Raw genomic sequence first — 496,138 nt, forward strand, 5'->3', positions numbered from 1 at the left:
CTCTAAAGAAGTCAGATGCAAGGAAAATAAACAAAAAAACTGTGTCCCTACGCGTTTCACTGGCATGCGCCAGATCATCAGGGGACTCAAATAACACCAGGACCGCAAGTAGATAATGACAGGCAGTGTGTGCCTATCTCAGCACTCCATATATAGCTGAGGCAGTAATAAACACAATCCTAAACAAAGTATGAGGATGTACTTAGCTTGCTTAGTCATCTACTCGGGTCCAGGGTCCGCACCTATCCTGCGTGTGGCAGTGGGAGCGGATCATTTGCGCTGGCGTCCTTTTTAAACCGCGCGCGTCATCTTGGCTCCTCCCTCCGTACCATGTGATCGGTCATGTGACGTGTGACGTATCGGATCGCGTCACTCGCTATTGTCACATGATCGAGGGCGGTCTTAGGCCGTCCATGCTAATGCGGCCGCATCACTCAGAGGTGATTGGTCACGCAGAATGAGGGGGCGGGTCTTCGGGTTAAACTGGTGGTGATGCGGCGGTGAGCCAATCCCATTCCCCACCAAAAACCCATATTCCTGGCTAATCTAGCCAGATGAAGGTGCATCGCTCCTTAATATCATAGGAGGCGCTACCTAGGATATTCAAGGGCAAGTTTAGAAGGTTACAGATTGAATGGCCATATATAGGTGGTATAGAGATGACCAAAAGATTATCCTATATATAAACATACAGTGTGAACAAAATAGTTAATGATTATGTATATACATAAAGCAGCCATACAGCTGTAGTCAAAGGCTACAACAGTTAATGTCTCCGCATATACATACACAATGACGTATAGATGGAGGGATCTCTGGTGACAAATGCAGATGTGTATGTGGGAATACAATGTGGAGGATGCCGATAGAATAGACCTCGTGGCATAGTATCCCTCAATCTACCAATCCCTCCCTTGAAGAGAGGGGGTAATTGGGACAGGAGGATATTACAGCGGGAGACGTGGTGGATTTTTGAGCTTAAAACTTCTTATCCCGCAGGCCTCAACGAGCAGCTTTCATTTAGCTCGTTCATTGAGGAATCAAGATCCACGCACTAGCTCCAACTATCTCCCACTCCCCTAGTGACTTACAGACCCATCCTGACCGTTCTAGATCCATCATATCTATTGGGTGTAATGATGTTTATACTATGCCACGAGGTCTATTCTATCGGCATCCTCCACATTGTATTCCCACATACACATCTGCATTTGTCACTAGAGATCCCTCCATCTATACGTCATTGTGTATGTATATGCGGAGACATTAACTGTTGTAGCCTTTGACTACAGCTGTATGGCTGCTTTATGTATATACATAATCATTAACTATTTTGTCCACACTGTATGTTTATATATAGGATAATCTTTTGGTTACTATCTCTATACCACCTATATATGGCCATTCAATCTGTAACCTTCTAAACTTGCCCTTGAATATCCTAGGTTGCGCCTCCTACGATATTAAGGAGCGACGCACCTTCATCTGGCTAGATTAGCCAGGAATATGGGTTTTTGGTGGGGAATGGGATTGGCTCACCTCCGCATCGCCACCAGTTTAACCCGAAGACCCGCCCCCTCATACTGCGTGACCAATCACCTCTGAGTGATGCGGCCGCATTAGCATGGACGGCCTAAGACCGCCCTCAATCATGTGACGATAGCGAGTGACGCGATCCGATACGTCACACGTCACATGACCGATCACATGGTACGGGGGGGAGGAGCCAAGATGACGCGCGTGGTTTAAAAAGGACGCCAGTGCGAATGATCCGCTCCCACTGCCACACGCAGGATAGGTGCGGACCCTGGACCCGAGTAGATGACTAAGCAAGCTAAGTACATCCTCATACTTTGTTTAGGATTGTGTTTATTACTGCCTCAGCTATATATGGAGTGCTGAGATAGGCACACACTGCCTGTCATTATCTACTTGCGGTCCTGGTGTTATTTGAGTCCCCTGATGATCTGGCGCATGCCAGTGAAATGCGTAGGGACACCGTTTTTTTGTTTATTTTCCTTGCATCTGACTTCTTTAGAGGTGACTGGTCCTTTTACTTCCGACGAAGCTGGGCAGTCAAAAAATAGGTCTGAGGGCCATGAATATCCTAGGTTGCGCCTCCTACGATATTAAGGAGCGACGCACCTTCATCTGGCTAGATTAGCCAGGAATATGGGTTTTTGGTGGGGAATGGGATTGGCTCACCTCCGCATCGCCACCAGTTTAACCCGAAGACCCGCCCCCTCATACTGCGTGACCAATCACCTCTGAGTGATGCGGCCGCATTAGCATGGACGGCCTAAGACCGCCCTCAATCATGTGACGATAGCGAGTGACGCGATCCGATACGTCACACGTCACATGACCGATCACATGGTACGGGGGGAGGAGCCAAGATGACGCGCGTGGTTTAAAAAGGACACCAGCGCGAATGATCCGCTCCCACTGCCACACGCAGGATAGGTGCGGACCCTGGACCCGAGTAGATGACTAAGCAAGCTAAGTACATCCTCATACTTTGTTTAGGATTGTGTTTATTACTGCCTCAGCTATATATGGAGTGCTGAGATAGGCACACACTGCCTGTCATTATCTACTTGCGGTCCTGGTGTTATTTGAGTCCCCTGATGATCTGGCGCATGCCAGTGAAACGCGTAGGGACACAGTTTTTTTGTTTATTTTCCTTGCATCTGACTTCTTTAGAGGTGACTGGTCCTTTTACTTCCGACGAAGCTGGGCAGTCAAAAAATAGGTCTGAGGGCCATCTAGGGTCAGATGGATGGAGTTCTTATGACAGAACACAGGGATATATGTAGGGGTTGAGACCCAGTACCTGTCTCCCTCTCTTTATTTCTATCACTGTTGTCTTCCTAACTCACTCCTCCGAGTGGGCCAGCGTACACACCTCCTGGCTCCACATTTTTTCAAACCCGACCAGTTCACTGTAGTTGGCAGGGATTTTTTACCTCCATGAGAGGTTTGTGACATTACATATTCGTTGTTGAGCCTATCATTTTATTTTGATACCATTAAAGATAATTTTTAGACATTCCAATATTCAATCTAGCGATCACATTAGTTCAGCCTAAAACAAAGGTAGGCCATCTTGGCCAGGTAGAGATCTACCTATATTACAGGTGCATCTCAATAAATTAGAATACCATTGAAAAGTAAATTTATTTTAGTAATTCAATTCAAAAAGTGAAACTCCTATATTCTATAGATTCATTACACATTCATTTCTTTTAATGTTGATGATTATGGCTTACAACTAAAGAAAACCCAAAAGTCAGTATCTCAGAAAATTAGAATATTGTGAAAATGTTGAATATTGTAAACGCATGGTGTCACACTCTAATCAGATAATAAACATAAAACACCTGGAAAGGTTTCCTAAGCCTTTAAATGGAATGTGTCATCAGAAAATGACAGTTTTTTTATGTTTAACATATTTTTCAATAATTTTTGAAGATGTTGTTTGCAAATTTCCATGTATCCCATATATTTAGACAAAAATGATAAAATCCTGCCGCTGGCCACTATTTTGGTTATTGCTGCCACTTCTTGGCTTGTACTGATTACTTTACTGCAGTTAGCTCATTCTAATCCTGCCTATAATGATACCTCTGTGTATAGATAGGACGATCCTCCATTTACAGTGGGTGATTGTCAAAAGTTATCTATTCTTCCCTTGTACAATCACTTCTGCACATGTGACAGAGCGTGCCTAGAAGACTCTCCCATAGAAGTCAACGAGGTGCCCTCTATGCACCATGGGGCTGTTATAAAGCAATTTTCTTAATGCTTTATATATGCTGATAAGAACAGCTCAGGCAAGATGGCTGCCTCTGTAATTATGTTCAGGAAATAGAATATAAAAATCTACAATCAGAAAAAAATACTGATTAGGAGATGAGCTACTATCTGATTATAACTGCCAGATAACCTTTTTGGTGGCACATTTCCTTTAAATAGTCTGGTTCAGCAGGCTACACAATCATTGAGAAGATGGCCGACTTGACAGTTGCTCAAAAGACAGTTCTGGCTGTTCACAGAGTCCTGCATCCTAGAACTGTAATGCAAAGTTGAGTAGAAGGAAAATTTGTGTTAGAAAAAGGTGCAAAAGAAATACGAATAACCGCAGCCTTCAAAAGAATGTCAAGAAAAGGCCATTCAACAATTTGGGGAAGATTCACAAGGGGTGGACTGCAGCTGGAGTCAGTGCTTCAAAAGCCACCACACATAGCCATATACAGGACATGGGCAACAACTATTGCATCCTTTGTGTTAAGACACTCATGAGCCAGAGACAATATCAAAAGAGCCTTACTGGACTGTTGCTCAATGGTCCAAAGTCCTGTTTTCAGATCAAAGTAAATTTTCCATTTTTGGGGGAAATCAAGGTCCCAGAGTCTGGACGATGAGTGGAGAGGCACACCATCCAAGTTGCTTGAGGTCCAGTGTGACATTTCCACAGTCAGTGATAGTTTTGGGAGCCATGCCATCTGCTGGTATTGGTCCACTGTGTTATATCAAGTCCAAAGTCAGTGAAGCCATCTACAGGGAATTTTTTAGAGCACTTAATGCTTCCTTCGGTTGACAAGCTTTATGGAGATGCTGATTTCATTTTCCATCAGGACTTGGCACCTGCCCCCACTGCCAAAAGCACCAATACCTGATTTAATAACCCACAGTATCACTCTGCTTCACTGGCCAGCAAACTCACCTGACCTAAACCGTATAGAGAATCTATTAGTTATTGTCATGAGGAAGATGAAAGACACCAAAAATGCAGATGAGCTAAAGGCTGCTATCAAAGCCACCTGGGCTTCCATAACACCTCAGTAGTGCCACAGGCTAATCACCGCCATGCTGCATTAATGCAGCAATTGCATGCAAAAGGAGTCCCGACCAGGTATTGAGGGCATATACTATACATACTTTTCAATAGGCCAAGATTTCTGTATTAAAAATCATTTTTAGAATTGGTCTTTTATAATATTCTAATTTTCTAAGATACTGACTTTAGGATTTTGATCAGTTGTAAGCCATAATCATCAACATTAAAGGGGTTTTCCGGGATTTTAATACAGATTACCTATCCTTAGGATAGGTCATCATTACCAGATCGGCATGGGTTCGACAACCGACACCCCCGCCGATCAGATGGTTAAAATGAAGGCCACGCTCCGTGCATGTGCAGCCTTCCCTTCATTGTTTACCTGCGCGCCGGAAAATAAGGAGGACAAATTTCTTTGCATTATTCATAGTTTATATTGTATATTTCTGATTATTTTATTTTTATTTTATTTTCACAGTGCATATCATTCCCAACATTTGGACATCCTATACAGAAAATTATCATTGTCATTATTTTCCTAACAAGAATAGTCAAAGGAAGAAACTTACATGGCCAGACAGGTAGGTCTGTCACCCTCAGACACAGAAAAGCTACGACACAAAATTGGTAGGTTTCCATAAGCTAGCCCTTAAACCAGAATGTTCTACAAGGACAGAACACTCATTTCAGACATGTGGGCTAACAAAATAACATGGGGGTTGCCAAGGAAGATAAGGTGGATCAATTTATTATCGTTTGGAAAAGTTTTTTTTTTTTTAAAATTTCCAATTTTATTTTAATTTTTTTCATTTTATTTTCACAGGTCATGTCATATATCCCAAGTTCCCCATGATCTCAAAGAATTCTCAGTGCAGTTTAAATACATGACAGATGTGAGTTGCTCATGTTTATTTCCCACATGGAGATTTATAAGAGCATATTTGTTGAAAACTTGTAACATTGTTATCTAATACATTGAAATGTATCAATAAAGATGTTTATATCCATTTGGAGGGCTGGATTTAGCTTTACAACTGTATTGAAAATATATCTTCAATTTGGTAAAGGAATAACTTATTGCCCGTAGGTTAGAGGGGTTGTCTAGATTCAGAGCTGAACCCGGACATATCCCTATCTTCACCCCTCCTGCCCCCCTGATATGTGCATCGATGCTCTCTTTTGCCCTACGCTGGAATTGCACAGGTGACGTAGCAGTCTCTCCATAGGGACTGCTAGGCGGAGGCTTCTGCCCAGCAGTTAGCCCGGTGAGGTCAACGCCACTAATGGGCGGGCTTTAGTGCTGCCCTAGCCTGTAAAACAGCCCATCAGAGCTGGTAACGTCACTGCATACACTGCCAGACGGAATCCTCCACCTAGAAGTGTGTTATTGTAAACAAAAAAGCCCTTGTAGCATGAAATGCCTTAATGCTAATATCAGGGGGGCCGAAGGGGTGAAGATAGGGATAGGGAACCCCTGGACATGAGCAGTGTATAATGTGATGGAAGAATAAATCCAGCCAGCAAAGGAGGCAATGTGGACAATCACAATGCATTAGTAATTGCCTTGTATTAAGCCTGTCTTCATTATAAATGACATTTGCTGAAGTGAGACAACCCCTTTAACCCTACATCACAGAAGGTCAATATTAATAGTTGCCAAGGAAAACATCTGCACATGTTGGCTAGATTAAAAAAAATGGATATCTGATATAATATCAAGCACAATTGGGAAAGAAAACGACATGCTGAGTAACAGAATGTGTAACATATGCTAAGCTACAGCATAGACAAACTATAGAGAAATCACAAAGTAATAGCTTAAAACATGGTCAACGTTATATAGCAAGTATAATATCCTGTAAGATGGGTAAAACCTAAACACACAGAGGACGAAAAACCCGCACTAATCCCCAAATCAATTCTCATTTGACCTTTTAGAAAGTTTTTTTTTATCTCAATGTGCCCCAGGCATAAAAAATAAGACTGAGATTTCAACAAGCAGATGAATCAGCACGTACATTTCAATGTTCTTCTGCTCCAAAGTTAAAGGGAAGAAAATGCATTGATATAATTAATTCCATCCATATAAAGTTTAGCAGGGACTGATTACATTAAGATAAAACTTACACATTTCTCTGTAGAAACACAGATATGCTGATACTATCCCCTGCATTTTCATGTTTTTTTAATGGAAATAATCACTTTTCTAAAGTCACGTCTTAATCGGGATGTTAAAAAGTATCATTTCATCCTGCAGGGTTATAGTTTTAAAAAAAAAAAATAATTTATCCGTATAAATTGTTAACATTTTAAAATACATTTAGCCCAACTTATTTTGGATTTCAAGGTAGGATTGTTAAAATGTGATTATATCTGTGATTATATGTATGTAGCATTTGGAAACAATGTACCTGTCACGAGGCCTAGAAAACTTAGGGGATATTTCCAATATGTCTATTGGCCTGGGAGCAGTTTTGTTCCGCCACTAATATACTAGCCAATTTATTCGTTAGCATTTTATTGTGATCTTGTGATGTTGGGAGTGACTCCAGCCTAAAGCTTCGATTGATTTTTGAATGAAAGCAAAAAATAGATCCAGCTGGAAGAAGAAATATGAGTTCTCCCTTCATATATCCCATTCCTTTTTAATTCACTACTGGCTTTGGCTGAAATAGTAGTGTCAAAAACTGTGGTGGCGTTTTACCCCCCAAAAAATGGGTGTAAAATCAATGTATAGGCCCCTCACACACATTAGACGATTAGAGTATTGTTAGTTGAATCCTCCATTTTTGATAGGACCAGCCAACAATCTTATGTGTATGGCGAGCTCGTGACTCTCCCGACAGATGATGTGAAGGAAAGGGATCTTATGCTTTGAATTTCAATACCGGATCCTTTTGATCTCCTGGAAATAAACCACACGTCTGACAGTGACTTTCTCCTCTCTCTGACCATTGACAATACATACTCCTTTGGCTGAACCAAGCTTGCATGTGTATGGGGGAGTCTAATAACATATAAAGTAACATCACGGACATTTAAATTTAAACATTTAAGTGCATATTTTGTACATAAGTACATAAATAGCCATATGTAAGGTGATCATGGGTTAGTGGCACCTGTGGATATCATGTGAACATTTGACATTAGTTAATAATATGATCCTGCAAGGCTTACCAGGACATGAAATCCATATAAGATAACATGCTCACTCGGAAAGTTACAATGCGCAAGCTCCAAGACATCCACCAGTGGAGGTGCACCAGGGACATGCCCACACTGCCCAAAGCAGAAGCGGACACATCATACGGTCTGTGCATGCGTCGGCCAGACCAATCAGCTCCCGCACATGTGGCAACAGGAGAAGTGCTAAAAACATATGTTAAAGTGTGGAGACTATTCAAAAAGACTTATAAATGACTTATATACTGTAAGTATGCGCAAAATTCTGTTAGTCCAGGAACCGGGATGTTAGTAAAGATGAGGTACATATTGCCACCTGTAACAGACAGTGGGTGTGGACCCTTTAAATCAGAGGTAGGCAACCTTCGGCACTCCAACTGTTGTGAAACTACAAGTCCCAGCATGCATACTGGCTCTGCTCTTATAAGAACTCTCATAGAAATGAATGGTGCATGCTGGGAATTGTAGTTTCCCAACAGCTGGAGTGCCGAAGGTTGCTGACCTCTGCTCTATGCCAACTAACTAGTTTGACTTTGGGCTAAACCTACGGGCATTGTCCTGACAGTTCCATGGTATTCATCCTTTAAAGGGAATCTGTCATTTCCAAAACACCCCCAAACTAGAGTAAATGGTGTAAGTGATGTTGAGTCCGGTTATGTAATTTCTATCTTCATATTCCTTTGTATTTCGATTCTGTGCTCCAACAAACCAACAGTAAAATGCATTGAGAGGACTCCTGAGCTCATGCAGATAATGGAGAGGACTCAAGGAGGAGTCCTCTCACTGCATTTTTATGCTGCTTTGTGGAATTTTGGGATGCAAGTGATTATGAAGATAAAAATTGCTATAAGCCGCTTACTTTAGTTTGGGGGGTGTTTTGGAGCTGACAGATTACCTTTAACCCCTGTACAGGCATGTGGACTTCACTACAGGGAACCAACCAGGCCGTTACCTCCTGGTGTAGTCCTAGTGTAGTTGGCGCTGACCTACAGGGGTCAGTGGCACTGGTGCACAGTACCAAAGGATCAGGAAAAATTGCATACTCTGCACACAGTCCAAAGTCAGGGCAGGTTGAGCACATTCACATTGCAGATAGCAATTCCAAGGTAGTGGCAGGTAAGGTATGATACACAGGTAGTCAAACTAGATTACACCTTCGCTGGTCACTAGACCTGAAAGCTCAGACAGAAAGGTGGAACCACAGCCCAGCTAACAAGAAAGGTTGATCAGATCCTTAGTCAGCAGCTGGACAGGGAGGAAGAGCAAAGGATTAACTCTAGCAGTGCTGTAAGGAAGTACACTGTCCCAATACGCACAGGGTGAGTGGAGTGAGGACTGCATCTGCCCAAAAGCAGAACAGCAGTGGACATGATTTGTCAGCCTAACAGATCGATAGATAGATTTTCTTTCCTTTTTCTAGACTATAACTTTATCTAAAATAAAATCAAAATGAAGAGTACAGTACAAAAATAGATTTCAAAATCACACTGAAAAACACCCTTAAACAGCCTTTCATTTTAAATTTTTTATAGATATCAAAAGAGAATTAGTGGAGAAAAATTTTGAAAAATATATTTGCAAATATATCCCATGGTGTCTTTTTCATTGCATTCTCCAAAGCCAGCAACAAATTTGGCTCACCTGACTGCACGGTAAGCCATTGGAATATGCAGCCTCCCACAATGCACTAGAAATTAAGGTCTTATGCACACGACCGCTGTGCGGCCGTTTTGTGCATTGGGGACCGCAATATGCTTTCCCCAATACACAGGCAACATCCGTGAGGCGGCCGGGACGGACCCTGGCCCATTCAACTTGAGTGGGTCTGTGATCTATCCCCACCATAAAAAAATAGAACATGTTCAAGTGAATGGGTCCGTATCTGTGATCTGGGGTGCACACAGCTGGTGCGCTGTGTATTGCGGACCTGCTGTATGCAATACGGCCAGGCCGGACAAGGGTCATGTGGCTGAGGCCTTATACTGATCTAGAGTCAAATCTTTTTTAAATGATTTTTGCGGCTTACAAATCAACCTGGCACGCCGGGTATAATTCATGCCAGTTGTTTGAGGTTAAGCCACTTCTTTAGCATAGCTTCTTAAAAATAAAAATCCAATAAAGCCTTTAGAGCAAAAAATAAAAATAAAATTACAAAAAACAAATCCAATAAAGCCTTTAGAGCAGGTACATTGCACTGTGATGTTTATCTGTATTCACGACTGACCCAGAGAAACCAATAAATTCAAAGGCTGCAAATGAATATGTAAAAAAAGTAAAAAATAAAAAAAAAATTGGCACTTGAACACAGATCCAACAAGGGAAATGCACAACTTTGTTCACTGCATCAAACATACTGATCTATTCGACAAGCATGTGAATAAGTGCGCTCCACGCACTTGATGCGATATGAACACAACTCATCTACTAAGAGGCAAGAGACAGCTGTTTCTGCGGAGGAATCTTAAATGATATTACAGACACTGCCTGAATACAAAACAGTCATACACCTTGAAAACAAGAACAGTAATTGGAAGAACCTTATCGGGATAATGTGATGGCTCTTAATAATCATTTTTATTACATCTTTTAATTCCTATTTGCTGCTACATATAAATTTTGGAGTGAAATATTTGAATGGTCCTCACCAAAGTTTCTGATGGTTCCTTGGTTGTAAAGTTAAACCAACCAAATCTATATCTAGAAACTGTAACATCTTTTAAAACAAATTAACTTGTGTAGGAGCAGTTAATCCTGGGTGTCAAGCAGCGCTGCTTTTTTTCCTAAGTAATTTAAAAGATAATTTCCCTCTGGACTCTCCAGCATTTAAATATGCTGTTCAGATTGCCGTTGGATCTACTTCTGAATGAAGAATGCTGGGCTGCACGGTTAAAATAATTTACTTGAAAAGACAAAGAAAAGGCATTTTCTTTCATAATGGAAATTTTGAAAGAATTGTATTGGATTACAAAAATTCACATTTTCGTTATAACATTCACAGACATAAATGCTTTCACAGTTGTCACTTATATTGAGATCATTAAAGGGGTTCTCCCCCAATAATAATAATAATATCATCAGCATTCAACCTCACTGCATTATATAGCTCAGATAATGAAGCTTGAGGTAATTTTTGACTACTCCTTGACTTACCTCATCCATTTAAATGCAAAGAGGCCGCGATGGCCATCTTGCTTGAGGATCCAGCGTGAAATCTTACACGACGGGTGATGTCATCACATCAGGCAGCATGGTGAAGTCACACATCTCCAACCTCAAGATTTTGCGTGAGATCTTTAAGGAAGATGGCAGTGGTCTATTTTACTGCCATTTCAATGAAAATTGATTAGTTTTCCCAAAGCATGGGGAAATTCGGCTTCTCCGCAAATTAAATTTTTCCTCAAATTCAGATAGAAGTCCACTTTATGGACTTCGCTTCGCTCAACAATAGTGATGATCCATGAGTCAAATTTATGAAAGTGGTGCACAGCATTTGTTGAATTTAGCACTGTCAAACAATCACATTCCGACTTATTCTCACCTGACACAACTACCGTAGGATAGGGGTTGAACACGGTTGAGACAATTTTTGGGGATTTTCCCTATTATAAACAAGACCAACAACCAACATCCTGTACTCCACAAACCAGCTGGATTACTGAGACTGACAGAAGGAGCAAAAAATAACTTTGGCCTGTCGCAGTCGCTTGATAATTGTTTCTTACAATGAAAACAAAACAAAAAAAAGTTGCAAATTATTCCAAATTAAATATACCGTACAACTAGTCTGATAAATCAGGTCATATGTTTTCTCTATTTATTATACTGTACAGTCAAATATTACTTCTTGGTGCCTGGGATAAACCATTTTGGGATGTAAAGACTGACTATAGTATTCCTTAATAGAAACCCTAAAAAAATTGCTGCCTTCATAATCACGACTAGAGATGAGAGATTTGAAGTTGACGAAGTGGAATTCGATTTGAATTTCATGAAAAATCTGATTCGTCCCGAAGTGAATTTTCCTTGTGCTTCGTGGTAACAATTTGCATTTTTTTTTAATAAAATGGCTGCTGCACATGTTACAAAGTGAAAGTAAGAAGCCCGGGAACGAAGGAGCTCCTACAATGCCATGTAGCCAGCCAATCAGCAGATAGCCAGCCCCTGTGATGTCACAGCCCTATAAAAAGCCTCCTCATGCCCGGTCTCCACCATTTTACAGTTAACAGGCACTAGGGACAGTGTTTAGAAAAGACTTTATAAAAAAAAATAATAATAATAATATTGAGCAGTTCGGCCTCATGCACACGACCGTTGTGTGCACCCGTGGCCGTTGTTCAGTTTTCCGTGATTTTCTGTGGACCCATTGACTTTCAATGGGTCCGTTGAAAACTCGGAAAATGCACCGTTTGTCATCCACCTCCGTGATCCGTGTATCCTGTCCGTCAAAAAAATATGACCTGTCCTATTTTTTTGACGGACAACGGTTCACGGACCCATTCAAGTCAATGGGTCCGTGAAAGAACACGGATGCACACAAAATTGGCATCCGTGTCCGTGATCCGTGGCCGTAGGTTACTTTTATACAGACGAATCCGAAGTATATTCTAACACAGAGGGGTTCCCATAGTGATGGGGACGCTTCTAGTTAGAATATACAACAAACTGTGTACATGACTGCCCCCTGCTGCCTGGCAGCACCCGATCTCTTACAGGGGGCTATGATCTGCCCAATTAACCCCTCAGGTGCTGCACCTGAAGGGGTTAATTGGGCGGATCAGAGCCCCCTGTAAGAGATCCGAGGCTGCCAGGCAGCAGGGGGCAGACCCCCCTCCCTCCCCAGTTTAAATTTCATTGGTGGCCAGTGCGGCCCCCCCTCCCTCCCTCTATTGTAATAATAACATTGGTGGCACAGTGTGCGCCCCCCGCCCCCCCCCTTCCTCCCTCTATTGTATTAATACGTTGGTGGCACAGTGTGCGCCCCCCCCGGCCCCCCCTCCCTCCCGCTATTGTAATTAGAACATTGGTGACAGTGTGCGGCCTCCCCCGGCCCCCCTCCCTCCCTCTATTGTAATAAGAACATTGGTGGCAGTGTGCCGCCTCCCCCGGCCCCCCTCCCTCCCTCTATTGTAATTAGAACATTGGTGGCAGTATGTGGCCTCCCCCGGCCCCCCTCCCTCTATTGTAATAAGAACATTGGAGGCAGTGTGCGGGGACTCCGCTGGGACTCCGATCGGAACTCCGCTGCCACCAATGATCGGGGGGGGGGGGGAACCGCACACTGCCATAAATGTTCTTATTACAATAGAGGGAGGTGGGCCGTGGGAGGCCGCACACTGCCACCAATGTTCTAATTACAAAAGAGGGAGGGAGGGGGGGCCAGGGGAGGCCGCACACTGCCACCAATGTTCTTATTACAATAGAGGGAGGGAGGGGGGCCGGGGGAGGCTGCACATTGGCCACCAATGTTATTAATACAATAGAGGGAGGGAGGGGGGGCCCGCACTGGCCACCAATGATATTCAAACTGGGGAGGGAGGGGGGGTCTGCCCCCTGCTGCCTGGCAGCCCCTGATCTCTTACAGGGGGCTATGATACGCACAATTAACCCCTTCATGTGCGGCACCTGAGGGGTTAATTGTGCTGATCACGGCCCCCTGTAAGAGATCGGGTGCTGCCAGGCAGCAGGGGAAAGTCATTTACACAGTTTGTAGTATATTCTAACTAGAAGCATCCCCATCACCATGGGAACGCCTCTGTGTTAGAATATACTGTCGAATATGAGTTTTCACGATGTAACTCATATCCGACAGTATATTCTAACATAGAGGCGTTCCCATGGTGATGGGGACGCTTCATGTTAAAATATACCATCGGATTGGAGAAAAATCTGATCCGATGGTATAAAAGGGACTCCAGACTTTACATTGAAAGTCAATGGGGACGGATCCGTTTGCAATTGCACCATATTGTGTCAACGTCAAATGGATGCGTCCCCATTGACTTGCATTGTAATTCAGGACGGATCCGTTTAGCTCCGCACGGCCAGGCGGACACCAAAATGACTTTTTTTTCATGTCCGTGGATCCTCCAAAAATCAAGGAAGACCCACGGACGAAAAAAACGGTCACGGATCACGGACCAACGGAACCCCGTTTTGCGGACTGTGAGAAAATACTGTCGTGTGCATGAGGCCTTCAGGTGTAAGAAAAGGATAGGGAGGTATCATCCACACTGTAGGAAGAGAGCAGGGTCCAATAGGAGAGTGTAAAACTGGGGTAATAGGAGCTATTCTATTACACCTTGATGCACTAATTGGGGTTACTAAAAGTGATCTATTACTACAGATTTTAATTCCATTCCTCCTTGATTTTGGGGTGAAATTGCATTCTGAAACAAACAGTTTTGGGGTGTATTTAGTTTACTTGCGGTCGGCATGCTGCATGAGTGAAGAAAGTACAGTCCTCGGGCTTAAGGGGAAAAAAAAGATACTAGAGGTGATCACACCATAAAGACCAAGAACAGATGACCAGAAAAGGGTTAGCTTCCGAGGCCGCGGCTTGCCAAGCATAACAATTCTCTACACACTTTTAGGGTGGTCAAATTCTTTTACACTTAGGCCTCTTGCACACGCCCGTATGCCTCCCGTTGACGTATTGCGGCCCGCATATGGTAGGTTCGCAATACATGGGGAACCAGCCATGTGCATTTCGCATCATGGATGCAGACCCATTCACTTGAATGGGTCCACAAATACGGAGTGCTTTCGTGGGGTTCCATTCTGTGCTTCCGTTCCGCAAAAAGATAGAACTTATGCTATCTTTTTGCGGGACGGACAGATCGTGGACCCCATTCAAGTGGTCCACAGCATGTGCAAGGCCAGCACATATTTGTGTGCAAGAGACCTAAATGTGATGCCTTTAATCAGTAGTTGTGGAGTTGGTGTGAAATAGCGGTCTTATACTACAAAGGGTGAGTCAAAACCAGTAGTGAGGCCTACTCAGAGATAAGGTGTAATGAAAAGATCTGCACCTGTTCTGTGTTTTTCACCCAACACTGGTTTAATACTACACATTTTAGTATTTTACACTTAATTACATGCGTCAATCAGCAGTTGCGGAGTTGGTGAAAAATTGCAGCCTGATACTATTGCTCTTTTAACCTTGCAGTTAATGTTACAGTACAGTATGTCCGACAGACAGGTGAGGAGGAGAGATCTACTACTTCCTCCAGTAGGCGGGAAAGTAGCGACGATGATAGTCGCGTGGGAGCTGGTGCTGCCAGCGGTCAGGCACGTGGCCCTGGGACTGGTGAGGGTGACATCAGTGACGTGCAGACAGTGGCGGACGATGAAGTGGCCGATCGCACGTGAGAGCCAGATGAAGAGGGAACTTCATCATCATCAGGAGAAGAGCGTGTCAGCTTGCGCATGAGGCAGCGGCTGAGCCAGCAGGGTGGTAGCATGGCCGTGAGTCAGCAGGGTGGCAGCAGTGTGAGATCTCTAGCCAAACATGCCCGGGGTAGAGCGCCTGCTACGCAGGAGCCTACCTGTCCAGAAAGAAGTAGCGATGCACGGTTTCATGAAGGCAGCGGTAGCAACTAGTCAATTGGAGTGGTAGGGGGAAAATGCCATACTCCGTGGTGTGGGAATTTTTCATCAAGCCGCCGGACAGACGATCAGCATGGCCCACTCTGTGACTGGGCCACTGTGTTGACGACTCATGCAATTCCTTATGCCATTCCCACCCTCACCACTCTGTGACTGAGCCACTGTGATGACTCCTCATGCGATTCTCACCCTCACCACTCTGTCACTGTGTTGACAGCACGGGTTCACGGAGGTAGCAGTAGCAGGTAGTCAAATGGAGTGGTAGGGGGGAAATTCTATACTCGGCGGTGTGGGAATTTTTCATCAAGCCGCCGGAGAGACGATCAGCATGGCCCACTCTGTGACTGGGCCACTGTGTTGACGACTCATAGAAACATAGAAACATAGAATGTGTCGGCAGATAAGAACCATTTGGCCCATCTAGTCTGCCCAATATACTAAGTACTATGGATAGCCCCTGGCCCTATCTTATATGAAGGATGGCCTTATGCCTATCCCATGCATGCTTAAACTCCTCCACTGTATTTGCAGCTACCACTTCTGCAGGAAGGCTATTCCATGCATCCACTACTCTCTCAGTAAAGTAATACTTCCTGATATTACTTTTAAACCTTTGCCCCGCTAATTTAAAACTATGTCCTCTTGTAGCAGTTTTTCTTCTTTTAAATATTCTCTCCTCTTTTACCTTGTTGATTCCCTTTATGTATTTAAAAGTTTCTATCATATCCCCTCTGTCTCGTCTTTCTTCCAAGCTATATATGTTAAGGTCCTTTAATCTTTCCTGGTAAGTTTTATCCTGCAATCCATGTACCAGTTTACACTCTCATGCTATTCCCACTCTCACCACTCTGTGTCTGGACCACTGTGTTGACAACTTATACGATTGCTCATGTGATTCCCACACTCACCACTCTGTGACTTGTCCACTGTGTTGGCGAGTCATGCGATTTCTCATGTGATTCCAACCCTCACCACTCTGTGACTTGGCCACTGTGTTGACTCCTCATGCTGTTGCCACCTCACCACTTGGTCATGGGGGCACAACTTGTTTCAGCATGCAGCAGAATAAGTTCTGTAGAAAGCTATGTGGAATCAACTGGAGTGTGCTTCTTCTTGACGCTAACATTGACCTGTAAGGCTGAGTTCACACTTGAGTTATTTGATCTGTTTTGGCCCCATGATTGCCCAAATAAGTGAAGTGTGCAGTGATTCTAAGAGCAACGCCTGTCATCTGCATGTTATACTGACTGACGGTATTATTTTACTACCAAAGCAGACTCCCTATGCGTGTTACTGCAATGCACAGTGTTCTTACATGCTTATAAAGGCTCTCTTCAGCCCGGAAATAGCCGTTTTTCAATGTGATTCGTCAAAAATGAATTTGAATCAAATCTTTTGGGGAAATTCGACAAACCGTCCGAACTGATTTTTTGAGAAATGTGCTCATCTCTAATCACGACATATCTCTAGTTCACGACACATATCTCTAATCACGACATATCTCTATCTCACATTTCTAGACATACTATGTGTACATGCTATTAGAAGCTGCTTCCATACGTCTCAATTATCTTAGCTGCCGACTCCAGTGTTCCTTTGACACCAAAGGTTTAGCCGACCTATGTACAGTCCCAAAAAAATCCTCAAAAAATTGAAAAGGGTTACAGCAAAGATTTTTACAATAACTTTTTCTGTTGCTATTTCTTTGGAGGAGTTAACTCACCGTCATATAACTCCCATAAGAGAGTAAGATAGCTGAAAGCAACCACAAATTTAAAGTTTTAGTTTAAAAGCTATAAAACCCGAGATTTTAATAACAGATTGCGCAAATTGCTTCATAAATCATGTGGGAATTGAGTCACACAGTAGTTTACAGGAATGAAGAGCGTTGGGGGAAAAAATAACACAAAACTAAACAATTGCAACACAAGTAGAATATCAATTGAATCAATTGCACAGTGAACGGTCCTTAAATCTTACTGAACAGGTGCGTATTATATAGAATTTCAAACCCTTGGAGTAACATGGCGAGACAATAACCTCGGAGGAGCGAAAACGGAAACTAACATTATAGCTTCAACTGGTGCCTTTAATGACTGTATATTATTGCTCAATGCAGTAACAATTTTCATTTTTGCTTGTTCCACTCAGTTTCTGCGGGTTTAAAGGGACTGTGTTACCAGAAAATGACCTACTGTTTAAATCATGTTTTTAAACAAAATTTTTTTTTTTTTTTTGTGATTTTTTTTAATTATTATTCCATTTCACTATCTTTCATTTAAGCTAAAAAAAGAATAAATATATATAAATATAAATATATATGATAAAGTTTATTATTTTCTGTAATGTACTGATAAACATTAGACTTTCATATATTTTAGATTCATTACACACCAACTGAAGTAGTTCAAGCCTTTTATTGTTTTAATATTGATGATTTTGGCATACAGCTCATGAAAACCCAAATTTCCTATCTCAAAAAATTAGCATATTTCATCCGACCAATAAAAGAAAAGTGTTTTTAATACAAAAAAAGTCAACCTTCAAATACTTATGTTCAGTTATGCACTCAATACTTGGTCGGGAATCCTTTTGCAGAAATGACTGCTTCAATGCGGCGTGGCATGGAGGCAATCAGCCTGTGGCACTGCTGAGGTGTTATGGAGGCCCAGGATGCTTCGATAGCGGCCTTAAGCTCATCCAGAGTGTTGGGTCTTGCGTCTCTCAACTTTCTCTTCCCAATATCCCACAGATTTTCTATGGGGTTCAGGTCAGGAGAGTTGGCCGGCCAATTGAGAAAAGTAATACCATGGTCAGTAAACCATTTACCAGTGGTTTAGGCACTGTGAGCAGATGCCAGGTTGTGCTGAAAAATGAAATCTTCATCTCCATAAAGCTTTTCAGCAGATGGAAGCATGAAGTGCTCCAAAATCTCCTGATAGCTAGCTGCATTGACCCTGCCCTTGATAAAACACAGTGGACCAACACCAGCAGCTGACATGGCACCCCAGACCATCACTGACTGTGGGTACTTGACACTGCACTTCAGGCATTTTGGCATTTCCCTCTCCCCAGTCTTCCTCCAGACTCTGGCACCTTGATTTCCGAATGACATGCAAAATTTGCTTTCATCCGAAAAAAGTACTTTGGACCACTGAGCAACAGTCCAGTGCTGCTTCTCTGTAGCCCAGGTCAGGCACTTCTGCCGCTGTTTCTGGTTCAAAAGTGGCTTGACCTGGGGAATGCGGCACCTGTAGCCCATTTCCTGCACACGCCTGTACACGGTGGCTCTGGATGTTTCTACTCCAGACTCAGTCCACTGCTTCCGCAGGTCCCCCAAGGTCTGGAATCGATCCTTCTCCACAATCTTCCTCAGGGTCCGGTCACCTCTTCTCGTTGTGCAGCATTTTCTGCCACACTTTTTCCTTCCCACAGACTTCCCACTGAGGTGCCTTGATACAGCACTCTGGGAACAGCCTATTCGTTCAGAAATGTATTTCTGTGTCTTACCCTCTTGCTTGAGGGTGTCAATGATGGCCTTCTGGACAGCTGTCAGGTCGGCAGTCTTACCCATGATTGCGGTTTTGAGTAATGAACCAGGCTGGGAGTTTTTAAAAGCCTCAGGAATCTTTTGCAGGTGTTTAGAGTTAATTAGTTGATTCAGATGATTAGGTTAATAGCTCGTTTAGAGAACCTTTTCATGATATGCTAATTTTTTTAGATAGGAATTTGGGGTTTTCATGAGCTGTATGCCAAAATCATCAATATTAAAACAATAAAAGGCTTGAACTACTTCAGTTGGTGTGTAATGAATCTAAAATATATGAAAGTCTAATGTTTATCAGTACAGAAAATAATGAACTTTATCACAATATGCTAATTTTTTTAGAAGGACCTGTATATGTATATAATCCTGCAATTTTCACGCTGGCCACAAGGTCTAAAAATAGGTCAAGATTTCCTTTTCTGTGCAGGTAGCGATCATCATTATCACTAGAGATGAGCAACGTTTTAGAAAAATTCTATTTGGCCGATTCGCCAAAGTTCACCAAAAAATTGGATTAGTTTTGACTGAATTTGTCACAAATCACTATAAATCAGGTGTACCCAGGCCACACTGCCTAATCATATTCTTCCCACTTTGTGGCCCAATCGCAGTGTGAAGGCTTGGAAGTTAACCCTTTCCCGACCGCTGACAGAAAATTTACATCGGCAGCCGTGCATTTAAGAATGGTTCCCTCTGGGTGGCTGCTGTTTTAAAGAATAAAATTGAGAGATGCACAACAAGAATGACTATAATCCCATGTGGATCCCTCCTTACTATGGGATTTTGCTTTTAAAATTATTAGGCCCCTTTCACACGGGCGAGTATTCAGCGCGGAACCATGTTATAAGGGAAAATAATACAATCTACAGAACACCGATCCCAAGCCCGAACTTCTGTGAAGAAGTTTGGGTTTGGGTACCAAACACGCACAATTTTTCTCACGCGAGTGCAAAACGCATTACAATGTTTTGCAGTCCCGCAGAAAAATCGCGGGTGTTCCCGCAACTCACCCGCACATTTTCCTACAACGCCCGTCTGAAAGAGGCCTTAGGGTTAAAACCAGATGTCAAACATGGTGGATGGATCAAACATGGCCACTGAATTATTGCAACAACACTGTCCCTAGCACATGAGCGCTTGTCATGCCTCTCCCTATGCTCAGCTCAGGGACGCTGTGATACTTCAAAAATGCTTTGTGTAAAGGTGGTAAAACATTAAAAAAAAACTATATAAGGCCTCATGCACACAACCGTTGTGTGCATCCGTGTCCGTTGTTCCGTTTTCCGTGATTTTATGCAGACCCATTGACTTTCAATGGGTCCGTTGAAAACTCGGAAAATGCGTCCGTGATCCGTGTATCCTGTCCGTCAAAAAAATATGACCTGTCCTATTTTTTGGACGGACAACGGTTCGCGGACCCAGTCAAGTCAATGGGTCTGTGAAAAAACACAGAGGCACACAAGAATGTCATCCGCGTTCGTGATCCGTGTCCGTTTTTTCCTATCATTTTCACTTTTTTTTCTTTTTTTTTCCTTTTTTTCACTTTTCTGGTCTGGTGATCCTCCAAAAATCAAGGAAGACACATGGAAGAAAAAACCGACACGGATCACGGAACAACGGAACCCCGTTTTGCCGACCGAGAAAAAATACTGTTGTGTGCATGAGGCCTAAAACTGATATCTCTGTAATCATACTGATCAGCAGAAATAAGTTGACATTACATTTTTCCTGTATGGTATATGCTGGAAAAACAAACTAAAAAAGCAATGGCGGAATTGCTGCCTTTTCTTTACCATATATTGGGTGTTTTTGTAAACTACAGAACCAGGGTTATAAATAAGCTGCAAAATTATTATTATTATTATTATTATTATATATTTTTTTTTATTTCACTTCCATTTTGCTTTAATTCCTGTGGAACACCTAAAGGGTTAACAAAGCTTTCCATAAAAAGTTTTTGTTTTTTTACATTTTATCAGCTCTATGACTCAACAAGCGTGCAATGGGCCCTGAATTATTTTAAAGAAAAATCTGTGCCCTGAAACAAACTGGGTGCACCTTTCCTTTTGGGCCCTGTCATATGTCCCATCACAGGAATACGGCCACAACAGGAACATTTCTGAAAATTGGAGACGTAGGGTGATAAAATATGGGGTGCATTTATTCATTTTTATGTGCACTGTGCACAAAATCTGTCTTTAAAAGGACATATTTGTGGCAAAACTACAATATTTTTTTTTTCCCACTGGCTTTTCATTAATTTCTACCCAAATAAACTTTGAGACCAAAATATTCATTTCACCCCTAGATGAGTACGCAAAGGGGTCTAGTATTTAAAATGTTGTCACTTGGTTTGGTGGAGAAAAACATACTGAATTTCAAAATTCAAATTTGAAAAAAATGTGGTTAAAAGTAAAATAAAATTGTAAGCCTTCTAAAAACTGTTCAAAAATTTTAAAAGTTTTTCAAAAGTGCTTCTAAAATAAAGGAAACATATGGAAATATATATCTGATGACATTTTTTGTATTGTATGCATGCATGTGGCATTGCATTTACAAATGGGGAAAATGCATTTTTAAAATAAAATTCACCAATTTTTGTGTTTTTTGTAAATTTATGCAAAATGCATGTCTAGTTTTACCTCCTAAATAAAGTACAATATGGGAAGAAAGAAAATGTCAGAATTACTTGGATGCAGGGGCGTAACTACTATAGCGGCAGACAATGCAACTGCTATGGTTCCCAGGGTACTAAACTTCTAAGCGATCAAAAAGGCGTATGCCCACCAAAATAGTACCAATCTAGCCGTCACCTCATCACACAAAAATGAGCTCCTACCTAAGACAATCGCCCAAAAAATAAAAAAAACGATGGCTCAGACTATGGAGACACTAAAACATGATTTTTTTTGTTTCAAAAAAGAAATCATTGTGTAAAACTTACATTAAAAAAAGACATATTAGGTATCACCGCGTCCATAAAAACCTGCTCTATAAAAATATCACATGACCTAACCCCTCAGATGAACACCCCCAAAAAAAAAAAAAAGAGCAATTTTACATCACAAAAAGTGTAATAGCAAGCGATAAAAAAGTCATACACACCCCAAAATAGTGCCAATCAAACCGTCATCTCATCCTGAAAAAAATGAGCCCCTACACAAGACAGTTGCCCAAAAAAAAGAACCTATGGCTTTCAGAATGTGGAGACACTAAAGAATCATTATTTTTTTATTTTTTTTATGCTTTGTTATGTAAAACTAAAACAAAAAAGTAGTCATATTTGTCGCGTCCGTGACAACCTGCTATATAAAAATACCACATGAGCTAACCTGTCAGATGAATGTTTAAATAACAAAAAATTAAAACGGTGCCAAAACAGTTATTTCTTGTTACCTTGCCTCACAAAAAGTGTAATATAAAGCAACCAAAAATAATATGTATCCTAAAATAGTACCAACAAAACTGACACCCTATCCCATAGTTTCTAAAATGGGGAGTTTCTACTCTAGGGGTGCATCGGGGGGGGGGGGGCTTCAGATGGGACATGGTGTCAAAAAAACAGTCCAGAAAAATCTGACTTCCAAAAACCGTATGGCATTCCTTTCCTTCTGTTTTGAATACCTTGAGGGGTGTAGTTTATTAGATGGGGTCACTTTTATGGAGTTTCTACTCTAGGGGTGCATCAGGGGGCTTCAAATGGTGTAAAAAAAAAAAACAGTCCAGCAAAACCTGCCTTCCAAAAACTGTATGACAATCCTTTCCTTCTGCGCCCTGCCGTGTGCCCGTACAGCGGTTTACAACCACATATGGGGTGTTTCTGTAAACTACAGAATCAGGGCCATAAATATTGAGTTTGGTTTGGCTGTTAACCCTTGCTTTGTAACTGGAAAAAAATTATTAAAATTGAAAATCTGCCAAAAAAGAGAAATTTGGAAATTGTATCTCTATTTTCCATTAATTCTTGTGGAACACCTAAAGGGTTAACAAAAGTTTTGAATACCTTGAGGGGTGTAGTTTATAGAATGGAGTCATTTTCGGGTGGTTTCTATTATGTAAGCCTCGCAAAGTGACTTCAGACCTGAACTGGTCTTTAAGATTTGCTTCTAAACTTCTAAGCCTTGTAACATCCCCAAAAAATAAAATGGCATTCACAAAATGATCCAAACATGAAGTAGACATATGGGGAATGTAAAGTAATAACTATTTTTCGAGGTATTACTATCTATTATAAATGTAGAGAAGTTTGATAATTAGCAAATTTTTTTTTTTGTTGTAAATTTGGATTTTTTTTATAAATACTAATTATTTTTTTTGACTCAGTTTTACAACTATCATGAAGTACAATATGTGAAGAGAAAACAATCTCAGAATGGCCTGGATAAGTAAAAGCGTTTTAAAATTATCACAACATTAAGGCCCCTTTCACACGGGCGAGTATTCCGTGCGGGTGCGATGCGTGTGGTGAACGTATTGCACCTGCACTGAATCCGGACCCATTCATTTCTATGGGGCTGTGCACATGAGCGGTGATTTTCACGCATCACTTGTGCGTTGAGTGAAAATCGCAGCATGCTCTATATTGTCCGATTTTCACGCGACGCAGGCCCTATAGAAGTGAATAGGAAGCGTGAAAATCGCATAGCATCCGCAAGCAAGAACGGATGTGGTGCGATTTTCACGCACGGTTGCTAGGAGACGATCGGGATGGAGACCCGATCAATTTTATTTTCCCTTATAACATGGTTATAAGGGAAAATAATAGCATTCTGAATACAGAATGCATAGTAAAACAGCGCTAGAGGGGTTAAAAAAAAAAAAAAAATATTTTTTAACTCACCTTAGTCCACTTGATCGCGAAGCCGGCATCTCCTTGTGTCTCCTCTGCGCTGAACAGGACCTGGGGTGAGCTGCTGCATTAAATACCGGTTAAGGACCTTTGATGACGTCACTCCGGTCATCACATGGTCTTTTACCATGGTGAATCACCATGGTAAAAGATCATGTGACGTACCATGTGATGACCGGAGTGACGTCATCAAAGGTCCTTAACCGGTATTTAATGCAGCAGCTCACCCCAGGTCCTGTTCAGCGCAGAGGAGACACAAGGAGATGCCGGCTTCGCGCTCAAGTGGACTAAGGTGAGTTACATTTTTTTTTATTTTTTTTAACCCCTCTAGCGCTGTTTTACTATGCATTCTGTATTCAGAATGCTATTATTTTCCCTTATAACCATGTTATAAGGGAAAATAATACAATCTTCAGAACATCAATCCCAAGCCCGAACTTCTGTGAAGAAGTTCGGGTTTGGGTACCAAACATGCGCGATTTTTCTCACGCGAGTGCAACGCATGACAATGTTTAAATCGCGCATTTTCCCGCAACGCACACGCCTCTTATCCGGGCAAGAAAACTGACACCCGTGTGAAAGAGGCCTAAGTGATACATGTCAGATTTGCAAAAAATGGCCTGGTCCTTAAGGTGAAAATGAGCCCGTCCTCAAGGGGTTAAAGAGTTTAAGTCCTGTTCAGATTTCCACCTACTACTAAGATACCCTCTGAGAACCTTTAAATGTCTAAAAGTTTTTAATTAATCAGGAAGGTGACCAAGGTATTTGGGATGTACTCTTTAACAAATAAATAATGCCAATCAGCATAAGATATTTCAATTCAATTTCAGTGTATTTCAAAGTAAAGTGGAGAGGCCTGTGAAATGCTATACTTTAGAGGCAGTGGGGATATTACATTTGTGGTACCAGTTTGGAAATTCTTGGAAAAATTGATTAATTTTCACAAAGCACAAGGAAATTTGGCTTTGCAGCGAATCCATTTTTTCCTGAAAGTCAGATCGAAGTCTACTTTGTGAACTTTGATTCGCTCAACACTAGTGTTGATCGCTGAATATTCTAATGGCAAATTTTTATCGAGAATATCGGCACTTCGAGATTTTGCAAAGATCTAGAATGTAGTGCTATATCTTCGTAATCGCGAATATTCTAGATATTTTTTTTTTAATCAGTACCCTCACTGCTTCTTGCTTATGGGCCAATGAGAAGGATGCAATATCTTTGTCAGAGCTTAGCAACATCCCTCGCAACCAATAGGACAGCTGCCTACCCGTTACTATATAAGAGCCTCCCCAGCAGCCATTTTCTGCTGTTTTTTGCAGTTCTGAGAGAGCAGTGACATTGCTGTGCTCTGTGCTTTCATCTGGATCATATTCCTTATACAATTACATTAGATAGTTAGTTAGCTCATATTCAGTGGATATAAAAAGTCTACACACCCCTGTAAAAATGTCAGGTTTCTGTGCTGTAAAAAAATTAAACAAAGATAAATCATTTCAGAACTTTTTCCACCTTTAATGTGACCTATAAACTGTACCACTCAATTGAAAAACAAATCTTTTAGGTGGAAGGAAGAAAACAAAAAACTAAAATAATGTGGTTGCATAAGTGTGCACACCCTCTTATAACTGGGGATGTAGCTGTGTTCAGAATTAAGCAATCACATTCAAAATCATGTTAAATAGGAGTCCGCATACACCTGCCATCATTTAAAGTGCCTCTGATTAACCCCAAATAAAGTTCAGCTGCTCTAGTTGGTCTTTCCTGAAATTTTCTTAGTCACATCCTACAGCAAAAGCCATGGTCCACAAAGAGCTTCCAAAGCATCAGAGGGATCTCATTGTTAAAAGGTATCAGTCAGGAGAAGGGTACAAAAGAATTTCCAAGGCATTAGATATACCATGGAACACAGTGAAGACAGTCATCATCTAGTGGAGAAAATATGGCACAACAGTGACATTACCAAGAACTGGACTTCCCTCTAAAATTGATGAAAAGACGAGAAGAAAACATTAAAGTAGCTGCAGGAATATTTGGCAAGTACTGGCTGTGTGGTACATGTGCCAACAATCTCCCGTATTCTTCATATGTCTGGGCTATGGAGTACAGTGGCAAGACGAAAGCCTTTTCTTACCAAGAAAAACATCCAAGCCAGGCTACATTTTGAAAAAACACATCTGAAGTCTCCCAAAAGCATGTGGGAAAATGTGTTATGGTCTGATGAAACCAAGGTTGAACTTTCTGGCCATAATTCCAAAAGATATGTTTGGTGCAAAAACAACACTGCACATCACCAAAAGAACACCATACCCCACAGTGAAGCATGGTGGAGGCAGCATCATGCTTTGGGGTAGTTTTTCTTCAGCTGGAACTGGGGCCAGAGAGTAAATTATGAACAGTTCCAAATACCAGTCAATATTGTCACAAAACCTTCAGGCCACTGGTGTACATACAGGGGTCGCAGTTGCGACCCCAGGCCCAGCACTCAAGGGGGCCCGGCCGCCTGTGGACCCCCCCAGGCTGCCCTAAAGCATGTTAAAAATGGCCGCTGGCAGGGGCCCCGCTGTACTCACATGTAATGGAGCGCTCTGATGGGGAACCTCTCTGCTCCCTGCTTCACTGATCTTCTGAGCTTAGGAGCTCCCCCTGCTGGCCCCACATTGTGGTGCTGGCTTTGGGAGGAGAGCTGAAAGCCCAAGAATCTGCCTTCAGCACAGCCAGCAGTGCGATGAGTATGGGAGCCTGTCATCAGGAAAATAGGTAAATATGTTTTTTTTCAATGCTGCAGAATGGGAGCAAGGGGGGGGGGGGCACATATGTGGACATATCTAATGTGAGGGGCACATAATCTGGCATAACCACTCTGAGGGGGCACATATCTGGGCATATCTACTTTGAGGTTGCACATAACCAGGCATAAATACTGTGATGGGGCACATAATCTGGCATCACTCTGAGGGGACACATAATCTGGGCATATCTACTTTGAGGGGGCACATAAATGGGCATAAATACTGTGAAGGGGCACATAATTTGGCATTACTACTGTGAGGGACACATAATTTGGCATTACTACTGTGAGGGGCACATAATCTGGCATTACTACTGTGAGGGGCACATAATCTGGCATTACTACTTTGAGGGGCACATAATCTGGCATAACTACTGTGAGAGGACACATAATCTGGCATTACTACTGTGAGTGGACACAATCTGGCATTACTACTGTGAGGGGACACATAATCTGGGCATTACTACTGTGAGGGGGCACATAATTTGGGCATTACTACTGTGAGGGGGCACATAATCTGGGCATTACTACTGTGATCGGGCACATATCTGAGCATTACTACTTTGAGGGGGCACATATTTGGCATTACTACAGTGAGGGGGCACATAATCTGGCATAACTACTGTGAGGGGACACATAATCTGGGCATAACTACTGTGAGTGGACACAATCTGGCATTACTACTGTAGGAGACACATAATATGACATTACTACTGTGAGGGGGCACATAATCTGGGCATTACTACTGTGAGGGGGCACATAATCTGGGCATTATTACTGTGATCGGGCACATATCTGAGCATTACTACTTTGAGGGGGCACATATTATGGCATTACTACTGTGAGGGGCACATAATCTGGCATAACTACTGTGAGAGGACACATAATATGGCATTACTACTGTGAGGGGCACATAATCTGGCATAACTACTGTGAGAGGACAAATAATCTGGCATTACTACTGTGAGTGGACACAATCTGGCATTACTACTGTGAGGGGACACAATATGGGCATTACTACTGTGAGGGGGCACATAATCTGGGCATTACTACTGTGATCGGGCACATATCTGAGCATTACTACTTTGAGGGGGCACATATTTGGCATTACTACTGTAAGGGGGCACATAATCTGGGCATTACTACTGTGAGGGGGCACATAATCTGCATTACTACTTTGATGGGGCACATATCTGGCATTACTACAGTGAGGGGGCACATAACTGGGCATTACTACTGTGAGGGGACACATAATCGGTCATTACTACTGTGAGGGAGACACATATCTGGGCATAACTACTGTAAGGGGACACATATTTAGCATAACTACTGTGAGGGGGGCGCATAGCTGGGCATAACTACTGTGAGGGGGCATGTAATCAGGCATAACCACTGAGAGGGGCACATATGTGGGCATATCTAAAGTGAGGGGCACATAATCTGGCATAACCACTCTGAGGGGCACATATCTAGGCATATCTACTTTGAGGTGGCACATAACCGGGCATAAATACTGTGAGGGGGCACATAATCTGGCATTACTACTGTGAGGGGACACATAATCTGGCATAACCACTCTGAGGGGGCACATATCTAGGCATATCTATTTTGAGGGGGACACATCTGGGCATATCTACTTTGAGGGGCACATAATCTGGCATAACTACTGTGAGGGGCACATAATCTGGCATAACTACTGTGAGGGGCACAAAATCTGGCATTACTACTGTGAGGGGCACATAATCTGGCATTACTACTGTCAGGGGACACATAATCTGGCATTACTACTGTGAAGGGACACATAATCTGGCATTACTACTGTGAGGGGACACATAATCTGGCATTACTACTGTGAGGGGACACATAATCTGGGCATTACTACTGTGAGGGGGCACATAATCTAGGCATTACTACTGTGAGAGGACACATAATATGGCATTACTACTGTGAGGGGCACATCATCTGGCATAACTACTGTGAGAGGACACATAATCTGGCATTACTACTGTGAGTGGACACAATCTGGCATTACTACTTTGAGGGGACACATAATCTGACATTACTACTGTGAGGGGGCACATAATCTGGGCATTACTACTGTGAGGGGGCCCATAATCTGGGCATTACTACTGTGATCGGGCAAATATCTGAGCATTACTACTTTGAGGGGGCACATATTTGGCATTACTACAGTGAGGGGGCACATAACTGGGCATTACTACTGTGAGGGGACACATAATCTGGGCATTACTACTGTGAGGGGGCACATAATCTGGGCATCACTACTGTGAGGGGGCACATAATATGGGCATTACTACTGTGAGGGGGCACATATCTGGGCATTACTACTGTGAGGGGACACATAATCTGGCATTACTACTGTGAGAGAAGCACATATCTGGGCATAACTACTGTAAGTGGACACATATTTGGCATTACTACTGTGAGAGAGGCACATATCTGGGCATAACTACTGTAAGGGGACACATATTTGGCATAACTACTGTGAGGGGGCACATATCTGGGCATAACTGCTGTGACAGGAACAAAGGTGGGCTTAACTACTGTGAGGGCCCACAAGGTTGGCATTAGTACTGTGTGATTGCACTTAGGAAAAATGTCCTAGATTACCCTGCTATACATTGGCATGGCTCAGTCTTACAGGCCAGCACAGCGCCCCCTGCTGGTGATTTCACAGGGGCAGTCACCATGGCTTTCTTATGTGATTATTCTTTTTTTATCACCACAGGGACCTTGTTCTGGATCCAGCGGACATCACGCCGATACCAGCGACACCATGGATGAGGTAGGACCAGATTTTATTAGGACTGGGTGAGTGTAGCCATGCATTGGGCTTAGGGCTCTTTAATGTGAGCAGATCCCGTGCGGGTAATCCGCTGCGTGAAAGAGAGCCAAGCCCCGTTCCAGACAGCAGAGACACGGAGCATTAACATGATTGGCAATGCTCCATGCCTCTCTGTGATCTTTTTACTACAAAATCACAGTGAGATAAAGTTGTCACAGTGATTTTGTAGTAAAAAGATCACAGCCAATCATGTTACTGCTCCATGTCTCTGCTGTCCAAAATGGGGCTTTGCACTCATTCATCCAGCGGATTAGCCACACAGAAAGAGCCCTTAGTAAGAAAATCTGCCGCTTCTTTGTAAAAATGGGGGGGGCAATCCAAAGTTTGCACTGTGGCCCATAACACTATAGTTACGCCACTGTCCGCAGGGCAGTGTTCCCTCTAAGCTGCGCTGATAAGCGGCCGCACCACAATTATTGTGCCCCCACTCACACGTTTACTATGTCGACTCAGTGCGCCCACTCACCCACTTTGCAAAATGCCCACACACTTGCCCACACTATTGATGAGTTCTTCCAAACTTCCTCCTGTGTGCAAGGTAAGTGGGCGCCGCCTACCACATATTCCCCGCGCCGCTGCTGCTGCCTCCTCCTTCTTTTTCTGACTGAAGAGGAGGAGCAGCATTGTACAGGGAGAGGTAACGTTGAGGTGGCGCTGTCGCCATCTTAGAAGCTATACTCCCTCCTGAGACTAGTATGTTGAGAGTGGGGACAGACCTTGGAGGGCATGCTGCTGCAGAACACAAGGGGTGAAGCCACTGTCAGGGACACACCATCCTATCCCAGTGATAGTCTATCACTGGGATGGTGTGTTCCTGCTAGTGGTTTCACTCCTTGTTTTCTGCAGCAGCATGCCCTGCACTTATATACAGCCTATACCTATGTGTGACGATTCGCGATCTCAGCAACACGAAGAAATTGCGAATGCGTCCGGTTTTAAAATCACCAGAGCCTCTGTCTGCACACAAAGAGTTAAAATCTTTTTCAACCCAAAGTAATTCACCCTTGCTAGCACAGCTCACAGATCAGAGGTACAAATAGCACCTCCTTGCCAAAGACTCTTCCTGCCCCCATGCCAGGTTAAGTACCCATCAATCTGGTGTTTTCCTGATAGAACGTCATAAAAACTCCCTTTCTGTAGTCGGAGCGGCTCCAACCCCAGCAGGAATCCTCACACCTTAACCCTGGGTTCAGACCTGAGCGTTCTGAAACGAGCGCTCTGTATGCGCGATTGTACCGGCGTTTACAATCGCGCATACAGAGACAAGCGAACACACATTGTCGCGCGTTCCCGCTGAAGTCTATGTACGGGAACGCGCGGCATACGCCCAAAAAAAAAGCTCAAGAACTTGTTTGAGCGTCGGGCGTTTTACAGCACGATCGTACGAGCTGTAAAACGCCCAGGTGAGAACCATTCCCATAGGGAAGCATTGGTTTCTCCTTGTTGAGCGTTTTACAGCGCGTAGGAACGCGCTGTAAAACGCTCAGGTGTGAACTTAGGGTAAGCCTCATCAGAAAGCTTCAAAAGAAAATGACAGATCTGTATCAGACAGCTGGATGATACAGGGAGAAAGGTGACCTTGCAGTCACCCTCCATTCCATAGATCTCATATTTTCCCATATTTTTTCAACATTTCATAGGATAGGAAAATACAAAATGAATAATCTCTTCAGGAATTGTTTAGATTATTATAACACACCTTCCAGGAAACCCGCGGGCAAATCAGAGATTCCCGTTCTGAGATATAAAGTTTCTCAGGCACACTGCATTGTCGTCCAGTCATATTTGATATCAGATGATGCGTAAAATGGATTATCAATATCAACTCTATTTCTTGATTGGTCTTACGGGTATGGAGAAACGGGCAAAGCAAAGATTCTGCCAGATTTTCTCCCTATGGGGCAAAGGACTGCCCCTGTTCCAATTACACAAAGCTGGACCTGTACGTGTCATAACCACTCCCCGCTTCAGAGTGGGTAAAAACTGTGACACACTCAGGTCCTGTGTGACCCACGCCTGTAGCAAAAGTGACCCACGCCTGTATCGCAAAAAAGAATATTGCCTATGCTGCTCATCACTATTCAATACTAGTGGTGGTAATAGAATTGGTCTCCCAAGGTCTCTGAGTGGCCAATTGCCATTTCCTGAGCTAGCAATTCTACTTTCTGGCTGGTTTACTTGATGTTTTTACTACTATCAGACAGTTCCTGCAACAAACAGCCCATGGAATGGGCAACTGCGTTTTTCAAAAAAGATTTAGTGATAAGGGTAGTAGATTTAGTAAGTCTTAGGCTATATGCACACGACCGTGGTGTGTTTTGCGGTCCATGTGCGAGCAAGAATAGGACATGTTATATTTTTTGGGCGGTCCACGGAACGGAGCAACGGATGACGGGGGGGGGGGGGGGGGGTCAGGGATGCAGAAATGGGGATTGGGCAGTTTAAGTTGTGGTGGATGGGGGTTAGTAAATTAAGGGGGTTATGGCTTTAAAAGGGGGCTTTAGGGGAAGAAAGGGCACCATTTTATAGGAGAAGGCAGCGAACCTATTTAGGTTCTGCTACATCTTGCCACCTACTTTCTCCATGGCTAAATTAGACGGAGTTGAGGGCAGCCAAGTCCCGGGGATCTGAATGGCTCCATGGGAAAGTGCAGAGCTTTCTGGGGGCTGCCCAGCGTCCATCAAGAGAGGTCACCGGATCCCCTGAGAGTTCAACAGCAGCAAACAGAGTAGATGGCAGGATGACGCAGTCGGATTCAGGCACTGCGGCTGCTGGGTTCATAGCACCCAGGCAGCTTGGTGAGTACGCAATGGGTCAATTTTCACTGTGGTCAGCAGGTTCGGTATCAGATCTGGGGAGTTAGGGAGAGGTTTAAGCAAGCTGTTGGGGGGGCTTAATCAGCTTGCTAGCAGGGGCTGGGGTTTCACAGCCATCGCAGGGACAGGCCTGGGGGTGTCGGTGAGCCCAGTGTGTGTGCTGGGGTGGCGTCCTGTTTGGTGTCTGGGAGTGTTGGGGGAGTCTATTGTGGTGGGTTCGGGGAGTTCAAGCATTACGACGGTAAGGGGTTTTGTGTCGGAACAGACGCAATCGGGAGTTTCTGCGGAGGAGTGGCCACAGGTGGATGACGCAAAGGTGAGGGAGCAGGTTTGGAAAGGTGAGTACGTGGATATATTGTAACTGCTCCCCCTTGAGCGTTTTAATTTGGATAGGGAAAATAAGGATTAGAGTAATAGAGAAGGAAGAAAAGAGGCGGTATCGAACCTTTTTTAATTTGCTCCAGGTATTTGCTATTTTTGCTAGCGTGGAGGCTGAGAAGGCGCCAGAGAATTGTTCAGCTATTTAGATGCTATTGGGGAGGCGTATCAGGTTTATGGAAGGCAAGCCTGGTTGGGTTACGACAAGCAATTTAGGCAAGGGAAGGCAGGTGGGACCATAAGGCTATTGCTTTATGGTTCAAAGTGACGGCACCTGTTAGGTCTGGGCAGTCCTTTCGGGGAAAAGGGGCGCTGGGGGTCAGGTCAGGCCGGAGGGGGTCAAGCCAGTCCAGTTTTGCTGCAGTGTCAGCAAAAGGATTGTGCTTCTTGTTTAATGAGGGGGATGCAAGTTTGGAGCTAAGTGCAAATTCAGGCACGAATGGTCCTCCTGTGGGGGCAATCATGGGGCGAGTCTGTGCTTAAAAGGGACAAGGCAAAAAGGGGGAGATGCCTCTGCAAAAAGGGATGATGCCGGTGCGACTTGAAAGGATGGGACCATTTCTAAATAGATATCCTGATCAGGAGGTGGCGTTGTTGTTGCAGGAGCAGTTTTGGGTGTCAGGAATTTTCCATCAGCAAGGATATATCCTGGGGTGGTTACTGTCAAGTTGGAAAAGGAGGTGCAGTTGGGTAGGATGGCAGGTCCGTTTTCAGTCCCCCAGATTTAAGGGTATCATCACTCGGTGTAGTGCCTAAAAAAGAGCCGAATAAATTTCTGCTCATTCACCATTTATCATTCCCGCGTTGCACGTTGGTCAATGACGGTATAGACCCAGAGCTTTGTTCTGTGGTCTATACTTCATTTGATGTGGCAGTGGAATGGGTTCACTGATTGGAGCTGGGGCATTGCTGGCGAAAGTGGATGTGGAAGTGGTGTTTCACTTGCTTCCAGTGCATCCAGAAAGTATGCATTTGTTGGGTTGTTACTGGCATGGGAGTTATTTTGTGGGCCGGTGTCTTCCTATGGATGTTCGCTGTTGTGTGCATACTTTGAAACTTTTAGTACGTTTCTGGAGTGGGTGGTCATTGACATTTCAGGTTGACGGTCCATCATCCATTATTTGGATGATTTTTTTGTGTTTGGGCCCTCCTGGTTTGGGGGTCTTTACGTTATTGTTGCACACTTTGGAGTCAGTATTTGCATGTTTCAGGGTTCCTTTGGTGGCAAACAAAACAGTGGGCCCAGTCACGGAACGTAGTTTTTAAGGTATTGTCATCGATACTGTTAGATGGAGTGTCGTTTGCCGGAGGACAAGTTTTTGGGCTTGCGGCGGGAAGTAGCCAGGGTGGGTCAGAGGAGGAAGATTCGGCTGTGTGAGTTGCAGTCTCTTTTGGGTAAACTTAATTTTGACTGTCGCAATATTTTGCAGAAGACTGGCAGCAGCTACTGTGGGTGTGGCTTCCCCCTATCACTTTGTTCAGTTGAGTCAGGTAATTGCGGGGGGACTTGAAGGTTTGGGCTTAATTTTTTAATTCTTTTAACACCCACACAATGGTTATGGCAGGAGTAGTGGATTCTTTTGACTTTGAGCTATATTCTGATGCGGCTGGGGGAGTGGGGTTTGGGGTGTATTGTCAGGGTAAGTGGTGTGCAGAATGCCGGCCTGAGCAATGGGTTTCCGGGGGTTAGATGAGGAATTTGGAATTATTGGAATTACTCCCAACATGACTATTGGTGACCGCAATTTGCCCCTCTCCAATATAGCCACTTTGACGTATGCTTGCGTTCGCGCATGTCCCCGCGCATGCGCACGTGACTATTAGTGACCGCATCCTGCTAAGTCTATAAGTCAGTGCCATCTCCCCTCCACGCATGCGCTAGAAAATACACTGCTCTAGTGCGCAACTGCACTGCCTGAACTCTTCTGAGCGACTGCGCAAGTGATCAGTGGTAAGATCAATACCATTTGGTATCCTTCGCCCACTATGGTGCGCACACCAATAGCGCGTCACATACTAGTATTTATAATTTGAAGCGCCCCATGTGAGCCTATTTCTGGTAGATTGCACACTTTTAACACTATGCATGTTTTCCTTCATGCCATGGCCTGGTCTGTTGTTCTTTCTCTTAGACTTGGTCTCTTATGAATGTTTCTATTCAGACCATGCATATCAGATCTATGCTCACTAGCGCCTCGATTGTATATCTAATGGATGTTTTCATTTATTTTTCACTTACATGTATCAGCCTGATGAAGGGCACAATATGTAAAGCCCAAAATGTTGCTTTTCAAAATGGTGTAAAGTCCGGCTGAATAAAACACCAATTGCATTGAAAATCTCTTGTGGTGTGCTGTCTGAAACTCTGATTAACCATTTGAAGAATTCCTCAGGTGGAGTCAGGGATAATAAGTGACGAGCACCCATTAGTTTGCCAGTTATCTGCCGAGTGCTGTGATCCATTGTGAATTAACATCCCAATTGTGGTGACAGTGGCTCTTTGGGGGAGATCTTTTTCAGGAAAGAAAATTGCGTTTTCACTGTGACAATTTGGGTGTGGTGCAAGTGATTTAGGCTAGGTCTACACGACGACAGTTGTCGCGCGACAAAAAGTTGCACCAATGTCGCGCGACAATTTTTATAATGGCAGTCTATGGTGTCGCACTGCAACATGCGACATGTTGCGACTGTGACGCGACAGTCGCAGAAAAATCCATCTTGAATGGATTTTCTGCGACTGTCGCGCAGTGCGACACCATAGACTGCCATTATAAAAATTGTCGCTCGACATTGGTGCAACAAAATGTTGCGCGACAAATGTCGTGGTGTAGACCTAGCCTAATAGTTTGTCTGCTTCTTCCCCGCCGGTTGTTTCGATTGTTACAGCATTTAGTGTTGGCTTGTTTGTCGTTGAATGCTTGGGTGGTGGCAGTGCATTTACTGGTTGTTCAAAATGGCATTGCTGATGTCCTTTCTCGTTTGCATTGGGAGCGGTTCAGGCAACTGGCGCTGGAGGCAGTGCCTGAGTCTTCTTTGGGACCTTCTGGAAGAATGGTAGCTAATTTGATTAAGTCATCTTTGGCACCGGGTACGTGGGCGGCGTATGCCTCAGATTGGCATTGCAGGATGGTTTGGTGCAATAAGTTGGGGGTGTCAGGGGAGGATTTAGAAGTGCCATTGTTGCTGTTTTGGGGAAATTGTAAGGATGAGGGGTGGTCTGTGGCAAAGTTGAATAGGTGTGTGGCATTCGGTTTTAAGTTGCGTGGGTTGCCTGATTTTATTGGAACAGGCATTAAAAGGATGGTGGCGTATATGTTCGAATGAGGACCACCGTAGACGGGTTTCCTTTCAGCTGTTGCTGGAGTTGGGGGCTCGTTTGGGGGAAGTGTGTCATTCAGACATTGAGGTCAAGCTATTTCGCTTTTGAGTTTTTTGGGACTCTTCGGCTTGGGGAATTAGTTAGTGGGAATATTAATTGTCTGGGTGGGTTGTTTGGGGAAGATATCGGCCTTTATGGGGACTGGGTGGAATTTCAGATTAGGAGGTCAAAAACTGATGTGGAAGGTATAGGTTTTCGTGTGGTTCTTTTTTTCTGTTTTAGGTTGTGATATGTGTCCAGTTAAGTGTTTAGCGGACTATGGGGTTGTTGGGCGTCGCGTGAGTTCAACGTTGCTTGTTCAAGCAGATGGGACGTATTTGTCTCGTTTTCAGTTAGTGGTGGTTTTTCATCGAACGTTGTTGTGGTGGGGGTGGATCCCAGGAATTATACGGGCCATTCTTTCCGGATAGAGGCGGCTACGGAAGCGGCTCGTCAAGGTTTGGGAGAGGAGGTCATTCGTTAGATTGGCCATTATGGAATCGAGGAGATTCTGCTCTTACGTCCAGGTGGGTGAGGTGCGAGTTGGGGGTTCTGTTTAGGATTTTTTATGGGATTTAATTATTTTACCTTTGTCGGTAATGTTCATAATTTATATGGATGTAAATAATAAAACGTCTGCTGTGGCCGATTAAAATCCACCACTGTGTCAGAGTGTTTATTGGGGAAAGGAAAAAACGATCCTAGGACATAGCTTAGAGAGTTAGCGGACCAGTGACCAGTACCAACGTCAAGTGAGGACAGACTGGAGGCGTACCCTTAGGGGGAGGCCGGCATGACGGCGGGTGGTTCAGGGAAGCAGGAATGGGGATTGGGCAGTTTAAGTTGCAGGGGTGGGGGTTAGTAAATTGGGGGGGTCATGGCTTTAAAAGGGGACTGTGGGGGAATAAAGGATGCCATTTTATAGGAGAAGGCAGCGAACTGCTGCCCACCCTCCCTTGTTTTAGTGTTTTATGTTCTTGATCCTGTTAATGTAAGGTGAAGAAAAGTTAGTGGGATTGGTGTTGTCACGGTAGCTGTGGCAGTGGGAGGTCCTCGAAGTTGCCAGGTTGTTGAGGGGGGGAGGGGCCTATGGTTGGGACTGGACTCCCTTGGTGGCAGATTTAAGAGGTTCATCGGTTGGTGCCTCCGAGTATCTGAGGAAAGGGATTTAGGGGTCATTATTTCAGAAGACTTAAAGGTAGGCAGACAATGTCATAGAGCAGCAGGAAATGCTAGAAGAATGTTTGGGTGTATAGGGAGAGGCATTACCAGTAGAAAGAGGGAGGCTTCATTTGGAGTTTTGTGCGCAGTACTGGAGACCATATCTCCAGAAGGATATTGATACTTTGGATAGAGTTCATAGAAGAGCTACTAAACTAGTACATGGATTGCAGGATAAAACTTACCCGGAAAGATTAAGAGGACCTTAACATGTATAGCCTGGAAGAAAGATGAGACAGAGGGGGTATGATAGAAACTTTTAAATACATAAAGGGAATCAACAAGGTAAAAGAGGAGAGAATATTTAAAAGAAGAAAAACTGCTACAAGAGGACATAGTTTTAAATTAGAGGGGCAAAGGTTTAAAAGTAATATCAGGAAGTATCACTTTACTGAGAGAGTAGTGGCGGCATGGAATAGCCTTCCTGCAGAAGTGGTAGCTGCAAATACAGTGGAGGAGTTTAAGCATGCATGGGATAGGCATAAGGCCATCCTTCATATAACATAGGGCCAGGGGCTATTCATAGTATTCAGTATATTGGGCAGACTAGATGGGCCAAATGGTTCTTATCTGCCGACACTTTGTATGTTTCTATGGTGTTTAACAGCTGGAGGCAAGGTGGAGTTCCCCGTATGGGATTTAATTATTTTAGGCTTTGAGGACCTTTCTTCTTTGGTAATGTTCATAATTTGTATGGATTTAAATAATAAAACTGCTAAAATCCACCGCTGTGTCAGAGCGGTTATTGGGGAAAGGAAAAAATTATCCTGGGACATAGGTTGCAGAGTTAGCGGACCAATAACCAGTCCCAACGTCATGTAAGCTCCTGTGGCAGAACTGTACAGACAATGCCAGACATAGAACATTAGAGTACAGCAACCAAAGTCCAAATAGCCATAAGATAGGACCACGTAGCCTAGGTTACAGTGGAAAGCAGAGTAAGTGCTGAATGATTCTGGGAGTAGTTGCTTCTTTTGATAAATTCTTATTTTGATAAAGTAGGGGCTAGTCCCTGATTAACCATCTGGAAAATATAGAGCAACACTCTTCTCAGTTGAAGTCTCTGGTGGATAATGTATTTAAAAAATTAGATTTAGACCGTTCCCCTTTAAAAGTATGATACCACCTAAAGAGTGGTGGTCAATATGTATGGAACTTCTGTTAGAGTCCATAAACAATAGGATAGTGTCCTTTATTACTGTGTTTCTCTATTTCATGCTTCAGACTTGCTCTATAGCAACAGACATAATCTCACAATATTCCGCTCTACAGAAGGTGGACCTCAGTAAAGAGATCTCTGCATGTCAGCTCCCTAATGTTAGTGTGATCACAATATCCCACCAGCCCTTAGTGGAGAAGAATTTTAACAGAAAATAATGTATTCATTAAAGTAAAAAATGAAAATGAGTTCAGACAGAAATGAACAATTCATCTTCATCTGTTCCCTTGAAAACCTCTATGTAATAAAAGAAAGAAAAACAATTACAAAAGGAATGTGTATACATCGATTATACTCCAAAACCACACAGGAAGAAAATCAATGCATATAAAATTCATAATTCTAATAAATAAATAACCAACCCTAGATATATTCTGGTATAAATGCTAAGAATCAGTATGTCACTACATAATCCATTACTTTAATAAATTATTGAAAAAGTGAAATCTATGAGATTTGTTCCATTTAAGTAGCCTTTCCTAATTAGAATGCATGAAGAAAAGTTTTACAAAGTGTAATATATGGGCTCTCAAATTTTGAAGTAAACCTCTTAAGTTGCATATCTTGGTATCTGAGTGGCCAAAACTAAATAGATAGAAAATTTCTACTTTTAAACACCTTATTTTATTAACGTTTCAAAATCAATCAGTTGTGTTAGTGTTCTGTCCTGGGACTTGTGTAGTACCCCAGAATCATGCTATGCAGGCAGGGCAGGCAGACTTCGAGCAAAAAAAGTAAATGGTTTGAGGTCAGGGTTGGCAGGAAAGGGTCATTGGTGATCAGGCAGAAGTCAAGTCAGGCAGTGGAGGGTGAGAGTCAGGAAATATGCAGAGTTCGGTACACAGGCAGACAAATGGAACAGCATAGCTAGAAAAAATTATTGCTCAGGCATACTGTATGATATGTTTTATGGTTTGCCTCTGGCCGTAGTTCCCAAGAAGGAATAGATGTCAAAGGTTTGCAGGAACAGGGTTAACCACTCTCTTTCTCCCCTCTTGGCAGAAGCAACCTTCAATGTTCCTGCTTCTGTTACCAAATTCTCCAAAAAGAACTACTACAACTGTCCTCAAGTGAAGCCTTGACATTCCAGAACTGGTACATCAGCACCTACAAACACTACTGTAAGGTAAGGGACTACAGCCAAGCCACCCATCACAAAGCAACCACTAGGCCATAATCAAGTGCAGAATTGCAGCCATCCAACCTACCTCAAGATGTCTTGCTGGTACCAGAGTGGAATTGCACTTAATTTCAAGTTCCATGTGTCACGGTCACGTTCACACAAACACAGAGGGGAAGGATAGTGACCACTGCGCTCCACCCTCACCCCTGGCCCTGCCTACTTGCCACACAAGTCCTGATGACAGGTGACAACTGGACAGCAGTCCCTAGCTTAAAATACGTGCTGCGAGGACAGACAAGACAAACAACGGATAGTGAACGGACCGAGTCAATACCGAGAGGGTGACGAAGTACAAATGGAGAAAGCAGTGAATAGTCAGGGGAAGCCGAGGTCAAATACCTAGAGAGTAAATCAGTACCAGAGGAATAAATACGAACAGGTCAGGTCACAAGCCGAAGGTCCAGCCAAGAGGTCAAGTCTAGAACTAAGGAGCAAACAGTAGTGGGTCAAAAACGGGCACGTGTCAAAATCCAAATAGCACTGGGAACAAAGTAACAAATAGCCTTGGACAATGAATCACAGGTCACCTGTGGCTAGCAGGTTGCCTGTTTAAATAGTTAAGAGCAGAAGTCACGTTACGTGGCCAGCGCCACATGACCTCCCTCTGTGTGTAGCCGAGCACCGAGTGGCCAGCTCGGCGCTCAGCCCCTTTAAATGTAGCTATGGGGACGGGGGATGCCGGCTGCACAGAGAGGAAGCATGCGGGCGGGCGCACTCCACCCCGCGTTATCCCAGCGACCAGAACACCGAGCGGCTCCCCGCTCGGTGCAACAGAAGAACGCGGCGAGCGAGCCTGCCACCGTGTCATCCCAGGACGCCGGCGGCGCAGGAGGGGAGAAGCATGCCGCCGGCGCCCTGTGACACTATGTTGCACTTATTCAAAAAAAAAATTGTTACATTTAACTCTGACCTCCTTCTTCAGGGTGCAACACCGTGACACAACACTTCATCAGGGTCACCGGCTACTCAGTGGTTCGCTGTACTTATAGTACCTCATTTTGTGTTACACAGCTTCCATATCATTTTAATGAATGTTTGTACTGTATCTGTAGTTGTGGTTGTATATACTCAGATTGGTGTGAGGGTGTGTATGTGTAAGAATAAGGTTATATTTATATTTCTGGGTCTGTTGGGCGTCAGTCGAAAAATTCACCCATGTTTAATCCATGAAGGATCTGTGTTTGGTCGATGTGTCTGGTTTTTGCCCTCCTTGTGTCATCCATATTGCATGGACACCACTAGGCTGAAAGTTCATTCCCAGAGCCCCTCCTTCCAGTGGTCAGTGAAAAACAGTAGCCTACGTGTTGTGTCAGTGATTTTTCATGGAGGCATAGACTTCAATGGACATGATTGGTCCATATCACAGACCAAGTTGTGCATGTCTCTGTAATTTATTTTCCTTTTTACATTAAAGGGAATCTGTCAGCAGTTTTGTACCCGTGAAACTGTCTGACCTGTTACATGTGCACTTGGCAGCTGAAGACATCTGTGTTGGTCCCATGTTCATATGTGCCCGCATTGCTGAGAAAAATGAAGTTTTAATATATGCAAATGAGCCTCTAGAAGCAACAGGGGTGTTGCCATTACACCTAGAGGGTCTGCTCTCTCTGCAACTGCTCTGTTCTCTGCACTTAGCTTGATAGGACCAGGCAGTAAAACTTGATCATGTTTACACTGCCTGGCCCCATCAATCAAAGTGCAGAGGACACAGCAGTTGCAGAGAGAGAAGAGCCTCTAGGTGTAATGACAACACCCCTGTTGCTTCTAGAGGCGCATTTTCATATATTAAAACTTCATTTTTCTCAGCAATGCGGTCAAATATGAACATGGGACCAACACAGATGCCTTCAGCTGACAAGCGCACATGGAACAGGTGAGCCAGTGTCATATTTACAAATCTGCTGACAGACACCCTTTAAAATCAATGAGTATGTGCGCTCTCTGTGGAAAATGTTGTGGAGTATGTTGTATCTTGTAATTCAAGCTGCAAAAAATTCAGCACACGATTGATAACCCATTGTCTGGCGAGATCCATCATGGTGTCCATTATTTTATAGGAAAAAATTGAAGAGTCTCTAGCGCAGATATGAACAAACCCTTCGAAGGAGCATCTATGATGCCCCTCATGAACACCCCAGAGCACTCACTGAATGCAAATGATGGTCCCACTCAGTCTGACTGATAGGTCTACTGAGGGCCCACATATACCCATAGGCAGGCCCTGTGAAATGGCACTCCAGTGGATGACAGGGCACCTTCGTTTTAGGGGTACTAGGGGTCCAGCTACTAGCAATTGATAGACTATGTTTAGGATACGATATCAGATGAAAAGTTCTGTAAACCAAACTAAAAATACATAGCGTAACTAAGGTCTGTAAAAAACTAAAAAACTTAACCATGTAACATAACTCCCCTAGAAAACCCTAATTTCCATGGAAGATTTCCTAATATGGATTACATTTGCACATTTGTGAAGATGCAACTATGGCTAATAATGGAAAGGACTTACTAACTGTAAATGAAAAATAAAGAATGAGCCCGGAGACGGTTCCCCAATTATTTACAGCTCATTAAACCGTATAACAATCATAACAACAGTCCGATACTATTTTAATCCTGAGTACAGAAATACTAATAAAGTTTCGCTGAGTGACATATATTCCAATATGGTCTAATAAAATCTAAATATCATTTCCAAAGGTCACAAATATTAAGGTTTATTTTATGTTTTTCAGCTTCTATGCATACCATTACCAACAGCACAAAAAGTGAGTGATATTATAATATTGAAGAACATCTAATATTCTAATATCATAATTATTACTACCTTTGGTGCTGCACCTTGGTGAGGTGTCCAAGCTCCTGTTGAAAGTTACATTTCAGGGGATCTGCCTGCAGCAAAGTCCATGCCTCCTTGCAGGGGTTAAAGGAGCCATATTTACACTTTTACATTGCACTATAGATCTAATGTCATTTCCACATATACCTTCATGTCCTGATCCCACTTAATGTTTTGACCCTGAAAAAAAGTTTAAAAAAAATATGCAAATGTGGAGTAAAAGTCCAAGGGGCTGTACTCCTATCCAAAGGAGCCTTGCTCCTCCCCTCCTCTTCTTCTCTCCATTGCCTACCCTTCTCAACACCATCATGTCTCACACTGGCACACATCACCTTTATGTCTGCGCCTGTGTGATCTGTGTCCTTCTATGACCTGAGGATTCAACCACTGAACTGCACATGCACTAGAAGGATGTACAGTTCAGTGGATGAAGCCGCTGGCCACAGAAGGACACAGATCACACAGGCGCAGACATAAAGGAGATGTGCACCTGCGTAAGACATGATGGTGTTGGGAAGGGTAAATGGTGGAGAAATTAAAAGGAGGGGAGGAGCGAGGCTCTGTTCTAAGGCCTCTTTCACACGGGCGTCGCGTGTGAGGGCCGGAAAAGATGCGGGTGCATTGCGGGAAAATGCACGATTTTTTCACACTAGTGCAAAGCGTTTTAATGCGTTTTGCATGCGCGTGAGAAAAATCGGCATGTTTGGTACCCAGACCCGAACCCAGACTTCTTTACAGAAGTTCGGGTTTTGGTTAGGTGTTCTGTAGATTTTATTATTTTCCCTTATAACATGGTTATAAGGGAAAACAATAGCATTCTTAATACAGAATGCTTAGTAAAATGTCCATTTAGGGGTTAAAAATAATAAACAAATTTAACTCACCCCATCTACTTGATCGCTTAGCAGCTCTTCTCTTCTTTCTACTTTCTTTAGGACCTGGCTAAAGGACCTTTGATGACGCCACTGCACTCACCACACGGTCCATCACATGGTCCATCACCATCTCCATGTGATGAGCGCAGTGACGTTAAAGGTCCTTTAGCCAGGTCCTGAAGATTCAACCACTGAAGAATGCTATTATTTTCCCTTATAACCATGTTAGAAGGGGAAATAATAAAGATCGGGTCCCCATCCCGATAGTCTCCTAGCAACCATGCGTGACAATCATTCACTTCAATGCGGCCTGCGTTGCGTGAAAAACACACAATATAGAGCTTGCTGCGATTTTCACGCAATGCACAAGTTATGCGTGAAAATCACCGCTCATGTGCACAGCCCCATTGAAGTAAATGGGTTCGGATTCAATGCAGGTGCAATGCGTTCACCTCACGCATTGCACCAGCGCGGAATTCTCGCCCGTGCGAAGGGGGCCTAATGGGTGCAGGTGGACTTACAGTCCCTTGGGCTCATTTATACTCATTTGCATATTTATAAAAAACAGTTTTAGGGGCCAAAAGAAGAGGGATCATGACATAAAGGTATATTTGGAAATGACATTAGGAGAGCTGCAGTGCGATGTAAACAGTTAATAACAGACCCCATTAGTACAGCCTCCTTTTAAAGGTGAAGACCTTGAGATTCCTTAGGCTATGTACCACAGTCTAGCCAGTGTCAAATGAATTGCGGCTTAGAGAATCTAGATCTTTGGTACATGACCACAACCTTTCCACTAAAAATGGAATTGACTCTACCCCACACCTGGGAAAAAGACTAAACAGGAATCAGCTTTTTATTATTTTATCTGAATAATAAAAAAAATAAAAAGCGGTGTGGACCCATTGTCCCGCCTCTATTCTCCAGCAGCAGGCCTCTCCAGTCTGCCTATAGGGTGCTCATGCTCCCCGGTTTTCTGTAGGGTGCATGTGCTCCCCTGTTTTCTGTAGGGCACGTGCCCCAGTTTTTGGAGGGCCAGTGAACCCTGATCTTTAGCAGCCAATGGCTGACAACCCTGGTGTTCTTAAGGCACCTTCCCCTAAGGGAGGATGCCTGAGCAAAAAGGTTTTTCTAGCTATGCTGTTCTATTTGTCTGTCTGTGTACCGAACTCTGCCTATTTCCTGACTCTCACCCTCCACTGCCTGATCTGACCTCGTACCGTTTACTTTTTTTGCACAAATTATGCCTGCCCTGAACTTGGCCTGTCTCTGACCACAGTTTTGCCTGATCCTTTGATGCTCAACACTTTGTCTATGACCCCTGTGGGTCTACTCCAGGAGGTGGCAGCCTGGTAGCTCCCCTGCAGCGAAGTCCAGGTCCCTGTATAGCTCCCCAAGCTTCTCCATTTCCCCTCTCACAGCATGAGTCTCACACATAAGACTGTAACGTGATACCCCTATGACTCAATTCCTGTTCACAGCAAGCAATTTTACACAGACTTACAGTAAGGCCCTTTCATTTGCCAACAATTGGGGCAATTATCTGGGAGAAGTGATCCTAGGAATGGTCCTTCTTGATGACACTGCCCTGTGTAAGGGTCCCACTTATCATTCGATTAACGAGCATTTGCATGTTCATCGTTTATAAGCATCTATGATGTGGTCACCTAAATCTGCTGCCCAGAAAAAATGAATGTGTATTGGGACAAGTAATCACTCTAACGATTGCTCATGCCCATGCAGAAGAGGTTATTATTACCTTCAGGATGATAATCAATTATTGGGAATGAACAGGTCGTTCCTGATAATTGCCTGTTGTGTCAGCCCATGTAAAGAGGAAGGAAGGAAGCTAGGGAAGAAATCCCCATCCATCCGTTCAATTTAAGCCTCATGCACACGTCCGTGGAACACGGACCGTGTGATACCGGCCTGGATTTCTTCTGAGTGCAGGCGCGCACGGCGTCATAGCAACCAATGACACCGTGCACTCCTGCATTTAGAAAAAATCAAGGCGGGTATCACTCGGTCCGTGTTCTACAGACGTGTGCATCAGGCTTTACTGTATCATTCTGGGTAGATTTTTTATGGATTAAAAAGGTTTGTGAACATTCATATAGGGAACTAAAAGCTGATGGAGGATGAAAGAAGATGCAACTTTCTCCATCTAAGATGTATTACAAAGTGTTATATATTTACTACTGATTGATACAGAAGATGTCGACTGATGGGTATGCTTAAAATATTGGACTGATCAACCACATCTTTTGCTAGGTACGGTACTTATAAAATATTTGCATATTTTTCGGGAGGTAAAATAACCTTAAAAGCATACTTGTGGAAACATGATTCAGACTTTATTTAGTTTAATTTCTTCTGCCCAAGCCGCTCTTTGCAGTTCGATATAATACAGAGTATGAAATATCTTCCGCAGTTTCGAGAGTCTGTTGTCTTCACTCTGATTAAATTACCAAAGCGAGCTCGGAGTTATATATCTTTCATACTGTGATATGAATTGGCTGTAAAAATAAAACTAAAACAAACAGAGCAAAAACATATGGAACTTTAGTTTCCAACACCAATCTAAATGTCAGACTTTGTACTTTAGAAATATAAATGGGAAGCTTTATGGGGTGACATCTGTGGAATGGGTGCTATTAAACCGTGAATGAAGATTTTCAGGTGATATATGCAAATTTTGTACAACCATAAATTTTACAATAACACTTTGTAAGCATAGGTACTTACCACTCAAGATCACACATCCAGCCTTACATAACCATAAATTCCCTTTTTATTATAAGACCGATATGTGTGTTCACGTACAGCAGTTGTCATTTACGTTAACCTCATTGTATCACGCAGACGACAACCTGCACTTAATGTCGCTCCCACAATTTATCACTGGAAGGACGAGACGGCAAAGTCTGTATCATCGATGAAAAGTTGAGTTGATCATATTAAGCCTAAAATGAGGCATGCGATGATGGATTATATAGTTAGCAAATTTTTGCTTAAATAGGACTCTCCGGACGTGTCTGAGTAAATAAGTGTGTCCCCCGTAATATAAGAATTCTGAAGTACCTGAATACATTGAAAACTGAGCGCTACCAGTTGGAGGTGTTGCCCTACACAGTCTAGGTTTCTAGGTGGGATAATGAGGGAAAGACAAAATGGAGAAAATTTAGAAAAAATACTTCTGTCATGGTGAATATAAGTATTTACTAAGGCTAGTTTCATACTAGTGTTAAACCATCTGGCCGGCTGTCCCATCAGAGGAACAGACTGCAGTGGTTCATCGTATCTAGCATAGCCAGAAAGACCAGAGCACCACCAGGCTCCAACAACTATAATGAGACCTGGTGTAGAACTGGCCTGTTTTCAACATTAATGCTGGAAACAGACCAGACCCCTGCCAGATTCCATTATAGAAATGGGCTCCAGTGAGGAAAGGCAGTATCTGTCTATACTGGATATGATGACCTCCAGCAGGCTGTTCCTCTGCCGGAACAGCCGGCCAGATGGTTTAACACTAGTGTAAAACTAGCCTAAAAAACTCAAAAATGACAGGACAGCTGACAGGCCCTCTTTAAAAGGAGTTGTCCCATTAGGACAATCTATGTCCATGTGACACATTAAAGGGACGCTACTATAAAATTGTGCTTTTTAAGAGATTGGTAGCCTTTATGTAAAGAATTGGGTGGATGGTTTTCTACATATAATTTTTTGAAGTCACTCCATGTATTCTATTTCCTGTCCTGGCTCTTTAACTTCCTCCATTCGTTGGAATTTTAGCATGGCAAACAGACTCCCTTAACTTTCTCAGTCAGACCATCATTGTGGCCAGAGAGAGAAGGAGGTGAGTGATTCAATTAGAGCATCACAGGTTACACTGGTCAATGGGATGCTCTTTTGCATCTTTATATAGGCCTATTAAGAGAACAATAGAGCTGTCTCACTGAAGGATATTGATACTTTGGAGAGAGTTCATTGAAGAGCTACTAAACTAGTACATGGATTGCAGGATAAAACTTACCAGGAAAGATTAAAGGACCTTAACATGTATACCGTAGCTTGGAAGAAATACGAGACAGAGGGGATATGATGGAAACTTGTAAATACATAAAGGGAATCAACAAGGTAAAAGAGGAGAGAATATTTAAAAGAAGAAAAGCTGCTACAAGAGGACATAGTTTTAACAGTAATACCAGAAATTACTTTACTGAGAGAGTAGTGGATGCATGGAATAGCCTTCCTGCAGAAGTGGTAGCTGCAAATACAGTGAAGGAGTTTAAGCATGCATGGGATAGGCATAAGGCCATCCTTCATATAAGATAGGGCCAGGGGCTATTCATAGTATTCAGTATATTGGGCAGACTAGATGGGCCAAATGGTTCTTATCTGCCGACACATTCTATGTTTCTATGTTATCCCAATTCTACAATGTACTATTATATTAAAAAGATAAAATAATTCCCTTACAGTGACAATAAAATAAACAATAAGTTACTTATCACTATAGGACTTGTATCCCTCGGTGCTGGCAGAAGGATGATTTTATTTTTATTTATTTTTTTATGGCATAGTACTGCCGAAACAAAAAGGAAAAACAGCCAAAAATGCTTTAAAAAATAGCTTTCTATGAATATTGAGTCTAAAAATATATATCCCTTCCTGATAGAAGTGCCCCTACTGTATAAGGAATATGGATGTTTTAAAATAGAATCCCTTACTTAAGACCATCCTCTGTATGCTAGAGGGGAGTGCTATACCATCTCTGATCAGATGGACTAAATAGCAGCCATGCAACTCTGCACACAGCTCCTACAAAGGTTGTCCGGCAACAAAATTCACTGGAAAGTAGACTATGTATGCATTCTAAGCAAATGCTAGCAGAATTCTGCAATTACTACAGCTCCTCAGCTCATGTTCCTTAATTTCAGGCATCCTCTAAGTGTACTGAGATTGACCACAGGCAAGATTGTTAGAAGAACCATACTTTTAAGGTAACTGCTATCAGCCATAAATCACTCTTCCTCTTTACAGATAGTGCCATGAAGGACTTTCAGAATAGATGGTTTCTTGTTTATTTTGTTCTTTTAAATAAGAAAGAATAATCACAGGAAGAAATGATCATGCTGCAGCCTAGTTTTAGAATCCAGACAATGAGAAACCATAATGCAGGTGTGAGTATTTGGCTTTGAAAGCTTCAGGTGCTTCTTATGTATTTGCCAAGAAACTACTGTAATTGACAGCAGATAACTCTAATTTTGCCATGCACTTTTTGACCTCCATAGCACACTACCACCCCATGGACAACAAACCCATCCACACGTTACACATTGATAGCAATTGTTAAGATATGTCATCAATGCCACCTCTGGGATCCACTCCTATCTCCAGAATGGGCCTGGGGAAGTAAAGCAGAATACATCGTGCTAGCGCAGCCATCCTCTGTTCACCTCTCTGGGAGTTCTGAAAATAGTAGAACACTAGCTTGGCTCATCCTGGAGGTCCTTTAACGGTGAATAGAGAGGTGGCAGTGTCATCTCAATTAACCATTATGGGACTTCCAAAAATAGCCAAGAACACTGGCTCAGCTATTTTTGGTACTCCCATAGCAGTGACAGGAGACAACACTGTACGTTCTTCTTCATTTCGGAGAGCCCCGTTTTGAATATTGGAGCAGTTTCCAGAGGTTGGACCTGCCTATCTGACATTGATGGCAGATCCTACTAATATGCAATCAATGTCTTTAAATGACGAAATCGGCTCTGTTCAGTAGAAAGGGAAAGTAAAGTGACCTTGGTTATAAAGGTTTTCTCCCAAAATACTTATGTTTTAGTTCTTCTTGAACCTTAACCCCTTAAGGACCAGGCAATTTTTCGCAAATCTGACATGTGTCACTTTATGTGGGGATAACTTTAAAATGCTTTTACTTATCCAGGCCTTTCTGAGAATGTTTTCTCGTCACATATTGTACTTCATGACCGTGGTAAAATTGAGTAAAATAAATACATTTTTATTTATAAAAAAAATTAGCAAATGTCTATTTCTCTACTTTTATAATACATAGTAATACCTCCTAAATTGTTATTACATTGTGTTCCCCATATGTCTACTTCATGTTTGGATAATTTTGTGAATGTAATTTAATTTTTTGGGGACATTAAAAGGCTTAGAAGTTTAGAAGCAAATCTTGAATTTTTTCAGAAAATTTCTAAAACCCACTTTTTCAGGACCAGTTCAGGTTTGAAGTCACTTTGTGAGGCTTACATAATAGAAACCACCCGAAAATGTCCCCATTTTTCAAACTACACCCCTCAACTTTGTTAACCCTTTAGGTGTTCCACAATAATTAATGGAAAATAGAGATAACATTTCAAGATTTTACTTTGTTAGCAGATTTTCCTTTTGAATCCATTTTTTTCCAGTTACAAAGCAAGGGTTAACAGCCAAACAAAACTAAATATTGATGGCCCTGATTCTGTAGTTTACAGAAACACGCCATATGTGGTCGTAAACTGCTGTACGGGCACACAGCAGGATGCAGAAGAAAAGGAATGCCATACGGTTTTTGGAAGGCAGATTTTGCTGGACTGTTTTTTTTGACACTATGTCCCATTTGAAACCCCCTGATGCACACCTAGAGTAGAAACTCCCAAAAAGTGATCCCATTTTATAAACTACCCCACTCAAGGTATACAAAACTGATTTTACAAACTTTGTTAACCCTTTAAGTGTTCAACAAGAATTTATGGAAAATAAAGATGACATTTTTGAATCCAGAGGGAAAACAAACCAGGCTGGTGTAGTGAGCTGCATTTATATTTATATAAGGAGATATATAATGCAAGTTTGACCGCAACGCGTGGTTGATAAAGTGTGGTTGCGTAAGTGTGTGACTTAAGATTAAGTGACTTTAGATTCAGGGACTTCAGTGGGGGACTGCAATTAGCCAGTTTCTTAGTACTACATTATATTGTATTTTTCACTTTTGTGGTGTAATCCTCATTCAGTATGTGTTGCACAATTGAAAACGCAGTTTAGTGCACATCTTACATGATGTATGCAGCCCTGGAACAGCCGTTCAAGGGTGTATATCTGTTCAAGATGTGAGCAAATTGCCCGTTTGAAATCGCAAATCGAGTCTCTAAACTGGCAAGTTGCAACACTGAGAGGCATTGACAATTTGCAAAAGAGTTTGCTTCTCACCGAGCAAGCACTCTTTGGGGTAGATGAGGGGGAGGGTGACAGAGAGGAGGCTGAGGAAAGTGAGGTAGCTAGCTGGGTAACAGTTAGAAAGCGGGGTAGAGGGAAGAGTGCCAGGGAGGCTAGCCCTGATCTGACACACCCTAACAAGTTGGCAGATGAGGGGGATGTCAGTCCAGGGACGTCACTGCCGCAGCCGGACACTTCCTCTGCCAGTCAGGGGAATGTCAGCTCCGGTAAGCAGGGGACCAGGAGAGAATGGCAGGCCAGACAGGTGCTGGTAGTGGGAGACTCAATTATTAGGGGAACAGATAGGGAAATCTGTCACAAAGACCATGATCGCCGAACAGTGGGCTGTCTTCCTGGCGCTAGAGTTCGACACATCGCAGATCGGGTTGACAGATTACTGGGAGGGGCTGGAGAAGATCCAGCGGTCATGGTCCATATCGGAACCAATGACAAAGTTAGGGGTAGGTGGAGAGTCCTTAAAAATTATTTTGGGGATTTAGGTCAAAAGCTTAGGGCAAGGACCTCAAAGGTAGTATTTTCCGAAATACTACCTGTACCACGGGCCACACAAGAAAGGCAGCGAGAGATTAGGGAGATTAACAAGTGGCTCAAGAACTGGTGTAGGAAGGAGGGGTTTGGGTTCCTGGAGAACTGGGCTGACTTCTCTGTCAGCTACAGGCTCTATTGTAGGGACGGGCTGCACCTCAATGGGGAAGGGGCATCTGTGCTGGGGAGAAAGATGGCTAGAAAGTTGGAGGAGTGTTTAAACTAGGGACTGGGGGGAGGGAAATTACATTATAGGAGGGGAAGATAGTGCAGATAGAGACCAGGGGGCAAGGTAGTGGGACTGGGGGAGGAATGGAAGGAGGAACTAGAACAGTTCAGAAGGAAAGGTGTAGAGCAAAAAATATACATAAACCTCTCAAATGTATGTATACTAATGCCAGAAGCCTGACTAATAAAACTGGTGAACTGGAATTAGTGATGTGTGAGGAGGACTATGACATAGTGGGAATAAGGCCTCATGCACACGACCGTTGTGTGCATCCGTGACCGTTGTGCTGTTTTCCATTTTTTTTTCCGCAGACCCATTGACTTTCAATGGGTCCGTGGAAAAATCGTAAAATGCACTGTTTTGCAGCCGCATCCGTGATCCGTGTTTCCTGTCCGTTAAAAAAATAGGACCTGTCCTATTTTTTTGACGGACAACGGTTCACGGACCCATTCAAGTCAATGGGTCCGTGAAAAAACACGGATGCCGTAGTCTACTTTTACACAGATGGATCCGCAGATCCGTCTGCATAAAAGCTTTTTCAGAGCTGAGTTTTCACTTCGTGAAAACTAAGATCCGACAGTATAGTCTAACACAGAGGCGTTCCCATGGTGATGGGGACGCTTCAGGTTAGAATATACTAAAAGAACTGTGTACCTGACTGCCCCCTGCTGCCTGGCAGGTGCTGCCAGGCAGCAGAGGGCAGACCCCCCTCCCCCCTGTATTTAACACATTGGTGGCTAGTGCGTCTGGCTTCCCCTCCCTCCCCTGTAGTTAATTCATTGGTGGCCAGTGGGCCCCTCCTCCCTCCCCCTCCTAATTAAGCGCTGGGGCTCCGATCGGTAACCATGGCAACCAGGACGCTACTGCAGTTCCGGTTGCCATGGTAACTTAGCAATTTGTAGAAGCATTATACTTACCTGCGAGCTGCGATGTCTGTGTCCGGCCGGGAGCTCCTCCTACTGGTAAGTGACAGATCATTAAGTAATGCGCCGCACAGACCTGTCACTTACCACTAGGAGGAGCTCCCGGCCGGACACAGACATCGCAGCTCGCAGGTAAGTATAATGCTTCTACAAATTGCTAAGCTACCATTGCAACCGGGACTGCAGTAGCATCCTAGTTGCCATGATTACCGATTGGAGCCCCAGCGATTAAACTGGGACTCCGATCAGTACTCTCCGCTGCCACCAATGATAGGGGGGGAAATTTTAATTAAGAGGGGGAGGGAGGGGGGGCCACTGGCCACCAATGAGTTAACTACAGGGGAGGGAGGGGGGGCCGGCCGTACTAGCCACCAATGAGTTAACTACAGGGGAGGGAGGGGGGCCGGACGCACTGGACACCAATGAGTTAACTACAATGGAGGGAGGGGGGGCCAGCCGCACTGGCCACCAATTAGTTAGCTACAGGGGAGGGAGGGGGGGCCGGCTGTACTGGCCACCAATGTGTTAAATACAGAGGGGGGGAGGGGGGTCTGCCCCCTGCTGCCTGGCAGCACCTGCCAGGCAGCAAGGGGAAGTCAGGTACACAGTTCTTTTAGTATATTCTAACCTGAAGCGTCCCCATCACCATGGGAACGCCTCTGTGTTAGAATATACTGTCGGATCTGAGTTTCACAATCTAACTCAAATCCAATGGTATATTCTAACATAGAGGGGTTCCCATGGTGACGGGGACGCTTCAAGTTAAAATATACCATCGGATTCGATAAAACTCTGATCCGATGGTATAAAAGGGACTCCTGACTTTACATTGAAAATCAATGGGGGACAGATCCGTTTGTAATTGCACCATATTGTGTCAACGTCAAACGGATCCGTCCCCATTGACTTGCATTGTAATTCAGGACGGATCCGTTTGGCTCCGCACGGCCAGGCGAACACCAAAACAACTTTTTTTATGTCCAAGGATCCTCCAAAAATCAAGGAAGACCCACGGACGAAAGAACGGTCACGGATCACGGACCTACGGACCCCGTTTTTGCAGACTTTAAAAAAAAACGGTCGTGTGCATGAGGCCTTACTGAGACATGGCTGGATGATAGCTATGACTGGGCAGTTAATGTACAGGGTTACAGTCTGTTTAGAAAGGATCGTCAAAACCGGAGAGGGGGAGGGGTCTGCCTTTTTGTAAAGTCCTGTCTAAAGCCCACACTCCGTGAAGATATAAGTGAGGGACATGAACATGTGGAGGCACTGTGGGTAGAGATACATGGAGCTAAAAACAATAATAAATTACTAGTAGGAGTTTACTATAAACCACCTAATATACCAGAGTCCACAGAAAATCTACTACTAAACGAGATAGACGAGGCGGCAAATCATAATGAGGTGGTTATTATGGGGGACTTCAACTACCCAGATATAGACTAGGAAACTGAAACTTGTATATCTCATAAAGGAAACAGGTTCTTGGCAATAACCAAAGACAATTACCTCTCCCAACTGGTTCAGGACCCGACTAGAGGGACGGCCATACTGGACTTAGTATTAACCAATAGGCCTGACAGAACAACAGACGTGCAGGTTGGGGGACACCTGGGAAATAGTGACTATAAAGTAATAACCTTCCAATTATCATTCAAAAGAGCATTTCTACAGGGAGGAACAAAAATACCAAACTTCAAAAAAGCTAAATTTAGTCAACTAAGAGAGGCCATAGGCCTAACTTAATGGGATAAAGTCCTCACAAATAAAAATACAGCCACAAAATGGGATATCTTTAAAGCATCCTAAAATCTCATTGTGAGAGGTGCATACCATATGGGAATAAAAGGTTAAGGAACAAAAATAAACCAATGTGGATAAACAGAACTGTAAAGAAAGCAATATATGACAAAAAGAAAGCATATAAAACAGTAAAACAGGAGGGTAGCACGGAAGCACTGAAAAACTATAAGGAAAAAAATAGAACATGTAAAAAACAAATAAAAGCGGCCAAACTAGAGACTGAGAGATTAATTGCCAAAGAGAGTAAAACTAACTCTAAAATGTTCTTCAATTATATAAATGTTAAAAAGTATAAATCTGAAGGTGTCGACCCTTTAAAGAGTAATGAGGGGCGAGTCGCAGAGAGCGACGAGGAGAAAGCAAAGCTGTTAAATATTTTTTTTCTCAAATGTATTCACTGAGGAAAATAAACTGTCAGATGAAATGCTGAATGTTGAAATAAATTCCCCATTAAAAGTGTCCTGTCTGACCCAGGAAGAAGTACAACAGGGACTCAAAAATATTAAAATAGACAAATCGCCAGGAACGGATGGCATACACCCCCGTATCCTAAGGGAATTAAGTATTGTCATAGCCAGACTCTTATTTCTGATATTTGCAGATTCTATACTGACAGGGAATGTCCCACAGGATTGGCGCATGGCAAATGTGGTGCCAATATTCAAAAAGGGTCCAAAAACAGAGCCTGGAAACTATAGGCCGGTAAGTTTAACATCTGTTGTGGGTAAACTTTTTGAAGGTTTTCTGAGGGATGCTATGTTAGAGCATCTTAATGGAAATAAGCAAATAACGCCATATCAGCATGGCTTCATGAGGGATCAGTCATGTCAAACTAATTTAATCAGTTTCTATGAGGAGGTAAGTTCTAGACTTGACAGCGGCGAATCAATGGATGTTGTGTATCTGGACTTCTCCAAAGCATTTGACACTGTACCACATAAAAGGTTAGCATTAGGGATGAGCGAACTCGAACTGTATAGTTCGGGTTCGTACCGAATTTTGGGGTGTCCGTGACACGGACCCGAACCCGGACATTTTCGTAAAAGTCCGGGTTCGGGTTCGGTGTTCGTCGCTTTCTTCGCGCTTTTGTGACGCTTTCTTGGCGCTTTTTGAAAGGCTGCAAAGCAGCCAATCAACAAGCGTCATACTACTTGCCCCAAGAGGCCATCACAGCCATGCCTACTATTGGCATGGCTGTGATTGGCCAGAGCACCATGTGACCCAGCCTCTATTTAAGCTGGAGTCACATAGCGCCGCCCGTCACTCTGCTCTGATTAGCGTAGGGAGAGGTTGCGGCTGCGACAGTAGGGCGAGATTAGGCAGATTAACTCCTCCAAAGGACTTGATTAACTGATCGATCTGCAGCTGTGGATCATTGAGCTGCTGATCCTCAATTGCTCACTGTTTTTAGGCTGCACAGACCGTTTGTCAGTCTCATTTTTCTGGGGTGATCGGCGGCCATTTTGTGTCTTGTGGTGCGCCAGCACAAGCTGCGACCAAGTGCATTTAACCCTCAATGGTGTGGTTGTTTTTTGGCTAAAGCCTACATCAGGGTGAAGCTGTCACACCAAGTGCATTTAACCAGCAATAGTCTGTTCATTTTTTGGCCATATACAAAATCAGGGGCAAGCTGCGCCTGTCACCAAGTGCATTTAACCCTCAATGGTGTGGTTGTTTTTTGGCTAAAGCCTACATCAGGGTGAAGCTGTCACACCAAGTGCATTTAACCAGCAATAGTCTGTTCATTTTTTGGCCATATACAAAATCAGGGGCAAGCTGCGCCTGTCACCAAGTGCATTTAACCCTCAATGGTGTGGTTGTTTTTTGGCTAAAGCCTACATCAGGGTGAAGCTGTCACACCAAGTGCATTTAACCAGCAATAGTCTGTTCATTTTTTGGCCATATACAAAATCAGGGGCAAGCTGCGCCTGTCACCAAGTGCATTTAACCCTCAATGGTGTGGTTGTTTTTTGGCTAAAGCCTACATCAGGGTGAAGCTGTCACACCAAGTGCATTTAACCAGCAATAGTCTGTTCATTTTTTGGCCATATCCCAGTCTAATTCTGTCACTAAATCCATACCGGTCACCCAGCGCCTAAATACTAGGCCTCAAATTTATATCCAGCTAAATCTGTCCCTAGTGCTGTAGCTGGGCGAGTTATTTAGTGTCCGTTCAAGCACATTTCTTGTTCTGGGTTGAAATACAATTCCCAATTTAGCAATTTCATAATTTAGTGGTTCCTGCTATATCAGAGCTATTTGAAATCTATCCCAAAAAGGGTATATAATATTGAAGGTGCACATTGGGTCATTCAGAATAACTTCACACACACCCGCTACTGTGTATTTCCAAGTCTAATTCTGTCACTAAACCCATACCTGTCACCCAGCGCCTAAATACTAGGCCTCAAATTTAAATCCCTCTAAATCTCTCGTTACCCACCGCTGTACTGTTGTTGCTGGGCAAGATATTTAGTGTCCGTCAAAGCACATTTTTTGTTCTGGGTTGAAGTACAATTCCCAATTTAGCAATTTCATAATTTAGTGGTTTCTGCTATATCAGAGCTATTTGAAATCTATCCCTAAAAGGGTATATAATATTGAAGGTGCACATAGGGTCATTCAGAATAACTTCACACACACGCTTCTGTGCATTTCCAAGTCTAATTCTGTCACTAAATCCATACCGGTGACCCAGCGCCTAAATACTAGGCCTCAAATTTAAATCCCTCTAAATCTCTCGTTACCCACCACTGTACTGTTGTTGCTGGGCAAGATATTTAGTGTCCGTCAAAGCACATTTTTTGTTCTGGGTTGAAGTACAATTCCCAATTTAGCAATTTCATAATTTAGTGGTTTCTGCTATATCAGAGCTATTTGAAATCTATCCCTAAAAGGGTATATAATATTGAAGGTGCACATAGGGTCATTCAGAATAACTTCACACACACGCTTCTGTGCATTTCCAAGTCTAATTCTGTCACTAAATCCATACCGGTGACCCAGCGCCTAAATACTAGGCCTCAAATTTAAATCCCTCTAAATCTCTCGTTACCCACCGCTGTACTGTTGTTGCTGGGCAAGATATTTAGTGTCCGTCAAAGCACATTTTTTGTTCTGGGTTGAAGTACAATTCCCAATTTAGCAATTTCATAATTTAGTGGTTTCTGCTATATCAGAGCTATTTGAAATCTATCCCTAAAAGGGTATATAATATTGAAGGTGCACATAGGGTCATTCAGAATAACTTCACACACACGCTTCTGTGCATTTCCAAGTCTAATTCTGTCACTAAATCCATACCGGTGACCCAGCGCCTAAATACTAGGCCTCAAATTTAAATCCCTCTAAATCTCTCGTTACCCACCGCTGTACTGTTGTTGCTGGGCAAGATATTTAGTGTCCGTCAAAGCACATTTTTTGTTCTGGGTTGAAGTACAATTCCCAATTTAGCAATTTCATAATTTAGTGGTTCCTGCTATATCAGAGCTATTTGAAATCTATCCCAAAAAGGGTATATAATATTGAAGGTGCACATTGGGTCATTCAGAATAACTTCACACACACCCGCTACTGTGTATTTCCAAGTCTAATTCTGTCACTAAACCCATACCTGTCACCCAGCGCCTAAATACTAGGCCTCAAATTTAAATCCCTCTAAATCTCTCGTTACCCACCGCTGTACTGTTGTTGCTGGGCAAGATATTTAGTGTCCGTCAAAGCACATTTTTTGTTCTGGGTTGAAGTACAATTCCCAATTTAGCAATTTCATAATTTAGTGGTTTCTGCTATATCAGAGCTATTTGAAATCTATCCCTAAAAGGGTATATAATATTGAAGGTGCACATAGGGTCATTCAGAATAACTTCACACACACGCTTCTGTGCATTTCCAAGTCTAATTCTGTCACTAAATCCATACCGGTGACCCAGCGCCTAAATACTAGGCCTCAAATTTAAATCCCTCTAAATCTCTCGTTACCCACCGCTGTACTGTTGTTGCTGGGCAAGATATTTAGTGTCCGTCAAAGCACATTTTTTGTTCTGGGTTGAAGTACAATTCCCAATTTAGCAATTTCATAATTTAGTGGTTTCTGCTATATCAGAGCTATTTGAAATCTATCCCTAAAAGGGTATATAATATTGAAGGTGCACATAGGGTCATTCAGAATAACTTCACACACACGCTTCTGTGCATTTCCAAGTCTAATTCTGTCACTAAATCCATACCGGTGACCCAGCGCCTAAATACTAGGCCTCAAATTTAAATCCCTCTAAATCTCTCGTTACCCACCGCTGTACTGTTGTTGCTGGGCAAGATATTTAGTGTCCGTCAAAGCACATTTTTTGTTCTGGGTTGAAGTACAATTCCCAATTTAGCAATTTCATAATTTAGTGGTTCCTGCTATATCAGAGCTATTTGAAATCTATCCCAAAAAGGGTATATAATATTGAAGGTGCACATTGGGTCATTCAGAATAACTTCACACACACCCGCTACTGTGTATTTCCAAGTCTAATTCTGTCACTAAACCCATACCTGTCACCCAGCGCCTAAATACTAGGCCTCAAATTTAAATCCCTCTAAATCTCTCGTTACCCACCGCTGTACTGTTGTTGCTGGGCAAGATATTTAGTGTCCGTCAAAGCACATTTTTTGTTCTGGGTTGAAGTACAATTCCCAATTTAGCAATTTCATAATTTAGTGGTTTCTGCTATATCAGAGCTATTTGAAATCTATCCCTAAAAGGGTATATAATATTGAAGGTGCACATAGGGTCATTCAGAATAACTTCACACACACGCTTCTGTGCATTTCCAAGTCTAATTCTGTCACTAAATCCATACCGGTGACCCAGCGCCTAAATACTAGGCCTCAAATTTAAATCCCTCTAAATCTCTCGTTACCCACCGCTGTACTGTTGTTGCTGGGCAAGATATTTAGTGTCCGTCAAAGCACATTTTTTGTTCTGGGTTGAAGTACAATTCCCAATTTAGCAATTTCATAATTTAGTGGTTCCTGCTATATCAGAGCTATTTGAAATCTATCCCAAAAAGGGTATATAATATTGAAGGTGCACATTGGGTCATTCAGAATAACTTCACACACACCCGCTACTGTGTATTTCCAAGTCTAATTCTGTCACTAAACCCATACCTGTCACCCAGCGCCTAAATACTAGGCCTCAAATTTAAATCCCTCTAAATCTCTCGTTACCGCTGTACTGTTGTAGCTGGGAAAGTTATTTAGTGCCCGTCAAAGCACATTTTTTGTTCTGGGTTGAAGTACAATTCCCAATTTAGCAATTTCATAATTTAGTGGTTCCTGCTATATCAGAGCTATTTGAAATCTATCCCAAAAAGGGTATATAATATTCAAGGTGCACATTGGGTCATTCAGAATAACTTCACACACACGCTTCTGTGCATTTCCAAGTCTAATTCTGTCACTAAATCCATACCGGTCACCCAGCGCCTAAATACTAGGCCTCAAATTTATATCCCGCTGAATTTGAATACAATACATTGGGCCAAATAATATATTTGTTGTTGTGGTGAACCATAACAATGAGAAAAACATCTAGTAAGGGACGCGGACGTGGACATGGTCGTGGTGGTGTTAGTGGACCCTCTGGTGCTGGGAGAGGACGTGGCCGTTCTGCCACATCCACACGTCCTAGTGTACCAACTACCTCAGGTCCCAGTAGCCGCCAGAATTTACAGCGATATATGGTGGGGCCCAATGCCGTTCTAAGGATGGTAAGGCCTGAGCAGGTACAGGCATTAGTCAATTGGGTGGCCGACAGTGGATCCAGCACGTTCACATTATCTCCCACCCAGTCTTCTGCAGAAAGCGCACAGATGGCGCCTGAAAACCAACCCCATCAGTCTGTCACATCACCCCCATGCATACCAGGGAAACTGTCTCAGCCTCAAGTTATGCAGCAGTCTCTTATGCTGTTTGAAGACTCCGCTGGCAGGGTTTCCCAAGGGCATCCACCTAGCCCTTCCCCAGCGGTGAAAGACATAGAATGCACTGACGCACAACCACTTATGTTTCCTGATGATGAGGACATGGGAATACCACCTCAGCATGTCTCTGATGATGACGAAACACAGGTGCCAACTGCTGCGTCTTTCTGCAGTGTGCAGACTGAACAGGAGGTCAGGGATCAAGACTGGGTGGAAGACGATGCAGGGGACGATGAGGTCCTAGACCCCACATGGAATGAAGGTCGTGCCACTGACTTTCACAGTTCGGAGGAAGAGGCAGTGGTGAGACCGAGCCAACAGCGTAGCAAAAGAGGGAGCAGTGGGCAAAAGCAGAACACCCGCCGCCAAGAGACTCCGCCTGCTACTGACCGCCGCCATCTGGGACCGAGCACCCCAAAGGCAGCTTCAAGGAGTTCCCTGGCATGGCACTTCTTCAAACAATGTGCTGACGACAAGACCCGAGTGGTTTGCACGCTGTGCCATCAGAGCCTGAAGCGAGGCATTAACGTTCTGAACCTGAGCACAACCTGCATGACCAGGCACCTGCATGCAAAGCATGAACTGCAGTGGAGTAAACACCTTAAAACCAAGGAAGTCACTCAGGCTCCCCCTGCTACCTCTTCTGCTGCTGCCGCCTCGGCCTATTCTGCTGCTGCCGCCTCGGCCTCTTCCTCCGCCTCTGGAGGAACGTTGGCACCTGCCGCCCAGCAAACAGGGGATGTACCACCAACACCACCACCACCACCTCCGTCACCAAGCGTCTCAACCATGTCACACGCCAGCGTTCAGCTCTCCATCTCACAAACATTTGATAGAAAGCGTAAATTCCCACCTAGCCACCCTCGATCCCTGGCCCTGAATGCCAGCATTTCTAAACTACTGGCCTATGAAATGCTGTCATTTAGGCTGGTGGACACAGACAGCTTCAAACAGCTCATGTCGCTTGCTGTCCCACAGTATGTTGTTCCCAGCCGGCACTACTTCTCCAAGAGAGCCGTGCCTTCCCTGCACAACCAAGTATCCGATAAAATCAAGTGTGCACTGCGCAACGCCATCTGTAGCAAGGTCCACCTAACCACAGATACGTGGACCAGTAAGCACGGCCAGGGACGCTATATCTCCCTAACTGCACACTGGGTAAATGTAGTGGCAGCTGGGCCCCAGGCGGAGAGCTGTTTGGCGCACGTCCTGCCGCCGCCAAGGATCGCAGGGCAACATTCTTTGCCTCCTGTTGCCACCTCCTCCTTCTCGGCTTCCTCCTCCTCTTCTTCCACCTGCTCATCCAGTCAGCCACACACCTTCACCACCAACTTCAGCACAGCCCGGGGTAAACGTCAGCAGGCCATTCTGAAACTCATATGTTTGGGGGACAGGCCCCACACCGCACAGGAGTTGTGGCGGGGTATTGAACAACAGACCGACGAGTGGTTGCTGCCGGTGAGCCTCAAGCCCGGCCTGGTGGTGTGTGATAATGGGCGAAATCTCGTTGCAGCTCTGGGACTAGCCAATTTGACGCACATCCCTTGCTTGGCGCATGTGCTGAATTTGGTGGTGCAGAAGTTCATTCACAACTACCCCGACATGTCAGAGCTGCTGCATAAAGTGCGGGCCGTCTGTTCGCGCTTCCGGCGTTCACATCCTGCCGCTGCTCGCCTGTCTGCGCTACAGCGTAACTTCGGCCTTCCCGCTCACCGCCTCATATGCGACGTGCCCACCAGGTGGAACTCCACCTTGCACATGCTGGACAGACTGTGCGAGCAGCAGCAGGCCATAGTGGAGTTTCAGCTGCAGCACGCACGGGTCAGTCGCACTACAGAACAGCACCACTTCACCACCAATGACTGGGCCTCCATGCGAGACCTGTGTGCCCTGTTGCGCTGTTTCGAGTACTCCACCAACATGGCCAGTGGCGATGACACCGTTATCAGCGTTACAATACCACTTCTATGTCTCCTTGAGAAAACACTTAGGGCGATGATGGAACAGGAGGTGGCCCAGGAGGAGGAGGAGGAGGATGAGGAAGAGGGGTCATTTTTAGCACTTTCAGGCCAGTCTCTTCGAAGTGACTCAGAGGGAGGTTTTTTGCAACAGCAGAGGCCAGGTACAAATGTGGCCAGCCAGGGCCCACTACTGGAGGACGAGGAGGACGAGGATGAGGAGGAGGTGGAGGAGGATGAGGATGAAGCATGGTCACAGCGGGGTGGCACCCAACGCAGCTCGGGTCCATCACTGGTGCGTGGCTGGGGGGAAAGGCAGGACGATGACGATACGCCTCCCACAGAGGACAGCTTGTCCTTACCCCTGGGCAGCCTGGCACACATGAGCGACTACATGCTGCAGTGCCTGCGCAACGACAGCAGAGTTGCCCACATTTTAACCTGTGCGGACTACTGGGTTGCCACCCTGCTGGATCCACGCTACAAAGACAATGTGCCCACCTTACTTCCTGCACTGGAGCGTGATAGGAAGATGCGCGAGTACAAGCGCACGTTGGTAGACGCGCTACTGAGAGCATTCCCAAATGTCACAGGGGAACAAGTGGAAGCCCAAGGCCAAGGCAGAGGAGGAGCAAGAGGTCGCCAAGGCAGCTGTGTCACGGCCAGCTCCTCTGAGGGCAGGGTTAGCATGGCAGAGATGTGGAAAACTTTTGTCAACACGCCACAGCTAACTGCACCACCACCTGATACGCAACGTGTTAGCAGGAGGCAACATTTCACTAACATGGTGGAACAGTACGTGTGCACACCCCTCCACGTACTGACTGATGGTTCGGCCCCATTCAACTTCTGGGTCTCTAAATTGTCCACGTGGCCAGAGCTAGCCTTTTATGCCTTGGAGGTGCTGGCCTGCCCGGCAGCCAGCGTTTTGTCTGAACGTGTATTCAGCACGGCAGGGGGCGTCATTACAGACAAACGCAGCCGCCTGTCTACAGCCAATGTGGACAAGCTGACGTTCATAAAAATGAACCAGGCATGGATCCCACAGGACCTGTCCGTCCCTTGTCCAGATTAGACATTAACTACCTCCCCATAACCATATATTATTGGACTCCAGGGCACTTCCTCATTCAATCCTATTTTTATTTTCATTTTACCATTATATTGCGATGCTACCCAAAGTTGAATGAACCTCTCCTCTGCCTGTGTGCTAGGCCTAAATATATGCCAATGGACTGTTGCAGTGGTGGCTGACATGAAGCCTGATTCTCTGCTATGACATGCAGACTAATTCTCTGCTGACATGAAGCCAGATTGTCTGTTACGGGACCTCTCTCCTCTGCCTGGGTGCTGGGCCTAAATTTATGACAATGGACTGTTGCAGTGGTGGCTGACGTGAAGCCTGATTCTCTGCTATGACATGCAGACTGATTCTCTGCTGACATGAAGCCAGATCGTCTGTTACGGGACCTCTCTGCTCTGCCTGTGTGCTAGGCCTAAATATATGCCAATGGACTGTTGCAGTGGTGGGTGACGTGAAGCCTCATTCTCTGCTATGACATGCAGACTGATTCTCTGCTGACATGAAGCCAGATTGTCTGTTACGGGACCTCTCTGCTCTGCCTGTGTGCTAGGCCTAAATATATGCCAATGGACTGTTGCAGTGGTGGGTGACGTGAAGCCTCATTCTCTGCTATGACATGCAGACTGATTCTCTGCTGACATGAAGCCAGATTGTCTGTTACGGGACCTCTCTGCTCTGCCTGTGTGCTAGGCCTAAATATATGCCAATGGACTGTTGCAGTGGTGGGTGACGTGAAGCCTCATTCTCTGCTATGACATGCAGACTGATTCTCTGCTGTCATGAAGCCAGATTGTCTGTTACGGGACCTCTCTGCTCTGCCTGTGTGCTAGGCCTAAATATATGCCAATGGACTGTTGCAGTGGTGGGTGACGTGAAGCCTCATTCTCTGCTATGACATGCAGACTAATTCTCTGCTGACATGAAGACAGATTCTCTGTTACGGGACCTCTCTCCTCTGCCTGTGTGTGTGCTGGGCCTAAATATATGCCAATGGACTGTTGCAGTGGTGGCTGACGTGAAGCCTCATTCTCTGCTATGACATGCAGACTGATTCTCTGCTGACATGAAGCCAGATTCTCTGTTACGGGACCTCTCTCCTCTGCCTGTGTGTGTGCTGGGCCTAAATATATGCCAATGGACTGTTGCAGTGGTGGCTGACGTGAAGCCTCATTCTCTGCTATGACATGCAGACTGATTCTCTGCTGACATGAAGCCAGATTCTCTGTTACGGGACCTCTCTCCTCTGCCTGTGTGTGTGCTGGGCCTAAATATATGCCAATGGACTGTTGCAGTGGTGGGTGACGTGAAGCCTCATTCTCTGCTATGACATGCAGACTGATTCTCTGCTGACATGAAGCCAGATTCTCTGTTACGGGACCTCTCTCCTCTGCCTGTGTGTGTGCTGGGCCTAAATATATGCCAATGGACTGTTGCAGTGGTGGCTGACGTGAAGCCTCATTCTCTGCTATGACATGCAGACTGATTCTCTGCTGACATGAAGCCAGATTCTCTGTTACGGGACCTCTCTCCTCTGCCTGTGTGCTAGGCCTAAATATATGCCAATGGACTGTTGCAGTGGTGGCTGACGTGAAGCCTCATTCTCTGCTATGACATGCAGACTAATTCTCTGCTGACATGAAGACAGATTCTCTGTTACGGGACCTCTCTCCTCTGCCTGGGTGCCGGGGCCTAAATATCTGAGAATGGACTGTTCCAGTGGTGGGTGACGGGAAGCCAGATTCTCTGCTATGGAACCTCTCTCCAATTGATTTTGGTTAATTTTTATTTATTTAATTTTTATTTTAATTAATTTCCCTATCCACATTTGTTTGCAGGGGATTTACCTACATGTTGCTGCCTTTTGCAGCCCTCTAGCCCTTTCCTGGGCTGTTTTACAGCCGTTTTAGTGCCGAAAAGTTCGGGTCCCCATTGACTTCAATGGGGTTCGGGTTCGGGACGAAGTTCGGATCGGGTTCGGATCCCGAACCCGAACATTTCCGGGATGTTCGGCCGAACTTCTCGAACCCGAACATCCAGGTGTTCGCTCAACTCTAGTTAGCATATAAAATGAGAATGCTCGGACTGGGAGAAAACGTCTGTAAGTGGGTAAGTAACTGGCTCAATGATAGAAAACAGAGGGTGGTTATTAACGGTACATACTCAGATTGGGTCACTGTCACTAGTGGAGTACCTCAGGGGTCAGTATTGGGCCCTATTCTCTTCAATATATTTATTAATGATCTTGTAGAAGGCTTGCACAGTAAAATATCAATTTTCGCAGATGACACTAAACTATGTAAAGTAATTAACACTGAAGAGGACAGTATACTACTACAGAGGGATCGGGATAGATTGGAGGCTTGGGCAGATAAGTGGCAGATGAGGTTTAACACTGACAAATGTAAAGTTATGCACCTGGGAAGGAATAATCCAAGTCACCCGTACATACTAAATGGTAAAACACTGACATGGAAAAGGATCTAGGAATTTTAATAAACAGCAAACTAAGCTGCAAAAACCAGTGTCAGGCAGCTGCTGCCAAGGCCAATAAGATAATGGGTTGCATCAAAAGGGGCATAGATGCCCGTGATGAGAACATAGTCCTACCACTTTACAAATCACTAGTCAGACCACACATGGAGTACTCTGTACAGTTCTGGGCTCCTGTGAACAAGGCAAACATAGCAGAGCTGGAGAGGGTCCAGAGGGGGGCAACTAAAGTAATAACTGGAATGGGGCAACTACAGTACCCTGAAAGATTATCAAAATTAGGGTTATTCACTTTAGAAAATAGACGACTGAGGGGAGATCTAATTACTATGTATAAATATATCAGGGGTCAGTATAGAGATCTATCCCATCATCTATTTATCCCCAGGACTGTGACTGTGACGAGGGGACATCCTCTGTGTCTGGAGGAAAGAAGGTTTGTACACAAACATAGAAGAGGATTCTTTACGGTAAGAGCGGTGAGACTATGGAACTCTCTGCCTGAGGAGGTGGTGATGGTGAGTACAATAAAGGAATTCAAGAGGGGCCTGGATGTATTTCTGGAGTGTAATAATATTACAGGATATAGATACTAGAGAGGGATCGTTGATCCAGGGAGTTATTCTGATTGCCTGATTGGAGTCGGGAAGGAATTTTTTATTCCCCTAAAGTGAGTAAAATTGGCTTCTACCTCACAGTTTTTTTTTTTGCCTTCCTCTGGATCAACTTGCAGGATGACAGGCCGAACTGGATGGACAAATGTCTTTTTTCGGCCTTATGTACTATGTTACTATGTAAATTTCTGAATTTCACTTTATTTGGAAGATTTTTCCAGTTATAAAACAAGGGTTAACAGCCAAACAAAACTCAATATTTACGGCCCTGATTCTGTAGTTTACAGAAACACCCCATATGTGGTGGTAAACTGCTGTACGGGCACACGGCATTGCGCAGAAGGAAAGGAATGCCATACGGTTTTTGGAAGGCATGACTGTTTTTTTTGACACCATGTCCCATTTAAAGCCCCCCCGATACACCCCTAAAGTAGAAACTCCAAAAAAGTGACCCTATTTTGGAAACTACGGGATAAGGTGGCAGTTTTGTTGGTACTATTTTAGGGTACATATGATTTTTGGTTGCTCTATATTACACTTTTTGTGAGGGAAAGAAATAGCTGTTTTGGCACCGTTTAAATTTGTTGTTATTTACAACATTTATCTGACAGGATAGATCATGTGGTATTTTTATAGAGCAGGTTGTCACAGACGCGACAATGCCAAATATGACTACTTTTTTTTATTTATGTAAGTTTTACACAATGATTAAATTTTTGAAACAAAAAAAATTATGTTTTAGTGTCCCCATAGTTTGAGAGCCATAGTTTTTTCAGTTTTTGGGCGATTATCTTAGGTAGTGTATAATTTTTGAGGGATTTACACTATTTTTGGGTGCATATGTGTCACGAGGGTGTCAAGAGCCACGTCTGACTCCGTTATACCCGGGGTCAGGAAGTCGCAGCGGGTGGCTGCGCGCTCTATGTCTAAAGATCACGTTGTTTCTTAGTGATTGTTTTCTGTGTTTGCCTTGCTATCCTTTTTGTCTCACTCAGGGATCCGTAGCTTCTCCTCCTCAGCTGTTTCTTGTCTGCCACTCCCAACCTCCTTATATTCTCCTCTCACACTTCTCTAGTTGCCAGTTATAGAGCTTCCTGCCTGGACTTCTATACTGACCCACTGGAGCTGTGAATCCTGGTTGTTGTTCCAGAGTGCTACCCTCCGGATCCCTGCTGGGCTTTTTGTTGTCTCCTGTTGTCGCCCACCTGGGATTATATGTTGAGTCTGTATTGTCTGTCCTCCCCTTGGTGTTTTCCTTTAGAGCTAGTGGTGCGGACTAGTGTTCCCACCGCCCTGTTCACTATCTAGGGCTCATCTTAGGGAAAGCCAGGGTTTTAGGCACGTGATCGGCGTACGGGTGAGGAACCCGTCTAGGGACGTCAGGGCAGCCAGGTGCCAGCCACAAGGTGAGTCAGGGGTCACCACCTTCCCTCTCACTTGGGCAGGGCCTTCCTCTTTCCCTCCCTCTGTGTCACGTATGTGATAGTCACACCGATGGTGATAATATGACTTTTTTATTACTTGATATTACACGTTTTGTTATGTAAGGTGACAAAAAAATAGCTTTTTTACACAGTTTTTTTTTTTTTTTTTACGGTGTTCATCTGAGGGGTTAGGTCATGTGATATTTTTATAGAGCAGGTTACTACGGAGGCGGCGATACCTAATATGTATACTTTTTTATTTACTTAAGTTTTACACAATAACAGCATTTTTAGAACAAAAAAATAATGATGTTTTAGTGTCTCCATATTCTGAGCCATAGTTTTTTTATTTTTTGGGCGATTGTCTTAGGTAGGCCCCATAGATCAGTTTTGAACCGGGCCCCATGGAATGTGTGTAAGCCACTGGTTAAATGGGTATTCCCATCTTATATTGCTAGGATATGCCATCAATGTCAGATAGGTGCGGGTCTCACCTCTGGTACCCACTCCTATCTCAATAAAAGGGCACCCAAAGTGAAGGGAGAGTAATGCGAGTGTGTTCCGCCATGTGAGTTTCAAAAATAGCATGGCTATTTCCGGCAGTCCTATAGGCAGTGAATGGCTGGGGATCTCCCTTCACTTTGGGGTCCCATTCTGGAGATACGTTATTGCCAGAGGTTGGACCCACACCTGTCTGACATTGATGGCATATGTTAGTGATATGATACCAATGTCCCAGTTCAGAATAAACTTTTCATTTAAAATGAATAAGTATATGAAGATTTGCCTTACTTTTGAACACTTGGCTCATATTTTACTGTATTTATAAGCCTGCTGATCAGTAAAGTGGAATAAATTACCACTTTAAAATGTGATAACGATGATAATCAGAGGTGTAATTATTTAATTGCTTGTAAATATTCCTCATAGTGACCTCTAAACTATCAGGAGATGAGAAAACAACCGTTTCTTTATCTCTCCTGAAATGTATCTATTACAGGTGGGTGCATTCTACAAAAAATAAACAATAATGGGAGTTTCTGACAAAATTAGCCCTAATTGCTGAGAGCAAAGTATAAATAATTGCCTGCTGTCAGCAAAAGTACTACAACGACTCAAACATATCAATCTATTCTCTATACACTGACAAAGAGCCGACATCAGCTTTACACTCCACAGAAATGATATTCCTCAGTTTGTACAAAACAATTCCTTTAATCCAGCATTTTATAGGATTTCTGACAATTGTTTCTACCGACTGAACAGAAAGATGATTTGAACCAACAGATTACCAAATATTTTTTTCTCTGATCCATCCAAGTACTGTAGGTACTAAGACATGTATTCATTAAAAACTATGAACACCTTTGTCGACATTTTTTTTATGATTGCATTTTACTCATTTGCAACTTTTCAGCAGTTTGTTTTAACTTTCAGTTTATCTGCAGAGTATCTTGCTTTTCGTTTCACACTGAACCAGTCAGGTCGCTGCTCCGACTGCTCGATGTACAGCCCTTATCTCTAAATTCCTGAGAGCTCATAAACACTCATTATAGCTGAACTGTTATAAGTTCACTTACGCTAGGTTCACACCTGAGCGTTTTACAGTGCGTTCCTACGCGCTGTAAAACGCTCAACAGGCAAAAAACAATGTTTCCCTATGGGCATGGTTCTCACCTGAGCGTTTTACAGCGCTGTAAAACGCCCTATGCCCCAAGAAGTACAGGAGTTTCTTTGGGGCTTATTGTCACACGTATTGTGGCAGTTTTTCATTGGATGCCTCTGTGGTTAATCACACAAACGCGCGTACTACGCACGTTTCCAAAATACAAAAACGCCCCAAAATATGCCTCAAAAACACCCGATAAAAACGCCTGTAAAAAGCGCTTATCGAATACGCTCAGGTGTGAACCCAGCCTTAAGAATATGGCTAAGCTTTTCCAGCCCCTGCTGGAACAGCCTGCCAGATCCGTACTACTTTTTGCATGGGTGTGCTGCCGGAAGTCCACCCAGCCCCCTTCACTATAATGGGGACCGGCCGGAGATCCGGCCACAGCACGGCAAACATGCCGAGAGGCAGCAGGACAAAAACCACAGCATGTAGAGGTTTTTGGCCGGCCGCCTCTCGGCCTATTTACCGTGCTGTGGCTGGATCTCTTCTGCCCCCCATTATAGTCATGGGGTCAGACATCCTTCTGACAGCACAAATGTGCAAATGGTATAATGGATCCAGAAGGCTGTTCCCCTATCGGGGAAAGAAAAGCCAGAAAAGCTTAAGGCCAGTGTGAAACTGGCCTTAAATGAGTGTATGAGTTGTCAGGAAAGCAACAACATGAAGGTTCAGTGTGAAATTAAAAGCAAGATACTCTGCAGATGGACTGAAACTTAACCCTGTAGGACACAAACTGTTGAAAAGTTTTAACAAAGACCAATTGAAAAACATTTTTTAGCCCAAAATGAGTAAAAGGCAATCATAAAAGAAATGCGCCAGAAGGTGTTTAGCCTTCAACCCCTTCAGGACAACTGCCATACATGTACGGTGGATGTCCGCACTTTAAACATAGTGCCCACAGACACTTGGGGCTAATGTCTGTGAATGACGATAACACCAATCATAGACATTTAAACCCTCAGATTCCATGGGCAATTGTTACCACGGCATCTGGGGTGGCTTTCCCCAGGAGTTTTGTGAGCGAGCTGTCTGTTCCCTTTGGTAGTCTTGGTCCCTCTGAAGGATTCAAGGCTACCACAGTGATAGTACTTATAGAGCCTATGGAGGTTGTATTAGGATTTTTGGTGACCATTCATGTAAAAAAAAAAACTTGACTATTCCCGTTTTCACAGAAATTGCACACATTACACTGACATTTCCCCTCTAGCTTTGCTGTGCAGACTGAGTCAGAGCCAGCTGCTCTGTTGTACTACTACAGGTATAGATAAAATAGTAAGACAACACTAGACTCATCTCCCTTATCATTCCCTGGTCTCTGAGGGAGGGAGCTGTACTCAATCACTTTGTAGAGACTATAATAGTAGAACACGCCATTGACTTTTCTCCAATAATAAACTCCCATCCTATCAGCTACCATAAAGCACACAAGGAAAAATGTGTGCTACCAATATGGCTGACACCCAAGAAAAAAAGAAAAAAGAAAAAAAGACCATTATATTAAGTTAAAAATTAGAAATTAAACTAAATGTAACCAAAAAACTGTGGTAAAATGTTCTATAATACAATATATATTACCACTTAGATTCTGAAGATGGGGAGGACTAGAGGGAAAGACAAATGGGGTAATTTATCAAACTGGTGTAAAGTAGAACTAGCTTAGTTGCCCATAGCAACCAATCAGATTCCATCTTTCATTTCCTAAAGCTGCTGTCAAAAATGAAAGACGGAATCTCATTGGTTGCTATGGGCAACTAAGCCCGTTTCTACTTTACACCAGTTTGATAAATGACCCGAACAGTGCTTTGTCTGCAAGATCTCTTCTAAACTTCTTATAACATCAGTTTGGGAAGGACCTTGTTGACATAGCTTTGTGTGTACTATGGATTAAATGGATTTGTGTGATTTATGGTTTTTCAAGGTTTAGTTGTCCTTCTGGCATCACTATTTCCAGAAAAGCAGCAGATTTCCCCCACGCATCTCTGCATCTCTGTCAACACATTGGGCCAGATTTATCATTAGCTCAGGTCAGAATAATGGAGTGAAAAAGTCCCCAAAAAAGTCCCAAACGCTAAAACTGTGCAAAAATTTGCAACTTTTTTCGGCTCTGCACTATGCTCGCCAGTTTTCTGAAAGTGGGCGTGTTTTCTTATGTAAATGAATCTCTAGACAGATTTACTATTGGGACTATTTAAAAAGTTGCAAAAAAAGTTGCAAAAAAGTCGCAATTTCACTTCAGTGAGGACCATGCTTATCTTATGAGACTTTTTAATAGAACATGCGACTTTTTCATAAAAACGTGCGACTTTTGTAAAGCTGCTTACTGACGGATTAACTGCTACCGTCAAACCACATTTATTACAGTCTTAAAGGGCCGATCATAAATCTGACTTGGCTAAAACTGACTTTAGCCATATGTTAAAGTGGAGTGAGCTGTCAGAGTCATGATAAATCTGGCCCATTGACTGCACAATCATGGCAGAACTCTAAGTAAAAAAACAAAATATTTTTATCAGAGAAAAACTTCTCCTTGTTGACACTCCTCCATAAAAAGGGCTTGTAATGCGGTATGTTAGTCTTTTCTTGCACCCTTGCATTCCTGATGCTACTGGAGCCTGTAATTTCACCAACACCCATAAAAACATCAGACTTTTTGCCTGTTGATTCCAGTTTCGATTTGATGATAAAGTTGCAAATATAGTGTAACACCACTGGACATTTTTTTTCCCCCCAAAAAAAATCAAGATTCTTTATTATACTCACAAACTTGAAATAATTAAAAGGCACATCAAACAATGCATCATGAGTTTGTCAAGAACATTTCATGTGAAGGTCCATTTAAGTTGATAGGGCAGCTACTTTTTATTGTTGGAACTCCATGAAATGATGGTTTTGAAAGCCTAAGAAGGCTCAAGAACTTCTCATATACGGTACTATGTATAATAATTTTAACTAAAGTTTGAATTTCAGACAATATGAAATACTTATACGACATGCAAGAGCGAACACTGCCTTAGGGTACTTTCACACTTGCGGTAGGACGAATCCGGCAGGCTGGTCTCCCTGTCGGATCCGTCCTTCCGCTGTTTCGCCATATCGCCGGACCGCTGCTCTGTCCCCATTGACTATATTGGTGACGGGCGGCGCATGGCAAAAGCCGCCGGACTAAAAAGTCCTACATGTCCGGCTTTAGTCCGGCGGCTTTTGCCGTGCGCCGCCGTGCTGCGCCGGACTCCGCCCCCGTCCCCATTATAGTCAATGGGGACGGAGCGGCGGTCCGGCGATACGGAGAGACAGCGGAAGGACGGATCCGACAGGGAGACCACCCTGCCGGATCCGTCCTGCCGCAAGTGTGAAACTAGCCTTATACTTATTTATTTATTTAGTTATTTATTTTGTACTTTACTAGTATTTTGTTGGGTTAAGCCTGTCTAAATTTGACTCTTACCTGGTTTGTATGCTGTTGACTTTGAGAGAAGGCAGTTTTAAAATAAGAAACTGACTGAAATCAATTAAATACATAAAAAAGACTCAAAAATAGAATAAGAAACTTTTAGATGGAATAAAATAAAGAGCTCTGCAGCAGGGAGACACTTTTTTAGAAAAATTGCCACAGCGAAAATCTATTTAGAAGTCTTTTACCAGAGAATTTCTCTTACAGAAGAAAATTGTTAGAAATTGTAGCCGCAGAGAAGACATATTTGGGTACAAAAATGTGTGGTGCGTCTTGAAAGTCTAAGTGTGCTTGGTAAAAATCAGCAAGTTTAGTTCCTGGCAGGTTGCCGAACAAAGACAAAAAAAATTTGTAAAGAAACTGAAGTATATAAATCTGATATTCAGATACGGAATATAAGAAAGCATAGCTAAATGCAGTTACCCATAAAAAAATATCTGCACTCCACAGGTTTGATTTAGTCTAGGTTCAGTAATATCAATTTAGTAGAGCATTTTCTATTAAGTCAATTTAAACATGTCAATTAGACTGCTGATTGTTTTACACAAAGATATGTAAATGAATGAAAACTCAAGTAAACATATCACTCTAATAGTATACAGATAGTAAACAAGATGTTTTTCTATTTGGACAATCCCTATTGATATCCCTTATCTGAAGCTTCCACAGTGGCATAACCACATTCATATAGTAAGCCATCCATTTGAGTGACTTAAAATAACATAAAGTACGTAAAAATAAAAAAAATAATAATCTTGATCTTGGAGGATGAAGTCCATATGGAGTAGGGGGTTGAGGAGGCGGTGGACGTAGCGGTGTAGGTGGAAGCAGCGGTGGAGGAGGACAAAGTAGCCAACACTGTTTTTTTTTTTTTTTTTATTAGGGTGCACCCCAAAAGAGTGGGAAATATAAAAAATACAACAATGAACAATTGAGCTGAAGTATAACCATGGCTGGGTAAGGCCGGTATACATGTCTATTCTGCACAAGGTACGGACAAGTCCTGTGGGATCCATGCCTGGTTTATTTTAATGAACCTGAGCTTGTCCACATTGGCTGTGGACAGACGGCTGCGCTTGTCTGTGATAACGCCCTCTGCCATGCTAAACACACGTTCAGACAATACACTGGCTGCAGGGCAGGCCAGCACCTCCAAGGCGTAAAGGGCAAGCTCAGGCCATGTGCCCAATTTGGAGACCCAGAAGTTGAAGGGGGCAGACCCATCATTCAGTACGTGTAGGCGTGTGCACACATACTGCTCCACCATGTTGGTGAAATGCTGCCGCCTGCTAAGACGTTCCATATCAGCTAGTGATGCTGGTTGATGTGGCGTGCTGACAAAGCTTTTCCACATTTCGGCCATGCTAACCCTGCCTTCTGAGGTGCTGGTGGTTCACCAGCTGCGTTGGCAACCTCTTCCTCCTCCTCTGCCTTGTGCTTCCACTGTGCCCCCGCTGTCAGGTGGGAATGCCACCAGCAGCTCGTCTACCAGCTTGCGTTTGTACCAGCGCATCTTACGATCACACTCCAGTGACGGTATTAAGGACGGTACGTTGTCCTTGTAACGGAGATCCAGCAGCCTGGCCACCCAGTAATCAGCACAAGTTAGAATGTGGGCAACTCGGCGGTTGCAGCATGTAATCGCTCATGTGTGCCAGGCTGCCCATAGGCAACGAAAAGCTGTCCTCTGTAGGAGGTGTATTGTCTGTGTCCTCTGTATCCCCCCAGCCCTCCTCCTGCTGTGCCACATCCTCTTCCATCATCGCCCGAAGCGTTTTTTCAAGGAGGCATAGAAGTGGGATAGTAACGCTGAGAACGGCGTCCTCGGCACTGGCCATGTTGGTAGAGTACTCGAAACAGCGCAACAAGGCTCACAGGTCTCGCATGGAGGGCCACCCAATGGTGGTGAAGTGGTGATGTTCTGCAGAGCGACTCACCTGTGTGTGCTGCAGCTGAAATTCCACTATCCCCTGCTGCTGCTCGCACAGTCTGGCCAGCATGTGCAAGGTGGAGTTCCACCTTGTGGGCACGTCGCATAGGAGGTGGTGAGCGGGAAGGCCGAAGTTACGCTGCAGTGCTGACAGGCGAACTGCAGCAGGGTGAGAACGTCGAAAGAACGCACAGATGGCTGCACTTTTTGCAGCAGCTCTAAAAAATCAGGGTGATTTTTAAGGAACCTCTGCACCACCAAATTCAGCACATGGGCCAGACAAGGGATGTGCGTCAAACCGGCTAGTCCCAGAGCTGCTACGAGATTTCGCCCATTATCGCACTACACCAGGCCGGGCTTAAGGCTCACTGGCACCAACCACTCATCGGTCTGTTGTTCCATGCCTGTCCACAACTCCTGCGCGGTGTGGAGTTCGTCCCCCAAACAGATACGTTTTAAAACTGCCTGCTGTCGTTTACCCCTTGCTGTGCTGAAGTTGGTGGTGAAGGTGTTACACTGACCGGATGAGGAGGTGGTAGAGGATGAGGAAGCGGAGTGGGAGGAGGAAGCAACAGGAGGCAAAGAGAAGCGCCCCAATCCTCGGTGGTGGAAGGACATGCACCAAACTGCTATCCGCCTCAGGCCCAGCCCCCACTGCATTTACCCAGTGTACTGTTAGGGAGATATAACGTCCCTGACCGTGCTTACTGGTCCATGTATTCGTAGTTAGGTGGGCCTTGACACAGATGGTGTTGCGCAGTGCACACCTGATTTTGTCCCCCACTTTGTTGTGCAGGGAAGGGGTGGCTCGCCTGGAAAAGTAGTGGCGGCTGGGCACAACATACTGTGGGAAAGCCACTGCCATAAGGCTTTTAAGACTCTCTGTCTCTACCAGACGGAATGACAGCATTTCAAAGGCCAGTAATTTTGAAATGCTGGCATTCAGGGCCAGAGATCACGGGTGGGTGGTTGGGGGGGGGGTACTTCCACTTCCGCTCCAGTGTTTGGGAGATAGAGAGCTGAATGCTTCCATTGGACATTGTGGAGATGCTTGGTGACCCAGGTGGTGGTGTTGCTGGCAGATCCTCTGTGTGCGGGGTGGCAGGTGCCACTGTCAATCCAGAGGTGGATGAAGAGGCCGAGACTGCAGCAGAAGAGGAAGCAGGAGGAACCAGAGGCCTTTCTTGGTTTTTGAGGTGTCTAATCCATTGCAGCTCGTGCTTTGCACTTAGATGTCTGGTCATGCAGGTTGTGCTCAGGTTGAGAACTTTTATGCTTCACTTCAGGCTCTGATTTCACAGCGTGCAAACCACTCGTGTCTTGTTGTCAGCACATTGTCTGAAGAACTGCCATACCAGGGAACTCCTTGGAGCTGGCTTTGGTGTGCTTGGTCCCTTCTTGCGTTGGGCAGTAGCAGACGTACTGTCTAGGAGACGGACGCTCCGCTTTTGCACCCTGCTCCCTCTTCTGCTGTGCTGGTGGCTCTGTGCGACCACCGCCTCTTCCTCCGAACTAAACAGGTCACTCGCATGACCTTGATTCCATGTGGGGTCGAGGACCTCATTGTCTTCCACATCATCTTCCACCCAGTCTTTACCCCCACCCTCCTGGTCGGTCTGAGCCACAGCAGTTGGCACCTGTGTTTCGTCATCATCTGAGACGTGCTGCGGTGGTCCTCCCATGTACTCATCTTGAAACATAAGTGGTTGGGCATCGGTGCACGCAATCTCTTCCACTTCTGGTGAGGGCTATGTGGGTGGCCCTGGGAAACCCTGCTAACAGAGTCATCAAAAAGCACAAGAGACTGCAGGACTTGGGGGTCAGACTGCTTGGCTGATTTGCAAGGGGGTGAGGTGAAAGACTGATAGACATCGGTTGCAGGTGCCAACTCTTATCTTTCTGCAGGAGACTGGGTGGGAGACAATGTGATGGAACTGGAGGCACTGTCAGCAACTATCGCCTGTTCATGTTCTGGCCTCACCATTCGTAGAGCCGCATTAGGCCCGACCAAATAACAATGAAGGTTCTTTCGCCTACTCGCACCTGGGGACGGTGTTTTACTTGTGCGTGTAGCTGGCACAGATCGACCTTGTCCTCTCCCTGCAACAGGAGCTCCACTAGCAGCACCACGACTGGGGCCACGTCCCTTATTTGACGCTTTCCTCATTCTCCGCAAATTTAGGATCTTGCCCAAAATGGGTGTTTTTTTTTAACCCCTTAAGGACACAGGGCGTACAGGTACGCCCTTGTGCCCTGGTACTTAAGGACACAGGGCGTACATGTACGCCCTGTGCATTTTCGATCACTGCCGTGCGGCTGGCAGTGATCGGAACCCGGTGCCTGCTCAAATCATTGAGCAGGCACCTAGGCTAAATGCGCGGGGGGGTCCCGTGACCCCCCCATGTCGGCGATCGCGGCAAACCGCAGGTCAATTCAGACCTGCGGTTTGCTGCGATATCTGCAGTTTATGATCCCCGCGGTCCCTGACCGCGGGGATCAGAAACTTTAGGATTCAAAACTTTGTCCAGTATTCCTCCCCCTGCACCCCTGAGTTATTTGGGCACGGTGGGAGGTGCAGGGGGAGGGTTGCGGGCGGTGCGGGCGGTGCGGGAGGCGGGCGGTGCGGTAGGCGGGATCGCGATCCCCCGCCCGCCTCCCATTGCGTAATCGTTGGCGTCTAGTGGGTATACCAGGGTGCCAGCACATTGCTGGCACCCTGGTATAAACGGCTGACATCGGTGATGCGATGTCAGCCGTTTAACCCTTTCCATACAGCGGTCCGTACGGACCGCTGTATGGAAAAGGTTAACAGTAAGAGGGAGCTCCCTCCCTCTCCCATCGGGGGGCTGCTGTGCCTTTGCAGTCCCCCAAATGGAGAGGGAGAGAGCTCCCAGGCAGCCCCCCCAAGCCCCGTCCTTACCCTTCCCCGTCTGCGCAGTTCTGACCATAACTGAGCAGACGGGGAAGGTTCCCATGACAACAGGACGCCTTCTCAGGCGTCCTGCTGTCCATGGTTCTGAACAGATCTGTGCTGAAAGGCATAGATCTGTTCAGACAAAGTGTAAAATACAGTATAGTACTATATATTGTACTGTACTGTATTATGTAGACATCAGACCCACTGGATCTTCAAGAACCAAGTGGGTCTGGGTCAAAAAAAAAGTGAAAAAAGTGAAAAATAAAGTAAAAATCAAAAAACACATTTATCACTGATTAAAAATGAAAGAAATAAAATTCCCTACACATGTTTGGTATCGCCGCGTCCGTAACGACCTGATCTATAAAACGGTAATGTTACTTTACCCGAACGGTGAACGCCATAAAAATAAAAAATTAAAAACTATGATGAAATTGGAATTTTGCCCACCTTACTTCCCAAAAAAGGTAATAAAAGTGATCAAAAAAGTCGCATCTATGCCAAAATTGTAACAATCAAACCATTATCTCATCCCGCAAAAATCATACCCTACCCAAGAAAATCGCCCAAAAACTGAAAAAGTTATGGCTCTTACACTATGGAAACACTAAAACATGATTTCTTTTGTTTCAAAAATGAAATCATTGTGTAAAACTTACATAAATAAAAAAAAAGTATACATATTAGGTATCGCCGCGTCCGTATTCACCGGCTCTATAAAAATATCACATGACCTAACCCCTCAGATGACCACCGTAAAAAAATAAAAATAAAAACGGTGTAAAAAAAGCCATTTTTTGTCATCTTCCGTCACAAAAAGTGTAATAGCAAGCAATCAAAAAGTCATGTGCACCCCAAAATAGTGCCAATCAAATCGTCATCTCATCCCACAAAAAATGAGACCCTACTTAAGATAATCGCCCAAAAATTTAAAAAACTATGGCTCTTAGACTATGGAGACACTAAAACTTTTTTTTGTTTTAAAAATGAAATTAATTGTGTAAAACGTACATAAATAAAAAAAATTGTATACATATTGGGTATCACCGCGTCCGTGACAACCTGCTCTATAAAATTACCCATGATCTAACCTGTCAGATGAATGGTGTAAATAACAAAAAAAAAAAAAACGGTGCCAAAAAAGCTATTTCTTGTTACCTTGCCGCACAAAGTGTAATATAGAGCAACCAAAAATCATATGTACCCTAAACTTGTACCAACAAAACTGCCACCCTATCCCGTAGTTTCTAAAATGGGGTCACTTTTTTGGAGTTTCTACTCTAGGGGTGCATCAGGGGGGCTTCAAATGGGACATGGTGTCAAAAAAACCAGTCCAGCAAAATCTGCCTTCCAAAAACCGTATGGCATTCCTTTCCTTCTGCGCCCTGCCGTGTGCCCGTACAGCAGTTTACAACCACATATGAGGTGTTTCTGTAAACTACAGAATCAGGGCCAGAAATAATGAGTTTTGTTTGGCTGTTAACCCTTGCTTTGTAACTGGAAAAAAAATATTAAAATGGAAAATCTGCCAAAAAAGTGAAATTTTGAAATTGTATCTCTATTTTCTATTAAATCTTGTGCAACACCTAAAGGGTTAACAAAGTTTGTAAAATCAGTTTTGAATACCTTGAGGGGTGTAGTTTCTTAGATGGGGTCACCTTTATGGAGTTTCTACTCTAGGGGTGCATCAGGGGGGCTTCAAATGGGACATGGTGTCAAAAAAACCAGTCCAGCAAAATCTGCCTTCCAAAAACCGTATGGCATTCCTTTCCTTCTGCGCCCTGCCGTGTGCCCGTACAGCAGTTTACAACCACATATGAGGTGTTTCTGTAAACTACAGAATCAGGGCCAGAAATAATGAGTTTTGTTTGGCTGTTAACCCTTGCTTTGTAACTGGAAAAAAAATATTAAAATGGAAAATCTGCCAAAAAAGCGAAATTTTGAAATTGTATCTCTATTTTCTATTAAATCTTGTGCAACACCTAAAGGGTTAACAAAGTTTGTAAAATCAGTTTTGAATACCTTGAGGGGTGTAGTTTCTTAGATGGGGTCACTTTTATGGAGTTTCTACTCTAGGGGTGCATCAGGGGGCTTCAAATGGGACATGGTGTCAAAGAAACTGTCCAGCAAAACATGCCTTCCAAAAACCAAACGGCGCACCTTTCACTCTACGCCCCGCTGTGTGGCCGTACAGTAGTTTACGGCCACATATGGCGTGTTTCTGTAAACGGCAGAGTCAGGGCAATAAAGATACAGTCTTGTTTGGCTGTTAACCCTTGCTTTGTTAGTGGAAAAAATGGGTTAAAATGGAAAATTAGGCAAAAAAATGAAATTCTCAAATTTCATCCCCATTTGCCAATAACTCTTGTGCAACACCTAAAGGGTTAACAAAGTTTGTAAAATCAGTTTTGAATACCTTGAGGGGTGTAGTTTCTTAGATGGGGTCACTTTTATGGAGTTTCTACTCTAGGGGTGCATCAGGGGGCTTCAAATGGGACATGGTGTCAAAAAACCAGTCCAGCAAAATCTGGCTTCCAAAAACCAAACGGCGCACCTTTCCCTCTACGCCCCGCTGTGTGGCCGTACAGTAGTTTACGGCCACATATGGGGTGTTTCTGTAAACGGCAGAGTCAGGGCAATAAAGATACAGTCTTGTTTGACTGTTAACCCTTGCTTTGTTAGTGGAAAAAATGGGTTAAAATGGAAAATTAGGCAATAAAAGGAAATTCTCAAATTTCATCCCCATTTGCCAATAACTCTTGTGCAACACCTAAAGGGTTAACAAAGTTTGTAAAATCAGTTTTGAATACCTTGAGGGGTGTAGTTTATAGAATGGGGTCATTTTTGGGTGGTTTCTATTATGTAAGCCTCGCAAAGTGACTTCAGACCTGAACTCGTCCCTAAAAATTGGGTTTTTGTAAATTTCTGAAAAATTTCAAGATTTGCTTCTAAACTTCTAAGCCTTGTAACATCCCCAAAAAATAAAATATCATTCCCAAAATAATTCAAACATGAAGTAGACATATGGGGAATGTTAAGTCATCACAATTTTTGGGGGTATTACTATGTATTACAGAAGTAGAGAAACTGAAACTTTGAAATTTGCAAATTTTTCCCAATTTTTGGTAAATTTGACTTTTTTTTATGCAAAAAAAAATATTTTTTTAACTTTATTTTACCAGTGTCATGAAGTACAATATGTGACGAAAAAACAATCTCAGAATGGCCTGGATAAGTCAAAGCGTTTTAAAGTTATCAGCACTTAAAGTGACACTGGTCAGATTTTCAAAAAATGGCCTGGTCCTAAGGTGTAAAAAGGCTGTGTCCCTAAGGGGTTAAAACAGAATATAACAGCAGTATCTAACGCTTGTATTTCACACTGACAAATGCAGCAAAGGCTGCTAATTTAGTATTTTGCCCAAAATGGGTGTTTTTTTAATAACAGAATATTATTGCAGTATTTCAAGCTTGTATTTCACACTGACAGGTGCAGCAAAGGCCCCAGATGTAAGGTATTGCTAAAAATGATTTATTTATTTTTAACCCAGAAAATTATTGAAGTATTTCAAGCTTGTATTTCACACTGACAAATACTGCAAAGGCACCAGATGTAGGATATTGTCAAAAATGAGTGTTTTTTTTTAATAACAGAACATTATTGCAGTATTTCAATCTTGTATTTCACACTGACAGATGCAGCATAGGCCCCAGATGTAGGGTATTGCCAAAAATGGGTGTTTTTATTAAACCCAGAAAATTATTGCAGTATTTCAACCTTGTATTTCACACTGACAAATGCTGCAAAGGCCCCAGTTGTAGGGTCTTGCAAAAAATGGGTGATTTTTTTTAAACCCAGGGTAAAAAGATTGTGCACTGCACCCACAAAACAAAATCTATGTAGATCGTTAGAGTTAACAAGCACTTCTGATTAAAGATTCTTTCCTATTCTCTCCCTCACAGCAGTAGCATCCTATCCCTACACTAATCAGAGCAGAGTGACGTGCAGCGCTACGTGACTGCAACTTATATAGAGGCTAGGTCGCATGCTGCACTGGCCAATCACAGCCATGCCACGAGTTAAATGCTTGTTGATTGGCTGCTCTGCAGCCTTTCAAAAAGCGGCATTAACTTGTCGAACACCGAACCCGAACTTTTACTGAAAAGTTCGGTTTCGAGTCCAGGGTCCAAAAATCCTAAAGTTCGGTACGAACCCAAACTTTACAGTTTGGGTTCGCTCAACCCTATTCATTAGTTATTATGGCTCTTTTTGTGTACAGAGCAAACATTAGGAGAAATAAAATGGCCACCATCCCATTAGTAAACACAAAACCTGTCCTAATCACACAGCAAGACAAGTTACTTCACAGAACTGAGCTAAAAAGCTGCCTCATAATCCTCTCTTCTCGTCAAGGATTATTATCCTGAATACACATAAGATTTTAAGCCGAATTTCTGTGAGAATGGAGTTCATGAGGAGACATGAAGTACAGAGAGGACGGACAGGACAGACTGTGGTAATGGAGGCTGCATCCAAGTGCTGCTACTTATCAGTCACATCCCCTCCTCCTCTCTGTACTTTATGTCTTCTCATAAACTCCATTCCTACAGAACAGAGACTCAGCTGAAGATCTTATTAGCTGTATTAAGGATCAAATTCCCTGACAAGTAGGAGAGGAGGATGAGGCAGCTCTTTACCTCAGTTTTGTGAAGTAACTTGTCCTCCTGTGTGATTAGGACAGGTTTTGTGTGTACTAATAGGACGGTGGCCATTTTATTTCTCCTGATGATTGCTCCCCAGACAAATCGAGCCATTATAACTGATGAAAGGTATTTGGGAATATATTTATAGTAAAGTAATATTTAAGTATTTCTGTTTTCTTAATTCCTGGAGAACCCCTTTAGGAAGCGTTAGAGTGGGCTTTTAGCATAATAAACGCTCTGCCTGGTACTAGTGCAGATGTTCATCGCCACACATTCCTTTCTGTCCCTAATTGGCGCTCGTTTGTTTGATTGGTGCATTACATGAAGGAAAGCTGAATGTTAGGTGCATATCACATTGAGAGACATGACAAACAGGAAACATAGCCGGATAATAGACCCTAGATAACCACAGAATGAAACATTAAGCCCTCTTCTACCCTAGACCCCAAAGAAAGGGGACATCACCCTAAACTACAAGTGAATACAATATTAACTCTTAACCTGGCCCACCAGGGAATCAAATACAAAACAATTACTAGTCTAGACCTCCAGAGCTGATGACCTAAACATCTCCACTACCTTAAACCACCAGGGAAGTCAAAATTAGTCTGAAACATATTTTTTCTGGTGCCCATTCATAAAGAGGTTGTCCACACAAAACAAAAACAACATGCCCACTTCACTGATTGCCAGGTGCTCCATTTCAACTGCTGCACTGTTACTTCCTTGTCCCATCCAGGAAATGATTGCTAATCCAATCACTGACTGAGGTGAGTCAATGCTACAGCCAGCAATTAGCTGAGTGTGCATTTTCTGCATTTTTTGAGGAAGGAAGAAGAGATCTACAGGAGACCCAGGCAGCTTTTTTTTATTTTTCAAACCATTTTGAGCCAATTAAAACTTGACAACCACTTTAATTTCTGGTATCTCTTGTAGTCTGAAAAATACCATAGTTTCTAAAAGGTTCGATCTCTGTTACTGGCAGAGTAATCCCTCCCGGTACATTTTATTAAGCGGTAATAAAAAGGCAGCTATAAAATTATTTGCAAGTAAAAGGTACGTTGGTTTTTATGGTGTTAGATTTCTTTAAACCAACTTTAAGACAAACAAAAGAAAATGTCTTGTTTACTAGTGTGTCTACAAAGAAATGCTGACCAGGTGAAAAATATAACAGTATAGCAGTCCTAGCTACTTGCACAATAAATATAAGGAAGTCGCTTTTGGATGATTTGGATTGGTGTAACAATGCTGTTGACTAGATTTCCTTCTCTAGCACGAGGTCCTTACTGCTAGATTGTCTTTTTTAGCAATAGTATTAATTTTTCATTTTTTCATTTATGTTCTGGTTTCATGCTTGACGTTCTGCCCTGTTTTCAGTAGAGCAAAAAGATTGCTAAACTTCATCCCATTTGTTAAGCCTCAGTCAGGTCCAATATTTATGGACCTGACTGTATATGTAAAAGTACACCAGGGTGTTGCCTGACATAGGTTTCAACTTTTTGCAATTTTTGCAATAGTTGCACATGATAAATGAGCCATAATCCAGATCCAAGCTCACTTTTCAGCCTTAAACCTAGACCACTTTGAAAAGTGGTGAGGAACACCAAAATGTCACAAAAAAAAAAAGCCAAATGCACAGAAAATGGCACAATTGCCATGATGTGCGACTTATGTCATTTGATAAATGTCCCCTTAAAGTTCTCTGCAGGATTTCTAAAAAATGGGAGGCCATTGCTACAAATCTTATCTTGGCACACTAGCAACAATAGACCTCAAAAGCATTGAAATAAATAGGAAGTGTTTTTCTGGCTGGCAATGGCCAGTTTTTGGTGTGGAATTCGCTCCAAATTCAGATGAAAAAAGACTCCATGTGAACAGCCCATTCGGGTTCTCACCCCTGGGACCCACTCCTATTTCCAGAACTATGCCCCCGGATTGTAAGAGAGAACACCGTGCATTAGCAATGTGCTTTTCATTTAGCGCTATAGGAGCTCCATAATTAGCAGAGAGTGGACTCCCCTTTTTTGAAAAGTCCCATAGCGCAGTGTTCCTCAACTCCAGTCCTCAGGGCCCACCTGCTGGTCAGGTTTTCACAATTTCCTCAGTATTGTTCAGGTGATATAATTAGTGTGAATGCATCAGGACTTACCACAAGTATTCTTTTTGTGGGATATTCTCAAATCATGACTGGTAGGTGGGCCCTGAGGACTGACGTTAAGGAACACTGCCATAGCGGCTATGGGACTAGAGGAAATAGCAAAGCCAGCTCTAGGCTATTTTGGGCACTCCCATAAAAGTATTATTTCACTACCACAGCAGACTCCTTATGTGTGTTACTGCAAGGCACAGTGTTCTACACCACTATAAAGTGGCAGTGAAACCACAGTTGCTCTCTATTCAATTTGAGGGTCTAATTTTTGAGATAGTAGTGGATCCCAAACAGCTGACAGTGATTGCACATCCTTGCAATATGCATCATTGTCTGAGATGGAAATCCCCTTTAACAAGAGCCATCCATGCAGATAAGATCTAGTTTTGAAGACCATTGTCTGTTGATAACCACAGAAACACATTTTAAAGATCACAGATGATGTTGTTATTTAAGCCATGCTAAATCCTAATCAACATCAAGACACAACTCCAGGAAATAGTGAATGGACTGTGGCTCTTCTTTCAGTTCATTGCGGTGGCACCATTGACCAGACCCCACACACTGAGGACCCATCCTAAAAATAAGGTATCAGTGTTGTATCTCTGATAACTCCTTCAATTACTATATACATATGCAAATAAAATGAATTTGAATCACATTTATAGAAAGATCAAGCAAAAATGACTTGGAATATGAAATGTCTTCTTTATAAAAGAAAAATGCTCATAAATAGAGGGTTTATTGTCACTTGCAACAAAAAAATGTTCATCTCAGTCACTTCATTTTGCATCTTGGGTTTAATTTATTCTGTTCTGAAACTCTTTGATATTGACTTCTGATATTTCTGGCTATTATTGAATGAAGGCTATACAAAATCATAGTTCGTTTATCCAAAAATCCTCACTCAACTGTTCAGTTTTCTATGGAAATAAGATATTCTGTGAGCAGTAATTGAACTTGTATGCTGATTGTAAGCTTTTAGTTATTAATCTGCCACAATTATTTTTAAACTCTGCATTTGTGTTTAGCTTTGCTAATGGTAATTTCGGAGGAAAAAAAAAAACACTGACATTAAATTGCTATGAAATTGTTGTGAAAAGAATCGAATAGTTAAAGGGAATGTATTACCTATATTTTTTTTACTAACCAGTAGAGATGAGCGAGTTTTTCAAAAATTAGATTTTCCGGTTCGCCTCATTTTTGGAAAAAAATTTGGTTTGATCCGAATTTTTACACAACGAATCACATAAAAAAACAGCTATTTCCTGGCTGCAGAGAGTCTGTATAGTGGTGTAGAACACTGTGCCTTGCAGTAACACACATAGGGAGTCTGCTGTGGTAGTGAAATAATACTGTGAGTCTGTATGACACGCAGATGGCAGGCGTCACTCTTAGAATCACTGCACACTTCACTTATTTGGGCAGTAACGGGGCCAAAACTGACCAAATAACTCACGTATGAACTCAGCTTTACAAGTCGATGTTACCGCCAAGAAGAAGCGCACTCCTGTAATAGTCAGCTGATTAAACATAGATGTCTAGAGAACCTGTTCTATTAAATGCTTATACAAGTAGAGCCCCCCGACAGAGTGGAGAGGGGGTCAGCAGTAAGTTTGTGTTGACGTCACTGATTATTTTGCCTTTCCTTTGATCCGTCAGAACAGTAATCTCCAAAAAACAGATCCTGTCTGTTGAGCATAAACCTTCACTCGGTCAGCATTTGGTCAGTAATCCTTCAGTATTGCTAATGCCCAAAAAAAAACACCCCAAAAAAGTCTGTAATTTTATCACTTTACCACAGAAAGGCAAATATTTTTTTGTGCCATTAATACACGCCACAAAAGGCTTTAGAACAGATAACTTCACCACTGAATGGCAAATATATTTTACTTTTGCAACTAATACACAACAAAAAGGGCTGTAATTTTCGCACTTCACCACACACCGGCTAATAAGCCCTTTTTTCCCATTAAAACAAGCCAAAAAATTCTTTAGAGCATATAACTGCACCGCACAAGGGCAAATAAGACGTAGAAATATTTCCTTGTAATAACCCCTGTTAATGGCTGTATCAAACAGCACTTGCACCCTAATAAGAACGGTTTGTTGGAAGTACAGAGCTGTATAATGGCAATTTGGATCCCCAGTCAGTGCAGCAAGGTGTAATAGGATTGTTCCTATTACCCAGGCTGTAACCTCCCCTACTGAACCCTGTTCCACATAAATGCTGTGGAGTGATTCCTCCCTATCCTTTCCCTACACCTTGAATAATCTTTAATTTTTTTATCATTTTTTTAGCAGAATGAAGTTCTCTCTAACACTGTCCCTAGCGCTTGCTGATGTCTCTCCCTGCACTAAGTACACTGGTACATGGCAGAATCTAAGATGTCTGACGCTATGTATAGGGCTGTGACATCACAGGGCTGGCTGCTGATTGGCTGCATGCATGGCATTATGAGTGGTCCATGTCCTCACACGTGCAGCAGCCATTTTAGGAAAGCTATTTTATTACGAAGCGTGAGGAAATTCGGCTTTGGTGCGAATATACTTTTTCCTGAAATTCAGATTCCACTTCATCAGCTTCGATTCGCCCATCTCTACTAACCAGATACTGAAAAATGCTCTATTATTCTAAATTGTTATTATTTTTTGAAGGATCTTATTATCTATCGTAATTTCCATACAAGACTCTGGGACGGACGTTTTGCCCCAAGTGCTGTTAGCATTCAGAGATATGTGTTACAGCAGCCGCGTGGTCCATGGGACCAGTTCTATGAGAAAGTGTTCTAAGTGACGTGCAGAAGTCATTGTGCAGGGAGGGGAGAAGCTAGGACTATGACCGATTTTGAACACTGGAACCTGTGTATTATATATATATATATCCAAAAAGAAGGCAGCACTCCAAGGTAAAGGTGAAAAAATATGCAAGACTTTATTTACCCATGTGACAAGGCAACATTTCAGCTCAGTATTGGCCTTTCTCAAGCAAAATTACAAAACCAAGTGAGCAGTAGATATAGGGTGAAAAACATGTGACACACATCTGGATCAACCTGTGTTCAATTATGCAAATGAGATAAATCACTCCCAAAATAAAAATCCAAACCTTGCTCATACATATATGCACATACATAGTGGTAATATGTGCAGTAAAAATAAGTTGTTTTTTTTACAATTAATATAAAACAATAAATATCGTAAGGCTGTAGTGGTAGGGCTGTCACACTGTCATGCGCGGCTCTGCCCCTTTTTTCTCGGGTGGTGAATAGACCACACCTGGCGGTGTCCATGTAGTCCTTGTTTGCCCCTGTTTGGATATGCATGGTGGCTCGGCCTGGATGTTCTGTGGGGCTATTGGGTGTGTTGATGACCGACGTGCGCGCTGGGAGACATGTTACCTGTAGCCCTATTCCAATATGGCCACTGGAATGAAAAATACACTATGGCGCATGCTCGGTGGGCGCACTAAGATCGGATGACTCCGGTTGTCATACATGTGACTCTGGGCATGCGTGATGCAATCACAGGTGGTTTTGTTTACACGAGGCAGCATTCCATCTGATCAGCAGGTCTAGAATGCATCCCTGATCTCTTTCTTGTTTTTATTGATCACATTTGACACTTTATGATACCTAGTCATGTTTATTTGCACTGATGCACTTTACACAGCAATGTATACATCTATTGGATATTAATTGTTTTATATAAATTTAAAAAAAATCTTATTTTTACTGCAGGTATTACCACTATGTATGTGCATATATGTATAAGCAAGGTTTGGGTTTTTATTTTGGGAGTGATTTATCTCATTTGCATAATTGAACACAGGTTGATCCAATTGTGTGTCACATGTTTTTCACCCTATATATACTGCTGACTTGGTTTTGTAATTTTGCTTGAGAAGGGCTCATACTGAGCTGAAACGTTGCCTTGTCACATGGGTGAATAAAGTCTTGCCTATTTTTTCACCTTTACCTTGGAGTGCTGCATGCTTTTTGGATTTTTCATATTGGGTAAGCTGTGCACCCACTTTTTTCCTTTTTTTGCTTTACTTTCCCGGTGCTGCCATCTTTTCATAATATATATATATATACACATATACATATATAGTGGTTTTTCCTGCTGCTACCTCTTTGTAAATATAACGTCTTTTATGTATAAAAACATGTTATTCAATAAATTATATATATTTTTTGCATTTGTACCTGTGAGCTTCGCTATTTGTAGGTCGTTGTTTTTTTTATTAGAGATAAGTAAATTTCTTAAAAACAGTTTTGGGTCCAATAATCCGAATTGACCGTGTGATTCTATTTGGGTATGATTAGAGTATTTTGAATGCTGGAAAAGTCTGTCTTTATTTCTAGGTCTAGCTCTCTCTCTCTATTTATCTCTCTCTGAATATTTTGGTGGGTTTACACGGCTTACTCATTCTAAAGAATGTAAATGTTTTGAAAAACTTTGGGTCAACTTTCGACTCTAAAGGATAAATTTGCTCATATCTAGTCCTTATAGAATAAGACGTGTCAGTTTATATTATGAGGCTCAGTGGAGGGGTGAACACTGCAAGAGTTCAGGATTAATTTATTATCTCAAGAAATTGACACGGACAATTAAGAAAAAATTCACAAGAGATAATATAGTGAACAGTAAGTTGTGGTCATGTCTGGTGCAGACAGTGTTGAAGTAGCAGTTGTGGAAAAAAACTTACAGCGGGTTTAGACACTCTGATGTACAGCTAATTGTTGGGAAGGAAGTCTTCCTTCCCGACAGTCGGCTGCTCGTTCAGTGAAGAAGACTGCTCTTTCACAGTATGAGGACGAGGGATCAGTATTGCGATCTCTTGTCCCCATACAGAATCACAAACCACAGGATTACCTAATGAACGATCGTTTTGCTCATTCAACGGGTGATCGGCAGCACCTTTACACGAGCAGATCGTTTGGAACGAGTGTTCACAGGAATGTTCCTTCCCCAATAATCTACTCTATTAATGGGCACTGTAAATCCATCTTTAGACTATGTTATAATCTTCATAGGCAAATTACTTTTTTTTTAAGGCAATAAGGCCGAAGAACATAGTAAGTGGGGATTCTAAAGAAGACGGGAGACATATGAGATGTCTTAGACATGAGAACAGGATATTAAACTGAGAGATCTTTCTAGGCAGAACATAGCTTGCATGATGGAAGGAATCTGAAGGAAATTAGCTTGATAGGACAGAACTCTTTAGAAATTAGTTTAGCCTTTGGGTTTAGGATGGATTGGCATGTGGTCTGCCCATTAGTAAAAGAGAAATCCTAGTATTTCAGTGATTAAATCTACGCAGTAAAGGAAAACATGTGAGTTACCGGAAACTATGAGTTTGACCCTTGTGAACTGGGTAGGGAATTTTATTTTGAAGCATGTATAGCAGGTTTAAAAATCAAGATTACCCATCATCTATCCTCAAAGAGTTATCCCATAGGGCGATTGAGCAAAAAAACAGGGAATAAAGATGCCTCAACTGGGAAGATTTCCCTTCAAAGAATATATATGAATACATTCTAATCTGACGCTAGCTCTCATGTTACCACCACAAGAGAGTACCAACATTGGTAAAGGAGTTCTTTTGCTCATGAATCTCCTTCTGTTCAATAAATATGCCTGCTGGGCTATATATTGTTTCAATAGAAGCCTTAGGGTATGGCCATACAGTCAGGTTTCTACATGCTGTTTTGGATGCCAAAATCAGGAGATGGTCATAAACGGAGTGAAAATATAAAAGACAGATACAAATTATTCTCTTTTTTTAATTCACTCCTGGTTTTGGCTTGCAAAACTGCATCAGGAAACCTGATTGTGTGGCCGTACCCATAGTGAAAAAATATGTTATGGGCGGTGTTCCAGTTAATAATCCACCTACTGCATTGCTATAGAACCATAGGCCAAAGAAGGGTATTGGGGCAGATCAAGTGTCCCCTGACAGGAGAGAGTAATCTTGCAGATGCTTACCTCATCAGTTTGAAACACGTATGCTGTCCCAATCTTAATGGCAATGTTTTTGCATGAATTTGGGAAAGATGACATTTGCCAGGACCAGCGCATGGTCCTATTGCTTGTAGAGTTAGCATATTCCATCGTCACTGAGTGTTCCCAAAGGCTTTCCGCCACATAAGAAAATGGTACATCGTGGGTGGGAAGACCGGTTATAGATTTCGCACTAGGGCTCAGGACCTTCACAATATACTTTTGTATCGTACAATGGTTCTGACAGCATGTTATATGTACGGACTGTAGTTTGATCTAAAAAACGAATATGAGGAACTGGTTAGAAGCTTCTGCACCTTATATATTAGATGCCATAAGTTATTTGCATCTTATTGTTTGCTGGCTCTCTTTACTTGTTAACTAGGGTAAAAGCAAAAGGTTTAGATGTGTCCTGACAATGTTGCTGTCAGATACCTATGACAGTGGATTAAATCCCTTGAGAACAAATAGATTGGGAATGTTGAAGTCTAATAGCCTGTTCTTTCTTTCCCCCATTTACTGTTGGAAAAAAGTCAAGATACTGTGCAAGATGATTAGCTTTAAAAAACAATGAAAAAAACATGATTTTCTGACTAATGTGTCATCAGATGTCCATGCTTTATGTGTCTATGTGTGACCACTCAGTGGCTACGCTGTAGACTGTAGTCTGTCAAGGGTCTTTAGTATATAAATTCAGTTGTAATTGAGTTGTTTTCTAAGAAAAGAGAGCCCTTAACCAACATCTAGCTAAGGTCAAAATGGACACATCTGTAATGTCATATTTAGATTAACTCAGTACGTTCTTATCTTGAACCTACTAGACTTACTAGATTGCTGTGTTTGATGCAAGTGAAGAACTGTTAAGACCCCCAAACACATTTAAGCTCTTTTACACAGGCCGTTTCAGCAAATACTCGGAGTGAAGCAATAATTTCCAATAATTGCTTGATCATTTGTGGAGGTGAGAGGTGCGTTGACATGCAGTAATCACCTCCGCTGTATAGGGACTGGTGATGCAGATTACCATAGAAATTTACTGCTTACAAGGAGTTATCTGCTGCTCAGAAATCATGATTTTTTTTTGGTGATGGTGGCACTTACACAAGGCAATTATCAGGAATGAGTGTCTGTACAACTATTCATTCCCGATAATTGGCCTGATAATTTACCCTTGTAAAGAGGGATTTTGGAGTCTTGCCATTTTTGGCAAGACTGGACAAACATTTGGACTCCCCCCCAAAGTCATTTGGCTTTGTTCTCCAGCACGATAATCCATCTCCAGAGATGTCTGGCACCATTAATCTCTTCTCTCCCCATTGGCAGCACACAGAGGCTTGGCCAAACCAAATGTGTACACATACGGGGAAGTTGTTTGGCTGACCGTCATTGAGGGAGTCTGAGCATATTGAATTTTATACATTACATTTTCTACCATCACAATACAAAACAATCAGGATCTTCATGGCACCTACTTTCATGATTCCGGAATTCCTTTTTTTTTTTTTTTTATAGAAATGCATTAAGTGGAGCCATTTTAATTATTCAAACTCTGATATATTCTGTACAGCTGAAATGCACTTGATATGTTCTGCTCAGGCTAATCTAAAAGTATTACTGTAAGGCTAAAAGTGCAGACAAATTATTAACCATTACTTTGACAGCTTGGGCAGTGGAGGTAAAGCCCTTTGATAATATAACTGACAAACTGATTAAATAATTAGTCCAACAAGACAGAAGAGCAGAACAAGATGTTGACCACACAATGATAAATCATAGACTTGCTATAAACCCTCAAGTACAAATGATTAACATCAGACACAGCCAATTTACTAACATTTATGCGGGAAACGGGCGTAAACTAATAGTGAAAAGTACTCCTGTCAGAGGGTGGCGTAGCCTTCACTCCAGGTGCACAGACTGCCTGCACCTCATTATAAATTAGGTGCTTCCCCCGCACAGCAGTGGCATAAAAAGTTCGTCTTCGATAAATGACCCCAAATATGCTATCCTTATTTGCTTCATAAATAGATCTAAAATTAGATGCAACTTTATGTGTCACAAATGCACTAAATTTTGTGGCAAAACCTAGGCACAATTCAATTAGTGCCCCCCCCCCCCCCCCCCCCCCAATGCATTCAGTAGGATGCTCTCTTTGGTGTTTTTTTATTTTTATTCCCTTATTTCCTGCTCCACCTCCACATAACCTACACCAGGTGTAAAACGGTGTGGTAAACTTACTGCCACGCTCGTGTGTGGGAGGAAAACACCACACCAAGCATAGGAGGGGAAGGGGATACCAGAATAAGGCCTGGAAACTAGGGAAGGAAGATGGACACCTCCTAGAGAAAACTCCAGTCCTGACAGACTACCAGTATGAACAAACCCCAAAGGTAGGCCAAGTTCATACACTGGATACCTAGAATCCTATCTCACCCTATAGGACCCTGGAAATAATGTCAAGACTGAGTCTTGCTGTTCCTACAAAGGGAAGGAGTAACAGGATTCTCCCTCAGGCCTAATGACAAACAACAGGGAAAGGCAACACACACACATATATAAACTAAACACAAAAGGAAACACTTATCTTTAATGAAGGAACTCAGCCGAGAACCAAACACAAGCCAACTACAAGTCCAACAAAAGCTATAAACCGCATAGCATAGTGGGAGAAACAACAATAAATCGAGATTAAATGACCACAATAGCCATACCTGGGGAAAAGTCTGGCAAGCACCAGAAACAGCACAGACGTCATTTGATCCAAAAGGAAAACATGTCAGATCAAACCATGTGTTGCCAGTCTCACATATCTCCTGCCACCTGTCACCAACCTTATCCAGATGAGACCTGTGAAAGGCTTTCACCAAATGACTGGCATTCACATCAGATGCTGGTACCCACATCCTCTCCTCTGGTCCATAACCTTGCCAGTGAACAAGAAACTGAAGAGATCTACGGAGAACTAGAGAGTCAATAATCTTGGCGATCTGGAATTCCAAACTGCCGTCCACCATGACAGGAACAGGTTGCAAGGGGGATGACTGCAAAGGTTCAACATATCTCTTCAACAAAGATTTGTGAAACACATTATCTGAGCCTGAGGAAGTTCAAGACGAAAAGCTACAGGATTAATAATGGCAGTGATCTTATATGGACCAATAAACCTTGGACCCAACTTCCAAGAAGGAACCTTCAACGTAATATTTCTTGTGGGCTGCCAAACATAATCACTCACACTTAGGTCCGGACCATTCATACATTTCCTGTCAGCCACACGTTTATATTTGTTGCCCATATTCATCAAGTTATTTTGAATTTTCCACCATATAGAAGACAATGATGACGAAAAAACTTTCCTCCTTAGGGATACCGGAAGTATCCACACCAGAGAATGTGCCAAATTGCGGGTGAAACCCATATGTCACCAAAAAGGTGACTTACCAGTGAACTCCTGTCTACGATTGTTTATAGCCAACTCTGTCAAAGACAAAAAAGATTCTTTAGAGAAATGGACGTGCCTAAGGCTCAAGAAAGCGCGCAATAGGGTAGTATGTTCGATATAGTGTTAGTAACAACAGAGGTGTACACTAGAGGCTCACCTTATGTGGTTTTAATGTCAACCTGATGAAAGGGACCTGGACTCCCCAAAACTCATTGTTTTAATTTTATTTTTGTGCACTTTTAATGGAATAAAGAAACTTTTCTACATCCAAGACCGTCTGAATTGGGTTTCAAGCGCCAGAGCAGGAATTTTCGTTTTTCTCCTAAAGACAAAAACGAGGAACATTCCACCTGGTTCTCAGAGACAAAGTGTCACAAGTTAGAGATCCAGCGACAGACCTCTGCGTCGTCAAGCAGTAAACAAACGGAAATCAGGTACAGACACACAAGAGTTTATTGCACAAACAAAAGGCCAAGGAAGGCAGCACAGACAAAACAAGAACTCTATGTACCGTCAGCACAGTGGGAGAAAACCCCCACCGCGCCACTGTCTAGTAATACTCCAGAGGAGCATGACTAAGCAACTCCTGGTATTCACTAGGGGCCCAGATGGTAGGGTTAGGCTTTGCAGCAGGAAGTTGCCAGGGTCCACTTCAGAGCGTTAACTAGACAGTGACAGCAGGAACGACGAGACAACAGGTACCAGAAGGTACCGGCGGAATATAGGCAAACATAACATAGACAGGCACATATAAACAAGGCAACTAATAACACAAGCAGGAGTACATCGCAAAGAACCAGGAGTGGCAATGAGCAGAGAAGGACTTGCTCCACCAGTAGTAAACTGCATGGCCTTACCCATGGCACTCTGCAACAAAGAAAGCTGCAGCAAGGGCTTGCTGAACAGAATAACCCCTAACACAGAGACAGAACCCTCCATACGGAGGAACGAATATGAAATAGGGGAAGACCGGTACAAAACAAGACAGACAAGACAAATCAGCGCAGAGGAATAAAGACATAATAATACACACAGGGGAACATAACTGGCAACCCTGATAACAGAAACACAGGAGAAAGGACGACAATGAGCAAGAAGGCAAACTCACAGAACATAGACAGACACAGATTCCATGGGTCAGTAGCATGGGAGACAAAGAAATTCAGCCAAATATAAAGATTCTGTCAGTGTAGCAGAGTGGCCACACCCATAGAGCAGACAGAGAGGATTAACGCCTAATAAGCACACAGGGGAGTTCACCCATAAAGAACCACAAACAACTCACAGAACTGCGGCGAGAGCAAAGACAGAAGGTCACAGCCAGAGGTAACTGCTGTCACACAAAGCATCTTAAGTAAGTCTCCAGACTCTGATAAGTGTGCTCCGTCTGTCCATTCGTCTGAGGATGTAAAGCAGAAGAAAGACAGTTGGACCGCCAGCCGAGTACAGAATGCCTTTCAAATTCTGGACACAAACTGAGTCCCACGATTCGAGACCACGTCAGAGGGAATGCCATGAAGTTTCACAATGTTGTCAACAAACACTTGTACAAGTGTTCTAGCATTAGGTAGGCTAGGCAATGCCTAAATGATCAACTACCACCGGAATAACTGTCTTTCCAGATGAATTAGGCAGATCAGTAATAAAATCCATAGACAAGTGAGTCCATGGTCTGGACGGGATGGGCAATGGAAGTGGAGATCCAAAAGGTCAAGTACAGCCAGGTCCATAAATATTGGGACATCAACACAATTCTAACACTTTTGGCTCTATACATCACCACAATGGATTTGAAATTAAACGAACAAGATGTGCTTTAACTGCAGACTGTCGGCTTTAATTTGAACAGTGTAGGAATTACAACAGTTTGAATATGTGCCTTCCACTTGTTAAAGGACCAAAAGTAATGGGACAGAATAATCATAACTCAAACTTTAACTTTTTAATACTTGGTTGCAAATCCTTTGCAGTCAATTGCAGCCTGAAGTCTGGAACGCATAGACATCACCAGACGCTGTGTTTCATCCCTGGTGATGCTCTGCCAGGCCTCTACTGCAACTGTCTTCAGTTCCTGCTTGTTCTTGTGGCATTTTCCCTTCAGTTTTGTCTTAGCAAAGTAAATGCATGCTCAATCGGATTCAGGTCAGGTGACTGACTTGGCCATTGCATAACATTCCACTTCTTTCCCTTAAAAAAACTCTTTGGTTACTTTTGCAGTATGCTTTGGGTCATCGTCCATCTGCACTGTTAAGCACCGTCCAATGAGTTCTGAAGCATTTGGCTGAATATAAACAGATAATATTGCCCAAAACACTTCAGAATTCATCCTGCTGCTTTTGTCAGCAGTCACATCATCAATAAATACAAGAGAACCAGTTCCATTGGCAGCCATACATGCCCACGCCATGACACTACCACCACCATGCTTCACTGATAAGGTGGTATGCTTAGGATCATGAGCAGTTCCTTTCCTTCGCCATACTCTTCTCTTCTCATCACTCTGGTACAAGTTGATCTTGGTCTCATCTGTCCATAGGATGTTGTTACAGAACTGTGAAGTCTTTTTTAGATATCGTTTGGCAAACTGTAATCTGGTGTTCCTGTTTCTGAGGCTCACCAATGGTTTACATCTTGTGGTGAACCCTCTATTCACTCTGGTGAAGTCTTCTCTTGATTGTTGACTTTGACACACACACACCTACATCCTGGAGAGTGTTCTTGGTCTGGCCAACTGTTGTGAAGGGTGTTTTCTTCACCAGGGAAATAATTATTTGGTTATCCACCACAGTTGTTTTCCGTGGTCTTCCGGGTATTTTGGTGTTAAATAAGTTTCAAACAGTTGTTATGGCCATGCCTAATGTTTTTGCTATTACTCTGATGGGTTTGTTTTTTCAGCCTAATGATGGCTTGCTTCACTGATAGTGACAGCCCTTTGGATCTCATCTTAAGAGTTGACAGCAACAGATTCCAAATGCAAATAGCAGACTTGAAATGAACTCTGGACCTTTTATCTGCTCATTGTAATTGGGATAATGAGGGAATAACACACCCCTGGCCATGGAACAGCTGAAAAGCCAATTGTCTTATTACTTTTGGTCCTTTAACAAGTGGGAGGTGCATATGCAAACTGCTGTAATTCCTACACCGTTTACCTGATTTGCATGTAAATACACTCAAATTAAAGCTGACATTCTGCAGGTAAAGCACATCTTGTCTGTTTCATTTCAAATCCATTGTGGTGGTGTACAGAGCCAAAATTTTAGAATTGTGTGGATGTCTCAATATTTATGGACCTGACTGTATGTGTCACCTTAGCGCATGCACAGATACTACAGGCCAACTCATAGTCCTCAACACACTTACGCAACCCTGGCCACCAGAATCTACGAGAGATGAGGTTGGCAGTGGATCTATTCCCAGGGTGTCCCGTGAGAACCGTACAGTGATGTGCCTCAAATACCTTAAGTCGCAATTCTGATGGAACAAACAATTTCCCAGAGGGGCAAGACTCCAGTGCATCTCCCTCTAACACCTTCACCTCTAACACCTTCACCTCTAGGTCAGGGTATAGAGCAGATATCACCACCCAAATAACATAACAACAGACAAGTCAATAATTACGAGGAATGAGGACCCTGCTCACAAGAGCTTACAATCTATGAGGAGATAGGGGTGACACAACAATAATGCCAATCGCGGTAATTAAATGCTTTAAATTCCGTGACTAAGTGAGGTCACGGCATCTAAACGCGCAAAAACTCGGAAGCTCGCACTTCCGGGCTTGCTACTCATGCCCCTGGTGGCCAAAGTGGGCATCGTTAGTTGCGCTGAATACTTTCAGCCTTGCTGATGAGGCTGAAAGTATTCATGCTGCAATTCTTATTTTGGCCAGGCTAGAATATGAAACGAGCAAATAAGGGTTTTACTGTCAATTTAAAAATCCCTGAAAAAAAAATCCCCTGCCAATAAAGCATAAAGTAAGCCAACTAATGGGTTGTATAAATTTATACTAGTACATTTGGTAGATTTTTAGACTGGTCCAAATTAACACTGTCAAAAAATTAGACAGTATTACTATTGGATGGAGCGCCCCTTTAATCTTAGCAACTGTAGCAAATACTACTGAACTATGGAGGAAAAAATCTAACGCTGAACAGGTGAGACAATTTTCATATTTGTGCTGTTTCCTTTTGAATATTTCATCCCTGTCTTCTCATAAATCATCTGAATATTTACTAGTTTATTTTATTCTCTTCCAAAAAAAATTTATGTCATAAACCCAGGTTTCTGAAATAATTCTGTTTTATGGATTCTTTATTTTTTGTGACGCTATACCTTGTGTTACTTTGAATAAAAGTTGTCATCACGTTCCAGATGAAACTTATTTTTGTTTTTACTTTTGACGGGTAGGTATGTGGTCATCTCAGAAGCTGCGGCTTTGCTGTAGTCCTGTTTGAAGTGGAATGTATCAGAGGATCCTTTTGTTCCACACATTTAATTGTGATGCATGCTTGTATGTAGGCTCTAGACACTGAATGTCAAAAAGATTGATCATCGCTCTGTAGTTTATGATTTTGTCTGATGAAAAAAATGTCTCCAGACATTTCTTGAGGGATTTTCAATATAATGCAAAATTTCTATGATAGTTCATCTAGCAAAGGTTTTCTGAGAGGTGCACTCAAGACCACAGCTTGTCTATCCATTTACTTACGTTTTTTTAAAATCTGAAATAAATGAGGGGGTGTAACTCTCGAGTGTAACCCCTGGTGGACTGAACATGCCGTGGTATATTTATTTTTCAGCATTTTAGGTTTTTGATCACAATTCCCCAAAACACACAAAAACTTTAGTTCAGACAGGTTTTGCTTATTTGTAGTTTTTTTTAACATTGTACTTTTTTGTAATTTATAGCTCAGCTTTTCTGTTTTATAGCTCCAAATCCCCTGCAGTCCTTCATAGAAGACATAGAGTTGTGATAAGAAAACAAAGTTCTGACTACTGGAAGCCAGCAATGAGTGGAAGGTAGGAGCCCAGATGAAAGGCTATGGACAGATTTGGGGTATTTCATTTAACATTGCATTGCACTTATCTTGAGCTAAAAATCAACAGTTTTCTTCTACAATAAAATAAAACTACTCCTTAAAGGGCATCTGTCAGCAGATTTGTCCCTATGACCTGTTACATGTGCACTTGGCAGCTGAAGGCATCTGTGTTGGTCCCTTGTTCATATGTGCCCGCATTGCTGGCACATATTATATGCAAATGAGCCTCTATGAGTAACGGGGGCATTACCATTACACCTAGAGGCTCTGCTCTCTCTGCAACTGTCACACACTCTGCACTGGCATGATCACTTTTAGACTGCGTGGTCCTGTCAATAAAAGTGCAGAGGGTGTGACGGTTGCAGAGAGAGCAGATCCTCTAGGTGTAGCGGTAACACCCCCATTGCTCCTAGTCCTAGAGGCTCATTTGCATAGATTAAAACATCATTTTTATCAGCAATGCGGGCACATATGAACATGGGACCAAGACAGATGCCTTCAGCTGCCAAGCGCACATGTAACAGGTCAGCCAGTGTCATAGGTACAAAACTGCTGACAGATGCTCTTTAATTTAGTCTCTACCTCTACAGGAGTTGCCAGATTACTGTGAAGTAGATCCTTTCCACTTTAAACAGTCTAATAAGAACTAGGATCCGCACAGAACAAGATCTTCGTCCACCAGTTTTCACCTTGCAAAGGACCGAGATTCCTGCAGACTCCTTCCAGAATTCCACACTATATAGGTAAATGTCCATGATCACGCTGCAGGTCATCACATACATACACATAAGGGTCCATTCACACGTCTGCAAAATGGGTCCGCATCCGTTCCGCAATTTTGCAGAACGGGTGCAGACCCATTCATTTTCAATGGGGCCGGAATGTGCTGTCCGCATTTGCATTTGCAGATCCACATCCGCATTTGCGGATCTGCACTTCTGCATCCGTACTTCCGTTTCCGCAAAAAAATAGAACATGTCCTATTCTTGTCCACAATTGCGGACAAGATTAGGCATTTTCTATTATAGTGCTGGCGATGTGCGGTCCGCAAATTGCGGAATGCACATTGCCAGTGTCCGTGTTTTGCGTATCCGCAATTTGAGGATCCTTAGAACACTTACGGACGTGTGAATGAATCCTAAATGTGATGAGCTGCAATCATCATACTCCTGACATAGGAGATGTTAAACCCTGGGTCAGGTGACTTAAGACAAGTTTATATGGGCAGATGAAGTGGCCGGTGCATTCCTTCTCGACAGTAAGCTGCTTGCTTAGTGAAGGAGACAGCTGCATGATCTCCTTCACAGTATGAGGATGAGGGATTGCTATAGCCCCATACAATCATTGTTTCTGGGCAGCAAATTGCTATTTAGACGGCACGATCTGTTGGCCAGAAATGATGATCGGTGATGCCTGCACAAACGACAGGATCACCTGATGAACGAGCGTTTTGCTTGTTCATGGATGATTGGTGGCACATTTGAATGGCCAGATTATCAGGAACGAGCATTTGCAGGAACGGTCGTTCCCGATAATCTGAACAATTGGTTTGTCTAAATCCACCTTTACTCTAGGTTTTATTGTGCTATGCGTTTATTTACTCTATTTTTGTAACTGCAGTAAATCCCTTGGTTTTTATCCCTTATCTAACGGTACTTCACTACTTGATTTTTTTCCCTGAGATAGGTAGAGGTGGATCCAAGTGGCGCTTCTGCCCATAATAACAGCTACCAGAGTATGGGTACCTAGATGGTGTGGAATTCTAGAAGAAGTCTACAGTAATTTTGATACTTTGCAAGGTGAAAATTGGTGGATGAAGATGTCGTTCTGATCTAAAGAGGAGCGCGGGTCCTATTTCTTATTTGACGTGTTTCCTTGTAAGCCTTCAGGCTTTCACATACTGTACAATAAGTTGCAGACTATTCTTCCCCCTTTCAACAGAAATCCATCAGAGTAGCTGCCAGAAGGAGGATAAGGGTGTAGCCCTTTTTTTTAACTTTTTTAAATTGATGAAAGTTCTGTTTTTTTATGAGCTGGTATAATGGCTACAGATTGAGCACTCAGCTCTCTGTTCTTTTTCCTTCCCACTGAAATCCAACAGTCTGTAGAGTTGGTGAAATCTTAAAGGCTGCAGGGGACAAAGGGTTAAAGATTTTCAATAAGAACAATAGGATTTTTTTTTTGGTCCGAAAAAGTACAATGCAATCATTAAAAACAAATCCCCCAAAGTTGTGCCTAGCCGTTAATGGGAGATGTATACATTTTTCTTCACTAAGCACCCTACAGTGGCAGCTGCAGGCATCCAGAATTTTACCTAAGTCCTTATGGAGTTAAATAAAAGAGTTTTATAAAAATAAAAATAAAGGATTTTCAAGGTGAGTCTAAAGTAAAATGAGTTGATCTACTGATATATGTTACCGCTAAAATGTGCCTCAATCTTCGTCTATCAGCTCCATTACTGGCTCCCGAAAGCTCCACTTTCTACTTGTGCGTGATGCAAGAGAGAGTTTTATGTGTCAGATAGCGTTTGAAGTATTAGACCAGCTCTCTTCCTGGTCTCTGCATCAGCCATGAAGAGAAGAGGGTTGGCTTAGCTATTATGAGAGTGAGTGAGAGAGAAAGAGAGAATTTAATTTTGTACTGCCAAATCCCGCGCGTGCGCACTACACACTGTAGTCTGCTCCCGTGCGGACTCGGACTACAGGTAATGGCATCCGCGCATGCGCACTTCGCTCGACGTTGCCATTACCTGTAGTCCGCACGGGCGCAGACTACAGTGTGTAGTGCACATGCGCGGGATTTGAAACAGGCTCAGGGATTACGTCAGCGTGCTGGCTCTTGAATATATTATATTAGAGGCGGCACTGGACTGAGGAAGGCGGCGCTGGGCACCGGACCGAGGGGTGCGGCTGGGCACCAAGTTAGGAAAGGACATCCCCTTGGGCACCTGATGTAAGTCATTAGCATATCACTAAAATCAAAGAAATAAATCAAGACTATTAGTTAATAAGGGCATCATTTAATACAGCTCAGGGACACCTACAAGTAGCTATGTTTTACTGTAGGGGGTAAAATGTGGTGACGGAATCCCTTTAAAGCAGAATAGAAATGGTATCAGATGCTCAGTGGAATCTTTAGGAAATGTACAAACCTACAGGTGATTGATGTTATAACACAAGGTATTCACATTTCTATGAACTTCTCTACAATAATTTGGTAAGGGATTGGAAAATAAATGTCTCATAAGTCATGCTAATAACGAGGCAGATTCTTTTTTTGATTACTGGTTCCCTGATAGCATTAATAATATCGCAAGTTTGATGGGTCAGACAAATAATTGCCATGTCAAGAAGAGACACACGGCACATAAACACAAGTGTGACTCCACATAAAGAGCATTCATTCAGACAAACATAAAAGAGCTAATAAATCTCATGCAACAAAACTAGACAAACCTGCCAGATAAAAAAAAGAGCTTTTAGATATAGAATTGTTCAGGCTATTAAAATATATCTGCACATGGTAAATCCAAGACAAAACTGTGCATTGTGAACACAGTAAAAAAATAAAAGGATATTTATGGCTGCAAGAGGCATTAAGCAGCACTGATCTGATGGGGGAGGGGGTTTGTATTTTTTCATGTTTTTTTGTGCATTATGTTTTTTTTGTGCAATCATTTGCATGTTTTTAGCCTTTATGTTATTTTTAATCAAAGTGCAGCATGCTCTAGACATGTTGTTTTTTTTGATAAAGGAAATTCTAGGGAACTTGAAAAAGACATTAAAAACCCTGTTCTAAGAATATAAAGGGTCATTTATTAAACAGAAATACGGCGTATTTCTGGTAAAGATTGCAGCGAAAATGTCCTTTGCGACTTCTCTCTGCTCACACCAGGTCTAAAAAAGTGGTCATTGCCTTGGCAGGGAAGAGGAGGGAACGGCAGGCCTGTATCATTTACCATTTTCTAAGCCTGTTTTAAGCGCAGAAAAAGGTCTAAATGTAAGACAGCTTGGAAGCTGTCTTACATAAAGATGAATGAATTTTGAAAAAATTTGATTCGCCGGTGCGACAATTTATTTGCGGCTAATTAAGTAAAAAAACTGCTATTTCCTGGCTGTAGAGAGCCTTTATAGTGGTATAGAACACTGTGCCTTGCAGTAACATGCATAGGGAGTCTGCTGTGGTAGTGAAATAACACTGTGAGTCCGTATGACATGCACACTTCACTTATTTGGGTAGTCATGGGGTATGAACTCAGCCTTACAGGTCGATGGTAGAGCCAAGAAGAGGCGCATTCCTTTTACACTGTCGGCAGCTGATTCCACATAGATGCCTACAGAACCTGTTCTATTAAACGCTGCGGGATTTCGCTCTGGTAGATAGAGTAAGCGGATGCAGTACAGAGGAAAAATACAAGTTCTTAACTCAAACTTCAGTGTTTATTCACACTTGCGGCAATTGCACAAAACAAAACGTCACTTTGCCGTCTTTGGTGTTAAATCACACACAAATGGAAAGTTCAATTTGCACACAACTACATGTCCCTTTGCAGTCTTTGGTGTTAATTCACACATATTGGAAAGTTCAAATTGCACAAGTCACCTTGTTGTCAGTTCTGCCTCCAGTAGTCCACATCATGCTTTAGGGGGCCTGTTCCCCCTGCACATGGGTCTCAGCCCTCCAGTCTGGCACAAAACCTCAGATCCCAACACAGAGACCCAGCTGCTGAGCCCAACTGCCTATTTAAGGACAGCCAGGTGCTGCCAAAACCCAGACCAGCACTTAAACTCTGGTCCGGTATTTGACCTTACCTGGCTGGAAACCAGCCCAGCCGCACATGTTGGGAGGAAAATACCTGCCTTCCCAGACAAAACCCCTCACTGTGTCACATACCCCCCCTTTGTTCAACCCTGAGGGGGTGAACACATGCCAGACAGTGTACCCGGGACAGGGCATCCGCGTTTCCCTGTAACCGGCTTGTTCTGTGTTCCAAAGTTTTGTAAGGACAGAAACCATTGGGTGACCCGGGCATTTCTGTCCTTGGCCTGGCTCATCCATTTGAGAGGGGAGTGGTCAGTCACCTGACGGAACTTTCTCCACAACAAATAATAGCAAATAGACTCGAGTGCCAACTTGATGGCCAGGCACTCTCTCTCCACTATACTTTACCTGTTATCGGCTGGGGTGAGCTTACGACTGAGAAAGACAACGGGATGCTCCTCCCCATTGAATTCCTGAGACAGTACAGCACTGAGGCCTACTTTGGAGGCATCGGTCTGTACTATACTATAAACTCGCTTTTGAAGTCGGGCGTCACCAAAACCGGGGACCCACACAGAGCCAACTTCAAAGGGGAGAAAGCCTCTTCCGCCGATCATCCCAGCGAACCATCACTGACTTGTGTCCCTTAAGAGCCCTGTCAATGGCGTGGCCACCGTAGTAAAGTGGGGAACAAACCTCATGTAATAGCCCACTATTCCCAGGAATGACTTTACTTGCCTAGTGGTGACAGGTCGGGGCCTGTCTATTTTGTTTACTTGGGGTTTGATCACTCCATGCCCAATGACATAACCCAAGTACTTAGTCTCCTCTAACCCTATCAAACATTTTTTCGTGTTAGCGGTTAGTCCAGCCTTCCGAATGGAGTCCACTACAGCCTGCATTTTGGGTAGATGACTTTCCCAGTCGGTACTGTAGGTGACAATATCGTCCAGGTAAGCCGAAGCATACCGACGATGTGAACAAAGTACAATGTCCATAAGTCGCTGAAAAGTGGCGGGGGCGCCATGCAGACCAAAGGGTAACACCTTATAGTGATACAGCCCCTCAGGTGTGACAAAGGCAGTTTTCTCTTTGGCAGCCTCCGTTAAGGGTTTGAGTAAATTCACATGGTAAACCTGCTCCGGCTTTCGCTGCCCTGGCTGGTGTACCTTGTAGTTTACATCTCCAATTTTCTCGAGTACCTCGTAGAGCCCCTGCCACCTAGCCAGGAACTTACTGTCCAAGGTTGGCACCAGAACAAAAACCTGATCACCCGGGTAAAAGATCTGGACCCGAGCCTGCTGATTATAGACCCAACTCTGCGCTCGCTGAGCTGGTCCATATGCTCCCTAACAAGAGGCAACACTGTCTCTATCCGATCTTTCATCTGGGTAACGTACTCAATGACACTTTCATTTGGAGTGGGTTGTTGTTCTCACGCCTCTTTGGTCACGTCCAAGAGACCGCGAGGGTGTCTTCCATATAGAGAGTTCGAAGTGCAAGAATCCAGTAGAGGCCTGGGGTACCTCTCACACTGCGAACATGAGATAGGGCAGAAGGAGATCCCAGTCCTTCCCATCTTTAGACACTACCTTTTCAACATATTTTTTTAATGTTTGGTTAAACCGTTCTACCAGACCGTTCCTTTGCGGATGGTAAACGGACGTCCGTAGTTGTTTTATGTGCAGCAACTTACAGAGTTCCCTCATCACCTTGGACATAAAAGGGGTCCCCTGGTCGGTCACAGGAGCTCTATACCGGAAAAGAACTGATCAGGCATATCCCCATGCATTCTGAATGGAGAGTAATCCGTTCCGGATGCATCAGGATGTCTTCAGTTCAGTCATTTTGACTGATCAGGCAAAAGATAAAACCGTAGCATGCTACGGTTTTATCTCCGGCGAAAAAAACTGAAGACTTGCTGGAATGCCGCATGCGCAGACCAGTAAATATTTGAAAAAAGATACAGGACGGATCAGTCTGTCCGCATGACAAGCGAAGAGATGGATCCGTTCTTGCACTGCATTTGTGAGACGGATCACACAACGAAGGACTGCTTGCCAGATCACACTGCCGCAAGTGTGAAAATAGCCTAAGATGTGTTGTTGCCCTGAAAATGCAGACGGAGAAGATAAAGGCGGCAGATTTAAAAATGTGTATAATATTGGATCAGAAATTCACAGAGGATCGGGCTAAAACCCCTAAAGTAGACCTTGCGGTTTCAAGGCTTTCAAAAAAGTGTATTTTCCTTCTGAAGAAGCATCTTTATCAAAAGATCCTATGGATAGAAAGGCAGAGTCCATGTTGAAAAAAAAACTTACGCTTCCTCAGCCGCAAGTTGTAAAGCAGCATTAGCTTCTATCCCAGTGCCCAGAGCACTTCGTATCTGGATCAGTCAGCTTAATCTTGATTTGGAGGAAGGGGTTTCTAGAGAAAAAATGTGTCAAAGTTTGCCTCAAGATCTATGGCCTTATGGATAAAACAGTGGCCTGGGGAGGTCCTGTTCAAAAATCACTTCTGCAACCTACCTTTTCAGTCCAGTTCATTGTTTGGACCTCAGCTGGATAAAATATTGGAATCTCTAAGCGAAGGGAAAGGTGTTAAATTTCCAGAGTACAAGAGGAAATGTAACCATTTTAGAACCTTTTCGTAATCAAAGGAGAAGATCCCCGAGATTCAGAAGAAATAGAGAGGCTAATCATCAGAGAAGATTCAGAGGAAGAGATCAAGGAACCTCCTTCAAAAAGAAGTGTGCTGACATGAAACCTGCTGTCCTATGACGCCAGAAGAAAACCAGTGCGAGTAGGCGCAAGACTACAAAAAAAATTCTGCAGTGGTCAAAAACCTCAGGCGGCTGGGTAACTTCAATCATACAGAGAGGATATTCTCTAGAATTCAGAAAGTTTCCTCAACAGGACACAAGATCCTGTTATTCCTATACTAATTCAAGAATTTGTAAAAAAAAAAAAAGGGGGGTCCTGGAAGATGTTCCCAGTTGGCAAAAAGGAAAAGGAGTCTACTAAAAAGAATTTGCTGTTCCGAAGCCAGGAAACAAATGGAGATTAGTCATAGATCTGACCTTTCTCAACAAATACCTCGTGAAACAGAAGTTCAAGATTGAGACGATCCGGACAGTAATAGACCTCCTACAAAGAAGACTACCTAGCAACGATAGACCTGACGGACGCCTACCTACATGTACCTATACTCCCCAAGCATCGGAAGTATCTGAGAGTAGCATTATGTTCATCCAAAGGGACAAGACACCTCCAGTTTACATGTCTCCCCTTTGGGATATCATCGGCACCTCGTGTGTTTACAAAGATTACAGTAGTCCTGTCAGCAGCCCTCAGACTGAGGGGAATCTCAGTAGTTCCATATCTAGACGACTGGCTAATAAGAGCATCCTCCAGAGATCAGCTGAGGAAAGACCTGCAAGCAACTGCTTCTCTGATACAACAGCACAGGATCCTGATAAATCACAAAAAGTCCCACCTGGAGCCGACTCAAACAATAACTTTTTAGGGCTTTGTGATTGATTCTTGCAAGATGAACATCAGATTGTCCACATCAAGGATACAAAAGACTATCCAGGAATCTTCTCATTACTCATCCAAAGATGTCTGTCAGGAATGCCATGAGAATTTTGGGTCTCTTGACCTCATTAATAGATGCTGTTCCTTGGGCCAAAGCTCGTATCAGGTCCCTACAAAACAATATCTTGTCAGTATGGAACAAGTCACAAAACACTCTGGACAAAGCTCTACTCATCTCTCCAGCCACTCGACAAGATCTAAAGTGGTGGCTCATGCCATCTTGCCTAACCAGTGGGAAGAGTCTGATTATAAGTGCGGAAGATCCTCACCATGGATGCCTCCTCTTGGGGTAGGTGTAGAGGACATGTGGATTCAAAAAAGATGGAATCCAGAGGACATGCCAATGTCATCCAATATGAAGGAAATGACAGCTGTCAAACTGGCTCTCTTACATTTCCAAGATCACCTAAGCAGTTGTCACATTCAAGTCCAGTCAGAAAATCTGACAACCGTCTATTATATCAACAAACAAGGCGGTATCAGGAGTCCCCAATTAACGACAGAGTGCAGGCAATTAATGAATTGATGTCACCACCAGACATCTGAGAAGCTCTGACAGACATCCTTCAGAACCTCCTCCTTGAGGTTCCTTTTGTTTTGCTTTCATTTTCTCATCTCGTTAGCCTCTCTCAGCTGTCATGTAGTTGCACTGATTGCATCCCTTTAAATCCCTCCCCATACTGCATCACTTTGCGGTTTATATTACTTCCTGGAGTGTGCGCTGATCCTACTTCGCCCGGTATAGGCTCCGGTGTCTCAGCTCCGTCTGTTGTACTGGACTGATTTTTTGTAGGAGGCGTGTCCCTTGCTGCAGCGCTGGCCAATCGCAGCGCACAGCTAATAGCCAGGCGGGTTGCCTACTCCTCTAGTGTTGGGGTTACCCTGGCTCACTAAACATAACCCCACCATTGATTGGCAAGCGAGGCAAATAAATGGTTGGAGTGACTTTTGCAGAGAGAATTGCCTCACGACATCTGTTTCTGAGGTTTCTACTAAGACTATACCATCTTTTGTCTCTGAATTTTCAGATGTGTTCTGTGAGAGTGGTGTTCAGGACTTGCCCCCGCACAGGGAGTACGATTGCCCTATTAATCTCATCCCAGGCGCCAAGCTGCCTAAATCTCGTTTATACAATCTCTCCCAACCTGAAAGGGTCGCTATGCGTGCTTATATCTCTGAGAGTCTGAGAAAGGGACACATGCGACCCTCGAAGTCACCTGTTGCCGCAGTTTTTTTCTTTGTTAAGAAAAAAGTTGGTTCTTTAAGACCATGTCTGGATTTCAGGGAGCTGAACAGTATCACAATTCGCGACCCTTATCCGCTTCCTCTGATCCCGGACCTGTTTAACCAGATTGTTGGGGCTAAAGTTTTTTCCAAGTTGGATCTAAGAGGGGCATACAACCTGGTCAGAGAAGGAGACGAATGGAAGACGGCCTTCAATACCCCTGAGGGCCATTTTGAGAATTTGGTTATGCCTTTTGGTTTGATGAATGCTCCAGCCGTCTTTCAGCATTTTGTGAACAGTATTTTTTATCATTTAATGGGGAAATTTTCATTAGTGTATCTAGATGACATTTATTTTTTTTTTCTCCTGATTTCAAAACTCATAAGGAACACTTACGTCAGGTCTTGCTCATCCTGCGGGAGAATAAATTGTACGCTAAACTGGAAAAATGTGTGTTTGCGGTTCCAGAAATTTCCGGGGTTTCTTCTCTCCGCTTCTGGTTTTCGCATGGACCCCGAGAAGGTCCGCGCTGTGCTTGAGTGGGAGCTTCCTGAGAATCAGAATGCGCTGATGCGTTTTTGGGGTTTTGCCAATTATTACAGGAAGCTTATTTTGAATTATTCCTCTGTTGTTAAACCACTCACTGATATGACTATAAAGGGGGTAGATTTTTCCTCCTGGTCGGTAGAGGCACGTAAGGCCTTTTCTAATATCAAGGAGAGTTTTGCTTCCGCTCCCATCTTGGTACAACCTGATATTTCTCTACCCTTCATAGTTGAGGTTGATGCTTCTGAGGTAGGTGTGGGTGCGGTCTTGTCTCAGGGTCCCTCTCCTGCCAAATGGCGACCGTGTGCCTTTTTCTCGAAGAAACTCTCCTCCGCAGAGAGAAATTACGATGTGGGAGATAGGGAGTTGTTGGCCATCAAGTTGGCTTTTGAGGAATGGCGCCATTGGCTAGAGGGAGCCAGACACCCTATTCACGTGTTTACTGACCATAAGAATCTGGCCAACTTGGAGTCAGCCAAGCGTCTGAACCCGAGACAGGCCAGATGGTCTTTGTTCTTTTCAAGGTTTAATTTTGTTGTCATGTTCCGCCCTGGGGTTAAGAATGTGAGGGCAGATGCCCTGTCACGTTGTTTTCCAGGAGGTGGGAATTTTGAAGACCCGGGTCCCATTTTGGCTGAAGGTGTGGTGGTCTCTGCTCTTTATCCTGAATTGGAGGCAGAGGTTCAGGTAGCCCAGTCAGAGGCTCCTGATCTTTGTCCTCCTGGGAGGTTGTTTGTGCCTCTCGCTTTAAGACACAAGATTTTTAAGGAACACCACGATACTGTCCTTGCTGGGCACCCGGGGGCAAGAGCCACAGTGGATCTCATCGCTCGGAGATTCTTGTGGCCTGAGCTTCGTAAGTCGGTTGAGGGTTTTGTGGCAGCCTGCGAGACTTGCGCTCGTGCCAAAGTCCCTCATTCACGGCCATTAGGTCCTTTCCTTCCATTATCCATTCCTTCCCGTCCTTGGACACATCTGTCCATGGACTTCATTACGGACCTGCCTTGTTCCTCGGGGAAGACTGTGATTCTGGTGGTGGTGGACCGTTTTAGCAAAATGGTGCATTTCATTCCTTTTCCTGGTTTGCCCAATGCTAAGACGCTGGCGCAGGCATTTATTGATCACATTGTCAAATTGCATGGTATTCCTTCAGACATAGTCTCTGATAGGGGCACACAGTTTGCTTCCAGATTCTGGAAGGCTTTCTGTTCTCGCTTGGGGGTTCAGTTGTCATTCTCTTCTGCTTTCCACCCGCAGTCGAATGGTCAGACAGAGCCCGTCAATCAGAATCTGGAGACATATCTGCGCTGTTTTGTGGCAGAGAATCAGGAGGATTGGTGTTCTTTTTTGTCCCTTGTTGAGTTTGCTTTAAATAACCGTCGTCAGGAGTCCTCTGATAAGTCACCATTTTTTGGTGCATATGGGTTTCATCCGCAGTTTGGGACATTCTCGGGAGAGGGGTCTTCTGGTTTACCTGATGAGGACAGATTCTCCTCGTCTTTGTCATCTATTTGGCAAAAGATTCAGGATAATCTAAAGAGCATGAGTGAGAGATATAAGCGTGTGGCGGATAAGAGATGTGTGCCTGGTCCGGACCTGAATGTTGGTGATCTGGTGTGGTTGTCTACCAAGAATATCAAATTGAAGGTTGCCTCCTGGAAGTTGGGTCCTAAGTTTATTGAGCCTTACAAAATCTTGTCCGTCATCAATCCTGTTGCCTACCGTCTTGATCTTCCTCAGACTTGGAAGATCCATAATATTTTTCATAGGTCCTTATTAAAACCTTATGTTCAACCCATTGTACCCTCGCCTTTGCCTCCTCCTCCGATTATGGTTGATGGTAATCTTGAATTTCAGGTCTCTAGGATTGTGGATTCTCGTGTTGTCCGCGGTTCTCTCCAGTACCTCGTTCATTGGGAGGGTTATGGTCCTGAGAAGAGGATGTGGGTCCCAGTGACGGACATTAAGGCCACTCGTCTCATCAGGGTTTTCCATAGGTCCCATCCTGAGAAGGTGGGCTCTGAGTGTCCGGAGTCCACTCGTAGAGGGAGGGGTACTGTCACCACCAGACATCTGAGAAGATCTGACAGATGCCTTTCAGAACCTCCTCCTTGAGCTTCCTTTGTTTTGGTTTTCAGTTCCTCATCTCGTTAGCCTCTCTCAGCTGTCATGTAGTTGGACTGATTGCATCCCTTTAAATTCCTCCCCATAATGCATTAGTGTTTGCTGGATTCCAGGTGACCCTGACTCCCTCCGTGTCGAGTGTAGGGAGCCGGTGGTCGTGTCCCCTCACTATTATAGGGTGTTCAGGTGTTATACAGTCGAAGTACGAGGATATGCGATCATCCACCATTGGGATGTTCGCATAGGCTGAGCAGTCAGGGAGAGTGCCAGGTCTTATGCAGGGGTCTCCCTTTTTGTTCCTTAGTTGTGGATCCAGTGAGTCATATATTCATTTTGTATTGTCTTGTTTCCTGTACACCTTCCGTGACACCATCCTGAGAAGGTGGGCTTTGAGTGTCCGGAGTCCACTCGTAGAAGGAGGGGTACTGTCACCACCAGACATCTGAGAAGCTCTGACAGACGTCCTTCAGAACCTCCTCCTTGAGGTTCCTTTTGTTTTGCTTTCATTTTCTCATCTCATTAGCCTCTCTCAGCTGTCATGTAGTTGCACTGATTGCATCCCTTTAAATCCCTCCCCATACTGCATCACTTTGCGGTTTATATTACTTCCTGGAGTGTGTGCATGCTGATCCTACTTCTGAGTCTTCTACAGATAAGTTTAGTTCGTTCATTTGTGTTTTCCTGTTTTCTGGATCCCAGGTGACCCTGACTCCCTCCGTATCAAGTGTAGGGAGCCGGTGGTCCTGTCCCCTCACTATTATAGGGTGTTCAGATGTTATACAGTCGAGGTACGAGGATATGCGATCATCTACCATTGGGATTTTCGCATAGGCTGAGCAGTTAGGGAGAGAGCCAGGTCTGATGCAGGGCTCTCCCTTTTGTTCCTTAGTTTTGGATCCAGTCAGTCGGATCTTCATTTTGTGTCTTCTAGTTCACTGTACACCTTCTGTGACAATTGAGCAGAGACTCATACGGCAGGCATATCAGCCATACACATCAAATTTTCATTTCCTGTAGCCTGTAGGCGGCACAGCTTTCCCACCCTTAATAAACTTTTATTGCTGCATACAAATACAATGTGTGGTTCACTGAGTCTGACCTTTATAGGAGGTATAATTGAGTAATTCACTATGTGTTATCTCTAATAAATCTGTCTCTTGTGCTGCCTACGGAGTCGGACTACAGGGAATAAAAATTTTGGCGAGTAAATCCATTAGGATAAAAGGAAGGCAAAAGCGAGATTCTAGATGCTCCTCAGGTCGACAAATGTATAAAAAAATACATATAAAATAAAGTGCAAACAGTGATGCGCGTTTCAAGAGTGCACCACTCTCTTCCTTAGGCACTTTACACTTAAATCTAGATTTAAGTCTTTCTTCACACCAAAAAATTGGTGCGAAGAAAGATAAACGTTAAGGGCCTGTCTACGGCACCCCCCCCCCCCCCCCCTTCTCGACACTTCAAAAAAAGTGGCGCAAAGATGGAAATGTTGCACATTTTGCTGCACAAATCCCATGCGTCTAAAGATGCAACCTATTTACACCACAAAAGTCGTAAATGTCCCCCTATTTATATTATTATCCAACAAACATTCCCTTTAAATCCCTTAACGTCAGTCACAATGCTTTCTTATTGAAATAGTCCTACTTTTGTTACACCTATTTCCTTTTTTCGGTCAAAACCTTATAAAAGGGAATTGAAATGTATTCATTTCCTAGCATTGTCTCTATAAATGTATTAAATTTGTCAAATTTATGAGCCGTGCACCATCCCCTCTCCCTCCCCAGATATGAACCCAAGATAAACGTATACTATACCGGTTAGTAAGAATTCCAGCTTCACGTTATTTACTCTATTTTAGTTTGCATTTTTTTACTTAATATACTTTGTAACACTTTTCATCCGCTTGTTGTTTGCTTAGCGCTCAACTTTTGGTCCCTCGCCCAAACGAAAAATCCAGTTTTAATTTTCCCTGAACAAATAGACTTAACCAAGACCAAATAGGTAGTTTTCTGATTCAACACGGCCTCCACTCCGAGAAATAAGAGTATAATATTCACATGGAGGAGCACTGGAGTGTTCTGACGTTAAATGCGCATTTAGAGCACTGTCAATTCAGCTGAGCAAAGATTCACTTACAGGAAGGCAAAATTTATTGTCAAGGTCTCATTCACCTGGCTTCTTCTTATCATGGGTCCCTGAGCAGAGCACTTACTATGAAATATGCTTAAAATCATAGAAATATAAAGACTGAAAAACATATAAGGTCATTGTGCAGACCTCATAAATACTTATCAAATGTAGAAAATGCATTGAATTAGTTGCCCTGATTGATGACACGTGTTATTTAGCCTGCTGCTACCTGAGTGACTTGTAGCATGTTATTTTGAGAGGTTATGAATTAAATCACAAAGGAAATATAATTTTGAGGGCTACGACAGAAATACTGTGGAATTCAAAGATGAAAGCTATTATTTCCCTCACATAATGGTCAGTGTTGAAACAAGAAGTCCCCTGTTATATAGTCCACAAATTGTAGGGTGATATTGAAATATAGCACAATAAAGTCACACAATTCTTATGGTCCAAATACATACAAAACAAAGCAAATAGGGGGTCATTTACGATCAGAAATACACCTATATTACGCGTAGTTCTGGAGCAGATTGCGGTGCAAAGGTTTTTTGCACTTCAATCTGTTACTTTTCCTCACTCACGCGAAAATTTATAATTTTCTATGCCTGGTTTAGGCTACTTTCACACTAGCGTTTTTGCTGGATTCGGCAGGGTTCAGCAGAAACGCTTCCGTTACTGATAATACAATAATCTGTATCCGTTATGAACAGATCCGGTTGTATTATCTTTAACATAGCCAAGATGGATCCGTCATGAACTCCATTGAAAGTCAGCGGGGGACGGATCCGTTTTCTATTGTGGCACCTTTTTTTAGAGAAAACTAATCTTTCACCATTGACTTGCATTGGGGGTCATGCCGGATCCATCTTGCTCCGCATCCCAGGACGGAATGCAAACTACAACATGTTTCGGTTTGCCCTCCGGTATTGGAACGCAACTAAACGGAACGGAATGCATTTTTGAGAGTTCTGTTCAGTTCAGTTTTGTCCCCATTGACAATGAATGGTGACAAACGGAAGCGTTTTTTCCGGTATTGAGCCCCTATGATGGATCTCAATACCAGAAAACTAATACGCTAGTGTGAAAGTAGCCTTAGGCGTACAAAATGGTCTAAGCAAGGAAGCTGTCTTACATTTAGACTGGCGTTGGACACGCCAAAGTTACGTAGAGGCCTGCGTCTCTTCCAGTGCAGGGGCTTATTAAGACCGGCGTCTAAAACGGCATCTCTATTAAAAATCGAATTATTATGTATATATTCTAATAAATTATTTTTTAGTGTCTCCACATTCTGAAAGCTGTAGTTTTATTTATTTTTTGGGCGACTTGTCTTGTGTAGGGGCTAATTTTTTTCCGGATGAGATGACATTTTTAATCGCTTGCTATTACACTTTTTGTGATGTAAGGTGACAAAAAATGGCTCTTTTTACACCGTTTTTATTTTTATTTTTTTACGGTATTCACCTGAGGGGTTAGTTCATGTGATATTTTTATAGAGCAGGTTATTGTGGATGCAGCAATACCTAATATGTCTACTTTTTTTCTATTTATGTAAGTTTTACGCAATGATTTCTAATTTTTTGCGGTATGAGGTGACAGATTGGTACTATATTGGCAGGCATATGCCTTTTTGATCGCTATGGTATTGTACTTTTAGTGATGTAAGGTGCCAATTTTTTATTTAGCACAATTTTTATTTTTATTTTTTTACGGTGTTTAACCGAGGGGTTAGGTCATGTGATATGTTCATAGAGCCGGTCGATACGGATGCGGCAATACCTAATATGTCAACTTTTATTTTTTTTCCCCTATTTTAAAAAATGGGGAAAATGACGTTTTTTGTTTTTTTTTTACTTGAAACTGAATTTTTTGGGGGGGGAAACTTAATTTTTTCACTTTATTTTTTTGTCCAACTTCTAGGGGTCTGTTCCCCTTTACAATGCATTCCAATACTTCTGTATTGGAATGCATTGGCTGTATGTGTAATGCAGTGTGTATTACTCATACAGCTTCATGCCTGTGAGATCCAGGGGGCTGGATCTCACAGGCTCTCCACCAGAAGGCAGCCCCGATGCCTAAGTAAGGCATCACGCTGCCTTCCATGCCATCTGGTCCCCGTCACAGCAGCACAGGGACCCAATGGTAGCGCCGATCCCCGCCTGACATCCCACGTGCCGCTGTCAGCTCTGACTGTGGCACATGAAGGGTTAATGCGCTGGCATTGCCGATTTCACCGATGCAGGCGCATGCAGCAGAGGTCTGGCTATGAGTGACAGCCAGACACCTGCCTCTGATCGGGCGGGCGCAGCTCTTGCACCCGCCCAATCACCATGAAGTACATGTATGTCACGGGTCTTTTATCCCGGAAAGAAATTCCATACATGTACGTCATAGATCCTTAAGGGGTTAATCCCCAGGGCAAGGCTCCATAATCCCTTTTTATTTTTTTATTTTGCTCTTATATGATTCTGGCTCTCCAGCGACAGGAAGGTGCAGCAGCCCGGTCCTCTTTTGGTTCTCCTCCTGGTCCCAGTGTTAATCCCGGTATGGCTGATTGTCTGATTCTTACTAATACAGTAGTTGGCAGGTTAGTCAAAGGTAGGGGACATCTGAATGACAATATTGCTACAGAATCAAGACTACAAAGGTTGTTGTTTTTTTTGTGGCATAACAATGTATAATTCTGCAGAATGTTCAGTATCATGATTTCCTGTTTTGTTTATATTTCACCATGTCAGTGGTTTATCCGTGAAGGATCCTTGTGTCGCTTTTTTGCCCTCCATGTGTCATCCATTTTCTGTCCTCCTCCAGTTCTTCCTGATTAAGATATGGAGCAGGGAGCTTAACCCCTTCACTACCATCGCCATGTATGTGCGTAAACATGGCGATGAGTAAACGTGGCGCCCGCTCCCGCGTGCATTAGGCGCCATAGCCAACGGGTCTCCACTGTTTCAAATAATGCTTATCTATCGCAGTCATTAAAGGCTTTAGATGCCGTATTGTTACAAGGCTTCTTCAGTCTACTTGGAGCAAAAATATTATGGAAAGTAGGAGATCTCCTAAAAGTGAGATGAGGATTACTAGGCAACCTATCCTTAAGGCATGGATAACTTAGCAATAAATGCCAGTTAAGTATATTCCTATTCTCTATACGGTTAAAAGTAGTAATGAAGTTATGCCGAAAGGAATAATGTACAAAAGAAGACCTGTGTGAAAAGAGAAGCCTGCTTGTGAACCCCTAAAATTACTACAGTGAAAACCCTCATAAAAGGCCCCATTTTGGAAACTACACCCCCTCAAGGAATTTAAAAGGTGTACTGAGCACTGACCCCACAGGTGTTTTACAGAATTTTAAAACACTTGGCTGTAAAAATGAAAAATTGTATTTCTTCCAATAAGATGTTGCTTTAGCCCCAAATTTTTCACGTTCACAAGAAGTAACAGCTGAAAAAAGCACTCTATAGTTTGTTGCCCATTGTCTCCTGAATATAGCAACACCCCATATGTGGTCGTAAACTGTTGTAGCGGCACATGGCAGGACTCAGAAGGAGCGCTATATGGCTTTTGCAGTGCAGATTTTGATTAATTGGTTTACGGGCACCATGTTGCTATTGAACAACCTCTGGGGATCAGCCATTTTCTGAGAACCGTACATTTATTTTTCTCTCAAAGAAGCTATGTGAGGGCTTATTTTTTGGAGGATGTTGCCATCATCATTTTGGGGTACATAAAACTTTCTGATCACTCTCCATACCTCGGATCCACCACAAACTTTTGGAGCCAGAGCCTTCAGTCATGCAGCCCACACTCTATGGATCACACTACCCAGGTCAATAAAAAATATATCATCAATCTACTTTTTAAAAAAAGACTGCGAACGCACATATTCAATTTAGCTTTTGAGGGAAAATAACAATTTGCTTCAAGAACCTCCTCACATGGTAGTATCATGAAGTAATTGTCTTCTCCTGGAGTGCGTTTTGAGTCCCTGTTGAGAAAAGTACATTATAAATGTGTGTTTCAGAGGATGATTAGTGTTCCTGTAAATGGCTAACTTTCTTACGTAGCGTGAGGCCAAACATCAAGGTTTTTGTTGTGCCATTTTGAACATTTTGGAAAATCATGGCAAAGCTGCGGTCTCTACTGTGGTCTTTACGGCTAGGACTACAGTGAGACTTCTTGTAGGGCTACTGATTGATTTTTTAACAGAGATGAGTGAATTGATTCTAATCCAGCCAAATTCGAGACAAATTTTGTTGTAAAAATTCTAACTGCATCTGAAAGTGTGGGGGAGAGTGAGAAAGAAAAAAATTAAAGAAAAAAATTTAGAGACAAAAAAGACAAAATATGAGTCCTCAGAGTGTCATACACCAATTTGCAAGCCAATTAAAGCACTTTTGATTCAGGTAGAATCGATTTGGACCTGGATAGGTTGACCTCAGCTGAATCTAATGCGACCAATTCGCTGAGCACTATTTTTATCCGGATAGGATGCAGGTGAGTCACGAGAAAATGCGTGTTTTTTCCGCGAGACTGCAAAGTGTTTTAATGCGTTTTGCACGCACGTGAGAAAAATCGCCATGTTTGGTACCCAGACCCGAACCCGGACTCCTTCACAGAAGGTGAAGACCATGTCATGCCTTCACCTCTCGCATTGCACCCGCGCTGAAAACTCGTCCGAGTGAAAGGGGCCTTTGGGTTACAGTGGTAGAACAATATTTAGAGATGAGCGAATTATTGGAAAATTCGATTCGTCTGCTTTGCCGAATGTAAAAAAAAAATTGCTTTGTGACTAATTACTTCGTCAGGAAGCGCATTTCTTTGTAAGTAGTGGGTGCAATGACAGGGAGCGGCGATTGCGCTGCCTGTCATTGTACCCAGGCTCAGACTGGACCACAGGGGTACAGGGGAATCCCCCAGTGGGCACCTGAGCAAAGTGGGCCTCTAGTCTCCCACCCCCTGCACGACTGGCACATAACACATTAGACTTAGGGCTCATTCAGACGGTTGTATGCTGTTCGCAAAAATGCAGATCCGTTCGGCATGTCCGCAAAAAACGGATTGCATTCAGTTTTTTTTTTTTTTTTTGCTGATACATAGATTTCAATAGGGCCATGTCCGGATTTTCACTGACAAGTTTAGGACATGTTTCATTTTTTGCTGAGCCGTGCAATGGAAGAAAAGAGCCCCATAGAAGTGAATGGGAGCGCATCTAATCTGCAAAAAAACTGATCCACATTTTTGCGGACAGCATACGGCTATCTGAATGAGCCCTTACTGCACTACATACATACATACATGTACAGCACCTGAACCAGCCTATGTTCATATAAAAAACTTGTTAGATTATTTCTTATATTTGAATGTATCTGTATGGTGGGCCCCCAAAATAAATTTTACTGGTGGGCCCTAGGTACGCCAGTCTGACACTGATTGTACCTCTCAAATGCCGCATTCATACATGATTGCGGCATCTGACAGTGATAATACAGTGTAAAATAAAAATTTTAAAAATCATACTTACCTGATCTATTTGCTCACGACAGACCGTCTGCTGCCATCTTGCTTGAAGATCTGGCATGAAATCTCGCGAGGCCCGAGATGATATCATATATCACCATGCATGGGTTTTTGGCTGGCCCGTTGCAAGCAAATGGATCAGGTAAGTATGATTGGTTTTGTTTTTGACACTAATTCAAGTTAAATCGATTTACTACCACAATACATGAGGAAATTCAGCTTCGCGGTGAATCGAATTTTCTCTGAATTCCAGATTGAAGTCTACTTCGTACACTTTGATTTGTTCAACACTACCAATAAATAAAGGGCATCTGTCAGCAGAGTTGCACCTGTTGCGTGTGCACTTGGCAGCTGAAGACATCTGTGTTGGTCCCATTTTTATATGTGCCCGTGTAATGACCTGGAGTGCCATTACTACTTCTTTTGACACCTTGCTACCATTTCCATGTGCTAATACATAATATCTGATGTATTTTGTGTCATAGCCTGATAAAGTGCATATTTATTCCTGAAATTATTATGTTCAAGTGAAATGACCTGGTCCACAAGCAGATGGCGGCAACAACATTGGCAGTTGCCTCTGTAGATAGAGGGAGGAGTTTAGTTAGTGAGTGAGTCTAGCTTAGCTCCTGTAAGGGGAAGGCAGCAGGCCTAGTCCTGTCTGGACAGGTTCTGTTAGGCCTGCGCCAACCTTATCACTGGAGGTTGTGCACATCCAGACTACAGCTAACTTAAGTTCCAGCAGAAGAGGAAGAGTTTCCTATTTACTCAGCTACCACATAGCAGAGCTGAGATTGCTGCAGAAGAAGTATTTAGCTGCCAAAGTTAAGCCAATACCTGCTGATGAACAAAAACATTTTTTGGAAGCTGTTTGGATTACCTATTTATGCCAAGTAAAAGCAACTGTTCAATGTTACTTCAAAGTCTGGACTCTATTTATTCTACTCATCCACCATCCAAGTTGCTTAGGAGCAAATCATGCCTGGGATCCATGGATATCCAGGTAATAACACCGTGACACGTGTACATAACATCTACAGAGACTGTAGGCTGCTCTGTACCACTCTGGCTCTCCTACCTCTGGGTACCAACATTACCATCTACAAAGAGAGCCTTGAGTTTCCGCTGCTTAAACGCAGCTGGCGTCATGTTTATTTGCTCTATAAGAGGGACATAATTCGTAGAAACCTCCTAAGGGGCAGGTGTGGCCCTTAGTGGGACGTTGTGCCCGTATTGCTGAGAAAAGTAAAGTTGTCATATATGCAAATGTGACTCTAGGAGCAACAGGGGTGTTTCCATTACACCTAGAGGTTTAGCTCTCTCAGTAACTGCCGCGCCCTCCGCAATTTGATTAACAGGACGTGATCAAGTTTACACTGACTGGTCATGTCAAAGTGCAGAGGGCGCAGCAGTTACAGAGATACATCCTTGTTGCTCCTAGAGGCTCATCTGCATATATTAAAATATCATTTTTTTCGGCAATGCGGGCACATATGAACATGGGACCAACTCAGATGCCTTCAGCTGCCAAACGCACATGTAACAGGTCAGTCAGCTTCATAGGCACAAAACTGCTGACAGATGCCTTTTACTATCAAATGTTGTCCGTCTTTATCCATCGCACGTGCCGGACCGCTCCGCCAGCTCTGGCCAAGGACCTAAATTAATCACAATAGTAGAATTCATCTCAGCCTTGATAATATCCCAGCTGTAAAAGCCATACAAAGCAATCATTTTCTTCCAAGTAAGGATTTTTTTTTTTCCAGCGGAGCCTTGTTTAAAGCGGTCACCTCCATTAATAAAACCATGTCGGTCCACTCAATACGTAACATTGTTCTAAAATAACTAATCTGCCGAGCCGCGCGCAGGTGAAGGGACCTCATCTTCTGACATTAGGTGCGGCTGTCACACACGGCAGCTCTCATTAGCTCCCACTCAGCGGCAGTAATGTGGGAAGTACGATGATCACAGATGGGGTTCATTACCTGCGAGATGAGAAACAGTCCAAACATCTGTTAAATAGGCGCCATCGGAGGGGATATTGCCTGTGAAAACATACTATTGCGTTTTTACAGTGCCGATGCAACGTTTAACTGGAAATTGATGGCTCCTCGTTGCAATCATTGGGAGTGATTGATCAAAGCTTTGTATATATTTACCAGACTGTATGGGCTGCAATAGCCAATCAACTTAATGAGGATTTATGGCAGCGGAGTCGATATTAACCCGCGATGCAAGTCGCACGCCCTGTCAATGTATTGTAGTGGTGAGGAAATTGATCTGTAATTCAAAAAGCCTGGATTGCGCTGTTCTTCAATGAACCGTTAGGGCCCATGCAAATTTTTTGTCCGTGTCCATTCCATTTTTTTCAATGGAGCTTCAAAAAAACCGGAAATGACTCCGTGTGCATTCCATATCCATATGTCCGCAAGTTCGTTCCTCAAAAAAAAATAATAATACATGTCCTATTCTTGTCCGTTTTGCGTTTAAATGGATCCGCCAAAAAAAAGGGATGTAACACAGACGTCACCCGGATTAATACATATGGTCGTATGCATGAGCTCTTAATAGAAGACAGATTTGTAGATTGATTGCTAGATTTTCACAGGTTAAAGAGGTACTCCAATCTGAGGCATTGATGGCCGATCACAATATCAGATAGGAGCTGGCCCCACCTCTGGTACTTACTCCCATCTCCAGCATGCACAACCACCATCTGCGCACCACTATGGGAGTTCTGAAAATAGCCAAGACCTGGCTTGGCTATTTTTGGCAGTCCCATAGGGGTGAAGGGAGAGGTGGCCGCTCCTCATTCACCCCTTTGGGACTTCTGGAAGTAGTTGAGCACCTTTGCTTGACTATTGTTACGTAAAATAGCAATAAATGGAGAGAACGCCACGTATGCTGCAAGCACTTCGGGGACCCCATTATAGATAGGAAAGGGCCGGACCTACCTGACATTGATGGCGTACACTAGTAATAGGCCATCAATGTCCCAGGTAGGCCAACTTCTTTAACCCCTTATAAAGATATTACAAAAAAATGCTGATCAAGTGAGGCACTTTTTGATGCCTAGAAAAGCATGAACAAAAGTGTGTGTGTGAAGTAGTCCAGTAGTAGTAGTAGTGTGAGCCCACTTTATCTGAAGGCCACACTGTCGCTGACCCTTGAACTTCTCTCTGACCTATTAATGCTTTTTTCCTGGATTGCTGAAACCTCTGGTTCCACATAGAAATGAACGAATTTCCTGCAACTGGTTTTGCTTCTGATTCTATTGATTCACCGTCAGATTCAACCAGGGGCGGATTGGCCATAGACCTTAGAGGGAAATTTCTTGGAGGGCCGATGCCCAAGGGGCCACCTAAGCCCTCCTCACGGCCGGCCAGTGGATGTTTATGGAGATGTATTTTGTGCTGATGGGGGGCAGTATTTTGTGATGGACTGTGGTATTTGGCACTGTTGGGGTGGTAAAAAGTGCCCCAATATGGTATTGCTGGCCCTGACTCCCATCAATTTGGATCCAACTCCATAACAGGGCCACTTTTAGTATTTTTTCCAGGGCCACTTTAAGTTCCCAGTCCACCCCTGGATTAAACCCAAATAAAAAGTGCCCCAATTGCCTTGAAAAGTGGTGTATAACACTCTGGAGTCTCCTAGGACCATATCCATCCCCTTTAACCCTTCCATTTCAATGATAACACTTACCATTGAAATAAACACAATCGATTGATTTCTGCTTTGCTGTGTGGACTGGTGTAGGGTCAGCAGAGTCATCTCATAATTAATAGAAAACAGAGGATCAGAGCTCTGTTGTACTGGTGGAGGCCTGGACAATGAATGAGAAGAATGCTATATGCTATACACACAGGTAAAGCTCTGTATGCAGCCAGCCTGTTATTTCGTGGTCTTTAGGGGAGGGGCTATATTCCATCTCTTGCAGGTGACTGTATAAGTCTATGGATCCTTTTTTTTATCATTGTATAGATCCCCTTTAAGACGCTATCCTAAGATTCCAGTCAAAAGCCTGCTGGGGTAACAGGTGCCAAATTTCCCACTGGTGGAAACTTCCAAAAAGTCACAAAGTTTACACAAATTTGTATCCCATAAAACACCTGAATAGCTTTGATGAGTACCCACAGTATGTATAGTGAATACACAGAGATTACAGATTTCAGTTCTGAAGTGTGCAGAATTATGATTGCAGCTCTAACTATAATTCAAGAAGAATGTATTTTCAAAGTTTCTATGTATTTCTATGTAGATCCTTTCTACATGTAACCTATACATGGTGCTGAGTATGTACTTTTTGTGTTTTCAGTGAATAATTTAAAATGATCCTTAAAATATGATGCTCCCAAAATGAAACACACTCATCTGCATATTTCACAGGCATTGATCTTGGGTTTTGCATGGCTTTGCTATTCAGACAGTAGAAGCCATGGGTCAGCACCACATGGCAGAATAGCATGACCAAAAAACATTAACATGTCTGTGAGTGACACTGATTGTCTGTGCAGCAGAAGTTGTCAGCACCCAGATCAATAATGCCAATATTTACAATGGCTGCTTACGTTGTTTCCTCTCTAAATGTAGACATCGCCTCTCGGGACCAGACTGGTGCTAATCATTGATTGACAATTTATGGAATCTACAAAGAGTTGAGGATGAGAACCTTTCATTAGCAGATTATCAGGAGGACTGTGAATGTCCTTATGGAACTGTTTACTCTAACATTTTAACAATTCCACCCAGGGGCCAAACTGAGCAGCAAAGTCACTGAATGAAAAGCTTGTGATTATTTTGCTCACAGTGATGTCACAGTAGAGGGATAATGTTCACAGTGATGTCACAGTACAGGGATGATTGCCACAGTGATGTCACAGAAGAGGGATAATGCTCACAGTGATGTCACAGTACAGGGATAATGCTCACAGTTATGTCGCAGTACAGGGATAATTGCCACAGTGATGTCGCAGTAAAGGGATAATGCTTACAGTGATGTCGCAGTACAGAGATAATGCTCACAGTGATGTCACAGTACAGAGATAATGCTCACAATGATGTCACAGTACAGGGATAATGCTCACAGTGATGTCACAGTACAGAGATAATGCTCACAATGATGTCACAGTACAGGGATAATGCTCACAGTGATGTCGCAGTACAGGGATAATGCTCACAGTGATGTCGCAGTACAGGGATAATTGCCACAGTGATGTCATAGTACAAGGATAATTGTCACAGTCATGTCACAGTACAGGGATAATTGCCACAGTGATGTCATAGTACAGGGATAATGCTCACAGTGATGTCACAGTACAGGGATAATGCTCACAGTGATGTCACAGTACAGGGATAATGCTCACAGTGATGTCACAGTACAGGGATAATGCTCACAGTGATGTCGCAGTACAGGGATAATGCTCACAGTGATGTTGCAGTACAGGGATAATTGCCACAGTGATGTCATAGTACAAGGATAATTGTCACAGTCATGTCACAGTACAGGGATAATTGCCACAGTGATGTCATAGTACAGGGATAATGCTCGCAGTGATGTCACAGTACAGGGATAATGCTCACAGTCATGTCACAGTACAGGGATAATTGCCACAGTGATGTCACAGCACAGAGATAATGTAATCAGTAATGTCACATTACATGGATAATGCACACAGTGATGTCACAATAAAGGGACAATGCACGCACTGATGTCACAGTACATTGATAATGTGCATAGTGATGTCACTGTACATGAACAATGCTCACAGTGATGATGAACCTAGTGATGTCATCGTACAGGAATAAAGCTCACACTGATGTCACAGAACAGAGGTAATGAGCACAGTTATGTTAGAGTACTAGAATAACGCTCACAGTAAGGTTACAGTACAGGAAAATAGCTCACACTGATGTCACAGTAGAGGGAAAATATACACAGTAAAGTCACAACAGAGATGTCTGGTTAGTGGGATAATGTACATGGTGAAGTTACAGTACAGGGATAATACAGACAATGATGTCCCAGTACTGTACAGGGATAATGCACACAGTAATCTAACAATAATGAGACAATGCACACATTGATATCACAGTACAGGGAGTATACACACTATGATATCATGGCACAGGAATAAGTTACATGAACAGTGTCACGGCATATGGAAGAAAACATATAATAATTAGTGTCGGGCGAGCATGCTTGGCCGAACACTAACTTTACTCAAGCATTGCAATGCTCGAGTCTCCTGCCTGCACGTATGTTGGCTGCTACGCAGCCAATAAGCGTGCGGGTAAGTGCTGCCATTCACTGTAAGGCTGTAGCCATGTTGGCTACTGGCATTACAGTGATTGGCTGTCCGGAACGTGTCATCGGGTGCTATATAGGACCTTTCACTAGTTTAAAAGCTAAAAACTAACTATATCTGTGGGCAGAGCAGCGCCCAGGGGTCCCCCTGCACTTACTAGTATGTCTGGGTGCCGCTCCGTTCGCCCGGTATAGGCTCCGGTGTCTGCAGCTCCCTCTGTTGTACTGGGCGGAGCTTTTGTATTAGGCGTGTCCCTTGATGCAGGCTGGCCAATCGCAGCGCACAGCTCATAGCCTGGGACTCCCAATTCTATGAGGGAATATATTAAGGAGAGTCAAAATAAAGGACACATCAGACCCTCTGTGTCTCCTTTGGGGGCGGGGTTCTTTTTTTGTCAAAAAGAAGGATGGAGGCCTCAGACCATGTATTGATTATCGGGAATTGAACAAAATCACCATTAAAAATCAATACTCTCTTCCATTAATCCCCGATCTGTTCAACCAGGTTCTAGGAGCATCATGGTTCTCCAAACTTGATTTGAGAGGGGCATATAATTTGATCCGTCTCAAAGAAGGGGACGAATGGAAGACTGCTTTTAATACTCCTGAGGAACACTTTGAATACACTGTCATGCCTTTTGGGCTCAGTAATGCTCCATCAGTCTTTCAAAATTTAATGAATGACATATTCAGAGAATTTATCTGTAAATTTATGATTGTATATCTTGATAATAGTTTGATTTTTTTTTTTCTGAAGTGCTTGAAATTCTAAGAAAAAAAAATCAACTATCTGCCAAATTAGAAAAATGTATTTTTGGGGTACAAGAGATTTTGTATCTAGGTTCCATCCTTACTCCACACTCGTTTAAAAGATGGATCCTGGTAAGGTACAGGCTATTCAAGACTGGGTGAGGCCATCTTCCCTTAAAGCATTACAACGCTTCCTTGGGTTCTCTAATTATTACCGTAAATTTATTTAAAAAATTTCAGTAATTGCTAGACCCTTAACCGACTTAACCAAGAAGGAGCGGATCTTGTTAACTGGCCTGGAGAGGCAATAGAAGCCTTTGAAACTCTAAAGAAATCTTTTGGAAACACCCCAGTCTTGATTCAGCCGGATCAGGAGAAACCTTTTGTGGTGGAGATTGATGCTTCTGAGGGTTGGGTGGGGGCTATTCTTTCTCAGGGATCCTCTAACCTCACTAATCTAAGACTTTGTGCTTTTTTTTTCACAAAAATTCTCTCCTACTGAGATAAATTACGATATTGGTAATCGTGAATTGTTAGCCATTAAATGGGCATTTGAGGAGTGGAGACATTTTTTGGAGGGGGCCAAACATTGCATCACTGTTCTGTATTATTTCTAGAATCCGCAAAACGCCTGAATCCTCGCCAGGGCAGATGGGCTTTGTTCTTCACGCATTTTAACTTCTCTATTACTTTCAGGCCAGGAAGTAAGAATGTGAAAGCTGATGCTTTGTCTCAAAGTTTTTGTGCATTTCAACCTCCTGACACTCCTCCTGAACCGGCTAACATCATTGTGGCATCTTTATCCACGGATCTTGCTTCTGATATTGAGGCGGCACAACACCTAGCTCCGGAGCATACACCCTCAGATAAGTTATTTGTTCCTGGACATTTCCATCTCCGGCTGCTGGGTGAGTGCCATGATTCTGTTTTATGTGGTCATCCTGGTATTGAGGCCACCAGGGAACTGGTGTCCAGGTCTTATTGATGGCCCACGTTATCTAGGGATGTCAGTTCTTTTGTCTCTGCTTGTGAGGTATGTGGCAGGTCCAAGACTCCTAGAACACGTCCTGCTGGTGAATTACAACCATTACCCATTCCTAGTAAACTCTGGTCACATATTTCTATGGATTTCATTACTGACTTGCCACCCTCTGAGGGTAAATCTCTGGTTTGGGTAGTGGTCGATAGGTTTAGCAAGATGGGAAATTTTGTTCCTCTGGCCAAGCTCCCAAATGCCAAGACTCTGGCTTCTGTTTTTATTGAGCAAGTGGTGTGATTGCAAGGAGTTCCAGAGAACATTGCATCTGACAGGGGTGTTCAATTTGTTTCCAAGTTTTGGAGAGCATTTTGTCAGAGGTGAGAGATATCATTGTCCTTTTCATCAGCTTTTCATCCCGAGACTAATGGGCAGACTGAACGATTGAATCAGGCTGTGGAACAATTTTTAAGATCCTACATCTCTGATAATCAGCAATTATGGGTAAAATATCTTCCTTTGGCAGAGTTCGCCATCAATAGCCATGTGAACACTTCCACTACAGTCTCGCCGTTCTTCTGTAATTTTGGTTTCCATCCTCGATTTAATTCTTGTTCATCTGTTTCCTCACCTAACCCTGAAGCTGATAGCATAACTTAAGAACTGTGCACAGTTTGGGCTCGGGTTCAATTGAACCTTTAAAAAGCTCAGGAGGTTCAGAAAATTAAAGCTAATAGGAAGCATTCCAAAGGGGCTGATTTTAAGGTTGGGGAGAAAGTCTGGTTGTCCACAAAAAAATTTGTCCTTAAAAGGTGTCTTCTAGGAAATTTGCACTGCAATTTGTTGGACCATATGAAATTCTCGACATCATTAATCCCGTATCTTTCACGTTGAAGCTGCCAGACTCGTTTCGTATCCACAATGTATTTTATAAATCTTAAATTTCACCCATAGCTCCCTCTCAGGCAGTCCCTTCCCCGGTACTGGTGAATGGTCAAAGTGAATTTATTATTTCTAAAATCATTGATGTTAGGAAAGTTCATAATTTGTTTCAGTACCTTGTTCATTGGAAGGGTTATGGATCCGAGACAAGATCATGGGTGCCAGTGAATAAGATTAATGCCTCTAAGTTGATTAGAAAATGTAATCTCGCTCATCCAGAAAAACCTTCTCCGGCGACTTTGGGTCCGGCGCCCCCTCGTAAAAGGGGGGGTACTGTCACAGGGCAGCAGCTTTGCGCTCCTTCCCTTTGGTGCCGCCGGTGCCCTGTGATAACTTCGGAGCAAGGAAGTGCACTGTGTCTTTGTCTCCAGGTCAGCGTCCTCCGCTCCCATAGTTTTGTCGATAAGTCTTGGCGCTCAGCAGTTTGCACGGGATGAGTCATGTGACGCGACTCCTTCTCTCCTCTATTTAACAGGCAGCCTGCTGGCAACAGGTTGCCTGTGATTAAGGTCCTATCCCTTGTGTATCCTTCGTGTGACATTTGACTTGGTATTAGTATTTTGGCTTGTTATTTGACTTCGTCTCTTTTGCTCCTTTTGTACTCTTGCTTCTCCTGGTATTTGACTTCTGCTTGACTTATACTTGTCCTCGCCTGCTCCCTGTGTCCGACTGCTTCTCCTGGTATTGATATAGCAAAGTGGTCAGTCCTATGTCACAACACGGACAATTACTTGCGCTGCTGCTGGTCCCGGAATAGTGCGGTAGGTTTCACACTGGCAAAGTCAGATCAATAGGTTTTGGAACCGCGCTGCTGGACACTATGTGTTCCGGTTACAGGTGAATGATACAAGGGTGTCCACCCTCTCCTCAATGCCAAGGAATACGATCCTCCCAGATCTCCTCCACTACAGGGTTTAAGATGATACGAAGAATAGTGAAGCACCCTTGAGAATCTTATCTTTAAAAGGTTTTATTCTACTTACAACAGATCAGTAGACAAAAGGCATAAAATACAAGTAGATCGTCACAATCCTGCCCGACCCGGGTTTCGCTGCCTCGCTTCTTCAGGGCAATGACTGGTCATTGCCCCTGAAGAAGCGAGGCAGCGAAACCCGGGTCGGGCAGGATTGTGACGATCTACTTGTATTTTATGCCTTTTGTCTACTGATCTGTTGTAAGTAGAATAAAACCTTTTAAAGATAAGATTCTCAAGGGTGCTTCACTATTCTTCGTATCATCTTAAACCCTGTAGAGGAGGAGATCTGGGAGGATCGTATTCCTTGGCATTGAGGAGAGGGTGGACACCCTTGTATCATTCACCTGTAACCGGAACACATAGTGTCCAGCAGCGCGGTTCCAAAACCTATTGTTCTCCTGGTATTGACCTTCGTTTGTATATTGGTGCTGCCTCTGCTTATCCCCTGGTACCGCCTAGACCTCCTGGTTTTGACCTTTTTTTTTTTTTTTTTTTGTGGCAGCCGCACCTGATCACTTATCTTCCCATCCACCTCCAGGGATGTTTTAGCATTTTATTACAAGCCTCCATGTATACATATCTGTGTTATACTATTCCTTGGGAGTGATTCGTACACATCTTTTGATTTTAGCCTGTTTAGTCAAAGGGGGAGAGGCCCACACTCATCTTATATACATAACCATCCTAAACTTTACATACTTGTGTTATCCTCATTGGATAGGTTAAACTCTCTCTACAACCCCATGTCACGGACGGTGTATGGGAAACAAGACAAAGCAACATGCATATATGACTGAGTGGATCCAAAGCTAAGGAACCAAAAGGGAGACCCCTGCACAAGACCTGAGACTTTCCCTGGCTGCTCAGCCTATGCAAAGATCCCAGAGGTGGATGGTTGCATATCCACGTACCTCGACTATATAACCCCTGAACACCCTACAATAGTGAGGGGACACGACCGCCGGCTCCCTACACCAGACACGGAGGGAGTCAGGGTCACCTGGGATCCAGCAAACAGAAAATAACAGATAAATGTTCAGCACTTAACTTTGTAGCAGACTGGAAAACAAGATCAGCATACACACACTCCAGGAAGTAGTATAAGGCGCCCAGTAATGCACCATGGGGAGGAATTTGAAGGGAAGCAATCAGTCCAACTAGATGACAGCTGAGAGAGGCTAACGAGATGAGGAACTGAACAGCACAACAAAGAGAACTCAAGGAGGAGGTTCTGAAAGGCTTCTGTCAGAGCTTCTCAGCTGTCTGGTTGTGACAGTACCAGTCCCTCTACGAGTGGACTCCGGACACTCAGAGCCCACCTTCTCAGGATGGGACCTATGAAAAGCCCTGATGAGACGAGAGGCCTTAATGTCCGTCACTGGGACCCACATCCTCTCCTCAGAACCATAACCCTCCCAATGAACAAGGTACTGAAGAGAACCGCGGACAAGACGAGAATCTACAATCCTAGAGACCTGAAATTCAAGATTCCCATCAACCATAATCGGAGGAGGAGGCAAAGGCGAGGGTACAATGGGTTGAACATAAGGTTTCAATAAGGACTTATGAAAAACATTATGGATCTTCCAAGTCTGAGGAAGATCAAGACGGTAGGCAACAGGATTGATGACAGACAGGATTTTGTAAGGTCCAATAAACCTAGGACCCAACTTCTAGGAGGGAACCTTCAATTTGATATTCTTGGTAGACAACCACACCAGATCACCAACATTCAGGTCTGGACCAAGCACACGTCTCTTATCTGCCACACGCTTATATCTCTCACTCATGCTCTTTAGATTATCCTGAATCTTTTGCCAAATAGATGACAAAGACGAGGAGAATCTGTCCTCATCAGGTAAACCAGAAGACCCCTCTCCCGAGAAAGTCCCAAACTGCGGAAGAAACCCATATGCACCAAAAAATGGTGACTTATCAGAGGACTCCTGACGACGGTTATTTAAAGCAAACTCAGCAAGGGACAGAAAAGAACACCAATCCTCTTGATTCTCCGCCACAAAACAGCGCAGATATGTCTCCAGATTCTGATTGACGCGCTCTGTCTGGCCATTCGACTGCAGGTGGAAAGCAGAAGAGAATGACAACCGAACCCCCAAGCGAGAACAGAAAGCCTTCCAGAATCTGGAAGCAAACTGCGTGCCCCTATCAGAGACTATGTCTGAAGGAATACCGTGCAATTTGACAATGTGATCAATAAATGCCTGCGCCAGCGTCTTAGCATTGGGCAAACCAGGAAAAGGGATGAAATGCACCATTTTGCTAAAACGGTCCACCACCACCAGAATCACAGTCTTCCCCGAGGAACAAGGCAGGTCCGTTATAAAGTCCATGGACAGATGTGTCCAAGGACGGGAAGGAATGGGTAAGGGAAGGAGAGGACCTGATGGCCGTGAATGAGGGACTTTGGCACGAGCGCAAGTCTCGCAGGCTGCCACAAAACCCTCAACCGACTTACGAAGCGCAGGCCACCAGAATCTCCGAGCGATGAGATCTCTTTGGCTCTTGCCCCCGGGTGCCCAGCAAGGACCGTATCGTGGTGTTCCTTAAAAATCTTGTGTCTTAAAGCGAGAGGCACAAACAACCTCCCAGGAGGACAAAGATCAGGAGCCTCTGACTGGGCTGCCTGCACCTCTGCCTCCAATTCAGAAAAAAGAGCAGAGACCACCACACCTTCAGCCAAAATGGGACCCGGGTCTTCAAAATTCCCGCCTCCCGGAAAACAACGTGACAGGGCATCTGCCTTCACATTCTTAACTCCAGGGCGGAACGTGACAACAAAAATTAAACCTAGAAAAGAACAAAGACCATCTGGCCTGTCTCGGGTTCAGACGCTTGGCTGACTCCAAGTAGGCCAGATTTTTATGGTCAGTAAATATGGTAATAGGGTGTCTGGCTCCCTCTAGCCAATGGCGCCATTCCTCAAAAGCCAACTTGATGGCCAACAATATATAAACCTATAAATGCTGCTATAAAAACAACCATAGAATGCCCAGTAGAAATATAAATACTTTATTAGATCATCAATGGATCACAAAAATTCATAAAATATTTTTTACACAGATTTGCTATGGAGAATAATCAGCAAAACAGACTGGATGCAATAGTCCCCCCCGTCGGTGCCTCAAACACCCGCCAAGCAGATGAAAAACATGTCAGTGTAATATGCAGTGAGGTGATTCACCAGTAGAAAATGTCAGTGAACATCCACTACAAGTGTCTGTGATATTCAACTCACTGCACAACCCAGGGGAAGATTATTGTATGAAAAAATGCAGCCCAAAAGTAATGATACAATGGAGCACAAAGTCACATGACATCCATCAAATACATCCAGATGCAATCTGCCCATATACAATAAATCAAGGATACCAGGCTGTAAGATCAAACTCCCACACAAAAGAAAATATCCACTGGGGACGTGAACATACCCACAGACATGATGAAGGGTGGAGGCACCGGACACAGGGCTGGAAGGAACCCCGACGCGCGTTTCGCCTCAGCTTCGTCAGGAGGTTAATGTGAGTGTGGCCATGGCTCCCCCTTTATACCCCTCATGCAGCTACACCTTTAATTAGTATAATTCAGCTGATACCTATTTATCGAGCGCTTGTGCCCGATGATGCACGCCGAGGACATCATGGAGACGCCGCATTCATCAGGAGGAGGGGTGGAACGCAAACGTGCGTTCCAGCCCGCCTCCCAAGGAAACGTAGCTGCGTCTCCACGTGACCCGGTGCGCAGCGCATCCTGGCCAAGCGCTATATCAGCCTATACAACAAACCTGCCAAACGGCTCAGAAAGTACCAGAGCCCATCCGAATGTATGGCGAATAGTCTTAACCCTTAATGGGATTTGCATGAGGTGTATAAAGTCCGGAAAAAAACTTAAGACCGCTGAATATGCATGGCTCATGATAGGGATACAAACAGGGGGGAAAGAAGAGGGAATAAAGGTGAAAAAGAAGTCGAGGAGAAGAAAAATAAATAAAGATAAATCAACAAAAAATAAACAAAAGAAGATAAACACAAAATCTGCACTGACAATACTATAAACATGATTCCATAATTTCATATTTTCATACAAATATTCATGAATTTCACACCATGATTTAGTATATAAAATGTAACATGATTTCTTATAGATTGCACCCCATGATTTTATAAAAACGGATACACAAGAATTTTACAAATTTATATGTCAGGAATAACATGATTTTATGAATTAGATCCCATAATTTTTAACAATAAATTTACGTATCCATGACATCATGATTCCATATATAATTACAAAAATTTATAATGAATTAGATCCCATAATTTTTAACAATAAATTTACGTATCCATGACATCATGATTCCATATATAATTACAAAAATTTATAATGAGCAGACTTTATGTACATGATTATATAAGACGATATTTAATATATATTTCCTCTAAGACATGGTATATGTATATCAATTATGTATATATACAGGAAGGAGCAATATTTTTCAGAAAAACGAATTTTAATATTATGTTCTCGCCAATATTATCAAGAATAAATGTAAGTAACCCGTGCAACGATGATTATGTAGGTATGGGCCCTAACCAGTAGAGGTCCCATCCTATCTAGCCCATTCAAAATAAAACTACATAGACCCTGTGAAATTATACTACCGCTTAAATATTTCCAAAATAAAAAAAGTGATCCGTTCAATTCACACATATCGTAAGCAGGTTCCACCAACGTTAAGAAGGGGGAAAAAAAAAAAGAAAAAAAAAAATTTTCATTTATAATTGATGTGAAGTATTGCGGGGGATAATCGATGGACCCGAGTGTCACTGGGCCCACCTTAACCTAGTGGGTTCAGTGCAGTCAGGCCCATCGCCACACCCCAGCAGCACCCAAAATGTACATAGTCAGTTATCCTAAACCCAAAATTGTGAGTTTATCTAAAAAGACCGTGCTGGTCAATAATATCTTCCAGCACCCAACATGTGCATAATTAATTATCCAGAACCAAAATTGTGAGCTTATATAAGAAGACCGTGCTGGTCAATAATATCTCCCAGCACAGACTATATTACACCCTCCAGCGACCTGACCTGTGCAGAAAATATTGACTAAATGAATGAAAATTCCAAAATTCATAATCATAGATATTCATAAAGTTGATTATTCATATTAGAGGGTGAGGGTGTGTCCCAAACCAGCTGGGTACCATCAATCATGGTTATACCAGCCTAATCGGGCACAACATCACCCAATTATGTACATAAAGTCCTGAAACAACATCACATTCCAATTATACTCCATACAAATTCATTCACCAATAATCCAGCCCATATATCATAGCAGATTCCTTATCAGATAACTATGGAACCACCCACACAGAAATAAATAAAAGGATCATGATGTTTCTTTCTGTTGATATCTTCTTTCTTATTTGCATCATAGAATTTCCGGTACATATGGGAACTGCTCCTCAACTTGAACACCTCCACTCCTCGTACCATGTCCACACAAAAACTAAATGGAATAAAAAACAGTTAAAATCACTGAAAAAATTCAGTAACAACGCTACCCTAAATAAAGGATTTGAAACTCAAAGCCTCATTTAATCCATGAGGAGTCACTGTGTTGAGCAGAACCATCCATTTGGTCTCTTTTTGGAGGAGGCAGCGTTTGATATTGCCCCCTCTAATCCCCAAACGTACCCGGTCTATCCCTTTAAACAGAATACCCCTGGGGTTACAACCATGCATCTCCCTAAAATGTTTTGCCACTGGTTTCAACTTTCTAAGTTTCTCGCACTCCGTGATCTCGGCAGCAGCCTTGATGTCACGAATGTGTTCCAGGACTCTCGTTCTGAGTGCCCTCGTGGTCATGCCTATATAGACCAGGCCACAGGGGCACTCAGCACGATAGATCACCGCCTCCGTTTTACAGGAGATGTGATGCACAATTTTATACTCCTTCTCCCTGTTGGTGTTGGTGAATTTATCTGACCGAATCATATATTTACATGCTGTACAATCACCACAGGGGAAGAAACCCCACTGTGGGCCCCTATCTCCAAATATCCCTCCCTTAGTAGGGGCCACATAGTGGCTCCTGGTCACAATATCTCTCAAGTTTTTAGCTCTCTTCCAAGTAACTAAAGGCCTATCCGAGATGACCTTGTTCAGGTCTCTATCTGTGCGAAGAACCTGCCAGTGTTTGTGGAGAATATCTTGTATTTGTCTCCATTGGGCATTGAAGTTGGTGATGAACCTAGGAAAGCCAAAATCTTTTTCTTTTTCTTTTTTGCGTGAGGATTGTTTAAGTAAACTGTCCCGCGAGGAGTTTTTGGCCCTATCATAGCCTTTTTTGATTACTTTTTGGCTATACCCTCTCTCTCGAAGTCTCCTAGAGAGATCCGCTGCCTCTCGCTCGAAGCTTACTTCGCTAGAACAAATTCTCCTGGCTCGACAAAATTGTCCAATGGGTATAGCGCGAGCGACTTGTGGATGATGCGAGGAGGAGGAGAACAGTAATGAATTTGTGGCCGTGGGCTTCCGATGTATATCAAAGCCCAAAAGGCCATCGTTCTCCACAGTAATAGCAAGATCCAAAAAATCAACACGCTCGCCACTATAAACCCACGTTAACTTTATGTTTTGATCATTGGAGTTAAGATCATCCATAAACTTCTTCAAGTGCGACGTCGAGCCCTGCCAGATGAACAGCACATCATCAATGTACCTCGACCACGAGACTACGGCGTCATGACCTTCCAAATTCAAGACAATCTCCCTCTCCCACAGCCCCAGAAAAAGATTTGCGTATGAGGGCGCACAAGTCACCCCCATCGCTGTTCCCCGGAGCTGTAGGAAATAGCGATCCTTAAATGTGAAGGCATTGTGTTTCAATGCAAACTCCAGCAGCGTCATGATTAAATCAACCAGATCACTGTCTAGTTTGGTTGTATTAAGAAAGAATCGTGACGCTCGCAGCCCGTGGTCGTGGCAGATGGAAGTATACAGGGACTCGACGTCGCACGTGACCAAAACCATATTTTTGTCTAGATGTACACCACTGAGTCTATGAAGGACATCAGTGGTGTCACGTACGAAAGAGGGTAGGGTCTCTACACATTTTTGTAAATAATAATCCACAAAGCGGCAGATAGTCTCCCACAGGCTCCCAATCCCAGACACTATCGGTCTGCCCGGAGGTGTTTTGGGGTCCTTGTGTACTTTCGGTAATAAGTAAAATGTGGGAAGTACCGGAAATTCGGTGGTCAAACCTTCCCACATTTTCATACTTATAATGCCCTTGTCATATGCATGTCTCAAGATACCATCCAGCTCATTTTTATATTGTGTCATAGGATTAGATTTCAGTTTCTGGTAACAAGATATGTCCCCCAGTTGTCTAAAGGCCTCTTTCTCGTACATCCGCACCGGCCAGATCACAACATTACCCCCCTTATCTGCAGGTTTTATAATAATATTTTTCATATTTTTAAGTTCCTTTATAGCCAGCCGTAACTCTCTATTGAGATTATCATGCGATCTATTGTCGCATAATTTTTCAAGATCTTGTTTAACTAATTTAACAAATATATCAACTGCTGGGCAAGAGGCTGTAGGGGGCCAATGTTGCGATCGGCGGTGTAGGTGCACGGGAAATTTGGACACATCAGATTCCTGTTCCTCCAATAGAGATTGTAAATCATTTAAAGTTTGTATTTCAATAGGGGAGAGATCAGACTGGTCTCCACCCCTATTAAAGTATTTTTTAAAACACAGTTTTCTTGCGAAGAGTTCCAAGTCCTTCACCGACAGGAAAAAATCAAATTTTCCCGTTGGTGAAAAAGTCAGACCCCTCCGCAAGACAGTTAGTTGGGGCTGTGTGAGAACAGTATCTGACAAGTTTATTACCTTTAATATCTCTTTGCTCGTTTCCCCAGGGCATAATTCTGCCTTGTCTTTCGCTTTGTAGATGGGGTTCTTAAACGGGAGGTCCAATTTTCCTCGCCGCCTCCCTCGCCGGATCCCCGGCGCTCCTCTAAAAAATGCTCTCCACATCCTTGACTATTTGTGGAAGTTGTGGATAAAGAGAGTGATGAATTTCGTGTGCGGCTTCTTGTCATGTGCCACCGATATACCTTGTTATTCTGAAAATCAACCAGATCTCTCTGGAATTTTTTCACTTTAAGGGCCTGGATTTCTTTTTCCCATCTCACCAGATCTTCCTCCAATTCACCATCAAATGATGCACAAGCTTCAGCTGGTACCGTCCGTTGTATCTGTTCCCGTAAACTATCAATCTCCTTCTCCACAACCTCCAATGTTTTTCTATCTGCCCCAATCAGGAGCTCAATCAGGGTGCGGGAACACCGAGTTAGTGTGTCCTCCCACTTCCCTACAAAGGATGGATCCTCCACCTCAAAGGCAGGAAATAGCTGTAATCTTAAACCCCGCGGGATAATTTCTCTCTGGAGGTACTGCTCAAGTGAGGCCTTATTCCACCAGACTTTGATCCGTTTTTTCAACAGATCTTTAATTTTGAGTTTCAAATCCTTTATGTTACTGGACTCTGCCCCAGCCGCCGCTGATTCTCCAAAGATGGACCCGAGTTGTGTTGCCCAGGTCTTATCTCGTTTTCTGAAGTCCATATATTTGGAGGCACTATCTGTAAAAACAGACAATATATTAACATAGAACCGAAAAAAGAAAGAAGGCCTCACTTTAATACCGTAAATAGGGGCAAACAGAGAACCAATCATATAAACCTATAAATGCTGCTATAAAAACAACCATAGAATGCCCAGTAGAAATATAAATACTTTATTAGATCATCAATGGATCACAAAAATTCATAAAATATTTTTTACACAGATTTGCTATGGAGAATAATCAGCAAAACAGACTGGATGCAATAGTCCCCCCCGTCGGTGCCTCAAACACCCGCCAAGCAGATGAAAAACATGTCAGTGTAATATGCAGTGAGGTGATTCACCAGTAGAAAATGTCAGTGAACATCCACTACAAGTGTCTGTGATATTCAACTCACTGCACAACCCAGGGGAAGATTATTGTATGAAAAAATGCAGCCCAAAAGTAATGATACAATGGAGCACAAAGTCACATGACATCCATCAAATACATCCAGATGCAATCTGCCCATATACAATAAATCAAGGATACCAGGCTGTAAGATCAAACTCCCACACAAAAGAAAATATCCACTGGGGACGTGAACATACCCACAGACATGATGAAGGGTGGAGGCACCGGACACAGGGCTGGAAGGAACCCCGACGCGCGTTTCGCCTCAGCTTCGTCAGGAGGTTAATGTGAGTGTGGCCATGGCTCCCCCTTTATACCCCTCATGCAGCTACACCTTTAATTAGTATAATTCAGCTGATACCTATTTATCGAGCGCTTGTGCCCGATGATGCACGCCGAGGACATCATGGAGACGCCGCATTCATCAGGAGGAGGGGTGGAACGCAAACGTGCGTTCCAGCCCGCCTCCCAAGGAAACGTAGCTGCGTCTCCACGTGACCCGGTGCGCAGCGCATCCTGGCCAAGCGCTATATCAGCCTATACAACAAACCTGCCAAACGGCTCAGAAAGTACCAGAGCCCATCCGAATGTATGGCGAATAGTCTTAACCCTTAATGGGATTTGCATGAGGTGTATAAAGTCCGGAAAAAAACTTAAGACCGCTGAATATGCATGGCTCATGATAGGGATACAAACAGGGGGGGAAAGAAGAGGGAATAAAGGTGAAAAAGAAGTCGAGGAGAAGAAAAATAAATAAAGATAAATCAACAAAAAATAAACAAAAGAAGATAAACACAAAATCTGCACTGACAATACTATAAACATGATTCCATAATTTCATATTTTCATACAAATATTCATGAATTTCACACCATGATTTAGTATATAAAATGTAACATGATTTCTTATAGATTGCACCCCATGATTTTATAAAAACAGATACACAAGAATTTTACAAATTTATATGTCAGGAATAACATGATTTTATGAATTAGATCCCATAATTTTTAACAATAAATTTACGTATCCATGACATCATGATTCCATATATAATTACAAAAATTTATAATGAATTAGATCCCATAATTTTTAACAATAAATTTAATTGATGGCCAACAATTCCCTATCTCCCACATCGTAATTTCTCTCTGCGGAGGAGAGTTTTTTCGAGAAAAAGGCACACGGTCGCCATTTGGCAGGAGAGGAACCCTGAGACAAGACCGCCCCCACACCCACCTCGGAAGCATCAACCTCAACTATGAAGGGTAAAGAAATATCAGGTTGCACCAAGATGGGAGCGGAAGCAAAACTCTCCTTGATATTAGAAAAAGCCTTACGCGCCTCTACTGACCAAGAAGAAAAATCTACCCCCTTTCTGGTCATATCAGCGAGTGGTTTAACAATAGAGGAATAATTCAAAATAAACTTCCTGTAATAATTGGCAAAGCCCAAAAAACGCATCAGCGACTTCTGATTCTCAGGAAGCTCCCACTCAAGCACAGCGCGGACCTTCTCGGGGTCCATGCGAAAACCAGAAGCGGAGAGAAGAAACCCCAGAAATTGAATTTCTGGAACCGCAAACACACATTTTTCCAGTTTCGCATATAATTTATTCTCCCGCAGGATGAGCAAGACCTGACGTAAATGTTCCTTATGAGTTTTGAAATCAGGAGAAAAAATCTAAATGTCATCCAAATACACTAATACAAATTTTCCCATCAAATGATAAAAAATGCTGTTCACGAAATGCTGAAAAACGGCTGGGACATTCATCAAACCAAAAGGCATAACCAAATTCTCAAAATGGCCCTCAGGGGTATTGAAGGCCGTCTTCCATTTGTCTCCTTCTCTGACCCTGACCAGGTTGTATGCCCCTCTTAGATCTAATTTGGAAAATACTTTAGCCCCAACAACCTGGTTAAACAGGTCCGGGATCAGAGGAAGCGGATAAGGGTCACGAATAGTGATACTGTTCAGCTCCCTGAAATCCAGACATGGTCTTAAAGAACCATCTTTTTTCTTAACAAAGTAAAAACCAGCGGCAACAGGTGACTTCGAGGGTCGTATGTGTCCTTTTCTCAGACTCTCAGAGATATAAGCACGCATAGCGATCCTCTCAGGTTGGGAAAGATTGTATAAACGAGATTTAGGCAGTTTGGCGCCTGGGATGAGATTAATAGGGCAATCGTACTCCCTGTGCGGGGGCAAATCCTGAACTCCACTCTCAGAGAAGACATCCGAAAATTCTGAGAGAAAAGATGGTACAGTCTTAGTAGCAACCTCAGAAACAGATGTCACGGACGGTGTACAGGAAACAAGACAAAGCAACATGCATATATGACTGAGTGGATCCAAAGCTAAGGAACCAAAAGGGAGACCCCTGCACAAGACCTGAGACTTTTCCTGGCTGCTCAGCCTATGCAAAGATCCCAGAGGTGGATGGTTGCATATCCACGTACCTCGACTATATAACCCCTGAACACTCTACAATAGTGAGGGGACACGACCGCCGGCTCCCTACACCAGACACGGAGGGAGTCAGGGTCACCTGGGATCCAGCAAACAGAAAATAACAGATAAATGTTCAGCACTTAACTTTGTAGCAGACTGGAAAACAAGATCAGCATGCACACACACTCCAGGAAGTAGTATAAGCCGACCAGTAATGCACCATGGGGAGGAATTTAAAGGGAAGCAATCAGTCCAACTAGATGACAGCTGAGAGAGGCTAACGAGATGAGGAACTGAACAGCACAACAAAGAGAACTCAAGGAGGAGGTTCTGAAAGGCTTCTGTCAGAGCTTCTCAGTTGTCTGGTTGTGACACCCCATTGGACATCTCCATATATGGATAATGCATGCTTGCTTCATGTTCTTCTTGGCCAACATCTGTTCCTCATTACCCATGCTTGCTTCATCTAATCTATAGCCCCTCACCCAAGTAATAACTACCCCCCACCTTAGGAATGTGTACACACACATAAGATTTGGGAATGTAGTGTCTGGTATAATCAGGCGGCCTTATACTATATATTTTTCATTTTCTCCTTCACTACCTCTATGTGTTGTTCTGTGTTGTTTGTCTTCCCACACTTACTTAGGTTAGGGATCACCGCCCAGTTGCGCCCAGTTGCCTAGGACGGGTAATTGCAAGTAGGTAGTGACAGGGGTGTGGGTGGAGTCGGTTTTTACCTTCCCATTCCCCTTCTCGTGACACTTGCACTATACCTCCTGTATAACGTTTGTGCAACCTAAATGTCAGTGACATTAATTCAATGTAATTTTTTATTAGGCGGTGGTGACAGCGACATTACTTGCGCTATACCTCCTGTTTAACGTGTGTGCATCCGAAAAATATATGTGAAATTCTGTGTACTTTATTTGCGCATACACTTACAAAACCTGTGCTACTGTATGTGTGACATACTTGCAAGCATATATACCATTTAATATGCACAAGGCGAGCAGTAAGGGACGAGGATGTGGTCGTGCTGCTGATGGTGAACACAGAGGCCGTGGCCCTAGGCACCCTAAAAGGTGGGCCGATAGCCTGGGTCCACAACCAGTGTCGGCGGGTCACACCACTGCCTCCTCTTCCCCTGTGTTAAGTGCTGGCCAATCCCCTGTCCAAGATGCAGGCCCAGATGACTCCTTCCATGCACCTGGACCTTCGCAAGCACTATCAGCTCGCACATCCACTTCTGTGTCCTAGCGCAGTGTGCAGATGTCTATACCCCAGGCCTTTGAACGAAAGCACAAATACCCAGCAACCCACCCACAGACTATAGCACTAAATGTGCATCTTTCCAAATTGCTGGCACTGGAAATGTTGCCATTTAGGCTTGTGGACACTGAGGCTTTCTGCAGCCTGATGGTGGTGGCTGTCCAGCAGAACTCTGTCCCCAGCCACCAATATTTTTCACGGTGTGCAGTCCCAGCCTTAAACCAGCATGTGTCCCGTAACATCACCCATGCCCTGACCAACGTAGTTATTGGGAAGGTCCACTTAACGACTGACACATGGATAAGTGCTTGTGGCCAGGGACGCTACATTTCCCTGACGGCACACTGCGTGAATGTTGTGGAGGCTGGGAGCGAGTCATAACCTGGCATGGCACAGGTGCTACCGACACCAAGGATTGCAGGCCCTACTTCCATCAGGATTTCTACCACCACCGACATTAGTGGCTGCAACACCCCCTTCTCCTCCTCCACCTCCACTTCCACCTCTGAATTTTCATCTTGCAGCACCAGTCAGCCATCAGTTAGTAGCTGAAGCAGTGTAGCACTGCAGTGGGGAAGCGGCAACAGGCCGCGTTGAAGCTAATTTGCTTAGGGGACAAAGAGCACACCACCGTAAGTCTGTGGCAGAGTATAAGGCATGGTTGTGTCTGATAATGGCTGTAACTTGGTGGCGGCTTTGGAGCTTGGCAAGCTCACACACAGTTTTACGCAACTTTGAGAAATCAATACAGATGGTGAGTGGCGGATGCCGCTATTATCAGCGTAAACATCCCACTTCTGTGTCTACTAAAATGCTCTCTGCTCAGAGTGAAGGCAGACGCTTTGCATGTGGAAGGGGTGGAAATGGGGGAAAACAGTACACAGGGTGATAGCCAGACCACCCTCATTTTGTCTTCTCAGCTGGAATTGGATGAGGAGGAGGAGCAGGAGACGGTTGCCTCTGCTACAGAGGGTAGTACTCATAGCAGGTTTATTCAATCGGTTCAGGGCAGAAGAGGAGGAAGAGGATGAGGAGATTGAGAGTCATCCTCCTGATGAGGACAGCAAAATCTTGTCTGTTGGGACTCTGGCACACATGGCTGACTTTATGTTATGCTGCCTTTCCCGTGACCCTCACGTTGTACGCATTTTGGCCACCACCTATTACTGGTTGTTCACCCTTCTCGACCTCCGCTACAAAGAGAACTTCTCATATCTCATTCCTGTGGTGGAGAGGACTAGCAAATTGGTGCAATACCAGAAGGTCCTTGTGGAAAAATTGCTCCAAAGATTTCCAGCTGACAACTCTGGCGGCAGAGTACGTAGTTCCTTGGGCAACTGAGGAGTGGAGACAAGGGGAACACACAGCAGTTCCAACAGAGGCAGGGCAGCACTCCAAGGCCTGGGACAGTTTCATGACACCCTGTCAGCACCCTCATCCTGATGCGCGGCCTACTGTCACAAGGAGGGAAAAGTTTTGGAAGATGAAGGAGTACATAGCAGACCGTGTCAGCGTCCTCAATGATCCCTCTGTGCCTTACAACTATTGGGTGTCCAAGCTGGACACGTGGCATGAACTGGCGCACTACACCTTGGAGGTGCTGGCCTGCCCTGCCACCAGCGTTTTGTCAGAGCGGGTATTTAGTGCTGCTGGGGCATAATAACTCATAAGCGCATCTGCCTGTCAACTGAAAATGCTGACAAGTTGACTCTTATAAAAATTAATAAGGCCTAGATTGCTCCTGACTTCTCTACTCCACCAGAGGAAAGCAGCTGAACATAAATTCACTCTAAATGTGGCTTTTATGGTGTATTTATTACACTGTATTCCTATGCACCCCTTCCACCACAAAAAAGGGTATATGGTTCAATCTTCCTTATCTCGTCCTCCTCCACTATCATATCAACATGCTTATTAGGCTGTCCTCTCTCCTAATGTTTTAGAGGGTCAGCTCAGCAGCAGGCTCTCGCACATAATTTTTTCGATGGTCAGCTCAGCAGCAGGCCCTCGCCCCTAATATTTTAGAGAGTCAGCTCAGCAGCAGACCCTCACCCCTAATGTTTTAGATGGTCAGCTCAGCAGTAGGCGTTTGTCCATAATTTTTTCCATGGTCAGCTCAGCAGCAGGCACTCACAACTAATGTTTTAGAGAGTCAGCTCAGCAGCAGGCCCTTGCCCATATTTTTTTCCATGGTCAGCTCAGCAGCAGGCCCTCGCCCCCATAATGTTTTAGATGGTCAGCTCAGCAGCTGGCCCTCCTCCCTAGCGTTTTAGAGTGTCACCAGCAGGCCCTTGCTCCTAATGGTTTTGAGGGTCACCATCAGGCCATCAATCATAATTTTTCAAGGGTGTGTAAGATACCCACCTTTATGTGTAATAAAGGGTCTATTGGAGTGCCGGTTCCTTGTAATTTTTGGTGTAGGAGTCCCACTACCTGAACAATTGTACCACAATTTGAATGAGGCCCTGCTTTATGTGATAAACAGCTTCTATCGGACTGGCTCTTCCTTGTAATTTTTTACAGCACTTGCACTTTATATACAAGTAAATATACAGGAAAGAATGTTTCCTAACAATTTTATCTTTGATTTTGTGCGTATTATTGTCAGTCTGTAAAAGTGGTGTACTACTTGGACAACATCGTTCCCAGCAGCGACCTGGGAGTCTAAGATGCATCCAGACATCCTCCCCATGCTGTTTCCGAACCATTTCAGTGGTGTTTCCATCAATTTCTGACCTATTCCTGTGAACCAGACACCCCTCCCCTCTTCAGAGCAGGGGGTGGATGGTTTAATGCTCGGGTTCTCCCATTGACTTCCATTGTGCTCGGATGCTCGGTAGAGCATCCCAATCAACACTAGACTAGACCATTCCCTTATATACAGGGGATGTAACATCTTTTACATACAACCAAATCCTCATAATGGTAACCAACGACTTCAGTTCCAATGAGTCTGCAGAGGCAGCATAAAACCATTTTTTACTCCTGTGAATAAAAATGTCTCCATTGGACATTCATGCGTTAATACACAGATCTGAAACTATAACTAAAATAAAAAAATAAAAAAAATCCATAATTGTAAATAATATAAATCCAAAATCATTCATATTATTTTAAAATTCATGTATAGGTCTACACATATAAAAATAATCAATAATATATACTGCATGTCTTTTGCCATGATTATTGAATATCCTATAACATAACTGTACAAAAGATACCTAAAGAATTGTGGAAACACAATGCCAAAAACGAAATATAATGAAATATAAATAGACTTTAGTAAAAATGCATATTATAATAATAATAATAATAATATAAAAACTATTTGAACTAAAGAATAATTAATTTTACAATATACCGTAAGTGATCACACATTGTATACAAGCACTTAATAAAGTGTTAAATGATGTTAATACCGTTACATGTACAGTCACTTTCACACAATCACACTTCATAATAAAAGGTTTACATTATACAGTATCTATTATTGTGGATAATTAGGTTATGTTTCTCGTCTCCAAGATGGCGCTTGCTACGTGCGCTTGAAGGACGCGGTGATGTAGCCGCGCTCTGGGACCGCGTATGGGTTGCCTAACGGGAACTATGCTTATTGCGTACTTCCTGTTCTGCCCCTGCACCAAGGCATATATTATTGAATATTTTTATATGTGTCGACCTATATGTGAATTTTAATTCCATTATATAAGGATTTGGATTATTGTGTAGGTCATCAATATCTAATCAGTGGGGGTCCGACTGCCAGTCAGGTCTGCGGCATATGTTCAGGCAAGTGGCCATTGGTAGCATGGAATATATGCAGCTTAGTCTCATTCAAGTGAATGGGCCTGGGCTGCAATACCAAGCACAACCACTATACAATATATGGTGCTGTGCTGAGCATGCTGTGAAGAGCATGCAGTGCTAACCTAAAGGGATTATCCGAGTTTTTTTTTTTTTGTTCTTTCTATGTTCCTAACTAGGCAAATGTAACAGCTTTCCAATTAACTCACTTTATCTCCGGTGGCTGGTTTCTCAGATTTCACTGAGGGTCACATGACCTGTGATGTCAGCTTCTCTCCCTGCTCTGATAAAGGTCGTTTACAAGCCTGTAAACGAGACGTCACTGTGCTGGCCACGCCCCCTTCACTGCCATCTACTCTCTGCTAGGATTCTTAACCCCTTCAGCTGCACAGCTCTGCAGGCAGTGAGGAGACAATGCTGGGCACTGGAGCTGACATACTAGAGAGAGGATTACCCAAGAAGGTAGGGGGAAGATCCTGTGTGTATTAGCAGTGTCATTATACAGGTGGGACATGTAGTTCTACACTTACAAGTTGCTGTTGATTCTCCCAGCACTCAGGGCAGCTCTTGTATCCACTCCCTTAGCCGTGTCATTGTACAGCTGGGACTTGTAGTCCTATACATACAACATGCTGCAGAGTAGACATGTCACTCAGGGCAGCTCTTGTAGCCACTCCCTTAGCAGAGCAGGGGGAGGGGCAGAGATTGTTTTTATTGCATGAAAACAAAGGGCCAGAAAAGAACCAGGGAAATGAGGAAATATATATTTTTTTTTTTTGCATAAAACTTGCTTAGCTCAGTTAAATATCATATTTTCAGTGCTATATTATTATTTTTTTCATAACTCGGACAACTTCTTTAAGCAGGGGGTGCAGGTGGTCGAACCTCTAAATATCAGATATTACTGACCTATCCTCAGGGTAGACTATCAATATTGTACTCCCAGAAAACCACTTTAAACTTAGAGAACTCCTTTAATCAATGGTGGAGCCTCACTTTAATTTTAACTTTTCTATCATCTTGTTCTGACCTTGGGCAGGGACTGCCTTAGATTTGCCTGACAGTGATGGCCAGTTCACATTGTTCGCCCGCCAACATATGTGGGCTTCCATCTTTTTTCACAAGTCCAGCGAGGCACAGGCAAGCCCTTACCTGTGCTTGTGCGCGAGCCGGTCTGAAAACAAGTGCGGTCAGCGGGAGCAGGCAGTTCCGCGAACAGCCACCGGAGGCCTTCATCGGGCTGTTCTCAGAACTGCCTGTTCCCGGTGACCACATTTGTTTTCAGACCGGCTCGCGGCACAGGTAAGGGCTTGCCTGTGCCTCACCAGATCTTTGAAAAAAGATGACAGACTGCATATGTTCGCGTCGAACAATGCAAACTGGCCATCATTGTTGCCTAATTTATGATTAGCTAAATCTTATGGCAGTTCAGGGGGGAATCTAAGGCCGGTGTAAAAAGCCAGTCTTAGTGAATCACCCCCACTGTTCCAGTAGTTGCTAAGCTTGTAGATGCCATAGATTAGACAGGTTGTCAAAACCTGCACCAGATTTATCACATCACAGGGGCGGATGACAAATCTGTTGCAGGGACAGACACTATTCTCTAACTCCATAACAAGCATTGGCTGGCTTAGTTTAATAAAGCTTCATTCAGAAGTCCGTGTCCGTGCTCAAATCCATGAAAAGGTGGTCAGTGATGCGTCCGTGTAGTTACAAGTAAAGATGTGTGTGTTGATTTTTTGCTGTCCGTGTGTCATCCGTGTTTCACTGATCCTGCACAGGTGAAAAATAATTTTCAAAGCATCTCTTTCTAATGATACATGAAACACGGCTCAAACACGGATGGCATCTGTGTTTTTCACTGACCCATAGACTATGATGGGCATGACAGACAAAATAGAGCATGCATCCGTGCTAAAAAACGGATGTGTTAATACAAAGATTACAATGAATGGGGACGTGTGCTGTCCGTGGAAAACACATACAAAACACGTCCATGAATCACTGTCGTGTGAATAAGGCTTAAGTCAGAACTTTATGCCAGGATCGTGGTGCAATTCTGGCAAAAAATGGCTCATCTTGGACCACACTCATTCATGAGAAGCTCCATCCCTTCCTGCAAAACCATGTCCCTTGTTGAGTAAGGGCGACTTCACATTTGTGTTGGAGGCTCCTTTCGGGGCCTCCGTCACAGATTGCGTTAAAAATACCAAATGAAAACATCCTGCATTGCTGTGCCTTTTCATAAGTGTAAACAGTTATCTCTACTTATTTTAATTATAATGGGTATTCATTGCCTTTAAGAGCAATGTTGATTTATATTCACTGTTTTGTATGAAGTTTCATATAGGCCGAGGTAGGTCCATGAGAAGATTACTGTGCCGTTCAAAGAGCTAGTGTTATTGTAACAATATATTATACATTTAGACAGTTAGAAGATACACGGCACCTGCAGATTTAGAGGCTTCATTGTATTTCTTATCTGAACATGAATTCCACAGTGTGAGAATTGTCTAGATGTTCCTCAAAGTATACATTCATGTATCAAAGTTTGTCCCTTGGCTCTAAGACAAGGCCTCCAGATGTCAGAAATGTGTAGTATTGAAAATATCAGGCATGTATGAGTTAACCCTTAATGGTATGATGCTTATACAACAGTGCCACCTAGATATGAGCAGTTAATAATACACCAGTAGCAAAAGTGCATTCTGGGTAGTATTATGACGTCACGCTCCTTATCAATGCACACACCCATCCAACAATGATTGGAAAGTTCCAAACTAGGAGGCTGTGTTCATCTGATAAGTTTTGGGTTAAGAAAAAAGGACAGAAAGAAAAAACAAACAAAGAAAGTCAGATCTCTGGAGAAAGATTTGGATTATCGGAAAAACTCTTGAGAGCTGACTGCCCCAAGACTCTGCACATCACTTGACCCTTGGGTAATGTATATTTTAGTTTTATGTAGTATTGATCTAAATTAATTTGTTTGATACTTAGCCAGATAGCCGCTCATTTGCGGACGTGTAACGTTAGTTGTTACATCAGTATTTTCTCTGATTTCAGTTACGATGCATATAACTGAATAAAGGGGACAATATTGGAGAAACTCTCTGTTGGGAATCTTTATATTCCCTAGTTTTATATCAAGCCAATCATTTATAAGTTATGTTGCAATACTACCATTATCTGAGATTGGTCATCATTTTGGGGCAGAGTAAGGGCTCGTATCTGTCATTTTCTTGATTGAGTTTTTCACATAAGCCATTGATTTTATATCTCTTACAATTTTTAAAGCCATATTGCATAATATTTTGTGTTGGTTGAGTAGTGTTTTGTTGGCACCATATAGTGGTGAATTCTGGGTACTGCATATCATTGTATATTATTGAAATTTACGTTTGTATCTTAAACTATTGTATAATAAACCATTTATATTTTTGCATAGACGCTTGTACCCTGTTTTGCTGATTGCACAAAATAATCAGGTTTTTTAATTGAACTCTTTTTAAAATGTTTATGTCCATCTCGCTGGTCAATATCGTTTGCATAATTTTTGTTTTGATACATTAATTTTTTTAAATGTATTTATATAGAAAGCATTTGCTTTACATACCCGACAGCATGCAGTTTTTTTTTAGCCCAGTAATAAAACAAGATTCTGAACAGAAACTAAATGGCTTCCATTGTAGTCAATGGCGTCTGCACAGCTTCATTCGGATCAGTTATGTGCCTTATCTGACACCTCCATTATTTACGTCGTTCTGCTTCACCAACGGAGCAGAAAGATGGAAAAAAATTGATAAATCTGGCCTTAAAAAAATACATAGAAACCCAATTTGTGCCATATTTTAGACTGGTGCAAATACACAATCTGGTCTACTGTTTGCAAAAAACGTGGCAAAAAACAGAGGTAGACATTAAAAAAATAATAATCTGCTTGAGTTTTTACAGCCTACTCACATGGAATTTTTTGGAGGAGGTTTTGAGACAGATTAAGTTCTTCCTTTATATTTCCGATTCATTTCTAATCCATGTCTGGCTTTGGCTGAGAACCCTGCAGGAAAATCCGCCTCAAAACCTTCTGCAAAAAAGTCATTGAGAAACCACCCTAAGGCCACGTTCACACATTGTTTGGTCAGTGATTTACATCAGTGATTTGTGAGCCAAAACCAGATGCGGGTCAAAACCACTGAACAGATCTTTACATTATACCTAATCTCTGGGTCACGCTCTGGAATCGCAGAGCAGCACCCGTCCTGAATAGTGTTGAGCGCGAATATTCGAATATCGAATTTTTTTTGCGAATATCGGCACTTCGCTAATTCACGAATATTTCGAATATAGTGCTGTAAATTCGATATTTCGAATATCAGTTTTTTTTTATTGTTATAATTTTTTCTTTCCCACTTCCCTAAAGTAGTTCTTACCTGTCCTTAGGATTCCTGGCTTCCTGGCTGCTCCAGTCAGTGCCCGTTGCCGCTTCTGCCGACTTCCGTGCTCATGGAGCGTCCCCATCACCATGGGAACATCTCCATACTAGAATGTACTGTCGGATTTGAGAATTTACGTTGAAATCGCAATTCGATTAATTCAAGTTATAATAATCGAATTGCGATTTCAACTTGGACCTGGTTTACTATGGTTGGCTTGGTAGAATTAGCGAATATGACGAATATATTCGTCATATTCCACAAAACGAAGATAACGAAATATTCTCCATCTTCGTTTTAGCTACCTATTCATCAACTTCGCTAATTCTAGCAATCAAATAGGAAAGTTGACTATAGAGAGTTTAATTCGCTATGCGATTATATAACTTAGCTTTTTTTTTTATAAATAGAATAATTATAATAATTGATAATTATTAGAATTATTCTATTTATAAAAAAAAGCTAAGTAATATAATCGCATAGCGAATTAAACTTAGCTGTCTCTATAGTCAACTTTCCTATTTGATTGCTAGAATTAGCGAAGTTGACGAATATGGAGCTAAAACGAAGATGAAGAATACTTTGTTATCTTTGTTTTGAGGAATATGATGAATACATTCGTCATATTCGTCATCTTCGCTAATTCTAGATATCAAACCAATAGGAAAGTAGCCTTAAGTTACAATCGCAATACGCGATTATTTAAATTGCATATTAATCGGGATAACTAGAAAAATTACAAATATTCGATTTTGCCGAACATGAAACGAATATTCTAGCGAATATTCGCGAATTTCGTCGAAATCGAATATGGCACCTCCCGCTCATCACTAGTCCTGAACTTCCAGCACTATGTAACCCTTAGGCCTCTCGCACAGACCGTATCAATTTGCTTGCGGATGCAATGCGTTTTTCACTGAAGCCCAATTCACTTCTATGGGGCCAGGGCTGCGTGAAAAACGTAGAATATAGAACATGCTGCGTTTTTCACGCAACACAGAACGGATGCATGGAAAAAACATTCATGTACACAGACCCATTGAAATGAATGGGTCAGGATTCAGTGCGGCTGCTATGCGTTCACATCACGCATTGCACCCGCGCGGAAAACTCGCTTATGTGAAAGGGGCCTTAGGCCTCTTGCTCACAAACGTTGTGTGCCTGTGGCCATATTGGCCCGTGTGCCCTCCGCATCACGGATGCGGACCCATTCTGTGCCCTCTGCAATCACGGAGATGCGGAACGGAAGCACGGATCGGAACCCCACGGAAGCACTACGGAGTGCTTCCATGGAGTTTCTGTCCGTGCCTCCACACCGCAAAAAATAGAACTTGTTCTATTTTTTTTTGCGGTGGGACTGATCGAGTTGAATGGGTCTCGATCCGTTCTGGCCTCCGCACAGACGTTGCCCATGCATTGGGGACCGCAAATTGCTGTCTCCAATGCACGGAACGGATGCACAACATAGCCACACTATATGCACTTCAATATCACGGAGGCATCACTGACCACCTTTTCACGGAATTCAGCGTGGACATGTGAATAAGGCTTTACACTGCATCTTTTCAACACAAGAATCCACACAGAATCCACACACATAATCCTCAGTTAGCATCAGTTTGGGCTCATGCACACAAACGTATTTTCTTTCCGTGTCCGTTCCATTTTTTGGCGGACCTTAGGCAGAACCATTCATTACAATAGGTCCTCAAAAAAAACAGAACTTACTCCGTGTGCATTTGTCCGTATATGCATTCTACAAAAAAATAGAACATGTCCCATTATTGTCCGCATTACGGACAAGGATAGTACTGTTCTATTAGGGGCCAGTTGTTCCGTTCCGCAAAACACGAAATGCACACGGACGTCATCCGTATTTTTTGCAGATCCTGTGTTTTGTGAACCGTAAAATAAATACTGTCGTGTGCATGAGCCCTTTTTGTCAGTTCCATCAGAGGTCGGCTATTTTAGACGGGAGAAAAAGTCCTGCAAGGAAAATCATGTTCTATATTCTGCGTTTTTCACGCATTCCTGGCTCAATAGAAGTGAATGGGGCTGCGTGAAAAACGCATTGCATCTGCAAGCAAGTGCGGGTGCGATGCGTTTTTCACTGATGGTTGCTAAGAGATGTTGTTTGTAAACCTTCAGTTTTTTATCACGCGCTTGAAAAACACATTGCAAAACGCATTGCACCCGCGCGGAAAAAACTGATCAACTGCACGCAATCGCAGACAAAACTGACTGAACTTGCTTGCAAAATAGTGCGAGTTTCACTGAACGCACCCTGAACGCATCTGGACCTAATCCGTCACGCTCGCGTGAAAGAGGCCTTACGGAACTGACAAAAATGGATGCAAACTGACTGGAACTGATGCTCAAAACAGTGGATCTATTTTTTTTTTCTTACTTTGTTTTTATTTATTTTTTCTGTTCTTCTGACGGATCAGAATAATGGAAAACAAAACGGTGATGTGAATGGAGCCTTAGATACAACAACATTTACTTTCAGTGGATACCAACCTAGAATATTATTATATTAGATAAATAATAATTAATTTAATAGTAAAAACAAATAATGTAATGAGTTAATTACAGTATTATTGTTCCGTCTTCATACACGCCCACACAGTGTGCAGTCCGACATTCAGTATAAACCATTCCTGTCTTCCAAATAAGAGGACTGTTTTCTGTAGTCTATTTATTGGTCTACAGGATTGTGAATTGATAAAATACATATGACATGTATAAGGCATATAAGATAGCATGTACAGCAGAAAGCATAGAACAACATGTACTACAACATTACATTAACTCTGAGCACATGTCCAAAAAACGTAGGATTACATATCTAATATCTAACAGGCATAACATGCTCCCTGAGTAATACTACAGCTACCTGAACAGCTCTGCATAACAATATCCCTGATACAAAGCTAGAATTCTCACCAGATAAGCAACAAGGATGATGGAGTTTAAGAAGGAGAACTGCATGGAACAGCTCTGCTGATGTCCTAAGTCTGTATGTACACTGAAGACTGGGCTTCTCCTTCCAGAATGCATTGCACTCCCCACAATACAATAAACTTAATTAACCAGAAAACAAAGCGCAGTACATTTTTATCACCACTAGATGGTGCTGTTACTTAACTAATAACTACAGACTACAGAAGATGTAATCTGTAATGATACTGAAATGAATCTCTCTCTGCTGGAGGCAGAACAATAATTATTATTATTATTATTATTATTATTATTGTTACTGTTTTTACAAAATTCAAACTATTTCCAATTTCTTTCTATTTTGTTTATTATTCTCAGTAAAGTATTTTTTATTATTATTATTATTATTATTATTAACAGTTTATATAATAATGATTATTGCAATACAAGTAATCAAGTTAGAAACTCTAGACAATGGCAATGCACGGTCTATGGTTTTATATATATTTTTTCTTTCTTTTGTTTTTTTTCCCTTTTGTTTTTTTTTAACGCACCCTTCCAGAAGAATTATGTGTGTGATTAAATCAGTGTCTGAAGAACCTGCAACTAAATAGGTTAATGTGGTAGAAGTAACATGATTATCCTGGAGGCTAGCGAGCTGCACAGCTACGGAGGTATCAGGAATAATATCGCCATTACACAGGGAAAGGTAACTAGCGGTAAACAAGGCGCATCCACTGCCGGAGGGGTGAAGGATTTATTCCCAGGGATTGTGGGATCTATCCTTGTACAGGGAAACCACTGGAGTGTGGCATTGGATTAACACGCTCCATTGTATCGTGGGGAATGCTGCTCTTCTCTCTTCAGCATTTCTCGTGTGTCAGGAGGTCTTCTGAAAAGAGATTCTGAGGGACACAGAAGGGGATGAGACAGGGAAAAGAAAGCATAAGTCACCCTCAGGAACGCTGTGCTCGGAATAGTGCAAGGCATGATAGTAACTGCGGGGAAGCCTGCTGCAGATGAGAAGAAGTACAGTGCAGAGTATGTTAGAGGCTGGACAATAGCATAGAAGAAGTACAATGAAGAGCACTAACCCTGATGGACAATGCAGAGCAGCACACATAAAGTTCAATGGAGGGCACCATTAAATATTCTTCTACTGTACAGTGCTGAGCATGTTAGCTGAGAGTAAACAGATAAAGCCCAATGCATAGTACCAGTGCACAGTGCAGACAGAGCATGTTAGTGGCTGGAGAGTAGCACAGATGAAGCCCAATACAAGGCACCACGGATTATTCTGCTGCTGTACAGTGCAGAGCATGTTAGAAGCTGGCGAGTAGACAGACAAAGCACAATGCCCGTGCTGTGGGCTGCTATGACACCGTCTGTGTGTGGATCCATTGACTTGAATGGGTCCGCAATCTGCAAGAGAAAAAAACGGACATGTTCTATTTGTTTATGGTGCGGAGGTACGGACCATAATCCCATGGAAGTTCTCTGCAGTGCTTCCATGGGCTTCCCATCCGTGTCCCCGCTCCGCATCGTGCAGTATATTGAAGCTTGAGGAACGATTCAAGTCAATGGGTGTCACGACCCGTGGTCGTGGTCGTGACTCTGGATCCGCATGCGGTTGCCTTTGGTTCGGTTCTATTGTCAACCACATGGTGAGGGCTGCTTGTAGGTTGCCTCACGTGTGGTTGCCGCTGGCAACTTGATTGGGTACTTGGCAGTATAGCAGCCTGAGCTGTTGCTAGGCAGCTTACTGTCAAGTGCATGCGGTTTCACCTGTTGTGTGTGTGTGTGTATGTATGCACTTGGGAGCCGCATGCAGTTGCCCGCGGTCTGGGTGTTGTGTCAACCGCATTTTGTGTCACTTAGTTGTATGCCTCAAATGCGGTTGTCGCGGACAACAGATGTGCATGCGGTTGTCTTTGGCAACGTGTAGTTTTATGTATGCACTTTGTCTGTTTGTTGTGCACGAGGTTATGTTTGTATGCACTTAGACACCTCCCTTCACTTGCGGTTGTCCGCGGCAACGTCTGGTTCTGGCCAAGTAGCAACCTTACCATCACCTGGCACCGCACGGCTGAGGGTTTTCCCCATCCTCAGCCGTGACAGTATGACCAGACGTTGCCGCGGACAACCGCAAGTGAAGGGAGGTGTCTAAGTGCATACAAACATAACCTCGTGCACAACAAACAGACAAAGTGCATACATAAAACTACACGTTGCCAAAGACAACCGCATGCACATCTGTTGTCCGCGACAACCGCATTTGAGGCATACAACTAAGTGACACAAAATGATGTTACACTGGTGTTGTGTGCATGTGGTGGCAGTGTCTCGGCCTGCTGGCTGTTCTTCGGGACATGGTTGCCATGCATGCCGTTGCCGGCGGTAACAGGTGAGTGTGTTGGTGTGCTTTTCCCTTTGTGTGGCTTCACTACCCTGCCTGGTGTAGAAAGGGTTATCTCCCTTCTTTCTGTGTGAACACTGGGTGTGTCTGAGTATGGGTGTGGCTACTTTGGGCTATAAAGCCTCTGCTTAGAGCAATAGTCAGAGGGGGTTCTTCAGCCATGCAGTGCTGGAGACATCCTCCTGGGTAATCACCATCTGCCAGTGGGGGCCACCCTTCTGGTCATACTGTCACGGATGAGGATGGGGAAAACCCTCAGCCGTGTGGTGCCAGGTGATGGTAAGGTTGCTACTTGGCCAGAACCACAAAATTATGTTACACAGTGTTATGAAGGTGTGTGTGGGGTTTCCTTATTATTGCAGCTTATGGTCCTGGGTTCCTGTGTGATGTCTGGTGTGTGCTGTGTTTGTTTGTGTTCTGAACAGCAGCACTTGCACATGGGTTCCAGGCTTTGTTGTCTGTGGCAGGTGAGTGTTGTGTTGGTTGCATTTGCCATAAGTTGTTTCTGTTCCCCTTGTAGCTTGGCAACTTTAGACTCCTGTTTCTCCGTGTCCAGGAGGAACGGGCTGTCTACCCAGCTCCTTGTTCAGGGAACGACGGACGGTCAGTAGGGATCCGAGGTTCCTGAGCATGGGCCCTCCTACCTTTAAGGGCGGCTCATGCAGCTAGGAGTCAGGGTCAGATTAGGGAAGCGCTAGAAGGTGACCTGCTCTCTAATTCTGTGGTTCTGGCCAAGTAGCAACCTTACCATCACCTGGCACCGCACGGCTGAGGGTTTTCCCCATCCTCAGCCGTGACAATGGGTCTGCACACGGCCGGTGCCCGTATATTACGGACTTGCTGTTTGCGGGCCACAATACGGACATAGGGCACACACGCTTGTGTGCATGTGTAACACCCCAAAGTTGTGTTACTACACTCCTCTACTGCCCTTTAAGAGCTTTTATATTGTCATCTGATATAATTTGTATTATGTCTCCACAAATGTGCATGTAAAACCATGTTAAATGTAATTGTTTCCTTGTAATTTTCCAGGTTGACCAGCAGGTGGCAGCAACACGTTGGTAAGGAATAAGTTTCAGTTTAGTATATCTAAGCTGGAATGGTTCATTCCAGCTTAGCTCCCCCTCTGTGGAGGTGTGGACTGTTCCCACATCCTGCACTTTGGGTGGAGAAGGAAGTTAGGTTCAGTGTGTAGCGCACCCCCTGCTAGGGGTAGGGTGTTTGTGTAGAAGTCCCCTGCATAGGGAAGAAAACCAGGATCTTGTCTCGGCTGAGACATTGATCAAATCCCCAGCCTGAGAACTTGCAGCCTCAGCTGGATGAAGAAAGCTACAAACAATCTCCAGAGTTCCAGGACGAAAGCATTCCCTGAGAAACCATCTGAGAGTAAGTCCAGAGACCTAGGAGAATCCATATTCCTCCTTAGCTAGTCAGTCCCCACAAAGCAGAAGATAGAGAGAAGTGCAGAAGATAAATTCCTGCCACAATTACAGAGCTACTAAGCAGACGTCTTATCCTGTAAGCTCCAGATTTATAGTGCAGAAGATTTAGTTCTGCCAACCATTGCCAAAACCTGCTGGGACCAAAGACCAAAGCTGTATTCTGTTTGGATTCAAGTTATATTTAGTAAAGAAAAGTTTGAACCTGATCTAAAGGTCTGGACATCAATTTCTGCTGCAAAATTCCTCTATTACTCCTACTATCACTACACTCAAATTTATTGCAAGTGAGCCTGGAGTCCAGCCGTACCCAGGTAGGAGACACCGTTGACACAATTTCCACTACTCTACAGAGACATTATAGGTCATTACACCACTCTGGCATTCCTAACCTGGGACATGCATTATAACACCTTGGGAGGGCCCTGTGACAGTACCCTGTGCACACTGCAATTGGCATCATGACACCTACATCTACACCTGACCCAGCCATTGCATAGTTTGGCGTCAGCGTATACCCGTATCCTGCTCTATTGCACATGCGCCCTTAGGCCTCTTTCACACTACAGTATGTTGAATTCAGTGTTTTGCGTTCCGTTTTTCACGGATCCGTTGTTCCGTTTTTTTGCTTCCGTTGTGGTTCTGTTTCCGTTCCGTTGTTCCGTTCCGTTTTTCCGTATGGCAAATACAGTATACAGTAATTTCATATTAAAAATTGGGCTGGGCCTAACATTTTCAATTGATGGTTCCGCAAAAAACGGAACGGATACGGAAGACATACGGATGCATTTCCGTATGTGTTCCGTTTTTTTTGCGGACCCATTGACTTGAATGGAGCCACGGACTGTGATTTGCGGCCAAATATAGGACATGTTCTATCTTTTCAACGGAACGGAAAAACGGAAATACGGAAACGGAATGCATACGGAACACATTCCGTTTTTTTGCGGAACCATTGAAATGAATGGTTCCGTATACGGACCGTATACGGAACGCAAAAAACGGACCGTATACGGAACGCAAAAAACTGTAGTGTGAAAGAGGCCTAATTCTGCTGCTGTACAGTGCAGAGCATGTTAGTGGCTGGAGAACAGCACAGATGAAGCCTAATACAAGGCACCATGGATTATTCTGCTGCTGTACAGTGCAGAGCATGTTAGTGGCTGGAGAGTAGACAGGATATAAAGCCGAGCTCCAGAGGTAAGTGACAGTGAACAGCAGGTTAGTGACATGAGAAAAGCCCCATAGACAGCATGTTAGTAAACGGAATGAGCAGAGTGCAGCGCAGAGCACAAGGCGCAGCACTGCGGACGTGGGGAGACTACAATCCAGAACATTGTAGTGAATGACAAGCAGTATACATGTACCGCACAGAGCAGTGTGTCCAACACAGAGCGGCACAAAGTGCACTGTAAACCATGTGTGCACTACATCTTAGTGAACACAGAGCAGCGCAGATGAAGTGCAGTGCACAGCGGTTTACAGTATAGTGTCCAGCATCTCCCTACATCAGGGATCAGCAACCTCCGGCACTCCAGGCGTTCTGAAACTACAACTCCCGGAGTGCTCCATTCACTTCTATGGGAGTAAGAAGAACAGCCAAGCATGCTGGGAGTTGTGGTTTCACAGCAGCTGGAGTGCCGAAGGTCGCTGATCCCTGGCCTAGATGCAGATGAAGGGCAGCATCCATCCGCACAGGTGAGGGGCAGCGCACAGACAGTGGTAGTGAGTACAGAGCGGCTTAGAGGAAGAAGAGCCCAGGATGTGCCCAAAGGTGGAGTGCAGAGCGCTGTGGAGTGGCTCACAGTGTAGAAGATGATGTAGTGTATCCCAGTACAGAAGTAGTGCAGTCTGTCTCAGTACAGAAGTAGTGCAGTCTGTCTCAGTACAGAAGTAGTGCAGTCTGTCTCAGTACAGAAGTAGTGCAGTCTGTCTCAGTACAGATGTAGTGCAGTCTGTCTCAGTACAGAAGTAGTGCAGTCTGTCTCAGTACAGAAGTAGTGCAGTCTGTCTCAGTACAGAAGTAGTGCAGTCTGTCTCAGTACAGATATAGTGCAGTCTGTCTCAGTACAGATGTAGTGCAGTCTGTCTCAGTACAGATGTAGTGCAGTCTGTCTCAGTACAGATGTAGTGCAGTCTATCTCAGTACAGATGTAGTGCAGTCTGTCTCAGTACAGATGTAGTGCAGTCTGTCTCAGTACAGATGTAGTGCAGTCTGTCTCAGTACAGATGTAGTGCAGTCTGTCTCAGTACAGATGTAGTGCAGTCTGTCTCAGTACAGAAGTAGTGCAGTCTGTCCCAGTACAGAAGTAGTGCAGTCTGTCTCAGTACAGAAGTAGTGCAGTCTGTCTCAGTACAGAAGTAGTGCAGTCTGTCCCAGTACAGAAGTAGTGCAGTCTGTCTCAGTACAGAAGTAGTGCAGTCTGTCTCAGTACAGAAGTAGTGCAGTCTGTCTCAGTACAGATATAGTACAGTCTGTTTCAGTACAGATGTAGTGCAGTCTGTCTCAGTACAGATGTAGTGCAGTCTGTTTCAGTACAGATGTAGTGCAGTCTGTCTCAGTACAGATGTAGTGCAGTCTGTCTCAGTACAGATGTAGTGCAGTCTGTCTCAGTACAGATGTAGTGCAGTCTGTCTCAGTACAGATGTAGTGCAGTCTGTCTCAGTACAGATGTAGTGCAGTCTGTCTCAGTACAGATGTAGTGCAGTCTGTCTCAGTACAGATGTAGTGCAGTCTGTCTCAGTACAGAAGTAGTGCAGTCTGTCTCAGTACAGAAGTAGTGCAGTCTGTCTCAGTACAGATGTAGTGCAGTCTGTCTCAGTACAGAAGTAGTGCAGTCTGTCTCAGTACAGAAGTAGTGCAGTCTGTCTCAGTACAGAAGTAGTGCAGTCTGTCTCAGTACAGATGTAGTGCAGTCTGTCTCAGTACAGATGTAGTGCAGTCTGTCTCAGTACAGATGTAGTGCAGTCTGTCTCAGTACAGAAGTAGTGCAGTCTGTCTCAGTACAGAAGTAGTGCAGTCTGTCTCAGTACAGAAGTAGTGCAGTCTAAGTACAGAAGTAGTGCAGTCTAAGTACAGAAGTAGTGCAGTCTATCTCAGCACAAAAGTAGTGCAGTCTATCTCAGCACAAAAGTAGTGCAGTCTGTCTCAGTACAGATGTAGTGCAGTCTCTCAGTACAGAAGTAGTGCATTCTATATCAGCACAAAAGTAGTGCAATGTATCTCAGTACAGTAGTGCAGTCTATCTCAGTACAGAAGTAGTGCCGTCTATCTCAGTACAAAAGTAGTGCAGTCTATCTCAGTACAAAAGTAGTGCAGTCTATCTCAGTACAAAAGTAGTGCAGTCTATCTCAGTACAAAAGTAGTGCAGTCTATCTCAGTACAGAAGTAGGGCCGTCTATATCAGTACAGAAGTAGTGCAGTCTATATCAGTACAGAAGTAGTGCAGTTTATCTCAGTACAGAAGTAGGGCCGTCTATCTTAGCAGAGATGCAGTGCAGAGGATTTCAGGAGAATAAGATGAATCTCAGTACAGGACAGGGTGTAATGCAGTGCAGAGGATTTCAGCAGAATTAGATGAAGTACAGTGGATCTCAGTACAGAAGTAGTGCAGTGCAGAGGATTTCAGGAGAATTAGATGAATCTCAGTACAGGACAGGGTGTAATGCAGTGCAGAGGATTTCAGCAGTATCGGATGAAGTACATTGGATCTCTGCATAGATGAAATACAGTCTATCTCAGACTACATGAAGCGCCGTCTATCTCAGCAGAGAAGCAGTGCAGAGGATTTCAGTAGCACTGTTTGAATTACATTGTATCTCGGCATAGATGAAGTGCGGGCTATCCCGCGGAGAAGCAGCGCAGAGGATTTCAGCAGCATTGGAAGAAGTGCAGGGTATACCCGCGGAGAAGCAGCGCAGAGGATTTCAGCAGCATTGGAAGAAGTGCAGGGTATCCCCGCGGGGAAGCAGTGCAGAGGATTTCAGCAGCGCGGACGAGGCCCCCTCCCCTCACAGACGGTCACCGGATATTTGCGTTGCGCCAATTAGAACTCCGGCAGCAGCGACCGGCGGCGCCCCCTACCGGCCGCGGAGCGGAGCGCAGCCACCGGTGCAGACAGGCGCGCATGAGCCGCTACTCTCCTCGGCGCTGATGTGCGGCTCCGGAGCACACTGCCCGCACCCACAGCCCAGAAGTGCAGCTCAGCGGCGGCAGGGAGCCCTCAGGTAAGTTCTGGATGAGGGGGCACGGTGCCAGGGCATGGTGCAGCCGGGGTCTGCAGGGGGGCACCCAGTAAAGTGCCAGCACCTGGCCCCCAGGCTGTGGCTTTCCTTGGGCACCCGGTGCGGGGCTGTGTACAGAGGGACGGGGTGCAGGAGGGAGCGCTCCTAAATTCTTCAGGCTGGACCGTGCGGGGAGTCAGCGGTGTGCGAGCGCCCCCTGCCGCCCACCCCGGGAGAGGCAGCCTGCTGGAAGGAGAAAGCTTCCAGTCCCATCTGCAGCAGGCAGGCACATAGCATCACACTGCTGGGCTATCCTCTTCCTCCTGTCTATCCCATCCCTATTCCTTCACCTCTCTCTCTTGTTTTGTTTTTTGGGCTGCAGGAAGAATCAAACTTTTTCCAGGAACCTCCATTGGGAACCACATTGCGCTGGATAAACTAAAGGAAAAGAGCTTCCCGTCTATCCTGGGGGAATGACTACACGGATAACCGTCTGGCTGGTCAACTAGTAATTACCACCGATCCCTGGAGATTTACCCTTCTTATTTGTGGGTTTTTTCTTCTGCTTTTTATTATTATTATTACTACCTTTTTTTGGTGCTTTCATGGGGAGAACGGAATCAAGTTAAGCTCCTTGGCTGGATTTGTTTTTAAACATTTTTCTTTGCAGTTTTTTTTCCCGGACATGTGTAAACATATTTGGAAAATCCCTTCAGGCAAAGAGGAACCCTTGCTGAACCGTTGGGCGGTGTTGTGTTGATCGTTCCTCCGAGTGATGCAGGTGGCATGAAAATCGTAGAATGGAAATTGTTTGGGAGGTGTTTTTTCTCCTTCAAGCAAATTTCATCGTTTGCATGTCAGGTATGGAGACTGTCATTTTATTTTATTTCATTTTTTTTTTGTCTATATTCCTTTCGTAGCCCTTCCCTTTGAGCAGTGCACTTGGTCGATGGATGGAGAAGAGCACCTGGCAGTCAGAGATCATATCCCGAGACCCCCCCCCTATCCCTCCAGAGTCAGTGTCAGGGACCATCATTCGGTGGGGAATTGTCTGAGTAGATGTGCCTGGTCTGAATAAATGGAGCCTATAGGTAGATAGGTTCTAGTAAGTCACGTCACTTCGGAGACAGGTAGAATGCATTGAACATTTAATATATTACAAAGTTTTCGGGGGTGTCCAATGCAAAGATACAAGGTGAAGTTCCCAATGCTCTATGTAACATGATCCCAAAAAGCAGTATTCTTCTCCAATTCTACGTGCACGAGATGGCCGGACGTTTGCATTTTACAATTCTATCGTGTTCAGTGGGATTTTGTATCTTGTCGTTTGTGACCCCTTCTTCCCCCCCTTCCTTCCTTCCTAAAAGCTTGAGGTTCATTTCTTAGTAGATGACTAGAATGCAGTGGAGAATATGAAAGCTTTCCATCGACTCCCCCCCCCCCCCCACCCAGGAGAGTCGCAAAACCGGAGAGGTCTCCGTGGTACGAATTTTTGACGACAACTCCCAGGATCGTGAACGGCAGGACTTAATAAATGGATTGGATTGACAAGCACCAAATAGTTGGATTGGTTCCAAGACAGGGGATGAGTGGTATTAAGAGTTTTTTTTTATAGTTTTTTCCACTGAGCTTCATCGCCGAAGGGGATCTGACTGCATTGCATTGTACACGGTGTGCTTTCAGATTAGGAGAGCTTTGGGTGATGGGGCGTAGCTTTGTGCAGCAATCCTGTGACATTCCCAGAGGTATAAGCTCCAAAATCCAAACTCGATGAGGAAGAAAAAAAATAGATATTTATTATAATTTTATTTATTTGTTTGTTTATTTTTGTGTATTTATTTGTATTTGACTCTTATCTATTTATTTATCTGTTTATATGTTATTTATTTATTTTATTTGTTTATTATTTTCATAAATTCATGTTTTAATTGTACTTTTTCCCCCCGAAGCAAGACTCTGTTTATAATCTCCTAGCCTGCTTAGAGCATAAGTAATGCGGCAGATAGCTTACTGATGGCGAGGTAGCTTTCAATCACTCCCCTCCGCTGTCAGTTACTTAATCACTGATACACTCTATCATTCACTCGCTGACACACTGTCACGACATAGGGGGAAAGACTTGCCCAGTGCAGCCCATGTAAAAACACTGCCTTCTGCTTCTAGGGTCAGTGGACACATATGTCAAGCTTTACACTAGTGTGAGGATGGCCCATCTGTGCCTCCAATATGGAAAGTAGCAGCACATCACCCGGGACGCAGGATTTCTTTTCAGCTCTACCCTGAAAACCATTCAACATTTAGTTTTTTTTAACAATTTAAGCATGAACTGGATTGAAATTTAAAATTTTTTAATTCAATTTTAATGTAAAAAAAAATCCTTTTTTATTCTGAGGACTTTAAATATTTCCTTTTATCTTGGTCTGACATCATGAGTTTCCAGTTGTAACACCCACTGGTAACATACATTACGATGGCCATAGGGATTATAGACCGGCATTATATGTCCCTTCCACGCTCTCACTAAGGGCTCGTTCACACGTGTGATGCCCGTTGCCGTATTGCGGATCCGCAATACACGGGTACCGTTCCGCGGCCATTCCGCATCACGGATGCAAACCCATTCTTTTCAAATCCGGAGATACGGAACGGAAGAACTGAACACTCCGGAAGCACTACGGAGTGCTTTCTGGGGCTCCGTTCCGTGCTTCCGTGAATGGGTCTGCGATCCCCATGCGCCTGCCCCACGTAAGGTGCCCGTGCATTGCGGATCGCATTTTGCAGTCCACGGCACGGGCTTCACACGCTCGTGTGAACGAGCCCTAAGGCCTCATTCACACAACCGTATGTATTTTGCGGTCCGCAAAAAACAGATCCGCAGAAAATACGTATGACGTCCGTGTGCATTCCGTATTCTGCTGAACGGAACAGCGGGCCCCTAATAGAACAGTCCTATCCTTGTCTGTAATGCGAACAATAATAGGACATGTTCTGTTTTTTGTCGGAACAGAAATACGGACATACGGAAACAGAATGCACAGAGTACCTTCCTTTTTTTTTTTTTGCGGACCCATTGAAATGAATGGTTCCGCATACGGTCTGCAAAAAAACTAACGGAGTGGATACGGAAAGAAAATATGTTTGTGTGCATGAGGCCTAAGGCTTCATGCACACGACCATGTCCACAAACCACGGATCCGCAAAATACGAAATCTTGCATTTTTCTCACACCCATTAATAGAAATTACTATTACTAATAGGACATGCTCTAGATTTTGCAGAACAGACACAGAAAATGTAGCAAAAATCTGTGGCGGAAATGGTAAAATTCCTCATGTGAACCTAACCTTACACAGAACAGTTCGGCCTCATGCACACAAGTATGTAGCCATTGTATCCGCGTCCGATCCATATAAAAAAAAAATAGTAATTTGGGCACTGGATATGAAATATGGTCGTGTGCATGAGGCCCAACTATTCTGTGTAAGGTTATGTTCACATGAGGAATTTTGCAACTTCCGCCATAGATTTTAGCTACATTTTTTAAATAAAAAAATAAAAATAAAATTAAAGTACATTTGTGAACTGGTAGTTTTGACATCTGTGTAGTTCCCTTCACCTTGGATATACCAATCGGATGTCTGATCAGTGGCTCATCTCTCTCTTCCGAGGAGAGAAAGTACGCGCATACTGCATTTCCATTAAACTCCACTCTCCATAATAGTCTATGGTAGGTACAAAACAGCCTAGACTATCCCTTTAAACCCTGGCAAGGTTTTTTTTTTTTTTTTAAACTTCCGTGCCTTTTCCCCTTGAATGCTCCTAATCTGCAAAACCACACTTCATCACGACTGCCATCTTCGTGCCGGAGCAGCTGAGGCGGAAAGTCCTCAAAACTCTCCGCCAAATCTTCTTTCTAATGTGGGTGACAAGAATGTGAAGATAAGACGTTGCCATTTAGTTTGTAAGCAACTTTCCTTAAAGGTCCATTCACACGTCCGTATGTGTTTTGCGGATACGCAAAACACAGACACCGGCAATGTGCGATCCGCAATTTGCCGACCGCACATTGCCGACACTATAATGGAAAATGCCTTTTTCTGGTCCGCAATTGCGGACAAGAATAGGATACGGATCCCGGAAATACGGATGCGGATCCAATCCAGCCCCATTGAAAGTGAATGGGTCCGCACCCGTTCCGCAAATTGCGGAACAGATGCAGACCCAAATTATGAACGTGTGAATGGACCCTTAAATCGTGTTCTATACTGTATGTTCTACCACTTTCAAAAAATTTCAATTAATCCAAAAAAGTGCCAGAGGTCATACTGTTTACTGAATTTTCTTCAAGGCCTTATTCACCCCTGGGGGCCCTTTGGGCAGACCTCCCAGCGTGGCCAGACCTGCAGAGGGAATTATACTTTCCTGATTCCTGCTCCTTTGCCACCCTGCCACCTCTACAGTCCTCTGGTCTCCCCACATCAACGTCCACTTTGATGATGGTCACGTGACGCCTGGGGGTTGTGTCACCGCTGCATCCAGTTATTAGCTCAAAAGGCGACATGACAAACCAGAAGTTGATGTGGGGAGACCAGAGATCTACAGCGGTGGGTTGGGGGAGCGAAGGTGCTGAGGTCCCGCAGAGGGTTCGGGTAAGTATGATTCCCTCCACAGGTTCAGACATGCTGAGGGGTCTGTCCAAAAGGCCCCCAGGGGTAAAGAACCCCTTTAAGGTGTCCATACACTGAGAGCAATTCTTCTCACTCCTCCATATACAAGCATTGTTTGCCGAGTGTGGAGACAAGAGTAAGGCATTGCCAGTCACCTCTGGTGGCAGCTTATCTCCTGTGAAAACAAAAGGATCTGGCATTGAAATTCATCATGCCCAATCCTTATTTCGCCTGTCATTATCTGTTGGAGAAAAGTGGAGAGCCCCTCATACACATAAGACAGCTGGTTCTGATGACTCTTATGTAATACTTGCCACTTTTCTAGTTGGGCTCCCAGGAGACTAGATTGTGCCATATGCATAGCTAACCATGCCCATGAAGCCATACCCCCTTCTTTTGGCTACACCCCTTTATGTGCCGTGTTACCGATCCCTTCCTCTGTATTTCCTCACCAAGAGTGTGTCTAATGACAAAGTCCTGCTCCACACAAAACTAGGGACAGATCTTTGGAAGATTTGCCTATGGGAGTCACAGGGGGTCTCTTCTTTTTTCGGAAGCCTCCCAGATGTTCCAGGAACATTGGCATGTATGTCTTGTATGTGTAGGGGGTTGATCAATGAAAAGTATTGTAGCTTCTTATTGGGTCAAAGATTGTAGGGGTAGTTGGACTTGTACAGTAGATATGTATATTTGGATTGCATATGTAGGACTGTGTGCATAGCTGGTGGTCCCTTAAATATGGCCTCATAGCGGTGGGCAGAGAGCTTGACAGAGTTCCTGCAGTTGCACATTATGGGCACTATGTATACCACAATAAGGAGGTCCTATGTCCTCCGATTGCTTTCTGCTACTGGCCTGGACAGGGTTACCACTAGGGTCCACCAGAAAGCCTAACACAAAAACAGCAAAAAAAATACCTCTAGGATCTCAATGGAACTGCCTATAGAAGACAGAATACAAACCACATGGAGATCTGACCTAGCCGATAGTCGCCCTAGACTTGATGTTCTTTCTTCCATAAAACTATACATAAAGGACGGGCAGTAATAAATATTTTGGGGTTTGGATATTTTTCTGTGAATAACCCATTAACGCATAATTACGTACATATACATGATTATGCCTAAGGATTTTTAAAGCGGGAGCTGCCATGCTGAGCCAGCTAAATATGTGGCAGGTGCTGTCTGTATAATACAGCAGGCACCCTGCTGCAATGACTGGTAATGGTGATGACATCAAACCTCATTATTTGACCCCTAAGATGCCCTGGTCAATGGGAATTGTGGCATCTGTGGGGTTAGGCAGAGGGAAAGGGCTCCCTTTGCCTTTTGATCAAAGCCCCTGCAGTGAAATCCGAGGGCTCTGATCGGTTACCATGACAGTCCAGGGTCTTCTGAAGTTTCCCAGGTCTGTCATGAATAACTGCCTATAAAACCATGCATGGGGCACAGCTCAGCAGGCAGTGTCTCAATCCCATAGACCACAATAGTATTCTATTCCAGTCTGTGGGACAAGCGATCAGAACATTGCAGGTTCCAAAAATTACTGCTGTAAAATAAAAAAATCACCCCTTTTATTAATTTTACATAGGCTAGCGCAGCGCTAAAGCCCGCCCATTAGTGTCGGTGACATCACTGGGCTCACTGCTACATGGAAGCCTGCACCTATCTTTACCCATGGAGAGCCCGGTATGTCACCAGATCTCCAGAAAAAGCCTTTGCCCTGTGCTGAGTTGCTCCGATGTTCATGTCAGAGGGACTGCCTGGGCTCTGAACCAGGACAACCCCTTTAAAATATAAAAATAGTATTCCTGTGCTTGCATTCTTCTTTTCACCTTGCCCCCCCCCCCCCCAAAGAACTTGAATATGGGACATCAGAAAGCCGTATTTACCCCCAATAAAATCTACAGTTCACCCTGCAAAAAACAAGCCCTCGTACAGCTCTGTAGACGGAAACATAATAAAGTTATGACTGTCGGAAAATGGCAAAGAAAATGTAGCTTTTTTCAAAGGTTTTGAAAGTAGTAAAACAGAATAAAAACTATACAAATTTGGTATCGCCATAATCGTATTGAGCCGTAGAATAATGTCGTCATGGCATTGTTAGCGCAAAGTGAATATTGTAATATCAAAACCCAAAAGACCTTGGCGGAATTTTTTATTTATTTTTTCAATTTCACCCAACAAATAATTTTTTCTCCTGTTTTCCAATAAGACATGGTAGGGTAAATGGTTCTATTAAAAAATACAACTTGTTCCACAAAAACAAAAGTGGCGCTATGTGAACGGAAAATTAAAAAAGTTATGGCTCTTGGAATATGGAGGGGGAAAAAATGAAAACGGGCCCTGTCCTTATGGGGTTAATAAACTGTATGTTGGATGTAATGGATTTGCTTGTTAGTGATTTAGGTCTATGTTATGGAATTTATTGATATTTTTTACTTTTAAAGGGTAACTCCACCGACGCAGCGGCAGAAACACCGCTCAGAGTGCTCTGCCCTTTCGTCTTTCATCAGCTCTGCTCGGCTGCTTCAGCATGTGGAGTATGGATCCCACTTTCTATGGATCTATCCATGTGCCACACCCGCTCAAAATGCCAAGCAGAGCCCCTTTATTGAAAGGTTGTGTTACCCTCGTTACCCTTTAACGAAAGTAGCCAAATACTCAACTCAGACATTTTCTATACAGCATTTAAAGGGTTTCTGTCACTAGAATTTTCACTATTAAACTTTAGCGATCTGCACCTAATTATGCAATTCTTGTGATTATTCATGCCCCCGTCACTGCAGAATTCTTACTTTTATAATATGCAAATTAGCCTCTAGGTGCAGAGGTGCACCTTCTCCTAGAGGCTCCGTTAGCCCACCTCTTTCAACGCCCTTCTACTCTTGATTGACAGGGCCAGGCAGCGTTCGCATCCTCCTGCCGACCCTGTGCGCTGGGGAAATCTCGCGCCGTTCAGTATTCGGCGCAGGCACCTAGAGGCTAATTTGCATATTATAAAAGTAAGAATTCTGCAGTAACAGGGGCATGAATAATCACAAGAATAGCAAAGTTCGGCCTCATGCACACGACCGTTGTTGTGTCCCGTGTCCGTCCTTCCATTTTCCGTAATTTTCTGCGGACCCATTGACTTACAATGGGTCTGTGGAAAACTCGGCTAATACACCGTTTGTCATCTGCGTCCGTGATCCGTGTTGCCAGTCCGTGAAAAAAATAGGACCTGTCCTATTTTTTTCACGGACAACGGTTCGCGGACCCATTCAAGTCAATGGGTCCGTGAAAAAACACGGAGGCACACAAGATTGTCATCCGCGTCCGTGTCCGTTTTTTTCCTATCACTTGCATGGCAAACTTGACTTAGATTTTTTTTTACTTTCCTTCATGTCTGGAGATCCTCCAAAATGAGGCCTTAGGTGCAGCTGACATTAGCACATCGCTAAGGTCAGCCAGTTTAATGGTGAAAATTCTAGGGACAGAAACCCTTTTGTTTTCTATTATTTTAGTCTAGGTTAGTTTTCTATTAGTTTAGGGTTGGTATGAGCAATCCAGTTTGTTTTTTCCTGTTTGTATGCTTTTATTTTTCTTTCCTCGTTTTCTTTTCTCTTGTTCTGTGTTTACACAGTAACCTTTTGCTTCGTAGTCGCTGAAATGTTTCGCTTGTAAATATATAGATATGTTTGTAATTGATTTATAGAAATTCAGACAGTTAGAGAAAAGCTAAAAGGATGCCGAATGGAACAGGGTTGGACTTGGATTTCTACCACGGAAAATGCACACAGATTTTAATCCATTATGTGAACATAGCCTAATGGATTTGCCCGAGACGACCTTCGTCAGTCTTTGGATCAGTCAGTATGTGCATTTGTGAACATGAGTCGATGTGTATATATTCAGAATGTTTTTTAGGACATAAAATAAAAAAATAGGTCAGACAATTATTAGCAGAGTACGGACAAGACTGTCCTTTGTACATCTCAACCCTTATTTGTTGTGTCTTCAAATTGTTAGATCTTGAAACTAGTAGAGTGATGCCTATATTAAAGGGATTCTGTCACCTGGCTTTTGCCTATAGAGCTGCGGACATACGCTGCTAGATCGCTGCTAGCACATCCGCAATATACATTCCCTATAGCTGTGAGTGCTTTTATTTAGGAAAAAAAACTATTTTATATATATGTAAATGAGGCGAGTAAGGAGCCCAAGGGGCTGTTACTAACGTTTCTGGAGCCCAGCCATGCCTACTGTGAAGGAGTCCAGCACCGCCCCGCATCCTCCGAATCTCCTCCTTGCTCCCCGAGGTCACCAAGTTAGAGTGCCTTAACCATGCGCATGCGCGAGTACGCGGCATGTCAGTGCCGTCATAGTGTTCCTTCATGGAGGCATCAGCCTCAGGGAATGAACTGCGCTTGGGCTAGCTGCGAGATTACGGCGCTCTAACTTTGTGACGCTGCAAGCGCAGTGCTCCACTTCTAAATAAGGGTTGCCATCTCACTGTATTTATGCGCTGTGAATCTCAAAGATTATGTATGAAGAGTAGGGAGTTAAACAGCCAGCCCCTTAGCTACATTAACTGGGTGTGGGCTGGTTCCCCCCCTCTTGCAAAGAGGCTGAATGTGTGGCTAAGATCCAGGGCGTTAAGCCGTCTGAGGAGAGCTGAGCTGAGAAATCACAGAAAACAGAGATGCCGGCCCTGTGGAACAAGTTCCTGCCTCTGAGGAACAAGAACATTGAACTAAAGAGACTGCAAAGCGGCCATTACAAAGGAAATTGCTGGGGAAAATATAAACCAGGGAAACTGGACTTCACTGCATAGTGGTTGGGAAGATAAATCTCACGCCCCCTCCTACATGAAAGAGACACCTGTAATAAAACTGTCCCCACAGTGAGAACCGCAGTAGTACTGATTGAATAAGAGGAAGTAGAGCTGGGCATTGTAGTGCCACACTTATGAGCAGAGATTGCACCCCTTGTCCGAATTGGAGAAGATTGTGCATGTTAAATAGAAAGAGACTCAGAGACAACTTGGACTACTGCAGCCTATACAGAACCTTGGGAAGTGCAAAGACTGGGCTGAATGTGAACAGCGCCTGTGTGAGCCATCTACCAACTGCCTTAGTAAAGTACAGCGGACCTTTTGTACTAACGCCAGTCTCGTTATTGCACTGCAACACCGTCTGCATCGCCATAGTGCGCATTACATGGCCCATCCGTAGGACCCTTGCCTTGGGCCCCCAAAACCTAGCACCAAGGGCACCTCCACTTCCATCAGGCAGAGGGCCCCAGAACCAGAGTGCACTTCAAGAGGAAGAAAGGATGTTCCCCTCTCATTACTGCACGGCCCAGCGAGCGCCACTTTCAGTAATTACTACCACTATCATCACTCCTATCCTCGCCGCTCTCCTGGGCATTTTGCAAATGTAAAAAATGAAAATCGGACATCAAACACTACCTGTCAATCTCTTCTTTCTAACACAGCTAGAACCAGCCCTGTACCTCACATGGATTCAGAGATCTGCCTGTTCATTGCTCCAACTGCTCTGCTACGAGGCAGGTCCTTTCTCAGGGGGCATGCTCTTTCTGAGGCAGGCCTCTTCCCATCTTAGTTCAGGGGTGTGTTCTTTCTCAGAGGGTGTGTCTTTTCTGCTGCAGCGACTGTATCTCTTTGTAACGGTCCAGCAAAACAATAGATGTAATTGAACATGTGTGACCACCTCAGAGATGTTACTGAGGTGGACAGAGAAGAAAAAGCACAAACAGCAGGTGGCGCTATACAGATACATTTTATTGAATAACTCAGTGGCTAAATTAATTTTTTAATTACATGCAATTACAGTTATAAGATTTGTAAGTGTAAGTGTTTTACATTATGAAGATCCAGGACCTGGTTTGAAAAATGTAAAATATTATTTGCAGGACAACCTCTTACTACTTCTAACAGTAACTTTTAACATTTGTTGTTTTGAGTATATTTATGGTCTTTATTCCTTTCTGCATTTTTGGGGGGAGCAAAAATGGAAGTGGAGGAAAGAAGAAAGCTCTTTTTCAGAGGAAAATCTTTGCTTCTTTCAATTTCTAAAATTCTGACTCATTTTCCCTATACCCATCTCAGGTGATATGAAGTTATCCAACCCCTAAAATGCCCGGGCCCCTCGCTCCACAGCACACACCGCTCATGATGCCCACATGGCCACCGCGGCATTTCCCCGTCTTGCAGATCAAAACATCCAGCGACCAGAGGGGGGGTTCAGCCAATAGCAGGCCGCAATGGGGACGAGCCTCCCTAGCATCACGGGTGACACTATGGAAGCTCGTCTCCATAGTGGCCTGCTATTGGCTGAACCCCCCTCTGGTCGCTGGATGTTTTTCTATTGGCTGCTCCCCCCCATTGACGGATGTTTTAATCCGCGCAACAGGGAGATACAGCAGCGGCCGTGTGGGCATCAGGAGCAACGTGGGGAGCGAGGTAAGTAAAACCTGTGTGAGGGGTCCGGGCATTTTAGGGGTTGGGTAACCCCTTTAATCAGAACAATTTGTTGGATAGTCATTTTCCTATACCCATCTGTATATGCTCAATTTAAAGGGATATTCCAATGATAAGTGATTGCAAAGCACTACCAGTAGAGGCCAACCACTGGGACCCCCCACTGTTCACTTGACTGGAGATGCGTTGCAGTTTCCTACTCAGTAGATAGACAGAGAATGGCTGTACAGGCATAAAGCTGGGGGGGGGGGGGCGTCAGATCCTTGTTTGTGTAATCAGCTGGGGTCTCAGAGGTCATATCCCCACTAGCTATGAAAGGGCAGCGTATCCGAGCAGTATAGGATTACTACTTATGATGGTGATGATACTTTAGCACTTCAGCCCCTATTTCTAAGGATCATGGGTGGTCCTTGTAGTCAGATGCCAGACTATCAGGATCATGAGGGAAATACCTACTGTAAGGGTCCATTCACACGTCCGCAATTTTTTTCCGGATCCGTTCTGGATATTGCGGACCCATTCATTTTCAATGGGGCCGGAACTACGAACAAGAAACTACATTTTCTATTATAGTGCCAGCGATGTGTTGTCCGCGAAATGCGGAACGCACATTGCCGGTGTCCGTGTTTTGCAGATCCGCAAAACACTTACGGACGTGTGAATGGAGCCTAACTGTGAAATGTGGCTTGGTATGTATACTGAAATACAATTTACATGCTAAAAAATGATCAAATGGGGTTTTTCAAATATTTTTTTTTCTTCTGATGAGCGATCAGCTGTTTGAGAAGGCACCGATTCTCGCAGAAGCAACGTGTCCTTCTCCAGCTTTTCCTAGAGCGTGTGACATCACGTATATCGGTCACATGGCCCAGGCAAAGCTCGCCTCCATTGAAGCACAGCCACTATCAAATTTATGGTGCTGAGCTTGGTGAGCAGGAACAAGGCTGCGGAGCTACCGCGAGCCCGGGGCTTTCTCAAACATTTCCTGGAAGTCAGACCCCAACCGATCAGATACTGATGACCTAACCAGAGGATACATCATCATTAAAAAACACTTGGTAAACCCCTTTAAAGAGATTTTCCTGAATTTACTATTGATGGCTGACCCTTATGAGAGCCCATAAGTTTCTGATTCGGTCCCCTGCCCCGCAGCCCTCAATCAACTGTTCTGCAGTAGCTCCGACACCAGAACTGCAAAGCTCTGTGTAGTGAACAGAGGGGACTGATCACATTGAAGGGAATGGGTGAAGCTCCACCATTACTAGGTCCATCCACTAAACAGTGGACAGTGTAATTCGACGGTAGGTCGACGGTAGGAGCTACTGTACCCTGTAATAGCTGATCGCCTAGGGTGCAGGTATCCCCCTCCAACCAGATATTGATAGCCCATCACGAGGATAGGCAATCAGTAGTAAGATCCTGGACAACCACTTTAAGGGCGTATGTGCCTGAATAATGGTCATGTAAATTAACCACTACTGATCCACAGCCACTACTGATCTAGTAACCTGACTAATTTCAGCTTTAGCTGCCATTATCACAGAGAATATATCTGCAGAAGATAAACTGAGAGGCTTCCCCGCATTGACCAGCCGTATGATAAATGGAGACGTTTCACTGTGAAACCAAGTGGAAACAGTTTAATGAATTACTAGGGAATTGATTCATGTAGTAACATGGCATTTCTTCAGGTTGAGATAAGGAGGGTTTCTTATCCCAGAATTCATGTACCCTATTACTAAGATAGGTTTACGTGTAATATAAAATGGTTTCAGCGACTGGAAATTGTTCCGGATTCGAACTTAGGTGTTTGATTTGATATCTATTGGTAGATCCATGACAAAAGACCATGGGGGGAGATTCATCAAAACTGGTGTAAAGTAGAACTGGCTTAGTTGCCCATAGCAACCAATCTGGTTGCTAGGGGCAACTAGGCCAGTTCTACTTTACACCTGTGCTGATAAATCTTTCTCAGTAGTTTTCTGTTAGTTTTTTTCATGATCAGTATGGATGATTTAAAGGAAATGATATTGATGACTGATCCAAAGGAGAGGTCATAATTATCACCAACTGGGGTCCAAGTCCAGGCACCCCCGCTGATCAGCAGTTTTTTTTGGAAGCTCCGTCGCTCAGCAGAGCTCTGGCTAGCACGGCGGCCTTCTGGGCATACATCGTATAGTGGCAGTTTTTGGTATTGCAGCTCAGCCCCATTGACTTGAATGGGACTGAGCTGCAACTAGGCCTATGTAAGTGATGTCATATGGTCTAGGAAAATGCCTGGTCACTCATGGAGCTCCCGATCTTTTCTAACAGCACATTGGTGGGCGTCCCAGGTGTTGGACCCCCGCTGTAAGGCAGTGACAGGCCTCACAGCTGCTAGGGGAGATTCATGGCAGGAGTTTCTGTGTCTTCCCCATCAGTCATCAGGTCTGAGGCAGCACCAGGTAACACAATCAGTCCCGGATAAGAACCCAGCCAAGACTGTCAGAGACCTGCTGAAGGCTCTGGAAGAGTGGTCTCAGCCGGGCTGGCTGAGGGGCTACGGGGCTAGGTGCTAGCCGGAACGTTGGGGGACGCCGTGACGCCTGGCGGCAAGGTTCATAAGGCCGGAGTCGGGAGGACTACTGGGCCACACTCCCCCAATAAAGGTACTGGACTTGAGACCGTGTGTGAACGGTGCTCTGTAGAGCCAGTAGGCTGATGGACATTTGGCTGGGAAAGCCGCATGTTATGACCGTGTGAGCGGTGCTTTAGGTGAGTCAGCTTATGTTATGTTTAGTTAAAGCCCAGCCAGGCGAGTGTTTATTATTTTGTATAATTGTTTATGTTTACGCGGATGTGCCGCAATAAAGCACAGTGTTTGGACCTCAAATTTGGTGTCTGGCAAAGATATCTGTGAGAATGACCCCCGAAAGAGAGCTAATCCCACACACTGCCCATGTGATAATGATGACCTATCCTGAGAATAGGTCAGCAATATTAAAGGGATTGTCTCACTTCAGCAAGGGGCATTTATCATGTAGAGAAGGTTAATACAAGGCACTTACTAATTTATTGTTATTATCCTTATTGCTTTCTTTGCTGGCTTGAATAATTTTTCCATCACATTATACACTACTTATTTCCATGGTTACGACCACCCTGCAATCCATCAGTGGTGGTCGTGCTCGCACGCTATAGGCCTGTACTAACTTCCTTTACATAATAAATATTTGGTGAAGTGAGACAACCCCTTTAATCTCCTGATAACCCAATCAACTGGCATTTATTCTAACTAAATTGATATTAGAAGCCACTTACTGATTTATTCTATTTGCCCAAATCACCTCCTTTCCTTTCTTCAATACATTCTGGCATCCCCTGGTTGTTATGGGTTATGGCTAGGGATGAGCGAATCAACTTCGGATGAAACATCATTCTCATAAAACTTTGTTCTAATACTGTACGAAGCAGGGGCTCCGTACAGTATTAGAATGTATTGGCTCCGATGAGCCAAAGTTATTGCTTCGCGAAGTCTTGCAATACTTTGGGTAATAACTTCATAAATTAGTTTGTACTGTAAAAAAACATTTCCCGAACTAGCAATAACTTCGGCTCATCGGAGCCAATACATTCTAATACTGTACGGATCGCTCGCTCCGTACAGTATTGGAACAACGTTTTATGCGAATTGACTTCAGATCTTTCATCTGAAGTCGATTCGCTTATCCCTAGTTATGGCCACCAATGTAGTCCAACACACTGTAAGAAATAACTCCGGCATCTCTGGGGTTGCACATAGGCACACATGCGCAGTAGCTCCCTCCTCGACCACCTCTTATCTTTGCCCGGCCACCTCATGTCTTTGCGTCTAGTTGGTGTAAAACAGCTCCCGGACGGTCACAGCCTTAGAGCTCTTCGACACAGCTAGGGCAGCTCCAGTCTAGAGAGGGAAACCAAGCAAAGTCTTGAGAGCGCATAGGCAAAAGCGGGATTACATCATTGCCTGTGCCGTCAGTCATACATACAGTCGGAACAGGAAGCTCAGGGCTAGTGAGCAGCAGCCCGGAACTGAGGCGGTAAGACGACCCCTTTAATGCTATCATATTCTGGTGCATATTAATATATAGCGTAATACAAGGATAAAACATCATACGGATACAACCACGGTCACAGATAACATTACAGCGCTAAGGCAAACACATGGCAGGAGTTGCTAGATATAGTAGGAGAGAAAACCTTGCCTGTAGGCGTAAGTGTGAAGCGTTCTCAACTTATCGGTGATTAAAATACAAGAAAAAACAGTGTCTTCTCCTACGACAGGAAAATGTGAAGTAGCGACAGAAAACACAATTTAAAATATTGTAGGAAAAGGTAAGCAGCAGGCTGTTTTGAAAGGTTTGGAAAGTAAGAAAGGGAGAGAGCTTTCAGAGCAAGAGATAAGAGCATGAGAAGTGACAAAGACCATAAATCGAGGAAAGAGGTCTTGATGTACCCCACCTAAGAATAGATAAGATAGCATGGGAGTGGGACACACTAAAAGTCTGACCTGACTGATCAAAGTAAACTTAAGTCAATGCCAGGCATTGGACACCGGAAATATCTCCTAATAAATTTGGTGCATCTTCTGGCAGTCCATTCACCAGAAAGTCTAATCGAAGCCAACTATGAGCTGGTGTAGATTTGAACTGAATGTACACCAATATCTGGCCCAATATTCCCCGAACATGTCACCCAGAAGATGTATTTGTGTAGTCCTCAAACTTATTACTGGATGTATATAGTTATTCTGGAAGCTTTTCCTGTACCCTCTACGTGAGCCTTACTGCACATAACACATTCATATATACCAGCAGCACTCCAGTCCCTTCCCCATAACATGTCTGTGGGAGTCAGAAAAGTCAAGTGCCAAGGTCCTGCCAGAACTATACAGATATCTTTAAAGGGTATCTGTCAGCAGTTTTGTACCTATGACACTAGCTGACCATGTGCACTTGGCAGCTGAAGGCATCTGTGTTGGTCCCATGTTCATATGTGCCCACATTGCTGAGAAAAATTATGTTTTATTATATGCAAATGAGCCTCTAGGAGCAACGGGGGCGTTGCCGTTACACCTAGAGGCTGTGCTCTCTGCAACTGCTGCCCCCTCTGATTGTTGTTATACTCCCTGGTCCTGTCAATCAAAGAGGAGAGGACGCGGCAGTTGCAGAAAGAGCAGAACCTTTTGTTGTAGCAGCAATGGTCATCTGCATATATTAAAACTTAATGTTTTTATGAACATGGGGCCAATACAGATGCCTTCAGCTGCCAAGTGCATATGCGACAGGTCAGCCAGTGTCATAGGTACAAATCTGCTGACAGATGCCCTTTATAACTTGGATGATCAGGACAGTAGGAGGCAATAATGTCTCTTTCTCTCTCTCGAAACCTCCTGTGTAATGAGCAGGTACAGAGCACTGATGGGGCTATGCTCAAAACGAACAGCATCCAGGAGTCAGCAGTGCATCCCCATTGATGGATGATGCTTAGCACTGATAGGGGTGATACTGTGCACTGCTGTTAGCCAGTGATGAGGAGGACCTGCTCTCCTCTTCTTCCAGGTTACTCCTCCAGACATGGATGCCTGGTGGTGAAGGCTTAGGCATCTGCTGGAATTGGGCGAGACTTCCTCTGGCTGCCTCAGAGGACCGATATGCACTGCATGTATCACTATAGGCACATGTGCAGTGCAGCCTTTAAAAACAAAATAAAAAAAAATCTTGGAAAGTGTTATTTTTCTGCTAGACACTGTAGATTGCAGCATAAAAAAACACCTGTTTGCAGCCCTGTTTTTGGGGTGTGGAAAAAAATGCACTCAGAACATTCAAACTCCCTGGAGATGTTGTCCTTGGTCAGAGTCGAACCCAGGAGCCACCAAATAAGATTCATGGAACGATAGTGCAGTGCATGTTAAGAAAACTGCACTCTATGTTCCTTTTGATTGACATACTGCTATACCGTACTGCATAGCCTGTTCTATAGTCATGGTCTGATCATACATTGGCTTTGGGTGTGAAAGTTTATTTTTGCCTCTGGAAATATGGCAATAGCTTTTTTTCCAGACAAGCATCCCCTCTATTTCCGGCATTGACAATTCTTTTGATGATGGATATGTCTTTTCATCTCAGATGACAATGCTCATTTGATCGTCGTAAGGAATATTTTTCTTGAGAATAAGTATAAAAAAGATGTACATTTTCTGTGGTTCCTTTTTTAGACAGAATTTATACACACGTCATAACCTCATTGTGCAGCGACTGCTCATGAAATAAGTCTCAAATTGCTATGAAGCACCAAGAGCTTTGCAGAAACGAGAAATATATTGCATCTTATTCATATTTTATGGCAAATTTTGAAATAACATGCAGTGACAAGAAAAGGGACTTTATGGCAGCCATATCAAAAGCGCTCTTCCGCCATTTCGTCTTTCTCAGTATACGATCACGAGGAATAAAAATCTAGAGGTATAGAAAGCTGATCATGAGAGTGATAAACAAATTTACTGTTTGTCTCACTCTAGATTTAAAAGTGGCCATACACATTAGACTAATATTGGTCAAACCCACCAATTTGGCAGGACCAGATGACCATCTTATCTGTATGAGGGCATTCTGACTCATCAGGTCAGGCTGTTGGATGGCAACATATCTGAGCCTATTCCTCCTTACTGACCCCCACACAGTACATATTCCTCCTTAGTGCCCCTACACAGTAGTTAGTCCTCCTCAGTGCCCCCACACAGTAATTATTCCTCCTTAGTGCCCCTACACAATAGTTATTCCTCCTTAGTGCTCCCACACAGTAGTTAGTCCTCCTCAGTGCCCCCACACAGTAATTATTTCTCCTTAGTGCCCTCACACAGTAGTTATTTCTCCTTAGTGCCCCTACACAGTAGTTATTCCTCCTTAGTGCTCCCACACAGTAGTTAGTACTCCTCAGTGCCCCCACACAGTAAGTATTCCTCCTTAGTGCCCTCATACAGTAGTTATTTCTCCTTAGTGCCCCTACACAATAGTTATTCCTCCTTGGTGCTCCCACACAGTATTTATTCCTCCTTAGTGCTCCCACACAGTAGTTAGTCCTCTTTAGTGCCCTCACACAGTAGTTATTCCTCCTTAGTGATCCCACACAGTATTTATTCCTCCTTAGTGCTCCCACACAGTAGTTAGTCCTCTTTATTGCCCTCACACAGTAGTTATTCCTCCTTAGTGCCCCTACACAATACTTATTTTTCCTCAGTGCCCCTAAACAATAGTTATTCCTCCTTAGTGATCCCACACAGTATTTATTCCTCCTTAGTGCCCCCAAACAGTAGTTATTCCTCGTTAGTTTCCCCCACATAGTAATTATTCTTCCTTAGTGGCCCCACACAGTAGTTATTCCTCCTTAGTGCTCACACACAGTAATTTTTCCTCTTTAGTTCTCACACAGTAATTTTTCCTCCTTAGTGCCTCTACACACTAGTTATTCCTCCTTAGTGCCTCTACACAGTAGTTATTCTTCCTTAGTGCCACCACACAGTATCTATTGCTCCTTAGTGCCCGACTCAATAGTTGTTTTTCCTTAGCACTCTCACACAGTAGTAATTCCTCCTCAGTGCCCTAACACAGTAGTTTATCCTCCTCAGTGCCCCCAAATTAGTAGTACTTAGTACTTTATAAGACATCTTTATACTAAAAAAGAACAGGGTCTAATACTTACTTCCACAGGACCCCATGATTTACTTTTTTATTACCAGACTAGTAAAGCTGTAATTGAAAATTAATGATTATATGTTATTCCAATTTTATATTACTTTTGGTTTTGTACTTAGGACCTAATTTTGAATGATATGAAAAGCAATCACAGTTTTCTGCTAAAGAGGAGCATGCCACGCGTTTCAAGTTCTCAGTTGCGTCTGTCGATCTCTCTATAGTCTGTGTGGCACTACAGTTCTCTGCAGGATGACAGGTAGAGAGATCGGCTCAGAAAATCCAATTCTTTGCCTAGGGCTTGTTGACCTAGCATCTGGACGTTTTTCACAGACAGTTCTTTCTGTATCCTTAAAGAAAATACTAAAGACATGTCCATTAGGCTTAAAAATGGCTATCATGGACACATATCCCCTCCCTTAAAATAAGCAATCTTCTGTAAACCAACATACTGACTTACATAAGTCTGAAATAATATTTAGAAAGAAATCAATGAAAAGAGAGTTTATTGCTAACAGTAAAAATTTGGGTATTTCAAGGTCGGTGTGAGGTTCTGGAGCAGAGGTCCTAAGCTAGTGGTCCAGGGCACGCATCAGGTGGGAATGGCATAGTCATTTGGCCTATCTGTTAGAGTATATGCCCCTTAGTAAAGGTAACTTAAAAAAGCAAAGTATATCCCAAAGCAGGCAACCCATGTCTTTTATATTTGAGAATGGGAATTGTATGCAATTTTAAGGGGGTTCTCTGGGAGTTCCTCAGGATATCAACATCGGATTCCTCAGGTTATCAACATCGGATCATTGGAGGTCTAACACCTGGCGCCCCCATCATTCAGCTGTTTAAAGAGGCCGCGGCACTCCAGTGAGTATTGCGGTCTCCGCACAGCTTAGAAAGCATAGCACCTTACATTGTATAGTGGCTTTGCTTGGTATTGCAGACCAGACCCATGATGGCAGTGGCCTAGAATTTGCAAATTCCGAAACACGTCGGAGGTATTGTGGTCCAAGGAGGCACCTGTAGATACCAGAGAGTGTGACATTACACAGAAGATTTGCTCCCTTGGAAATTACCAGTAGTGATGGACGAACATCGGCCAGGACGGTTCGCGAACGCAATCAAATGTTCGCAAACCGCAAGTTCGTGGCAGGCCCCATTCACTTTAATGGCAGGCGAACCTGAAAAACCTTCAGCTCATATTTGCAGCCACCAAATACCTAGTAGAAGTGTACAAATGGACAGTGACATACTAGAGGGGGATCAATGACAAAAAATCCAGCAAAAAATATGTATCTTAATCAGGGGACATTTTTATGCGTCTTAGGCTCCATTCACACATCCACAATTCCTTTCCACATTTTGCTGAACGGAATTGCGGACCTATTTATTCCAATGGGGCTGCACGATGTGCGGACCCGCACTTCCGGGTCCGCATTTCCGTTCCCGAAAAAAATAGAACATGCCCTATTCTTGTCCGCAATTGTGGACAATAATAGGCATATTCTATTAGTGGCGGCGATGTGCGGTACGCAAAATGCGGAATGCAGATTGCCGGTGTTCTGTGGATCCACAAAACACACATGGATGTGTGAATAGACCCTTAAAGGGAAATTCTCTGAAATGTGCCCTGTTGGAGCCTAGAAAGATTATATTTTAGGCCACGGGAGTACGGACCTTAAAAATTAGGAATTCACCTGACAGAAAATAAATGCTGATTATGTGGCTTGAGGTACATTATGCGTCCACTGAATAACATTTTTACTGTAGGCCACTTTTTTTTCACATTTTTTTGGGGGGGGGGGGGGGCAACTGGTATATCACACCAGTAGAAATTATTGTTCCAATGGCGTTTGTCACTCTGTGTAGCTAAAGTAACGCAGCAAAACCGCAAACAAATACTGCACTACCCAAATGCACTATATAGAAAGTATATTTTTGGTATATAACACCCCTGCTTCAATCAATATTTTTGGGGGCAACTGGTAAATCGCACCAGTAGAAATTATTTATTCCAATAGAATTTGTCACTCTGTGTAGATGCGGTAACGCAGCAAAACCGCAAACAAATGCTGCACTACCTAAATGCACTATATAGAAAGTATATTATTGGTATATATCACCCCTGCTTTAATCAGTTATTTTGTGGGGCAACTGGTAAATCACACCAGTAGAAATTATTGGTTCCAATAGCGTTTGTCACTATCTGTAGCTGAGGTTACACAGCTAAGGCTACTTTCACACTCGCGTTTGGTGCGGATCCGTCACGGACAGATCCGTTCAGAACGGATAAGTTTGTATTATCTTTAACATAGCCAAAACTGATCCGTCTTGAACACCATTGAAAGTCAATGGGGTCGGATCCATTTTCACTGACACAATCTGGCACAATGGAAAACGGATCCGACCCCATTGACTTTCAATGGTGTTCAAGACGGATCAGTTTTGGCTATGTTAAAGATAATACAAACTTATCCGTTCTGAACGGATCTGTCCGTGACGGATCCGCACCAAACGCGAGTGTGAAAGTAGCCTTAGCTGTGTAACCTCAGCTACAGATAGTGACAAACGCTATTGGAACCAATAATTTCTACTGGTGTGATTTACCAGTTGCCCCACAAAATAACTGATTAAAGCAGGGGTGATATATACCAATAATATACTTTCTATATAGTGCATTTAGGTAGTGCAGCATTTGTTTGCGGTTTTGCTGCGTTACCGCATCTACACAGAGTGACAAATTCTATTGGAATAAATAATTTCCGTCCCCATTGACTTACATTGTGTGTCAGGACGGATCCGTTTGGCTCAGTTTCGTCAGACTGACACCAAAACGCTGCAAGCAGCGTTTTGGTGTCCGCCTCCAAAGCGGAATGGAGGTGGAACGGAGCCAAACTGAGGCAAATGGATGCATTCTGAACGGATCCTTATCCATTCAGAATGCATTAAGGGCAAAACTGATCCGTTTTGGACCGCTTGTGAGAGCCCTGAACGGATCTCACAAATGGAAACCAAAACGCTAGCATGAAAGTAGCCTAAACCGCAAACAAATGCTGCACTACCCAACTGTACAATATAGAAAGTATATAATTGGTATATAACACCCCTGCTTCAATCAGATTTGGGGGTAACTGGTCTATCACACCAGTGGAAATGATTTGTTCCAGTAGAGTTTGTCACTGTGTAGCTGCGGTAACGCAGCAAAACCTCAAACCAATGCAGCACGACCCAAATGCACTATATAGAAAGTATATTATTAGTATATAACACCCCTGCTTCAATCAGTTTTTTGGGGGGGCAACTGGTATATCACACCAGTAGAAATGATTTGTTCCAATAGGGTTTGGCACTCTGTGTGGCTGCAGTATCGCAGCAGAACCGCACAACTGCTGCCCAATACAAATGCACTATAATAATCTTTCTATGTTAGAAAGTATATTATAAGTATATCACACCCCTCAGTATGTCACTCCTATCGATAGCACACCTTTACCAATCCTTAAAAGGACTTTTGTGGCCCTATTAGCTAGCGTTTGGTGTCCCGAACAGCCTGTCCCTGCTCCACACAGCAACCTCTCCCTACACTGGCAAAACACTGAATGTAAAATGGCGGCCAGATCAGGTTTATTTATAAGGCAGAGCGTGTGTCCATGTGCTGCAACGTCTCAATTGGCTGTCCTGTACCACCTGATGGATGTGTCATGGGTTAAAGTTCTTCACAATGAAAAAGAATATGGCGCCGGCGGACAATATTTCTAATATGATAAAAACCATTGGATGATAACACTTACCAAGTTCAGATGATCGAAGAGTAAAAAAGAATTCCTACCGAATTCGGTAGTAAAATGCCACTCCAATCCTGCCATTGGTAACACTCATGGATAAACCAGCAAATGTTCACATCCAGTCTTGGAAGAATTAGGAATTATAAGAAGGCCAGCAGTGACAAGATTCATTTTTCAGTATTCGCTTTCCTCTTCCCCTTCGTTAAAATGAGTCACCTTGTATACACATATTCTGAGTTCTCTGCCGGCTAGTTAGCCAGATTTTTGGGTGATGGGTGTATATGAGGAAATGTTTCACAAAACTGTTATATACAATAATAGATAAAATTACTTGGCAGTGGAGCTTTGCATTAATAAAGGAGATCTGCCACAAAAACTATTCTACATTTTTCAAACCAGCACCAGGATCTCAATACCTTTGTAATTAAAATTGTTGTATCGCCATCGAGTTATTCAATAAAATGTATTGATATAGCGCCACCTGCAGTTTGTTCATTAGCTTATTTTTCTGTCCATGCTGAGAAGGTCACACATGCTAAGTTCCATCGTTCAATTACAGTTTGCTGATCTACTGTGAACTGTGATAGGGAGAGAGATACAGCAGAAAGGACACACACCCTGAGCTGCATCCATCAGAAAGTACATGCCTCCTGAGGCAAAAAATAGTAGAGCAATTAGAACAATGAATGCAGAGATCTCTTGAGCCATGTGAGGTACAGGTCTGGTTCTACCTTTGTTGAAAAGAGATTGGCATTGCTATATGATATCTGATTTTCATTTAATACATTTATCATGGGATAACCCCTTAACCAACAGATTTTTGCTTCAAGGATTTATCTGAGACCAGGAACCCCTTTTCAAATAGCCAAGCAAGGGGCAAGGGTTTAGAAAAAAATGACTTATCTGTCACCTGCACTTTGTCAAGCTCCTTTCTCCTCTGCTTACAGTTCTCACTGGACAAAAGTGTGGCTTGCTGTCTACATGAACATCACCAATGTTGACCAATCAATGGCCTCAGCGGTGGCAGTGGTCACATGCTGTGCCTGCAGACATCACCACTGAGGGCACTGATTGGTCACCACTGGTGATGTTCATGTAGATGGCAAGTCACGTTTCCAGTCGAAGGGGGACCAGAAGCAGAGGAGAAGGGAACTCTGCGTTGGAAGGAGAGAGAAGCAGAGAACTCTATATTTTTAACCCCTGCGCCATGCCTGAAAAGGGGTCCCTGGTCTTGGAGAACCCCTTTTATGAACACTTGGCCTTTAGTAATGTGGAGCTTGAGCATCTTCATCTATTGTCTTATTATTTTGTGATTGTTTTTGTGAACAGGGGCTGATCACCAGGTATTTATTCTCCTTGGCGCTTGCTCATGGGCTCTTTTTAAGCTCAGCTCCATTAGAACAGAGCTGGGATCTGGGACTATAGTTTAGTTACAGTGTCTACAGGGAGTCTTTGGTGGTCTTAGACACACCTCATGTCTCATGATTGGTTCAGACGCCCTCCCCCTGTAGCTTTCTCTCTCTCTCACTTCAGATTGGCTCCTGTGTACAAACCCAGGCTCATCAGGAAGTCAGTCTTATAGTAAGCGCAGCATGATGATTACATACAGATGACTAACTATCCAGTGAGGAAACATCACCAGGTATCTACCACACATGTACTAATATTGAGGCTTACTAAGGGGGAGTCTGGAGGAGGGGCAAACATATGAATCTTTGGTTTAAAAAAATGAATTTCCCTTGTAAATTGAAGGAATGATGATGTCTTGCCGTAGGGAGCCAGCGGGATTTCTTTAGAAAAGTAGGTTAGAATGTATAAATATACGATTACATTTGGGAAATATGATGAATGTTAGCTTCGAGGGAGACTATACTCCCACTGATGTGTTGGAGATTCTCTTAAAGGCTTAGTAGTACAGTATCTATCATTAGCATAAAAATTACCACACATGCAGTTGAAGACTTATATTAGATATAGTGATATAAACAAAGTTGTACAAACCAAAATGTTTTGTCTTACCTGCATATTCTTTTTCCATCAGCTGCCACTTTTTTCCTCTGTTCCTCTCATGCATCACCCTCCTCCCTCTCTAGTAGTATTTTATTACTCTAGACACATTTACTGTCTTTTACATGAGGTTTGTGAACATTTACAGAGAGATTTAAGATTTAGGAACTTTAGGATTCTGCAGGTAGAGGACATCTAATAAGATATACTACAAAGTTTCATGTATTCATGTGTGCTATGTGTTGTATGATCTTCAAAGAGCATCTGTCATCATGGTGACAAAAACTATCCCTTTCTCTCTACAAGTTGTATTATCAATGCACAGAGATTCTTATTTTTCGTTATATGCAGAGGAGGTGCTCAGAGCACTGAGGGGTTGGCCTAGCCCCTTGGAACATTGCTTCACTTGCGCCTCTTCTCATCGAAACTCGCCTTCCCAGTGAGATTGAAAGGATCAGCCACCCTCACTGCTTAAATCCCTGGCCCTGAAATCTCAGGCATGCGTCAGTAGCAGTACCACTGGTGCATGTGCAATGAAGATCCCATTAGGGACTACCACAAGAGATCTTCACTGCTCTGGTGCATGCTCAAGATTTCAGGGTTGGGTATCGGAGCAATGAGCAGTTCCCTAGATCTACCAATCTGACTGGGAAGTGAAGTGGCAATGGAGAGAGGCAGAGGTGAAGTAGTGCTCCAAGGGGCTAGGCCAGCCCCTCAGTGCTCCCAGGACCTCATTTGCATATACGTAAAAATAAGAATTTCTCTACACCGGCAATAGTGATCGCAGAGAAAAAGAGCTAATTTTAGTCATTATGATCAACCCTACCAGGCAGTATATCTGGTTTAATGGGGTTGATCATGGTCACAGATGCTACCTAATTTTGGAGGCATAAAGTAGATTTCAAGAAACTTCGGTGTTTATTCAGTCCTGCTAACCATGTAATTAAGAAATCAAAAAAGATGTGAGAACTAGGTTACCTTATGGAGCACTTGTCAGCAGAATCGACCCCTTTTAACCCAGACATACTGCCTGGTGGTGTTCGTCCTGCTGATTACATGATACCTATCTTGTGGAAATCGATTGCAGCAATACTGAATGAAGAAAAAAAAGACTTTCATTCTATATACAAATGAGGGCCTCGGTGCACAGTGGGCGTGGCAATCACTAAAAAAGCTGAGAAGCTGATTATAGGTCTCTCCCCTTTGTGCACTGAAACCGCTCATTTGCTTGGGAACGCCACATCTTCACAAGACAGGTATCATTTTACTCAGCAGGATCCGCCCTACTAGGCAGTATATATGGTTTAATGGTGTAGATCCTGCTGACAGGTGCTCTTTAAGTTGGTAAATGAAGCAATTAATATTGATAATTACACCTACTGCAGATGAGAACATGTGTTAAACAGGTTTTAACAGCTAATTGTTAAGAAACTATATATTTAGCAGTGTTAAAATATTACGCAATTTTCACCTGTGAATTACACTATTTGAGGCATATGTTAAGTGTTAGGTGTTCATATGATCTTATATAACCAAATTAATTGACCTATCTTTTGTAAATCCATATACTTCAGTATGGCCAAGAAACCCAGGACAATGCACTATTTTCAGTTCCCTGGTGTGCATTTGCAAACAGCAGACATGTTAAAGGCTATGTACACCTTCTGAGGACATTTTTGTGTATGATTGCTTTTTACTCATTTTTGGCTAAAAATCATATTTTCAATTGGCCTTTATTAAAAATATTGAGCTGTTCTGTCACAAAGGGTTAACTGTTTTTCTAACCATGTGACCATCTTATTTAAGCCACATTCTTATCAGTAAGATAATAAGTGAGCTACAATGAGTGTTTATAATGTCAGAGAGCAGAGATAAGGAGTCCGTCAGCTCCCCAACTGACGGAAAAGAGAGAAAATCCACAGGCAGCTACTACAGCATCTCAGCTCTGTACAGAAAAAAAGGGCTCTGTGTTTTTAATAAAGACCAATTGAAAAATAAATATTTTTTAGCTCAAAATAAGAACAATGCAATAATAAAAAACAATTGCTGCCAAAGGTCTAGATAGCCTTTAAATAGATGATCGAAGTTCTCAAAAATTCGATTAGGCTGTTTCGCCGAATTTCATAAAGAAATGTGACGGTTTTCTTCATCATAAAGCGCATTTCTTTGTGAGTATCGAGTGCAATGATGTTGAACGGCAATTGCGCCGCGCCCCCGTCATTGAATCGCTCAGATGCCGCGGTTATCACTGATCACGGCATCTGAGATGACCAGTGAGGGCTGTCAGGGGTTAATTGTGTTAAAAAAAAAAATTTAAATACTCAACTTATCCATTTAATGGCAAAGAATCCGCCGCCGCCATCTTGATTGACGATCCAGAGCGAAATCTCGCGCGGAGCGTGATGATATCACGCTGGCCGGCGTGGTGATGTCATACGTCGGCACGCACAAAATTTCACACGGGGTCTTCAATCAAGATGTCCACAGTGGAGTCTTCGTGTGCAAATGGATGAGGATTTTTTCTTACCGCCATTTTAGGGAAAATTGATAAGTTATAACAAATCACAAGGAAATTCGGCTTTGCAGCAAATCGAATTTTTCCTGAAATTTGGATTGAAGACCACTTCATGAACTTCGATTCGCTCAACACTAATAATAACCATTAACTTTTTCATTTTATTTTATTTTATTTTACTCTGCTTATTTTAGGCTTAGTCAACTGGCCAGACTCGGTGACATAGGCCATACACATGTTATACCTGTTGGTCTACACATATCTCACCCCTACACTTGGCTTATCCAGATATCTCCGAGGAATAAATGGGGACGGGGGAGTACATCGAGCACAGAGGTGTTGTGCTTTCGGTGCTCCTAGCACTACGGTCAGCCCTTTGGTGCTCAAAATAGGTAATTTGCATAAATATAAAAATGAAGATACCGTTGCAGCTATTTACCCTAGAGACAAATAAAATGTATCATTTGACTCAGCATGATCAGCCCTGCCAAACAATAGGCAGAGTTTAATAGGGTTGATCATGCTGACAAATGCTCTTTAAGCAGTCAACATGTTATGGCCAGATGATGGATAGGATTTTTTCTTTGACATCAATTATTTATTTGTGGGCAGAGTCCTTTGCAGCTTTAAGGGAGCGGTGTGCATTATACAGTCCATTCAATTAGCTGCAGCTATTATTCAGGAGCATTTAGATAATCGTTGCTAATGGGAAGTCTAGTGACAGGTGCATTTTAATGTAGATAAATGCACATCCAGGCATGTAGGTAGTAAACCTAAGTGGGTTAACTAAATGTCAAGTGATGCAGCCAGGTCGATGTATTGGAGGGGCGGCTTTCATATTACATTAATGAAAACATATTATCCATGCATGCTGCAGAGGTTGCGGGTAAATCAGGATTTGTAATGGCATTGGTTTCATAGTGGTCTCCTTATCCTAAGCTTTAGAACTGTCAACACAATGGGGCAGATTTCCTAATCCTGTGGATGGCCAAATCTGTGCTTCATTTGGGCCATTTGTAGTAAGGGAGGTGGACCATGCGACAAATGTAAAAAATGGCGTGCAATATTTTGTAAATTTGTCACAAAAATAACAAGTGCAAAAAAAAAATGAGACCGAAAAGTCACATCTTGATACATTATCTCCTTAGACATATGAGGAGTCATTTAATAAGACCGGAGGAGGATGTGCTTGAAGGGGTTGTCCGGGTTCAAAGCTGAACCCGGACATATCCCTATTCTTCACCCCGACAGCCCCTCTGACATTAGCATTGGAGCATTTCATGCTCCGGTGCTCTCCCATGCCCTGCGCTGAATCACGTAGGGTAAGGGCTTTTTCTAGAGATCCGGTGAAGTAGCAGGCTCTCCATGGGTAAGCCAGGCAGAGGCAGGCTTGGTGCAGGCATAGGCACTTTCTCTAACCTAGAGATGAGCAAATTAGGGATGAGTGAACTTCTGTTTTAGAAGTTCACGTTCAGGTTAGCGCAGAAATGCGTTATGGGTCCTGTGACCACGGACCATAAGTTATGGCCAGTGGTCACGGGATCCATAATGCAATTCGCCGCTAACTCCAACCCGAACGCGAACTTCTAAAACAGAAGTTCGCTCATCACTAATTCTAACTAATCGATTTTTTTGATCAACATGGCTTCTTCACCTGTGGGGGGCTTTCGTCGCAGGAGAAGTGTCCACCTGCCTCAAGATGGATCCCGACCCTGACAATTAGTGTTGAATGAATCAAAGCCAAACAAATTGATTTTGACTCGAACTTCAGGCAAAATTCGATTTGCAGTGAAGCTGAATTTCTTCGCACTTCATGGGAACAAATCTATTTTTCCTAAAATGGTGGTGAAAAAAAAACATACCTTATCCATTTGCGTGTTTAGAGGTCGTCGCAGCCATCTTGATTGCAGAAACCACGCAAAATCTCTATGTGATGTATGACATTACCACGCCAGCTCGCTTGCAGGGCACGGTGAAGTCATCAGTGGTGATACAAACGATCACATCTTAGGCCCTTCTGCTTCCTGTCACATCCCCAATTTTAGGACTAGGCACAGGCAACATCTCTAGAACTAGAGACACCAGGTCACTTTTTGGTGTAGAATCTAGGTGCACTCACATTTGTAAATTTAGGCCAATGTTTTTATAGTTATTGCAGCAAATGTGTGGCCCCGTAAAGGGTATATTCACACTTACACTTAAAGGGGTTATCGCATTATTATTGTAAAAAAATTAAAATCCGACATCATATAGATCATGACAATCTCTTTCTAACAAAGCTAGAACCAGACATGTACCTCACCTAGATCCAGAGATCTCCCCAATAATTGCTCTGCTAAATTTATATCAAGCTGACAACTCGAGGGGAGTGTCCTTTCTGCTGCAGATCAGGAGGAGTGTCCTTTCTGCTGCAGATCAGGAGGAGTGTCCTTTCTGCTGCAGATCTCTCCCTATCACAGCTCAGGAAACAATTAAAAGCAGAAACTGAGCATGTGCTGCCATCTGAGTGAGCAGGACAAAGAAATAAAAACAATAACAAACAGCAGGTGGCGCTATACAGATACATTTCACTGATTAACTCAGTGGCTATGCTAAATTTGTAATTACATGCAATTACAAAAGTATTCAGATCTGAGTGCTGGTTTGAAAACTGTAGAATATTTTTAAGTTGTTGTTCATGATGTTTTTTAAATGTGATAAAAGTACAAATTGACCATTATTCACCTGTTAAATCGCTAATGCCCCCGTTGTCCCCGCTTGCCCTTGTTTTTATTTTGCCAAAGAGAGGATGTGTTCATATGCACATGTCTGCTGCAGTTAATCACTTGCCTCTGCCATGATGCTAGCATGCACAGCACTAGACTGGGCAAAGCGGTCATGAGGATGATGTAGAGCAGGTCTCCAGTGGAGACCACCGGAGGGGAGGTGCTGGAAGGCCAGGGGATTAAACAAGTGACTAATGAATGTTTCTTTTTTTCTTTTCTTTGATGTTAGACTTTTTTTTAATTACCAGAAAACCATTAATATTTAATGTCAATTAATTCTGTGTTTAACCTATCCTTGTATTACTTATCTTATACTCATCCTTAGCAACAGCCTGTAATATAGTATAGCCCAGTTTCCACATAGACTTTTCCTTAGTGATTTGTATTCCTGGTACTTTAAAAGATTCTGAAAAAAATAATGTCTTTTTGCATTATAGGGGTGTCATCAGAAAATGACCTATATTTGAAACCACATTTTCATGTTAAACATTTTTATTTTTAGAATTTTTGGTGTTTTTTGTTATCTTTCCATGTCACTATCTATATCTAAAAAATTGTATATAATCCAGCTACACATTGCTTCACTGCTTAATAGGTTAAGGTGTTCTTGTTCAAATCCTGTATGTATGCTGCCAAAAAAGTCAACAGGCTGTTAGTATATGTTGCTAGGTGGGGCCGTATCACCTCCCCTGCCTCAATAGGGAGGAGTAGAGTTAAATGAGAGTGAGCCAGTGAACTGTAGCAAATGCAACAGAAAACATCCCTGGATTAGCGAACCAACCAGAGTGTAGAAAGTCTTTCAACCAGTCTCTGAAGAAATAAGAGAAAAAGAGACTTGTGGGGCATTCCAGTGTTAAAAGGAGGGGCGTGCAACAAAAACTGTGGAGATAACTTGAGAGACTTTTGGACTAACTTGTCCAGGAGATGTAAGGCTTCAGAGGCCTAGAAATACTGTGGAGGCAGACATAAGGACTAGATCCCTCAGTGGGAATTTGTACCACCATATTGTGAGTACGTAGTTAACGTAAGGAACAGTGTCTTAGTGCACAAACCTGCAAGAGAAGTGTTACACCCTGATGTCTGAATGCTTGAGCCTGAGTGAAAAGTGCAGTATTGGAAAGATTAACTGAGAGAAACAACAGCTTAGCCTGTTCACTGTCTTCATAGCCTGTGACATTGAAAGATCTGTGGAAATTGCAAAACTGTGTAAGATCTGCCAGTCCATGCAATGTCTGAACTGGGACTTTTGCTGTGGGTGCTGTATCGGATCTTTATTTTCCAGTAAAGTACTGTTCTTCTTTTAAAATGGCCTCATCATTACCTGCACCAAGACCTGCATTGTCACAGTACTGCCTCACCCTTCAGGGAACCCTACTCTGCACCGCAAAATTCATCTCCACCAGGGGCATCCCACAATGCTAGGCAGGAGCGCCAAAGCAAGGGAGTGCCCAGAAAGGAAGACAAGGTACAAACTTTCTATCACTGCATAACCCCAGTGAGCACCAGAGTTCGGACCGACACCATGATTAATTACTACCACCATCATTTCCACCATCACTCCTGTCCTTCACTCCCCTCTTCTGGGCTCCATCTACTGTGTAGTTTCCGTCAGCGGTGCGTTGCAACTCAGCTCCCATTTATTTGAATGGGAGCTGTACTGCAGTACCATGGCATGGCCAATAAACACTGCTTCGTTCACTGTATAGTTTCTTGCACCAGCAGCTGACAAAATCTGTTGATCGTTGGGGATGCTTATAGTATGAGTTCTGTTGCAACATTTAAAACTGGCTTCTGGTAGACAAAGTATTCACTAGAACATCTGACAGGTGCCCTAATTTAGAAGAATTTCGGGATTCCCTTTAAGGATAAATTGAAGACTAAAAGCACAGCAGAGGTACCCACATGGCACAGACTGGAGATGATACAGAAAGACATTCTGCCATTGTTCTTGTAGTAAGAAACAGTTACCATACAGATTTGTCCTTCCTTAGCTTTCCTCTTGGCTGGACATATCTTGATATGTGTACCAGGAGATTTCTAGCTTTTTAAAACAATAGGAATGAACTATAGGGCTAATGAGATTATGTGGCATGGTGTTGTCACTTAGGTCTTTGCTCCCTGTGGATTGATGCAGTAAAGTGGCAAATAGTGGCACCTCTGGTATGCTATCTTGCTGATGTCTGTCTCCTGAACTGGCTAACAGCTTAAAGCTGGCACTTGTGGCTGTAGGTGACCACTGTGTAATGCAGGATTTTTGAGTTGGCCTGGTTTGGATGTGATCTAAGGTGATGGGTGTTTGAGCTGTAGTCTCTCACCTGCAGCACAGTCTGGATAGCTATGGTTGCTGGTCACTTTGCTGACTGTAATGTTGTAGCTTTACAGCATATCTGTAGTTTTGCTTTTGAAGTCTTTCTGAAGTAGTGGTCTCACAGGTGAGCATCACTGTGCTATCAAACACTTCCCTCACCTGGCAGGAAATAAGACCAGCCCACTTCTGCCAAGAGGGGAGTAATGGGGTGGTTAGCCCCATTCCTGATGCCAACCATACCTCGCCTGCTGGTGTACAGTGTAGATATCACAAACCAAATATTTGAAGATAGCCCCTGGAACTGGGGAATGCAAGGGCCCTTCCTGAAAGATTTCACACTATACACTTTACATTATGTAAGAAGGTATTGATAAATGATGAGAATAACGAAGACTGTGAGCTATTCCAAGAGAAACAAAGCAGCCAAGCGGTACCCACCTGGGAAACCCTGGCCTCCCAAGGATAAGTTCAAGTACTATATAAATGGAAGTGACAAGCCTTCTTGGACCTCCCCAGGAACAGCTGGTGCTGTATAAATAATGTCTTCTCTTTTCTCCCTGGAGATGAAAATCTCTGTCCTGAAAGCAAGACAAGTGCCTTCAAGATACAGCTTGGCATTTTCCTAACCTGAGTTATCCAAGTCTTATGAATATATATGATAATATTTGCTTTAGAGGTTCATGAGAAAAATACATATATCCCTAATGGAGCAGCTAATTTATCGGAGGTGACAGGAGAATGCATTATAGGAAAGGCTTCCTGGTAGTAGACAAGATGAATTTCACATAAAGGGCATCTACACAGAATCTCAGACAATGTTGTATTCTGTATTTATAAGCCATATGAATAACACTTTCACCGCTGAATACTAAGAGCTTCAACCCTTCTGGTAAGAACATGAAAATGCCATGAGAGTAATCTCTGAGTGTATGGTGAGAAGGGCAGTTAGATGTGAATACATGTACATGGCTATGTAGAAAGTATTCAGTGGGCAATGTATATTCTTCCTATATATAGTCACCTTTTAGTTCTTACTAGCATGTTGCATAGCTTTAAGGGGTTTTCCCGTTTGAATCCAATTCTTTCAAATAATCATTTATAAAGGTAGCTGTCATGTGCTTCTTTTACCTTTATCGCTCCTATGTCCTGTTCTGGGCGGTGGTCACATGACCATGTCCATGCAGCTCTTTCCTATTTCCTGTGATGTTAGGTCCATGAGCGGGGCAGTGATAGGGGAGTGTCTATGTGACTAGCTGGGTGGGAGGGGCTATAAAACTAACTGGGTGTTGTTATGGGCGGTGCTGGAGCTGTGGCAGAGGAAGGAGAAGTGCATCATGGGTTTGGTTGGATAGAGCAACAGGAAGTGCTACATACAGGATGGAAACAAGGAGATTGTAAGCCCTCGCGGGCAGGGTGCTTCTGTACCAGTTTGTAACTCGTCTTGTTCATGGTTATTACAATTGTATGTATTATGTATGTATATCCCTTTTCATATGTACAGTGCCATGCAATAAATGGTGCTTAAATAATAATAATGATAATAATAAACCAGAGTGATTAGTTTACATGGTGAAAATGAGTCAGGAGGAAAAAAGCATGGGGAAGATGCACATGAGGTAAGCAACCTGAGCAATCCAAGAAAACCCCTTAAAGGTGATTTAAAGCATCATTATCTATAGTAGCATATTCTTTTATGTTTAGAATAGCGTACAAGTCCCATAAACTTTTAGGTTTATAGACGGGCATGGTGATGCTCAGAAATAAACAACAATCAGTCATAGCATTAAAATCACCTGCCCATTTGCCTAATATTGTATAGGTTGCACTTCTGCCACCAAAACAGCTCTAACCTTAGTGCCGCCCTTACAGTAGTGCTGCCCCAATAGTGCTCTTCCCCATACAATAATAAAGCCCCCTAGTGAAGCACATGCAGTGTTAATAAAATAAAAAGGTAATACTCACCTAGCCCCATTCCTCAGATGAATGGAGCACATCATGCTCTCCCCAGCAGAAGGCATGATGTAGTGATGTCATTGCGCCTGCTGATATAAGCAGGAGAGCATACAGTCTGGGGAATGAACCTTAGCCTGCGCTCACCTATTCAGCCCAGCAGGTGTGATAATCTCACTGCATCATGGCTGCTGCCGGGGAGTGCACAGGCCAAGGAATGACGCCAGACCCTAATGAATGAAAGACAAAACAGTCCACTTAAGCCCAAGTCCCGCTGCTATTGTGCTTTACATGCCAGTACACACATAGTAGTCATTACTGTGTGTGAGTGTATTGGCAGGTAATGGCCAGGCCTCATGGCCCGGCCCCCTGCTATTGTTGTCCATAGCTTCTACAGCGATAGTTCTGCACATGAGTGTAGGGATCGGGCTTATGAGCTGAACCTGATCCATACATGGTGGCTATTGGCAATGTAATACTGCCGGCAATGACCAGGATCAGAGATATCTCCGATCTTGGTCATTTAACACCTTACATCTGAAAATTTAGTTAGAGAGAGGGCTCCTTCTGACCTTTCAGTAGAACTCCACAGTGAAACTCTGGGGTTACAATCGGTTCCTATGGGAGCCTGCGATCTTGCGAAGGCTCCAAAGCCTGCCATAGCAAACTGCCTGTTAAGCCCTGCCTGGTGGAGAAATTGATAGGAAATTGCCATAGACTGCAGAACTACACTATTGCAGAACTACACTATATATATATATATATATATATATCATTTTTATTTTTATTTTTTATTTTTTTTTATCACTACCCTTTTCTAATGTTGCATAGATTAAATAAAAACAAAACAAATAGATATAAACAAGTATTTATTCTTCCCCATGAACGTCATAACAGAAAAAATGAAAATGGCTAAATTGCTATTTTTTTGGGTCATCTTACCCCCCCCCCCCCCCCCCAAAAAAAAAATTAGGAAAAAGTGATCAAAAGGACATATATGTACCCAGAAATGTCAAATTGCCCTTGTAGGTTGAATACAATTGACTATTTTCCGTGTTAAACTATATTTTGATAATAATAAAATTGAATCTTAGACTGGAGAAACATTTGTAAAAATAAGAAAAGTTGAGTTAGGGCTCATGTGCTTGGTACCTTAGTAAGGTTTCAGTCTCATTAGATGAAGTTTTAATGTTCATATTTGCCAACCACCATCAATTTAGCCGACAGTATATTCCAGGGGATGAAAGGGAAATAGCGAGATTTCTTGTTATTCATGTTGTTTCTCCCAGTCTCTGTTCGCCTATATAGCGGGAGGTAGAATCTTATTGGTATCTAATGGACGAGAGGGAACTCTGACTGTGCTCTCTTCACACACTTTCAATTCGCTCTAACAGAAGACCATAAGTGAATATCTACTCTAGTCCTTAATGAACACCAGTTCCTCTGGCTTTCGCTGCCTTTTCACATCAAAAGCAAAATTCACTCCCACATTATTCTCAGCTGAACAGAGACTAGGGTGGTTATGATTTCTCTATCCTACATTTTTTAAGGGTTTTCACTGTATCCACTTATTAGTCCATGCATTAAAGATAATATATAGTTGCAAGAAAAAGTATGTGAACCCTTTGGAATGATATGGATTTATGCACAAATTGGTCATAACATGTGATCTGATCTTTAGCTGACACTCAAGGATTCTTCTTCACCTCATTGAGCAGTCTGCGCTGTGCTCTTGCAGTCATCTTTACAGGACGGCCACTCCTAGGGAGAGTAGCAGCAGTGCTGAACTTTCTCCATTTATAGACAATTTGTCTTACCGTGGACTGATGAACAGCAAGGCTTTTGGAGATACTTTTATAACCCTTTCCAGCTTTATGCAAGCCAACAATTCTTAATTGTAGGTCTTCTGAGAGCTCTTTTGTGCGAGGCATCATTCATATCAGGCAATGCTTCTTGTGAAAAGCAAACCCAGAACTGGTGTGTGTTTTTTATAGGGCAGGGCAGCTGTAACCAACACCTCCAATCTCATCTCATTGATTGGACTCCAGTTGGCTGAGAGCTCACTCCAATTAGCTCTTGGAGGTTTCATTAGTCTAGGGGTTCACATACTTTTTCCACCTGCACTGTGAATATTTACATGGTGTGTTCAATAAAAACATGGTAACATTTAATTATTTGTGTGTTATTAGTTTAAGCAGACTGTGATTGTCTATTGTTGTGACTTAGATGAAGATCAGATCACATTTTATGACCAATTTGTGCAGAAATCCATATCATTCCAAAGGGTTCACATACTTTTTCTTGCAACTGTAGATGCAAATGAGAGATTAGAGTATTTCTTAAAATGTTGTGACCCATTTGTGCGATTAGGCTTTTCGATTCGTATACAAATCTATTCAACTAATATCTATGGATTGAACTCGAATATACATTGAATGTACAATGTATCCTTTCACTTTTTTTACATTTTATGTTGCAGCCCTTTGATAAAATCAAAAAAGTTTGTCCCCCTTCGATCTGAATACCCCATAATAAGAAACTGAAAACATAATTAAAGACATTTTTGCAAATCTATTAAAAAGGAAAAACTAAAATCTCACATGGACATACGTCTCCAGACCCTTTGCTATGACACTGAAAATTTAGTTCTCGGGCCTCTCATTTCTCTTGATCATGAGTCTCAGACAGTGAGAAACAAGATTTTCTGGTCTGATGAATCTAAGATTGAACTTTCTGGCCTCAATTATAGGCATCATGTCAGGAGAAAACCAGGCACCGCTCATCACCTGCCCGATACCATCCCTATAACGAAGAATGGTGGCAGCATCATGTTGTACGGGTGTTTTTTAGCAGCTGGGACAGTAAACCTTGGCTGGGTGGAGAAAAAGTTTAATGTAGCAAATTACATTGATATTCTTAGTGAAAACTTGATCTAAAGTGCTCTGGTCTGAAGATTCACTTTCCAACAAGATAATAACCCTGAGCACACAGCCAAGACAACACAGGAGTGGCTTAGGGAGAACTCTGTGAATGTCCATGAGTTGATCTCATCTCTGGACAGAGCTTAAAACGGCTGCCCACCAATGGTCCCCATCCAACCTAAAAGAGAATGGCAGACGGTCACCAAATCGAGGTTTGCAAACCTTGTGGCATCATACCCAAGAGGCTAAAGCCTGGAATCACAGCCAAAGATGCTTCAAGTCCTGAGTAAAGGGTCTGAATACTTACGTCTATGTAATATTTTCATTTTTCCTTTTCATTAAATTAGCAATGATTTCAAACATTCTCTTTTAACTTTCCCATTATGGGGTATTGAATGCAGAATTATGAGGAAAACACTGGAATTTTTATTTATTTTAACACAAGACCGCAACAAAACAAAATGTGAAAAAAGTGAAAGGGTCTGAAGACTTTCCAAATGCATTGTACTCATATGTACATTGGATATACTCTGATGTACATTGAATTATCTCTCTGGAAAAATTTGCCTGAATAAAATCTCAATAAATTCTGCTTCTAATGGATCCAATTTTTTTAAAATATTCTGGAAGAATTTTGATTCTTTAGATTTAATTTCGCTCCTCTCAAATACAAATACAGTATAATTTTGCCAGTAGTTAGAATATATCAGTGGTGGTGATACAGTTATTATGACATATGTTCCTGGTCAGTAACAAAATTGATTAATGGCATGCAGTAAATCAATGTAGTTCAAACTGTTCCTGATGTCAATCCACAGGAAGGCAACAGATCATTTGAACAGTCAAACTAGAATTTTCCATGTGGCGCAAACAAAAAAGGAATCACACAGTTCTTACAGGTACAGTCTGTTAGTTGTGTATGCATGAGGTGAACCACATCCCAAGATACTTTTTTATTTATTACTAAGATCTTGAGACGATGTGTCTTCTGTATAATATGGCTGAAAGTAGCCATGACAACATTGGTGCACTGGCCATAAACAGTGCATGTAGCCAGTAACAACATTATATTAAGGGATATAGTGTGTAATAGGATAATATTCTTTACCCAGTACACCATCATCATCATAAACCTTGCTTGTTGACAAAAAGCAAGATAGGTCTATAGATTCATGTGGTTGTATGGCAATTTTTTTATTTATTATCTTTAATGTGCAGAAGTAATTGAGATTTATTGAATATCCAACTGCCCAGTTTTGGTGAGCCTGTAAACCCTTTAGCCACACTTCTAACGCCATAAAGTTTAGTTTTTGACTGAATGGTTGTTTGGCTGATACTTATTCCTCTTGGCAACCTCATATACACATGTTCTGAATGCGGAGTGGAGATTAAGCCACTGCCAAAAACCATTGGTAGTGCTTATCATCTATCAGAAGGAAAAGTGTCCGATATATTGAAAACCAACTTCCTGATCGTTATCTCCACCAACATCTATCGTCAGTTGAACATCAGGACACCTCCATACGTTTTAGATGTATCTGGCCAGCTACATTTTATGGGAGAGGATATATGGTCTCTTACTACTTTAGCTCATCTACTTAAAAGTTTAGTTAGGTGTTCGGAGATGTTCCTCTGCCTACCTGTGAGAAACACATGCTTTTTTGAGTTATTGTCACATTGAAGGCTGTTTTCGCCTAAATATGTGAAATGATCTTAAAATGTTATGCATAGAACTGGAGAGATATTCAAAAGTTAGCTGATATACAGTTAAAAATAATAGCAGTTTTTAAAAAAGTTAATAAAGTTCAAAATCCTTCTAATAGCTTTCCATACACACAAATGCATTGGGAACACTACACATTCTATTCCAAATCAGAACATGAAGAAAAATATATCAAATTTGTGTTGTTCTTCTAAAAAAAAATGAAGAAAAGTGAATATTAGACTGTTCAAAAAAATAGCAGTGTTTGTATTCTTCTTTACAAACTCAAACATTCACTATATAAACTGAAAAATGTTTGACAGATTTTGCTTTTCTTTGAATCGCTTAACAAATATTTATTTGTATAACCGCTGTTTTTGAGAACTGCTGTGCATCTGTGTTGCATGGAGTCAACCAACTTCTGGCACCTGTTAACGGGTATTCCTATTTTGGCTATTCTTCTATCCATTTGAAGGGTAGTTTTTCACTTTCTTCCACGTCTTTCTGGTTTTGGTTGCCATTTTTAAGCATTTGCAATCATTTTAGCTTAGCAGCCTATCATTTTTTGCACTTATTTATATGGTTTGCCCTGTCCAATCAACTTTTTAATCAAGGTATGCTGTTCTGAACAATGTCTAGAACGACCCATTTTCCTCAGAATTTCAGAGAGAAATGCACTGTAACCAGCATGTACAGCATTTGCTGCCTTCCTTCCTTAAATAAGGGCAATAATTGCTACTAGTTTTTCAAAGAATGAATGACCTCATTATTTGAACTCCATACTGATATTATTTTGAACATGCCCCTTTCAATTACACAGAATCAGCAGCATGCATGTCATGACTGTTGGGTCTGTTGGATTTCTATTACTTTACTACACATGCTAGTAAATTATTTGCCATGTAGAAATATAATTTCTACCAAAAACAGTGATTAATCAGGTTAGTGATGTCTGACTGCTATTATTTTGAGCACAACTGTATCTTCCTAATTCTGGTGTTTGGTTTTAATGAAAATCAAACTTCATGACCATCTCTAAATGTTTTGATGCGTTCAATTAATCCTACATGTTTGACTGACTAAATATTTGCATCAATTTGCGCATGTACAACTGTGCCTAATAAAATGGCCACTTGGTATATCTTTGTAGCTAAACTTAAAGGGGTGTTTTCATCTGCTACATTAATGGCATTTAAGTATCTCCAGAACGAGGCCCTCGAATTAAAGGGAAAGAAGCTATGCATGCATGGCCACCCTCTGTTCACCACTATCGGAGTTCCGAAAATAGACTGTGCTGGCTCGGCTATTTCCAGAAGTCCCATTATGGTGAATGGAGCAATTGCTGTGCTTGCACAGTTTGCTGTTCTCTGAGTGCGCTCACTTGGCTATTTTAAGGAGTCCCATAGTAGTGAATGGAGAGCAAGCCTGACATTCTACTTCACTTCGGAGGCCCGTTCTGGAGATAGGAGTGAGGGACCTACACAGGGGTCAAGTCCTGGGAAAAAAAGTGTGGGAACTCACCCAAGATCCACTGCAACCCCCCCCCCCCCCCCCCTCCAAAAAAAAAAAAAAAAGCACAGAAAATCTAGCACGCTGTAATTTGTGTAGCTGCGGACTGAGCCAAATGTACACATTGTGATCAAAACACAATATCATAGTGCCATCCTCTCCCCCTGTCCCCTAATGTGCTAGTATCAAGTTCCTCTCTCCTACCCCCTTCATGTGCCAGTATCATGGCGCCAATAGCCCGCCTCCCCCGTGGCAGTAAAGTAACAGTCCGGTATTTAAAAAGCTGTCTAGCTAATAACTTAAAAAAAAATATATAAGACTTCTACTGTAGGTAACTTTGCCCACCGTGTATGGATGTAGCAGAGCTGGGTGTGTTGGGGCAGCTGTCATGTGTATGGTTGTACACTAGGTATCAGTACACTAGGTATCAGTAGGAGTCTTAAAAAAAAAAAACACTTTTAGAAAAGTTTGTCCTGGGATTCGAACTCATGACCTCTACACATCAGAGGCAAGGCATTTACCCCCACAGCCATGAAAGCTGTCTAGATAGTTGCTAAAAAAAAAAAAATAAGACTTCTACTGATACCTAGTGTACTGATACCTAGTGTACAACCATACACATGACAGCTGCCCCAACACACCCAGCTCTGCTACATCCATACACAGTGGGCAGCTGTCATGTGTATGGTTGTACACTAGGTATCAGTACACTAGGTATAAGTAGAAGTCTTATATTTTTTTTTTTTAAGCAACTACCTAGACAGCATTCATGGCTGTGAGGGTAAATGCCTTGCCTCTGATGTGTAGAGGTCGTGAGTTCGAATCCCAGGGACAAACTTTTCTTAAAGACATTCTAAATGATCTCCTATGTGTCAGCTGCGAAGTGACTGAACATACTCGCAGCGTATTAGGCCGACAGAAGAAGTGAAGGAGATGATGTCAGTAGGGGGTCAGTAGGGGGCGGGGCGCCATGAGAGGAGTCACAGACAGCTGTGAAGCCGCTTAGCCTGCCCTGCACAGTGCGCTTCAACCCCTGATTTCAGCCGCGTTCTCCTGGCTTGAGGCTTGAAAGGGAACGGCGTTCCTGCCATGAAAAAAGTGCAGGAACGCCGTTCCCCTGGACCTACACCTCTCTGACATTGATTATATATCCTAGTGATATGCCAACAATGTCCCAGATGGGTATACCCCTTTAAAGCCATCTTCAGATGAATGATCCTAAAATGGGTGATGAATGATCCTAAAATGATGTCATAAATGAAAATCACAATCCAGCTGCATAATATTTGCTTCCTCTCTTCAATAGTATAGACAGCATGTTGATGAGCTTTAATTACACATGAGCGATCTGTATATGATATAACTCAGTTTAGGAATATAATTACATTGAAAGCTCGATAAGAGACAAACGTCCATCAGCTTCAATCTGCTATGAGCTCTAGTTGTGTTACATTATTCGGGCTTTTCCTTTGTGATATACAGCATAGATTTTTGGTGCCAAATAGAGATAAGTGAAGTTTTGAAAACTTTGATTCGGCTACCTTACCGAAGTTAACCAAGGAATTAAATTTGTTATACCCAGGGCACTCTGCCTCAGGGTACTGCCACATGAAGCGGCCGTGCTGTCAATTAGCCCGCAGCTGCTTTTTATTTAATAATAAAGACTGGACTGTATAGTCCTTCTTATTATTGTTAATTGCCGCACGGAACCTTTAAACAGGGGCTGGTTAGGTTGGTGGAACAATATGCCTATTATTGATGTTCTTTTCTGCATTCTCCTGCAGGTTATTTGACAGTAAACACAGAATATTAATAAGCTCTGGCATACCAATTCCTCCAACCCCAGCGCTCTTTTGCCCTACAGGTGGGAGCCCTTCTTTTGCCATCTGCTTTTCCTCCTTTTCCACATCATCTAATATCTATGAGAATATGTCATCAGGAACATCCAGCTCCTCCTCTCTCTGTATCTTGCTGACTTTTCTAGGAGATGGATACTTTGAAGGATGATTTGGAAGAAGTAAAGCCAGCAAAGGATGAGAATGGTCATCATTAAGACCTGGCCTCCCGAAGAGGTGCAGACTGGATGGTATTGGTTGGCACGCTGGCACTGGAATAAGAAAGGCTTCCATCTTATTGGTATTGAAGTACTTTTATGGCTGATAAAACTGAAGCAGCATAAGTCTCCCTGTCCCTGCATTCTCTTTGCAGTCTCCCTGCACTTTCCCTGCACTGTCCCTCTCCAAATATCCAATATTAATCATTTTCAGCAACACTGTCCCTAGTGCATGAGCATTTGTCATGTCTCTCCTTGGCTGCACGGCATTATGGGTGATCTCGTGTTCCTGGGCTTCTTACTTTCACTTCTTAACACGTGTAGCCGCCATTTTAGGAAAAACAGATTTGTGGCGAATTGAAGCTTTTTTAAACTTTGGACTGAATTCCGCTTCAAATCCTTTGCTTCACTCAACATTAGTGCCAAACTTTCTGAAAGTTGAGTTTTGATCATTTGATCATAAACAGGCCTTTTTGGACAAATAAAAAGTGACCTGTTGTGTCTATGAAGGTTTTCCTTCATTCAGGTTATGGTACTGTATGTCTGGTAGTGGTATGTCCGAGTTAGCTGCATACTAACGTTCTTGAGGATCCTTCATTGCTGATTTGACTGTTTTTCTTGGTTTGACCAGTTGAAGTGAGGAAATCACTCGGATTAATGGTTCAACCTAACCGGTCAACCAAGTCCGCTGCCTTGGAGTGACCTTGGATTCTGCCCTTTCTTTCCGATCGCACATCTAAGCCCTTTCCACCACCTGCCGCTTCTAACTCAAAAACATCTCCCGCATCCATGCTTTCCTTAACTTTGAATCTGTGTGAAAATGCTTGTACATGCCCTCATCATCTCCCGCCTAGACTACTGCAACACTCTCCTCTGTGGCCTTCCATCTAGCACTCTCGCACCCCTCCAATCTATCCTCAACTCTGCTGCCCGACTAATCCACCTCTCACTCTGTTACTCCTCTGCCTCTCCCCTCTGCCAATTCTTTCACTGGCTCCCCATTGCCCAGCGAATTCACTTCAAAGTACTAACAAATATATACAAGGCCGTCCATAACCTGTCCCCTCCCTACATCTCTGAGCTACTTTCCCGATACATCCCCACACGCACTCTCTGATCCTCACAAAACCTCCTTCTCTCCTCTCCTCTAATCACCTCTTCCCACAATCGCCTCCAAGATTTCTCCCGCGCATCCTCCATACTCTGGAACTTGCTACCCCAACCCCACCTACAGTGGAATCCTTCAAAAGAAACCAGAAAACCCACCTCTTCAGACAAGCCTACAACCAGTGACCCTGCTGCCTCTATACCGCCATGACTAACTTTATCCACACCTACTGTGTCCTTCTCCCATACCATGTAGATTGTAAGCCCTCACGGGCAGGGCCCTCTCTTCTTCTGTACCAGTCTGTAACTCGTTTTATTTATGATTAGTGCAATTGTCTTATGTATGTATACTTTTTCTAATACGTACAGCGCTATGGAATGAATGGCGCTTTAATAATAAATACTAATAATAATAACTTCACAGCAGCTTCAAATCCCAAGAATTTGTCCTCCATTTGACTTATGATCATGCTTCATCACAGTAAATATGATATAGAAACAGATGAACACTCTCTTTATGTCCTGTTGAGTAACTTTATGAGTGACCTGCCCAAACTAGATACATGGGACCTTGAATATAATGTATGGCCCTTGGAAGAAGTCAAGAAGTGCTTCCTAGACCCCCATAATGTAGTAGGATCACCACTCTAATACTACTATATTATTAGCAGGGTGTCTCTCTATTGTTGTCCCCCTTCAGGCTGGTTTATTATTATATTATTTTTATAACTTTTTTTAAGGTTTTTTAATCAAAAATAATTTCAATAAAGAATAATTGAATGGTTTTGTGACTTGTAAAATGGCAACCAAGATTTAAACGGCTCAAATACTGGAGAAAATAAGCTTTTCTTTGATGGGAGCATTGGAAATCCCTGATGTATTACACTTCTAAAGCAAAAGTAATGGCTACCCAGCCATATTTTGTTTTAATTAGCTTCTGTTATTAGAAATTTTTGGTTGGTCCAAGCATGGAGGGCAACATTTAAAGAGAATGTGTCACCCAGAAATTTATCTGTCAGTTAAAACCAGATGGTAACAAATTTTTCTAGTCCGTTTTTATTTTCTGATTGCATCTTTATATATTAATTCTATTTCTTGAACATGATTATGGGGGCGGCTATCTTGCCTGAGCTGTCTTTAACCACATTTAGAAAGCATTAAGAAAATTGCTTTACAGCAGCCCATTGGGCAATAGACACAGTGGTCAGGAGGAGACCTCGTTGACTTCTAAGAGAGAGAGTTTTCTGGGCATGCTCTGTGACCTGTGCAGAGATTATTGTACAAGGAAATAATAGATAGCATTTGACAATCACCTATTGTGAATGGAGGATCCTGTCTTATCTGTACACAGAGATGATATCATTACAGGCAGGATTACAATGACAGATAAGCAGTTAACTGCAGTAAAGTGATCTGTACAGACCAAGAAGTGGCGCCTATTTTTAGGCTTAGTAGCCAGTGCAAAAAGTTCAGGTTTTTATGATTTTTGTTAAAATATAGATATTAACATGGAAAATTAAAAATAACATAAAAATTCTTTAAAAATACAGTACAGACCAAAAGTTTGGACACACCTTCTCATTCAAAGAGTTTTCTTTATTTTCAGGACTTTGAAAATTGTAGATTCACACTGAAGGCATCAAAACTATGAATTAACACATGTGGAATTATATACATAACAAACAAGTGTGAAACAACTGAAAATATGTCATATTCTAGGTTCTTCAAAGTAGCCACCTTTTGCTTTGTTTACTGCTTTGCACACTCTTGGCATTCTCTTGATGAGCTTCAAGAGGTAGTCACCTGAAATGGTTTTCACTTCACAGGTGTGCCCTGTCAGGTTTAATAAGTAGAATTTCTTGCCTTATAAATGGAGTTGGGACCATCAGTTGCGTTGAGGAGAAGTCAGGTGGATACACAGCTGATAGTCCTACTGAATAGACTGTTAGAATGTGTATTATGGCAAGAAAAAAGCAGCTAAGTAAAGAAAAACTAGTGGCCATCATTACTTTACGAAATGAAGGTCAGTCAGTCAGCCGAAAAATTAGGAAAACTTTGAAAGTAAGGGCTATTTGACCATGAAGGAGAGTGATGGGGTGCTGCGCCAGATGACCTGGCCTCCACAGTCACCGGACCTGAACCCAATCGAGATGGTTTGGGGTGAGCTGGACCGCAGAGTGAAGGCAAAAGGGCCAACAAGTGCTAAGCATCTCTGGAAACTCCTTCAAGACTGTTGGAAGACCATTTCAGATGACTACCTCTTGAAGCTCATCAAGAGAATGCCAAGAGTGTGCAAAGCAGTAAACAAAGCAAAAGGTGGCTACTTTGAAGAACCTAGAATATGACATATTTTCAGTTGTTTCACACTTGTTTGTTATGTATATAATTCCACATGTGTTAATTCATAGTTTTGATGCCTTCACAGTCATGAATATAAAGAAAACTCTTTGAATGAGAAGTTGTGTCCAAACTTTTGGTCTATACTGTATGTCAAACACAAAAACACAATTTAAACAATAGGTCATTTCCTGATGACAGATTCCTGTTAAAAAGGTAAATGCAGTTATACTATCACAATGCAGCAATAGTAATTGTAAGGGAGACCATCAAATTTACTTCAGATGATGCCAATGACAGATTTGCCGTGGGAGCCTTGTATCTGTCATGTGCTGACTGCATCTATTTTTTGGCATCTCACATGTAAGAGCTAATTTTTACCGTGAATAATTTTGCACGTACTTGAGAATGTCCCTGCCTTTCAAATTGGAGCCATTCTGTACTTTTGACCTATTCCATTGAAATAATTGCTCATTGGAAATACTGGTTTGAGATTTTCCAAGGATTTGGATCCGTCTTATGTTTGATATTACTTAAGATTAATTGACAGTTCATGTTTCAAAGTAAATTTTTAGCAGGCCCTTTTCACGCTTGAGCAAGGCAATGCTGATTCCTGAAGATAGAGAGAGAGACTGAAGAGGCAAAGTCAATTAGAGAAATGTTTAACTTTGAGGCTTTCTTCCATTCAAACCTTAACATACGTAAAGTTGGATGTAAGAAGTTTGAGGTAGGGATGCACTTGACATTACAATCTATCAGTCTGACAAAGCCTTGACAATGCGCTGAGTTCTGCTGGTATACGTCATATTTGACATTTTCAAGAGACAACTCTTCAGAGATGTGGTGGACATGATACAATTTAGCGAGTAGATTTTATGCATAGGTTCCTCTTTGGATAACCTATTGTATCTGTGTATGTTAGGATGTGGCAAACATAATAGTTCCTAAATAGGGATGAGCGAACTCGAACTGTATATATACATTTTCGTAAAAGTCCGGGTTCGGGTTCGGTGTTCGTCGCTTTCTTGGCGCTTTTGTGACGCTTTCTTGGCGCTTTTTGAAAGGCTGCAAAGCAGCCAATCAACAAGCGTCATACTACTTGCCCCAAGAGGCCGTCACAGCCATGCCTACTATTGGCATGGCTGTGATTGGCCAGAGCACCATGTGACCCAGCCTCTATTTAAGCTGGAGTCACATAGCGCCGCCCGTCACTCTGCTCTGATTAGCGTAGGGAGAGGTTGCGGCTGCGACAGTAGGGCGAGATTAGGCAGATTAACTCCTCCAAAGGACTTGATTAATCGATCGATCTGCAGCTGTGCATCATTGAGCTGCTGAAATTCAAATGCTCACTGTTTTTAGGCTGCCCAGACCGTTTGTCAGTCACTTTTTTCTGGGGTGATCGGCGGCCATTTTGTGTCTTGTGCGGTGCTGCGACCAAGTGCATCCAAGCTGCGACCAAGTGCATTTAACCCTCAATGGTGTGGTTGTTTTTTGGCTAAAGCCTACATCAGGGTGAAGCTGTCACACCAAGTGCATTTAACCAGCAATAGTCTGTTAATTTTTTGGCCATATACTAAATCAGGGGCAAGCTGCGCCCGTCACCAAGTGCATTTAACCAGCAGTAGTCTGTTCATTTTTTGGCCATATACTACATCAGGGGCAAGCTGCGCCCGTCACCAAGTGCATTTAACCCTCAGTAGTGTGGTTGGTCAAGCTGTCACACCAAGTGCATTTAACCAGCAATAGTCTGTTCATTTTTTGGCCATATACTACATCAGGGGCAAGCTGCGCCCGTCACCAAGTGCATTTAACCCTCAGTAGTGTGGTTGGTCAAGCTGTCACACCAAGTGCATTTAACCAGCAATAGTCTGTTCATTTTTTGGCCATATACTAAATCAGGGGCAAGCTGCGCCTGTCACCAAGTGCATTTAACCCTCAATGGTGTGGTTGTTTTTTGGCTAAAGCCTACATCAGGGTGAAGCTGTCACACCAAGTGCATTTAACCAGCAATAGTCTGTTCATTTTTTGGCCATATACTACATCAGGGGCAAGCTGCGCCCGTCACCAAGTGCATTTAACCCTCAGTAGTGTGGTTGGTCAAGCTGTCACACCAAGTGCATTTAACCAGCAATAGTGTGGTTATTTTTTGGCCATATCCCAGTCTAATTCTGTCACTAAATCCATACCGGTCACCCAGCGCCTAAATACTAGGCATCAAATTTATATCCCGCTAAATCTGTCGTTACCGCTGTACTGTTGTGGCTGGGCAAGTTATTTAGTGTCTGTCAAAGCACATTTTTTGTTCAGGGTTGAAATACAATTCCCAATTTAGCAATTTCATAATATAGTGGTTTCTGCTATATCAGAGCTATTTGAAATCTATCCCTAAAAGGGTATATAATATTCAAGGTGCACATAGGGTCATTCAGAATAACTTCTCACACACGCTACTGTGCATTTCCAAGTCTAATTCTGTCAGTAAATCCATACCGGTAACCCAGCGCCTAAATACTAGGCCTCAAATTTATATCCCGCTACATCTGTCGTTACCGCTGTACTGTTGTGGCTGGGCAAGTTATTTAGTGTCCGCCAAAGCACATTTTTTGTTCTGGGTTGAAATACAATTCCCAATTTAGCAATTTCATAATTTAGTGGTTTCTGCTATATCAGAGCTATTTGAAATCTATCCCTAAAAGGGTATATAATATTCAAGGTGCACATAGGGTCATTCAGAATAACTTCACACACACGCTACTGTGCATTTCCAAGTCTAATTCTGTCACTAAATCCATACCGGTCACCCAGCGCCTAAATACTAGGCCTCAAATTTATATCCCGCTGAATTTGAATACAATACATTGGGCCAAATAATATTTTTGTTGTTGTGGTGAACCATAACAATGAGGAAAACATCTAGTAAGGGACGCGGACGTGGACATGGTCGTGGTGGTGTTAGTGGACCCTCTGGTGCTGGGAGAGGACGTGGCCGTTCTGCCACATCCACACGTCCTAGTGTACCAACTACCTCAGGTCCCAGTAGCCGCCAGAATTTACAGCGATATATGGTGGGGCCCAATGCCGTTCTAAGGATGGTAAGGCCTGAGCAGGTACAGGCATTAGTCAATTGGGTGGCCGACAGTGGATCCAGCACGTTCACATTATCTCCCACCCAGTCTTCTGCAGAAAGCGCACAGATGGCGCCTGAAAACCAACCCCATCAGTCTGTCACATCACCCCCATGCATATCAGGGAAACTGTCTGAGCCTCAAGTTATGCAGCAGTCTCATATGCTGTTTGAAGACTCTGCTGGCAGGGTTTCCCAAGGGCATCCACCTAGCCCTTCCCCAGCGGTGGAAGACATAGACTGCACTGACGCACAACCACTTATGTTTCCTGATGATGAGGACATGGGAATACCACCTCAGCATGTCTCTGATGATGACGAAACACAGGTGCCAACTGCTGCGTCTTTCTGCAGTGTGCAGACTGAACAGGAGGTCAGGGATCAAGACTGGGTGGAAGACGATGCAGGGGACGATGAGGTCCTAGACCCCACATGGAATGAAGGTCGTGCCACTGACTTTCACAGTTCGGAGGAAGAGGCAGTGGTGAAACCGAGCCAACAGCGTAGCAAAAGAGGGAGCAGTGGGCAAAAGCAGAACACCCGCCGCCAAGAGACTCCGCCTGCTACTGACCGCCGCCATCTGGGACCGAGCACCCCAAAGGCAGCTTCAAGGAGTTCCCTGGCATGGCACTTCTTCAAACAATGTGCTGACGACAAGACCCGAGTGGTTTGCACGCCGTGCCATCAGAGCCTGAAGCGAGGCATTAACGTTCTGAACCTGAGCACAACCTGCATGACCAGGCACCTGCATGCAAAGCATGAACTGCAGTGGAGTAAACACCTTAAAACCAAGGAAGTCACTCAGGCTCCCCCTGCTACCTCTTCTGCTGCTGCCGCCTCGGCCTATTCTGCTGCTGCCGCCTCGGCCTCTTCCTCCGCCTCTGGAGGAACGTTGGCACCTGCCGCCCAGCAAACAGGGGATGTACCACCAACACCACCACCACCTCCGTCACCAAGCGTCTCAACCATGTCACACGGCAGCGTTCAGCTCTCCATCTCACAAACATTTGAGAGAAAGCGTAAATTCCCACCTAGCCACCCTCGATCCCTGGCCCTGAATGCCAGCATTTCTAAACTACTGGCCTATGAAATGCTGTCATTTAGGCTGGTGGACACAGACAGCTTCAAACAGCTCATGTCGCTTGCTGTCCCACAGTATATTGTTCCCAGCCGCCACTACTTCTCCAAGAGAGCCGTGCCTTCCCTGCACAACCAAGTATCCGATAAAATCAAGTGTGCACTGCGCAACGCCATCTGTAGCAAGGTCCACCTAACCACAGATACGTGGACCAGTAAGCACGGCCAGGGACGCTATATCTCCCTAACTGCACACTGGGTAAATGTAGTGGCAGCTGGGCCCCAGGCGGAGAGCTGTTTAGCGCACGTCCTTCCGCCGCCAAGGATCGCAGGGCAACATTCTTTGCCTCCTGTTGCCACCTCCTCCTTCTCGGCTTCCTCCTCCTCTTCTTCCACCTGCTCATCCAGTCAGCCACACACCTTCACCACCAACTTCAGCACAGCCCGGGGTAAACGTCAGCAGGCCATTCTGAAACTCATATGTTTGGGGGACAGGCCCCACACCGCACAGGAGTTGTGGCGTGGTATAGAACAACAGACCGACGAGTGGTTGCTGCCGGTGAGCCTCAAGCCCGGCCTGGTGGTGTGTGATAATGGGCGAAATCTCGTTGCAGCTCTGGGACTAGCCAATTTGACGCACATCCCTTGCTTGGCGCATGTGCTGAATTTGGTGGTGCAGAAGTTCATTCACAACTACCCCGACATGTCAGAGCTGCTGCATAAAGTGCGGGCCGTCTGTTCACGCTTCCGGCGTTCACATCCTGCTGCTGCTCGCCTGTCTGCGCTACAGCGTAACTTCGGCCTTCCCGCTCACCGCCTCATATGCGACGTGCCCACCAGGTGGAACTCCACCTTGCACATGCTGGACAGACTGTGCGAGCAGCAGCAGGCCATAGTGGAGTTTCAGCTGCAGCACGCACGGGTCAGTCGCACTACAGAACAGCACCACTTCACCACCAATGACTGGGCCTCCATGCGAGACCTGTGTGCCCTGTTGCGCTGTTTTGAGTACTCCACCAACATGGCCAGTGGCGATGACGCCGTTATCAGCGTTACAATACCACTTCTATGTCTCCTTGAGAAAACACTTAGGGCGATGATGGAAGAGGAGGTGGCCCAGGAGGAGGAGGAAGAGGGGTCATTTTTAGCACTTTCAGGCCAGTCTCTTCGAAGTGACTCAGAGGGAGGTTTTTGGCAACAGCAGAGGCCAGGTACAAATGTGGCCAGCCAGGGCCCACTACTGGAGGACGAGGAGGACGAGGATGAGGAGGAGGTGGAGGAGGATGAGGATGAAGCATGGTCACAGCGGGGTGGCACCCAACGCAGCTCGGGTCCATCACTGGTGCGTGGCTGGGGGGAAAGGCAGGACAATGACGATACGCCTCCCACAGAGGACAGCTTGTCCTTACCCCTGGGCAGCCTGGCACACATGAGCGACTACATGCTGCAGTGCCTGCGCAACGACAGCAGAGTTGCCCACATTTTAACCTGTGCGGACTACTGGGTTGCCACCCTGCTGGATCCACGCTACAAAGACAATGTGCCCACCTTACTTCCTGCACTGGAGCGTGATAGGAAGATGCGCGAGTACAAGCGCACGTTGGTAGATGCGCTACTGAGAGCATTCCCAAATGTCACAGGGGAACAAGTGGAAGCCCAAGGCCAAGGCAGAGGAGGAGCAAGAGGTCACCAAGGCAGCTGTGTCACGGCCAGCTCCTCTGAGGGCAGGGTTAGCATGGCAGAGATGTGGAAAACTTTTGTCAACACGCCACAGCTAACTGCACCACCACCTGATACGCAACGTGTTAGCAGGAGGCAACATTTCACTAACATGGTGGAACAGTACGTGTGCACACCCCTCCACGTACTGACTGATGGTTCGGCCCCATTCAACTTCTGGGTCTCTAAATTGTCCATGTGGCCAGAGTGTCATGGTCTTACCTTCGTTTGACATGTGCTGGCGGCCATCTTGGTTTCTGGGTTTCTTGTAGCCTCCCACCCTGCGGCTTCTCCTTCCCACTGGGAGGAGCTGGATGCCTAGCTCATATATATAGAAGGTCTGTGGCTTCAGTTCCTTGCTTGGTCCTCCTGTGTTCACATGCTTCTAAGACTGCTGCTGCTTCTGGTTCCTGATCCTGGCCTCGTCTGACTACCCCGTTGGTTCCTGATCCTGGCTTCGTCTGACTACCCCGTTGGTTCCTGATCCTGGCTTCGTCTGACTACCCCGTTGGTTCCTGATCCTGGCTTCGTCTGACCACCCTCCTGGTTCCTGACCTCTGTCTACGCAAGACCCTGCTTCGGTTTAGCCATCCGTTTGGACTTTTGCTACGGCTTGATTTCCAATAAAGCCTTCTTATTTCCACTCATCTCTGTTGTACGTCTGGTTCATGGTTCCTTGACATTAGGACCAAGCCATGAATTCTGACGGTACAGGGCCACCCTCGCTACCTACGCTGGTTGCCAGACTTGATCAGCAGGATCACCTGTTGGGTCGGTTCGCTGTGGCGTTGCAAACCCTGCTTGAACGCACGGCTCATTTCGCTTCCGTTGCCGATAGGTCGGTTGTCGCTCCTGGGTCCGCTCCTACTGCCGCTCCGGTTGTTGCGCCAGAGTCTACCCCGACACCTGTTGCTGCGCCTGCGGTGTCTCGGGGTATGACCGGTTCTGCCCCCCTTCCACAGCGCTTTGGGGGAGAGCCAACTCAGTGCCGAGGTTTCCTTAACCAGGTGGGCATTTATTTCGAGTTGCTGCCACATGCCTTTCCTACTGAGAGATCAAAGGTGGGCTTCTTGATCTCGCTGCTCTCGGACAAGGCCTTGGCCTGGGCCAGCCCTTTATGGGAGAACAACAATCCGGTGGTTGCCGAGTTTTCCGGTTTTGTTGCTTCTCTTCGGAAGGTATTCGATGTGCCGGCTCGTGCTGCCTCTGCTGCGAAGCTCCTTATGTCCATCAGACAGGGTTCACGATCCGTAGCTGAATACGCCATTGAGTTTCGTACCCTGGCAGCAGAGGTGGGCTGGAATAATGAGGCTCTGGTCGCTGCTTTCTCTCATGGTCTCTCGGATGCCTTGAAGGATGAGGTTGCAGCTAAGGACCTACCAGTGGAGCTCGAGTCTCTTATTTCTTTCCTGATTTTGATTGACACCAGACTCAGGGAGAGACCTTCCTTTAAGGAGAGCCTGCGGAGGTCTCCTAACAGATTGGCGCCTACGTTTGCTGTCCCACCCGTGCCTCCCTCTCCTCCCACGCCTCCTGGGGATGACTTGTCTGGGGGTGAACCCATGCAGCGGGGGTTTGCTCGCCTGTCCGAGGGGGAGAGGGTACTTCGGAGACGCGAGGGCCGATGCATGTACTGTGGTCTCGGTGGGCATTTTCGGTTGGCATGTCCGAACCGTCCGGGAGAACGCTCGCACCTGAGGTCCTGTCGGGGGCAGATCTTGGGTGGAGTCTCCTCGTCCCCGGTTTCCCGTGTTGACAAACCACTGATCACGGTTGTCCTCTCCTGGGTCGGGGGCTCGGTGACGACCCAGGCGTTGGTGGACTCTGGTGCTGGTGGTTTGTTCATTGATAGAGTGTTCATTGCCGCCAATTCCATTCCTCTGCAGCCTCGAGGTTCCCCACTGGCTCTTGAGGCGATAGACGGCAGACCCCTTCTGCCGCCACACGTGACTCATGAGACCCTTCCAGTGGGGATAGCCATTGGTGCCGTTCACAGAGAGTCGGTCTGTCTCCAGGTTATTTCGTCTCCACACTACTCGGTGGTCTTGGGGTACCCCTGGCTCCAGAAGCATAATCCGACTTTCGATTGGAGATCGGTCGAGATCCTCTCGTGGTCACCGCAGTGTGGGGCTAGTTGCATCCATGGGCCTGTCAAGTTGCTGTGTACTTCCTCGGACTCTCTGTTGCCTCCTGAATACGAGGAGTACCGGGATGTATTCGATAAGGTGCGCGCGGTTGCCCTACCTCCGCACCGCCCATACGATTGTGCCATAGAGTTACAATCCGGTGCCGTTCCTCCTCGTGGCAAAGTCTATCCACTGTCGGTAGCGGAGAATGAGGCCATGGAGGAGTACGTGAGGGAGGCGCTTTCACGCGGACACATTCGCAAATCCTCGTCCCCGGCAGGGGCTGGATTTTTCTTTGTGAAAAAGAAGGGCGGTGAGTTGAGGCCTTGCATCGATTACAGGGGTCTCAATCGCATCACGATCAAGAACGCTTACCCGATACCCTTGATTTCCGAGCTGTTCGATCGCCTCAAAGGGGCCACGGTCTTTACCAAACTCGACCTGAGGGCGGCATATAACCTGGTAAGGATCAAGGCGGGCGATGAGTGGAAGACCGCGTTTAACACCAGGACCGGTCATTATGAATCCTTGGTTATGCCCTTTGGGTTGTGCAATGCGCCCGCAGTCTTCCAGGAATTCATCAACGATGTTTTCCGTGACCTGTTGCAGCAGTGTGTGGTGGTCTATTTGGATGACATCTTGGTATATTCTGAATCCATGGAGGCCCACATTATGGATGTCAGACGAGTGTTGCAACGGTTACGAGAGAACAGGCTGTTAGGTAAGCTTGAGAAATGCGAATTTCACCGATCCCAGGTAACCTTCTTAGGTTACATCATTTCCGCTGAGGGGTTCTCCATGGATCCTGAGAAGGTTTCGGCTGTCTTACAGTGGCCCCAGCTCAGTGGTCTCCGTGCCCTGCAGCGCTTTTTGGGCTTCGTCAATTATTATCGGAAGTTCATCAGGGACTTTTCCATGCTAGCCAAGCCTCTCACGGATCTGACCAGGAAGGGCAGTAATTTCCAGGTCTGGTCGCTCGAGGCCATCCGAGCTTTTGAGGCTCTAAAGTCCGCCTTTGTGTCGGCTCCGATTCTGTCGCATCCCAACCCTGGGTTGCCCTTTGTCCTCGAGGTGGACGCGTCTGAGACGGGAGTAGGCGCCCTTCTGTCTCAGCGTAGAACACCGGAGGGTCCTCTGCTTCCCTGTGGGTTTTACTCCCGGAAACTGTCTTCCGCGGAGTGCAACTATCAGATTGGTGACAGGGAGTTATTGGCCATCGTGCAGGCCCTTAAAGAATGGAGGCACTTGCTCGAGGGTTCGGTGGTTCCGGTTCTCATCCTGACGGACCACAAGAATCTGACCTACCTTTCTGAGGCCAAGAGATTGACACCACGTCAGGCCAGATGGGCTCTGTTCTTGTCACGTTTTAATTACGTGGTCTCCTACCTACCCGGTTCCAAGAACATCAGAGCGGATGCCTTATCACGGCAGTACTCCGAGCTGTCCGGGGAGGAGTCGATTCCGACTTCGGTCATACCTCCGAATCAGATCCTGGCCGCCATTCGCACCAGCCTGACCTCTCCCCTGGGTGAGCAGATTTTGGCGGCTCAATCTGGTGCTCCCTCTGGGAGACCCAACGGCAGGTGTTTTGTGCCTGAGGAGTTGCGCACTCGGTTGTTGCGAACCTACCATAATTCCAAGGCCGCGGGGCATCCTGGAAAGAATCAGCTGTCCTGGGCTGTTTCACGTCTGTTCTGGTGGCCTTCTCTACGTTCCGACATCGCCGCATATGTAGCGGCATGCTCCGTTTGTGCCCAGAGTAAGTCCCCTCGGCACCTTCCGTTGGGCCTTTTGCAACCCATAGCCACCGGGGAGCGCCCATGGTCACACCTGGGGATAGATTTCATTGTGGACCTCCCTGCATCCCGAGGCCATACGGTCATTCTCATGATTGTCGACCGGTTTTCCAAAATGTGCCACTGTGTTCCTCTCAAGAAGTTACCCTCTGCACAAGAGTTGGCCACGATTTTCGCCAGGGAGGTCTTCCGGTTGCACGGTTTGCCCAAGGAGATTGTGTCGGATCGGGGGAGTCAGTTTGTGTCCAGGTTCTGGCGCGCCTTTTGCTCCCAGTTGGGGATTCATCTCTCTTTCTCCTCGGCCTACCACCCTCAGTCCAATGGGGCCGCAGAACGATCTAATCAGGCCTTGGAGCAATTCCTTTGTTGCTATGTCTCCGATCACCAAGACAATTGGGTTGACCTCCTGCCTTGGGCTGAGTTTGCCAGGAACACGGCGGTGAACTCTTCCTCTGGGACGTCTCCCTTCATGGCCAATTATGGGTTCCAACCTGCCGTGTTACCGGAGGTATTCTCTCCCCAGGATACTCCGGCTGTGGAGGATCACCTTTCCGTCCTACGTGCTTCTTGGGCACAGATCCAGAGGTCCCTTGAGGTCTCTGCGCAGCGCCAGAGACTCCAGGCTGATCGCAGACGAGCGCCCGCTCCTTCCTACCAGGTCGGAGACCGTGTATGGTTGTCCACCCGCAACCTCAACCTTCGAGTGCCCACTCCCAAGTTGGCGCCTCGCTTTGTTGGTCCCTTCCGAGTGCTTCGCAGGGTAAACCCGGTAGCCTATGCCCTTGCGCTTCCTCCTGGCATGCGGATCTCCAACGTGTTTCATGTCTCCCTGTTGAAGCCGTTGGTGTGTAATCGTTTCACTTCCTCGGTTCCTCGGCCCCGTCCGGTCCAAGTGGGCAATCGTGAGGAATATGAGGTGAGCAATATCCTGGACTCACGCCTGGTCCGCGGTCGGTTGCAGTTTTTGGTCCATTGGCGTGGTTATGGTCCAGAGGAGCGTTCCTGGGTTCCCTCCGCAGATGTCCATGCTCCTGCTTTGCTCCGAGCCTTCCACGCACGCTTCCCTCAGAAACCGTTCCTTACTCCGCGGAGGAGGGGCCCTTGAGGGGGAGGTACTGTCATGGTCTTACCTTCGTTTGACATGTGCTGGCGGCCATCTTGGTTTCTGGGTTTCTTGTAGCCTCCCACCCTGCAGCTTCTCCTTCCCACTGGGAGGAGCTGGATGCCTAGCTCATATATATAGAAGGTCTGTGGCTTCAGTTCCTTGCTTGGTCCTCCTGTGTTCACATGCTTCTAAGACTGCTGCTGCTTCTGGTTCCTGATCCTGGCCTCGTCTGACTACCCCGTTGGTTCCTGATCCTGGCTTCGTCTGACTACCCCGTTGGTTCCTGATCCTGGCTTCGTCTGACTACCCCGTTGGTTCCTGATCCTGGCTTCGTCTGACCACCCTCCTGGTTCCTGACCTCTGTCTACGCAAGACCCTGCTTCGGTTTAGCCATCCGTTTGGACTTTTGCTACGGCTTGATTTCCAATAAAGCCTTCTTATTTCCACTCATCTCTGTTGTACGTCTGGTTCATGGTTCCTTGACACAGAGCTAGCCTTTTATGCCTTGGAGGTGCTGGCCTGCCCGGCGGCCAGCGTTTTGTCTGAACGTGTATTCAACATGGCAGGGGGCGTCATTACAGACAAACGCAGCCGCCTGTCTACAGCCAATGTGGACAAGCTGACGTTCATAAAAATGAACCAGGCATGGATCCCACAGGACCTGTCCGTCCCTTGTCCAGATTAGACATTAACTACCTCCCCTTAACCATATATTATTGGACTCCAGGGCACTTCCTCATTCAATCCTATTTTTATTTTCATTTTACCATTATATTGCGAGGCTACCCAAAGTTGAATGAACCTCTCCTCTGTCTGGGTGCCGGGGCCTAAATATATGCCAATGGACTGTTCCAATGTTGGGTGACGTGAAGCCTGATTCTCTGCTATGACATGCAGACTAATTCTCTGCTGACATGAAGACAGATCCTCTGTTACGGGACCTCTCTCCTCTGCCTGGGTGCTGGGCCTAAATATCTGACAATGGACTGTTGCAGTGGTGGCTGACGTGAAGCCTGATTTTCTGCTATGACATGCAGACTGATTCTCTGCTGACATGTAGCCAGATCCTCTGTTACAGGACCTCTCTCCTCTGCCTGTGTGCTGGGCCTAAATATATGCCAATGGACTGTTGCAGTGGTGGCTGACGTGAAGCCTCATTCTCTGCTATGACATGCAGACTAATTCTCTGCTGACATGAAGCCAGATTGTCTGTTACGGGACCTCTCTCCTCTGCCTGGGTGCTGGGCCTAAATTTATGAAAATGGACTCTTACAGTGGTGGGTGACGTGAAGACTGATTCTCTGCTGACATGAAGCCAGATCCTCTGTTACGGGACCTCTCTCCTCTGCCTGGGTGCTGGGCCTAAATATCTGACAATGGACTGTTGCATTGGTGGCTGACGTGAAGCCTCATTCTCTGCTATGACATGCAGACTAATTCTCTGCTGACATGAAGCCAGATTGTCTGTTACGGGACCTCTCTCCTCTGCCTGGGTGCTGGGCCTAAATTTATGAAAATGGTCTGTTGCAGTGGTGGGTGACGTGAAGCCTGATTCTCTGCTATGACATGAAGACTGATTCTCTGCTGACATGAAGCCAGATTGTCTGTTACGGGACCTCTCTCCTCTGCCTGGGTGCCGGGGCCTAAATATCTGAGAATGGACTGTTCCAGTGGTGGGCGACGGGAAGCCAGATTCTCTGCTATGGGACCTCTCTCCAATTGATTTTGGTTAATTTTTATTTATTTTATTTTTATTCATTTCCCTATCCACATTTGTTTGCAGGGGATTTACCTACATGTTGCTGCCTTTTGCAGCCCTCTAGCCCTTTCCTGGGCTGTTTTACAGCCGTTTTAGTGCGAAAAGTTCGGGTCCCCATTGACTTCAATGGGGTTCGGGTTCGGGACGAAGTTCGGATCGGGTTCGGATCCCGAACCCGAACATTTTCGGGAAGTTCGGCCGAACTTCTCGAACCCGAACATCCAGGTGTTCGCTCAACTCTATTCCTAAAGTTATACCTATTATCTGAATTGTTCCCTTAACAGCCCAATGATAAAGTAAGGAAGCCACCATCAATAAAGGGTTGTTTTGGTTCTCAAAAAATGTAAGCAAGTACTTGCAGCCTGCTCCTGAAACAGAAGATTCATACTTACCTGCTCCATGCCCCTCCAGTCCTCCACATTGCCTCCATCTTCTGTTCCCAGCACTGTTTTCTTCTGGCAGTGTATGGGCATGGTCACAGACACCGCTCCAGCCAATGACTGGCTTCAGCGGTGATTGGACCACAAGCAGCAAGTCACCACTGAAACCAGTCATTGGCTGGATCGATGCATGTGGCCATGTCCATGCACTGCTAGATGTAAACAATGTGGGGACCTGGAAGATGAAGACAGTGAGGGCAGCGCAGAGGACCAGAGCAGGGTGGAGCAGGTAAGTATGAATCTTCTGTTTCAGGGGTGCAGGCTGCAGGCACTTGCTTAACAATTATTATAACCAGAACACCCCTTTAATGATGGTGGCCTCCTTAATTTATCATTGGGTTGTTAAGGGCACTTGCTTATATAACTAACTGATTGGTGGGGGTCTGACCATTCTCAGGATTTGTGGGGGTCTTTTAAAGCGGCAGGTCGAGCATGCCCCCTGAAGTTCCATTCATTCTCTCTGGGACCAATGGAAATAGCTGAGCACTGTACTCGGCTATCTCCGACAGTGGATAGGGAATAACTTCACAACTTGGCACAACCTCTTTAAAATAGCATGTCATAGTATTGAAGGGAACCCGTGACATTGAAATGCAGTATATCTGTAGACATCATGTTAAAGCAGGAGGATCTGAGAAGATTGATATATAGGTTTGTGGGAAAAGATTCAGTAAAACTTATAGTTTAGTGATATGCTTATTCTTGGTATAGGAGTCCAGTGGGCGAGCCTACTCAGTGGCAGCCTTTGTGTATGAGCATGCCCACAGAGATAGCAGTCACTGAGTAGGACCATCCACTGGACTCCATACATGATAACTTTTACTGAATCCTTCCCCGATTAAACTATATATCAATTTCCTCAGCTACTTCTGCTCTATAACATGCTACCGGCAGATTGGATAGAATTTTCACTGTGACAGGTTCCCTTCATACTAGGCCTTTCATTGTAAAAATATAGATTTTTTTTTAAACTTTTTATTTTTTATGTGACTTTTTCAATAAAACAAAACCCGAATTACCTTCTTCCCATAGTCACCATGACCACTGAAGCACACAGAGTAGGCTGGCATATCTTATCGTCTGCATCCCCCTTTAAGCTTTTCAGTATAGGCTGGGAAGTGATCTTATACTAATTGGGATTTAGCGATAGGTTACTGTTCTGTTATAACTCTCGGGCGTGGATAAGGTAGGTTTTTAATTTGCTCCAAAAGCCAGTGGTACCAGTGGAGAAATAGACATTCATCTACTCCCCCCTTTTCTGTTCAGGCCTCATGGCTCCCAGGCGCTTTTCACTGGATTTCTGGTCCTTGTCTGTCAACTTATGGACAGGCAAGGTCTTGTGCACCACTGAAGCCAATAACTGACTTCAGAGGTGCACTTGGGGACACGTCACTGAAGAGGCCAGTCACTGGCTGCAGCAGCACAGAAGACCGTGTTCATGTGGAATTTGGCAGAAAGGGGCTAGAAGTACAGTAGAGAGAACCCAGGAGCCCGAATAGTGGGAGCAGTTGAGTATGGATTTCTCCATAGGTATCATTTGCTGGGGGCAAATAAAAAGAAACAAACTGGACAGCCCCTTTGATGTATGTATGTAAACGAGTAATAATGTGTTTAAATGATGAGAATAAAAGTATTACTTTACTGAGAGAGTAGTGGATGCATGGAATAGCCTTCCTGCAGAAGTGGTAGCTGCAAATACAGTGGAGGAGTTTAAGCATGCATGGGATAGGCATAAGGCCATCCTTCATATAAGATAGGGCCAGGGGCTATCCATAGTATTCAGTATATTGGGCAGACTAGATGGGCCAAATGGTTCTTATCTGCCGACACATTCTAGTGTTTCTAAATTAAATGCATAATGCATTACCCTTAAATTCACAAAACTTCCACAAAGCCTATCAGCAGACACATGGCACATTGAGTAACATTATGGTGTCCTCTAGAGGTGACACTATAAGGACAGGAGACATAAAATAAAATAGAAAAGTTGCATATCTGCATACATCTCAGCGCCCACACCACTTTGCTAAAAATAGAGATGATGGAACATCTTAGTTTACTTATCAGAATACATTTTTAAATCATTCATCAAAGCATTATGGCCCATGTTTCTCTGTTAAAGATTGTCTCATTAGCTTGCAGATCGTCTATTTTTTTTTTCCTTTTTCATTTCTAGGTTATGTGTACTTTGAAGAAAATACAGAAAAATGGATTGGCTTATTTAGAAAACCGACTTTCAAAACACCATGATAGAGAATTCTGCGATCAGGATCCTGATCTATTGGTCAGTGCAGAGAACGACTTAAGGGTCCTTCAGGCAATAGACACCATACACTTTTGCTAATAGATGAGGTTCAGAACCTACCCACATTGTATGTATAGTGCACGTGTGCTGGGTTCTAGACAATAGAAACCATCCGCTAATAGACGAGGTTCTGAAATTATCCATATTTTATGTAAAACACAGATGGGAGAGGTCGTCCTGACAGTAGATGCCATCCTTATGCTAATAGATAGGGTTCTAAACCTACCCATATTGTATATGGAGTACAGATGTGCTGGGTCCTCCAGGCAATGAACACCATCTGCTAATAGGCAAGGTTCTGAAATTATCCATATTGTATGTAAAACACAGGTGTGAGAGGTCCTCATTACAGTAGATGTCATCCTTTTGTGATAATAGACGAGATTCGGAACCTACCCATATTGTAGGTAATGCACAGGTATGGCTACTTTCACACTAGCGTTTTAGTTTTCTGGTATTGAGATCTGTCATATGGGCTCAAAACAGGAACAAAACGCTTCAGTTTTGTCCCCGTTCATTGTCAATGCGGACAAAACTGAACTGAACAGAACGGAATGCTCCAAAATGCATTCCGTTCCGTTTAGTTTTGTTCCCATACCGAAGAGCAAACCGCAACATGTTGCAGTTTGCTTTCCGTCCTAGGATGCGGACCAAGACGGATCCGGCATGACCCCCAATGCAAGTCAATAGGGATGGATCAATTTTCCCTGCCACAATCTGCCACAATAGAAAATGGATCTGTCCTCCATTGACTTTCAATGGAATCATGACGGATCCGTCTTGGCAATGTTAAAGATAATACAACCGGATCCGTTCATAGCGGATGCAGATGGTTGTATTATCAGTAACAGAAGTGTTTTTGCTGAACCCTGCTGGATCCAGCAAAAACGCTAATGTGAAAGTAGCTTATGTTAGGTCACCAGGCAATAGACACAATGCACTTCTGCTAATAGATGAGGATCCTGAATATACCCATATTGTATACCCAGTATGCACTGATGTGTTGGGTCCACCAGGCAATAGACACCATCTACCTGTTCTAATACATGAGAGTTCTGAACCTACCCACATTGTATCTAAAGTACAGGATAGCTGGGGCCTCCAGGCAATAGACACCATCCACTGGTACTGATAGATGAGGGTCCTGAACCTACCCATATTAAATAGATATTCATATTTTACATACATATGGCATCTTCATTTGATATGCCATAAATGTCTGACAGATGAAGGTCCCCTTCTTGAACCTGTATTGAGAGCGGGGGCCCAACAAACCTAAACCTAACCTTCAGACGTTGGTGTTGGCTACCATATCCAGGAGAATGCATGGAGAGATGGCTATGTACTGTATGTGCACATCTGTCCAAACAAGCACGATCAGCTGTTTCCACGACTCTCATAGAAGTGAATACAGAGAGCCCCAAGAATGTGTGGCCATCTCTCCATTCATTTTCCACTTGCATGTACCAGCCAGGAACCATTGTGGGACTTGCTTTTATCAGGATATTTATGACATATCCATTGGATATGCCATAAATGTCTATGATTGGAGTAGAATACCAATAGCATATTTGATAATGGGTTTTGGTGACCACATTCACCCATTTAGCACTTTAACTCCTAATTAGAGCGTGGATAATAAAAATCTAGCCAGTATGGTAGATCTACAATTAGAGAACCTTCAAGAAAACCATCCAACTACAGTACTTTCTCTAGTTTCCTCATAGCCATTTCCACTGAACGTGTATTCTTTGTTGAAGTAGTCTACACAGTACATGAAACCCATATTCTGCCACTATGGGAAGTCTCAAACAAGACAACAGTTTTATATTAGTACAAGACAGGCTCTTCAGACAACATATGTTCTTGCACTTTTGCTTGTCATTTCTTGAGGAACTTTGGCTCTTTTTATCGTAAGAACACATAATAAAACACAAGTAAAACAATATCTTTTTTTTCTGTGAAAATCCCAACTACCCTCCTTTGTCTTTTGAACAGAGCAATAGATAGTGATGTAGCTCGGGCAGATTATCACTATGATTTATCTATTTTATTACTTGTACTCCTTTCAACATGGCTTATTCTTCTACCATGCTTCCTGAGCTCATAAAATAAAACAATAAAAAGCTACCGTAAAAACATACTGTGTAAAATGGGGTGAAAAAAACGTGCCATGATTTGTGAGGACAATCCCTAAGTATCTCTTTTAGGTGACATTGCGTAACAGACCATTTTTCTCGGAGAAACATTGAAGGTTGACGGTGATAACAAACCGCTCCGGTAGATTACCAGCTCCTTGTAAATTAGAACCCCGGTTAGGAGCTTTGCCGATCATGAGATGAAAATGATTTTCAATCACTTTGGTCATTGCAGGATTAAAAATGAGGATGCAGAGATTAATGACCTGTTTTGACTAATCCATTAAGCCTTCCAGTTCTCTTTAAATTGACTAAACCAATACAACATTAGCAAACACTAGGCAGTCTGATAACCATGCTCCTTCCCTGCTGAACATCCTAGAACCGTGTCTCTTGAGGCCGCGTTAAACAGACCTATAGAAATGAAATAGGGAGGTAGAATAGTTACTTCCTTGGTAATCCACTTGTATAATAATGGCATCCAATTAAACGCATGCATCGCTGGACACCGTTTCTATTATTTTTTGCTGCTGCTTATAAGATTAATATGGAAAATTGTGCTGCCTACAAACCTGGTGACAAAAGACGCTTGTTATGCTGTATTTTCATTTACATAATCGTTTACAACTTGGCCGTTGGTAACCCTAGAATAATGATCTTCAATCTGTGGAAGTCGGGGTACGTTGGGAGTTATTGTTTCACAACCAATGGAGAACGAGGTTAAAGGGGTGAAATCTTATTTTAATGTAATTCAGCTTGGGAAACTGGCTACTTTTATTATTTTCTTTCTGTTAGAAAAATGCTCCAGTTGTGAGATATTCTCTTTACTTAAAGAGGACCTTTCACAGCTCCAGACATGTCTGTTGTAATAGCCTCATGCATTCCCCATGTAATAACAATTCTGGAGCATCTATTCTTATGTCGGTATGTTGTGCCATTCCTTTATTATTTCTACTAGAAGTTGTTAATGAATTGCTATTAGCCTTCACTAAGTTGGGGTGGGGGGGGTATCTGCACAGTCTGAAAATGTGTTACCCCCTCTGTACCCTTACTGAAGGCTAATAGCAATTCATTCATAACTTCTAGTGGAAATAATATAGGAATGGCACAACATAGAGCCATAAGAATAGATGCTATTAAAACAGGTATGTCAGGAGTGGTGACGGGTCCTTTTTAATTGTGCCCCCCTGGTGCTTAATAGATATGGTAATGTACAAGTCCATCTACTGAGGTGGACGCACATGCTCAGTTTTATTCTTCAACTACCACCAGCCCTATCTACCTGTTAGATGCTGTGACAATTACAGGGAGAGAGCTGCAGCAGAAAGGACAAACCACCTGAGCTGTCATAGGTAGAGAACTTTAGCAGAAAGGAAGGACATGCCCCATGAGCTGTGTCATGGAGAGAGCTGCAGCAGAAAGGACACCCCTTCAAGCTGTGGTAGGGAGAGAGCTGCAACTGAAAGGATATGCTGTCTGATTTGCTACCCTGAAAAAAATCTAGCAACTTAGCTGGAGCAATGAATTAGGATATATTTGGTTCCATTTGGGGTACGTGGCTGGTTCTAGCTTTGTTAGAGATTTTCATGTGCTATATTATGTCTGATTTTTACATTAATCATAGCATGATTTAAAAGTAGTCTGTCACCATGGAACTCGTGGTTCAACCGGAACAATGCCTTGTAGGGCTAGCTCAGCCAGCTGAATGTAATGATACCTTTCACGTAGTGATCCGTTACTAATCCATATGGAAATGAGCAGTTAAGTGCCCCAAGGGTGGGCCCAAGCCACTCTGAACACCTCTGCTCCTCCTGCTTCCTCTGCCAGTACATACCTCTGCCTATAGACAGCTGTAAGCCTTTAGACCTCCACCCTTTCCATCCAGTAGACACAACAAGCCAAATTTGTCCCCAATCAGAAGCTCTCACCTACTTCATTCAGTACCGATTTCCAATTGATTTTTAGCCCAGAAGCTCAGGGAAGAATTAATTAACCCCTAACCTCAAGTTGTTACAGGGGTTATCCATCAGTTCCAAACTATACTGTGTTTATCCAGAAGAAAGCAAACTACCCAAGTAGTTGAATATTAGGGGAAATCTTTCTTCTCTACTACAAATATGAATCAACCCCTGGATCAACACCCCATTTCCAAAATCTAGTGCCAATAACTTGTGATATATTTACTTTCCAGACAGGCTTCCAGGCTGTTCTAGATCTTGTTCTATAGACCATCCATCCCAACTACCTCTGGCAGAGAGATCCATAGTCTCACTGCTGTTACAGTAAAGAATCCTCATCTATAATGAAGTTAAACCTTTCTCTATTCACAATAATATTGGAGATATATTGGAGAAGCACACCATAAGTAGGGTGCAGTGCAATTAAAAAAGGGTTCTTCAACCCGATTCAAGTGAGCTATAAATTCAGTGCACACGCAAAAGTGGATCAAAGTTATAGCTTTTAATCTTTGGCGAAATATTTGTACATAATTTCCATTGTCTCAGCAAAAAAAAATTCAAAAGAAGGAGCGAACATTCATGGTTTCAAGAATCGTTTCTCAACATGATGATGATGACGACGTTTCGGTCATGGTGACCTTTTTCAATTCTCATCAGAAGGTTCACATGTAGGAGGAAATGCCGAGACCCACCTCCTACATGCATTTCCTACGCAACGAAACGTCGTCATCATCTTCATCATGGTAAGAAACAGTTCTTGAAACCATGAATGTTCTCTCCATATTTTCAATTTATTTTTTTGCTAAGACAATGGAAATTATGTATAAATATTTTGCCAAATATTAAAAAGATATAACTTTGATCCACTTTTGCGTGTGCACTGAATTTCTAGCTCTAGTTAGAAAAATGTTAGCTTACAAACCACTTATCATTGCGCATTAGCTTTAGACTACTTCTAAAAAAGGCAATGATCGATTCCCCTTAATCCTTAGAATTTATGTCAAAGAATTGCAATTATACTGACATGTAAGAATTTATTAGTGTAACTGAAGTCATTGACCTTTACAGTGTTTTGATAACTAGCAGAGCTTTCAACTGTTCTATGCGTAATATATGTGCAAAAACCTTCTCCGACAGGATCAAGTAAACATTCTGTTGATCTAAATGCGCTCTCAATCAGCCGTGAAATGACTTCCAATTACAGCCTGCTACATCCAGCGACATTTTTATTTAAGTAACGAGACCTAAACGATGGTAAACCAGCATTAATCAACATGCAATGCCCAATCCTTAATTGATTATCATTATTGGGGATTAGGCTTGAATTTGTTTGCAATTACTCTAATGCTTTTCCAGCATTTTATTTTTTTCTGCTCTTCTGCTTTGATATTTGTAAGTTTTTACAATAATTTAAATGTGTCTGTTTGAAGGATTTAAGGCGCTTTAACTTTTATGGGCTGTAGACTGTTATTAATTAAAATGCCATTAGCTGCTCTCCAGTGAACCGTTTTTATATATTTAAAAAAAAAACACAAAATAAAATTAAATTAAAAGCAAATAAATTGATACATTTAACATTATGGATGTAACACTTATTCTGTAACATAAAAATGAAGACTAGATTATCAGTAAATTTTGAGACCAGATACGAAGGCCAGTGATCTGTAGCAATCCAGCTGTTGTAACACTACATCTGAAAGCTTGTGAGAAGCCATAATTTCTCAACAGCCGGAGACCGACAGGATTGAGACCTATGATCCATACCTACTATTCTGTACTTCCTTACTGTTTCTCTTGGATTGACCTATCCTGGGATGAGTGACTGTAGGTGACTAGCTTTTGAAAAAAAAAAGAGTTTTGGATACTCTGGAGTTGTTTATGTGATATGTGACTAGTGGTTATCATGTAAATTGCAGCCTGTGGAGGGTTTTACTATCATTCCACGATAGCATCTTGAATTTGTATTGTGGGAAGTTAGAGCCCTTAAAGAGTAACTACACTACATTTTTGATATGTCATAGGGACATATCAGAAGAGTTGACCGGCGGAGGTTAGAGCTATGAGACCCCCACCGATCACTAGAATGAGGGGTTAGAAGAGCTCAGCCAAGCACAGCTTCTCCTTGCTACTGAACGTGAGACTGTAGACGAACTCAATAGAAAGTCTATTGAGTTTGTCTACAGTCTCGCGCTCAGCAGCAAGGAGAATCTGTGCTCGGCTGAGTGCTTCTGGCACCTCATTCTAGCAATTGGTGGGGGTCTCAGAGCTGGGACCCTCGCAGATCAACAGTTCTGGTTTGTCTCTATGACATATAAAAAATTGAAAAAAAAGAGGTTCTCCAGACTACAGATACTGATAGGATCATGAATATCAGACACCTGGCATCCCCACCAATCATCTGCTTTGGGCTTCAACAGCACCAGAAGTTCACAGTGTATGGGTGAGAAGCAGAAGGCTCTGTACGCTTTTTAGTCTTGGGCACAAGCATACTGAAGCTCAGCAACCATTTAAGCTGCAGTACCCCAGCATGGCCAGTACACCATGTACAGAGTTGTCTGTCTTGAGACACCTGGTACCCCCACCAATAATCTGCTTTGGTCTTTGACAGCAACTGAAGCTCACAGTGTATGAATAGGAAGCAGAAGGCTCTGTACACTGTGTAGTTTTTGGCGCTGGACTACTGAAGCTCAGCTCCTATTCAAGCTGCAGTACCCCAGCACAGCCAGTACACCATGTATATAGCTGTCTATCCTCAGCTCCATACACTAACCGGCACTGCAGCAGCTCGTAAAAACAGATCGGTGCCGGGTGTTATACCTCCACCAATCTGATATTGATGACCGATCCTGAAGATAGGGCACCAGAATCTGTAGCCCAGAGAACCCGTTTAACAAAATGTCTAGAAAGGTCAAGGTGGACACACCTGTATATCACATTCAGTGGTCATTCTGTTAGGTACACTGGTACACCAATACGGTAATGCCCATTTCCAATTATAAGACAGCATGTCAATGCTTAATGACCGTCTGATATTGTTCAGACCAGACACCAGATTGGAGAGAAATGGGATTTGAGGGCCTTTGACTGTGGAATGATTGTTGATGCCAGATGGAGAGGTTTGAGTCTCAGAAAGTGCTGATCTCCTGGGATTTCAACACACAGCTGTCTCTAGAGCTTACAGAGAATGGCGCACCAAGTAGAAACATCCAGTTCTGCAAGAAGAAAAACAACTCATTAATGAGAAAAGCCAGAAGAGAAAGGCTAATATTGCATAAAGAGATAGAATAGCTAGTCCATTCAATTTCTACACTTTTTTCCCCTGTAGCAACACAACCAATGGACCAATCTGTAGAAAAAGAAACATGGATCACAAACCCACATGCATTGATCTGGTGCTTCTCAGCAGAATTTATAAAAATGTACACAATGTACTTTGTATATATTTTAAAGGGAATCTGTCACCAGAATCATCACCATTAAACTAAAACTATTGTCTTGTAGCACTTACTACCTCCTTTCCAGATATGCTTTTCTTTCCTTACTGCTTGGTTTCTATGTTGAAAATATCCACTTTATTCCTTATGCAAATGAGCTAGTAAGGTGCCCAGATGGACATTATTTTTGTTCAAAGGCGCCCAGGAACACCCGCATTGAGTTCCCAGGCCCGCCCCATCACACCTGAAAAGGAGGTAGTAAGTGCTACAAGACAATAGTTTTAGTTTAATGGTGATGATTCTGGTGAAAGATTCCCTTTAATCAAAATGCATAAGCCTGCTCACTACATCAAGGTGACCTATTTTGAGTGGGCTCCCACTCTAACTGGATGTATGATCCATGTTTCTCTTTTTTTGTCTCTTACCTTACTGCCTCACTATTTTCCATGTAGTCAGCACTCCTCCCATTTGGCCCATGTGTTTTTAATTAGCAAGAGACTGCACAAGGGTTAATTGCCCCCTTGGTCTGAGTTAAGTTTCTGAGACCACATGGCAAGGTGAGCTTTCGACATCTGTTCCTATGGTACAGTGCTGCATGGTTGCTGTTGTTGATGTCAGGTTTTGCTTGTGGGTTGTTGGGGCCACGTGCCCCAAGCGGGCCTAGCCTCACAGCAGAGGTGTTGTTGGGCTGCTGGGCCCTGCCTCCTGTGGGAGCTGGGTTGCAGCAGCGGTGCTCACCACACAGTGCTGAGCCAGAGTATAGACCTATTAAAATGAGGCTACCTTGACGTGGTGAGTGGGATTATGCATCATGATCAAAAAATATACAGTCTATAAATGATGCCAAGAAGCAATAGATTAATGCATAGCATGTAGATGTGTGATCCATGTTCCCACGTTTTGTTGTATTTAACTTAGTGGACACCTTAGAAGTGGCTATCTGACGTGTTTTTTTTTTTGGACATTTAAAAAAAAATAATAATAATTGTTTGCACATAGTCATATATTTTTCTATCACTTTCACACTATTAAAGCTGACTTGATGTTAAAGAGCTTGAAATGAGTTGCATACAGATCCCAGAATGTCATCTGTTTTCAGGGCAATTGGAGTACTTTCATTTTAGGTTAAGTTTATTCGGACCTGAATCCAATCACCAGACCGAGTTGGCTAAATAGATTCCGAATCGAATTTCAAGAAAGTTGCTCATCACTTTTAGTTTAGGTTGAAACAATGATTCCATTTATTCACTATGACAATCTACATTTCTAGTGAAAAATCATTTATGAATCAGTTGCCGCTGTCCATGGTGCTAAACAAACTTGCAGAAAATCCGTGGCCAGAAAAACAGACGTTATTGTGCCTCCAGAAAGTTTAGTAATTCCTCTAAAATTAACTTAGACAAATGACCAAATTAAAAGTTTATGGTAATGGAAACACTATTCAAATTTTTTTGTCTAAACATTAATCTTAAACTTAGATTACAATGAACTTTTCGACTGCAAGACTATGGAAGACATTTTCTCTGTACATATGGCATATAACATATCAATCTAGTGATGTGGTTGATACCAAGGAGCCCAGGCCAGAAATAATATATAAACACTGAATTTTTCTCTTAGGGTGACTTGTGAGGACTATCTGAGATTCCATGGTTTAGTTTATGTGGGATGAAAAGGACAGAATTGGTTTCAATAACAATTCCATTATTACTTTTAGTCCAAATGAATTTTATGTGCACAGGGTTTAGCTCAAAATCTTTGTACCTATTTTTCAGAAACACTTATGGAGAGTTGACTGATGTTTCTTTTCTAGTAAAGTAGTTCAGATAAAAGCAACACCAATGTTTCAAATAATATCAATGATTTCACACAGCATTTTATCGAAAAATGCCATTGAAGTTTTTGATGCAGTAAAGCCAAAGGTAGAGATTGGATTCGGCAACTTTGCAAAAGTTGACTCAGAAATTTGATTCATCCTGAATTAATTTGCCACGAATCTCTATAAATCATGTATACCCATACGTTACAGTGCCTGAGGGAATGTATGGCGCGGGCTGCTGCAGTGAGCCTGTTCTATACGTGTCGGGTTCCAGCTGTATCATACATGAAGGCGCACGGCCGCAATGACGAGGAACCGCGATCCTGGCGATCCCTATAATTTAACCTGATGCTGTGATCAACGCTGATTGCGGAATCTGTGAGGTAAGGCTGAGGGATGCGATCAGATACCATGATAGCCCAGACACTTCTAAAGCTCAGCAGGGAGATTGGAATAATGCCATTCTCTCTAATATATCTCTATTAGGGTGAATGGGACACGGGATCAAGAGATCCCAGGTTCTAGCCCCCTAGGGGGGATAAAAGTTATTGTAAAAAAAATATTACAAGTTTAAATCACACCCCCTTTCCCATTTTTACATATAAGTCTGAACTATTAAAATATTTTTAAAAATGTCCTGTGTGGTAAACTCTATACCTGAAAAAAAATGAAAAACACATGATTCAGTGTTTTTTAGTCATCTTTTCCCCCTAAAAACTTAAAAATAACACAAAAATTGTATTAATAAAAACTAGTTTTCCCACAAAAAAAGAAGCCCTCATACATCTCTGTAGAAAAAATATAAAAAAGTTATGGCTGTCACAGAATGGTAATGCAGTGCCAATGACAGTAGTGGCCCCATGGTGACAGTGGCAGCAGCAGCAGTGGCATACAGCACAAGATGGTGGCAGATAGTTGCAGAACCTAACAGCAGTGCGATAGTAGGGCCCAATGGCATGCATATCCTTGTAAAAATGTAACGTACATATCAGTAAGCCAAGAAGCCCCATTGTAGAATGGCAGTAGAGGCAGCAGTGGGGTGGCATCAGGCAGCTAGCAGCATCCATTTTGCAGAATATTCTGGTGTGGCAGCACACTACTGTATGATCATTAGTGGCAGAATGATTTATTCTGTTGCATCAGGCACCGATGTCTGGAAATCCGGGTTGATCCCTGCCTGATTAATCCTTATAAATGTTAGTTTCTCAACATTTTGGGAGGAAAGGAGAGTTCTCTTGGGGGTAACTATGCCCTCCACCGCACTGAACACCCGCTGTGAATCCACACTACTGGCCGGACAGGAAAGAATTCTCATAGCAAACACAGCCAGTTGCAGCTACAGTTTGCATGCCCAGTAGTCCAGAAGATCTTGGATCATGGGTAACAGGGTGCAGTCCAAGTATGCCATCACCTGCAAGTTGAGGTTCTTCTTCATGTCCCCCTGCTGCTGCTGCTGGGTATTTTTTTCAGAAGGTGGATGAAGAAAACTGGTCATCAGAGACTATAGACTTAAGTTTCTGCTTATGGAGCTGGTGTTGCTCCTACCGCCCCCCCCCCCCCCCTCCACTGGTCATGGCAGTGGAGCATGAGCACAGAGGGTCCCCCCAGTCAGACCTTCCTGAGGACTGGCGATGGCTCTCATAGGGCAGCGACCACCCGACTACACAGCAAGTATCTCTAGTAGTTTAATTTTGCCCCCATTTTTGACCAGTAGCGAGGGTCTAACAATGTGCATAGGCAGTAGCCATTCTGTCGCTTGGGCAGATAAACCACCTAGTTGTGTATAAAATTCTTAGGCGTTTATGTCCTCCTCCTCATCTTCCTCCTCTGCCAGTTCATCCTCCTAAGGGCTCAGGTGGCCATGAGATGTAAGCACCACGCCTTCTGTTTCCTCGCCAATCAGATTTCTCAGACGTGAAGGAGTGGAATGTTATAATTTATCCCGTAGTTCTGCCAACTCACAGATAAAGTGGCCTCCTCAAAGGGCCTGAGCAAATGACACATGTCACGCATGAGCTGCCACTGGCTAACGTGGAAGCTACACCAGGAAGTAGATCTGCCCGTCTGCAGTATTAAGAAATCGTTTACAGCGTTCCTCTGCTTGTACAGGTGGTCTAACATTTCAGTGGAAGACTTGAGGGATGGGTGACAATGAGATTAAAGAGGTGTGCCTTGCAGGGCACATGGGTCAGCCCTCCCTGATGCAGTGCAGACAAAATGTTCTTGCTGTTATCAGTAACCATGGTTCCTATCTGCAGTTAGTGAGGAGACAGCCAGTGTTCGATTTCTTTATTGATGACGCCAACCAGTTACTCCCCTGTGTGGCTCAGTTCAGCCAGGCTGATCAGGTGCGGAACCGCTTGCCATTGCCTAGCTTTGCATAGGTGATATGCTGGGGGACCATTGAGAACTGTTCCTAGAGGGAAGGGTGAGGACAAGGTGGAGGATGAGGAGCCAGTGGAGGACATTAGAGCAGAAATACCAGCATTACAACACCAAGACGGCATTGCCATTACTTGGCCAAGTTGCTGGTGTGCCCGGGCTGGAACTACATTTACCCAGTGGGCTGTGAATTACATATATTGTCCTTGACCATAGTAGCAACTCCATACATCAGCACTGACATGAACTCTGCCAGACACCAAGAGGCCCAAGGACTGGCCCATCTTCTGCTCAACGTACATGTGGAAGGCTGATACAGCTTTTTTGGAAAAGTAATGTCGACTTGGGACTCTCCACTTTGTGTGGGCACAAGCCATCCGTTCTTTGAAATGTGCAGTCAACTACATGGACAGGGAGCAACAGTAATACCAGCATCTTGGCCAGCTGTATGTTCAGCTTCTGCTCTGTTCGATGAGTGCACCGTACTGTTGTCTTTTTCCAATCACCTCGGTGATCGATTGCTTTCAAAACACGTGATGAGGAATAGGAGGAGGAAGAGCATTAGGAGCAATAGACGACATTGAAGTGGATGGGTAGGAACAACAGTTTCCTTCTGTTAACATTGACGAGCCCTGATTGTTTGAGAGGGAGTGAGGGCCAGTTGGAGATGCAGCTGTATCAGGCTGTAACACTAAATGAGTGGCGTGGTTTTCCCACGGCACTTTATGGTGACACTCCATGTGATGACGTAGGGCCCCATTGTGCCAAAATTAGCACCCTGGCCACACCTCATCTTCTGCCACATCCTGTATGCCACCATAACATCCCTCGAAGACTTGGTGAAAAATTTTCACACTGGCGAGTATGGAATTTTCACTCCACCACTGCATGATGCCTGCCTACTGCTGCTACTGTGTTCCTTACAGGTAGTCTCTAAGTAGCAGACGGTGTACCCCTCTCATGTTTGGCTGCAGATCATAGTAACATAGTACATAAGGCCGAAAAAAGACATTTGTCCATCCAGTTGAGCCTGTCATCCTCAAAGTTGATCCAGAGGAAGGCAAAAAAAAAAACTGTGAGGTAGAAGGCAATTTCCCCCACTTTAGGGGAATAAAAAATTCCTTCCCGACTCCAATCAGGCAATCAGAATGACTCCCTGGACCAACGACCCCTCTCTAGTAGCTATAGCCTGTAATATTATTACACTCCAGAAATACATCCAGGCCCCTCTTGAATTCCTTTATTGTACTTACCATCACCACCTCCTCATGCAGAGAGTTCCATAGTCTCATTGCTCTTACCGTAAAGAATCCTCCACTGCGTCTACTCTGCTGCCTCATGGCACGCTGCCACCTTCTCCCCCTGATGATGATACCTCCTCTTCACCCAGCTCCCACATGCTACATCATCATCTACAAATGTTTGGTTATCACTTGTACAAGCCTCACCTGTCTCTTGCGCATGTCCCTGACCTCTCACAACATTTGTTTCACCTGACTATCATTGCCAGTAGTTGCACACCTAAAGGAGTCCGCAGCAACCTCTCCTCCAAGTCTGGGCTGGCCTGTATCTACTGACTCTCCTCACAAAGCTAATCTTCACTGAAAAGCAAAGTAGAGCCAGCAGCTATCATTACTTGGCTAGCAGAACTAGCAGCAGAAGCAATAGGCAGCTTCAGGACATGAGAGGTTATAGAGGCAGTTCCTGGGCCATACCAACTAAGCATAGTGTTAGAGGAACCCACCAATTCCTGGCTGTGTTTATCTGTTGTCACTTGAGATGATGTTGAAGAGCAAGTGAACCATTCCAGTACAGCTGGATTGTTGGTAAAAACATGATCGCTGGAGACAGTGGCAGCTGTGGTCTGTTGCTGTAGCTACTACTGCCCCTCCTTCTTCTGATGCTACTTGTGTTGGCTACAGCAAGATTTTTGCCACTGCCCATTCCTTTGGAGTGATACTATGTATCATTAAAATAACAGATTAACTCTGAATGTCAGTGCACTAAACCCATGATGCACACAGCAATACACTCTACTTGCAGTCTCCCTGCACTGGCCCTGCACTCTCCCTCTCCAATATTCTTTTTAAAACACTTTGCAGCAACAGCTGTCCCTAGCTTATCTAGCATGTCTCTCCCTATGCTCAGTTCACAGTGAAAAAAGAGACCGCAAGGATGAGGGTTTTATAGAGCTTTGATATCACAGGGGGTGGCTATCTGCGGATTGGCTGGCAGCACTGCATTATGGGTGAGCTTGTGTTCCCGGGCTTCTTACTTTCAATTTGCAACATGTGCAGCTGCCATTTTAGGAAAAACTGATTCATCGCCACAAAGCGTAAGGAAATTTATATTCATTGTGAATCGAAGTTTTCCTACACTTTAGACCGAATTTCACTTTGAATGCTTCGCTTCGCTCAACGCTATTCAAATGTATAAGAAGTACAAAAGAAGAATTTCAATTTCCTCCTCTTATTTCAACTAAAAATGCACCAAAAACTGCAATGTTTTTTAAAACATTTGCACCAGAAATGATGGTGCACACCGTATGTTTGAGAAAGGATCGACTTCTTTTCTCACCATGCACCAATTTTGAAATGCAGCAAGAAAAATTGATGGAGTAGTTGTTCAACAGATCTAAGAAATTTAGAAAGTTGCGGTGCAAATCTATTAGAGAAAAGCAAAGTGGTTCTACAAGAATCAAATTTCTTAGGAGTTTCCTCAAAAAATGGAATTTTAGCAAATCCAGGACTTTAATGATATGTCCCATGTGAATAGCTCAAAATAGGAGACACCATTTTACAGATCAGAACGTGGCATCTGAGGGATAAATGACCGGGGGGGGGGGGGGGGGCGCGATCGTGGTTTCCCATTATTGCACCCACTCCATACAGTGGAATGCGATCCATTCCATGAATAAATTTGAGGTCCTCCAAATTCCCTGAAAAGTCATGTATGACATTCTGGGGTCTGCTAGGACTATATGCAAGTCATTTCAAGATCTTTAACGCCAAGATAGCATTAGGGTGTCTTCACATCTGCGTTGGAGGCTCCTTTTGAGAGTTCGTCGAGTTTGCATGCAGCACTTTTTTCTCCACCTAAAAAAAAGTTCTCCAGAATGGAAACCTAACGGATCCTATTATAGTCAATGGGATCTCTTGGGTTCTGTTTGCGTCAGTTACAGTCAGGTCCATAAATATTGGGACATCGACACAATTCTAACATTTTTGGCTCTATACACCACCACAATGGATTTGAAATAAAACAAACAAGATGTGCTTTAACTGCAGACTGTCAGCTTTAATTTGAGGGTATTTACATCCAAATCAGGTGAACAGTGTAGGAATTACAACAGTTTGCATTTGTGCCTCTCACTAGTTAAGGGACCAAAAGTAATGGGACGGAATACTAATCATAAATCAAACTTTCATTTTTTAATACTTGTTTGCAAATCCTTTGCAGTCAATTACAGCCTGAAGTCTGGAACGCATAGACATCACCAGACGCTGAGTTTCATCCCTGGTGATGCTCTGCCAGGCTTCTACTGCAACTGTCTTCAGTTCCTTTTTGCTCTTGGGACATTTTCCCTTCAGTTTTGTCTTCAGCAAGTGAAATGCATGCTCAATCGGATTCAGGTCAGGTGATTGACTTGGCCATTGCATAACATTCCACTTACTTCCTTATGGACCTGGCTGTATGTGCCGAATCCCGTACTTCCGTTATTTCCGTTCTTCTGTTCCTATAATGGAGCAAAAGAAAAGAAAATAACAGCAGTGATGCAAACAAGCCCTTTGTAATATGAAAATGACAGCAACATATCTCACTGTGGGTTAACGTGAGGCTGCTGAGGGTGACACGTCCTTTAGAAAGAGATAACGGATTTATTTATTTTTTTATGGTTCAAAAAGTATTTGCTTTTTGGTGGCATAGGCCTGACGATTTTTATAGGCACACACTGTCGGGTGTCATGCGATCCTCCCTCTTCACAATTCCGATCCACTGATCTGAACACTGTGTTGAAAAATTCACCCGTTAAATGGCCAAAAGGTCAGATTTAGATTTGATGCAATTTTTACGAAAATTTTGGTCAAATTCAATTTGCTTAAAATAGCTCAGGTAGCCCATCTATAAAATATAATTCTCCGACGCAGACAGCCCCTTAACGAAATCTGCACAGTGCGCCTGCATGATTTGCTGCTACAGCATTTTACAGTACTGGCAATTTCATCCATTTGTTGGAAAAAATAAAATATCCATAGAATAAGGCTACTTTCACACTTGCGTTGTTAATTCCGGTATTGAGATCTGGCAGAATATTTAAATACCAGAATTAAACGGATCTGTTTTGATTTTGCACATTGGGATGCATCTGTCCTGTTAGGATGCGGTTGTGTGAAATCAAAAAGGAAATAAACAGATCCATCTCTAATTACATTGAAAGTCAATGGGTGATGGATTCAGTTTTTTTTAGGGTCCTAAAAATACGTATCCGTCACCATTAACTTACCTTCTTCTCAGAGCGGGTTCTGTTTTGTACGGTTTTTATGACCGGACACCAAACCGCAACTTGCAGCAGTTTTGTGTCCTGTCACGAAACGAAATGCTGCCAAAACGGAAGACATCCTGATGCATCCTGAAAGGATCTCTTTCCATTCAGAATGCATGAGGACCAAACTAGTGCTCCAGTAAACGATTATTTCAGTAATCAAGTATTTTATCAATTATTTTTTACGATTAATCGAGTAATTTAATAAGAAAAAATAAATTAATAGACTGTTTTCCTTTATAAAAACTCATCAGACCCCCTGCCATCAGTCCCTAAAACCCTTTGTTACCCCCTGTGCGATCAGCCCAAGTGCATCAGTTCCCCCAGTGCCATCAGCTCTGCTCCCCCAGTTCCTTCAGCTTTCCCCCACCCCAGTGCCTTCAGCTCTCCCCCACCCCAGTGCCTTCAGCTCCACTCCCCCAGTGCAATCAGCCCCTCCATGCCATCCATTGCCATGTCCCCACTCCCCCAGTGCCATCAGATCAGCCCCTCCATGTCCTCCAGTGCCATCAGATCAGCCCCTCCATGTCCCCCAGTGCCATCAGATCAGCTCCTCCATGTCCCCCAGTGCCATCAGATCAGGACCTCCATGTCCCCCAGTGCCATCAGATCAGCCCCTCCATGTCCCCCAGTGCCATCAGATCAACCCCTCCATGTCCCCACTCCCCCAGTGCCAACAGATCAGCCCCTCCATGTCCCCCACTCCCCCAGTGCCATCAGATCAGCCCCTTCATGTCCCCCAGTGCCATCAGATCAGCCCCTTCATGTCCCCCAGTGCCATCAGATCAGCCCCTCTATGTCCCCACTCCCCCAGTGCCATCAGATCAGCCCCTTCATGTCCCCCACTCCCCCAGTGCCATCAAATCAGCCCCTCCATGTCCCCCAGTGCCATCAGATCAGCCCCTCCATGTCCTCCACTCCCCCAGTGCCATCAGATCAGCCCCTTTATGTCCCCCAGTGCCATCAGATCAGCCCCTCCATGTCCTCCACTCCCCCAGTGCCATCAGATCAGCCCCTTTATGTTCCCCAGTGCCATCAGATCAGCCCTTCCATGTCCCAAATCCCCCAGTGCCAACAGATCAGCCCCTCCATGTCCCCCAGTGCCATCATATCAGCCCCTTCATGTCCCCCACTCCCATCTGCCCCTCCATGCCATTTATTGCCAGCTGTCCCCCTTCAGTGCCATTTCCCCAGCGCCAGTGAAATAAAATACTTACCTTTCCTGTAGGGGCGCCTGTCCACAGCTCCTTCCTCTTCTTCTCCGTGCTCTGCACTGGATCCTGATGTCACACAGCGTTGTAAGCGCGCACTATTACCTGATGATGTCACACAGCACGTAAGCGCGCACTATTACCTGATGATGTATCAGGATACAGTGCAGCGGGATACGGGCCAGTGGGTAACCACGGAGCGGTAAGTAATAGCAAGCTCTTCACTCCCGCTCTGTGGTCACATGACACAAATGAATCCTCGATGCGAAAAAAATTGCATCAAGGATTTTTTTTTGTCAAATAACTCGATTCAATCGAGTAATCGTTTCAACCGTAGACCAAACGGAAAGTTTTTTTTACAGTATCGACATCCTCTGCCGAATCTCAATACCGGAAAACGCAAGGTGTGAAAGTAGCTTAAATTGACCTTATGCTGCAGATTTGCAAAATGTATGGTAATATCGAAAGACAGATTCCACTGCCGAAAATCTGCCCTTCGTGGACGTACCCTGACAGTTAATAAATACGTAACATGATTCTTATGTCGGCTCAGGCATTTTTTGCGTTGCTTGTATGTGCAGCTCCCCCTAGTGGCTATATGATAGGAAGGAACATCTCAGCGCTGCCTCTTTGACATGTACAGCCATATTCAAGTTGATGTTTGTACAACTTTAACTCTTCAGCGTATTTTCTTTCTTATTTTTGTTATTGCAGCCGTCGGGTGGTTTTTGTGTTTCTTCACCCCCCACATACACCACACACAAAGCAAGCCCACACACTCATCTACGTGAAGCGAGTGCCATCTTTCACTTAGAACTCTGCATTTTATTTAACTTCACAGCAGCTGTAGTCTTTAGGGTCCCTGCAAGCTCAGGCATTCATCAGATGGTTTGTGCCTGAGCGCAGCAATTCATTAATTAAGTGAATCACTAAGATATTGTAGGCACCAAATCACTCATTGAGCGAGGATTGAAATAAATTCAGTACAAATTCGCAAAGCAGGACAGTGCAATTAAATAATTCCACTGTGTTCAAGCACAAAAACAGATCCCAATCCATCACTCGCCTCCTATCTGCAGTTTTTACTCCTGTCTGCCGACATTACAACTTTCTCACAGAAACTTTCCTAAACTTAGGGGGTCATTTATTATACTGAAATACACATATGTAAGGTGTATTTCAGGCGCAGATTGGCGCTATTTATCTCATATCGATCTATCTCCTATCTATATCTATCTATCTATCTCATATCTATCTCATATCTATCTATCTATCTGTTTTTCTGTCTGTCTATCTATTTATCCCTCGATGTTCTGAAATATATGTGTATGTACTTAGCTCCTCATATACCGGGTTCTCATTTATAAGTTTGGATTATATTATTTACCAATTTGCCAAGATATGGAGGATCTTTTATTCACCCTTCACTGCTCTTGTCAGTGCTTTTCACTTTAGGATGCCCAATTCTATTATATGGCTAACACTATCACCCTTAAAGGGGTTAACCCATGATTGATGAAAAAAAATCAGACATCATATAGTACATGACAATCTCTTTCTAAGAAAGCTAGAACCAGCCCTGTACCTCACATGGATCCAGAGATCTCCACATTCATTGCTCCAATTGTTCTGCTAGCTTCTCTTCGGGCTGGCAGCTCAGAGGGCGTGTCCTTTCTCAGAAGAGGTGTCCTTCCCTTCAACAGAAGATATGGCTGGTGACAGTTGAAGATTTAAACTGAGCGTGTGCGACCGCCTCAGGGAGGTGGACAAGAAATAAGAAGGTGTTTAAGAGTGTGAGACGTCCTCCACCAACCATATATTGATGGCTTATCCTAGGATTAGACCATCAATATAAAAAATCCTGGAAAACCCCTCAGGGTGCAGCTACACGTTCAGGTTTTTGGATACCGTTTTTGAAGCAAAAACCAGGAGTGGATTGAAAAAAGTGGAGAAAGCTGTATCTGCCCTTAATACTTGATCCACACCTGATTTGGGCTTCAAAAATTGCATAAAAAAGCACACTCTTGGCATTCTGTTGATGAGCTTCAAGAGGTAGTCACCTGAAATGGTTTTCACTTCACAGGTGTGTCTTGTCAGGTTTAATAAGTGGGATTTCTTGCCTTATAAATGGGGTTGGGACCATCAGTTGCGTTGTGGAGAAGTCAGGTGGATACACAGCTGATAGTCCTACTGAATAGACTGTTAGAATTTGTATTATGGCAAGAAAAAAGCAGCTAAGTAAAGAAAAACTAGTGGCCATCATTACTTTAAGAAATGAAGGTCAGTCAGTCCGAAAAATTGGGAAAATTTTGAAAGTGTCCCCAAGTGCAGTCACAAAAACCATCAAGCGCTACAAAGAAACTGGCTCACATGCGGACCAACTCAGGAAAGGAAGACCAAGAGTCACCTCTGCTGCGGAGTATAAGTTCATCCGAGTCACCAGCCTCAGAAATCACAGGTTAACAGCAGCTCAGATTAGAGACCAGGTCATTGCCACACAGAGTTCTAGCAGCAGACACATCTCTAGAACAACTGTTAAGAGGAGACTGTGTGAATCAGGCCTTCATGGTAGAATATCTGCTAGGAAACCACTGCTAAGGACAGGCAACAAGCAGAAGAGACTTGTTTGGGCTAAAGAACACAAGGAATGGACATTAGACCAGTGGAAATCTGTGCTTTGGTCTGATGAGTCCAAATTTGAGATCTTTGGTCCCAACCACCATGTCTTTATGCGATGCAGAAAAGGTGAACGGATGGACTCTACATGCCTGGTTCCCACCGTGAAGCATGGAGGAGGAGGTGTGATGTGTGGGGGTGCTTTGCTGGTGACACTGTTGGGGATTTATTCAAAATTTAAGGCATACTGAACCAGCATGGCTACCACAGCATCTTGCAGCGGCATGCTATTCCATCCAGTTTGCGTTTAGTTGGACCATCATTTATTTTTCAACAGGACAATGACCCCAAACACATGTCCAGGCTGTGTAAGGGCTATTTGACCATGAAGGAGAGTGATAGGGTGCTGCGCCAGATGACCTGGCCTCCACAGTCACCGGACCTGAACCCAATCAAGATGGTTTGGGGTGAGCTGGACCGCAGAGTGAAGGCAAATGGGCCAACAAGTGCTAAGCATCTCTGGGAACTCCTTCAAGACTGTTGGAATACTATTTCAGGTGACTACCTCTTGAAGTTCATCAAGAGAATGCCAAGAGTGTGCAAAACAGTAATCAAAGCAAAAGGTGGCTACTTTGAAGAACCTAGAATATGACATATTTTCAGTTGTTTCACACTTTTTTGTTATGTATATAATTCCACATGTGTTAATTCATAGTTTTGATGCCTTCAGTGTGAATCTACAATTTTCATTGTCATGAAAATAAAGAAAACTCTTTGAATGAGAAGGTGTGTCCAAACTTTTGGTCTGTACTGTATATATATATATATATATATATATATGTATATATATGTGTGCAGTCAGCTGCTTGTGTCCCTGTGGAATATGGGAATCCCAACAGCTCATGGAGTTTGTACTACCTTTCAGGCAATTGCTCTCCAGGTCAGTGTTGTCAGGAGGTTAGAGCAGTGAAGCGCTCTCTTGCCGGGCCCTCTCTCTCACACAGTGCTCTGCTGCTGTAGCGATACTAGGCAGGGGAAGCAGCAGAGCACAGCAGATGAAAGGATTTAGTGGCTGGATGCAGGGCCAAGGAGGAAGGGAGACGTACTTTGATTGGAAAGGGGGCGGGGCCAATAAGCCTGCCCTGGCATCTCAAACTCCCAGGTCCCATAGCAACTGCGTGGTCTGCCGCTATGGGCGGTATGCCAGTGATTGGAAAGATCTCTGTACTGCCCCCTGATATATTTATGCAAAGTAATTAGATTTCCCCTCAGTCGTCTTTTTTCTAAAGTGGATAACCCTAATGTTGATAATCTTTCATGGTACTGTAGTCCCCCCATTCCAGTTATTACTTTAGTTGCCCTCCTCTGGACCCTCTCCAGCTCTGCTATGTCTGTCTTATTCACAGGAGCCCAGAACTGTACACAGTACTCCATGTGTGGTCTGACTAATGATTTGTAAAGTGGTAGGACTATGTTCTCATCACGGGCATCTTTGCCCCTTTTGATGCAACCCATTATCTTATTGGCCTTGGCAACAGCTGCCTGACACTGGTTTCTACAGCTTAGTTTGCTGTTCACTAAAATTCCTAGGTCCTTTTCCATGTCCGTGTTACCCAGTGTTTTACTATTTAGTATGTACGGGTGACTTGCATTATTCCTTCCCATGTGCATAACCTTACATTTGTCAGTGTCAAACCTCATCTGCCACTTATCTGCCCAAGCCTCCAAGGCTAGGTCATCAGTATCTCATCGGTGAGGGTCTGACACCTGGGACCCTCACCAATCAGCTGTATGAGAAGGCACCGGTGCTCGCAGTAGCCCACCAAGCACAGCACCATCCATAGTATAGCGACTGTGCATGGTATTCCAGCTCAGCCCCATTCACTTTTATGAGGCTGAGCCGCACCTACGCCATGTGACCAATGAACGTGTCCTCACTGGCCTAGGAAAATCTGGAGAAGGCCGTGGCGCGACCGCAAGTGATGGTGCCTTCTTAAAAAAGCTGATCGGTGGAGGTTCCGGGTGTCAGACTCCCACCGATTAAATGCTGATGAACTATTCAGAGGCTAGGTCATAAGTTAAAAAAATCTCAGAAAACCCTTTTAACATTTTAGCTTAAAGTATGGCACATATTTCATTTATTGTAATCTCCTTAGGGTACTTTCACACTAGCGGCAAGGAACTCCGGCAGGCTGTTCTGGTGGGTGAACAGCCTGTCGGATCTGTGCTGCTGCTAGTGCACGCGTGCCCCTGGACTAATTTGCAGAAGGTCTCGATGGTAAGGTGTATCTTTTTGCTGATGACACAAAAATTTGTAAAAGGGTTGATGTTCCTGGAGGGATGCACCGAATGGAAAAGGATTTAGGAAAACTAGAGGAATGGTAAAAAATCTGGCAAATAAAATGTAATGTTGATAAGTGCAAGATAATGCACCTGGGGCGTAAAAACCCAAGAGCAGAATATAAAATCTGTGATACAGTCCTAACCTCAGTATCTGAGGAAAGGGATTTAGGGGTCATTATTTCAGAAGACTTAAAGGTAGGCAGACCATGTCATAGAGCAGCAGGAAATGCTAGCAGAATGCTTGGGTGTATAGGGAGAGGCATTACCAGTAGAAAGAGGGAGGTGCTCATGCCGCTCTACAGAGCACTAGTGAGACCTCATTTGGAGTATTGTGCTCAGTACTGGAGACCATATCTCCAGAAGGATATTGATACTTTGGAGAGAGTTCAGAGAAGAGCTACTAAACTGGTACATGGATTGCAGGATTAAACTTACCAGGAAAGATTAAAGGACCTTAACATGTATAGCTTGGAAGAAAGACGAGACAGAGGGGATATGATAGAAACTTTTAAAAACATAAAGGGAATCAACAAGGTAAGGGTACTTTCACACTAGCGTTTTTCTTTTCCGGCATAGAGTTCCATCACAGGGGCTCTATACCGGAAAATAACTGATCAGGCATATCCTAATGCATTCTGAATGGAGAGTAATCCGTTCAAGATGCATCAGGGTGTCTTCAGTTCAGTGATTTTGACTGATCAGGCAAAAGAGAAAACCATAGCATGCTACGGTTTTATCTCCGGCGAAAAAAACTGAAGACTTGCCTGAATGCCGGATCCGTCATTTTTTTCCATAGGAATGTATTAGTGCCGGATCCAGCATTCAAAATACCAGAATGCCAGATCTGTCCTTCTGGTCTGCGCATGCGCAGACCTTTAAAAATGAGAAGAAAAAAATACCGGATCCGTTTTCCTTATGACACCGGAAAAATGGATCCGGTATTGCAATGCATTTTTCTAACTGCCTGATCAGCCAGAAAAAAATGACATACGTTTGCATACAGTTTGCCTGATCAGGCAGGCAGTTCAGGCAACGGAACTGCCTGCCGGAATCAAACAAGGCAAGTGTGAAAGTACGCTAAAAGAGGAGAGAATATTTAAAAGAAGAAAAACTGCTACAAGAGGACATAGTTTTAAATTAAAGGGGCAGAGGTTTAAAAGTAATATCAGGAAGTATTACTTTACTGAGAGAGTAGTGGATGCATGGAATAGCCTTCTTGCAGAAGTGGTAGCTGCAAATACAGTGGAGGAGTTTAAGCATGCATGGGATAGGCATAAGGCCATCCTACATATAATATAGGGCCAGGGGCTATTCATAGCATTCAGTATATTGGGCAGACTAAATGGATCTAATGGTTCTTATATGCTGACACATTCTATGTTTCTACCGCTCCGGCCCCATTGACTATAATTGACATGGGGGCTCCGGCCCCATTGACATGACGTAGTTTTATTCTGGCCGGGGGCACGCTGGCACTAGCGGCAGCACAGATCGGACAGGCTGTTCATCCGCCTGAACAGCCTGCCAAAGTTCCTTGCCGCTAGTGTGAAACTAGCCTTAAAGTTACTGCAGGCAAGTATGAGCCACATTGTACTCTAGGTTGCATGATAGTCATGGCCGGGCCGCATTATTTTTCCCATTGAGGTCAATAGAGCAAAGCTCTAAGGACCAAGAAAACCACATGAAAATATTCCAATCATGGTCCTACAAGATATTTTTCCCATTGATAATATGGGCTTGAAGGAACAGAGTTTGCCGCCATCTTGGTTTCCCAGAGTAGTAACATTTTCTCTTTTGCTTTACTTTTCTTCTGCTGTGAATAAAAGAAAAGTTTAAACTTATTAATGGGGCACGGGCGGCCTAATATCTGAAGTCTAAGTTCTGAACGACGACGCCACCTGCCAACGCATATCAATGCCTTTTCGCATTTTGGCCATTTTAATTTGCCGTCGTCTAACAACGACACAATGCCTGTCATTGTGAATTGTACTAAACAAGACTATTCATCACAGTGATATTCAATTAATTTGGAGCTGGCTTATTAGCTGCTGCGCTCACAATAATTCAGAAAGCCTCACTGTAATGTAATGGACCATTTCCAATTTAATTTCAGCTAACCACTCTTTTCAGTTTCTAGAGTGGAGTTCTGAAATGGTAATCGCATTGCAAAATGAGAGATTTTGCAACAATATTTTGGACAAAAGGATGCTGAACATTGAGCTGTGATTCATTATGATAGTGTGCTGATTGCTATATTGTTACGAAATCTGATTTTAAAAAATATAGGATCTCGCCAACATGCCACACATCAGTAAAGAAAGATTTTACCTTCAAAGAAGTACTGTATTTTAGGTAGGGTAGGTTGTCTACCCGCTTCTCTAATTCCAGTGGTGGTTCAGGGCCACTGCCGTCTCACCCGAAAGGTTTCTCTGTAGGGTCTATGGTCAGTCCTCCCCTGTGCCTTATGGGTTCTCCTCACAACCACATGGGAGGTCACTAGTATTATAAATGGAATGGTTGGGGAGTGGTTGCCACAGGATTTTCTCTGGGTCTCAGGAGCTTGATGTCGTGTCTCTATAGTTAGATGTACAAAGTAGTATAGGGCTTACAAATTATTTAATTACATATGTTTTAAGATTACTCTGTAGTTTTAAACATTGCTGTAGTTTCATTAGAAAAATGTGCTATAGTTGTATTTTCTAGAACAGGTTGCATCCTGAAACACTTTACACAAAAATATGAAATGGATGGCCAATACTAAATTTTTATTGATTCTAAAATAAATTGGTATTTACAACTTAGAATCAAAGATGTTGTAAAAAAAAAAATATATACTCATGTATGTAAATAATATGTGCGGAAACTACACTCCATTCTGTAAACTGAATGGTGACGTTCTCTCTGCCTTTCTCTTAGCAGGAAGTCTCAGCATGATGTCAAACACCAATACGCTGCAGACTTACACCCAGCAGTATATAACTAGCCCTTTGAAAATGTGACAGAAGTAATTGCCAGATTTTCAATTTATTCATAAAATTCTTGAAGGAACGGCACAACTCACAGTTCTAAGAAAACATTCTCTAGGATTGCTTTTTCACAGGGGGTGCAAGAAGTTACTAACATAGACACAACAGAAGAGATAACAAGTCTAATCTCGTGATCGGTAGATTTCTGAGCAATCACCACTGAGACACCAATATAAACATTTTCTCGAGGTTGTTTCACAGCCCTGATAGACATCATCTTGTCAGTAGATGTCACCGAAACTGGTGGTACTTGCCAAGGACAAGCTAATATCTCAGGGAATGATCTATGGAATGAAGTGGTTTCAAGGCAATAGCTGTAGTAAGCAGAGTTCCCTTTAATAGAAAAAAATAATGTAAATCATAGATTCAAGTTCCACACAGCTGGCGCATTCCGATCTGAATTTACAATCCAGATGAAAGGTAGTATATCTCCAGTTTGTTTTTTCCCCAGCATTTTTTCTCGCCCCAGCATTTGTGGGTGGTATAAATCAAGTTTGAATTGTAAAGCTGCCATCTACAATATATACAAAGTGATTGAAAAGTGAGTCCCATAGCACACAAAAAATAAAAATAACCTACAATAAGAGGCAATTTAATTTCGAGGAGGAAGAAAATGCTTCATTTCCTTTCCCATACAATCAAGTTGCATGTCAACTATAATTTTATGTAAACTGTAACTTCACTTGCTCTTGAAATTAAACTCGGCACAAAACAAAAACTAAAATACATGTTAAAAGTAGAAACATATTCCCTTATGTTTATACAATATAAAGAAAACAAGGATTATCCACCGGTTGCCGATTGTGCCATTTCAGCTCCTGCTAACTGCGCCCTACAACCTCAAAAGGACCTAAAAATAGTTCTACAATAAGAATGATGCCATCAAAAGCAGTTTTTGACTATTTTACAATTTTACTTGTATAATTCTTTAAAAAAAGATTTCCAGTTCGGCGCTTGCGCGAGCTTTCAGCCGCAGGCGTCCAAACTGTAAGGATGCTTGGTCCTGTCAATCAGGAATTGAAGGCCAGTGATGAACAAGAGGAGAAATGGTTCTCTGAACACCTAATTTGCATAAGAATTTAAGGGTTTTCTCTAGATTCTGATATTGATGACCTATCCTCAGAATAGGTCATCAACATCAGATCGTTGAGGATCCAACAACCGGAACCCCCGCCAATCAGCTTACCAAAAACAGCACCACCATTGCTTGCTACTGCAAATCCACCCTATCCACTTGAATGGGAGTGAGCAGCACCTAGGCCACATAATTGATGAAAGTGATGTCACATAGCCTAGGAAGAGGCCACAGCGCTCATTCTTCAAACAGCTGATCAACGAAAGTGCTGGGAGTTGGACCCCCACCAATCAGATATTGAATCCTTGTCCTTAGGATAGGTCATCAATATCAGAATCTCAGACAACCCCTTTAGGCCTCATGCACACTACCGTATGTATTTTGCGTTCCGCAAAAAACGGATTCGCAAAAAATACGGATGACGCACGTGTGCACTCTGTATTTTGTGGAACGGAACAGCGCCCCCCTAATAGAACAGTACTATCCTTGTCTGTAATGCGGACAATAATAGGACATGTTCTATTTTTTGTGGAACGGAAATACGGACATACGGAAACGGAATGCACACGGAGTACCTTCCATTTTTTTTGCAGACCCATTGAAATGAATGGTTCTGTTTATGGTCCGCCAAAAAAATGGAACGGGCACGGAAAGAAATACGTTAGTATGCATGAGCCCTTAAAGTAAGAATTTCACTGCAACGATACATTTAACTCACCATACATAGATGCTGTTTTTGCCCCCAAAACTGTAACCATTTATAGGCAATGGCATTTTAAAACTAGAGATTTGTTTCTACTGTACTCATTTATATGTCGCTTGCCAGGAAAGAAAAAGCTGTTAAAATAAGCAAAATCAGGAAAAGCTATCTCATCATGACAGCATGAAAATTTCACTGGTTGGGACCAGAAATAGGTATATGGGTGAATTTCCATTGCGTGTTTGCAACTGAGTAGTTCTGAAATGCTGTGCACATTGCCGGCTTCACACATGAAAGTAATAATCCAAATGTAAAGGTAGGGAACATAGCGGAGAAAAGGATACGGAAGCATCAAGTTTATGTTATTGGGAAATGCGATGTTACTCTGCCGTCAGCAGGAGGTTCAAAAAAAGATTATTTTGCACAGGGATAATACACACACAGTGACATCACTATAATGTGATAATGCACACAGTGATGTCACTATATTGGATAATACATACTGTGATGTCCCAGAACAGGGATAATACACACAGTGACATCACTATAATGTGATAATGAACACAGTGATGTCACTATTTTGTATAATACACACTGTGATGTCCCAGGACAGGGATAATACACACAGTGACATCACTATAATATGATAATGAACACAGTGATGTCACTATATTGGATAATACACACTGTGATGTCCCAATACAGGGATAATACACAGGCTGACCCTTAAGTCTGAGTAGAAATGGACCTCCTGAGTATTTGTTACTCCCATTGGTCTTCCCCACATCCATTTTACCTTATTATAGATGGGTAGTAGAGAAGGACAAATGGCACCTATAAAGGGCAGCTAGGTGGCAGGGTAGGTTGTCTTAAAGAGGACCTGTCGCCACTCCTGACATCTCTCTTTTAGTAAATAATTGTGTTCCTCATCAAACAGAAGTTCTGGGTCACCCTGCAATGTGCCATTCCTCTGTTAGTCCTCCTATAAATCTATGAATAAATTGACAAATGGGTGTTATTATTCCCCTTGCACAGTGAGACTACAAAGAGGGCACATTCAGTGGTCAATTTATTAATTTCAGTTTATTCTGGTAGGAATAATAGTGGAATGGCACAATTTAGATTCCTAGGATCATGTGCTCCGAGATTCTTATATCTTGGGGTATACATTTATTTACTGAAAGAGTCAAGCCAGGAGAGCCGAGATAGCTCCTCTTTAAAGGGGTATTCCGGTTAAGGAAATGATCCCCTATCCACAGGATAGGGAATAACTATTAGATTGTGGGGGTCCTACTGCTGAGACCCCCAGGATCACGAGAACTGGCGCCCTGTACTCCGTGGAGCCCCCTGAAATTGAGGGAACAGCTCTACGGAAATGTATGCCGCCACTCATTTATTTCTGTGGGAGCGCCGGAGATGGTCGAGTACAGCATATTCGTCTTCTGTGATTTACATGGCTGCTAAAGACATACAAATGATGATTTTCTGAAGGAATTATAATTATAGCGTACAAGCTTGCTTTCAATTAATGCACAATTATCCCCAAAGTACTTGGAAGAGGCTAATACCGTATATAAAAGTATGATTAACATACACTGAAATGTATTGTGGGTTTAACGAGGCATTTTCTCTTAGAAATAGTCATTTGATACGAGTTTCCATCTGGTTGTTCGACCCTGAAAATACATTATGGACAGACTAATCTTTTAAACACGTCTACAATTTTCTTCTTAGGTACATAGAGGTAAAGCTAGCTGGAAATTTTAATCCCATTAATTAAGATTAAAGCAAATTATTATGACAAAATAATCATAATTGAGTGAGAACCCTTTGAAATCAGCCAGAGGCCTTCAATGTAATCATAGGTTCTGAAGCTGCCTCCTCCTGTTCCCTCCATTTAAGAGTAGGTCTTGACTTTGTCGTCCTCTGTGTTGTGAATGATCTCTCAATGTGTTTGGACTAGGAGGGGATCAAGAAAAAGATTCATTATTAGAAATCTTAAAGTCATATTTAGCATCAGAGGTTCTACCGATCTTCCTACAATGCTTACCGTGGGCAAATGATCATCAAAACTAGGCGATGATATAAACTCCGGTTGACCTGAAAAGTTATGGATAACATTCTGGGGTCTTCTAGGACTGTATACAACTCATTTCAAACTCTCTAACACAGGGATGCCAAACTTGTGGGCCTCCCATCATGCCTGGACATCCTATAGCTATTAAGGGCATTAAAGTGACAGCAGGTAAACTCATGGATGCTGGTGGTAACAAACAGCCTCTCTAAAAACAAACTCCACTGTAGTATTTTTTTATGTTTTTAAAAAATGGTCAAAAAAATTGTAGGTTTTTGGAAGTAAAAACACATTGCCTGGCCTCATGTGATTGTCCTTCCTTATTTTTCCAGTCTTCTTATATGAAAAATGGCTAATGCCATTTAGAGAAATTTGCTTGAATCAAATCAGATTCAGGTTCCGATTTTACCCCAATTTTTGGAAAACTCGGGTCAAACTCAATTAGTTAAGAATTTGATTTTGGACGGATCTGGTTGTATTAATACAAAACTGAACAAACCTGATCAGGCATGAAAATCATTGTAAGGCAATGGGTGCCTTATCAGTTTTTTTTTCTGTAACAAAAAAAAATGGATCAGGCACCGTTGGCTACTTTCACACTAGCATTTTTACTGGATCTGGCAGGGTTCAGTAAAAAAACGCTTCAGTTACTGATAATACAACCATCTGCATCCGTTATGAGCGGATCCAGTTGTATTATCTTTAACATAGCCAAGACAGGTCCGTCATGAACTTAATTGACTTGCATTGTGGGTCATGATGGATCCGTTTTGCTCCGCATCCCAGGATGGAAAGCAAACCGCAGCATGCCATTGACAATGAATGGAGACAAAAAGGAAGCGTTTTTTTTTCCGGTATTGAGATCCTATGACGGATCTCAATACCGGAAAATAGAAACGCTAGTGTGAAAGTAGCCTAAGGCTACTTTTACACTGGCGGCAGCAGGGTCCGGCAGGCTGTAGTTTTTGTCCGGCCGCCTCTCGACATGTTTGCTGTGCTGCGGCCAAACCTCCGGCCCACCCCCATTATAGTGAATGGGGCCGGAGCAGACACGGTGGGCTAGCGTCAGCACGGATCTGGCAGACTGTTCCCCCCAATGGAACAGCCTGACAGATCCTGCTGCCACCAGTGTGAAAGTAGCCTAAGGCTACTTTCACACTAGTGTTAGAAGAATCCAGCAGGCAGTTCCTTTTCTGGAACTGCCTGCTGGATACGGAAATCTGTATGTAAATGGTTATCATTTGTTTCCGGATCCGGATGCGGATCCGTCTGACAAATGCATTGCAATACCGGATCCGTCTCTCCAGTGTCATATGGAAAAACGGATCCGGTATTGCTCTTTCTCACAAATTTAAAGGTCTGTGCATTCGCAGACCGTGAAACCGGATCCGTTTTTCCAGAATACTTGTTACTGGATCTGACATTAATACATTTCAATGGAAATGAATGCCGGATCCGGCAAGTGTTCCGGAATTTTGGCTGGAGAAAATACCGCAGTCTGACACAATAGAAAACGGATCTGTCCCCTCTTGACTTTCAGTGGAGTTAATGACAGATCCGTCTTGGGTATGTTAAAGATAATACAACCGGGTCTGTTCATAACAGATGCTGATGGTTGTATTATCAGTAACGGAAGCGTTTTTGCTGAACCCTACCGGATCCAGCAAAAACGCTAGTGTGAAAGTAGCCTTAGGCTACTTTTATATTAGAGTTAATATTTTCTGGTATTGAGATCCATCATAGGGTCTCAATACCAGAAAAAAACGCTAGAGTTTTGTCCCCATTTATTGTCAATGGGGACAAAACATAACTGAACAGAACGCTCCAAAATGCATTCCGTTCCGTTCTAATACTGGAGAGCAGACCGCAGCATGTTGCGGTTTGCTTTCCGTCCTGGGATGCGGAGCAAGTTTTCTCTGACACAATCTGACACAATAGAAAACTGATCCCTCCCCCATTGAATTTTAATAGAGTTCATGACGGATCCATCTTGGCTATGTTAGAGGTAATATAACCGGATCCATTCATAACGGATGCAGATGGTTGTATTATAAGTAATGGAAGCGTTTTTGATGAACCCTGCTGGATCCAGCAAAAACACTAGTGTGAAAGTAACCTTAAAGGGAACCTGTCACCAGTTTTATGGTGTCCTAACTAAGGGCAACATAAATAAGTGACTGATTCGCTTAGCAAAATGCTGGGTCACTTTCTTTAATTGACCCAGTCAATCTGCCAACATCTTGTATTAAAAAGCTCCAGTTGATAATGATGAGTCATGAATATTCATGAGCTCCTAACTCTCCCTGCCCACCTGCTGCTGAGTGACAGTTTGTTTCCATAGGAATCAGCAGCAGGTGGGCAGGGGAGTGGCTATAGCTCAGAATTAAATATACGCTGGACTCAATGACATCACGCTGGACTCAAATCAGCTCATTAGCATGCGGCATCTTTGTGTGTATATTATGAGGTAACCATCTGTCACACCAGTAAGTGAATACATCTAAGGCACATTTTAGTAGTTAATGATTCTATATAATTAGTTAGATTATAATCAAATATCCACATGACGGGTTCCCTTTAAAAACACAGAGTAAGTAGCCTGACTCAGTCTTTATTCAGGGTCCTTGTCACCTGTTCATGTTGTCCTTAATATTAGATAATTTCTGAGAATTCCACTGTGGAGTAAATTCGACCCAAATCTAAAGTGCCTGGGAAAGTCTATCTCCCTTCTGAATTTATAATCAATTCACCCATCCCTCACTGGTAACAGGTTCCCTCTAGATGAATTTTGGATGGACTGGCCAACCATCAAATGTGTTTGTAAGTTTTCCAACGTTTCACTCAACATTTGACGTCCGGCTAAAGTCAAGACAGGATTTGGTTGTTGAATTTCAACATACCTGATCTATTTATTCTAAGCATAGAACAGGGACTTCTTTCCCTCTCCCTATTTATAGCACGTTCACGCTCGAAGAGCTAAATGTGAATGGGGGTAGTTTGAGAGGATTATTCGAAGTGTTTGACCAGCTTTTTTTTATGCTTTTTACTTGTTTAGCCCCTTTTCACTTTTGTAAGTCTACTTTCACACTGGTGTCTTTGTTTCCATTTGTGAGATCCATTCAGGGATCTCACAAGCGGTCCAAAACGGATCAGTTTTGCTCTAAATGCATTCTGAAGGGAAAAGGATCTGCTCAGAATGCATCAGTTTGCCTCCGTTCTGTCTCCATTCCGCTTTGGAGGCGGACACCAAAACGCTGCTTGCAGCGTTTTGGTGTCCGTCTGACAAAACTGAGCCAAACGGATCCGTCCTGACAGACAATGTAAGTCAATGGGGACAGATCCGTTCTTACTGACACAATCGAAAAACGGATCTGTCCCCCACTGACTTTCAATGGTGTTCAAGACGGATCCATTCTGAACGGATGCATGCGGTTGTATTATCTGAACAGATGTGTTTGTGCAGATCCATGACGGATTCGCACCAAACACGAGTGTGAAAGTAGCCTAACAATGACAACATCAAGGCAGACTTCATGAGGAAAGACAGTTAGACCTTGTAAAAAAAAAACAATACTGTCAGCTCTAGTACTGGCTATACCGATTAACTTAGATCTGGAAAAATGTGTTGTATCTAACATCAAAAGGTAACAGATTTAGGTCACCAAGCTTGGCTTTGTGTCAGCACCATGAATAGAAACTGTTTCAAGTTAATTAAGATTTCCCTATCACTTCCAGTTCATAACTTCCTTGGCAGCGAAATGTAGAAACAATTCTGCGTCACTGGGATAAGGTGTCTGTATATGTTGTTCTTATATATGTATGCTTTTTTCCTTGCAACTAGAGATGAACGAATTTATTCTCTAGAGTCGAAATTCAACCCAAATTTGTGGAAAAAAATTGGATTTGTCAGAATCTGAATTTGTTGGGATTTGATTCAGGCAAACTTTTGCAGGAGAGAGATATAGAAAGAGACAAGGTGAATTTGGACAAAATCAGCCTTGAATCAAATTTTAAGAAATTCTTTAATTACGACGTTTTAAGATTCAATCTTGTTGATATAGAGACATATCACAAGATTTGATCAGTGGAGGTTCAGGTATTGAGAGCCCCGCTGATCACTAAAATGAAGACAATGCTCTCTACCCTTGTTAGCTGAAGATAAACTTATAGATGAGATCAGCTGAACAACTAAATGTGTATGGGGTGGGGGGTGTCCTCAATTTTCTCCAATGTAGGGAGAAAGAAGGGTATGGCATGTTGGAGATCACGGAAGTGTAAAGGTATCTGGCAGTAGCTTACTCCTCATTGAGAACACATGCATGCTTACATGAGCTGACTGTGGATGTATGGGGGGGAAGGGGCAGGAGAAATAACCGTTCAACCGACAGCTATCTAAAATGTATGGCCAGATTAATTCTTAAAAAACTTTGTTTACCCCTATGGATCCAAAGGAAATCAAAAAGTCCCATTAGGTGTGGATCATCACCAATGAGAAGACATTATTCTACTCTTCATCTTCTTGGTTCCCAACTTCTATTTTCTCATTCTTTTTAATGTCTTTCTAAATGTAGATAAATCCATTTCTGATGCTCATTGACTGAAATGAGCAAATAACGTAAAATATTTACCAACCTGGGTTTCCGGAGTTTCTGCCGATGCACATGACTGATCGGTATTGAGTTCCTGACAGAAACATTACTTGAATGTGCATAAGCTATGTGTGCCAGCAAGCCTGGGTGATGTCAACCACTGTGACATGCCGCTGTGTGTGCTTGACAGCATCTGTAACACTGTGGGTTCTGAAAAAGTTTCAGTCATAAAAAATAAACAACAGATGCAGTATGTATTCTGCCGGGGGACGCTGAGCAGAAGATAGAGGAGGGAAATGAATAAATTGTGGAGGTATTTATCTGAAGTTTTAACTAATCATCAAAATGTATCTCATCGTATTATGTTGAACAAAAAATAAAAAGTGGTCGATGCAAATCCATGGACTTGAGAGCCATTCTCATGTTGCACCAATGAGGTCTACACATCAGCCTATAGGTTGCCAAGTTGATAAACATCTAGCTCAGGGCTGGCCAACCTGTGGCTCTCCAGCTGTTGTAAAACTACAACTCCCACCATGCTTTGCTGTAGGCTGATACCTGTAGGCAGTCTGGGCATGCTGGGGGTTGTAGTTTTGCAACAGCTGGAGAGCCTCAGGTTGGCCAGCCCTGATCTAGCTGAAATACTTACAACATAAATCGAACATCATATAAAAATATAGCAACAACTGCATAGAGTGCTATGACAGAAAAAGACTGTAGGTAAACTAGGTCAGATATACTGACTCTGCTATGGCTATGAATAGGCAAAATAAATAACCCACGCCAGAGTTGGCAATAATATTTAATCCACAGCCGACTTCTACAGAAATATATATTCTCCTCATGAGAGGCCCAAACCTGGTGTAAATGAATCACATGAACAAGGAGGAAAACATAATCCAATCCATAAAGCATCCACTTGATTGGCCACCAGAACACACATAGGCAAAACATTAGTGTCTATACAGGTGAAACTCGAAAAATTTGAATATCGTGCAAAAGTCCATTTATTTCAGTAACGCAAATTAAAAGGAATTGCATTAATGCAGCTTAAAATTTGAATTTTCTGAAAAGGTTCAATATTCTAGGCTTAAAGTGTCACACTCTAGTCAGCTAATTACTCCATACCCCCTGAGCAAAGGGGACCTGAGATTGTGACTTTGGGGTTTCATAAGCTGTAAGCCATAATCATCCAAATATAACAAATAAAGACTTGAAATATCTCGCTTTGCATGTAATCTCGTATGTTAGTTTCAACTTTTAAGTTGCTTTACTCAAATAAATGAACTTTGCACGATATCCTAATTTTTTGAGTTTCACCTGTACATGTAGAAGGAAGATCAGAAACTAACCAGGACCTGCAGGGAGCACACCCCCAAGAGGAAGCAAGGTGAAACGCGCGTCGGGGCGTGCAAGGACAGTACAGGGAGAGTGCAGGGAGACTTATGCTGCATCAGTTTTATTTATTTATTCCTACATTATAAGTAAACCTAGATATGTAATTCAATACCAATAGGATGGAAGCCTTTATTATTCCGGTGCCAGCATGCCAACCAATACCATCCAAGCGTGTACCCCTTATGGGGGCCAGGTCTTAATGATGACCATCCTCATTTATTCCTTGCTTTACGTGTTCCAAATCATCCTTAAAATCTCCATGTCCTAGAAAAGTCAGCGAGATATAGAGAGAGGAGAAGCTGGATGTTCCTGATGACATATTTTTATTAGTGTTGATCGCGAATATCGGCACTTTGAGAATTTGCGAAGATTTAGAATATAGTGCTATAGTTTTTTATTTTTTTCATCAATTACCTCCCTTCTTGCTTGTGGGCCAATGAGAAGGCTGCAATATCTTTGTCAGAGCTTAGCAACATCCCTAGCAACCAATAGGAAAGTCGCCTACCCCTTACTATATAAGAAGTTCTGAGAGAGAGCGAGCAGTGACATTGCTGTGCTCTGTGCCTTCATCTGGATCGTATTCCTTATCCAATTATATTAGATAGTTAGCTCATATACATAATACAGATAGTGGGAGATAGTCAGTAGGTTAGATAGTGATATAGTGTAGCTGATAGGCTCCAGTGCAGGGTGTTAGGTAGTGTGATAGGCTCCAGTGCAGGGTGTTAGGTAGTGTGATAGGCTCCAGTGCAGGGTGTTAGGCAGTGTGATAGGCTCCAGTGCAGGGTGTTAGGTAGTGTGATAGGCTCCAGTGCAGGGTGTTAGGCAGTGTGATAGGCTCCAGTGCAGGGTGTTAGGTAGTGTGATAGGCTCCAGTGCAGGGTGTTAGGTAGTGTGATAGGCTCCAGTGCAGGGTGTTAGGTAGTGTGATAGGCTCCAGTGCAGGGTGTTAGGCAGTGTGATAGGCTCCAGTGCAGGGTGTTAGGCAGTGTGATAGGTTCTGCTGTCCATACATACATGCTACAGACATAGTGCTGTGATGTCACAATAATACTTAGTGCACCAATCAGTAATATGTAGTCAGACCTGCTAAAATGTGAAGTTGCAAGTATTGTGCAAAAAATATGCGCATCATTAGTGCCGATATGCGCAATCGCGAAAATAATGACTGGAGATCATGACTTACCGGCCTGGATTCCTGCTGAGTGCAGGAGCGTACGGCATCATTGGTTGCTATTATTATCTATACGAGTGTATTACTGTACAGCAGCAGCGGCACTAAGTGCACGGCGTTATAGCAATAAATGACGCCGTGCAGGAATCCAGGCCGGTATCTCACGGTCCGTGTTCCACGGAGGCTTAAAGGGGTATTCTCATCTTAATGATCACTGTTAAATCTGTTAATGATTTGACAGTGATCATTTTTCTAAATACATTTTATTACCTAATTCCAACCCTTTTTTTAGAAAATAAGTCCCCTCTTACCTGATATTGTCTTTGGTCTCCCCTGGTTACGGCCACCTCTCCTGTCGGATCCCGCCTAGCCGCGCTTGCGCAGAAGACTGAAGATTCTCTCCCATCCTGGCCGCTCAATGTCCTGAACACGCACGCCGCCGCGCATGCACCATGGATGACTTCTTCCTGGCCAGTATAGTACAGAGCCGCGAACGCGCAGACCGGCTCTGTACTATACAGGCCAGGAATAAGTCACCATTGCGCGGCCCGGCCGGGAGAAAATCTTCAGTCTTCTGCGCAAGCGTGGCCCAGCCGGAAGAAGAATCCAAGAAGTGAACGTCACACTCAAGGAAGGTAAGATGAGACTACCCCTTTAAGGCACAGTGGCCTGGGTATACCAGATTTATAGCAATTTAAAACAAATCAAACGTCTTGGCTAACTTTGGCTAACTTGACTAAATCAAATTTTTTAAAACTTTAAAACTTTGCTCATGTCTACTCACAACTAGGGATGAGCGAACTCGAACTGTATAGTTCGGGTTCGTACCGAATTTTGGGGTGTCCGTGACACGGACCCGAACCCGGACATTTTCGTAAAAGTCCGGGTTCGGGTTCGGTGTTCGTCGCTTTCTTGGCGCTTTTGTGACGCTTTCTTGGCGCTTTTTGAAAGGCTGCAAAGCAGCCAATCAACAAGCGTCATACTACTTGCCCCAAGAGGCCATCACAGCCATGCCTACTATTGGCATGGCTGTGATTGGCCAGAGCACCATGTGACCCAGCCTCTATTTAAGCTGGAGTCACATAGCGCCGCCCGTCACTCTGCTCTGATTAGCGTAGGGAGAGGTTGCGGCTGCGACAGTAGGGCGAGATTAGGCAGATTAACTCCTCCAAAGGACTTGATTAACTGATCGATCTGCAGCTGTGGATCATTGAGCTGCTGATCCTCAATTGCTCACTGTTTTTAGGCTGCCCAGACCGTTTGTCAGTCACATTTTTCTGGGGTGATCGGCGGCCATTTTGTGTCTTGTGGTGCGCCAGCACAAGCTGCGACCAAGTGCATTTAACCCTCAATGGTGTGGTTGTTTTTTGGCTAAAGCCTACATCAGGGTGAAGCTGTCACACCAAGTGCATTTAACCAGCAATAGTCTGTTCATTTTTTGGCCATATACAAAATCAGGGGCAAGCTGCGCCTGTCACCAAGTGCATTTAACCCTCAATGGTGTGGTTGTTTTTTGGCTAAAGCCTACATCAGGGTGAAGCTGTCACACCAAGTGCATTTAACCAGCAATAGTCTGTTCATTTTTTGGCCATATACAAAATCAGGGGCAAGCTGCGCCTGTCACCAAGTGCATTTAACCCTCAATGGTGTGGTTGTTTTTTGGCTAAAGCCTACATCAGGGTGAAGCTGTCACACCAAGTGCATTTAACCAGCAATAGTCTGTTCATTTTTTGGCCATATACAAAATCAGGGGCAAGCTGCGCCTGTCACCAAGTGCATTTAACCCTCAATGGTGTGGTTGTTTTTTGGCTAAAGCCTACATCAGGGTGAAGCTGTCACACCAAGTGCATTTAACCAGCAATAGTCTGTTCATTTTTTGGCCATATACAAAATCAGGGGCAAGCTGCGCCTGTCACCAAGTGCATTTAACCCTCAATGGTGTGGTTGTTTTCTGGCTAAAGCCTACATCAGGGTGAAGCTGTCACACCAAGTGCATTTAACCAGCAATAGTCTGTTTATTTTTTGGCCATATACTACATCAGGGGCAAGCTGCGCCCGTCACCAAGTGCATTTAACCCTCAGTAGTGTGGTTGGTCAAGCTGTGACACCAAGTGCATTTAACCAGCAATAGTCTGTTCATTTTTTGGCCATATACTACATCAGGGGCAAGCTGCGCCCGTCACCAAGTGCATTTAACCAGCAATAGTGTGGTTATTTTTTGGCCATATCCCAGTCTAATTCTGTCACTAAATCCATACCGGTCACCCAGCGCCTAAATACTAGGCCTCAAATTTATATCCCGCTAAATCTCTCGTTACCGCTGTCCTGTTGTAGCTGGGAAAGTTATTTAGTGTCCGTCAAAGCACATTTTTTGTTCTGGGTTGAAGTACAATTCCCAATTTAGCAATTTCATAATTTAGTGGTTTCTGCTATATCAGAGCTATTTGAAATCTATCCCTAAAAGGGTATATAATATTCAAGGTGCACATTGGGTCATTCAGAATAACTTCACACACACCCGCTACTGTGTATTTTCAAGTCTAATTCTGTCACTAAACCCATACCTGTCACCCAGCGCCTAAATACTAGGCCTCAAATTTATATCCTGCTAAATCTCTCGTTACCGCTGTCCTGTTGTAGCTGGGAAAGTTATTTAGTGTCCGTCAAAGCACATTTTTTGTTCTGGGTTGAAGTACAATTCCCAATTTAGCAATTTCATAATTTAGTGGTTTCTGCTATATCAGAGCTATTTGAAATCTATCCCTAAAAGGGTATATAATATTCAAGGTGCACATTGGGTCATTCAGAATAACTTCACACACACCCGCTACTGTGTATTTTCAAGTCTAATTCTGTCACTAAACCCATACCTGTCACCCAGCGCCTAAATACTAGGCCTCAAATTTATATCCTGCTAAATCTCTCGTTACCGCTGTCCTGTTGTAGCTGGGAAAGTTATTTAGTGTCCGTCAAAGCACATTTTTTGTTCTGGGTTGAAATACAATTCCCAATTTAGCAATTTCATAATTTAGTGGTTTCTGCTATATCAGAGCTATTTGAAATCTATCCCTAAAAGGGTAGATCATATTGAAGGTGCACATAGGGTCATTCAGAATAACTTCACACACACCCGCTACTGTGTATTTCCAAGTCTAATTCTGTCACTAAACCCATACCTGTCACCCAGCGCCTAAATACTAGGCCTCAAATTTATATCCCGCTAAATCTCTCGTTACCGCTGTCCTGTTGTAGCTGGGAAAGTTATTTAGTGTCCGTCAAAGCACATTTTTTGTTCTGGGTTGAAGTACAATTCCCAATTTAGCAATTTCATAATTTAGTGGTTTCTGCTATATCAGAGCTATTTGAAATCTATCCCTAAAAGGGTATATAATATTCAAGGTGCACATTGGGTCATTCAGAATAACTTCACACACACCCGCTACTGTGTATTTCCAAGTCTAATTCTGTCACTAAACCCATACCTGTCACCCAGCGCCTAAATACTAGGCCTCAAATTTATATCCTGCTAAATCTCTCGTTACCGCTGTACTGTTGTTGCTTGGAAAGATATTTAGTGTCCGTCAAAGCACATTTTTTGTTCTGGGTTGAAGTACAATTCCCAATTTAGCAATTTCATAATTTAGTGGTTTCTGCTATATCAGAGCTATTTGAAATCTATCCCTAAAAGGGTATATAATATTCAAGGTGCACATTGGGTCATTCAGAATAACTTCACACACACCCGCTACTGTGTATTTTCAAGTCTAATTCTGTCACTAAACCCATACCTGTCACCCAGCGCCTAAATACTAGGCCTCAAATTTATATCCTGCTAAATCTCTCGTTACCGCTGTCCTGTTGTAGCTGGGAAAGTTATTTAGTGTCCGTCAAAGCACATTTTTTGTTCTGGGTTGAAATACAATTCCCAATTTAGCAATTTCATAATTTAGTGGTTTCTGCTATATCAGAGCTATTTGAAATCTATCCCTAAAAGGGTAGATCATATTGAAGGTGCACATAGGGTCATTCAGAATAACTTCACACACACCCGCTACTGTGTATTTCCAAGTCTAATTCTGTCACTAAACCCATACCTGTCACCCAGCGCCTAAATACTAGGCCTCAAATTTATATCCCGCTAAATCTCTCGTTACCGCTGTCCTGTTGTAGCTGGGAAAGTTATTTAGTGTCCGTCAAAGCACATTTTTTGTTCTGGGTTGAAGTACAATTCCCAATTTAGCAATTTCATAATTTAGTGGTTTCTGCTATATCAGAGCTATTTGAAATCTATCCCTAAAAGGGTATATAATATTCAAGGTGCACATTGGGTCATTCAGAATAACTTCACACACACCCGCTACTGTGTATTTCCAAGTCTAATTCTGTCACTAAACCCATACCTGTCACCCAGCGCCTAAATACTAGGCCTCAAATTTATATCCTGCTAAATCTCTCGTTACCGCTGTACTGTTGTTGCTGGGAAAGATATTTAGTGTCCGTCAAAGCACATTTTTTGTTCTGGGTTGAAGTACAATTCCCAATTTAGCAATTTCATAATTTAGTGGTTTCTGCTATATCAGAGCTATTTGAAATCTATCCCTAAAAGGGTATATAATATTCAAGGTGCACATTGGGTCATTCAGAATAACTTCACACACACCCGCTACTGTGTATTTTCAAGTCTAATTCTGTCACTAAACCCATACCTGTCACCCAGCGCCTAAATACTAGGCCTCAAATTTATATCCTGCTAAATCTCTCGTTACCGCTGTCCTGTTGTAGCTGGGAAAGTTATTTAGTGTCCGTCAAAGCACATTTTTTGTTCTGGGTTGAAATACAATTCCCAATTTAGCAATTTCATAATTTAGTGGTTTCTGCTATATCAGAGCTATTTGAAATCTATCCCTAAAAGGGTATATAATATTCAAGGTGCACATAGGGTCATTCAGAATAACTTCACACACACCCGCTACTGTGTATTTCCAAGTCTAATTCTGTCACTAAACCCATACCTGTCACCCAGCGCCTAAATACTAGGCCTCAAATTTATATCCTGCTAAATCTCTCGTTACCGCTGTACTGTTGTTGCTGGGCAAGATATTTAGTGTCCGTCAAAGCACATTTTTTGTTCTGGGTTGAAATACAATTCCCAATTTAGCAATTTCATAATTTAGTGGTTCCTGCTATATCAGAGCTATTTGAAATCTATCCCAAAAAGGGTATATAATATTCAAGGTGCACATAGGGTCATTCAGAATAACTTCACACACACGCTTCTGTGCATTTCCAAGTCTAATTCTGTCACTAAATCCATACCGGTCACCCAGCGCCTAAATACTAGGCCTCAAATTTATATCCCGCTGAATTTGAATACAATACATTGGGCCAAATAATATATTTGTTGTTGTGGTGAACCATAACAATGAGAAAAACATCTAGTAAGGGACGCGGACGTGGACATGGTCGTGGTGGTGTTAGTGGACCCTCTGGTGCTGGGAGAGGACGTGGCCGTTCTGCCACATCCACACGTCCTAGTGTACCAACTACCTCAGGTCCCAGTAGCCGCCAGAATTTACAGCGATATATGGTGGGGCCCAATGCCGTTCTAAGGATGGTAAGGCCTGAGCAGGTACAGGCATTAGTCAATTGGGTGGCCGACAGTGGATCCAGCACGTTCACATTATCTCCCACCCAGTCTTCTGCAGAAAGCGCACAGATGGCGCCTGAAAACCAACCCCATCAGTCTGTCACATCACCCCCATGCATACCAGGGAAACTGTCTCAGCCTCAAGTTATGCAGCAGTCTCTTATGCTGTTTGAAGACTCCGCTGGCAGGGTTTCCCAAGGGCATCCACCTAGCCCTTCCCCAGCGGTGAAAGACATAGAATGCACTGACGCACAACCACTTATGTTTCCTGATGATGAGGACATGGGAATACCACCTCAGCATGTCTCTGATGATGACGAAACACAGGTGCCAACTGCTGCGTCTTTCTGCAGTGTGCAGACTGAACAGGAGGTCAGGGATCAAGACTGGGTGGAAGACGATGCAGGGGACGATGAGGTCCTAGACCCCACATGGAATGAAGGTCGTGCCACTGACTTTCACAGTTCGGAGGAAGAGGCAGTGGTGAGACCGAGCCAACAGCGTAGCAAAAGAGGGAGCAGTGGGCAAAAGCAGAACACCCGCCGCCAAGAGACTCCGCCTGCTACTGACCGCCGCCATCTGGGACCGAGCACCCCAAAGGCAGCTTCAAGGAGTTCCCTGGCATGGCACTTCTTCAAACAATGTGCTGACGACAAGACCCGAGTGGTTTGCACGCTGTGCCATCAGAGCCTGAAGCGAGGCATTAACGTTCTGAACCTGAGCACAACCTGCATGACCAGGCACCTGCATGCAAAGCATGAACTGCAGTGGAGTAAACACCTTAAAACCAAGGAAGTCACTCAGGCTCCCCCTGCTACCTCTTCTGCTGCTGCCGCCTCGGCCTATTCTGCTGCTGCCGCCTCGGCCTCTTCCTCCGCCTCTGGAGGAACGTTGGCACCTGCCGCCCAGCAAACAGGGGATGTACCACCAACACCACCACCACCACCTCCGTCACCAAGCGTCTCAACCATGTCACACGCCAGCGTTCAGCTCTCCATCTCACAAACATTTGATAGAAAGCGTAAATTCCCACCTAGCCACCCTCGATCCCTGGCCCTGAATGCCAGCATTTCTAAACTACTGGCCTATGAAATGCTGTCATTTAGGCTGGTGGACACAGACAGCTTCAAACAGCTCATGTCGCTTGCTGTCCCACAGTATGTTGTTCCCAGCCGGCACTACTTCTCCAAGAGAGCCGTGCCTTCCCTGCACAACCAAGTATCCGATAAAATCAAGTGTGCACTGCGCAACGCCATCTGTAGCAAGGTCCACCTAACCACAGATACGTGGACCAGTAAGCACGGCCAGGGACGCTATATCTCCCTAACTGCACACTGGGTAAATGTAGTGGCAGCTGGGCCCCAGGCGGAGAGCTGTTTGGCGCACGTCCTTCCGCCGCCAAGGATCGCAGGGCAACATTCTTTGCCTCCTGTTGCCACCTCCTCCTTCTCGGCTTCCTCCTCCTCTTCTTCCACCTGCTCATCCAGTCAGCCACACACCTTCACCACCAACTTCAGCACAGCCCGGGGTAAACGTCAGCAGGCCATTCTGAAACTCATATGTTTGGGGGACAGGCCCCACACCGCACAGGAGTTGTGGCGGGGTATTGAACAACAGACCGACGAGTGGTTGCTGCCGGTGAGCCTCAAGCCCGGCCTGGTGGTGTGTGATAATGGGCGAAATCTCGTTGCAGCTCTGGGACTAGCCAATTTGACGCACATCCCTTGCTTGGCGCATGTGCTGAATTTGGTGGTGCAGAAGTTCATTCACAACTACCCCGACATGTCAGAGCTGCTGCATAAAGTGCGGGCCGTCTGTTCGCGCTTCCGGCGTTCACATCCTGCCGCTGCTCGCCTGTCTGCGCTACAGCGTAACTTCGGCCTTCCCGCTCACCGCCTCATATGCGACGTGCCCACCAGGTGGAACTCCACCTTGCACATGCTGGACAGACTGTGCGAGCAGCAGCAGGCCATAGTGGAGTTTCAGCTGCAGCACGCACGGGTCAGTCGCACTACAGAACAGCACCACTTCACCACCAATGACTGGGCCTCCATGCGAGACCTGTGTGCCCTGTTGCGCTGTTTCGAGTACTCCACCAACATGGCCAGTGGCGATGACACCGTTATCAGCGTTACAATACCACTTCTATGTCTCCTTGAGAAAACACTTAGGGCGATGATGGAAGAGGAGGTGGCCCAGGAGGAGGAGGAGGAGGAGGAAGAGGGGTCATTTTTAGCACTTTCAGGCCAGTCTCTTCGAAGTGACTCAGAGGGAGGTTTTTGGCAACAGCAGAGGCCAGGTACAAATGTGGCCAGCCAGGGCCCACTACTGGAGGACGAGGAGGACGAGGATGAGGAGGAGGTGGAGGAGGATGAGGATGAAGCATGGTCACAGCGGGGTGGCACCCAACGCAGCTCGGGTCCATCACTGGTGCGTGGCTGGGGGGAAAGGCAGGACGATGACGATACGCCTCCCACAGAGGACAGCTTGTCCTTACCCCTGGGCAGCCTGGCACACATGAGCGACTACATGCTGCAGTGCCTGCGCAACGACAGCAGAGTTGCCCACATTTTAACCTGTGCGGACTACTGGGTTGCCACCCTGCTGGATCCACGCTACAAAGACAATGTGCCCACCTTACTTCCTGCACTGGAGCGTGATAGGAAGATGCGCGAGTACAAGCGCACGTTGGTAGACGCGCTACTGAGAGCATTCCCAAATGTCACAGGGGAACAAGTGGAAGCCCAAGGCCAAGGCAGAGGAGGAGCAAGAGGTCGCCAAGGCAGCTGTGTCACGGCCAGCTCCTCTGAGGGCAGGGTTAGCATGGCAGAGATGTGGAAAACTTTTGTCAACACGCCACAGCTAACTGCACCACCACCTGATACGCAACGTGTTAGCAGGAGGCAACATTTCACTAACATGGTGGAACAGTACGTGTGCACACCCCTCCACGTACTGACTGATGGTTCGGCCCCATTCAACTTCTGGGTCTCTAAATTGTCCACGTGGCCAGAGCTAGCCTTTTATGCCTTGGAGGTGCTGGCCTGCCCGGCAGCCAGCGTTTTGTCTGAACGTGTATTCAGCACGGCAGGGGGCGTCATTACAGACAAACGCAGCCGCCTGTCTACAGCCAATGTGGACAAGCTGACGTTCATAAAAATGAACCAGGCATGGATCCCACAGGACCTGTCCGTCCCTTGTCCAGATTAGACATTAACTACCTCCCCATAACCATATATTATTGGACTCCAGGGCACTTCCTCATTCAATCCTATTTTTATTTTCATTTTACCATTATATTGCAAGGCTACCCAAAGTTGAATGAACCTCTCCTCTGCCTGTGTGCTAGGCCTAAATATATGCCAATGGATTGTTGCAGTGGTGGCTGACGTGAAGCCTCATTCTCTGCTATGACATGCAGACTGATTCTCTGGTGACATGAAGCCAGATTGTCTGTTACGGGACCTCTCTCCTCTGCCTGGGTGCTGGGCCTGAATTTATGACAATGGACTGTTGCAGTGGTGGCTGACGTGAAGCCTGATTCTCTGCTATGACATGCAGACTGATTCTCTGCTGACATGAAGCCAGATCCTCTGTTGCGGGACCTCTCTCCTCTGCCTGGGTGCTGGGCCTAAATTTATGAAAATGGACTGTTGCAGTGGTGGGTGACGTGAAGCCTCATTCTCTGCTATGACATGCAGACTGATTCTCTGCTGACATGAAGCCAGATTGTCTGTTACGGGACCTCTCTCCTCTGCCTGGGTGCTGGGCCTAAATATCTGACAATGGACTGTTGCATTGGTGGCTGACGTGAAGCCTGATTCTCTGCTATGATATGAAGACTGATTCTCTGCTGACATGAAGCCAGATTGTCTGTTACGGGACCTCTCTCCTCTGCCTGTGTGCTAGGCCTAAATATATGCCAATGGATTGTTGCAGTGGTGGCTGACGTGAAGCCTGATTCTCTGCTATGACATGCAGACTAATTCTCTGCTGACATGAAGCCAGATTGTCTGTTACGGGACCTCTCTCCTCTGCCTGGGTGCTGGGCCTAAATTTATGACAATGGACTGTTGCAGTGGTGGCTGACGTGAAGCCTGATTCTCTGCTATGACATGCAGACTGATTCTCTGCTGACATGAAGCCAGATCCTCTGTTACGGGACCTCTCTCCTCTGCCTGGGTGCTGGGCCTAAATTTATGAAAATGGACTGTTGCAGTGGTGGGTGACGTGAAGCCTCATTCTCTGCTATGACATGCAGACTGATTCTCTGCTGACATGAAGCCAGATTGTCTGTTACGGGACCTCTCTCCTCTGCCTGGGTGCTGGGCCTGAATTTATGACAATGGACTGTTGCAGTGGTGGCTGACGTGAAGCCTGATTCTCTGCTATGACATGCAGACTAATTCTCTGCTGACATGAAGCCAGATTGTCTGTTACGGGACCTCTCTCCTCTGCCTGGGTGCTGGGCCTAAATTTATGAAAATGGACTCTTACAGTGGTGGGTGACGTGAAGCCTGATTCTCTGCTATGACATGAAGACTGATTCTCTGCTGACATGAAGCCAGATCCTCTGTTACGGGACCTCTCTCCTCTGCCTGGGTGCTGGGCCTAAATATCTGACAATGGACTGTTGCATTGGTGGCTGACGTGAAGCCTGATTCTCTGCTATGATATGAAGACTGATTCTCTGCTGACATGAAGCCAGATTGTCTGTTACGGGACCTCTCTCCTCTGCCTGTGTGCTAGGCCTAAATATATGCCAATGGATTGTTGCAGTGGTGGCTGACGTGAAGCCTGATTCTCTGCTATGACATGCAGACTGATTCTCTGGTGACATGAAGCCAGATCCTCTGTTACGGGACCTCTCTCCTCTGCCTGGGTGCTGGGCCTAAATTTATGAAAATGGACTGTTGCAGTGGTGGGTGACGTGAAGCCTGATTCTCTGCTATGACATGCAGACTGATTCTCTGGTGACATGAAGCCAGATCCTCTGTTACGGGACCTCTCTCCTCTGCCTGGGTGCTGGGCCTAAATTTATGAAAATGGACTGTTGCAGTGGTGGGTGACGTGAAGCCTCATTCTCTGCTATGACATGCAGACTGATTCTCTGCTGACATGAAGCCAGATCGTCTGTTACGGGACCTCTCTCCTCTGCCTGGGTGCTGGGCCTAAATTTATGAAAATGGACTCTTACAGTGGTGGGTGACGTGAAGCCTGATTCTCTGCTATGACATGAAGACTGATTCTCTGCTGACATGAAGCCAGATCCTCTGTTACGGGACCTCTCTCCTCTGCCTGGGTGCTGGGCCTAAATATCTGACAATGGACTGTTGCATTGGTGGCTGACGTGAAGCCTGATTCTCTGCTATGATATGAAGACTGATTCTCTGCTGACATGAAGCCAGATTGTCTGTTACGGGACCTCTCTCCTCTGCCTGTGTGCTAGGCCTAAATATATGCCAATGGATTGTTGCAGTGGTGGCTGACGTGAAGCCTGATTCTCTGCTATGACATGCAGACTGATTCTCTGGTGACATGAAGCCAGATCCTCTGTTACGGGACCTCTCTCCTCTGCCTGGGTGCTGGGCCTAAATTTATGAAAATGGACTGTTGCAGTGGTGGGTGACGTGAAGCCTGATTCTCTGCTATGACATGCAGACTGATTCTCTGGTGACATGAAGCCAGATCCTCTGTTACGGGACCTCTCTCCTCTGCCTGGGTGCTGGGCCTAAATTTATGAAAATGGACTGTTGCAGTGGTGGGTGACGTGAAGCCTCATTCTCTGCTATGACATGCAGACTGATTCTCTGCTGACATGAAGCCAGATTGTCTGTTACGGGACCTCTCTCCTCTGCCTGGGTGCTGGGCCTGAATTTATGACAATGGACTGTTGCAGTGGTGGCTGACGTGAAGCCTGATTCTCTGCTATGATATGAAGACTGATTCTCTGCTGACATGAAGCCAGATTGTCTGTTACGGGACCTCTCTCCTCTGCCTGGGTGCCGGGGCCTAAATATCTGAGAATGGACTGTTCCAGTGGTGGGTAACGGGAAGCCAGATTCTCTGCTATGATATGAAGACTGATTCTCTGCTGACATGAAGCCAGATTGTCTGTTACGGGACCTCTCTCCTCTGCCTGGGTGCTGGGCCTAAATTTATGAAAATGGACTCTTACAGTGGTGGGTGACGTGAAGCCTGATTCTCTGCTATGACATGAAGACTGATTCTCTGCTGACATGAAGCCAGATTGTCTGTTACGGGACCTCTCTCCTCTGCCTGGGTGCCGGGGCCTAAATATCTGAGAATGGACTGTTCCAGTGGTGGGTGACGGGAAGCCAGATTCTCTGCTATGGAACCTCTCTCCAATTGATTTTGGTTAATTTTTATTTATTTAATTTTTATTTTAATTAATTTCCCTATCCACATTTGTTTGCAGGGGATTTACCTACATGTTGCTGCCTTTTGCAGCCCTCTAGCCCTTTCCTGGGCTGTTTTACAGCCGTTTTAGTGCCGAAAAGTTCGGGTCCCCATTGACTTCAATGGGGTTCGGGTTCGGGACGAAGTTCGGATCGGGTTCGGATCCCGAACCCGAACATTTCCGGGATGTTCGGCCGAACTTCTCGAACCCGAACATCCAGGTGTTCGCTCAACTCTACTCACAACACCTTGTTGCCAGATACCACAAGACACTTTCTGAGGTTCTGTGGAGTAAGGGGAAGGGCTATTTTACAGGTTTAGAATTGAGATAATTATCCGGGGTGGATGTTTGTGCAAACGCACTAACTGCCCCATGTAAAGATGATGGCAATCACCCAACGAATGAGCAGATATCATCAGGTGATCAAATCTTTCATGCGGCATCGAAAATCATCAGACATTGCCCTGTGTAAACAGAGAGGTGCTGCCAACAAGCAATAAATCTGAGGAGGCGCGAATGATCGCTGCCATTGTTCAGCCCCATATAGAGGGCTTTATTGTTGTAATCGTCGGGCAATGATCCAGAAGGAACGATTCATTCCTGGTCATTGCCCTGTGCATCAGCCCATGCAGATGGACCCTGAGAGCTGTTTTATGAGCAGAAGAAGGAACTAAAATACACAATATTAGGTAGGTGTACAGTATATACATGACGAATGATACAGTACAGACTATATTAGAATCTAAATTGTGACATACATTTTCTTTTTACGCTATGCCATACATTAAAAACTGTACGATAGCATGTAGGTAGGCTTGTATATCTGTTGACTTATTTATAGCATAGAATAAACTATGATGCAGTTTCCACTAACAATTATGGTAATATCCTACCAAAATGACTATATAATTGGGGTTAAATTTGACATTTTGATTACATTGCTTGATTTTCAATCATTTTCCAGTTAATTAAAGTTCATCCCCTGGTTTCTCTATGTCTACTCTAGATGTCGAACCAATGCCCTATGTCAGGGGTGCACAACCTGCGGTCCAAGGGCCGCATGTGGCCCTCGGTACCATTCTGTGTGGTCCCCAACCATCTGGTAACAGACATGTTATGTCTATGTTTTGTGGCTGCTCACATGTATCTTTCATGTATTCTCCCATTAGATGGGAGTCCTGGAAGTGTAACTAGACATTTATGGTATATACTGTATGTTCAATATGCCATAAGTACAATATTTCAGTTGTTAATACCACTTTAAGTTTTATTTTCGGCCCTTGGAATTAGTTCAGTATGACAATGTGGCCCGATACCAGAAAAGGTTGTGCATCTCCGCCCTAAGTGTTTGCAGGGTTGCTAGGCCGAGATTAATATTACATGGTCTTCATAAAGTCATGTTTCATGACCGTTGACCTATCTGAATAATCCTTTAAAAGCCATTCAAGGCTACTTTCACACTCGCGTTTGATGCGGATCCATCATGGATCTGCACAGAGGGATCCGTTCAGATAATATAACCGTCTGCATCCATTCACAACGGATATTATCTACATAGCCAAGAATGATCCGTCTTGAACACCATTGAAAGTCACCATTGTGTCATAGAAAACGGATCCGTCCCCATTGACTTACCGTACATTGTGTGTCAGAACGGATCCATTTGGCTTAGTTTCGTCAGACGGACAGCAGCGTTTTGGTGTCCGCCTCCAAAGCGGAATGGAGACGGAACGGAGGCAAACTGATGCATTCTGAGCTGATCCTTTTCCATTCAGAATGCATTAGGGCAAAACTGATCCGTTTTGGACCGCTTGTGAGAGCCCTGAACGGATCTCACAAACGGAAAGCCAAAACGATAGTGTGAAAGTAGCCTAAATTAAATTCTACAAGAGAATCAAGGAAATCAGTTTGATTAATCTTCAAGATAAGCATTTGGATGGCTTCTAATAGCTAACTGACTATTAGAGATGGGCAAATTTCTTGAAATTTGATACGGGTCCAATACAGTGCCCTGAAAATTTATGTAAGACACTCTGAGATCTCCAAGGACTAGGGATGAATACTTTATTATTTTCTGTTTTAACATAGTTATATCGGAAAATAATTTGCATATAGTAATACATCATTTTTCTCAGCAATGCGGGCACATATGAACATGGGATCAACACAGATGCCTTCAGCTGACAAGTGCACATGCAACAGGTCAACCAGTTTCATCGGTGCAAATCTGCTGACAGATTGCACTTCTGAATTATATTACAGGCTGGAATTGTACAATGCAATAATGTTTTTTTATGTAAATCATGTCTATAGATAAACTGTAAACCAGCGTTCAAAGGTGAAGACCCGGCACTGATTGATGAGCATTTTTCCTCAGATTAGGTTGGACTATTGCATGAATGTTAGTGAGTGTAACCTCCAGACGGTGATGAATGTGCAGTGTAGTGGAGAAAGCCGACTAACTAGAACAAGAGTTGTCCAGTGTGTCTTCCATTATATGTTATATATATGTTTCATCAAGTGGCCCAGAATCAATGTAATATGTATATACTATATATCACTGCACCAATTTAAGGTGACCTTGCCTATTGATTGTTTTTCTTATTTTCTTTCCACCCTCTCCTAGCATTTATCAGCTTCGCTCCTCTCAGCAGCCCCATAGCAATTGTTCATCTCACCATTTGCCAGGAAATATTAAACTTTAATTCATGAGAGCCGTTTCTGCAAAGGTCTTATCCCCCATTTCTTTGTTAATATTGCATGTGGGATTTTAATTTAATCGTATTTTGCCGGGATCGCTTTAATTCAAAGGGAAGCGCGTCCTGCTTTGCATTTTGCAGGTTTGAATCCAGACAATTGGTTTTTATGCGCTCTTATCCTGTCACCTCTCCATGACAGATGCCGTCATGTGTTTCACCTTGATATCAACACCTTACATCTCTTATTTCAGCCTATTAATCTTAGAAAATGCTTCTGCTCTAAATGTCTAACCTTAAACTGTCAGATTGGATTTCTGGTATCTCATCTCTTTGAACCTGCATTTATCTGTTAACTCAATATGCCTCTGATCCTCATGCCTCAGTTCACACAACTTACCGTATTTTTCGCCCTATAAGATGCACCTGCCCATAAGATGCACCTAGGTTTTAGAGGAGGAAAATAAGAAAAAAAATATTTATCATCAGACCTCGGATCAGCCCCCAATCAGACTGACCTCCAGTGTTAATCAGACCTCAGACCCCCATTGTTTATCAAACCTCAGCTCAGCGCCTCAATCAGACCTCAGCTCAGACCCCCAATGTTAATCAGACCTCATATCATACTCCCGATTAGACCCCCAATGTTAATCAGACCTCAGCTCAGACCCCAATGTTAATCAAACCCCCAAACATTCCTCAGATCAGACGCCCAATGTTAATTAGACCCCAGCTCAGACCCCAATCAGACCTCAGATCACACCCCAATCAGACCTCATATCAGACCCCCAATGCTAATAAGACCCCTAATGTTAATCAGACCTCAGCTCAGACCCCAATGTTAATCAAACCCCCAAACATTCCTCAGATCAGACCCCCAATGCTAATAAGACCCCTAATGTTAATCAGACCTCAGCTCAGACCCCAATGTTAATCAAACCCCCAAACATTCCTCAGATCAGACCCCCAATGTTAATAAGACCCCTAATGTTAATCAGACCTCCGATCAGACCAAAAAAATATATCAACTCACCTCTCCTGTTCCAGACGCCACTGCCACCCCTGAGATCTAACGCTCTTCCTGCCACGCTGTGCTGTGACTTGAAGTCACACAGGGTGAGGTCACGGAGCACGCCTACATCCTCATGCTGTGCATAAGTCAGAGCACAGCGTGCAGTGGCCGCAGAAGAAGACCAGGGAGCAATGAGTACCGAGCCAGCACATGGAGCGATGTAGTCACTGCACTCCAGTCCTCCTGTACTAATGAGTGCTTCCCATAATATAAGCGCTCATTAGTATTCGCCCTATAAGACACACTAACATTTTTCTCACTTTTGGGGGAAAAAAGTGTATCTTAGGCTGAGTTCACACTTCAGTTATTTGATCAGTTATTTCCATCAGTTATTGTAAACCAAAACCAGGTGCGGGTCGAAAACACAGAACAGGTGCAGATATTTCCATTTATACCTGATCTCTGCCAAACAAGTGCAATGAAACCTTGCGATGGACAAAAGATCCTTCTGAGAACATTTCCGGGAATTTCAAACAGAGTCAACTTCTTTTCAAATGACAATGATCTGTCATCAGTCAGCTAAAATGATGGTTTGCTAAATTTCATCCAACGAAATATTCTTGTGGTTGAAATCGCCTGTTTTGATCAAATAACAGTGTTGTTACGCCCGTAGGTAGGGACAGACAGTGAGCCCTAACCTAGTTGTACTTAAATGGGTCAGAACCAGGAGGACAACGCAGTATAAAAATGAGAGCGGTCAAAAACATAAGCCATTCAAATGAGCACAGAAACAAGATCCAGGAACCTAGCTAGTGAACCCAAATAAAACTGGCACTGGTGTATGGAGAAACAGAGCACTGCATCCTGTTGCTAAGGATTCTATGGCATCACCAGGGGGCTACAGATACGGCCATCAGAGCAGCTCCCGGTCAAATTCTGTACAAAAAGCCTGCTCATCTGCAAATCTGTTTAAAGTGAAAGCCGTAGAAGAAAAAATGTTGAACATTTGAATAAAGAAGTAAAAAAAAATTAGCTTGGAAATGAGTGGAAAGCGACATAAAAAAAAAAAAGGCCCCCAAAGGTGTCCATAGCCTCTAAGGAATTTTCTTGATGTAGAAGAAGTTAGAGTACAGTACCATCACCTTCAGACTTTGACATATTACTGTGTATTGGAACTGGCAGGTGGTGGATTCTAAAACATTCCAAGAAAATTATACCCATAAAGAATTGTCCCATCAGGCTAACCTTTGTTAATATACCCTACTAAGGCATACTGTACATCATAAAAGGAATTCCCCTATCACCACCCTCCTCTTTGATCCAAATGGAGTGTGGATGCCTGAGTGTCTATGGGTCATTACTAGCTAGGACCTTGTGTACTGCTGTACAGGGTCTGCACCATGGGCAAAAGGGTAAACAAAATACTGTATTGCACAATACACTTACCTTAAAATATGCCATACCATTACCACTGACAGGTGAAGATTCATATTTATTATCCCATGACTATGACACCTGTCAAGGAATGGAATATATTAGGCAGTGCTTAAAGGGATTCTGTCACCTCCCCTAAGCCAAAAAACGATTTTAAAGCAGCCATGAAGCACAGCTTACCTGGATTAGGCTGTGCTCTTTTATCTTGAAATCCGTCCAGCAGTTACTGCAAAAAACGACTTTGATTGATATGTAAATGTGTCCTGAAGGTGCCCAGAGGGGCGTTTTTTTTCTTCTTAGTGAGCCCAGTACCGCCCCTCTTACAGTGCCCAGCCCGCCTTCCTTGTACTGTCTAACCGCCGCCCCCAGCCTGCCACAGCCTCCCCTCCCTCTCCTCCCCCTCCCTCACGCCGAACGAAGTCTCGCACAGGCGCAGTACCCACTGAGGGCTGCGCCTGTGCGATCAGCAGGAGACTGAGGGCAGGAGCTTCATCCTCGTCACTGGGCATGCGCCGAGCCCAGTGACGTCCGATGCTCGCTCTTCCCTCAGTCAGCAGGGAAGAGCGAGCATCGGACGTCACTGGGCTCGGTGCATGCCCAGTGACGAGGATGAAGCTGCCGCCCTCAGTCTCCTGATGATCGCACAGGCGCAGCCCTCAGTGGGTACTGCGCCTGTGCGAGAGTTCGTTCGGCGTGAGGGAGGGGGAGGAGAGGGAGGAGAGGCTGTGGCAGGCTGGAGGCAGCGGTTAGACAGTACAAGGAAGGCGGGCTGGGCACTGTAAGAGGGGCGGTACTGGGCTCTCTTAGAAGAAAAAAACGCCCCTCTGGGCACCTTCAGGACACATTTACATATCAATCAAAGTCGTTTTTTGCAGTAACTGCTGGACGGATTGCAAGATAAAAGAGCACAGCCTAATCCAGGTAAGCTGTGCTTCATGGCTGCTTTAAAATCGTTTTTTGGCTTAGGGGAGGTGACAGAATCCCTTTAAAGTTGATGTGCTGGCAGCAAGAAAGGATCTGTGCCTCTTTGGAAAAGACCAAATTATGAACGTTACAAGCAGGTCTTGTGGAGTGTTCCTAGTATGCACTGGTTAGTACCTTTCAAAAATGGTCAAAGAAAAACAACTGGTAAAACAGTACAAGGGTTATGGATGCCCACGGCTCACCCATGTACATGAGGAGTAAAGGTTATCCTGCCTGGCCCATTCCTGCAGAAGAGCTACTGTAGAACAATTGCTGAAAAAATGAATGCTGAAAGTGTCTGTATTAGGGCTGAAATGATTCATCGATTTAATCCCTGCATCAAGGATTCTTTTAAATCACATGACCACGGAGCGTGAGTGAAGAGAAGCCTCTCACTCACCGCTCCGTGGCCTCTAGACTCGGCACCGCAATGAACAGCGGGTCCTATAACTACCGGTATATCAGAGGCCGCTGAGGTAAACCAAAATGGCCACCGCCGTCCTGCTAAACCTGACTGAACAGCAGACCATGGGCGGAGCCAGTGCGTCACCAAACCCTTAAGAGTCGCCATGGATCCCAGCTCATACACTTCCGGCAGTTCCTATAGCAACCAGTAACGCTTTTTCTGGTTTTCGGTCCAGTGTATTTCTCCTGGAACCAGGGCTGGGAGCAGGGTGGAGAGGTAACATAGTAACATAGTACATAAGGCCGAAAAAAAGACATTTGTCCATCCAGTCCGGCCTGTCATCCTGCAAGTTGATCCAGAGGAAGGCAAAAAAAAACATGTGAGGTAGAAGCCAATTTACCTCACTTTAGGGGAATAAAAGATTCCTTCCCGACTCCAATCAGGCAATCAGAATAACTCCCTGGATCAACGACCCCTCTCTAGTAGCTATATCCTGTAATATTATTACACTCCAGAAATACACCCAGGCCCCTCTTGAGGTGAGTAACAGTTTCATCCTGCGCTCAGCATGGCCGCTGTGTGCTAGGCACCACATGTACTTCTGTCCCAGTGTCCTCTGCTGCCTCCCCATGCTCTATCACTTACTGTATGGGCTCCATATGGTGGTCTGACCTAATACCCCACCCGCGTCTCTGATATAGGAATCAGACCTCTCCACTCTAATGGGGTCTCCCTCTCTGTGACATCCATGTCTTTTTATGGACAGAGGCTCATCTGAGATGGGGACCCCTTTAGTAGGGTATTCTGGTAAGAAGTTATTCCCTATGCACAGGACAGGTTATGTTGTGAACTGACGGAGTTTGAATGCTGTAACAAGGCCGGACCCCATTACAGTCAATCGCTGCAGCAGCCGGCCCAGCAGTATCCAGCTATACCCGATATGGTACATTCTGGCTGTTCTTCTGAGAAAATGTATATGGCTGCTGCAGCTGTGAAAGAAGCCTCATGTGTGTGCAATTATTTGCTATACCACTGTAAGAAAGAAAAATATTGTTTTTAAAGCAATAAGTAATTTTAAGAAGGATTTTTCTTATTAGATTACTCGATAAATAAATAGAATACTCGATTACTAAAATAATCGTTTACTGCAGCCCTAGTCTGTATGGTAGCTTACTGCGTAGCTATGTAGTACACAATTAGATTAACGCATATAAAACTGCCAGAATTACCTTATAGTAGCCCCCAGTCTGTTTATAATCATATGTTTGATCTGGTCTGATGCTCAATAGCTTAAAAAATTATATTTTAAGCGCCATCAGCGCTATCTTGCCGGTCAGCTTCAAGTCAAGGAGGCAGCGGCTTCCTTGCTTCAAGTCAAGGTAAACATGCCCCTTAACCGTCCTCTCCCTTGTTAGATTGACAGCCAGAAGTCTCGCTCCTTGGTGAGGCGCGATACCGTCTCTGGCTGCCGCTGTTTGCCGTCTTTCAGCGCGCACCGCGCATGCGTGAGACTTCTGCGATCCCGGCCGCATTTCAGGCAGTCAATCTAAATATGCTTATTGGGCCTGTCAGTGTCCCTTTAAATTACATGAAGTTCCTGCAGATTGGTCAGTGGAGCTGGAACCTGCCTTGTGGCTCATCATTGAAGAATTTCATCTTAAATTAGTTAAAGGGTTTCTGTCACCAGATTTAACCTATTAAGCTAGCTGACATTAGCGATGTGCTAATGTCAGCTAAACCTAACTAGCCTATTCCTACTTTTATCTATGCACCCGTTACGCCAGAAATCTAACTATTATAATATGCAAATTAGCCTCTAGGAGCAAGGGGGGGCGTTGTTCCTGCTCCTAGAGCAGTGATGGTGAACCTTTTAGAGACCGAGTGCCCAAACTGCAACCCAAAACCCACTTATTTATCGCAAAGTGCCAACACGGCAATGTAACCTTAATACTACAGTCCAATATAGTATATCCTCCATGTACTTTATCGTTAGCTATAATAGCCTGCCTGCATTCAATGCGCTGCCTGTGCTGTTCATAGTGCACCCTGCTCTGATGAATGTCAGGAAAAGTCTAAGGCATATTGGTACACCATAGATTTTTCCAGGGTGCGGGTGCCCACAGAGAGGGCTCTGAGTGCCGCCTCTGGCACCCGTGCCATAGGTTCGCCATCACTGTCCTAGAGGCTCTGTTCTCCCACCTTTGTCCCCTCCCTCCAAGTCCTGATTGACAGGGCCAGGCAGCGCTTGTATCTGTCTGCCAGCCCTGTGCACTGGTGAAATCTCATGCCGTTCAGCATATGGCGCAGGCGCAGTGAGGAAGCTGGCAGTCTGCGAGCGTCTTTCCCTCATCAGCGAATGCTGAACGGCGCGAGATTTCACCAGAGCACAGGGCTGGCAGACAGATGCGAGCGCTGCCTGGCCCTGTCAATCAGGACTTGGAGGGAGGCGACAAAGGTGGGAGAACGGAGCCTCTAGGAGCAGGAACAATGCCCCCCCCCCCCCGGGTCCTAGAGGCTAATTAGCATATTATAAAAGTTTGATTTCTGGTGTAACGGCACATCGCTAGTGTCAGGTAGCTTAATAGGGTTAAATCTGGTGACATAAACCCTTTAATTGACCCCTGTGATGTATTGGTCATGCAGATGGGAGTGCTGATACCTGTTAGTGGCTGCAGTGGTCATTATACCGAACCACTACCTATAGAGAAAGCAGGAACGGTGAAGTGGCATGGGCATGGTGGGACTTGGGACAAGTGAGTGATTTTAATTTTTTATGGATCACATTTTAGGAGCATTGGGGTTGTCTATGGTTTCTGTATCTGAAGGTGCGCCATGCAGTCACTGGAGACACAGAGAATTCTGTAAGGCCCCATGCACACGGCTGTGTTTCACAGCCGTGTGCGGGCCGTGGAACCGCGGCCTGGATCCCTCCTTAGAGCAGGAGCGCACGGCGTCACTGGTTGCTATGACGCCGTGCGCTCCCTGCTGCCGCCGCAATACAGCAATACACTGGTATGATCTATACCAGTGTATTACTGTACTGTGCCGGCAGCAGGGAGTGCACGGCGTCATAGCAACCAGTGACGCCGTGCGCTCCTGCTCTCAGGAGGGATCCAGGCCGCGGTTCCACGGCCCGCACACGGCTGTGAAACACGGCCGTGTGCATGGGGCCTAATCCTACTGGACACAGTGTTGTCTACATGAGGCCTAAAAGTAACATTTTATTCAAATAGTAAGTGCTTTCCCACAATATTGTACTGAAGGTTTATTCATTTTAAAGCGAACCTTTCACCAGGATTTCACATAATAAACTATTACCAGTACCTTATAGATCATCCTCATTGTGTTTCAATGCATTCTTGTGCCGCTTTCCTGGGATGGATATTCATGAAAAAAACAAGTTATAAAGTCCTCGTCTCCAGCTCCTGAAGTCATGCTCCTGAAGTCAAGGGGGTAGCCCTCACTCCAGACTGTACCTCCCCTGCCCTAACCCCGCCTCTAAGTAGTGTAACCGACACCCGGCTCAGTCGCCGGGACTGCGCTTGTACAGGCGGCGCATGCACCGTCGGACTCGAACGCGATCCTGTAACTGAATCGCACATGTGCCGTCCTCGATGTCTGCCTGTCTTCTCTTCCTCACGCGCGATTCAGTTACAGGATCGCGTTCGAGTCCGACGGCGCATGCGCCGCCTGTACAAGCGAGGTCCCGGCGACTCAGCCGGGTGTCAGTTACACTACTTAGAGGCGGGGTTAGGGCAGGGGAGGTACAGCCCGGATTGAGGGAAGGGCTACCCCCTTGACTTCAGGAGCGTGACTTCAGGAGCTGGAGACGAGGACTTTATAACTCGTTTTTTTCATGAATATCCATCCCAGGAAAGCGGCACAAGAATGCATAAAAAAAAATGAGGATATCTATAAGGTACTGGTAATAGTTTATTATGTGAAATCCTGGTGAAAGGTTTGCTTTAAGGAAGCACTCTCACATTTTGTTTTGTTCTCTGACCTGTCAAAAATGTACTGTAACCTGTGGTAAAGGTAATCTTCTTACCAGTGACTGTATTTGTGAGTTATCCCCTGCCTTCTGATCCTCAGCTGTGTCATGTGACCAGAACTCTGGCTCTTTAAATATGTGTGGACAGGAAACCTCTCTAGGTATTCCTGTGGGCACACATCAATGTCAGTCTCATAGGGATGAATAGAGAAGTAACTGACTTCCTGTCCTGTGTCAGCTGGAGATCAGAGTGCTGGTCACATGACACAGCTGAGGATCAAAAAGGAGGTTATAACTGGTAAAAAGAAGACATTAACTATAATTTACATAATTTCTAGCAGAGGAATGATTGCTTCTTCTCAGACTTCTTTTGGTCTTCGTCTTTACAGATCATCTTACAGTTCCAAATCTGGCGCCATTGGCATCTTTGTACTATTAGATGTAGCAGAATGAATAGATTTTACTGGACGTAACATAAATATTTTATTTCTAAATTGTAATATTTATATGAATCTTTTTGTCTTACACATGCTGTTTTTCAAAAATGACCCAGTTTTAATGTGAGGTCTAGTCACCTAATCTTATTCCATCACATCTGCCTTTGACAGATGAAGTGAAAATAGACACATGCATCATCTCGCTATCGCTATCGGTTGCATCTCACATTGCAGTCTATTAATCTTACAAAGTACAACTGTTCATCTTTTTGTCTTTCCACTTTAATCCTGGCTTAAGGTTTCTATGTGAAAGGTAACAGATCTTTATCACTCGCCATCAAACTAAGACTATTTTTATCTGGCCCAGATTTAAAGTCTTTGTCTTTTAGACCTTTTTTTTTTTATCTATGTCTCCTTTTATTATTCCTCTCTATCATTTTAAACCCCAGTGAATTACATTCATATGACTTGATAATGATAGATAATATAACTGAGGTATACATGTAAAATACACAAATGACCTTTATGATGCAGAAATACACAGTCTGTGCTTGGCGGTTTGTCCAAAACCAATAAATATTATAATCTGAATTATTATAAGAAACTACATGAAATTTGAGATTTTTTTTTAGTTTTTGTTCTATAAATCGATACGATATGTTCCAAACCAATGTTCCAAAAACTTTGGATTTCAGAGACTCCGAAAGGGGTCATATAAAACAGTATCTGCTATTTTACATATCAGAAGACAAAGATGAAGGATCACATGATCTTGAGTGGTGGCCAATGAGCTTCCCCATCATGCCATGCAGCCGGTCTTCCCTCTAGCACAGCCAATCATGAGGGACTAAAGATGGAAGTCACTGATGACTTACTGGACGAGACATTATACTTTTGTCACCCGAACCCAATGAGAGTAGTGGGATTAGCCAACTCACTAATGTGTGTAGGGAGCTTCCGACTCTCCCTCAACAGATGATATAATAACATAGTAACATAGGCTGAAAAGAGACATTTGTCCATCCAGTTCAGCCTGTTATCCTGCAAGTTGATCCAGAAGAAGGCAAAAACCCCATGAGGTAGAAGCCAATTTTCCTCATTTTATAGGAAAAAATTCCTTCCCAACTCCAATCAGGCAATCAGAATAACTCCCTGGACCCCTCTCTAACTATAACCTATAATATGATCACACTCCAGAAATACATCCAGGCCCCTCTTGAACTCTCTTAGTGTGTCCACTATCACCGCATATTCTGGCAGGACTGCAGAATGGACATGGTCATGTGCATGAGGACTAATTTGGGTCTCTACATTGCTGTTTTAGTTTTTGTTTCTGTTTTCGAGTAATATTTTGTACTAACAGTTATTATTTAGTTTTTCAAACAAACGTGACTTAAACAAAAAGAACATAATGAAATGCAAGGGATACATAGCCCTCATAGAGGATGTGGGGAATCTACACAGATGGGGATCAGCTCAGTGAATATTCAATCTTCACTTCTTCGCACAGTCCTTGATGTGATGGAGCAGTTTTATTGTGGAGCTTCCTTTCTTCTGGATAGCAAATATCTAGATCTTCTACCTCCAACAAATATCTGTCATTTTTTAAACAAGTTGTACAAAAAGATTTTTGCAGCCGTAATCACTAGAGATGAGCGAATGTCTCAAAAATTCAATTCGGGCAGTTTGCCGAATTTCCCAAAAAGATTTGATTAGATCCTAATTTATGTGTGACAGATCGCAATAAAAAACATCTGTTTCCTGGCTGCAGAGAGCCTGTATAGTGGTGTAGAACACTGTGCCTTGCAGTAACACGCATAGGGGGTCTTCTGTGGCTGTGAAACTCTTTAGTGAATACTTAAATATTAAAGGGTTTTTCTGGGATTTTTATATTAGTGACCTATCCTTGGGATTGGTTATCAATATCTTATCGTCGATGTTCGCTGTTTGGAGAGGCTGCGGCACTCCAGTGAGCACCCACCGTGGCCTCATCCTAGACCAGTGACATCACCATACTTCAGTCACAAGGCTTAGGCGCATTTCAGCCCAATTCAAGTGTAATACCAAGCACACTGGCTAGACAATGGGCGGCGCTATGCTTGCTAAGGCTACTTTGACATCTGCTTTTTTGCTGGATCCGTCATGGATCAGCAAAAAACACATACTGTCAATAATACAACCGTCTGCATCCGTTCAGAACTGATCCGGTTGTATTATCTCCAAAATGAACATCCGGCTTAAAACCATTGAAAGTCAATGGGCCACAGATCCGCATTTTTTCGTGTCCGAAAAAACGGATCCGGCACCATTGACTTAAATTGTGTTTCATGCCGGATTTGTTTTGCTCATTAACCCATGATGCACACAAAAACGCTGTTTGCAACGGTTTTGTGTGCGTCATGGGAACGCAACGAAATGGATTGGAATGCATTCTGGTGCGCGACATTCAGGTTCGTTGAGTTTTGTCCACATTGAAAATGAATGGGGAGAAAAGTGAAGCGTTTTGCTGTGGTTTTGTGATCCTGCGACGGATCTCAAACCCCTATAGAAAAACTCAGATGCGAGAGTAGCCTAAGCTGTAAGGAGGCAGTCTATTCAAACAGCTGTTCCACGATGGTGCCGGAAGCCAGACCCACTAACCAATCCGATATGGACTCTTAAAATAGGCCAGCAATATAAAAATCTCGGACATCCTCTTTATTCATAGTATAAAAGTTTTTCTTAGAACTTTGCATCGTACCTTTCCTCTGTTATCCCTCTTAGAAATGAACAGTATGAATAAGTGGACAACTGGGCGATACCTGTTGGAGGCATGTGCATTCCATCACTGTCCGATCAATGCTTACTGTGCCACACTGTGTAAGGATAGGCAGGCACACCTCTTGGATAAGGAATATATTAATACCTAGTTGTCATTTTATTAATTCATTTGTAGGAGGAATAACAGGAATCGTACAATGCAGTTTTCAAGGGGAAAAAAATTCTCCAGAATTGTTATTTCATGGGGAAAATAAGTATTTTTTACTAACGCACATGTCAGGAGTCGTGACAGCTCATCTCTAGTAATCTCTCTTTAAAGCATTAGCCTTTTCAATGCTTTTTATTCATGGTGTCATTCAGATACTTTATGGGACATTTCTCAATTTGATGTTTCTAATATTGTCCGTTCATGTTTCCTGTTTGAATTATTCAGAAGTGGCCTTCTTCATGGAATAATTGTGTTTTACACCTTTTCATTGGAAAAACAAATGCAATGTAAAGCCTCTGCCTATTTATAAAGGTGTGAAATTTCCATTTGATTGGAAATTAGGCGGAAAATTCCCTGTAAGCGATCTTGCACACTGAATTACTTCCATGTCACTTTACATACGTTTTCTTCTATTATACCGATGTCGCTGGAGATACTTTATGATATCTTGTATTCTGTATAATGATTAAACCAATGATATGTGATCCGTAAACCTGCTATGTTTTATTACCCAGAGATTTCATGGGGCATTAGAATATAGAAGGGTGATAGATCACAAACCCAGCTCTGCAACATCTTTATTTCCCCTTTTTACAGATTTTAACATTGATGAGCGGCAGGGGCAATATTCGAATTTGCGATATTTCGCGAATATTTGGACGAATATTCGTCATATATTCACGAATTCGAGAATTCGTGATCTCCAGTCATTATTTTCTTGATTGTGAAAATCGGCAATAGGAAAATTCACTATAAAAATCTGCAATACGAAAATATGCGATCAGCACTACTTATAAAGTCAAAGATATTGCAGCCTTCTCATTGGCCCACAAGCAAGAAGCAGTGAGGGATCATGGGCACTGATGAAAAAAAATCTAGAATATTTGCGATTACGAAGCTATAGCACTATATTCTAGATATTCGTGAATTCTTGAAGTGGGAATATTTGCGAAAAAAAATTGTGATTAGAATATTTGCGATCAATATTATTTTATTGCAGAACATAAAGTGCAAGTTAAGTAAACATATAGATACAGTTTATGTACGTAATAAACCCAGAGATATTCATAAGACATTCGGCGGTCTTCAGAGCTGAAATTTCCCAGCATTTCCCTGCATAGAGCTTGGATAGGTGATTTGCACTTTGAAACTAGCCATAATCAGCTCTACTGCATGGTAATTTCAACAGGGACTGAGCAATAAGACATTTTGGTATTTGGAATGAAAGGATTGCACATGTTGAAGACCATCTTGCCCGATCCTTTTTCACCCTGACATCTGCCATCAATGGAAATTCAAGCTGCTGAAATTGAGGGGGGGGGGGGGGTCTGTTGAATTTTATTTATTGTATCAGCATCTTAAAGAAATGTCACAGCACTTTGAACTAATTAGAGATGAGAAAATTTCTGTAAAATCCAATTCAGGTCCTAATTGAACCGGATAGTCAACACGATCATCCAATCGATTCTGGTTCGAATTGATTCTACCTGAATCAAAAGTGCTTCAATTGCCATGAAAAGCTATGGATGAAATTCTTGACATTCTGGTTCTCTCTCTCACTCCAAAAATTCCCCCAAGTTAAGTCACCTAAAATTCTGATTCTATACAAACTATTTTTATTTTTTTTATTCAGGTCCAATTCTGATTCTATAGAATCGAGTCACTCATCTCTGCTTAAATTCTCCGATGGCACTGTAGAGGTCTAGCTAAAATATTAAAGGGGTATTCCCATCTCAGACAATGGGGGCATATCACTAGGATATGCCCTCATTGTCTGATAGGTGCGGGTCCCAGAGGTAAATGGAGCCTTGAAAGCCAGGAAGGGGGCACCGCGCATGCGCCGCCGCCCTACATTTCTATAGGGCCACCGAACACTGGCTCAGCTATATCCATCAGTCCCATAGAAATGAATGGGAGCGGGTGCGGGTCCCAGAGGTGGCATATCCTAGCGATCTGCCTCCATGGTCTGAGATGGGAATACTCCTGACATGACAAAACCCCTTTGTCGACACGCTTGGCGACTGTTTCCATTAGCAACCAGCAAAACTGTAAATGCAGCTGTGATCTATCATACAGACTGTAATCCAGGATCAGTACAACCTAATGCAATGTACTTACAGAGTTACATAACTATTTCTGCATCTATCCAGAAACTGCAAAATAGTGTGAGCACGCTATTTTAGTTTCACAACGCGCATTAAGCCATGACTTAGGCTACTTTCACACTAGCGGCACAGACGTCCGGCAGGCTGTTCCGTTGGGCGCACAGCCTGCCGGATCCGTACTGCCGCTAGTGACAGTGTGCCTCAGGACTGCCGCTCCTTCCCCATTGACTATAATGGGGGTGGGGGCGAAGTTTTGGCGAGGCACTGCAGCGCACGGCGAGAGGCTGCCGGAATAAATGTTGGACATGTCGTAGTTTTATTCAGGCAGCCTCTCGCCGTGCGCTGCTGTGCCTCTCTGGAACTCCGTCCCCGCCCCCATTATAGTCAATAGGGACGGAGCGGCGGTCTGGAGGCACACGGTCACTAGCGGCAGGATGGATCTGGCAGGCTGTGCACCTGCCGGAGATCCGTGCCGCTAGTGTGAAAGTAGCCTTAAGTGGGCATTCTAATCTTGCAGTGCTATGGCATTGGAACAGTCTTTAAGGAAATTTGGTCCCTGATAACAAAGGGACCAAATTTCCTCTAGACCTCATGCACACAACCGTTTTCAGTCTGCAAACCGCAGCTCCGAAAAATAGGGATGTGGTCCATGTTCCATCCACATTTTTGTGGACTTCCTGTGGTGTGAAAGCCCGTAGTTCAGTCTTGATTGGTGTGTCTGTATCTGGTACTGTATAGCACGGTATTAAGTGGTCCTTCCCTTTAATTCCTTGTAATGTAGTTGGTTAGTGATGCCTGTTACCTGGCCGCATTCCTGCAGTATGACGTAACTGTACATGCGCACTGACCTTTAGGTGGAGCAAGAAGGGGCCAGGAGACTAGAAAACCCTTTGCTATGGAACAAAGAGCTCAGCTCCATTGAAGATGACGTCATAAGGGGAAGATGTGTTATGCTACCATCACCTCCCTTTGTATCATATGAGCGTCGGCCAGGTGCCATGATGGGCACTGGTCGATGTGGAGCTCGCTAGTTTGTTTCACGGCTTTTGATAACTGTTACTTACTTTACCATGCACCTATGTTATTTTAAGCCTATTTTTTCGCGAATCTCAGCCATTACGATAATACAGGTACTACAGCTCAGTCACATTCACTCTTAGGGCTCATGCACATGACCGTATATATTTTGCGGTCCGCAAACATGGATCCGCAAAAAAATATGGATAACATCTGTGTGACATCCGTATTGCATCCGTTATTTTTGCTGATCCATGGTAACAATGCCTATACTTGTCCACAAAACGGACAAGAATAGGATATGTTCTATATTTTTTGCAGGTACCACGGAATGGGCATATGGATGCGGGCAGCACACAGTGTGCTGTCTGCATTTTTTGCAGACCCATTGAAATGAATGGGTCTGCATCCTATCCGCAAAAAAAACGGAACAGACATGGAAACAAAATACATTTGTGTGCATGAGCCCTTGGTGGGTTTCTTAGAGAGCAACCCCACCCTCCTATCCAACATTGATGGCCTATACTTAGCATACTCCATCAGTATAAGCGGCTGTAAATAATTGAACAGTGAGGGAGCAATAATGAAGTAATGATGCAGTCACTACGCTCATGTATTCTTTGTGCTGGTCCTATCTATTCAGAACTCCAGTAGACGCAAGCAATAAAGAAAGCTTCTGCAGTTTACGTTTGCCTTTAGGTTAAGACATGATCGGCCTGCAAAGGAGAAAATGAAGCTGATAAGCTGTAGCCATGTTTAACTGATCAATTTTTTAAAATAATATCCTCTTATCCCATTCTCCACAAAAGATTTTAAAAAGTGCATCAAATGAGTGTAATTACATGTAATCATCCTCTCGAAGGAGATGTGTAATAATGGAGAGAGAGCATAATTGTTCTTCTTGTACACAATTATATTTTATAGTGTACATATTGGTTTACCGCCCGGTATATGATGAATAAGTGGAGTTACAGTATAGTGCAGAGCGGTGGGCTGCAGGTAAATAGCATGACATTAACATTCACTGCCTCAGTGCTAATGGTCACTTAAAAATACAAGATGTTATATGAGACCCATCATTAGTTTAAAAGCCTAACATTAAAATGAAAGGACATGGCTAACAAAGAGAAATTATTATGAGGAAATGACATGTATGTAGCCATCAACTGCGCTTTCTCAACCCTATCTAAATCGTTTTCTAATTTGCCTTTTCAAAAATGTATTTCCTTTTATGTGATCACGCGTCATGCTTTAATATAAGCTAGGCCTCTTTCACACGAACATGTGCGCTCCGTGGCCATATTGCGGATCGCATTTGCAGATCCGCAATACACGGGCGCCGTTCCATGGGCATAACGGATTCACTTGACTGGGTCCGCAAATCCAGAGATGCGGAACGGAAGCTTCCGTGGGGTTTCGTCCCATACTTCCGTTCCGCAAAAAGATAGAACATGTCCTATCTTTTTGCAGTAACGGGCGGATCGTGGACCCATTAAAGTGAATGGGTCCGCGATCCGCTGCGGCTGCCCCACGGTGTTCGTGCATTGCGGCCCGTGGGGCACACACGTTCGTGTGAAAGAGGCCTTAAAGGGCTCCCCTATGGATACTAGAAGACAATTTGAAATTTTCCCACTCTGTCTCACTACACAGCCACATTTGGGGCGAGGTTGAATTAAGCAGTCAAGTATACACCCTCATGCAATGTCTATGGGTCTGATAGAGGCAGCTGAGCACTGTACTGCTCTGTCAGTCCCATATACAGGTCCTTCTCAAAAAATTTGCATATTGTGATAAAGTTCATTATTTTCTGTAATGTACTGATAAACATTAGACTTTCATATATTTTAGATTCATTACACACCAACTGAAGTAGTTCAAGCCTTTTATTGTTTTAATATTGATGATTTTGGCATACAGCTCATGAAAACCCCAAATTCCTATCTCAAAAAATTAGCATATCATGAAAAGGTTCTCTAAACGAGCTATTAACCTAATCATCTGAATCAACTAATTAACTCTAAACACCTGCAAAAGATTCCTGAGGCTTTTAAAAACTCCCAGCCTGGTTCATTACTCAAAACCGCAATCATGGGTAAGACTGCCGACCTGACTGCTGTCCAGAAGGCCATCATTGACACCCTCAAGCAAGAGGGTAAGACACAGAAAGAAATTTCTGAACGAATAGGCTGTTCCCAGAGTGCTGTATCAAGGCACCTCAGTGGAAGTCTGTGGGAAGGAAAAAGTGTGGCAGAAAACGCTGCACAACGAGAAGAGGTGACCGGACCCTGAGGAAGATTGTGGAGAAGGACCGATTCCAGACCTTGGGGGACCTGCAGAAGCAGTGGACTGAGTCTGGAGTAGAAACATCCAGAGCCACCGTGTACAGGCGTGTGCAGGAAATGGGCTACAGGTGCCGCATTCCCCAGGTCAAGCCACTTTTGAACCAGAAACAGCGGCAGAAGCGCCTGACCTGGGCTACAGAGAAGCAGCACTGGACTGTTGCATGTCATTCGGAAATCAAGGTGCCAGAGTCTAGAGGAAGACTGGGGAGAGGGAAATGCCAAAATGCCTGAAGTCCAGTGTCAAGTACCCACAGTCAGTGATGGTCTGGGGTGCCATGTCAGCTGCTGGTGTTGGTCCACTGTGTTTTATCAAGGGCAGGGTCAATGCAGCCAGCTATCAGGAGATTTTGGAGCACTTTATGCTTCCATCTGCTGAAATGCTTTATGGAGATGAAGATTTTATTTTTCAGCACGACCTGGCACCTGCTCACAGTGCCAAAACCACTGGTAAATGGTTTACTGACCATGGTATTACTGTGCTCAATTGGCCTGCCAACTCTCCTGACCTGAACCCCATAGAGAATCTGTGGGATATTGGGAAGAGAAAGTTGAGAGATGCAAGACCCAACACTCTGGATGAACTGAAGGCCGCTATCGAAGCATCCTGGGCCTCTAACACCTCAGCAGTGCCACAGGCTGATTGCCTCCATGCCACGCCACATTGAAGCAGTCATTTCTGCAAAAGGATTCCCGACCAAGTATTGAGTGCATAACTGAACATAATTATTTGAAGGTTGACTTTTTTTGTATTAAAAACACTTTTCTTTTATTGGTCGGATGAAATATGCTAATTTTTTTAGATAGGAAATTTGGGTTTTCATGAGCTGTATGCCAAAATCATCAATATTAAAACAATAAAAGGCTTGAACTACTTCAGTTGTGTGTAATGAATCTAAAATATATGAAAGTCTAATGTTTATCAGTACATTACAGAAAATAATGAACTTTATCACAATATGCTAATTTTTTTAGAAGGACCTGTATTGAATTTGTTAAAGGTTTTTTCTGGGCTACAGATTAGAGATTAGAAAGCTTCTTGAAATTTGTTTTGTGTCCATTTCATTTGTCAAATTTTTCAACAAATTTGTTTTGTGAATCAAAGTTGCTCCAATTTACCTGAAAATTGATATATGACACTCAGGTCTTCCATGACTCAGATTTTTTTTAATATCTTTTTGTTATCTCTTTCATATATTTTTTTAATAGTTTTTGCACTTTCCCCCACCCTCCTCCCCAACCCATTTAAAGGGGTTGTCCAGGTTCAGAGCTGAACCTGGACAGCCCTCCATTTTCACCCAGGCAGCCCCCCTCACATGAGCATCGGAGCAGTTCATGCTCCGATGCTCTCCTTTGCCCTGCGCTAAATTGCACAGGGCAAAGGCATTTTTCTGAGTTCCGGTGACGTACCGGGCTCTCTATGGGGCTGACAGGAACCCCGGTGACGTCACCGGCACTGATGGGCGGGATTTGGCTCTGCCCTAGCCAGTAAAACGGCTAGGGCAGAGCTAAAGCCCGCCCCTCAGAGCCTGTGACGTCACCGAACACACTGCCGGGCGGAAGTTACCACCCGGCAGTGTGTTATTGAAAACACAAGAGCCCGTGCCCTGCGCGATCTAGCGCAGGGCACTGGAGCGCATCGGAGCATGAGATGCTCCGATGCTAGGCTCAGGGGGGCTGCCGGGGTGAAAATAAGGGTATGTCCGGGTTCAGCTCTGAACCTGGACAACCCCTTTAAGTTCTTTGCCACTCAATGACAGCAATAGCAAATAATGTTAGAGTGACACTGACATACATACGGTAACTATGGGTAAACACGTGGTTGACTGTGTTAAGATACAGTGTGTTTAAAAACACACACCGTGCCGTTGCATGTGTTATTATCTTTCATATTAGAAAGCGTCAAAAAATTGTCCCTTTTAGGGGCAAATGGTGTTTAAACACACACAATGTTATGGGGAAAAAACAGTGCCTTGTTGGACTAAATGTCCAAAAATTATACCTTACTGGGTTCAGATCTCTTACTATGCTTATACACAAACACGTTAATGTCAGGTGTGTGAAAACAGTGGCTTGTTCTGCACAAGCATCCAAAACTATGCCTTAACGTGGGCAGAATGCATGCCTGCCTTTATACATGCACAAATGTTAATTGTCAGAAGAAACAGTGGCTTGTTCTGAACGAGCCTAGAAAAATTCTCCTTTTCAATTGGGAGCAGCAGCAGTACAGTGTGGATATGCAATAGGTAGAGTATTAGTGGCATGTGGCCGCAACAGTAGTTGCAACAATAGCAACACAGCATAGAACAAATAAGGCCTTAAATGTGTGTGTAGCTGTTTAGGAGTTGTAGTACTAGTAGTGACGACTGTGTAGCGGTAATGGTAGTGGCAGTAGGGGGAATGGTAGTGGCAGTAGGGGAATTAGAGCAGCAGCTGGCAGTGGTATGTTAGCAGCAGCAGACATACAGTAAGGAACATGATGGTAGGCAAGTAGACAGCAACAGTGGCATGATAGCAGCAGTCATACAGTATGTAACATTGTGTTAGGCTGGCAGACAGCAGCAGTAGCATGATTGGGTACTGTCAGCAAAGGCAGATGTATTCATTGGCCGCAACAGGAGGTGTGTGAAAATCCTTACAGATCCATGCCTGTTAATTTTGACAAAAGTGATATTCTGTACACTGGCACAACTTTGTTGTGTCACAGTGCCACCTGCTGTGCTGAAAACCCTCTCTGAGATGACACTGGAGGCTGGACAAGACAGTAGAGAGAGAGTAAAGTGGGCCAGTTCCAGACACTGTTCCGATCTGCCTCCCCAGAAGTCCATGGGGTCTGGGAATAGGGTATGTGCTAGGGAAAAGCCACAGTCATGTAAAAACTGACATTTTTAAACAATTTTTTTAAAACATTTCTATAATGATGAGACAATGTTTACAGACACCTGCCTGGCAAAAAGTCCAACTGATGGCTTACAGAAGAAATCAATTTTAGAGAAGAATAAACTTTTGTTGAAGTGGAACTGCACCACTACAGGAACCTAGCCAAAATTCTCAGTGACAGGATATGACAAAAACTGCAGCAGATAGTGTGGAGAAGTATTACATTTTACAGAAGAATTAATATTTTTTTTGAAGGAGCAGCACTTCTCCACATTTACCACAACTAAGTGGCAGCAACTTGGCCACGTGGGACTTCAGCTAATTGCCGTTTGCATATAGTTTTCTCTTGGCCACAAATTCCATTATGGATGTCTCCCGATGGAGTGGAGGACAAGGAAGAGGAGGACTCTGAGCAGGAGAAGAAGCAGCTGATGATGATGACAAGGACACTGTACTGCTTGGGAATGTGGCCTGGTTGCTACTGAGAAGACCGGGTGAAGCACGACAGGCTGACATTCTGATTCAGAATGCAGGCCAATTCTATTTTATTACAGGATCCGGTAATGTTGTCTTATGTTTGATTGCGTGCAGCTAATTTTAATCCTGCAGATCTTGCACATGACTGTGATTTTGTGTGCCAGCCGTGCAGAGAAAAACTGCCATAATGGGAGTTTCTCACACAAATCTAGAGGTAGTTGAGTTTGCCTTAGGTCTGGCACATTTTGAGCCTGCAACCCAGTATTAGCGAGCTGACCACAACAGAAGTAGATCTGGCCCTGCCAGTTCTTTTGGAGATTTTGGACTTACGTTGCCTCCGCTCTTTATTCCTGCAGCGGCCACCATCCTTTTCCTCTGATGTTTCCTCCTTCTCAGGACCCCAATCCAGCCGCCAAGTCCTGTCTAAAACACAATCATCATTATAGTCCTCAACATCCCCACCACAATATGCCATCGGCTTTGAATACAGAATGCTAAGTAAAATAGGGCTGATGGGGTTAAAAAAAAAAATATATAATTTAACTCGCCATAATCCACTTGTTCGCGCAGCCTGTTCTGTCTTCATCTGTGAGGAATAGGACCTTTAAAGACGTCACTGCGTTCATCACATGGTCCATCACATGATCCATTACCATGGTGATCATTCACTTCTATCGGGCCTGCGTTGCGTGAAAAACGCACAAAATAGCGTTTGCTGCGATTTTGACACAACGCACAAGTAAAGCGTGAAAATCACCGCTCATGTGCACAGCCCCATAGAAATGAATGGGTCTGGATTCAGTGCGGGTGCAATGCATTCAACTCGCGCAGGAAAAACTGCCCGTGTGAAAGGGGCCTTAAAGGTGGCATCCACATAAGGCCTCATTCACATTATCGTGTCTATGAAAAAATCGGTCTGGGAAGCATCCATGTTTGGTCTCTGTGTTTGTTTTTTGCCCTCTGTGTGTCATCCGTATTCCACGGATTCAGCTCATCTAAAAATCAATTTCCAGAGCATCTCCTGATGCAACACAGATGCAAGATGGATGCCATCTATGTTGTGTCCATGATTTTCACAGACCCTTAGAATTCAATGGGCGTGTTTTGTCCACATCACGGACCAAAGTAAATGGGCACATGTGTTGCCCTTCGAAAATGCGAACAGCACACATCAGAGAAAAACGTAAACGAGGCCTTATCCTGCTGTGACTATGACTAGGAGTGAGCCATCCAGTCCACAATCTCATTCTCTTTGTCCTCAGTAATAATGTAGCGCCTATAGGAAGACAGGGAGAACTGGCCCATAATGCTACTACTGATGGCTGGTGCTGCTACTGATGCTACTACCTACTGCTTCTTCTGCTACCCCCCTCTGGGAATACAGGACCTGGGTTTTTTGTTTTGCTCTCTTACATTTACAAGACATTTTATTATAAAGCCTATAAAAGAAAAGCAACAGGTTTGGTTCACAGATTATTAAATGGTACTAACAAAATTTCAAGTGTTTTTTTTTTGTTGTATTTTAAAGACAGAGAAGCAATTAAGGCTACTTTCACACTAGCGTTCGCGGCTCCGCTTGTGAGTTCCGTTCAAAGGCTCTTACAAGCGGCCCCGAACGCTTCCGTCCAGCCCTAATGCATTCTGAGTGGACGCGGATCCGCCCAGAATGCATCAGTCTGGCAGCGTTTGGCCTCCGCTCCGCTCAGCAGGCGGACACCCGAACGCTGCTTGCAGCGTTCGGGTGTCCGCCTAGCCGTGCGGAGGCAAACGGATCCGTCCAGTGTAAGTCAATGGGGACGGATCCTTTTGAATATGACACACTATGGCTCAATTTTCAAACGGATCCGTCCCCCATTGACTTTCAATGTAAAGTCTGGACGGATCCGTCTGAGGCTACTTTGACACTTAGAATTTTTTTTACAATATAATGCAGACGGATCCGTTCTGAACGGATCCACCGTCTGCATTATATGAGCGGATCCGTCTCAGACGGATCCGCTCTGAACGCAAGTGTGAAAGTAGCCTAAATGGCCCTCCTTTTCTACAAATACACTGCACACTGTTAATGACAATCAACTTTGGTAATAATCCAAATTTTGCTGTAAAATTACTTTGTACTATGCATTCAGTATCACAGGTATAATATTGCAATTTTTGCAGTGAAATGTCTTTAAACTGCATGGTCTGATTGTTTGCAGTAAAATATCTGAACTATGCGTTCAATATCTGAGGTATAACAATGGAATTTTTGTAGTAAAATGTCTTTGAACCACACAGTCTGATGCAGTAATGTCTCTGGTTACACAGATATAACAATGCAATGTTTTCTGTAAAAAGTCTTTAAACTATGTACTCAAAATCATGGGTATGAAAATGGTGCTATTGCACTATTGCTTTTGCTGTAACTACCCATTATCTTACAGCAATATAATGCAAGGCATTTAATAACATGGGTATAATGAACTGAAATGTTTTTTACAAGAAAAGAAGAATGTGAATAGCTCAGCGTTTGTAGCAGAATGCTATTGGGAGATGCTGGCTATAAAGCCTATGAACTTTTTTTTGTTGTTTGTTCATATACAGGAAAAATGAGTTCCTTATGCAGGGGGGTTTGTAATGCAGAACTAGCTGCCAGCACACAACTGGGTGACAGCACTTCACTCCCTCAAAGATTACCCTAAAGTTCTCCCTGATCAAATTCCCTAAAGTCTACCGAATTATATCTTCTATCTATATCCATCTATCTATCTATCAAGGAGCGTACATAGAAATTATTGTGGCCCATAGCAAGAATCTGAATTGGGCCCCCCTAACTTCACCCACTACCCACCCATGGACCATTCCACATCAAAACTCCTTGCTGCTGATGCTTAGGGCTTATTTACACCACCATATGAATGGGTCAATTTCCGTTCTGCAATTTATTTCAATGGGGTTGTGTGCTGTCCGCATCCGTTGTTCTGTTTTGCAGCCCTGCAAAAAATATAGAGCATGTCCTATTCTTGTCCGTGAATGTGACAGCTCTGTGCGTTCCACAAAATGCACATGGCCGGTATCTGTGTCTTGCTGATCCACAATTTGTCGTGCACCAGCCGCCCCCCCCCCCCCACCTTCATGAGTTGAGATGGGCACACTCTATATGAGCAATTCAACAGCAAGTAGAGTTCATGGGGGGGGGGGGGGCTGGAGCACACCATCCTGAGTCTTCTACATAATAATGAGCCTACAGAACAGTGTCCTTCCAACCCCCGCAGGAACTCTGCTTTCTGCTGCCCTCTGACTGCCCCACATTAACTTTTTTTTAAATAGAGTCACTGACACTCACTGTTGTTCTGACTGTGGTCAGGTGGGACTGGCACACTACAGGGGCAAGTGTTGCTGCCTGCTGGGCCGGCGGCGGCGATGCTGGGGCAGAGCTGTTGGAGTCCATTCTCTTCTCCAGCCCGGTGGGTGGCTGACTGAGACAGGCGGTATACAACTTCCACTTGCGCCCACCTAAACAGTTCTGTCAGCTGAGCCTGCTGCGAGCGATGCACTAACCAATCAGCATCAGGGGCTTTGCACTGCTAAATACTGATTGGCCAGTTCAGTGCCCAGCAGACAGAAGAGAGAGCGCTATGCTGGATGTCACTGGCTGGGTCACACAGGGAGGAACATCGGCGTGAGTTGTATACACAATGGGGGGGGGGGGCTGAGCAGAGGGAAGCAGGGCCCGGGAGTCAACAGAAGACAAGCCTTCTGTGCCAATGCCCAATAGCAATCCCAATCAAGATATATAAACTGAGTCTGCAGACGTAGGGGGCGGGGCCTTCCATGCACTCCGGGCCCCCCTGCCACGGACCTATATTGGCGGTACGCCAATGTATCTATATATATATGACATGTGTGAATAAATTGCACATTTTTCTACTTTAAGGAGTGCCACGGATTTTTCTGTGTTATATATATATATATATATATATATCTACAGTATCTATCTAATCTGTCTATCTTTCTATCTACACATGCTATGTATATATCTAACTGACTCATAACTATCTATCTACCTATTATGTATTTCATAGCCATCTTTCCAAATAACATGTACTTAGACATTCCGGCAGATGAAACAGTCGGCTGTGATATAGAAATATCAGAATTGTTTCTATTTTTCTTTTTCTGAGTTCAAAGGCAGATCTGGCTTGCTTTGTGATTGCCATTGTGTGTCTGGTCCCATTAATTTAGCGTTGTAAGGAATTTTTAAAACTTGGGCAAATGAGACTACCTGTCAAATGGTGGAAATTTCTGAAACGTTGTTCTTTGATGTGACTGACTGATATGACGGGGTCCAATAAGAGAAGTTGTTTATGGTAATCAACTGTCAAAGCCGCAGAACGGATGGTTGTCAGTAGAGATGAGCAAATTTCATATTTTGAAACACGTTCACGCTTTGTTTGGTGGTAAAAGCAGAATTGCGTTATGGATTCCGTTACCACGGGCCATAACGCAATTCTATGACGGAAGGCATAACGGAATGCCTTTAGAGGCATTGCATTATTCATTCCGTCATAATAGAAGTCTATGGGCTGCATAACGGATCCGTCCGTTTCCGTTATGCAGGGGGGTCCTCTCCTCAAAAGGGACAGATCCGTTATGCAGGCCATTGGCACACCGTGTTGGCGCACTGTGCTGCTTTCTGTATCATCGATGATCATGTGTCTGAAGGGGGCTGGATGGCATACTACTGAGACAGGTCATAAGCAGGGGAAACAGAGCATGAGGGGAAATATTAGGATGTGAGGACCATTGACCTGCAAACAAGCAGTATCCAGTGCATCACCACTAGATGTAGAATAAATTCCACTGTGCTTTATTATACATTCCAAAAGGACGTATAATATATATAATAAAAAAAAAAACACTAAGACCCCATGCGATAGTCTCTTTCACGACTTTGGGATTCACCCTTTGACTTCTTCAGGGCATTCCATTTGACATATCTGCTAATGGAAACTAAATAGTAATCACATTTATTTTCTATTACAAGGGCAATGGTTATGTTTTAGGTGCTTCTAGACAACCCCTTTAATTCTATATCTATGAATATTTAGCTAGGTAAAAAATAATTATAGCAAAGAATTTCAGACTTCTCTCAATTAAAGCAATTATGGTGAAGGGCAGACTATAGTTGGAGGTGGGCCATGGGTGATTCTTCTGTGGCCCAACAAACTTCACATGTGCACCAGAAAACCGACCAGATTTGTATACAGCTCCTAATTGGAGTAGAGTCCTGTTCTGGCACATGGACAGCAGAAGATGTGACAGATTTAGTAAGAGACATATGCCGATCATTAGTAGGGACTTTAAAGAGGGTTGAAGAATGAGTGGTTTTGGCAAATTCCCCACCCAGGACCACTGCAGGACCTCTAAAGGTAATCTTACCTACCTGCTTCCCGGCACTGGCTCCCACTCCTTCTTCTTCAGGCCCGTGATACTCCTCTGGGCTCCCTTAATGTCAACATCCGGGTTGACATCACCGTAGCGAATCACTGGCCGCCTCGGTTTCCAGATCCCCTTACATCACGTGACCATTTGTCATGCCATAAGGTGAGCTGGTCAGCGATTGGCTGGATGTTGACATCGAGGGAGCCCAGAAGAGCATCGCAGGCCGGGAGGAGAAGGAGCAGGAAGCCGGTGCTGGGGAACAGTAAGTAAGTGTCACTGCCTTGCTAAAATCTGAAATTAATAAATCTTTATTGATATTCAAAAAGTAAAAAAAGGTGGCACCCAATTACAGGACTATATAACAATACAAAATTCTGTGGATCATAGACCGCCAGCGGGTTAGGCAAGTCCCTGTGGTGATCAGGAGGCTACTACTCCCAGAGGAACAAGAATTAAGGGTTATAATGGGACTATGAACGACTGGTGTCCGCTATGGCATGTGCCAAACAAGTGTGCGGGGGAGTAGGCCGGAATTGGTATTTTTTTCCCATCATCTGACTGCTGTCACTAGTACACCAAAGAATAAACGGTCCCAATAACCCAAAATAATAATTGTAATATTTGGCACTAGCCGTTACATCATAGCTGTTTCATATCATGTGCTCAATGGTGGCACATATGTGGTATGTTCTGAGGATTGCGCTTATCTAAGCAAGCTATGGTGCCCACAAGTCCAATTGGATATTAGTATTTTCATCCACGGACCCTTACTGACATGCAGCAAATCCTGACTGCCTACGTGTCACAAATCTTAACTATTGTTTGCAGACACATGGATCATGTTGCAGCAAATACTGAAAGCTACACTGCACCCTGATGCCCCATAGGTATGAATAAGGCGCACAGAGGCGCCGTATTAGAGCCACGGCGCAGCAAGTAATATACAGGTGAAACTCAACATTTTTTATGCAAAGTTCATTTATTTCAGTAATGCAACTTAAAAGGTGAAACTAACATATGAGATAGACTCATTACATGCAAAGCGAGATATTTCAAGCCTTTATTTGTTATAATTTGGATGATTATGGCTTACAGCTTGTATAACCCAAACTCACAATTTTGAGGTCCCCTGTGCTCAGGGGGTATGGATTAATTAGCTGACTAGAGCGTGACACTTTGAGCCTAGAATATTCAACCTTTTCACAAAATTCTAATTTTAGGCTGCAATAATGCAATTCCTTTTAATTTGCATTACTGAAATAAATGGACTTTTGCACGATATTCTAATTTTTCGAGTTTCACCTGTATAAAAAGGCTCAACATGTTTCAACACAGATGTATCATCAGGAGCCTGTAGACTGTAACATATATAGAACAAGGCTGTGAGATGTGACCACACAGGTAGTGTGTGTTGCGGCGTCCGGCGCTAGTATGGTTGTGTAGCCAGACTCCGCACCACACACTACAAAATGTCTTGCCTTGCCAAGCCCTTGAATACGGAGGAATTACAACATTGGAAGCCGATGCAACTTTCTATTATGAATAACATTCTAGAAAAAGTACAGTTAATAATAATACAAGTGAATTCATGGGAGAACTCTATTTATCTTGTGGGACTGAATTTAATAAACCAAATTAATGCGAAGTATGAACCTGTAATAACAACTCGAATATTCTTTTCTAATTGCAAAAAATTGAGTGGTTTGGAAACTTAGCAGGAGATTTGGAAGGACTTCTGTAATCTTAGGAAGGCAGAATACTTTCTTTTAGTGAGCTGTTTTTGATTGCAGATTAAAGAGGGTATTTAAGTGTTCCTCTCAGCACAAATGCATTGCCTTTCATCAGCCTCGGAGAACTAATTCCCAAGGAGGAAATATTTTATGTGCTGAAAGTATTCTGCCTCTAAAGGGCTGCCTTCAACTCCCTAAACATGCGCTGTATCAATGGATTGTTTTGGACATATCTTTTTAATCTCTGCATTCTTCGGTAATGGGAAGCAGAACACCTAGGAGATAAACCACATTTTAATATTAAACTATTTATCTACCATGTCCCTCGCTAGGACTGAATATTGTCTTGTGTTTCTTAAATCCGAGTGGATATGTTAGTCTTTGCAATGTTCAGCTGGAGCCTTTAGTAATGTGTTCACGTTTCTAGTTGACTTGTGCCACAACTCTATATTTCTATGCTAGTACAAGAACATTATGTAGCTCATGTATCAGATGGCTGCAGCATAAAATGGCTTGAGTACTAATGGAAATAGGAAGCTCTAAACCAACATATTTTTTATTGCATTTTACGGTTTCTCCCTTAAAGGGAACTTGTCAGGAGCTTCGTTCTTCCCAAACCACGGGGAGTATTAAATCCCAACAAACTGCCTGGTTACAAATTACTCTGAAATTCTTCAGCGTTTCAATAAAAAACATGGCAAAGAGTTATTTTTTTTTGGCACCCCACTAGCATTTCTCCATCCAGCTCAGCTTGATTGACAGGTTTCTCCCTATTCGTGTGTAGACAGAAATATGTCAATCAAGCTGAGCAGCAGGGAGCCACCTCATGACTCTTCTTTCCGTTCTCGGGTCGTTTTTTGAAACATTGTTTTTTAAAAACAGCATGAAGCTCCTAACAAGTCCCCTTTAGCCACTTCATGATACGGATGACTTGCTTTCTTCCATCCCTATGATCACATGTGACAAATGTGACGCTGATCAGATAGAATTTATAAATTCTTCTTTATTATGAACTGCTCTTTATTATTGCATTCTTCTCATTTTGGTCTATTTTTTTTATTGCCTTTTTTTTTAAAAAAAAAAGCTTTTCTTCTACAGCTTTCACTTCCAGTGCACTTGCAGAATAGCCATCCATTTTGCACTGAATCCATCAGATAAATTCTCCGGCAGCTCTGTAGCCCTTGTCTCTGAATAACTGACAGTTCCTAAACCCTCATTTATTAAACCGATAATAGTTTAGCTATAATGAATGTTTATGAGCTGTCAGGAACTCAGTCGGAGCAGTTCTCTGATAAAACTGTAGAGATAAAAAAAAAAAGGTTGAACATTTTTAATAAAAAACTATTGAAACAATGATTTTTACGCCCAAAGTGAGTAGAATGGAATAATATTAACAATAAATGCTACTAAAGGTGTCCATAGCCTTTAAAAGCTATAAATACCTAATGTTTTAGAGTCTGTTATTTTTTTGCAGATATTTAAATAAAATCTGACATTTCTCTCTTAGGATGGTGGAATATGGAGTACCTTTGGCTCCATGAATCTGTAGCATTCCATATGATACAGTACCTGTACATAGAATCATATTACAGAGGCATTTTTCCTAAAAACAAAGATTTTACATAGTTGCATAGTGTTAGTGCTTAGCACATGGACCATTTGCCGATTGAGACCTCTGCGCCCAGCAGCTGTGACAGGACATACACGGGAAGATATCCACTCCAATGGTTTATCCTGACACTGAGAGACATGATGACAATACACAATATATTAAATACACATCCTAATAAAATTTCCACAACACATAGATTAAAAAAAGACATAGGTCCATCAAGTACAACCTCTCTTAAATCAATTCTACAACATTGCTTTATTAATCATAAGCCTCAATGCCGTTTGCTGTTAGAGAAGTGTCTACTGTAGCTCTTTTTTCAATGCTGACATTCCTATCTTTTGAGGTAGGAATATCCATAGTCTGACTAACTGTAAAGAATCCTTTCCTGTATCAACGTCCAATCTCCTTTCCTCCACATGTAAATAATTTTCCCTGGTCATTTGTAAAATCCTTGGAGTGAATAAATCCTGTGCCAGTTCCTTGTATTGCTGCTTGGAGGCCATTATGGGACAAAAACTGTGGAATCTGCATTCCGTGAAAACATTTTGACCATTTTCTGAAAGCTATATATTTTTTTATTTTTCTGCCTATCATATTGTGTAGGGGCTCACTTTGACTAGATATGACGGTTTGATTGGCACCATTTTGGGGTGTGTATGATTTTTTGATCGCTTGTAATTATACTTTTTGTGCTGAAGGTAACCAAAAATGTTATTTTTGGCACCGTTTTTTGTTTTTTTTTTTTACGTTCACCTAAGGGGGTAGATCGTGTGATATTTTTGTAGAGCAGGCTGTTACGGATGCGGTGATACCTAATATGTCAACTTTTTTTACATTTATTTCAGTTTTACACTACAAAAGCATTTTTGAAGACAAAAAAAAATCATGTTTTAGTGTCTCCATTTTCTGAAAGCCATTTTTTTGTTATATTTTGGGTGATTGTCTTATGTAGGGGCTCATTTTTTGCGGGAAGAGATGACGGTTTGATTGGTACTGTAGTACTTGTGTCTTTTTGATCGCCTGGAATTACACTTTTTGTGATGTAAGGTGACAAAAAAATTGCATTATTTGCCAATGGGACATTTTTATAGAGTAGGTCATAACGGACGTGGTGATACTTAATATGTATGTTTTTTTATTTATTTATTTTTTAAACAAGATTTTATGGTGAGGGGGCTTTTTTTTCTTTACTTGAAACTTTAATTTTTTTATTCTAAAAAAAAATATTTTTTCCACTTTTTTTTACTTTTTATATTTGTCCCACTGTGGGACTTCACCTTTTCAGGGTTTGATCCCTGTTTCAATTCAGTACAATACATTCTATATTGTACTAAGATGAACTGTCAGCGTCTTACAAGCTGGATTTCCTGGGCTTCTGTAGCTGGCAGGCTCCGATGCCTGTGTAAGGCATGGGAACTGGCAACCATCGGCTCCCTGTCACCGCAGCGCGGGGGGCCGATGGAGTCAGAAGGAACCCCCTCCCTCTGCAAGCCCCGCATGTGCCGCGATCAGCACTGACCACGGCATGTGAAAGGGTTAATCCTCCAGCATTACCGCATACAGTGATGCCGGTGGATTCAGCAGGGGCCCAGCTATCAGTAAAAGCCGGGCCCGTGCTGCTGATCGGGTGGGTGCAGCTTCTGCTGCCCTCTGGCTTCTCCCCCTATCAGGCTTGATTGACAGGTCTCTCCCTATTTGCATATGAGGAGACAACTTTCCTATATTGATCCATAACCAGCAATATTTTTTTTAAATGAAAGCATCATCACCATTTTAGTACTGGTCTTCTTTTCCAGAATCCAACAAGCCTTCTGGATGGTGCATGCCATCTCTCGTACAAGGGCTGTATTGGATTTTACAAGAAGCACCAAAATTGTTGCATTTTACACCTCTTTCAAATAGGAAAATATGAAGATCATGGAAGACAGACTTCATTCATCATATACTGTATGAATATATATATATATTCTGGTAAATTCAATGAAGTGTACTGAAAATCCTTTTGCATTTGACCTTTGAAGCCATAGGAACTGTTATGTGGCCCTTCCAAAACTCTGCATTTCCTTTATGAGAGTTGCACATTGATTGGCAGAGGAGTTGTGTACAGAAAATAGAATCAAAATAAAACAGTAAATCATACGTTACATTTAGATATGGAAATGTAAAGCGATACAGGCTTGATGTTAGTCTGGCCTAGCAATGGTTTAGGTAGATGGTGGTGTCTGAGCTGTAGTCCCTCACCTTGCAGCAGTGTCTGTAATGCTTTATTTCGCTGATCACTCTGCTGCCTGGTCGCATTGATGCTTTCTTGAATTTTGCTGATCTCTCTGGAGAGTTGGTCTCACAGTAGAATAAAGGCTGTATTAGACCTGCAGACTTTGCAGGTGATTGTCGGGAAGGAATCGTTCCTTCCCAGCAATCACATTCTCATTAGCGTAGAAGACCGTTGCTATGACATGCAGCGATCCCTTCCACAGTATGGGGAGAAGCGATCGCTAATCCTATACTGAATCATTGTTTGGCAGTGGCAGATTGTGCGATGAACAAGTGTTTGCTCATTCATTAGGTCGCAGTACTACACAGCCAGATCAATGTTAACGAGCGTTCCTATGAACAGTCACCTGGTGTCATACAGACTTAAGATATGGTTCATGAGTCTAGGTCTGGAGTGTTTGTCTCACAGGGGAATTAGGTACCATTCCTGGAAGTAGGAGCTCTGACATGTGTTTCCTCACTTCCCCACTGTCTCAACAGGAACTCTCTTTTCCACTCTCTATCTAGACTGGTACTCCTCTTCATGGCAGGCAGCAGGACAAGCCCAGTCCTACAAAGAGAGGAGGAACAGGGGGGTGGGCACTGTTCCTTCCAGCCATTGCCATCCACAACATTAACTAGAAGATATGGCCAAAACAATAAAATACATTACATTACATACAAAAAGTAACAGTTGCAAATACCCTCTCTGGGGTATTGCAGTATGAATTAATCATAATTCCAAAAAATATTCCTGACTGATGGATAGGAGATGAGGTGGACCTTTTAGCTTTGATGGTCTTATTATGCATTGCCTTGATCTTAACTTGTTAGCCCCAAAGAGGACCTTTCACTACAATAAAAAATGTAAACTAAGTATACACACATGGAGAGCGGCGCCTAGGGATCTCCCTGCACTTACTATTATCCCTGGGCGCCACTCCGTTCTTCCGGTATAGGCTCCGGTATCTTCAGATTTTCAGCTCAACTGTGAGGAGCCTGCTCTTGTTCTCCTAGGCGTCTCAGGTTATGAGCTAAGCGCTGCGATTGGCCAGCACTACAGCCTGGGAGAAGGTGACGCCCAGGAGAACAAGAGCAGGCACCTCCCAGTTGTGCCGAAAATCTGAAGATACCAGAGCCTATACCGGGAGAACGGAGCAGCGCCCAGGGATAATAGTAAGTGCAGGGAGATCCCTAGGCGCCGCTTTCCATGTCAGCATACTTAGTTTAGATTTTGTTATTGTAATGAAAGGTCCTCTTTAAGGCTGTATTACACAGCGCGATTCTGCAAGCGATTGTCTGGAGGGAAACGTTCCTTCCCGGCAATTGCCTGATCGCTAACGGAGGGGACCACTGCTATCACATGCAGCGATCTCCTTCACAGCATGGAGAGGAGCGATCATTATGTCATCGCTCGTCCCCAGGCTGTCTAGTTATTTGACGGCAGCAGATCTTGATTAGCCAGCATGCTGAAAGATTACGATTGCCCGATAAACGACCATTTGCTTGGTCAACGGTTAATCGGCGGCAGTATTACACTGCCAGAAGATTGCTAACGAGCATTACTACGAACCCTCGTTAGCGATCATCTGGCAGAAAATCTTCCAGTGTAATAGAGGCTTTAGTAGTTCTTTCATTGGAAGATACAAAAGCCATGTCGAATAATTCAAGTGACTCATATATTGTATTTCTTTTTTTTTTATTAATTAGTGATTGATAAACTAACCACAAAGAACTTGAGAAGTACTTAAAATGTGTTTGGGATTAGAGGCATGCCAAAGAAAATGCTATTGTTGCTAGGCAACAGCTCTATTGATGTGTTACAGTATCTGAATAATACTTTCTGCATAGTCATCCACGGAAAAGCGGAAAAGTATAATAAGACATTCACACAATATGTGTTCAGTGTCTATTAATGAGCAGTGTTGTATTATCGGAATGAAAGGTGGAGGCCAAAGAGCTGTATCTGCACCTCCTTTCATTGTCATATACAGGGCCGTCTTTAATATTGATTGGACCCTGGGCAAAAATTTACTTGGTCCCCCTGGATTTCGCCTTCCCACACTTTAGCAGGCAATCACGCCCTCCACCACAACACACACAAAAAATCCACACATCTGGTAGAGTCCAGTGAATGACTGTAAATACTTCCAGTTCTGAAGACTCTAGCGGCTCAGGATCAGTGCTCTGGGCTGGAAGTGGGCACCGCTCTGCAGGAAGGAGACCAGGGCTCGGCTCACCCTAGTGTTACAGTGCACCCCAGCACCCCACAGTATGCAGTATAGCACCCTATAGTATACAGCAACCCACAGTATGCAGTATAGCACCCTATAGTATACAGCACCACACAGTATGCAGTTTAGCACCCCACACTATACAGTACCCCACAGTATATAGTAGAGCTGTATAACAGCCCACAGTATACAACACCTAACAGTATACAACACTTCACTGTATACAGCACCCCAAACTATACACGATACAGCCCCCCACACTATACAGTACAGCAGTATAGCACTCCACACTATACCGCACCCACAGTATACAGTATACAGACCCCCACAGTATACAGCCCATCACACAGTATACAACCCCCACACAGTATACACAGTATACAGCCCCACACAGTATACAGCCCCCCACTGTATACAGGCCCACCACACAGTATACGGCCCACCACACAGTATACAGCCCACCACACAGTATACAGCCCACCACACAGTATACAGCCCCACACAGTATACAGTCCCACTCAGTATACAGGCCCCCACTCAGTATACAGCACCCCACTATACAGTAGTTTACAGTAAATTAACATAACAGCCCCTGTCACCTTTTTCTGATGTAATCTTCACACAAAAAAGCTCCACAGTTAACTTCTGCAACACTCCACAGGACCTGTGATGACCTCATAGCCATGTGACCAGTAATTGCTAGGTTACTGGTCACATGGTGATGATGTCATTAAGGTCCTAGATCACAACTTTAACACAGTATGATCATGATGCCTGGACTCAGTGTCGGCAGGCATGGCATGGCAGCACCCCCTGTGTAGCTGACAGCTTGACACCCGGGGCAGTAGCTAGCAGGGCTCAAGAGGCAGCTGCCTTGGGCCCCCCAAGAGCAAATGGGCCCGGGGCGGCTGCCCCTTTTGCCCCTTGGTAAAGACGGCCCTGGTCATATAAGACCCCCACGCCTGATTAAGGATATAAGGCAGGTACATGCATTGAAAACAATGGACACCTATCAATTAATTTATAGGATTCAATTATATTGCACCAACACATACCTGCATATTGTCGTCACTCACATCAGACCTTGTCGGATCTCACAATCAGATTTCAAAGTTAAAGGGGTTATCCCATCATTAATGTAAAAAATGAATCTCAGACATCATATAGTAGATGACAATCTCTTTCTAACAAAGCTAGAACCAGCCCTGTGCCTCACATGGATCCAGAGATCTCCCCATTTTGATCCAGTTTCTCTGCTAGATTTATTTAAAGCTGGCAGCTTAAGGGCGTGCCCCCTTAAGAGGTGTGCCTGGTGGCATTTGAAGGATGCAATTGAGCATGTGCTTCCATCTCAGTGACTAGAACAGAGAAATTAGAAAAAATGCAAACAGCAGGTGGCGCTTATGCAGATAGATTTAAGTGAATACCTTAATGGCTATAGTAAATGTTTTACTATGTGCAATTACAAAAATGTTAAGATCCAGGTGCTGGTTTGGAAAAATAAAAATATTTTTCGTGGAACAACCACATTAACCTATCATTATGTTTTTGGAGTGTGGGCGGAAACCCTGGGAGAAGTTACAAACTCTGCACAGATGTCCCCCTCAGATTGGAAGCCAAAACCAAAGTGGTTTCCACTATGTTGGAAACTAGAACTAATGTTTGCCTATAAAAACTTGCAAATTACTGTTTATTTGAATGGACTGTATAACACAAAGGACATAAACATGTTTTGCTTATTTATATGGAGGAAAAGCTGCCCAGTTGGATGTTCTTGTACACAGGGTCGAGCTAGAGTTCCTTTGGCCCACCGGAGGAAATTATTCTCAAACCCCCATATGGTATTCTTAGGGCCCACTATGGTATCAGGGCTTACAGGAGGATCCTCTGGTGGGCTATCCGATGCTGTACATATGCATATCTGTGACTCTACAAGTGGCCATGCAGTTACAATGACTCTCAGCCAATTGTTCAGTTCCTTCCCTTCCATTTTTCATGCATTTATTTTCCTCCCTGTAGAGAAGGTGACAAACACCTAAAAAATTTCCACATCTTCAACATACTTTTTAAAGAAATGCCATGGACAAAAAAAAAAATGCCTCGAAATAGAAAAAAATGCCAGTAGGCAAAATTTTCCATAGATTTTCAGCTAACACCTGGAAACTGCCATTTTTACAATTAAAAATTGCACCAAAAAATATAACTAAAAAAGAAAGTCTTGAAAAACACCACAAAATACCTATGTGTAACTCTAGCCTGATAGGGGATGATCAACCTATCAATGACTAGCTAACAGGTTCTATGTTGCCTATGTTATGAAATCACAGTAGAAAAAAGTCATACATAAAAAGGCTGCGCTGAATTATATCTCATTGTGATGTATAATGTTCACATTATAGTACTACAAGTTTTTGCCATTAAATCAACATAAATCAACATATTTGTATTTTCTGTTTTTTTCAGCACAACAGAATTCACCAAAAATCCATGAAGGCTGGTGGGCTTATAAAGAGGTTGTCCAGGGCAGTTTTGTTCCAGGTAAGAAATCTTAGTTTTACTACACTGTGTGAATTTCTAAATCTTTATATTATATATTATAAGGGGGATGTGGTCTTTTCTTCACCTTCCTGCCAAACTAGCCCCTCTCTTTCCAGCATTTTACTAAAACTCTAAATGAATAGAAAACACCTTTTTTCCAATTTACGTCTGTTTCTTTCTCATTGAGTCATCACTATGCATTTGAAAATTTCATACAAAATACTGTCCTTCTGTAGGAATCAACGCAAATGATAAAACCTCCTATATAAATAAGTAATAAATAGTCAGTTTACTTCTGTGTGAGGGGAAGATGCTGTCCATGGGATAATCCTCATGATAATAGTAGGTGCAGAATTGGGATAACAGTAGGACAGCTCTGTTGTTCTCTTGATAGGACCAGATAAAGATACTCACGGAAGAGCATTACATTGATTAGTATAATGTGTGAAACTCTCATTCAGTCGCTCTCCTGCACCACACCTCTTTGGCTGCAGTATTGGTAGACTGGGAGCGTTAGGAAGGACTGTCTGCCGGCTAAAAGTCAAATAAAGAGGAAGGTAATGAGCCAGGACATCACCATCCAACCATCCAACTTTTTATATAAAATATTACATAGAATAGTGACATGGTTCTTAATATGTGGTAATATTTTTTAGAGTAAAGTGTTTAAAGTTTTTGAAAAATCTGATTAATAGCACAGACTGAGAAAGCAAGTGACGGTGACATGATTCGGCTGCTACTAAGTAACCTTTCTCTTCTCTGCTGTCAGCACAATGCAAGCTGAGCTTCAGATGATCTACTGACATGCCTGGCAGTCCGGTTACTAGGAGCACATAAGTAAACTGGCTTTTTAGGCATGCAGGAAGGGGCTAAAAATTAGGGAAAAACAAAGCCTTGGATATATAGATAGATATGTATGGTATATAGTTTACTTTTGTCAATTAACAAAATGCAAAGTAAATGAATAAAGAAATCTAAATCCAATCAATATTTGGTGTGGCCACCCTTTGCCTTCAGCATCAGTTCTTCCAGATGCACACAGTTTTTAAAGGACTCGGCATAGAGGTTGTTCCAAGCATTTTGGGGAACTAACCACAGATCTTTTGTGCATGTAGGCTTGCTCAGATCCTTCTGTCTCTTCATGTAATCCCATACAGACTGGATGATGTTGAGATCAGGGCTCTTTGTAGGGGGCATATCATCGCTTCCAGGACTCATTGTTCTTCCTTAGGCTTAACATAGTTGGCTGTATGTTTGGGGTCTTTGTCCTGCAACAGAAAAAATGTTGAGCCTCCCTGATGGTATTGCATGATTGATAATAAGTATCTGCCTTTATTTTACAGCATTAGGGACACCATAAATCCTGACCAAATCCCCAATTCAGCTCTTTAAGTGGATAAATAGTGAACAGTTTGTGACTAGTGAGCAGTTTATAATAATAATATGTTAAATATCTAATATATGGCACTTGTGTATGCGCCATTGTTACACACCAGTTTTTCTAAAGTGGTAATGGGTGCTTCATATTTGCAGTTAATCTACAGCAATGTAAAAAGATTGTCAAGCAATAAAATATAAAGAACTGAGAAACCAAGCAGTGATGTGATTTTTAATTGGTTTAGATGCTTGCAATTGCTACGATGTCAAGATAATCTAAACACAGGCAGTGGCAGTGTCTGCAATGGTTAAATAGAGGCAATATCTGTTCACAGGACTTTGTTTTCCGTCCTGCATAACGGAAGCCAGACGTGTCCATTATGCTTAGCCATAGACTTCTTTTGACGGATGAAAACGGAATGCCTCTAAAGGATTCCGTTTTGAATCGAGTTTTAAGAATCCCATTATTTTCCATTCTACCCAGCAATAACGAAATTCATAAGGCCCCAATACTGCATATTGCTTTCTGAGTTGGAAAACCAATTTCAATCGGAATTAAAAATATAAATAGTTTGTCCTAAATTCAGCCACATCTACAGTGTTCTCTCGAAATCTTGATTATTTCCTTCCTTCCATTTTATTTATTGAATTAAGTATTGTAAGTTATAGTGTCATTTCTTTATATTACTGTGTAAGAAAATGGGAGGCTGTGGAAAATTCTTTCATCTTAGATTAAAGGATGCAATGAATGATGAGACTGGGATCTTGGAGAATACTGCAAGAACTCCTCATCAGTACAGAGTTGGGTTGTGGTTGGATTTTTGTGTACTGCTTCTCAAAAAACTCTTCTTTTAACCCCTTTGCGACATGCGTAGTACATGTAAGGAGGTAGGCACTTTAAAGTTGACACCCACACTGGGCTAATGCCTGCATGAAGGCCAATTGCAGACATTTAACCCCTAAAATCAGTATATAACAATGAAAAGAAAAAATAGTTTTTTCCAAAGCTTTTATTATCTTAAGTATTAAAACACAAGGGAAACTACAGTATTTTTGCCCTATAAGACGCACCGGCCCATAAGACGCACCTAGGTTTTTGAGGAGGAAAATAAGAAAAAAAATATTTTGAACCAAAAGGTGTGCTTTTGGTGGGCTTTTAACTAATGGTAGCCTGTGAATGACACTATTATGGGAATCTGTGGAAGGCACTGTTATGGGGGTGTCTGTGGATGGCACTGTTATGGGGGCATCTGTGGATGGCACTGTTATGGGGGATCTGTGAATGACAGATAAATAGCATGTTATGCTATTTGACATCCACAGATTCCCCCCCATAACAGTGTCAGCCACTGTGAATGACCCCCAATACAGGGGCTGGGCCTGGCATCTACACTTGTTTTTAAATGGCAGCGGGGGCCCAGTGCAGTCATTGTATTCCATTGCACCGGGCCCCGCTCACTGTACTAATGGTATCTGTAACTGCAGGCAGGCAATGGTTAACTATACATATGTTCGATCCAGAGGGCGGGCGGGCACTGGCAGCGTAGCTTCCTATGTCACGTGCCTGCGCCGCCTGCTTCATTCATAAAGTGGGCGGAGCAGACACGTGGCGTAGGAAGTTACGCTGCCAGTGCCCGCCCGCCGGCTGGATCAAACATATGTATAGTTAACCATTGCCTGCCTGCCGTTACAGATACCATTAGTACAGTGAGCGGGGCCCAGTGCAATAGAATACAGTGACTGCACCTGGCCCCACTGCCATTATAAAACTAAAGGCCGGCACCCAGCCCCTCCTCCCCCCTCGCTGATACACACGCCGGACGCGCTGTGCAGCTTGCGGTCGGCGGTGTATCATATGTAAAAATGGCAGCCTTTTCCCCATAAGACGCACTGCCATTTTCCACCCACTTTTTGGGGGGGGGAGTGCTCCTTATAGGACGAAAAATACGGTATGTAAATGTGGTATCACTGTAATTGTTCTGACCCTTAAAATGAAGGTAGCATGTAAGTTTTACTGCAAAGTGAACGCATAAAAAGGAAACCCATAAAATGATGTGTTTTTTTTTCAATTCCACCTCGTTCGGTATTTTTGTTGCCAGCTTCCCACTACATCATATGCAATATTATATGGTGCCATTGGAAAGTGCAATTTGTCACTGAACAAACAAGCCCTCAAACAGCTATGGTTCCAGGAAAACAAAAAACCAAAACTCAAAAATGGAAAATCGCCACGTCCTGAAGAGGTTAAAAAGATAACCTAATACAAGACAGTGTGTATCTGACACGTCTGATATTATTTTTTGTTCTACCTCTTTCCACTATTCTACATTTACTTGATGGTCTTTGTACCACCTATACAGAGCCACCATCGGCTCCAAAGGACACAGATGCTTCAGATCCATAATAATCAATGCGGATGTCTAATATTCCATACTTTGTTAGCGGCTCTGGTAATTGGCACTATCATTATACCGAATGCCCAGTTGTACTCTCTATAAACAAAGAGGGCAGCTGTCGATATACCAGCCCTGGCCAGCTGGCTTCTTTTTACTGATACATCTGCCTGGCATGAAAAGCTCTTCTGACCCTGATAATGTATGAGGCGGATGTAGAACTAGTAGGAAAGCTGAGGTCTGAAGTTGTATTTGAGGTTAAGCACTTTCTGACTCTCTGCTGAATACAATTAGAGACGTGTCTAATAATGATGAAATGAGAAGTCAAACACAAACCATGGAAAATGTGTCATTCTGTTTACCTTTCTAAATGTGGAACATTAGGAGAGATCTGTACTTGACCCTCAGATTAGACGTTCAAGCACCATGGACCCTCGTATAACAGTTTGTAGATCCTGAAGGATTCCCTTGATGTTACCTGATGTTCTATTAATTTATCAATTCATCGCAATAAGACATAGCTTCCCAAACTTATGGATTGGGCAGATGGCACAACTCATCTCTGTAGTGGAATATGTTTAAAGAAATAAAGCCAACCATACACATTAAAGGGGTTTTCCGGGAGTTCAATATTGATGGCCTATCCTAAGGATAGGTCATCAATATCTGAACGGTGGGGGTCCAACTCCTGGCAATCCTGACAGTCGGCAGTTTGAAGAGACCACGGTACTCTGGTGAGCGATGCGACCTCCTCATAACATGCCAAGCACAGCACCCTACCTTGTATAGTGGCTATGCTTGGGATTGTAGCCCAGGCCCATTCACTTGACGGGGACTGAGCTGCAACTAGGAAATGTGACCAATGAATGTGACGTTACTGGCCATGAAGCTCAATGAAGAACTGCGGCCTCTTCAAACAGCTGAACGACAGAGGAGTCAGACCACCACTAGTTACTATACACTACATGCATAGAACATCTGTCGCTGACTGCAGATCAGTAATTTGTATGTTAATACTCACCCTCTTTCCACCTAATATGTGGCCATAAACCAGCCATGGAATGCATAGACAGGACTTCTCCTGGAGTCCTCTCCATTATGTGCGCATACACAGAGTGCTCTCAATGCATTCCACAGCTGGTTTATGGGATAACGGGGGAATAATGGTGCATATCGACATAGAAATGACTGATTTGGAGTCACTGGCGGTCATCTATACATGTAATGCTGTAATTATTAGGGCTTGTCAGAGGTGACAAATTCCCTTTTAAAGGGCTTGTCCCAATATAGTTACTAAATTACTTATCCACAGGATATATAACAAGAAGTTGATCACTGAGAGTCCCAACACTAGGAACCCATTTCACCACTTTAAATAGAGCAGTGGTCTTACGCTACCACTCCATGGACTGACAGAGTCCCATAGACATTGAATATAGTAGTAGTGTGCATGCGTGACCACCACTCCATCCCGACAAAGAACATTGGACACCCGTTCTTGTGATCATAGTGGTCTAAGCAATGCGACACTTATCACCTATGTTATGCATAGGCAATAGGTTGCTATAGGGAGAAAACCACATTAAAGAGGTTTTCTGAATGTTTAATACTGATTACCTATTGTCAGGATAGGTCTTCAACATCTGATGGGTGCAGGGCTGACACCCAGGACCCCTGCTGGTCAGCTGTTGGAAGAGGCTGCGGTTCTCTGCCTCCCCGCATCTTAGCAAGCACGGCATCGTCCAATGGATAGTGGCTATGTTTGGTGTTGCAGCTCCAACCCATTCACCTGAATAGGACTGAGCTGCACCAAGCCCATGTGACCAAAGTATGGTGATGTCACTGGTCTAGGAAGAGGCCGCTGTGCTCTGAGGAGCAGCCTCTTCAGAGAGCTATTTTATATAGATTTGATTTATATTAAAAGGGTTTTCCATTTTTTTTTTTACTGGTGACCTATCCTTCTGAGAATAGGTCACCAGTATCTGTTCCATAGTGGTCCGACACACCGGGGATCCCCGCCGATCAGCTGTAGTCACCAGCGCTCGCATTAGCACCTGGCCTTATTTCAGCTCACCAAGCATAGCGCCATACATTGTATAGCTGCTGTGCTTGGTATCACGCTGAGCCCCATTAAATTCTATGGGGCCGAGCTGCGCCTAGGTCACCTGCCACATTAACATGTTGCCACTCGGCCTAGGGAAAGCAGAGAGAAGGCCGCAGTGCTACTGTGAGCACTGGTACCTTCTCAAACAGCTGATTGGTGGGGGTCCCGGGTGTCGGACCCCCACCAATCGGATACTGATAACCTATCCAGAGAATAGGTCATCAGTAAGAAAATCTCGGAAAATCCCTTTAAGGTTTTCTCCTTATGTTAGAATAAAATACAATGAGGAGAACAGTAATCTGTTCTTCTGCGGTATGAAATGTGCAGATCAGCAGGTTCTGTATTATGATCCCAGTGCCTGAGGCAGAAACTGTAGCCCACGTCCTCATACACAAGAAGCAAGGAGAAGAAAACACAGCGCACCTTCTTATTCTGTAGAGTGTATTACATTATTCATTAATTTGTGCTTTTTATGATATTATTCTGTTTTACTGTAGTTGTGGTCTCTTTATAGCTTCATATTGAGCATTGTAAGCCTTAAAGGAGCCTGCGACCATGAAAATGTAGTGGAGTCTGCAGGCAAAATGTTATATACCAGGAGGAGCTGAGCAGACTGATATACATTTTGAGGATAAAGATTCAGTGTAACTTATTCATATATATCCTTGCTTATTATATGCTTAGGAGTCCAGAGGGTGGTGCTACTTAGTGATATACAGACTTCCCTATATGACTGTACATACAGATAGCTGTCAATCTCTGATTAGGACCAACCACTGAACTCCTAAGCATTGCATGAGCAGGAATTAAATGAATGACTGCATTTTCATGGTGCAAGGTTCCCCTAAAGACTATGACCTGGCTAGAAGAAGACCCTGTTAAGACATACTGTGGAGTTAAATAAGGTCTTCCCATGTGTTCTGAATGGGAAGAATGGAAAAAGCCACTGCTGGCCACCTCTAGCGACAGGTTGTCTACAGGTTGTCTACTCTGAAAACAAATAGATTGCGACTGTTCCAATCTAACAGCCTATTCTTTCTTTTCCTTCACATCTGCCATCTGGGAGAGTCCGTATATTCCCATACACACTAGATGATGATTACTGACGGTGAAATTGTTGATTTGGATGACCTAAACAGGGTTTTCTAGGATTTGTATAATGATGGCCTGTTCTCAAGATAAACCATAAGTATTTGATTAGCAGGTCGGATCGTCTGTTCCCAAATGGGTCTACCAGAAATAGGCGCCTGAGCTATACAGCTCTCTTCATGGTATAGTGAAAGGAGCTGATTACTGTAGCATACATTTCAATGGGAGCACTACTGCAGTAACCATATCCGTCCGCTACACAATGGACAGAGCTGGAATTTGAGTGCCTTCTTCTGGTGCTGGAGCTATTTGGGAACAGCCAAATGGCAGTGGTGTGGGATGTGAGACCCCCACCAATCAGATATTGATTGCCTTTCCTGAAGGTAGACCACTGATAAAAAAAAAATCCTGTAGAACCCCTTTAATGTGTATGAGCAGTAGAGATGAGCCCATTTTTCAAAAATTCTATTCACCGGTTCTCCGAATAAAAAATAAATAAATTTGGTTTGATCCGAATATATTTGCGAGGAATTTCATGAAAAAAAATGCTATTTTCTGGCTGCTGAGAGCCTTTATGGTGGAATTATGGTATCATGTAGAACACTGGGGCTTTCAGTAACACGCATAGGGAGTCTGCTTTGATAGTAAAATAATACTGTGAGTCTGTATGACACGCAGATGGCAGGCGTTGCTCTTAGAATCACTTCACACTTCACTTATTTGGGCAGTCACGGGGCCAAGAATAAGCGCATTCCTTTTACACCGTCATCAGCTGATTACACATAGATGTCTACAGAACCTGTTCTATTAAACGCCTATACAAGTAGAGCCCCCCGACAGAGTGGAGAGGGTGTCAGCAGTAAGTTTGTGTTGACTTCACTGATTATTTTGCCCTTCCTCTGATCCGTCAGAACAATAACCCCAAAAAAACGGATCCTGTCTGTTGAACAAGTTGCTGGTGTGGCTGTGCAGGAACCATATTCACCCAGTGGGTGATGTAGCGGACCACCACATCAGTGCCACGGTTCTCCAAAGCCACTTTATGGCGATGCTACATATGGCCACGTTCACCTCCTCCATCAGCTTAACAAAAAAATGCCACACCGCAGAGTGGGTGATTTTACCCCCAACACTCCGCACTGACTGACTGCTACCGCCGCTGCCTCCTTGAATCCCTGCACCGCTACTTCCCGGGCAGGTAGGCTACCCTGGGCACATTTGGCTCCTGACCTGCTGCCACCCTGCTGACTCCCGCCCACGCTAGCAACTTGATGGCTCTGCCACTGTCTCACAGGCAAGCTGCCACCCTCTTCTCTCGATGATGATGAAGCCCCTTTGTCACCCGGATCCCAAGTGCGATCAGCTACATTATCATCATCGAGTACTGTCTGCTCGTCACTGATGTCCTCCTCAACCGTCTCGCAACACCGGCTACCATGCCACTCTCCTTATCACTACTTGCCCGCCTAGCGGAGGAAGCGGTTGATGTCTCCTCCAGATCTTGGCTGGGTAGTAGCTGCTGACTGTCCTCTAGTAGCTCTTCCTTGCTAAAAAGTGGAGCTGAGCCTACGGCATATAATACTTCTCACGGTGAGGGAACTGAAAATGACAGAGGAAGGTTCAGGACAGGTGGGGGTACAGGGCCTGCTCCTGGGCCATGCCAACTAAGCGTCTTGTCACAGGAACCCGCTGACTCTTGGCTGGGGGTGTCTGATGTCACTTGGGATGAAGTGGATGACCGAGTCAACCATTTAAGAGCTGCTGGTCTAAACACGACCGCTAGATGACACCTGGAGCTCAGGCCTCTCGCTGCGACCCTTGCAGCCACGCCCCTTACTCTGCTGCGACCTCTACCTGCGCCAGGAACATTTAGGCCTCTGCCACTCTCCTGGGCAGGGCCTGGCAATTCTCTGTCTGATATACTGTTAGATCAAATATTTTTTTTATTTCGCCACTAATACACGGCAAACAGGGCTTTACAGTATATCACTACACCGCACAAGGGCAATTAGGTCCTAATTTTTTTCCACTTTTTCACAACACAACAGGCTTTTCAACAGATAAGTGTAATGCTGAACGGTGAATATATTTTTATTTCTCCACTAATACACGGCAAACAGGGCCTTAGAATATATCACTGCACCGCACTAGGGCAATTAGACCCAAATTTTTTCTACTTTTACACAACACAACAGGCTTTTCAACAGAAAAGTGCAACGCTGAACGGCGAATATATATATTTTTTGCCACTAATGCACGGCAAACTGGGCTTTAGAGTATATTACTGCACCGCACAAGGGCAATTAGGCCCTAATTTTTTTCCACTTTTACACTACACAAGGCTTTTCAATATATAAGTGCAACACTGAATGGCGAATATATTTTTATTTCGCCCTTAGTACACGGCAAACAGGGCTTTAGAATATATCACTACACCGCACAAGGGCCAAATATATTTTTCATTTGCCACTAATACACGGTAAAAAGGGCTTTACAACATATAACTGCACCGCACAGGGGCAAATAAGACGTACTGTAGAAATATTTCCTTGTAATAAACCCTGTTAATGGCTGTATCTAACAGCACTTGCACCCTAATAACAAGAACATTTTGCGCCTGCAGACGTCTCTCCCTGTACTAAGTACACTGGTAAATGGCAGAATCTAAGGTGGCTGCCTCTATTTATAAGGCTGTGACATCACAGGAAAAAATGCGATTCGTTACCACGAAGCGCGAGGAAATTCGGCTTTGGTGCAAATCGAATTTTTCCTGAAATTCTGAATGAATTCCGCTTTGTCAGCTTCAATTTGCTCATCTCTAATGACCAGGTTTAGCCTTTATCCACATAAATAGCAGCTTTCAAATACTTTTTGGGGTTGCTGGAAGGCTTGAGCCAATCGAGCTTCGGATCATAGATCTAAAGTCAATTTGTTAAAAAAAACTTTGTTGGGGATGCTGTTTCCATACAGCATAAAAATGTATTGGCTCTGTGCAGCCAAACTTCATCTCAGCCGAAGTTGCGAGTCTTTGGTGAATGACTACGGTATTCCTATATGCGTATTTAATACATTTTAAAATCTGAATCCGAAGTGAGCTTTGATACTGGCTAGTACCTCTGTACCAAAACCGACTTTAGATTCCTATTTTAAAATGATTTTAAATACGCAGATAGGAATACTGTTGTCAGTCACCGATTTCACGTGCAACTTCGGCCGAGACGAATTTTGGCTTCACAGAGCCCATACATTATAATGCTGTACAGAAACAGCATTACCAACAAAGATTTTTACCTAATCAACCTTGGGTCTATCATCCAAAGCTCGATATACTCAAGCCTAGTTGCTGCGTTACAGCATTTCCCTTATCCACAAGATAGGGGATAAAGGTCAGATTGGTTGGGGTACAACCGGTGGGGCCCTCAACGATGATGAGAATAGGAGTCATGTTCACCCGTTTGAAAGGAGTTGCAGACAAAGATTTGTGTCTGCTGATGGATGAATAGAAGTGTCTGCACTATGAATAGAAGAAAAGTTGTAATGGGACAACCCCTTTAAAGCAAGACCCATCTGACTAGACAAAGCACTGTCTGGACTCTGCCCTGAGCGTTCTGATGTAAAGTTGGCTTTCTGTATGTGAAATAGATAGAGCTTACACGATTGAAGCGGGACATTAGAGGAAACATACAGCGACTGCCAAGGTTTGTTGAGTAGGTCAATACTCCTGTCAATGGTGTTATAGAGCAGATGATCATTGTCATTAAGAGAGAGTCATAAACTGGCCGTATGGCAGAACTATAATCAGAGGATAATGAGAGGTGATAGAAAAGGTTATTACAATGCTTACATTGTAATAACCGAAGCTTGCGTTGCTGGATTCAAGCGCTCTTATTGTCATGACCTTTAATGTAACACTACCAGATCATTTTCCTTTCGCAAAGAGGTTGAAAGAGTATTTTACAGAGAGAGAGACACTAGTACGCTACTCTAGATTTCTCAGCAACATATATGCATTGTCTGGGGAGTACTCTTTATCATTATGGAGAGCTCCTGATATACATAGTATTTCTGTGGATTATTGTGGGCCAGGTAATACCCCTCTGGGTTTCTGGGAAAGATATGTAAAGCTTTCCTAAGCCTATCTGCAGATGTAAGAGGTGCTAATTTTCATATATTTTCTTAAAAACCAAGAGTACCATTACCTCACCTACAATAGTCATCTCTCTTTCTCTCATTTGCCCAGAATGAATCAACCAAAAAATAAACGGGTTAGTTAGAATTTTGGGGGAAATTCTGTATAAATTCTGAAGCGTCAGTATTGATCCGTTTATCCTTAACCCCTTAATACATAATGCTGTACATGTATGGCATTATGCGCCTGCAATTGTAAGGAGCTGGCTGCAGCAGGCACCCAGCCAAACTTCGTCATTTAACCCCTCTGATTCTGTGTAAAACACTGATCGCGGCATATGTGACATAAGGCAGAGGGATGCGGCTCATGCTGAAGCTTCCCAGGGCTATGATTGTATCCTCCCTGCTAAGCTGTACATGTGTCACGGCTGAGGATGGGGGAAACCCTCAGCCGTGCGATGTTAAACATATGTGGAAGCTGCTTGGCTAGGACAACAGAATAGGGAGCAGGCCACCTCATATCGCACCCCTAAATCTGACCCTGACTCCTAGCTGTATGAGCCAACCCTGATGGTAGGAGGGCTCATACTCAGGAACCTCGGGTCCCTACTAGCCCTCAGCAGATCCCTGAGCTAGGAGCTGGGTAAGACCACCTGTTCCTCCTAGACACGGAGGAACAGGAGTCTAAACTGGCCAAACTGCAATGAAGGGGAAACATAAACAGCCTATGGATATTGCAGGTGAGTGAAACCACTTCCACACCTACCTGCCAGAGACACAATGACTGGATCCCGTTCTCACATGCTGAATGTCCATACCAAACATAAAAGGACACAGCACACACACATAAACACACAGGAACCCAGATCCATAGCTGCAGTAAGATAAGACATCACAAGAACATAAAATAAACATCACACATAACTTTTATGACCACAAGGGTGGCCTTCACTGGCAGATGGTATAAGAGACCAGGAGGATGACTCCAGCTTACAACAAGGCTGGAGTACCCCCCAGCTTCAGATCTCAGCAGAGGCTAAATAGCCCAAGTAGCTATACCCACACAGACACACAATGGAAAGGGAATTGCCCTTCCAACGCCAGACAGGGTAGTGAAGCCACTTAAAGGGGAAGTGCACACACACACACACACATAAACCCCGTGTACACCAAACAGATAAAAGGCACACCTACAAAGACAGGTTGCCAAGTGCAACTGCATGCACCTGACAGCAAGCTGCCTAGCAACAGCTCAGGCTGCTATACTGCCAATACAACATGTTGCCGGCGGCAACCACGGGTGAGGCAACATACTTCAGCCCTCACCTGTGATTGACCACAAGACAAGACCGCAGGCAACTGCTTGCGGTTCCAGGAGTCACGGCCATGACCATGGTCGTGACAACATGAGGTACAGCTCAGCAGGGAGCACATCAAAATACTATTCACCCTAATAGATCTCTATTAGGGTAAAACGTACAAGGGATCAAAAGATTTCAGGCTCTAGCCCTCTAAGGGGGCTAATAGTTATAGTGAAATAAACGTAAAAAAAATAAATAAAACAGTAAAAGTAAAACAAGGTCCTAAAATAAGCTCACTGGTAAATTGCAGGAACCAAGTGTGGGTCACAAATGGATGAGATGATCCAGCAATGGAGTAGATGTCAGATATATGGCATACAAGTAGATGATTAATGGATTACAGTAAACAGACATGGAGCAATACTGATTTGACCCTACTTGAATTCAAATCTGCAGATAAGCTAGGACAAAAGCAAAATGGTGGGGACTGTAGAGTAAAGCTGTTCATTAAATGTGTATCGGACAACCTGCCAAAATCTAATATGTATGGTGGCTTTCCAACTTTTGAGACATAAAGGTTGGACATGTTTGATTATAACAGCACAATCCCATAAGTCTGGCAGTCTTCCTTCTTCCCATATGTATGGAAGGATTGAGAGAGATAGCTATTCTCTGTACAGATGTCTATAACATTACTTCAGATAGCTTAGATAGAGATGTCTACACCCATACCTTAGTTTAAATTTGGGTAAGGACTCAAATTCCAACTTGAAAATGAAAATGAAAAAGAAAACAATGAAATGAGCAGGTGGTACTATTCACTTTCATCTTAATTTTGGCACTAAAATTGCCTTCAAGGATGAAAAATTTATCTTAAATGAAAAAAATGAAAATTAAATCTATTTTTGTCACATATTACCCATGCTTCAGTTAGAAATTACAGTAAATTTCAAATTCAATTATTTCATTTTATTTTTCATTGTGGAATTAAATTTTCACACATGGGTGGCAAATGAATGTCAAAAAGGTATTTGCATTTCAATTTTAGTTTTTGCATTTTCATTTTATTTTTGGACGCTCCCTTAGTTTTGACTTTAAAAACTGCATTGAAAAAAAACCTGAACGTGTGTCCATGCCCTCAGAGAAAGATGCCAAAATTGTAGTCTTAACAAAATTGTTTGGGCTTTGATAACAATACATTTGCAGACATAATCTTATTTCATCTCTTGACCTGAGATTTAATAGCTTGTTATCACTGCCATATGGGACCAGCACAGTGTAATTTCACTGGAAATGTCATTATAGAACTCACACGACCTTACATGAGTTGAAGAGTCCTTGGAAAATGTTCCTCACCCAAGGTCAATGTCAAATTTTCCTAATGAAGGATGGCTAGAGCCGGAATATGGAATGTTACTCGCTAGAGTTTAGTGAGGTTTATCAGCAACTGGACGCTTTATAGAAATAATTATATTTATCAGCAAAGGATTAATAGTCAGTCCCATATCACAGTTCTAAGTAATTAGTAAGAAGATATAATCTAAGGATTGACCTCGCTGTCTTTTCTGCCCGCTAATTTCATAATAACAACATAAAGCATTAAAAACTAAGCAACGCTATCTAATTATTGAGCAGACAGAAGACAAATTAAAGCCGTAAGGCTCATTTAACACGAATTAATTTAGCAATGGTGTTGACCATATTGAGATCCATGGACAGAGCAGTACCTAGGCATTTCTTTTTGCCTAGGACAAAGATTCAACATGCCCTCTCCCCTCTTTCAACATACGCCTATATATATTGAACTTAACAAATTTGTGCCCTGCATAAACTGTAACATAACATTCATAACACTATACGTACCACACATGTACATAGTATAGCACCACAATACCACACATTGATGGTGCCACAATCAGGGGCAGAGATTGGTCATAGACCTTACAGGGAAATTTCACAGTGGGCCAATGCCCAGGGGGGCCACCCAAGTCCTGCTCTCGGCTGATGACCAGCTACTTAATGAGCTCTCAACAGTGATTAACGCTGTGAGAATCAGGTACTCATGTATCCAGCAGGCGACCGACCGCACATGCCCTTTTTAATTCAACTGCTGTCGGCCGCACCTCACCTACTTAGCCCCCTGCTCCATAGACAACTGGAGGACAGAAGATGGTCGCTATTGATGGCCACCACAAAGGGCCAGCTTTTGGGGCAGTATATTGTACAACACTGTGTTATTTGGTTCTCTATGGTATTGTTGACCCTGCTTACTTGTGTTGTCCTGCCTTCTATTAATTTGGACCTGCCTACAAAATTGGGGCACTTTTATATTTTTTTCAGGGCCACTTTAAGTTCACAGTCCGCCCCTGGCCGCAAAACCACACCCAAATATAGTATATCTATACGGCTAATAAATATAGTATGTAGTAGCTATGATACACGCATAACACACACCCACACACTTGCTTACACATAAGCACCCACATATTTATTTCGCATATTACGCACATATACTGTACATACACAGTATGCACACATTATTACATAGTTTGCAAGGCTAATAAAATAGATAAATATGTCCTGTTAAAATTCAGGACCTCGTTTGAAACAAAAACAGAAAAAAGTTCAAAGTTCATAGGAGCGAGTGTGGATATCTGACAAATAAGCTAGAGTTGTGTTTTAAATGATGGACGCTGTCTGCTGAATATCATGGTGTTTATCTAAGCTCAGTTGAAGCCCAAAGAAAGTTATCTAAAAATAATGTGAATAAAATTCTAATGCTCTAAAAAAAAATTATGACACATTTATAAAATTTTCTATAGATGTCCCACCTCTATCTTACAAATGGGTCCCCACATGCACAGTGTCTTCTCTTCTCCATTCACTGCTATGGAACTTCTAAAAAGAGCCAAGCGATCACACTCATTTTGGAAGTCCCATAGCAGTGAATGGAGAGCAAGTTGCGCATGTACAGCCAGACCCACCTTTCACCAGTATGGGACTTACATAAATAGGACAACCAGCGATCAGCTATTTTTGAAAATCCGATAAGGAGAGGTGGCCTCAGGATTGCTGACTTGCTCGCCATTCAAATTGGGGCCCGATTTTTGACATAGGAGCAGGTCACAGAGATTTATGGCATTTCCTATGAATATGCCATAACTGTTTTAGCAACTACAGTACTTGCATCCCCCCATGTAATAACAATCCTGGAACATCTATTCAGACACAGAGGCATAGAGGGATATTCTGAATTTATAGATGCATAGCTTTCTATTGTATAATTCAGTATTTTCATTAAATGCAGCCAGGACAATAGAAGAACCCCGAGACTTCAGCTTCTCCTGCCCACACAAAGCAATTGACTGCTCAAATCAGAGAGAACTAAATATGCTAAAACTCAGTGGCCCATATCTACTAATGTTAGTAACGCAAAATTTTGTCGTAAATTTTGCCAAAATGTGCCACAACTTGGTGCATCTAAGAGAATCATTAGAGAAATGCATCATTAGAGAAATGATCTGCCCCTATTCTGACAGGGTTATAATTGCATCACAATTCTGGCATAAAATTCTCTCAAGCTGTGTGAGAATAAGCCAACCAGTATCTGGTGTAAAGTTAGACAAAAGTGTGTCTTCCTGCACCACATTTATTATCCAGCCTGTGCCCTTGTGATAAATCTGGTGTCGGAGTAGATAGCTTGTCTTAGGACAGTTATACACATAAAATAGCTGTCGGCCGTTGTTTGGCTCGACTCAACGTGTATGCGTATTCTATAGGGAGAGTGGAGAAAGCAGCTGCTAGACACTTCTAGAGGCAACTTATCTCCCGGAAGAGCAAAAGGATCGGATAGCCCGATCTTTCTTTCACCGACATTATCTGTTGGGGTGAGAGTAGGAAACTCTCTACTCAACGATTGTTTTCCAAACCTGCTGTTCCTGATAATTCGCCCAAACATTGTTTAGCCTAATAGAGCCTTAAAGTGGTATTCTGGTTATATTAACCTATCCCCTATCCACAGGAGAGGGGCTAACCACCGATCACAAGAGCCCCCCAAAATGAACATTGGGGCCAGGGGCGGACCGAGAAAATAAATCAAGGGCCACCCATGTTCTGCTGCAAGCCCCATTCTTGCCCCGCCTCCATGCCCTGCCTCCAGCCACACCCTACACAATCTTTAATAAGATTTCAAAGTTAAAGTGACACAAAATGCACCCAGACCACTTCAGCTCATTGAAGTGGTCTGGGTACAGTGTCCCTTTTGCAAATCGAGCTGCAATGTTAGGGCTGTTTCACACGAGCGGATGCCGTGCGTGACATCCGCTCCGTGAATGACAGCCAAGACCCAATGCGGACAGCAGAAGCACGGAGCATTAACATGACTGATAATGCTCCGTGCCTCTCTGTAACCTCTTTACTACGAAATCACAATGACAACTTTATCTCACTGTGATTTCGTAGTAAAGAGATCACAGAGAGGCACGGAGTATTATCAGTCATGTTACTGCTCCGTGCTTCTGCTGTCCGCATCGGGTCTTGGCTGTCATTCACGCAGCGGATGTCACATACGGCATCCGCTTGTGTGAAACAGCCCTTATAGAGAAACTGCATTGTTTACGTTCCAGCAATAAGTCAGCCTCTAGTGGCTGGCAGCCACCTGAGGGCTTCCTGGATTAAAACAGACCCTGCATGATGACCTCCAGGGTCAAATTTTTCCCCATAGGAAAGCATTGATTCAATGCTTTCGTATGGGGTGATCTAATCTCAGCGTCCATTAGTGAGCCTCTGTTAGAAGCAGTGTGGGCATAACTACTGTGAAGGGGGCACATATCTGGGCATAACTACTGTGAAGGAGGCACATAACTGAGCATAACTACTGTGAAGGGGGCACATATCTGGGCATAACTACTGTTAAGGGGGCACATATCTGGGCATAACTACTGTGAAGGGGGCACATATCTGGGCACAACTATTGTGAAAAGGGGGGGGAGGCCCTTCACAGTAGTTATTAATCCCTTTCAGCAGTCCCCCTTCAGTGAATGGGGGACTGCTGAAAGGGGTTAATAACTACTGTGAAGGGCCTAGCCGTCTGGGCAACCCCACAGATCACCCCCCACCCACCTTGTACTTGTTCCACTGATCCGCTACTTGCAGGCTACATGGGCATGAGTTCAGTCACTTCGGTGCGCAATCCCATCCTGCGGCGCGTGATCCCGTGAGACCTGTGACCTACAGCGGCAGGTCTTGCGGGATCATGTGCTGCAGGACGGGATTGCCCACCGAAGTGACTGAACTCATTCCCGCGCAGCCCACAAGTAGCGTAACAATTACAAGAGGGGTGGGGAATAGCCAAATTAAAAAATATTTTGAACCAAAAGGTGTTATGGGGGCTCTGTGGATGGCACTGTTGTGGGGGGGCTCTGTGGATGACACTGTTGTGGGGATCTGTGGATGATACTGTTGTGGGGATCTGTGGATGGCACTGTTATGGGGGCTCTGTGGATGGCACTGTTATGGGGGCTCTGTGGATGGCACTGTTATGGGGGCTCTGTGGATGGCACTGTTATGGGGGCTCTGTGGATGGCACTGTTATGGGGGCTCTGTGGATGGCACTGTTATGGGGGCTCTGTGGATGGCACTGTTATGGGGGCTCTGTGGACGGCACTGTTGTGGGGATCTGTGGATGACACTGTTGTGGGCGGGATCTGTGGGTGACACATATATAGCACCTTATGCTATATATGTGTTATCCACAGATCCCCCCATAACAGTGTCCCTGTGAGTGAATGATCCCCAATACAGGGACTGGGGGCCGGCATCTGGTGTTGTAATGGCAGCGGGGCCCGGTGCAGTCACTGTATTCTGCTACACCGGGCCCCGCTCACTGTAATACTAATATTCATATGTGAACAACTTGAAATCTTCTGCGATCCTCTCCCTCTGAGCTCTCTGTACTCACAAACTCAGTAGCAGGCCGGGCGGCAGCGCAACTCACTGACCTCACGCGCCTGCTCCTCCCACTTCATTCATAAAGTGGGAGGAGCAGGCGCGTGACGTCAGTGAGTTGCACAGCCGCCCGGCCTGCTACTGAGTTTGAGTACAGAGAGCTCAGAGGGAGAGGATCGCAGAGGATTTCAAGTTGTTCAGTATTACAGTGAGCGGGGCCCGGCGTTATGTTATTCTGCGGCGGGCCCCCATCCTGGCCGGGCCCTCGGACCATATCCGAAGTGCCCGACCGGTCAGTCCGCCCCTGAGTGGGGCTGGTCAGGTGCACACGCAACTGCTCCATTAATTTTTGTGGGAGTCCCAGAGGCTGCCAAGCACAGCGCTAAGGCTGATTGGGTCTGTAAGTGTTATCTGCACAGCACAAGGCCAGAATGGGCACAGGAGACGTTTTGTTGAAGAGACTGCAGAAGGTGCCCAATAAACTTAGAGCTAAAGAGGTAGTGACCAAGATTGTGGTTATATCAAAGGGATGATAGAGCATTGAAGCAGTGATGTAACTAAAGCTGACTGGGCCCCACAGCAAATTTTTGAATGGCCCTCCCAGCAACCCCCTCCTCTGGTGCAACCCTCTCTCCTGCAGCTAGTCAAGATAGCTCTGCCAGACAGCCGTTCCGTCCATTTCCAACACATATATAATGTATATCATGTGACTGTATGTACTGTCACTGTGTATAATATCATTGTATAATACTGTTGAGGGGACCCTGACAATAAAAATCCTCCCACCGGTCCGGTAATGTCTGTGGTTACATCTCTATTTTTATACTTATTATTGTTATGTACATTTTTTTATGTACTTTTTTTTATTATTAGTACTGCATTTTTTTATTTTATTATTATTTTACACCTATACAGGTAGAATGTCAATGTAGTTTATATGCTATATATAAAATATAGTACACGTTAAGATGTTTTATTATAAAATAGCAAGGAAATAATGCAAAATGAGCATACATAAATATATTGCATAAATCGCAATGTGTGAATAAGACACCAATGGTAAATATAGTCCAGGCCAGGTTTTAAACAATGATACCAGTCCAGTCGGATAATAAATGATCATGCTAACCCAATATAAGGAGAGATTTGTCCCTCATTTTTTATTATATTTTTAACCACTGAAGAAGAAACCATCTGGCTTTCGAAAAGCGTTTGTTAAACAGAAAAGAAAATATAGCGACATCTGAAAGGCAGAAAACCTAAATTAAAAAGGAATTTACGCGCCACGGAGCACGGTTGGCATCTCAAAACTCTTAATCCGCATGCGCTAAGAAGTGAGTGCCGGCACTAGCGGGGGGACTGACCGTGGGAATGAGCGGTTCGGAAGGTAAACAGTCGTACAAGAGAAAGCCACGTACATATGTATTAACTGCTACCAGCAACATCAGACGAATATATCAGAATGCTGGTAAGCGGATAAATAATACATTATATCTGACTTTGGTGCACAGGAGGCACGTAACATACGGAATTGTAACACAAAGTGGCAACAAGACTGTACCATAACAACATAAACAGTACACTGAGGAGGATTATAGCAATGGGAGGATTTTTTGCTTTCACAACATAGAATATTAAATGTTCTAATAAGTGCGTGAGCGCCACACTAGGAACAAATAGAGGGACCGTGACTATATAACACTTTGCGATAGTAATTATATGCACAATTATTTTACTTTTTCTAGTTTTTTATTAAGTGTATAAGGATATTTGTGTTTCATGTATGGTAAATTGTTTTAAAATAAAAAAAATACGTACTTTGTATATAAACCCAGCCAGTGATCGAATATCAATAATTTTTTTTAGTCCTGTCTGGTGGGCCCCTTCTGAGTTCAGACCCCATAGGAGCCACTTCCTCTATAGCTACACCCCATGCACGGAAGAGTATTCTAATATGCAAGTTTTAAGACTGGAACTGTCTTATTGTGTAAATAGATAGATAATAGACAGATAGATAGAAAGATGGATAGAGAATAGATAGACAGAAATATAGATAGCTATTAGATAAATACAAACTGCATGGAGTTTGTATGTTCTCCCTGTGTTTGCGTGGGTTTTCTCCAGGTACTCCGGTTTCCTCCCACACTTCAAAGACATACTGATAGTTAGATTGTGAGCCCCATTGGGGACAGCTTGATGCTAATGTCTGTAAAGTGCTGTGGAATATAGCAGCGCTATATAAATGCGTAAAATAAATGAAAAAAATTATATTCTCTTCGAGTCTGCGTTGGCATACTTTGCACAATATGTATCAAACGGCATGCGTTGTTTGTTAAATTTGGATGATCTTTAAACCTAACACTTTTGTCTAGAAATGCTACAGCAGTTTTTTGCACCACCCCTCTACTGGAGTGGCTTTGTGACTTTTTTGTGACTTAAAAAAAAAAAAAAGTCCCAGGCATAGATTTGGAGTGAAACTCATTTACATAGCTAACCACACTCACTTTCCCACACACTTTTCAAAACTATAGTGAGAGGTGTAAAAATGCACAAGGGACATTAAAAACTCACAAACCCCTATTTTGCAATGTTTTGAAGATTGGGCATGCTGATGTAGCATTATAATAGAATAGTAATGGATGAATAAACATTACTATACTATTACTATGGGTTTTAAACAACAGAGGTGGAGAGTTGCTTTTATGACACCCCTGACCTAATAACTATCGATCTTAACCAACTTCATAAATAAAGACTTTGTCAACAATAGGCTGAGGAGAGCGTTCTGCATTTTACCATTGTCTCTTCACCCCATTGATCTTTTTTTTATTTTTTATTTATTTAGAACCAGACTCCTATGTTGGATATAATACAAGATTACTTTACATGTTCTATTTTTACAATTTTATGTAGTAAATATAATTCACTATGCTGACCATAAGGTACTTTGTTATATTTTGAAGAAAAGTAACTTTATTTAATTTACATTCATTGTAATAATGCTGGAATAATAACGCTTACAAGGCACTTAATTGTATGTTTGTATCTGTGACACTGAACAGAACATTTTATTTCACCGCTTGTATTTTAAATTTATGTATATTTCAATAAAATACAAATGTACAAGATTGGGCACGCTGAGAGTCGTAGTTTCACAGCTGGAGTGCCGGAGGTTGCCTACCCCTGTGAAAGATCAACACAAAGTAGCATGTATGTGTGAAGTGAAAAGAAAATGATACATGGTTTTCAGAATTTGTAATAAATAAAAATCTGGAAAGTGTGACGTGCATTTGTATTCAGCCCTCGGAGTCAATACTTTGTACGACCAACTTGCATTGCAATTACAGCTGCAACTCTTTTAGGGTAAGTCTCTACAAGCTTTGCACATCTAGAGGATAACATTTTTGGTCATTTTTCTTTGCAAAATAGCTCAGACTCAGTCAGATTGGATGGAGAGTGTCTGTGAACAGCAATTTTCAAGTGTTGCCACAGATTCTCGATGGGATTTAGGTCTGAACTTTGACTGGGCCATTCTAACACATGAATATTCTTTGATTTAAATTATTCCATTGTAGCTCTGGCTGTATGTTTAGGGTTGTTGTTCTGCTGGAAGGTGAATCTCCGCCCCATACTTAAGTCGTTTGCAGCCTCTACCGGGTTTTCCAATTGCCCTGTATTTAGCTCATCCATCTTCCCATCAACTCTGATCAGCTTCCCTGACCCTGCTGAAGAAATAGAGAGCATGAGGGTTAATTGGATCTCGATATCCCGAAGACCCGAAAAAACTTGAGGCGCCAGGGTATGGAGAAGGTTGGGGGGGAACACACTTATGGGTCGGGCAGGTGGAGAGGCTGCTCAAGGGTCTACCCTGCAGACAGGTCTGTAGGTAAATACAATATTGGAGAAGGGGCAGATAGATTGGGTGTGAGGTGACCCTGGGTGAGCGCCCGTCCAGTGTAGGGGGGTGTGGGATGGATAAGTGATCAGTACTATTGGGGTAAATCTTTTAAAGCTTCAGTACTGTATATACGACGATCCAAGTACTGTATATGTATATATAGGCGATCCAGGCTGGGGGGGTACAGGCTTACCGGTGTATTATGCTTTTCCGAGTAAATACCCCCCCCGGGAAGTGAGTAAAAGCATATATATATATATATATATATATATATACAAATTATATATATATCCACAATCCAATAAGTATCCATATATATCGAGGAGACTGAATGTGAATGTAAATGATTTTATATTGTTCAAGACCCACATGTATCTTAAAGAGGACCTTTCACCGATTATGACACTGTAAACTAAGAATACAGACATGGAGAGCGGCGCCCGGGGATCTCACTGCACTTACTATTATCCCTGGGCGCCGCTCCGTTCTCCTGCTATGCACTCCGGTATCTCCGGTCACAAAGTTATGGTAGGCGGAGTCTGCCCTTGTTCTTCTGTAGCGCTGGCCAATCGCATTGCAGAGCTCACAGCCTGGGAGAAAATAATCTCCCAGGTTGTGAGCTCTGCGCTGCGATTGGCCAGCGCTAGAGCAGAACAAGGGCAGACTCCGCCTACTATAACTTAGTGACTGAAATCTCCGCCTACTATAACTTAGTGGCCGGAGATACCGGAGCTTATACCGGGAGAACGGAGCGGTGCCCAGGGATAATAGTAAGTGCAATGAGATCCCCGGGCGCCGCTCTCCATGTCTGTATTCTTAGTTCACAGTGTCATAATCGGTGAAAGGTCCTCTTTAAATTTGTTCTATACATTTTTAAGATTAATTTTTAATATATCGATTTTATGACATTTAAAAGATCGTATCAAGATTTTATGACATACAGCTACATACCACAGTGTGAAGGATCGATTAGACGAAAAAAACGCATCTATAGAAAAAAACCTCAATAGAATCGCATCAAAATCGCATTAAAGCGAAAGTTGAAAATTGAATTCCAATTCTAGATCGTACCACCATAGCTTATAGAGGACATCGAAATACTTAAAAAAGAAGGAGGTTAGGAGTGCCGGATATGACCACTGAGGAAGGGGTGTGGAATCATCCCGAAACGCGTCTGGTATATTGAACACTTCGACAAATGCCTCCGCTAGAATGAATTTTATATGCATGGCCATGCAAACCCGAAAATTCTTATGATCCGAATATAGGATCCATTCGAAAATTTAATCGACTTACTGCTAAAGTTATTTGCACTTACTGAACGAAAGTCTCACTCATCATATCGCGATACATTGTGCAATCATCAGAGCACACGAGGAGTGAGGCGGGGTGGCGTTGTGGCGTCTCCAGCTCACCACCTGGACTACTATAAGGAAAGTATTTCAGAATAAAGATCAACAGGAGGTAAGAGCGATCTTTTCTAATCATCTGAGACTACTTGAAGCACCTAAAAGAAAATGCTATGCCGATGACATAAATCCTTCAAACACCAGGTCATAGACCATTTGTATATTCTACCAGTGACAAATTTGAATGTCAATTACACTGGGCATACTGTAAGATCGATCATTTGGATTTGACATTGATCAGGACAATTTTCTATAAGCAGTTTATTCCAATAGACACTGAAGCAAACCAAATTATTCCAGCATTTATCAATGTGCAGCTAACTACCAGGTGTCCTATTGCACACAATTCCACCACTAATTTTTTGAAGCACTATATTTTTGAAGTGTTATTTTCACCAAATGACCAAGAGGTCGCACACCTATACACCAAGCTTTGTTGGATATTTGCTAAAACCAATCTTAAAGGGACTTTTTACTATTGATTGCACTTCGCACTATAATATGTGACTAGTTTGTAGATCACCACTTTAAGGCACTTTGAGGATTACGGATTACTGTTTGCTGCTATTGTTACCTACTACCACCATTGCTGGTATTGCTACACACCCATACTGTGTTGTTTTTTTATATATACTTGCCGCTATTTATGGCCGGCTGACCAATTGTAAGGATTTTTATGTGTTAATGTATTTTATGCTATATTGAATTTATATGTGGGATTGAATTTTTATGAGATATTGGATTTTATCTGTAACCAATAAATACATTTATTTGATGCCATAGCAAGAGTGCTCGCTTACACTGTTCACCAATTATTTGTATATACACTACTGAACCTTTAAAAGATTTACCCCAAGAAAAACGTATCCATCCCACACCCCCTACAGTGGACTGGCGCTCACCCAGGGTCACCTCCGCGGGACATTGGTTGTGACCACACACCCAATCCACCTGCTGAAGAAAAGCATTCTCACAGCATGATGCTGCCACCACCATGTTTCACAGTAGGGATGGAGTGTTAGTTTTCCTCCACACATCGTGTTTGTAGTTAGGCCAAAGAGTTCGACTTTGGTCTCATCTGACCAGAGCACCTTCTTCCCCATGTTTGCTGTGTCACCTACATAGCTTGTGGCAAACTGCAAATGGGACTTCTTATGGCTTGATTGATTGATTGATTTAGTATCTTCCTTTCTACAAATCTGTGGTTGTTTTTCCAGTCTTTACCTCCATTGGCAGAATTGCTCATCTATCTTTTATTATGTCTCAGTAATTCTTTATGATGTCCTTTCATATACAAACCTTTATTCATGTATATTTAATTATACTGACTTTTATGCCTTCAGAGCTTACATTATTGCTTTTCATCTTTTTCGAATGTTGATACAGAAATTGCAATGGTCGGTGAATCTGGCTACTTTTAACCAGAGGGTTTGAAAATGTAGAAGAAAGTAAGGTATAAGATCATCTTGACTGGGTTCCATAACTTAGAACTGAATCGTAAATGGTTTCCTACTGTACCCAAAGTGTACTGGAGATGTAGGCCGTATATGTGATCCTTATACGTTACCAAATCCTGACTCTATCAAGCTACTTAGTCATATTCAATCTGGAAGAAAAATGCTCTCACCTTGTCCTATATAATCTTTACAAAGTCCATAAATATGTGTGGTGAACATTATTATTTTTGACAGCTTGTCTTTGAATCTCTACAGAAACCTTTCCAACCATCTGGTCACCATGGGATGTGTACTATGATTTGCCAGGCCATTAACCTCTTCTGCTGGCACAGATGCCAAGCAATAAAGCTAACAGTCCCACACCGCCCGTAACACAACTACTTATCTAAAGTACCTTGTTACCATTACTCCCGTCCTTTACTTTGCGTCCTCTTATTTTTCCTCGGTTCTGTCCTTTTTGTTATTGCCCCTTCACTTTGCACAGTACAAGTTTACAGCCAAACTCATTTGAGACTAATGCATAAGTTTATTGAGCTCAAAGCCAAGAAATGGTGTATGCATATATGATGAGACTGTATTGCTTGCTGAATAACGTTCAACTTTTTATTGCATTTTCAGAGCAGATATTTGAGAGGAGATGTGTATCCTTTATAATAGAGTCTAGGAAATGCTGAATCCTCAAAGGCAATTAAAGTTTGTCCCTTTTTAACATGTGAACATAAGTGCATTGATATTTAACTGGGTTGAAAGTCAAAGTCAATAAAAATACACACATTAAAGGGGTTGCTAATCCCCATGAATTTGTGGCAAAAGCAGCTTAGAATGTTGCAAAATAATAAAAAGAGTAATATTCACCCTAAAGCTCCAGTGCTGAAGCTTCTCAGTCATCAGTCTCTGTTCTTCCTGCTCTAGTGATGTCACATTGACATGGCATCCGACTGCCTCAGGCAGTTAATGTATGTAGTTGTAATGATGTGTCCAAACCAGAGGTGACTGTATCAAGGCAAAAAAATATCCCCATGAATTTGTGGGGAAAACAGCTTAGAATGGTAAAAAATAATTAAGAGTAATATTCACCCTAAAGCTCCAGTGCTGAAGCTTCTCAGTCATCAGTCTCTGTTCTTCCTGCTCTAGTGATGTCACATTGACATGGCATCCGACTGCCTCAGGCAGTTAATGTATGTAGTTGTAATGATGTGTCCAAACCAGAGGTGACTGTATCAAGGCAAAAAAATATCCCCATGAATTTGTGGGGAAAACAGCTTAGAATGGTAAAAAATAATAAAAAGAGTAATATTCACCCTAAAGCTCCAGTGCTGAAGCTTCTCAGTCATCAGTCTCTGTTCTTCCTGCTCTAGTGATGTCACATTGACATGGCATCCGACTGCCTCAGGCAGTTAATGTATGTAGTTGTAATGATGTGTCCAAACCAGAGGTGACTGTATCAAGGCAAAAAAATATCCCCATGAATTTGTGGGGAAAACAGCTTAGAATGGTAAAAAATAATAAAAAGAGTAATATTCACCCTAAAGCTCCAGTGCTGAAGCTTCTCAGTCACCGGTCTCAGTTCTTCCTGATCTAGTGATGTCGCATTGACATGGCATCCGACTGCTGCAGCCAATCAATGGATGTTGTGGTGATGTGTTAAAATAAGAGATGGCTGTATCAATGCTATAAAAAAGTTCATTCTACCTGAATTTTCCAAATATTGTGGTTCATTCCAAATCATTACATACAGGCAAATTTGTGCATTAGCCATTTTTCAGAGTAGAAGACAGAAAAGATGAAGAAGGAGGATCACATGATCAAAAAATTTGTTACCACCAAATCTACAGCCATATATTTTGCTGTCACTTTAAGGGAGTTGTCCGCTTTTGCTATATTGATGATCTATCCTCAGGATAGGCCATTAACATCAGATTGGTGCGGCTCGACTGCCGGCCCTCACCAATCAGCATTTTGAACAGAATGCAGCGCTCGTACGATGGGAGTGTTTTCTTCTCTGTTTATCTGCTTGCCATCAACATTGCAGTGAGCAGGTGTAATTACAGCTCCACCGTGACATTCACTTCAATGGGACGGCTCTGTCATATTCAAGTGCCGCTCAGTAGTCCTGGTAGAATGAGAGAGGTTAACTTCTCCCAATGGTCTTATTTCCTATAAAATAATTTGCATTAGGCGGGTGGTCCGTGCCTGCTACTCTCTCACTTCTCCCAGTGCTCACCTTCCTTATTGTGATCCAGCGGACCATGCTTCTGCTTCCTCAGCTTCAGCATTGGAGTAGTAAAGTGAATATTACTGTTTTTGGTATTTTACATTATTCTAAGCTGTTTTCCATGGCGGCTGTTACAGCACACCTCAGTCCAAGCCATGCAGGCCTACTGAGCAGTATGTTCTAGTTGTCTAATTTCCTGCTAAGGTGCATATTTGCTATTTTGCTCTGTACCGACCTCTGCCTGTCTTTGAAGTTGACTCTTTGGTGACTTGACCACTACCTGTTCCTCATACGGACCCTAAGCTGCCTGCCACGACCCTCAGCCAGACTATGGATTGCATGAACTCTGCCTGCCCTGAACTCGACTTGTTCCTGACTATGGTTCTTCTTTACCCCTCGGTGCATTGCACCTACAGATGAGCGAATTTCTAAAAAATTTGATTTGGTCGGTTCGTCGAATGTTCCGAATAGAATCGATTCGATCCAAACTAATTTGTGGTGAATTGCGTTAAGAAACTGCTATTTCCTGGCTGCAGGGAGCCTGTATAGTTGTGTAGAACACTGTGCCTTGCAGCAACACGCATAGTGAGTCTGCTGTAGTAGTGAAACAATACTGTGAGTCAGTTTGACACGCAGATGACAGGCGTTGCTCTTAGAATAACAGCACACTTTACTTCTTTGAGCAGTTACGGGGCCAAAACTGACTAAATAACTCAAGTGTGAACTCAGCCTTACAGGTTGATGTTAGCATCGGGTATAAAGAACAGTGCAGAGGCCCAAGATCCTACTATAGCGTGAAAGAGTGCACCTCTTTTACACCATCGTCAGCTGATTCCACATAGATGTCTACAGAACCTGTTCTATCTATCTCTTATACAAGTAGACCCCCTGACAGAGTGGAGAGGGTGTCAGCATTAAGTTTGTGTTGACGTCACTGATTATTTTGCCTTACTCTGATCCGTCAGAGCAATAACCCCCCAAAAAACTGATCCTGTCTGTTGAGCATCCGCCTTCACTCAGTCAGCATTTGGTAAGTAATACTTCAGTATTGCTAATGCAAAAAAAAAAAAACAGGAGTGGATCCAAAACAGAGAGGACACATGAATGGAATATTTGCATGTCTTCTGTGTTTTGTACCCACTCCTGCTTTTGGCTACCAAAGCATAAGCCAATTCTGATGGGACCATACAAGCCTTACAGCTGCTACACAGAAATGATTGTGTGTCTCGTTTTTCCTTCCTTCTGACAGATCAGAAGAAGGGTCAAATAAATGATGATGTCAACCAAGCCAAAAAGGCAAAATAGTGGACCAGTCATGAAGTGGGGAGGGTGGGAACAGCATGAGAAGTCCACAGAGTGGCTCAATGACATAGTGTGGAGGTGGCAGCAGCATGAGACGTCCACAGAGTGGCTCAATGACATAGTGTGGAGGTAGCAGCAGCATCAGGAGACCACAGAGTGGCAAGGTGACATAGTGTGGAGTTTGCAGCAGCAGCATGAGGAGGCCACAGAGTGGCAAGATGACATAGTGTTGAGGTAGCAGCAGCATCAGGAGACCACAGAGTGGCAAGGTGGCATAGTGTGGAGGTGGCAGCAGCAGCATGAGGAGGCCACAGAGTGGCAAGGTGACATAGTGTTGAAGTAGCAGCAGCATCAGGAGACCACAGAGTGGCAAGATGATATAGTGTGGAGGTGGCAGCAGCATCAGGAGACCACAGAGTGACAAGGTGACATCGTGTGGAGGTGGCAGGTGCACTTGGCATCAGATGTGTGGCATCAGGCGGGTGGCAGCATCAGAATAGTAGCTGAGGCAGGTAGTCATAATAAACCGTTCTCTTTTGTCAAGGTTTGGGTGAGGCAGCATGGATGATTTAATCTGATGGATCAGGCATTGGTGGGTGGAAATCCTGGCTGATCCATGCCATATTCATCTTGACAAAGGTCAGTCTCTTCACATATTGGGTGGACAGGCGAGTTCTCCTTGGGGTAACTAGGGCCCCCGCAGCACTAAACACCCACTCTGATGCCAGACTACTGGCCGGGCAGGACATCTTTTCCAGGGAAAACTTGGCCAATTGCGGATTTTCCAGGATATGAATCAGTGGAATTGCGTTGTTCATCCCGTAGTCCTGGCGACTGACAAATAAAGTGGCCTCCTCAAAGGGCACGAGCAAACGGAAGGTGTCACGCATGAGCTGCCACTGACTAACGTCAGTTACACAGGGGAGTTCCTCTGTCCGCCTGTATCCTCAAGAAATTGTTTATGGCCTTTCCCTGCTCATACAGTCGGTCCAACATGTGGAGGGTGGAATTCCAACAGGTGGAAACATTGCATATCATATATGTTGGGGAACGCCGCTCTGCCGCTGTAGCTCAAGGAGGGTATGTTTGTGGTGTACGAAGCATGCATGTGGCTGAAGTGCATGCAAAGTTTCTTGGCCATTTTTAGGATGTCTTGCAGATGGGTGGAAGACTTCAGGAAATGCTTGACAACCATATTGAACACATGTGCCATTGAGTGATGCAGCGGTTGCTGCGGCAGGCTGATCCACCACATTGGAGCCACGGTTCTCCCTGGCCACTTTATGATGATGCTGCATATGTTGACTCAGGTCCATGGTGCCAATATTGGCACCCTGGCTACACTTCACCTTCTGCCCACTGTGGGGTTTTGCTCTAGTAGACAGGCTAGCGGATGCAGTATAGAGGCAATCACAAAGTCTTTAACTTAAACAGTTCAGTGTTTATTCACACATAAGGAAAAAGAAAATGACCGTTCATAGTCTTGGTGTTTGTTCACACCATGCAATGTCCATAGAACAAAATCTTCACCTGGTTATCAGTTTTGCACCTGCAGTCCACAGCAGGCTTTAGGGGCCTGTTTCCCGGCATGTGGCTCTCTTTTAGCCCTTTAGCACGGCACAAATTCACAGGTCCCAAAACACAGAGACTCCCCAGCTTCTCTGTCAGATGGAGGATAAGCCACAACCAGCTGAGACTGCTGGCTGGGTTTTATATAGGCCAAAAAAGACCCAGCCTGGAGCGTGAGGAGCAGCCACCTATCCAGCACTTTGGCTACTCCCAGTAAGAGCCGGCCCGGATTGGCTTTACTGCCATACTAACAACAGTGTCAGTCAGCACTAGCTGCCGCTGACACTTAAAACTACCAGTTCTTACCTCACCGAGGCCAGGAATCTCTGTGACACATACCTTCCATCAATGACGGCCCCTTGCGCCTTCCTACACCACAGATTTGAAAAATGGCCATGTTTACATTGCCCGGCTGCTTAACAATAAACTACATCATATGCAATATTAAATGGCTGCATTCAGCGGCGTAGCTAGTAGCTAGAAATGACTGGGCCCCACAGCTAATTTTTGAATGGGGCCCCCCTACCCCAGTAATTTTTTAGCACCCCCTTCCTTTCATGCCTCCCTTACTCCTGCGGCTATTAAAGATCTCTCTCTCAGACCAGGGCCGGCAGCTGTTCCATCCGTTTTCTACACAGTCTATACTGTCACTGTATATTTCACTGTGCAATACTGTTGAGGGGGGCCCTGACAAAATCTTGTAGTCCTCCTTCTCCTGGATGGGCCCCTTCTGGGTCAGGGCCCCAAAGCAGCCGCTTCCCCTGCTTCCCCTATAGTTACGCCCCTGGCTGCATTGGAAATTAAAACTTGTCCCACAAGTGCCTATTTCAGGAATATATTAATACATGCCACTAGGCGGCAGCATTGTATTGTTATATTCCAAATGAAGGGTTCAATGATGGCTATTTAGCCATCAATGAACACAATGGGCAATCTAATGATTGCCAGTTATTGTCACCCAAGGTGACTTAAAAAAAGTAAAAAAAAAGTTTAAATTAACCAATAATTTTTTTATAAAAAGTGATCAAAAAGACCCACACACTTCAAATTGGTATCACTGAAAAGAACAGATCGTCCCACAAAAAATGATCCCTCACACAGCCTCGTACACACAACTCCCAAAAAGTTATAGGGGTCAGAATATGGTTCTAAAAAAAAAAAAATGTTTTCCTCAAAGTTATATATATATTTTTCTGTATTAAGGCTACTTTCACACCTGCGTTTAGGTGCGGATCCGTCTGGTATCTGCACAGACGGATCCGCACCTATAATGCAAACGCTTGTATCCGTTCAGAACGGATCCGTTTGCATTACCATGCATTACCATTTTTAATTGCACCACATTGTGTCAGTAAAAACGGATCCGTCCCCATTGACTTACATTGTAAGTCAGGACGGATCCGTTTGGCTCTGCATCGTTTTGGTGTCAGCCTCCAGAGCGGAATGAAGGCTGAACGGAGGCAAACTGATGCATTCTGAACGGATCCTTATCCATTCAGAATGCATTGGGTCTAAACTGGTCCGTTTTGGGCCGCTTGTGAGAGCCTTGAAACTGATCTCACAGGCGGACCCAGAAACGGCAGTGTGAAAGTAGCCTAAAACGCAAGAAAAATGATACAATGTGGTATAGTTGTAACCATACTGACATGGGAAATAAAGGTAATAGGTCAATTTTACCGCATAGTGTACAATGTCAAAATTTTTAAATAAAAACCCTTTATCAGAATTTCATTTTTTCCCAATTCTACCCATTTGGAATTTTATGCTTCCTACTACATGGTATGCAACCGTAAATGCCATTAGGAAGTACAACTTGTCCCTTAAGGCCCTTATAAGGCTATGTGAATAGAAAAATAAAAAAGCTAGGACTGTGGGAAGGCGGGGAATGAAAAACAAAAACGCAAAAATGGAAAATTCCAGGGTTCTCGACGGGTTAAGCATTACATGATTTCCTTTTAAATCATTGGGCGGTGTGTGTAATGCACAGGCATGCTGCACCATCTAGAACAAGAGGAGCTTTTTAAATGGGTTCTTTGGGAATAATTTAAAATGACCACCAGCAACCTGTTCTAGAATGTGAGTAGGACTGGTCCCCTCCACTTGCAAAGCTGTGAGGGGGCTCTACAATAGATGGTAATGATGTGATCCTGCCTATGATATGCCATCATGGCTGAGCAGCCTGACGGGAACACTCACCAATAGGTAGAATATGCAAGTATCAGAGTGTAAGGCCTCTTTCACACGGGCGTCATGTTTTTTGCCCGGATAAGAGGCGGGTGCGTTGCGGGAAAATGCACAATTTTTCCGCGCGAGTGCAAAACATTGTCATGCGTTTTGCACTCGCGTGAGAAAAATCGCGCATGTTTGGTACCCAAACCCGAACTTCTTCACAGAAGTTCGGGCTTGGGATTGATGTTCTGAAGATTGTATTATTTTCCCTTATAACATGGTTATAAGGGAAAATAATAGCATTCTGAATACAGAATGCATAGTATAATAGTGCTGGAAGGGTTAAAAATAATAAAAAAAAGTTAACTCACCTTCTCCTCTTGTTAGCGTAGATGCCGGTCTGTTCTTTAGCTGTGGACTGAATGACCTGTGGTGACGTCAGATCACATGCTCCAATCACATGGTCCATCACCGTGGTGATGGAGCATGTGATCTGACGTCATCAAAGGTCCTTTAGCCACAGCTAAAGAACAGACCGGGATCTACGCTAACAAGAGGAGAAGGTGAGTTAACTTTTTTATTATTTTTAACCCCTCCAGCACTATTATACTATGCATTCTGTATTCAGAATGCTATTATTTTCCCTTATAACCATGTTATAAGGGAAAATAATACAGTGAATAGACTGTCACCTAGAACCCATGCGTGAAAATCGCACCACATCCGCACTTGCTTGCGGATGCATGCGATTTTCACGCAACCCCATTCATTTCTATAGGGCCTGCGTTACGTGAAAAACTAAAAAAGAGGAGCATGCTGCGATTTTCATGCAACACAAGTGATGCGTGAAAATCACCGCTCGTGTGCACAGCCCCATAGAAATGAATGGGTCAGGATTCAGTGCGGGTGCAATGCGTTCACCGCACGCATCGCACCCGCACGGAAAACTCGCCCGTGTGAAAGGGGCCTAAGGCTGGGTTCACACGGGTGAGATTTTCGCGCGGGTGCAATGCGTGAGGTGAACGCATTGCACCTGCACTGAATCCGGACCCATTCATTTCTACGGGGCTGTGCACATGAGCGATGATTTTCACGCATCACTTGTACATTGCGTGAAAATTGCAGCATGCTCTATATTGTGAGTTTATACAAGTGAATGGGGCTGCGTGAAAATCACAAGCATACGCAACCAAGTGTGGATGCGGTGCGATTTTCACGCATGGTTGCTAAGATGACAGTCTATTCACTGTATTATTTTCCCTTATAACATGGTTATAAGGGAAAATAATAGCATTCTTTAATACAGAATGCTAAGTATAATGTCAATTGAGGGTTAAAAAATAAAGAAAATTAACTCACCTCCTCCTCTTGATTGCATAGTTGTCGATCTCTTCTTACTTCTTTAATCATTAGCTGCCGGCTAAAGGACCTGTGGTGACGTCACATCACATGGACCAATCACATGGTCCATCACCGTGATGATGGACCATGTGATTGGACAATGTGATGAGCTCAGTGACGTCACCACAGGTCCTTTGACAGGTCCTGAATAGAGTTGAGCGGACACCTGGATGTTCGGGTTCGAGAAGTTCGGCCGAACTTCCCGAAAATGTTCGGGTTCGGGATCCGAACCCGATCCGAACTTCGTCCCGAACCCCATTGAAGTCAATGGGGACCCGAACTTTTCGGCACTAAAAAGGCTGTAAAACAGCCCAGGAAATGGCTAGAGGGCTGCAAAAGGCAGCAACATGTAGGTAAATCCCCTGCAAACAAATGTGGATAGGGAAATGAATTAAAATAAAAATTAAATAAATAAAAATTAACCAAAATCAATTGGAGAGAGGTCCCATAGCAGAGAATCTGGCTTCACGTCACCCACCACTGGAACAGTCCATTCTCAGATATTTAGGCCCCGGCACCCAAGCAGAGGAGAGAGGTCCCGTAACAGAGAATCTGTCTTCATGTCAGCAGAGAATCAGTCTGCATGTCATAGCAGAGAATCAGGCTTCACGTCAGCCACCACTGCAACAGTCCATTTTCATAAATTTAGGCCAAGCACCCAGGCAGAGGAGAGAGGTTCCGTAACACAGAATCTGGCTTCATGTCAGCAGAGAATCAGTCTTCATATCATAGCAGAGAATCAGGCTTCACGTCAGCCACCAATGCAACAGTCCATTGTCAGATATTTAGGCCCAGCACCCAGGCAGAGGAGAGAGGTCCCGTAACAGACAATCTGGCTTCATGTCAGCAGAGAATCAGTCTTCATATCATAGCAGAGAATCAGGCTTCACGTCACCCACCACTGCAACAGTCCATTTTCATAAATTTAGGCCCAGCACCCAGGCAGAGGAGAGAGGTCCCGTAACAGACAATCTGGCTTCATGTCAGCAGAGAATCAGTCTTCATATCATAGCAGAGAATCAGGCTTCACGTCACCCACCACTGCAACAGTCCATTTTCATAAATTTAGGCCCAGCACCCAGGCAGAGGAGAGAGGTCCCGTAACAGACAATCTGGCTTCATGTCAGCAGAGAATCAGTCTTCATATAATAGCAGAGAATCAGGCTTCACGTCAGCCACCAATGCAACAGTCCATTGTCAGATATTTAGGCCCAGCACCCAGGCAGAGGAGAGAGGTCCCGTAACAGACAATCTGGCTTCATGTCATAGCAGAGAATCAGGCTTCACAGTCACCCACCACTGTAACAGTCCATTTTCATAAATTTAGGCCCAGGCAGAGGAGAGAGGTCCCGTAACAGACAATCTGGCTTCATGTCGGCAGAGAATCAGTCTGCATGTCCTAGCAGAGAATCAGGCTTCACTTCAGCCACCACTGCAACAGTCCATTGTCAGATATTTAGGCCCAGCACCCAGGCAGAGGAGAGAGGTCCCGTAACAGACAATCTGGCTTCATGTCAGCAGAGAATTAGTCTGCATGTCATAGCAGAAAATCAGGCTTCACGTCAGCCACCACTGCAACAGTCCATTGTCAGATATTTAGGCCCAGCACCCAGGCAGAGGAGAGAGGTCCCGTAACAGAGGATCTGGCTTCATGTCAGCAGAGAATTAGTCTGCATGTCATAGCAGAAAATCAGGCTTCACGTCAGCCACCACTGCAACAGTCCATTGTCAGATATTTAGGCCCAGCACCCAGGCAGAGGAGAGAGGTCCCATAACAGAGGATCTGGCTTCATGTCAGCAGAGAATTAGTCTGCATGTCATAGCAGAAAATCAGGCTTCACGTCAGCCACCACTGCAACAGTCCATTGTCAGATATTTAGGCCCAGCACCCAGGCAGAGGAGAGAGGTCCCATAACAGAGGATCTGGCTTCATGTCAGCAGAGAATTAGTCTGCATGTCATAGCAGAAAATCAGGCTTCACGTCAGCCACCACTGCAACAGTCCATTGTCAGATATTTAGGCCCAGCACCCAGGCAGAGGAGAGAGGTCCCGTAACAGAGAATCTGGCTTCATGTCAGCAGAGAATTAGTCTGCATGTCATAGCAGAGAATCAGGCTTCACGTCACCCAACATTGGAACAGTCCATTGGCATATATTTAGGCCCCGGCACCCAGACAGAGGAGAGGTTCATTCAACTTTGGGTAGCCTTGCAATATAATGGTAAAATGAAAATAAAAATAGGATTGAATGAGGAAGTGCCCTGGAGTACAATAATATATGGTTAAGGGGAGGTAGTTAATGTCTAATCTGGACAAGGGACGGACAGGTCCTGTGGGATCCATGCCTGGTTCATTTTTATGAACGTCAGCTTGTCCACAATGGCTGTAGACAGGTGGCTGCGTTTGTCTGTAATGACGCCCCCTGCCGTGCTGAATACACGTTCAGACAAAACGCTGGCCGCCGGGCAGGCCAGCACCTCCAAGGCATAAAAGGCTAGCTCTGGCCACGTGGACAATTTAGAGACCTAGAAGTTGAATGGGGCCGAACCATCAGTCAGTACGTGGAGGGGTGTGCACACGTACTGTTCCACCATGTTAGTGAAATGTTGCCTCCTGCTAACACGTTGCGTATCAGGTGGTGGTGCAGTTAGCTGTGGCGTGTTGACAAAACTTTTCCACATCTCTGCCATGCTAACCCTGCCCTCAGAGGAGCTGGCCGTGACACAGCTGCCTTGGCGACCTCTTGCTCCTTCTCTGCCTTGGCCTTGGGCTTCCACTTGTTCCCCTGTGACATTTGGGAATGCTCTAAGTAGCGCGTCTACCAACGTGCGCTTGTACTCGCGCATCTTCCTATCACGCTCCAGTGCAGGAAGTAAGGTGGGCACATTGTCTTTGTAGCGTGGATCCAGCAGGGTGGCAACCCAGTAGTCCGCACAGGTTAAAATGTGGGCAACTCTGCTGTCGTTGCGCAGGCACTGCAGCATGTAGTCGCTCATGTGTGCCAGGCTGCCCAGGGGTAAGGACAAGCTGTCCTCTGTGGGAGGCGTATCGTCATCGTCCTGCCTTTCCCCCCAGCCACGCACCAGTGATGGGCCCGAGCTGCGTTGGGTGCCACCCCGCTGTGACCATGCTTCATCCCCATCCTCCTCCTCATCCTCGTCCTCCTCGTCCTCCAGTAGTGGGCCCTGGCTGGCCACATTTGTACCTGGCCTCTGCTGTTGCAAAAAACCTCCCTCTGAGTCACTTCGAAGAGACTGGCCTGAAAGTGCTAAAAATGACCCCTCTTCCTCCTCCTCCCCGGCCACCTCCTCTTCCATCATCGCCCTAAGTGTTTTCTCAAGGAGACATAGAAGTGGTATTGTAACGCTGATAACGGCGTCATCGCCACTGGCCATGTTGGTGGAGTACTCGAAACAGCACAACAGGGCACACAGGTCTCGCATGGAGGCCCAGTCATTGGTGGTGAAGTGGTGCTGTTCCGCAGTGCGACTGACCCGTGCGTGCTGCAGCTGAAACTCCACTATGGCCTGCTGCTGCCCGCACAGTCTGTCCAGCATGTGCAAGGTGGAGTTCCACCTGGTGGGCACGTCGCATATGAGGCGGTGAGCGGGAAGGCCGAAGTTACGCTGTAACCCAGACAGGCGAGCAGCGGCAGGATGTGAACGCCGGAAGCGCGAACAGACGGCCCGCACTTTATGCAGCAGCTCTGACATGTCGGGGTAGTTGTGAATGAACTTCTGCACCACCAAATTCAGCACATGCGCCAGGCAAGGGATGTGCGTCAAACCGGCTAGTCCCAGAGCTGCAACGAGATTTCGCCCATTATCGCACACCACCAGGCCGGGCTTGAGGCTCACCGGCAGCAACCACTCGTTGGTCTGTTGTTCTATACCCCGCCACAACTCCTGTGCGGTATGGGGCCTGTCCCCCAAACATATGAGTTTCAGAATGGCCTGCTGACGTTTACCCCGGGCTGTGCTGAAGTTGGTGGTGAAGGTGTGTGGCTGACTGGATGAGCAGGTGGAAGAAGAGGAGGAGGAAGCCGAGAAGGAGGAGGTGGCAACAGGAGGCAAAGAATGTTGCCCTGCGATCCTTGGCGGCGGAAGGACGTGCGCCAAACAGCTCTCCGCCTGGGGCCCAGCTGCCACTACATTAGGGAGATATAGCGTCCCTGGCCGTGCTTACTGGTCCACGTATCTGTGGTTAGGTGGACCTTGCTACAGATGGCGTTGCGCAGTGCACACTTGATTTTATCGGATACTTGGTTGTGCAGGGAAGGCACGGCTCTCTTGGAGAAGTAGTGGCGGCTGGGAACAACATACTGTGGGACAGCAAGCAACATGAGCTGTTTGAAGCTGTCTGTGTCCACCAGCCTAAATGACAGCATTTCATAGGCCAGTAGTTTAGAAATGCTGGCATTCAGGGCCAGGGATCGAGGGTGGCTAGGTGGGAATTTACGCTTTCTCTCAAATGTTTGTGAGATGGAGAGCTGAACGCTGCCGTGTGACATGGTTGAGACGCTTGGTGACGGAGGTGGTCGTGGTGTTGGTGGTACATCCCCTGTTTGCTGGGCGGCAGGTGCCAACGTTCCTCCAGAGGCGGAGGAAGAGGCCGAGGCGGCAGCAGCAGAAGAGGCCGAGGCGGCAGCAGCAGAAGAGGTAGCAGGGGGAGCCTGAGCGACTTCCTTGTTTTTAAGGTGTTTACTCCACTGCAGTTCATGCTTTGCATGCAGGTGCCTGGTCATGCAGGTTGTGCTAAGGTTCAGAACGTTAATGCCTCACTTCAGGCTCTGATGGCACAGCGTACAAACCACTCGGGTCTTTTCGTCAGCACATTGTTTGAAGAAGTGCCATGCCAGGGAACTCCTTGAAGCTGCCTTTGGGGTGCTCGGTCCAAGATGGCGGCGGTCAGTAGCAGGCGGAGTCTCTTGGCGGCGGGTGTTCTGCTTTTGCCCACTGCTCCCTCTTTTGCTACGCTGTTGGCTCGGTCTCACCACTGCCTCTTCCTCCGAACTGTGAAAGTCAGTGGCACGACCTTCATTCCATGTGGGGTCTAGGACCTCATCGTCCCCTGCATCGTCTTCCACCCAGTCTTGATCCCTGACCTCCTGTTCAGTCTGCACACTGCAGAAAGACGCAGCAGTTGGCACCTGTGTTTCGTCATCATCAGAGCCATGCTGAGGTGGTATTCCCATGTCCTCATCATCAGGAAACATAAGTGGTTGTGCGTCAGTGCATTCTATGTCTTTCACCGCTGGGGAAGGGCTAGGTGGATGCCCTTGGGAAACCCTGCCAGCGGAGACTTCAAACAGCATAAGAGACTGCTGCATAACTTGAGGCTGAGACAGTTTCCCTGGTATGCATGGGGGTGATGTGACAGACTGATGGGGTTGGTTTTCAGGCGCCATCTGTGCGCTTTCTGCAGAAGACTGGGTGGGAGATAATGTGAACGTGCTGGATCCACTGTCGGCCACCCAATTGACTAATGCCTGTACCTGCTCAGGCCTTACCATCCTTAGAACGGCATTGGGCCCCACCATATATCGCTGTAAATTCTGGCGGCTACTGGGACCTGAGGTAGTTGGTACACTAGGACGTGTGGATGTGGCAGAACGGCCACGTCCTCTCCCAGCACCAGAGGGTCCACTAACACCACCACGACCATGTCCACATCCGCGTCCCTTACTAGATGTTTTCCTCATTGTTATCGTTCACCACAACAACAAAAATATTATTTGGCCCAATGTATTGTATTCAAATTCAGCTGAATATAAATTTGAGGCCTAGTATTTAGGCGCTAGGTGACAGGTATGGGTTTACTGACAGAATTAGACTTGGAAATGCACAGTAGCGTGTGTGTGAAGTTATTCTGAATGACCCTATGTGCACCTTGAATATTATATACCCTTTTAGGGATAGATTTCAAATAGCTCTGATACAGCAGAAACCACTAAATTAGGAAATTGCTAAATTGGGAATTGTATTTCAACCCAGAACAAAAAATGTGCTTTGACAGACACTAAATAACTTGCCCAGCCACAACAGTACAGCAGTAACAACAGATTTAGCGGGATATAAATTTGAGGCCTAGTATTTAGGCGCTGGGTGACAGGTATAGATTTACTGACAGAATTAGACTTGGAAATGCACAGTAGCATGTGTGTGAAGTTATTCTGAATGACCCTATGTGCACCTTGAATATTATATACCCTTTTAGGGATAGATTTCAAATAGCTCTGATACAGCAGAAACCACAAAATTAGGAAATTGCTAAATTGGGAATTGGATTTCAACCCAGAACAAAAAATGTGCTTTGACGGACCATAAATAACTTGCCCAGCCACAACAGTACAGCAGTAACGACAGATTTAGCGGGATATAAATTTGAGGCCTAGTATTTAGGCGCTGGGTGACAGGTATAGATTTACTGACAGAATTAGACTTGGAAATGCACAGTAGCGTGTGTGTGAAGTTATTCAGAATGACCCTATCAGCACCTTGATTCTGATATACCCTTTTAGGGATGTATTTAAAGTAGGCCTGATACAGCAGAAACCACTAAATTAGGAAATTGCTAAATTGGGAATTGTATTTCAACCCAGAACAAAAACTGTGCTTTGACGGACACTAAATAACTTGCCCAGCCACAACAGTACAGCAGTAACGACAGATTTAGCTGGATATAAACTTGAGGCCTAGTATTTAGGCGCTGGGTGACAGGTATACGTTTACTGACAGAATTAGACTGGGATATGGCCAAAAAATAACCACACTATTGATGGTTAAATGCACTTGGTGTGACAGCTTGACCAACCACACTACTGAGGGTTAAATGCACTTGGTGACAGGCGCAGCTTGCCCCTGATGTAGTATATGGCGAAAAAAAAAACAGACTATTGCTGGTTAAATGCACTTGGTGTGACAGCTTGACCAACCACACTACTGAGGGTTAAATGCACTTGGTGACAGGCGCAGCTTGCCCCTGATGTAGTATATGGCCAAAAAATAAATAGACTATTGCTGGTTAAATGCACTTGGTGTGACAGCTTGACCAACCACACTACTGAGGGTTAAATGCACTTGGTGACAGGCGCAGCTTGCCCCTGATGTAGTATATGGCCAAAAAATAAACAGACTATAGCTGGTTAAATGCACTTGGTGTGACAGCTTCACCCTGATGTAGGCTTTAGCCAAAAAACAACCACACCATTGAGGGTTAAATGCACTTGTTGACAGGCGCAGCTTGCCCCTGCTGTAGTATATGGCCAAAAAATAAACAGACTATTGCTGGTTAAATGCACTTGGTGTGACAGCTTCACCCTGATGTAGGCTTTAGCCAAAAAACAACCACACCATTGAGGGTTAAATGCACTTGGTCGCAGCTTGTGCTGGCGCACCACAAGACACAAAATGGCCGCCGATCACCCCAGAAAAAAGTGACTGACAAACGGTCTGGGCAGCCTAAAAACAGTGAGCAATTGAGTATCAGCAGCTCAATGATCCACAGCTGCAGATCGATCACTGGATGGAGTCTTTTGGAGGAGTTAATCAGCCTAATCTCGCCCTACTGTCGCAGCTGCAACCTCTCCCTACACTAATCAGAGCAGAGTGACGGGCGGCGCTATGTGACTCCAGCTTAAATAGAGGCTGGGTCACATGGTGCTCTGGCCAATCACAGCCATGCCAATAGTAGGTATGGCTGTGACAGGCCTCTTGGGGCAAGTAGTATGACGCTTGTTGATTGGCTGCTTTGCAGCCTTTCAAAAAGCGCCAAGAAAGCGACGAACACCGAACCCGAACCCAGACTTTTACGAAAATGTCCGGGTTCGGGTTCGTGTCACTAATAAAGAGATGCTGTAACACAGGATCCACCATTCACAATATGTGATAGTCACAGCTATCCTTCTCCCCTTCCCTGCACATTTACCTCTACAGAGGTCCCAGAGCATGGCCAAAAACTCTGCCGTACAAGTCAAGGAGTCATGTTCAGACTACAGGTTCCCATGGCCCATGCGGCTGCTGTTATCCCTCATGCACGCGACCGTATGTATTTTGTGGTCCGCAAAAAATTGATCCGCAATAAATACGGATGACATCCGTGTGCATTCCGTATTTTGGGGAAGGGAACAGCTGGCCTCTAATAGAACAGTACTATCCTTGTCCGTAACACGGACAATAATAGGACATGTTCTATTTTTTGGCGGAACAGAAATACGGACATACGGAAACGGAATGCACACAGAGTAACTTTCATTTCTTTTGCGGACCCATTGAAATGAATGGTACCGTATACGGTCAACCAAAAAAAAAAAAAAGAACAGACACGGAAAGAAAATACGTTTGTGTGCATAAGGCCTAAAGCATATCTCTGAATAAAATGCCTGCCCTTGTAACATTGTATGGAACATAGAATCCAATCATCTACAATCATAAAACCTACAATCTGGTTTTAATTAGTAATATGTATATATATATATATATATATATATATGTTTTTGTGTGTGCACCGATTCTCTTTAAAGGATATTGTGACACCAAAAATGCTATCTGCCAATTAAAACCAGATGGCAACACATCACCATTTTTCTAATCTGTTTTTATTTTCTTGCCTTATCTATTCTTAACACCCTTTAGAAAGCATTAAGATGCTTTACAACAGCCCAATGGACCATAGACACAATGGTCAGGAGGGGACCTCACTGACTTGTATTGGAGAGTCTTCTAGGCTCTGTGACCTGTGCAGAGGTCATTGTACAAGGAGAGAATAGATAAGATGTGGCAATCCCCTCTTGTGAATGGTGGATCCTGTCTTATCTATACACATAGGTGATAACATTACAGGCAGGATTAGAATGACAGATAAGCAGGTAACTGGAGTAAAGTGATCACTACAGACCAAGAAGTGGCGCCTATTATTAGGCTTAGTGGCCAGTGCGAAAACTGCAGGATTTTATGGCTTTTTTTTTAAATATAGATATTGACATGGAAAATAAACAACACAATTCTTTTAAAATATGTTAAACATAAAAACATGATTTAAATAATAGGTCATTTGCTGATGACACATTCCCTTTAAGAAACAAATATGGTATGGATATTTAGAAACAATTCCTGGCTTCTATCACTTTAAAATGTATTTAAATAATTTTGAGCTTGGACGTTTCGAAGTTCCACTCCAAGGTTTCAACTCCAATGAAACCTCAATCAGCATAGTCGGTATTGAATCTATTAGAATGAGCAAGAGAGTTGAAAATTAATGTGTCACCAATTGTTCGGCTAAGACAGATCACTGTGAGAGTGAATATCAATGAGGAAAAAGTGAGAGTCGAAATGAACAGCTGCCAGACAGAGTGAAAAATTCCTTGCAATACAAGATTAGATGAGAAATAGAGGTGAGTCCTGTTCCTGAGATGAGTCAGGGACAGGACTCATCTCAGGTTAATTTGCATATGCATCAAATCGTTTTTTTGACACAATAAAAGCACACAGAGCTATGGGGACTGAGTATTGCAGATGTGCTAGCGGACATCTAGCAACCCATGTCCTCAGCTCTATACACAAAATCCTGGTGACAGGTTCCCTTTAATTCTGTGCTGTTGTAACTAAACATGGGAAAGACACATCTACTTCTACCACGGCAGGTAGTAAATGTATGCTCATAATCTAAACCAGGCATGCTCAACCTGCGGCCCTCCAGCTGTTGCAAAACTACAACTCCCATCATTCTCGGACAGCTAACATCTATCAGCCTACAGCAGGGCATGGTGGGAGTTGTAGTTTTACAACAGCTGGAGGGCCGCAGGTTGATCTAAAGAACAGCCATAGGATGAAAGTCAACCTTTGGTCTACAGCAGGGGAGCACAACCTGTGGCCAAGGAGTGGGGCCCCTTGACTCCTGTTTAGCGTCCACAAAGGAGTAGACTAGGTGAAAAGGTGACCAACTATGCATTATGTTCTCTCCATTGTAATTTATGAGTTGTTAAATGCTAGGCTATTCTAAATCAGAGTAGACGGTCTCCTCCTATCGGGAGTGCCAAATGGTGAAGGAGTCAGTGCCCATTCTCCTGACATTTGGGAGTCAGTGGAACCTACACCTATCAGACATTTATGGAATATATTTTCAATGTCTCAAAAAGTAATACCCCTTTAAATTTTATGGTGGCCCTTGTTTCAGTCGGCCAATATGGCCCTCAGATCAACCAAGGTTGTTTTCTCCTGGTCTACAGTAATCAGTGATTCCCCCATTCCAAGAAAAAATTCAAGAGGTTGCCCAGCCTTTAGTAATTGATGCCCTATCCTCATAATAGGCCATCACTAGTTCATCAGCAGGGGTCCAACACTGGGCATTCCCACCAATCAGCTATTTAATGTAGCTCCATCTCCAGGAGTTGGCGCCTTGTTACACAGCACTGTCAACATAGTAGTACAGCACTGCTCCCAATGGCAATGGAGTTACAAGGTGTCCTAAAGGTTGACCATCACATACTAAAGACTGGACAACGCCCTCAATGTTATTTCAATGGAGCAGGGAATAACTGTCAAACATCTGTTACCGTCTGTCTGTGGGCAGAGGCGGAGTTATAGAGGTTGTTGATGTAACAGTCGCACCAGGGCCCTAGTGACCCCAGTCACTGAAGGGTTCAAAGGTCCCCCTGTCACAAAAGAAGAGACCTATTGTAATGCCTATAGGTAGGGACAGACACGGATAATGAGCCCTGATCTAGAACCCAGCCTGCTTTCTCTATCTATTTGCAGTACAAGTCCTAGGTAGCAAGACTGCAAATGGTTGACAGTCCCTATACTACTAAGGTGCAGAGACAGACAAACACCAAGAGACAAAACAACACAAAAACAGGGTTGTACGTAAATGGGTCAGAACCAGACAGGCTATGCATTACCAAAACAAGAGACAGAGAGTGGTCAGAAGACAAGTCAAGATCAGAACGGACAACGCAGTACCAAATGAGAGACAGAGAGTGGTCAGAAGACAAGCCGGGGTCAGAGGAACAAGCAATCCATCAAGCACAGGAACCAGGAACACAGCTAGTGAGTCTGAGACTATCACTGGCAATGGTGTACGGCCAGGAAGGGGTTTAAATAGAGCACTGAGTTCCAGAATCAGAACCTGATGGGTCCATAACTGAGCACTCCATTAGTCAGAAACACTAGCAGATAGGAATAGAGCTGCTGAACAATCAGTTTATTGCTAATCTTCCCCAATACACACCTGCTGCAGGGAGAAACAGAGCACTGCATCCTGTTACTAAGGATGTGGTCACGTCAGCAGCGGGTGTGGCTTAGGCTACTTTCACACTTGTGTTCAGAGCGGATCCGTCTGGTGTCTGCACAGACGGATCCGCTCCTATAATGCAGACGATGGGATCCGTTCAGAATGGATCCGTCTGCATTATAGTTTAGAAAAGATTCTAAGTGTGAAAAGTTGCTCAGACGGATCCGTCCAGACTTTAAATTGAAAGTCAATGGGGGACGGATCCGTTAGAAAATTTAGCCAAATTGAGTCAACTTCAAACGGATCCGTCCCCATTGACTTACATTGTAAGTCTGGACGGATACGTTTGCCTCCGCACGGCCAGGCGGACACCCGAACGCTGCAAGCAGCGTTCGGGTGTCCGCCTGCTGAGCAGAGCGGAGGACAAACGATGCCAGACTGATGCATTCTGAGTGGATCCGCATGCACTCAGAATGCATTGGGGCAGTACAGATGCGTTCGGGGCCGCTTGCGAGAGCCTTCAAACGGAACTCACAAGCGGAACCCCGAACGCTAGTGGGAAAGTAGCTTTAGCTGTGCATCTCTCCCGGGCGCCACCCCGAACCCGGACATCTCAACACTGGAGCCTGGACAGGTGAATTTGTGACACCTATATAGGCCACATGGCAGTTGGGTATAATATTGTAAAGTAGTGGCGTGTCCACCATAGCATCCATTGGAAGACAGTGTTTCTTATAGTATTGACTGCACGCAACTTTTAATTTGACTTAAATTGTCAAATTTCATGTCAATCACAAAGACGTTGATGATCACTTTACAAGCATACTTTGGCCACAGTCTGTTTGACTGTGGAGATATTTTTCTGCATACAAAGTTATTCCCTATATAGCAACAACAAAAAGGTTCCCCTAAAATGGGATTATCCGATCTGATTAGCTACACTTCAAAGGGAGAATAAGATTGGTTGGCACATGCAAGGATTGAGCTAATGCTGCTAAATAAAAGGTAAAAAATGAGCATGGAAATTGGATATGAAATAAAATTTACTTCTTAGTAGCCTTTGATCAAATTTTAGGTCGACCTTATTCGAGTCAGTTCCTAGAGTTGAGTCTTTTGAGTATCTTGCATATGGAAACTTTTAAAGGGTATTCCTATTTCAGCTGATCAACATAATTAATTCACTCATGAAACATGAGTTTCATGATGAAACTTTCCAACACAGTTTCTGTATCCCATCTCCAGAACGGGGCCTCTGAAATTATGGGAGAGCATCCGTGCATGCACTGCCACCCTCAGTTCACCAACACGGGAGTTCCAGAAACTAGCACACAGGTGAATGGAGAGCTGACTGCAGCTTACTCTCCATTTACCGATAAGGGACTTTCAAAAATATTTTGTGATTTGTGATCTTCTTTCACAATATACAATGCTTGTTACCATGGTTACGACCATCGTGCAGCGGTGGCTGTGCTAACACACTATAGGAAAAAACACTAGCCTCTGTGCACTCCCACGGTCCTGGCCACCAGAAAGGCTGGCGCTTTTTTCTATAGTGTGCAAGCGCGACCGCCACTGATAGATTGCAGGGTGGTCGTAACCATGGAAATGAGCAGTGTATAATGTGATGGAAAAATGAATCCAGCCAGCAAAGGAGACAATATGGACAATCACAATACATTAGTAAGTGCCTTGTATTAACTTCCTCTAGATGATAAATGCTATTTGCTGAAGTGAGACAACCTCTTTAAGACTAGAGATTAGAGAATTTCTTAAAATTTTATTTGGGTCCGATTCAGTCAAATAGATCTTCTGATTCCACTCAGGTCCAAATAAATTGGAGCCGAAACTAAAGTTTTCTCATGGCCTCTCTCCTTCCTCTGATTATCCCAAACCAAATCACACAAAATTTGAGTTCATTAGAATCAGAACCTTTTGAAAATTTTGGGTTGAATTGCCAGATTTTAGAATTGATTTGCTTGTCTGTAATTATCACGTCATTCATAAACTACAATTTAACATTTTTAATTCCCTATATGATGAATGAAAACCAAGTAAAATGCATACCAGTAAATACCAACAGGTGGTTTTGAATTAGTGTGGCCTGTCAAGCGTTTTAGTAGCGAGCATATGGCTGCGTACTGAACTATTACTTCCATTAAAAATACTAAACAGCCTGATAGAACCTACAAATTCAAGTTGATCAAAACCTAGAGTTTTTTTCTTTTTACCCAAGCTAAGTCATTCTGTATTTTATAAAAACCTTTGAACCTCAACCCTAGTAAAGGGAACCTGTTGCCTCCTAAAAACATCCCAAGCTGGCAGCAGTACCTTAGAGTAGCCAGCAGCATGTTTGTAACGATCCTTTTCTTCCTGCAGGTAGTTAAGCAGAAGCTGTAAAAACGATCTTTAATCCCCTGCCTGGCGTGCTTCTCTAGTCAGGCTTGAAGTCACGGAGGCAGCGACGTCCTTGCTTCAAATCACTGTAACCACGCCTCCTTGCCTGTCCCTTCGCTGTGATTGACAGTGCTTATGCAAGACAGTTCGGCTGGCTTTGCCGAAAAGGCCCGGGTGTCAGTCACAGCGAAGGCAGAGAGTTCCATAGTCTCACTGCTCTTACCGTAAAGAATCCTTTTCTATATTTGTGTATAAACCTTCTTTCCTCCAGACGCAGAGGATGTCCCCTCATCACAGTCACAGTCCTGGAGATAAATAGATGATGGGATAGATCTCTGTACTGACCCCTGATATATTTATACATAGTTATGAGATCTTCCCTCAGTAGTCTTTTTTCTAAAGTGAATAACCCTAATTTTGATAATCTTTCAGGGTACTGTAGTTGCCCCATTCCAGTTATTACTTTAGTTGCCCTCCTCTGGACCCTTCCCAGCTCTGCTATGTCTGCCTTGTTCACAGAAGCCCAGATCAGAGTTCTGCAGACAGGTCTGCAGCATATCAGAGTCACTTTGGCGCAGCTTTAAGTCTTCCATCACTCTGAATCTCAGTCAGAATTGAAACCATTGACACCTTTATGTACACGTTGCGTTGGTGATGGAAATCGGTGGCATTAATGTACCAAAATCACTGCACAATACCAAAGGGATTTGGAAGAGCAGCAGACTGCTAGTTCATCATTCTTATGCCATACAGCCCTGTAGCTCACATAGAACCAGCCCTGTGCCTCACATAGAACCAGCCCTGTACCTCACATACAACCAGCCCCGTACCTCACATACAACCAACCCCATGCCTCACATACAACCAGCCCCGTACATCACAGAGAACCAGCCCTGTACCTCACAGAGAACCAGCTCTGTACCTCACATAGAACCAGCCCTGTACCTCACATAGAACCAGCCCTGTGCCTCACATAGAACCAGCCCTGTGCCTCACATACGACCAGCCCTGTAGCTCACATACAACCAGCCCTGTACCTCATATAGAACCAGCTCTGTACCTCACATAGAACCAGCCCTGTACCTCACATAGAACCAGCCCTGTGCCTCACATAGAACCAGCCCTGTACCTCACATAGAACCAGCCCTGTACCTCACAAAGAACCAGCCCTGTACCTCACATAGAACCAGCCATGTGCCTTACATAGAACTAGCCCTGTACATCACTAAGAACCAGCCCTGTACCTCACATACAACCAGCCCTGTACCTCACATACAACCAGTCCTGTGCCTCACATAGAACCAGCCCTGTGCCTCACAGAGAACCAGCCCTGTACCTCACATAGAACCAGCCCTGTACCTCACATAGAACCAGCCCTGTACCTCACATACAACCAGACCTGTACCTCACATAGAACCAGCCCTGTACCTCACATACAATCAGCCCTGTACCTCACATACAATCAGCCCTGTACCTCACATAGAACCAGCCCTGTACCTCACATAGAACCAGCCCTGTACCTCACAGAGAACCAGCCCTGTACCTCACATAGAACCAGCCCTGTACCTCACATAGAACCAGCCCTGTACCTCACATAGAACCAGTCCTGTGCCTCACTGAGAACCAGTCCTGTACCTCACAGAGAACCAGCCCCTACCTCACAGAGAACCAGCCCCGTACCTCACAGAGAACCAGCCCTGTACCTCACAGAGAACCAGCCCTGTACCTCACATGCAACCAGCCCTGTACCTCACATACAACCAGCCCTGTGCCTCACATACAACCAGCCCTGTACCTCACATAGAACCAGCCCTGTGCCTCACATAGAACCAGCCCTGTGCCTCACATAGAACCAGTCCTGTGCCTCACATAGAACCAGACCTGTACCTCACATACAACCAGCCCTGTACCTCACATAGAACCAGCCCTGTACCTCACATAGAACCAGCCCTGTGCCTCACATAGAACCAGTCCTGTGCCTCACATAGAACCAGACCTGTACCTCACATACAACCAGCCCTGTACCTCACATAGAACCAGCCCTGTACCTCACATAGAACCAACCCTGTACCTCACATAGAACCAGCCCTGTACCTCACATAGAACCAGCCCTGTGCCTCACATAGAACCAGTCCTGTACCTCACATAGAACCAGTCCTGTACCTCACATAGAACCAGCCCTGTACCACACATAGAACCAGTCCCTGTACCTCACATAGAACCAGCCTTGTAGCTCACATACAACCAGCCCTGTACCTCACATACAACCAGCCCTGTGCCTCACATAGAACCAGCCCCGTACCTCACATAGATCCAGAAATCTCCACATTCATTGATACAGTTGCTCTGCTAGATTTAGATTGACCTGGCAGTACAGGGGGCTTGTCCTGTTTCAGGGGACATGTCCTTTCTGCAGCAGCTCTTTCCCTGTGACTCACAGCTTCTAACAGTAGATCTAGCTGGTGGCAGTTAAGGCTACATTCACACTAGCGGTTTTTGCGGATCCGTCATGGATCTGCAAAAAGGCTTCTGTTGCAATAATACTGCATGCATCCATCATGAACGGATCCGATTGTATTATGTCTTCTATAGCTATGGCGGATCTGTCTTGAACAACATTGAAAGTCAAGGGGGGCAGTTTTCTATTGTGCCAGATTGTGTCAGAGAAAACGGATCCGTCCCCATTGACTTACATTGTGTGTCAGGATCTATTTGGATCTGCTTCGTCAGGAGGACACCAAAACTCTGCAGGCAGCATACGCCATACAGATGCCTTTTATTGAATTTTTAATTTCATACAGTTATGAAAGTGTTCAGATTCAGGTGCTGTCTTGAAAAATGTTAAAGAGTACCTTTCACCTGGAAAAAAAACATTGTGAACTAAGTATCCTGACATATACAGCGGCGCCCGGGGATCTCACTGCACTTACTATTATCCCCGGGCACCGCTCTGTTCTCCCGTTATGTCCTCCGGTATCTTCGCTCAGTAGGTTATAGTAGGCGGAGACTTAGGACTCTTGGTTATAGTAGGCGGAGTCTGCCCTTGTTCTGCTGGGCATCTCCTCCTCCTAGGCTGTAGCGCTGGCCAATCGCAGCGCAGAGCTCACAGCCTGGGAGAAAAAAAACTCCTAGGCTGTGAGCTCTGCGCTGTGATTGGCCAGCGCTACAGCCTAGAAGGAGGAGACACCCAGCAGAACAAGGGCAGACTTCGCCTACTATAACCAAGAGTCCTAAGTCTCCGCCTACTATAACCTACTGAGCGAAGATACGGGAGGACACAACGGGAGAACGGAGCGACACCCAGTGAGTAAGTGCAGTGAGATCCCTGGGCGCCGCTGTATATGTCAGGATACTTAGTTCACAATGTTTTTCCAGGTGAAAGGTCCTCTTTAAATATTTTTCATGGGACAGCAGCTTTAAGCTAAGATTTTTTGATATCATGTAACTAGCTGATTGTGTTGTGTTCACAGATTACCAAATGCTCATATAAGTCGCAATATTTTTTTCCGTTGCAGTGCCTTCTTTTTGGGGATTGGTAAATTCAGCCTGGAATCTGTGTGCAGTTGGTAAGAGACAGTCACCTGTCAACATAGAAACCAGCCATATGATATTTGATCCTTTCCTAACATCGCTACGTATAAACACAGGTGGACGGAAGGTGAGGAATTATTTTATTCTGATCAGTTGTATAGAAAAACACATTATGGGGGGGATTTATCAAACTGGTGTAAAGTAGAACTGGCTTAGTTGCCCATAGCACCCAATCAGATTCCACCTTTTATTTTCTAGAGGAGCTCTGAAGAATGAAAGGTGGAATCTTTTTGGTTACTATGGGCAACTAAGCCAGTTCTCCTTTATGCCAGTTTGATAAATTTCCCCCATAATGTGATAGATGGTGTTCAAAACTCTGCACATCATATGCAAATGTTTTAAATGTATGCAAATGTGTTAAATTAATATCTATTATTTATTAATTCCTATTCATAGATAAATCCAACATTGAATGATATTCATTTTATGTCTACACTACTATGCTGACTAATAAATGTATTGGAATAGGGGTTGGAGCTTCATTTTTCTGATACAAAGCCTCATCTCCAGCTTCTCTTCATATAGCTGCGTGGCTGTGGGTGTGGAACCACTGTGTCAACCAACAAATTTGACTTTTGGGGCATTATCCTGGCAGTCCCTTGGTTTTCACCCTTTAACCCCTGTACAAGGATCCTGACTTCACTGCAGGGTAACCACCAGGCTACTACCTTCTAGAGAATTCTCTGTATAGTTGACAGCTGAGCTACAGGGGTCAGAGACACCAGTACAGAGGACTGCAGGATCAGCCAAAACTGTAGTTAGGGACAGGCTGAGGTCAGGGCAGACAGAGTATAAGCAATCCAATACAGGGTCTTAAGTCAGGGAAGGCAGCGAAGAGTCAATATGGAGGTCAGGCAGCGGAGGGTCACACTTCAGGAGAAGAAAGTCTGTCCACAGGCAGAAAACTGAATAGCACACCTTAGCAGGATACTAGCAAGCTAGACAACCCATTTCTCAGGCACCCTTCCACAGGGGGAAGGTGCTGGAGCATATTAGGGTGCTTGTGCTGACCCATGTGCCGGATGTAGTGGGTACGTGTGCCTTATGGGCAAAAAGAGTGAGGTCTTACTGGCGATCAGGCTACACCCTGCATGGAGGGACAGAGCAACCTTCATGGCCAGGGTGACCGGCAAGAAGAGGGAAGGTGATGGGTTCACAATGCTGGACTCAGAAACCCAGGGCAGTTGAGTCCACCAGTGGCAGCCATGAGCCACCATAATAATAATGGGCTTGTCCAGCTTTGGGACTTTTTAACTGTGGGCAGCACTCACCTGTTTCCTGCTCCTCTGTTCTGAATCCCTTCACTGGTCTTACAGTCCCCAGGCAGACACCTGTCTAATGTGCTGCTCTAGCCATAGACTGGACTGGTCACCGAGTGGCAAATTATATGGCAGTGATATTTTGTTTGGGGAAATGTCACTGCTGAGACCAGTCATTGGAGAAGCGGTGCACGAGAACCAGTCCTTCCAGAAGCTTACAGAATGGGGACTGGAAGATAAGTAAAGGGAACCAAGAAGCTGATGGGGAGCTCCTGCCACAGTTAGAAAAAGCTTAACATTAAACCTGTGTACAGTTCATTGGATTTTAAAGTGTTGTCTAATCATGAACCCAGAGAAAAGCTGAATTTGCTCGGGGAAGCTGTAGCTAGTAAGGCATATCCCCCACAACTGCCAATGCAGGAGGGAATGTAATATTGCATGGCAGCCATTTGGATGACTTACTGTCGATATCATTCAAGAATGGCTTGACTCTTCTAGAAGGAGGGCCACTTCTATAGTGCTGCTCTCTATTCTGGCTCACAGGATAGGGTTTCCGAGTGGGGGACTCTCATCTATGTAATCCATGTTCCTTAGTAAGATATATGGACAGAAGTTGCCTTAAAGACCATCTGTCAGCAGATTTGTACCTATGACACTGTCTGACCAGTTACATGTGCGCTTGGCATCTGAAGGCATCTTTGTTGGTCCCATGTTCATATGTGCCTTCGGCAGATAGTTCTTTCATAGAATTGTGACCAACTCCCTCTGATGGTGAGGAGAGACTTTCCAGAGGGATGTACCAGGTGCTACCTCAAGTGTGGACCCATTGGACTGACCTCCAGGTGACTCAATACACCCAGTGGATGCTGGGAGGCCAAAGGCTGATCAGACAGAGGAGTAGTCAGTGTACGAAGGCAGAAGTCAGGCAGCAGTCAGGCAAAGTCCATAAACGTAGATCAGGGTCAGGGCAGGCGGCAATCGGGCAAAGTCCGTAATCCGAAGGCTGATACACAGAATGACAAGAACCAACAGAATACCTTAGCTCAAACAGGAAACTAGACTAGCTAGGAACCTAAGTTGCTCTGGTGCCTTCCTGTAGAAGAAGGAACCTTTAACCACCTCAGCTCCCCTAGCTTAAACCCCCTTAATGACCAGACCACTTTTTACAATTCTGCACTACAATACTTTCACGGTTTATTGCTCGGTCATACAACTTACCACCCAAAGGAATTTTGCCTACTTTTCTTCTCACTAATAGAGCTTTCATTTGGTGGTATTTCATTGCTGCTGACATTTTTACTTTTTTTGTTATTAATCGAAATTTACCGATTTTCTTTTTGCAAAAAAATGACATTTTTCCCTTTCAGTTGTAAAATTTTTCAAATAAAACTACATTTCTATATAAATTTTTCTCTAAATTTATTGTTATACATGTCTTTGATAAAAAAAAATGCAATAAGTGTATATTTATTGATTTGCGCAAAAGTTATAGCGTTTACGAACTATGGTACAAAAATGTGAATTTCCGTATTTTGAAGCAGTTCTGACTTTCTGAGCACCTGTCATGTTTCCTGAGGTTCTACAATGCCCAGACAGTAGAAACACCCCACAAATGACCCCATTTCGGAAAGTAGACACCCTAAGGTATTCGCTGATGGGCATAGTGAGTTCATGGAAGTTTTTATTTTTTGTCACAAGTTAGCGGAAAATTATGATTTTTTTTTTTTCTTACAAAGTCTTATATTCCACTAACTTGTGACAAAAAATAAAAACTTCCATGAACTCACTATGCCCATCACAAAATACCTTGGGGTCTCTTCTTTCCAAAATGGGGTCACTTGTGGGGTATTTATACTGCCCTAGCATTTTAGGCGCCCTAATGCGTGAGAAGTAGTTTGAAATCCAAATGTGTAAAAAATGCCCTGTGAAATCCTAAAGGTGCTCTTTAGAATTTGGGTCCCTTTGCCCACCTAGGCTGCAAAAAAGTGTCACACATGTGGTATCGCCGTACTCAGAAGAAGTAGGGTAATGTGTTTTGGGGTGTATTTTTACATATACCCATGCTGGGTGAGAGATATATCTCTAAAAGTCAGTTTCCCATTTTTTTATACAAACTTGTCATTTTAGACAGATAATTTCTCTCACCCAGCATGGGTATATGTAAAAAGACACCCCAAAACACATTGCAGCGCCGCATACACTGACTTTTGTGTAATCTGACAGCAGCGTAATGCTTCTGTCAGAATGCACATCAGTGCTGCAGCTGGTTCATCGGTTGGTCCACCTAGAAGGTATAAAAAAAAAAAAAACGCAACGCAATAAATGTATTAACATGAACTTTATAATAACATTTGAACAAAACATTAACTTTTATAAACTTTTTTGAACTTTTGGAACAGAACATTAACTTTTTTTCTTACCGGTGATTTTTTTTTGTTTTGCTTTTTTTACCCTTTTTATAGGACAAACCTCTCCTTCCTCATGGGACAATGTGCAAAGCGCAAATCGCCCAGAGATGTGGTGAAGTACATTATGCACTTTGTCCCAGGTGAAAGAAGAGGTTTGCAGCTCTCTGTGTGAAAGGGCCCTAAGAGCCCTGTGTGCCAGTTCTGTGAGATGCAATCCCTATGCTAATAGTGTACCTGTGTGTGGTACTTCCGGAAACACTCCCCTAAGCATAGGGCAGGGTGGTCAGGGTAGTTAGGAGAGAAATAGCGGGTGTCACACCTTATTCCACTCATGCTACAGACCCGACATCTTTTTCGGGGTGGCGCTTGGGTTGAGGTACCAGAAACGACATTGGGGAAATGTCGCTCGTGTAGACGGCTCACTACACTGGTGGATGGGGCCACGGAACCTCCTGGATACAGGAGGTTCTCGATGATCTCTTCCTGAAATTTGAGGAAGGATCCTGTTCTCCCAGCCTTACTGTAGAGAACAAAACTATTGTACATAGCCAATTGAATTAAATATACAGACACCTTCTTATACCAGCGTCTGGTGCGGCTGGACACTAAATAAGGAGCCAACATCTGGTCATTAAAGTCCACCCCTCCCATGAGCAAATTATAGTCGTGGACCGAGAGGGGCTTTTCAATGACACTGGTTGCTCATTCAATTTGTATTGTCGTGTCTGCGTGAATGGAGGAGAGCATGTAAACGTCATGCTTGTCTCTCCATTTCACCGTGAGCAGTTCTTCGTTACACAAGGCAGCCCTCTCCCCCCTTGCAAGACAGGTGGTAACGAGCCGTTGGGGGAAGCCCCGGCGACTAGGTCGCGCGGTGCCACATTAGCCAATCTGTTCTAAAAACAAATGCCTGAAGAGAGGCACACTTGTGTAAAAATTGTCCACATAAAGATGGTACCCCTTGCCAAATAAGGGTGACACCAAGTCCCAGACTGTCTTCCCAAACCGAACCGATCCGATTTGAGCTGTCTCAACCCGAACTCCAGACTGGGCGGTGAAAGGGGGAACTACTGGTGCGGCTGAAGTTGGGGGCTGCCAATCAGGGTTTGCCAGCACCTCAGGGCATCTAGGGTCTCTATGGGCCTGTCTGTGCGGTGGCTGCGACGGGGGAACTACTGCCCGCGCCACCATACCAGCTTCAACTGCCCTTCTGGTGCTCGCCACTTCACCATGTTGTACGGCAGTGCTGGTACTAGGTCCAGGATGGGCTGCGCTGCTGGTGTATGCCTCACCACGTAATCCGCCAGCGCCAGCCCCACTCTGCTGCCCTTGAAGCGGATTCTGCGCAACCTGTGGTCTAGCAACACGGGGCCGGGTACGCCTGGTGGTATCAGGGACCTCAACCTCATCGTCCGAACTTTGGGTCAGACTGTCACTGGATTCGTCAGATGAGGTTTTACCATTCCTCATCAGACTGGGTCAGAAGCCTGTAGGCCTCTTCAGAAGAATACCCCTTATTTGCCATTTGGTCAGCTAAATTTAGGGGGTATTCCCTGAGACTACCCAAGAAAAAAAGCTAGCCTGTCTTACAAATGGGAGGCTAGCGAAGTACCGGAAGCCGCTGTGATTGATAAAAAATATCAAAACAGATTTTTTTTATCGCCGCAGTGCTTGTAAAGTTGTGCAGTGAGAAAAAATAAATAAAAAATTTGTCACTGCGGTGGGGCGGGCGTGGGTGAACGCACGTGTGGGCGAGCGATCAGGCCTGATCGAGCAAACACTGCGTTTTGGGTGGAGGGCGAGCTAAGGTGACACTAATACTATTATAGATCTGACTGTGATCAGTACCAATGCTGATTAGCAATATTTTTATCAGCGAATCCGTGACTGCGGTGCGGTGGGCTGGGAGCTAACCGATGCTAACTACCTAACAAAGGGGCCTAAACTATCCTAAAACCTAACCGTCAATACTAGTGAAAAAAAAAAGTGACAGTTTACACAGATCACTTTTTTCCCTTCCACTAGTGATTGACAGGGGTGATCAAGGGGTTAATTGGGGTGATGGGGGGGTGATCTGGGGGCTAAGTGTAGTGTTTGCTGTGTACTTACAGTAATGTGTGCTCCTCTGCTGGGACCAACCGACGAAAAGGACCAGCAGAAGAGCACAGAAGCCATTTAACACCTTATATTTATAAATATAAAGTGTTATATGGCTTCTGATTAGGTTTTTTGAAAATCACCAGCCTGCCAGCGATAATCATTGGCTGGCAGGCTGACGACGAAATACTACGTGAACTTTTGCCGGCCCGCAATGCGCATGCGCGGGCTGGCTGTGTGCGTGATCTCGCGCCTCGCGAGATGACGCACAAATGCGTGGCCGAGGAATGAATCTACCACCTCCGGACCACGATCCTGCGTTAGGCGGTCCGGAGGCGGTTAAATAACTCCTGCAGACCATCCATAGGCAGGGGAAGATAGAGGGCGTACACAGGCTGCCTCACAAAGGGAGGAGAGATACGCCCACACACACCCTAAATACACACAAGAAACTCTGAGCCAGATTGCAAGCTCTGCTCAGAGCTAGGAGGGAAATCCTGGTGGCAGGAATGCAAATCACAGCTAAGAACCCCACTGCCCGTGCCTGTTAGCACGGCGCGCAGCAGTGAGGAGGAGTGAAGAAGCCCAGCGCCCATACCTGCATGTGGGGACAGAATCACAGGTATGGGGAGCTGGGCTAACACTGTGAAGGTTCCCATTCATCCAGATCATGGTACATTACTAGCAATAGGTCAGAGCAGCTGGACTTGCTGTATTTTTTTTTATTTTTTATTTTTTTCTTGAAGACATTTCACTAGTCATCCAACTGACTTTCTCAATTAGAATGGCTTGTACAAGAAATCTCCGGCATTAAATTCTGGTGCTTCATGTTAAAGATGTTAAATGCATTTGGATGACTGAATCTATTCTGTGTTATTAAGCTGCCTTGGGAGAGGTGTTAGAACAGCATTGTGAGTGACAGACAATAGCTGTCATTTGGTTCAAGACAGTTGTGAAAGAAGCTATGTATGGTATATTGGAGATACCAAGCTTACAGTGCTGTTCTAACACCTTTACTGAGGCAGTTTAATGATATTTAATAGCTGCAGTCATGACAGTGCAGTTACCTCCTTGAATGAAACACGAATCACCAGTATTTAAAGGGAGTCTGTCAGCAGATTTACCCCTTTTTAACAGTTGCCATTATGCTGTAGCCGCAAAACAGACGATTAACACGGTACCTTTAAACGCTTTGGTGGACTTTTAAATCTGCAAAAAACGAACTTTGATGAGGGCTCGCAAGTGCCCAGGGCGGAGTCCACCGTGTTGGAGCCCAGGCAGCTCTGCCTCTTCGGCTCTTATCCCCGCCCAGCCTCCTCCTCTGCTCGCCTATCTGTTGTCTCTCCCCCTCAGCGAGATCCCGCGCCGACGCGATGACTTCCTTGGCCGGGGCATGCGCATAAGTGCAACATGATGCGCTGTCAGAAGTTCCGACAGCGGATCTGGAGACTACGGAGTGCAGGGAACGCTCCTCTGATTGACTCTGGGCATCAGCCATAGTCTAATACCGTTGTTGGGTTGCCTGGCAGAAAAGGTTAGAGCCTTTAATGCCAGAGATTTCTCCTACAAGCCATTGTGGGGGCACCACAGGGAACTGTGCTGGCACCATTCCTCTTCACCCTCTACACTGCAGACTTTTCCATGAACTCCCCAGGCTGCCACCTACAGAAGTTCTCTGATGACTCTGCCATAGTCGGCTTTATCACAGGTGATGACGACTCAGAGTACAAACAGGGTACACAGGATTTTGTGGACTGGTGTCAGCGGAACCAGCTCCAGATCAACGCGGGCAAAACCAAAGAGCTGGTGGTGGATTTCCGCAGACACAGGCCCTCTGCTTTGGTTCCGGTGAACATACAGGGAACGGACATTGAGGGGGTGGACTCTTATAAGTACCTGGGTGTTCACCTAAACAACAAATTGGACTGGAGCCATAACACTGATGCTTTTTTCAAAAAGTGTCAGAGCAGACTCTATCTGTTGAGGAGACTGAGGTCCTTTGGAGTGCAGGGGACGCTCGCTCCTAAAGACCTTCTTTGACTCAGTGGTGGCATCAGCCATATTCTATGATGTGGTTTGTTGGGGGAGCAGCTTATCTGTGGCTGAGAGACAGAGATTAGATAAGCTCATTAAGGAGGCCAGCTCTGTCCTAGGTTGTCCCCTTGATCTAGTGCAGGAGGTGGGTCACAGAAGAACTCTAGAAAAATGTACATCACTGTTAGACAATGTCTCCCACCCCATGCACAAAGCTGTTGTGGAGCTAGAGAGCTCCTTCAGTGACAGACTGCTGCATCCTAGGTGCACAAAGGAACATTATCGGAGGTCCTTCTTCCAGCAGCGGTTAGGATTTATAACCACCACTGTTCCCAGAAACCCAGTAGTGAATTTTTTAAGTAAATTCTGTGTTATGTTTTTCTTGTATTTTACTCTTTAATTTCTAATTACTCTTATTTTTGCTCCTGTTGTGAATGTGATTGCTGCTGTTATGCCAAAATGTCCCCACTGAGGGACAATAAAGGGATTTTTTTCTTCTTCTTCTTCTTCTTCTTCTTCTTCATTCTAACCTCTTTCCACACTATTACACTATTACAAATACTTTGCGATCTATAAATACATAAAAAAAATCATCGTAAGTAAACATTCCCTAAAGCAAATACCAAAAATAAACAAGTAAAAATAAAATAAAAAAGGCTAAAAATGTTAATATATATATATATATATATTTTAACTAAATCACATTTAATTAAACTTGCAACAACACATAAAGCATATAGATAGTATATATCACCATCCTTATCCTTACCAGTAAAATTAAGTACTAATTTTAAAGGGCTTCTGTCACCCCACAAAAGTCATATATATTTTTTTTTGATAGTTACATTACTTATAGCGCGATATAGGAGAATATAATCTTGTCACTTACTTTCATGCGGCCGTTTCTTTAGAAAGCGAAGTTTTATAATATGTAAATCCGGTCTCTACCAGCAAGTAGGGCGTCTACTTGCTGGTAGCCGCAGCAGAAAACCGCCCCCTCGCCGTGTTGATTGACAGGGCCAGCCGTGATCTCCTCCTCCGGCCGGCCCTGTCAGTATTTCAAAAATCGCGCTGCCTCTGTTCATTCGGCGCAGGAGCTCTGAGATGAGGAGGCTGGTCTCCTCAGAACTCCCTCAGTGCGCCTGCGCCGATGACATCACCGAAAGAGAAGACGTCATCGGCGCAGGCGCACTGAGGGAGTTCTGAGGAGACGAGCCTCCTCATCTCAGAGCGCCTGCGCCGAATGAACAGAGGCGCGCGATTTTTTAAATACTGACAGGGCCGGCCGGAGGAGGAGATCGCGGCTGGCCCTGTCAATCAACACGGCGAGGGGGCGGTTTTCTGCTGCGGCTACCAGCAAGTAGACGCCCTACTTGCTGGTAGAGACCGGATTTACATATTATAAAACTTCGTTTTCTAAAGAAACGGCCGCATGAAAGTAAGTGACAAGATTATATTCTCCTATATCGCGCTATAAGTAATGTAACTATCCCAAAAAAAAATAATGACTTTTGTGGGGTGACAGAAGCCCTTTAACCACTCCAGGACCGCCGTACGCAGGATTGCGTCCTGCCGGCGGCCCTGCTCTTCTGGGTGGACGCATATACGCGTCCTCCCGCGAGAGCCGAGATTTCCTGTGAACGCGCGCACACAGGCGCGCGCGCTCACAGGAACGGAAGGTAAGCGAGTGGATCTCCAGCATGCCAGCGGCGATCGCTCGCTGGCAGGCTGGAGATCCGAATTTTTTAACCCCTAACAGGTATATTAGACGCTGTTTTGATAACAGCGTCTAATATACCTCCTACCTGGTCCTCTGGTGGTCCCTTTTGTTAGGATCGACCACCAGAGGACACAGGTAGGTCAGTAAAGTCGCACCAAACACTACACTACACTACACCCCCCCCCGTCACTTATTAACCCTTTATGAACCCCTGATCACCCATGATCACCCCATATAAACTCCCTGATCACCCCCCTGTCATTGATCACCCCCCTGTCATTGATCACCCCCCTGTCAGGCTCCGTTCAGACGTCCGTATGATTTTTACGGATCCACGGATACATGGATCGGATCCGCAAAACACATGCGGACGTCTGAATGGAGCCTTACAGGGGGGTGATCAATGACAGGCGAGTGATCACGCATATACACTCCCTGATCACCCCCTGTCATTGATCACCCCCCTGTCATTGATCACCCCCCTGTAAGGCTCCATTCATACATCCGCATGTGTTTTGCGGATCCGATCCATGTATCCATGGATCCGTAAAAATCATACGGACGTCTGAATGGAGCCTTACAGGGGGGTGATCACCCATATACACTCCCTGATCACCCCCTGTCATTGATCACCCCCCTGTAAGGCTCCATTCAGAAGTCTGCATGATTTTTACGGATCCACGGATACATGGATCGGATCCGCAAAACACATGCGGACGTCTGAATGGAGCCTTACAGGGGGGTGATCAATGACAGGCGGGTGATCACGCATATACACTCCCTGATCACCCCCTGTCATTGATCACCCCCTGTCATTGATCACCCCCCTGTCATTGATCACCCCCCTGTAAGGCTCCATTCAGACGTCCGCATGTGTTTTGCGGATCCGATCCATGGATCCGTAAAAATCATACGGACGTCTGAATGGAGCCTTACAGGGGGGGTGATCAGTGACAGGGGGGTGATCACCCTGATCACCCCCTGTCATTGATAACCCCCCTGTAAGGCTCCTATTCAGACGTCCGCATGGGTTTTGCGGATCCGATCCATGTATCCATGGATCCGTAAAAATCATATGGACGTCTGAATGGAGCCTTACAGGGGGGGTGATCAGTGACAGGGGGGTGATCACCCTGATCACCCCCTGTCATTGATAACCCCCCTGTAAGGCTCCATTCAGACGTCCGCATGTGTTTTGCGGATCCGATCCATGGATCCATGGATCCGTAAAAATCATACGGACATCTGAATGGAGCCTTACAGGGGGGGTGATCAGTGACAGGGGGGTGATTACCCTGATCACCCCCTGTCATTGATAACCCCCCTGTAAGGCTCCATTCAGACGTCCGCATGTGTTTTGCGGATCCGATCCATGTATCCATGGATCCGTAAAAATCATACGGACGTCTGAATGGAGCCTTACAGGGGGGTGATCAATGACAGGGGGGTGATCACCCATATACACTCCCTGATCACCCCCTGTCATTGATCACCCCCCTGTAAGGCTCCATTCAGACGTCCGCATGATTTTTACGGATCCATGGATACATGGATCGGATCCGCAAAACACATGCGGACGTCTGAATGGAGCCTTACAGGGGGGGGTGATCAATGACAGGCGGGTGATCACGCATATACACTCCCTGATCACCCCCTGTCATTGATCACCCCCCTGTCATTGATCACCCCCCTGTAAGGCTCCATTCAGACGTCCGCATGTGTTTTGCGGATCCGATCCATGGATCCGTAAAAATCATACGGACGTCTGAATGGAGCCTTACCAGGGGGGTGATCAATGACAGGGGGGTGATCAAGGAGTCTATATGGGTGATCACCCCCCTGTCATTGATCACCCCCCCCCCCCCCCTGTAAGGCTCCATTCAGACATTTTTTTGGCCCAAGTTAGCGGAAATTTTTTGTTTGTTTTCGTTTTTGTTTTTTCTTACAAAGTCTCATATTCCACTAACTTGTGTCAAAAAATAAAATCTCACATGAACTCACCATACCCCTCACGGAATCCAAATGCGTAAACATTTTTTGACATTTATATTCCAGACTTCTTCTCACGCTTTAGGGCCCCTAAAAAGCCAGGGCAGTATAAATACCCCACATGTGACCCCATTTCGGAAAGAAGATACAAGGTATTCCGTGAGGGGCATATTGAGTCCATGAAAGATTGAAATTTTTGTCCTAAGTTAGAGGAAAGTGAGACATTGTGAGAAAAAAACAAAAAAAATCGCTAACTTATGCAAAAAAAAAATAATTTCTATGAACTCGCCAGGCCCCTCATTGAATACCTTGGGGTGTCTTCTTTCCAAAGTGGGGTCACATGTGGGGTATTTATACTGCCCTGGCAATTTAGGGACCCGAAAGTGTGAGAAGAAGTCTGGGATCCAAATGTCTAAAAATGCCCTCCTAAAAGGAATTTGGGCACCTTTGCGCATCTAGGCTGCAAAAAAGTGTCACACATCTGGTATCGCCGTACTCAGGAGAAGTTGGGCAATGTGTTTTGGGGTGTCATTTTACATATACCCATGCTGGGTGAGAAAAATATCTTGGTCAAATGCCAACTTTGTATAAAAAAATGGGAAAAGTTATCTTTTGCCAAGATATTTCTCTCACCCAGCATGGTTATATGTGAAATGACACCCCAAAACACATTCCCCAACTTCTCCTGAGTACGGCGATACCACATGTGTGACACTTTTTTGCAGCCAAGGTGGGCAAAGGGGCACATATTCCAAAGTGCACCTTTCGGATTTCGCAGGCCATTTTTTACACATTTTAATTGCAAAGTACTTCTCACACATTTGGGCCCCTAAATTGCCAGGGCAGTATAACTACGCCACAAGTGACCCCATTTTGGAATGAAGACACCCCAAGGTATTCCGTGAGGGGCACGGCGAGTTCCTAGAATTTTTTATTTTTTGTCACAAGTTAGCGGAAAATGATGATTTTTCTTTTTTTTTCTTTTTTCCTTACAAAGTCTCATATTCCACTAACTTGCGACAAAAAATAAAAAATTCTAGGAACTCGCCATGCCCCTCACGGAATACCTTGGGGTGTCTTCTTTCCAAAATGGGGTCACTTGTGGGGTAGTTATACTGCTCTGGCAATTTAGGGGCCCAAATGTGTGAGAAGAACTTTGCAATCAAAATGTGTAAAAAATGGCCTGCGAAATCCGAAAGGTGCACTTTGGAATATGTGCCCCTTTGCCCACCTTGGCTGCAAAAAAGTGTGACACATCTGGTATCGCCGTACTCAGGAGAAGTTGGGGAATGTGTTTTGGGGTGTCATTTTACATATACCCATGCTGGGTGAGAAAAATATCTTGGTCAAATGCCAACTTTGTATAAAAAAATTGGAAAAGTTGTCTTTTGCCAAGATATTTCTCTCACTCAGCATGGGTATATGTAAAATGACACCCCAAAACACATTCCCCAACTTCTCCTGAGTACGGCGATACCAGATGTGTCACACTTTTTTGCAGCCTAGGTGGGCAAAGGGGCACATATTCCAAAGTGCACCTTTCGGATTTCACCGGTCATTTTTTACACATTTTGATTGCAAAGTTCTTCTCACACATTTGGGCCCCTAAATTGCCAGGGCAGTATAACTACCCCACAAGTGACCCCATTTTGGAAAGAAGACACCCCAAGGTATTCCGTGAGGGGCATGGCGAGTTCCTAGAATTTTTTATTTTTTGTCGCAAGTTAGTGGAATATGAGACTTTGTAAGAAAAAAATAAAAATAAAAAATCATCATCATTTTCCGCTAACTTGTGACAAAAAATAAAAAGTTCTATGAACTCACTATGCCCATCAGCGAATACCTTAGGGTGTCTACTTTCCGAAATGGGGTCATTTGTGGGGTTTTTCTACTGTCTGGGCATTGTAGAACCTCAGGAATCATGACAGGTGCTCAGAAAGTCAGAGCTGCTTCAAAAAGTGGAAATTCACATTTTTGTACCATAGTTTGTAAACGCTATAACTTTTACCCAAACCATTTTTTTTTGCCCAAACATTTTTTTTTTTATCAAAGACATGTAGAACTATAAATTTAGTGAAAAATTTATATATGGATGTCGTTTTTTTTTGCTAAATTTTACAGCTGAAAGTGAAAAATGTCATTTTTTGGCAAAAAAATCGTTACATTTCGATTAATAACAAAAAAAGTAAAAATGTCAGCAGCAATAAAATACCACCCAATGAAAGCTCTATTAGTGAGAAGAAAAGGAGGTAAAATTCATTTGGGTGGTAAGTTGCATGACCGAGCGATAAACGGTGAAAGTAGTGTAGTGCAGAAGTGTAAAAAGTGCTCTGGTCATGAAGGGGGTTTCAGCTAGCGGGGCTGAAGTGGTTAATGGTGAATGTCATAACAAAATGAAAAAAAAAAATGTTGGAATTGATTAGTATGCATTTCTCCATAAAAAAAAGAATTCACATAAATGAAATGCTCCCATATATTTATCCAAAATTAAGGACAGTATCCATGCTAACTAGAGAAAGTATCAATGGCTGTTAGGGACACTATCGATGCTAATTAGAGACAGTATCCACGCCCATTAGGGACAGTATTTATGCCAATTAGGGATACTATCCACACTACTGTTCATGCCAATTAGGGACATTATCCATGTAAATTTGGGACACTATCCATGACAGTTAAGGAAACTGTCCACTTAAATTAAGGACACTGCCCATGTGAATTAGCAATATTATCCATGTTCATTAGAGACACTATCCTCAGTCAATTTAAGGAAACAGTCCAGGAAAATGACAGATGCTATCTACGTCAATCAGGGACACTATCCACACCAGTTAGGGACACTGTCCACAGCGACTCCATACCTGCGTTAATCTGCCTGTACAAAAGTGCCGCCAATTAGCTGTTCATTGGGTAATAGAATAGTTTGACACCTAAATCGAACGTTCAACTCCTAAATTATTGTTTGTCGGCAGCAGATCATGTGGTCTAATCACGGTCCGCTGCCGGTAAACAATAATTCTGTATGGGGGTGAGTGATGGCATTAGCAATCTCTCGTCCACGTACTGTGGAGGAGATCACTGCATGTAATAGCAGCAGTCTCCTCGACGAACGAGCAGGCAATTGTCAGGAAGGAACGCTTCTTTCCCGACAACCGCCTGCTACATCGGGCCATGTAAAGGGGCTTTTTGGCTTATTGTTTGTTATATGGAGGGTTATAGCTTGTTACATAGACCTAAAGCATACTGAGCAAAAAGTAGCACCAGTATATTATTGCTGATATAACACATACAATGTGCTTTGAACAGTTGGTTTCAGAAGCACAACGTAGCTATAGCTACAAAGTCACACTGCAAATAAAATCTATATGTCTGGGGGGAAGGGGGGGTTGAAGTGTAGAAAATAATTAAAAATGCATTGTTTTCCATAAACCCCTTAAAACTGCCATTTCATTAAAAATTCCATTCCGTATCTGGTAACATAGTAACAGAAAATCAGAGATTACCATGCTTCGCCATCTGTGCAGATTAATGTTTTCTAAAACAAAGAGCTTTGGATGAAAGGGATGGATTTGCAGATAAAGGATAAAAATATAAAATATTGGTTGATTTTGCACTCAGGCAGTTCAGTTCAAAATTTGTCATCATGACATTTAGTTTGAGAAATGCAAAGACCATCAACAACTTTCTGAAAAAAACGCATCCAGAGTTTACTGTGATGGGAAGAGGCTTGCATCACATAGACATTAGAACTGTATTCTCTTCTATACGCTGGGGATCGCTAAATGCCCTTCTTTAAAATTGTTTACTTTGTGCCGTATTAAAATTCTGAACGCTTTACCATATTTTCCTTCAGATGGCCAGAATGGGATTTGTCAACATGAGTCTCAATGGGAAGACATCTGCTTGTGTGCTTGTACTCCTAACAAGGGAGGGTTGACAACATTCGGCCCAGAGGCAGGCACAAATAATTAGCTCATAGTACCGCTACATGTGTTACATAACAAAACAAAAACAAAAACGGTTCTGTGAAAAAAGTGTCAATAAGAACCAATAGATATGATGTCATGCAGGGTAATTGTGTTAGAAATTGTGTGAAGAATTCATCAGTTTTACTGCCTGTAGTAGTCAATACAACAAAAAGAGTTATATAACACCATAGTAGGATGGATGGATAGAGATAGATAGAACTGAATGAATAAATAAATGGATGGATGGTTGGAAAGATGGATGGAAAGACAGACAGATGATATACAGAGATAGATAGACAGATGATAGATTTATGTTGGACTAGACCTGAGAGCATTATACTGGCTATCCCTTGGTATTCACCATTTAACCCCTACACAAACACCTGGACTTCCCCTGGTATTCACCCTTTAACCCCTGTACAGGCACCTTGACTTCACAGCAGGGGAAGCACCAAGCCACTACCTCTTGGAATAGTCCTGGTGTAGAGGGCAACAGACACAACAGGGCAAAATCACCAGTGCAAGGCAACAGAGAAACACAAGCAATATCACAAACAGAACCAGGTAGACTAAACAGAATCAGACTGAGGACAAACAGGCAAAGAACTTGCAAAATCCAGGACACAGTTTAGATATAGAGATACGTGAGCAGAAACTTAGCAAGATAGAACAGGTACAGGACTCTAGCGAATAGCTCAGATATAGAAGGTCCAGTTACAGAAACTTGGCAAGACAGATTAGACAACAGACAGAAATTCACTGGCGAAAGAACTAGGACAGAATTCAGACCACGCATGGAACAGACTCAAGAGCATGGCAAACAGAACGAGATAACGTCAGACTGCCGACAGACAAACAGTGAACACATCTAAACAGAATCAGAGGAACATACTTCACAGAATCCAGACACAGACAGAGCATGCAAAGATCCAACAGAATCTGAAAACGGACAGCCAAGGAGAGGACACTGGAACTATAGGACTCTAGGGAGATTAACTCTCAAGAACCAAACTGAGGTGAGATACAAAGCACAATGGCTTGGTTCACATCCACAAGTAGCCAAGGTCAGGAAATATGGAACACTGGCAACAGATGATGTCGGGGGAGACAAGGATCGGGCAAAATGAATATTTTCACCAAATCCTTTTGTTCTCCAGGCAGATAGCTGTCCATCAGAAGTGTCTGCCAGCAGATTTCTCCCCTCTCCCCATTAGATACATAAACATTTTTGGCTGAGCTGAACGTGTATATGGGGGAGCCTGGAGGGAGTCGGGAGAGATAGTTGTTGGCGGAGCAATCATTCGGACAACAGCTGTTGAATGTCTATGGCCTTCCTTATATCTTTGGCTGAAAGACGTGCTCAAGGATGTTTAGATTTGTAATGTAGCAAAGCAAAAACATTTTTTTATGGAGGCATCATTTATGCATAATGATATCTGTGAGATAAAGCTTATGTATTACTCTTGATTTCACATTGAAATACTACAGTGGGTTGACCAAATGATACGTTTAGCTCTGCTACATCTAGACAGCAGCATAGTAAATATTGGGCTGTTATTATTCTGCAGAAAGTAATTTTTTTCTGCCACGCTCGTATCAAGCTGTATTTGGCAATGAGCTATTTCCTCCACACATACTGTAAATCATTCTGTCCCTGTCCCAGAGCCAGGAAACAGAATGGAATAGGGTGAGCATCGTGTATGATTCCAAGTCTCATCCAGCACTCGTGATATAACGCACAGGGGGTAGGTGGGTTACATGTATACACTTTTATATTTAAAGGCTCAAAATGTTATATGTGTTTCTTATAGCATTTGTAGAATTACATGCCTAGAAATCATGCCTAGAAAATACATAGTTGGTGTAAACCCACTAGACAAGAGGAAAAGGGTTAGATGGTTCAGAAGTGTAGCTAGACTTTCCTGCACCAGGGCAAAGATTCCGATTTGTGCCCACCCCACCCCCTTTCCCTAAAACTAAGCCACTCCTCTAACTCCGCCCAGTACATAACTATACTCACTCAGTCCCACCTAATACAATCTATCATAGGGTACACGGAGTCACCAATACACCTGTCAATAAACGAAAGACCCAACTGGTCCTATTGCATCCAGGGTGTCAGAATGATGTTCACTGGATCCAGAACAAGAATAATCACATAATGGAGAGATGTGACAGTCCATGTTAAATATCTAGGAGTGAGTTCTGCGCCCACCTTTGTGCCACTTGACAGTAGTTATGTCCTCCTTGTGGCCCCTCATTGTAGTTATGCCCACCTTTGTGCCCACCAAAGTAGTTATGCCCACCTTTGTGCCGGTCACAGTAGTTATGCCTGTCTTTGTGCCCCTCACAGTAGGTATGCCCAGTTTGTACCCCCATCATTGTAGTTTTACCCACTTTTTTCCCCCCTTACAGTAGTTATGCCCAGATATGTGCACCCTCACTGTAGTTATGGCCAGATATGTGCCCCCTCACAGAGTTATGTCCCCGTGGTGGTCCCAGTGCCCTCTCCAGCTACATAAAAGAAAACACTAATACTTACCTGATTCCCTGATGATCGGCACATCCAGCAGCATGATGTGTCCCACATCACACCATTAAAGTCAATGAAGCCAGGCGTTCCTCTGGCCCTTTCTGGGTATGCCAGATATGATTATCTTCATTGGGTAGTTCCTCTGCCAGAAGACAGCCTGCCAAAAGTTTTTAACGCTAGTGTGCAAATAGCGTTAAGACCCCTACATATGGGCTTACATAGCAGGCAATTATTGGGAACAATCCATTTGTTCCCGAAAATAACCTTCTTGTCAGAGGAGGTGAGAGCTGCATTTACATGCAGCAATCATCTCCTCTATATGGGGACTAGTGATCGCAGAAGTGATCGCTATTCCCCATAGAAAATCAGCGCCCCTGTTTACACAGGACGATGCTCAGAACTGAGAATTTAGGTGATCACAGCAGTGACGCTTTGCTTATTCATCAGGTGATTGATACCACCTTAAAACAGGGCAACCTTCCTAGATAATTGAACCAATCATTGGTCATGTAAAGAAGCCTTTAGAGTAATAGGGGTTAAAAAATGGCTACCGTGAAATACCCCTGCGGAGCCACAAACAGAAATAAGATCCGAACACTAGTGAACTGAGTTATTACCGATATGCCTGATGCATTTTTCAACGGCTACAAATGGATCCTAATGGACCACACTGACTTTGAGGGCATTCACGGGTTATCGGTGTTGATGGCTACAGAAAGATTGACGATTCCAGTCGGAATCTGTCAGTTCACGTGTGAACAAAAAAACATAAAAAACTCTAAAGGAGGTGATTACTTTTTTAGTATTTTCTTCTTGAGATGTTGTCTTCTTATTTACCATGGAACGTTTCAGTTGCCGCCAGTCATTGTGCTGAGCTCAAACATTACTGTTATCTAGAAGTATCTTCTAATCCAGTCTCTCAAGTGACACATTTCATATGCAAACACACAAATTTTTAAACAACATAATGACCGTCGCATGAAAAATTTAAGTAGAGCTTTTATTTTGAGTAATAAAGAAATACAGTTTGCAGCAGGAATAATGCATCCAATAATAAAAATCCTACTTCTACCGAAATTTTCATAAAAATAGGACTACCATAAAATTTTCAGGATTTTGTTTAAGAAACGCAAACAAGAAGATGCTGCTAAAATATTATTACTTAAAGGTGTATTCCCATCTCAGACAATGCCCCCAGCCGAAAAAACGAAGCCAGTAAAGTGGTGGGTCCGGCCACTAAAAAGCATTCCTATTGGCCCGTAAAAAGTTTTTGGAATTCCCTTAGAAATGAATGGGAGAGCACCACGCTTTTGCAGCCACCGCTTCCATTCACTTCAATGGGGCCGACGGTAATAGCCGAGCCAGTGCTTGGCTACTTTCGGCAGCAACATAGAAATGAATGGAGGGTGGCACTCTCCTTCACTTTGCCGACTGCGTTTTAAGATAGGTGCAGGTCCCAGAGGTGGAACTTTCCTATGAGACAATGAGGTCATATCCTACTGATATGCCCCCATTGTCTGAGATAGGGAAAACCCCTGTGAAGGGAGCCTGTCACGTTGAACATGGTGCCTGAGCTGCAGGCATCATGTTATAGAGCAGGAGAAGCTGAGCAGCTTCATCTAAACCTTTTCATTCTCAGCTTAAGGCCCCATGCACACGGCCGTTGTTCAAGGCCGTGTGCGGGCCGTGGAACCGCGGCCTGGATCCCTCCTGAGAGCAGGAGCGCACGGCGTCACTGGTTGCTATGACGCCGTGCGCTCCCTGCTGCCGGCACAGTACAGTAATACACTGGTATAGATCATACCAGTGTATTACAGTATTGCGGCGGCAGCAGGGAGCGCACGGCGTCATAGCAACCAGTGACGCCGTGCGCTCCTGCTCTCAGGAGGGATCCAGGCCGCGGTTCCACGGCCCGCACACGGCCGTGAACAACGGCCGTGTGCATGGGGCCTAAGAGTTATCTGGGCGGTTTTATCAGAGATTGACTGCTCTCTCTGTATGACTGCATACAGCTATGGCTGTCAATCACCGACTGACACCACCCACATGACTCCTCAGCTCAGGTTGAGTGAGCCCTGATTATTAAAATGAAATGAAAGTTATACTGAACATTTTCCCACAAAAAAACACAATATTATGACCACTAGCTAATATCTACAGGGTGGGCCATTTATATGGATACACCTTAATAAAATGGGAATGGTTGGTTATATTAACTTCCTGTTTGTGGCACATTAGTATATGTGAGGGGGGAAACTTTTCAAGATGGGTGGTGACCATGGCGGCCATTTTTGAAGTCAGCCATGTTGAATCCAACTTTAGTTTTTTCAATAGGAAGAGGGTCATGTGACACATCGTAACTTTATTCTTTCATGAGTTATTTACAAGTTTCTGACCACTTATAAAATGTGTTCAATGCGCTGCCCATTGTGTTGGATTGTCAATGCAACCCTCTTCTCCCACTCTTCACACACTGATAGCAACACCGCAGGAGAAATGCTAGCACAGGCTTCCAGTATCCGTAGTTTCAGGTGCTGCACATCTCGTATCTTCACAGCATATGCACCTGAAACTACGGATACTGGAAGCCTGTGCTAGCATTTCTCCTGCGGTGTTGCTATCAGTGTGTGAAGAGTGCGAGAAGAGGGTTGCATTGACAATACAACACAATGGGCAGCACATTGAACACATTTTATAAGTGGTCAGAAACTTGTAAATAACTCATGAAAGAATAAAGTTACGTTAAAACCAAGCACACCATTGTTTTTCTTGTGGAATTCCCAATAAGTTTGAGTCACATGACCCTCTTCCTATTGAAAAAAACTAAAGTTGGATTCAAAATGTCCGACTCCAAAATGGCCGCCATGGTCACCACCCATCTTGAAAAGTTTCCCCCTCACATATACTAATGTGCCACAAACAGGAAGTTAATATCACCAACCATTCCCATTTTATTAAGGTGTATCCATATAATTCGCCCACCCTGTAGAGTAACCATCATGTGCAGTATGGGCACCAGCTAGATGGGCTGGGAGTGACTCTGTAAGGTCCTGGTAGGTTATCACAGGTATCTGGAGCCATACTGACTGCAGTGTATTCAACAGTTTCTGCAGGGTGCGTGAGAGAGGAGCAATAGAGTGAACACAATGATTGAGATGGTCCCACAGATGCACAATTGGGTCTAAGTTTGAGGAATTAGGGTGCCAGGGTAGTATTTGAAAGTCTTGGTCATGCTCTTCCAACCAATAGCCGACATTTCTAGCCGTGCAATCCACATACAAGCAAGAGGGATGGAGCCAGCATGTCCTTTTGTTGAGACTTATTCCAGATGCAATGTTTCAGCTGGAGAGCCTTTGTCAAGCTTAACCAGCACAGGGAAGCTTAGCACTTTCCCAGGAGACGTGCGCCCACTACCTGCTTACTAGGTGTGCTATCTACCTTTCAATATTTCCAATTTCTAGACATGGGACATGTCACATTGTCTTGCTGGAAGATTCCATCCACTCCAGAGAAGACAATCAGAATGTATGGGTGTACGTGATCTGCAAGAGTAAATTTATATCAAAATCGGTTGAGAGTACCCTCCACATGGATGAATGGGAACATAGAATACCACGAAAATATTCCCCAGACCATAACGCTGCCACCACCAGCTTGCGTTCTTCTAGCAGTGAGTGCAGGGTATTTATTTTCTGATTTTTTTCACCTGACGCGCCAATGTCCGACCGTTCCATGAAGCAGAAAACACCAGAGAAGGCAACCCTTTGCCAATCAGTGGAGGTCCAATTCTGATACTGCGACAAAAATTTAAGCTTTTTATACGAATGAATCTCCATTAGCAGAGGTGCAGGGACCATCTGTCTGCATTGGAGCCCCATATGCAGTAGGGTTCACTAAACTGCTGTGTTAGACACATGTCTGATAGCCCCCTGGTTTATTTTGGTGGTGAGCTGTTTCATTGTAGTGTGTCAGTCCACCCTCATAGCTGAATTTCACCTCAATTCACCCTTTCACATCAATGGCTCGTGGTGCTCCACAGTTTCAAAGTTCGTTATTCGCAGTGGTACCATTTATCCACAAATTGTAGATAGATGTGAGATATGTGTTAACTCTAATTTTAACTCTAATTTTAGCACTCGCACTGGTGTCTGTGGTCTGATTGATATACTTCCTGTATATGGACTATCTACTTAACATAGACCCATATTTGCAGGCAAACATATATATGTAATTGCCACATCTCTTATTAATAAATATGGGGGGGGGGGTCATTTACTAAGCTGATATATGCCAAAATTAGGCGTATTTCAGGCGCATATGGTGGCGCAACAGTTAGTTGCAGTGCTATCTGAGACTTTGCCCGGCTTACGCCAGTTAGTGGCATCGCTACAGGGCGGAGAGGGGGGGGGCAATTGCCACCCCCCTATGTTATTCTTTGCCCCCTCGGGTGCCCCCCGCTGATTCCCCAAAGCAGCTGTTCTGCCCAATGGCCGGTGAATACTAATGAGCGCTTCCATTATGGAAGCGCTCATTAGTACCGAAGGACCAGGAAGTGGTGAACGCTATGTACTTACCGCTTCCTGGTCCTCGGCTGTTGACTGTGCAGGGCTGCACACAGCATGAGGGCGCTCTGTGACCTCACGCTGTGTGCGCCAGTTCAGAGCACAGTCGACTGAGGAGAAAGAAAATTGGAGGCGGTGTCCAGGAGCAGGAGAGGTAAGTGTTTTTTTATTTTATAAAAAATGAGGCTGCTGGGGGCATAATAGGAGCAAATGAGAGGCATAATGGGGGCTAATTAGAGACATAATGGGGGCTAAATAGACTATTAAAGGCATAATGGGGCTAATGAGGCATAATGGGGCTAATGAGGCATATGGTGGCGAATGAGGCATATGGGGGTTAATGAGGCATATGGGGGCTAATGAGAGGCATAATGGGGGCTAATGAGAGGCATCATGGGGGCTAATTAGAGACACAATAGGGGCTAATTAGACTATTAGAGGCATAATGGGGGCTAATGAGGCATATGGGAGCAAATGAGGCATATGGGGGCTAATAAGAGGCATAATAGGGGCTAATAAAAGGAATAATAGGGGCTAATGATGCATAAGGGCTTATAATGGGGCTAATGAGGCATAAGGGCTGATATGGGGGTGATAAGAGGCATAATGGGGGCTAATAAGAGGAATAATGGGGGCTAATGAGGCATAAGGGCTTATAATGGGGGCTAATGAGGCATAAGGGCTGATATGGGGGCTAATGAGAGGAATGGGGGCTGATATGGGAGTGATGAGCGGCATAATGAGGGCTAATGAGAGGAATAATGGGGCTAATGAGGCATAAGGGCTTATAATGGGGCTAATGAGGCATGGGGGCTGATATGGGGGCTAATGAGAGGCATGGGGGCTGATATGGGAGTGATGAGAGGCATAATGAGGGCTAATGAGAGGCATAATAACAGTGTCATCCACAGATGCCCCCATAACAGTGTGTCTTCTACAGATCCACCATAACAGTGCGCCTGCGCACTGATGAGAGACAGAAAGAAGGGGGAAAGAATCCGCGGAAGCAAGCAGAGGACGGCACAGCAGGAGACTGAATAGCTTCTTTTGTAAGTAATTTTTTATTATAAATGTATCCCTACATACCACAATTCTCTCGTATTTTGTAATCTTATTTAGATATACTTATTTTGTTTTTGCCCCCCCATTTTTGACTGTGGTGTCTTTGTGCCCCCCTATATATTGTTCCTAGAGTCGCCACTGACGCCAGTTCTAAAATTATGGGCGCAGAAGGGGACAGGCCCGCAGGCCTGTCTCATTCATCATTTCTATGTCTGTTTTAGGCATAAAAAATTGTCTAATTGTAAGACCGCTCAGAAGCTGTTTTACATTTAGAATTGGCGCTGGATGCGCCAAAGTTCAGGAGAGGCCTGCGCCTCTTCATAACTTTGGAGGATCCACTGTCAGAGCAGGGTCTTTATTAAGACCGGCGTCTAAAATGCCAGTCTTAATAAATGTACTCCATAGTGTCCGTGTAAAGACCCTTTCTAGGTGCCACCGATGACTTGATTAATGGGTGAAAACATCGCTGATGCAGTAACCTAAGTCATCCTTTCTCGGCTACAGATCGTCCTGTGTAAAAAATGATCTGCTACCCAGAAGCAATGCAGTAGTGATCCCTCATCCCCATACAGAAATGATTGCTGCATCTAAATTCTGTTCTCACCTCATCTGGCAAGCAGGCAATTATCAGGAACAAACAGTTAATTCCCAATAAGTCAGCCCATGTAAAAGTGTCTTAAAGAGGCTCTTTTAGCATGATCAAATAAAGATCTATTAAACCAGGCATACTGCCTAGTAGGGCTCATCATGCTGATTAAAATGATAACTTTGTTTTGTCTGTATGCTAAACAACTGCAGAGATATCAGTGTTTTTGTTAGTATGCAAATGAGCAAGTTGGAGCATCAGGAGACTGGGCTGAATCCTTGGAGCACTGCTTTTGGACCACGCTTGTGCACTTCACACTTCCCCTTCCCTTTCCCCTTGATTGACAGGGCTGGACAAGCTGAGGACATTGCTGTGTCCTAGAGCTCTATCCTAGCATGTACGTAGTGTACATGATATGTATTATAGCCTTAACACATTGAAAAGAGTGGATTTCTATGTTTAGAAACCTAATACACATTTCTGCTTTATTCACAGGCACAATATATGATTATTATAAAACCAATAATATGTGTTATGCAGTATGCCCTGTTTAATAGGGTTGATCATGCTGAAAGACCCTTTTTAAAGGGCATCTGTCAGCAGATTTGTACTTATGAAACTGGCTGACCTGTTACATGTGCGGGTGGCAGCTGAAGGCATCTGTGTTGGTCCCATGTTCATATGTGCCCACATTACTGAGAAAAATTATGTTTTAATATATGCAAATTAGACTCCAGGAGCAACATGGGTGTTGCCTTTACACCTACAGGCTCTGCTCTCTTTGTAACTGCTGCACCCTTTACACTTTGATTGACGGGGCCAGACGTGATGATGTTTTCACAGAGGCCTTCAGCTGCCAAGCACACACGTAACAGGTCAGCCAGTGTCATGGGTACAAAGCTGCTGACAGATGCCCTTTAACACAGCGATAGAAATATAGAAAGATGGATGGATAGATAGATGATAGATATATAGAGAGAGATAGATATACAGTAGATAGATAGATATAGATAGATAAAAAAAGCAAAAATATGGCAGCACTAGAATAAAAAAATAAGTAGAGGAATAGGTGTACGCCTGAAGGGACTAGACAATTGCCCAATATACAAAATAGCAAAAAGGCAGCACTCACAGAATAAAAATGCTAAAAAGTTTATTCGTCCATGTGGATATTCGACGTTTCGGCTCAACCTTAGAGCCTTTCTCAAGCTAGAGAAACGTTGTGTATCCACATGGGTGAATAAACTTTTTTGCATTTTTATTCTTTGAGTGCTGCCTTTTTGCTATTTTAGATCGATAGATTAGATAGATATATATTAGATAGATAGATAGATAGATAATAAATATGATATATATATATATATATATATATATATATATGTGTGATTCATAGATACATAGATAGATAGATATAATTGTTTTTTATATTGTACAGTCATGTGAAAAAATTAGGACACCCTTTGAAAGCATGTGGTTTTTTGTAACATTTTTAATAAAAGGTTATTTCATCTCCGTTTCAACAATACAGAGAGATTAAAGTAATCCAACTAAACAAAGAAAACTGAAGAAAAGTCTTTTCAAGATCTTCTGTAAATGTCATTCTACAAAAATGCCTATTCTAACTGAGGAAAAAGATAGGACACCCTCACATGTATTCCCTCTTAAATTGGCTCAGATCTCACACAGGTATATCACACCAGGTGCACATAATTAGTAGATCGTTACTCTGCATGTTGAATGAGGCTTGCCCTATTTAAACCTCAGACATTTAGTTTGGTGTGCTCCTGACTGTTGAAGTGAGAGTGAGCACCATGGTGAGAGCAAAAGAGCTGTCAGAGGACTTCAGAAAAAAGATTGTAGCAGCCTATGAGTCTGGGAAGGGATTTAAAAAGATCTCAAAAGATTTTGAAATCAGCCATTCCACTGTCCGGAAGATAGTCTACAAGTGGAGGGCTTTCAAAACAACTGCCAACATGCCCAGGACTGGTCGCCCCAGCGAGTTCACCCCAAGAGCAGACTGCAAGATGCTAAAAGAGGTCTCCAAAAACCCTAAAGTGTCATCTCGAGAACTACAGCAGGCTCTGGCTACTGTTGATGTAGAAGTACATGCCTCTACAATCAGAAAGAGACTGTACAAGTTTAACTTGCATGGGAGGTGTGCAAGGAGGAAACCTTTGCTTTCCAAGAGAAACATCGAGGCCAGACTGACATTTGCCAGAGATAAAGTTGACAAAGACCAGGACTTCTGGAATAATGTTCTTTGGACAGATGAGTCCAAAATTGAATTATTTGGACACAACAGCAGAGGACATGTTTGGCGTAAACCAAACACAGCATTCCAAGAAAAGAACCTCATACCAACTGTGAAGCATGGAGGTGGAAGTGTCATGGTTTGGGGCTGCTTTGCTGCAGCAGGACCTGGTCAGCTCACCATCATAGAATCCACGATGAATTCTACTGTGTATCAGAAGGTGCTTGAAGAACATGTGAGACCATCAGTTAGAAAATTAAAGCTGAAGCGGAACTGGACCATGCAACATGACAATGACCCAAAACATACTAGTAAATCAACCAAAGATTGGCTGAAAAAGAAGAAATGGAGAGTCCTGGAATGGCCAAGTCAAAGTCCAGATTTGAATCCCATTGAGATGCTGTGGGGTGACTTGAAAAGGGCTGTACGTGCAAGAAACCCCTCAAACATCTCACAGCTGAAAAAGTTCTGCATTGAGGAGTGGGGTAAAATTTCCTCAGACCGATGTCGAAGACTGGTAGATGGCTACAAGAACCGTCTCACTGCAGTTATTTCAGCCAAAGGAGGTAACACTCGCTATTAGGGGCAAGGGTGTCCTATCTTTTTCCTCAGTTAGAATAGGCATTTTTGTAGAATGACATTTACAGAAGATCTTGAAAAGACTTTTCTTCAGTTTTCTTTGTTTAGTTGGATTACTTTAATCTCTCTGTATTGTTGAAACGGAGATGAAATAACCTTTTATTAAAAATGTTACAAAAAACCACATGCTTTCAAAGGGTGTCCTAATTTTTTCACATGACTGTAAGTATAACCTTTCATGTAATGAATATGCATTTTATTAAAATGTTAAGTTGCACTGTACAGGCAGAATAGATTGCACTTTGTAGATTAACATACTATTCTAAAAACTATTTCCTGTAATCACAATTAATTTTTAAGACATAAAAGTGCATTAAGACAATTTTCTTTGAAGAGAAACTGTTGGCTTGTGGCGACTGCTCAGCATTATATGGATAGCAGCAATAAGCGCGACGCGGCTCTAATAGTCCTTCATAATCAATGCTTAGGGTAGGAAAAAAAGCGCTTTGTTAATGGAAAATTGTTTGTAGCTGAGACATTTATAAGAAATATTTCAAAGAAAACTAAAATGTGCATCTATGTGGACAATTACGAGCAGAATGAAACGTACCGGTAAAAGCTCATTACTACTACCTCGTACACTCTGCCCACTTCCATTTAAATAGTAATTCTTGATGCATCAACCTGTTCTGCCCACTGAACGCCATACATATCATGAATGCATTGACATCTGTATGGTTACCAAGACAACGCTTGATTAGAACGTTAAAATTTTTATATACCATAACTGAATGACGAACGTCTTGTATAATGATTAAATACTAGGCCCACGGTCGTATTATTGCATTGTATTTATATACATTGCTGTCATTCTGGGACCCATAGAAGTCTGTGGACCCTGCCGTACCGCTATATGCCTCCCATGGGTGTTGGTATAGGAGGTAGCAGTCGCAGCAAGGCCTTAGGGACTGAGGTGAACCAAAGACCCATCTACCACATAAACCAGTATGGGGTGATTGAAAAAGAATGGGGCAAAATTATAGCCTCAGTATTCATAACTGAGAGAACATAACACAAATATATTAACATGAAAAGACACACCGGGGCAGATTTGTCAAACTGGTGTAAAGCAGAACTGGCTTAGTTGCCCCTAGCAACTAATCAGATTCCACCTTTAATTTTCAGGAGCTCCTTTGGAAAATGAAAGGTGGAATCTGATTGGTATAGCAACTAAGCGACTTTTCTTTTCCACCTGTTTGATAAATACTATCTATCTTAGCTCCACCTGTGATATGGCAGATGTCCAGGCCGTAGTACAGTTCTGTCCAGACGCGCGTAGTATATCCTTGAATATGGACTCCACTTTTTCAGTCATACCGGTGGTTTCAGGTCAGATCCCGTGGCTGGAGTGGCAAGATATACTGAGTTCTTGATGTAGCCTCACAGAAGTATTAGATCTGGTGATCGTGGAGGCTAGCGCAACATCAGTGATGGCACAACCAATCCAATGCGTACAGCGGCTGTGCTCGGTAGCTTAGCTCAGCCCAATTCACGTCAATGGGGCTGATCTGCACCTAGGCCATGTGCCAGATGAACGTGACGTCACACGGCCTAGGAAAAGCTGGAGAAGGTCACAGCACTACTGCTAGCACCAGTGCCTTCTCAAACAGCTGATCAGCAGGGGTTCCTGGTGACGAACCCCCACCAATCAGATACTGATGACCTATCTACATCGTAAAAAAGTCTCAGTAAACCTCTTTAAAAAGCATCTGTCACCATGATCACCATATTAAACCAGGCATGGCTCCTATTAGGGTTCCTAAGCTGTTGAAATTCATGGCCCTGTTTTTGAGAAACAGGCAAGTTATTTCATATGTTAATGAGGTGTCTGGAGCACTGAAGGCCTAGTCCCTTGGAGCACCACTTCACCACCACCTTGCCTCTTTACCCACTCCCCCCTTGTGTAACAGGGCCATGCATCCTCACCATCTTCCTGCCAGGCCCTGTAATCCTGTGCATGCGCACATTAAATTTCAGTCAGCGCACTCATGGGTACATGTATTTTTCCCCCCCTATTCTGTCCTCCAAACTGCACATGTGCCAGTTTCTGTTCCCACACCACTTATTTTGCTATCCACATCCAAAATTTGCAGTTTAGCCACACAGTTCAGTAAGGGAGTAAGAAATAGGCAGACATACGCAGGAAAAATAAAAATTTATAGTTGTGCTACAAAATAAGAAAACTCTATGAAATGGGACAGCGGCAAACAGCACATAACAAAACTACAAACGGCACATAACAAGCAAAACGACAAACAGCACATAAAAATAAACTACAAGCAAAGCATAACAAACTAAACAACAAACAGAACATAAACAAAACGACAAACAGCACATAAACTAAGGCTACTTTCACACTAGCGTTTTTGCTCGATCCTGCAGGGTTCAGCAAAAACTCTTCTGTTACTGATAATACAACTATCTGCATCCGTTATGAATGCATCCGGTTGTATTATATTTGACATACCCAAGATGGATCCGTCATGAACTCCATTGAAAGTCAGTGGGGAACGGATCAGTTTTCTATTGTGTCAGATTCGGTCAGAGAAAATGCTCCGCATCCCAGGACAGAAAGAAAACCGCAACATGCTGTCGTTTGCTCCGGTATGGGAACGGAATGCATTTTGGAGCATTCCGTTCTGTTCAGTTACGTTTTGCCCCATTGATGGGGACAAAACAGAAGCGTTTTTTTTCCGGTATGGAGACCCTATGACGAATCTCAATACCGGAAAATATTAACGCTAGTGTGAAAGTAGCCTAAACTACAAACAGCACATAACAAAACTACAAATGGCACATAACAAACAAAACTACAAACAGCACATAACAAACAAAACGATAAACAGCACATAACAAACTAAATGACACACTGCACATAAACTAAATGACACACTGCACATAAACTAAACGACAAACAGCACATAAACTAAACGACAAACAGCACATAAACTAAACAACAAACAGCACATAAACAAAATGACAAACACCACAACAAACTAAATGACAAACTGCACATAACATACAAAACAACAAGCAGCACATAACAAACAAAACGATAAACAGCACTTAACAAACTAAATGACAAACTGCACATAACAAACAAAACGATAAACAGCACATAACAAACGAAATGACAAACTGCACATAACATACAAAACAACAAACAGCACATAACAAACTAAACGACAAACGGCACATAAACAAAACGATAAACGGCACATAACAAACGAAATGACAAACTGCACATAACATACAAAACGACAAACTGCACATAACATACAAAACGACAAACTGCACATAACATACAAAACGACAAACAGCACATAACAAACAAAACGATAAACGGCACATAACAAACAAAACGACAAACTGCACATAACATACAAAACAACAAACGGCACATAACAGACAAAACGACAAACGGCACATAACAGACAAAACAACAAACAGCACATAAACAAAATGACAAACAGTACAGTGAGCCTCCTAAACGCCCATGTAATCAAAGGACGAGTGAAGAGTTAAGTCCTCATTTTGTTTGCGCCTACATTATGAAGCTGTAAATAACAGGCGCCTGGCTGCGTGTAAGATCTGAAATGATCTATAGTTGCCCTGACTGACAGCGTGAGAAAATATATCGAATGATATTGAGAGAACCCTCCTGTGCACTGTCTCCAGCAATTCCTCTGATTATCAACAGCTTTGTGACTATTTTTTATAAGCATGTTTTTCTCGGCCTCGATTATACGAGCAGTAATGAAAGATACCAAGCCTCGGCTCTCTGATAAGGAGTGGGCGAAAAGCCTTTTATAAATGATCTGACCTGAACAGGAGGCCTCCGTGGTTATTTTAAATGTCTTCAGAAAGGAACTGAGTACTTTGTTCATTTAAGTTAAGGAAACAAGAACTATTTTTTTTTTCTTTTGACCAAGAAAATAAAGAGAAAGAAGGAAGAATCCATTATGCCTTAAAGGTTCCTTTCAGATCTTCAAATGTGTCATTGAGAAATGTTATCAGTGGGGGGCATCCTGAACGAGAAACGAACAAATTGAGCTATTCTGTGGACCTACTTTGTGCTGCTACTTTTATGGGTGAAGGTGACAAAGCATTAACTCCTTAAGGGTTATTTTGGACTTCCGGCCACAGCAATTTTTTTTATTTTATTTTTTCTCATCTATGCATTTCAAAGGCCATACCTTTTCTAGTCATATTAGGGGGACATAGCTTTTGATGAACATCTACTTCGGTGACTTAAAGGGGTTGCCCGGGCTTTTACTATTGATCACCTATCCTCAGGATAGGTCATCAATATCAGATCGGTTGGGCCGACACCCGTCACTCCCCACTGATCAGCTGTATGAGGAGACGGCCCATGCAGTGTGCACATACCGTCTCCCTTCTCTCCTCCTGTCTGCTGCTGCTTTGCCATAGACAGCAACAGTGAGCAGAAAGAGAGAAGGGAGATGGCATGTGCGCACTGCGCGCGCCGTCTTCCCATACAGCTGATAGGCAGGGGTGCTGGGTGTCAGACCCCCCCCCCCTCTGATATTAATGACCTATCCTGAGGGTAGGTCATCAATAGTAAAAGCCTGGACAACCCCTTTAATGGGAATGTGTCATCAGAAAATGACCTGCAGTTTAAATCACTTTTTTATGTTTAACATATTTTTAAAGAATTTTTGATGTTTTTAATTTTTCTTGTCTTCCATATATTTAAAAAAATGAGAAAAAAATATAAGTTTTTGCACCGGCCACTGTGTCTAATAATAATCGGCACATTTTGGTCTGTACAGATCACTTTACTGCAGTTATCTGATTATCTGTCATTCTAACCCTGCCTGTAATGATATCACCTCTGTATATAGATAAGACAGGATCATCCATTCACAGTAGGTGATTGTCAGGGCTGATCTACTTTCCTTGTACAATGACCTCTGCACAGGTCACAGAGCATGCCTAGAAAACTCCCCCATAGAAGTCAATAAGGTCCCCTCCTGACCATTGTGTCTGTAGCCCATGGGACTGCTGTAAAGCATTTTTTTTAATGCTTTCTAAATACTGTTAAGAACAGCTCAGGCAAGATGGCCGCCTCCATAATCGTGTTCAGTAAATAGAATAAAGAAATCTACAATCAGAAAATAAAAACAGATTAGAAAAAAAGGATTAGGAATTGGCAGATAAAACTTTTGGTGACACATTTTCTTTAATGGTCTGCATCTTGGACACTCTATTCAGCTTTTCAGATGTATTTTTAAATATGGTAAATCACTTTGGGGTACCTATAATATGTTGTCTAAATTTTATGAATTTTTTTGCGGGATGATGTGAAAACAAAGAAATTCTGCCATTGTTTTGGGGGTTTTGTCTTTATGACGCTCATCGTGCTTCATAATGATATGATCGCTTTCTTCTGCAGGTTAGCACAATTACAAAGAATTCCGTCTCCCAGGAGATAAAGAGTGTGCAATTAGTAAAGGTCTCTTTGTTACCTAGCTTGGCGTATATAGGCCTGGGAAGTAATTTTTTTTGCTCTGGGGAATGACCATATCTCTAGAATGGAGCGATTAAGGTTAACAGAAATGTGGAGTGCTGCATGAACAAGATGTCTTAACCTCAAATAGTTGTATAATTCTTTAGGCTGAATTTTGTATTTATCACATAGATGTTTAAAAGGTTGCAGCTTAAATCCAAAAACTACCTGGGCCATTCTTGTTATGCCTAGGTTTACCCAGGTGCTCAAATCCAAGCTAGGAACAAGAAGACGAGTAGCATCAAGCGGCAGGAGTTCTAGAATAGACAAGGAATCACATCCTGTTGCAGCATGGAACTTTTTCTAGTGTTTAATTGTTGCACTCACCAGGTAAGGATGTTGGTTGTAGGAGAAGGAAGGGAGGAGAGATGTCAATAGCAGAGACCTCAAAGATGACTGGGGGACAGCAGACGCTTCTATATGTACCCATTGTTTACTAAGGTCTCCCTGCTACCAGTCTTGCATCTGTTGTATCTGAGTTGCCAAGAAGTAATTGTGTATGTTGGGTAGGCCTATACCCCATATGCTTTCTGTTTGTATAACAGGGAGGCGGATACCCTTGGCCTCCCTCCTGCCCATATGTAGGTGTTGGTCATTTGGGTTGCTTTAGTAAAGAAGGATTTGGGAACTATGATCGGGAGAATTTTAAAAATGTACAAAAGATTCAGCAATACCATCATTTTGAAAGCGGCTATTCTGCCTAGCCAGGAGATTTTTCATGGCCATTGATGACAGGTCAGATTTTAATGTGTTTTCATGGACCTAGTAAGTTTTAGGCCTAAATAATCTATTTGCTGGGTCTGCCAGTCTAGAGCAAAATTGGCTTTGAGATAATACTCCTCTTCTGAGGGGACGTTAAGGGGCAGAAGTTGGGAATTGGTTTCGTTCAGCTTATAAAAGGAGAGTTCTCCATAAGCGTTAATAAGTTCCATAGCTACTTTCAGAGATTTTTTGGGTGGGGTGAAGGATAACATTTTGTCATCCGCATACAGTGAAATGTGATGTGTGCGATTGCCTATGGTCACACCTGATATGTCTGGATGAGTTCTGATAGCTTGAGCTAGTGGCTCTATTGATAGCACAAATATAATAGGGGATAGGGCGCATCCCTGTCTAGTTCCATTTGTTATGGGGAGCGGGTCTGATAGTGTAGTGTAGAATTAGCTAGTACTCTAGCAGAGGGGGTCAAGTAAAGTGCTGAAATGGCCCTAAAGCACGCTCCCTCGAATCCCATATGTCGCAGGACAGAAAAGACGAATGACCAGTTCACATAGTCAAACGCCTTTTCGGCGTCTATTGTTACCAGCACAGCAAAGGATTTTTGCCTCTCCAAGGTGTCTAATATATTAACGATTCTTCTAGTGTTTTCATAAATTTATCTGCCTTTTATAAAGCCTGTTTTGTCAGAGGATATGAGGTGCGGGATCAGTGTAGCTAGGCGAATGGCGAGAATTCTGGTGTATATTTTTAGGTCAGAGTTCAGCAGGGAAATTGGCCTAAAGTTTTGAAGGACATCAGGGTTTTTTCCTGGTTTGGGTATGGTGACAATGGTGGCTTCTAGCATTCCTTTTGGGAATCTTCCCTCCTCTATGGCTTGTTGTAATGTGTGAGTCAGATAAGGAGTCAAGATATTGCCATATGATTTATAATATGCATTTGATAGCCTGTCTGGGCCTGGAGCCTTGTGTATAGGTACGGATCTGACAGCTGCTAGGACTTCTTTCTGATTTAGCGGTGAATTTAGAGACGTTGTTTGGGATATGAATAGTTTAGGGAAATGGAGGGACTTTTAATATTCACCTATTGATGTCTGCTGTGGTTGGATGGAGGGGTTGGTCCCCTCTAGGTTATATAATGATGCGTAGTAGGCTTTGAATTCATTAGCAATTTTGTTTGGGTCATATAAATGAGCTCCTGTGGATTGTTTTTTGATAAAGGGGATTTTTTATTTGATCACTTTCTTTTTGATCTTGTATGCAAGTAGCTTGCCTGCTTTATTGTCCTGCGAGTAATATAACGCTTTGGTCTTTCTTACATTCTGTTCGTATTTATACAGCAAGAGTTCTTTAAGTTGAAGTCTCAGGGTTTTTAATTGTGAAGTGCGTGAAGGGGAGTGGTTTTCTTTAATTAAGAGATTCTAGGGGTCTGAATTTGGCCATTATATTTAAAAACTTATTTTCCCTTTCTTTTTTTGCTTTGCTCCCTATTTTTATAATGACTCACCTTATGTAGGCCTTATGTGCATTCTATAAGGGAAAGGGGTTGGAAACCGAACCGTCATTAAATTAGACGTATTCCCGAATAGCGGCACCAAGATTTATTCTGTATAGGTATTTTGCTCTAAAAGAAAGGGGTTGAGGTGCCAGTGTGATGGCTGCATGATCAGACCAGGTGATCACTTCTACCGATGACCCTGTCGTGGTATGGATCAGTGTTCTGTTTAGAAGGAATAGATCTATCCTAGCGTAGAAATTATGCGCTGTAGAAAAGAAGCAGTAATCCCTCTCAAGTCTCCAAATATCGTATAGGTCGTTTGATAAAAGAAAGTCTCTCATCCATGATGATCTGTTAACGGAGGAGGTGGAATCTAAGATAGGATCCACTACCCTGTTAAAATACCCAAACCCTAATATTTGCCCCTGCCTGACGGATTCAACTTTCGTGGAAAGTTTGTTTAGGAATGTGGGCTGGTGTCTATTCAGGGCGTACACTGCTACTAAGGTGTATATAACATTATTCAAAGATCCCACAACAATAATGTATCTTCCATTCAAGTCTGCAATCATTTTGGAGAGTTGGAAGGCAACAGTATCCCTGATTCCCAAGATAACCCCTCTCTGTTTTTTATGGAAATGAGAATGGTAAATGATCGGGAAGGATCGATGATGAATTCTGTGGCTTTAAGATGAGATTCCTGAGCACTGAAAACATTGCTCTGAAGGCTCACAATCTCTCTCCACATGGTTGCTCTTTTGTAAGGGCTGTTTAGCCTTTTAACATTAAGAGAAGCAAATTTAAGCACCATTAGTGGATAAATGTGGGATGCTCAGAGTGCCCAGAAGGCCACCCCACTTTAGTGGCGGTGGGCCAGAAAGGGCCTGGTCATCTCTTTCAGGAATGTGTGTAAAATAGGTCATAAGCATTGTTCTCCCGGGGACCTCACTCTATGGGAGCTAATTACTGTACTTTTAGGTTTTTCAAGTGTAGATCTGCTGTACCTAGGTGAATGTGCGACCGTAAAAATATTAAACATAACAAAAACATTTATAAACCATAAGAAAGCTGCAAGCATAGTATAGGCTGACACTTGTGTCTGGGGGGAACCAGATAACTCACGGTTGAGAACCGGGTGTAACAGTTCAACTTAGAGCTCCGTCTTGTACAGCTAGCCAGGATTATGGTTCCTGGACTTAAGCTTGGAGGAAACCACTTGCCACTCTTGGTGCAGATGGGCTGGTGTCGATTTTGGGTTCTGGCAAGTTTCTGGGATTGGAATGTTCCATTGTTGCAGCATGAGCTTTCCTTCTTCAAGAGTAGAGATGGATTGTAGGGCTCCTCCATGTTGGATTAAAATCTTTGTTTGCTGCAAGGGGGATGCAGATAGGTCAGCGAATAGCTTGATCTCCTCGTAGGGGGAAGGCAGGGTATTTCTATTCCTGCTTGCTTGAAGTAATGCTTCTTTTATCTAAAAAAATGGATCCGAGCTAGAACATCCCTAGGAATGGTAGGAGAGAGGTGCTTGGGGCGTGATACTCTATGTATTCTATCGATAAGGAGGTCAGGCTCAGAAACTGAAGGGATCAAAACTCGAATCAGTACCTGTAAGTAGGATCGCAGTTCTTGCGGCTGGATTTCCTCAGGGATTCCTCTGATTTTAACGTTGTTGCGTTATGACCTGTCTTTAACGTCAACAAGCTTGTGTTTAATTATCTCAATTTCGTGTGTGAGGTCATTGTGGGCATCAATAAGTTGGTTATGTGAAGATGCGAATTCGACCATTTTTGTTTCACCATGTGACATTCTTCCCTCTAAATCTGATATAGAGGTCTGCAGAGGGTTAATGAGCAAGGCTATGTTATCTTGCATCAATCTGCTGAGTGCCAACAGCATATCCTTTAAGAGGGACCCCGAGACTGGCACATCTGAGGTAGGAAAATCCTGCAATGTAAGACTGCTATATTGCTGAGTACAGATGAGGAGGGGGGGGGGAAGCTGGTAGGAGCATGATGTGGCTCTTGCATGTGGGTTATGGTGATTCCCATTAGCCCCAGCGCACATCTTATGTGCATGGTCTCCAGAGCTGAGGCTTCCCCCAGGGCTGTTATGGGGCGAGGGAGCTGGAGAGACATCTTTGTTGTTCAAGGAATTTGTTGCGAGCTGCGGGGATCGTGGGTGAGGGACTCTACCTTCTCCCTGCTCTCCTGTGTTGGGTGCGTGCGCAGCGCGCCTCGTCGGTGAGCAGGGAGCACTGCCTTTGCCATCTTGTGAGCGCTCCTTCTCAAAGAAAAAGCTTAACTTCCCCTGGGCTTTGATGGATCTTTTGCCTCTTGTCATCCTCTGTGGCTGAGACATTGATGTGGTGGGGAGGTACTCATTCCGGAGTGCTTTTACTGGGCCAGGTGCTGTATTGTCGCTGCTGTATTTGGGGAGCTCCTCTCCTAAGCGGCCATCACGCATGGCAGCAGGCCATGCCCCCCCCCCCCATATTACAGACATATATTCTGTCATTTTGTGGAATGGACATACAGATGTGGAAAGTACAAGGATAATCTGTGTGATTTCTGCATCTATATGTCCGTTTCACAAAAACTATCCACAAAATGCGGACTGCAGACCCATTGAAGTCAACAAGTCCACAAAGATGTGGCTGCAATACAGATGGTATGCGTGTTTTGCAGATTCAAAATTTGCAGACCGCAAAATACATCCAGTTTTGTGCATGAGGCCTTAGGACAATAAACTAATAATATAACAAATTCACCTGAAAAACCATCAGGTCTGGTGCTTTTTCCTTTTCTAAGGATTTGTACAGCTGAGATGATTTATTCCAAGTAGAGATAAGCAAATTTGTTCAAAGATCTGCCTCCTTGAGCAAAACTGGTCTGGCCCCAATCCTCCTCCCTACAGTGAAGCATGGTGATGGCAGTATCATGCTGTGGGGGACAGGGAGGCTGGTCAGAGTTGAAGGAAAGCTGAATGGAGCAAATTGCATTTCCCTGTGTTTGTTAAAAAAAAATAAAGTGTAGATTTTTTTTAGGTTGGTGGTTTTTTAGTAGATTATGTTTGTGGTAATTATCATTTTACAGCTCACAATATATGCTGTTAATCAGTTCTTATCAGTATATTAAGCTATGGACATGTATAAATCTTTATCATTCACTATGTTTTTGCAATTTGTCAGTAAAAAATGTTGGATGTCTGTGATTTTTTGATAAGTTGTCCAGAAAAAATGAAAAATCTGGTTGGCAACAGACAATGACCCTAAGCACACAACCAACACAGGAGTGGCTTAGGGACAACTCTGTGAATGTCCTTGATTGACCCTCAAGAGAGCCCTCACTTGAACCCAATTGATTATCAATGGAGAACCCTGAAAATGCCTGTCCACCGACAGTCCCTATCCAAACTTATAGAGCTTGAAAAGATCTGCAGAGAAGAATGGCAAAAAAATCCCAAAATCCAGATGTGTAAACCATGTGGCACCATACCTAAGAAGACTGGAGGCTGTAATCCCAGCCCAAAGTGCTTCAAAGCCTATAGGTCCTGAGTAAAGTTTCTGAATACTTATGTCAATGCAAGATTTTAGTTTTTCCTTTCTTAATAAATTAGCAAAGATTTCTCACATTCTGTCTTCGCTTTCTCTTTCTAGAGCACTGAGTGCAGAATGATGGGGAAAACTTTTTTTTTAGCACAAGGTCACAACATAACAAAATAAGTAAAATGTAGAACGGTCTGAATGCATTGTATTATATTCATTTTGTCTAAATTAGAGCTAACGATCAAACTTTAAGAGAAAGACGCCACTGAAAAGACTGATTTTGAATGTAAAGATCAGTAATTACTGGGCAGCCATCCCAGAATAAAATAAGACTGAAAAGCAAATTAGAAATTCAGACCAAACAAAAGCCTGATAGTCATATTTAATCAGCGTTGTTTTCCCTTTTAGGCCTGTGAAAAGATGAATAGCAAAGAACAGTGGAGTTCTAGAAGATAATAGTAATCCACTTATAATGTAAGAGTCGGACAAGATCTATTATTGTTAATGAGATAACGAATTTAAAGCCAAAAGTCAAAATAGAAATACGAGAACGGGATAACTTCATTGTGAGCTTAATATATGCAAATCACAAAGAAATGAACCTGAGCGGCATAAGATTATATGAAGCCTAAAGTTCTGGTTCTCTCATATTTTCTACAGCTAGATTGGAGATATCAGGATTTACATGTCTAATCTTTTTATTTCCCACAGTCATAAACAAAATCAAAGAGGCCACTGCTTATCTCCACTGTACTGTTTAAATAGATGTGCATTGGGCCAAACCAAACATGTGAAGTATTGGGGCCCAAGAGAATCACGTATAAATAAATGATAGATAGATAGTGTTAGATATATTAGATTAGGTAGATAGATAGATAGATCAGAGGTGCACCACCAATGAGGTGAGGTAAGGCGGTTGTATCAGGCAGCACCAGGTAGTGGCAAGGGGGGGGGGGGGCAGCGGAAGGGGGATTATCTGTTTCTGCCATATACTGTAGTATTGGGAAGCACAGTGGGCACAGTATTACCCTGTATGTTTTGTAGCTCTTTATGTAATGTTTTCCAAGTATGTCTTTAACAGTAGAGCTGAAGGGAAGTGCTTAGGTTAAGAAATTGACATTGGGGGGTTGGGGCACCATTTCAGTTTTCGCCTCAGGCAGCAGAAAGGCTAGGTGCACCCCCTGATATTAGATGTTTAGATAGACTTGAGATGAAAGAAGATGATGTCATGTACTCACCTGTCCATGGCCCAGCAGCAAGCTCGGCCTCTCTGTACTGCCACAGTTGAGACGCAGTTGCAGCTGGTGGCAACAGGCACTTGTCATTGGTCTTCTTTGCCTCACTGATATGTATTGTACTATTATTTGGATTCCTGGTATTCTGACTTTTGGATTCTCCCTGACCTTGCTCCTGACTGCCAAATATTCATCTGACATTATCTCCTGGCACTGACCCCGTCAGGTATTTGTATCTTGTATTGGTTCTGAATTATCTCTCTGGTTTTGACTTAGGTTTTAGATTTTAACGTGGTCCTGGTTTGGCTGGCCTGGTTTTGACCTCTTTTTTGTATGACTAGTCTTTTGCCCCACAAGATTTAGGCTTCTGCACTTAGTCAAGTTAGGGACCTTCACCAAGTTGTAGGCCACCATTTAGGGTGGATCATACAAGTAGGTAGGTACAGTGGTGCAGGTGCTGCTTCCTACCCTACGTTACAGATTATTGATAGATAGATAGATAGATAGATAGATAGATAGATAGATAGGCCCCCACAGAGGTTTCTAATCCAAGTGTGAACAGAGCATTAGCGGTTCATAAGGACATTGAAGTAAGTTGGTTTTATAGTGTGCATGTACTTTTTCAACACAACATTGCCTTGTAACAGAAATTCTACATATTATACAGACATACATTTTCTAGTGGAAGCTCATATGGAACTGCTTATAAATGTTTCTGAATTTATATCGCTTCAATAATGTGCTCCCTTATTATTGTCTTAATTTTTCTCCACACATAACTATTGAGTCATTTTATGACCTATTGGTGTATGATTCACAATCACTTTCTCTATTTATGTAATCAGGGACCGGTCTATGCGCCATAGGATGGACCTAATCCTCGAAAATAGCCTCCTAATCTTTGGCTTTTATGTGACCATAAAAAGTAATCAGCAGAAATAATGACTCCCACAGTATGATGGTCCAGAGTGGTTTTTCTTGCTGTAAACAAAATAATAGTGTATTATTTACTAAAATGCATATTTTTCTGTAATAGTTATTAAGGGGATGTTCCTATCTTGCTAGGATATGCCATCGGTGTCAGATAGGTGCAGGCCCCCTGCAGCTATCTCCAGAATGGGCCCTGTGCAGTGTAGCTCCATTCACCACTATGGGAGTTCCGAAAAGTGTTTTGTAAATGCGTATGGATTTTTTTAAAGTTTCTTCTTTAACTACTTCAGTATTGGGCAATTTTTCTTCTTTTTTTTTTCGTTTTTATTTTACACTCCCTGCCTACCCAGAGCCATAGCTTTTTTTATTTTTCAGTTCATATGAGAGATGTATTATTTCATACAATGTAGTGGGAAAAAAATCCAAATGGAATAGGAAAAAAAAAACATGACTCCATAGAGAAGAGTGGGTAGGCGTTTTCTTACAATATTGGGATTGGGCTGTTTAGTTGGGCCCCATAGAAAATATGTGGTCTGCTTCCATGATGGTATGCCCCTGCCCATGTGGAAATAAACACATGGTGTAGATATTAAATCCACAGCCTGTCAATTTCTGCTGCAGATTTTACCCTTTACAATGCATGAAGTAATCTGCGGCAAAATCTGTGACAAATCTGCATGCAAGTATTTCTACAGAAATTACATCCCGTAAGAACATACCCTTATGAATAATTTACACTTTGGCCTTGTTCTTTTGTAGGATTGTGATCTTCTAATATTATCGTACTCTTTAGCTAGCGCAGCATATGATATGTTTGGCACACATATTATCCGCTTCATTAAGCTATTTAATTTTTTTCCCCTTGGTACTTTTACTGTAGCATTTTGTCTGTTATAATAAAACACTGTGCATTTTATATCTTACATAGCAGAAATGAAACAAGATGATAAGGGAGTCTTATTTTGCCTGCAGGTGAGCGGCACAATGTACAATACAGGAAGACATGTATCTCTACGGCTGGACAAGGAGCATCTAGTAAATATATCTGGTGGACCACTAACATACAGTCATCGTTTAGAAGAAATAAGATTACATTTTGGCAGCGAAGATGGTCAAGGCTCAGAACACCTTTTAAATGGGCAGGCGTTTTCTGGGGAGGTAAGGCTTAGTCTCACTTTCATCCAAAAATAATAATTAAAGAGACTACTTTTGAAATCATGCTTTTATGTTTAACATATTTGTAAAGCATTTTTGGTGATGTTATTTTTAATTTTCCATGTCAATATCTATACTAAAGAAAAACATAAAATCCTGCAGTTTTCGTACTGGCCACTAAGCCTAATGATAGGCCACACTTCTGTAAGGATCACTTTACTGCAGTTATCTGCTTATCATTAGAGGTAGGATTAGAATGACCCATATCACCCATATACAGATAACACAGGATCCACCATTCGCAATAGGTGATACTACAGCTTATCTACTCCCTCCTGTTCATTCACCATAGGTGATGTCACAGCTTATCTACTCCCTCCTGTTCATTCACCATAGGTGATGTCACAGCTTATCTACTCCCTCCTGATCATTCACAATAGGTGATATCATAAGCTATCTACTCCCTCTTCGCAGAACATACCTAGAAAACTCTTCCATAGAAGTCAATGAGTCAGCTCCTGTCCATTGTAACCAGGGGGCGTGAGCAGCCCATCACTCTAGGCAAATGCACTGAAAATCTGCCACTGAATTATATGTTGCCCATGCATAACCATGTGGGATTCACAGTGCATAAAGAAATAAGTGCTTTAACAATGAAACACAACATTTAACTCTGTAGCATGAGGTTAGCTCTTTAGCCAAATCTACTTTGTACTTTTAGTAACTAGGAGATTCCGTTCAATAAAATGATGACACTCACTGTATAGACAAAAATGATAATCCTAAACTCGAACTCCTCCTTGCATACTTCCTGGCTCACGTCCACTAGCATCATATGAGAGGGGGAGGAGAGAGAAGACATGGCTGCAGCCTGAGAGAACAATGCACTGCTTTTTTTAATTGTATTTTTCATGACAGTTGTGTTATCTGACAAAACAAGAGCAAATATAAAAGAGAAATAAGGAGATTATGTTACATTTTATACTATTTTTTATATTTTTTTTATGGGTTTAGTGGCTCTTTAGATATTACTAAAGGCCCCTTTACACAGGCTGACCAAACAGGCAATTATCAAGAACAAACTATTCGTTCCTGATAATTGCCTGCTAATTAGAGGAGAACTGCACTTATACATGCAGCAATCTGAATTCCCCTCTGAATGAGGACAAGCGATCACTGCAACAATCGCTCGTCCCCATGTAGGCTTATTGTTTCTGGTCAGGAGATCCCTGTTTACACAGAATGATCTGTTTCCCAGAAACAATGATTTTGGAATCCGCATCAACGAAGCTTTCACCAAATGAGCGATGTTCATCAGGTGATTGGCTGCACCTTTACACAGGGCAGTTATTGGAAACAAATAGTCCTAGGAACTCTCTTCCCAATAATTGCCCCAGTTTTTTGGCTCGTGTTTAGGGGCCTTAAGTGGTACAGAATATTTTAGTATTATTGTCCCAACTTGTCTAAAGCGTTAATGCTTTTTTGGACCATTTCAAGCTTCCCATTAAGGCATATAGACATCAAAGTAACATGGAGCCTACTCTGAGCAAAGAGCCAACTGGTATCTGTAGTTCCCTCGCAGACAAACCTCACTCATCTATGGATTACACGGACACCCATTCATTTATATAGCCATCCTGTCATAATACATTTTCATGCTGAAGGAGTTGCCTTCAGGAGACAGATCCTTTAATGGAATCCATGTTTGTTATATTATAGTTCATAGTGAATAATGTTGTCAGGAAAGTCTGTTCTCAAATTCTTTTTTTATCACTCAAAGAGCAGTAAATGGAATCAGGGGTGGACTTGGAAATTGAACACGCCCTGGAAAAAATAACTAAAAGTGGCAACATGCTGTAGGCAGGTCCAAAGTTATAAGAGATGGGGCAACACGAGTAACTGGGGTCAATACAAGTAGGTGGGGCCTGCAAAGCCATAGTGCAGTACAAAATACTGCCTTAGCAGAACCAAATACCACAGTGCAGCACAATATACTGCCTCAGCAGAACCAGATACCACAGTGCAGCACAATATACCGCCTCAGCAGAACCAACTACCACAGTGCAGCACAATATACTGCTCCAGCAGAACCAGATACCACAGTACAGCACAATATACTGCCTCAGCAGAACCAGATACCACAGTGCAGCACAATATACCGCCCCAGCAGAACCAGATACCACAGTACAGCACAATATACTGCCCCAGCAGAACCAGATACCACAGTGCAGCACAATATACTGCCCCAGCAGAACCAGATACCAGTGTACAGCACAATATACTGCCCCAGAAGTTGTCATTCTCATGCCTCACTGCAAAAATTCAGCTGTATCAGAGTCCACAGGACAGCAATACAATTGTATTCAGGAGGACATAAGTACCCGATTCTCCCAGCACTAATTATCACTGAGAGCATTAGATCATTATGCATCTGGTCAGTGGCAGTGAGGAGGGCTCAGGCAGCTCCCCGGTCAACTGCCCACCGGCAAATTTCCTTGGTAGATTCTATGGCCAGTCCAACCCTGAATGGAATAGAATGGTAATGCATATACAAAGCAGTATCAATGTACTGTATACTATTATATCAAATGACATAATATAAATGGAGACATTTTGGAACTATTTTGGACTCGCAATAAATAAAAAGAAGATCATAACCACATCTGTGTCTCCATAATTATATCTCCAAACGATAAGAGCAAAGATGGAGGCCAAAACAAAGTCATTCATGAAGGGAAAGAATAAACCTCTGAGTCTTTTTTGGGTATCGGTGAATAATGTAACTAAACTCAAGCGCTGGCATTCTTACTCTAAAAAATATTCACTGTATGCATTCTATTAGCTGCTGATTGGTTGGTTATTACATAGAAAAATCTTGATATCAAAGGCAACTTATATATGTTGCTCATTTTTCCGAGATTGTGTAGTGGCAGCATAGATATAATGGGTTTAATGTATCAAAGCTGTAAAAGAGAAAAGTATCCTTGTTGCCCATAGCAACCAATCTGAGGCATTTATACTTCACTCAGCACTGACAAAATTGACAAAGAAGGCTCATAGACACTCTCCTGCTGCATGTGAAAACCGAAAATCCCATGTGTGGTTCTTCTAGATGTTCACTGCTAGGCTGCATTACCCCCAATGTAAAACCTACCAGGAGTAGCCACAAAGACAGGACGGAATAGAAAGCAGGGCTGCACATTTCTAAATCTATGACTAAATAATAATAACAACAAAGGGGGACATTTATCAAAAGTTTTACGCCACTTTTCTAGCATGAAAATGTAATATTTTAGATGCACCAAATCGTTCAACATTTTGTGGGTTGTGCCTCGTTCACAATTGGAGTGAGAATCTGTCAAAATTTATAATTATCATTTGCGAAATTTTAAAAAAGTTGCATCTCCAAGCCAGGGGAACCCCAGACGTACCTTCACTGAAATAGGCACAACTACATTGCACTAAAAACAAACCTCAAATAAACGTACAATGATACATTTCCCCAAAATGTGTAAAATCTCACCCTATAATTTGAATTCATTTCTAGTACCAAAAACTAAAGGAATGTGTGTACAAAATAATCCTACTCCTTAAGGTCTAGTTGTTTAGTGGCTAATACCCTAGTATTCCAGGTGGAGTATTATTCTTATACATTATCCATAGTGGTCGAGGCTGGTTATGCATTAATATCTAATATCACTGGAGGTAAAGTGTTGAATAGTTATTATGATTTAGCAATCTAATCATATGGTTGTCAAACTTTGGATGAAGGAGGTAATTGTCTCGGTCTGTGTCAGAAGAGTGTACCTGCAGTTTAAAAAAATGTCATCTAAATTGGTCCATAATTCTTTAATGAATTTAGAGGGAGATCACTGCTTAAGGATTTATGATTCTGATGCAAAAATCATAATCTAAAGGCTATGGACACTTTTGCACTGACATTTTTTTAATGTTCCTTTGCTTCCTAACTGCAAAATTAAGGAACTTGCTAAATAGTCTCCTTGCCATTTTGCTGCTGCAGAGTGTGTCCAATTCCTTCACCTAGCTGCTGGGGCTGCTGAATCTGACAAAAATCTATCAGACCATTGTTTCTCTTTCTAATGACTGTCTGCTTTCGCCATCCCGACTCTGTGTTAGGCCTCATGCACACGACAGTTGTTTTTATCGGTCCGCAAAACGGGGTTCCGTTGTTCCGTGATCCGTTTCTGTTTTTGTTTCCGTGTGTCTTCCTTTATTTTTGGAGGACCACCAGACATAAAGGAATGTAAAAAAAAAGACTAAGATAGGTTTGCCATGCAAATGATAGGAAAAAAACGGCCGCGGACATGCGGACGCGGATGAAAATCTTGTGTGCCTCCGCGTTTTTTTGTGGTCTCATTGACTTGAATGGGTCCGCAAACCATTTTCCGCGAAAATAATAGGACAGGTTATATTTTTTTTATGGACTGGAACCACGGATCACGGACTCGGATGGCAAACGGTGCATTAGCCAAGTTTTCAACGGACCCATTGAAAATCAATGGGTCCGCAAAAAATCGCGAAAAACGGCGCAACGGACACGGAATAAAACAACGGTCGTGTGCATGAGGCCTTAGAGACATCAGCAAGGAGAGAGTTGAGGTTGTATATGACAGATCAGAATGTGAAGAAGGGAAAACATCCAGGGAGGACAGTTTGCACAGGCTGTAGATAGGGAGGAAATCACACACAGGGCAATTTGCAGTAAGAGAATCACATAGGCACTGTACAAGAATAAAAAGAAAGCAGAGAGCCCATAGGCAGGGGTGGGATTCAAATTTTTAACAACAGGTTCCCTACTCAGCGGTGGATACGCAGCGCGTCACGAGTCATGACACATATTTACATACACCATATATATGCAACACAGTCACGACATATTTACATACACCATATATACACTACACACAAATACACTATATATACACTACACACATACCACTCAACTTTTAAAAAGCCTTAGGCCCCCTCTTTGTTATTACTGTAATGGCCCCCTCTTTATTATTATTATAATGGCCCACTCTTTATTTTTAATGTAATGGCCCCCACTTTATTATTATTATAATGGCCCACTCTTTATTATTAATATAATGGCCCCCTCTTTATTGATAATATAATGGCCCCCTCTTTATTATTAATATAATGGCCCCCTCTTTATTATTAATATAATGGCCCCCTCTTTACTATTACTGTAACGGCCCCCTCTTTGTTATTACTGTAACGGCCCCCTCTTTGTTATTACTGTAACGGCCCCCTCTTTATTATTATTATAATGGCCCACTCTTTATTTTTAATGTAATGGCCCCCACTTTATTATTAATATAATGGCCCCCACTTTATTATTAATATAATGGCCCCCTCTTTATTATTAATATAATGGCCCCCACTTTATTATTAATATAATGGCCCCCTCTTTATTATTATTATAATGGCCCACTCTTTATTTTTAATGTAATGGCCCCCACTTTATTATTAATATAATGACCACCTCTTTTTAATTAATATAATGGCCCCCTCTTTATTATTAATATAATGGCCCCCACTTTAATAACAAAGAGGGGGCCATTACATTAATAACAAAGAGGGAGCCATTACATTAATAATAAAGAGGGGGCCATTATATTAATAATAAAGAGGGGGCCATTACATTAATAACAAAGAGGGGGCCATTACATTAATAATAAAGAGGGGGCCATTATATTAATAATAAAGAGGGGGCCATTACATAGTGGAGTACCGCTTAAAAAAGCTGCTCTTACTCTGTGGGCAAAATAGATGTGTTTCCCTGTGTGTGGCCACCTTAAATATTGTCATCAACCCCATCCATAACTCTTGTTTGGCTAAAAGAATCTAAACATTGGGTCAGGATGAGGGGAAGGTGGAGTAGGCAGGCATGGGATCCAGCCGGTTCTCTCCGGTTCTGCCGAACCGTTTGTTAAAATTACAGGCGGTTCGCAGGACCGGTGAGAAGCAGGGATCCCGACCCGGTCCTGCAGCTGCGCCTGCACCAGTGGCGTAGCTATAGGGGTGGGGGCGGAGCGGAAGCCGAGAGGAGAGGCCCTGTGTGACGCGCACTGTGCAGGGCAGCTGGGCAGGCGAAGTGAGGAGGGGCCGGGGGAGCGGCTTCAGTTGAGGTGCGACGCAGGACTTAGTCACGTACCTCACTGTGACCTCCTGCGGCGGATCTCGCGAGATGACGCGGCGCGGGAAGGCACAGTGAGCGAGGCATTGGTGACCGCCTGTACCAGGATGCCACAAGCTGTGAAGGAGAGAGAGGTAAGTATTAATTATTTCTCCTAAGCAGGTGCCTACTCCCAGTGGTGGGATTCAAATTTTTAACAACAGGTTCCCTACTCAGCGGTGGATACGCAGCGCGTCACGAGTCATGACACATATTTACATACACCATATATATGCAACACAGTCACGACATATTTACATACACCATATATACACTACACACAAATACACTATATATACACTACACACATACCACTCAACTTTTAAAAAGCCTTAGGCCCCCTCTTTGTTATTACTGTAATGGCCCCCTCTTTATTATTATTATAATGGCCCACTCTTTATTTTAATGTAATGGCCCCCACTTTATTATTAATATAATGACCCCCTCTTTTTTATTAATATAATGGCCCCCTCTTTATTGATAATATAATGGCCCCCTCTTTATTATTAATATAATGGCCCCCTCTTTATTATTAATATAATGGCCCCCTCTTTATTATTACTGTAACGGCCCCCTCTTTGTTATTACTGTAACGGCCCCCTCTTTGTTATTACTGTAACGGCCCCCTCTTTATTATTATTATAATGGCCCACTCTTTATTTTTAATGTAATGGCCCCCACTTTATTATTAATATAATGGCCCCCACTTTATTATTAATATAATGGCCCCCTCTTTATTATTAATATAATGGCCCCCACTTTATTATTAATATAATGGCCCCCACTTTATTATTAATATAATGGCCCCCACTTTATTATTAATATAATGGCCCCCTCTTTATTATTATTATAATGGCCCACTCTTTATTTTTAATGTAATGGCCCCCACTTTATTATTAATATAATGACCACCTCTTTTTTATTAATATAATGGCCCCCTCTTTATTATTAATATAATGGCCCCCACTTTAATAACAAAGAGGGGGCCATTACATTAATAACAAAGAGGGAGCCATTACATTAATAATAAAGAGGGGGCCATTATATTAATAATAAAGAGGGGGCCATTACATTAATAACAAAGAGGGGGCCATTACATTAATAATAAAGAGGGGGCCATTACATTAATAATAAAGAGGGGGCCATTATATTAATAATAAAGAGGGGGCCATTACATAGTGGAGTACCGCTTAAAAAAGCTGCTCTTACTCTGTGGGCAAAATAGATGTGTTTCCCTGTGTGTGGCCACCTTAAATATTGTCATCAACCCCATCCATAACTCTTGTTTGGCTAAAAGAATCTAAACATTGGGTCAGGATGAGGGGAAGGTGGAGTAGGCACCTGCTTAGGAGAAATAATTAATACTTACCTCTCTCTCCTTCACAGCTTGTGGCATCCTGGTACAGGCGGTCACCAATGCCTCGCTCACTGTGCCTTCCCGCGCCGCGTCATCGCGTCATCTCGCGAGATCCGCCGCAGGAGGTCACAGTGAGGTACGTGACTAAGTCCTGCGTCGCACCTCAACTGAAGCCGCTCCCCCGGCCCCTCCTCACTTCGCCTGCCCAGCTGCCCTGCACAGTGCGCGTCACACAGGGCCTCTCCTCTCTGCTTCCGCTCCGCCCCCACCCCTATAGCTACGCCACTGGTGCAGGCGCAGCTGCAGGACCGGGTCGGGATCCCTGCTTCTCACCGGTCCTGCGAACCGCCTGTAATTTTAACAAACGGTTCGGCAGAACCGGAGAGAACCGGCTGGATCCCATGCCTGCCCATAGGGATGGGAATTATACACATTCGTGATTGTCAGCACAAGGGAGAAAAGATCCCTCATAAGCTGTAGAAGGAGAACGCAGTACAGGAATAAAGCTGTGCTGATACGCGAGAAGTAGTGAGGCAGCAGCATCCTGGACACACAGACCTCACATCTAGCATGTTTGATTGAGAGAGACATGACCACATAAGAATAGTCTGAAACTGAATATCGGGGTCCGAAAATGAATAAAGAAATGAAGATTGCAGGATGATACTTAATGGATATTACTACTGATGGTAGGGTTGTGGATACCAGGAATCTAGCTAATAAATGATATCCCAGTTCTGTATATTGACATTTTTGGCCTTTTTTCACATAAACCAAACAAGCCAAATTTTTCCAGCCTCTCATTGTAAGAGAAATCTTCCATGTAAAGCAGAGAACCCGTGGCAAACACAGCAGGGGAGGAGAATCACACACTCCTCAGTATCAGTGATTATAAGTACAAGAGAGAGAAGATCCCTCAAGAGCTGGAAAAGGAGAAAGCAATAAAGGAATTAAGTTGTCTTGTGATGGCAGCAGCATCCTCGACACACAAACCTCACATTTAGGCCTCTTTCACACGACCGCATGGCTTTTTCAATGTTTTGCAGTCTGTTTTAAACGGATCCGTTGTTCCGTTTTTGTTTCCGTTGTGTTTCCGTTTCCGTTCTGTTTTTCCGTATGGCATATACAGTATACAGTAATTTCATAGAAAAAAATTGGGCATTTTTTTTGCGGACCCATTGACTTGAGTGGAGCCATGGAACGTGATTTGCGGGCAATAATAGGACATGTTCTATCTTTTAACGGAACGGAAAAACGGAAATACGGAAACGGAATGCATACGGAGTACTTTCTGTTTTTTTCGCGGAACCATTGAAATGAATGGTTCCGTATATGGACGGGAAAAAAAAAACGGTCGTGTGAAAGAGGCCTTAGCATTTATTACTGAGAAGGACACAACCACATAAGTCTAAAACTAGGGGGTCAGGGGTCTGAAAATGATCTAAGGAATGAAGATAGCAGGCTAAAAACGTGGTGGTTGGCGGTGGTGGTGGTGATACCAGGAACCTAAGTGTGCCTACACTTTCAACTAACAAATTATATCCCAGTTCTTAATGCTAAAGCATCATTCACACATCAGTGTTTCACGGACGTGTGCTGTTCGAGTTCTCCACAGACAGCACACGTCCCCATTCATTTTAATGTGTGTATTCAGACATCAGTGTTTTAGCACGGTCCATGGGTCAGTGTTTTTAGCATGGATGCATGCTCTATTTTGTCTGGGTTCACGGATCCATCACGTCCATTATAGTCTATGGGTCTGTGAAAACCAGGGATACAACATGGATGTCATCCGTGTGGCATCCATGTTTCTCAGATCATTAAACAGAGATGCTTTGAAAATTATTTTTCAGCTGTTCAGTGTCAGTGAAACACGGATGCAACACGGACAGCAAAAAACAAACACACGGACCCAACACAGACCATTCACGGACAGCTTCACGGATGCATCACTGACCACCTGCTCACAGATTTGAGCACAGACACGGACGTGTGAATGAGGCTTAACATTGTGAAATTTTTCCTAAGCTGAATGAGCTTAATTTTTACCATCCTCTTATTGTAAGACATACCTTCCATTAACCAGTTGGCATCTTTGAACTTTCTCTAGTTCTACTATATCCCTTGTTGGGTAGTTTTAGAAACCAGTTTTTAATTTGTAAAACAGCTTACAAATGAATCCCTTATTTAAGATATGGGGTTAAAATGATTTCAGAGGTATAATGTTACATATGGATTACAGATTTTAATCTCTCACCCTAAAATCATGTTTACCTTTACAGCTTCTGACTGCCATATTGTGCTGTTTTAGGCACATTTACATGCGCCAACTGATAAGGCAATTATTAGGAAGCAACTATTCCTTCTCAATATTTGCCGGCTCATCAGAGGAAGAGAGAGCTGCAGCAGTCACCACCATTGTATGAAGACAAGGGTTTTTCCGAGACTTTAATACTGATGACTTCCTCTGTATAGGTCATCAGTATCTGATCAGTGGGGGTCCGACACCCAGCTGTTTGAGAAGGCAGCGTTGCTCCTGTGCACGCTGCAGCCTTCTATCTACTCTTCCTAGTCTGAGTGATGACACATTCATGTGTCACGTGGCCTAGGAGCAGCTCAGTCCTATTCAAGTGAATAGGGCTGAGTGTGATACCAAGCACAGCCGCTATAGAATGTACGAAACTGTGCCTGGTAAGCTGCCAGAAGGCAGCGGCACTCACAGGAGCGTTGGTGCCTTCTCAAAACAGCTGATCGTCAGGGGTCCCAGGTGTCGGACCTCCACCTATGAGATACTGATGACCTATCCAGAGGAAGTCATCAGTATTAAAGTTTCAGAAAACTATTTTAATGATGAGTTCACCCAATTAACAAGTGTTTAGCACGTTTTATCGGGTGATCTGCGCCAGCTTTACACTGGCCAATTTTCAACGACATGCGATCGTACAAACATTCATTCCCAATAATTAGCACGACAATTGGCCAGTATAACAAAGTCCTTCTGTTCCACGGTTCATATCTTCAGCTGTAGTCCATGTAATGTATACAGTGCCATATATTTACTACAGCCTAACTGCATTACTTGACATGCATACACTTTAAAGGAGTTTTCCAAAACTGATATCTTCAGATAGGTCATCATTATCTTATGAGTGGGGTCCGACACCCAGGACCCCCACTGATCAGCTGTTTTAGAAGGCACATGTGCTCATAGTAGTGTTGTGGCCTTCTTTCTGATTTTCCTAGGCCCAGTGATGTCACATTCATCGGTCACATGGCCTAAGCGCAGCTCAGCCCTATTGAAGTGAATGGGGCTGAGCTGCGATACCAAACACATTCACAATATACGGCGCTGTGCTTGGTGAGCAGGGAGAAGGCCGCGGTGCTCACAGAAGCGCCAGTGTCTTCTCAAACAGCTAGTCGGTGGGTGTCCCTTGAGTTGGACCCCCACTGATGAGATACTGATAACCTATCCATGGGAATAAAACATAGGTAGAAGCATGTGGGGTATATATATATGTAATTGTGATGATGTCATTAGGCTTGACAAAGGCTGAGTATCAGCCGAAACGTTGCTGTATTTTTGTACTATGTCTTGAGGTCGCAATAAAAATTCGGATGATGTGAGATGCTGCCGGTGCCAATTTGTTTTTTGCCTATCCATGGGATAGGTCATAGTATATAAGTCTCAGAAAACCATTTTAGATTTCATCTGCCATGCCCTGTACTTGCCCATCTGCCAGCTTATCTGGCATCTATGATGTTTTACACGTATGCTCCGATCTTATTGCCGTTTTAACGATGGTATCTCCATTTATTTTTTCTTACAGGTCCAGCTAATACACTATAATCATGAGCTGTACACAAATGTAACAGAAGCAGCAAAAAGTCCAAATGGTCTAGTGGTTATATCCATATTTATAAAAGTGAGTCATGTGGTTTTCATTAGAATAATAAAAAATTTTGTTCACTGAACGTCAAATTTGCTGAACAGCATAATTTATAGTGTTCCCAGTGAAGAACATGGATTTTAATGCTTCTTGTCCAAATCAGTACTTCTTAATTTATAAAAATTTGGGGAAGATTTCTTAAAGCTGATGCAAAGGAATTCTGACTAATTCTGGCAAGTGTTCCGGATTTTTGGCCGGAGCAAAAAGCGCAGCATGCTGCGCTATTTGCTGCGGCCAAAAAACGTTCCGTTCCGGAACGGAAGACATCCTGATGCATCCTGAAGGACGGACTGTCCATTCAGAATGCATTAGGATAATCCTGATCAGTATTCTTCCGGCATAGAGCCCCGACGACGGAACTCTATGCCGGAAGACTATAACGCAGGTGTGAAAGAGCCCTTAGTTGCCCACAGCTTTCCAACTGTCATTTTTTACGACTCCTTTGGAAAATGAAAGTATCAAACTGACTTGGTGCTGTGTGTGCCTATTTTAGTTTTCCCTTTGCACCAGTTTTGATAAATCTACACTTATGAGTTTTATACTATTCTGAGACCAGAAGAGTTAATGTTACAGCAGTGAGTGAGGACCCGCTGTGCCAACTAACCGGTTTGACTTTGGGCTAGCCCTAAGGGCGTTATCCTGGCAGTCCCCTAGTATTCACCCTTTAATCCTTGTACAGGGATCTGGACTTCTCTGCAGGGGAACCACCAGGCTGCTACCTCCTAAAGTAGTCTCTGTATGACCGCCGAGCCAGGGGAGTCAGAGACACTGGTACAAAACAGGTTCCATTTTTAGCTTTTTAAACAGCGTATAGTGCTGTGTACACATAATATGTACAAGCTCTGGGCTATTTAACAGAGAACTGATATAAGGTGATTAGAAAACTGCATCGGTATCAATACCGGTATCTGTGTAAATGTTTCTGGATGTTGATGATGATGAGAACTGGATGCAAAGTAGTGATCCTGGGGCCCAACAGTATTCTCAGTACCCTAAAATTACACTTAATTTAACTGCATGCAGAATTTAGACTTTATATACTATATGCACTTCCCTTTAAAAGGGGTTATGTGAGTTATAACTAAGCTACCCTAGTGAATAAAAACATATACCAACCACTTTCAGCCAGTATCAAGCCAAAATGAAGAAAATGAGACGGGTCTGTGAAGGTTCTCATTCATCCAGGTCATAGTATATTAGTCGTAATAAGTCAGAACAACTGGACTTTTATTTCTTAAAGATGTTTTGCTAGTCATCTGACTGTCTCTCTCAATTAAGAAAGCCGGATGACTAGCAAAACGTCTTCAATAATAAATACAAGTCCAGTTGCTCTGACTTATAACTACTGATAAACATGAGATGTTTTTAGAGGGAATGTATCATAAGAAAATGAGGTATTGTTTAAATCAAAATTTATGGTGATTTTTTAAATTTTGCATGTGACTAGTTTTCATTGAGCCTCATAATAAGATGACACTTTCTGTTTTGTAGAGGACATTTCTTAGCAGTCATCTAATTATCATCATATGTAGGATTACAATGAATGATAACACAATAGGTGAAGGGCACAGCTTACCTTCTCCCCCTCCCAGCACAATGACCTCTGCAGATGTTACAGAGCATGTCCTAAAGTCCATTCGGATGCCATAAAGCATATGCCTGAATACCTTTAATAGAGCAGAGCTGCAGTTCAGGCAAGATTGTCATCCCCATAATCAGACAAACACATGGTGCAACAGCACTCTACAAACCAAAAGTTAAGTACAAAGGTATATTACATTGCAAGTGCTATGCTAATAACTTAGAGATGCTTAACAAATACATTTTGTACAAAATCATTTGAGCCCTTCTGCCGAACGCCAAGGTGACCTCTATAAGAAGGGTCCTAACACTAAAACTCACCTGTTGGGTGCCATAACAGCGACCATGAATCCAGAAAGTGCAGGTCCCACATGCATGTCATCCCCATAATCAGGTATAGAAAATAAAAAATCTACAGTCATTGAAAAAGAATACGGTTCAGTATCTGGATTTAATTTGTAAAATAGGTGAAGCATTCCCTTTAACAACAGCTAGAGTAAAGGGTCTATGTGGCTATATTTGAAGGGGAAGGGATAGAAAAAGACAATAGTGGCATTGTTCCTTGAGACAAAGCAATTTCATAAAACCACTATAATAACTTTCATAAATAACGAAATAATCTTGTGCTTAATATGTTTTAATATCATTTTTATTTATATCCTTAAGGTAACAGACTCATCTAATCCCTTCCTTAATCGAATGCTCAACAGGGACACCATCACAAGAATAACATATAAAAGTAAGTATTAGAACTCTTTCTAGTAGACCAGTGCAGTTTATAGCCAAGCAGTGGTGGACTGTCTAATAACTGTTGTATTAGAATGTCTCATTTATGAAAAATCTGTGTTCGTATATGGCTTCTATGCCTTATAGCAGTTGATTTTATATAACGTAGAATTTAAAGAGGTTTTCCGAGATTCTGATATTGTTGACCTATCCTCATGATAGGCCACCAGTATCAGATGGGCTGAGGTTCGAAACCTGGCACCAATCATCTGTTTAATGAACCTACAGCACTCTGGAGACTGCCACTACCTCCGCACAGCTTACCAAGCACAGTGCTGTCTATTGGATAGTGGCTGTGCTTGGTATTGCAGCTTAACCCCTTTCACTTGAATGGGACTGAACTGCGCCTAGGCCATATGACTGATGTACACTGCTCTAGGAAGAAACTGAGGCACTGATTGAAGGGACTCTGAACCCTGCTGACCTAATATTGATGACCTATTGATGATCCATCCTGAAGATGGGTCCTCAATGTCAAAATCTTGGACAACCCCTTTAAAGTGCAGTAAATTTGACTTTATAATGTACTCAGGTCAAGCATAGACCTATGGGATCAAAGCTGCACTCTCGTGTTGGTTCCTGTTGCACACAATATAGATATCAATGTATGCCTCCTAATGGTCTGCTGTATTGATGAATGTAACCAGCTCCACACAGCTAAGATCCTTGGGGTTGAATTTTGACATAAAATATAGTGCAGTTTTGAGTGGCATCCCCCAGTTGCTGTAGTCACTACCACACTTCTCCAATTTTCACACATGCGCCATTTCCCCTATACTCTGTAAACACACATGTACGGTGTGGTACAAGATGTACCTCACAGTGCACCTTATGGCACTGCACGTGCTTGGTAAGTACTAGGCAATGGCACATGAGCTAGAATTGGTAGATCGGGCACATGAATCAGTTGGTTACTACAGAGTTTGAGGGATGTGAATCAAGACTGGAAGTTGAATCTTCCATATAGTGTGAACACCCAACTGACTCTATCGCCTTTGCTGCATATGAAAAACCAGACTGGAAAGACTTATCTATAATGACTGTCTATTATGGCATGATGGTGGAATAGGGTAGTAAAGTGACCTGACAGCTTCCCTTTAAGAAAGTTCCTCCATACAAACTCCTTAAAACTGCCTTAGGATATGCTCGTCTGGGTTTAAATTCCTTCCGTTTCAGTGTGGCACAGAGTAGGAGGAGACTAGTATTACCACAATTCATTTCTTTAGATGAGAGAGAGAGAGAAAATAATGTGAATATCTTACCGAAACCAAAAATTACAAGCTCATATATGTCTGTAGAGATACTTTTTACTTAATAAAGTCCTGTGATTACAGCAGCATCAGCAGTGATTCAAGCAGAGTGTAGCAGTATTCTAATAGGAGAGGGAGATGTAGGACAAGCATAATTTGAGCTAGCAAGCCTGTAGAAAGAGTGACTGATGACTGGGCTGTAACTTTACTGCTTTAAATGAATGCACTTGGGAATAGGATAAATGAGTAATTCATAATATAATGTTAGTATCAAGATTTATTATCCGACTTGTGTGTGATATTAGTGGAATACCCATGTGTACAGAAAATTAAGATAATTGTGAAGTGATCTCTCTATATGTACACATTTACACAATTTTTCACAACCTAACATTGTGTTACTGAATGTGTTTTCTTTGAATCTTTACAGATGATGCCTATTTACTACAGGGGCTAAATATTGAAGAGCTTTATCCAGAAACCTCTAGTTTCATTACATATGATGGGTCAATGACTATCCCACCCTGTTATGAAACAGCGAGTTGGATCATTATGAACAAACCCATCTACATTACTAGAATGCAGGTAAGAAAGCTATGTAGTATCATAATTACTTATCAATAAAAAAAAATCTGTGTGGTCTCTTCATATTGTTAAAGGGCATCTGTCAGCAGATTTGTATCTGACACTGGCTGACCTGTTACATGTGCACTTGGCAGCTGAAGGCATCTGTGTTGGTCTCATGTTCATATGTGCCCGCTTTGCTGAGAAAATTAAAGTTTGAATATATGCAAATGAGTCTCTAGGAGCAACTGGGGCATTGCCGTTACACCTAGAGGCTCAGCTCTCTCTGCACCTGCCACGTCCTCTGCACTTTGATTCATTTGAGAAGTCAGGGCTGGGCACAATCACATTTACACTGCCTGGCCCTGTCAAAATGTAATAGTGAGCATTGTGGCCCTAAAAAAAAGCTGTTCTACAACATGGCACGTGGGGTTTGAGGCAAGCCCAAAACTATGCAAGTTTGGCACCAAGTGAGTGTATGTGCAGTGAGGCATATGGCAAGTAGAGAGACCTGCTGTGACAGTGTGCAGACGTCTAGGCCTAAGCCAGCCACTATTGGCTTAGAGCAGTGGTGTCAAACTCATTTTTGCCGAGGGCTACATCAACCTCGTGGTTGTCTGCAAAGAGCCATTAGTAATTCTTCAACTGTATAAACGTAACTATGAAGGCAACCATAAGGCTGATGTTAACATGAGTTCCCCCTCAGAAAGCCTGCTGTCACATAACCAACACCCCCACAAAGATCCTTCTGCCACACCGCCCCAAGAGAGCCTGCTCCCATATTGCCCCCATAGTGCCTTCTGCCATGTTGCCACCAGTGTGCCTGCTGCCATATTGCTCCCCTAAGAGCCTGCTGCCATATTGCCCCAGAGAGCCTGATGCCACCAGTTGTATTTACCTTCTTCTCTGCTCCTGGTCCCCACAGGCACAAAAACTAAAATGGCACCCAACAATAATCTGTGCTCGCCTATCCCGTTCTGGGCACTCAGCAATCACATTGACGCATTTTGCTACATAGCATGGAGGTGGAGTCAAGGCATGCTGCGTGGGTCGGTGTACATAAACATGGAGAAAGTGACTACATTGCCACAGCGCGCTGCTCATAGGGGCCACGCTGCTGCAGCACTACTCACACTTATTTTTTGTCAGCTGCCCATAACACTGGCGAGCCACAAAAAACAAGGCCGCGTGCCTTATGTTTGACTTATGTGGCTAAGGGAGTGAGATGGAGAGCCTGTGGAAATTGAGAACAGTTGCGGTCTAGAAAAACAGCCATGGTAGTGCCTCGTATAATGTCCTTTGAACCAATAGATCTAGAAAGAGTAAGAGAGAACACATTGGGACCCTCAGAGACATCACTGGCGAAATCCAGAGAGCTTGTAAGTCTAGGAAGAGGGTGTAGGGTGGGAGAACCATATTTGCCCCTATCTGTGAATGTGTATCGTGTGGACTGGCTGCGTGATGGCCTGGTCAAAGGGTGGACTGTGAACAACAAGAGAGAATGTGATTTGAGGAACCATCTGACCGAACCAGTAAAGAATGAACCATAACCAGCATCTGTAGTGTACCCTCCTCCAGCAAGGTGCAGGAGGTATAAATTGTGTTGAGTGGTTCAAAGTGACAACATCATGAAATTTAAGTTAGACTGTGTTAAGCAGTACTCTTAAAGATCCCTAATCAAAATGGTTGCACACAATTATAAGAATAAGGCTGCTTTCTTTTAGAAACAGTGCCACACCTGCTGACAACTTATGTCTGGTATTCTGTCTCCGCCTCATTCACTTCTGTGGAGCTGTTGTTAAAAGAAAGTGGCCAAGTTTTTCTTACCCTGTACAAACCCTTTAAAGGGTATAAACTTTAATGGTGCGGTCACAAAACATTCTCTAGTTTAAAACGCAAGGGGCATTGATGTGCACAATTGTTCATTTCCAGCTGTGAGTGGTCAGGAGGAATACCTTGAGAAAGGTAGCATCATAGTGATCATGATGACCCTCAAAGGCATCAGGTATATCATATACAGTGATCCCTCAAGATACAATGGCCTCAGGACACTATATTTTCAACATACAATGGTCTTTTCTAACCCATCGTAAGTTGAAACTAGACTTAACATACAATGCGTCAGACTCAGATCCAACCAATAAAGGCCACTTCTCTGGTAAAATAGCTGTATTAGATGGACTTTTTTTATCTGTTTAGTTGTCTGCTTATTTTTCTTAAATCTTCTCTTATCTTGGATGATATTTTAGGGCTTTGGAACCGATTACTCAACTTACAATGGATTCAACATACCATGATCATCCTGGAACCAATTAATATTGCAACTTGAGGGACCACTGTACAAGATTTACTGGGTGGCACACAATTAGGGGTAGCTTCCCTGAGACTTTCGTTTTGTTACAAAGGAGCCTTCAGCCATTTTAGGCACAACCTGACCTCCTGGAGGACTATTGGTGTGGTGCATTTTGCATTTGGCCCCAATAAAAAAGACTGCTGAAACCAAACTAAACTGTTCTCCTGTTTAAGTGCAATTTTCCCATTAAGTATGAGCAGGGGTGCACTTAGCTTTTCTGCTGCCTGAAGCGAAAACTGAAACGGCAACCCCCCCATGCTAATTTTTTTTACTTAATCCCTTTGCCACAAAAAAAGCGCTAATTGCCCTTGGCCCTTCCGCTGCCCCCCTCTTTCCCCTACCTAGTGCTGCTTGAGATGATTGCCTCACCTGGCCTCATTGGTGCTGCACCCCTGAGTATGAGTATAACCGCTAAGCTTTGTGTGCCACTAAGTGACTGAAACCATTAAGTGTGCTGTGCCTCTGCATCAGCAAAGTCATCTTTTTGTAAAAAAAAAAAGCATTAGAGTGCCCGTTATACAAACCGGATTCCCAAAAAGTTGGGACACTAAACAAATTGTGAATAAAAACTGAATGCAATGATGTGGAGATGGCAAATGTCAATATTTTATTTGTAATAGAACGTAGATGACAGATCAAACGTTTAATCCGAGTAAATGCATCATTTTAAAGGAAAAATACGCTGATTCAAATTTTCACGGTGTCCCCAAAAAGTTGGGACAAGTAGCAATAAGAGGCTGGAAAAAGTAAATTTGAGCATAACGAAGAGCTGGAAGACCAATTAACACTAATTAGGTCAATTGGCAACATGATTGGGTATAAAAAGAGCTTCTCAGAGTGGCAGTGTCTCTCAGAAGCCAAGATGGGTAGAGGATCACCAATTCCCACAATGTTGCGCAGAAAGATAGTGGAGCAATATCAGAAAGGTGTTACCCAGCGAAAAATTGCAAAGACTTTGCATCTATCATCATCAACTGTGCATAACATCATCCGAAGATTCAGAGAATCTGGAACAATCTCTGTGCGTAAGGGTCAAGGCCGTAAAACCATACTGGATGACCGTGATCTCCGGGCCCTTAAACGACACTGCACCACAAACAGGAATGCTACTGTAAAGGAAATCACAGAATGGGCTCAGGAATACTTCCAGAAACCATTGTCAGTGAACACAATCCACCGTGCCATCCGCCGTTGCCAGCTGAAACTCTAAAGTGCAAAGAAGAAGCCATTTCTAAGCAAGATCCACAAGCTCAGGCGTTTTCACTGGGCCAGGGGTCATTTAAAATGGAGTGTGGCAAAATGGAAGACTGTTCTGTGGTCAGAAGAGTCACGATTCGAAGTTCTTTTTGGAAATCAGGAACGCCATGTCATCCGGACCAAAGAGGACAAGGACAACCCAAGTTGTTATCAACGCTCAGTTCAGAAGCCTGCATCTCTGATGGTATGGGGTTGCATGAGTGCGTGTGGCACGGGCAGCTTGCATGTCTGGAAAGGCACCATCAATGCAGAAAAATATATTCATATGCTCCCATCCAGACGTCATCTCTTTCAGGGAAGACCCTGCATTTTTTAACAAGATAATGCCAGACCACATTCTGCATCAATCACAACATCATGTCTACGTAGGAGAAGGATCCGGGTACTGAAATGGCCAGTCTGCAGTCCAGATCTTTCCCCTATAGAGAAAATTTGGCACATCATAAAGAGGAAGGTGCAACAAAGAAGGCCCAAGACGATTGAACAGTTAGAGGCCTGTATTAGACAAGAATGGGAGAGCATTCCTATTTCTAAACTTGAGAAACTGGTCTCCTCGGTCCCCAGACGTCTGTTAAGTGTTGTAAGAAGAAGGGGAGATGCCACACAGCGGTGAAAATGGCCTTGTCCCAACTTTTTGGGGATTTGTTGACACCATGAAATTCTGATTCAACATATTTTTCCCTTAAAATGGTACATTTTCTCAGTTTAAACTTTTGTTCCGTGATTTATGTTCTATTCTGAATAAAATATTAGAAGTTGGCACCTCCACATCATTGCATTCAGTTTTTATTCACGATTTGTATAGTGTCCCGACTTTTTTGGAATCCGGTTTGTACCTTAATGACTGGGATAGGCACTTTATTCCTTTGAAACAATTTTACTTCATTTTGAACTTTATAAAACTTTTCTACTCTGAAATGCTCAGATTTGCTCAGTCCTCTAAATGGAATGTATTTGGAAAAAATAAGAGTTATACTCCTATAATCGAATTACAGCAGAAAACACTACAGGCGCAGAGTAGATTCCCTTCTGGCACTGATGGCTCTTGCCTTGGGCTCTTGTCTATCAGCTATTGAGCAGAGGATTAAATTGCAAATGTTTTAGCAAATCATCTATTATTTACAGCCGTGTACTTTCGTTTTTTATTTTTTTATTTTCTTCATTCTTTATTCAGTTTTACAAAAACATGACAATATTTAAAGATAAGGCTAAAAATATTTTTAACCTCAATAAAACACATCTCTGTTACGATGGTCTGTTCCGGTAGAGGAGCAGATTACCAGAATTGCCATATTCGGCATAGCCAGACACCACTGGGACCCCTATTCACTATAATGGGATGTCAGGTTTTCAGTGGGTTTCCGGCATGAAAGAGAACCTGTCACCATGAAACTGCAATGCAATCTGCAGGCAGCAGCCTGAGGAACTGAGCAGATTGATATGGTTTTGTGGGAAAAGATTCAGTAAAACGTGCAAGTTATATATTTATATTACTGCACATTCTGGGCTTTGAAGTCAAGGAGGCGGTCCTATCAGTGATTGACAGCTATCTCTGTATGCAGTTATAGAGGGAAGGCTGTCTGTTATGCAAGTGGGTGTGAACCCACTGCGCCACTGACTGGCTATACCCTGGAGGGGCATGACTAAGCAACTACCTGGTCTTCACTAGAACCTCTGATGGCGAGGATAGGTTTGGGCCGTGACTATAGTTACCAGATGCCACTCCAGAGCAGTCCCTGAATCAGTGGCAGCTGACCAGGGGGTCAGAGATACCGATGCAAGCACTGAGGGGAAGGACGTGATCAGGAAGTGCAAAGTCGGTGGAATCAACGATCAAATAAAGTCAGGCGACAAGCAAGTAAAATCCATTAAGTCCAAAACCAGGGTGCGGTACACAGAAAAGCAGAAACTCCAAAAGCACCTTCACATTAGCAACTAGACAAGCTAGTGACCAAGATTGCTCAGGCGCCTTCCTTTAAATACTTCCTGCAAACCAGGCATAGGCTGGGGAGATACAGGGGCCTGTATGTGCTGCCTCACAAGGGAGGAGAGACATGCCTGTGTCTGCCCAAACAACAGTACAGGACTCAAGCAGGAAGTAAACTCTGGCATGGCGTGCAGCTACAACAGTTAAGCTACCTGATGCCCACTCTTGTCAGCATGGCGCATGACAGCAGGAGGGAAAGAGGGAGCCTGGCGCTGTGCCCACAGGTAAGGGCAGCAGTGCTGGCATGGACCACTAGGCTAACACTGTCAATCACTTATAGGACTGCCTTCATGATTTCAAAGGCCAGAATAAGCATAGGTATAAATCACACTAGAAGACTAGAGGTTTAGAACCTAATGCTCAGACACTCTTCCACATGGAAAGGTGCCTTAAGTATCCTTGGTGGCCGGCCATAGGCCAGGGAAGATAAGCTTGCATGAGAAAGTAGGAAACAGGTCATGGCCTACAAGTAAGGACAGCTAGGCAGCCATGAAAACCACACCGAGCCCCCCTAACAGGTGGATCAGACAGCGACACAACTTTTAACTGTATCTGCTTCCTAAGGATCCTTGTGGACAAAGAACCACCACTGGGAATAGCAATTTCCGACTGGCTGTCCAAACAGGACCACCAGCCAGGAATCGCTATTTCTAGCAGTGGTCCCTTTACCCATAAGCCTGGGCCGTGACGCAGCACATGACATCACAACATCACTGATGTTTTGTCATGTGCACAGCGCAGCAGACATGCACAGTCCTATATGGTTAGTTACTGGTATAACCTGGGCATATATAATTATATAAGTACAGCTGGTATAAGTTAGATATCTTCTTGTATACAGTGATATAGACCCTGCTGGTATAACCTGGGCATCTTCTGTATATAATTATATATGTACGGCTGGTATAAGTAATACATCTTCTTGTATATAGTGATATAGACCCTGCTGGTATAACCTGGGCATCTCCTGTATATAATTACATATGTACTGCTGGTATAAGTTACAGTGGGATGCGAAAGTTTGGGCAACCTTGTTAATCGTCATGATTTTCCTGTATAAATCGTTGGTTGTTACGATAAAACATGTCAGTTAAATATATCATATAGGAGACACACACAGTGATATTTGAGAAGTGAAATGAAGTTTATTGGATTTACAGAAAGTGTGCTATAATTGTTTAAACAAAATTAGGCAGGTGCATACATTTGGGCACTGTTGTCATTTTATTGATTACAAAACCTTTAGAACTAAATATTGGAACTCAAATTGGCTTGGTAAGCTCAGTGACCCCTGACCTACATACACAGGTGAATCCAATTATGAGAAAGAGTATTTAAGGGGGTCAATTGTAAGTTTTCCTCCTCTTTTAATTCTCTCTGAAGAGTAGCAACATGGGGGTCTCAAAACAACTCTCAAGTGACCTGAAGATAAAGATTGTTCACCATCATGGTTTAGGGGAAGGATACAGAAAGCCGTCTCAGAGATTTCAGCTGTCTGTTTCCATAGTTAGTAACATATTGAGGAAATGGAAGACCACAGGCTCAGTTCAAGTTAAGGCTCGAAGTGACAGACCAAGAAAAATCTTGGATAGACAGAAGCGACGAATGGTGAGAACAGTCAGAGTCAACCCACAGACCAGAACCAAAGACCTACAACATCATCTTGCTGCAGATGGAGTCACTGTGCATCGTTCAACCATTCGGCGCACTTTACACTAGGAGATGCTGTATGCGAGAGTGATGCAGAGGAAGCCTTTTCTCCGCCCACAGCACAAAAAGTGCCGCTTGAGGTGGGCTAAAGCACATTTGGACAAGCCAGCTTCATTTTGGAATAAGGTGCTGTGGACTGATGAAACTAAAATTTAGTTATTTGGCCATAACAAGGGGTGTTATGCATGGAGGAAAAAACACAGCATTCCAAGAAAAACACCTGCTACCTACAGTAAAATATGGTGGTGGTTCCATCATGCTGTGGGGCTGTGTGGCCAGTGCAGGGACTGGGAATCTTGTCAAAGTTGAGGGACACATGGATTCCACTCAGTATCAGCAGATTCTGGAGACCAATGTCCAGGAATCAGTGACAAAGCTGAAGCTGCGCCGGGGCTGGATCTTTCAACAAGACAACAACCCTAAACACTGCTCAAAATCCACTAAGGCATCTATGCAGAGGAACAAGTACAACGTTCTGGAATGGCTTTCTCAGTCCCCAGACCTGAATATAATTGAAAATCTGTGGTGTGACTTAAAGAGAGCTGTCCATTCTCGGAAGCCATAAAACTTGAATGAACTAAAGATGTTTTGTAAAGAGGAATGGTCCAAAATACCTTCAACCAGAATCCAGACTCTCATTGGAACCTACAGGAAGCGTTTAGAGGCTGTAATTTCTGAAAAAGGAGGATCTACTAAATATTGATTTCATTTCTGTTTTTTCATAGTCTGCCCAAATGTATGCACCTGCCTAATTGTGTTTAAACAATTATAGCACACTTTCTGTAAATCCAATAAACTTCATTTCACTTCTCAAATATCACTGTGTGTGTCTCCTATATGATATATTTAACTGACATTTTATATCATAACAACCAACAATTTATACAGGAAAATGATGACGATTAACAAGGTTGCCCAAACTTTTGCATCCCACTGTATATATCTTCTTGTATATAGTGATATGGAGCATGCTGGCATAACCTGGGTATCTCCTGTATATAATTGTATATGTACAGCTGATATAAGTCATGTATTTCCTTGTCTATAGTGATATAGACCATGCTGGTATAACCTAGGTATATCCTGTATATATTTATATATGTACAGCTGGTATAAGTTATACATCTTCTTGTATATAGTGATATGGAGCATGTTGGTATAACCTGGGTATCTCCTGTATATAATTGTATATGTACAGCTGATATAAGTCATGTATTTGCTTGTATATAGTGATATAGACCATGCTGGTATAACCTGGGTATATCCTGTATATAATTATATATGTACACCTGGTATAAGTTATACATCTTCTTGTATATAGGTATATGGACCATGCTGGTATAAGTTGGGTATTTCCTGTATATATTCATATATGTACAGTTTGTAAAAGTTATACATGTTCTTGTATGCAGTCATATGGACCATGCTGGTATAACCTGGGCATATATAATTATATAAGTACAGCTGGTATAAGTTATATATCTTCTTGTATACAGTGATATAGACCATGTTGGTATAACCTGGGCATCTTCTGTATATAATTATATATGTACAGCTGGTATAAGTAATACATCTTCTTGTATATAGTGATATGGAGCATGCTGGTATAACCTGGGTATATCCTGTATATAACTATATATGTACAGCTGGTATAAGTTATACATCTTCTTGTACATAGTGATATAGACCATGGTGGCATAACCTGGTTATATCCTGTATATAATTATATATGCACAGCTGGTATAAGTTATACATGTTCTTGTATATAGTGATATGGAGCATTCTGGTATAACCTGGGTATCTCCTGTATATAATTATATTTGTACAACTGGTTTAATTATACATCTTCTTGTATACAGTAATATGGACCATGCTTGTATAACCTGGGTATCTTCTGTATATAATTATAAATGTAAAACTGGTATACGGTATACATCTTCTTGTATATAGTAATATGGATCATGCTGGTATAAACTGGGCATCTCCTGTATATAATTATATATGTACAGCTGGTATAAGTAATACATCTTCTGGTATAACCTGGGTATCCTCTATATAATTATATATGTACAGCTTGTTTATATTATACGTCTTTTTGTATATATTGATATGGTCCATGCAGCCCATCAACTGGAAATTCTTCTATGTGTGCCCCATATATCCGTCCCAGTTGGAGACCCCCCCCCCCCATGTTAAGATATACTATGAAACGATATAGGCTTTAACTTAGTGGGCCACTTTGCGCATCTCTATCAGTTATTCTTTTGACATGCATTACTTACATTTAATCCAAATTTTTTATTTTTTTTATTGAAATTTGAATTGACTCAACTCTTTCATGACTGTCACCCACTGTGATACTTTCAAATGGCATTCAGCTTCACCAGAAAAAGGAGACCAGCACTGTAATTTAGACCTAAATTAAAGAGAGCATTGTCACTGATGGATTTTATCCAGATGCAAGGATGTGCCTTGAAAAGTTTTGTGGGTTAAAGGCTACATTGTAAGACATCTAATAACGATTTCTGGAAAAGCTCTTCAAAATCTGCGGCTGCAGATTTTATCATTTGTCTATTATTATGCTCTGGCTCTGGATAGACTGGAACTCCTGCTAGCTCATTTTTAATATCTGACACTTGTCACATAAATTGGATTTAGTACAAAATGTAACAAATTAAAAAAAAGCTACTTTTAACATATTTCTAACTTTGTGAAGCAACATTTACAATTGTTGCCACTCAATTAAACTAAGCTTTGATACAGAGAGTCTTGGACTTTGTAACAGGTTGCAAAAATCGTTTTATACATTTTAAAGGTCATGGAGACTTTTGGGCATTTAAGATTATTATTTTTTTTTTATTAGGATTTTTCTAGTTGGTCTTTATTAAAAGTTTCCCACCATTTGTCCTATGTAGCCTTCAGGCTTCGCTGACTCCGAAGACTGTTCTTTCTCCTTCTCTCTGAAATTCGTCAGTGAGCTGGATTATCTCTTCACATCTGACAGCTCATAAACACTTGTTTAAGCTCAATCAGTTCAACCATGATTTAGCTTAAAGGGAATATGTCACCAATTTTATGCTACCCGTAACAAAATTTTGGGTCACTGTTTTGCTAAAATGTCTATTGAACAGCTTTAGAGCTCCAATGAGTCCTCATAATCATGTGCTCCTAGCTAGTGAATGTTATAGAAAAAATAATGTCAATCATAGGCAGGAGGGTTAGGAGAACCAGGAGATGGATTTAGACCAGCATAAAACTGATGACATATTCCCTTTAAAGGGGTTGTCTCACTTCAGGGTTGCCTCCTTTGCTGGCTTCAATCATTTTTCAATCAGATTATCCACTGCTCATTTCCAGTGGTTATGAGCACCCTGTAATCCAGCAGCAGAGGCCATGTTTGGACACTATAGGAAAAGGCACTTGCCTCTCTGGTGGCCAAGACCATGGGAGCATGCATAGACCCACATGCACAACAGCTCCTGTCCTGGCCACCTGCGCTGCAGCGTTGGTCATAACCTCTGGAAACAAGCAGTGTAGTAATGCAATGGAAAAATGAACCAAGCCAGCAAAGGAGCCAATATGGACAATCACAATACATTACAATGCATTGTATAAACTTTGTCTTCACGATAAATGTAATTTGCCAAAGTGAGACAACCCCTTTAAAGGGGTGTTTATGAGCTGTCAGGAGTGAAGGGATAAGGGCATCAGATCAAGCAATCAGATCTATAAAAGATTTCATTGAGAAGGAGAAAAGAAAAAATTCCTAATAAAGACAAATAGGAAAAATGCTTTTTAGTGAAAAATAAGTGCAATGCAATATTTAAAAAAGGTATCCATTAATAGGAAATTCAAATATTTTATGAAAGAGGCTAATAAATCACTTTCATACTGTCCTGAAAGGCTGTTCTCCAGAATTTATTGATAACCTACCAATTGTGCACCAGTTTCTATACTTCATAAGGTATGTCCCCTTGTTTGTCAAGTCTTTAGTGCTGTCCACACAGAGGTTCTGTCCATAAAATGGCCACTAATGGAGGAACATACAGTACAGACCAATAGTTTGGACACACCTTCTCATTCAAAGAGTTTTCTTTATTTTCATGACTATGAAAACTGTAGATTCACACTGAAGGCATCAAAACTATGAATTAACACATGTGGAATTATATACATAACAAAAAGTGTGAAACAACTGAAAATATGTAATATTCTAGGTTCTTCAAAGTAGCCACTTAGGTCTCTCTTCCAGGCTGTGTAAGGGCTATTTGACCATGAAGGAGAGTGATGGGGTGCTGCGCCAGATGACCTGGCCTCCACAGTCACCGGACCTGAACCCAATCGAGATGGTTTGGGGTTAGCTGGACCGCAGAGTGAAGGCAAAAGGGCCAACAAGTGCTAAGCATCTCTGGGAACTCCTTCAAGACTGTTGGAAGACCATTTCAGATGACTACCTCTTGAAGCTCATCAAGAGAATGCCAAGAGTGTGCAAAGCAGTTATCAAAGCAAAAGGTGGCTACTTTGAAGAACCTAGAATATGACATATTTTCAGTTGTTTCACATTTTTTTGTTATGTATATAATTCCACATGTGTTAATTCATAGTTTTGATGCCTTCAGTGTGAATCTACAATTTTCATAGTCATGAAAAAAAAAGAAAACTCTTTGAATGAGAAGGTGTGTCCAAACTTTTGGTCTGTACTGTATGACCAGACACATCACTCAGCCTCCTCCACTGTAACTTACATCTGGAGGGTCACATGACCCTCCATCAGCAGCCATTTTATGGACAGGACCCCTATGCGGTCAGCACAGAAGATTTCACCACCAAGGGGACATGGCTAACAAATGGTACCCAACAAAGGCTATACTAGTAAGTGCCATCCAGGACATATACTGAATGAGAACTAAAACATTTTTTTTTATTAACTAAAAACTAGATCCTAGTGGCATGTGATTGACTCCAAAGTAAGTTTTAAATAGGCTTGCCTTCTGCTGGTTCTTTGAGTGCCATTACAGGGTTCTCTGGCACTCTTCTAGTACAACCCAGAAAGTATACACAAAAATTGTCCTGATCTCTCCTACCTTTTTATGTGTGTGTTACTCTCATAGTGCTGATTAGTTAGGGGAAGGCACTCATACACTGAAGTCATAAAGCCTCCATAATGTTATAGTGATGGCCTGCAGCCTCCGCTACTTCTTTTACCAGTCCCAGGTTTTGGCATTCTGGTAGTGTGGACCTGTCTCTTGTTTTTCTCTTCCCCGTGGGTTCAGCTGCGGGGGTTGTGTTGTACATTCACACAGGCTGCTTGTTGCTTAGGTCTCTCTTCCTGAGCTAGTAAAGCACGCACATGCTACCTCTGGCTCTTATAGGGCCAAGATATGCAGCCTAATCTGCTCCAGCCTACCTTTGGGTACCTAGTGCACCTTCCCCTTCGGGAGGGTGCCTGAGCAATAGATTCCATAGATTTCTAAGTTCCTGCAAAGGTAATGTGATTTAATTTAATGTCTTCTGACTGTCCGCTGCCTGACCTGACCTGACCTGTGCCTGATCTCTGTATTTATCCTTTGCTGTCTGTTACTATGGCCTGGTGGTTCCCCTGCATTAAAGTCCAGATCCCTGTACAGGGGTTCGAGGGTAAAAACCATGGGACTGCCAGGGTAACATCCTTATGATTAGCCCAAGGTCAAATCTATTTGTTGACACAGTGGTCCCACAACCACTGCTGTTACACATAAATTCTTATACCCCTCCAGGTAGGAATGCATTCTGTTTCAATAGGAGCAGTCAGAAAGAAAACAACTATAATAACATAGAGATATTCAGTTTGGACATAAAAATACAATTTTTATTTTTCTTCCTAAAGTTTTCAACTGCCTTGAAAACTTAAAAAAAATAAAATAAATAAACACAAGAAATATCTTCACTCCCCACTTGGCAATAATGAGGATAGTTACTTTTGAAACAGGAGCGATTTACTGAAATATTGTGCTGTGAACAATTTTCAATTTCTCTTTGCCTTGTTAATCTAGACTTAATTAAATTATATAACAGGTTGTTGAATAAACCTTGGCTTTTTATTGTATGTTGTTAATTCAGTCTTGAAATATACTTTAAGGTGTAGCTCAATTTTAACAGAGACACAACTTGGCTCCAGTTTTGTGCTAAATTATGCCGTCCTCCTAAACTGAACCTAAATTATAATTACAGTAAAAATTTGCCAGCTTTACAAATTACATAATCCAGTAAAAACAAGTCATTAAGCACCCTTGATCACACTAAACAATAATAAAATGCATAAAGTACAACAAATTAATTCAAGCCAACCTAGCTGTATGAACTGCTAAGAAATTAAAAATACTAATTCTATTGGCCCACACACTTAAATTATGCACAACAAAATATCATTGAAATTCAACACAGCTGTCTGGAAAATCTAAGCTAAAATATAAATGACTTAGTACAAGGTAAATAATCAAATAAGATGAATATATTTTGATTGCACCTGGTTACATACAGTGTACATACATAATTTTATGCACGGAGGCGTCCATGTTGTCAGAGTGAAATAATTGCTAACAGCTGTATTGTGTAAATTTAATTTTGTGCAAACGTCTGGATTTAGTTTTACCAATATTGTAAGGAAAAATAAAGTTAAAAAAGAAAAAAAACATCAAAAGTGAAGCATAGCTGCTATAATAAAGAATCAGGAGGTCCTGATGACAAACCCTAAAAGAAATCCACATTTTATATCTATAGCTTCTCTAAGACAGTAATGGAGTTTTATGTTTTCTATATGAAATCCTTGCAATTCTGATAAATGTTTGGGGTCATAATTAGATGGTCAAAGAAGACTGGGGCACTGGCTCAAAGCAATAATAAAATACTGCTATCCAAGTATGCCATAAGTAAGTGTGTCCATCCATTTTAGATGCAATATATTGAATCTAATATTACCTTGAAGTAATTAAACATGTTGAAGAACCTCTGGAACCATCAGCACCTGCTTTGAAAGACTCTACAATTCATTTAGATAAGACAAGTAATTACGGTACTACATTAAAGGGGTTATCCGGTTTCTGGAAAAAACAAAACTTGATAAAATTACTGTATTTTTTGCCCTATAAGACACACCTGCCTGTAAGATGCACCTAGGGTTTAGAGAAAAATAAGATAAAAATATTTTTCATTCGAAATCAGATCAGACCACGAATCAAACCACCAATGTTAATCAGACCTCAGATCACAACCCCAATCAGACCCCTAATGTTAATAAGACCCCAATAAGACCTCCGATTAGACCGATGGCAACAGTGGCATCTATGGGGTTATACAAAAAAGGATGGGGCTCCCTCTGACTTCTGATCAGAGCACCCACTGCAAAAGCTGCCTGCAAAGCTATGCACCGAGGCATGGCTTATCAGGAAGCCTGTGAAAATCACACAGACTGTAATCTATTGCTATCTAAATATATCTAAAAAAATTAACATAAGAAACATTTGGTATTATTGTAACAATACTGACCACAGAATAAGGTTGTCATTTCATTAGTAGTGCATAGTGAATGTTGTAAAAACAAAACCCAAAAAATAATTTTTTCCCATAAATGAATTAAATACAAGTTTTACTGAATCTTTCCCCGCAAAACTGTACATCAATCTGCCCATATAACAAGCTGCCTGCTGACTAATTCACATTTTTATGGTAATAAGTTTCCTTTAAGGGCTCATGCACACAAATGTATTTTCTTTCTGTGTCCGTTCCATTTTTTTTCCGGACCGTATGCGAAACCATTCATTTCAATAGGTCCTCCCCAAAAAAACAGAAGGTACTCCGTATGCATTCCGTTTCCGTATGTCCGTATTTCTGTTCTGCAAAAAAATAGAACATATCCTAGTATTGTCCGCATTACAGACAAGGATAGTAGTGTTCTATTAGGGGCCAGCTGTTCCATTCCCCAAAATACGGAATGCACACGGATGTCATCATACTTGAGGATCCATTTTTTGCAGACCGTAAAATACATACGGCCATGTGCATGAGGCCTAAAGCAAGATACATACTCCTAGTCATTAATGACATTGTTACTATAGTTGAAAAAAGACATAAATGTCCATCAGGTTCAACCGAGGGTGGCGAGAGGACATACGGTACATAATAACGTTCTATGATAGTAATTCATCTTCATGGAACACTGGACAAAAAAAGTGTGCATAAAAAGAAAAGAAGAAAAATACTATCTGAAATATAATACTTATATCTGAATGAATTAGTAATTACGAGAGAAATAATAATATACCAATTAGAACTTTAGAAAATTATGCATAAAAATGAACAGGAAATAGGAGTGTATTGTTTTCTCACCAATAAAAGACTTACTTAGTAATACTTAAAGGAATTGTCTAGGATTTCGTGTAGTGGATGGAGTCGAGAACTGCAGCTCTGCCCCTATTGAAGTGAATGGGAAAAGCCCGGTAGTCACCAGCTACACCCACTACAAAGAACTGAGTAGCTCCAGCGCCAAAATCTGGTACCGGAGCTACAAGCAAACAGCTGATTGGCGGGGGTGCGTCATGTTGAACCACCACCGATTTGATCAAATTGATGGCCTTTCCTGAATATAGGTTATCAATATGGAAATCCTGGACAACCCCTTTAAGGGAACCTGCTAAAAATAGTTTGTTGTATGGAAGTGATGAAGAATGGTTACCTTGTAAAAACTGCTGGCTGGATGAGACTTGTCACAGAGCCGAACTGGTCATTCGGGCCCCATAAACATCAACTTACTTACATAAAACTTAATTAACTGCAAATTGGAATCCTTTTTATAAGGCAATGTGTCTTTGGATGGAGGCATAATATCTACATAAAGCACCATAATGCTGACAAGTGGACTATCTAACTACTGAACCCTCAATATATACTTTACCTGTGTAATCATCCACAGCAGCAAAAAAAGTCTTTGCTTTTAGAGGCACCAAATGCAGATATTGCCAAGGGAACTGTTGTTATGTAGGTTGGTATAGACTTTGTGTAATTACCTGCTAGGAAATTATGTACTGTTTAGAGTTATATGGTGCATGGGGAATGTAATGTATTAGGAGGAGCTGTGATGATTTTAAAAGGCGAGACTTTGCAGGCCAGTTTCCTTGCCTGCAGATAAAACCCTACAGCCACAATTACTCATAAAAAAAAAGAAAAATAGCAACAAATAAAAGTATCTGCAATTATGACCAGTTAAAAGGCAAAGTAACATTGTGCACAGAGTTGCATAAAAGCTGTTGCCTGGGATCCATAGGCTGTACTATTAGGCCTCATGCACATGACCGTATGTATTTTGCGGTCCGCAAAAAACGCATCCGCAAAAAATACAGATGATGTCCGTGTGCATTCCGTATTTAGCGGAACGGAAAAGCTGGCCCCTAATAGAACAGCACTATCCTTGTCCGTAATGCAGATAATAATAGGACAAGTTCTATTTTTTTGCGGAACAGAAACACGGACATACAGAGAAAGAATGCACATGGAGTACCTTTAGTTTTTTTTTTCGGACCCATTGAAATTAATGGTTCCGCATACGGTAAAAAAAACAAAACAGAACGGACACAGACAGAAAATACGTTCATGTGCATGAGCCCTTAGTCTACACTTGCGTTTGTAATTCCGGTATTGATATCCAGCAGAGGATCTCTATATCGGAATTAAACGGATCTGTTTTGATTTTGCACATCAGGATGCTTCCGTTCTGTTAGGATGCGTTGTGTGAAATCAAAACGGAAAAAAAACAGTTCCTTCACTAAGTACATTGAAAGTCAATGGGTGATGGATTCGTTTTTTTTTATGCTCCTAACAAAACGGATCCATCACCATTGACTTAGGGCTTGTGCACACGAATGTGGTTTGGTTTTGCACCCGAGCTGCATTTTTTGCCGCTCAGATGTGGACCCGTTCACTTCAGAAGATGCAGACAGCACTTCGTGTGCTTTCCGCATCCGTAGCTCCATTCCGTGTTTATGAACGGACAAAAAAACCGCAGCTTGCAGCGGTTTTGTGTCTGGTCACAAATCGGAATGCTGCCAAATTGGAAGACACCTTGATGCATCCTGAACGTATCTCTTTCCATAAAACAAAACCCAAAAACAATGATTGAATGAAAAATATAAAAATGACCATTTATAGCAACCTGTCACCATGAATATGCAGGGCAAGCTATAGACAGAAAAAAACAAAGATAAAAACATCCTGCACGGTATGATATATAAATGTGCAGATGTCCCTGGCCATATTATTGAAGAATATCACAGAAATAGGATAATGCACTAAAAAGGCAAACTTGAAATCCTGCAGTTTTCACCAAGCCTAATAATAGGCTCAAATGTATTTTTTCTGTAGAACTCACTATCTCTCTATATACAGTATGTAGTCTCTTTATCATCTATATATGGATAACACAGGATCCACCATTAGCAATAGATTATGTCACGGCTTATCTATTCCCCTTCTCTGAAAACTAGCCTCTGCACAGGTCAAAAAGAATGCCTAGAACATGCCTGGTCCTCCAGAGGGAGAAATGATTCACAGTTGCTCTCTACTCTGGCTGAATGAGGGACACTACTCCTTGTATTACGGTATACTTCCTCATGGATAATGTGGGTAGGGATTGGTAAAAGTACTGTGGATAACCTCTTTAAAAACCAGGAATTGAAGTGTTCTGTTGGTTTCTTAGATTCGTACTGTGGGTTTTGCTCAGACTTGCAAAATACTTAAAGGGAACCTGTCACCGGGATTTTGTGTATAGAGCTGAGGACATGGGTTGCTAGATGGCCGCTAGCACATCCGCAATACCCAGTCCCCATATCTCTGTGTGCTTTTATTGGGTAAAAAAAACAGCACACAGAGCTATGGGGACTGGGTATTGCGGATGTCCTAGCTGCCATCTAGCAACCCATGTCCTCAGCTCTATACACAAAATCCTGGTGACAGGTTCCCTTTAAGCTTACCTTTAATATTATGCAAGGTTCCTTCCAATGGTGATTAACAATTTTTATGGGCTCTATTAACAACTTACATTTTTGGTGGTTAATCCTTACCTGTTTACACCCGATTGAATAGAAAAGTCCCTTATTAAGATGCTCCTTTCTCAAATATCCAGATCCTTTTCTCTGTAGGGCTGAATGATGTCCATATACAGTACAGACCAAAAGTTTGGACACACCTTCTCATTCAAAGAGTTTTCTTTATTTTCATGACTATGAAAATTGCAGATTCACACTGAAGGCATCAAAACTATGAATTAACACATGTGGAATAATATACATAACAAAAAAGTGTGAAACAACTGAAAATATGTCATATTCTAGGTTCTTCAAAGTAGCCACATTTTGCTTTGATTACTGCTTTGCACACTCTTGGCATTCTCTTGATGAGCTTCAAGGGGTAGTCACCTGAAATGGTTTTCACTTCACAGGTGTGCCCTGTCAGGTTTAATAAGTGGGATTTCTTGCCTTATAAATGGGGTTGGGACCATCAGTTGCGTTGTGGAGAAGTCAGGTGGATACACAGCTGATAGTCCTACTGAATAGACTATTATGGCAAGAAAAAAGCAGCTAAGTAAAGAAAAATGAGTGGCCATTATTACTTTAAGAAATGAAGGTCAGTCAGTTCGAAAAATTGGGAAAACTTTGAAAGTGTCCCCAAGTGCATGAGGAAGGATCACTATTGTCACTGATCCGAAACATGTAGACTGGATTGTAACTGGCTTTTATCTGCACTGAAAAATAAAGGTAACATTTTAATGGAGCTGGACCCTTTTTTTTTTTTTTACTCAAGTAACGCCGTGGTTCCTGGCATGGTCCGTGCTCAGTGTGACAGGGTTTGAGCACGCCTACATTTTTTCTCTCTGCCTACCTGTCCCCAAGTGCAGTCACAAAAACCATCAAGCGCTACAAAGAAACTGGCTCACATGCGGACCCCCCCCCCCCACTAAAGGAAGACCAAGAGTCACCTCTGCTGCGGAGGATAAGTTAATCCGAGTCACCAGCCTCAGAAATCGCAGGTTAACAGCAGCTCAGATTAGAGACCAGGTCAATGCCACAGAGAGTTCTAGCAGCAGACACATCTCTAGAACAACTGTTAAGAGGAGACTGTGTGAATCAGGCCTTCATGGTAGAATATCTGCTAGGAAACCACTGCTAAGGACAGGCAACAAGCAGAAGAGACTTGTTTGGGCTAAAGAACACAAGGAATGGACATTAGACCAGTGGAAATCTGTGCTTTGGTCTGATGAGTCCAAATTTGAGATCTTTGGTTCCAACCACCGTGTCTTTGTGCGACGCAGAAAAGGTGAACGGATGGACTCTACATGCCTGGTTCCCACCGTGAAGCATGAAGGAGGAAGTGTGATGGTGTGGGGGTGCTTTGCTGGTGACACTGTTGGGGATTTATTCAAAATTGAAGGCATACTGAACCAGCATGGCTACCACAGCATCTTGCAGCGGCATACTATTCCATCCGATTTGCGTTTATTTGGACCATCATTTATTTTTCAACAGGACAATGACCCCAAACACACCTCCAGGCTGTGTAAGGGCTATTTGACCATGAAGGAGAGTGATGGGGTGCTGCGCCAGATGACCTGGCCTCCACAGTCACCGGACCTGAACCCAATCGAGATGGTTTGGGGTGAGCTGGACCGCAGAGTGAAGGCAAAAGGGCCAACAACAAGTGCTAAGCATCTCTGGGCACTCCTTCAAGACTGTTGGAAGACCATTTCAGGTGACTACCTCTTGAAGCTCATCAAGAGAATGCCAAGAGTGTGCAAAGCAGTAATCAAAGCAAAAGGTGGCTACTTTGAAGAACCTAGAATATGACATATTTTCAGTTGTTTCACACTTTTTTGTTATGTATATTATTCCACATGTGTTAATTCATAGTTTTGATGCCTTCTGTGTGAATCTACAATTTTCATAGTCATGAAAATAAAGAAAACTCTTTGAATGAGAAGGTGTGTCCAAACTTTTGGTCTGTACTGTACATAAGGCACAATAGCTGTCAGCCAAACAGCTCTGTTCTTTGACTCATCCAAAGAACCATTTATTCAGCCAAACTTTCATATTATTTTAATAGAGAAAGGGAAATAAGTGAGTCCCAGAAACTTGTCCTACCCTTGGTTTCACATCGAGTCATTTGGTTAACACTACTGCCCAAAACGACTTGAATTGATATTTTAACATATTGGCTTTTATTAGCTATAGACTACATTTTTCAGTTACAAATTCTCAGGTCCCGGATTGCTGTCTTAGAGGACCACACCTCTAGAAGACCATTGTTCACTTTATTTTAATGGTCATCTCAAAACAATTTCACCGACAGTGTAGTTGATGTGTTAGGGTAATATTCAGGGGGCAGACTGGGAACTTAAAGTGGCCCTGGAAAAAAAACTAAAAGTAGTTCCAAATTGACAGAAGACCAGGCAACACAAGAGAGGGAAGGTAATACAGTTGAGTTCAGGAGAGCACCTGTGGCTGTTGGCGAGGTGCATAAGTACCTGATGCTCCCAGCATTAATTATTGTTGAGAGCATCAGATCAATATGTACCCGGCAGTGACCGGGATGAGGGTTCAGGCAGTTCCCTGAGCATTGACCCACCAGTAGATTTCTCTGTAGAGTCTTTGGCCAGTCCACCCATGGTGCTATTACATGTGTGTCTTGAGCCATGGGTACCGCACCAAGGTGATCCCTAAATGCTGAACTAATCTGGACTGCACCTTTGTTTCAACTGGCAAGTCCAAGTGCGCCCCAGAAATTAGCAGTATCCACAGCTCAAGAGCACACTAAAGAACATCCTTTAGCCTCATTCACACATCAGTGAATCTTGTACATGTGCTGTATGTGGTCACTAGACATGATCAAATTTTTAAAAAATTTGATTCGACTGGTTTGCCGAATTCTACAAAAAAATTCCGTTTGATCCAAATTTATTTGCGGTGAATCACGTTAAAAACTGCTATTTCCTGGCTGCAGAGAGCCATTATAGTGGTGTAGAACACCTTGCAGTAACACGCTGTGGTAGTGAAATAATACTGTGAGTCAGTAAGACATGCAGATGACAGGTGTCGCTCTTAGAATCACTGCACACTTCAATCATTAGGGCAGTCCCGGGGCCAAAACTGACCAAATAACTATGAACTTAGCCTTACAGGTCGATGTTAGCATCAAGAGGAAGCGCGCTCCTTTTAAACTATCGTCAGCGGATTCCACATAGATGTCTACAGAACCTGCTCTGTTAAACACTTATACAGGTAGAGCCCCCCAACAGAGTGGAGAGGGTGTCAGCAGTAAGTTTGTGTTGACATCACAGATTATTTTGCCCTTCCTCTGATCTGTCAGAACAATAACCCAAAAAACTGTATCCTGTCTGATGAGCATCTGCCTTCACTTGGTCAGCATTTGGGCAGTAATCCATCAGTATTGCTAATGCCCAAAAAAACAGGAGTGGATCCAAAACAGAGATGAAACATGAATGGAATTTTTGCATGTCTTTTGTGTTTTGGACCCACTCATGCTTTTGGCTACCAAATCATAAGCCAATTCTGATGGGACCATACAGGCCTTAGAGCTGCTATACAGATAGATCCGTTGTGCATCTCATTTTTCCTTCCTTCTGACAGATCAGAAGAAGAGTAAAATAAATCATAATGTCAGCCAGGCCGAAAGGCAAAATAGTGACCCAGTCATTTAGTGGGGAGGGTGGGAACAGCATGAGAAGTCCACAGAGTGGCTCTATGACATAGTGGTGAGGTGGAAGCAGTATGAGGAGACCACAAAGTGGCCCAATGACAGAATCTGGAGGTGGCGGCAGCATCAGGAGGAGGCCACAGAGTGGCACAATGACAGTGTGGAGGTGGCAGCAGCATCAGGAGGCCACAGAGTGGCACAATGACAGTGTGGAGGTGGCAGCATCATCAGGAGGTCACAGAGTGGCACAATGACAGTGTGGAGGTGGCAGCAGAATCAGGAGACCACAGAGTGGCAAGGTGACATAGTGTGGAGGTGGCATGAGCTTCAGGAGACCACAGAGTGACCCAATGACAGAGTGGGGAGGTGGGTGGCCATACGAGTTCCAGCTGAAGATTGTGGGTGAAGAAGGCGCACTTGGCGTCAGATGGGTGGCAGCATCAGAATAGTAGCTGAGGCAGGTAGCCAGAAGAAACCAGTCTCTTTTGTCAAAGTGTTGGTGTGGCACCATGAATGATATAATCTGATGCATCAGGCATGGCTGATACACGCCTGATTTATCTTGACAAATGTTAGTCTCTCCACATTTTGCGTGGACAGGCGAGTTCTTCTTGGGGTAGCTATGGTCATCCCTCTGCCAAATGGTGACAATTAGGCTGTCACTACGCAAGCTAGTGAGCATGCATCAGGCCATTTGTGCAAGTGACTCAGAGGGACTCCCTGCCTCCATCTCCACTGCATACTGCCACGATGTGTCTGGATCCTCTGCCTTGTTTTCCTCATCGCCCTGTAGCTCCTCTGGTTGCTCCTGCTCCTCCTCTCCTGTCATCTGTGTGTAAACACCACCCATTTCACTACACATTGCTTGTGCCCCAATGTCCTCCTCCCCACAGGGTTCATGTGGCCATGAGACCTAGGGGCCAAGTCTTCAGTCCCCTGACCAGCCACATTTACCAGCATCTAGTCCAGGACAAGCAGTGGAATGACATTGTTCATCCCGTAGTCCTGGCGACTGACAAATAACATGGCCTCCTCAAAAGGCCTGAGCAAACGGCAGGTGTCACGCATGAGCTGCCACTAGCTGACATCGAAGTTACACAGGGGAGTACTCCTGTCCGCTTGGATCATCAAGAAATCATTTATTGCCTTTCTCTGTTCGCATAGTCAGTCCAACATATGGAGGGTGGAATTCCAACGGGTGGCAATGTCGCATATTGGCCTATGTTGGGGGATGCCGTTCTGCCGCTGCTGCTCAAGGAGGATGTGCTTTGTGGTGTACGAGTGGCTGAAGTGCATGCAAAGTTTCCTGTCTTGCAGATGGCTTCAGGGACCATTTCACAACCAGAATGAACACGTGTGGCATGCAGGGCGCATGGCTCAGCCCTCCTTGACACAGCACCGACACCGCGTTCCTCCCGTTGTCGGTCACTATAGTTCCGAATTTGAGTTGTCACATATAAAACCATGGTTTAGATTTCTTGATGAAGGACATGAAGCTCTTTCTCCCCTGTGTGACTCGGTTCCCCCAGGCAAACAAGGTGTAGAACAGCGTGACACCGCCATGCCCTGCACATGTGGTATGCTGGAGGAGCACTGTGAATTGTCCCTGCAGTGGAGGCTGAGGACATGGTGGAGGATAAGGAGGTAGAGGCGGACATTGTCGCAGGACCAACAGCATGAGAACGTGGAGGCGGGAGCAGCATCTCCTGGCCAAGTTGCTGGTGTGGCTGGGCAGGAACTACATTTACCCAGTGGGCCGTAAAGGACATACATTGTCCTTGACTATAGTTACAGCTACCGACCAATTTTCCCAAAAAAGGCTTTATCACAAACAAATGTCACCACTGAATGGCTAATTCACGTAATTCGGTTTATACAGAAGAAAGTCTACAATCACCCATCAATGTTCCCCATAAAGGCTGTTTCACAAAATAATTTCACCAATGAATGGCTAATCGATGTAATTCGGTTCATACAGAAGAAAGTCTACAATCACCCATCAATTTTCCTGTATTCTTTTTCCTATAAATACACCCCCAACAGTCAAAATTCACCGCAGAACGGCTAAAAGGACATACATATCTATCCTATTAATACACCCTGCAAATGACTGTAGTACAATGAAACTTCACCGCTGAATGGCAAATAATTTTGCCACTAATTCACACCAAAAAGGGCTGTAATTTTCTCACTTTAACACACAACGGCTAATAAGCCCATTTTCTTTACCCCCACTAATAGATGCCAAAAGGGGCTTAAGAACAAATCTGCAGAACAGCAAATACATTTTTCTTTTTTCCACTTATACACTCCACAAAAGGCTTCAGAACATATAACTGCACCGCTGAACGGCTTATATATTTTTATTTTTTCCACTTATACACTCCACAAAAGGCTTTAGAACATATAACTGAACCGCAAATATATTTTTCTTTTGCCACTAATACAAGACAAAAAGGGCTTTAGAACATATACCTGCACCGCTGAACGTGGTGCAGTTTTTTAGCACAATGAAGTCTTTCCTAGCACAGTCCCTAACGCCTGCTGACATCTCTCCCTGCACTAAGTACACTGGAAAATGGCAGAATCCAAGATGAATGAGGCTATTTATAGGGCTGTGACATCACAGGGCTGGCTGCTGATTGGCTGCATGCATTTCCTTATCGGTGATCCCGCGTACCCAGAGTTCCTTGCTCCATGTCCTCACATGTGCAGCAGCCATTTTAGGAACAAATGCGATTTGTTACCACGAAGCGTGAGGAAATTTGGATTCGGTACAAATCGAATTTTTCCCGAAATTCGGATTGAATTCCACGTCAACTTCGATTCGCTCATCTAGTGGTCACCACGGACCCCTGATGCATCCATTGACTTTAATGTCTGTATTCATATATCAGGGGTTTTCTACTGACCATGGGTCCTTGATGACACCATGCAAACATGCCCTATTTTGTCCCTGATTTCAATTACCCTTACACAGATAATCTATGGGTCTATGAAAACAATGGACACAACATGGAAGCTCAAGGTTTTCACAGATCGTTGTTAGGATCTGGAAATTAATTTTAGCAGTGTCCTTGGAATACAGATTGTTCACTGCCATCTTCATGGATGTCATCAAGGACATTGACGTGTGAAGGAGGCCTTAATGTGATGATCACACACACCTCAGTTATGTAAATTAAGCCTAGTTTAGGGTGCTATTATGCATGTACATTAGCTGCCATGAATAGATATTTCCCACAAATTGCTAGCTGCACCTGGAGTTGCCATTGTTTCTGGTTGCACATCCAGGCGTTTAGCAATAGCAAACTGATTGTGTATCTAATTAAATAATGTGAAAACGACTTAGTCTGAACAATTAAAGTCATGCAGTCTTCTTCCAGTGTTTTATAAAGGTGTAAATGTAATTGTTGAAAATTACCCATACCACATGGAGAGAAAATGATCACAGTACCGAGCCCTACCTAAAGCGAGGAATAAATTTGAGGCAAAGGCTTTATGCTTAGCCTAGGACTGGGAACATGGGTTTTCGCAATGAAGTATTGATTCAAAGTTCAAATTTGATGATGGTTGACTGGCTTTAATGCCCCAGTTTATGGCTGTAGTGCCTCCAAAGCACAAGAGTGGCTGGAATGTGCATCTCCAGAAGAAAGTATATAACATTCTCCTGCAGATGGCACAGAGGATATAAGAGAACTGAAAATGGCCAACAGTATATCATTTAATTACACTAAAAGCAGATATACTCCAATGAAACTATTAGAATTGAACCTCTTCTCCACGTTCTTCTGTCACAATTTATACATTTCTATGAGTGACCTTACTTGAGGAGCATGGATCCCTCACTGGGGAGTAGAGAGTGACTTCCAAAAATTTCTCTTGCTATGGACATCTTGGCAAGTCTATGTCCATGGAAGCATGCCCTATTTTGTCCGTGATTTCAATGACCTTTCATTATGTGGACAGCCAAATTATTTCATTGATCATTGTGTAATTCTTAATTTCCTCAGCAGTTGTGCTACCAAGGAAATGTAACAAGTGCTGCTAAGGTCCAGACAGATTCCCAGTAGAGGTTACATCAGGGGATCCTTCTGACAAAAAGGGATTGTCCAGAGTGGATAACCTTTTTAAAAGGTGGTCTGTTAGCACTTTTGACCATGCTAAACTGCTGACAGCACTAGGTAGTGACTGGGAAGACCAATGCAAACATACATTGTGTAGAGCTTTTCTCATCTGGATTAGTGTGAATATGAAATTATATTCTGCCAGATTCAAGGGGCTTTACTGTGAAGTTGCTTCACAGCCCATCCCCCCTGTTTTGAGTGACAGATGTGCAGGGATCATGTATGAATGCTACATACAGAGCAGAGGGGCTGTGAAGGTGCTCTGTGCAGAGAGCACTTCACAATTAAGCCCCATCTTTGGCACTTGCAAGAGCAGAATTTGGCAGAATAAAACTTCATGTTCACACTACTCCTGATGAGGAAAGCTACACAAAAGTTATCTTTGTAGAAGGGTTGTTTCGGGTATCAAAATTTCGATACCCAATCAATACTTTTTGCCAGTATCGATTCGGTACTGGGATGTTAATTTTTTTTTCAATACTAGGCTGCGCTACTGCGCAGTGTAGTATCTCCTCTTATGAGAGAAGATGGCGCTCAGCACGCGCTATGTTCTCTCAGTCCAAACAGTGGAGAAGGAGGGAGGGAAGGAGGGAGGGAGGGATGGAGGGAGGGAATCCCTCCCTCCTATGATGCGGCCGACACTGAGCCTAATGAAGTGAGCGGGCTCTGAAACTGCCCGCACCACTGCCACCAATTAATGTAATACTAATTAAAGCAGGAGGTGGGACGGGTGAGGTAATAAACTGCTGCATTGTCTGAGCTAGTGAGCTTGGCGAATGGCAGCCTCCTCCTCCTGAGTGGTTTGTGTCCTCCCCAACATCAGCCCGAGCCCCAGAGTCAAGCAGCCAGCATAGCAGGTACCCGGCCTGGCCACTGTGCTACCAATGATAATTAACCTTTCATACACATGAGAGCACTAAACTAGTTTTCTATTGGCTAACACGGTACCAGACTTTTTCCATGTTATTTCAGTACCACTACAATTACGGTGCATTTAGCTAAAAACTAAAGACATTTTTGTTTTCTTCTTTTAGATGCATTCATTAAGACTACTAAGCCAAAATCAGCCATCCCAGATATTTTCAAGCATGAGTGATAACTTCAGACCAGTCCAACCCTTGAACAACCGCTGCATCAGAACTAATATTAATTTCAGTTTACAAGGGAAAGACTGTCCAAACAACAGGGCACAGAAACTACAATATAAAGGTAAGATCTTTCCTCATTCAACTTTATTAGGAATGCTGTATTGATTAAAATAATAGGTAATAGATATATAGTATATTCATGGTACCTTTGCTACATAGGTCTGTTTGTGTGTCAGACCATTAATGAGCTTTTTTGCCTTTAGTATATAATTGGTTGAGCTTTATATATGTCGTGATGTGGCAGAGGCTGTGGTGCTTCATTTGACTAAAACTAACCATAGACATTTGATAGCTGCTGGACATCAGTTTAAAGATGTTTATCTCTGAAAATCATCTGTCTAACAAAGGTAGAACCAGCCTGGTCCCTCACATGGATCCAGAGATCTCCCCATTCATTACTCCAATTGTTCTGCTAGATTTATTTGAAGCCTGCAGCTAAAGGGGTGGGGGGTCTTTTCTCAAAGGGCACATCCTGTCTGATGCAGCTAGTGGCAGTTGAAGGTTGGAACTGAGTACGTGCTTCCATCTCAGTGAGCAAGACAGAAAAATTTGAAAAATAGCAAAAAGCAGGTGGCGCTATACAGATAGATTTCATTGAGTAACTCAGTAACTATAATACATTTTTAATAACATGCAATTTTTCATTGTACAACCCCTTTAAGGGTAGTTAGATACCTTTGGTGCCAAATACAAGGATCAAACCAGGAAAACACCAATCTGTTCTATGAGATCCTTGTTTTCAATATGGATGACATCACAGAACTTTCCTCCAAGGTCCTTAAACATTAGATTGTTAGTGGATCCCATGAAACTCAACTGGATGTGCCAACTTATTACCATGATATTTGAAATTTCCCATTTATTAGCAAAAACAAAAAACAGGATTTACTATGGTCAATGCTACCAATAGGAGGACAGGGCTCACTAGAGTACTAATGCTGGGCCCCTGAAGTATAGCAGAAGATAATTTGTAATATATAAAGAGGCTGAGCACTCTCCCAATGGACCACACAGAAACTATTCAAAGATTGTTTGAGTTTATTACACCAATATATAGATCTAAAAATCAACAAAATTACAATAAGACTATAATAAAGATAAAATATTCAATAAAAATACACTATGAGTATAATAAAAGGGTTAAACAGATTCAGAGCATAATGAGTAAAATGGTTTACAAAAGCATAATATATCTAGCTTTGATGAAGTATGTCCTGGATATGCAGAAAAACGATGATGATTTGCAGATAATTCAATGTATAAATATTCGACAGTCAGAGAATATATGATGATATTTTCGGATATATTTTCGAATATATATTCGCATAAATGTCCAGACTGGAATAGATTATGTGCTTGCGATAATTAGTCAATATCCCCTATGTGGCAATTTAAAGGAAACACTTACTCTTGCAGACAGCCGTCTGATTATCGCACACGGTGGCGTCCCACGTGGCTAATGGAGTTGAATTTCGGCGGTGTCTGTTACTTGCAGTACAGCAGGAGTAGTGTGAGCGATATAGCCCTTCGTGTAGAGATTCTTTGTGAAAGAAATTGAAGTTGTAGCTCTACTTCATGGGACTGAATGTTCGCTGTTATGCCATAAAGTTCCTCAGGATAAAGGGAATTGATTCAAATTATTAGCATCGGGACATCCATCAGCTGATGTGCGGGTCTTTTGAAACCAGACGCGTTTCGGGGTCTTTTCCTAGCCCCTTCCCCACTGAGGAAGGGGCTAGGAAAAGACCCCGAAACGCGTCTGGTTTCAAAAGACCCGCACATCAGCTGATGGATGTCCCGATGCTAATAATTTGAATCAATTCCCTTTACCCTGAGGAACTTTATGGCATAACAGCGAACATTCAGTCCCATGAAGTAGAGCTACAACTTCAATTTCTTTCACAAAGAATCTCTACACGGAGGGCTATATCGCTCACACTACTCCTGCTGTACTGCAAGTAACAGACACCGCCGAAATTCAACTCCATTAGCCACGTGGGACGCCACCGTGTGCGATAATCAGACGGCTGTCTGCAAGAGTAAGTGTTTCCTTTAAATTGCCACATAGGGGATATTGACTAATTATCGCAAGCACATAATCTATTCCAGTCTGGACATTTATGCGAATATATATTCGAAAATATATCCGAAAATATCATCATATATTCTCTGACTGTCGAATATTTATACATTGAATTATCTGCAAATCATCATCGTTTTTCTGCATATCCAGGACATACTTCATCAAAGCTAGATATATTATGCTTTTGTAAACCATTTTACTCATTATGCTCTGAATCTGTTTAACCCTTTTATTATACTCATAGTGTATTTTTATTGAATACTTTATCTTTATTATAGTCTTATTGTAATTTTGTTGATTTTTAGATCTATATATTGGTGTAATAAACTCAAACAATCTTTGAATAGTTTCTGTGTGGTCCATTGGGAGAGTGCTCAGCCTCTTTATATATTACATTTATTTCTAATTTGTGACTGGGTGAGTCACTCAGGCCTAGCAGCACCCACTCATAGTTATAGGCGACAGAGAGCCACCATACTCTGTTTATTAAGAAGATAATTTGTGACTGACCACGAAACCAATAACCACCAGATATCCTATTAGACCTTACAGTTGATAAGTCCTGATTATGCAATGATAGCAAAAATGGCTTAAAAGGAAATTTGTATATGAGGGTAGACCCTAGGAATAATTTCCTCTGGTAGACCAAAGGAAGTATACTGTAGCTGAATGCTGCAAGAGAATGAGTAGGAATTCATGTTCAGGAGGATCTCTGAACTGTAACTCGTTGAAATACTTGCAAAGTAAAAGTTTGTAAAATATTGGAACTAAAGAATTTGGAAACACCAGCATTTTTTTTTTTCTGGGGGAAATTCCCAGCATTCAGGGCTCTGAAGGTAAAAAGATAAGCAGTAGTTAAATGACTCTTTTTAGCAAGGTAAATTCTCACAGGAAAATGGATGATGAAAGATCCTCGAGATGGTAAGGAGTGGATAAAAACAACTTGTTAAATCATTAATTATTAATATAAATATCTTTAAATAAGAACATGGAGTTTTCCCATCTCAGACAATCGGGGCATATCGCTAGGATTACACTGAGAATAGAGCCCTGGAAATTATGGAGGGCACACTGCGCATGCGCATCCGCACTCAATCCATTTCTGTGGGGCAGTCGAAAACAATCATAATTACCTGTTTAAAAGGACACCCAGCTGGAGAGGGGGTGTGGTAAAGATATCCTGGCTATGGAACGCATCACATCGATGCTTCCGGTTGAGCGCCATCTTGCGCATGGATAGGTTTGAGATGCTGCTTCTCGCTACACAGCGCCATTGCAATATCCTATGGGTCCTGCATCGGGAACACTTACGTGTCTTCACCACACCCCCTCTCCAGTTATATAGAAGGATTGCGCTGCAGGAGAGAAATCTTTTGCGTGAATAGAAGTTCCTTTTGTAGATCCTCAACCAATGCGGTCATATGCCAACCTCACAATCTAACACCGGTATGGAAACCTGTTGTGAAATGAAAAAGCGCACTATGGTGTAGCAAATTCCAAGTACTTGACGCACCATGTGAATAAATTATACTCACAGGATTTCTTGTTAGTAGATGCGTGTAAAAACTAGATGGTATCTTCAATAGAACTCTGTTGGAGGAAGAGAACTATAGTGTAGCATGTAATTACACTTAACACGCTTGCTGCAAGATTGTACTCACAGAATATCCTTCGTGTGGTGCATGGGAAAATATCTGCGGAATCTTCACAGACGGCTGGGCAGGTGGAACAGGCAAGGATCAAGACACTTCAGCAGGAAAAATCCCAAATATCGATCCAACAGATGAAACACTTCTACACCTGGATGACAGTGAACCACAGCTTCCCCAAAGGACTGGCAAGTAGGATGGATGCGCACCAAAGGGTCAGATAAAAGTTGTTTAATAAAAAAAGAAAATTACAGCTAAAAAACATATATTAAAAGTCTCTGAAATGCCCGACCCGGGTTTCGCTGTGATGCTTCGTCTGGGGCGTTGATTAGTAATTGGATTCCACAGAGTTTAAATTGGCAGGAGACCTCCCCTGTACCACGTCATGAACACATTCACAAGAATACAAGGTAAGAACAATTATATACAAGCAGACAGAAATAGACAAAGAATATATATAAAATTACATATAAAAATATATGGGGCAATATATTAGTGGCAAATATATTAGAATAGACAGGCATTTACGTCACACTCAATATTCAATCCTTGAGGCTGAATGGTTCCTAAAAGGAACATCCATTCAACCTCTTTTTTGTTTATTAAGGAGATAAAGTCCCCTCCACGGGTAGGTGTGTGCACAAGTTCCAATCCGAAAAAGCGCAGACCTCTAGGATTTTTGTTGTGACAGACTTTAAAATGTAACGAGACACTATGGGTCTCGAGACCTTTTTTAATATTACGTATGTGTTCCTGCACCCGAGTTTTTAGACTACGCGTAGTCCTGCCGACATATTGGAGGCCACAGGGGCACTCCAAAAGATAAATTACGCCAAAATTATTACAGGAAAATTGGCCCCTAATTTTCAAAGTGATATCCTTGGTTTTATTGGTTGTGATAGTCTCCACAAACCTTTCTCGGTCTTTTTGGATACGGTTTTTGCAGGGTAAGCAAAAGCCGCACCATGTAAACCTGCCTTTATGTGTGCTAATGCGTTTTTTACTAGTAGCGAGATTCGCACTCCGGACCAATTTATTGTTAAGATTGTCGGCTCTTGTGAACACTACAGGAGGCCTAGCTGGTAAATCTTTGCTAAGTACAGGATCGTTCTGAAGGATATGCCAGTTTATACTGATCATATTTTTGATACATCCCATCTTGCTATTATATCGAGTCAGGAATGTGTATCTAAAATCCTTCTTATGTTCATATTTATTATTAGTTGTCTGAGATGTAATATCAGTGCGTTTCTGTTCTATTTCCTCCTTACAGTCATCTAAAAATTCAGTCTCGTATCCCTTTTCCAAGAATCTGTTTTTGATCATTTGTCCTTGTTCTCTGTAGTCTTCTAACTTACTACAATTTTTAGAGATACGTTGGAATTGGTTTTTAGGGATGTTTTTTAGCCATGATGGATGATGACAAATATTTAGCTCAATATACGTATTAACATCAACCATTTTGAAGAAGGTCTTGGTTTTTAATCTCCCATCTTCCACAAATATAACCAAATCTAGGAAATCTACAGAAACCGCACTGATGTGACTAGTGAATTTTAGATTAAAATTATTTGTGTTAATGCCTGCTATGAAGGTATCTAGACCCTCCCTCTCACCTAGCCAGATGAGAAGGCAGTCGTCTATATATCTTCGCCACACTAATAGCTGTCCCCCTCCCAAATCTTTTTTAAGAATCTGGTCAATATTCTCCCTCTCCCACATTGTCATAAAAAGATTGGCGAGGCTTGGGGCGAATTTCGCCCCCATCGCCACGCCAGAATGCTGAAGATAAAAATTATCTTTATAAAGAAAATAATTGTGAGTCAGACAGAAGGCAACACATTCCAGAATAAAGGTTTTTTGATCTAACCCCATGTTTAGATAGGTGTCTAACGCTTCCTGAACCCCCCTAATACCTAAATTCTGGGGAATGCAGGTGTAGAGGGAGGAAACGTCAACCGTGGCTAGCCACAGGGATCCATGGATTTCTCCTATGTCATTGACTAAATCAATGACACTGGTGGAATTCTTGAGATAGGAGGGGGCCACTGTCACATACTTCTGCAGGAAGAAATCGATGTATTCGGAGACTCTGCTGTTCAGGGAATTAATCCCTGATACAATAGGTCTCCCTGGTGGATTGATCGGATCTTTATGAATCTTCGGCAGAAAGTATATGACAGGGGTAACCGGGCATTTTAAAAAAAGGTAATCAAATTATTTTTTATTTAACACCTCCTTCTCCAAACCCTTCTTCAGAATAATCTCCAATTGTCCCTTGTAGGCAACAAGTGGATTGTTCTTTAGAACTAAGTAGGTATCTTTGTCCGAAAGCAGCCTATCCATTTCCATAGTGTATTGTTCGACATCCATTATAACAACTCCTCCCCCCTTGTCGGCTGGTTTTATCACTATCCTGTCGTTTGCATTCTGGCGTGGCGATGGGGGCGAAATTCGCCCCAAGCCTCGCCAATCTTTTTATGACAATGTGGGAGAGGGAGAATATTGACCAGATTCTTAAAAAAGATTTGGGAGGGGGACAGCTATTAGTGTGGCGAAGATATATAGACGACTGCCTTCTCATCTGGCTAGGTGAGAGGGAGGGTCTAGATACCTTCATAGCGGGCATTAACACAAATAATTTTAATCTAAAATTCACTAGTCATATCAGTGCGGTTTCTGTAGATTTCCTAGATTTGGTTATATTTGTGGAAGATGGAAGATTAAAAACCAAGACCTTCTTCAAAACGGTTGATGTTAATACGTATATTGAGCTAAATAGTTGTCATCATCCATCATGGCTAAAAAACATCCCTAAAAACCAATTCCAACGTATCTCTAAAAATTGTAGTAAGTTAGAAGACTACAGAGAACAAGGACAAATGATCAAAAACAGATTCTTGGAAAAGGGATATGAGACTGAATTTTTAGATGACTGTAAGGAGGAAATAGAACAGAAACGCACTGATATTACATCTCAGACAACTAATAATAAATATGAACATAAGAAGGATTTTAGATACACAGTCCTGACTCGATATAATAGCAAGATGGGATGTATCAAAAATATGATCAGTATAAACTGGCATATCCTTCAGAACGATCCTGTACTTAGCAAAGATTTACCAGCTAGGCCTCCTGTAGTCTTCACAAGAGCCGACAATCTTACCAATAAATTGGTCCGGAGTGCGAATCTCGCTACTAGTAAAAAACGCATTAGCACACATAAAGGCAGGTTTACATGGTGCGGCTTTTGCTTACCCTGCAAAAACCGTATCCAAAAAGACCGAGAAAGGTTTGTGGAGACTATCACAACCAATAAAACCAAGGATATCACTTTGAGAATTAGGGGCCAATTTTCCTGTAATAATTTTGGCGTAATTTATCTTTTGGAGTGCCCCTGTGGCCTCCAATATGTCGGCAGGACTACGCGTAGTCTAAAAACTCGGGTGCAGGAACACATACGTAATATTAAAAAAGGTCTCGAGACCCATAGTGTCTCGTTACATTTTAAAATCTGTCACAACAAAAATCCTAGAGGTCTGCGCTTTTTCGGATTGGAACTTGTGCACACACCTACCCGTGGAGGGGACTTTATCTCCTTAATAAACAAAATAGAGGTTGAATGGATGTTCCTTTTAGGAACCATTCAGCCTCAAGGATTGAATATTGAGTGTGACGTAAATGCCTGTCTATTCTAATATATTTGCCACTAATATATTGCCCCATATATTTTTATATGTAATTTTATATATATTCTTTGTCTATTTCTGTCTGCTTGTATATAATTGTTCTTACCTTGTATTCTTGTGAATGTGTTCATGACGTGGTACAGGGGAGGTCTCCTGCCAATTTAAACTCTGTGGAATCCAATTACTAATCAACGCCCCAGACGAAGCATCACGGCGAAACCCGGGTCGGGCATTTCAGAGACTTTTAATATATGTTTTTTAGCTGTAATTTTCTTTTTTTATTAAACAACTTTTATCTGACCCTTTGGTGCGCATCCATCCTACTTGCCAGTCCTTTGGGGAAGCTGTGGTTCACTGTCATCCAGGTGTAGAAGTGTTTCATCTGTTGGATCGATATTTGGGATTTTTCCTGCTGAAGTGTCTTGATCCTTGCCTGTTCCACCTGCCCAGCCGTCTGTGAAGATTCCGCAGATATTTTCCCATGCACCACACGAAGGATATTCTGTGAGTACAATCTTGCAGCAAGCGTGTTAAGTGTAATTACATGCTACACTATAGTTCTCAACATAGAGTTCTATTGAAGATACCATCTAGTTTTTACACGCATCTACTAACAAGAAATCCCGTGAGTATAATCTATTCACATGGTGCGTCAAGTACTTGGAATTTGCTACACCATAGTGCGCTTTTTCATTTCACAACAGGTTTCCATACCGGTGTTAGATTGTAAGGTTGGCATATGACCGCATTGGTTGAGGATCTACAAAAGGAACTTCTATTCACGTAAAAGATTTCTCTCCTGCAGCGCAATCCTTCTATATAACTTTACTCAGCGGCCTTTTCCCACATTGTCTTTGGATTTGCAGCGCTAGAGAGGACAAGTATTTTCAACAGAGACTTCATTTTATTTTACACCCCCTCTCCAGCTGGTTGTACTTTTAAACAGGTGAATATGATTGCAGTTTAATATATATATATATATATATATAGCACACTTAACATGAGTAGTTGACCCCTGAGGAAGCTGGCGTGATCCGGCGATACGCGTGGGGCGTATTGCCCACCAACCTGTTCCACCCATCTGTCTATTTGATAAGTTTTCCACAATTTTTGCTGCCATATTTTGATACTTTATATATTCATTTATTTATGTGGTGATATACAGTTGTTCCTATTTAGAACCAGGTTGTTGTGGGCATGTGTGTTGGATATATTATGGATCCACACACAATGTCGTAATTGTATAGAATGATTTTCTCCTTTGTGTTTTGTGTTCCTCAATAAATTTATTCTTTTTAATCAGAGGTGTAGCTGGTGCATGCGTTGTTTCTTTCTCTTATTTCTTATGGTGACGCCGTGGCTTGCACTCTGTATTTGGTGTGCTCCTACATTCTATTTTCTCATAGAAATTAATAGGAGAGGTGGCTGTGCAAGCGCATTGTGCTCCCATTCACTACTACAGGGAGAGAGCTTGGTGGTGGCCGGACCCTGGAAAACTCGGGGTCCTCTAGCCACCACCTTCCCCGCTCTATTCTCGGTGTAGATACAGCTCCTAGAGGTGGGACCAGCACCAATCAAACAATGGGGGCATATCCTAAATATATATTTTCATGTACAACATTGTACAATTCGGCCAGGACTCATAAAAAAGCCTGTGAGTCCTGCATCCACCCCTCACACAATGCTGACTAACAACTGTCTTATACTGGAAAAGCCATGTAGGCGGGGAAACAGGACTCACAGGCTTTCCCTATGAAACCTAACATAATTACAACAACATTGTACATGAAAACTATATACAGTGGCCCCTCATGTTACAATGACCTCTATATAATATTTTCAACATGCAATAGTCTTTCTTAGAGCATCATAAGTTAAAATCAAACTCAACACACAATGCCTCAGACATTGTTGATCTGTGGCATATGTGATTGACTGGTAAAAACCTGTATAGGCTGTCTAGTAGCGCCTCAGCAGCACAGTACAGTACTTCATGTTCTGTACTGCTCTGTCTGTGCAAGGATGAACAGCTCATTTGGACACTTGGTGTAGGAGACTCTATTTTATTTTCTGGCATACTGTGTGTGCAGTGACATCCTGGTGCCCCTTAAAGGCTCCCAGACCTGACATAGCAAGCTGCCCATAAAGCCCAGCAAGAAAAAATCCCATAGACTGCAATATTCTTTTGCAGTCTATAGTATAATAGATCAGAGGATCGCATATTCATATACCCTAAGGAGAAAAGAATGACATTCAAAAAATGTTTCAAAAATATTTAAAAAAAATCCAGATCACCAACTTTCCAAATTTTACATATAAAAATAAACAATAAAAAAAACATAATTGGTATCACTTCCTCCGCAGAGAACATTGTAAAGGAAAAAAGTGAATAAATATGTACCCCAAAAGGGTACCAGTGTTATGGGTGTCAGGTTTTTATTTATTTATTTTTTACAGTAGTAAAACATAATAAAAACAATATCAATTTGGTGGAATAGTAATAATGTGGCACACTGGAGCAACAAGAGACCAAGTGAGGTGCCCTCAGTCGAGTAGGCTCACCCTGTCTACTCAAAAGGATAATGCAATGAAAACGGAAGGAACTGGGCACTCTCGGATATTGAGACCAACACTGAATTTATTATGCAATCAATAAATAAATTAATAAAACCTATTCCTATCCCACATACGGGGTAAATTAATAAACCACAATGGATAAAAAATCATATAAAACCAGCAATATCGTATAACAGCACAATGGAAGGTGCAATTAGGTCCAGCAAATAAAAATATAAATATAAAGTGCACCTAGTGCATAATTGCCTGTATTGTCTTGGTCAAATCATCAATAAGGACAATGTCTCTTTCTCCAATAAATAGATTAATGACTCTTGTTCCAATACATAGTCTTTCAAAGTGCATTCATTCAAATCAACGCTCATTCACATAGGCTTAATTGATAGATACATTCGCTTCAACAGAAATACGTTGAAATACTTATGATTATCGATTCTCCACTGTAGATATCAATAGTAGCTGCGTCCTACTATGGGGAAGTATCAGCGGCGTCCCGCTGAAGCGCAGTTCACTGCGTACTGTCAAAATTAATTCTCTCTTGCCGGCATATATTGAAACAGTCTTACCATATATCGTAGTCTGTGCCCAAATGTCGCTCTAGACGTTGGTCTGGTAAATAGAAAGGACCAGTGTCTTACGAGCTGTTCCCGTCTGAGATCCCACGCCAGCGGCTTGTATGCACGTGGACCTTAGGACTTGCTTGCGGTCTTTATTGCACCTTTCGCGCGGCAGACGGTACTTGGATAGGCGCTTCAATACAAACTTTTTGGCTCCATCACAATTAAAAGTGGTCCTTTGGGGGATTAAACCAGATGCGTTTTGGGGCAATAGGTGGCCCCTTCCTCAGTGGTTATCAGTCCCCCCAGAACACCCCTCTTATATAGGGGGTATGGTGTCATACAAAATCTGGACTGGATCTTTTTTGCAGGTATTTGATAGTAGTTTTAGTATCAGTCTTTTATAGTAATTTAGGTCAATGTGGATGATGCCTTGGATGTTAATCAATAAATAGATATACATTCATATCTTGTTAACCTTTATGATAATCATACTGACCCGCAGAATGAGGTTGTCATTTCATTTTATAGGCCACAGTGAACCCGTAAAAACAAAACACAAAAAAACAGGACAAAATTTCACCCTACAAAGAATGTTTTTCCTATTTTCCAATACAAGATATGGTAGATGAAATTGTAGCAAATATAACTTGTCCTACAAAAAATAAGTCCTATTATGACTGTGTGAGCAAATAATTTAAAAAGTTTTGACTTGTGGAAGGTGGGAAGGAAAAAACAAAAACGGCAAAAAATTAAAATTAGCATGGTTCTTAAAGGGGTTGGGCCATCTTGCACTTTTGAGGCATATTGCTAGGATATGCCATTAATGTCTTATAGGTGCAAACCTACATCTGTCTCTAGGACGGCGCCCCCAAAGCAAAGTAGAACGCACCAATCATGTGCTACGTGTTCTCCATTCACTTCTATGAGAGTTCCGAAAAGAGTCAAGCTAGCATTTTCATCTATTTCCGGAACTCCTACAGAAGTGAATATACAGTGCACCATGGGGGTTGCGAAAAAAGCCAAGCCGGTGCGTGGCTATTTTCGGCACTCCCATAGAAATGAATGGAGAGGTGGCCGCACTTGCGTGGTGCGCTGTATATTCACTTCTATGGGAGTTCCCCCCTGTATATTCACTTTGGGTGCCCCTTTTGAGAGATAGATGTGGGTCCCAGAAATGGGACCCTCACCTATCGGACATTGGTGGCATATCTCAGTGGTATGCCACTAAAGTGTGAGATGGCCAACCCCTTTAAGTGTTTATAAAGATTTGGGGGTAGAGTGTCTCCGTTATGGCTTTTTCACAGTACAGCATCCTGACTTTGAAGTCATCACACAGAGAAATTTTAACTGGAAGATTATGACAATTTAATGCCTCAAACTCACTGTCACAATTTTGAGTAATCTTCGGATCCAAAAGCCAGCTGAGCCCTTCATTTCATTATTTCTTACATGACTACATCGAAAACCATCCTGTTTTGATAATGTTCAGGGAATTTAAAATTACAGCTAATGGAATAATAAATGAATTTGTATCAATAACGATGATAAAAACCCTTCATTAAAAGGCTCCCAGTGACCCAAATTGCTTCCATTCATGCAGAGTTTTAAGGGATTCTGTTTTGTGTTGTGGTTTTTTTTCCTTGTAAATGGGTCGTGTTGTATTAGACCATTTTGCCTTTATTATTGAAAAGAGCTATTGATATAATGTGTTCGCTTCTCCAGCGGATAATACTCTGGGGCACAGTAAATGTAATTCCCAAAGGTTTAGAAAGAAACATAATGGCGGAGCATAATTTGTCCTTTTTTTTATCATAGTCTCATTTTCCAGAATTGAAAAGGAAACTATAGGGAATTTGTAAAATATTGTTATACAGATGGGTTTATGTTGTTAACTGTATGTATTATAAAGTTATGCTGTTAAATGACAGATTGGGTTTATAAATGGTTTGTTTTGGTGTTCTGTATAAAATGAAGACACTTTTTGAAATTAAAATTGTAGTATAATTTCCACAATGAGGGGTAATCCCATCTCAAACAGATAGGTGCGGGTCTTACCTCTGGGACGTGTCCTTGTCTCTAGAATGTGGCTCCCAAAGTAAAGAAGAGCACGCCGTGCATGATTCTAGTTACCCAATACAATAAAAAAGTGGTTGTTATGTGAAACCCAAGCACGCAATATCTTTCATAGTTGCCAACAGTCCAGTACTTGCAGGGACTGTCCCTAATTTTCAGAGACTGTCCTTGCAGATTTGGGCTGTCCCATGCAGAAAATGAGTGGGGCTTATGTAAAAACCACCCATAAAATGGGCAATCTGATGCTGTTTGGGGATGTTCACAGGGGAAGGGCCCCTTACCATGTAAGCATGCTTTTCTTGCCTCTCTAGTCTGTGGGCTATAGCTGGTAGTGAAGCTGGGGCCTGTTTCCATGCTGCAGTACCACACACAGACAGGAGTGGTGCTATTTCAAGAAAAAAAGGCTGAAAATGGTATTGGCATGGTTTTAAAGAAAAGGACAACAGTGCATAACAGAGTTGACAACCAGAAATATTTCTTTTCGTCTGGACAACTTATCCAAAAATCATGGACAACAAACTTTTTATGGACAAATTGGAAGACCATAATGATTGATAAAAATTATAAGTAATACAGGCCTGTAGCTCAAAATACTGATTAGAAGCCATTACTACTGTAATAATAATAATAATAATAATGATCACCATATAAACTTGCTCAAGTACCACCAGCCTTAAACAGGTTGTGCATATTGATGACCTATCCTCAGGATAGGTCATCAATACCTTATCAGTGGGGGTCCAACACCTAGCAGAACATCCAATCAGCTGTTTGAAGAGGAGGTGGTGCTCGTATGAGCGCAACTTTCTCTTCAAGATTACAAAGTGTTATCATGGAAGTTTCAGCAGTGCAGGGTAATTACAAGTGCTTATTCTATTCACTTGAATGGAGCCACCACTTGTAATGAAACTGCAAAGCCGCTGCAAGCTAGACGACGTACAGGGTAATCTTGTAGAGAAAGCAGTGCTCGTACGAGCATTGCCTCCTGATAGTTGGGAGCTGGACCCCTACCAATCAGATATTGACACAGGGAAAAAAAGTTTCCTATTTTTACAGACTTTACTGCAATTTTTGGACAATTGGCAACCCTGGTTCATACATGTATTCCTTTACATCATATATTTGACTTGATGTCATTTAGTTGGTTTTAAGGTCTTGTTTTCTTTTTCTTTTAGTGAATGAATGGCTTCTCAAGTAAAGGAAGAGTCAAGGTCCTGAGGATTGCCAGTGGAAAGCCTGTCACCCAGGATAGACTTAACTTGCTCCAGGCCCCATTCACTTTCTTGGACATATAATACTTCATTCACTGTATCAATCATGCGTGAAAGTATGGCAGCAAAAAAAAAAAAAAGAAAAAAAGAAAAAAGAAAAAAGTTAGAAAACAAGAACAATATAACAAACGTTCAAAAACGACCACAGAACCTGTCTCGAATTATGAGACGATTCTAATGCAGTTTTCTGTGAATTTACAGCTACACGGGGGAAGACTCGTTGGCCTTTGTATATATCTATACGGCTTTCTTTCTATAAAGTTGCTTTGAAGACTTTCAGAGTAGATCCATAACCTCATTCCACGACTATTGGGAGTCCCTTCGTACTGCTTTATCATTCACGCCTGTTGGAATATCCAAGTGAAGAACATGAAAGAAAAAATGAAAAAATTCAAGGCTGCTGTTTTTCTGTTAACTCCATAATGAACCAAGATGTCGAGCGGTATATGTATAATATATTAAAAAATATATATTATTAAAGAGTATAAACACGTGAAATTAATTATTTCTTCTCCAGTAGATCCCGAAAGACAAAGAGATTTTGTTATTCTGCTGAAAGTTCCATCCGTTCTGTTTATCCTGTGTTACAGCATCTTTTTATTATTATTATTTTATGCTACCTTTTAGACATTTTTTTAAAAATATATTTATGGCTGTCTCCTTCTCCTGTTCACCCGTGTTTCCGAACTTCATATCTGATTTACTCAGATATTACTCAAAGTTTTGGTTTAAACTGCAGAAGGAATTTTCTCCAGTCTAGGTCTCTATTCCCCTGTTCCTTTTTCTTTTCATTTCATTTGAGTAAAATTGAATACGACTTTCACTTTTTCTAAGACGACTCATTAATTGTGTTTGGTTACTGTCAGCATCTCAATAAATGTTAATAAAATATTGTATAAATTATTACAATGGTTTGATTTTACACAAATGCCAGGAGCACCATAGATTTCTTAAGTATGAATGCAAGCCTAACAACTTTTTGACTACAGATCCGTGTTTGACAAATTTCATGGTGCAAGGGGTTGGGGCACCTTTGTGGAGAAGTGTGTTCTTACTCAGTGGCATAACTAAATAGGTAACATATGCAGATACAGTGGCAATACTACAGGTGTCCAAATCCTATTCCAGAGGCCTCTAATGTGTGGATCTCCAGCTCTTGATGGGTTTGCAACAGCGAAAGTGTCCGAGGTTGGAGACAATGGTTGAATTCTAGAATGTAATGGGCCATAGAAATATTATTTTTTATTATTTGCTAAGATTAGTAGCTTCTGTTTTCCACATGGAAAATTTACAGGGTGTTTTACAATGATGCATTTATGTTTGTAGCAACAGGGAAAAACTAGCATCCAATAAACAGGAGACGGGTGGGATTGCAAATTAGTGTTCTGATCAAAGCAGCGAAGATACATTGTAACAAAAAATTATTATTTAGTCAAAGGAGTTAGGTTTGGATCCTTAATATCCGATCGGTGAAGGTCCAACACCCCCACCCCCAGGCATCGAAACTACCTCTTCAAAGGAGCAGTAAGCACAGCTCCAATCAAAGTGTAGTGGCTTTGCTGAGTTACTGCAGCTCAAATCCAATTGAAGTGAATGAGAGGTGACCTGCAGTAATATTAGCATGACTACTGCACTTTGAACGGAGTTGTGTTTCCTGTTCCAAAGTGATAGTTCCAGTGCCAGAGGCTGCAGAGAACAGCTGATCAAAGATATGTGGTATGTGGGACTCCCAATGATTACACATTGATGAGGACAAGTGAATATAAGGAGCCTGAAATACCCAAGCGCCTTAATTTAAGTTTCATGATGCACCAAATGTTTTCTATTGGTGAAAGGTCTGGACTGCAGGAGGCTAGTTCAGCACCCAGACTCTTCTTCTGAAAAGCCATGTTGTGATGAATGCAGTATGTGGTTTAGCATAGTCTTGCTGAAATATACAAGGCTGCCTGTGAAAGAGACGTTCTGTGGATGAGAGCATATGCTATTTTAAAACCTCTATATACTGTTCAGCATTGATAGTGCCTTTCCAGATGTATAAGCTGCTCCATAGCCACTGATGCAACCCCATACCATTAAAGATGGAGCCTTATGAACTGTGCGCTGATAACAAGCTGGATGGTCCCTCTCCTCTTGAGTCTGCAGACAACAGCATCCACGGTTTCCAAAAATAATTTCAAATTTTGATTTATCTGATCTCAGAACAGTTTCCATTTTGCCTCAGTCCATTTTAAATGAGCTTTGGCTTGAAGAAGATGTCAGTGTTCCTGAATTGTGTTGACATGTGTGGACTGCACAGCAAACTATGTCCACAATGAATTCTGGAAGTGTTCCTGAGCTCGTGCAGTCATTTCCAGTACAGTATCCTGCCTGTTTTTAATGCAGTATCGTCTGAGCGCCCATAGATCACAAGCATCTAATAGTTACCATCGGCTTTGTATCTTGTGCACATGGATTTCTACAGATTCTTTGACTCTTTTGATGATATTATGTACTGTAGATGGTGAAATACTCAAAGTCTTCGCAATTTTACATTGAGCAACATTTTTCACAAATTGTTCCACAATTTTTAGAAGCAAATTTTTTCGCAGACTGGTGAACCTCTACCCATCTTTGCTTTTGAGAGTCTCTGCCTCCCTAATATGTTTTTTTTATACCCAGTCATGGGACTTAGTAGCAAAGTTGGCCATAATGGCACTATTGAGCATTTCAGCTGACCATTGCTTTAGAATTATATGTGAATGATCACTTGCAATGGCTGATGGCGGTCTAAAGTCTATGATCCCTCAGGTATAGCATATTCAGCCAAATCTGCTTGTTCAGTTTTGCGTGTTGGTGATTGGATCTTCTGTATGAATGATCCAAAGGAAAATCCGTTGGTCAAATTCTGGCCAATCATTATCTTATGTATAGCATATTATGTGTGGATGGCCATCTTAACATTTATAGTACACTAGCGGAAGGACCCGGCTTCGCACGGGTAAATTTAATCTATTTCATTTAATGTTTGTGTGTGTCATTAAAAGATATCAACAGTATCCACTATAACAGTGACATCTACAGCACCCCGCCCCCTCAACAGTGACCTCCACAGCCCCCCACGCCTTAACACTGACCCCCTTTCCCACAGTGCCCAGTTGGACCTCCACAGTAGCCCACCCCCTTAACTTTGACCTTTAAAGCAGCCTGCCCCTTTAACAGTGAGTTCCATAGCACCCCATCCTCTTGACAGTGACCTCCACATTGGCCTGTTCCCTTAACAGTGACCTCTACAGCACTCGTCCTTTAACACTGACCATAGGTTACAGTCCCCTTAACTGACCTCCCCCATTCCCAGCCCCCTTAACAGAGACCTCCACTTGACTGCCCCTTTAACAGTGACTGCCTCAGTACCCCTCTCCCTTAACAATGACCTCCACTGTACCCCACTCCCTTAACAATGACCTCACAGTACCCCACTGCCTCTTTAATAGTGGCATCCACAGTCCCCTCCTCCCTTAACAGTGACCTCCACGGCAGCCTTCCCCCTTAACAGTAATATCCACAGCGCCCTCCCCTTCAACAGTGACCTCCACAGCAGCCGCCCCTTTAATAGTGACCTCCACAGTACCCCGTCTCGTTAACATTTCCACAGTAACCCGCCCCTTTAACAGTGACCTCCACAGAGCTTCATTCCCTTAAAATGTGACTTCCACAACATCCCACCCCCTTAACAGTGACCTCTACAGTACCCCGCCCCTTAACACTAACCTCCATAGCAGACCGTCCCCTTAACTGTGACCTCCACCATTCCCTGCCCCCTTACAGTGACCTCCACAGCATCCCGTCCCCTTAACACTGACCTCCACAGCGGCCGCCCCTTTATTAGTGACCTCCACAGTACCCCATCTCCTTAACGGCTCATGCACATGAACGTATTTTCTTTCCGTGTCTGTTCCATATACGGAACCATTAATTTACTACATAAAATTTTTGTGTAGTAACTGCCCCCCTTCTAGTTTCAATTTTCTCAGCTTTGGAGCAGTATTCAGGATAGGCATTATCTGTCTCCCCTGATTGACCAATTTACCTACACATTCATTTCAATGGTTCCGCAAAATGTGTGCATTGCGTTTCCGTAAAGTCCGTATTTCCGTTCCGCAAAAAAATAGAACATGTCCTATTATTGTCTGCATTACGGACAAGGATATGACTGTTCTATTAGAGGCCAGCTGTTCCGTTCTGCAAAATACAGAATGCACACGGACGTCATCCGTATTTTTTGTGGATCTATTTTTTGCGGACAGCCTCCATAGCGGACAACCATAGCGGACAACCCCCTTAACTATGACCTCCAAAGCAGCCTGCCCCTAGGGCAGCCAGAGGTCTGGTTTTAGGCCATACAGTCCGGCTTTCGGACTCCCTGTCCTCCGTCCTGTGCAGGGGCTGGATGGACGCAGGCATGTCCTTTGGAACAGCTCACTCTCAGACAGCAGCACTGTGCTGTCTGAACTTGAGCTGCAGGGAGAAAGTCACCTTCCCTCCCAGCCCTGCAGCTGACAGAAGTAAATTTTTACCTTCATTTTTTCAGTCGGCTGCGGAGCGAGAGGGGGCGTTGCATAAACAGAACTATGACCTCGACAGCACTCCGCTCCCTTAACAGTGTCATCCACAGCACCCTGCCCCTTTAAAGCTGACCTACAGCAGTGAAGAAAAATGGCTGGGTTGTTATGGAAACCTGGTGTAAAACTGTGTGTATGTGGAGATTAAGGACCTGCGAGCTTCTATTGGCTGATAAGGGACATGTGATCATGTGTATGGCAGTTGGGATATGAAGAGAAAGACCTGCACGCTTCTATTGGCTAATGTAGGTCATGTGATGTGCCATATTTGCATTATTGGGGAATCTCTCAGGAACAGTACGTCCTAGAGAGCTGAGACCCGGTCTAAAACCTTCCCGGACACCTGATGTACCTGTGTGCCAAATTTCGTGATTGTAAATGCGATGCTGTGGATTCCTTTAGCGGACATACATACACACACTCTGTGTTATATATTAGATCAATTTACTATAAAATGATTGATTTGTGAGAGTCTGTTAGATTGGTAGTCCCCAACCCTCCAATCCCCGGGACAACTTTATCACCGCCATTGAAGTTAACCATTTTGGGGCGCTCTTCTCAGACCTTCAAGATAGATAAATGAGATGGATAATAGATTAGATAAAGTGAATACTTGCTTGGTGCAAAACATGCAAAGATCAGGACTATTTAAAGGCATCAACTGGATACGTCATAAATATATAATAATAGGGGGTTGATTTTTAGGAAAATGGGGGTCCAAATTCCCTATTAAAGGGGGAGAAGTGATGGCCTTTGTGTGAACTATCTTCATTATAATGAATATTGATAACGAGGCTACCACTTTGCCTAGAACAGGGAATGGGCTTCTCTCTGGGTCAGTGAGGACAGCAATTAGACCTATGTGGATTAGACATTTACGCCCTGTTGAATTGATATGGTCGAGTCTGTCGTGAGACTCGACCAGACATGAAGGAAAGTAAAAAAAAAGTTGTTTTGGTGTCCGCCTGGCCGTGCGGAGCCAAACGGATCCGTCCTGACTTACAATGCAAGTCAATGGGGACGGATCCGTTTGACGTTGACACAATATGGTACAATTGCAAACAGGTCCGTCCCCCATTGACTTTCAATGTAAAGTCAGGAGTCCCTATCGGAGTTTTCTCCAATCCGATGGCATATTTTTACTTGAAGCGTCCCCATCACCATGGGAACGCCTCTATGTTAGAATATACCATCGGATTTGAGTTACATCGTGAAAACTCAGATCCGACAGTATATTCTAACACAGAGGCGTTCCCATGGTGATGGGGACGCTTCAAGTTAGAATATACTAAGAACTGTGTACATGACTGCCCCCTGCTGCCTGGCAGCATCCGATCTCTTACAGGGGGCTGTGATCTGCACAATTAACTCGCACCTGAGGGGTTAATTGTGCGTATCATAGCCCCCTGTAAGAGATTAGCTGCTGCCAGGCAGCAGGGGGCAGACCCCCCTCCCTCCCCAGTTTTAAATTCATTGGTGGCAAGTGCGCCCCCCCCCCCTCCCTCCCCTGTATTAAATTCATTGGTGGCCAGTGCGGCCCCCCCCCCCTCTCCTGTATTAAATTCATTGGTGGCCAGTGCGGCCTCCCCTCTCCCCTCCCCCCAATTAAAATCGCCCCCCCCCCCCCATTATTGGTGGCAGCGGAGAGTTCTGAACGGAGTCCCAGTTTAATCGCTGGGGCTCCGATCGGTAACCATGGCTACTGCAGTCCTGGCTGCCATGGTTAGTTAGCAATTTTAGAAGCATTATACTTACCTGCGCTGTCTGTGACCGGCGCATTGCTTATAGCACAGACCTGTCACTTACCAGTAGGAGGAGCGCCCGGCCGGTCACAGACAGCACACTGGCCACCAATGAATTTAATACAGGGGAGGGAGGGAGGGAGGGGGTCCGCACTGGCCACCAATGAATTTAATACAGGGAAGGGAGGGGGGCCGCACTGGCCACCAATGAATTTAAAACTGGGGAGGGAGGGGGGTCTGCCCCCTGCTGCCTGGCAGCACCTGATCTCTTACAGGGGGCTATGATACACACAATTAACCCCTCAGGTGCGGCACCTGAGGGGTTAATTGTGCAGCTCACAGCCCCCTGTAAGAGATCGGATGCTGCCAGGCAGCAGGGGGCAGTTATGTCCACAGTTCTTAGTATATTCTAACTTGAAGTGTCCCCATCACCATGGGAACGCCTCTGTGTTAGAATATACTGTCGGATCTGAGTTTTCACGATGTGAAAACTCAGGTCTGAAAAAGCTGTATGCAGATGGATCTGCGGATCTGTCTGTGCTAAAGTAGCCTACGGACACAGATCACGGATGCGGATGGCAATCTTGTGTGCCTCCGTGTTTTTTCACGGACCCATTGACTTGAATGGGTCCGTGAACCGTTGTCCGTCAAAAAAATAGGACAGGTCATATTTTTTTTGACGGACAGGAAACACTGATCACGGACGAGGATGACAAACGGTGCTTTTTCCGAGTTTTTAACGGACCCATTGAAAGTCAATGGGTCCGCAGAAAATCACGGAAAACGGAACAACGGACACGGATGCACACAGCGGTCGTGTGCATGAGGCCTTATACTGCTGTAAACATGTCCTATACTTGTCCACAAAACTGACAAGAATAGGGCATGTTCTATCTTTTTTGCAGGGCCATGGAACAGTCTTGCGGATACATGGTGTGCTGTCTGTATCTTTTGCTGCCCCATCGAAATTAATGCAAAAAATACAGATCGGATGCGGACCAAACATACGTGCGCATGTCCCCCTAGATTGTAAGCTCACACTCTCCCCCTCTTTTCCGATTACTAAGCTCATGCACATTGTACTTATGTCCTCATTGGTGTACAGCGACACGGAATTAATGGCGCTTTCAAATAAATAATCATAATGAAAAATGAAGTGGGGCACTGTACAGAGGATAAAAGCAAATGAATAGAATATCCGTCTGTATGGCTGCCATTGTAGTCACACAGTATCCAGATTAGGTCTTCCCAGTCACCTCGGTATAGCAGTGCCCACAATATAACAATACCTATTCTTTCAAGCACCTGTATTTTTAGAATAAGGAGCAGTGGGATGCCTGCCAAACATCGTGCCCCAACCTGACACAAAATGAGAAACCTATTGATAAAAGACAGTCTTTTCCGGCTTTGGTAATGTGAAGCTATCATCATTTGGGTGAGTTAGGAGTCACAAAGGCCACAATTGGGAAGCTACAACTTGGCTTACATTTGGGGTTGAATGAGATTAGTTTTTTTTTTTTTCTCAAAACAGTGCTACTCATCTCAATGGTTGTGTCTGGTATTGCAGCTCAGTCACATCCGTTTGGCTGCCGCAGAGCGAATCTAAGCAAACCCTTTTATCTAATACCATAAAACTTAAAAGGGGTATTCCAGTTGTTAAAAGTTTATCTTGTATCCACAGGATAGGATATAACTGTTGGATCACATCTGAGACCTCAACTGAGACCAAACTGTCTCCCATTCATTTATATGGGGATTCCAGAAATAGCTAAGCGCTGTACCCGGCTATCTCCAGAAATCCTGTACAGATGAATGGAGCGGTAGTGTACATGCTTGACCTGCTGTTCCGTTCATTTTAAGGGGTACAGGGTCCCCATTCTCATGATCATTATTCACTATTGGACAGCAGATAACTTGCAACAACTGGAATAACCCTTTGGCCCCTTTCACACGAGCGAGTTCCACACACCGGAATTTCAGCATGAGTATGCAGCAGCTTGCGTCCTGACCTCCCAGCACTGCTGGGGTCACATAGCATTATATTGATTTATGATGATAAGTAACTCTCACAGTTCTGGAATGTATTGGATAAAACTGACAGCATTATATCAGTGTTATCCAATGCATTCCAGAACTCTAAGGCCCCTTTCACACGGACGGGTTTTCTGCGCAGGTGCAATGCCCACGATGTGAGCGCGGTGACATCAGCACAGGTCCTGCAAGAAGAAGGAAGAAGACGATAACGGCTGTGCGATCAAATGGATGAGATGAGTAATTTTTTTATTTTTTAACCCTCAATGGACATTTTACTTAGCATTCTGTATTAAAGAATGCTATTATTTTCCATTATAACCATGTTATAATAGAGAATAATAAAATCTACAGAACACCGAACCCAAACCCGAACTTCAGTGAAGAAGTCCGGGTTCGGGTCTGGGTACCAACATTCAGTTTTTTATCACACGCGTGCAAAACGCATTAAAACACTTTGCACTCGCACGGAAAAAAACTGAACAACACAACGTAATCGCAGACATATTGAGTGCGAACTCGTGCGCGTTTCCCTGAACCCGCCCCCAACGCATCCGGACTGAATCCAGCACGCTCGTCTGCAAGGGGCCTAAGGGTTACATGGCATCATAAATCAATATAATGCTATGCAACCCCATCAGTGCTGGGAGGTCAGGCTGGGAGCTGCTGCATACTCACGCTGCAAGTCCAATGCATGGAACTCGCTCATATGAAAAGGGCAGGGCCGTCTTTACCAAGGGGCAAAAGGGGCAGCTGCCCTGGGCCCAGTTGCTCCTGGGGGGCACAAGGCAGCTGCCTCTTGAGCCCTGCTAGCCACTGCCCCGGGTGTCAGGCTGTCAGCTACACAGGGGGTGCTGAGTCCAGGCATCGTACTGTTAGAGCTGTGAATGTGATCTAGGACCTTAGATGACATCACCACCATGTGACCAGTAACCTAGCAATATTACTGGTCACATGGCTATGAGGTCATCACAGGTCCTAACAGGAGTGTTGCAGTAGAAGTTTGGAGCTTTTTTTGTGAAGATTACATCAGAAAAAGGTGACAGGGGCTGTTATGCTAATATACTGTAAACTACTGTATAGTGGGGGGCTGTATACTGTGTGGGGCTGTATACTGTGGGGGGCCTGTATACTGTGGGGGGGGCTGTATACTGTGGGGGGGCTGTATAGTGTGGGGGGCCTATATACTGTGTGGGGCTGTATACTGTGTGGGGCTGTATACTGTTGGGGGCCTGTATACTGTGGGGGGGCTGTATACTGTGGGGGGGGGGGCTGTATACTGTGTGGGGCTGTATACTGTTGGGGGCCTGTATACTGTGTGGGGCTGTATACTGTGGGGGGCCTGTATACTGTGGGGGACCTGTATACTGTGGGGGGGCTGTATACTGTGGGGGGCCTGTATACTGTGGAGGACCTGTATACTGTGGGGGGGCTGTATACTGTGGGGGGAGCTGTAGACTGTGGGTGGAGTCTTCAGAACTGGAAGTATTTACAGTCATTCACTGTACTCTACCAGATGTGTGGATTTTTTGTGTGTGTGTTGTGGTGGAGGGCATGATTGCCTGCTAAGGTGTGGGAAGGCGGGATCCAGGGGGCCCAAGCAAATTTTTGCCCAGGGTCCAATCAATATTAAAGACGGCCCTGGAAAAGGGCCTTTAAGTCAAGGCTTAATGAAAGTATGTGGTGGCCCTGGAGCAGAATATTGTGCGCGGTTCCCTCTATTTGATAAGAATGAAGGGTTATGTGTGAAAAAAAAATAATAATAATACAGCTAGACCAGAAACATATCAGATCCTAGGTTTTTAAGCCAAGCATCAAAGATCATGCTGAGCTGAAAGCCATGGGATGTTTGCCCCTTCTGCCCTACACCAGCTACTATGCAAGTGATTGAATATGTTTCATATAAGTCTTCATTTTATTATATAGTGGTATGTTATCTCTTTTCTACCACTATAATTATAGTGCAGCATTTTTATGTAGCATTTTGTAATGATTTATTATTTCCACCACCGGATTATGAGTTTGGAGTGAAGCTCTCTCCATCTTCATAACCTTTTTTTTGGTGTTTCTCCCATTCTTGTTTATGAGGCTTTCAGACACAAGTATGATTGTTGTGCTTAGTTTTAGTACTATGTGTCTACGTTTTATAGTGGATAAATCTATTATCGTTACTACTTCTTTCTTCTAGAACTTCTCCAAACACTTCACATTACTTGCCATGTAAAATAATTCTGGGCTATATTAACAACAGTTTTCCTCATCTCATCAGAACATTGTAGTTTCTTATAATGACTACAGCAGTATTATGCACTGTTTAAAGGCAGAACATCCTACTAAAATAGCTCAAAAAGTGCAAAAAAAATCTATCTTGTAGGTTGATCTTTGCTTTACTGCAATATATACATTTTAGCAAACGCTCAAAAATCCACCAAACCTCTAATCCCTACGGTCAGTCCTATCATTTCTGCTGCAATAATAAGAAATAAAAAATGTCTCAAAATACATTGCCTTCTTTCGATGCTCTGCAGGTCCTGTAGTGATATGGGCATGTTCACACAGCAATTCGTTTTATATGGAGGACCGTGCTGCTTCGCTTTCCATCAAGGGACAATCTCTCCCAGTAGGATTCCTTTGCACTTTCCAAATGCAGCGACATATGAATCTTCACATTCGCTTTTACCCTCCTGGTAGATGGTATATACCTTCAAAAGGGACCTGTATAGTGTGAGGGGCCTGTATAGTGTGGGGGGCCTGTCTAGTGTGGGGGCCTGTCTAGTGTGGAGTGCTATACTGCTGTACTGTATACTGTGGGTGCTGTATAATTTACTTGGATCCTGCCTTCCCACACCTTAGCAGGCAATCACGCCCTCCACCACAACACACACACACAAAAAATCCACACATCTGGTAGAGTACAGTGAATGACTGTAAATACTTCCATTTCTGAAAACTCCAGCGGCTCAGGATCAGCATTCTGGGCAGCTGTGCTCAGGCTGGAAGTGGGCACCGCTCTGCATGAAGGAGACCAGGGCTCGGCTCACCCTAGCGTTACAGTGCACCCCAGCACCCCACAGTATGCAGTATAGCACCCTAAAGTATACAGCAACCCACAGTATGCAGTATAGCACCCCACACTATACAGTACCCCACAGTATATAGTAGAGCAGTATAGCAGCCCACAGTATACAGCACACCACAGTATACAACACCTCACAGTATACAGTAGAGCAGTATAGCACCTCACCGTATACAGTACCCCAAACTATACACTATACAGCCCCCACACTATACAGTACAGCAGTATAACGCTCCACACTATACAGCACCCACAGTATACAGCTCCCCACAGTATACAGTACAGCAGTATAGCACCCCACACTAGACAGGCCTCTCACACAGTATACAGCCCCCCACAGTATACAGGCCCCCCACAGTATACAGGCCCCCCACAGTATACAGCACCCTACTATACAGTAGTTTACAGTATATTAGCATAACAGCCCCTGTCACCTTTTTCTGATGTAATCTTCACACAAAAAGCTCCACAGTTAACCACCTCAGGACCGCCGTACGCAGGATTGCGTCCTGCCGGCGGTCCTGCTCTTCTGGGTGGACGCATATACGCGTCCTCCCGCGAGAGCCGAGATTTCCTGTGAACGCGCACGCACAGGCGCGCGCGCTCACAGGAACAGAAGGTAAGCGAGTGGATCTCCAGCATGCCAGCGGCGATCGTTCGCTGGCAGGCTGGAGATCCGAATTTTTTAACCCCTAACAGGTATATTAGACGCTGTTTTCATAACAGCGTCTAATATACCTCCTACCTGGTCCTCTGGTGGTCCCTTTTGTTAGGATCGACCACCAGAGGACTCAGGTAGGTCAGTACAGTCGCACCACACTACACTACACCCCCCCCCCCGTCACTTATTAACCCCTTATAAACCCCCGATCACCCATGATCACCCCATATAAACTCCCTGATCACCCCCCTGTCATTGATCACCGCCCTGTCATTGATCACCCCCCTGTCAGGCTCCGTTCAGACGTCCGTATGATTTTTACGGATCCACGGATACATGGATCGGATCCGCAAAAAGCATACGGACGTCTGAATGGAGCCTTACAGGGGGGTGATCAATGACAGGCGGGTGATCACCCATATACACTCCCTGATCACCCCCTGTCATTGATCACCCCCCTGTCATTGATCACTCCCCTGTAAGGCTCCATTCAGACGTCCGCATGATTTTTACGGATCCATGGATACATGGATCGGATCCGCAAAACACATGCGGACGTCTGAATGGAGCCTTACAGGGGGTGATCAATGACAGGCGGGTGATCACCCATATACACTCCCTGATCACCCCCCTGTCATTGATAACCCCCCTGTAAGGCTCCATTCAGACGTCCGCATGCGTTTTGTGGATCCGATCCATGGATCAGTAAAAAATCATGCGGATGTCTGAATGGAGCCTTACAGGGGGGGTGATCAGTGACAGGGGGGTGATCACCCTGATTACCCTGATCACCCCCTGTCTTTGATAACCCCCCTGTAAGGCTCCATTCAGACGTCCGCATGCGTTCTGTGGATCCGATCCATGTATCCATGGATCCGTAAAAAATCATGCGGATGTCTGAATGGAGCCTTACAGGGGGGGTGATCAGTGACAGGGGGGTGATCACCCTGATCACCCCCTGTCATTGATAACCCCCCTGTAAGGCTCCATTCAGACGTCCGCATGCGTTCTGTGGATCCGATCCATGTATCCATGGATCCGTAAAAAATCATGCGGATGTCTGAATGGAGCCTTACAGGGGGGGTGATCAGTGACAGGGGGGTGATCACCCTGATTACCCTGATCACCCCCTGTCTTTGATAACCCCCCTGTAAGGCTCCATTCAGACGTCCGCATGCGTTCTGTGGATCCGATCCATGTATCCATGGATCCGTAAAAAATCATGCGGATGTCTGAATGGAGCCTTACAGGGGGGGTGATCAATGACAGGGGGGTGATCAGGGAGTCTATATGGGTGATCACCCCCCTGTCATTGATCACCCCCCTGTCATTGATCACCCCCCCCTGGTAAGGCTCCATTCAGACATTTTTTTTGGCACAAGTTAGCGGAAATTTTTTGTTTGTTTTTGTTTTTGTTTTTTCTTACTAAGTCTCATATTCTACTAACTTGTGTCAAAAAATAAAATCTCACATGGACGCACCATACCCCTCACGGAATCCGAATGCGTAAACATTTTTAGACATTTATATTCCAGACTTCTTCTCACGCTTTAGGGCCCCTAAAAAGCCAGGGCAGTATAAATACCCCACATGTGACCCCATTTCGGAAAGAAGACACCCCAAGGTATTCCATGAGGGGCATATTGAGTCCATGAAAGATTGAAATTTTTGTCCTAAGTTAGCGGAAAGTGAGACTTTGTGAGAAAAAAACAAAAAAAAAAAAAACAATATCCGCTAACTTATGCAAAAAAAAAATAATTCTAGGAACTCGCCATGCCCCTCATTGAATACCTTGGGGTGTCTTCTTTCCAAAGTGGGGTCACATGTGGGGTATTTATACTGCCCTGGCTTTTTAGGGGCCCGAAAGTGTGAGAAGAAGTCTGGGATCCAAATGTCTAAAAATGCCCTCCTAAAAGGAATTTGGGCCCCTTTGCCCACCTTGGCTGCAAAAAAGTGTCACACATGTGGTATCGCCGTACTCAGGAGAAGTTGGGGAATGTGTTTTGGGGTGTCATTTTACATATACCCATGCTGGGTGAGCTAAATATCTTGGTCAAATGCCAACTTTGTATAAAAAAATGGGAAAAGTTGTCTTTTGCCAAGATATTTCTCTCACCCAGCATGGGTATATGTAAAATGACCCCCCAAAACACATTACCCAACTTCTCCTGAGTACGGCGATACCACATGTGTGACACTTTTTTGCAGCCAAGGTGGGCAAAGGGGCACCTTTCGGATTTCGCAGGCCATTTTTTACACATTTTGATTGCAAGGTACTTCTTACACATTTGGGCCCCTAAATTGCCAGGGCAGTATAACTACGCCACAAGTGACCCCATTTTGGAAAGAAGACACCCCAAGGTATTCCGTGAGGGGCACGGCGAGTTCCTAGAATTTTTTATTTTTTGTCACAAGTTAGCGGAAAATGATGATTTTTCTTTTTTTTTTCTTTTTTCCTTACAAAGTCTCATATTCCACTAACTTGCGACAAAAAATAAAAAATTCTAGGAACTCGCCATGCCCCTCACGGAATACCTTGGGGTGTCTTCTTTCCAAAATGGGGTCACTTGTGGGGTAGTTATACTGCCCTGGCAATTTAGGGGCCCAAATGTGTGAGAAGAACTTTGCAATCAAAATGTGTAGAAAATGCCCTGCAAAATCCGAAAGGTGCACTTTGGAATATGTGCCCCTTTGCCCACCTTGGCAGCAAAAAAGTGTGACACATCTGGTATCGCCGTACTCAGGAGAAGTTGGGCAATGTGTTTTGGGGTGTCATTTTACATATAACCATGCTGGGTGAGAAAAATATCTTGGTCAAATGCCAACTTTGTATAAAAAAATGGGAAAAGTTGTCTTTTGCCAAGATATTTCTCTCACCCAGCATGGGTATATGTAAAATGACACCCCAAAATACATTCCCCAACTTCTCCTGAGTACAGCAATACCAGATGTGTGACACTTTTTTGATGCCAAGGTGGGCAAAGGGGCACATATTCCAAAGTGCACCTTTCGGATTTCACCGGTCATTTTTTACAGATTTTGATTGCAAAGTACTTCTCACACATTTGGGCCCCTAAATTGCCAGGGCAGTATAACTACGCCACAAGTGACCCCATTTTGGAAAGAAGACACCCCAAGGTATTCCGTGAGGGGCATGGCGAGTTCCTAGAATTTTTTATTTTTTGTCGCAAGTTAGTGGAATATGAGACTTTGTAAGGAAAAAAGAGAAAAAAAAAAAATCATCATTTTCCGCTAACTTGTGACAAAAAATAAAAAATTCTAGGAAATCGCCATGCCCCTCACGGAATACCTTGGGGTGTCTTCTTTCCAAAATGGGGTCACTTGTGGCGTAGTTATACTGCCCTGGCAATTTAGGGGCCCAAATGTGTGAGAAGTACCTTGCAATCAAAATGTGTAAAAAATGCCCTGCAAAATCTGAAAGGTGCACTTTGGAATATGTGCCCCTTTGCCCACCTTGGCAGCAAAAAAGTGTGACACATCTGGTATCGCCGTACTCAGGAGAAGTTGGGGAATGTGTTTTGGGGTGTCATTTTACATATACCCATGCTGGATGAGAGAAATATCTTGGCAAAAGACAACTTTTCCCATTTTTTTATACAAAGTTGGCATTTGACCAAGATATTTTTCTCACCCAGCATGGGTATATGTAAAATGACACCCCAAAACACATTCCCCAACTTCTCCTGAGTACGGCGATACCAGATGTGTCACACTTTTTTGCTGCCAAGGTGGGCAAAGGGGCACATATTCCAAAGTGCACCTTTTGGATTTCACCGGTCATTTTTTACACATTTTGATTGCAAAGTTCTTTTCACACATTTGGGCCCCTAAATTGCCAGGGCAGTATAACTACCCCACAAGTGACCCCATTTTGGAAAGAAGACACCCCAAGGTATTCTGTGAGGGGCATGGTGAGTTCCTAGAATTTTTTATTTTTTGTCGCAAGTTAGTGGAATATGAGACTTTGTAAGAAAAAATAAAAAAAATAAAATCATCATCATTTTCCGCTAACTTGTGACAAAAAATAAAAGTTCTATGAACTCACTATGCCCATCAGCGAATACCTTAGGGTGTCTACTTTCCGAAATGGGGTCATTTGTGGGGGTTTTCTACTGTTTGGGCATTGTAGAACCTCAGGAATCATGACAGGTGCTCAGAAAGTCAGAGCTGTTTCAAAAAGCGGAAATTCACATTTTTGTACCATAGTTTGTAAATGCTATAACTTTTACCCAAACCATTTTTGTTTTGCCCAAACATTTTTTTTTTATCAAAGACATGTAGAACAATAAATTTGGCGAAAAATTTATATATGGATGTCGTTTTTTTTGCAAAATTTTTCAGCTGAAAGTGAAAAATGTCATTTTTTTGCAAAAAAATCGTTACATTTTGATTAATAACAAAAAAAGTAAAAATGCCAGCAGCAATGAAATACCACCAAATGAAAGCTCTATTAGTGAGAAGAAAAGGAGGTAAAATTCATTTGTATGGTAAGTTGCATGACCGAGCGATAAACGGTGAAAGTAGTGTAGTGCTGAAGTGTAAAAAGTGCTCTGGTCATGAAGGGGGTTTCACCTAGCAGGGCTGAAGTGGTTAAGGCAAACTTCTCCTGCAACACTCCTGGTAGGACCTGTGATGACCTCATAGCCATGTGACCAGTAATATTGCTAGGTTACTGGTCACATGGTTATGATGTCATATAAGGTCCTAGATCACATTCACAGCTCTAACAGTACGATGCCTGGACTCAGTGCCGGCAGGCATGGCATGGCAGCACCCCCTGTGTAGCTGACAGCCTGACACCCGGGGCAGTGGCTAGCAGGGCTCAAAAGGCAGCTGCCTTGCCCCCCCCCCAAGCATATTGTATGTCGCAGTGCAACACCGTTGACCTTCATTATATAAAATGCCGCACAACACATGTGGCAGTGTCGTGAGGCTACGGTGGGCCGATAAGAGTAGTAGTTGTTTGTTCTCACGGTTACCAGAGCCTCCCTGGGTCGGCGTGCAGTGAAGGGAGAACTGCACTAAATCCTCTCTATTACAGGGATCACCAGCCAGATGGTAGTTGAGGTGCACCTGATGGTGGTTAGGGTGCTTTGGAGGCTGGGACGTGACGCCAGCACCGTTAGGTGCAAAGCTTGGTGGTGGAAAAGATGAGGAGTCAGTTATAGCAAAACAGTTGCACTTTACTGGAGCAATTCTTTATCTTCAGGTAGTCAGTACAGTTCCTTTATATGGTAAAGCAATAATATAAATATTGGTTCAGCTGTATTCCTTATAACAGGCTTGGCAATGGTTATGTGAGGAGTTTTCCTTCTTTCTATATTTGTCTATAATAGTGTCCACCCTCTAGCACTCAGGTACTGGATATAATAACTCTTACTGGTCAGTAACAATCCAGAGAGTGGCTCCCTAATGGCAGACATTAGTCTTCTGCTCCATTCTTTGGAAAGGATGCTCACTGAAGAATTACGATCCTCTATGTCCATAGAGGCATGTGGTAAAGGATAATTTTGTGCATTAATCATCTGGTTGTGTCCAGGTACTTTTAGGTTCCTACTGGTCACTGGTGCTTGTGAAGTCCATTGGCTAAGTTAGCTTTAATCTCCGCTAGACTTTCTCTATACCAGACGTAGACTTACTGGTCTGTGCTATGCGGTTGTAATACAATTCTCGTTCTATGTGCTCGCTTGACCTGGCCAGAGCCAAGAGGCTAAAATGGAAGCTACATGGTGGACTAGACTGGTTCGGCCCTTCTCCCAACCAACTCTCCTCTAACACTTCACACACAACAACCACCACTTTCTTTTAGCAAACCCCAGACTATATATAAGTAATGCCAGCACCACCTTGGGGCAACTAGATGTAATGACCTGTAACAGCCTGTTAATAGGAATTACAGGTATATACAGAAATACATTCAATAAGAATATACAAAAGTTTAAAGTGCCCATGACCATCACTGAGTGGGATACTGCAGGCGGGATCTGTAATAGAGTGCCCCTACAGCAAGGCTTTTACTACTAAATATGGCAGTATTTACAATGCATTCATAAAATCTTCAGACCCTTTCACTTCTTTTACATTTTGTTATGTTGCATTCTTGTGCTAAAATTAAAAATCTGCATTCAATACCCGATAATAACAAAATGAAAAGAGAATTTTAGAAATGTTTGCAAATTTATTAAAAAAAGGAAAAACAAAAATTTCACATGGACATAAGTATTCAGATCCTCTGCTAGGACACTTGCAATTTAGCTCTGGGGTTCTCCCATTTCTTTTGATAATCTTTGAGATGTTTTTACAACTTAACTGGAATCCACCTGTGGTAAATTCAGTAGGAAATAATTTGGAAAGACATAGCTGACAATGCATATCAGAGCAAAGCCGTGAGCAGGTTAGAACTTCCTGAAGAGCTCAGAGATAGGATTGTGTAGAGGCACAGATCTATAGAAGGGTACAAAAAGTTTGGAACAACTAGGACTCTTCCTAGAGCTGGCCGCCTCACCCAACTAAACTAAGTAATACAGTCCTGTGAGGCCGATTCCAGGCGCTGACATGTGTATCCAAGGCGCATGCGCGAGCTTATGGCTCAGCGAACGCAGTCCGTGGATACACATGTCAGCGCCTGGAATCGGCCTCACAGGACGCACTGCACATGTGCCAGCCGGCAATGAGGAGTGAATAAATTAGCAATGGGGCGGTGCTGGGCTCCAGGAGAAGAGGCGCGTCTGGGCTCCAAGGGCCGGAGGGACAGCCCCTTGGGCTCCTTACTCAGGAAATTACCATATTAATAAAAGCGATTTTCTAGACAAAGGACAACACTTAGGGCAGTAATACTAGTATATTTTAATACAAAACGAGCAGACTGATGTGATGATGTAAAAAGCTCTGTCACTAAAATCCAGGTGACAGAATCCCTTTAATGAAATCCTCATCCAAAGTGGTCTGGACCACAAACTGAGCTGAAGGTTCAGTTTTCAAGAAGACCATGACCCTATGCACACAGCGAAGACAACACAGGAGTTGCTTAGGGACAACTCTGTGAATGTCCTTGAGTAGCCCAGCTAGACCTTTATATGAAACCAAACGAATATCTCTGAAGAGACCCAAAAATGGCTGCCCACTGACATCCACATCCAACCTGAGAACATGAGAAAAGAATGGCAGAAAATCCCCAAATCCAGGTGTGTATACCTTGTGGCATTATATCCAAGAAGTCTGGAGGCTGTAATCACTTCCAAAGGTGCTTCAACTACGAGTAAGAGTCTGAATAATAATTTCAATGCTAGATTTTAGCTTTTTCTTTTCAATAAATTAGCAAAGTGTGAGGTCCAGATCTGATGCCTGCAGTATTGTGAGTGCTGCTCGAGGCTGTACTACAGGCTGTGATTTAAGACCATTCTTGTCGGAAGCAGGAAAAATGATCAAGAGTAAGGCCTTATGCACGCAACCATATTTTTGGTCTGTGTCCAATCCACATCTTTTGCATATCGCACATGTGCTCAAAAGCCCCCCCACTAAGAACGGACAGCACTTGGATGTCATACGTGTGAAGAGGAGCCCATGTGGTCCAATCCCACAGAGTAGCACAAATTGCTACTGCTGGCTATGGCAGAAAGGTATCAGAACACACAAGGCATCACAGCTTGCTGAATATAGAACGGCATAGCAACAGACCAGTCATACTTCCCATGCAGACTCCTATCCAATTTCAAAAGTGCCTACAATGGACATGCAAGCATCAGAACTGGAGCAATGGGGAAGAGCTGTCACTAAGATGCATTATAGGTTGAAGCCAAGTGGAGGCAATGTTCTTCCGGTAAACCTTGGGTCCTATCATTTATGTGGCTATTACTATGACAAGTTCCCCTTTTCATGGCAGTGACATTCAAGTGTCATCAGGATAATACCCATGCCACACTGGACAAAAATTGTTTGAGGAACATTGCAGAGATTAGGTAGAAAGTATAAAGGTTCACAGCAGCATGTCCGGTGTGACTGTTTGTTGAGAACCAAGAGTGCAGACACAAAAGGATACGACAGTTTCGGCTATGCAATAGCCTTTATCAAGTATACAGATACAAAAGAGTGAACAGTCATATATACAACAGAGTGGCCACCCATGTGGCGTAGTGTAGCCAATAGGCTAAAAGGTCAATCTCATCAGCACATGTGTTATAATTAAAATGGTCTGAGCTCCAATCAGACTAATGATAAATAAAAGTTACGTATACCTGCACATCATTGAGACTCATCCACATACCTCAGTCATTCCCAAAGTCGGCGTCTCAACAGACCTACTGCGCATGTCCGTGAAGTCATCACGTTTCAATATGGGCGGGCCGCCGTCACAAGCAACCGCGATGCGGCCACACCTCACTCTGTGACTACAGCACCCACAACCAATGAGCGCTCATACAGCAAATCACATGTAGAGCGCATCATCGGCCCACGTGATCGTCACCTGACCGGCAAAAGGTCCTAGATCCACCTAATAGTAAATGGGTAAATCAATGACATTCTAATTGTCACTGAACCTCGGCTTAGGGAAAAAAAGAGGGCAATGGATGGGACAATGGGTGTTGGCATATACTATGGAGCTAGTGAACCTAAAAAATTGTGCCACAAGGGGACAGCTAGTAAAAGTGCAAAAATACAATGTGAATCATATATCTTAGAGTATCATGTAAAAACATTATATATCGAATCGGACAGTAGTAAATGAAAATATTCTACCTATCTACACTGTTAACATTGAATTCAATGTGAAGTCCCTGGGGTTGTAGGGATTGTAATGTGAAAATCTATTTTAACTCTTTTTTCCTCAACATGCGCTCCCTATCACCTCCTCTCTTGGGGGCCTGAACAGAATCGATGACCCGGAATCTCAGTTGGCTGACAGAGTGTCCACAATCAACAAAATGTTTAGCCACCGGCTTATCCATCATTTTTTTCCTTATAGTGCTTTTGTGTTTGTTGATACGCTCCCTAATCTCCATGGTCGTCTCTCCCACGTAGATCAAACTATAGGGGCAAACGATCATGTAGATGACAAACCTAGACCGGCAAGTGTAATATTCTGCAATACTGAATCTCTTGCCACTGTATGGGTGAACAAAGTATTGCCTTTCAACATGTTCCCACAATTACAGCAACCCAAACAAGGGAAATTCCCAGTCTTTCTGTGCTTCAAATACGTCTGGCCCCCTCTATTAACATCACACGTGTCAGTCTTAATCAGTTTGTCATGCAGATTAGTACCCCGTTTGTATGCCATCAATGGCGGTTTGTCAAATTCACTTACTGTAGGGAGACCCCTATGCAAAATGTGCCACTCCCTTCTCAAAATCTGTGCTATATCAGCACTTTGATTGCCATAGGTGGATACAAACGGGATGCATCCTGTATTCTTTCTCCTAGAGGAAGCTTGGGCGTGGACACTCTGTCAGCCGAGGAGATCCTGGTCCTCGTCCTATTTAGCAGCCTGCCTGGATATCTTCTATTGGAGAACTTGTTGCACATCTCATCAATGCGATCCATAAATTTGTCATCATCAGACACCACTCGTCTTACATGCAGCATCTGGCTCCAGGGTAAGGAGTCAAGCATGCGGTGTGGGTGATTACTGTCATATCTTAGGAGATTGTTCCTATCTGTAGGCTTTTTGTACAAGTAAGTTTTTAAAACACCTCATTCACGGTATACCCTGACGTCAAGAAACTGCAACTCCTCAGAAGAGGCTGTCACAGTGAATTGAAGCCCGGGTACACCATTATTAAGATGTTGGTGGAACTCATTCAAGGAGTCCATCGAACCACTCCAAATCATAAAAATGTCATTGATATAGCGCCACCAGCACAGGACCCACTGTTGAAACTGTGATGCGTATACCAATTTGTCCTCGACCTCCGCCATAAAAATGTTGGCATAAGTTGGTGCCACGTTGGACCCCATGGCCACATCGCGTGACTGTTGGTAAAAGGTATTGCCAAAGAGAAAATAATTCTTCTTGAGGACCAACTCTAGGAGGTCGAGGACAAAACGGCGCGCATCAAGAGTGAGTCCCATGCCGGCCAGGGCCACATCGACGACATTTAGTCCATAGTCATGCATAGTAGACGTGTACAAGGACACCACATCAAAACTCACCAAATAGAAGTGGACCGGTAGAGTGATTTCACTCAACTTGGTTAAAAAGTGTCCCGTGTCCCTGACATAGGAGGGAGCTGAGGTTGCGTGGACACGGAGCAGTCTGTCTAAAAATATAGCGATGTTGCTGAAGATAGACCCCCTGCCTGACACAATGGGTCTGCCCGGGGGGTCTATCAACCACTTGTGTATCTTTGGGAGAACATAGATCAGCGGGGTGATGGGAAAAGGTACCTTGAGAAACTGGTATAAATCTAAATCAATAATGCCACGTACATGTGCTGCATCAATAATGTCAGTTACCACCCTGGCAATCTCCCATTTGGGATCCTGTTTACATTTTTCATACACTTCTCCATCACCCAACTGCCTATGTATCTCCCCTAAGTATCTGTCCGTGTCCACGACAACCACATCTCCCCCCCTTGTCGGCTGGTTTGATAGTGATGTCCCTGTTTTGTGTCAATGCCTTGAGGGCGGCCCTCTCTTTGTATGACATATTAGAATTATACTGTTGCTGTCTGTATGAGCGCTCATTGGTTGTAGGTGCTGTAATCACAGAGTGAGGTGTGGCCGCATCGCAAGGACTTGTGACAGCGGCCCACCCATATTGAAACGTGATGACGTCACGGACATGCGCAGTAGGTCTGTTGAGACGCCGACTTTGGGAATCGATATGACTGAGGTATGTGGATGAGTCTCAATGATGTGCAGGTATACGTAACTTTTATTTATCATTAGTCTGATTGGAGCTCAGACCATTTTAATTATAACACATGTGCTGATGAGATTGACCTTTTAGCCTATTGGCTACACTACGCCACATGGGTGGCCACTCTGTTGTATATATGACTGTTCACTCTTTTGTATCTGTATACTTGATAAAGCTATTGCATAGCCTAAATGTTGTATCCTTTTGTGTGTGCACTCTTGGTTCCCAAAAAACAGTCACACCGGACATGCTGCTGTGAACCTTTTTACTTTCTACCATTGCCTATGGGACTGCTGTGGATCGGTGGTCCTATCACGGCTGGTGCATTCCGGATTGGTCGTGAGGTCCATGTGTGCTGCTCTGCAACTTTCTTTTATCACTGCAGCGTTTAGGGTGATTATGACGTGGCCTCCATATTGCTCAGACCTGAATCCAAACAAGTGTCTATGGGACGTTCAGGAAAAACACATCTGATCCACGGAGGCCGGACCTCACAACTTACAAGACTTAAAGTGTAAATGTCATATTTTTTTATTTGCTAGTTTATTAGAGCTAGGTATGTATTGTATACCTGAGTGAAACTGTCCATGTTTGCCAAAAGATCTGTAATTACATTATAACAGCTTTATAACAGACAGAGGGGCGGGCCTACGCACTGCATGCTTGCATTACGCTTCAGCGTGAGGAGGCGTGTCTCTCAGTAATCCATTCTGATTGGCTGGTAGGAAGCTGCTGGCTACAGCAAGTCTATATGTGAAGTGAAGGAAGGCAGTTTTGGCTGCAGAGAACTGGCAGTTTGGGGCGTACATAAGCAGTCAGTCATACAACAAGACAGGGAGACTGTTTTATGACTTTTACTCTATATCTGAATAAAAGGCAGAGCAATGGATCTTCAGGGCAACAATAGGGAATTAGAATTTCCTAATGAGTTACTTGCAGCTCGGCATTGTAATGTGGTCTTTTGAAGTTGACTGGCAGTGGAATAATAAAGAAAAGACAATAATGATACAGAGAAAAACGTAGAGTAAAGAAAATGTCTAGTGGATACAATAATTTTTGCCGTTGATCGAGAACCAAATGTGGGTTTTGTGTACAAGGGCAGGGATCTGTATAGGTTCTGCAGCCATGAACTTCAGTGTCACTAATAATATATGCCCTGATCGGTGGATACCAAATAGACAACCTTGTATATGAACAATAGCATGGTATTTATTTCCCTGAAGCAACACTGCCATCTAGTGACAATGTCGACTTACAGCAAGAATCTTTTTTTTTTTTTTTTTTCCATTTATTGTCTTATGTTTCAATACAAGTTCCCATCAGAAAGCAGAGAAGAGCAATCTTATAGGGGAGGTCACATACAGTCAGGTCCATAAATATTGGGACATCGACACAATTCTAACATTTTTGTCTCTATACACCACCACAATGGATTTGAAATAAAAACAAACAAGATGCGCTGTAACTGCAGACTGTCAGCTTTAATTTGAGGGTATTTACATCCAAATCAGGTGAACGGTGTAGGAATTACAACAGTTTGCATATGTGCCTCCCACTAGTTAAGGGACCAAAAGTAATGGGACATAATAATAATAATCATAAATCAAACTTTCACTTTTTAATACTTGGTTGCAAATCATTTGCAGTCAATTACAGCCTGAAGTCTGGAACACATAGACCTCACCAGACGCTGGGTTTCATCCCTGGTGATGCTATGCCAGGCCTCTACTGCAACTGTCTTCAGTTCCTGCTTGTTCTTGGGGCATTTTCCCTTCAGTTTTGTCTTCAGCAAGTGAAATGCATGCTCAATCGGATTCTGGTCAGGTGATTGACTTGGCCATTGCATAACATTCCACTTCTTTCCCTTAAAAAAACTCTTTGGTTGCTTTTGCAGTATGCTTTTGGTCATTGTCCATCTGCACTGTGAAGAGCCGTCCAATGAGTTCTGAAGCATTTGGCTGAATATGAGCAGATAATATTGCTCAAAACACTTCAGAATTCATCCTGCCGCTTTTGTCAGCAGTCGCTTCATCAAAAAATACATGAGAACCAGTTCCATTGGCAACCATACATGCCCACGCCGTGACACTACCACTACCATGCTTCACTGATGAGGTGGTATGCTTAGGATCATGAGCAGTTCCTTTCCTTCTCCATACTCTTCTCTTCCCATTACTCTGGTATAAGTTGATCTTGGTCTCATCTGTCCATAGGATGTTGTTCCAGAACTGTGAAGGCTTTTGTAGATGTCGTTTGGCAAACTCTAATCTGGCCTTCCCGTTTTTGAGGCTCACCAATGGTTCACATCTTGTGGTAAACCCTCTGTATTCACTCTGGTGAAGTCTTCTCTTGATTGTTAACTTTGACACACATACACCTACCTCCTGGAGAGTGTTCTTGATCTGGACAACTGTTGTGAAGGGTGTTTTCTTCACCAGGGAAAGAATTATTCGGTCATCCACCACAGTTGTTTTCCGGTGTTGCTGAGCTCACTGATGCATTTTTATTCTTTTTAAGACTGTTCCAAACAGTTGTTTTGGCCAAACCTAATGTTTTTGCTATCTCTCTCATAGGTTTGTTTTGTTTTTTCAGCCTAATGATGGCTTGCTTCACCAATAGTGACAGCATTTTGGATCTCATCTTGAGAGTTGACAGCAACAGATTCCAAATGCAAATAGCGCACTTGAAATGAACTCTGGACCTTTTATCTGCTCATTGTAATTGGGATAATGAGGGAATAACACACACCTGCCATGGAACAGCTGAGAAGCCAACTGTCCCATTACTTTTGGTCCCTTAACAAGTGGGAGGCACATATGTAAACTGTTGTAATTCCTACACCGTTCACCTGATTTGGATGTAAATACCCTCAAATTACAGCTGACAGTCTGCAGTTAAAGCATGTCATCTTCATTTAATTTCAAATGCATTGTGGTGGTGTATAGAGCCAAAAATGTTAGAATTGTGTCGATGTCCCAATATTTATGGACCTGACTGTAGGTACAAAAGAACTCCACTTGCACAGAAACGTGTAGTGCACCACGCTGCCTTGCAGTCCATTGATCATATGCGATGCACGGGCAAAGGTCATGGGTCCCTTAAAGTAAATGTTTGTTGTGACGCCAGTTGCAGTGAAGCAACAAGGGCACAGGACCCCTTTTAGTGATGTAGTGTTGAATGGTACCCAGGTGTAGGAATGCCAGAGTGGTGTAGGGTAGCCTATAATGTCCCTTAACATTTTGTGCACATGTCACAGTGCTCCTACCTGGATACGCTGAAACCCAGGCGTTGTCGTCCGAAGCAGAGCAATAGGGGGAATAGTTGAAGGATTTGAAGAAATAATAAGTCCAGACCTTGTAATGAAGTTCAATAACAGCTTTAGGCCTCCTGCGCCCCGCGATTTGCACGAACACCAACCGTAAGGCAGCCGCAGCGGATCGCGGACCCATTCACTTTAATGAATCCCCGATCCACAAAAATATAGGACATGTTCTATCTTTTTGCAGAACGGAAGTACTGGACGAAACCCCACGGAAACACTCTGCAGTGCTTCCGTAGGGTCCTGTTCTGCAACATTCCACATCTCCGGATTTGTGGACCCATTTAAGTCAATGGGTCCGCATCAGTGATGCGGAATGCACACGGAATGGTGCCCGTGTATTGCAGATCCGCAATATGGCAATGGGACATCTATGGTCGTGTGCAGTAGGCCTTACTTGAATAAACTTTTCTTCAAACGATTTACAGGCTCTGTCTTGGTTTCCAGCAGACTTTGGCATTAACTGTGGCAGGCAAACTCCTCTCTGCGACATCTGTTCCTCTCTGGCTCTGCTGTGCTAACAGACTGGCTATGGAACTCAGCTTCCTCTTTAGGCTGTACTTCAACTTGTAATCTGGTTTGTCTCTAGCTTTGCCCAGGAAAAACTTTTTTCTCCTGGCTTCTGAGGCTTCAAGCTGTGGCCTCCATGTCCAGCAGAGCTGAAGGTGCTCTAGTTGTTTTGGTAAGGCATGTCCAGCAGGGACGTGCACCTGCTGCACACCCTCCCTTGGCAGGGGGTAAACTAGACTAACCCTAAACTAAACTCCACCCTCCCTGCACCACAGAGGGGGGTGTTAGAATGGAAGGAAAAGCTCCATTCTCTGTTAGATAGCTCTGCCGCGTTTGCTGCCACCTGCTGTTGAACCAGGCATATTACAATTGAACACTTACATAAGATTATGAATGCACATTGTACAGGACCTGGAAATAAATACACAGAATGACATTACACTAGCCCATTAGCGATAGTAGCAGTGTGCAGAAGTGGTAATGCACCTCTGGAGTGTTACATATGTCCATATTAGACAAGTTTAAAGGGCATCTGTCAGCAGATTTGTACCTATGAAACTGTCTAAACTGTTATATGTGCACTTGGCAGCTGGAGATGGTCCCATGTTCATATGTGCCCGCGTTGCTGAGAAAAATGATGTTTTATTATATGCAAATGAGCCTTTAGGATCAACAGGGGAGTTATCGTTACACCTAGAGGCTCGGGTCAGGTGTCATCACGTTTAGACTATCTGGCCCTATCAAAGCGGAGAGGGCGCTTCAGTTTCAGAGAGAGCAAAGGCTCTAGGTGTAATGGCAACGCCCCCATTGCTCCTAGAGGCTCAAGAGGTGCCAAGTGCACATGTAACAGGTCAGTTTTAGGGTCTATTCACACGTCCGTTGTTTCTTTCCTGATCTGTTCCGTTTTTTGCTGAACAGATCTGGACCCGATCTGGACCCATTCATTTTCAATGGGTCCTGAAAAAAAAATCTGACATTGTGCTGTCTGTTTTTTTCACGACCCATTGAAAATGAATGGGTCCAGGGGGGGCGGAGCTAGCTGCAGAGCTGACCAGAAGCAGCTTGTGGGAGCTCCGAAAGAAGAGTGGATAAAAACCGTCATAACTCGGTAGAATTTGGCTTATTTTCGCCTGAAGCACCAGATCCTGACTCAGGTCATCGCCTGGAGCAGGGAGATATAATTTTCTCCCATATTTGTAACGGCGAGGAGTTGCGGCCTATAGGAGCCAGAAGAGCACCGGACTTTATTTGAGCGCTCACCTGTGCCACAGAAGCTGTTCCCCGCGGCTTAGGTGCCACCTGCTGCCTGATTTTATAGAGACTATCAGCGGACGAGTGGGCCACCTTATAGTGTGAGGCTCGGTAAGCCAGAAAAATTGTGATCTGTTAGCGTCGCTTGATGCCGGTCTGATTATACTTAGGATCGGCGAAAGTAGTTCCGGCCGCGAATCTCGGCCGGTCTGAATGAAAACTAAGGATCATCAAAGACTGCTCTGGACACTCCCGCTCGAACGATCCTGGGAGCGGTAAGTGCCCTGAACTGTCCCTACCAAGCGGCAGCAAAATACAGGCCCATTGCTGATCCCCATTTGATCGCCATTGCTACTTTGCATACAGGCCCTAGCAGCCGCATCACTAGTCGGATCACTCCGCCGGCTCTGGGAGAGGCGCGAATCTTGAACTGTCTGTGCAGATAATATTAAGAATAAAACTCAGCAGACACAGGACTGGAAATAAGCGCACGCAGCAACGAGCGCAGTCCAAGAGTTCAAGGGCACCTTAGTGGGGCTGAAGTTTGCCCCGGCGATCATATAATAAAGAAACAGACCTCTCATTTGAGGAGCACCACTACTTGCATAAAAATTGAGGCAACTTGATAGATCCCGCCGCGCTTATCTCAAGTCTCCTGAGTGGGGTTAACACGTGCGCTACAGAGGGAGCTCCACAAGTGATAAAGGGCACCATAGTAGGGCCGGTTATTGCCCTAGAGCCTATCTTATAAAGAAATAGAACACCCGGGGGCAGAACCTGCACCCGAGCTATATGGCAGCATGAAGTGAGGCTCCGATGTTCCGATTTCCCTCATAGCCTTAATTAGCAGCACTTTAGCCTCCAGAATGGTCAAGATTGGCGGTCCCAGACCCACTGATGCTCCAGTCCCGACTAAAACCCAGGCAAACAGCGAATCCATGGAGAAATTTATAAAGAAAGTTGCCCAGACGCACGTGGCCAAAGAAAGCAAGATGGCGCCAGGAACACTGAAAGCCTCAGGGGGCGCTCCGAGGAGCAATCCAGCTGCAGAGAGGGTAAGAGAGGTCTCCCCTGGTCCTGATACACTGCCTATATCGAGGGCATTCCTGAAAGACGCGCTACTAGAAGCCCTGGAACCCCTCAGGTCGGATCTTACCACTATTAAAGAGGACGTGCGCCATATTGGGAGGAGAGTCGAGTCGCTAGAAGAAAATCAATCGGCGATTATATCTCACCAGGGCGCTGTCTCCTCCACCAGCTCCACCTGAACTCCTTATATACACTCCTGGAAGATCAGGAGAACAGGAGTAGACGCAACAATCTGCGCTTTAGGGGCATACCCGAGTCTATAGGCCCTGCTGATATACAGGAGGCTGTCATGAATATTTGTCTACAACTACTTGGCCCTGATTCCGCCCTTGAAATCGCCATAGAGAGGGCTCACAGGGCCCTGAGACCTAAACCCCAGCCTGCTGAACCCCCAAGGGATGTCATCTGTAAGTTTCTCAATTTTCCAGTGAAAGATGCGATACTTAGTAAAGCAAGAAATCACCAGCAGCTATCTCTGGAGGACAGTCCTATTACAGTATTTCAGGATTTAGCCCAATCAACCTTGAAGAAAAGGAGGGCTTTGAAGCCGCTTACGGATTGGCTTCGCAACAAGAAAATCCTATATAAGTGGTTGTTCCCCTTTGGGTTATCGTTTTTACATGAAGGAAGACGCTTATCCATCTCTTCATACACAGATTTGCCAAAAATATATGATGCTCTACAAATAGATCAGCTTCCCATTGAGAACTGGGACTATATTCAAAGCAAGATCACGCCTCCGGTCCTCCCTTCTGCTGATCCCTGGGAAACACCTCGTCCAGGCAAACCCCAAAGATCCAGGAGAGGTCGTCATTCTACACCAAGACGTCTCCCACTGCCTGATTCTTGAATTGGATACGGGACTGAACCTTAGTTGGATCATAGGTCAACTGAGGTTTCCATTAACATAAGTATTCGCTCTTTATAATTCTCCATATGTCTCTTTTAGCTCTGGGACTGACTTCAAATTTTCCTCATTAAGTGCTTATATGCATACTAGTCAGAGGGAACATACATAAGTCACACTATAATGTGTATTGTACCCCCCCTTCCTCATTGTTGGAGCAGTATTGCTCATTGGTTCTATATTCTTGATCAATGTTTTTGTTTGTTATTAATGTTATTTTTACTTTATCGTTGGTTCCATGACAGGTTCCATAGACAATCAACCTTACCCACTAAAGTGAGAAGGGGACTCCTGTGCAGCTTCGTTGCTCCGCCTAAGATGGTTAAGTACAATATGAATGCACTTACGCACATACTGCTAAATTCTCTCAGCGGTGCACAATTAGACATTTCAATACCAAATGGCTGACTTGTGTATTGCTACTCTAAATGTTAAGGGTTTTAACGCACCATCGAAACGTAGCCAAATATTCTCTCACATTAAAAAAGAGGATTGTGCGATCCTGATGTTACAGGAAACGCATTTTAAATTTAATAAATACCCAGATCTGTCCCGCACGATATTCCCACAGTGGTATCATTGTGGTTCTAATTCTGCTGCATCCGGAGGCGTGAGCATAGGAGTGCGGAGGGGTCTGCCTTTTACCTACATTTCACATATCCAAGATGTAGATGGCAGATACATACTGCTGAAAGGGAAAATCGCAAACCAAATCTATACATTGGCCAACGTTTATGTCCCAAATCTCAATCAGACCTCGTGGCTGATGGAGATAATCAACATTTTGGACTCATTTAAAGGAGGGAATAGTAGTATTTGGAGGTGACTTAAACATCGCTATAAATCCCATACTAGACTCTTCTTCCCACAAATCTGCAATTTCTACTAAAGCACTCAGACACCTCAAAAATAAGCTTTATCTAAGTGCTCTTCATGATGTCTGGCGCTTATATAACCCCTCAAAGCAGGACTATACCTTTTTCTCCCACCCCCATAATTCGTATCAAAGGCTCGATTATTTATTTCTGTCAAAAGAGCATTTACAATTATGTACCCACGCCTACATAGGCAATATACTCTTATCTGACCACGCACCAGTGTTTATTAAAATCAAATCCCTTTCACTAGAACCCAGAGCCTTTAGATGGAGACTTAACGAACAATTAATATCCTCTGAAGAAAACAAAAAACATACTCAAGACATTATAGAGGAGTTCTTCTCTATCAATGCCTCCCCTGACATATCTCCCAGTATCCTGTGGGACACACATAAGGCCTACATGAGAGGGCAATTTATCAGCAGTGGGTCAAGACTCAAAAAGGAGAGGAAAAGGAAGGTGGATGACCTCTTAAAACAGATTCATAGATTGGAAGCTGTTCATAAGAGCTCTTTATTGGAATCTCATTTGAAAGAGCTTACAGAACTAAAAAGTGCTTTGAAAACCCTGCTTGGTGCGGCCTCAGCGAAGTATTATCTCCATGCGCAATACAAATATTATGCGCATGGAGATAAGGCTTCTAAATTTATGATGCAGCGTATTAAACAGAGGAAATCCCATAACTACATACATAGGATTAAAACCTCCAACGGAGATGAAGTCTCCACTACCTCAGAAATCGCCAAACAATTCCAAAGGTTCTACCACTCACTTTACAATCTTAAAGAGGATGATAGATCAAGTGATGTCTCCCCTATACGTACTCCTAAAGAGTCAGTAACCTCTTTTTTAAATTCATTAGCGTTACCGGCACTGACAGATTCCCAAGCCCAAACTTTAATAGCCCCTTTTACGTTAGAAGAACTTGAATGTGAGATTAAACAACTTCCTAATGGGAAGAGCCCTGGGCCTGATGGATATCCAGCCCTGTACTATCGCAACTTTTATAAAACATTGGGGCCCTACCTTCTTTCTTTATTTAATTGCTCCCTGTCAGGTGTCCCATTATCCTCAGATATGACAAGAGCACATATCACTCTGATTCCGAAGGAGGGAAAAGACAGCTCCCAATGCTCCAATTATCGTCCAATATCCCTTCTAAATCTAGACTTGAAACTGTTAGCCAAAATGCTGGCCACACGCTTATCCTCTTTCCTTCCATCCCTGATTAAAGAAGATCAGGTTGGCTTTGTCCGTGGTAGGGAGGGCAGGGATAATACCGCCAAAGTACTTAATGCCATATATTTTGCAAAAAGATATAGACGGCCTCTAGTCCTCCTTAGCACGGACGCTGAAAAAGCCTTTGATAGGGTTAATTGGGATTATATGAAAGAAGTTCTTAAAACACTCAAATTCCCTGACCCATTCATTGATGCCATCTTTTCCCTATATACACATGCTTCAGCATCTATCATTATTAACGATACCTTGTCCCCCCTCCTTCGGCATCAGGAATGGCACCAGGCAGGGATGCCCATTGTCACCCTTATTATTTGTTTTGGTAATGGAGACACTTCTACAGGCTATTAGGCTGGAGAAGGGAATAGTAGGCATCAAGATAGACCAAAGAGAACACAAAGTAGCAGCCTTTGCTGATGATCTACTAATTATGATTACCAACCCAGCTAAAGCCCTTCCGTTAATTTATGAGATACTAGAGCAATTTAGCATATACTCTAATTTCAAAATTAACATGGGCAAATCCCATATTATCAGCATTGACCTCCCTTCCTCAACTAGGAATACACTGAAAGCGAACTCCCCCTTTAATTGGGATACCCCATATATCCTCTCTGTTCAGACTTAATTACATCCCTCTCCTTCAATCGATTTCTGATCAGCTCGTTGGCCTAAAATATCCGATGTTATCATGGTTCGGCAGAAAGAATATAGCTACATCACTAGTTCTTCCGAGACTAACCTACCTACAACAAGTATTACCGATCCCAGTCCCAAAGACGTTTTATGCTAAAGTGAAAAGTCAAATTAGCTCATTTATTTGGGCCGGGAGAAGAGCTCGGTTAGCTCGCTCTATGCTATATAGAACGAAGATGAATGGAGGTATAGGGTTGCCTGACCCAGAGTTATATGGGAGAGCAGTTTTGATGTCAAGATTGATAGACTGGTTCAAGCGCCCAAACCGGAAGCCCTGGGTCTCCATGGAACAGAGTGAACTTGGTTCTTTCCCCTCAGGCCTACTGGTAGGGGTGAAGAATTTCCCATCCCAAGACAGGCCTATTAACCCAGTTGTAAAATCAACACTGGAAACATGGAAATGGTTCCAACAATCTCAATACGCAATCCCATTACCCTCGCCATTGATACAAGTGAAAGATGTCCTATCCTATGCCCCGCATAACCTGAGAGAGTGTCTCCCAAACTCGGTCAGGAATTCCGCATTGCTTATCAAATCTCTTTTCGATGAGAAGGGTGAAGTCCTGAAACAGGATTCTCTGTTAGAAATATTTCCAGACAGTAAGAAAATTCCTCATTTTTTAGGAAAAAATATCAGGCTGAAGGACTTGTCTCGACCTCTGACCTGGTTCGAGACCTTGTTATCAGACCAAACCAAACATACTAAGCTAGTCTCGCAAATTTATAAGAAAATAATCTTACCAGTCCCTCTGATCAAACCTGCATTCATAAGGTTGTGGGAGAGAGACATGGGAATTACCTTTTCACAAGAGGTCCTACCAAAACTTCTACTTACTCCTCATAAAATTTCTAGATGCGTCCGCATTCAAGAAAATGGGTACAAAATAATGACGAGGTGGTATAGGACCCCAGATGTTACCTGCCTCTATAATGCGGATAATTTGGATACATGCTGGCGGTGCAAAAATGATAGAGGTTCATACTTTCATATTTGGTGGGAATGCCCCCCTCTTCAGAAATGGTGGAAGGATATTTTCACCCACGGCAATAAGATTTGTGGAACAAATCTACCGACTTCTCCCGAGTCTGCTCTACTCAGTTTCGGTCCCGCTGTGACAAACAAATCCTCAACTAGGCTATTTCATACACTGTTAAGTGCTGCACGCCTCTTAATACCAAAATTTTGGCTTTCCGAAGATTTACCCTCTATTTCTCAATGGCTAGGGAAAATAGATCAGCTATGCAGGTTTAAGGAGTTAGCAGCGTGGGAAAGTCGTAGGATACTTTCATATAGGACTCAATGGAAAGAATGGTTTTTATATAGAAACATTAACGTCATATGCAATGATTTCCCACATACATCTGAGAATAATAGTGGAGAATGAACCCTTACTGATACGTCAATTTCTAATATGATCTGTAGTTTCTGATGTATGGTACAACCCTCGGAATTTGTGTAAGATGGAACCTGTTCTACTGTTTGAGCATTGTTAATATACAGGTCCTTCTCAAAAAATTAGCATATTGTGATAAAGTTCATTATTTTCTGCAATGGACTGATAAACATTAGACTTTCATATATTTTAGATTCATTACACACCAACTGAAGTAGTTCTAGCCTTTTATTGTTTTAATATTGATGATTTTGGCATACAGCTTATGAAAACCCAAATTTCCTATCTCAAAAAATTAGCATATCATGAAAAGGTTCTCTGAACGAGCTATTAACCTAATCATCTGAATCAACTAATTAACTCTAAACACCTGCAAAAGATTCCTGAGGCTTTTAAAAACTCCCAGCCTGGTTCATTACTCAAAACCGCAATCATGGGTAAGACTGCCGACCTGACTGCTGTCCAGAAGGCCATCATTGACACCCTCAAGCAAGAGGGTAAGACACAGAAAGAAATTTCTGAACGAATAGGCTGTTCCCAGAGTGCTGTATCAAGGCACCTCAGTGGGAAGGAAAAAGTGTGGCAGAAAACGCTGCACAACGAGAAGAGGTGACCGGACCCTGAGGAAGATTGTGGAGAAGGACCGATTCCAGACCTTGGGGGACCTGCGGAATCAGTGGACTGAGTCTGGAGTAGAAACATCCAGAGCCACCGTGTACAGGCGTGTGCAGGAAATGGGCTACAGGTGCCGCATTCCCCAGAAACAGCGGCAGAAGCGCCTGACCTGGGCTACAGAGAAGCAGCACTGGACTGTTGCTCAGTGGTCCAAAGTACTTTTTTCGGATGAAAGCAAATTTTGCATGTCATTTGGAAATCAAGGTGCCAGAGTCTGGAGGAAGACTGGGGAGAGGGAAATGCCAAAATGCCTGAAGTCCAGTGTCAAGTACCCACAGTCAGTGATGGTCTGGGGTGCCATGTCAGCTGCTGGTGTTGGTCCACTGTGTTTTATCAAGGGCAGGGTCAATGCAGCTAGCTATCAGGAGATTTTGGAGCACTTCATGCTTTCATCTGCTGAAAAGCTTTATGGAGATGAAGATTTCATTTTTCAGCACGACCTGGCACCTGCTCACAGTGCCAAAACCACTGGTAAATGGTTTACTGACCATGGTATTACTGTGCTCAATTGGCCTGCCAACTCTCCTGACCTGAACCCCATAGAGAATCTGTGGGATATTGGGAAGAGAAAGTTGAGAGACGCAAGACCCAACACTCTGGATGAGCTTAAGGCCGCTATCGAAGCATCCTGGGCCTCCATAACACCTCAGCAGTGCCACAGGCTGATTGCCTCCATGCCACGCCGCATTGAAGCAGTCATTTCTGCAAAAGGATTCCCGACCAAGTATTGAGTGCATAACTGAACATAATTATTTGAAGGTTGACTTTTTTTGTATTAAAAACACTTTTCTTTTATTGGTCGGATGAAATATGTTAATTTTTTGAGATAGGAAATTTGGGTTTTCATGAGCTGTATGCCAAAATCATCAATATTAAAACAATAAAAGGCTTGAACTACTTCAGTTGGTGTGTAATGAATCTAAAATATATGAAAGTCTAATGTTTATCAGTACATTACAGAAAATAATGAACTTCATCACAATATGCTAATTTTTTGAGAAGGACCTGTACATATGTATTTAAATGGACATCAGTAGGTATTTCGTCATGCTCTGCCATATGTAATACCTTTTATTTTCAATAAAGTCTATTAAAAAAAAAAAAAAGAAAATGAATGGGTCCAGATCTGTTCAGCAAAAAACGGAACAGATCAGGAAACAAACAACGGACGTGTGAATAGACCCTTAAAGGTACAAATCTGCTGACAGATGCCCTTTAAATGAATTGGGCCATGTAGGGTCTCCCTACTTTTTTGTAAAACTCGTGGTGCCATAAAATGTCCTATATTTTGCCACAAAACACCACCAGTGACGAGATTTAAGATTCTTTGTATGACAGAAAACTGGAGTACAAGCTCAATACATTCCCTTCATTGCATCCTTTATTAACCTGACTGATCAGGAAGCATACCTGATATTGTATAGTCATTTTGAGATCATTTTCTTTCTATACATTTTTGCCTAGAATCACAGAACGGAGAAAATATCACAACTAGCCAGATTGATACCCAGGGTGCCCAGTCACTGCTCATCAGCCATTTAGAGACCACCTGTGGTGGTCCAGCAGTCCATCCACTGACCCCTCCTGTGTTCTATCAAGTGTAATCATAATTTCCCTGGTGGTCTAGTGATGTATGGAATATGCCTAGTGGGTTAATTAAAGGATAACTGTTTTTTTTGGGGTTTTTTTTTGAGTATTGGATTGTGGTGATTAATATCTCCTTGGTGGCCCTATTTCAACTTTTCACTGTGTAGTCAATTACCCCTTAATTCCACAGTTTTGTTCCCTGTACTGCCTACTTTTACCTCTGCTTAAAATTAGGTTGCTATGCAGGTCCGTCTATGTGTTGAAGAACGGAGGACGCAGAAGCACGCAGCCTGCAAGGTCAGATTACTGACAGCCAGGGACTGTAAGGCTGGGTTCACACCTGAGCGTTTTACAGCGCGTTCCTACGCGCTGTAAAACGCTCAACAAGGAGAAACCAATGATTCCCTATGGGAATGGTTCCCACTTGGGCGTTTTACAGCGCGTACGATCGCGCTGTAAAACGCCCGATGCTCCAAAAAGTACATGAGCGACTTTTGGGGCGTTTGTGGCCATAGGACACTGTAGTGAATCACACAAACGCGCGTCAAACGCGCGTTTACTATTACAAAAACGCGCATAAAAATGCGCGTCAAAAACGCGCGTTTGCGCAACGCTCAAGTGTGAACCCAGCCTAAGTAAAT

At 43.3% G+C, this 496,138-nt stretch overlaps 1 protein-coding gene across 3 annotated transcripts; it reads left to right on the forward strand.

Moving 5' to 3' along the window:
• Nucleotides 1-160,907: 160,907 nt before the first annotated feature.
• CA10 (carbonic anhydrase 10) lies at nucleotides 160,908-459,842 on the forward strand. 3 transcript variants are annotated; one of them, XM_044298107.1, is made up of 10 exons: nucleotides 160,908-161,041; nucleotides 161,421-161,899; nucleotides 309,294-309,368; nucleotides 360,264-360,406; nucleotides 401,873-402,058; nucleotides 413,439-413,534; nucleotides 415,806-415,878; nucleotides 417,606-417,760; nucleotides 444,944-445,118; nucleotides 458,867-459,842. In XM_044298107.1, the coding sequence occupies exons 2-10, from the start codon at nucleotides 161,839-161,841 to the stop codon at nucleotides 458,887-458,889; spliced, it is 987 nt and encodes a 328-aa protein (XP_044154042.1). In that variant the 5' UTR covers nucleotides 160,908-161,041; nucleotides 161,421-161,838; the 3' UTR covers nucleotides 458,890-459,842. The 3 variants fall into 3 exon arrangements, with proteins under 3 accessions (XP_044154042.1, XP_044154041.1, XP_044154043.1); XM_044298106.1 differs by lacking the exon at nucleotides 160,908-161,041 and having other exon boundaries at nucleotides 161,328-161,899; XM_044298108.1 differs by lacking the exons at nucleotides 160,908-161,041; nucleotides 309,294-309,368 and having other exon boundaries at nucleotides 161,328-161,899.
• Nucleotides 459,843-496,138: the final 36,296 nt, after the last annotated feature.

This window comes from Bufo gargarizans, chromosome 6 (genome assembly GCF_014858855.1).
Source record: "Bufo gargarizans isolate SCDJY-AF-19 chromosome 6, ASM1485885v1, whole genome shotgun sequence".
NCBI lineage: Eukaryota > Metazoa > Chordata > Amphibia > Anura > Bufonidae > Bufo > Bufo gargarizans.

Bases quoted from the DNA above. Each gene is read 5' to 3' on its own strand.
- CA10 (XM_044298107.1), top strand. From the start codon at position 161,839: ATGGAAATTGTTTGGGAGGTGTTTTTTCTCCTTCAAGCAAATTTCATC. The intron at 309,369-360,263 runs GTAAGAAATCTT...TTTCCGTTGCAG, and splicing joins CCAGGGCAGTTTTGTTCCAG to TGCCTTCTTTTTGGGGATTG. The intron at 417,761-444,943 runs GTAAGAAAGCTA...TTCTTCTTTTAG, and splicing joins TCTACATTACTAGAATGCAG to ATGCATTCATTAAGACTACT.